Raw genomic sequence first — 555,151 nt, 5'->3', positions numbered from 1 at the left:
GCCCCGGGTTCAGACTCTGTCTCAGCGGCAGACTCAGGCTGGCAGTGTGGCTGTGTGTGTGTGTGTGTGAGTGTGTGTGTGGCTGTGTGTGTGTGTGTGTGGCTGTGTGTGTGTGTGTGTGAGTGTGTGTTCCCCTATGCCCCGGGTTCAGACTCTCTCTCATAGCGACAGACTCAGGCTGACTGTGGCTGTGTGTGTGTGAGTGTGTGTGTGGCTGTGTGTGTGTGTGTGTGTGAGTGTGTGTTCCCCTATGCCCCGGGTTCAGACTCTCTCTCATAGCGGCAGACTCAGGCTGACAGTGTGGCTGTTTGCTTAGGCTAATGAGAGCCGGTGGCTTTACAGAGCTGAGGAAACCGTCATGGCAACCGTCCTGAACTCCGAGCCTCCCACTCGCTGGGAGGGGGGGGGCGGGATCAGTGGGTCAGGTCGTCTCTTGTGCTTCTGAACTGGGACGAAATCTGCAGACGAGATGCGGAAGCTTTCTCAGCTCTCCCAGGCGGGAGGTCAGGGTCGGTTGGGGACGGGGTGATGGATCATCCCGGGGACAGGTAGGGAGAATTTTAAAGAGCCCTGGGTTCAGGAGCAGGGGTAGCTGGGGAGCGGGGTGTGGTGGGGTGAAGGCTTTTCGGATGTGAGCTGTTTGCTTTCGTGACATGGAGTGATGGATGGGGGTTGCCGAGGCGATCGGGAGCAGAAGCCACTACATCCCTGTATTCCTCTGCTCTTGTCTTCTTCTCTTCTTTCTCCATTTTCCTGCTTTTTCTTTCTCTCTTTTTATCAGTTTCCGTCCGGAAGTGGACGCTGAATGGGAGTATTACAGGGAGGGGGGGGGGGGGGCAAGGGTCATGGTGGGGGTTCACTTTGTCCCATCAGTCAGGGGGCAAAAGAAATCTGTCTTCCACACACCCTCTTTCAAAGCACACAAGCACGACACACACATGAATATGTGACAGATGATCAACAACCAAAAAACACTAAACCATCCAGTGACATTGCCGAAGACGGGCACCTTTTCTTAAAAGGCTAAAAAAAACTAGCAGATGAACTTCCGGAACTTTCCACAGGCCTTGGGTGAGCCATAAAGGGCAGAGCAGCCTCTGCCCCGCTCTGTCCTCCACTTCCACAAATCCCCCAAAAACGCCTGAACGTACGCACAGTGCAGTCCCAGAGCCTGAGCCTCGGCCTGCCGACGCAGGGGTGGAAATGCGCCTCAGAGAACGCGTGACCTCCCTCACTCCCCCCAAACGAACGCGGGGACGTTTCACTGATGCGTCGTGTTTCCTCATCTGTCGCAAAATGCTGTTTTTAGAAATTGCAAAATGAATTGTACGTGAGATCACTGCTTAAAGTACATTGTGTATCTAAGGTATTTAAAGCTTAATCTGCTGTCAGATTCCTTCTTATTTTCCACTTTTCTTCTTCTCTCATTAATTTGTGTTGCCTGTGTGAGTGTGTGTGTGAGTGTGCGAGTGTGTGTGTGTGTGTTGCGTGTGTGTGTGTGCCTGTGTGTGTGCGCATGTTCACTGTGGTGTGTGGTGTGTGCGTGACTGTGTGCGTGTCTGTTTGTGTTTGTGTCTGTGTGCGTGTTTGTGTACGTGTGTGTGTGTGTGTTTGTGTACGTGTGTGTGTGTGTTTGTGTACGTGTGTGTGGTGTGTGCGTGACTGTGTGCGTGTGTGTGTGTTTGTGTACGTGTGGGTGTCTGTTTGTGTACATGTGTGTGTGTTTGTGTACGTGTGTGTCTGTGTGTGTTTGTGCACGTGTGTGTGTGTGTGTGTGTTTGTGTACGTGTGTGTGTCTGTGTGTGTTTGTGTACGTGTGTGTGTGTGTTTGTGTACGTGTGTGTACATGTGTACGTGTGTGTGTGTGTTTGTGTACGTGTGTACGTGTGTGTGTGTGTCTGTGTGTGTGTTTGTGTACGTGTGTGTGTCTGTGTGTGTTTGTGTACGTGTGTGTGTGTTTGTGTACGTGTGTGTACGTGTGTGTGTGTTTGTGTACGTGTGTGTGTGTTTGTGTACGTGTGTGTGTGTTTGTGTACATGTGTGTGTGTTTGTGTACGTGTGTGTGTGTTTGTGTACGTGTGTGTGTGTGTGTGTGTTCAGGGCTCAGATTTCTCCAGCTGACCACTCAGCTGTCCCGTATGCTTGTTGCGTGGTGAAAATGAACTCACTCTCCTGGCAGTGAAATCAAGTGTAAACTCTTCTCTGTGTGCATGTGCGTGTGTGACTCTGTGCATGTATATGTGTGTGTATGTAAGTGTGAGTTTGCGATGCATGTGTGTGTGTATGTGTTGCATGTGTGAGTGTGTGTGAGTTTGTGTTGCGTGTGTGAGTGTGTGTGTGTGTGTGCGTGTACGAGTGTGTGTGTGTTGCATGTGTGTGTGCGTGTGTGTTTGTCTGTGTGTGTGTGTTTTTGTGTGTGTGTGTTGCATGTGTGAGTGTGTGTGTTGCGTGTGCGAGTGTTTGTGTGTGCGCGTGTGTTTGTGTGTGTGTTGTGTGTGTGTTTGTGTGTGTTGACAAGCAGGGAGGGGGGTACGCTGCTGTTGACCCCTGTAACTGGACTCTGCTCCTGAATTAGATACACAGTTGTTCTCAGTTGTGTGTCGTGTTGGGTTTCTGCCGGGTGACCAGTTTACATGTCCACATGGCACAGGACGTGTGTGCCTGGGCCTTCTCAAACTCCACACCTAAACACACACACACAAACACACACACGCACAAACACACACACGCACACACACAGGCACTCAAAGATGCATCACAAACTCACACACACACGCAACACACTCACACAAACACAGGCACACACAGACGCAACACAAACTCACACACCCACACACGCACTCATGCAACAGAAATTCACACACACACACACACACACACACACACATGCACTCACGCAGGCACACACATACCCACACATGCATGTTCACACACATGCACACACACATATACTCATAAAACACACCCTGTCTATTTCATACATTCACAAACATGTACGCACATGATTGAGTAAAAATAGACACCGCATAGTACTAGCAAGGAATCATTGTCATTCTATGATAATATTATTATTATATTATGTTATAAAAATTGTTGTTTTGTCGTCAGTAGCCCACAAATAAATCATGAACTTTAATTTGTTTCAAAATAAAATACCATCCACTACACATGAATCTAATGGTAGTCAAACAAATCATCACTTAATAAAAGGATTTTTTTGCTGAGTGTGGCTGTCTAACATCTTCCCCCCGTGACAGAGGTCGGGTATCGGCGAGCTTGTTACTCGTGGATCCTGTTTCTCCTACGCGTCACGGGGGTGTCAGCACCTCCACACCTCCCACTGCGGGAGGAGGGGACCTAATCAACTGGGCAAACAGCTCCAAAAACACAAACAAACCGGTGGAGCCCTGGGGCGGCGGATTACAGTCCTGTCTGTTTGTGCTACTCGGTGCGTAAATAAACCAGGCAATTGATTAGCCGTAACGCCGGCTAAAAGCTGAGATTAATGTGGAGGCACACGGGTAATTAAACTGAACTTAGTGTGCTGGGGTCCTCACTCCTGGTCCTGGCCCAATGCTCTGTCCGGCCATTAACCACCTCAACCGACAAATCCACGATTTCTGTTCTCTCTGTTTGAACGTGACAGAAAAATTATAGCGATGATCACTACGAACGAAACACACGAAATACGCTAATTCCCCAAGAATAGAAATACAGTTACAAATGTACGGAATGTATGAAGGTATCTCAACCTACAGAATATAGGCACATTTACTGTGTGTTCACTGAAGCTACATGTTAAATATACTGCGTATATGTAGACAAAAGTATCCCCACAAAAATGTGATGGATAATTGATAAAACAATCAATAACCCAAATTTAAATTTTAATACAGATGGTATTCTACCCCCGTAAACTGTGGGCCCCTAGAATCATCAGCACCCCCCCCCCCCCCCCACTAGCATGGGCCCTGAGCCTCATTAAACATTCAAAATATTATATTTTAAAGGTACAATAGGTAAGATTTGTGCTAAAACATTGTTACAAGACCATTGTAAATCCCTTCCTATCATTGACAAAAAAAACTCACTGACATGTAGACTCACCCTCTGCTTGTGTTTATAATCCTTAAATTCGGGTTTCAAAATATACAGTTGATGGCCCGACACTCTGTTCCAAAACATCTAAAATTGGTTCTAACAGCCACAGCCAATGGTGTTTCAATGTCAGTGTGTTCACAGAGACAGGGGAGGGATAAAGAGTGAAGGTGTTTGTTGCTGCAATTCCTCCCTTGAGTGTTAGGAGTCCAAAATTACCTATTGTACCTTCAAGTACACAGCTCCCATTGAATCAGTGTGTTCTGTTCGTGTAGTGTAATGGTGGGGTTGCAGGTTTGAATCCCAGGTACTTTAAATTCATATCCTCCTTGGACATGGAATGAGAAATGATTGTCAACAGAATTGTCTAGCTGTATTTTTGCTAAAATCAGTCACAAAATCTGTTTATTTGTGCATTTGTCTGTGTGTGTGTGTCTGTTTCTGTATGTTCGGTGAAGATTTTCATGGTGAAAACTTTTACTTTTATGTATGTGTGATGTGCAGGTTTTTGTTTTACCCGAACAATACAACGCCTGCTTCAACTCATTAACTAATCATAGCCTTCAATCAAGGGCGGCACGGATGGTGCAGTGGGTAGCACTACCACCTCACAGCAAGGAGGTCCTGGGTTTGAATCCCCGTCGGCCTCTCTGTGTGGAGTTTGCATGTTCTCCCCGTGTTCTCGTGGGTTTCCTCCAGGTACTCCGGTTTCCTCCCACAGTCCAAAGACATGCAGGTTAGGCTGATTGGAGAGTCTAAATTGCCTGTGGTATGAGTGTATGAGTGTATGAGTGTGTGAGTGAATGTTGTGTGTGCCTTGTGATGGACCAGCAACCTGTCCAGGGTGTATTCCTGCCTTTCACCCAATGTATGCTGGGATAGGCTCCAGCCCCCCTGCAGCCCTGGCCCTCTTCGGCTAAGACTGGACAGGCCTGACGAAGGCTTGAGGGTGCAGAGAAACCCCAGGACAGCCACGGAGAATCAATGTGGGTATTGTACGTGGAGTTTGGCAAAGAATAATAAATAATAAATAATAATAAAATGTATGTGGTCCATAATTATTCATCCTGTTTTCCTTGTGCCTGTTCCACCCCAACTCTGAACTTGCGCACCAAGTCCCGTGAACACGTCCCAGCCCCGCGATATTTCGGGGGATTTAGCAGGATTACAGAGAGGAGGAGCAGGCAGCTCAGGCATCTGGATGGGGGGAACACAATCCAGGCGTGTTCCTCAGGGAGCAGGGGGGTCCACAGGGCCCTCTGTCTGGTTCGGGTTAAGAGAACGGGCCGGGTCAGTGATCCAGACCTCCCCCAGGGTCGGGATGACAGAACTTCATTTTATTACTTCCATGTATTCATTATTTACCCAGGTGAGTCACACTGAAATAGACACCTGTGACACCACACCCACTGGACAGGATGTTTGAATGATTTTTACAGATTAACAGCAACTTTATCTGACAGCGCAATTACTTTTGTCCTCACGTTACATTACTTTACCAGATATGCTCATCCTAAGTGACTTAGAATCAGAGGTCATAAATGCATCCGCTTATGCCAACATAGAACCATAATGCACATACTAGATTCATACAACAGGGGCCTGTTCCACAAAGCAGGATGACCGAGTTAGCTGGATAAGTGCAGTGCAATGTGAAACCCGGAAACCTGCAACATGGACTGTAGTAAAAGGAAGTTTTACAGTTATCCAGGTAACTCAGTAATCCTGCTGTGCGGAACAGGCCCACATGAAGCAGGGCTGTCAAATATAAATAAAGGACCAGTATGTTCTTGTTTTGGATGATTTTAAATTCAGTTTTAATTTTTTATTTAATAAGAACATCCAATGCCAGGTGATGGGTAGAGGCAAAGGTATGAATGAACAGAAGACCTACACACTACGCTGCCATTTTCACCGTCCTGTTACGCAAAGCAGGATTACTGAGTTAGCTGGATAAGAGCACTGAGTAAAACCCGGAGAACTGCTGAAATCTGGAACATGGACTGAAGGAATATAGCTGTTCCGGGTTTTACAAACCAAATAAAACCCTTTCTTCTGGATGACAAAATAAGTTGTATCAAAATCATTTTAATAGAATTTTAACAATCAGTTCATCATTATTTTTTACCCTTGCATCTTTAAGACATTGTAAATGACTTACATTAAATTATAGCTTTTGCATTTTGACATCGTATCCATTTTTATACAACTACATATACACTGAAGCTAGTACCATGCTATAAGACTACCAAGGCTACCAGAGCAGCGAGCTGACCAGGAATCCTGCCCTGTAGCCTTCAGGACAAGTTCCATGACCGGACTACAATACCATTAGGGTAGGGTTTAGGGTGTAAGGACTCAATTGGACATTCTTGGACAGAGCTGTGTGAGAGAGGGGAGGGGGGGAGTGCAGTTAGCCACTCCCCAGGCTACGTTGCTATGACGGGAATGTCCGAGTGAATTGGGTAGGGTGGAGAGGAGGCGAGGTTGTAGGGGGTAAATGTGCTGACAGCAAGATTCCCTCTCACCCTACAACCGCCGTGGTGTAATCTCAAAAATGTCTCGTACAACCGACCCCCCCGGTCCCAACCCCCAACCCTCACCTAAAGAATACTGCTGAGCTTCCAAGGGCCAAATAGCGCTGGCTGAGGCACAGATGAGGGAATACTCTGTTACGCCAGTGGCCTTGTAGCATATTGTAGCATAACGGTTATGGAATTCCATTCCCAGTTCAACATCACTGTCGAAAAATTAAGGAAGCCGTTCTCCAGTTTCACCAGTAAATAAACGTATGGCTGTACAAATTCACTGTGTGTAAAGAATGCACAATATGCTAGTCTTTCTGTATAATTAAGTTGGTCTGAGAAATTGTACATTACATTACATATTATTTTGCTGACACGACTTGATTAGTCGACTGCTGACAGTTGATTAGACTAAGGCAGATACAACCCACCCCCCGCCTTCCTGAAGCAATGTGGGGTGAACCAACCTTGCAGGTCCCAGTCATGTACCTTAACCACTACGCGACAGGCCGCCCTATGTAAAACGCCCATGAATATTCTGATCACTTAAGGGCGCATCTTGTGTGATACCCCACCCGGGGGTTCAGTACGCTTCACTGAGCTTGTCAGGTGTTTGTACTGGAACCGGAAAGCGCAAAGCCCACCTTCTGGTGCTCTTGGTTGGCTCAATAGCACCAGGCAAGGTCAAACTGAGTCTGGCTCATTCCAAGGTTTCTTCCTTCATGGAGTCTTCCAGGAAGTCCATCCTTACTTCTGCTGCCTCTGGCTCTGCGGGGGTTTCGGCCAGGGGAAACTGTGAAGCACATTGTGACAAATCCATCGTAAAATAACACATATGTATTTCATTGGCCTGTAGCGTAGTGGTTAAGGTACATGACTGGGACATGCAAGGTCGGTGGTTCGATCCCCGGTGTAGCCACAATAAGATCCGCACAGCCGTTGGGCCCTTGAGCAAGGCCCTTAACCCTGCATTGCTCCAGGGGAGGATTGTCTCCTGCTTAGTCTAATCAACTGTACATCGCTCTGGATAAGAGCATCTGCCAAATGCCATTAATGTAATGTAATGTAATGATGTTGTTAAGTGTAATAATAATGAATTATTTGAGGACCCCAGCACACCCTGCAAAAATATTAACAAAATCTGAACGTGCACATTACAGTTGATGTTTATTTATTATTAAAAATTTTTTGCCAATATGTATGTACATGTGTGTTCAAGAATGCACAAATCTTTGCTCCTGCATATCTGAAATGCTCACAAAACGAATAATAATAAATAAAAAGTAAATAATAATAATAAGTAATTCATTAAGAATAATACCAAATTCTGTGCCAGATTTAACTTAATCTTACTGAGTGCAGTCGTTAGAAGCCCAAACATAGGCCACTGCTGCCCCCTATTGTATTTGAACAGAACATTACTGTCAGCAAATCAATAGGTAATTTCAGACTTCCAATGGCCTAGAGAGGAATAGCAGCAACAAACACGCTCAAACCAAAACACTGTTTATCCCTCCCCCTTCTCTGTGAAGGCGCTGACGTTGAAACACCATTGGCTACCAATTTTCAACCTATGAGCTTGAATTATTATTGTACCGCAATACAATGTTTTGGTACAGAGTGCCGGCCCATCAACTGCATACCTGAAACCTGAAACCTGAATTTAAGGACTATAAACACATGCAGAGGGTGAGTCAACATGTCAGTGGGCCTTTTTCAATGATAGGAAGGGATTTACAACGGTCTTCTAACAATGCTACTGTGACGGAGCCACGGTGTCACTGAATGCGGGCAGCACGCGCACACACACACACACACACCACACATTCCCCGTTCCTTCCCGGTCTCACAAAATATTTAATTAAACCGCAATGTGACGGAGCCGCGCTGTTACTGAATGCCGGCAGCACGCGCACACACACACACACACCACACATTCCCCGTTCCCTCCCGGTCTCACAAAGTAGTTAATTAAACCTCAATATCATTCCCTCTTTTCTCCACCGTTTCAGTAGCGCGACCAAGGGTGCACACTTGGCAGTGCTATGTTCAGTTACGCATACATTCACACAAATACAAGCGACTTACTGTTTGTTGAAGGCATATGCGTCAACCGGCTCCCTCTCCATGAGCTTGGTTGGCGAAACAGAGGCGTAACTTTTCTAATTGTTTAAATAGTCTCTTTACGCGCGCTCTCATGATCACATGATCTGTACAATTATGTTTATTTTTGTGTAAGGTTAATTTGCACGGTAAATAATGTATTTTGATTTAAGGGAACTGTTTACTTTGTGAACTTTTTCTTTGTAAATATTCACACTGTGTTGTCTTGGAGGCCGGCATAATTAAATCTCACTAAACCGAGATTCTCCGAGTACGCCTGAGTTTTTCGATTTTTGGGGAGTTCCCAAGAGAACCCCGCCACATATGGTGTCAGAAGTGGGATGGCTACTCGGAGGAAGCTAACCCGCCGTCCAGGACAGGGCACAGGACTTCGTTCTCAGGGGCAAGAGAACTATGAGGGGGGGGCAACCGCCAAGCCAGACGTGGAGTGGGAGACTGCGGCTTCCTCATCCGAGGAGTCTGAGAAGGGGGCCAGGGGCTGGATGCACCCAGCAGCTCCGACAGCCGCAAGGTCGTCGCTTATCGTCCTCCAGGTGCCCTGGGAAGTTTCCTTGATGAGCTTGACACTCTACTCAGCTCGTTCCCCGAGGATGGCACCCCACTTATCCTCCTGGGAGATTTCAACATCCACCTGGAAGCCTCCGAGTCTGCTGCCTTCTTACCACTATTTTACTCCTTTGACCTCCTTTGACCTCTCTCTGCAGCACTCTCCCCCAACTCACAAGGCTGGAAACCTTCTCGACCTGATCTTTCTAAGGAACTGCTCGTCTTCTAACCCCACTGTTACCCCTTTGCACATCGATCACCACTTCATTTCCTTCTCCATCCCCCTAGCTCCTCTACCTCCCTCCCCTTCTCTCATCCCCACTGTTTCTGTCTGATGTAACCTCCGCTCTCTATCACCCTCCTCCCTTGCCCCCAGAGCCCCGCTTCTCTCCCTCCACTTGAATCCTTCTCCGAACTACCCACTGACTCTGCATCTTCCGACCTGCTTTCCTCTCTCTCCTCAGCCCTTGACACTCTCTGTCCTCTTGTCTCCCGGCCTGCTCAATCCTCCCCTCCCAGCCCATGGGTTTCTGACCTTCTACGTTCCTCCAGGCCCAGCCTACTTGCAGCTGAGAGGAAGTGGAGGAAATCAAAAGACCCATCAGACCTGTCTTCCTACCAGTCTCTCCTGGCGGAATTCTCCTCCGTTATCACCACTGCCAAAATAAATTACTTCCAAACAAAAATCCAGAATTCCACTTCTAGCCCCCGTCAACTGTTCTCCATTTTCTCCTCTCTCCTCAGCACACCTCCCCCACCATCTCAGTCCTCTCTCACTGCTGATGACTTCGTGGTATTTTTTGACGAGAAGGTTGCAGATATCCGCAGCACCTTCACGACCACCACCACCTCTGTGCCTGCCCCATTTCTCCTCTTTCTGTCCCCTTACAGATGCTCACCTCCTGCAATCACGCCTGACATCCTCCCGTTTGTCACCTCCCTTGTTAACTCCTCTCTGTCCTCTGGCTGCTTTCCTTCATCTTTCAAGAGGGCCTACATCACCCCGCTCCTAAAGAAACCCACTCTAGACCCCTCCTGCATTCAAAACTACCGTCCGGTATCTCTCCTTCCTTTTCTATCCTAATCCATTGAATGAGCTGCCTCCAACCAACTCTCTTCCTTCCTCTCACAGAATAACCTGCTGGACCCACACCAGTCCGGCTTCAGACCTGGCCACTCGACGGAGACCGCACTCCTCTCCGTCAATGAGTCCCTTCAGGCTGCACGAGCAACCTCTCTCTCCTCTGTCGTGATCCTTCTTGACCTCTCTGCGGCATTCGACACAGTCAACCACTCCATCCTCTTAGCCTCCCTGGCATCTACAGGGATCTGTGATTAAATCTTATCTCTCTGACCGGTCCTCCCAGGTGTCCTGGGCTGGAAGTGTCAACCCCTCACCCCCTTGTTACAGGAGTCCCCCAGGGTTCAGTCCTCGGACCAGTCCTCTTCTCCATTTACACAAGAACCATTGGCCCCATTATCTCTGCTCATGGCATCTCATATCATTGTTATGCCGATGACACCCAACTCTTTCTCTCCTTTCCCCCCATCAGACACACAGGTCTCTACCCATATCTCCGCCTGCCTGAGAGACATCCAGAGCTGGATGGGCAACCGCCATCCAAAGCTCAACCCAGGTAAGACGGAGGTAATCTTCATCCCTGCTCTAACCTCTCCCTTCTCCAATTTTTCCATCTCACTAGGGGATACCACAGTGACCTCATCCCTTAGTGCAAGAAACCTTGGAGTGGTGATGGACAACAGGCTGTCCTTCTCTGAGAACATCGCTACGGTGACCCGGGCGTCCAGGTTCTTCCTGTACAACATCCGGAGAATCCGACCCTTTCTCACCATCTACTCCACTCAGCTCTTTATTCAAGCAATGGTCCTGTCCCGCCTGGACTATTGCAATTTTCTGCTGGCTGGCCTTCCAGCATCTGCCATCAGACCCCTACAACTGATCCAGAATGCTGCAGCCCGTCTGGTATTCAATGTTTCCAGACATTAACATGTCACCCCCCTGCTCAGCAACCTCCACTGGCAGCCTGTTATGGCTTGCATCAAATTTAAAACTTTGGTGCTCGCATACCAGGCAGTTAAGGGATCAGCCCCTGTATATATTCAATCCCTTATCAAGACCCATACACCAACAAGACCCCTCTGTTCTGCCACTTTGTGCCGTCTGGCGCCTCCCCCTCGCCACATGTGCACTTCATGCTCACGACTGCTGTCTGTCCTGGTCCCACGGTGGTTGAATGACCTCCCGGTGGATGTCAGAACAGCAGAGTCTCTGACCTCCTTCAAGCGCAGACTCATCTCTTCAGGCTACACCTTTCCCTCCCTAACTCACCACCATGATTAGCCTTAGACTGTAATGGCACTTATGGATAGATTGTATAGATATTGTTACTTGTATAGATATTGTTGTATTGTTGTACTCAGGGTATTCTAGCTGCCAACTGTGGTATGCTAGTTTGGAAGTTGATTTTACTCTTCAAGGGTTCTGATTATCTGTATGTTTACACTAGGACTTGGAACTGTACTGGCCTCTCAGGTCCTCTTCGCATTTATACTTGTGTTTGATTTGCACTTCATTATACGTCGCTCTGGATAAGAGCGTCTGCTAAATGCCATGTAATGTAATGTAAAAAATGATCTTTATTTAAATTAAATATTTTAAAACAATAGAGGGGTCAGACACAGGGTTTACATGTAACATTTTAAAGAGCTTTTGGAAACTATATGAATGAATTACTGTCTTGAGTAGTTGCATCAATCAACGTGTCTAAATACTATAAGAGTTATGTACCAGCACATAACTCAGGGTACAATAGTATTATGTAACTAGAAAAAATTCCAGGGAAATTTTAAGTGTGCTGCTGCTGGTGCCCATCCCTCACACAAACACAGATGTAACCCACAATTTGGCAGAGGCAGAACATACATAAAGTTCAACATCATCACAAACTACAGATAACAAACAACCAAATCAACACCTCTCTAAAATAATAAAAACTTTGTAGAATATTACACTGCATTAGTTTTGGTAAATATAAATTGCAGTGACAGTTCACTAATCAGCTGAGCTTAGTTAGCCAGTCAGCTGACTAGTTAGCCAGTCAGCTAGCTAGCTAGTTAGTCAGTCAGCTAACTAGTTAGCCAGTCAGCTAGCTAGTTAGTCAGTCAGTCAGCTAACTTGTTAGTTTGTTAATCAGTTAGTAACAGTCACTTAGTTAATCAGTTAGTCAGACCGTCAGTTAGTTAGTTAAGCTAGCTAGCGCCGAAGCTAACGCTAACTAGCGCGACGAAGCTAACGAAAGCTAGCACCGAAGCTAACGTCAAACAAATCGCTGTATCTTGAAAACTATAACTCACATTTAAAAAAAAATAATTTTGAGTGAACCGAGACTTCAGTGGCGAGATCGATTTATGAGATGTGTCGGTAGGATTTAGAATGCAGGAGTTGTGGCAGTTTAAAAATCGCCATATTTTATTTATTTTACTCTGCAGTTTACCACTCAGATAACATGGGAAGCTAGCCAAGGCTAGCGCTAGCTTCGGCTACTTCCGTTTCTATTCCGGTCACAGGCTGTGAATGCTGCGGTTAAAACGAGTGATACTACATGTATTGTGCTTATTTGTGTCAGTTTTAGACTTCATATTTATGTTGTGGTCGAAGCTAGGGCTAGCCTCGGTTTGATATATAATATGTCAAGGTACTGTGAAAATTGAAGGAGTAGCGGCAGTTTGTGTGTACAACTGTGTGTAAATGTTTAACTGCGTACAACTTTGTGTAAATGTTTAACTGCTTACGGCCTGAATGCTAGTGGTGAAGCTAACTGGCGCTGGTGCCGAACAAATCCATGTATCTTCAAAAGTATAAGTCAGATCTAATTTATTTTTGTATTTTGAGCGACCCGAGACTTCAATGGCGATTCCGATCTATGAGATGTGTCTGTAGGATTTGAAATGCAGGAGCGGTGACAGTTTATAAATCACCATATTGTGCCTACTTTACGCGGCAGTTGACGCTTCAGATAACATTGGAGTCAATGAGAGCTGGATCCGGCACTCTCTGCACTTTTGGGCGATTTATTAAAAAACCGTGAGTCCTATCTCAATGGACAATGGATAGTAACATTGAATGAGAGAGGACAAGTTTCTCTACATTTTGATGTATAAATTGTTGTTGTAGAGTAGAAGCTGTGGGAGTAAGATGAGAATGTCTTGAATATTTTTGATAAAATTTAGAAGGGCTGAATGCTAGAGTGGGTGATGTCACTGCACTCTAAAGCCACGCTGAAAATCTGAAAATCTCAAAAATTTCATAAAACATAAACTGTGATTTTGTAAAAACCGTAGAAGATATCAAAAAGTGTCTTTAGACCAACACAGTTCAAAGTCTTGTGACCCGTTTAAACCTTTAATCACGTTTCTGCGACAAAGTATAACGACGTGGTGTGGCTCCAAAGAGGGGTGGGTTTGATCAATTTGTGAGATTTTCGGTCGGTTTTTCAGATTTTGGAAGAAAACGAGATGTGGCAGACTTGAGAAAAGTCTTTCCCGTCGATTCCCGTCTATTCCGGTCGTTTTGATATATATCTTGCCTGGGATTTCTCAAAGCTGTGGGAGGAGTAGCATGCCAAACTTTTGAAGGAAGAAAATTAAATAAAATTAAAATTATGAAGTATGGCTGAGAATAATAAGGTGTGTGCTTTTGCACTACAAAGCTCTGCTTTGTATTGCAATGCGCAGCACACAAATACACATTCTTTCAAGCTATCGGTTAGATTAGGTACCGTTAAGTTAGCTAACTAACTAGATAAGTTAGCTGATTTAGCTAGTAGTACACAAGGGGGCCGGCCATATTTAAAGAAACACCGCATTCAAGTAATTTATTTCTTGTTGAGACTAACGTTCGTTAGCTAATTAGTCACTCGTCTTCAATTTAGTCAGTTAACGTTAGCTAACGTCAGCTAGCGAACTAGTTTGATGTTATTTAATGATGACATTTAAATGATATTTCAACCCTAACGTTACCATTCAACATATTCAATATTTCAACCTGTCACACTGACAAGCAGTGGTGTCACCAGGCTTGCGAGGCTTCAGCCGGGAATCTTTTTTGACTAGCGGCGAATCTTTCCGAGTGTTCTCGCTGTGCGTAGAGTTGTTCGCTACCTTCCTGACTGATAAAAACATAAGCACCGATTTCGTTCACACTGATTGATTGACATTGCGAACAGCCAATGAGAGTGTAACTGTGGGCGGGCTGTCTGAGACTACTCCAGCCTGTAACGTTTCTCACTGTGGTTTCCCTACGATTCAAGCCGACTCAATTCAGGAAGTTATATTTCGCATCGGATTTTCAAGTTTAAATTTCCAACTTCCGACCTCCAAATAACTCCAAAACTGTAAATTGTTAACAAATGAAAAGGGGGTATACACTTACTCTGTAAGCCAAAATCTTTATCATTGTATAGTTAAAAATTTTTTTTTTAAATATGAAATCATGTTCCCAACCATCTCTGCTGTATTTACAGTGTAGTATGGACATGCATTGCTATTGACTTTCAATTCACGAGCATCTCTTTTGCATAGCTGACAACTCCAAAACTATCAATTGTTACCAAATGAAATGGGGTATACTTTTACTCTATAGGCCCATATCTTTAACATTTCACAGTCTTTTCTCTGTTTTTCATAGCTAATAACTCAAAAACTATAAATTGTTACCAAATAAAAGGGGGTATACATTTACTATATGCACAACAATTGCTGGGAACATGATTTCACAGAAAAACTTGTAAATTATGAAAGATATGGGTCTATAGAGTAAAGGTATACCCCCTTTCATTTGGTAACAATTTATAGTTTGCAAATGAGCTGCTTGTGAATTGAAAGTAAACAGCAATGCATGCCCACACTGTAAATACAGCAACAATCGCTGGGAACATCATTTCACAGAAAAAAAAACGATATTTTGATCAAGACATGGGTCTATAGAGTAAATGTATACCCCTTTCATTTGGTAACAATTTATAGTTTTTGAGTTATCAGCTATGCAAATGAGCTGGGTGGCACACACACACACACACACACACACACACACACACATACTGGAAACACAGCAACAATTGCTGGGAACATGATTTCACAGAAAAGACTGTGTTTTTTTCATTATAACATGGGCGTCATCACCAGAATGTGGTCTCATAGAAAGCAGAAGAGAAGGGCTGAGGGCCACACTCACACAGAAGCGACATATAGACACTGAGGCTCAGACACGCCAGAAGAGAAACCAGACGAGTCCTGGTCAGCTGCAAGAACCCACAGATGCATAATGGAGGGAAATATCTATGCAAACAATTCAGGTACAGTTTCTACACCTGAGATGTGTGTTAACGCTGCTTGAAATGCTTGATGGAAGACTGCAATGATGACTATGCCAGGGCCAGATTCAAGGTCAATGAAATTCTGTCCCCAAATTAACATTTGGTTTGGTGAAAATGTGTGAAGATTGTGACAATAGCAAAGAAGTAAAAACAAATACTATTTTTTTCACCTAACTGCAAAACAGGTTTATGCCACATGGCATTAAATACTGTAAGTACAGAGGTTTGGATATTGCTGTATCATATCTGTATGGGGCTTGTAGAGAATCAACTTAGCCTGGGTTTAAGTGAACAGTGTTTGGATGGGTGAAGATCTCAATGATTAAAGTGTGTGTGGTAAGTATCAATATTTCTGTAGAGAGGAGTAAACATCCTGAGATGGGTGCGTGGGGGGTTGGACACAAAATGCTCAGACAAAAGGGGTGTAATAAAGTCCCGTCAGGGCTTTATTCAGGGAATGTCCAGTGAGCGTAGTCAAAAAACAAACAATGTTCATACGTAAAATCCAGCTAAAACCAAAGTACAGTACCGAGGGAGAAGGCAGTCTCGTAATCGGTACACTATGCAGAAAGTCCAGTAGCCAGGAAAGCTGTCAGCGGGGCAGAAGTACAGGCAGACGGTAGGCAGGCTCAGGGTCGATGACGGTGCAAAAGACCGAAGTCTGATCCGGGGGGTAAAAGCACAAAGACAGCAGGCAAAGTCGTGGTACAGGCAGGCAATGGCCAACAAAACAGAAGTCAATAATCTTTGGTCAATAAACATATCTTGGATCATAACAGGTAGACAATGGCTTGACAAAACCACTAACACATGCACTGACAAACAGGAGGCAACCATTTCACAAAGACAAGACATGGAACTGAGTTTATATGCAGGTGTAGACAGGTGCAGACAATTAGATTGAGAGCAGCATGAGAATGGAAATCAGGTGTGGAGGATTGACAAGTTAACAGGATAATTAGTAATCGTTAGTAATAAACCTATCCTGCCCTACAAACATAAATCGTGACATAACAAGTTTGCAAAACGTGACATGACAAGACTAACAATAAAATCGTAACAACTAAACATGAAACGTAAGAGGACTGTAACAAGAAATAAAGCATAACACCATGGCGAGACTAGACTAACATAATACGTGACATGACAATTACGTAACTAAGACAATAACTAAACATGAAACATCACATGACAAACATTAAACGGGACACATCCCAACAGTGTGTGTGGTAAGTGTAGGTTGTGTGAAAATGTGTAGAGTAGGCCTGGAGTTGATTTTATTTTATTTTTATTTTATTGTTTATTTGAGTAGGGACAATACCAAGAGACATAACATCATTACCGCCAGTTTACACCAGGTCCATGTAGCTGATGTTCTGCATACAGAGCTTATAGCTATTGCTAGTTTCCAACTCCTGTCCCGAGTTAGGCTTTTAAAAAAAAAAAAAAAAAAGACATGATGTTGTTTCAGCTGAGGAGTATCATTTTGAGACGCTCCCCAGCAACCAGGAGAAGTGGTGTGACCAGGAACAACAAGCTGGAAGACAGACCCCCCAGAGAGGAGGTAACTGTACCACTGGCTGGACCTGACATTCCTGTGTGCGAGACTGTTGCCCCTGTATCTATGAAATGTATGTTTTAACTGCATCTGTTGGAAAATAAATAAATAAATAAATCCTAAACGGGCAGCATTAATAGACACAAGGGGAACTGGAACATGAGAGTGTGACAGTGTGAAAGATCACACTAAAAAAACATGTTAGAAACTAAAGTGTCTCTGTAGTTTAGTCTTGAAAAAGCCTCTTTAAAATCCTGCTTACAATCATCCATTCTTGCAGCGCACACAATACACTTGCATTTTAAATGCATGTTCACAATCACAGGCTACAATAGCCAATAGCCTACAATAAAAAGTGTAGGAGCTTCATCGCTAATTATTTTTCATGGGCACTGAAAGTAAATATTGCAGAAATATAAAATATGTCCCCCTTCTGAAACAGCCGTTCCAGTTTATACAGTATCCAGCTAATTCAGTAATCTTGCTTCTTGATACCCCCTGCATGGGAAATAAGGAAAATGGAAATGAAACAGAACGGGAAATGGCTGATTAAATGGGCGAACGGCTCCAGTTGTGAGGGCCCAGACGCAGACCAGGAGTATGTAAAAACATTGTCTTTATTCAGTCCAAATCAAGCCAGCTAATCAGAGAATCAACAATGGCAGAATCGAGATGCAAAAAAACAAAGCAGAGGTCAAAAATCTGTGAAGTCAGGGCTGAGGTACAAAAAAGGCGAGGCAAAAACAGAGTCGATGAAGGCAAAATAACCAAATAATCAGAAGGGCAAACAATACAGAAAGGTAAGGCAAACTCGGAATCAATGGCAAAGGGTGTCGTTCACAAATCTCAAATGATCATGCTTACTATGAATCGGCAACTGAAAATTGATCAACGTTCTGACAAAGTATAAAGCAGACACTGGGATTTAAATACATGAAGGAAGGTGACAAACAAGGTGGGGCATGGGAGAGAGGTGGGCAAAACAAACAGACAACAGGTGGGAAACATAATAGGGTACGAATACTATAACAAGGGGGAAATGAAAACGCAGAAACCCGCCTAGACATAGCTTAGAAAAACAACGGGGAATGATTATTTCAGTGCCATTGTCAATTAATATTTGCAGTTCTCTGACTTTATTTCCATAATATTTACAGTAATATTATACACTACTGTCATAATATTTATTGGAACCCCCAAGGGTTTGCAGAAGGAGACCAGGAATGTGCCTCTCATCCCATTCCATTTTATTTTGGCTATGTCATGGTCAGGCTGGTAAACAAGAGGGTGCTACAGAAGGAGTTAGCAAGAGAATGACCATTGCTCAAGAACCTTGCAATCATTAATGTGTGGAAAAGTATTTGCCCCATTTCCTTTATTTTTGCATATTTGTAACACTGAATTGTTTCTGATCTTAAGATCCAACATGATCAGGAAACCCATTGCAGTTCAGTAAACATTGAGATGAGTGATCTGCATACTTTTAAATAACTTTGCTTTGCCTGACTAGGTCAGAGGAGACCACATTGCCATCTCTACTGCCTTGTCACCATCTGTGTGGTGCTGCAGATTGCTGGGCTGTGTGCATGGATATGCATGTGTGAGTCATAGCACAAATACATATTATTTATTTTTATTTAGAAAGAGATGTTGTGTTTTCAGCTATTCACAGGCATGTTTATTTTTTTCTTTCATTTTCTGTGTGTGTGTGTGTGTCATCTATAGACTCACAAATCAATGCTGGGATACAGGATCTTGATGCCGAAGTCTCGGCATTAAACGTGAAAGGTAAAAAACAATTATGAGTGTGTTTGTTTTCTGCACCTCTGTTGTCACTGGCCTGTGCTAAGCAAATCTCTGATACACTAAGGTTCAGTTACACTGTCAGTTGCTTGTCAGTAATTAATGGAGGAACAAAATCAGTGACCAACTAGTGAGGGATAAAATAATCTTCAAGCAAGGAGACATTTTCCTCAAGAGAAATTTATCTGACTTCCAAGCTTCCGTCAGTCTTGTAGGAGAATGTATTGAATAGATTCTTCCAAATATTCATCACTTGAGATTGTTGTATATTCATGATCATCTTTTTATATAGAGTATACAGTGTGGGGGGAAAGGTATTTGCCCCCTTCTCGACTTCCTCTATCTGCCTCTGCATATTCGTCACGCTGAATTTTTCTTTTGAAAAATGTAATATTAGAAAAAAGGAACTGAGTAAACACAAAACACATTTAAAAAAAATATATATATTTTTTAAAGATTTCATTAATTTAATGAAAAATGTTATCAAACACCCAAATCACCTTGTGAAAAAGACATTGCCCCCTTAAACATGATAACTGGTTGAACCACCTTTGTCTTCAATAATTGCAACCAATCAATTGAAATGAATAATCACAAAAACTAACTTGGCAAACTAGCAATTTGATGGGACTCATGTTCTGTCTCTCAGGTTGCTTATGCAGTTTCACACCCCTGTCTTTACATTACATTACAAGGTATTTAACAGACGCTCTTATCCAGAGCGATGTACAATGAAATGCAGATCGAACACAGGAACAAGAGTGAAGAGGACAGTACGGTACGAGTCCGAGCGTGACCATACAGATACAATCGGAACCCTTCAAGAATACATCAACTTACGAACTAGCATCCCATGGTTGGCAGCTAGAATACCCAGAGTATAACAATACTATAGCTCAAACAAAATAACACGACAATATCTATATATAACTAACCATTATAGTCGATGGCATATACAAGCCTAATCATGGTGGTGAGGTAGGGAGGGAAAGGTGCAGCCTGAAGAGACTAGGTCATAGGAGACCACATTGCCATCTCTACTTCCTTGTCACCATCTGTGTGGTGCTGCAGATTGCTGGGCTGTGTGCATGGATATGCATGTGTGAGTCATAGCACAAATACATATTATTTATTTTTATTTAGAAAGAGATGTTATGTTTTCAGCTATTCACAGGCATGTTTATTTTTTTCTTTCATTTTCTGTGTGTGTGTGTCATCTATAGACTCACAAATCAATGCTGGGATACAGGATCTTGATGCCAAAGTCTCGGCATTAAACGTGAAAGGTAAAAAACAATTATGAGTGTGTTTGTTTTCTGCACCTCTGTTGTCACTGGCCTGTGCTAAGCAAATCTCTGATACACTAAGGTTCAGTTACACTGTCAGTTGCTTGTCAGTAATTAATGGAGGAACAAAATCAGTGACCAACTAGTGAGGGATAAAATAATCTTCAAGCAAGGAGACATATTTTCCTCAAGAGAAATTTATCTGACTTCCAAGCTTCCGTCAGTCTTGTAGGAGAATGTATTGAATAGAAGTTAAGATTCTTCCGAATATTCATCACTTGAGATTGTTGTATATTCATGATCATCTTTTTATATAGAGTATACAGTGTGGGAAAAAAGTATTTGCCCCCTTCTTGACTTCCTCTATCTGCCTCTGCATATTCGTCACACTGAATTTTTCTTTTGAAAAATGTAATATTAGAAAAAAGGAACTGAGTAAACACAAAACACATTAAAAAAAAAATATATATATTTTTTAAAGATTTCATTAATTTAATGAAAAATGTTATCAAACACCCAAATCACCTTGTGAAAAAGACATTGCCCCCTTAAACATGATAACTGGTTGAACCACCTTTGTCTTCAATAATTGCAACCAATCAATTGAAATGAATAATCACAAAAACTAACTTGGCAAACTAGCAATTTGATGGGACTCATGTTCTGTCTCTCAGGTTGCTTATGCAGTTTCACACCCCTGTCTTTACATTACATTACAAGGTATTTAACAGACGCTCTTATCCAGAGCGATGTACAATGAAATGCAGATCGAACACAGGAACAAGAGTGAAGAGGACAGTACGGTACGAGTCCGAGCGTGACCATACAGATACAATCGGAACCCTTCACGAATACATCAACTTACGAACTAGCATCCCATGGTTGGCAGCTAGAATACCCAGAGTATAACAATACTATAGCTCAAACAAAATAACACGACAATATCTATATATAACTAACCATTATAGTCGATGGCATATACAAGCCTAATCATGGTGGTGAGGTAGGGAGGGAAAGGTGCAGCCTGAAGAGACTAGGTCATAGGAGACCACATTGCCATCTCTACTTCCTTGTCACCATCTGTGTGGTGCTGCAGATTGCTGGGCTGTGTGCATGGATATGCATGTGTGAGTCATAGCACAAATACATATTATTTATTTTTATTTAGAAAGAGATGTTGTGTTTTCAGCTATTCACAGGCATGTTTATTTTTTTCTTTCATTTTCTGTGTGTGTGTGTCATCTATAGACTCACAAATCAATGCTGGGATACAGGATCTTGATGCCAAAGTCTCGGCATTAAACGTGAAAGGTAAAAAACAATTATGAGTGTGTTTGTTTTCTGCACCTCTGTTGTCACTGGCCTGTGCTAAGCAAATCTCTGATACACTAAGGTTCAGTTACACTGTCAGTTGCTTGTCAGTAATTAATGGAGGAACAAAATCAGTGACCAACTAGTGAGGGATAAAATAATCTTCAAGCAAGGAGACATTTTCCTCAAGAGAAATTTATCTGACTTCCAAGCTTCCGTCAGTCTTGTAGGAGAATGTATTGAATAGAAGTTAAGATTCTTCCAAATATTCATCACTTGAGATTGTTGTATATTCATGATCATCTTTTTATATAGAGTATACAGTGTGGGGGGAAAAGTATTTGCCCCCTTCTCGACTTCCTCTATCTGCCTCTGCATATTCGTCACGCTGAATTTTTCTTTTGAAAAATTTAATATTAGAAAAAAGGAACTGAGTAAACACAAAACACATTTAAAAAAAAATATATATTTTTTAAAGATTTCATTAATTTAATGAAAAATGTTATCAAACACCCAAATCACCTTGTGAAAAAGACATTGCCCCCTTAAACATGATAACTGGTTGAACCACCTTTGTCTTCAATAATTGCAACCAATCAATTGAAATGAATAATCACAAAAACTAACTTGGCAAACTAGCAATTTGATGGGACTCATGTTCTGTCTCTCAGGTTGCTTATGCAGTTTCACACCCCTGTCTTTACATTACATTACAAGGTATTTAACAGACGCTCTTATCCAGAGCGATGTACAATGAAATGCAGATCGAACACAGGAACAAGAGTGAAGAGGACAGTACGGTACGAGTCCGAGCGTGACCATACAGATACAATCGGAACCCTTCACGAATACATCAACTTACGAACTAGCATCCCATGGTTGGCAGCTAGAATACCCCGAGTACAACAATACTATAGCTCAAACAAAATAACACGACAATATCTATATATAACTAACCATTATAGTCGATGGCATATACAAGCCTAATCATGGTGGTGAGGTAGGGAGGGAAAGGTGCAGCCTGAAGAGACTAGGTCATAGGAGACCACATTGCCATCTCTACTTCCTTGTCACCATCTGTGTGGTGCTGCAGATTGCTGGGCTGTGTGCATGGATATGCATGTGTGAGTCATAGCACAAATACATATTATTTATTTTTATTTAGAAAGAGATGTTGTGTTTTCAGCTATTCACAGGCATGTTTATTTTTTTCTTTCATTTTCTGTGTGTGTGTGTCATCTATAGACTCACAAATCAATGCTGGGATACAGGATCTTGATGCCAAAGTCTCGGCATTAAACGTGAAAGGTAAAAAACAATTATGAGTGTGTTTGTTTTCTGCACCTCTGTTGTCACTGGCCTGTGCTAAGCAAATCTCTGATACACTAAGGTTCAGTTACACTGTCAGTTGCTTGTCAGTAATTAATGGAGGAACAAAATCAGTGACCAACTAGTGAGGGATAAAATAATCTTCAAGCAAGGAGACATTTTCCTCAAGAGAAATTTATCTGACTTCCAAGCTTCCGTCAGTCTTGTAGGAGAATGTATTGAATAGAAGTTAAGATTCTTCCAAATATTCATCACTTGAGATTGTTGTATATTCATGATCATCTTTTTATATAGAGTATACAGTGTGGGGGGGAAAGTATTTGCCCCCTTCTCGAATTCCTCTATCTGCCTCTGCATATTCGTCACGCTGAATTCTTCTTTTGAAAAATTTAATATTAGAAAAAAGGAACTGAGTAAATATATATTTTATATATAAATATTCATCATTTGAGATTGTTGTATATTCATGATCATCTTTTTATATAGTGTGGGGGGAAAAAAGTATTTGCCCCCTTCCCGAATTCTTCTATCTGCCTCTGCCTATTAGTCAAGCTGAATTTTTCTTGAGAAAAATTTAATATTAGAAAAAAGGTGATTTTGTATTTAGAGTAAACACAAAATGCATTTAAATGAGTCTTCAGTCTGTGTTTGAAAGTGGTCATAGACTCTGCCGTTCTGACATGAACAGGGAGTTCTTTGTGGTCTTTAATCTTTTCTCTCTTTTGACTCCTTCTTACCGCCCTTTGCCAGCACCGATAGTGTTTGTGGAGATTTCAGGCTGGAAGCGGTTTGGCTGCAAAGCCTACTACCTTTCCAATAATACTAGCACCTGGGAGATGGCAAGAGAGCAGTGTATAGCCATGGGTGCTACTCTTGCTATGGTGAAAACAGAGGAAGAGATGGTGAGACATTCTCTGTTTGGTGTTTTACTGCTGTATAGTGTACATTTATACTTTCTTTCCCATCCAAAATCAAATCTGTGACGCTAACATAACCTGCTCCTGCTGGAATAATACTGTCAGGCCAACTGGGCATTTGATTCTTGAAAATATATGGGGAGAGACAGTTTCCTTTCAAATTTCAAATGGATTAACCAATGTCTGTGTCATGAACAGCAGCTTGTAAGGTACTTATGCTCACAATGAACAAAAAAAAAAACCTCCAGTAAGTTGTTAGAAAAGTTAACAGAAGCCACCGTGCTTGAAGAAGAAACATTGTTGGCCTTGGCGGACATATTTTTAGGGCGCTCACCAGCACATACATTATGAGGATTTTTTCATTCCGTCCGTCAGACTTCGCTGTACTTCCTTTTTTTTTGGTTTACTGTGAAACCTGGGTCATCAGATTTTTGTGTTTTCTGTCTTCAGGAGTTCCTTGCAAATGCAATTGCTCAACGATTCTGGGTGGGACTGAATGACATCGGCACTGAGGGAACCTGGAAGTGGTTGGATGGCACCTCTCCTGCCAGTGGGTGAGCACTGACCCAGCCTGCCTCCCAATCTCACTGAAAGACTACTGACCAGCACAGACCCCCTAATTGACCACATGCAGATTTTGAATTAGAACAGATCAGCCTCAGTACTGATTACACTAGGATGGGCGTCATTTTGGTTATTTAACGGTGATCATGCTTTTATTTTCTATCCCAGGATGTGGACTCCAGGGGAGCCAAACAATGAGGGTGAGGAAGACTGTGCTGAGGTAATCAAGAAGCTGAATGACGTGCCATGCGGGGAAAAGCGACACTGGATCTGTGAAAAGAGTTTAGTGATATAGGACACCTTTTTTTTTTACAGGTAAACTTTGAATATAATTTTTAAAAATATTATTCTCGCATCGTCAAACATTCGCTCAGAAGCATACTATCTAGTCTAGCAACTATTTTGAAAATATTATGAGTGACATGTCTCCCAAAGCTACACATGTTTTTCCACAGGTTATAGTATTCCTGCATTGTGATTAGGCATAGACGGAATCGCAAGCAATGACAACATTTATTGGCAAAGAGCACTTGAAGACAAACTTGATCTGACAGATATTGATGATTTACAGATATTGTGCATTTACACTCACTGACCACGTAATTAGGTACACCTGCTCGTTAATACAAACAACCTGCTCCAAACGGCAACAGCAATTGTGCGGCTGCAACTCAATACATAATGCATGCAGACATGGTGAAGAGGTTTCGGATGGGCATTAGGATGAGCAAGATCCATGGTCTAAGCACATTTGACTGTAGAAGGGTTGTCAGCGCCAGTTTTTGAGTACCTCAGAAACTGCTGATCTCCTGCTGAACTGCTGAATAGCCAGACAGGAAGGATAAATGACCATGCGCTATGACTGTGGCATGCACACTTTGGAAGTGGATAGGCTGCAACAGCGGGACCAATATGAGGAGTGCAAATAAATGTGAAACATCTTTTTAGGAAGCAATATTACCAGTTAAAATCTTTTCCCCTGAGAAACTGTATTAGATAATATAATTTTCCCATTTTTGTGTGCCTATAAATGAGTATCATTGCCTATGCCTTTTCTTTATTCAGCCTCCTTTGCTTGTCTTAATGAGGGTGGGGATGCTTTTGAAGTGCACTGCACACAACTGGAACTGCCAAGTTACTGTCCTTACTTGACGTGTCTGTAAGTGAAATTATCAAATGCAAGTAAGAATTTCTTGAATTCTTAAAGCCATTCAGTTGTCATGTTTTTTTTTCTCACCTCATGACTGAAGCTAACCAGGAACTCGAGACCTGTCCAAAATGCAATGTGGATATATAGACAAGAGCACAGCCTACACATCATTGTATGAGAGCATAAGAGAGCGAGTCAAATTCTGAAGTTTCCACATAACCCAGATCTGCTGCTTTCCAGAAATGGGACTTGCACATTTAAAGAGCATGCTCATATATCCTGGTGACAACCATATTTCAAAAATGTTTATCTGTCCCATTAAATGTGAAAGCATTTTGTGCATCCTGCATTTGCAATGACAACACAACTGATTTGTGAGATTTGTGAAAATATTGGGACATTTGAGAATTCCTCCAGAAAGAATCTTTTTTAGAACTTTTCACAGCACAAGAGCACTGTACGTGGACCAAACTGAATGTTTTTTTTCATTGCTTTTACAAAAAATCAGGCTGAGCCACCAAAAACTATAAATTTCTACAGTACAATCTGAAAATCACTAACAGAAAATGGGGCGTCGACTGTAATGCCACATGTTTGCAGTGGTTTAGTAGTTTTGATCCATTTTGTGAATGAAATGAACTGACAAGCTGCATGTTGGTGCAGAGAGTTGTATGAAGTTGTACGAAAAAATGAATTTTTAGCAATTGTAAAAAACGAATCATAGCAACAGAATTATAGGTACAAAGTGGGAAAAAATCTGCAGCGAAAGACACTGTACCAGGACAAGCCCCCCACCTCTAAGATGAGAAACAAGGAGACCTCTCTGGAGAAGTGCTTGTCTGCCATTCCATTGACCACCGCCACCTCCATTACATTACATTTTACATTTTTGTCATTTGGCAGAAGCTTTTAATCCAAAGCAACTTACAAGTGCATAGGTTCTACCACAAGTCAAAACATCACATCCATAACGAGGAAAATACACATGGAATGCTGTTCTAAACATATAGTCGTCATTATAAGTGCTATATATATTTTTTTTTTGGTAGACAAGGAGGATAGGGATATCAGAAAGGGGGGGCGGGGGAGATCAGGAAGGAGGACTAAGGTAGAGTTTGAAAAGGTGTGTTTTGAGTCTGCGTCAAAATAGGGGGAGGGATTCTGCTGTCCTGACAGTGGTAGGCAAGTCATTCCACCACTGAGGAACCAGAACGGAAAACAGGCGTGAACGTGCAGCTCGACCGCCAGGTGCACGTAGAGAGGGAACCATAAGGCGACCAGAGCTGGCAGACCGGAGTGGTCTAGCTGGGGAGTAGGGAGTGATCAAGGATTGTATGTAAGGTGGGGCAGTCCCCTTAGCAGCCTGAAATGCCAACACTAGGGCCTTGATATCGGATGCGTGCGGCAATAGGAAGCCAGTGGAGGCCAATGAGAAGCGGAGTGACATGAGCCGACCTGGGCTAACTGGTGATCAGGCAAGCTGCAGCATTCTGGACCAGCTGGAGGGGCTTGATGGCACACACTGGGAGACCGGCTAGGAGGGAGTTGCAGTAATCCAATGAAAAGAAAATATTTTCATATGTAATGTGTGTATTTCATTTGAATTATTTCATTGATTGATATTGTGAAGTGGGTGGCATGGATGGCGCAGTGGGTAGCACTGCCGCCTCACAGCAAGGAGGTCCTGGGTTCGAATCCCCGTCGGCCGGGGCCTCTCTGTGCGGAGTTTGCATGTTCTCCCCGTGTCTGCGTGGGTTTCCTCCCACAGTCCAAAGACATGCAGGTTAGGCGGATTGTGAGTGAATGGTGTGTGTGCCCTGTGATGGACTGGCGACCTGTCCAGGGTGTATTCCTGCCTTTTGCCCAATGTATGCTGGGATAGGCTCCAGCCCCCCTGCGACCCTGTTCAGGATAAGCGGGTTGAGATAATGGATGGATGGATGGATATTGTGAAGTGCAATAATGAATTATTCATTGTTAATAATATATTTTTTATAATTATATATCATTAGAATTAGAATTAGAATTATTTAGTTAATTATAATTCATTCGTGTGCAATAATTCATTATTGATTGTATGCACAACTATTGAATTCCCCTACATAAATACTGATAATAAAAAATACATAATACTTAATGAAATTATGACAATTTCCATTTATTGCTCCTCAACCAGTAACTGAATCCAAGTTAATCAAAATTAAGAGTGACCTCATGGCTAAATTATGACATTACTCAAAGCCTGATAAGATACAATATATAACATGATATAAAAGATAAAAGTGTTATAGCGTTGACTCTATAAGACAGTAACTTTACCAGCAATATGCTATTTACCTGAGGAAGTCGGTCACCGAGATCTCAGACAATGATGAACATTGAAAAGAGCAACCATCCAGGACCAGGAGTGAGGACCCCAGCACACCCTGCGGCCCTCCAGGACCAGGAGTGAGGACCCCACCACACCCTGCGGCTCTCCAGCACCAGGAGTGAGGACCCCAGCACACTCTGCGGCTCTCCAGGACCAGGAGTGAGGACCCCAGCACACCCTGCGGCTCTCCAGGACCAGGAGTGAGGACCCCAGCACACCCTGCGTCTCTCCAGGACCAGGATTGAGGACCCCAGCACACCCTGCGGCTCTCCAGGACCAGGAGTGAGGACCCCAGCACACCCTGCGGCTCTCCAGGACCAGGAGTGAGGACCCCAGCACACCCTGTGACTCTCCAGGACCAGGAGTGAGGACCCCTGCACACCCTGCAAAAATATTTACAAAATCTGAACATGCACATTACAGTTGATGTTTATTTATTCATTTAATTTTTTTTGCCAATATGCATGTACATGTGTGTTGAAGAATGCACAAATCTTTGCTCCTGCATATCTGAAATGCTAACAAAACGAATAATAATAAATAAAATTAATAATTAAAAAGTAAATAATTATAATAAGTCATTCATTAAGAATAATACCAAATTCTGTGCCAAATTTAACTTAATCTTACTGAGTGTAGTCGTTAGAAGCCCAAACATAGGCCACTGCTGCCCCCTACTGTATTAGAACAGAACATTACTGTGAGCAAAACAATAGATAATTTCAGACTTCCTACAGTCTAAAGAGGAACAGCAGCAACAAACACGCTCAAACCAAAACACTGTTTATCCCTCCCCCTTCTCTGTGAACGCGCTGACGTTGAAACACCATTGTCTGTGGCAATTAGAACCAATTTTCAACCTATGAGCTTGAATTATTATTGTACCGCTATACAATGTTTTGGTACAGAGTGCCGGCCCATCAACTGCATATTTTGAAACCTGAATTTAAGGACTATAAACACATGCAGAGGGTGAGTCAACATGTCAGTGGGCCTTTTTCAATGACAGGAAGGGATTTACAACGGTCTTCTAACAATGCTACGCTCTTTGTGGCTTCCGCATGACATTGTGCTCTTTGCCCTCCTCCTGTGTTATTTAGCTGATGCTTTTAAACAAAGTGACTTACAATTGATTAGACTAAATATGCCCCAACAGGGCGGGATTTTTTTACTGGGGTGGCCAAAGGGGGGTCCAAGGGTGGTCTCGAGGCGGCCACCATATCTCCTGGCTTCACACGCATAAAACATTTTTGGGCTTTTCAGTAGACAAAAGCTCTAAGCAAACCACCAAACAAAAACGCATTATGCAAACCCTGGGTTTTATCTTCCAATAAATTGACACAAAGGGTACAATTTTGGGGTCTTTAGTGCGTGATGCGCTAAAACAGGCAGTGTGGCAAAAATGTGGCATGGAATAAGGGCTACGCATATGGAAAATGGAATGGAATGGTCTACACACACAGTAGATTCAGAGCTTTCCATTCCACACACTGAAGAGCCTCAAATTTGTAGCGATTATGACTGATCTAAATTACATAGTATATCATACATTACATCTTATATGGGAATCATAAGAAAATTAGATGGTTATAAAACTAGCCTAATTGTTTGACCATATTTAAGGCCATTAAATTCATGGACTGTGTTCTGCAGAACAAACTACAAGGGGGAGGGCAATCCCTGCCATGGTACACCAAAGAAGAATAACATGAAGTGACTGGATAAGTAACACATGCATCAGAGCTGGTGATTTTGGACAAAGAAAGAATGTGTATCATCATCATGATGTACCTGAGATGTATTACAATAAATGTAATTAACTAAGCCTGTTCAAGAATGTGTGGTCATGGATGTCTAACAAATTAACTTAATATGATTAAAATGATGAATTAAATTAATAAAAATAACACAATGCTGCTTTGTCCAAAATCACATTCTCACCAGCTCTGATGCATGTTACTTATCCAGTCAGTTCATGAATTAGTATTTTTCTGAATTAATACATCCATCCATCCATCCATCCATCCATCATCACCCGCTTATCCGGAGTCGGGTCCATGTTACCGTTGCCCTGTCCCCAGCTTCCCCCGGGATGCGTGAGAAGTTCCTCCGGAGGTGGGAGTTGAAGACCTCGCGAACAGGGGCCTCCGCCAGACCTTCCCAGTTCACCCTCACTACACGTTTGGGTTTACCGGGTCTGTCCGGCAGCCTCCCCGGCCACTTGATCCAACTCACCACCAGGTGGTGATCAGTTGACAGCTCTGCTCCTCTCTTCACCCGAGTGTCCAAGACATACGGCCGCAGGTCTGATGATACGACCACAAAGTCGATCATCGATCTTTGGCCTACGGTGCTCTGGTACCAAGTACACTTATGAGCTACCCACATTGGCGCTCAGCCGGTGGCTTGTGAGTATCCCCACACCCGCCCGGCGCCTCTCACCTTGAGCAACTCCAGAAAAGAGTGCAGCCCCTCTCCAGGAGTTTGGTTCCGGAACCAGTACTGTGCGTGCGTTAAATATTTTAAAACAATAGAGGGGTCAGACACAGGGATGCCACAATGTGACATGAGAAGAGTCATGCTTTTGGAAACTATACGAATGAATTATTGTGTAGAAGCTGTACCTGAGTACTTGCATCAATCAACGTGTAAGGGGATGGGCGGAGAGCCAGGAGCGAACTAAGGGTAATACCAAAAAACAATTACCGGGGACAACGTCCCTCACCCAAAGGCTCACACGAGCACGAAAATAAAAGAGAAACCAAGAACCTGCTTGTGCACACTGCACTAACGAGCTCAGCGCCTTCCTTACCTTTTTCTTTAAACAGAGAAACAAACCCACACCAGCACGATACCTGACTCATTTGGTTACCGAGTCTACCGCGTGCTTTACCAGCTTTGAGCCAGAGCGAACAGTGGACACCAAAGCGTCGACCGACTATCATTGAGTGCTTTAAATACCCTACGGAGGTAGGCTCCCTTGGCACTAATGAGGGTCTGGTGAAAATAATAAAGCCCCCTGGTGACCACCATCGGTACTACCTCCAAACCCTGACACAACGTGTCTAAATACTACCAGCACATAACTCAGGGTACAATAGTATTATGTAAATACACCTTCTTTCAAGCCATCGGTTACATTAGGTACCGTTAAGTTAGCTAACTAACTGGATAAGTTAACTGATTTAGCGAGTAGTACACAAGGGGGCCGGCCATATTTAAAGAAACACAGCATTCAAGTCATTTATTTCTTGTTGAGACTAACGTTCGTGAGCTAATTAGTCACTCGTCTTCAATTTAGTCAGTTAACGTTAGCTAACGTCAGCTAGCTAACTAGTTTGATGTTATTTAATGATGACATTTAAATGATTTCAACCCTAACGTTACCATTCAACATATTAAATATTTCAACCCGTCACACTGACAAGCAGTGGTGTCACCAGGCTTGCGTGGCTTCAGCCGGGAATCTTTTTTGACTAGCGGCGAATCTTTCCGAGTGTTCTCGCTGTGCGTAATAAAAACATAAGTACCGATTTCGTCCACACTGATTGATTGACATTGCGAAGAGCCAATGAGAGTGTTACTGTGGGCGGGCTGTCTGGGACTACTCCAGCCTGTAACGTTTCTCACTATGGTTTCCTTACGATTCAAGCCGACTCAGTTCCGGAAGTTGTGCTGTGTTACATTTTGCATCGGATTTCCAAGTTTAAATTTCCAACTTCCGACTTCCAAATAACTCCAAAACTGTAAATTGTTACCAGATGAAAGGGGTATACATTTACTCTATAGGCCAAAATCTTTATTATTGTATAGTTTATTTAAAATTTTATATGAAATCATGTTCCCAACCATTTCTGCTGTATTTACGGTGTAGTATGGACATGCATTGCAATTGACTTTCAATTGACGAGCATCTCTTTTGCATAGCTGACAACTCCAAAACTATCAATTGTTACCAAATGAAATGGGGTATACTTTTACTCTATAGGCCCATATCTTTAACATTTCACAGTCTTTTCTGTGTTTTTCATAGCTGATAACTCAAAAACTATCAATTGTTACCGAATGAAAGGGCGTATACATTTACTATATGCACAACAATTGCTGGGAACATGATTTCACAGAAAATCATAATGAAAGATATGGGTCTATAGAGTAAAGGTATACCCCCTTTCATTTGGTAACAATTTATAGTTTGCGAATGAGCTGCTCGTGAATTGAAAGTGAATAGCAATGCATGCCCGTACCACATTGTAAATACAGCAACAATTGCTGGGAACATCATTTCACAGAAATGTTATGTTATGATAAAGACATGGGTCTATAGGGTAAATGTATACCCCTTTCATTTGGTAACAATTTATAGTTTTTTGAGTTATCAGCTGTGCAAATGACCTGGGAGGCAACTGTCAGCCCATAGCAACGTATGCCCCCCAAATCACGCATGCACGCACGCACACGCACACACACACACACACACACACACACACACACAGGAAACATAGCAACAATTGCTGGGAACATGATTTCACAGGAAAGACTGTGGTTTTTTTTCATTGTAAAATGGACGCCATCACCAGAATGCGGTCACATAGAAAGCAGAGAAGGGCTGAGGGCCAGACTCACACAGAAGCTACATATAGACACTGACGCTGACACACCAGAAGAGATACCAACAGACGAGTCCTGGTGAGCTGCAAGAACCCACAGATGCATAATGGAGGGACACATCTATGCAAACAATTCAGGTACAGCTTCTACACCTGAGATGTGTGTTAATACTGCTTGAAATGCTTGACGGAAGACTAATGATGACTATGCCAGGGCCAGATTCAAGGTCAATTCAATTCTGTCCCCAAATTAACATTTGGGTTGGTGAAAATGTGTTAAAGTTAAAGACATTGTGACAATAGCAAAGTAAAGTAAAGCAAATACTATTTTTTTCACCTAACTTCACAACAGGTTTATGCCACATGGCATTAAATACTGCAAGTACAGAGGTTTGGATATTGCTGTAGTCTGTATGATCATTATTGAGTTAGCATCATTGGGCTGTATTATGAGTGGAGCTGGCCTGTTTTCAGTTCAGTGTGCAATTCCAAGTGGATCACATATGTTGAAGGTGAGGATACCTGCATCATAACTGTATGGGGCTTGTAGAGAATCAACTTAGCCTGGGTTTAAATGAACAGTGTTTGGATGGGTGAAGATCTGTGTTTTAAGTCTGTGTGGTAAGTGTATCAATATTTCTGTAGTGAGGAGTAAACATCCTGAGATGGGTGCGTGGGGGGGGGTTGGACCCAAAATGCTCAGACAAAAGGGGTGTAATAAAGTCCCATCAATGCTCATACACGTAAAATCCAGCCAAAACCAGAGTACAGTACCGAGGGAGAAGGCAGTCTCATAATCGGTACACCATAGAAAAAGTCCAGTAGCCAGGAAAGCTGTCAGCGGGGCAGAAGTACAGGCAGACGGTAGGCAGGCTCAGGGTCGATGACAGTGCAAGAGTCAAGACCGAAATCTGCTCCATGGGGCAAAAGCACAAAGACAGCAGGCAAAGTTGTGGTACAATCACGCAATGGTCAACAAATCAGAAGTAAATAATCTTTGGTCAATAAACAGGCTTGGCTCATAACAAGCAGCCAATGGCTTGACAAACCCGCTAAAGCAGTGCACTGACAAACAGGAGACAACAATTTCACAAAGACATGACATGGAACTGAGCTTATATGCAGGTGTAGACAGGTGCAGACAATTAGATTGAGAGCAGCATGAGAATGGAAATCCGGTGTGGAGGATTGACAAGATAACGAGATAATTAGTAATCGTTAGTAATAAACCTATCCTGCCCTAGCGTTAGTAAATTAGTAAATGACATACACAAGAAACATAAGGTAACATGAACACATGGTTAGAATGTTAGTATTACCCAATCCTGATCTAGCATTAGTAGATTAGTAAGAAGACAAGGAAAATTGAAACAATTAGGGAAGCGTGAGTGACAGAAAGGAGGAGAGAGAAAGCCTGAGTGCACGGTTTGCAGAAAGACACGAAAAAGTGTATGCTAATCAATGAACAGAACAACATAACATGAAACAAACATAAATCGTGACATAATAAGTTTGCAAAACGTGACATGAAAAGACTAACGATTAAATCGTAACAACTAAACATGAAACGTAAGATGACATGAAAATTTACTGTAACAAGAAATAAAGCATAACAACATGGTAAGACTAGACTCACATAATATGTGACATGACAATAATGTAACTAAGACAATAACTAAACATGAAACATGACGTGATAAGTGTGGTAAGTGTAGGTTACATTACATTACATGAATGGCATTGAGCGACATACAACAAAGGTTGTGTGAAAATGCATAGGGTAGGCCTGGAGTTGAACAGAAAATGTTATTAATTTAATTTAATTTTTATTTTATTGTTTATTTGAGTAGGGACAATACCAAGAGACATAACATCATTACTGCCAGTTTACACCAGGTCCAGGTAGCTGATGTTCTGCATACAGAGATTATAGCTATTGCTAGTTTCCAACTCCTGTCCCTAGTTAGGCTTTTTTTAAATAAAAAGAAAGGAAAAAGATTTAAGTGTTCAGTTATATCCACGTACTCATACAAAAAACAGCAACATGAAGACATGATGTTGTTTCAGCTGAGGAGTATCATTTAGCGACGCTCCCCAGTGACCAGGAGAAGTGGTATGACCAGGAACGACAAGCTGGAAGACAGACCCCCCAGAGAGGAGGTAACTGTACAATTGCCTGGACCTGACATTCCTGTGTATGAGACTATATCTATGAAATGTCTGTTTTAACTGCATCTGTTGGAAAATAAATAAATAAATCCTAAAACAAATAATAAATCCTAAAACAAATAATAATCCTAATAGACACAAGGGGAACTGGAACATGACAGTGTGAAAGTGTGAAAGATCAGTGGGTTTCACACTAAAAAAAACTTGTTAGAAACTAAAGTGTCCCTTTAGTTTAGTCTTGATTTACGAGCCATCTGGATCACACTTTTACAGAAAAAACCTCTTTAAAATCCTGCTTACAGTCATCCATGCTTGCAGCACACAAAATACGCTTGGACTTTAAATGCATGTTTACAATCACAGGCTACAATAGCCAATAGCCTACAATAAAAAGTGTAGGAGCTTCATCGTTAATTATTTTTCATGGGCACTGAAAGTAAATATTGTAGAAATATAAAATATGTCCCCCTTCTGAAACAGCTGTTCCAGTTTGTACAGTATCCAGCTAACTCAGTAATCTTGCTTCTTGATACCCCTTGCATGCGAAATAAGGAAAATGGAAATGAAACAGAACGCAAAATGTAAATGGCGGATTAAATGGGCTAACGGCTCCAGTTGTGACGGTCCAGACGCAGACCAGGAGTATGTAAAAACATTGGGTCTCATTCATGAAACGTTAGTAAATCTATGTGCAGATTTGCACATAAATGTCCACGCTACTAAAAACCTACTCCGGATTCATGAACTCCGCGGGAAACGCGTGTGTATGATCATGAATGCCAATCCATTGTAAAGTGAAAGCGCGCTCCCGGCAATCAGCAATTAGCATAAATCTCCGCCCATGAATAGACAATGATTACCATATAAGGAGGTGTAGACGCATCCAGTCGACCTATCAGTCATCATGGCGCAAACAAGGAAAGAGAGAGAAAGAAAAAAAAACTTTTCCGAAGCGGAGATCGAAATCATCTTGGGTGAAGTGGAGTCAAGAAAAAATATTTTCTTTTCTTCTATCAGTAGTGGTGTTGTGACAGGGACAGGCAAAGCGAAGACCTGGAAGGAGGTGACAGATGCTGTTAATGTTGCTTCTGTAGACAATAGAACCATATCCGAGGTTAAACGTAAATGGCAGGGGAAGGCCCTGTTTAATGGCCACATTGTGCAGGACACAGCAGGCTAATATTATTTTGCACACCTTCCCGGGTGCATAAAGAAGCGTACCACCTTTATTGTCCAGGCAGATCCATCTTGCCTTCAAGACCCCGTTTGTGCGCTCCACAACGGCCTGAGTAGCAGCGTGTGCCTCATTGTATGCCAGCTCCTGTGGTGTCTGCGGGTTGGTCAGTGGGGTCATAAGCCACGGCGTCAGTGGGTAACCCCTATCCCCTATGGATATAGAAGGGTAAGTCCATATATAAAACACACATGCAATTGTATAGGCAGGCTATATTCTTACCAATGAGCCAGCCGTTCCTCACAGCTCCATCCTCCAAACGCATGCCAACTGCGCTATTACGCAGGATAAATGCATCATGCGTCCCACCAGGCCACCGTGCCACAACGTTTAACAGCATACACTTTGCATCACAGATCGGTTGCACATTAACGGAATTAAAGTTTTTCCGGTTTATGTAAGCAAATGCATCACAAAGAATGTGTAATCTATTGAGTTGATTTACATAGATAATTCACAATCATGAACCTAATATGGATCTTAAACCTGCTAATTGCCAACTAATTTAACTAAATGTGTTATATTTTTAATTGTTTGTCATGTTCATATCACGTGTTTCAAAGGCATCTGCGTATTGTTTACATAACAGAGCGCAATATGAATTAAAATGTAAATTTCCAATAGTGACAAGCATTATTTATGTGCATTCTTGAATTTACACAAGCACTACGCATGGTCAGCAGCAGGTGTAGATATTGTTAGTAGCTACGAAAAGATCGGAGCTACTAAAATATTGATGAATGCCAAAAACCCGTAAATTTCCCTCTACTCACATTTTACACACAAATTCGTTCTGCTCACGTTTCATGAATGAGACCCATTGTCTTTATTCAGTCCAAATCAAGCCAGGTAATCAGAGAATCAACAATGGCAGAATCGAGATGCAAAAAAACAAAGCAGAGGTCAAAAATCTGTGAAGTCAGGGCTGAGGTACAAAAAGGGCTAGCCAAAAACAGAGTCGATGAAGGCAAAACAACCAATAACCATAATCAATTTAAGTGTTCAGTTATATCCACGTACTCATACAAAAAACAGCAACATGAAGACATGATGTTGTTTCAGCTGAGGAGTATCATTTAGCGACGCTCCCCAGTGACCAGGAGAAGTGGTATGACCAGGAACGACAAGCTGGAAGACAGACCCCCCAGAGAGGAGGTAACTGTACAATTGCCTGGACCTGACATTCCTGTGTATGAGACTATATCTATGAAATGTCTGTTTTAACTGCATCTGTTGGAAAATAAATAAATAAATCCTAAAACAAATAATAAATCCTAAAACAAATAATAATCCTAATAGACACAAGGGGAACTGGAACATGACAGTGTGAAAGTGTGAAAGATCAGTGGGTTTCACACTAAAAAAAACTTGTTAGAAACTAAAGTGTCCCTTTAGTTTAGTCTTGATTTACGAGCCATCTGGATCACACTTTTACAGAAAAAACCTCTTTAAAATCCTGCTTACAGTCATCCATGCTTGCAGCACACAAAATACGCTTGGACTTTAAATGCATGTTTACAATCACAGGCTACAATAGCCAATAGCCTACAATAAAAAGTGTAGGAGCTTCATCGTTAATTATTTTTCATGGGCACTGAAAGTAAATATTGTAGAAATATAAAATATGTCCCCCTTCTGAAACAGCTGTTCCAGTTTGTACAGTATCCAGCTAACTCAGTAATCTTGCTTCTTGATACCCCCTGCATGCGAAATAAGGAAAATGGAAATGAAACAGAACGCAAAATGTAAATGGCGGATTAAATGGGCTAACGGCTCCAGTTGTGACGGTCCAGACGCAGACCAGGAGTATGTAAAAACATTGTCTTTATTCAGTCCAAATCAAGCCAGGTAATCAGAGAATCAACAATGGCAGAATCGAGATGCAAAAAAACAAAGCAGAGGTCAAAAATCTGTGAAGTCAGGGCTGAGGTACAAAAAGGGCTAGCCAAAAACAGAGTCGATGAAGGCAAAACAACCAATAACCATAATCAATGGCAAAGGGTGTCATTCACAAATCTCAAATGATCATGCTTACTATGAATCGGCAACTGAAAATTGATCAATGTTCTGACAAAGTATAAAGCAGACACTAGGGTTTAAATACATGAGGGAAGGTAACAAACTAGGTGGGGCATGGGAGAGAGGTGGGCTAACAGACAACAGACAACAGGTGGGACAACAGGTGGGAAACATAATAGGGTATGGATACAATAACAAGGGGGAAACTAAATGCGGAAACCCGCCTAGACATAGCTTAGAAAAACAACGGGGAATGATTATTTCAGTGTCATTGTCAATTAATATCTGCATTTCTCTTACTTTGTTTCCATAATATTTGTAGTAATATTATACACTACTGTCATAATATTTATTGGAACCCCCAAGGGAATCCCATTCCATTTTATTTTGGCTATGTCATGTTCAGGCTGGTAAACAAGAGCTACAGAAAGAGTTAGCAAGAGAATGACCATTGCTCAAGAACCTTGCAATCGTTAATGTGTGAAAAAGTATTCACCCCATTTCCTTTATGTTTGCTTGTTTGTCACACTGAATTGTTTCTGATCTTACGATCCAACATGATCAGGAAACCCATTGCAGTTCAGTAAACATTTAGATGAGTGATCTGCATACTTTTAAATAACTTTGCTTTGCCTAACTAGGTCAGAGGAGACCACATTGCCATCTCTACTTCCTTGTCACCATCTGTGTGGTGCTGCAGATTGCTGGGCTGTGTGCATGGATATGCATGTGTGAGTCATAGCACAAATATATATTATTTATTTTTATTTAGAAAGAGATGTTGTGTTTTCAGCTATTCACAGGCATGTTTATTTTTTTCTTTCATTTTCTGTGTGTGTGTGTGTGTCATCTATAGACTCACAAATCAATGCTGGGATACAGGATCTTGATGCCAAAGTCTCGGCATTAAACGTGAAAGGTAAAAAACAATTATGAGTGTGTTTGTTTTCTGCACCTCTGTTGTCACTGGCCTGTGCTAAGCAAATCTCTGATACACTAAGGTTCAGTTACACTGTCAGTTGCTTGTCAGTAATTAATGGAGGAACAAAATCAGTGACCAACTAGTGAGGGATAAAATAATCTTCAAGCAAGGAGACATTTTCCTCAAGAGAAATTTATCTGACTTCCAAGCTTCCGTCAGTCTTGTAGGAGAATGTATTGAATAGAAGTTAAGATTCTTCCGAATATTCATCACTTGAGATTGTTGTATATTCATGATCATCTTTTTATATAGAGTATACAGTGTGGGAAAAAAGTATTTGCCCCCTTCTTGACTTCCTCTATCTGCCTCTGCATATTCGTCACACTGAATTTTTCTTTTGAAAAATGTAATATTAGAAAAAAGGAACTGAGTAAACACAAAACACATTTAAAAAAAAATATATATTTTTTTTAAAGATTTCATTAATTTAATGAAAAATGTTATCAAACACCCAAATCACCTTGTGAAAAAGACATTGCCCCCTTAAACATGATAACTGGTTGAACCACCTTTGTCTTCAATAATTGCAACCAATCAATTGAAATGAATAATCACAAAAACTAACTTGGCAAACTAGCAATTTGATGGGACTCATGTTCTGTCTCTCAGGTTGCTTATGCAGTTTCACACCCCTGTCTTTACATTACATTACAAGGTATTTAGCAGACGCTCTTATCCAGAGCGATGTACAATGAAATGCAGATCGAACACAGGAACAAGAGTGAAGAGGACAGTACGGTACGAGTCCGAGCGTGACCATACAGATACAATCGGAACCCTTCAAGAATACATCAACTTACGAACTAGCATCCCATGGTTGGCAGCTAGAATACCCAGAGTATAACAATACTATAGCTCAAACAAAATAACACGACAATATCTATATATAACTAACCATTATAGTCGATGGCATATACAAGCCTAATCATGGTGGTGAGGTAGGGAGGGAAAGGTGCAGCCTGAAGAGACTAGGTCATAGGAGACCACATTGCCATCTCTACTTCTTTGTCACCATCTGTGTGGTGCTGCAGATTGCTGGGCTGTGTGCATGGATATGCATGTGTGAGTCATAGCACAAATATATATTATTTATTTTTATTAAGAAAGAGATGTTGTGTTTTTAGCTATTCATATGCATGTTTATGTCACGTTTCAGGTCTGTCTTGCCATATTTTATGTTTATTCATTTTGTCTTAGTCACGTATTGTCTTATCATGTATTATGTTAGTCTAGGTTGGTCATGTTGTTTAGTTTATTTCTCGTTACGATTTATTTTCTCGTCATGTCTCGTTATGTTTCGTTACGATTATATTACCTTGTTATGTTGAGTGGTTATCGTCTTAGTTTCGTTTTGTGTTATGTTTTGATTTATGTTTATTGTTACGTAGACTGGTTGCTGTTTAAACATACACATGTCTTTCCACAAACCTTGTGTTCCGCCTTTTCTCTCTCTCTTTCTGTCATTCACATCCTAATTGTTTCCATTTGTCTATTTATTAAAACTACTAACGCTAGATCAGGATTGAGTAGAACTAACAAACTAATTATGTGTTCATGTTACCTTACGTTTCTCGTGCATGTCATTTACTAATTTACTAATGCTAGGGCAGGATAGGTTTATTACTAACGATGACTAATTACCTTGTTAAACTTGTCATCTATCGCACCTGTTTTTCATTTCCTTGCTGCGCTCTAAACTAATTGTCTACGCCTGTCTACACCCGCATTTATAGCCCAGTCGCACTACGGTTCTTCGCGAAATTGTCTGCCTCTTGTTTACAACGCAACGCTTGAGCTTTATTTTCTGATTGAGTCACGTTACGAGCCAAGCCTGTTTTACCGACCAGTGTTTATTGATTTCAGTTTCGTTGACCATCGTTTGTTTTTTGACCACGTCTTCGCCTACCGTTTTTGTATCTTTGCCTCGCTGATTGTTTCATGGTTTCGACTTCCGCATCGCCCTTGACTATGACTCTGCCTGCCGTCCGCCTGTACTTCTGCCCCGCTACCGGACCTTCCTGCACGTCTACCGACTACGAGTTTGCCTCTTCCCTCGGCACCATGCTTTTTTTTTTTTTTTGTGTTTGTTTGGCTGGATCTCCGTGTATGGACTTTGCTTGTTTTGACTAGGCTCCTGGAATTCGTCCCGAATAAAGCCCTGACGGGACCATCTAACCATTGTTTCTGAGTTGTGCATTTTGGGTCCAACTCCCACGCACCCGTCTCAGTTTATTTTTTTTCTTTCATTTTGTGTGCGTGTCATCTATAGACTCTCAAATCAATGCTGGGATACAGGATCTTGATGCCAAAGTCTCGGCATTAAACGTGAAAGGTAATAAACAATTATTAGTGTGTTTGTTTTCTGCACCTCTTTTGCCACAGGCCTGTGCTAAGCAAATCTCTTATACACTAAGGTTCAGTTACACTGTCAGTTGCTTGTCAGTCATTAATGGAGGAACAAAATCAGTGACCAACTAGTGAGGGATAAAATAATCCGCAAGGAGACATATTTTCCTCAAGAGAAATTTATCTGGCTTCCATCAGTCTACGTTGAATAGAAGTTAAGATTCTTTGAAATATTCACTTGAGATTGTTGTATATTCATGATAATCTTTATATATACAGTATACAGTGCTGGAAAAAAGTATATTTAATGAAAAATGTTATCAAACACCCAAATCACCTTGTGAAAAAGACATTGCCCCCTTAAACATAACTGGTTGAACCACCTTTGTCTTCAATAATTGCAATCTGGGGCGGGACTGGCGGTGCCAGTTGGAGTTTGTACGCCGGTGATAAGAACTACTGAGCATATACAAGGCTAAGCATGGTGGCGAGGTAGGGAGGGAAAGGTGCAGCCTGAAGAGATGAGTCTTCAGTCTGTGTTTGAAAGTGGTCAGAGACTGCCGTTCTGACATCCTCAGGGTGGTCATTGTTGTCTTTAATCTTTTCTCTTTTGACTCCTTATCGCTCTTTGCCAGTACCTATATTGTTTGTGGCGATTTCAGGCTGGAAGCGGTTTGGCTGCAAAGCCTACTACCTTTCCAAGAATACTAGCACCTGGGAGATGGCAAGAGAGCAGTGTATAGCCATGGGTGCTACTCTTGCTATGGTGAAAACAGAGGAAGAGATGGTGAGACATTCTCTGTTTGGTGTTTTAATGCTGTATAGTGTACATTTATACTTTCTTTCCCATCCAAAATCTAATCTGACGCTAACATTTTACATTTACATTTTACGTAGTGAGGGAACCATAAGGCGACCAGAGCTGGCAGACCGGAGTTGTCTAGCTGGGGAGTAGGGAGTGATCAAGGATTGTATGTAAGGTCGGGCAGTCCCCTTAGCAGCCTGAAATGCCAACACTAGCTGCATTAATCTTCGAGTGAAAGAAGGAAGATAAACAGCGATAAACAGTTTGCACGGCAAAGTAACAGAAACCGTTTGAAATTCAAAAGAGGAGAAAGCGAAGGATGAGAAGACACTAGATCTCCATGAGGATGAGATTAGGAGACCTGTGCCACCTCCTCTGCCAGAGGTTCTGGGTGTGTGGGGAAAAAGAGAAGGCGGAGGAAAGGGAGGGAACTAGGGAGGACAAGAGGAATCTTACACAGTGAAATGAGGGCAGGCAGGCAGCAAAAAAAATAAAAAAATAAAATAAATATCATCAGGCTCTCAGACAGCCTTGATGGACACCCGTAGATAGACACCCTCGACTTTGTACACCTGCGACTTCAAACGCCGAGGCTGCCGCTGGTGCGCTACACAACGGCTTAAATAACAAGCTGACGCTGAATACAGAAAATGCTACCAACCCACTGCAGAAGAGTAATGCACACTGAAGTGACTTCAGCTGTGCCAGTAATTATACCCTGAGCAGGGTGCAAACTATTGGCTCCCCCTTCAACAAAAGCTGTGACCTGCCAGCCAGTGAAAACAATAGCCTAACTTAATAGCCTAGCTCACCTGAGATAAACAAACACACAGCCCAGTTTCAATGTAATCTAAATAAACACCATTTGCACTAACTAAAAAGCAAACAAACAAATAAACAGGAGAACAACACTACAATGACAACTAAACTAAAAAACAGCACAAACAAATTATACTTAACTAATCCAGGAGAAAATGCTACCAACCCACTGCAAAAGAGTAACAGAACCTGCTCCTGCTGGAGTAATACTGCCAGGCCAACTGGGCATTTAATTCTTGAAAATATATGGGGAGACAGTTCCCTTTCAAATTAAAATGGATTAACCAATGTCTGTGTCATGAACAGCAGCTTGTAAGGTAGTTATGCTCACAATGAACAAAAAAAAAACCTCCAGTAAGTTGTTAGAAAAGTTAACAGAAGCCACCGTGCTTGCAGAAGAAACATTGTTGGCCTTGGCGGACATATTTTTATGGCGCTCACCAGCACATACATTATGAGGATTTTTGTGCTTTCTGCCTTCAGGAATTCCTTGCAAATGCAACTGCTCAACCATACTGGGTGGGACTGAATGACATCGGCACTGAGGGAAACTGGAAGTGGTTGGATGGCACCTCTCCTGCCAGTGGGTGAGCACTGACCCAGCCTACCTCCCAATCTCACTGAAAGACTACTGACCAGCACAGACCCCCTAATTGACCACGTGCAGATTTTGAATTAGAAATCAGCCTTAGTGCTGATTACACTAGGATGGGCGTCAGATCAGTTTGGTTATTTAACGGTGATCATGCTTTTATTTTATATCCCAGGATGTGGACTCCAGGGGAGCCAAACAGTGTTGGTGAGGAAGACTGTGGAGAGGTAATGAAGAAGCTGAATGACGCGTCATGCAGGAAAGAGCGACACTGGATCTGTGAAAAGAGTTTAGTGATATAGGACACCCAGTGTGCATGCCACATGTCACTGTATGAAATGCAAAAAAATTTTTTACAGGTAAACTTTTAATATAATTTTTAAAGAAAATACTATTCTCGCATAGTCAAAGGTCTCCCAAAGCCACAAATATGTTTTTCCACAGGTTATTGTATTCCTGAATTGTGATCTACCCTGTGTAGGCATAGACAGAATCGCAAGCAATGGCAACATTTATTGGCAAAGAGCAGTTGAAGACAAACTTGATCTATTTGACAGATATTGATGATGTGTGCATTTACACTCACTGACCACTTAATTAGGTACACCTGCTCGTTAATACAAACAACCTGCTCCAAACAGCAACAACAATTGTGCGGCTGCAACTCAATACATAATGCATGCAGACATGGTGAAGAGGTTTCGGATGGGCATTAGGATGAGCAAGATCCATGGTCTAAGCACTTTTGACTGTAGAAGGATTGTCGGCGCCAGTGGGGGTGGTTTGAGTATCTCACAAACTGCTGATCTCCTGGGATGTACAAGCAAAAGAGACTTTGCAGTTTACAGGGCATAGTGTGAAAAACTGAAAAAATCCATTCAGCGGCAGTTTTGTGGTGAAAAAAACATGTTGTTAATGAGGAGAATAGCCAGACAGGAAGGATAAATGACCATACGCTACGACTGTGGCATGCACACTTTGACCTTGGAAGTGGATAGGCTGCAACAGCAGGATCAATAAAATGTTTTTGGTTGAATTTTGTATTATTAAATAAATTAGTGCAAATAAATGTGAAGCAATATTAGCAGTTAAAATCTTTTCCCCTGAGAAACTGTATTAAAGAATATAATTTTCCCATTTTTGTGTGCCTATAAATGAGCATCATTGCCTATGCCTTTTCTTTATTCAGCCTCCTTTGCTTGTCTTAATGAGGGTGGGGATGCTTTTGAAGTGCACTGCACACAACTGCCAAGTTATTGTCCTTACTTGACGTGTCTGTAAGTGAAATTATCTAATGCAAGTAAGAATTTCTTGAATTCTTAAAGCCATTCAGTTGTCATGTTTTTTTTTCTCACCTCATGACTGAAGCTAACCAGGAACTAGAGACCTGTCCAAAATGCTATGTGGATATATAGACAAGATCACAGCCTACACATCATTGTATGAGAGCATAAGAGAGTGAGTCAAATTCTGAAGTTTCCACATAACCCAGATCTGCTGCTTTCCAGAAATGTGACTTGCACATTTAAAGAGAATGCTCATATATCCTGGTGACAACCATATTTCAAAAATGTTTATCTGTCCCATTAAACGTGAAAGCATTTTGTGCATCCTGCATTTGCAATGACAACACAACTGATTTGTGAGATTTGTGAAAATATTGGGACATTTGAGAATTCCTCCAGAAAGAATCTTTATTAGAACTTTTCACAGTTAGCACCGAAATCACCACGCCGAGGTTCCTTGCACTGGGTGATGGCGAAAAACGAAAACGAAACAGGCACGTGGCCTTTCATTGTTTGTTATTGCTTCTTATGCTGATGTTGCTTTAGCACTCTCGTGTGTCTAATCTCTAGATGAGGGGTGTCAAACTGAATCCCCAGGGGGCCGCAGTGTCTGCAGGTTTTTGTGGTTTCCTTTCAATCAGCTGCCAATTAAAGCCAATTAAGGCCTTGAGAACAAGGCGTGTGGATACTTTAACCAATCAATTACTTGAATGAACCCAGAACACCCCAAAAACCAGCAGACACTACGGCCCTCCAGGACTGGAGTTTGACACCTGTGCTCTAGATGGTCTGCTCTTCTTCATGAAACATGTGCGGTTGTCATTTGTGGTTGATTGCATTACTGTCACCTTCCTGTCAGCTTTCACCAGTCTGGCCATTCTGCTCTCACGTCTCTTATTAACGCGTTTTCGCCCATAGAGCTGCTGCACACTGGATGTTTTTTGTTTTTCGCACCATTCTCTGCAACCTCTTGACCATGTCTGCCTGTGTTTATGCATTTAGCTGCTGCCACATGATTGGCTGATTCAATTTGGTGGTGTACCTAATAAAGTGCAAGCGTAGGAGACATAATATGTGGTCTGTTTTAATATTTCTTTTTGCTGTGGAAGAAGTATTATTCATTAAGACTGCAGTATAGGGCCTTTGTCTCTAGATGTCAGTGTAGCTCCAAAGAACAAGAAGCCGGTCCTGAAAGATCAAATTGCTCTTCTTAAAATGCTCTGGCTCACTGTCACTGTATTGAGGCACTACAATACTTACGTAAAAAATAGCCTCCAGGTAATTAACATTCGGCTACCTGGCCTGCTGTATAAACTCACTTTATTTTATAAGCAACATAGATTGAGCAGTTTCAGGTTGTGCTCAAGTACCTATATTCAAGTTATGGGAGTTCCTTATAAAATGAAAATACATGGTTTATTTTCAAAATACATTGAAAATACAACATACATTCCTGGTGTCTTTTTGGAAAGTTGGAAGGCTTGAAGTGGCAGTACAGTGTACAGAAATGTGGAAAACTACTGATAAATTTCACATTATGTGTAGTGGTGGAGGCTTTTCTGTAAAATTCTGTTAAATATAGTATGTTTCCTGCATTACTGTCTGAAAAATAATTTGCACTGAATTGCTGTGAGCCCCCCAGTAGTACGGTGCAGTGCAGTTCTTGGGGACCAACTCCAGTTCTGAGGCCTGTGCCTTGGTCAAGGGCCTAACTTGATGTACAGGACTTATGTTTTTTTGGTTTGGGAGGAAGTAAGAGTGAGTGCCTGGAATGAAACCCACTCAAACGTATTAAGAAACTTGAAAACTCCTCACAGAGAAGACTCTACAGGGTGGCCTAGTGGTTAAACTAGACATTACATTACATAATTGGCATTTGGAAGACGCTCTTATCCAGAGCGACGTACAGTTAATTAAACTAAGCAGGAGACAATCCTCCCCTGGAGCAATGCAGGGTTAAGGGCCTTGCTCAAGGGGATCAACATCTGTGCGGATCTTATTGTGGCTACACCGGGATTAGAACCACCGACCTTGCGTGTCCATGCCCATGCCTCGACACATCCTGGAGGTCCCACTGCATCAGCCTGCCTCTCTAAAACTGCTCACTACACTTTCCCTCATTTGGAGTTCCTGCTTTTCTCGCCATTTTTTCTTTAACCGACTGGTTGAAACCATTTGAATTGTTGTAATAGATTTCTTACGACATATATGTTTAATCCATCCTACCATTGCACCTTGCCTTCCAGCTGAGGATAGGCTCCCCGTAAGCTTTTTCTCATTGGGGAGTTTTTTCTCACCACTGTTTGAGGCTGTTTTTCACTGGTAAGTTTTTACCACATGTACGTGCTATTTTGGGGCACAAGCATGGTGTTTGTGCTTTCCCTTTTTGCTCTTCTGTTACTCTGTAAATTGTCTTTGTGACAGACCTTTGCGTTATACAAATCAAATTGAAAAACAATTAAATAAGATGAAGATTCCCATATTTTGAACATACAATGCAGCTCAGTACCTGTATTTTTACAGCCTTTTTTACAGTTTACAGGGCATTTGCATCTGGGATAGCTTGTCAGTCACCGCTAAGTACGTGAGAATGGGAGTAATGCCACTTTCAACACATCATCCATACCTTGGGCCTCTCTGTGTAGAGTTTGCATGTTCTCCCCATTTTCGTGTTGGTTTCCTCCAGGTACTCCGGTTGCCTCCCACAGTCCAAAGACATGCAGGTTAGGCTGATTGGAGAGTCTAAATTGCCTGTGGGTAGGAATGTGTGAGTGAATGGTGTGTGTGCCCTGTGATGGACTGGCGACCTGTCCAAGGTGTATTCCTGCCTTTCGCCCAATGTATGCTGGGAGAAGCTCCAGCCACCCTGCGACCCTGTTCAGGATAAGCGGATTAGGATAATGGATGGATGGCATAAGCAGATGAGAAGAGTAAAAAAAAGTATCACAATTTACCACAAAATTAACGTTTTAACTTGAATATTTTTGATAAATTGATATATTTATGAATTTATGAACTATATTTTATTTTAACTCTGCACATCCAAAATTTGACTTGGTCAGTGACACCTCATTCTGTAGCTCTGAATCTGTGCTTCAGTTTCATGCAATGAAATAAAAATGCTAATATTGCTCATGTGCCCCTCGGTCACTTATTTTGCCGTTCTTGCTGCATGTTACCGCAAACAAATTGTTCTTGAATACGAGCTAGACGATGCTGAAAGCCTGAAATTGTGTTTTAAATAAAATAAAAACTGGTATGTTGATGTGCTGGTTTCCAACCACATCATGAATAAACATACAGTATACTGAATGTTTTGAATTTTTTTCATTTCCCAGAAATGAAGCTGGCTATGGTCATATCTTGATGGCAATTAGAGCAATTAAGGTATCACAGCCAGCTTCAGAGATGATATAAACCTCTGTGCTCAGAAGTGACTGAGGTTGATTGATTGCAAAGTTCTTTGTAATTACTGTTCATTATTCAGAACAAATAAGTTCATAATCTGAAGTAATACTACTCATAACTTCTTTGTTTTTGCCTCACTGGAGGCTGGAGAAGAGTGAAGAAGGATGATGATCTCAGGAGCTGCACTGTTACTCCTCTTGATATCCACCATCTCAGCTAATGACGCAGGTAAAGCATCATTTCTCTTTGCTTTCATTAGTGCTTCACCGCTCTCTATTCCAGCTGAATATAGTGACTTACAGCTCCACATGTGTCATAGAGAACACAACTCTGTCCAGGTATGACTTCTTATTATCACTGAAAGGAGAAAATTGTTTTACAAATCTGTTATTTATTTTTTCAGGGATGTACGAAGGATAATTAAATGAATAGTTTTATCAAACAATGTTGCTCTACATGCATTTACAGAGTGATGGGAGCAATAAATGAAATCAGAAAACAATCATTGCCTTTAGTGGCTAGCTATCATCAGCACAAAACAGCTGGCTATAGTGTGATATAGTTGTGTAATGTGTAGCCCAAGGTTGAAAAACTTTTCAGTGGACATTGCACGTAGACAGTTACAGCACCAGTGTAGTTAAAACAATTTAAGGTGGACTGGGAATTAGGAACATGAAGTGGTGAATAAGAAACTTATTTAAGCCTCGTTTAAAACCTTTAATTTAACAAGATAAAAAAATTATCAAAACCAAACTTAGCCATCTGCATAGCGTCTCTATTTTGATCAAATCTATTTTGCTCTGGTTACCAACATAGGTTGCTCAAGCTAAAACTAAGTTAAAGACGTTCAAACTTTTGAGCAAGGCCGTTAACCCTGCATTGCACCAGGGGAGGATTGTCTCCTGCTTAGTCTAATCAACCGTACGTCATTCTGGATAAGAGCCTCTGCCAAATGCCAATAATGTAATGTAATGTAATATTAATCCCTTTAGTATCCAACCCTTTTCTTGACATGCACTTGAAAATGACATAATTATGGTTGGCATTTATATAGCGCCTTTATCCAAAGCACTGTACAATTGATGCTTCTCATTCACCCATTCATACACACACTCACACACCGACGGCGATTGGCTGCCATGCCAGGCACTGACCAGCTCGTCAGGAGCATTTGGGGGTTAGGTGTCTTGCTCAGGGACACTTCAACACAGTCCGGGCGGGGGATCGAACCGGCAACCCTCCGACTGCCAGACAACTGCTCTTACTGCCTGAGCCATGTTGCCCCACCCTATGCCCCAAACTATAATTAGATGGTTACTATTCTTGAACCCTTTTGATGACAGGCATAATTCCGATCTCTTATGAAAGGTAACCCTTTAAGAGTCAGAATTAGTCTAAATATTACTAAAACAAAGTTAAAGAAGCTCAAACATTATTGTTTAGACTCCAGATGATGGGACTGACTTTGTGCGGACAGCATTTTTATCCAAAGGGAGTAAACGGGCCATGAAATGCAGGTAGGGGCAGAAGGGAGGAAGTCATGATATCCAGAATGAGGTTTGGGCACACAGGGCTAAACCGCACACAGTTTTAAATTTATAAACACAACGGTGGGAGATTTTACTATTGTGACCATCAAGTAAATCTATGCTAAATGTACCCTGTTAGACTAATTATATCAGCTTGCACATTAGCAGAGTTAGAGTTAGAATGTGTGTGCACTTACTTTAGTGCAAGAGGAAGTCCCCTTGGTGCACGTGGTCGGTGACGTTAGCTAAGCGCTGTTGCTGTTGGCAGGTTGCCGGTTCGATCCCTCCCCAGGGTGTGTCAAGGTTTCCCTGCGCAAAGCGCTGTTGATGTGTGTGTGCGTTGGTGAATGAGCGGGATCGATTGTGACACACTTTGAATAAAAGTCTATCTGGAACGATACTAGCTAGTTTCAGATGGCTGTCGAAGTTTTAAGGAGAATGAAAGTGAGTCTTGTAAAGGGGTGGCACCATCATGCTCTACAGAGAATTGAGGACTGCAGTTTAGGTGACAAGCAGGTGTTCAAAGCAGGTAGCAAAACACAGTAAATACCACTAAAAGTGGCATTTTCTCTGAAAAAGTTTTTTTTAATGCTAAATTGTATATTTGATATTACAATTCTGGGGTGTGTTTCCCAAACCACAACAAAATGCCACAACTTAGCCTCCATGGTGCGATGGAGCATTAGAAAAACTACCAACCAAATCGGCACCACTGCAGTTCACACCACAATAGCGTGAACAGAGTTATATGCCGCTGTGCAACCCATAGAGTGTTAAAATTTCTGCCAAGGCTAATGTGTAAATGCAGAATTCCTCAACTCATAGTGTCATGAAACAAGATACAAATTATAATTGGATGTGTTTTATATCGATACATTTATTATAAATTTTAATTTCAGATTAAAAAAAAAGCCTAGTTGGCCAGGTATTGTTCCACAATACGGAAGACATTCCAGTGGCACAGAACGCTGAAGTACATGTTTCAGATGGTTGTGCAAGGGACAGACCAAAAAGGTGACACATCACCTATGAATGTTTTCCTGTTACTCTTCGCTGCAAACGAAAGCAGCATGAAAATAATGGTAATATTTCCTCTTTGGAACTGTCTCTGTCTGTCTGTGTGTCTCTATCTCAGCCACAGCGAGTCGATGTGGAATCTCAAAATGAGGGATGAAAATTAGATGCATTAGGGCAGGGTAATGCACTTGTGAAGGATGCATAGCCTTATGTAATTTTGTTTTAACTACATCTTTGTTTTAGATTATTCAAAGGCTTGCAGGCCAGTCCAGAAAATAACTTTCCTTTGTATTTCCAATACTTTTCATGGAGATTCTCAATAAAAAAGGGAAAAAAAGCTTGGATGTACAAGCTATTCGACAAAGAAGCATACATAAATTATTTGCAAAGGAAATATTATGTGGGTAAATCTTGTATAGTCTAAACCATTATTGTATGTTTGCTGGTGTAATTCTTAAAGGAATTCCTCAAGGAAGTAAGGCCCTTTGTAAAAAAGCACTGTACAAATAAAATTGAATTGAATTGAATTGAATTGAATCTCCTGTGATTCATATTTCCTCTCACAAATAAGCTAAACTTATTGTTTGCTGCAGTTAGCTCATGAACCTGTCCTAAATGAGGCTACCACTTCCATATATACAAGACCTATAATCTGAACAATGACCACCCTCACTGCATTCTTTTGATGGTCAGAGGAGTAATATCACAGTCAGGCCAACTACTGCCAGCCGTGCAGATGGATGAGGTAACAAGCCTTCTCCAAACAGCAGCTTGCACTGCTCGGCTCATGAATAGGTTTGAGTGCCCATTGTTTACACAACCACATTGTCTCCTTTGTGTGCAGGTGAGCAGAATGGAACGGCGATAAACACTATGCTATCACCTGGCAGCCATGGCAACAACACTACATCATTTCCAACATCTCCCATCATATATTCAGGTGGGCCAGGGTGTGTTGCAGTATGAAACTAAAATCACAAATTAACAGCTGTTATATATAGAATATGTCCGCATTTCAGGTAAATGCTGCTGCTTTTGTAATGTGGCAGGCTAGCTTGATAAAAAAAATAGACTGGCAATGGTAAATAGAAGAAACAAAGCGGAATCCTCACTAAAAAATAAAGATAAATACAAAAAATGCTTCTGCCGACTGGGGCTGGGACTCCAGAAGGGCATGTTTTGCCCATTACATCACACAACAGCGCCTCCTCTGGTTAGTCAGGCACCTGCGCCTACCAGACCAGCTCTGGGGATTACAGACTGCAGGATGTGAGAAGGGTGGGGCTTGGGTTGTCAAATGCCCAATTTTGGACCGGAATGTCCGATTTTGTGCAGGACCAGTTTGTGGTCCCGACCAGAAAATAAACATGTCCGGTCTGAATGCTTTGAACATTTGACCACTGGTTTGTGATGAATTTCTTCTGTCTCCAATGTTTCAGTTTTATTGTCTCCTTCTGACATTTTGGATTTATAATTTCTGCCATTTTTAAAACGAAATCTGCTGTAGACTTTCCTTCAGAAGAACATTATCCTTTGGCTTCCAATGGCTTTTTATTGAAATGACACAGACCTCTACAGCTCATGAAAATTAAAGACCATTGATAGAGTTGTGTCTAATCTCATACAGAGCAGGGCAGGTTGACTTGAGTTAAGTGATATTCTATAGGTGTGTACAGTCTGTTACAACATATTTTGTTTTAGCTGTAGGATTGCTCCTACGGGCTTTCTAACTTTTGTAATGGAGACTTGAAGTCAAGATTGCATCCATTTTACCTTCTATCTTGCAACCTAATTTTCTGTTTTATTTTGCTTTTAGGGAACTGTTCTGAGTACCCACAATTATGCTGTGATGGATTCAATACAAATTGTTATCGAGGCTGTTTCTGTGATGAGGCGTGTCTCCAGAAACACGACTGCTGTTCTGATTTCACTGCTACCTGCGTTACAGGTAAAATGAGATCCTTTGTTCACAATAATTTTGTAATGATCATGATCATTTATGTGTGTGTGGGTACACGTGTATCACAATGAAGAATTGAATGGGAACAAAACAATGAAAGAATGAAGAAAACAAAAGGAAACTCAATTCAGGACACTGAAATTGATTTGCATACTTTTAGCTGCCCCACTGCCATGATAAATGCTGAAATAGAATCAGTATCTCCACAGCTTTAAATAAAGTTAAAACCCCATGAAAGTGTTTGTACAGCCTCATTGTCTCCTTTGTGTGCAGGGGAACAGAATGGAACGGCTATAAACACTATGCTATCACCTGGCAGCCATGGCAACAGCACTACATCATTTCCAACATCTCCCATCATATATTCAGGTGGGCCAGGGTCTGTTGCAATGTGAAACTAAAATCACAAATTCACAGCTGTTATATACAGAATATGTGCACATTTCAGGTAAATGCTGCTGCTTTTCTCATGTGGCAGGCTAGCTTGATAAAAAGAATAGACTGGCAATGGTAAATAGAAGAAACAAAGCGGAATCATCACTAAAAAATAAAGATAAATACAAAAAATGTTTCTGCCGACTGGGGCTGGGACTCCAGAAGGGCATGGTTTGCCCATTAAATCACACAACAGTGCCTCCTCTGGTTAGTCAGGCAGCTGCACCTTCCAGACCAGCTCTGGCGATTACAGACTGCAGGATGTGAGAAGGGTGGGGCTTGGGTTGTCAAATGCCCAATTTTGGACCGGAATGTCAGATTTTGTGCAGGACCAGTTTGTGGTCCCCACCAGAAAATAAACATGTCCGGTCTGAATGCTTTGAACATCTGACCACTGGTTTGTGATGAATTTCTTCTGTCTCCAATGTTTCACTTTTTGTGTCTCCTTCTGACATTTTTCTATTTACTATTTCAGCCATTTTTTTAACGAAATCTGCTGTAGACTTTCCCTCAGAAGAACATTATCCTTTGGCTTCCAATGGCTTTTTATTGAAATGACACAGACCTCTACAGCTCATGAAAATTAAAGACCATTGATAGAGTTGTGTCTAATCTCATACAGAGCAGGGCAGGTTGACTTGAGTTAAGTGATATTCTATAGGTGTGTACAGTCTGTTACAACATATTTTGTTTTAGCTGTAGGATTGCTCCTACGGGCTTTCTAACTTTTGTAATGGAGACTTGAAGTCAAGATTGCATCCATTTTACCTTCTATCTTGCAACCTAATTTTCTGTTTTATTTTGCTTTTAGGGAACTGTTCTGAGTACCCACAATTATGCTGTGATGGATTCAATACAAATTGTTATCGAGGCTGTTTCTGTGATGAGGCGTGTCTCCAGAAACACGACTGCTGTTCTGATTTCACTGCTACCTGCGTTACAGGTAAAATGAGATCCTTTGTTCACATTAATTTTGTAATGATCATGATCATGTATGTGTGTGCGTGCACGTGTATCACAATGAAGAATTGATTGGGAACAAAACAATGAAAGAATGAAGAAAACAAAAGGAAACTCAATTCAGGACACTGAAATTGATTTGCATACTTTTAGCTGCCCCACTGCCATGATAAATGCTGAAATAGAATCAGTATCTCCACAGCTTTAAATGAAGTTAAAACCCCATGAAAGTGTTTGTACAGCCACATTGTCTCCTTTGTGTGCAGGGGAACAGAATGGAACGGCTATAAACACTATGCTATCACCTGGCAGCCATGGCAACAGCACTACATCATTTCCAACATCTCCCATCATATATTCAGGTGGGCCAGGGTCTGTTGCAATATGAAACTAAAATCACAAATTAACAGCTGTTATATATAGAATATGTGCGCATTTCAGGTAAATGCTGCTGCTTTTGTAATGTGGCAGGCTAGCTTAATAAAAAAAAATAGACTGGCAATGGTAAATAGAAGAAACAAAGCGGAATCCTCACTAAAAAATAAAGATAAATACAAAAAATGCTTCTGCCGACTGGGGCTGGGACTCCAGAAGGGCATGGTTTGCCCATTAAATCACACAACAGCGCCTCCTCTGGTTAGTCAGGCTATTGCACATTCCAGACCAGCTCTGGCGATTACATTACATTACATTACATTATTGGCATTTGGCAGACGCTCTTATCCAGAGCGACGTACAACAAAGTGCATACCCATAACCAGGGATAAGTTCGCTGAAAGACCCTAGAGGTAAGTACAATTTCAACTGCTACCTGTACAACAAAGATAAGGACAAGGGGCCTTTTTTTTTTTTTTTTTTTTTTTTTGAACAAACAAACAAACAAACAGAGCAAAAGTCACCAAAGTTAACTATCCAAACACTGCTTACCTAGCCAACTAAAAATACCGATACACAAAGCAAGTCACAGAGACAACAATTAAGGTTCACAGGGAGGTAGGGAGGGATGGGGAGAGGTGCTGCTTGAAGAGGTTACAGACTGCAGGATGTGAGAAGGGTGGGGCTTGGGTTGTCAAATGCCCAATTTTGGACCGGAATGTCAGATTTTGTGCAGGACCTGTTTGTGGTCCCGACCAGAAAATAAACATGTCCGGTCTGAATGCTTTGAACATTTGACCACTGGTTTGTGATGAATATCTTCTGTCTCCAATGTTTCAGTTTTTGTGTCTCCTTCTGACATTTTCTATTTACTATTTCTGCGATTTTTAAAATTAAATCTGCTGTAGACTTTCCCTCAGAAGAACATTATCCTTTGGCTTCCAATGGTTTTTATTGAAATGAGATCCTTTGTTCACAATAATTTTGTAATGGTAATGATCATGTATGTGTGTGCGTGCACGTGTATCACAATGAAGAATTTGATTGGGAACAAAACAATGAAAGAATGAAGAAAACAAAAGGAAACTCAATTCAGGACACTGAAATTGATTTGCATACTTTTAGCTGCCCCACTGCCATGATAAATGCTGATATAGAATCAGTATCTCCACAGCTTTAAATAAAGTTAAAACCCCATGAAAGTGTTTGTACTGCCACATTGTCTCCTTTGTGTGCAGGGGAACAGAATGGAACGGCTGTAAACACGACGGTATCACCTGGCAGCCATGGCAACAACACTACATCATTTCCATCATCTCCCATCATATATTCAGGTGGGCCAGGGTCTGTTGCAATGTGAAACTAAAATCACAAATTCACAGCTGTTATATACAGAATATGTGCACATTTCAGGTAAATGCTGCTGCTTTTGTAATGTGGCAGGCTAGCTTGATAAAACGAATAGACTGGCAATGGTAAATAGAAGAAACAAAGCGGACTCATCACTAAAAAATAAAGATAAATACAAAAAATGCTTCTGCCGACTGGAGCTGGGACTCCAGAAGGGCATGTTTTGCCCAATAAATCACACAACAGTGCCTCCTCTGGTTAGTCAGGCTATTGCACATTCCAGGCGAGCTCTGGCGATTACAGACTGCAGGACGTGAGATGGGTGGGGCTTGGGTTGTCAAATGCCCAATTTTGGACCGGAATGTCAGATTTTGTGCAGGACCTGTTTGTGGTCCCGACCAGAAAATAAACATGTCCGGTCTGAATGCTTTGAACATTTGACCACTGGTTTGTGATGAATATCTTCTGTCTCCAATGTTTCAGTTTTTGTGTCTCCTTCTGACATTTTCTATTTACTATTTCTGCGATTTTTAAAATTAAATCTGCTGTAGACTTTCCCTCAGAAGAACATTATCCTTTGGCTTCCAATGGTTTTTATTGAAATGAGATCCTTTGTTCACAATAATTTTGTAATGGTCATGATCATGTATGTGTGTGTGTGCACGTGTATCATAATGAAGAATTTGAATGGGAACAAAACAATGAAAGAATGAAGAAAACAAAAGGAAACTCAATTCAGGACACTGAAATTGATTTGCATACTTTTAGCTGCCCCACTGCCATGATAAATGCTGAAATTGAATCAATATCTCCACAACTTTAAATAATGTTAAAACCCCATGAAAGTGTTTGTACTGCCACATTGTCTCCTTTGTGTGCAGGGGAACAGAATGGAATGGCTGTAAACACGACGGTATCACCTGGCAGCCATGGCAACAACACTACATCATTTCCATCATCTCCCATCATATATTCAGGTGGGCCAGGGTCTGTTGCAATGTGAAACTAAAATCACAAATTCACAGCTGTTATATACAGAATATGTGCACATTTCAGGTAAATGCTGCTGCTTTTGTAATGTGGCAGGCTAGCTTGATAAAACGAATAGACTGGCAATGGTAAATAGAAGAAACAAAGCGGACTCATCACTAAAAAATAAAGATAAATACAAAAAATGCTTCTGCCGACTGGAGCTGGGACTCCAGAAGGGCATGTTTTGCCCAATAAATCACACAACAGTGCCTCCTCTGGTTAGTCAGGCTATTGCACATTCCAGGCGAGCTCTGGCGATTACAGACTGCAGGACGTGAGATGGGTGGGGCTTGGGTTGTCAAATGCCCAATTTTGGACCGGAATGTCAGATTTTGTGCAGGACCTGTTTGTGGTCCCGACCAGAAAATAAACATGTCCGGTCTGAATGCTTTGAACATTTGACCACTGGTTTGTGATGAATATCTTCTGTCTCCAATGTTTCAGTTTTTGTGTCTCCTTCTGACATTTTCTATTTACTATTTCTGCGATTTTTAAAATTAAATCTGCTGTAGACTTTCCCTCAGAAGAACATTATCCTTTGGCTTCCAATGGTTTTTATTGAAATGAGATCCTTTGATCACAATAATTTTGTAATGATCATGATCATGTATGTGTGTGTGTGCACGTGTATCACAATGAAGAATTTGAATGGGAACAAAACAATGAAAGAATGAAGAAAACAAAAGGAAACTCAATTCAGGACACTGAAATTGATTTGCATACTTTTAGCTGCCCCACTGCCATGATAAATGCTGATATAGAATCAGTATCTCCACAGCTTTAAATAAAGTTTAAAACCCCATGAAAGTGTTTGTACAGCCACATTGTCTCCTTTGTGTGCAGGGGAACAGAATGGAACGGCTGTAAACACGACAGTATCACCTGGCAGCCATGGCAACAACACTACATCATTTCCATCATCTCCCATCATATATTCAGGTGGGCCAGGGTCTGTTGCAATATGAAACTAAAATCAAAAATTAACAGCTGTTATATACAGAATATGTGCACATTTCAGGTAAATGCTGCTGCTTTTGTAATGTGGCAGGCTAGCTTGATAAAAAGAATAGACTGGCAATGGTAAATAGAAGAAATAAAGCGGAATCATCACTAAAAAATAAAGATAAATACAAAAAATGTTTCTGCCGACTGGGGCTGGGACTCCAGAAGGGCATGTTTTGCCCATTAAATCACACAACAGCGCCTCCTCTGGTTAGTCAGGCTATTGCACATTCCAGGCCAGCTCTGGCGATTACAGACTGCAGGATGTGAGAAGGGTGGGGCTTGGGTTGTCAAATGCCCAATTTTGGACCGGAATGTCAGATTTTGTGCAGGACCTGTTTGTGGTCCCGACCAGAAAATAAACATGTCCGGTCTGAATGCTTTGAACATTTGACCACTGGTTTGTGATGAATATCTTCTGTCTCCAATGTTTCAGTTTTTGTGTCTCCTTCTGACATTTTCTATTTACTATTTCTGCGATTTTTAAAATTAAATCTGCTGTAGACTTTCCCTCAGAAGAACATTATCCTTTGGCTTCCAATGGTTTTTATTGAAATGAGATCCTTTGTTCACAATAATTTTGTAATGGTCATGATCATGTATGTGTGTGTGTGCACGTGTATCATAATGAAGAATTTGAATGGGAACAAAACAATGAAAGAATGAAGAAAACAAAAGGAAACTCAATTCAGGACACTGAAATTGATTTGCATACTTTTAGCTGCCCCACTGCCATGATAAATGCTGAAATTGAATCAATATCTCCACAACTTTAAATAATGTTAAAACCCCATGAAAGTGTTTGTACTGCCACATTGTCTCCTTTGTGTGCAGGGGAACAGAATGGAACGGCTGTAAACACGACGGTATCACCTGGCAGCCATGGCAACAACACTACATCATTTCCATCATCTCCCATCATATATTCAGGTGGGCCAGGGTCTGTTGCAATGTGAAACTAAAATCACAAATTCACAGCTGTTATATACAGAATATGTGCACATTTCAGGTAAATGCTGCTGCTTTTGTAATGTGGCAGGCTAGCTTGATTAAACGAATAGACTGGCAATGGTAAATAGAAGAAACAAAGCGGACTCATCACTAAAAAATAAAGATAAATACAAAAAATGCTTCTGCCGACTGGAGCTGGGACTCCAGAAGGGCATGTTTTGCCCAATAAATCACACAACAGTGCCTCCTCTGGTTAGTCAGGCTATTGCACATTCCAGGCGAGCTCTGGCGATTACAGACTGCAGGACGTGAGATGGGTGGGGCTTGGGTTGTCAAATGCCCAATTTTGGACCGGAATGTCAGATTTTGTGCAGGACCAGTTTGTGGTCCCGACCAGAAAATAAACATGTCCGGTCTGAATGCTTTGAACATTTGAGAACTGGTTTGTGATGAATTTCTTCTGTCTCCAATGTTTCAGTTTTTGTGTCTCCTTCTGACATTTTCTATTTACTATTTCTGCGATTTTTTTAATTAAATCTCCTGTAGACTTTCCCTCAGAAGAACATTATCCTTTGGCTTCCAATGGTTTTTATTGAAATGAGATCCTTTGATCACAATAATTTTGTAATGATCATGATCATGTATGTGTGTGTGTGCACGTGTATCACAATGAAGAATTTGAATGGGAACAAAACAATGAAAGAATGAAGAAAACAAAAGGAAACTCAATTCAGGACACTGAAATTGATTTGCATACTTTTAGCTGCCCCACTGCCATGATAAATGCTGATATAGAATCAGTATCTCCACAGCTTTAAATAAAGTTTAAAACCCCATGAAAGTGTTTGTACAGCCACATTGTCTCCTTTGTGTGCAGGGGAACAGAATGGAACGGCTGTAAACACGACAGTATCACCTGGCAGCCATGGCAACAACACTACATCATTTCCATCATCTCCCATCATATATTCAGGTGGGCCAGGGTCTGTTGCAATATGAAACTAAAATCAAAAATTAACAGCTGTTATATACAGAATATGTGCACATTTCAGGTAAATGCTGCTGCTTTTGTAATGTGGCAGGCTAGCTTGATAAAAAGAATAGACTGGCAATGGTAAATAGAAGAAATAAAGCGGAATCATCACTAAAAAATAAAGATAAATACAAAAAATGTTTCTGCCGACTGGGGCTGGGACTCCAGAAGGGCATGTTTTGCCCATTAAATCACACAACAGCGCCTCCTCTGGTTAGTCAGGCTATTGCACATTCCAGGCCAGCTCTGGCGATTACAGACTGCAGGATGTGAGAAGGGTGGGGCTTGGGTTGTCAAATGCCCAATTTTGGACCGGAATGTCCGATTTTGTGCAGGACCAGTTTGTGGTCCCGACCAGAAAATAAACATGTCCAGTCTGAATGCTTTGAACATTTGACCACTGGTTTGTGATGAATTTCTTCTGTCTCCAATGTTTCACTTTTTGTGTCTCCTTCTGACATTTTCTATTTACTATTTCTGCGATTTTTAAAAAATTAAATCTGCTGTAGACTTTCCCTCAGAAGAACATTATCCTTTGGCTTCCAATGGTTTTTATTGAAATGAGATCCTTTGTTCACAATAATTTTGTAATGATCATGATCATGTATGTGTGTGTGTGCACATGTATCACAGTGAAGAATTTGAATGGGAACAAAACAATGAAAGAATGAAGAAAACAAAAGGAAACTCAATTCAGGACACTGAAATTGATTTGCATACTTTTAGCTGCCCCACTGCCATGATAAATGCTGAAATTGAATCAATATCTCCACAACTTTAAATAATGTTAAAACCCCATGAAAGTGTTCGTACAGCCACATTGTCTCCTTTGTGTGCAGGGGAACAGAATGGAACGGCTGTAAACACGACGGTATCACCTGGCAACCATGGCAGCAACACTACATCATTTCCATCATCTCCCATCATATATTCAGGTGGGCCAGGGTCTGTTGCAATGTGAAACTAAAATCACAAATTCACAGCTGTTATATACAGAATATGTGCACATTTCAGGTAAATGCTGCTGCTTTTGTAATGTGGCAGGCTAGCTTGATAAAAAGAATAGACTGGCAATGGTAAATAGAAGAAACAAAGCGGAATCATCACTAAAAAATAAAGATAAATACAAAAAATGTTTCTGCCGACTGGGGCTGGGACTCCAGAAGGGCATGGTTTGCCCATTAAATCACACAACAGCGCCTCCTCTGGTTAGTCAGGCAGCTGCACCCTCCAGACCAGCTCTGGCGATTACAGACTGCAGGATGTGAGAAGGGTGGGGCTTGGGTTGTCAAATGCCCAATTTTGGACCGGAATGTCAGATTTTGTGCAGGACCAGTTTGTGGTCCCCACCAGAAAATAAACATGTCCGGTCTGAATGCTTTGAACATCTGACCACTGGTTTGTGATGAATTTCTTCTGTCTCCAATGTTTCACTTTTTGTGTCTCCTTCTGACATTTTTTATTTACTATTTCTGCCATTTTTTAAATTAAATCTGCTGTAGACTTTCCCTCAGAAGAACATTATCCTTTGGCTTCCAATGGTTTTTATTGAAATGAGATCCTTTGATCACAATAATTTTATAATGATCATGATCATGTATGTGTGTGTGTGCACGTGTATCATAATGAAGAATTTGAATGGGAACAAAACAATGAAAGAATGAAGAAAACAAAAGGAAACTCAATTCAGGACACTGAAATTGATTTGCATACTTTTAGCTGCCCCACTGCCATGATAAATGCTGAAATTGAATCAATATCTCCACAACTTTAAATAATGTTAAAACCCCATGAAAGTGTTTGTACTGCCACATTGTCTCCTTTGTGTGCAGGGGAACAGAATGGAACGGCTGTAAACACGACGGTATCACCTGGCAGCCATGGCAACAACACTACATCATTTCCATCATCTCCCATCATATATTCAGGTGGGCCAGGGTCTGTTGCAATGTGAAACTAAAATCACAAATTCACAGCTGTTATATACAGAATATGTGCACATTTCAGGTAAATGCTGCTGCTTTTGTAATGTGGCAGGCTAGCTTGATTAAACGAATAGACTGGCAATGGTAAATAGAAGAAACAAAGCGGATTCATCACTAAAAAATAAAGATAAATACAAAAAATGCTTCTGCCGACTGGAGCTGGGACTCCAGAAGGGCATGTTTTGCCCAATAAATCACACAACAGTGCCTCCTCTGGTTAGTCAGGCTATTGCACATTCCAGGCCAGCTCTGGCGATTACAGACTGCAGGACGTGAGATGGGTGGGGCTTGGGTTGTCAAATGCCCAATTTTGGACCGGAATGTCAGATTTTGTGCAGGACCAGTTTGTGGTCCCGACCAGAAAATAAACATGTCCGGTCTGAATGCTTTGAACATTTGAGAACTGGTTTGTGATGAATTTCTTCTGTCTCCAATGTTTCAGTTTTTGTGTCTCCTTCTGACATTTTCTATTTACTATTTCTGCGATTTTTTAAATTAAATCTCCTGTAGACTTTCCCTCAGAAGAACATTATCCTTTGGCTTCCAATGGTTTTTATTGAAATGAGATCCTTTGATCACAATAATTTTATAATGATCACGATCATGTATGTGTGTGCGTGCACGTGTTTCACAATGAAGAATTTGAATGGGAACAAAACAATGAAAGAATGAAGAAAACAAAAGGAAACTCAATTCAGGGCACTGAAATTGATTTGCATACTTTTAGCTGCCCCACTGCCATGATAAATGCTGAAATTGAATCAATATCTCCTCAGCTTTAAATAAAGTTAAAATCCCATGAAAGTGTTCGTACAGCCACATTGTCTCCTTTGTGTGCAGGGGAACAGAATGGAACGGCTGTAAACACGACGGTATCACCTGCCAGCCCTGGCAACAACGCTACATCATTTCCATCATCTTCTTATGTTCCTGTGTTCTGTGTGTTAGTTTATCATTGTTTATTATCATTATTCTTGTAATTTATTATTTTTCATATTCATGTCTGGTGTTCTGTTTATATTCATTCGTCTTTGCACTCGTCTTCCCCTGTGATGTCGGAGTCTGAATGTTTTCTAGCCCAGTCACTCCCTTGTCTGCGTGCCCCACTATTCAGGTGTTTACGGTAGTTCCGGGGTTCAATCTTCCTTCCAATCTTACATTCCTTACTTCCTGCTTTCTCTCCATTTCATGTTTGTACATAGCACTAATATACTAATCCCAACTAACATAGAATTTGTACAGTACTAATTATACGAACACACTAATATGTTTGTCAAACTAACAAAATAACATTCACTAGTTTTGGGTATTTGTAATTTAAATCACATAACTAACTTACTAATGCATCTCCAGTTTCAATTCTGTTCTGTAACTCCGCCTCCCTATTCCATCACTGATTACTTGCTTAGTTTCAGCGAAGTATTTGCACCTGTCTATCTCTGCATCCCCTGATTCTCTGCAAATTGTCTACTCCCTAGTTCGGAGCCGTTTGTATTACATGTGTGTCTTTGGATTCTAGTCCACGTTTTTGTTTCCCCCTCGCTATTGTCCTATTACCCTTTCATGTGTCTCACCTGATGTTTATTTGTTAGACCGCCCTCACTCCCATGCCTCGCCCAGTTTATCTCATTCTCCTTTTCAGTTGCACGCTGCTAGTTTGTCTTGTCCTGTCTTTTGAGTCCTGAGCCCTGTATTCCTTTCCCCGGTTCTAGCCTCCTTGTTCTTGTTGTCCTTGCCCTTGTTCTTCAGTATTTCCTGTTTTTACCCCTGCCTGCTTCCCTGGACTCTTCTTTGCTTGTTTGATATTTCTTGGACTGACCCCCTGGTTTTTGACCCTGGCCTGTTTTTTGACTCCGCTCTGTCTGCCCCTTTTGAAATTAAACCTGCCATTTTTCTGCACCACTGTCTGTTTTGGTTCCTCTGTTCCCCCTGGCATAACACATCTCCCATCATATATTCAGGTGGGCCAGGGTGTGTTGCAATATGAAACTAAAATCACAAATACACTGCTGTTATATACAGAATATCTGCACATTTCAGGTAAATGCTGCTGCTTTTCTCATGTGGCAGGCTAGCTTGATAAAAAGAATAGACTGGCAATGGTAAATAGAAGAAACAAAGCGGAATCATCACTAAAAAATAAAGATAAATACAAAAAATGTTTCTGCCGACTGGGGCTGGGACTCCAGAAGGGCATGGTTTGCCCATTAAATCACACAACAGTGCCTCCTCTGGTTAATCAGGCACCTGCACCTTCCAGACCAGCTCTGGCGATTACAGACTGCAGGATGTGAGAAAGGTGGGGCTTGGGTTGCCAAATGACCAATTTTGGACAGGAAAGTCCGATTTTGTGCAGGACCAGTTTGTGGTCCCGACCAAATAATAAACATGTCCGGTCTGAATGCTTTGAACATTTGAGAACTGGTTTGTGATGAATTTCTTCTGTCTCCAATGTTTCAGTTGTGTCTCCTGACATTTTTTATTGACTATTTCTGCCATTTTTAAAACAAAATCTGCTGTAGACTTTCCCTCAGAAGAACATTATGCTTTAGCTTCCAATGGCTTTGTGAGGGAGCAGGGGCGAGAGACCAAGAGTGACCGGGAAGGGATCACAAAGTTACCAACGATAAGTTGGACAACCACTAAAATAGGCGAGGAAAGAACAAAAAAAGGGAACCAAACTCCCCGGCGATCTGCCAACAGAAAATAAAAGCTGACCTGAGCTATACTGGTTAGGAGAAACAAAAACGAGATATTTTACTGGCAATTTTGAACGGGCTAAACTTCATGCGCCAATCTCTGCCACTCGCTCTTCAAAACAGAAGCAGAACCCAGAACAAAAAAACTAGGGAAGGTTTACAGGAACTAACCAACCCAAAGAAAAAAAAAATAGGTCCCTAAACTTCTCTATTTCTCATTTCTAATTTCTAAATTCCAACTGAATGCTTCTCAAGAATAAAAGCAATTCAGTCCTCAAAACTCCCTGACTGTCTACGTTAATACCTTGCCGGCTCTGTGTACGTGTTAAACTGAAACAACAAAGCTCAGAGCAGTGCCAGGAAGAGACTTAAATAGCTCTTCAAGCAGGTGACTGCAATCAGTCATGATTATACCTGCATTCCACATGCGGGAGGCAATTACTCCTGCTGAGCTAAGCCGGCAAGCCCTCCAGAGGTCTAGAGAAGTAAATACAGGAATTTTCAGGAGTAGACAGTAAGAAACCATGACAGGACCCCCCCCCCTTAAGGAGCGGCTCCAGACGATCCATCAGAACCCTGTCTATGGAAATTATTGATGAGCTTCCGGGTGCAGAATGTTCCTGGATGGAACCCAACAGCGCTCCTCTGGTCCATAGCCCTCCCAGTCGACAAGGTACTGAACCCCCCTGCCAACTTGCCGACTGGCCAGAATGCGGCGCACGGTGTACGCTGGCTGGCCGCCCACGATCCGTGGGGGCGATGGTGGTGTCTCCGCCGGCGCCAAAACACTGGTGAGCACTGGCTTGAGTCGGGACACATGGAAAGTAGGGCGCACTCTCATGGTGCGTGGTAGCTGAAGGCGCACCGTGACCGGGTTGATCCGGCGTGTGATCTTAAAAGGCCCAATATACCGGGGAGCGAGCTTCTGGGACTCTACCCGCAACGGCAAGTCTTTGGTAGCTAGCCACACCTATTGCCCAACCCGGTAGGAAGGCGCTGGGCGGCGATGTTGATCCGCCAGTGCCTTCTGGTGGGCAGACGAATGCAGGAGAGCCGCTCGTGCTCTCCTCCAGGTGGCCCTACAACGCCGAACGAAATACACGGCAGATGGCACCCCAGCATCTCTCTCGTGTTTGGGGAACAGTGGCGGTTGATACCCAAACTGAGCCTTGAACGGAGAAAGACCTGAGGAAGCGTTGCGCAGGGTGTTGTGCGCATACACCGCCCAGGCGAGTTGACGGCTCCAGGAGGAGGGATTGGCAGAGGCCAGGCACCGAAGCGTGCTCTCCAAAGACTGGTTAGTGCGTTCAGTCTGGCCATTGGTCTCTGGGTGGAACCCAGGAGAGGCTTGCCGTAGCACCAAGGAGGGTACAAAAATCACGCCAAAACCAATGCCGTAAACTGGGGACCACGAACAGACCGTTGGAAGGCCGTGTATCTGGACAACATGGTCCACCACCAGTTGGGCAGTCTCGGGAGCTGACAGTAGCTTCAGAAGGGGAACAAAGTGAGCTGCCTTAGAAAAACGATCCACAATCACCAGGATTGTTGTGTGTCTGTCTGATATTGGCAGACCAGTCAGAAAATCCATGGCAATGTGACTCCAAGGATGGCTAGGGACAGGCAAGGGTCTGAGAAGACTGGGTGGGGACCGGTGTGACCCTTTGTTGCGGGCGCACACTGCACACCCCAAAACAAACTCCCGCACATCCTTGTTCATCCCTGGCCACCAGAACCGCCTGCTCAGGAACTCCTGGGTATGATGAACCCCCGGGTGCCCCGTCATCTGGGACGAAGGAAGGACCTGAGCCTATATCTTGTTGGGGACGAACAGACGACCCGGAGGGTCGCCCCCCCGGACCTGGCTCCAGACGTTGTGCCTCCCGCACAACGGTCTCTATACCCCATGACACTGGAGCCATTATTTGGGTGGTTGGGACAATCAGTGCAGGAGGACGATCGTCCTCTGACCCATCATATAGTCGGGAGAGAGCGTCCGGTGTCAGGTTTTTAGAACCTGGACGGTAGGTCAGAAAGAAGTTGAATCTCGAGAAGAATAGCGACCCCCGAGCCTGTCTCGAATTCTTCCTCTGAGCACCCTGGATGTATTCTAAGTTTTTATGGTCTGTCCATAAATGGGTGCTCAGCCCCCTCTAACCAGTGTCGCCACTCCTCCAGTGTCAGCTTGACCACCAGCAGTTCTCTGTCCCCCACAGGGTAATTGCTCTCGGCTGGTGAAAGTGAATTTTACTGGCAATTTTGAACGGGCTAAACTTCATGCGCCAAACTCTGCCACTCGCTCTTCAAAACAGAAGCGGAACCCAGAACAAAAAAACTAGGGAAGGTTTACAGGAACTAACCAACCCAAAGGAAAAAAACAAACTAGGTCCCTAAACTTCTCTATTTCTCATTTCTAATTTCTAAATTCCAACTGAATGCTTCTCAAGAATAAAAGCAATTCAGTCCTCAAAACTCTCTGACTGTCTACATCAATACCTTACCGGCTCTGTGTACGTGTTAAACTGAAACACCAAAGCTCAGAGCAGTGCCAGGAACAGACTTAAATAGCTCTTCAAGCAGGTGACTGCAATCAGCCATGATTATACCTGCATTCCACATGCGGGAGGCAATTACTCCTGCTGGTAAATACAGGAATTTTCAGGCGTAGACAGTGAGAAACCATGACAGCCTTTTATTGAAATGACACATTTACATTTTTTACATTTTAGTCATTTGGCAGATGCTTTTAATCCAAAGCGATTTACAAGTGCATAGGTTCTACCATAAGTCAGAGCATCACATCCAGAAACTAGCAAAATACACAGGAAATGCTGTTCTAAACATAGTTGTCATCAGAAGTGCATTTTTTTTTTTTTTTTTTTTGGGGGGGGGGTTAGATAAGGATAGGGATATCAGAAAGGAGGGGCAGGGGAAATCAGGAGGGAGGACTAAGGTAGAGTTTGAAAAGGTGGGTTTTGAGTCTGCGTCGAAATAGGGGGAGGGATTCTGCTGTTCTGACAGTGGTAGGCAAGAGAGGAGAAAGTTGAAAACAGTTTGCGGGGATTAGAGGCGGCCGCGTTAATTTTCGAAAGAAGGAAGATTTAGCTAGAGAGACAGAGGAATGGAAAGATGATAAGAGGGCATGGAAGGAAGCCATATCACTGGGGAGACAGGACCTTTTCCATTTTCTCTCCGCCGCCCGCAGTTCGGTTCGGACAGCTCGTAGAGCATCAGAAAGCCAAGGACTGGGGGGGGAGGCCCGAGCTAGTTTGGTGGTGAGGGGACACAGAGAATCAAAGGAAGATGAGAGGGAGGACATGAGAGTTGTAGCCGCATCATCGGGAGACAGTCGAGAGAAAGACTCCGCAGATGGTAGGGAGGAGAGGTTGTAGATGAGAGGGTGGAGGAAGACAGGTGGCGTAGGTTCCGTCGACAGGTGACAGTGGATGGTGGGAGAGGTGGATGGGTGTTAGAGGAGAGTGGAAGAGAGAAAGAGATGAAGGAGTGGTCAGATATATGGAGTGGTGTTACAGAGAGGTTGGTTGTTGTGCAGCTCCTTGTGAAGATGAGGTCAAGAAGGTTGCCTGCTTTGTGGGTGGGAGGGGAAAGAGTGAGGGTAAGGTCAAAAGAAGAGAGGAGGGAGAGAAAGGTAGACTGGGTGGACTCATTGACAGGTGAGGAGCTGAGGAGGATGTCCATCTCATCCAAAAAGTTCCCCAGAGGACCCGGGGGGCGATAAACAACAATAACAAGCAGTTTGCACGGCAGAGTAACAGAAACCGCATGAAATTCAAAAGAGGAGAAGGAGAGGGATGAGGAGAAGACACTAGATCTCCATGAGGATGAGATTAGGAGACCTGTGCCACCTCCTCTGCCAGAGGTTCTGGGTGTGTGGGAAAAAGAGAAGGCAGAGGAAAGGGCAGCCGGGGTGGCCGTGTTCTCTGGTGAGAGCCACGTTTCAGTTAAAGCAAGAAAGTCAAGTTTGAGGTGGGAGGCATAGGCAGATATGAAGTCTGCTTTCTGGACGGCGGACTGGTAGTTCCAGAGGCCACCAGCCACACAGAGATCAATACCAGGGGATCTGGGAGGGAAGATGAGGTTAGAGATATTCTGCCCATGTTGGCGGGAGGCAAACCTCCAACCTGACTGGGACCTGGGGAGAAGAGAGAGGACAGGGATGGGAAGGAAACACATGGAGGGAACTAGGGAGGACAAGGAGAATACTACACAGTGGAATGAGGGCAGGCAGCAAAAACAAAATCAAAATCTGATTTCACTGCTACCTGCGTCACAGGTAAAATTAGATCCTTTGTTCACAATCATTTTTTAATTATCATGATCATGTATGTGTGTGTGTGCACGTGTATCACAATGAAGAATTGAATGGGAACAAAATGAAACAATGAAGAAAACAAAAGGAAACTCAATTCAGGACACTATAATTGATTTTCATACTTTTAGCTACCCCACTGCCATGATAAATGCTGAAATTGCATTACTATACTCACTGCTTTGCAAATAATTATGCAATTATGCAAATAATCATTATGCAGATGACAAATATAGATGATTATCAGGGAAGGTCTGTTCTCTGCACAAGGAGGGCAGAAGTGGCAGGTTAGCTGAAGCTGGGGTCAGGTTGTAGTGCTTGAGCTACAGGGGGAGGAGGCTAGAAATAAGAGTGAAAAGGAGTGAAAGAGATGCCTGTGTGCAGTAAGGAGAAACCCTGGCAGAATAACACTATGGCAGCATAACTAAGGGACAAGAGGCAGGGGACCGGCACAGACATGAGAGTGACCATAAGGCAATTAACACCAGACCACAGCTAGATCCATTCAACACAGAGGGTCCATGCCATGATATAGTGACAGCAGTGACCACTTAGTCCACCAGAGACTCTATGATCCATGCCAACACCAAGCCGTGTCCCTCAACTAAAGGATTTGCTATATAGGAAAGATTTGAGCCTAGACTTAAACGTAGCGAGATTCTGCGCCACGAATTTCAATGGGTAAGTCGTTCCACAGGAAAAAAGCTCTACTGCCTACACTGCATCAACCCACTCACGGAATGATGAGGAGCGTTTTTGGAGGAGTGTATGGGTGGAGTAGGTCCTTATTATCACTTGCTAATACAATATGATAAATACCATCATTTTGCTATAATTTAAAAAGATAATACAAATAATTAAATAATATTATGCGTTCAGTGACACTGATAAGGAGCAATTTGATTGAGAGCAATTAATTGCCTGTGAGAGCGGAATGATGTGGAGTCAGATTGGTGGTGTAATCAGTTCGTATTAGCCAGGCAGTAAAAGGCACTGTGTACATCCAGAGCTGGATGGGCAAGGTTCTTCCTGTACAACATCCGGAGAATCCGACCCTTTCTCACCACCTATTCCACTCAGCTCCTTGTACAAGCAATGGTCCTGTCCTGCTGGCCTTCCAGCATCTGCCATCAGACCCCTACAATTGATCCAGAATGCTGCAGCGCGTCTGGTATTCAATGTTCCCAGACATTCACATGTCACCCCCCTACTCCGCAACCTCCACGAGCTGCCTGTTATGGCTCGCATCAAATTTAAAACTTTGGTGCTCGCGTACCAGGCAGTTAAAGGATCAGCCCCTGTATATATTCAATCACTCATCAAGACCTATACACCAGCAAGACCCCTCCGTTCTGCCACTTTGTGCCGTCTGGCACCACCCCCTCGCCACACCTGCACTTCCCGCTCACGACTGCTGTCTGTCCTGGTCCCATGGTGGTGGAATGACCTCCTGGTGGATGTCAGAACGGCAGAGTCTCTGACCTCTTCCAAACGTAGACTGAAGACTCATGTCTTCAGGCTACACCTTTCCCTCCCAAACTCACCACCATGATTAGCTTTATATATGCCATAGACTGTAATGGCACTTATATCATTGTTTATGTATTATTGTTATTGTATTGTTGTACTCAGGGTATTCTAGCTGCCAACTGTGGTATGCTAGTTTGGGAGTTGATGTATTCTTCAAGGGTTCCGATTATATCTGTATGTTTACACTAGGACTTGGAACTGTACTGTCCTCTCAGGTCCTCTTCGCACTTGTTCTTGTGTTTGATCTGCACTTGTACTGTTGTACCTCGCTCTGGATAAGAACGTCTGCTAAATGCCATGTAATGTAATGTAACGTAAAAGTTGGTCTGAGAAATTGTACATTGCATTACATATTTTTCTGACACTTTTATCCAAGGCGACTTACAGTTAATTAGACTAAGGCAGATACTACCCGCCCCCCCCCCCCCTTCCTGAAGCAATGTGGGGTTAACCAACCTTGCAGGTCCCAGTCATGTACCTTAACCACTACGCGACAGGCCGCCCTATGTAAAACGCCCATGAATATTCTGATCACTTAAGGGCTTGTGTGATACCCCACCCGGGGGTTCAGTATGCTTCACTGAGCTTGTCAGGTGTTTGTACTGGAACCTAATAAATACTCCCGGAAAGTGCAAAGCCCACCTTCTGGTGCTCTTGGTTGGCTCAATAGCACCAGGCAAGATCAAGCTGAGTCTGGCTCATTCCAAGGTTTCTTCCTTCATGGAGTCTTCCAGGAAGTCCATCCTTACTTCTGCTGCCTCTGGCTCTGCGGGGGTTTTGGCCAGGGGAAACTGTAAAGCACATTGTGACAAATCCATCGTAAAATAAAACATATGTATTTCATTGGCCTGTAGCGTAGTGGTTAAGGCACATGACCGGAACATGCAAGGTCGGTGGTTCGATACCCAGTGTAGCCATAATAAGATCCGCACAGCCGTTGGGCCCTTGAGCAAGGCATTGCTCCAGGGGAGGATTGTCTCCTGCTTAGTCTAATCAACTGTACATCGCTCTGGATAAGAGCATCTGCCAAATGCCATTAATGTAATGTAATGTAATGATTGATTGACTGATGTTGTTAAGTGTAATAATAATGAATTATTTCATTGATTGATATTGTGAAGTGCAATAACGAATTATTCATTGTTAATAATATATTTTTTATAATTATATATCATTAGAATTAGAATTATTTAGTTCATTAAAATTCAGTCTTGTGCAATAATTCATTATTGATTGTACTCAAACTGGATTCTCCGACATAAATACTGATACAAAAAAAACATAATACTTACAGAAATTATGACAATTTCCATTTAATGCTCCTCAACCAGTAACTGAATCCAAATAGTTAATCCAAAAGTTAATCCAAATTAAGAGTGACCTCATGGCTAAATTATGACATTACTCAAAGCCTGATGAGATACAATATATAACATGATATAAAAGTTCACAGGATAAATGTGTTATAGCGTTGACTCTAGAAGACAGTGACTTTGCCAGCAATATGCTATTTACCTGAGGAAGTCGGTGACCGAGATCTCAGACAATGATGAACATTGAAAAGAGCAACCCTCCAGGACCAGGAGTGAGGACCCCAGCACACCCTGCGGCTCTCCAGGACCAGGACTGATGACCCCAGCACACCCTGCGGCCCTCCAGGACCAGGAGTGAGGACCCCAGCACACCCTGCGGCTCTCCAGGACCAGGAGTGAGGACCCCAGCACACCCTGTGGCTCTCCAGGACCAGGAGTGAGGACCCCCGCACACCCTGCAAAAATATTAACAAAATCTGAACGTGCACATTACAGTTGATGTTTATTTATTCATTTAATTTTTTTTGCCAATATGTATGTACATGTGTGTTGAAGAATGCACAAATCTTTGCTCCTGCATATCTGAAATGCTAACAAAACGAATAATAATAAATAAAATTTATAATTAAAAAGTAAATAGTAATAATAAGTCATTCATTAAGAATAATACCAAATTCTGTGCCAAATTTAACTTAATCTTACTGAGTGCAGTCGTTAGAAGCCCAAACATAGGCCACTGCTGCCCCCTACTGTATTAGAACAGAACATTATTCTGAGCAAATCAATAGGTAATTTCAGACTTCCTATAGTCTAAAGAGGACCAGCAGCAACAAACGCGCTCAAACCAAAACACTGTTTATCCCACCCCTTCTCTGTGAACGCGCTGACGTTGAAACGCCATTGTCTGTGGCAATTAGAACCAATTTTCAACCTATGAGCTTGAATTATTATTGTACCGCTATACAATGTTTTGGTACAGAGTGCCGGCCCATCAACTGTATATTTTGAAACCTGAATTTAAGGACTATAAACACATGCAGAGGGTGAGTCAACATGTCAGTGGGCCTTTTTCAATGACAGGAAGGGATTTACAACGGTCTTCTAACAATGCTACGCTCTTTGTGGCCTCCGCATGACATTGTGCTCTTTGCCCTCCTCCTTTCCACTTCATTTTCTATCTTCTTCACATTTTTTTTTTTTTTCTTAGAGCCACTTCGTGATTTCTCCCACAGTGAAGGCGCGCACAGCCTGCTCTTTTGACAACTGTCACACGCCGTGACACACCCCTAAGAGTTGGCAATCTGCGATTTAATACATTTCCCGACTTTGTGGCCTTAAAAATGCCATTTGCTTCCCACCCAGCTCCATTCACCTTAATAAATAAAGAAATAACGTGTTATTTAGCTGATGCTTTTAAACAAAGTGACTTACAATTGATTAGACTAAATATGCCCCAACAGGGCGGGATTTTTTTACTGGGGTGGCCAAAGGGGGGTTCAAGGGTGGTCTCGGGGCGGCCGCCATATCTCCTGGCTTCACACGCATAAAACATTTTTGGGCTTTTCAGTAGACAAAAGCTCTAAGCAACCACCTAACAAAAATGCCTTCTGCAAACCCTGGGTTTTACCTTCCAATAAATTGACACAAAGGGTACAATTTTTGGGGTCTTTAGTGCGTGATGCGCTAAAACAGGCGGTGTGGGAAAAATGTGGCATGGAATAAGGGCTACGCATATGGAAAATGGAATGGAATGGTCTACACACACAGCAGATTCAGAGCTTTCCATTCCACACACTGAAGAGCCTCAAATTTGTAGCAATTATGACTGATCTAAATTACATAGTATATCATACATTACATCATATATGGTAATCATAAGAAAATTAGATGTTTATGGACCAAGAATAAAAAACTAGCCTAATTGTTTGACCATATTTAAGGCCATTAAAGTCATGGACTGTGCTCTGCAGAACAAACTACAAGGGGTAGGGCAATCCCTGCCATGGTACACCAAAGAAGAATAACATGAAGTGACTGGATAAGTAACACATGCATCAGAGCTGGTGACAAAGAAAGAATGTGTATCATCATCATGATGTACCTGAGATGTATTACAATAAATGTAATTAACTAAGCCTGTTCAAGAATGTGTGGTCAGGGATGTCTAACAAATGAACTTAATATGATTAAAATTAATTAATTAAATTAATAAAAATAATGATAATACACATTGCTACTTTGTCCAAAATCACATTCTCCCCAGCTCTGATGCATGTTACTTATGCAGTCAGTTCATGAATTCATGAACAGAGTCCAGCCCCTCTCCAGGAGTTTGGTTCCAGAACCAGTACTGTGCGTGGAGGTGAGCCCAACTATATCTAGTTGGTACCGCTCCCCCTCCCGCACTAGCTCCGGTTCCTTCCCCACCAGAGAGGTGACGTTCCACGTCCCCAGAACCAGTCTGCGCCGCCGAGGATCAGCACGCCCGGATCCCCGCCTTTGCCTACTGACCGTTGGGCAAAGCACCCGACTCCGATGCCGACCCCTGCAGGCGGTGAGCCCAGAGGACGGGATTAATACAGAGAACACAAACTCGACATAAGGACAATAATGAAAATGATCTTTATTTAAATTAAATATTTTAAAACAATAGAGGGGTCAGACACAGGGATGCCACAATGTGACATGAGAAGAGTCATGCTTTTGGAAACTATACGAATGAATTGTGTAGAAGCTGTACCTGAGTACTTGCATCAATCAACGTGTAAGGGGATGGGCGGAGAGCCAGGAGCGAACTAAGGGTAATACCAAGTAAGTATTAATCTTATATTAATACCACCATATCCTGGGAGATAAGGGAATAGGGGAAAACACAGATACGGAAGGGGACTTCTCCTGGAACAGGGGGAGGAACAGAAAAGAACTCGGAGACACTTCTCCGACCAAATAATAAGTAACGCCCAAAACGGCTATCAGAAATAAAAGCGACCCTTTAAAAACAGGGCGAATAACCCAACCAAAATACGTGCTGAAAAGCGAGCACCGAAACCACCACCCCGGGGAACAGAAATAAAAGTGCAACCTAGCAAAAAACTATCCACGAAAATAAAGAACCATGAGACGCAGCTCAGGAAAAAACTCAAATCAAAATACAACTACCGGGGACAACGTCCCTCAACCAAAGGCTCACACGAGCACGAAAATAAAAGAGCCAAGACCAAGAACCTTTAGGAAGGCGTCTGCTTGTGCACACTGCACTAACGAGCTGAGCGCCTTCCTTACCTTTTTCTTTAAACAGAGAAACAAAACCACACCAGGATACCTGACTCATTTGGTTGCCGAATCTTTACCAGCTTTGAGCCAGAGCGAACAGTGGACACCAAAGCGTCGACCGACTATCAATGAGTGCTTTAAATACCCTCCGGAGGTAGGCTCCCTTGGCACTAATGAGGGTCAGGTGAAAATAATAAATCCCCCTGGTGACCACCATCGGTACTACCTCCAAACCCTGACACAACGTGTCTAAATACTCAAAGAGTTATGTACCAGCACATAACTCAGGGTACAATAGTATTATGTAAATACACATTCTTTCAAGCCATCGGTTACATTAGGCACCGTTAAGTTAGCTCACTAACTAGATAAGTTAGCTGATTTAGCTAGTAGTACACAAGGGGGCCGGCCATATTTAAAGAAACACAGTAATTTAAGTAATTTATTTCTTGTTGAGACTAACGCTCGTTAGGTAATTAGTCACTCGTCTTCAATTTAGTCAGTTAACGTTAGCTAACGTCAGCTGGCTAACTAGTTTGATGTTATTTAATGATGACATTTAAATTATATTTCAACCCTAACGTTACAATTCACCACATTCAATATTTCAACCTGTCACACTGAACAGCAGTGGTGTCACCAGGCTTTCGTGGCTAGCTACCTTCCTGACTGATAAAAACACAAGCACCGATTTAGTCCGCACGGATTGATTGACATTGCGAACAGCTAATGAGAGTGTAACTGTAGGCGGGCTGTCTGAGACTACTCCAGCCTGTAACGTTTCTCACTGTGGTTTCCGTACGATTCAAGCCGACTCTACAGGAAGTTATGATGCGTTACATTTTGCATCGGATTTCCATGTTTAAATTCCGACCACGAAATAACTCCAAAACTGTGAATTATTACCAAATTAAAGTGGGTATACATTTACTCTATAGGTCAAAATCTTTATAATTGTATAGTTTTTACATTTTTTAATATGAAATCATGTTCCCAACCATTTCTGCTGTATTTCCAGCGTAGTATGGACATGCATTGCTATTGACTTTCAATTCACGAGCATCTCTTTTGCATAGTTGACAACTCCAAAACTATCAATTGTTACCAAATGAAATGGGGTATACTTTTACTCTATAGGCCCATATCTTTAACATTTCACAGTCTTTTCTGTGTTTTTCATAGCTGATAACTCAAACTATAAATTGTTACCAAATAAAAGGGGGTATACATTTACTATATGCACAATTGCTGGGAACATGATTTCACAGAAAATAAAGATATGGGTCTATAGAGTAAAGGTATACCCCCTTTCATTTGGTAACAATTTATAGTTTGCAAATTAGCTGCTTGTGAATTGAAAGTAAACAGCAATGCATGCCCATACCACACTGTAAATACAGCAAAAATCGCTGGGAACATCATTTCACAGAAAAAAACTATATTATGTTCAAGACATGGGTCTATAGAGTAAATGTATACCCCTTTCATTTGGTAACAATTTATAGTTTTTGAGTTATCAGCTATGCAAATGAGCTGGGCGGCACACACTCACACTGGAAACACAGCAGCAATTGGTGGGAACATGATTTCATGATCTTTCATTTTTTCATTATAAAATGTACATCATCACCAGAATGCGGTCACATAGAAAGCAGAAGAGAAGGGCTGAGGGCCAGACTCACACAGAAGCTACATATAGACACTGAGGCTCAGACACGCCAGAAGAGATACCAACAGACGAGTCCTGGTCAGCTGCAAGAACCCACAGACACATAATGGAGGGAAATATCTATGAGAACAATTCAGGTACAGCTTCTACACCTGAGATGTGTGTTAATGCTGCTTGAAATGACTGTAATGATGACTATGCTAGGGCCAGATTCAAGGCCAATTAAATTCTGTCCCCAAATTAACATTTGGGTTGGTGAAAATGTGTTAATATTAAAGACATTGTGACAATAGCAAAGAAGTAAAAAAAAAAAGTTTTTGTTTTCACCTAACTTCACAACAGGTTTATGCCACATGGCATTAAATACTGTAAGTACAGAGGTTTGGATATTGCTGTAGTCTGTATGATCATTATTGAGTTAGCATCATTGGGCTGTATTATGAATATGTGGAGCTGGCCTGTTTTCAGTTCAGTGTGCAATTCCAAGTTAATTTTAAGTGGATCACATACGTTGAAGGTGAGGATATCTGCATCATAACTGTATGGGGCTTGTAGAGAATCAACTTAGCCTGGGTTTAAGTGAACAGTGTTTGGATGGCTGAAGATCTCAGTGTTGTAAGTGTGTGTGGTAAGTGTGTCAATATTTCTGTAGTGAGGAGTAAACATCCTGAGACGGGTGCGTGGGGGGGGTTCGACCCAAAATGCACGACTCAGACAAAAGGGGTGTAATAAAGTCCCGTCAGGGCTTTATTCAGGGAATGCCCAGTGAGCGTGGCGAAAAAACAAGCAATGCTCATACACGTAAAATCCAGCCAAAACCAGAGTACAGTACCGAGGGAGAAGGCAGTCTCGTAATCGGTACACCATAGAAAAAGTCCAGAAGCCAGGAAAGCTGTCAGCGGGGCAGAAGTACAGGCGGACGGTAGGCAGGCTCAGGGTCGATGACGGCGCAAGAGTCAAGACCGAAATCTGCTCCGTGGGGCAAAAGCACAAAGACAGCAGGCAAAGTTGTGGTAGAAGCAGGCAATGGTCAACAAAACAATTCAATAATCAATAATAAAGTCAATAAACAGGCTCGGCTCGGCTCGGCTCGGGTCGGGTCGGGTCGGGTCGGGTCGGGTCGGGTAGCCAATGGCTTGCCAAACACACTAAAGCAGTGCACTGACGAACACGAAGCAACAATTTCACAGAAACATGATATGGAACTGAGCTTATATGCTGGTGTAGACAGGTGCAGACAATTAGATTGAGAGCAGCATCAGGTGTGGAGGATTGACAAGTTAACGAGATAATTAGTAATCGTTAGTAATAAACCTGCCCTAGCGTTAGTAAATTAGTCAATGACATGCTCAAGAAACGTTAGGTAACATGAGCACATGGTTAGAATATTAGTATTACCCAATCCTGATCTTGCATTAGTAGATGAGTAAGAAGACAAGGGAAATTGAAACAATTAGGGAAGCATGAGTGACAGAAAGGGAGAGAGAGAAAGCCTGAGTGCAAGGTTTGCAGAAAGACACAAAAAAGTCTATGCTAATCAATGACCAGTGACGGGGAGAAGTGGTGTGACCAGGAAGGACAAGCTGGAAGGCAGACCCCCCAGAGAGGAGGTAACTGAACCATTGCCTGGACCTGAAATTCCTGTGTGCGAGACTGTCGCCCCTGTATCTATGAAATGTCTGTTTTAACTGCACTGTTGGAAAATAAATAAATAAATAAATAAATAAATAAATCCTAAACCAGCAGCATTAATAGACACAAGGGGAACTGGAACATGACAGTGTGAAAGTGTGAAAGATCAGTGGGTTTCACACTAAAAAAACATGTTAGAAACTAAAGTGTCTCTTTGGTCTTGATTTACGAGGCACCTGGATCACACTTTTGCAGAAAAAGCCTCTTTAAAATCCTGCTTACAGTCATCCATTCTTGCAGCACACACAATACACTTGCATTTTAAATGCATGTTTACAAGCACAATAGCCTACAATAAAAAGTGAATTATTTTTCATGGGCACTGAAAGTAAATATTGTAGAAATATAAAATATGTCCCCCTTCTGAAACAGCTGTTCCAGTTTGTACAGTATCCAGCTAACTCAGTAATCTTGCTTCTTGATACCCCCTGCATGGGAAATAAGGAAAATGGAAATGAAACAGAACGCAAAATGTAAATGGCGGATTAAATGGGCTAATGGCTCCAGTTGTGACGGTCCAGACGCAGACCAGGAGTATGTAAAAACATTGTCTTTATTCAGTCCAAATCAAGCCAGGTAATTAGGGAATCAACAATTCCAGAATCGACATGCAAAAAAACAAAGAGTTAAAAAATCCCTGAAGTCAGGGCTGAGGTATAAAAAGGGCTAGGCAAAAACATAGTCGATGAAGGCAAAACAACCAAATAATCAGAAGGGCAAACAAAACAGAAGGGTAAGGCAAACTCGGAATCAATGGCAAAGGGTGTCGTTCACGAATCTCAAATGATCATGCTTACTATGAATCGGCGACTGAAAATTGATCAACGTTCTGACAAAGTATATATAGCTATTGCTAGTTTCCAACTCCTGTCCCTAGTTAGGCTTTTGTTTTAATAAAAAGAGAAAAAAAAAAAAAAAAGACAAAGTGTTCAGTTATACTCACTTACTCATACAAAAACCAGCAACATGAAGACATGATGTTGTTTCAGCTGAGGAGCATACTTTTGCAACGCTCCCCAGTGACCAGGAGAAGTGGTGTGACCAGGAACGACAAGCTGGAAGACAGACCCCCCAGAGAGGAGGTAACTGTACCATTGCCTGGCCTTGAAATTCCTGTGTGCGAGATTGTATCTATGAAATGTCTGTTTTAACTGCAGCTGTTGGAAAATAAATAAATATATGAATAAATCCTAAACGAGCAGCATTAATAGACACAAGGGGAACTGTAACATGACAGTATGAAAGATCAGTGGGTTTCACACTAAAAAAACATGTTAGAAACTAAAGTGTCTCTTTATTTTAGTCTTGATTTACGAGCCATCTGGATCACACTTTTGCAGAAAAAGCCTCTTTAAAATCCTGCTTACAGTCATCCATTCTTGCAGCACACACAATACACTTGCACTTTAAATACATGTTTACAATCACAGGCTACAATAGCCAATAGCCTACAATAAAAAGTGTAGGAGCTTCATCATTAATTATTTTTCATGGGCACTGAAAGTAAATATTGTAGAAATATAAAATATGTCCCCCTTCTGAAACAGCTGTTCCAGTTTGTACAGTATCCAGCTAACTCAGTAATCTTGCTTCTTGATACCCCCTGCATGGGAAATAAGGAAAGGGGAAATGAAACAGAATGGGAAATGGAAATGGCTGATTAAATGGGTGAACGGCTCCAGTTGTGAGGGCCCAGACGCAGACCAGGAGTATGTAAAAACATTGTCTTTATTCAGTCCAAATCAAGCCAGGTAATCAGAGAATCAACAATGGCAGAATCGAGATGCAAAAAAACAAGGTCAAAAATCCGTGAAGTCAGGGCTGAGGTACAAAAAGGGCTAGGCAAAAACAGAGTCGATGAAGGCAAAATAACCAAATAATCAGAAGGGCAAACAAAACAGAAAGGTAAGGCAAACTCGGAATCAATGGCAAAGGGTGTCGTTCACAAATCTCAAATGATCATGCTTACTATGAACCGGCGTCTGAAAATTGATCAACGTTCTGACAAAGTATAAAGCAGACACTGGGATTTCAATACATGAGGGAAGGTGATAAACTAGGTGGGGCATGGGAGAGAGGTGGGCTAAACAAACAGACAACAGGTGGGAAACATAATTGGGTACGGATACTATAACAAGGGGGAAACGAAAACGCAGAAACCCGCCTAGACATAGCTTAGAAAAACAACGGGGAATGATTATTTCAGTGTCATTAATATCTGCATTTCTCTTACTTTGTTTCCGTAATATTTATAGTAATATTATACACTACTGTCATAATATTTATTGGAACCCCCAAGGGTTTTCAGAAGGAGACCAGGAATGTGCCTCTCATCCCGTTCCATTTTATTTTGGCTGGTAATGTTCAGGCTGGTAAACAAGAGGGTGCTACAGAAGGAGTTAGCAAGGGAATGACCATTGCTCAAGAACCTTGTAATCGTTAATGTGTGGAAAAGTATTTGCCCCATTTCCTTTATTTTTGCATATTTGTCACACTGAATTGTTTCTGATCTTTAGATCCAACATGATCAGGAAACCCATTGAAGTTCAGTAAACATTTAGATGAGTGATCTGCATACTTTTAAATAACTTGTGATTTTGGAGGAAAATTGGAATTCTGCAATTGTCTTCTTTGCTGTTTTGCTTTGCCTGACTAGGTCAGAGGAGACCACATTGCCATCTCTACTGCCTTGTCACCATCTGTGTGGTGCTGCAGATTGCTGGGCTGTGTGCATGGATATGCATGTGTGAGTCATAGCACAAATACATATTATTTATTTTTATTTAGAAAGAGATGTTGTGTTTTCAGCTATTCACATGCATGTTTATTTTTTTCTTTCATTTTCTGTGTGTGTGTGTGTGTCATCTATAGACTCAAAAAACAATGCTGGGATACAGGATCTTGATGCCAAAGTCTCGGCATTGAAAGCGAAAGGTAAAAAACAATTATGAGTGTGTTTGTTTTCTGCACCTCTGTTGTCACAGGCCTGTGCTAAGCAAATCACTTATACACTAAGGTTCAGTTACACTGTCAGTTGCTTGTCAGTAATTAACGGAGGAACAAAATCAGTCACCAACTAATGTGGGAAAAAATAATCTGCAAGCAAGGAGACATATTTTCCTCAAGAGAAATTTATCTGACTTCCAAGCTTCCATCAGTCTTGTAGGAGAATGTATTGAATAGAAGTTAAGATTCTTCCAAATATTGATCACTTGAGATTGTTGTATATGCATGATAATCTTTATATCTACAGTATACAGTGCGGGGGAAAAAGTATTTGCCCCCTTCCCAACTTCCTCTATCTGCCTCTGCATATTTTGTCGCGCTGAATTTTTCTTTAGAAAAATTTAATTTTAGAAAAAAGAACCTGAGTAAACACAAAACACATTTAAACATTTTTTTTTTTAAGATTTCATTTATTTAATGAAAAATGTTATCAAACGCCCAAATCACCTTGTGAAAAAGTCATTGCCCCCTTAAACATGATAACTGGTTGAACCACCTTTATCTTCAATAACTGCAACCAGGGGCGGGACTGGCGGTGCCAGTTGGAGTTTGTACGCCGGTGATAAGAAGGCTACTGAGTTACATTACTTTACATTATTGGCATTTGGCAGATGCTCTTATCCAGAGTGACGTACAGTTGATTAGACTAAGCAGGAGACAATCCTCCCCTGGAGCAATGCAGGGTTAAGGGCCTTGCTCAAGGGCCCAACGGCTGTGCAGATCTTTTCGTGGCTACACCCGGAGTAGAACCAATGAACTTGCATGTCCCAGTCATTTACTTTAACCACTACGCTACGGGCCGCCCAGTTAAAGAGGAAGGGCTTGAGTCAGGGGAAAATATCAAATCCAAAATTGAGGAAACTTTGCTTTGAAGGATTAATCTCGCCCTATTATTAATTGCGGGATGTAATGTTGGTTGGGATTCAATCAACTGAAATGAATAATCACTAAAAGTAACTTGGCAAACTAGGAATTTGATTGGGACTCATGTTCTGTCCCTCAGGTTGCTAATGCAGTTTCACACCCCTGTCTTTACATTACATTACATTACATTACAAGGCATTTAACAGACGCTCTTATCCAGAGCGATGTATTATGAAATGTAGATCGAACACAGGAACAAGTGTGAAGAGGACAGTACGGTACGAGTCCGAGCGTGACCATACAGATACAATCGGAACCCTTCAAGAATACATCAACTTACGAACTAGCATCCCATGGTTGGCAGCTAGAATACCCCGAGTACAACAATACAATATCTAATACAAAACAACACAACAATATCCATATATAACTATATAAGTGCCATTATAGTCGATGGTATATACAAGCCTAATCTTGGTGGTGAGGTAGGGAGGGAAAGGTGCAGCCTGAAGAGACTAGGTCAGAGGAGACCACATTGCCATCTCTACTTCCTTGTCACCATCTGTGTGGTGCTGCAGATTTCTGGGCTGTGTGTATGGATATGCATGTGTGAGTCATAGCACAAATACATATAATTTATTTTTATTTAGAAAGAGATGTTGTGTTTTCAGCTATTCACAAGCATGTTTATTTTTTTCTTTCATTTTGTGTGTGTGTCATCTATAGACTCACAAATCAATGCTGGGATACAGGATCTTGATGACAAAGTCTCGGCATTGAACGTGAAAGGTAAAAAACTATTATGAGTGTGTTTGTTTTCTGCACCTCTGTTGTCACTGGCCTGTGCTAAGCAAATCTCTGATACACTATGGTTCAGTTACACTGTCAGTTGCATATTTACATATTTACATATTTTCCTCAAGAGAAATTTATCTGACTTCCAAGCATCTATCAGTCTTGTTGGAGAATGTATTGAATAGAAGTTAAGATTCTTCCAAATATTGATCACTTGAGATTGTTGTATATTAATGATAATCTTTATATATACAGTATACAGTGCCGGAAAAAAAGTATTTGCCCCCTTCTCGACTTCCTCTATTTGCCTCTGCATATTTGCCACGCTGAATCTTTCTTTAGAAAAATGTAATATTAGAAAAAAGAACCTGCGTAAACACAAAACACATAAAAAATTATTATTATTATTTTTTTTTAAAGATTTCATTTATCTCATGAAAACTGTTATCAAACACCCAAATCACCTTGTGGAAAAAGTCCTTGCCCCCTTAAACATGATAACTGGTTGAACCACCTTTATCTTCAATAATTGCAACCAGGGGCGGGACTGGCGGTGCCAGTTGGAGTTTGTACGCCGGTGATAAGAAGGCTACTGAGTTACATTACATTACATTATTGACATTTGGCAGATACTCTTATCCAGAGCGACGTACAGTTGATTAAACTAAGCAGGAGACAATCCTCCCCTGGAGCAATTCAGGGTTAAGGGCCTTGCTCAAGGGCCCAACGGCTTTGCGGATCTTATCGTGGCTATACCGGGGATCGAACCACCAACCGTGCGGGACCCAGTCATGTACCTTAAGCACTATGCTACAGGCCGCCCATAGTGAGGTTGTGATGTTGCCTCCTATCTGTTAGCAACATTACTGCTATCTGTTAGGAGCACTGGCTAGCACTTATCCCTGTGCTTTGTCTACTGTCTGTGGTTTTGAATTGCTGGTGCATACCTACTGCAAATATGCATGTGGGCATATTATTGAAGAGGAGGGGGGACCAGAGTATAATTTGCACCGGGTCTTGGCAGGTCTTAGCTAGGCCACTGATTTCAACCAATCCCTTGCTATAATTTCATATGCAGAGGAATTTTAGCACACACTTCTTTGCAGAACTGCTTTAATTCAGACAAATTGGTAGGTTTTCAAGTGTGAACTGCTAATTTCAGGTCCTGTGTGGAAGAATGTGAGAAGAATGTAGTCAGTTAAGGCACTCTCTCTCATCTCATCTCTCCAAATCTTATTTTTGAGAATTGCGTGCAGTTGCATTACATTATTGGCATTTGGCAGATGCTCTTATCCAAAGTGACATACAGTTGATTAGATTAAGCAGGAGACAATCCTCACCTGGAGCAATGCAGGGTTAAGGGCCTTTCTCAAGGGCCCAACGGCTGTGCAGATCTTATTGTGGCTACACCGGGATTAGAACCAATGAACTTGCGTGTCCCAGTCATTTACCTAAACCACTACGCTACAGGCCACCCAGTTAAAGAGAAAGTGCTTGAGTCAGGGGAAAATATCAAATCCAAAATTGAGGAACAAAACTTTGCTTTGAAGGATTACTCTCGTCCTATTATTAATTACGGGATGTAATGTTGGTTGGGATTCAATCAATTGAAATGAATAATCACTAAAACTAACTTGGCAAACTTGCAATTTGATTGGGACTCATGTTCTGTCCCTCAGGTTGCTAATGCAGTTTCACACCCATGTCTTTACATTACATTACAAGGCATTTAACAGATGCTCTTATCCAGAGCGATGTACAATTAAATGCAGATGGAACACAGGAACAAGAGTGAAGAGAACAGTACGGTACGAGTCCGAGTGTGACTATACAGATATAATCGGAACCCTTCAAGAATACATCAACTTACAAACTAGCATCCCACGGTTGGCAACTAGAATACCCAGAGTACAACAATACAATAGCTAATACAAAACAGCACGACAATATCTATATATAACTATATAAGTGCCATTATAGTCGATGGCATATACAAGCCTAATCATGGTGGTGAGGTAGGGAGGGAAAGGTGCAGCCTGAAGAGACTAGGTCAGAGGAGACCACATTGCCATCTCTACTTCCTTGTCACCATCTGTGTGGTGCTGCAGATTGCTGGGCTGTGTGCATGGATATGCATGTGTGAGTCATAGCACAAATACATGTAATTTATTTTTATTTAGAAAGAGATGTTGTGTTTTCAGCTATTCACAAGCATGTTTATTTTTTTCTTTCATTTTGTGTGTGTGTGTCATCTATAGACTCACAAATCAATGCTGGGATAGAGGATCTTGATGCCAAAGTCTTGGCATTAAACATGAAAGGTAAAAAACAATTATGAGTGTGTTTGTTTTCTGCACCTCTGTTGTCACTGGCCTGTGCTAAGCAAATCACTTATACACTAAGGTTCAGTTACACTGTCAGTTGCTTGTCAGTAATTAACGGAGGAACAAAATCAGTCACCAACTAATGTGGGATAAAATAATCTGCAATCAAGGAGACATATTTTCCTCAAGAGAAATTTATCTGACTTCCAAGCTTCCATCAGTCTTGTAGGAGAATGTATTGAATAGAAGTTAAGATTCTTCCAAATATTGATCACTTGAGATTGTTGTATATTCATGATAATCTTTATATATACAGTATACAGTGCGGGGAAAAAAGTATTTGCCCCCTTCCCGACTTCCTCTATCTGCCTCAGCATATTTGTCACGCTGAATTTTTCTTTAGAAAAATGTAATTTTAGAAAAAACAACCTGAGTAAACACAAAACACATTAAAATTTTTTTTTTTTTTTTTTTAAGATTTCATTTATTTAATGAAAAATGTTATCAAACGCCCAAATCACCTTGTGAAAAAGTCATTGCCCCCTTAAACATGATAACTGGTTGAACCACCTTTATCTTCAATAACTGCAACCAGGGGCGGGACTGGCGGTGCCAGTTGGAGTTTGTAGCCGGTGATAAGAAGGCTACTGAGTTACATTACTTTTTATTTTAAAAGACCTTGGTATAAGTGGAATAATCCACGACGGGGTGCTCATTACACAGTTTAACCACAATGCTACAGGGCGGCCTAGTGGTTAAACTAGCAATACTAGACATTACATTACATTATTGGCATTTGGCAGATGCTCTTATCCAGAGTGACGTACAGTTGATTAGACTAAGCAGGAGACAATCCTCCCCTGGAGCAATGCAGGGTTAAGGGCCTTGCTCAAGGGCCCAACGGCTGTGCAGATCTTTTTGTGGCTACACCCGGATTAGAACCAATGAACTTGCGTGTCCCATTTACTTTAACCACTACTCTACGGGCCGCCCAGTTAAAGAGGAAGTGCTTGAGTCAGGGGAAAATATCAAATCCAAAATTGAGGAACGAAACTTTGTTTTGAAGGATTACTCTCGCCCTATTATTAATTACGGGATGTAATGTTGGTTGGGATTCAATCAATTGAAATGAATAATCACTAAAACTAACTTGGCAAACTCGCAATTTGATTGGGACTCATGTTCTGTCCCTCAGGTTGCTAATGCAGTTTCACACCCCTGTCTTTACATTACATTACAAGGCATTTAACAGATGTTCTTATCCAGAGCAATGTACAATTAAATGCAGATGGAACACAGGAACAAGAGTGAAGAGAACAGTACGGTACGAGTCCGAGTGTGACTATACAGATATAATCGGAACCCTTCAAGAATACATCAACTTACAAACTAGCATCCCACGGTTGGCAACTAGAATACCCAGAGTACAACAATACAATAGCTAATACAAAACAGCACGACAATATCTATATATAACTATATAAGTGCCATCATAGTCGATGGCATACACAAGCCTAATCATGGTGGTGAGGTAGGGAGGGAAAGGTGCAGCCTGAAGAGACTAGGTCATAGGAGACCACATTGCCATCTCTACTGCCTTGTCACCATCTGTGTGGTGCTGCAGATTGCTGGGCTGTGTGCATGGATATGCATGTGTGAGTCATAGCACAAATACATATTATTTATTTTTATTTAGAAAGAGATGTTGTGTTTTCAGCTATTCACAGGCATGTTTATTTTTTTCTTTCATTTTGTGTGTGTGTGTCATCTATAGACTCACAAATCAATGCTGGGATACAGGATCTTGACGCCAAAGTCTCGGCATTGAAAGCGAAAGGTAAAAAACAATTATGAGCGTGTTTGTTTTCTGCACCTCTGTTGTCACTGGCCTGTGCTAAGCAAATCACTTATACACTAAGGTTCAGTTACACTGTCAGTTGCTTGTCAGTAATTAACGGAGGAACAAAATCAGTGACCAACTAATGTGGGAAAAAATAATCTGCAATCAAGGAGACATATTTTCCTCAAGAGAAATTTATCTGACTTCCAAGCTTCCATCAGTCTTGTAGGAGAATGTATTGAATAGAAGTTAAGATTCTTCCAAATATTGATCACTTGAGATTGTTGTATATGCATGATAATCTTTATATCTACAGTATACAGTGCGGGGAAAAAAGTATTTGCCCCCTTCCCGACTTCCTCTATCTGCCTCTGCATATTTGTCGCGCTGAATTTTTCTTTAGAAAAATTTAATTTTAGAAAAAAGAACCTGAGTAAACACAAAACACATTTAAACATTTTTTTTTTTTTAAGATTTCATTTATTTAATGAAAAATGTTATCAAACGCCCAAATCACCTTGTGAAAAAGTCATTGCCCCCTTAAACATGATAACTGGTTGAACCACCTTTATCTTCAATAACTGCAACCAGGGGCGGGACTGGCGGTGCCAGTTGGAGTTTGTACGCCGGTGATAAGAAGGCTACTGAGTTACATTACTTTACATTATTGGCATTTGGCAGATGCTCTTATCCAGAGTGACGTACAGTTGATTAGACTAAGCAGGAGACAATCCTCCCCTGGAGCAATGCAGGGTTAAGGGCCTTGCTCAAGGGCCCAACGGCTGTGCAGATCTTTTCGTGGCTACACCCGGAGTAGAACCAATGAACTTGCATGTCCCAGTCATTTACTTTAACCACTACGCTACGGGCCGCCCAGTTAAAGAGGAAGGGCTTGAGTCAGGGGAAAATATCAAATCCAAAATTGAGGAAACTTTGCTTTGAAGGATTAATCTCGCCCTATTATTAATTGCGGGATGTAATGTTGGTTGGGATTCAATCAATTGAAATGAATAATCACTAAAAGTAATTTGGCAAACTAGGAATTTGATTGGGACTCATGTTCTGTCCCTCAGGTTGCTAATGCAGTTTCACACCCCTGTCTTTACATTACATTACATTACATTACAAGGCATTTAACAGACGCTCTTATCCAGAGCGATGTATTATGAAATGCAGATCGAACACAGGAACAAGTGTGAAGAGGACAGTACGGTACGAGTCCGAGCGTGACCATACAGATACAATCGGAACCCTTCAAGAATACATCAACTTACGAACTAGCATCCCATGGTTGGCAGCTAGAATACCCCGAGTACAACAATACAATATCTAATACAAAACAACACAACAATATCCATATATAACTATATAAGTGCCATTATAGTCGATGATATATACAAGCCTAATCTTGGTGGTGAGGTAGGGAGGGAAAGGTGCAGCCTGAAGAGACTAGGTCAGAGGAGACCACATTGCCATCTCTACTTCTTTGTCACCATCTGTGTGGTGCTGCAGATTGCTGGGCTGTGTGCATGGATATGCATGTGTGAGTCATAGCACAAATACATATTATTTATTTTTATTTAGAAAGAGATGTTGTGTTTTCAGCTATTCACAAGCATGTTTATTTTTTTCTTTCATTTTGTGTGTGTGTCATCTATAGACTCACAAATCAATGCTGGGATACAGGATCTTGATGACAAAGTCTCGGCATTGAACGTGAAAGGTAAAAAACTATTATGAGTGTGTTTGTTTTCTGCACCTCTGTTGTCACTGGCCTGTGCTAAGCAAATCTCTGATACACTATGGTTCAGTTACACTGTCAGTTGCATATTTACATATTTACATATTTTCCTCAAGAGAAATTTATCTGACTTCCAAGCATCCATCAGTCTTGTTGGAGAATGTATTGAATTGTATTGAAGTTAAGATTCTTCCAAATATTGATCACTTGAGATTGTTGTATATTAATGATAATCTTAATATATACAGTATACAGTGCCGGAAAAAAAGTATTTGCCCCCTTCTCGACTTCCTCTATCTGCCTCTGCATATTTGCCACGCTGAATCTTTCTTTAGAAAAATGTAATATTAGAAAAAAGAACCTGCGTAAACACAAAACACATAAAAAATTCTTTCTTTTTTTTTTTTTTTTAAAGATTTCATTTATCTCATGAAAACTGTTATCAAACACCGAAATCACCTTGTGGAAAAAGTCCTTGCCCCCTTAAACATGATAACTGGTTGAACCACCTTTATCTTCAATAATTGCAACCAGGGGCGGGACTGGCGGTGCCAGTTGGAGTTTGTATGCCGGTGATAAGAAGGCTACTGAGTTACATTACATTACATTATTGACATTTGGCAGATGCTCTTATCCAGAGTGACGTACAGTTGATTAGACTAAGCAGGAGACAATCCTCCCCTGGAGCAATGCAGGGTTAAGGGCCTTGCTCAAGGGCCCAACGGCTTTGCGGATCTTATCGTGGCTATACCGGGGATCGAACCACCAACCGTGCGGGACCCAGTCATGTACCTTAAGCACTATGCTACAGGCCGCCCATAGTGAGGTTGTGATGTTGCCTCCTATCTGTTAGTAACATTACTGCTATCTGTTAGGAGCACTGGCTAGCACTTATCCCTGTGCTTTGTCTACTGTCTGTGGTTTTGAATTGCTGGTGCATACCTACTGCAAATATGCATGTGGGCATATTATTGAAGAGGAGGGGGGACCAGAGTATAATTTGCACCGGGTCTTGGCAGGTTTTAGCTAGGCCACTGATTTCAACCAATCCCTTGCTATAATTTCATATGCAGAGGAATTTTAGCACACACTTCTTTGCAGAACTGCTTTAATTCAGACAAATTGGTAGGTTTTCAAGTGTGAACTGCTAATTTCAGGTCCTGTGTGGAAGAATGTGAGAAGAATGTAGTCAGTTAAGGCACTCTCTCTCATCTCATCTCTCCAAATCTTATTTTTGAGAATTGCGTGCAGTTGCATTACATTATTGGCATTTGGCAGACGCTCTTATCCAAAGTGACATACAGTTGATTAGACTGAGCAGGAGACAATCCTCACCTGGAGCAATGCAGGGTTAAGGGCCTTTCTCAAGGGCCCAACGGCTGTGCAGATCTTATTGTGGCTACACGGGGATTAGAACCAATGAACTTGCGTGTCCCAGTCATTTACCTAAACCACTACGCTACAGGCCACCCAGTTAAAGAGAAAGTGCTTGAGTCAGGGGAAAATATCAAATCCAAAATTGAGGAACGAAACTTTGTTTTGAAGGATTACTTTTGCCCTATTATTAATTACGGGATGTAATGTTGGTTGGGATTCAATCAATTGAAATGAATAATCACTAAAACTAACTTGGCAAACTCGCAATTTGATTGGGACTCATGTTCTGTCCCTCAGGTTGCTAATGCAGTTTCACACCCCTGTCTTTACATTACATTACCAGGCATTTAACAGACGGTCTTATCCAGAGCGATGTACAATGAAATGCAAATCGAACACAGGAACAAGTGTGAACAGTACGGTACGAGTCCGAGCGTGACCATACAGATACAATCGGAACCCTTCAAGAATACATCAACTTACAAACTAGCATCCCATGGTTGGCAGCTAGAATACCCAGAGTACAACAATACAATAGCTAATACAAAACAGCACGACAATATCTATATATAACTATATAAGTGCCATTATAGTCGATGGCATATACAAGCCTAATCATGGTGGCGAGGTAGGGAGGGAAAGGTGCAGCCTGAAGAGATGAGTCTTCAGTCTGTGTTTGAAAGTGGTCAGAGACTCTGTCGATTTGACATCCACAGGGTGGTCATTGTGGTCTTTAATCTTTTCTCTCTTTTGACTCCTTCTTATCGCCCTTTGCCAACATCTATAGTGCTTATGGAGATTTCAGGCTGGAAGCGGTTTGGCCGCAAAGTTTACTACCTTTCCAAGACTACTATCACCTGGGAGATGGCAAGAGTGCAGTGTATAACCATGGGTGCTACTCTTGCTATGGTGAAAACAGAGGAAGAGCTGGTGAGACATTCTCAGTTTGGTGTTTTAATGCTGTATAGTGTACATTTATACTTTCTTTCCCATCCAAAATCAGATCTGTGACGCTAACATAACCTGCTCCTGCTGGAGTAATACTGTCAGGCCAACTGGGCATTTGATTCTTGAAAATATATGGGGAGACACAGTTCCCTTTCAAATTAAAATGGATTAACCTATGTCTTGTCAGTGTCATAACCAGTGTCATGAACAGCAGCTTGTAAGGTACTTATGCTCACAATGAACCTCCAGTAAGTTGTTTGAAAAGTTAACAGAAGATACCGTGCTTGCAGAAGAAACATTGTTGGCCTTGGCGGACATTTTTTCTGGAGCTCACCAGCACATACAGTATGAGGATTTTTTCATTCCGTCCGAGACAGACTTCACTGTACTTTCTCTTTTTTTTGTTTACTGTGAAACCTGGGTCATCAAATTTTTGTGCTTTCTGCCTTCAGAAGTTCCTTGCAAATGCAATTGCTCAACCATACTGGGTGGGACTGAGTGACCTCGGCACTGAGGGAAACTGGAAGTGGTTGGATGGCACCTCTCCTGCCAGTGGGTGAGCACGGACCCAGCCTGCCTCCCAATCTCACTGAAAGGCTACTGACCTGCACAGACCCCCTAATTGACCACATGCAGATTTTGAATTCAAAATCAGCCTTAGTACTGATTACACTAGGATGGGCGTCAGATCATTTTGGTTATTTAACGGTGATCATGCTTTTATTTTATATCCCAGGATGTGGACTCCAGGGGAGCCAAACAATGCTGGTGAGGAAGACTGTGGTGAGGTAGTGAAGAAGCTGAATGACGTGTCATGCGGACAACAGCGACACTGGATCTGTGAAAAGAGTTCAGTGATATAGGACACCCAGTGTGCATGTCACTGTATGAAATGCAAACGTTTATTTTTTATTTTTTTTTACAGGTAAACTTTGAATATAATTTAAAAAAATATTATTCTTGCATAGTCAAACGTTCGCTCAGAAGAATACTATCTAGTCTAGCAACTATTATGAAAATATTATGGGTGACATGTCTCCCAAAGCTACACATGTTTTTCCACAGGTTATAGTATTCCTGCATTGTGATTAGGCATAGACAGAATCGTAAGCAATGACAACATTTATTGGCAAAGAGCACTTGAAGACAAACTTGATCTATTTGACAGATATTGATGATGTGTGCATTTACACTCACTGACCACTTAATTAGGTACACCTGCTCGTTAATACAAACAACCTGCTCCAAACAGCAACAGCAATTGTGCGGCTGCAACTCAATACATAATGCATGCAGACATGGTGAAGAGGTTTCGGATGGGCATTAGGATGAGCAAGATCCATGGTCTAAGCACATTTGACTGTAGAAGGGTTGTCGGCGCCAGTTTTTGAGTATCTCAGACACTGCTGATCTCCTGCTGAACTGCTGAACAGCCAGACAGGAAGGATAAATGACCATGCGCTATGACTGTGGCATGCACACTTTGGAAGTGGATAGGCTGCAACAGCGGGACCAATATGAGGAGTGCCAATAAATGTGAAACATCCTTTTAGGAAGCAATATTACCAGTTAAAATCTTTTCCCCTGAGAAACTGTATTAGATAATATAATTTTCCCATTTTTGTGTGCCTATAAATGAGTATCATTGCCTATGCCTTTTCTTTATTCAGCCTCCTTTGCTTGTCTTAATGAGGGTGGGGATGCTTTTGAAGTGCACTGCACACAACTGGAACTGCCAAGTTACTGTCCTTACTTGACGTGTCTGTAAGTGAAATTATCTAATGCAAGTAAGAATTTCTTGAATTCTTAAAGCCATTCAGTTGTCATGTTTTTTTTTCTCACCTCATGACTGAAGCTAACCAGGAACTAGAGACCTGTCCAAAATGCTATGTGGATATAGACAAGATCACAGCCTACACATCATTGTATGAGAGCATAAGAGAGTTAGTCAAATTCTGAAGTTTGCACATAACCCAGATCTGCTGCTTTCCAGAAATGGGACTTGCACATTTACAGAGAATGCTCATATATCCTGGTGATAACCATATTTCAAAAATGTTTATCTGTCGCATTAAATGTGAAAGCATTTTGTGCATCCTGCATTTGCAATGACAACACAGCTGATTTGTGAGATTTGTGAAAATATTGAGACATTTGAGAATTCCTCCAGAAAGAATCTTTATTAGAACTTTTCACAGTTAGCACAAGAGCACTGTATGTGGACCAAACTGAATGTTTTTTTTTCATTGCTTTTACAAAAAATCAGGCTGAACCACCAAAAACTGTACATTTCTACAGTCCAATTTGTAAATCACTAACAGAAAAAGGGGTATTGGCTGTAATGCCACATGTTTACAGTGGTTTGGTAGTTTTGATCCATTTTGTGAATGAAATGAACTGACAAGCTGTGGAACAGAGAGTTGTATGATGTTGTACGAAAAAATTCATTTTTAGCAATTGTAAAAAAACTGTAATCATAGCAACAGAATTATAGGTACAAAGTGGGAAAAAATCCTGAACTGCTGCGAAAGACACTGTACCAGGACAACCCCCCCACCTCTAAGATGAGAAACAAGGCCTCCTCTCTGGAGGAGTGCATGTCTGCCATTCCATTGATCACCACCACCTCCTCTTCCTCCTCCTCTCACTGCTTGATCTCTATTGATCATCTGACTGCTCCATGTTGTCACTATCTTGTTGCAGGTGGATACACATCCTTACTCCTGCTCTTAACACTATGTGAAATCAATCATCAGCCATTTGACCACCAGCTCGAATGTGCATGTCAAAAAAGTTGAAAACCCCTGTGACAAAAGATGGTGATGCAATGTCCAATGATAATGTGGTGAAATTGATCCTGTTCGAAAGTAATTGGTGTCAATTGATTTATTTATCCTAAAACATTTGTGATCTAAACTTATATTGTTATATTATATTATATTGTTACAAGTAATCTGTTTCCTAAAACTATGCTTTAGGAGTAATGTTACAGTGACTTATTTTGAGTAGTTGGATACATTGGTAGTTAGATGCACTGTAAAGAAGGAAAAGACAATATTTTCAAATGTAATGTATTCATGCTTCGGAAACAACCCACCCCAGTGTGACAAATATACAACAATAGAGGAAATCAGGAAAGGAGCAGCGGGGGCTGGTGAACAGACAGTGCTGTGAAGTGTCAATAGTGTTCACCGCACTGCCGTGTCACTGGGCTTTGCCACCTTTTCACCACAAAACTGTTCACTGGGAATTCTCAACAAACCAGCTCCTTTACGCACCACTGACAAAGTATTTGAATGGGTGGCGATGGGTGGTAACTAAACAATAACGCCCTGGAATCCAGCTTTTTTTTTGCCTTCAAATGTACCAGAGTGCAGGCACGTTATCATGAAGTACTCAATTGAACATTTACATGTAAAGCCTTGATGTGCCCCTCAGTGACTGCAAGGCTGGCTTTGGGGGAGATGGTCATTCCCGCTTCAACAGCCCGACCCGTGGCAGTAGAGTCTCCAGCCTCCGGTTACCGCTGGTCCTTCCTGAACCCCAAGAGCATGAACTGGGTTTTGATGAGCATATATATATATATATATATATATCAGAATAATGGCAAACGAAACAGGCCTTTTATTGTTTGTTATTGCTTATTATGCTGATGTTGCTTTAGCACTCTCGTGTGTCTAATCTCTAGATTCAGGAGTGTCAAACTGAATCCCCAGGGGGCTGCAGTGTCTGCAGGTTTTTGTGGTTTCCTTTAAATCAGCTGCTAATTAAAGTTCCAATTAAGTCCTTGAGAACAAGGCGTGTGGATACTTTAACCAATCAATTACTTGAATGAACCCAGAACACCCCAAAAACCAGCAGACACTACAGCCCTCCAGGACTGGAGTTTGACACCTGTGCTCTAGATGGTCTGCTCTTCTTCATGAAACATGTGCGGTTGTCATTTGTGGTTGTTTGCGTTACTGTCACCTTCCTGTCAGCTTTCACCAGTCTGGCCATTCTCCTCTCACGTCTCTTATTAACGCGTTATTATTGCCTCCAGGTAATTAACATTCGGCCTGCTGTATAAACTCACTTTATTTTATAAGCAACAGATTGAGCAGTTTCAGGTTGTGCTCAAGTACCTGTATTCAAGTTATGGGAGTTCCTTATAAAATGAAAATACATGGTGTATTTTCAAAATACATTGAAAATACAACATACATTCCTGGTGTCTTTTTGGAAAGTTGGAAGGCTTGAAGTGGCAGTACGGTGTACAGAAATGTGGAACTACAGATAAATTTCACATTATGTGTCATGGTGGAGGCTTTTCTGTAAAATTCTGTTAAATATAGTATGTTTCCTGCATTACTGTCTGAAATATAATTTGCACTGAATTGCTGTGAGCCCCCCAGTAGTACGGTGCAGTGCAGTTCTTGGGGACCAACTCCAGTTCTGAGGCCTGTGCCTTGGTCAAGGGCAATCGCAGAATTAAACCTAACCTGATGTACAGGACTTGGGTTTTTTTGGTTTGGGAGGAAGTCAGAGTGAGTGCCTGGAATGAAACCCACTCAAACTTATTAAGAAACTTGAAAACTCCTCACAGAGAAGACTCATCTACCTTAACCACAATGCTACAGGGCGGCCAAGTGGTTAAACTAGTAAAATGAGATAACTGTGAATGGTTTAGTGAAGCACAGTAACATTACATCGATATAGATAATAGCCGTAAGCTCACTTATGTATTGGTAGATTGCTAACGTTTCTTGCTACTATGTGACGTGCTGAAATGGTGTTTGTTAACGGACAACTCTCAATTTGCTACAATCTTGCCTTTAGTGGCTAGCTTTCATTAGCCAAAAACAGAAAAGCTGGCTATGTTCGATAAATAGTGTGATATAGTTGTGTAATGTGTAGCCCAAGGTTGAAAAACTTTTCAGTGGACATTGCACATAGGCAGTTGCAGCGCCAGTGTAGCTAAAACAATTTAAGGTGGACTGGGAATTACGAATATGAAGTGGTGAATAAGAAACTGATTTAAGCCTTGTTTAAAACCTTTAATTTAACCAAGATGAAAAATTATCAAAACTGAACCATCTGCATAGCTTCTCTATTTTCAGCAGAATTTAACTAACATATGTAACCGGAGTGGTGGCACGGATGGTGGAGTGGGTAGCACTGCCGCCTCACTGCAAGGAGGTCCTGGGTTCGAATCCCCGTCGGCCGGGGCCTCTCTGTGTGGAGTTTGCATGTTCTCCCCATTTTCGTGTTGGTTTCCTCCGGGTACTCCGGTTACCTCCCACAGTCCAAAGACATGCAGGTTAGGCTGATTGGAGAGTCTAAATTGCCCGTGAGTATGAATGTGTGAGTGAATGGTGTGTGTGCCCTGCGATGGATTGGCGACCTGTCCAGGGTGTATTCCTGCCTTTCGCCCAATGTATGCTGGGATAGGCTCCAGCCCCCCTGCGACCCTGATCGGGATAAGCGGGTTCAGATAATGGATGGATGGATGGATGTAACCAGAGCAACATGCTGAAACACTAGCGATCTTAACGGACTAAAGTAGTTATAAATGTTTTATTTTGAGGGCAAATTGGTCAAAAATATTGACGACCCCTGCGTATATTTTTATTTTAAAAGACCTTGGTATAAGTGGAATAATCCACGACGGGGTGCTCATTACACAGTTTAACCACAATGCTACAGGGCAGCCTAGTGGTTAAACTAGCAATACTAGACATTACATTACATTATTGGCATTTGGCAGGTGCGCTCTTATCCAGGGCGACATACAGTTGATTAGACTAAGCAGGAGACAATCCTCCCCTGGAGCAATGCAGGGTTAAGGGCCTTGCTCAAGGGGATCAACATCTGTGCGGATCTTATTGTGGCTACACCGGGATTAGAACCACTGACCTTGCGTGTCCATGCCCATGCCTCGACACATCCCGGAGGTCCCACTGCATCAGCCTGCCTCTCTAAAACTGCTCACTACACTTTCCCTCATTTGGACTTCCTGCTTTTCTCGCCATTTTTTCTTTAACCGACTGGTTGAAACCATTTGAATTGTTGTAATAGATTTCTTACGACATGTATGTTTAACCATTGCACCTTGCCTTCCAGCTGAGGATAGGCTCCCCCTAAGCTTTTTCTCATTGGCGAGTTTTTTCTCACCACTGTTTGAGGCTGTTTTTCACTGGTAAGTTTTTGCCGCATGTATGTGCTATTTTGGGGCACAGGCATGGTGTTTGTGCTTTCCCTTTTTGCTCTTCTGTTACTCTGTAAATTGTCTTTGTGACAGACCTTTGCGTTATACAAATCAAATTGAAAAACAATTAAATAAAATGAAGATTCCCATATTTTGAACATACAATGCAGCTCAGTACCTGTATTTTTACAGCCTTTTTTACAGTTTACAGGGCATTTGCATCTGGGATAGCTTGTCAGTCACCGCTAAGTAGGTGAGAATGGGAGTAATGCCACTTTGAACACATCATCCATACCTTGGGCCTCTCTGTGTGGAGTTTGCATGTTCTCCCCATTTTCGTGTTGGTTTCCTCCGGGTACTCCGGTTACCACCCACAGTCCAAAGACATGCAGGTTAGGCTGATTGGAGAGTCTAAATTGCCCGTGAGTATGAATGTGTGAGTGAATGGTGTGTGTGCCCTGCGATGGATTGGCGACCTGTCCAGGGTGTATTCCTGCCTTTCGCCCGATGTATGCTGGGATAGGCTCCAGCCCCCCTGCGACCCTGTTCAGGATAAGCGGGTTGGATAATGGATGGATGGCATAAGCAGATGAGAAGAGTAAAAAAAAGTATCACAATTTACCACAAAATTAACGTTTTAACTTGAATATTTTTGATAAATTGATATATTTACTATCAATTTAGGAACTATATTTTATTTTAACTCTGCACATCCAAAATTTGACTTGGTCAGTGACACCTCATTCTGTAGCTCTGAATCTGTGCTTCAGTTTCATGCGATGAAATAAAAATGCTAATATTGCTCATGTGCCCCTCGGTCACTTATTTTGCTGTTCTTGCTGCATGTTACCGCAAACAAATTGTTCTTGAATACGAGCTAGACGATGCTGAAAGCCTGAAATTGTGTTTTAAATAAAATAAAAACTGGTTTGTGGATGTGCTGGTTGGAAACCAGTTCCAACCACATCATGAATAAACATACAGTATACTGAATGTTTTGCATTTTTTTGATTGCATAACATTTCCCAGAAATGAGGCTGGCTATGCTCATATCCTACTTGCAATCACATTTTGCAAGTAGCCTATGTGGTGCAATTACAGCACTGAGGTATCACAGTCAACTATCTCCTGCTTAGTCACTTAGTCACACAGGTGACTGATGGTGATGGTTCTTACTGTTCATTATTCATAAAAAACTTAAATTCAGAACAAATAAGTTCATAACATGAAGTAATACTACTCATAACTTCTTTGTTTTTGCCTCACTGGAGACTGGAGAAGCGTGAAAAAGGATGATGTTCTCAGGAGCCCTGTTACTCTTGATATCCAGCGTCTCAGCTAATCTTGCAGGTAAAGCATCAGGTCTCTTTGCTTTCATTAATGCTTCACCACTCTCTATTCCAGCTGAATATAGTGACTTACAGCTCCACATGTGTCATAGAGAACACAACTCTGTCCAGGTATGACTTCTTATTATCACTGAAAGGAAACAATTGTTTTACCAATCTGTGATTTAATTTTTTTTCAGGGATGTATGAAGGATAATTAAATGAATAGTTTTATATAACAATGTTGCTTTACATGGATTTGGTGTACATTTCCAGAGTGACGGGAGCAATAAATGAAATCAGAAAATTAAGAAATCAGAAAATTAATTATAAAGAAATAAAGAAAAACTATAATAGTGTAATAAAAAATAAATATGTTTATTCTCCTCAACTCCACCCATTCTCGTGTACAATTGTTTACAAACCAGTTCTTCTGCTCAGTAGAAATGCAGGTGAGTCGGTGGTTTGCCCGGCTGAGAGATCCACCCACCTGAACTGCAGGATTGACTTCTTTTTTTTAAACTGATATGATACGACTTCTGTTTTTTTTCTTTTCGTTTTCTGCCTTTTGTAAAATGAGATAACTGTGAATGGTTTAGTGAAGCACGGTAACATTACATCGACATAGATAATAGCCGTAAGCTCACTAATGTATTGGTAGATTGCTAACGTTTCTAGCGACTATGTGACGTGCTGAAATGGTGTTTGTTAACGGACAACTCTCAATTTGCTACAATCCTTGCCTTTAGTGGCTAGCTATCATTAGCCAAAAACAGAAAAGCTGGCTATGTTAGCTAAATAGTGTGATATAGTTGTGTAATGTGTAGCCCAAGGTTGAAAAACTTTTCAGTGGACATTGCACATAGACAGTTGCAGCGCCAGTGTAGCTAAAACAATTTAAGGTGGACTAGGAATTACGAATATGAAGTTGTGAATAAGAAACTGATTTATGCCTCGTTTAAAACCTTTAATTTAACCAAGATGAAAAATGATCCAAACCGAACTTAGCCATCTGCATAGCTTCTCTATTTTCATCAGAATTTAACTAACATATGTAACCAGAGTAACATGCTGAAACACTAGTGATCTTAACGGACTGAAGTAGTTATAAATGTTTTATTTTGAGGGCAAATTGGTCAAAAATATTGACGACCCCTGCGTATATTTTTATTTTAAAAGACCTTGGTATAAGTGGAATAATCCACGACGAGGTGCTCATTACACGGTTTTAACGCATGATGCGGAGAGGCAAAGAACCACCTGATGCGAAGCCTGAGTTAAAACCTTACATAACTTACGTAACTTGCTATTAATGAATGAAACAACAACAATTTCATGAGAAACAAGCAATGCTACAGAACAACGAACGTGTTAGATAATGGGAAGTGGTTCCAAATTATCTTTTGAGCAAGGCCCTTAACCCTGCATTGCTCCAGGGGAGGATTGTCTCCTGCTTAGTCTAACCGTACGTCACTCTGGATAAGAGCCTCTGCCAAATGTCATTAATGTAGTGTAATGTAATATTAATCCCTTTAGTATCCACCCCTTTTCTTGACATGCACTTGAAAATGATATAATTATGGTTGGCATTTATATAGCGCCTTTATCCAAAGCGCTGTACAATTGATGCTTCTCATTCACCCATTCATACACACACTCACGGCGATTGGCTGCCATGCAAGGCACTAACCAGCTCGTCAGGAGCATTTGGGGGTTAGGTGTCTTGCTCAGGGACACTTCAACACAGCCCGGGCGGGGGAATCGAACCGGCAACCCTCCAACTGCCAGACAACTGCTCTTACTGCCTGAGCCATGTCGCCCCACCCTATGCCCCACCCTATAATTATATGGTTACTATTCTTGAACCCTTTTGATGACAGGCATAATTCTAATCTCTTCTGAAAGGTAACCATTTAAGAGTCAGAATTACTCTAAATATTACTAAAACAAAGTTAAAGAAGCTCAAACATACTGAAATACTTCAGTATGACAGCAGATACAAAATCACCATAAATGAGCATTCTGCATTGTCTGGGCAGTTTTCCAAAGAAGGATTTGGAGACTCCAAAAGGACACATGGAAACTAAGTGGTATTATGAATCTTATGAGTTGTAAAATACTGCATTTTGCTTACCAAACTATACAACACTTTTATTTTCTTAAAAAAATGTGTTTGCACTTCCCCCCACCTGTCATGGTCTCCTTGTGCTCTCCTAAGACAGCAACAGGTCAAGAAGTTCATAAAAACTAAGTGCAATAATCACAATAATGCCATCTTGTACGTTAATATTTTCATTGAGCTCCATTGATTGAGATTTTGTCAAATACCCAACCCCAAATACCCAATCATTTTCTTATACGCGGATGGGAGTAATGCATTTTCTCTGCAACTATGTTACCGAAACTGGTCGGAGGAGCTCGTACTTGGGCTCATAGTGTTCTAGAAAGCCTATACAAAACATAATAACAAAGATAATAACATTCCTATGCACAAGTACTTTTGAAGAAGTATACAATGGCGAAACAGACAACAGTGATAATTCCTCCAGAGAAATTCTAAATAAACAATGTACATTCTATCGATGTTTCTCTGTGTTAGCACTAGGTTCAGAATGTGAAACTGTTATGCATTTTGTCTCCTGGACCCTTGTCATGAAAAGGACACTGACATTACCTTATTTCTTCCTTCAAAGACCGGGAGGATAATAATATAATCCAGTTGAAAAAAAATAAATAAAATAAAATAAAATAATAATAATAATAATAATAATAATTAGTCATACAAACTCTTGCTACATGGGCACGTGTGTGCATGTGTGTGATTGGTGAAATAGCATCATCCTCACTGCTTTAAATAAAGTTAAAACTCCATGAAAGTGTTTATACAACCGCATTGTTTCCTTTGTGTGCAGAGGCCTGTGTATACAGTATTACTGGCTTTACAGAGGGAAGAGGAAGTGACTCAATCCCAGAACATGATATCTGATCTGGACTCGAAGTCTGAAATGCTTCTGCTCATAATCTAGATCAGATACACAGATATTGTCTAGACTCCAGATGATGGGACTGACTTTGTGCGGACAGCATTTTTAACCAAAGGGAGTAAACGGGCCATGAAATGCAGGTAGGGGCAGAAGGGAGGAAGTCATGATATCCAGAATGAGGTTTGGGCACACAGGGCTAAACCGCACACAGTTTTACATGAATAAACACAACAGTGGGAGATTTTAGTATTGTAACCACAAGTAAATCAATGCTAAATGTACCCTGTTAGACTAATTATATCAGTTAGAGTTAGAGTTAGAATGTGTGTGCACTTACTTTAGTGCAAGAGGAAGTCCCCTTGGTGCACGTGGTCGGTGACGTTAGCTAAGCGCTGTTGCTGTTGACAGGTTGCCGGTTCGATCCCTCCCCAGGGTGTGTCAAGGTTTCCCTGCACAAAGCGCTGTTGATGTGTGTGTGCGTTGGTGAATGAGCGGGATCGATTGTGACACACTTTGAATAAAAGTCTATCTGGAACGATACTAGCTAGTTTCAGATGGCTGTCGAAGTTTTAAGGAGAATGAAAGTGAGGGTTGTAAAGGGGCGGCACCATCATGCTCTACAGAGAATTGAGGACTGCAGTTTAGGTGACAAGCAGGTGTTCAAAGCAGGTAGCAAAACAAAGTGCACAGTAAATACACTTTTTGTAATGCTAAATTGTGATGTATATTTGATATTACAATTCTGGGGTGTGTTTCCCAAACCACAACGAAATGTCACAACTTAGTCTCCATGGTGCGATGGAGCAATAGAAAAACTACCAACCAAATCAGCACCACTGCAGTTCACACCACAATAGCTCGAACAGAGTTAAATGCCGCTGTGTTAAAATTTCTGCCAAGGCTAATGTGTAAATGGAGAATTCCTCAACTCATACAGTGTCATGAAACAAGATAAAAAGTATAATTGGATGTGTTTTATATCTATAAATTTATTATAAATTCTATGTTAATTTCAGATTTTAAAAAAAACCTAGTTGGCCAGGTGTTAGCTAAGTTCCACAATACGGAAGACATTCCAGTGGCACAGAACGCTGAGGATGGTTGTACAAGGGACAGACCAAAAAGGTGACACATCACCTATGAATGTTTTCCTGTTACTCTTCGCTGCATACGAAAGCAGCATTAAAATAATGGTAATATTTCCTCTTTGGAACTTTCTGTCTGTCTCTGTCTGTCTGTGTGTCTCTATGTCAGCCACAGCGAGTCAATGTGGAATCTCACAATGAGGGATGAAAATTAGATTCATCCAAGGTCAGGGTAATGCACTTGTGAAGGATGCATAGCCTTATGAAATTTTGTTGTAACTACATCTTTGTTTTAGATTCTTCAAAGCTTGGCAGGCCAGTCCAGAAAATAACTTGCCTTTGTATTTCCAATACTCCGATTCTAAATAAAAAGGGAAAAAAAGCTTGGATGTACAAGCTATTCAACAAAGAAGCATACATAAATTATTTGTAAAGGAAATATTATGTGGGTAAATCTTGTATAGTTTAAACCATTACTGTATGTTTGCTGGTGTAATTCTTAAAGAATCCTTTTTAAAGGAATTCCTCATCTCCTGTGATTCACATTTCTTCTCACAAATGAGCTAAACTTATTGTTTGCTGCAGTTATACAGTAGCTCATGAACCTGTCCTAAATGAGGCTACCACTTCCATACATACAAGACCTATAATCTGAACAATGACCACCCTCACTGCATTCTTTTGATGGTCAGAGGAGTAATATCACAGTCAGGCCAACTACTGCCAGCCGTGTAGATGGATGAGGTAACAAGCCTTCTCCAAACAGCAGCTTGCACTGCTAGGCTCATGAATAGGTTTGAGTGAGACCTCTCTGAGGGAACGATAAAAATCAAACCATCCAAGCCTCACAGCCTCTTAATCTTGAACGGAACCAGAAACGATCGGGGTGGAAGGAGAAGGAGACTCAGCTGATCTGTCTCACAAACTCATGGCAACTGCAGCTGCTATCAGTTCAGCCTATTTAATAAATAAAAAATCTCAGAAGGAGGGGAAAAACATGATTTTAATACTTTTGGCTGCCACACTGCCATGATAAATGCGGAAATAGCATTGCTATCCTCACGGCTTTAAATGAAGCCAAAACCCCATGAAAGTGTTTACACAACCACATTGTTTCCTTTGTGTGCAGGTGAGCAGAATGGAACAGCTGTAAACACGACGGTATCACCTGGCAGCCATGGCAACAACACTACAACATTTCCACAGATCTCATATTCAGGTGGGCCAGGGTCTGTTGCAATATGAAACTAAAATCACAAATTCAAACTTTTATATACAGAATGTGTGCACATTTTTTTCCCCTACTTCCGACATTGTTTCCATTCCACTGACCCTTGATATACCCTGATCAGGTTCTCAATTGAAAGTCATAGTTAAGAAAACAAGTGACGGTAATAACACCAGAAAACTGCTTTCTTTTTTGTTTGCATGTATAACAAACTGCAACCTATATATATCAAGGTTGATTGTGTGTGTTGATGTGATTTCTTAGATTTTTATTTTTAATACATTTGGAATAATTTCAAAAGCACTTATTTCATGTTGTCATTATGGGGCGTTGTGTGTAGAATTTTGAGGAAAAAAATGAATTTATTCCATTTTGGAATAGGGCTGAAACATAACAAAATGTGGGGAAAGTGAAGCGCTGTGAATACTTTCCGGATACACTGTATGTGTGTGCGTGCACGTGTATCACAATGAAGAATTGAATGGGAACAAAACAGTGAAAAAATGAAGAAAACAAAAGGAAATGCAGTTCAGGACACTAAAATTGATTTTCATACTTTTAGCTGGCCCACTGCCATGATAAATGCTGAAATAGAATCAATATCTCCACTGCTTTAACCTCCTAAGACCTGGCATACACATGCGTGGACTCCACATTTTGGGCTGTACAACCATAATACTTAATTCTTAAGACCGAGAGTCCATATATGTGGACATCATTTTTCTCAAAAACTACATCACGTCAAAAGATGATGCTTAGTTTTTATACTTATCAGGTCCCAATAAGCCCAAATAGCAAAGAGAAATTAAAAATGCATACCAAAAAAGAGTGCGGGTCTTAGGAGGTTAAATAAAGTTAAGACCCCATGAAAGTGTTTGTACAGCCACATTGTCTCCTTTGTGTGTAGGGGAGCAGAATGGAACAGCTATAAACACGACGGTATCACCTGGCAGCCATGGCAACAACACTACATCATTTCCATCATCTCCCATCAAATATTCAGGTGGGCCAGGGTGTGTTGCAATATGAAACTAAAATCACAAATTCACAGCTGTTATATATAGAATATGTGCACATTTCAGGTAAATGCTGCTGCTTTTGTAATGTGGCAGGCTCGCTTGATAAAAAAAAAGACTGGCAATGGTAAATAGAAGAAACAAAGCGGAATCATCACTAAAAAATAATCATAAGTACAAAAAATGCATCTGCCGACTCGGGCTGGGACTCCAGAAGGGCATGTTTTGCCCATTAAATCACACAACAGCGCCTCCTCTGGTTAGTCAGGCACCTGCACCTTCCAGACCAGCTCTGGCGATTACAGACTGCAGGATGTGAGAAGGGTGGGGCTTGGGTTGTCAAATGCCCAATTTTGGACCAGAATGTCCAATTTTGTGCAGGACCAGTTTGTGGTCCTGACCAGACAATAAACATGTCCGGTCTGAATGCTTTGAACATTTGACCACTGGTTTGTGATGAAATTCTTCTGTCTCCAATGTTTCCGTTTTTTTGTTGCCTTCTGACATTTTTTATTTACTATTTCTGCCATTTTAAAAATTAAATCTGCTGTAGACTTTCCCTCAGAAGAACATTATCCTTTGGCTTCCAATGGCTTATATTGAAATAACACAGACCTCTATAGCTCATGAAAAATAAAGACCATTGATAGAGTTGTGTCCAATCGCATACAGCAGGCCAGGTTGACTTGAGTAAAATGTCTTTCTATCGGTGTGTACAGTCTGGTACAACATATTTTGTTTTAGCTGTAGGATTGCCCCTACGGGCTTTCTAACTTTTGTAATGGAGACTTGAAGTCAAGATAGCATCCATTTTACCGTCTATCTTGGAACCTAATTTTCTGTTTTATTTTGCTTTTAGGGAACTGTTCCGAGTACCCACCATTATGCTGTGATGGATTCAATAGTAGTTGTTATCGAGGCTGTTTCTGTGATGAGGCATGTCTCCAGAATCATGACTGCTGTTCTGATTTCACTGCTACCTGCGTTACAGGTAAAATGAGATTCTTTGTTCACAACAATTCTGTAATGATCATGATCATGTATGTGTGTGTGCGTGCACGTGTATCACAATGAAGAATTGAATGGGAACAAAACAGTGAAAGAATGAAGAAAACAAAAGGAAACTCAATTCAGGACACTGAAATTGATTTTCATACTTTTAGTTGCCCCACTGCCATGATAAATGCTGAAATAGAATCAGTATCTCCACAGCTTTAAATAAAGTTAAAACCCCATGAAAGTGTTCGTACAACCACATTGTCTCCTTTGTGTGTAGGGGAGCAGAATGGAACAGCTATAAACACGACGGTATCACCTGGCAGCCATGGCAACAACACTCCATCATTTCCATCATCTCCGATCATTTATTCAGGTGGGCCAGGGTGTGTTGCAATATGAAACTAATCAAAATTACACAGCTGTTGTATACAGAATATGTGCACATTTCAGGTAAATGCTGCAGCTTTTGTAATGTGGCAGGCTAGCTTGATAAGAATAATAGACTGGCAATGGTAAATAGAAGAAACAAAGCGGAATCATCACTAAAAAATAAACATTAGTACAAAAAATGCTTCTGCCAACTTGGGCTCGGACTCCAGAAGGGCATGGTTTGCCCATTAAATCACACAACAGCGCCTCCTCTGGTTAGTCAGGCACCTGCACCTTCCAGACCAGCTCTGGCGATTACAGACTGCAAGATTTGAGAAGGGTGGGGCTTGGGTTGTCAAATGCCCAATTTTGGACCGGAATGTCCGATTTTGTGCAGGACCAGTTTGTGGTCCCGACCAGACAATAAAAATGTCTGGTCTGAATGCTTTGAACATTTGACCACTGGTTTGTGATGAATTTCTTCTGTCTCCAATGTTTCAGTTTTTGTGTCTCCTTCTGACATTTTTTATTTACTATTTCTGCCATTTTAAAAATGAAATCTGCTGTAGACTTTCCCTCAGAAGAACATTATCATTTGGCTTCCAATGGCTTATATTGAAATGACACAGACCTCTATAGCTCATGAAAAATAAAGACCATTGATAGAGTTGTGTCCAATCTCATACAGAGCAGGCCAGGTTGACTTGAGTTAAGTGTCTTTCTATCGGTGTGTACAGTCTGGTACAACATATTTTGTTTTAGCTGTAGGATTGCTCCTACGGGCTTTCTAACTTTTATAATGGAGACTTGAAGTCAAGATAGCATCCATTTTACCGTCTATCTTGGAACCTAATTTTCTGTTTTATTTTGCTTTTAGGGAACTGTTCTGAGTACCCACCATTATGCTGTGATGGATTCAATAGTAGTTGTTATCGAGGCTGTTTCTGTGATGAGGCATGTCTACAGAATCACGACTGCTGCCCTGATTTCACTGCTACCTGCGTAACAGGTAAAATGAGATCCTTTGTTCACAATAATTTTGTGATGACCATGATCATGTATGTGTGTGTGTGCACATGTACCACAATGAAGAATTGAATGGGAACAAAACAATGAAAGAATGAAGAAAACAAAAGGAAACTTTTTTCATACTTTTACCTGCCCCACTGCCATGATAAATGCTGAATTAGAATCAATATCTCCACTGCTTTAAATAAAGTTAAAACCCCATGAAAGTGTTTCTACAGCCACATTGTCTCCTTTGTGTGCAGGTGAGCAGAATGGAACGGCTATAAACATGACGGTATCACCTGGCAGCCATGGCAACAACACTACATCATTTCCATCATCTCCCATCATATATTCAGGTGGGCCAGGGTCTGTTGCAATATGAAACTAAAATCGCAAATTCACAGCTGTTATATACAGAATATATGCACATTTCAGGTAAATGCTGCTGCTTTTGTAATGTGGCAGGCTAGCTTGATAAAAAGAATAGACTGGCAATGGTAAATAGAAGAAACAAAGCGGAATCATCACTAAAAAATAAACATAAAAAAGGCCTACTCTGGATCCCTCCATCATCCAGAACTACCGCCCGGTATCTCTTCTTCCTTTCCTTTCTAAAACTATAGAACGAGCCGCTTCTACTCAACTTTCTTCTTTCTTTTCTAACAACAACCTGCTAGACCCCCATCAGTCTGGCTTCAGATCGGGCCACTCGACAGAGACTGCGCTCCTCTCCGTCAGTGAGTCACTCCATGCCGCACAAGCAGCCTCCCTCTCCTCTGTCCTCATTCTTCTAGATCTCTCTGCTGCCTTCAACACTGTGGATCACTCCATCCTCCTGTCTGCCCTGTCAGCAACGGGCATCTGTGGCACAGCCCTGGACTGGATTGAGTCCTTCCTCTCTGGTCGCTCCTTCCAGGTTGCCTGGGCTGGTTCGGTATCAACACCTCGGCCCCTCGCCACAGGAGTTCCCCAGGGCTCAGTCCTAGGCCCGCTTCTTTTTTCTCTTTACACTCGTTCCCTTGGCCCTGTGATCACTGCACATGGGCTATCCTACCACTGCTACGCGGACGATACCCAACTCTTCGTCTCGTTCCCGCCGTCTGATACGCAGGTTTCAGCCCGTATCTCTGCTTGCCTGAGGGACATCCAGAGCTGGATGGACAACCACCATCTAAAGCTCAACCCAGGCAAGACTGAAATTCTATTCATCCCTGCTAAAACCTCTCCCCATCTGGATCTCTCCATTTCCCTTGGGGATACCACACTCACGCCGTCACCCAGTGCAAGGAACCTCGGCGTGGTGATGGACAGCAGACTGTCCCTCTCCGAGAACATTGTGGCGGTGACCCGGTCATGCAGGTTCTTCCTATACAACATACGGAGAATCCGCCCCTTTCTCACCCCCTACTCGACCCAGCTCCTGGTCCAAGCGATGGTTCTGTCCCGCCTGGACCACTGCAATTCCCTCTTGGCTGGCCTCCCAGTGTCTGCCATCAGACCCCTCCAACTCATGCAGAATGCAGCAGCTCGTCTGGTCTTCAACCTTCCCAAATACTCACACGTCACCCCCCTGCTTACTTCCCTCCACTGGCTGCCTGTCATGGCTCGCATCAAATTCAAAACATTGGTGCTAGCCTTCCAAGCAGTTAAAGGGTCTTCCCCAGCTTATCTACAAAAAATCATCAGACCCTACACCCCTGCCAGACCTCTTCATTCAGCCTCCACAGGCTGCTTGGCACCTCCCCCTCTCCGAACCTCCACATCACGCTCACGACTACTGTCTGTTCTGGCTCCACGGTGGTGGAACGAACTCCCCGTTGAGGTCAGAACTGTAGAATCTCTCCCCACCTTCAAGCGCAAGCTGAAGACACACCTCTTCAAGCAGCACCTCTCCCCATCCCTCCCTACCTCCCTGTGAACCTTAATTGTTGTCTCTGTGACTTGCTTTGTGTATCGGTATTTTTAGTTGGCTAGGTAAGCAGTGTTTGGATAGTTAACTTTGGTCACTTTTGCTCTGTTTGTTTGTTTCTTTGTTCTCAAAAAAAAAAAAAAAAAAAAAGGGCCCTCGTCCTTATCTTTGTTGTACAGGTAGCAGTTGAAATTGTACTTCCCTCTAGGGTCTTTCAGCGAACTTATCCCTGGTTAAGGGTATGCACTTTGTTGTACGTCGCTCTGGATAAGAGCGTCTGCCAAATGCCAATAATGTAATGGAATGTAATAAATACAAAAAATGCTTCTGCCGACTGGGGCTGGGACTCCAGAAGGGCATGGTTTGCCCATTAAATCACACAACAGCGCCTCCTCTGGTTAGTCAGGAACCTGCACCTTCCAGACAAGCTGTGGCAATTACAGACTGCAGGATGTGAGAAGGGTGGGACTTGATTTGTCAAATGCCCAATTTTGGACCGGAATGTCTGATTTTGTGCAGGACCAGTTTGTGGTCCCGACCAGACAATAAAAATGTCTGGTCTGAATGCTTTGAACATTTGACCACTGGTTTGTGATGAATTTCTTCTGTCTCCAATGTTTCAGTTTTTTTGTTGCCTTCTGACATTTTGGATTTACTATTTCTGCCATTTTTAAAATTAAATCTGCTGTAGACTTTCCCTCAGAAGAACATTATCCTTTGGCTTCCAATGGCTTATATTGAAATGACACAGACCTCTATAACTCGTGAACTATAAAGACCATTGATAGAGTTGTGTCTAATCTCATACAGAGCAGGCCAGGTTGACTTGAGTTAAGTGTCTTTCTATAGGTGTGTACAGTCTGGTACAACATATTTTGTTTTAGCTGTAGGATTGCTCCTACGGGCTTTCTAACTTTTGTAATGGAGACTTGAAGTCAAGATAGCATCCATTTTACCATCTATCTTGTAACCTAATTTTCTGTTTTATTTTGCTTTTAGGGAACTGTTCTGAGTACCCACCATTATGCTGTGATGGATTCAATAGTAGTTGTTATCGAGGCTGTTTCTGTGATGTGGCGTGTCTACGGAATCACGACTGCTGCCCTGATTTCACTGCTACCTGCGTAACAGGTGAAATGAGATTCTTTGTTCACAACAATTCTGTAATGATCATGATCATGTATGTGTGTGTGCACGTGTATCATAATGAAGAATTGAATGGGAACAAAACAATGAAAGAATGAAGAAAACAAAAGGAAACTCAATTCAGGACACTGAAATTGATTTTCATACTTTAAGTTGCCCCACTGCCATGATAAATGCTGAAATAGAATCAGTATCTCCACAGCTTTAAATAAAGCTAAAACCCCATGAAATTGTTTGTATAACCACATTGTCTCCTTTTTGTGTAGGGGAGCAGAATGGAACGGCTATAAACACAACGGTATCACCTGGCAGCCATGGCAACGACACTACATCATTTCCACAGATCTCATATTCAGGTGGGCCAGGGTCTGTTGCAATATGAAACTAAAATCACAATTTCACAGCTGTTGTATGCAGAATATGTGCACATTTCAGGTAAATGCTGCTGCTTTTGTAATGTGGCAGGCTAGCTTGATAAAAAGAATGGACTGGCAATGGTAAATAGAAGAAACAAAGCGGAATCATCACTAAAAAATAAACATAAGTACAAAAAATGCTTCTGCCAACTGGGGCTGGGAGTTCAGAAGGGCATGGTTTGCCCATTAAATCACACAACAGGGCCTCCTCTGGTTAGTCAGGCACCTGCACCTTCCAGACCAGCTCTGGCGATTACAGACTGCAGGATGTGAGAAGGGTGGGGCTTGGGTTGTCAAATGACCAATTTTGGACCGGAATGTCCGATTTTGTGCAGGACCAGTTTGTGGTCCCGACCAGACAATAAAAATGCCTGGTCTGAATGCTTTGAACATTTGACCACTGGTTTGTGATGAATTTGTTCTGTCTCCAATGTTTCAGTTTTTGTGTCTCCTTCTGACATTTTGGATTTACTATTTCTGCCATTTTTAAAACCAAATCTGCTGTAGACTTTCCCTCAGAAGAACATTATCCTTTGGCTTCCAATGGCTTTCATTGAAATGACAAAGACCTCTATAGCTCATGAAAAATAAAGACCATTGATAGAGTTGTGTCTAATCTCATACAACAGGCCAGGTTGACTTGAGTTAAGTGTCTTTCTATAGGTGTGTACAGTCTGGTACAACATATTTTGTTTTAGCTGTGGGATTGCTCCTACGGGCTTTCTAATTTTGTAATGGAGACTTGAAGTCAAGATAGCATCCATTTTACCATCTATCTTGTAACCTCATTTTCTGTTTTATTTTGCTTTTAGGGAACTGTTCCGAGTACCCACCATTATGCTGTGATGGATTCAATAGTAGTTGTTATCGAGGCTGTTTCTGTGATGAGGCATGTCTACAGAATCACGACTGCTGCCCTGATTTCACTGCTACCTGCGTTACAGGTAAAATGAGATCCTTTGTTCACAATAATTTTGTGATGACCATGATCATGTATGTGTGTGTGTGCACATGTACCACAATGAAGAATTGAATGGGAACAAAACAATGAAAGAATGAAGAAAACAAAAGGAAACTTTTTTCATACTTTTACCTGCCCCACTGCCATGATAAATGCTGAATTAGAATCAATATCTCCACTGCTTTAAATAAAGTTAAAACCCCATGAAAGTGTTTCTACAGCCACATTGTCTCCTTTGTGTGCAGGTGAGCAGAATGGAACGGCTATAAACATGACGGTATCACCTGGCAGCCATGGCAACAACACTACATCATTTCCATCATCTCCCATCATATATTCAGGTGGGCCAGGGTCTGTTGCAATATGAAACTAAAATCGCAAATTCACAGCTGTTATATACAGAATATATGCACATTTCAGGTAAATGCTGCTGCTTTTGTAATGTGGCAGGCTAGCTTGATAAAAAGAATAGACTGGCAATGGTAAATAGAAGAAACAAAGCGGAATCATCACTAAAAAATAAACATAAAAAAGGCCTACTCTGGATCCCTCCATCATCCAGAACTACCGCCCGGTATCTCTTCTTCCTTTCCTTTCTAAAACTATAGAACGAGCCGCTTCTACTCAACTTTCTTCTTTCTTTTCTAACAACAACCTGCTAGACCCCCATCAGTCTGGCTTCAGATCGGGCCACTCGACAGAGACTGCGCTCCTCTCCGTCAGTGAGTCACTCCATGCCGCACAAGCAGCCTCCCTCTCCTCTGTCCTCATTCTTCTAGATCTCTCTGCTGCCTTCAACACTGTGGATCACTCCATCCTCCTGTCTGCCCTGTCAGCAACGGGCATCTGTGGCACAGCCCTGGACTGGATTGAGTCCTTCCTCTCTGGTCGCTCCTTCCAGGTTGCCTGGGCTGGTTCGGTATCAACACCTCGGCCCCTCGCCACAGGAGTTCCCCAGGGCTCAGTCCTAGGCCCGCTTCTTTTTTCTCTTTACACTCGTTCCCTTGGCCCTGTGATCACTGCACATGGGCTATCCTACCACTGCTACGCGGACGATACCCAACTCTTCGTCTCGTTCCCGCCGTCTGATACGCAGGTTTCAGCCCGTATCTCTGCTTGCCTGAGGGACATCCAGAGCTGGATGGACAACCACCATCTAAAGCTCAACCCAGGCAAGACTGAAATTCTATTCATCCCTGCTAAAACCTCTCCCCATCTGGATCTCTCCATTTCCCTTGGGGATACCACACTCACGCCGTCACCCAGTGCAAGGAACCTCGGCGTGGTGATGGACAGCAGACTGTCCCTCTCCGAGAACATTGTGGCGGTGACCCGGTCATGCAGGTTCTTCCTATACAACATACGGAGAATCCGCCCCTTTCTCACCCCCTACTCGACCCAGCTCCTGGTCCAAGCGATGGTTCTGTCCCGCCTGGACCACTGCAATTCCCTCTTGGCTGGCCTCCCAGTGTCTGCCATCAGACCCCTCCAACTCATGCAGAATGCAGCAGCTCGTCTGGTCTTCAACCTTCCCAAATACTCACACGTCACCCCCCTGCTTACTTCCCTCCACTGGCTGCCTGTCATGGCTCGCATCAAATTCAAAACATTGGTGCTAGCCTTCCAAGCAGTTAAAGGGTCTTCCCCAGCTTATCTACAAAAAATCATCAGACCCTACACCCCTGCCAGACCTCTTCATTCAGCCTCCACAGGCTGCTTGGCACCTCCCCCTCTCCGAACCTCCACATCACGCTCACGACTACTGTCTGTTCTGGCTCCACGGTGGTGGAACGAACTCCCCGTTGAGGTCAGAACTGTAGAATCTCTCCCCACCTTCAAGCGCAAGCTGAAGACACACCTCTTCAAGCAGCACCTCTCCCCATCCCTCCCTACCTCCCTGTGAACCTTAATTGTTGTCTCTGTGACTTGCTTTGTGTATCGGTATTTTTAGTTGGCTAGGTAAGCAGTGTTTGGATAGTTAACTTTGGTCACTTTTGCTCTGTTTGTTTGTTTCTTTGTTCTCAAAAAAAAAAAAAAAAAAAAAGGGCCCTCGTCCTTATCTTTGTTGTACAGGTAGCAGTTGAAATTGTACTTCCCTCTAGGGTCTTTCAGCGAACTTATCCCTGGTTAAGGGTATGCACTTTGTTGTACGTCGCTCTGGATAAGAGCGTCTGCCAAATGCCAATAATGTAATGGAATGTAATAAATACAAAAAATGCTTCTGCCGACTGGGGCTGGGACTCCAGAAGGGCATGGTTTGCCCATTAAATCACACAACAGCGCCTCCTCTGGTTAGTCAGGAACCTGCACCTTCCAGACAAGCTGTGGCAATTACAGACTGCAGGATGTGAGAAGGGTGGGACTTGATTTGTCAAATGCCCAATTTTGGACCGGAATGTCTGATTTTGTGCAGGACCAGTTTGTGGTCCCGACCAGACAATAAAAATGTCTGGTCTGAATGCTTTGAACATTTGACCACTGGTTTGTGATGAATTTCTTCTGTCTCCAATGTTTCAGTTTTTTTGTTGCCTTCTGACATTTTGGATTTACTATTTCTGCCATTTTTAAAATTAAATCTGCTGTAGACTTTCCCTCAGAAGAACATTATCCTTTGGCTTCCAATGGCTTATATTGAAATGACACAGACCTCTATAACTCGTGAACTATAAAGACCATTGATAGAGTTGTGTCTAATCTCATACAGAGCAGGCCAGGTTGACTTGAGTTAAGTGTCTTTCTATAGGTGTGTACAGTCTGGTACAACATATTTTGTTTTAGCTGTAGGATTGCTCCTACGGGCTTTCTAACTTTTGTAATGGAGACTTGAAGTCAAGATAGCATCCATTTTACCATCTATCTTGTAACCTAATTTTCTGTTTTATTTTGCTTTTAGGGAACTGTTCTGAGTACCCACCATTATGCTGTGATGGATTCAATAGTAGTTGTTATCGAGGCTGTTTCTGTGATGTGGCGTGTCTACGGAATCACGACTGCTGCCCTGATTTCACTGCTACCTGCGTAACAGGTGAAATGAGATTCTTTGTTCACAACAATTCTGTAATGATCATGATCATGTATGTGTGTGTGCACGTGTATCATAATGAAGAATTGAATGGGAACAAAACAATGAAAGAATGAAGAAAACAAAAGGAAACTCAATTCAGGACACTGAAATTGATTTTCATACTTTAAGTTGCCCCACTGCCATGATAAATGCTGAAATAGAATCAGTATCTCCACAGCTTTAAATAAAGCTAAAACCCCATGAAATTGTTTGTATAACCACATTGTCTCCTTTTTGTGTAGGGGAGCAGAATGGAACGGCTATAAACACAACGGTATCACCTGGCAGCCATGGCAACGACACTACATCATTTCCACAGATCTCATATTCAGGTGGGCCAGGGTCTGTTGCAATATGAAACTAAAATCACAATTTCACAGCTGTTGTATGCAGAATATGTGCACATTTCAGGTAAATGCTGCTGCTTTTGTAATGTGGCAGGCTAGCTTGATAAAAAGAATGGACTGGCAATGGTAAATAGAAGAAACAAAGCGGAATCATCACTAAAAAATAAACATAAGTACAAAAAATGCTTCTGCCAACTGGGGCTGGGAGTTCAGAAGGGCATGGTTTGCCCATTAAATCACACAACAGGGCCTCCTCTGGTTAGTCAGGCACCTGCACCTTCCAGACCAGCTCTGGCGATTACAGACTGCAGGATGTGAGAAGGGTGGGGCTTGGGTTGTCAAATGACCAATTTTGGACCGGAATGTCCGATTTTGTGCAGGACCAGTTTGTGGTCCCGACCAGACAATAAAAATGCCTGGTCTGAATGCTTTGAACATTTGACCACTGGTTTGTGATGAATTTGTTCTGTCTCCAATGTTTCAGTTTTTGTGTCTCCTTCTGACATTTTGGATTTACTATTTCTGCCATTTTTAAAACCAAATCTGCTGTAGACTTTCCCTCAGAAGAACATTATCCTTTGGCTTCCAATGGCTTTCATTGAAATGACAAAGACCTCTATAGCTCATGAAAAATAAAGACCATTGATAGAGTTGTGTCTAATCTCATACAACAGGCCAGGTTGACTTGAGTTAAGTGTCTTTCTATAGGTGTGTACAGTCTGGTACAACATATTTTGTTTTAGCTGTGGGATTGCTCCTACGGGCTTTCTAATTTTGTAATGGAGACTTGAAGTCAAGATAGCATCCATTTTACCATCTATCTTGTAACCTAATTTTCTGTTTTATTTTGCTTTTAGGGAACTGTTCCGAGTACCCACCATTATGCTGTGATGGATTCAATAGTAGTTGTTATCGAGGCTGTTTCTGTGATGAGGCATGTCTACAGAATCACGACTGCTGCCCTGATTTCACTGCTACCTGCGTAACAGGTAAAATGAGATCCTTTGTTCACAATAATTTTGTGATGACCATGATCATGTATGTGTGTGTGTGCACATGTACCACAATGAAGAATTGAATGGGAACAAAACAATGAAAGAATGAAGAAAACAAAAGGAAACTTTTTTCATACTTTTACCTGCCCCACTGCCATGATAAATGCTGAATGAGAATCAATATCTCCACTGCTTTAAATAAAGTTAAAACCCCATGAAAGTGTTTCTACAGCCACATTGTCTCCTTTGTGTGCAGGTGAGCAGAATGGAACAGCTATAAACACGACGGTATCACCTGGCAGCCATGGCAACAACACTCCATCATTTCCATCATCTCCGATCATTTATTCAGGTGGGCCAGGGTGTGTTGCAATATGAAACTAATCACAATTACACAGCTGTTGTATACAGAATATGTGCACATTTCAGGTAAATGCTGCTGCTTTTGTAATGTGGCAGGCTAGCTTGATAAGAATAATATACTGGCAATGGTAAATAGAAGAAACAAAGCGGAATCATCACTAAAAAATAAACATTAGTACAAAAAATGCTTCTGCCAACTTGGGCTCGGACTCCAGAAGGGCATGGTTTGCCCATTAAATCACACAACAGCGCCTCCTCTGGTTAGTCAGGCACCTGCACCTTCCAGACCAGCTCTGGCGATTACAGACTGCAAGATTTGAGAAGGGTGGGGCTTGGGTTGTCAAATGCCCAATTTTGGACTGGAATGTCCGATTTTGTGCAGGACCAGTTTGTGGTCCCGACCAGACAATAAAAATGTCTGGTCTGAATGCTTTGAACATTTGACCACTGGTTTGTGATGAATTTGTTCTGTCTCCAATGTTTCAGTTTTTGTGTCTCCTTCTGACATTTTTTATTTACTATTTCTGCCATTTTTAAAATGAAATCTGCTGTAGACTTTCCCTCAGAAGAACATTATCATTTGGCTTCCAATGGCTTATATTGAAATGACACAGACCTCTATAGCTCATGAAAAATAAAGACCATTGATAGAGTTGTGTCCAATCTCATACAGAGCAGGCCAGGTCGACTTGAGTTAAGTGTCTTTCTATCGGTGTGTACAGTGTGGTACAACATATTTTGTTTTAGCTGTAGGATTGCTCCTACGGGCTTTCTAACTTTTATAATGGAGACTTGAAGTCAAGATAGCATCCATTTTACCGTCTATCTTGGAACCTAATTTTCTGTTTTATTTTGCTTTTAGGGAACTGTTCTGAGTACCCACCATTATGCTGTGATGGATTCAATAGTAGTTGTTATCGAGGCTGTTTCTGTGATGAGGCATGTCTACAGAATCACGACTGCTGCCCTGATTTCACTGCTACCTGCGTAACAGGTAAAATGAGATCCTTTGTTCACAATAATTTTGTGATGACCATGATCATGTATGTGTGTGTGTGCACATGTACCACAATGAAGAATTGAATGGGAACAAAACAATGAAAGAATGAAGAAAACAAAAGGAAACTTTTTTCATACTTTTACCTGCCCCACTGCCATGATAAATGCTGAATTAGAATCAATATCTCCACTGCTTTAAATAAAGTTAAAACCCCATGAAAGTGTTTCTACAGCCACATTGTCTCCTTTGTGTGCAGGTGAGCAGAATGGAACGGCTATAAACATGACGGTATCACCTGGCAGCCATGGCAACAACACTACATCATTTCCATCATCTCCCATCATATATTCAGGTGGGCCAGGGTCTGTTGCAATATGAAACTACAATCGCAAATTCACAGCTGTTATATACAGAATATATGCACATTTCAGGTAAATGCTGCTGCTTTTGTAATGTGGCAGGCTAGCTTGATAAAAAGAATAGACTGGCAATGGTAAATAGAAGAAACAAAGCGGAATCATCACCAAAAAATAAACATAAAAAAGGCCTACTCTGGATCCCTCCATCATCCAGAACTACCGCCCGGTATCTCTTCTTCCTTTCCTTTCTAAAACTATAGAACGAGCCGCTTCTACTCAACTTTCTTCTTTCTTTTCTAACAACAACCTGCTAGACCCCCATCAGTCTGGCTTCAGATCGGGCCACTCGACAGAGACTGCGCTCCTCTCCGTCAGTGAGTCACTCCATGCCGCACGAGCAGCCTCCCTCTCCTCTGTCCTCATTCTTCTAGATCTCTCTGCTGCCTTCAACACTGTGGATCACTCCATCCTCCTGTCTGCCCTGTCAGCAACGGGCATCTGTGGCACAGCCCTGGACTGGATTGAGTCCTTCCTCTCTGGTCGCTCCTTCCAGGTTGCCTGGGCTGGTTCGGTATCAACACCTCGGCCCCTCGCCACAGGAGTTCCCCAGGGCTCAGTCCTAGGCCCGCTTCTTTTTTCTCTTTACACTCGTTCCCTTGGCCCTGTGATCACTGCACATGGGCTATCCTACCACTGCTACGCGGACGATACCCAACTCTTCGTCTCGTTCCCGCCGTCTGATACGCAGGTTACAGCCCGTATCTCTGCTTGCCTGAGGGACATCCAGAGCTGGATGGACAACCACCATCTAAAGCTCAACCCAGGCAAGACTGAAATTCTATTCATCCCTGCTAAAACCTCTCCCCATCTGGATCTCTCCATTTCCCTTGGGGATACCACACTCACGCCGTCACCCAGTGCAAGGAACCTCGGCGTGGTGATGGACAGCAGACTGTCCCTCTCCGAGAACATTGTGGCGGTGACCCGGTCATGCAGGTTCTTCCTATACAACATACGGAGAATCCGCCCCTTTCTCACCCCCTACTCGACCCAGCTCCTGGTCCAAGCGATGGTTCTGTCCCGCCTGGACTACTGCAATTCCCTCTTGGCTGGCCTCCCAGTGTCTGCCATCAGACCCCTCCAACTCATGCAGAATGCAGCAGCTCGTCTGGTCTTCAACCTTCCCAAATACTCACACGTCACCCCCCTGCTTACTTCCCTCCACTGGCTGCCTGTCATGGCTCGCATCAAATTCAAAACATTGGTGCTAGCCTTCCAAGCAGTTAAAGGGTCTTCCCCAGCTTATCTACAAAAAATCATCAGACCCTACACCCCTGCCAGACCTCTTCATTCAGCCTCCACAGGCTGCTTGGCACCTCCCCCTCTCCGAACCTCCACATCACGCTCACGACTACTGTCTGTTCTGGCTCCACGGTGGTGGAACGAACTCCCCGTTGAGGTCAGAACTGTAGAATCTCTCCCCACCTTCAAGCGCAAGCTGAAGACACACCTCTTCAAGCAGCACCTCTCCCCATCCCTCCCTACCTCCCTGTGAACCTTAATTGTTGTCTCTGTGACTTGCTTTGTGTATCGGTATTTTTAGTTGGCTAGGTAAGCAGTGTTTGGATAGTTAACTTTGGTCACTTTTGCTCTGTTTGTTTGTTTCTTTGTTCTCAAAAAAAAAGAAAAAAAAAAAGGGCCCTCGTCCTTATCTTTGTTGTACAGGTAGCAGTTGAAATTGTACTTCCCTCTAGGGTCTTTCAGCGAACTTATCCCTGGTTAAGGGTATGCACTTTGTTGTACGTCGCTCTGGATAAGAGCGTCTGCCAAATGCCAATAATGTAATGGAATGTAATAAACACAAAAAATGCTTCTGCCGACTGGGGCTGGGACTCCAGAAGGGCATGGTTTGCCCATTAAATCACACAACAGCGCCTCCTCTGGTTAGTCAGGAACCTGCACCTTCCAGACAAGCTGTGGCAATTACAGACTGCAGGATGTGAGAAGGGTGGGACTTGATTTGTCAAATGCCCAATTTTGGACCGGAATGTCTGATTTTGTGCAGGACCAGTTTGTGGTCCCGACCAGACAATAAAAATGTCTGGTCTGAATGCTTTGAACATTTGACCACTGGTTTGTGATGAATTTCTTCTGTCTCCAATGTTTCAGTTTTTTTGTTGCCTTCTGACATTTTGGATTTACTATTTCTGCCATTTTTAAAATTAAATCTGCTGTAGACTTTCCCTCAGAAGAACATTATCCTTTGGCTTCCAATGGCTTATATTGAAATGACACAGACCTCTATAACTCGTGAACTATAAAGACCATTGATAGAGTTGTGTCTAATCTCATACAGAGCAGGCCAGGTTGACTTGAGTTAAGTGTCTTTCTATAGGTGTGTACAGTCTGGTACAACATATTTTGTTTTAGCTGTAGGATTGCTCCTACGGGCTTTCTAACTTTTGTAATGGAGACTTGAAGTCAAGATAGCATCCATTTTACCATCTATCTTGTAACCTAATTTTCTGTTTTATTTTGCTTTTAGGGAACTGTTCTGAGTACCCACCATTATGCTGTGATGGATTCAATAGTAGTTGTTATCGAGGCTGTTTCTGTGATGTGGCGTGTCTACGGAATCACGACTGCTGCCCTGATTTCACTGCTACCTGCGTAACAGGTAAAATGAGATCCTTTGTTCACAACAATTCTGTAATGACCATGATCATGTATGTGTGTGTGCACGTGTATCATAATGAAGAATTGAATGGGAACAAAACAATGAAAGAATGAAGAAAACAAAAGGAAACTCAATTCAGGACACTGAAATTGATTTTCATACTTTTAGTTGCCCCACTGCCATGATGAATGCTGAAATAGAATCAGTATCTCCACAGCTTTAAATAAAGCTAAAACCCCATGAAATTGTTTGTATAACCACATTGTCTCCTTTGTGTGTAGGGGAGCAGAATGGAACGGCTATAAACACGACGGTATCACCTGGCAGCCATGGCAACGACACTACATCATTTCCACAGATCTCATATTCAGGTGGGCCAGGGTCTGTTGCAATATGAAACTAAAATCACAATTTCACAGCTGTTGTATGCAGAATATGTGCACATTTCAGGTAAATGCTGCTGCTTTTGTAATGTGGCAGGCTAGCTTGATAAAAAAGAATGGACTGGCAATGGTAAATAGAAGAAACAATGCAGAATCATCACTAAAAAATAAACATAAGTACAAAAAATGCTTCTGCCGACTCGGGCTGGGACTCCAGAAGGGCATGGTTTGCCTATTAAATCACACAACAGCGCCTCCTCTGGTTAGTCAGGCTATTGCACATCCCAGGCCAGCTCTGGCGATTACAGACTGCAGGATGTGAGAAGGGTGGGGCTTGGGTTGTCAAATGACCAATTTTGGACCGGAATGTCCGATTTTGTGCAGGACCAGTTTGTGGTCCCGACCAGACAATAAAAATGCCTGGTCTGAATGCTTTGAACATTTGACCACTGGTTTGTGATGAATTTGTTCTGTCTCCAATGTTTCAGTTTTTGTGTCTCCTTCTGACATTTTGGATTTACTATTTCTGCCATTTTTAAAACCAAATCTGCTGTAGACTTTCCCTCAGAAGAACATTATCCTTTGGCTTCCAATGGCTTTCATTGAAATGACAAAGACCTCTATAGCTCATGAAAAGTAAAGACCATTGATAGAGTTGTGTCTAATCTCATACAACAGGCCAGGTTGACTTGAGTTAAGTGTCTTTCTATAGGTGTGTACAGTCTGGTACAACATATTTTGTTTTAGCTGTGGGATTGCTCCTACGGGCTTTCTAATTTTGTAATGGAGACTTGAAGTCAAGATAGCATCCATTTTACCATCTATCTTGTAACCTAATTTTCTGTTTTATTTTGCTTTTAGGGAACTGTTCCGAGTACCCATCATTATGCTGTGATGGATTCAATAGTAGTTGTTATCGAGGCTGTTTCTGTGATGAGGCATGTCTACAGAATCACGACTGCTGCCCTGATTTCACTGCTACCTGCGTAACAGGTAAAATGAGATCCTTTGTTCACAATAGTTTTGTGATGACCATGATCATGTATGTGTGTGTGTGCACATGTATCACAATGAAGAATTGAATGGGAACAAAACAATGAAAGAATGAAGAAAACAAAAGGAAACTTTTTTCATACTTTTACCTGCCCCACTGCCATGATAAATGCTGAATTAGAATCAATATCTCCACTGCTTTAAATAAAGTTAAAACCCCATGAAAGTGTTTCTACAGCCACATTGTCTCCTTTGTGTGCAGGTGAGCAGAATGGAACGGCTATAAACATGACGGTATCACCTGGCAGCCATGGCAACAACACTACATCATTTCCATCATCTCCCATCATATATTCAGGTGGGCCAGGGTCTGTTGCAATATGAAACTACAATCGCAAATTCACAGCTGTTATATACAGAATATATGCACATTTCAGGTAAATGCTGCTGCTTTTGTAATGTGGCAGGCTAGCTTGATAAAAAGAATAGACTGGCAATGGTAAATAGAAGAAACAAAGCGGAATCATCACTAAAAAATAAACATAAAAAAAGCCTACTCTGGATCCCTCCATCATCCAGAACTACCACCCGGTATCTCTTCTTCCTTTCCTTTCTAAAACTATAGAACGAGCCGCTTCTACTCAACTTTCTTCTTTCTTTTCTAACAACAACCTGCTAGACCCCCATCAGTCTGGCTTCAGATCGGGCCACTCGACAGAGACTGCGCTCCTCTCCGTCAGTGAGTCACTCCATGGCGCACGAGCAGCCTCCCTCTCCTCTGTCCTCATTCTTCTAGATCTCTCTGCTGCCTTCGACACTGTGGATCACTCCATCCTCCTGTCTGCCCTGTCAGCAACGGGCATCTGTGGCACAGCCCTGGACTAGATTGAGTCCTACCTCTCTGGTCGCTCCTTCCAGGTTGCCTGGGCTGGTTCGGTATCAACACCTCGGCCCCTCGCCACAGGAGTTCCCCAGGGCTCAGTCCTAGGCCCGCTTCTTTTTTCTCTTTACACTCGCTCCCTTGGCCCTGTGATCACTGCACATGGGCTATCCTACCACTGCTACGCGGACGATACCCAACTCTTCGTCTCGTTCCCGCCGTCTGATACGCAGGTTTCAGCCCGTATCTCTGCTTGCCTGAGGGACATCCAGAGCTGGATGGACAACCACCATCTAAAGCTCAACCCAGGCAAGACTGAAATTATATTCATCCCTGCTAAAACCTCTCCCCATCTGGATCTCTCCATTTCCCTCGGGGGTAAAACACTCATGCCGTCACCCAGTGCAAGGAACCTCGGCGTGGTGATGGACAGCAGACTGTCCCTCTCCGAGAACATTGTGGCGGTGACCCGGTCATGCAGGTTCTTCCTATACAACATACGGAGAATCCGCCCCTTTCTCACCCCCTACTCGACCCAGCTCCTGGTCCAAGTGATGGTTCTGTCCCGCCTGGACTACTGCAATTCCCACATTGTCTCCTTTGTGTGTAGGGGAGCAGAATGGAACGGCTATAAACACGACGGTATCACCTGGCAGCCATGGCAACGACACTACATCATTTCCACAGATCTCATATTCAGGTGGGCCAGGGTCTGTTGCAATATGAATTTCACAGCTGTTGTATGCAGAATATGTGCACATTTCAGGTAAATGCTGCTGCTTTTGTAATGTGGCAGGCTAGCTTGATAAAAAAAAAAATAGACTGGCAATGGTAAATAGAAGAAACAAAGCGGAATCATCACTAAAAAATAAAGATAAATACAAAAAATTATTCTGCCGACTGGGGCTGGGACTCCAGAAGGGCCCATTAAATCACACAACAGCGCCTCCTCTGGTTAGTCAGGCACCTGCACCTTCCAGACCAGCTCTGGCGATTACAGACTGCAGGATGTGAGAAGGGTGGGGCTTGGGTTGTCAAATGACCAATTTTGGACCGGAATGTCCGATTTTGTGCAGGACCAGTTTGTGGTCCCGACCAGACAATAAAAATGTCTGGTCTGAATGCTTTGAACATTTGACCACTGGTTTGTGATGAATTTCTTCTGTCTCCAATGTTTCAGTTTTTGTGTCTCCTGCTGACATTTTGTATTTACTATTTCTGCCATTTTTAAAACGAAATCTGCAGTTGACTTTCTCTCAGAAGAACATTATCCTTTGGCTTCCAATGGCTTTTAATGAAATAACACAGACCTTCATAACTCGTGAAAAATAAAGACCATTGATAGAGTTGTGTCTAATCTCATACAGAGCAGGCCAGGTCGACTTGAGTTAAATGATATTCTGTAGGTGTGTACAGCCTGTTACAACATATTTAGTTTTTGCTGTATGATTGCTCCTACGGGCTTTCTAACTTTTGTAATGGAGATTTGAAGTCAAGATTGCATTCATTTTACCTTCTGTCTTGTAACCAAATTTTCTGTTTTATTTTGCTTTTAGGGAACTGTTCTGAGTACCCACAATTATGCTGTGATGGATTCAATAGTAGTTGTTATCGGGGCTGTTACTGTGATGAGGCGTGTCTACGGAATCACGACTGCTGTCCTGATTTCACTGCTACCTGTGTAACCGGTAAAATGAGATTCTTTGTTCATGATGATATTTTTTAATGATCATGTATGTGTGTGTGTGGGTGCACGTGTATCACAATGAATAATTGAATGGAAACAAATGAGAAAACAATGAAGAAAACAAAAGGAAACACAGTTCAGAACACTATCATTGATTTTCATATTTTTATATGCCCCATTGCAATGATAAATTCTGAAATAGCATTGCTATCCTCACTGCCTTAAATAAAGCCAAAACCCCATGAAAGTGTTTACACAACCACATTCATTCCTTTTTGTACAGGTGAGCAGAATGGAACTGCAAACATGACGGTATCACCTGGCAACGATGGCACCAACACTACATTTTTTCCACAGATCTCATTTTCAGGTAGGCCATGTTCTGTTGCTATATAAAACTAAAATCACAAATTCACAGCTGTTATATCCAGAATATGTGCACATTTCAGGTAAATGCTGCTACTTTTGTAATGTGGCAGGCTAACTTGATAAAGAGGGTGCACTGGCAATGGAATAAAGGAGAAACATCAATGAAAAATACACATAAATACAGAAATTCTTCTACTGACTGGGGCTGGGACTCCAGAAGGGCATGGCTTCCCCATCAAATCGCAGTCAACAGTGCCTCCTCTGGTCAGTCAGCTTACAGACCAGCTCTGGCAATTTGTGAGCTGAGAGTGGAAAGGTTCTATCTGTGTTCTGAGAATTTTGAGATAATGAGCTTCAAATATTCCAAAGTGAATGGGCTCCAAGGAGATACAACTTTTACATTTTGCATTTTTTCATAGTAGTAAATGGTATTTGGTTAGAAAACTTCACACATATATTTGGTGCCCAATGAGCAACATATGCATGTCACAAACTCAAAAAGAAACAAAAACAAAGTCAGTTAGAACCTTTCAATTCTCAGCTCGCAATTGATAGACTGCAGGAGGCAGGAGGGGTGGGGCTTAGGTATCCAGATGACAATTTTTGGACCGGAATGCGATTTGGTGCAGGACCAGTTTGTGATCCTTGGTTGACATTTCATCACTAGTTTGTTCCGTTTCTTCCGTCTTTAATGTGACGTTTTTTTTCCCCTTCTTCGGACATTCTTTATTAACAATTTCTGCCATTTTTAAAATGAAATCTTCAGTCGGCTTTCCTTCAGAAGATCATTATCCTTTTAATGAAATAACACAGACTTCTATAGCTTGTGAAAAATGGAGACAATTGATACAGTTGTGTCTTGTTTCATACAGAGCAGGCCAGCATCAGGATTTGTGTTTTTTCGTTGTCTCATCTTTGTCTAAGTACTCAGCATTTCCATGTTTTGTTATCCCCTGTGCACTCTGTAGTCAGTCTGTCTGTTCATAAATTCACTGTTATTAGTTTTACCTGCGTTTAACTTCCTTGTTGCTTCCTACACCTGATTGCCTTTCCCAGTTGTTACCTATGGTATGACCTTTTTGTTTTCGACATCCGCATTCTGCTTATCTTGTCTGTCTAGTTCTGAACTGCTGTGTATCGACCTGTTTTTGTTTTTTGACTTTGTTTTTTGGATTCTGTTTTTGTCTGCTTTGCTCGCTTGATGTTGAACCTTTGCCTGTTGTTATGACTTCCCTATTGATTACCCTTGTTATATCCCATCGCCTGGACACTTGAACTCCCTATTTCCTGCTATTCCCGTTTGCTGGTTATCAAATCCCACCTGTCTGACCTGCCTTTATTTAAACAAAGACTGAAGGAAAAGCTACATCTTGGTCTCACTTCTGGGTCTGGTGTTCTACAATCCTGACAGAACAATCTGGCCAGAATTGTTTAGGAGGCGTTGAGACAACAAGGACAATGCCTGGGAGTTCATGAGACTGAACTCCACTCCAGAGCCAGAACGTGGCCAGCTTACTCCACCAGGTGGCCACATCGACTAGTTCTCTGTTCAGTGCACACGTCTTCAAGCCTCAACCAGTTCTGTTTCCTGAACCAGTCCGTTCCCGTCCTGAGCCTCGTCTTCCACCTCCGGAGCGCTACGATGGCGAACCCAAGGACTGCGCCTTCTTACTGTCCCAGTGCTCACTCATCTTCGAGTGGCCTCAGGCAGATGGGGGGCACACTGCCCTATGCAGAGCGTTCCAGAATCAGCTTTCAGGACCAGCTGAACACCTGCGACCTGCCAGACCCTCATTGACCTGACCATTTGTGTAGACAAACGGTTGAGGGATCGACATACTACCAAGCAGGTCCCAGGAACCTGACCACCTACAGCCTCCTCCGGTTCCCTGTGCCAGGCGTCCCCTCCCCAAAGATGCTCCTGAACCTAAGCCCATACAGGTGGGGCGAACCCAACTCTCAGTACTAGAGAAGTAGATATGGATGCTGAAGAGTCTCTGCCTGTACTGTGGTGGACCTGCCCACTGTTTCTGTAACTGTCCAGTAAAAGACAATGCCCATCAGTGTAGGAGGTGGTCCTGATGGGCGCCACACTGGATCAATCCCCCTCAACCACATGATCCACCATAATCGCCTACATCTGCTTGGAGGGGGCTCAACACCAAGTGCAAGTCCTGACTCTGGAGCCGACGCCAGCCTGATCTGCCCTACTCTAGTCTGTCGGCTGGGAGTTCCCACATCCACACTGTCCCAAGCCCTCTGCACCAATGCGCTCACTGGTGCCCCCTTGGCTGCAGTTCACACTATTACCTCCCCAGTCTGGCTGCAGATCTCCGGCAACCACCAGGAGGAGATTGCATTCTCCATGATGCAGTCTCCTCTTGTTCCTGTGGTTTTGGGCAGACTCTGGCTTCTCCAGCTCAACCCCCAAGTAGACTGGGTCCAGGGGAACCCCAACTGCCACCAGTCCGTTCTCCAGTCTGCTTGTCTTGTGGCTCCCGAAACCCCTCCTGACCAGTCCTCCGTCCCACCTGTCTACCACAACGTTGAACAGGTTTTCAGCAAATCCGGAGCCTGCTCCCTGTTTCCTCACTACTCGTATGACTGCGCCATCAAGCTGCACCCTGGCACTATTCCCCCGAGAGGTCATCTCTTTTCCGTGTAGGCCCCGGAGACCCTTTTCATGGAGAAATACATCAGTGATTCCCTGTCTCCTGGCCTGATCCGTCCCCCACTACGAATACCTTGTATTAAGACGCTCCAGCTATCTTCCAGAACCTGAAGAATGACGTCCTTCGGGACATGATCTCCAGATTTGTGTTTGTTTACCTGGACGACATCCTCATCTTCTCTGCTACCCTGGAATAACATGTCACCCATGTCCGTAAGGTGCTTCGTCACCTCCCAGAGAACCATCTGTTCATAAAAGCTGAGAAGTGGGAGTTTCACCAGTCCTCCATCCAGTTCCTCGGTTTTGTCGTTTCCAGGGGGCAGATTGAGATGGACCCGGAAAAGACCTATGTGGTAGCAAATTGGCAACTGTAAGGAGCTTCAAATGTCGCCACTCCCCTGCTAGCCCTGACTTCCAAGCAAATACACCTTCTGCTGGACACCTGCCACCAACCTTGCCTTCATGGAGCTGAAGAAATGCTTTTTATCCGCCCCTGTCCTGACCATGCCCAACCCTGAGAGGCAGTTCACCCTCGAGGTTTAACTTCTGGGGTCAGAGCTGGGCCGTCCCACCCAGTGGTCCCTGGACAACAAGGAACACCCCTGTGCCTTCTTCTCTCAACCCCCGCCAGGCCCGTTGGTCATTGTTCTTCAACCGATTCCACTTCACCCTGACTTACCGGCCTGATTCCGGAATGTCAAGCCTGATGCTCTCTCCTGGCTGTACTCACCTCCTCAAGCTGACGAAGAGCCTGCCACCATCCTGCCTCCCTGTACCCCAGTCGCCGCCAAGCAGTTCAACATCGTCGAGAAAGCCCTGAGAGGCTGTCCTGTTCCGAACAACACTCCGGCCAACCACCTGTTTGTTCCTGAAGCGGTCCGTCCGCTTGTCCTGGAGGGGGCTCACTCGTCCTGTCTTGCCTGTCCTGGGGTCAGCCGTTTGCTGGGTCTCCTGGAACCTGAAACCTGATATAGCTGACTTTCATCACCTCCTGTCCTGAATTCTCCCGGGGGAAGTCCAGCAGCCAGCGGCCCCAAGAGCTCCTCCAACCACTGTCTGTTCCCGGTCACCCTCAGTCCCACATGGCTCTGGTCTTCATTACTGGTCTACCCATCGCTAAAGGAATGTCTGTTGTCCTGACAGTGGTAGTCTGGTTCTCTAAGTAAGCACATTTAATCGCTCTACCCAAGTTCCCTTCCTCCAAAGAGACTGCTGAACTCCTAGTCTTTCACGTCTTCCATCTGGACGGCCTTCGCTTGGCGGTGACCACGGACCGAGGCCCTCAGTTCTCCAGTCAGTCTTGGAAGGCTTTTTGCCAGCTCATTGGAGCCAAACCACAGCTGTCCTGCAGCTACCTACCCCCAGACCAACGGGCAGACGGAGCATCTCAACCTGGAATTGGAGAAGATGCTCCGCTGCTTGGTGAAGACACCGGCCTCCTAGGTGGAATATCTCCTGTGGATAAGAGTATGTGCACACCTCACTACCAGTCTCCTCCACTGGTCTATCTCCATTCATCTGCTGCCTGGGATATCGACCACCTATGTTGCCAGAAGAGGAGAGGGATGTGGAAGACACGTGCCCATCAAACCTGGAAAAGGGCCCAAACCGTACTGTTGAGGAATGTGTCAGAAATGAAAAGGTTTTAGCTGTAGGATTGCTCCTACGGGCTTTCTAACTTTTGTAATGGAGACTTGAAGTCAAGATAGCATCCATTTTTCCTTCTATCTTGTAACCTAATTTTCTGTTTTATTTTGCTTTTAGGGAACTGTTCTGAGGACCCACCATTATGCTGTGATGGATTCAATAGTAGTTGTTATCGAGGCTGTTTCTGTGATGAGGCATGTTTACAGAATCACGACTGCTGTCCTGATTTCACTGCTACCTGCGTAACAGGTAAAATGAGATCCTTTGTTCACAATAATTTTGTAATGATCATGATCATGTATGTGTGTGCGTGCACGTGTATCACAATGAAGAATTGAATGGGAACAAAACAGTGAAAGAATGAAGAAAACAAAAGGAAACTCAGTTCAGGACACTATAATTGATTTTCATACTTTTAGCTACCCCACTGCCATTGCCTTACTATACTCACTGCTTTGCAAATAATTATGCAATTATGCAAATAATCATTATGCAGATGACAAATATAGATGATTATCCGGGAAGGTCTGTTCTCTGCACAAGGAGGGCAGAAGTGGCAGGTTAGCTGAAGCTGGAATCAGGTTGTAGTGCTTGAGCTACAGGGGAAGGAGGGTAGAAATAAGACAATGATTAGTAGGACACCTCTCCAAGGAATCGTCACCTTAACGTGGTGTCCCGGTGATCCTGGGAGCTATGTTGTCGGGGGCACTAGTGTTAGCCTCCAGTAGGGTCTCCCAAGGCAAATTGGTCCCGGGGGAGGGGCCAAACTAAGAGTGATTCAAAGACTCCATGATACGGCCACACAATGACCCAGTTACCTCGCCCGGAAAAGGGAAACCGGGGCCCCCTACTGGAGCCAGACCCGGGAGGGGAGCTCGTCGGCGAGCGTCTGGTGGCCGGGCCTTATCCCGTGGGGCCCGGCCGGGCACAGGCCGAACTGGTCATATGGGGTCGCCGCCCTGTGGGCTCACCACCTGCAGGGGTTGGCATCGGAGTCGGGTGCTTTGCCCAACGGGCAGTAGGCGAAGGCGGGGATCTGGGTGTGCTGATCCTCGGCGTCGCAGACTGGTTCTGGGGACGTGGAACCTCACCTCTCTGGTGGGGAAGGAACCGGAGCTAGTGCGGGAGGCAGAGCGTTACCAACTAAATATAGTTGGGCTCACCTCCACGCACAGTACTGGTTTCAGGACCAAACTCCTGTTCTTTTCTGGAGTTGCTCAAGGCGAGAGGCACCGGGCGAGTGTGGGGATACTCACAAGCCACCGGCTGAGCGCCACTGTGTTGGAGCTCCACCCGGGAAATGAGAGGGTCGCCTCTCTGCGACTACTTGTCGCTGGGAGGAAAGCTCTGACTGTCATTTGTGCTTATGCACCAAACGGCAGTTCAGAGTATCTGACCTTCTTGGAGTCACTGGGCGGCATCTTGGAAATGGGTGCCACCCAGAGACTCCATAGTTCTGCTGGGCGACTTCAACGCTCACGTGGGCAATGACGGAGAAACCTGGAAGGGGGTGATTGGGAGGAATGGCCTGCCTGATCTGAACCCAAGCGGTGTCTTGCTATTGGACGTCTGTGCTGGTCATGGATTGTCGATAACAAACACCATGTTCGAGCATAGGGTAGCTCATAAGTGTACTTGGTACCAGAGCACCTTAGGCCAAAGATCGATGATCGACTTTGTGGTCGTATCATCAGACCTGCGGCCTTATGTCTTGGACACTCAGGTGAAGAGAAGAGCAGAGCTGTCAACTGATCAACACCTGGTGGTGTGTTGGATCAAGTGGCCGGGGAGGCTGCTGGACAGACCTGGTAAATCCAAACGGTGAACTGGGAACGTCTGGCGGAGGCCCCTGTTTGCGAGGTCTTCAACTCCCACCTCCGGAGGAACTTCTTACGCATCCCGGGGGAGGCTGGGGACATGGAGTCCGAGTGGGCCATGTTCAAAGCCTCCATTGCAGAGGCGGCAAGCAGGAGCTGTGGCCAGAAGGTCATCGGTGCCTGTTGGGGCGGCAACCCAGGGAGGCCGTCAAACTGAAGAAGGAGGCCTTTCGGGCTTGGCTGGCCCGGGGGTCCCCTTAAGCAGCAGACAGATACCGGGTGGCCAGAAGGGCTGCGGCTTCGGCAGTCACTGAAGCAAAAACCTGGGAATGGGAGGAGTTCGGGGAGGCTATGGAGAAAGACTTTTGGTTGGCCTCTAGGAAGTTCTGGCAAACCATGCAACGACTCAGAAATGCAAAGCAGGGCTTGTCTCAGGCTGTTTTCAGCAGGGGAGGAGAACTGCTGACCCGGACTGGGGATATTGTCGGGCAGTGGAAAGAGCACGTTGAGGAGCTCCTGAACCCGCACAACACTTCCTCTGTGGAAGAGGCAGAGCCCCAAAGACTCGGGGGAATCTGCACCTATATCCCTGGCGGAAGTTGCTGAGGTAGTCAAAAAGCTCCTCAGTGGCAAGTCGCCGGGTGTGGATGAGATTCGCCCTGAGATGCTGAAGGCTCTGGACATTGTTGGGCTGTCTTGGCTGACACGCCTCTTCAGTGTCGCGTGGAGGTCGGGTACAGTACCTGCAGAGTGGCAGACCGGGGTGGTGGTCCCCATTTTCAAGAAGGGGGACCGGAGGGTGTGCTCCAATTATCGGGGTATCACACTCCTTAGCCTCCCTGGGAAAGCTGACTCTAGGGTGCTGGAAAGGAGGCTCCGACCGACGGTCGAACCTCGGATTCAGGAGGAGCAATGTGGCTTCCGCCCTGGTCGTGGAACAGTGGACCAGCTCTTTACCTTGGCGGGGTTGCTGGCGGGGTTGTGGGAGTTTGCCCATCCAGTCCACATGTGCTTTGTGGACTTGGACTGTGGGGTGTACTGCGGGAGTATGGGGTACCGGGGCCGTTGTTACGAGCCATCCAGTCCCTGTATAACCAAAGTGAGAGCTGTGTCCGCATTCTCGGCACAAAGTCAAGCACGTTTCCAGTGGGTGTTGGACTCCACCAAGGTTGCCCCTTGTCACCGGTCCTGTTTGTGGTATTCATGGACAGGATCTCAAGGCGCAGCCGAGGTGAGGAGAGTGTCCGGTTTGGTGACCTCAGAATCGCATCTCTGCTTTTTGCGGATGATGTGGTTCTGCTGGCTTCATCAGACCGTGACCTTCAGCACGCACTGGAGCGGTTTGCAGCCGAGTGTGAAGTGGCCGGGATGAAAGTCAGCACCTCCAAGTCCGAGGCTATGGTTCTCGGCCGGAAAACGGTGGATTGCTCCCTCCGGGTTGGGAACGAGTCTTTGCCCCAAGTGAAGGAGTTCAAGTATCTCGGGGTCTTGTTCACGAGTGAGGGTAGAAGGGAGCGTGAGATCTAGACTCTTGAGACTGAAATATGTCTAGCCTAGTTCTGGTCTAGATCAGATACAACGTATGAGATGTTGCAGATATTGTTTAGACTTCAGATGATGGGACTGAGGGACTGAGACTGCCGGCTTTGATGTATTTACTGTATTTTCTGTATTTACTCTATGTGGATTCCAGTGAATGTTCTCTTGTTTAAATTGCCTTACATTGCCAGTTACCAAGATGAAAAAGGAGAAAATATCCAGTGTTAAGCCCAACTGTCATTGTAATGCTCATGTTATGTTCCTATTTATTAATAACCGTAAGTCAGTTGTATTATTGTAGAGTGGTATCTTATTGTATGTGGGAGGCAGTATGGGGGGGGGGGGGGGGGGGCATTGGTTCAGACGGTAAAAGCAGTCACCTGGCAGTCGGAGGTTGCTGGTTCGTTGGTGTGTGTGTGTACAAATGGGTGAATGAGAAGCATCAATTGTACAGCACTTTGGATAAAGGCGCTCTATAAAAGCCAACTATCAACCATTTATCTAGTTTGTGGCTAGCTCTAGTAATCCATTGAATATGACTATGTGTTGTGTTTATAAAATGGCAAAATATTACGCACTAAAGCACATTTCATTTCTAAAATTATTGTGCACAATATAACAACACAACAATTTCTGCAAGCTAGCTAATCCAGTAAAATTCAAACTTTATGCTAACAAACAGCTGAAGTCTATTTGGTAGCAAAATTACTGTGTGTAGTTCAGGGTTTTGTAAATGAAACTGAAACTTAAGTGTGGCCTTGCTACAAATCTTTTGTTCTTAACAAATCAGATACCTCTTTTCTTCATGTTTTTATCTTTTCAGTTAATCAAGTCTTAATCAAGGTGTAAAATGTAAAACACTTTTCCCTGCTTGTATTGATTACCCTTTTGACCTTTTCGCTCCTGCATTCTTCTAGCCAGTGGCCAGATCGGGCCAGGGGATGAGGATAATCCATGTCATGGAGGGATGGACGTCTACGATGACGGCCAGTCGAGAACAGTCTGTGATGACATGAGAGAAATGCTCCTGATAATGTCCCTATTTCTCATTAACAGTAAGCCATTATTTATTTATTTGTCATCAATGTCAAGTGGTATCTAATGTGGGAGGCCATAATAATAAACTTAGATTTTTTAGTGAAATTCAGTTTGTGGCTACCTCTGGTAATCCAATAATGAGGGTATGTAATAGTAATATAACTATTAATAAAACATACAGACATTCTGCTGGCAGCATAACGCATGAAATTGAAATTCCCTAGACTATTTTCACATGGGAAATGTAGTTTTGCTTATGTAAATTGCTGATTTTAATACCTTATGTGTCAGGGCCTGGCCTGTGTGTGTTTTTCTTTTTTCTTTTCTTTTTTTTTGCATTCATTCCATTTTTAACAGTGCAATTTGTAATCACTATATTAACAGGATATACCGTTTGAAAGCGTTGAAACTCACGGTTCTATCTGTATAACCTATTTTAAGATGCCATTGCTTTAGCGACAACAGTAAAACTTGTCGACATACGAACGTGCGTACTCGCAAACTGACCTCTGTAAAGCTTTTTTATTTTTTATTCGAGTTACATACAATGGTTCATACTAACAAACAACGGCACACCGTCAGTGCAATTATTTTTATTTTTTTTACATTTATTTCTGATTTTTCCCTTTTTCCACCGAATTTGGGAGTCAATTTTACAACACCTAATCAGTGTTACATACACCGCTCAGACCCCGTCCCTCGGCGGCCCAAAGGCTGGTAGCCTTCTTCAAGGTGTCTCGTCTCATGCTCGTGACCGTGATTCCAAGGAGCAGCGGGCCAATTATGCTGCTCTACGTGAGCTGGCCAAACTTGGCTTGGTCCCCGGTGCACGACTGCAGCGAACTGCAACTGCAAGTCCGCTGCATCTTAGCCTGTTGCGCCACCGCGGCTGCCCCCCGTCGTTGCAATTTTAAGTCGGATCGCGTAAGTTGTAGTCAGGAGCTGCATAACCTTTCCTTCCAACACACTCTGTTGCTTAAACAATGTTGTGTGCGTTGTGTTTTAACTTACATTTTTAATGTGTTTGCCCTCGTAATCATGGCTCCAAAGAGTAAATCTGATCGAAGTGATGCACTGAAGAACAGGAAAACGATCACGATTGAAATGAAATTGGGAATAGCAAAGCAATCGGTGTTCAATAATAACAAATTACATTTTGGGGAATTTTATTATACATCTCCCGTTTTTCTTAAAAACATAAAGGAATCCCATCCTTCAGAAAAATGAGGAACCATATAATTAATTTGCTTATGTAACTGAAAATCTTGTTTTGTAGTTTTTTGTTTTAAACATTTACCGCCAATTTTGGATTGAATATCTCATTTTTTCACTGTAATTTGGAATTTGAAATCAACAACTGCAGCCGTGAGCCGTGAGAACACACCAGTTTATTCCAGAGAGTATAAAGAAGCAAGTAGACACTGTCACGGTCCAGATGCCTGAATCCTGTCATAACCTAGCATATGCAAAGAACTGTAATTGCACGATAGAGCTACCAGCCAAGCTAGACATGGGCACCATCCAGATTCAGTCTGAGGCTGTAAGGTTCATCTGCGCAACACAACATGCTGCCTTAAATGAATGTGCCATGTAGAAGACCCAAAGGAAACTTCATAATCATCCAAGAATGTGAATCTTTTAATGACAGTTTTTTTATGTGTTTCATATAGACAGTGCCCCGGTTCTTAGTGCCCGGGTCAGACTGGTGGGTGGAGATGATCAGTGCTCTGGCAGAGTAGAGATCTACAATGATGGCCAGTGGGGAACAGTGTGTGATGACTCCTGGGATCTAAACGATGCTGAGGTGGTGTGTAGACAGGTGGGCTGTGGCAGTGCTCAGGCTGCTCCAGGCAGTGCCCACTCTGGACAGGGCAGCGGGCCCATCTGGTTGGATGATGTGAGCTGTTCTGGAAACGAATCCTCCCTGTCAGAGTGCCAGCACTCTGGGTTTGGTTCTCACAACTGTGGTCATCGTGAAGATGCTGCTGTGGTTTGCTCTGGTAGGAAATATTTTCTTATGTTTTCCTTATTACCTTAAATTGATTGTTATGACTAACACTGAGTTTGTGTCAGTCCTAGATTTAAATAAAATTGAGCCTATGACTGTTTCTATCAAATCCATTATCCATCAGATCCAGCTTGTTTTATTACAAAACTATATCTATACCCGTTTTGAATTTGATGCAATCTCATCCTCTTGGTGTAAAATAATAACAAATAAGTTTTTTAAGCATTTTATTATACATCTCCCTTAAAAAGGGACACTGCTCCAGCCCTGCGAACGGCACACTGCTCCAGCCCTGCGTCTTAAAAAAAGATAATAATATAATGAATTTTGACAAAGAATTCCTTCCTTCAGAAAAATGGCGAACCATATCATTAATTTGCTAATCTAAAGGAAAGTGTTGTTTAAAAAAAAAAAGATTTACCACCAAAATTGCCTTGCATATTTCATTTTGTCACCCTAATTTGGAATGTGCAATGAACAACCGCAGCCGTGTTCGTAAGTGAGAACACTACTGTTTATTCCAGAGAGTATAGTGAAGCAAGGTTCCCCTCCAACACACTTAACATTGCCAGCTGCTCCTTCTCATACCGAACACTACAGCCAAGCTTACACAGAGCTCCGATGGAGGACAACCTTTCATCTGTGGTTTACACATACAGTCCAAGAGCAGCAAATCAAACAGTGGCATTCACGAGAGAACAATTACTATGTTCTCCAATCCAACTGAATCCTGCTATAACCTAGCCTATGCTTAGAGCTGTTATTGCCCTATAGAGCTACCAGCCAATCGACACTGGCATGGTCAAGATTCAACCTGAGGCTGTAAGGCTCATCAGTGCAACACACCTTGGTGCCTTAAATGAATGAGCCATGTAGAAGACCCCATGGAAAGTCTTCTTTGTAATCACCCAAGAATGGGAATTTTTGTTCACGACAGTTTTTTTATGTGTTTCATATAGACAGTGCCCTGGTTCTTAGTGCCCGGGTCAGACTGGTGGGTGGAGGTGATCAGTGCTCTGGCAGAGTGGAGATCTACAATGATGGCCAGTGGGGAACAGTGTGTGATGACTCCTGGGACCTAAACGATGCTGAGGTGGTGTGTAGACAGGTGGGCTGTGGCAGTGCTCAGGCTGCTCCAGGCAGTGCCCACTCTGGACAGGGCAGCGGGCGCATCTGGTTGGATGATGTGAGGTGTTCTGGAAATGAATCCTCCCTGTCACAGTGCCAGCACTCTGGGTTTGGGTCTCACAACTGTGATCACAGTGAAGATGCTGCTGTGGTTTGCTCTGGTAGGAAATATTTTCTTATGTTTTCCTTATTGCCTTAAATTGGTTGTTATGACTGACACTGAGTGTGTGTCAACCCAAGAGTGAAAAGGAGCCTATGACTGTTTCTATCAAATACCTTATCCATCAGATCCAGCTTGTTTTATTACAAAACTACATCTATACCCGTTTTCAATGAGATGCAATCTCATCCCCTTGGTGTACAAAAATAACAAATGAGTTTTTTAAGCATTTTATTATACATCTCCCTTTTGTCTTAAAAAAATATAATAATATAATGAATTTTGACAAAGAATTCCTTGCTTCAGGAAAATGGCGAACCATATCATTAATTTGCTAATCTAAAGGAAAGTGTTGTTTAAAAAAAAAAGATTTACCACCAAAGTTGCCTTGCATATTTCATTTTGTCACCCTAATTTGGAATGTGCAATCAACAACCGCAGCCGTGTTCATAAGTGAGAACACTTCTGTTTATTCCAGAGAGTATAGTGAAGCAAGGTTCCCCTCCAACACACTTAACATTGCCAGCTGCTCCTTCTCACACCTAACAATCCAGCCAAGCTTACACAGAGCTCCGATGGAGGACAACCTTTCATCTGCGGTTTTCACATACAGTTCAATGGTGGCCAATCAAACAATGGTGTTCACGAGAGAACAATGAATATGTACTCCAAACTGACTGAATCCTGTCATAACCTAGCATATGCAAAGAACTGTTATTGCATGATAGAGCTACCAGCCAAACTATACATGGGCACCGTCCAGATTCAACCTGAGGCTGTAAGGCTCATCTATGCAACACACCATGGTGCCTTAAATGAATGTGCCTTGGAGGAGACCCCAAGGAAAGTCTTCTTTATAATCACCCAAGAATGTCCTTTTTTTCATGACTGTTGTTTTCATGTATTTCATGTAGCCAGTGCGCAGGTCAGACTGGTAAATGGAAGTGATCCGTGCTCTGGCAGAGTGGAGATCTACAATGATGGCCAGTGGGGAACAGTGTGTCATGACTCCTGGGACCGAAGAGATGCTGAGGTGGTGTGTAGACAGGTGGGCTGTGGCAGTGCTCAGGCTGCTCCAGGCAGTGCCCACTCTGGACAGGGCAGCGGGCCCATCTGGTTGGATGATGTGAGGTGTTCTGGAAACGAATCCTCCCTGTCAGAGTGCCAGCACTCTGGGTTTGGGTCTCACAACTGTAGTCATCCTGAAGATGCTGCTGTGGTTTGCTCTGGTAGGAAATATTTTCTTATGATTTCCTTATTACCTTAAATTGATTGTTATGACTGACATTGTGTGCGTGTCAACCCAAGATTCAAATAAAATTGAGTGAAAAGGAGCCTATGACTGTTTCTATCAAATTCCTTATCCATCACATCCAGCTTGTTTTATTGAAAAACTACATCCATACCCGTTTTGAATACGATGCAATCTCATCCTCTGAGTGTCCAATAATGACGCATACTTTTTTAAAGCATTTTATTATACATCTCTCTTTTTTCTTAAAAAAAGAAAATATTATAATGAATTTTGACAAAGGATCCCTTGCTTCAGAAAATTGGCGAACCGTATAATTTATTTGCTAATCGAAATGAAAGTGTTGTTTAAAAAAAGAAAAGATTCACCACCAATGTTGGCTTTCATTTTTCATTTTGTCACCCTAATTGGGAATGTGCAATCCACTACTGCAGCCGTGTTCGTAATTTTGAGAACACTACCGTTGATTCCAGAGAGTATAGTGAAGCAAGGCTACCCTACAACACACTTAACATTGCCAGCTGCTCCTTCTCACACTTCACACTACAGCCAAGCTTAGACAGAGCTCCAATGGAGGACAACCTTTCATCTGCGCTTTACACATACAGTTCAAAGGCAGCCAATCAAACAATGGTGTTCACGGGAGAACAATGACTACGTATTCCAAAGTGACTGAATCCCACCATAACCTAGTATATGCCAACAACAGATATTCCTCTTTGGAGCTACCAGACACAGTAGACACTGGCATGGTCCAGATTCAGCCTGAGGCTTCAAGGCTCATCCATGCAACTCAACATGCTGCCTTAAATGAATGTGGCATGTAGAAGACCCCAAGGAAAGTCTTCTCTATAATCACCCAAGAATGTGAATGTTTCTTATGATGTTGTTTTCATGTGTTTCATGTAGCCGGTGGGCAGGTCAGACTGGTAAATGGAAGTGATGAGTGCTCTGGCAGAGTGGAAATCTACAATGCTGGCCGGTGGGGAACAGTGTGTGATGACTCCTGGGACCTAAACGATGCTGAGGTGGTGTGTAGACAGCTGGGCTGTGGCAGTGGTCAGGCTGCTCCAGGCAATGCCCACTTTGGTCTGGGCAGCGGGCGCATCTGGTTGGATGATGTGAGGTGTTCTGGAAGTGAATCCTCCCTGTCAGAGTGCCAGCACTCTGGGTTTGGGTCTCACAACTGTGGTCATCATGAAGATGCTGCTGTGGTTTGCTCAGGTAGGAAATATTTTCTTATGATTTCCTTTTTACCTTAAATTGATAGTTATGACTGACACTGAGTGTGTGTCAACCCAAGATTCAAATAAAATGGAGTGAAAAGGAGCCTATGACTGTTTCTATCAAATACCTTATCCATCACTTCCAGCTTGTTTTTTTACAAAACTACATGTATACCCGTTTTAAATAAGATACAATCTCATCCTATTAGTGTCCAACAATGACAAATACTTTTTTTTAAGCATTTTCTTATACATCTCCCTTTTTTCTTCAAAAAAGAAAATAATATAATGAATTTTGACAAAGGATCCCTTGCTTCAGAAAAATTGTGAACCATATCATTAATTTGCTAAACTAAAGGAAAGTGTTGTTCAAAACAAAAAGATTTACCACCAATATTGGCTTTCATATTTAATTTTGTCACCCTAATTTGGAATGTGCAATCAACAACTGCAGCCGTGTTCATAAGTGAGAACACTTCTGTTGATTCCAGAGAGTATAGTGAAGCAAGGTTCCTTTCTAACACACTTAATATCGCCAGCTGCTCCTTCTAACACCTAACAATACAGCCAAGCTTACGAAGAGCTCCGATGGAGGACAACCTTTCATCTGCGGTTTTCACATACAGTTCAATGGCGGCCAATCAAACAATGGTGTTCGCGAGAGAACAATGAACATGTCCTCGAAACCGATTGAATCCTGTCATAACCTAGCATATGCAAAGAACTGTTATTGCACGATAGAGCTACCAGCCAAACTAGACATGGGCACCATCCAGATTCAGGCTGAGGCTGTAAGGCTCATCTATGCAACACACCATGGTGCCTTAAATGAATGTGCCATGTAGGAGACACCGAGGAAAGTCTTCTTTATGATCAGCAAAGAATGTAAATTGTTTTCATGATCGTTGTTTTCATGTGTTTCATGTAGCCGATGGCCAGGTCAGACTGGTAAATGGAAGTGATCAGTGCTCTGGCAGAGTGGAGATCTACAATGATGGCCAGTGGGGAACAGTGTGTCATGACTCCTGGGACCTAAGAGATGCTGAGGTGGTGTGTAGACAGGTGGGCTGTGGCAGTGCTCAGGCTGCTCCAGGCAGTGCCCACTCTGGACAGGGCAGCGGGCCCATCTGGTTGGATGATGTGAGCTGTTCTGGAAACGAATCCTCCCTGTCAGAGTGCCAGCACTCTGGGTTTGGTTCTCACAACTGTAGTCATCCTGAAGATGCTGCTGTGGTTTGCTCTGGTAGGAAATATTTTCTTATGATTTCCTTATTACCTTAAATTGATTGTTATGACTGACACTGTGTGCGTGTCAACCCAAGATTCAAATAAAATTGAGTGAAAAGGAGGCTATGACTGTTTCTATCAAATTCCTTATCCATCACATCTAGCTTGTTTTATTAAAAAACTACAACCTTACCCGTTTTGAATAAGATGCAATCTCATCCTCTTAGTGTCCAATAATGTCACATACTTTTTTAAAGCATTTTATTTTACATCTTTTTTCTTAAAAAAAGAAAATATTATAATGAATTTCGACAAAGGATCCCTTGCTTCAGAAAATGGGCAAACCACAAAATTAATTTGCTAATCTAAAGGAAAGTGTTGTTAAAAAAAGGAAAGATTTACCACCTATGTTGGATTTCATTTTTCATTTTGTCACCCTAATTTGGAATGTGCAATCCACTATTGCAGCCATGTTCATAAGTGAGAACACTACTGTTGATTCCAGAGAGTATAGTGAAGCAAGGCTCCCCTACGACACACTTAACATCGCCAGCTGCTCCTTCTCACACTTCGCACTACAGCCAAGTTAGACAGAGCTCCAATGGAGGACAACCTTTCATCTTTGCTTTACACATACAGTTCAATGGCAGCCAATCAAACAATGGTGTTCATGGGAGAACAATGACTATGTATTCCAAAGTGACTGAATCCCACCATAACCTAGTATATGCCAACAACAGTTATTCCTCTTTGGAGCTACCAGACCCAGTAGACACTGGCATGGTCCAGATTCAGCCTGAGGCTTCAAGGCTCATCCATGCAACTCAACATGCTGCCTTAAATGAATGTGGCATGTAGAAGACCCCAAGGAAAGTCTTCTTTATAATCACCCAAGAATGTGAATGTTTCTTATGATGTTGTTTTCATGTGTTTCATATAGCCGGTGGGCAGGTCAGACTGGTAAATGGAAGTGATTCGTGCTCTGGCAGAGTGGAGATCTACAATGCTGGCCGGTGGGGAACAGTGTGTGATGACTCCTGGGACCTAAACGATGCTGAGGTGGTGTGTAGACAGGTGGGCTGTGGCAGTGCTCAGGCTGCTCCAGGCAGTGCCCACTCTGGACAGGGCAGCGGGCCCATCTGGTTGGATGATGTGAGGTGTTCTGGAAGTGAATCCTCCCTGTCACAGTGCCAGCACTCTGGGTTTGGGTCTCACAACTGTGGTCATCATGAAGATGCTGCTGTGGTTTGCTCTGGTAGGAAATATTTTCTTATGATTTCCTTATTACCTTAAATTGATTGTTATGACTGACACTGAGTGTGTGTCAACCCAAGATTCAAATAAATTGGAGTGAAAAGGAGCCTATGACTGTTTCTATCAAATACCTTATCTATCACATCCAGCTTGTTTTTTTTACAAAAGTACATGTATACCCGTTTTGAATGAGATGCAATCTCATCCTCTTAGTGTCCAACAATGACAAATACTATTTTTAAGCATTTTCTTATACATCTCCCTTTTTTCTTAAAAAAAGAAAATAATATAATGAATTTTGACAAAGGATCCCTTGCTTCAGAAATCTGGCAAACCATATAATTAATTTGCTAATCTAAAGGAAAGTGTTGTTAAAAAAAAGAAAAGATTTACCACCAATGTTGGCTTTCATTTTTCATTTTGTCACCCTAATTTGGAATGTGCAATCAACAACTGCAGCCGTGTTCATAAGTGAGAACACTTCTGTTGATTCCAGAGAGTATAGTGAAGCAAGGTTCCCCTCCAACACACTTAACATCGCCAGCTGCTCCTTCTCACACCTAACAAAACAGCCAAGCTTACGAAGAGCTCCGATGGAGGACAACCTTTCATCTGCGGTTTTCACATACAGTTCAATGGCGGCCAATCAAACAATGGTGTTCACGAGAGAACAATGAACATGTACTCGAAACCGATTGAATCCTGTCATAACCTAGCATGTGTAGAGAACTGTTATTGCACGATAGAGCTACCAGCCAAACTAGACATGGGCACCATCCAGATTCAGGCTGAGGCTGTAAGGCTCATCTATGCAACACACCATGGTGCCTTAAATGAATGTGCCATGTAGGAGACACCGAGGAAAGTCTTCTTTATAATCAGCAAAGAATGTAAATTATTTTCATGATCGTTGTTTTCATGTGTTTCATGTAGCCGATGGCCAGGTCAGACTGGTAAATGGAAGTGATCAGTGCTCTGGCAGAGTGGAGATCTACAATGATGGCCAGTGGGGAACGGTGTGTCATGACTCCTGGGACCTAAACGATGCTGAGGTGGTGTGTCAACAGGTGGGCTGTGGCAGTGCTCAGGCTGCTCCAGGCAGTGCCCACTCTGGACAGGGCAGCGGGCCCATCTGGTTGGATGATGTGAGCTGTTCTGGAAACGAATCCTCCCTGTCAGAGTGCCAGCACTCTGGGTTTGGGTCTCACAACTGTAGTCATCCTGAAGATGCTGCTGTGGTTTGCTCTGGTAGGAAATATTTTCTTATGATTTCCTTATTACCTTAAATTGATTGTTATGACTGACACTGTGTGCGTGTCAACCCAAGATTCAAATAAAATTGAGTGAAAAGGAGCCTATGACTGTTTCAATCAAATTCCTTATCCATCACATTTAGCTTGTTTTATTAAAAAAACTACATCTATACCCGTTTTAAATAATATGCAATCTCATCCTCTTTGTGTCCAATAATGACACATACTTTTTAAAAACTTTTTATTTTACATCTTTTTTCTTAAAAAAATAAAATATTAAAATGAATTTTGGCAAAGGATCCTTTGCTTCAGAAAATGGGCAAACCATATAATTAATTTGCTAATCTAAAGGAAAGTGTTGTTAAAAAAAAAAAAAAGATTTACCACCAATGTTGGCTTTCATATTTCATTTTGTCAACATAATTTGGAATGTGCAATCCACAACCGCAGCCGTGTTCATAAGTGAGAACACTACTGTTGATTCCAGAGAGTATAGTGAAGCAAGGTTCTCCTCCAACACACTTAACATCGCCAGCTGCTCCTTCTCACACCTAACACTACAGCCAAGCTTAGACAGAGCTCCCAGGGTGGACAACCTTTCATCTGCGCTTAACACATGCAGTTCAGTGGCGGCCAATCAATCAATGGTGTTCACGAGAGAACAATGAATATGTACTCCAAACTGACTGAATCCCGAAATAACCTAGCATAAGCAAATAACAATTATTGCTCTTTGGAGCTACCAGCCACAGTCAAAGTTGGCACTGTACTGATTCAATCTGTGGCTTCGAGGCTCATCAAAGCCACACAACATGGTGCTTTAAATGAAGGTGCCATCTAGACAACCCCAAGTAAAGTCTTCCTGATAATTACCAAAGAATATTAATTTCTAAATGGCCATTGTTTTCATTTGTTTCATGTAGTCCAGGTCAGGCTGGTGGGTGGAGATGATCGGTGCTCTGGCAGAGTGGAGATCTACAATGATGGCCAGTGGGGAACAGTGTGTGATGACTCCTGGGACCTAAACGATGCTGAGGTGGTGTGTAGACAGGTGGGCTGTGGCAGTGCTCTGTCTGCTCCAGGCAGTGCCCACTCTGGACAGGGCAGCGGGCCCATCTGGTTGGATGATGTGAGTTGTTCTGGAAATGAATCCTTCCTGTCACAGTGCCAGCACTCTGGGTTTGGGTCTCACAACTGTGGTCATCATGAAGATGCTGCTGTGGTTTGCTCTGGTAGGAAATATTTTCTTATGATTCCCTTATTACCTTAAATTGATTGTTTTGACTGACACTGAGTGTGTGTCAACCCAAGATTCAAATCAAATTGAGTGAAAAGGAGCCTATGACTGTTTCTATCATATATCTTATCCATCAGTTCCAGCTTGTTTTATTACAAAACTACATCAATACCCATTTTGAATGAGATACAATCTCATCCTCTTAGTGTACAATAACGACAAATACTTTTTTAAAGCATTTTATTATACATCTCCCTTTTTCTTAAAAAAAGAAAATAATAAAATTAATTTTGACAAAGGATCCCTTGCTTCAGAAAAATGGCGAACCATATCATTAATTTTCTAATCTAAGGGAAAGTGTTGTTCAAAAAAAAAAAAGATTTACCACCAATATTGGCTGCATATTTCATTTTGTCACCCTAATTTGGATTGTGCAATCAACAACTGCAGCCGTGTTCATAAATGAGAACACTTCTGTTGATTCCAGAGAGTATAGTGAAGCAAGGTTCCCCTCCAACACACTTAACATCGCCAGCTGCTCCTTCTCACACCTAACAATACTGCCAAGCTTACGAAGAGCTCCGATGGAGGACAACCTTTCATCTGCGGTTTTCACGTACAGTTCAATGGCGGCCAATCAAACAATGGTGTTCACGAGAGAACAATGAATATGTCCTCGAAACCGATTGAATCCTGTTATAACCTAGCATATGTAGAAAACTGTTATTGCACGATAGAGCTACCAGCCAAACTAGACATGGGCACCATCCAGATTCAGGCTGAGGCTGTAAGGCTCATCTATGCAACACACCATGGTGCCTTAAATGAATGTGCCATGTAGGAGACACCGAGGAAAGTCTTCTTTATGATCAGCAAAGAATGTAAATTGTTTTCATGATCGTTGTTTTCATGTTTTTCATGTAGCCGATGGCCAGGTCAGACTGGTAAATGGAAGTGATCAGTGCTCTGGCAGAGTGGAGATCTACAATGATGGCCAGTGGGGAACGGTGTGTCATGACTCCTGGGACCTAAACGATGCTGAGGTGGTGTGTCGACAGGTGGGCTGTGGCAGTGCTCAGGCTGCTCCAGGCAGTGCCCACTCTGGACAGGGCAGCGGGCCCATCTGGTTGGATGATGTGAGGTGTTCTGGAAACGAATCCTCCCTGTCAGAGTGCCAGCACTCTGGGTTTGGGTCTCACAACTGTAGTCATCCTGAAGATGCTGCTGTGGTTTGCTCTGGTAGGAAATATTTTCTTATGATTTCCTTATTACCTTAAATTGATTGTTATGACTGATACTGTGTGCGTGTCAACCCAAGATTCAAATAAAATTGAGTGAAAAGGAGCCTATGACTGTTTCAATCAAATTCCTTATCCATCACATTTAGCTTGTTTTATTAAAAAACTACATCTATACCCGTTTTAAATGAAATCCAATCTCATCCTCTTTGTGTCCAATAATGACACATACTTTTTTAAAGCATTTTATTTTACATCTTTTTTCTTAAAAAAAGAAAATATTATAATGAATTTTGGCAAAGGATCCTTTGCTTCAGAAAATGGGCAAACCATATAATTAATTTGCTAATCTAAAGGAAAGTGTTGTTAAAAAAAAAAGGAACGATTTACCACCAATGTTGGCTCTCATTTTACATTTTGTCACCCTAATTTGGAATGTGCAATCCACTATTGCAGCCATGTTCATTAGTGAGAACACTACTCTTGATTCCAGAGAGTATAGTGAAACAAGGCTCCCCTACGACACACTTAACATCGCCAGCTGCTCCTTCTCACCCTTCACACTACAGCCAAGCTTAGACAGAGCTCCAATGGAGGACAACCTTTCATCTGCGCTTTACACATACAGTTCAAAGGCAGCCAATCAAACAATGGTGTTCATGGGAGAACAATGACTATGTATTCCAAAGTGACTGAATCCCACCATAACCTAGTATATGCCAACAACAGTTATTCCTCTTTGGAGCTACCAGACCCAGTAGACACTGGCATGGTCCAGATTCAGCCTGAGGCTTCAAGGCTCATCCATGCAACTCAACATGCTGCCTTAAATGAATGTGGCATGTAGAAGACCCCAAGGAAAGTCTTCTTTATAATCACCCAAGAATGTGAATGTTTCTCATGATGTTGTTTTCATGTGTTTCATGTAGCCGGTGGGCAGGTCAGACTGGTAAATGGAAGTGATGAGTGCTCTGGCAGAGTGGAGATCTACAATGCTGGCCGGTGGGGAACAGTGTGTGATGACTCCTGGGACCTAAACGATGCTGAGGTGGTGTGTAGACAGGTGGGCTGTGGCAGTGGTCAGGCTGCTCCAGGCAATGCCCACTTTGGTCTGGGCAGCGGGCCCATCTGGTTGGATGATGTGAGGTGTTCTGGAAGTGAATCCTCCCTGTCACAGTGCCAGCACTCTGGGTTTGGGTCTCACAACTGTGGTCATCATGAAGATGCTGCTGTGGTTTGCTCTGGTAGGAAATATTTTCTTATGATTTCCTTATTACCTTAAATTGATTGTTATGACTGACACTGAGTGTGTGTCAACCCAAGATTCAAATAAATTGGAGTGAAAAGGAGCCTATGACTGTTTCTATCAAATACCTTATCTATCACATCCAGCTTGTTTTTTTACAAAACTACATGTATACCCGTTTTGAATGAGATGCAATCTCATCCTCTTAGTGTCCAACAATGACAAATACTATTTTTAAGCATTTTCTTATACATCTCCCTTTTTTCTTAAATAAAGAAAATAATATGATGAATTTTGACAAAGGATCCCTTGCTTCAGAAATCTGGCAAACCATATAATTAATTTGCTAATCTAAAGGAAAGTGTTGTTAAAAAAAAGAAAAGATTTACCACCAATGTTGGCTTTCATTTTTCATTTTGTCACCCTAATTTGGAATGTGCAATCAACAACTGCAGCCGTGTTCATAAGTGAGAACACTTCTGTTGATTCCAGAGTATAGTGAACCAAGGTTCCCCTCCAACACACTTAACATCGCCAGCTGCTCCTTCTCACACCTAACAATACAGCCAAGCTTACGAAGAGCTCCGATGGAGGACAACCTTTCATCTGCGGTTTTCACATACAGTTCAATGGCGGCCAATCAAACAATGGTGTTCACGAGACAACAATGAATATGTACTCGAAACCGATTGAATCCTGTCATAACCTAGCATCTGTAGAGAACTGTTATTGCACGATAGAGCTACCAGCCAAACTAGACATGGGCACCATCCAGATTCAGGCTGAGGCTGTAAGGCTCATCTATGCAACACACCATGGTGCCTTAAATGAATGTGCCATGTAGGAGACACCGAGGAAAGTCTTCTTTATAATCAGCAAAGAATGTAAATTATTTTCATGATCGTTGTTTTCATGTGTTTCATGTAGCCGATGGCCAGGTCAGACTGGTAAATGGAAGTGATCAGTGCTCTGGCAGAGTGGAGATCTACAATGATGGCCAGTGGGGAACGGTGTGTCATGACTCCTGGGACCTAAACGATGCTGAGGTGGTGTGTCGACAGGTGGGCTGTGGCAGTGCTCAGGCTGCTCCAGGCAGTGCCCACTCTGGACAGGGCAGCGGGCGCATCTGGTTGGATGATGTGAGCTGTTCTGGAAACGAATCCTCCCTGTCAGAGTGCCAGCACTCTGGGTTTGGGTCTCACAACTGTAGTCATCCTGAAGATGCTGCTGTGGTTTGCTCTGGTAGGAAATATTTTCTTATGATTTCCTTATTACCTTAAATTGATTGTTATGACTGACACTGTGTGCGTGTCAACCCAAGATTCAAATAAAATTGAGTGAAAAGGAGCCTATGACTGTTTCAATCAAATTCCTTATCCATCACATTTAGCTTGTTTTATTAAAAAAACTACATCTATACCCGTTTTAAATAATATGCAATCTCATCCTCTTTGTGTCCAATAATGACACATACTTTTTAAAAACTTTTTATTTTACATCTTTTTTCTTAAAAAAATAAAATATTAAAATGAATTTTGGCAAAGGATCCTTTGCTTCAGAAAATGGGCAAACCATATAATTAATTTGCTAAACTAAAGGAAAGTGTTGTTCAAAACAAAAAGATTTACCACCAATATTGGCTTTCATATTTAATTTTGTCACCCTAATTTGGAATGTGCAATCAACAACTGCAGCCGTGTTCATAAGTGAGAACACTTCTGTTGATTCCAGAGAGTATAGTGAAGCAAGGTTCCCCTCCAACACACTTAACATCGCCAGCTGCTCCTTCTCACACCTAACACTACAGCCAAGCTTAGACAGAGCTCCCAGGGTGGACAACCTTTCATCTGCGCTTAACACATGCAGTTCAGTGGCGGCCAATCAATCAATGGTGTTCACGAGAGAACAATGAATATGTACTCCAAACTGACTGAATCCCGAAATAACCTAGCATAAGCAAATAACAATTATTGCTCTTTGGAGCTACCAGCCACAGTCAAAGATGGCACTGTACTGATTCAATCTGTGGCTTCGAGGCTCATCAAAGCCACACAACATGGTGCTTTAAATGAAGGTGCCATCTAGACAACCCCAAGTAAAGTCTTCCTGATAATTACCAAAGAATATTAATTTCTAAATGGCCATTGTTTTCATTTGTTTCATGTAGTCCAGGTCAGGCTGGTGGGTGGAGATGATCGGTGCTCTGGCAGAGTGGAGATCTACAATGATGGCCAGTGGGGAACAGTGTGTGATGACTCCTGGGACCTAAACGATGCTGAGGTGGTGTGTAGACAGGTGGGCTGTGGCAGTGCTCTGTCTGCTCCAGGCAGTGCCCACTCTGGACAGGGCAGCGGGCCCATCTGGTTGGATGATGTGAGTTGTTCTGGAAATGAATCCTTCCTGTCACAGTGCCAGCACTCTGGGTTTGGATCTCACAACTGTGGTCATCATGAAGATGCTGCTGTGGTTTGCTCAGGTAGGAAGTATTTTCTTATGATTCCCTTATTACCTTAAATTGATTGTTTTGACTGACACTGTGTGCGTGTCAACCCAAGATTCAAATCAAATTGAGTGAAAAGGAGCCTATGACTGTTTCTATCATATATCTTATCCATCAGTTCCAGCTTGTTTTATTACAAAACTACATCAATACCCATTTTGAATGAGATACAATCTCATCCTCTTAGTGTACAATAACGACAAATACTTTTTTAAAGCATTTTATTATACATCTCCCTTTTTCTTAAAAAAAGAAAATAATAAAATTAATTTTGACAAAGGATCCCTTGCTTCAGAAAAATGGCGAACCATATCATTAATTTTCTAATCTAAGGGAAAGTGTTGTTCAAAAAAAAAAAAGATTTACCACCAATATTGGCTGCATATTTCATTTTGTCACCCTAATTTGGATTATGCAATCAACAACTACAGCCGTGTTCATAAGTGAGAACACTTCTGTTGATTCCAGAGAGTATAGTGAAGCAAGGTTCCCCTCCAACACACTTAACATCGCCAGCTGCTCCTTCTCACACCTAACAATACTGCCAAGCTTACGAAGAGCTCCGATGGAGGACAACCTTTCATCTGCGGTTTTCACGTACAGTTCAATGGCGGCCAATCAAACAATGGTGTTCACGAGAGAACAATGAATATGTCCTCGAAACCGATTGAATCCTGTTATAACCTAGCATATGTAGAAAACTGTTATTGCACGATAGAGCTACCAGCCAAACTAGACATGGGCACCATCCAGATTCAGGCTGAGGCTGTAAGGCTCATCTATGCAACACACCATGGTGCCTTAAATGAATGTGCCATGTAGGAGACACCGAGGAAAGTCTTCTTTATGATCAGCAAAGAATGTAAATTGTTTTCATGATCGTTGTTTTCATGTTTTTCATGTAGCCGATGGCCAGGTCAGACTGGTAAATGGAAGTGATCAGTGCTCTGGCAGAGTGGAGATCTACAATGATGGCCAGTGGGGAACGGTGTGTCATGACTCCTGGGACCTAAACGATGCTGAGGTGGTGTGTCGACAGGTGGGCTGTGGCAGTGCTCAGGCTGCTCCAGGCAGTGCCCACTCTGGACAGGGCAGCGGGCCCATCTGGTTGGATGATGTGAGCTGTTCTGGAAACGAATCCTCCCTGTCAGAGTGCCAGCACTCTGGGTTTGGGTCTCACAACTGTAGTCATCCTGAAGATGCTGCTGTGGTTTGCTCTGGTAGGAAATATTTTCTTATGATTTCCTTATTACCTTAAATTGATTGTTATGACTGATACTGTGTGCGTGTCAACCCAAGATTCAAATAAAATTGAGTGAAAAGGAGCCTATGACTGTTTCAATCAAATTCCTTATCCATCACATTTAGCTTGTTTTATTAAAAAACTACATCTATACCCGTTTTAAATGAAATCCAATCTCATCCTCTTTGTGTCCAATAATGACACATACTTTTTTAAAGCATTTTATTTTACATCTTTTTTCTTAAAAAAATAAAATATTATAATGAATTTTGGCAAAGGATCCTTTGCTTCAGAAAATGGGCAAACCATATAATTAATTTGCTAATCTAAAGGAAAGTGTTGTTAAAAAAAAAAGGAACGATTTACCACCAATGTTGGCTCTCATTTTACATTTTGTCACCCTAATTTGGAATGTGCAATCCACTATTGCAGCCATGTTCATTAGTGAGAACACTACTCTTGATTCCAGAGAGTATAGTGAAACAAGGCTCCCCTACGACACACTTAACATTGCCAGCTGCTCCTTCTCACCCTTCACACTACAGCCAAGCTTAGACAGAGCTCCAATGGAGGACAACCTTTCATCTGCGCTTTACACATACAGTTCAATGGCAGCCAATCAAAGAATGGTGTTCACGGGAGAACAATGACTATGTATTCCAAAGTGACTGAATCCCACCATAACCTAGTATATGCCAACAACAGATATTCCTCTTTGGAGCTACCAGACACAGTAGACACTGGCATGGTCCAGATTCAGCCTGAGGCTTCAAGGCTCATCCATGCAACTCAACATGCTGCCTTAAATGAATGTGGCATGTAGAAGACCCCAAGGAAAGTCTTCTTTATAATCACCCAAGAATGTGAATGTTTCTCATGATGTTGTTTTCATGTGTTTCATGTAGCCGGTGGGCAGGTCAGACTGGTAAATGGAAGTGATGAGTGCTCTGGCAGAGTGGAAATCTACAATGCTGGCCGGTGGGGAACAGTGTGTGATGACTCCTGGGACCTAAACGATGCTGAGGTGGTGTGTAGACAGGTGGGCTGTGGCAGTGGTCAGGCTGCTCCAGGCAATGCCCACTTTGGTCTGGGCAGCGGGCGCATCTGGTTGGATGATGTGAGGTGTTCTGGAAGTGAATCCTCCCTGTCAGAGTGCCAGCACTCTGGGTTTGGGTCTCACAACTGTGGTCATCATGAAGATGCTGCTGTGGTTTGCTCTGGTAGGAAATATTTTCTTATGATTTCCTTATTACCTTAAATTGATTGTTATGACTGACACTGAGTTTGTGTCAGTCCTAGATTTAAATAAAATTGAGCCTATGACTGTTTCTATCAAATCCATTATCCATCAGATCCAGCTTGTTTTATTACAAAACTATATCTATCCCCGTTTTGAATTTGATGCAATCTCATCCTCTTGGTGTAAAATAATGACAAATGAGTTTTTTAAGCATTTTATTATACATCTCCCATTTGTCTAAAAAAAAGATAATAATATAATGAATTTTGACAAAGAATTCCTTGCTTCAGAAAAATGGCGAACCATATCATTAATTTGCTAATCTAAAGGAAAGTATTGTTTAAAAAAAAAAAGATTCACCACCAAAGTTTACTTGCATATTTCATTTTGTCACCCTAATTTGGAATGTGCAATCAACAACCGCAGCCGTGTTCGTAAGTGAGAACACTACTGTTTATTCCAGAGAGTATAGTGAAGCAAGGTTCCCCTCCAACACACTTAACATCGCCAGCTGCTCCTTCTCATACCGAACACTACAGCCAAGCTTACACAGAGCTCCGATGGAGGACAACCTTTTATCTGTGGTTTACACAAACAGTCCAAGAGCAGCAAATCAAACAGTGGCATTCACGAGAGAACAATCAATATGTTCTCCAATCCAACTGAATCCTGCTATAACTTAGCCTATGCTTAGAGCTGTTATTGCCCTATAGAGCTACCAGCCAATCGACACTGGCATGGTCAAGATTCAACCTGAGGCTGTAAGGCTCATCAGTGCAACACACCTTGGTGCCTTAAATGAATGAGCCATGTAGAAGACCCCATGGAAAGTCTTCTTTCTAATCACCCAAGAATGGGAATTTTTGTTCACGACAGTTTTTTTATGTGTTTCATATAGACAGTGCCCTGGTTCTTAGTGCCCGGGTCAGACTGGTGGGTGGAGGTGATCAGTGCTCTGGCAGAGTGGAGATCTACAATGATGGCCAGTGGGGAACAGTGTGTGATGACTCCTGGGACCTAAACGATGCTGAGGTGGTGTGTAGACAGGTGGGCTGTGGCAGTGCTCAGGCTGCTCCAGGCAGTGCCCACTCTGGACAGGGCAGCGGGCGCATCTGGTTGGATGATGTGAGGTGTTCTGGAAATGAATCCTCCCTGTCACAGTGCCAGCACTCTGGGTTTGGGTCTCACAACTGTGATCACAGTGAAGATGCTGCTGTGGTTTGCTCTGGTAGGAAATATTTTCTTATGTTTTCCTTATTGCCTTAAATTGGTTGTTATGACTGACACTGAGTGTGTGTCAATCCAAGAGTGAAAAGGAGCCTATGACTGTTTCTATCAAATACCTTATCCATCAGATCCAGCTTGTTTTATTACAAAACTACATCTATACCCGTTTTCAATGAGATGCAATCTCATCCCCTTGGTGTACAAAAATAACAAATGAGTTTTTTAAGCATTTTATTATACATCTCCCTTTTGTCTTAAAAAAAGATATTAATATAATGAATTTTGACAAAGAATTCCTTGCTTCAGGAAAATGGCGAACCATATCATTAATTTGCTAATCTAAAGGAAAGTGTTGTTTAAAAAAAAAAGATTTACCACCAAAGTTGCCTTGCATATTTCATTTTGTCACCCTAATTTGGAATGTGCAATCAACAACCGCAGCCGTGTTCATAAGTGAGAACACTTCTGTTTATTCCAGAGAGTATAGTGAAGCAAGGTTCCCCTCCAACACACTTAACATTGCCAGCTGCTCCTTCTCACACCTAACAATCCAGCCAAGCTTACACAGAGCTCCGATGGAGGACAACCTTTCATCTGCGGTTTTCACATACAGTTCAATGGTGGCCAATCAAACAATGGTGTTCACGAGAGAACAATTAATATGTATTGCATGGTGACTGAATCCCACCATAACCTAGTATATGCAAACAACAGTTATTCCTCTTTGGAGCTACCAGACCCAGTAGACACTGGCATGGTCCAGATTCCACCTGAGGCTTCAAGGCTCATCCATGCAACACAACATGCTGCCTTAAATGAATGCGCCATGTAGAACACCCCAAGCAAAGTCTTCTTCATAATCAATCAAGAATGTGAATGTTTCTCATGACGTTGTTTTCATGTGTTTCATGTAGCTGGTGCCCAGGTCAGACTGGTGGGTGGAAATGATTCGTGCTCTGGCAGAGTGGAGATCTACAATGATGGCCAGTGGGGAACAGTGTGTGATGACTCCTGGGACCTAAACGATGCTGAGGTGGTGTGTAGACAGGTGGGCTGTGGCAGTGGTCAGGCTGCTCCAGGCAATGCCCACTTTGGTCTGGGCAGCGGGCGCATCTGGTTGGATGATGTGAGGTGTTCTGGAAGTGAATCCTCCCTGTCAGAGTGCCAGCACTCTGGGTTTGGGTCTCACAACTGTGGTCATCATGAAGATGCTGCTGTGGTTTGCTCAGGTAGGAAATATTTTCTTATGATTTCCTTATTACCTTAAATTGATTGTTATGACTGACACTGAGTTTGTGTCAGTCCTAGATTTAAATAAAATTGAGCCTATGACTGTTTCTATCAAATCCATTATCCATCAGATCCAGCTTGTTTTATTACAAAACTATATCTATCCCCGTTTTGAATTTGATGCAATCTCATCCTCTTGGTGTAAAATAATGACAAATGAGTTTTTTAAGCATTTTATTATACATCTCCCATTTGTCTTCAAAAAAGATAATAATATAATGAATTTTGACAAAGAATTCCTTGCTTCAGAAAAATGGCGAACCATATCATTAATTTGCTAATCTAAAGGAAAGTATTGTTAAAAAAAAAAAAGATTCACCACCAAAGTTTACTTGCATATTTCATTTTGTCACCCTAATTTGGAATGTGCAATCAACAACCGCAGCCGTGTTCGTAAGTGAGAACACTACTGTTTATTCCAGAGAGTATAGTGAAGCAAGGTTCCCCTCCAACACACTTAACATCGCCAGCTGCTCCTTCTCATACCGAACACTACAGCCAAGCTTACACAGAGCTCCGATGGAGGACAACCTTTTATCTGTGGTTTACACAAACAGTCCAAGAGCAGCAAATCAAACAGTGGCATTCACGAGAGAACAATCAATATGTTCTCCAATCCAACTGAATCCTGCTATAACTTAGCCTATGCTTAGAGCTGTTATTGCCCTATAGAGCTACCAGCCAATCGACACTGGCATGGTCAAGATTCAACCTGAGGCTGTAAGGCTCATCAGTGCAACACACCTTGGTGCCTTAAATGAATGAGCCATGTAGAAGACCCCATGGAAAGTCTTCTTTCTAATCACCCAAGAATGGGAATTTTTGTTCACGACAGTTTTTTTATGTGTTTCATATAGACAGTGCCCTGGTTCTTAGTGCCCGGGTCAGACTGGTGGGTGGAGGTGATCAGTGCTCTGGCAGAGTGGAGATCTACAATGATGGCCAGTGGGGAACAGTGTGTGATGACTCCTGGGACCTAAACGATGCTGAGGTGGTGTGTAGACAGGTGGGCTGTGGCAGTGCTCAGGCTGCTCCAGGCAGTGCCCACTCTGGACAGGGCAGCGGGCGCATCTGGTTGGATGATGTGAGGTGTTCTGGAAATGAATCCTCCCTGTCACAGTGCCAGCACTCTGGGTTTGGGTCTCACAACTGTGATCACAGTGAAGATGCTGCTGTGGTTTGCTCTGGTAGGAAATATTTTCTTATGTTTTCCTTATTGCCTTAAATTGGTTGTTATGACTGACACTGAGTGTGTGTCAATCCAAGAGTGAAAAGGAGCCTATGACTGTTTCTATCAAATACCTTATCCATCAGATCCAGCTTGTTTTATTACAAAACTACATCTATACCCGTTTTCAATGAGATGCAATCTCATCCCCTTGGTGTACAAAAATAACAAATGAGTTTTTTAAGCATTTTATTATACATCTCCCTTTTGTCTTAAAAAAAGATATTAATATAATGAATTTTGACAAAGAATTCCTTGCTTCAGGAAAATGGCGAACCATATCATTAATTTGCTAATCTAAAGGAAAGTTTTGTTAAAAAAAAAAAGATTTACCACCAAAGTTGCCTTGCATATTTCATTTTGTCACCCTAATTTGGAATGTGCAATCAACAACCGCAGCCGTGTTCATAAGTGAGAACACTTCTGTTTATTCCAGAGAGTATAGTGAAGCAAGGTTCCCCTCCAACACACTTAACATTGCCAGCTGCTCCTTCTCACACCTAACAATCCAGCCAAGCTTACACAGAGCTCCGATGGAGGACAACCTTTCATCTGCGGTTTTCACATACAGTTCAATGGCAGCCAATCAAACAATGGTGTTCACAGGAGAACAATGAATATGTATTCCAAAGTGACTGAATCCCATCATAACATAGTATATGCAAACAACAGTTATTCCCCTTTGGAGCTACCAGACCTAGTAGACACTGGCATTGTCCTGATTCAACCTGAGGCTTCAAGGCTCATCCATGCAACACAACATGCTGCCTTAAATAAATGTGCCATGTAGAACACCCCAAGGAAAGTCTTCTTCATAATCACCCAAGAATGTGAATGTTTCTCATGACATTGTTTTCATGTGTTTCATGTAGCCGGTGGCCAGGTCAGACTGGTAAATGGAAGTGATCAGTGCTCTGGCAGAGTGGAGATCTACAATGATGGCCAGTGGGGAACAGTGTGTCATGACTCCTGGGACCTAAACGATGCTGAGGTGGTGTGTAGACAGGTGGGCTGTGGCAGTGCTCAGGCTGCTCCAGGCAGTGCCCACTCTGGACAGGGCAGCGGGCCCATCTGGTTGGATGATGTGAGCTGTTCTGGAAACGAATCCTCCCTGTCACAGTGCCAGCACTCTGGGTTTGGGTCTCACAACTGTAGTCATCCTGAAGATGCTGCTGTGGTTTGCTCTGGTAGGAAATATTTTCTTATGTTTTCCTTATTACCTTAAATTTGTTGTTATGACTGACACTGAGTGCGTATCAACCCAAGATTCAATTAAAATTGAGTGAAAAGGAGCCTATGACTGTTTCTATCAAATACCTTATCCATCACATCCAGCTTGTTTTATTACAAAACTACATCCATACCCATTTTCAATAAGATGCAATCTCATCCTCTTAGTGTACAATAATGACAAATACTTTTTTTTAAAGCATTTCATGATACATCTCCCTTTTTCCTTAAAAAAGAAAATAATATAATACATTTTGACAAAGGATCTCTTGCTTCAGAAAAATTGCGAACCATATAATTAATTTGCCGGCACGGATGGTGCAGTGGGTAGCACTGCCGCCTCACAGCACGGAGGTCCTGGGTTCGAATCCCCGTCGGCCAGGGCCTCTCTGTGTGGAGTTTGCATGTTCTCCTCGTGTCTGCGTGGGTTTCCTCCGGGTTCTCCGGTTTCCTCCCACAGTCCAAAGACATGCACGTTAGGCTGATTGGAAAGTCTAAATTGCCCATAGGTATGAGTATGTGAGTGAATGGTGTGCGTTCCCTGCGATGGACTGGCGACCTGTCCAGGGTGTATTCCTGCCTTTCGCCCAATGTATGCCGGGATAGGCTCCAGCCCCCCTGGGACCCTGTTCAGGTTAAGCTGGTTCAGATAATGGATGGATGGATGGATGGATATAATTAATTTGCTAATCTAAAGGAAAGTGTTGTTTAAAAAAAAAAGATTTACCACCAAAGTTGCCTTGCATATTTCATTTTGTCACCCTAATTTGGAATGTGCAATCCACAAGTGCAGCCGTGTTTATGAGTGAGAACGCTTCTGTTGATTCCAGAGAGTATAGTGAAGCAAGGTTCCCCTCCAACACACTTAACATCACCAGCTGCTCCTTCTCACACTTCACACTACAGCCAAGCTTACACAGAGCTCCAATGGAGGACAACCTTTCATCTGCGGTTTTCACATACAGTTCAATGGCAGCCAATCAAACAATGGTGTTCACAGGAGAACAATGAATATGTATTCCAAAGTGACTGAATCCCATCATAACATAGTATATGCAAACAACAGTTATTCCCCTTTGGAGCTACCAGACCTAGTAGACACTGGCATTGTCCTGATTCAACCTGAGGCTTCAAGGCTCATCCATGCAACACAACATGCTGCCTTAAATAAATGTGCCATGTAGAACACCCCAAGGAAAGTCTTCTTCATAATCACCCAAGAATGTGAATGTTTCTCATGACATTGTTTTCATGTGTTTCATGTAGCCGGTGGCCAGGTCAGACTGGTAAATGGAAGTGATCAGTGCTCTGGCAGGGTGGAGATCTACAATGCTGGCCAGTGGGGAACAGTGTGTGATGACTCCTGGGACCTAAACGATGCTGAGGTGGTGTGTAGACAGGTGGGCTGTGGCAGTGCTCAGGCTGCTCCAGGCAGTGCCCACTCTGGACAGGGCAGCGGGCCCATCTGGTTGGATGAAGTGAGGTGTTCTGGACGTGAATCCTCCCTGCCAGAGTGCCAGCACTCTGGGTTTGGGTTACATGACTGTATTCACGAAGAAGATGCTGCTGTGGTTTGCTCAGGTAGGAAATATTTTCTTATGATTTCCTTATTATCTTATACTGATTGTTATGACTGTCACTGAGTGCGTGTCAACCGAAGATTCAAATAAAATTGAGTGAAAAGGAGCCTATGACTGTTTCTATCAAATACCTTATCCGTCAGTTCCAGCTTGTTTTATTACAAACCTATATAAATACCTGTTTTGAATAAGATGCAATCTCATGCTCTTTGTGTACAATAATGACCAATACTTTTTTTAAGCATTTTATTATAAATCTCCCTTTTTTCTTAAAAAAATGAAATGATATAATTAATTTTGACAAAGGTTCCCTTGCTTCTGAGAATTGGTGAGCCATATAATTAATTTGCTAATCTAAAGGAAAGTGTTGTTTAAAAAAAAAAAGATTTACCACCAATGTTGGCTTGCATATTTCATTTTGTCACCCTAATTTGGAATGTGCAATCACCAACCACAGCTATGTTCATAAGTGAGAATGGAACAGAACCGAACAAAAACAAAACAGATAACAGGACACAGCACACAGGGCACAGGACGCAGGTGCTGGTGCACGTGCAGGTACAGGTACACGGAGCTAGAACCGGGGTGGGGAACAGAATACAGAAAGACGAACTAGCAACGAGACACTGAAAAGGACAGGTATAAATACAAAGGGATTTGACAGAAACTGAGACACAGGTGAGCTGAACGACAAGTGACAGGAAGGAAGTACATATAAGGAGTGGGGAGGCGGAGACACAAAATTAAACAGCAATGGAACAAATTAATGAGGGAATGGAGCAGGAAACAGACTACGGAAAGCACAGAGGGAAACAAGAGGCCAAAACACTAGGGACTTAATAAGATAATGTCAGTGTCCTTTTCACGGCAAGGGTCCAGCAAACAAAATGCCTAATAATGCAATTCTAAAAACAAGCTAACTTGATAGTATGTCCATTGTTTACTTAGAATTGCTCTGGAAGAATTATCATTGTACTGCATACTTCTAGAAAAGTACTTGTACATATGAATACTGTTCCCTACGTTTTGCATAGGCTCTCTGAAACAAGAAGAGCCCATGTACAAACTTCTCTGACCAGTATCGGTAATCAAAAAATTCCGGTATAACTTCAGCTGAACCTAGAACCAGCAAGTTCTATGGTATTGAAGTAACAACTGAGAAGCATTTTAGGTTATGACATTACATTTCCAACGGTGTATAGTTTGTTAGGCTTTCATAAAACATCACAGCATTGTTTTGCCTGTGTTTTGAAGCAGTAGCATTTTCAATACGCTGACACTATTACACTTCGGCAAAAACGGTTCTTGGGATTTTATGGCCAAAACTGTTGACGTTTTACAACAAATTCACAATGCCTACACCTAAATAGAGGACTTCCTTTGGGGAACTTCCAAGGAATCACTTGTCTCTTTAGCCTTTTGAGTATTCTCGAGTGAATATTTCTGAAGGAAGACAGCGAAAACACCTTTGGCTCCACAATAGAGGGCATTTATTATTGTGGCTCCATTTTATATCAGTGATCATCTAAATACATTCTCAAAATATTGTATTATTATCCAATATGCTTATAAATAAGGAGCAAGCCTGCTTTTGAATAATAAACTGCATGTGAAATTGTGGAATTTGTCTTACTTGATGGGGGTTGGGTATTTGACAGAAATGTCAATCGATGGACCTCATGCGGATCACTAGAGGCTGTGCACCCTAAAGTGAATATCAATATCATAATTTTGGCTAAAACAAGATTAATTTCTCACTGGAAAAAAGTCAAATCATCCTGCGCAAGTTGATGTAATGTCAGAGAATGATTATTGCAGATTACATTTTAAGCATTTTATTATATCTTCACCTTTAAAAACGCATGACCATTTGCAGTACAATTGTTGTGTAGTAGAACTAGCTCAACTAAATCTAATTTATTCTAAATTTTAAGGCTAATAACAATTTTTTTCTGTCTTTTCAGATGCATCAAATGAATAGGTCACCATCAGCATCCTGTTCCTGGGGCCTCTGTGTTTCTACTCGCTTTGATTGGACACTTGGATTTCACTACATCTGTTGTCTGTTAATTCCTGTTTACTCTCCTTATTCTGTGACTGTAGTCAATAGACCACTGCATTCAGGGAACCAAAATGAGAAACTAGAAATGTTTTCATATATTTAAAACATCAATGCAGTGACTTATACTGCAGCAAAACAACAATCATACATAATCTGTTGATGCTGCACAGCAAAAACCCAGAGCAACGTCCTTCATGACTGGGGGATACCGCAAAGTTCCTGTAATCACTGCAAAATTATCCTCCTGCAACCCTGGGAGGCCTTGGACAGTTCGCTACTAGATTTGTGTGAAATCTCCAGTGCATTTACTGTCATTTATGTCTTTAACCTGTTTTGTGAGCAAAGAAAACATTTCATGAAAAAAACTCTTTGAAAAACCACAACCTTTGACCGTTGATTGAACGCAGGTTATTGGATTGCATTGGGGTGATGGTCTGGTTTCAGATCCCATGGTTTTACAGAGCAGTGCGTGATGTCTCAGGGAGGGAAGCAGAGGGTGGGGTTTGGTCAGTAGGGTTGTTGCAGTTTCAGCATGTAAGAAGGAAACAACCCAACGCAATGGCTACACAGCATTCCTGGTGGACTGAGACAGTGGCTGGTAGAATGCAGTTTGTAAACTGTAGCAGATGAATTGGCCTATAATATTTAAAAGTATTGATTGAATGACTGACCAATTGGTTGATTGGTTGATAAATATGACTATGTTTGCCGTGCACGATGGGACGGACATGGAGATAGTATTTTTACAAATATGTGTGTGTTGACAAATTCATCACGAGTTTCAGTACTAGCTGCGGCGAGTAGCTCCATGAGGTAACATGCAATTGCCGATTGCATGAGCCAGGGTGTAGAAAGGTTGAGTTGGTTTGGGGTCCATGTTTTATCGCTCTCAGGAGACCACTGCTGGTGCCTGTAAGTCTCCGAGCCACATATGACAGGTGTTCCTGCGGTACTGCTCTGTGCAAGTTAGCTATAGTCTGTGGTGTGAAAGGAAGCGGCCTGTCCAATATTACTGCCAAGTTATTGCCAAATAATAATAAATAAAAAAAAACATGAGTTCCCCTGTAAAAGAAAAAGAAAAAAGGAAAGAATGCTGAGGGTCTTATTCAGTTGTTTAAATTATTCAATTTCAATGAGACTTGGAGCTAAGGTTTGGCAGCGCTCACTCATTTTCAAGAGAAGTACCATCCAACGACTTCCCTCAGCGTTTAACTTGAATTACATGTGTTCTAATGATTACAATACAACTAAAATTATTAACTCAAGATCACCATATGCATAACCAATGATTTATCATTATATATCTTATGACAATCCCAGATCAGAATATAGTAATGTTTGGTATTATTCCGATAGTTTCAGTGCGACTGGTGCAATGGTCTAATTTCCACAACAGTATATTTCACAACTAAGACAGCATAACCATCCAGGAACCTAGGGAAAACTGTGTGGAAATCTGTCTCAGTGAAAGCCATTCGCCTCAACCCCCATGATCAAATCCCACTTCCTGGGAGGCCTGGCACTAAATTCCAAATGGTTATGAACTACAGATGGTTAATTGTGGACCCATTTTTATGATCGTGATCAAATGCCTGGTTTGTGCTTTTAGGGAGAGAAAACCAAGCAGTCTGGGAGACTGTAGTCAGACTCCAATGCACACCATGCATGTAGCTATTATTTACAGGGAGAATGTAGTCAAATTTTGTTGTGGTGTCCCTAGCCAGACCCCTATGCACATAGTGCATGTAGCCTTTGTTACCAGGTATGACTTTTAAGACTCTGCAATTTGGTTTCTTTGTAATACTTTTATTTATATTTCATTTGGAATTGAAATATGATGAACCAAGTGACCTACTTGGTAAAATAAATTGTTAAACTTGATCCGTGTGGTTTCGCTTACTGAACACTCACGGTTACACAGGGAATGCTTGGATGCCCCCTGCGAGTTGGTCTAGGGAGGATGCACGTTTACGCTTATTGTATCACGGTGTATTGCACCCGTAGACCCCTGACAGTAAATCAATCTCCTCTGCTGTACCTTATCATTCATGTTGAGAACGGGGATAGCTAATGTTGGTCTTCTTAGGTCCCTGAGCCGATCGGACACACCCAGAAGTAGCATCTTACACAACCTCTGAAATGACTGTAGACATCAAGCCAGCTCGTGAGACATGCACATAACGCAATGTGACATACAGTGGGACCAGCAGGGGACTGTTCAGGGAGTACATCTCAGTACTGTGAGGGAGCAGGGGTGGGAGACCAAGAGCGACCGGGAAGGGATCACAAAGTTACCAACGATAATTTGGATAACCACTAAAATAGGCGAGGAATATAAAACAGAAAATGGGAGAGACTCCCTGGCGAACTACCCACCGAAACAAAACCATGAGTGCAAACTAGCACGAAATTCCCAAAGTGGGTGAGTTTTGCGTGAGAAAATAACTGAAAAAAGGGAACAAAACTCCACAGCGATGCGCCAACCAAAAATCTGACCTGAACTATAATGGTCAGGAAAAAACGAGATTTGACGGGCAGTCTCGAAAGGGCTAAACCTTAAGCGCCAAACTCTGCCACTCGCTCCTCTAAACAGAAGCGGAACCAAGCTACAAAAATAGGGAAGGTTCTCAGGAACTAACCAACCCAAAGGAAAACAATATAGGTCCCTATATTTCTATCTAATTTCTAACTAAATGCTTTTCAAGACTAAAAGCGATACCGGCTCTGTGCACGTGTCAAACTGAAACACCAAAGCTCAGAGCAGTGCCAGGAAGAGACTTAAATAGCTCTCCACGCAGCTGACTGCAATCGGCCATGATTACACCCGCATTGCACATGCGGGAGGTAATTTCTCCTGCTGAACTTGGCCGGCACACCCTCTTGAGGTCTAGAGAGGTAACTACTGGAATTTCCAGACAGTGAAAACCATGACAAGTACAGGATTCCTATAGCGATCAAGTCTAAATTATAAATACGAAATCTTCCAAAGGTAGATTCATTTATCATTCATTCATTATCCTAACCCACTTATCCTGAACAGGGTCGCAGGGGGGCTGGAGCCTATCCCAGCATACATTGGGCGAAAGGCAGGAATACACCCTGGACAGGTCGCCAGTCCATCGCAGGGCACACACACCATTCACTCACACACTCATACCCATGGGCAATTTAGACTCTCCAATCAGCCTAACCTGCATGTCTTTGGACTGTGGGAGGAAACCGGAGCACCCAGAGGAAACCCACGCAGACACGGGGAGAACATGCAAACTCCACACAGAGAGGCCCCAGCCGACAGGGATTCGAACCCAGGACCTCCTTGCTGTGAGGCACAAAGGTAGATAACTAATCTAAATTATTATCAAAATGGAGTCAGATAATATGGAGTCTCCCTATTGTGGAGATTCATGGTCGGCCCGGACTAGTAGAAAGCGGAAGACAGAGTGGTACTACTGTCTTTGTAACTTGCTTTATTTATTGGCTGATCTAGTCTCCCCACATAGCGGTCATTAACATTTAACCCTACTTTCTTTCAGCAACACCAGAAGGACAAGCACGCAGATACCTTCACCCTCACTAAATTCCGTCGTTGGGTTAGTGCGGGGCTTACACATGGTTTGACATGGAGTGACTGTTGTTAATTGGAAAAGGCGTTCTAATAAAAGGAAACGTGTTAAAGTAACATATACTAATTGGAGATCAGTGAATACTCCTTTTTTTTACCTTTTTTGTCTGTGAATAACCAACCTCAATTGTTCAAGAATGCATATTTGGAAGTCAAGTTGTTTTGTAATGGCGGCACGGAACAGAAGGCGAGTCAGGAACTGTCAGGAACCTACCATCAACTGCTCACCACCCCATCATTGGCAAAAAAACCAAAACATTTTATTATGGCAAATGGGCAAATTAAATACACAAATTAATACAACTGAAACTAAAATAAAAAAACTGAGGGTTGCTACACTTGTTCGCTAGCTACACTGTTTGAAGTCATTTTGGAAACAAATCCCCCGACTGATGCTACTGCTAGTGTAACGGGTTACAAGTTACCGAGTACTAAACACCCTAACTAACGAATAGGCTAGGTCAGGGGTCGGCAACCCTGGTCCTGGAGAGCCGCAGGGTGTGCTGGTTTTTGTTTTCGCCTTAATACCAGCAACTGATTCATACCTAAAAAACCAGGTGAGGCCAGTTAACTGGGTAATAGACTGCTTTAATTGATCAATTAAGTGCTGAGTAACAACAAAAGCTAGCACACCCCGTGGCTCTCCAGGACCAGGGTTGCTGACACCTGGGCTAGGTGAATGTGCATGCCAGTATCTGGTTTACTGACGGGCATATCAGTCATTTCTGGGGGCCTATAAATAGGCTGCAGTAACGAGGTACAAGAAAATGCCTTACTTGTCCCGGTATGCAAGTTCCTGTCTGACTTCAAGGTATGTTGCTGTTTGCTCTGTTACTTGCAGCCACGTAATGTTCCATGTAAGCCTGATGATCATTTTTTATTGTAGGTCGCCATAGACGAGATGGTGGAGCTTGAGACTTTGCACGTGCATAGCCTATTGAAGTATTTATTTTAATCTATCTTGTTAACGGTATGAGTAGGAAAGCATTTAATGTTGTAGTTAAAATGCGCTACAATATTGCGTTTGAATAAACTGTCTTTACTGAATTCACGTCTCTGCTTGTTCATTTACTTGAACAAACCTAGGTGGGGATTGATCACCAATCCTCGATTCTTAAACCATTTCCTTGTGCGTAATTCCCAAGGTGGTGTAATCTAGTGGTGTTATGTCAGGTCACACTAGCTACCAGGATGATGGCGATGAGAAACAGCCAAAGAAGGAAAGCAAAGGGGTTGAGTGATTACACTGACTGCTCTGTTGCTTCGTATAGCCGAAAGAAAGGCCTCAACCAACCCAAAGTGACAGGAAAAAAACAAGCAAAAAAAAATTTAATTCCAAGCTGCCTTGTATCAAAGTCCAGAGGCTCAACTATTCAGACAAATGAAACCGAATGTTTTGCTTTCTGACAGGTTATTTGCAGTATAGTTTAACTGCAATTAATGACACTGCTTTCATAGCATGAGGATGGGTTGAAAGTTGGGTTGCCATAAAAATAGATACACACTGCAAGCTGCCCTGAGATTGTCAAATCACACACTTTTTCCATTGTGTTCAAGTGGCCTACTTTGTTAAACAACTGCTATGCAGTGGTGCTGTCCGTTTCTGTAGTTGTGCTTCTGGTGCTGTTCGGAACATGAGCTAATCGTCTTCCGGACAGAGGGAGGTTGTGTAGTTATTAATTTTCTCTATAGCCTAATTATTGGTCCAATTAACATGAATCAATGTGTTTGTAGTGTCTGGGATAGTCAAACAACCATAATCATAAACCACATTCCTCAGTAGAAAAACTACCATTGAACAGATGTTAACTAACATCTGGTGATATATATATATATATATATATATATATATATATATATATATATATATATATATATATATCAGTGGAGGCTGGTGACTTCCAGAATTGAGGAGGCCATTTTTTTCCGCTTGCTCACTTCACTCGCGATGGAATGTTCCCTGTTCTCTTATCTGTCTTTGTGCTGGCCAAAGGCATACTATTTGGAGTGTAAGCTACAGTCAGAAAGTTCTGGCTGATGAAATTCATTGTGCAGAGCTTAGCCTTGTGCCTTCCTGAAGAAATGACATTGCTGTAAGTCTATGAGCCTGCCTGATAATTAAGCTGAGAAATGACATTTGGATGTAATATAAATGCCAAGTGAACATGTGTAAAAGGCAGGAATTTTAATTATGTAGTTAAAAACAATTTTGTTTAGCTTACATTTTTCATTCTTCTACAGCTTCAACATGTAATCACCAATTTAATCAAGTTTAGCATATAAAAAAGATAAGATAACACTTTCTTTATCATATGTAGTTTTATTCAATATATTTAATATAAAATATGTAAAAATATGGTTCCAGTTGGCTTTATCTAACGTTAACCTTATCCACTAGAGGGCAGCACTCTATTCGTATTTAGAGTGAATTTCCTCACAGAGCAACAATTCGGTAATTTGATATGGAAGATTATTAAATTGACTTGTAATAAAACGAAATGGACTACATTAAAAATAAAACTGTTCAATAAATCCCAAATGGTGTCTAACATGACCTATTGAATGTCATTCTCACTCCCTAGTATCTGGAATCTGCATATCTCCAGCCCAAGATCTCAAATTGCGCTAGAATCTCGCCGACTTCCGAGGTAGTTTTAAGCAAAAGTGTTTGGCCAAATGAGCTATAAACTCCAGGGATGATAGCCAGGGGTGTTCTCTAAATTTCCTGAAAAGCACAAGTTGATAGGACACTCGTAGCCACTATGGCGAGTGTTTGTTTGACTGAAGTGACTAGCGAATTCTCAAAATGGCTTCTGTGTTGAATAGGAAAGGAAAGGATAGTTGATTCCAAATGAACCAGTAGCATAAAATTTCAATCTTTCAGCGCTGGACACAATGCATGGTGAGGCCAGGCCTCCGTTGCCCACCCATTTTCAGTGATCTGGCCAATCACATATTGGCATGAAAAAAAATGCATTACATTGACTTCTATGAGAATCTCATTTCCTAGGGGAGGCCTGGCCTGGCCTGGCCTCCCTTAATACAAACTGATAGGGAAATCTGGCCTGTTGCTTTACAATTGCAATATTGGGTTTTAGCCATTGGAAAATTTAGATTTATGAACAAAACTAAAATAATATGAATATAAAAAATAAAAAATATGTTTTTTGTTAAAATAAATAAATAAAATAAATATATTTATTGTTTTTTTTAAATCTCTCTCTTCTCTCAAATTATTGGGGAGGCCAGGCCTCCTCCACCTCTATGGAGGAGCCTCCACTGATATATATATATATATAGTTGGGTGCAGACATACAGTGGGCTCCAGAATTTTTACCAACCCTGACTGGTAATGCACAAAAAAATCTCAATGGCAATGTGAAACATACTGCACTTTATTGTTTCAATGAGGAAAACTAAAACCCTTCATTCATTAAATAAAAAATGCATTTATCCCAAATCAAGATTTCATCATTATTGGTTCAGTACAGTACTTGGTGCATCCACCTCTGGCATTGAAAAATCTTTCCCTGTAATGCTTGACATGGTTGAGAAGAAACATTTGTAAGGATTGCAGACTATTCCTCTATCCTTTCAAGGTTTTGCGCTTATTACTGTAACTGCCCTCTTCAGTGCCGCCCACAGGTTTTGGATCAGATTGAGCTCCGGCACCTGAGATGGTCATTGCAGAACATTGATCCCTTTGTCACAGAAACATTTCAGGGCTGCCTGTAACATAGTCGTTAGTGGCAAGGTCGGTGGTTCGATCCCCGGTGTAGCCACAATAAGATCCGCACAGCCGTGGGGCCCCTGAGCAAGGCCCTTATCCCTGCATTGCTCCAGGGGAGGATTGTCTCCTGCTTATATTTTACTATGGGTATGCAGTGTTTCTCCATTTACTTTCCGTGGGTGTGGAAAACATTTCATGTGTGCTAACAAGTAGAACACTAGAATGTTCTTTGCTGAATATTCTAATACTGATGTCATAAACACGACTGGTACTTAAATGCAATGGAGTCCTAGAACACACTGACTTAGAATTCAGAAAAGAAAAAAACAAAAAAAACATATTACTAACTAAAATAATTACTCTTCAAACTAGAATAACCACAAGTGACAACATTACCCCATGCAACTACACCACAAGTTGGCACTAGCCAATGATGTCAAAAAAGTATCATTCAAAAGAAAAAATACAATGCAAATGAAAGTGAAGAGTAATTCATAAAAATAAAATGAAATTATTAAAAAAATTATAATTAAATAATAATAATTCAAACAAAATGAAATAATATTATTCCATTATATAAAAAAAGTTTCCTTTGAATGACACTTCTTTCCTTTGAGTTTTGACTTCAGACAACATGGTTACCGGCAGAGGGCAGCACTCTACAACCAGAAAATAAGTTGAATTCCATACTAATTTTTCTCACATAATGATAAAACGTGTCATAAAAATTTAATTCAAATAAGGTCGGTGTACCCACCGTATTAAGAAATGCGTACAGTGTAACCCTCTGATAAAAGTATGGCTAATGAGTCAGTTGGCCATAAAAGCCAGCAAAGTGTGACAAATATGTGTGATGTCCTTTTAAGAGCTTGCGCTCAAGCATTTGGCATCAGGCGTTTGGCAACACAGAGAATGGAATAAGTCAAGACAGCAGCAAGAAAGCTAGAATCCGGAGACCAGTTGGCCATTTAATTTTTTGTTTGAAATGTGATTATGCACCCCGTAGTTAATCGGCAAATCTCCGGTGCATTTAAAATTAGAAGGTGCTGTACGCAAAGTGTTCTCTTCCACCGCATCAGGAGGGTAAGCCATATCTGAATTAATCATACATATGACGCATGATATGGTTTCATTATGTTCAGTTTTGGGGTCAGAATTCACCCAAAGTAATTTCATGAATAAGCCATAATCAAAAATTTAAAAATGTCAATTGAGGTTTTTCTTCTATACTTCTATGCTATTAATCTTCAGTTATCAACATTTTTATTTTGTTAGGCTACAACATGTGGTCACAAGCTACAATTCTATTCTATTGGGGATGGTTGTACCATTTATTTTGGGGTTCGTTGTCACATGTAATTCTTCATGTGAAATCTATAGCCTAAAACAAATGTCTATCCCTAAACATTTGGAATGCTATCTGGCACGTCCATCAAAGACCTGTGCTTTTTACTTAAGCAGAACCTTACCTGGTTGGGAATTTCGCTACGAAAGCCTGCTGATAAAACTGTCTAATGCAAGAGGATAAGGGTATGCATAAGATGTAAATGGTTGCACTAGTGTTGAAATGACTCGTATATGATATGCTGACATTGAGTGAGTCAGTAAAAAGTGTCACAACCATCTCCGGTCTCCCCTACTGTCCTTACCATATATCTTATACATTTCTTTTTTTTTTCCCTCAAACTCTTACGTATAGCATTATTCCTCCTGACCTTTTCCCTGTTTGGTCACCAAATTCCAGTTAATATTTGGGTAATTGAAGTCTCCCATGATACTAGTCTCACCTCCATGACAAGCTTGTTTTATATTTTTAAAGAGCATTGTATTCACACTACTGTCTGAGGTTGGTGGTCGGTAACACGCTACTATGTTAAGACCATCTTTTTGTTCCCCAATAAGCGTACTCCAAATATCCTCACTAGGCATTGAGTTGGTCAATTTCTGGAATTTCTTAAGCATTGCCTGGTGTTCAGTTTCATATTCGCATAGCATTTTGGACAGGTGTCTGTTTCCTGATGTGAGAAGAAAGCATGACAGCGTTTACAGGAATGGGTCACAGGAATGGTGGTTAATCAGCCTGCTGAAGTGAAGCAGGTGCAGAGGACATTTTAGGCCATTTTTGGTTTGAATTTAAGAGATTCGCAAGCCGAAGGATCTGCAGTGTCTTGAACGATTATTTCTGGAGGAATTGTCAAAATGTCCCCCCAATATTTTCACAAATGTCACAATTTGTCCTTGCAACAACAGATTGCACAGACAAGTGGGGTGTACATGCTGTTGTGTAAATAAGTATTTCTTTAAATTTTTTATAGTACATTTAATACTACAGCTAAACTGCTTTGAAATATCTGGGAATGGAGCATTATCTTTAAATATACTAGATGTCTCCATCATTTCTGGGAAAAACAGCAGATCGGGGTTACAAGGAAACTTCAGAATTTGACAAATTAATTGACAACGATCCAAACATTTAATATATGTTAATTTACGAAAGCTGTGGATCTGGTGTTCAAGTTGCATATCCGCATAGCAGTTTGGACAGGGGTCTAGTTCCTGGCTAGCTTTGGTCATGGGGTGAGAATCAATCAACTAGATGGCTTTTACACTTCAATCATTTTTTGCTTTTATTTCATAAAATTTAAGTTACAGACACATGAAGTAAGAACAACAACAGATAATTATCAGCTGTACCCAAAATATCTACACGCGCACAGAAAAAATTATATTCTGTTTTACAATTCCTCAGAGAAAAAGATTGTAACATTTAAGTAATATTATTTCCAAAAATGATGTCACTTTAGTCAACTATATAATTATTGATAAAATATTGGAAATATATATTGGCATATATGTGCTGTAAGTGAATCTAAATCTTACTGGGAACTGTTTTGTGGCTTCAGATAGCTTCCTGTTTCACTGGGGTACGAAACAGAGGTGACATTAATTTAAAATCCATGCAATTTTGAAAGCTGTGTATTCGGCATGTTTTTTTCCCTCACCTCATAGGCTATGACTCGTGATCGAAGGTAGCCAGGAAGCAGGCACCAGTCCAAACCGCAATGCTGATAAGTGGCTTAGAAATCAGATACACATCTTTCATAATTAAACATGTTGCAAATGTTCGGCATATTGTATGAAAACACAGATTGTGTTCCAACTTCTGCCATTTCCTTGTAAGCTAATTCTGTTGTTTTGCAGACATGAGGCTAACTTTCTGTAAATCTAAAGAGAATGCTCCTACATTTATTCTCTATTGATATGATATGATCCCCATATTTGGATCTCCAACTGCTCCTATCTTGGTTCAGTCATTTGCGCATCCTCCAATCCACATTCTAATAAAATAAGGTATTTCTCACATGTGCTTCTGGTTGGGTATTGTTTGGATTTCATCAATTCCGGTTCCGATTCTGCTAATCGGTTCCAATTCTTAATGGTTTCCAGTTCCGATTCCAGGATGGTTAAAAAAAATGGTTAGATTTTCAGATAACAAAAATACAAGTGTTGGTCCTGCAAGCAATGGAATTGTTTCATTCACACGCAGAAAAAGAAATTGAAAAATTATATTCTTTTTTACACTTTCACAGAGAAAAAGATTGTAACTTTGCAGTAACGAAGGCATACATACCTGTACAATTACAACATAATTGTCTTTTACAGTTCTTCAGAGAAAAAGATTGTAACATTTGTCAGACATCTTGGTATAGACTACCCTAAATGTGAAGTAGTCAATGACAAGTCATTAATATGAATATTTTTTTATTTGCTCATAAAACAGGTAAAAAGAAGGTATAAATCACAGGCACAAAGCACGAGAGAGTCCAAACTAATCTATAAGAGGCTTTTCAAGGGAATCTCAGCGTAGTAGGATTATAATTTTGTAATGATTTGATGGTATCACCCAGTGATGCTTGTCTTGTGATTAAACAGGGGATGTTGACTACAATCACAATAACACACTGAAGATATGTGAATGGATAGTAAATTGGAAGGAACAAACAGATCCATTTCATAGCTGGGAACTTTTGATGCTCCTGAAATGATAGAGAAAAAGCAGAAAATATTGTGAGAAAATATTGTGAGACTTGGCTGCGCTTTTTATCTGAATTAGGAATTATCCCTATGATTAAGTAAAGCCACTTCTACCATATATATTTGTATTTATTTTGGCTTACTTACTGAGTAACAAGAACCAAGAACATTTAGCAAATTTTAACTACAGGACACTATAAGGAGTAAGGCAAGGAAAACACTGTAAGAACAGAACATCGCCTGGTTCTGCAAGGTCAAAATCCAATCCACTTCTCACTGAATACAGCCTTTTCACCTCAAACCAAAAATTTTCATATTAGGCTTATTCACAGTGACGAGTGCAGATTACCTCCATTCTTCCAGTCATGGAGCTGTGCCTCCCTGTGTTACTAATACACATACGGTTCCATGGCCACACCACATTTAATGTTACGGGGATGATTGACTACTCTGACAGGCTAATATCAGTAATAGTACACTGTAACATTGTTCTGTGCGTTGTGGGTGTGTAAGAAAGTGTCTCTACTCACCTGCGAATGCCTAGGAGTTTACTCAGCCTGCCATGTCCCCTGAAAGGTAAAACCTGATCGTTATCTGTGTGTGTGTTTCACTGTGAAAGCACCAGATATCCAAACAGGAGGCACACCCATGCTACTTTCTTTTTTCAATGGAAATCCAATCTAATCCATGTTTCCAAAATAACTATTTATTTTCTATACTAAAATAAAAAATTACAAATCCTTACGTCAGGAAATGTCAAGAGAAAACCACAGGACAAATATGAATACTCCAGGAATCCTAAATCACAATAACTTGGCTATGCTATTTGGCAAATTACATATTACAGATCCTCTTACTTCAAATGCGAATATAGTACATCAATCCAAACCCGATAACATACGACAGCATTTGGCCAAAAATACTTCTTGTAGCTACTTCCCCACACTGTTTCACCAGAACAGAGCAGTCTGGTCACAGGTCAACTCAAGACTCTGTGGGCTCTTCGACATGGCACATTCATTAAAGGCACCATGTTGTGTGGCATTGATGAACCTCACAGCCTCAGATTGGATCAGTACTGTGCCACTGTTGAATGTGGCTGCTAGCTCTGTAGGGCAATAACAGTTCTTTGTACGTTGGTTTTTCCTCTAGCAAACCCCACTGTTTTATTGGCCACCTTTGGACAGTATGTTAAAAACTGCAAGTGAAAGGTAGTCCTCTATTGGTGCTCTGTGTAAACTTGGCTGTAGTGTTAGGTGTGAGAAGGAGCAGCTGGCAATGTAAAGTGTGTTGGAGGGGAACCTTGCTTCACGATACTCTCTGGAACAAACTGTTGTGTTCTCTCTTATGTCGTTGTAGAATGTACATTCTGAATGAATGTGACAAATTTATATATGCAAGCCAACAATGTTAAAAATGTATATATAAAAAAAAAAAAAAGAATTTCCTTTACATGAGCAAATTAATTCTGTGGTACCTACTTTTTCTGAAAAAAGAATAATCAAATGCTTAAAAATGCAAAATGCAATGCTACACTGACTTTAAATGAACTTAAACGATACTTAAATTAGTTTTTTCAAATAAGAATGGTTATGTTCCCTTGTTAATCTTCATAAAAATCAATTTAAGGCAATTATGAAAAAATATTTGAAGATTTCCTACCAGAGCAAACCACCGCAGCATCTTCATGATGACCACAGTTGTGAGACCCAAACCCAGGGTGCTGGCACTGTGACAGGGAGGATTCACTTCCAGAACAGCTCACATCATCCAACCAGATGGGCCCGCTGCCCTGTCCAGAGTGGGCACTGCCTGGAGCAGCCTGAGCACTGCCACAGCCCACCTGTCTACACACCACCTCAGCATCGTTTAGGTCCCAGGAGTCATCACACACTGTTCCCCACTGGCCATCATTGTAGATCTCTACTCTGCCAGAGCACTGATCATCTCCACCCACCAGTCTGACCTGGGCACTGGCTTCATGAAACACATGAAAACAACGTCATGAGAAACATTCACATTCTTGGGTGATTATAAGGAAGACGTTGCTTGGTGTCTTCTACATGGCTCATTCATTTAAGGCATCATGCTGTGTTGCATGGATGAGCCTTAAAGCCTCAGGTTGCATCGGGACTGTGCCAGTGTCTACTGACCGGTAGCTCCAAAGCCCGGTAGCACTTTTGTTTGCATATGCTAGGTTATAGGAGGATTCTGTCGGTTTGTAGTGCTTGTTCGTGGTTATCAAGCAAACCCCCCCGTTTGATTGACCACCATTGGTCTGTATGTCAAAAACTGCAGATGAAAGGTTGTCCTCCATTGGAGCTCTGTGTAAGTTTGGCTGTAGTGTTAGGTGTGAGAAGGAGCAGCTTTCATTGTAAAGTGTGCTGGAGCGGAATCTTGGTTCATTATTATCACTGGAATCAACAGAAGCACTCTCACTTATGAACATGGCTGTGGTCATACATTGTACAGATGTATAATAAAATACTTAAAAATTGGATTTGTTATTGTTATTGGACACTGAGTGGATGAGATCACAACTTATTCAAAATGGGCATAGACGTAGATTTGTAATAAAACAAGCTGGATCTGATGGATAATGGATTTGATAGAAACCGTTATGGGCTCCTTTTCACTCAATTTTATTTAAATCTTGGGTCGACATGCGCTCAATGTCAGTCATAACAATCAATTTAAGGTAATAAGGAAAACATACAAAAATATTTCCTACCAGAGCAAACCACAGCAGCATCTTCCGGGTGAATACAGTTGTGAGACCCAAACCCAGAGTGCTGGCACTGTGACAGGGAGGATTCACTTCCAGAACAGCTCACATCATCCAACCAGATGGGCCCGCTGCCCTGTCCAGAGTGGGCACTGCCTGGAGCAGCCTGAGCACTGCCACAGCCCACCTGTCTACACACCACCTCAGCATCGTTTAGGTCCCAGGAGTCATCACACACTGTTCCCCACTGGCCATCATTGTAGATCTCCACCCTGCCAGAGCACTGACCCTCTCCATTCACCAGTCTGACTTGGCCACCAGCTACATGAAATACATGAAAACAATATCTTGAGAAACATTCACATTCTTGGGTGATTATGAAGAAGACTTTCTTTGTGGTCTTCTACATGGCACATTCATTTAAGGCATCATGCTGTGTTGCATGGATGAGCCTTAAAGCCTCAGGTTGCATCTGGACTGTGACAGTGTCTACTGGCTCGTAGCTCCAAAGGGCAATACCTTTTGTCTGCATATGCTAGGTTAAAGGAGGATTCGTTCAGTTTGGAGTGCATATTCGTTGTTATCAAGCGAACCCCACTGTTTGACTGACCCCCCCTTGGACAGTATGTTAAATACTGCAGATGAAAGGTTGTCCTCCATTGGAGCTCTGTGTAAGCGTGGCTGTAGTATTAGGTATGAGAAGGAGCAGCTGGCGATGTTAAGTGTGTTGGAGGGGAACCTTGCTTCACTATACTCTCTGGAATCAAATGAAGCGCTCTCACTTATCAATACGGCTGAGGTTGTACATTGTACATTACAAAACAGGGTTTCAAAATTATATATGAAAGCAAACACGGGCAGCAAATGTTTGAAACAAAAAACAAACAACAAAAATTTCCATTACTGTAGGAAATTAATTCAATGGTTCCCCATTTTTCTGAAGCAATGGATTCTTTGGCAAAACTCCATTGTTTTAATATTTTTTCATGAAAAGGGAGATGTGTAATAAAATACTTAATAATACATTTGTTTTATTGTTGTACACTGAGAGGGTGCGATTGCATCTCATTCAAAATGGTTATAGATTTAGTTTTTTAATGAAACAAGCTTGATCTGATGGATAAGGTATTTGATAGAAACCTTCATAGGCTCCTTTTCACTCAATTTTATTGAAATCTTGGGTCGACATGCGCTCAGTGTCAGTCATAACAATCAATTTCAGGTAATAAGGAAAACATATAAAAATATTTCCTACCAGAGCAAACCACCGCAGCATCTTCATGATGACCACAGTTGTGAGACCCAAACCCAGAGTGCTGGCACTCCGACAGGGAGGATTCACTTCCAGAACAACTCACATCATCCAACCAGATGGGCCCGCTGCCCTGTCCAGAGTGGGCACTGCCTGGAGCAGCCTGAGCACTGCCACAGCCCACTTGTCTACACACCACCTCAGCATCGTTTAGGTCCCAGGAGTCATCACACACTGTTCCCCACTGGCCATCATTGTAGATCTCTACTCTGCCAGAGCACTGATCATCTCCACCCACCAGTCTGACCTGGGCACCAGCTACATGAAACACATGAAAACAACGTCATGAGAAACATTCACATTCTTGGGTGATTATAAGGAAGACGTTGCTTGGTGTCTTCTACATGGCTCATTCATTTAAGGCATCATGCTGTGTTGCATGGATGAGCCTTAAAGCCTCAGGTTGCATCGGGACTGTGCCAGTGTCTACTGACCGGTAGCTCCAAAGCCCGGTAGCACTTTTGTTTGCATATGCTAGGTTATAGGAGGATTCTGTCGGTTTGTAGTGCTTGTTCGTGATTATCAAGCAAACCCCCCCGTTTGATTGACCACCATTGGTCTGTATGTCAAAAACTGCAGATGAAAGGTTGTCCTCCATTGGAGCTCTGTGTAAGTTTGGCTGTAGTGTTAGGTGTGAGAAGGAGCAGCTTTCATTGTAAAGTGTGCTGGAGCGGAATCTTGGTTCATTATTATCACTGGAATCAACAGAAGCACTCTCACTTATGAACATGGCTGTGGTCATACATTGTACAGATGTATAATAAAATAATTAAAAATTTGATTTGTTATTATTGGACACTGAGTGGATGAGATCACAACTTATTCAAAATGGGCATAGACGTAGATTTGTAATAAAACAAGCTGGATCTGATGGATAATGGATTTGATAGAAACCGTTATGGGCTCCTTTTCACTCAATTTTATTTAAATCTTGGGTCGACATGCACTCAGTGTCAGTCATAACAATCAATTTAAGGTAATAAGGAAAACATACAAAAATATTTCCTACCAGAGCAAACCACAGCAGCATCTTCCTGGTGAATACAGTTGTGAGACCCAAACCCAGAGTGCTGGCACTGTGACAGGGAGGATTCACTTCCAGAACAGCTCACATCATCCAACCAGATGGGCCCGCTGCCCTGTCCAGAGTGGGCACTGCCTGGAGCAGCCTGAGCACTGCCACAGCCCACCTGTCTACACACCACCTCAGCATCGTTTAGGTCCCAGGAGTCATCACACACTGTTCCCCACTGGCCATCATTGTAGATCTCCACCCTGCCAGAGCACTGACCCTCTCCATTCACAAGTCTGACTTGGGCACCGGCTACATGAAATACATAAAAACAATATCTTGAGAAACATTCACATTCTTGGGTGATTATGAAGAAGACTTTCTTTGGGGTCTTCTACATGGCTCATTCATTTAAGGCATCATGCTGTGTTGCATGGATGAGCCTTAAAGCCTCAGGTTGCATCGGGACTGTGCCAGTGTCTACTGACCGGTAGCTCCAAAGCCCGGTAGCACTTTTGTTTGCATATGCTAGGTTATAGGAGGATTCTGTCGGTTTGTAGTGCTTGTTCGTGGTTATCAAGCAAACCCCCCCGTTTGATTGACCACCATTGGTCTGTATGTCAAAAACTGCAGATGAAAGGTTGTCCTCCATTGGAGCTCTGTGTAAGTTCGGCTGTAGTGTTAGGTGTGAGAAGGAGCAGCTTTCATTGTAAAGTGTGCTGGAGCGGAATCTTGGTTCATTATTATCACTGGAATCAACAGAAGCACTCTCACCTATGAACATGGCTGTGGTCATACATTGTACAGATGTATAATAAAATAATTAAAAATTTGATTTGTTATTGTTATTGGACACTGAGTGGATGAGATCACAACTTATTCAAAATGGGCATAGACGTAGATTTGTAATAAAACAAGCTGGATCTGATGGATAATGGATTTGATAGAAACCGTTATGGGCTCCTTTTCACTCAATTTTATTTAAATCTTGGGTCGACATGCGCTCAGTGTCAGTCATAACAATCAATTTCAGGTAATAAGGAAAACATATAAAAATATTTCCTACCAGAGCAAACCACAGCAGCATCTTCATGATGACCACAGTTGTGAGACCCAAACCCAGAGTGCTGGCACTCCGACAGGGAGGATTCACTTCCAGAACAACTCACATCATCCAACCAGATGAGCCCGCTGCCCTGTCCAGAGTGGGCACTGCCTGGAGCAGCCTGAGCACTGCCACAGCCCACCTGTCTACACACCACCTCAGCATCGTTTAGGTCCCAGGAGTCATCACACACTGTTCCCCACTGGCCATCATTGTAGATCTCCACCCTGCCAGAGCACTGACCCTCTCCATTCACCAGTCTGACTTGGCCACCGGCTCCATGAAATACATGAAAACAATATCTTGAGAAACATTCACATTCTTTGGTGATTATGAAGAAGACTTTCTTTGTGGTCTTCTACATGGCACATTCATTTAAGGCAGCATGTTGTGTTGCATGGATGAGCCTTAAAGCCTCAGGTTGCATCTGGACTGTGACAGCGTCTACTGGTTCGTAGCTCCAAAGGGCAATACCTTTTGTCTGCATATGCTAGGTTAAAGGAGGATTCGTTCAGTTTGGAGTGCATATTCGTTGTTATCAAGAGAACCCCACTGTTTGACTGACCCCCCCTTGGACAGTATGTTAAATACTGCAGATGAAAGGTTGTCCTCCATTGGAGCTCTGTGTAAGCGTGGCTGTAGTATTAGGTATGAGAAGGAGCAGCTGGCGATGTTAAGTGTGTTGGAGGGGAACTTTGCTTCACTATACTCTCTGGAATCAAATGAAGCGCTCTCACTTATAAATACGGCTGAGGTTGTACATTGTACATTACAAAACAGGGTTTCAAAATTATATATGAAAGCAAACACGGGCAGCAAATGTTTGAAACAAAAAACAAACAACAAAAATTTCCATTACTGTAGGAAATTAATTCAATGGTTCCCCATTTTTCTGAAGCAATGGATTCTTTGGCAAAACTCCATTGTTTTAATATTTTTTCATGAAAAGGGAGATGTGTAATAAAATACTTAATAATACATTTGTTTTATTGTTGTACACTGAGAGGGTGCGATTGCATCTCATTAAAAATGGTTATAGATTTAGTTTTTTAATGAAACAAGCTTGATCTGATGGATAAGGTATTTGATAGAAACCGTCATAGGCTCCTTTTCACTCAATTTTATTGAAATCTTGGGTCGACATGCACTCAGTGTCAGTCATAACAATCAATTTCAGGTAATAAGGAAAACATATAAAAATATTTCCTACCAGAGCAAACCACCGCAGCATCTTCATGATGACCACAGTTGTGAGACCCAAACCCAGAGTGCTGGCACTGTGACAGGGAGGATTCACTTCCAGAACAACTCACATCATCCAACCAGATGGGCCCGCTGCCCTGTCCAGAGTGGGCACTGCCTGGAGCAGCCTGAGCACTGCCACAGCCCACCTGTCTACACACCACCTCAGCATCGTTTAGGTCCCAGGAGTCATCACACACTGTTCCCCACTGGCCATCATTGTAGATCTCTACTCTGCCAGAGCACTGATCATCTCCACCCACCAGTCTGACCTGGGCACCGGCTTCATGAAACACATGAAAACAACGTCATGAGAAACATTCACATTCTTGGGTGATTATAAGGAAGACGTTGCTTGGTGTCTTCTACATGGCTCATTCATTTAAGGCATCATGCTGTGTTGCATGGATGAGCCTTAAAGCCTCAGGTTGCATCAGGACTGTGCCAGTGTCTACTGACCGGTAGCTCCAAAGCCCGGTAGCACTTTTGTTTGCATATGCTAGGTTATAGGAGGATTCTGTCGGTTTGTAGTGCTTGTTCGTGGTTATCAAGCAAACCCCCCCGTTTGATTGACCACCATTGGTCTGTATGTCAAAAACTGCAGATGAAAGGTTGTCCTCCATTGGAGCTCTGTGTAAGTTTGGCTGTAGTGTTAGGTGTGAGAAGGAGCAGCTTTCATTGTAAAGTGTGCTGGAGCGGAATCTTGGTTCATTATTATCACTGGAATCAACAGAAGCACTCTCACTTATGAACATGGCTGTGGTCATACATTGTACAGATGTATAATAAAATAATTAAAAATTTGATTTGTTATTATTGGACACTGAGTGGATGAGATCACAACTTATTCAAAATGGGCATAGACGTAGATTTGTAATAAAACGAGCTGGATCTGATGGATAATGGATTTGATAGAAACCGTTATGGGCTCCTTTTCACTCAATTTTATTTAAATCTTGGGTCGACATGCACTCAGTGTCAGTCATAACAATCAATTTAAGATAATAAGGAAAACATACAAAAATATTTCCTACCAGAGCAAACCACAGCAGCATCTTCCGGGTGAATACAGTTGTGAGACCCAAACCCAGAGTGCTGGCACTGTGACAGGGAGGATTCGTTTCCAGAACAGCTCACATCATCCAACCAGATGGGCCCGCTGCCCTGTCCAGAGTGGGCACTGCCTGGAGCAGCCTGAGCACTGCCACAGCCCACCTGTCTACACACCACCTCAGCATCGTTTAGGTCCCAGGAGTCATCACACACTGTTCCCCACTGGCCATCATTGTAGATCTCCACCCTGCCAGAGCACTGACCCTCTCCATTCACCAGTCTGACTTGGGCACCGGCTACATGAAATACAAGAAAACAATATCTCGAGAAACATTCACATTCTTGGGTGATTATGAAGAAGACTTTCTTTGGGGTCTTCTACATGGCACATTCATTTAAGGCAGCATGTTGTGTTGCATGGATGAGCCTGAAAGCCTCAGGTTGCATCTGGACTGTGACAGTGTCTACTGGTTCGTAGCTCCAAAGGGCAATACCTTTTGTCTGCATATGCTAGGTTAAAGGAGGATTCGTTCAGTTTGGAGTGCGTATTCGTTGTTATCAAGCGAACCCCACTGTTTGACTGACCCCCCCTTGGACAGTATGTTAAATACTGCAGAAGAAAGGTTGTCCTCCATTGGAGCTCTGTGTAAGCGTGGCTGTAGTATTAGGTATGAGAAGGAGCAGCTGGCGATGTAAAGTGTGTTGGAGGGGAACTTTGCTTCACTATACTCTCTGGAATCAAATGAAGCGCTCTCACTTATCAATACGGCTGAGGTTGTACATTGTACATTACAAAACAGGGTTTCAAAATTATATATGAAAGCAAACACGGGCAGCAAATGTTTGAAACAAAAAACAAACAACAAAAATTTCCATTACTGTAGGAAATTAATTCAATGGTTCCCCATTTTTCTGAAGCAATGGATTCTTTGGCAAAACTCCATTGTTTTAATATTTTTTCATGAAAAGGGAGATGTGTAATAAAATACTTAATAATACATTTGTTTTATTGTTGTACACTGAGAGGGTGCGATTGCATCTCATTCAAAATGGTTATAGATTTAGTTTTTTAATGAAACAAGCTTGATCTGATGGATAAGGTATTTGATAGAAACCGTCATAGGCTCCTTTTCACTCAATTTTATTGAAATCTTGGGTCGACATGCACTCAGTGTCAGTCATAACAATCAATTTCAGGTAATAAGGAAAACATATAAAAATATTTCCTACCAGAGCAAACCACCGCAGCATCTTCATGATGACCACAGTTGTGAGACCCAAACCCAGAGTGCTGGCACTCCGACAGGGAGGATTCACTTCCAGAACAACTCACATCATCCAACCAGATGGGCCCGCTGCCCTGTCCAGAGTGGGCACTGCCTGGAGCAGCCTGAGCACTGCCACAGCCCACTTGTCTACACACCACCTCAGCATCGTTTAGGTCCCAGGAGTCATCACACACTGTTCCCCACTGGCCATCATTGTAGATCTCTACTCTGCCAGAGCACTGATCATCTCCACCCACCAGTCTGACCTGGGCACCAGCTACATGAAACACATGAAAACAACGTCATGAGAAACATTCACATTCTTGGGTGATTATAAGGAAGACGTTGCTTGGTGTCTTCTACATGGCTCATTCATTTAAGGCATCATGCTGTGTTGCATGGATGAGCCTTAAAGCCTCAGGTTGCATCAGGACTGTGCCAGTGTCTACTGACCGGTAGCTCCAAAGCCCGGTAGCACTTTTGTTTGCATATGCTAGGTTATAGGAGGATTCTGTCGGTTTGTAGTGCTTGTTCGTGATTATCAAGCAAACCCCCCCGTTTGATCGACCACCATTGGTCTGTACGTCAAAAACTGCAGATGAAAGGTTGTCCTCCATTGGAGCTCTGTGTAAGTTTGGCTGTAGTGTTATGTGTGAGAAGGAGCAGCTGGCGATGTTAAGTGTGTTGGAGGAGAACTTTGCTTCACTATACTCTCTGGAATCAAATGAAGCGCTCTCACTTATCAATACGGCTGAGGTTGTACATTGTACATTACAAAACAGGGTTTCAAAATTATATATGAAAGCAAACACGGGCAGCAAATGTTTGAAACAAAAAACAAACAACAAAAATTTCCATTACTGTAGGAAATTAATTCAATGGTTCCCCATTTTTCTGAAGCAATGGATTCTTTGGCAAAACTCCATTGTTTTAATATTTTTTCATGAAAAGGGAGATGTGTAATAAAATACTTAATAATACATTTGTTTTATTGTTGTACACTGAGAGGGTGCGATTGCATCTCATTCAAAATGGTTATAGATTTAGTTTTTTAATGAAACAAGCTTGATCTGATGGATAAGGTATTTGATAGAAACCGTCATAGGCTCCTTTTCACTCAATTTTATTTAAATCTTGGGTTGACATGCACTCAGTGTCAGTCATAACAATCAATTTAAGGTAATAAGGAAAACATATAAAGATATTTCCTACCAGAGCAAACCACCGCAGCATCTTCATGATGACCACAGTTGTGAGACCCAAACCCAGAGTGCTGGCACTGTGACAGGGAGGATTCACTTCCAGAACAACTCACATCATCCAACCAGATGGGCCCGCTGCCCTGTCCAGAGTGGGCACTGCCTGGAGCAGCCTGAGCACTGCCACAGCCAACCTGTCTACACACCACCTCAGCATCGTTTAGGTCCCAGGAGTCATCACACACTGTTCCCCACTGGCCATCATTGTAGATCTCCACCCTGCCAGAGCACTGACCCTCTCCATTCACCAGTCTGACTTGGGCACCGGCTACATGAAATACATGAAAACAATATCTTGAGAAACATTCACATTCTTGGGTGATTATGAAGAAGACTTTCTTTGTGGTCTTCTACATGGCACATTCATTTAAGGCAGCATGTTGTGTTGCATGGATGAGCCTGAAAGCCTCAGGTTGCATCTGGACTGTGACAGTGTCTACTGGTTCGTAGCTCCAAAGGGCAATACCTTTTGTCTGCATATGCTAGGTTAAAGGAGGATTCGTTCAGTTTGGAGTGCATATTCGTTGTTATCAAGCGAACCCCACTGTTTGACTGACCCCCCTTGGACAGTATGTTAAATACTGCAGATGAAAGGTTGTCCTCCATTGGAGCTCTGTGTAAGCTTGGCTGTAGTGTTAGGTATGAGAAGGAGCAGCTGGCGATGTAAAGTGTGTTGGAGGGGAACCTTGCTTCACTATACTCTCTGGAATCAAATGAAGCGCTCTCACTTATCAATACAGCCGAGGTTGTACATTGTACATTACAAAACAGGGTTTCAAAATTATATATGAAAGCAAACACGGGCAGCAAATGTTTGAAACAGAAAACATACAACAAAAAAAGTTCCATTACTGTAGGAAATTAATTCAATGGTTCCCCATTTTTCTGAAGCAATGGGTTCTTTGGCAAAACTCCAATGTTTTATTTTTTTTTCATGAAAAGGGAGAAGTGTAATAAAATACTTAATAATACATTTGTTTTATTGTTGTACACGGGGAGGGTGCGATTGCATCTCATTCAAAATGGTTATAGATGTAGTTTTTTAATGAAACAAGCTTGAGCTGATGGATAAGGTATTTGATAGAAACCGTCATAGGCTCCTTTTCACTCAATTTTATTTAAATCTTGGGTTGACATGCACTCAGTGTCAGTCATAACAATCAATTTAAGGTAATAAGGAAAACATATAAAAATATTTCCTACCAGAGCAAACCACCGCAGCATCTTCATGATGACCACAGTTGTGAGACCCAAACCCAGAGTGCTGGCACTGTGACAGGGAGGATTCACTTCCAGAACAACTCAGATCATCCAACCAGATGGGCCCACTGCCCTCTCCAGAGTGGGCACTGCCTGGAGCAGCCTGAGCACTGCCACAGCCCACCTGTCTACACACCACCTCAGCATCGTTTAGGTCCCAGGAGTCATCACACACTGTTCCCCACTGGCCATCATTGTAGATCTCTACTCTGCCAGAGCACTGATCATCTCCACCCACCAGTCTGACCTGGGCACCGGCTTCATGAAACACATGAAAACAACGTCATGAGAAACATTCACATTCTTGGGTGATTATAAGGAAGACGTTGCTTGGTGTCTTCTACATGGCTCATTCATTTAAGGCATCATGCTGTGTTGCATGGATGAGCCTTAAAGCCTCAGGTTGCATCGGGACTGTGCCAGTGTCTACTGACCGGTAGCTCCAAAGCCCGGTAGCACTTTTGTTTGCATATGCTAGGTTATAGGAGGATTCTGTCGGTTTGTAGTGCTTGTTCGTGGTTATCAAGCAAACCCCCCCGTTTGATTGACCACCATTGGTCTGTATGTCAAAAACTGCAGATGAAAGGTTGTCCTCCATTGGAGCTCTGTGTAAGTTTGGCTGTAGTGTTAGGTGTGAGAAGGAGCAGCTTTCATTGTAAAGTGTGCTGGAGCGGAATCTTGGTTCATTATTATCACTGGAATCAACAGAAGCACTCTCACTTATGAACATGGCTGTGGTCATACATTGTACAGATGTATAATAAAATAATTAAAAATTTGATTTGTTATTATTATTGGACACTGAGTGGATGAGATCACAACTTATTCAAAATGGGCATAGACGTAGATTTGTAATAAAACAAGCTGGATCTGATGGATAATGGATTTGATAGAAACCGTTATGGGCTCCTTTTCACTCAATTTTATTTAAATCTTGGGTCGACATGCGCTCAGTGTCAGTCATAACAATCAATTTAAGGCAATAAGGAAAACATACAAAAATATTTCCTACCAGAGCAAACCACAGCAGCATCTTCCTGGTGAATACAGTTGTGAGACCCAAACCCAGAGTGCTGGCACTGTGACAGGGAGGATTCACTTCCAGAACAGCTCACATCATCCAACCAGATGGGCCCGCTGCCCTGTCCAGAGTGGGCACTGCCTGGAGCAGCCTGAGCACTGCCACAGCCCACCTGTCTACACACCACCTCAGCATCGTTTAGGTCCCAGGAGTCATCACACACTGTTCCCCACTGGCCATCATTGTAGATCTCCACCCTGCCAGAGCACTGACCCTCTCCATTCACCAGTCTGACTTGGGCACCGGCTACATGAAATACATGAAAACAATATCTTGAGAAACATTCACATTCTTGGGTGATTATGAAGAAGACTTTCTTTGTGGTCTTCTACATGGCACATTCATTTAAGGCAGCATGTTGTGTTGCATGGATGAGCCTGAAAGCCTCAGGTTGCATCTGGACTGTGACAGTGTCTACTGGTTCGTAGCTCCAAAGGGCAATACCTTTTGTCTGCATATGCTAGGTTAAAGGAGGATTCGTTCAGTTTGGAGTGCATATTCGTTGTTATCAAGCGAACCCCACTGTTTGACTGACCCCCCTTGGACAGTATGTTAAATACTGCAGATGAAAGGTTGTCCTCCATTGGAGCTCTGTGTAAGCTTGGCTGTAGTGTTAGGTATGAGAAGGAGCAGCTGGCGATGTAAAGTGTGTTGGAGGGGAACCTTGCTTCACTATACTCTCTGGAATCAAATGAAGCGCTATCACTTATCAATACAGCTGAGGTTGTACATTGTACATTACAAAACAGGGTTTCAAAATTATATATGAAAGCAAACACGGGCAGCAAATGTTTGAAACAGAAAACATACAACAAAAAAATTTCCATTACTGTAGGAAATTAATTCAATGGTTCCCCATTTTTCTGAAGCAATGGGTTCTTTGGCAAAACTCCAATGTTTTATTTTTTTTTCATGAAAAGGGAGAAGTGTAATAAAATACTTAATAATACATTTGTTTTATTGTTGTACACTGAGAGGGTGCGATTGCATCTCATTCAAAATGGTTATAGATGTAGTTTTTTAATGAAACAAGCTTGATCTGATGGATAAGGTATTTGATAGAAACCGTCATTGGCTCCTTTTCACTCAATTTTATTTAAATCTTGGGTTGACATGCACTCAGTGTCAGTCATAACAATCAATTTAAGGTAATAAGGAAAACATATAAAAAAATTTCCTACCAGAGCAAACAACCGCAGCATCTTCATGATGACCACAGTTGTGAGACCCAAACCCAGAGTGCTGGCACTGTGACAGGGAGGATTCACTTCCAGAACAACTCACATCATCCAACCAGATGCGCCCGCTGCCCTGTCCAGAGTGGGCACTGCCTGGAGCAGCCTGAGCACTGCCACAGCCCACCTGTCTACACACCACCTCAGCATCGTTTAGATCCCAGGAGTCATCACACACTGTTCCCCACTGGCCATCATTGTAGATCTCTACTCTGCCAGAGCACTGATCATCTCCACCCACCAGTCTGACCTGGGCACCGGCTTCATGACACACATGAAAACAACGTCATGAGAAACATTCACATTCTTGGGTGATTATAAGGAAGACGTTGCTTGGTGTCTTCTACATGACAAGCTTGTTTTATATTTTTAAAGAGCATTGTATTCACACTACTGTCTGAGGTTGGTGGTCGGTAACACGCTCCTATGTTAAGACCGTCTTTTTGTTCCCCAAATATCCTCACTAGGCATTGGGTTGGTCAATTTCTGGAATTTCTTAAGCATTGCTACATGTACTAAATGATGGCGATACATAAAGACAACTGCGTGAAATGCAACGTACAGATTTCATTCTGTATTCTCTGTGGCATTGACCAGCTTATACCCAGCTGGACCAGACTATGACCAATTTGACCAGCTCAGTGGTCAAGATGGTCAAGCTGGCATAGGTGGATTTTACAGCAGGGTTTTTACTGTTTACATTCAGCGCCTCTAACAGAAATGCATGGGATTGCAGCACACACTTGCATCTCGTTACATAATGTGGAAGGACATGAAAAACGTTTCTTGCATAGAGTATGTAACAGGCTTAAAAGGAGCTTTCTGCCGACTGTTTGCACTCACAGCACATTCTAATTTTCATAGTCTATTTCTCTCATCCCTGAAAAGAACGAGCACAAGCTAGGTTTTGAAACAGCTGGTAGCTGGTTCACCAGTTCAGACGAGCTCCTAGCTCAACACGTTTTAGCTGGTTGATCAGTTCAGACCAGCTCCCAGCTTTACATGGTTTGATGAGCTCAAGCTATTTTTGGTAACCGCTCAAACCAGCTACCAGCGCTAGCTGACCAGCTAGATCAAATTTTAAAGCTGGTCCAGCTAGCATAGTTGGATCCCTGTCACAAGTGAGAGATCTTCTTTGATGCATTATTGTTTTTATTTTATTAAATGTATAGCAGCATTGTTTTCAATCAGGCTATTCCTTTATTTATATTTCTTTCATTGTCATTTATACAGCCCTTAATTAAATAAATTGCCGATTGTGAAAACAGTGTTAGTTGAAAGAAGTCATACCTGGACTGGAGTTGCGTTCTCTATGACACATGTGCAGCTGTAAGTTGCTATATTCAGCTGGAATAGAGAGCAGTGAAGCACTAATGAAAGCAAAGAGACATGATGCTTTACCTGCAAGATTAGCTGAGATGCTGGATATCAGGAGGAGTAACAGGGCTCCTGAGATCATCATCCTTCTTCACACTTCTCCAGTCTCCAGTGAGCATGCAAAACCTAGTGGGGAAAATCAGAGGCGAAAACAAAATTATTTGATGTATTTATTTTACAGAAATAATGTTTTTGGAATAATTTGGTGAAAATAAATTATTCTTAGGCCTATGCACTTACCAATCACTCAATTTGGTGGTATGTCAGTCTCCTCTACTCAGCACATGTATTTATAGCCCCTCTGGCTGTGATTCCATCAGTGTGGCATTTAAACTATGACTCCTCCTCTTTTGAATGTTTTGCCTCCGATGCAGATCACAAGGTCAAACGCAAATTGTATCAAAAACATTTATAAGAACAACATAAAGAATTTTCAGAAGGTGGATTATTTTAAAATGACAGAAATCCACGTCTAAAGCCCCAAGATTCTGCATGGCCCGGAATGTTTGACTTTCTCCACATCAGTGGCTGTTGGCAAATGATGTGAAGCCCTCTGTCAGGGAAAGGACGATTTTTCATGGATTTTGAACAGTCCCACTATATAAAATGTACAGTAGAGTGCAGCAAGATGCAAGTTGTTGGGAGTTTGATGTGACCACCACTTAGCAACTGCCAGACCTCCTGCCCAATGCTGTGAAGAAAGAAACCACAGTTTTGGGTTTAGTTTCAGTAATGCGTGTTTCAAATAAATGGCTTTGACTTCCTGACTGCAAATTAATATTGCACCGCGAATATGTAAATACATAGGCCTACATACATTTCTGGTGTTGTGCTAGCTATGTCCATCTGAAGGCCAGAAAGTACTATTGCCAAAAAAGACCATTAATAAGAGTGGTTTCCCAATTTAACAAGAGTTATTAACAGAATATTGAAATGTACAAATAATAAATATGAACATAATAGTGTCATGTTTAAAATGCAACAAACAGATTTGTGTTTTCTGTGGTATTGACCAGCTTGAAAATTGAGCTGGATTTTCACAGCCGGTTGACCAGCTCATGCACAGCTAGACTAAATTTTCAAGCTTGTCCATCAACATAGCTGGATCACTGTGACAAGTGATAGATCTTCTTTCATCTCTCCCGTTTCTGTCCACAGCTCTGTTTACTTTATGTTTTTATAGCCACCTAGTTTTTTTGTTTTACTTTGTGAACTTCGCGTTTCCTTTGTGGAAATCTTGAGTTTATAGCTAAGTTATTTCAATGAAACAATTCCATTTTAACCATTCTGGAATCGGAACTGGAAACCATTAAGAATTGGAACCGATCAGCTGAATCAGAAACGGAATTAATGAAATACAAACAATACCCAACCCGACGCACATGTGAGAAATAATTTATTTTATTAGAATAACCACTATGTAGCTGAATGGGGAGAACCAGCAATCTGTAGCATTGGCCGTTGACCTTTTGCAAATATACTGGAGTGGATTGCAGGATGCGCAAATGACTGAACCAAGGAGCAGTTGGAGATCCAAATATAGGGATCCAAATTAACAATAGACAATAAATGTAGGAGCATCATTCTCTTTAGATTTACAAAAGGTCAGCCTCATGTCTGCAAAACAACAGAATTAGCTTACAAGGAAATGGCAGAACTTGGAACACATGCTGTGTTTTCATACAATATTCCGAACATTCGCAACATGTTTAATTTGAAAGATGTGTATCTGATTTCTAAGCCACTGGTCAGCATTGTGGTTTGGACTGGTGCCTGCTTCCTGGCTAGTTTCGATCATGAGTCATAGCCTATGAGGTGAGGGAAAAAAACATGCCAACTAAACCAACTAAACAGCTTTCAAAATTGGATGGATTTTAAATTAATGTCACCTCTGTTTCATACCCCAGTGAAACAGGAAGCCATCTAAAGCCACAACAGTTCCCAGTAAGATTTAAATTCACTTACAGCACATATATGCCAATATATATTTCAGTTGAATTTCATCAATAATTATATAGTTGACTAATGTGACATCTTTTTTTTTGGAAATAATATTACTTAAATGTTACAATCTTTTTCTCTGAGGAATTGTAAAACAGAATATTATTTTTTTCTGTGGGTGTGTAGATATTTTCGGTACAGCTGATAATTAACTGTTGTTGTTCTTACTTCATGTGTCAATTTTGTCAAATGAACGCTAAAAATGATTGAATTGTAAAAGCCATCTAGTTGATTGATTCTCACCCCATGACCAAAGCTAGCCAGGAACTAGACCCCTGTCCAAACTGCTATGCGGATATGCAACTTGAACACCAGATCCACAGCTTTCGTAAATGAACATACAGTGGGAGCAAAAATTATTTTATCCCTTGCTGATTTTGTAGGTTTGCCCACTTACAAAGAATGGAACTGTGTAGAATTTTAATAATAGGTACATTTTAAAATTGAGAGACAGAATATCACAAAATAATCCACAATAACAACATCATATGAATTTAATAAATTTATAATTGTATTTTTGCATGAAATAAGTATTTGATCCCCTACCAGTCAGCAATAATTCTGGCTCCCACAGACCAGTTAGTTTTCCATTAAGAAGCACTCCTAATCTCAACTCATTACCCAAAACACCTGTGTAAACTCGTTACATCGTTATGTAGCTGTATAAAAGACACCTGTCCACACAATCAATCAGATTCCAACGTTTCCACCATGGCCAAGACAAAGGAGCTATCTAAGGACATCAGGGACAAAATTGTAGACCTGCACAAGGCTGGGATGGGCTACAAGAAAATAAGCAAACGGCTTGGTGAGAAGTGGATGGGTATTCCAACATGACAATGACCCAAAACATACGGCCAAGGCAACAAAGGAGTGGTTCAAAAAGAAGCATATTAAGGTCCTGGAGTGGCCTAGCCAGTCTCCAGACCTAAATCCCATCGAAAAATCTGTGGAGGGAGCTGAAGCCTCGAGTTGCCAAGCGACAGCCTCGGAACTTTAAGGATTTGGAGAGGATCTGCAAAGAGGAGTGGAATAAAATCCCTCCCAAGATCTGTGCAAACCTGGTGAAAAACTACAACAAACGTCTGACCTCTGTGCTTGCCAACAAAGGTTTCTCCACCAAGTATTAAGTCCTATTGCTCTATGGATCAAATACTTATTTCATGTGAAAATATGATATTACATTTATATGATGTTGTTATTGTGGATTATTTTGTGATATTCTGTCTCTCAATGTTAAAATGTACCTATGATTATCACAGTTCCATTCTTTGTAAGTGGGAAAACCTACAAAATCAGCAAGGGATCAAATCATTATTGCTCCCACTGTATATTAAATGTTTGGACTATTTTTGTCAAATTCTGAAGTTTCCTTGTAACCCAGATCTGCTGTTTTTCCCAGAAATGAGGGAGACATCTTGTATATTTAAAGATAATGCTCCAATCCCAGATATTTCAAAGCAGTTTAACTGTAGTGTTAAATGTACTATTAAAAATAAAAAATAAATACTTATTTACACAAGAGCATGTACACCCCACTTGTCTGGACAAATTGTGACATTTGTGAAAATATTGGGGGGACATTTTGAGAATTAATCTGTCAAGACACTGCAGATCCTTCGGCTTGCGAATCTCTTAAATTCAAACCAAAAATGGCCTAAAATGTCCTCTGCACCTGCTTCACTTCAGCAGGCTGATTAACCACCATTCCTGTGACCCATTCCTGTAAACGCTGTCATGCTTTCTTCTCACATCAGGAAACAGACACCTGTCCAAAATGCTGTGCGAATATGAAATTGAACACCAGGCTTCAGAAATGAACATATGCTAAATATTTGGACCACTTTATGAGAGCAAATAAATGTACTTTTAAATTTACAAATTTACAAGTTTCCTTGTAGCCAGGATCTGCCGTTTTCCTGAAATGAGACTGACTTCTTGGTGAATAACCCTATCTTTCCATTACATTACATTAAAGGCATTTAGCAGCTCATCCAGAGCGACGTACAATTAAGTGCATCTGAAAAATATAATTGACAAAAACAATTACACCCATGTTCAGTTCTTTGTACATCCTGGCAAGGTTAACACTACTGTATTGTGAGACTTGTGAAAATAGGACAATTCCTCCTGGGTGTGTTGGGGGGGGGGTAACTTTCTACACTTGTTTCATTATACTGGAGAAGGCAGATTACCCACCGTTCCTGTGATCTCAAACTCCTTACTGATGATGGAAAATCTTTAATTCTACTTTAATTCTACGATGCTTTAACTTGTGGAAGAACCTTTGCACTTGTAAGTCGCTTTGGATTAAAAGCGTCTGCCAAATGACTAAAATGTAAAATGTTCTCACCTGATAAGATTATCTTGTTTGCTCACACAGTTCATTCCATTCCATTCTCTTATGCATTGCATGAGAGAATATAACTTTCCCATTTCTTGTGCATACAAAACAACATATTACCTGTACTACCTGAAAGCTCCCATCAAGGAACCAATTCGCCTGACAAAGAACACTTTATATAGATAGGGTTCTATGGAATCACAGGGTTTCTATTGCAACCATATTTACTTGGGTACACAGCCTTCTTGGCAAAAGAAGGGTGATGTGGTGTGAATACTTCTGAAGGGTGATGTGGTGTGAATACTTCTGAAGAGTGATGTGATGTGAATACTTCTGAATGGTAATGTGATGTTGCTCTTACTTTATTGGTCTGCGAATGTGTGAGGCTTCTTCTGTTTTCCATAAGTGAGACTTCTTGTACATTTAAAAGAATGTTCCTTTGAAAATTATTCACAAAATAACTCCTGCTCAATCCTGCTGTTGCTAAGGTAACACCACTGAATTGTGAGATTCGTGAACAATTTGGCGGGGGATGTCCTGAGGAAAGAATCTTTCAGGATACTGCAGATCTTTGGTCTGCAAATGTGCCCTCTTAAATTTAAACCAAAGATTTGACTCGAGTGGCCTGTGGCGTAGTGGTTAAGGTAAATGACTGGGGGGAGGATTGTCAAGCTCCAGGGGAGGATTGTCTCCTGCTTAGTCTAATCAACTGTACGTCGCTCTGGATAAGAGCGTCTGCCAAATGCCAATAATGTAATGTAATGTAATGAGATGTCAGAGATTGAGTAACTGCAGTTAGGAACAACTAATTGTGATATTAACAAAAGTTTAATTAACAATAATTATTTCCAGTCCATAGTGGTGGATGGAAAGAATTGTTAACTGTCCCCCCAATATTTTCACAAATCTCACTATTCAGTAGGGTTTTATCCTTCTATCATTGCAACAGCAGGATGCACAAAGAAAATGGTTTTGATGATTGTAACTAGAATTGAAGCATTATCTTTAAATGTACAATATGTCTCCCTCATTTCTGGAAAAAACAGCAGATCTGGGTTACAAGGAAACTTCAGATTTTGACATATTCATTGACAACGATCCAAACATTTAACATATGTTCATTTATGAATGCTGTGGATCTGGTGTTCAAGTTGCATATCCGCATAGTTTGCATGGGTGTCTAGTTCCTGGCTAGCTTTGGTTGGTCATGGGGTGAGAATCAATCAAATAGATGGCTTTTAAAGTTCAATTCATTTTAGCTTTCATTTGATAAAATTTAATTTACAGCCACATGAAGTAAGAACAACAACTGTTACAGTTATCAGCTAAAATATCTACACACGCACACAAAAAATGATATTGTGTTTTACAATTCCTCAGAGAAAAAGGTTGTAACATTTAAGTAATAATATTTCCAAAAAAAGATGTCACATTTGTCAACTATATAATTATTGATAAAATTCAACTGAAATATATATTGGCATATATGTGCTGTAAGTGAATCTAAATCTTACTGGGAACTGTTTTGTGGCTTCAGATGGCTTCCTGTTTCACTGGGGTATGAAACAGAGGTGACATTAATTTAAAATCCATCCAATTTTGAAAGCTGTTTAGTTGACAGCTGAGTAGTTTTTTTCCCTCACCTCATAGGCTATGACTCATGATCGAACTAGCCAGGAAGCAGGCACCAGTCCAAACCGCAATGCTGATAAGCGGCTTAGAAATCAGATACACATCTTTCAAATTAAACATGTTGCGAATGTTCGGAATATTGTATGAAAACACAGCATGTGTTCCAAGTTCTGCCATTTCCTTGTAAGCTAATTCTATTGTTTTGCAGACATGAGGCTGACTTTTTGTCAATCTAAAGAGAATGATGCTCCTACATTTATTGTCTATTGTTAATTTGGATCCCCATATTTGGATCTCCAACTGCTCCTTGGTTCAGTCATTTGCGCATCCTGCAATCCACTCCAGTATATTTGCAAAAGGTCAACGGCCAATGCTACAGATTGCTGGTTCTCCCCATTCAGCTACATAGTGGTTATTCTAATAAAATAAGGTATTTCTCACATGTGCGTCGGGTTGGGTATTGTTTGTATTTCATCAATTCCGGTTCCGATTCTGCTAATCGGTTCCAATTCTTGATGGTTTCCAGTTCCGATTCCAGGTTGGTTAAAAAAATGGTTTGATTTTCAGAAAACCAAACTGATCAACCAGCTAAAACGTGTTGAGCTAGGAGCTGGTGTAACTGGTCAACCAGCTACCAGCCGTTTCAAAACTGATCTTGAGCTGGTCAAACCATGTTGGGTACGGAGCTGGTCTGAACTGGTCCAAAACCTAGCTTGAGCTCTTTCTTTTCAGGGATGAGAGAAATAGGCTATGCACATTACAATGTGCTGTGAGTGCAAACAGTCGGCAGAAAGCTCCTTTTAAGCCTGTTACATACTCTTTGCAAGAAACGTTTTTCATGTCCTTCCACATTATGTGACAAGATGCAAGTGAGTGCTGCAATCCCATGCATTTCTGTTAGAGGCGCTGAATGTAAACAGGATGTAAAAACCCTGCTGTAAAATCCACCTATGCCAGCTTGACCATCTTGACCATTGACTAATTGTGATATTAACAAAAGTTTAATTAACAGTAATTATTTCCAGTCCATAGTGGTGGATGGAAATAATTATTAAATGTCCCCCCAATATTTTCACAAATCTCACTATTCAGTAGGGTTTTATCCTTCTATCATTGCAACCGCAGGATGCACAAAGAAAATGGGTGCACTTGCTGTTTTGATGATTGTAACTAGAATTGAAGCATTATCTTTAAATGTACAAGATGTCTCCCTCATTTCTGGAAAAAACAGCAGATCTGGGTTACAAGGAAACTTCAGATTTTGACATATTCATTGACAACGATCCAAACATTTGACATATGTTCATTTATGAAGGCTGTGGATCTGGTGTTCAAGTTGCATATCCGCATAGTTTGCATGGGTGTCTAGTTCCTGGCTAGCTTTGGTTGGTCATGGGGTGAGAATCAATCAAATAGATGGCTTTTAAAGTTCAATTCATTTTAGCTTTCATTTGATAAAATTTAATTTACAGACACATGAATTAAGAACAACAACTGTTCCAGTTATCAGCTGTACTCAAAATATATACACACGCACATACGAAATGATATTGTGTTTTACAATTCCTCAGAGAAAAAGATTGTAACATTTGTAATAATATTTCCAAAAAAAAGATGTCACATTAGTCTATAATTATATTAGTATATAATTATTGATAAAATTCAACAGAAATATATATTGGCATATATGTACCAGTCCAAACCGCAATGCTGATAAGTGGCTTAGAAATCAGATACACATCTTTCAAAATGAAACATGTTGCAAATGTTCGGAATATTGTATGAAAACACAGCATGTGTTCCAACCTCTGCCATTTCCTTGTAAGCTAATTCTGTTGTTTTGCAGACATGAGGCTGACTTTTTGTCAATCTAAAGAGAATGCTCCTACTTTTATTGTCTATTGTTTATTTGGATCCCCATATTTGGATCTCCAACTGCTCCTTTGTTCAGTCATTTGCGCATCCTGCAATCCACTCCAGTATATTTGCAAAAGGTCAACGGCCAATGCTACAGATTGCTGGTTCTCCCCATTCAGCTACATAGTGGTTATTCTAGTAAAATAAGGTATTTCTCACATGTGCGTCGGGTTGGGTATTGTTTGTATTTTATCAATTCCGGTTCCGATTCAGCTGATCGGTTCCAATTCTTAATGGTTTCCGGTTCCGATTCCAGTATGGTTGAAAAAATGATTCGATTTTCAGATAACAAAAAAATACAAGTGTTGACCCTGCAAGCAATGGAATTGTTTCATTAAAATAACTAAGCTCAAAATATTATTACCTAATGTTCCGAAAGTAAATACATACAATCACAAAAAATAAACTCAAAATTTCTACAAAGGGAACGCGAAGTTCACAAAGTAAAACAAAAAAACTAGGTGGCTATAAAAACATAAAGTAAACAGAGCTGTGGACAGAAACGGGAGAGATGAAAGAAGATCTATCATTTGTCACAGTGATCCAGCTATGTTGATGGGCAAGCTTGAAAATTTTGTCTAGCTGTGCATGAGCTGGTCAACCGGCTGTGAAAATCCAGCTCAATTTTCAAGCTGGTAAAGCTGGTTCTGCTGGGTGTGTGCTGGTCAATACCACAGCGAACACAAATCTGTTTGTTGCATTTTAAATATGACACTATTATGTTCATATTTATTATTTGTACATTTCAATATTCTGTTAATAACTCTTGTTAAATTGGGAAACCGCTCTTGTTAATGGTCTTTTTTGGCAATAGAACTTTCTGGCCTTCAGATGGACATAGCTAGCACAACACCAGATATGTATGATATATAGGCCTATGTATTTAAATATTCGAGGTGCAATATTAATTTGCAGTCAGGAAGTCAAAGCCGTTTATTTGAAACATGCATGGCTTAAAATACTTGTTTAGGAACCGATAAGCAGAACAGAATTTTTAATTTTTTTTTCAGTTTCCAGCTTCATTGAATTTAGAACGGATTCTCGGTTCCCAACCCTACATGTGCATTGCGGCTGGTGAACATGATCATAATAATAAAGTCGGCAGCAACATTTCTCTTTGGGTAGGTTTGCTGCAACTCAACTACATTCAGTATGAAGGAATTCACACTTTCAGAGTAACTGAAACTGAATCCAAAACTGTGGTTTCTTTCTTCACAGCATTGGGCAGGAGGTCTGGCAGTTGCTTAGTGGTGGTCACATCAAACTCCCAACAACTTGCATCTTGCTGCACTCAACTGTACATTTTATATAGTGGGACTATTCAAAATCCATGAAAAATCATCCTTTCCATGACAGAGGGCTTCACATCATTTGCCAACAGCCACTGATGTGGAGAAAGTCAAACATTCCGGGCCATGCAGAATCTTGGGGCTTTAGACGTGGATTTAGATTTCTGTCATTTTAAAATAATCCTCCTTCTGAAAATTATTTATGTTGTTCTTATAAATATTTTTGCGTTTGACCTCGTGATCTGCATCGGAGGCAAAACATTCAAAAGAGGAGGAGTCATAGTTTAAATGCCACACTGATGGAATCACAGCCAGAGGGGCTATAAATACATGTGCTGAGTAGAGGAGACTGACATACCACCTAGTTGAGTGATTGGTAAGTGCATAGGCCTAAGAATAATTTATTTTCACCTAATTATTCCAAAAACATTATTTCTGTAAAATAAATACATAAAATAATTTAATCAATGACAAACTTTGTTTTCGCCTCTGATTTTCCCCACTAGGTTTTGCATGGTCACTGGGGACTGGAGAAGTGTGGAGAAGGATGATGATCTCAGGAGCCCTGTTACTCCTCCTGATATCCAGCGTCTCAGCTAATCTCGCAGGTAAAGCATCGTGTCTCTTAGCTTTCATTAGTGCTTCACTGCTCTCTAATCCAGCTGAATATAGCGATTTACAGCTGCACATGTGTCATAGAGAACACAACTCCAGTCCAGGTATGACTTCTTTCAGCTAACACTGTTTTTACAATCGGCAATTTATTTAATTAAGGGCTGCATAAATGACAATGAAAGAAATATAAATAAAGAAATAGCCTGATAGAAAACAATGCTGCTATACATTTAATAAAATAAAAAGAACTGAGGACAGAAACAATAATGCATCAAAGAAGATCTCTCACTTGTGACAGGGCTCCAACTATACTAGCTGGACCAGCTTGAAAATTTAATCTAGCTGGTCAGCTAGCGCTGGTAGCTGGTTTGAGCGGTTACCAAAAATAGCTTGAGCTCATCAAACCATGTTGAGCTAGGAGCTGGTCTGAACTGGTCAACCAGCTAAAACATGTTGAGCTAGGAGCTGGTCTAACTGGTCAACCAGCTACCAGCCGTTTCAAACCCGATCTTGAGCTGGTTAAACCATGTTGGGTATGGAGTTAGTCTGAACTGGTCAACCAGCTACCAGCCGTTTCAAAACCTAGCTTGAGCTGGTTAAATCATGTTGGGTATGGAGTGAGTCTGAACTGGTCAACCAGCTACCAGCCGTTTCAAAACCTAGCTTGAGCTGGTTAAACCATGTTGGGTATGGAGTGAGTCTGAACTGGTCAACCAGCTACCAGCCGTTTCAAAACCTAGCTTGACCTGGTCAAACCATGTTGGGTATGGAGTGAGTCTGAACTGGTCAACCAGCTACCAGCTGTTTCAAAACCTAGCTTGTGCTCTTTCTTTTCAGCAGGGATGAGAGAAATAGGCTATGAACATGAGAATGTGCTATGAGTGCAAACAGTCAGCAGAAAGCTCCTTTTAAGCCTGTTACATACTCTATGCAAGAAACATTTTTCATGTCCTTCCACATTATGTAACGAGATGCAAGTGTGTGCTGCAATCCCATGCATTTCTGTTAGAGGCGCTGAATGTAAACAGGATGTAAAAACCCTGCTGTAAAATCTACCTATGCCAGCTTGACCATCTTGACCACTGAGCTGGTCCAGCTGGGTATAAGCTGGTCAATGTCACAGAGAATACCGATTCAAATCTGTTTGTTGCATTTCACGCAGTTGTCTTTATGTATCGCCATCATTTAGTACATGTAGCAATGCTTAAGAAATTCCAGAAATTGACCAACTCAATGCCTAGTGAGGATATTTGGAGTACGCTGATTGGGGAACAAAAAGATGGTCTTAACATAGGAGCGTGTTACCGACCACCAACCTCAGACAGTAGTGTGAATACAATGCTCTTTAAAAATATAAAACAAGCTTGTCATAGAGGTGAGACTAGTATCATGGGAGACTTCAATTACCCAAATATTAACTGGAATTTGGCGACCAGACAGGGAAAAAGTCAGGAAAAATAATGAAATGTGTAAGATATAAGAAAACGACAGTAGGGGAGACCGGAGATGGTTGTGACACTTTTTACTGACTCACTCAATGTCAGCATATCATATAAGAGTCATTTCAACACTAGTGCAACCCTTTAAGTCTTAGGTAATAGTATGCAAACCCTTATCGTCTAGCATTAGACAGTTTTATCAGCAGTCTTTTGTAGCAAAATTTCCAACGAGGTAAAGTTCTGCTTAAATAAAAAGCACAGGTCTTTGATGGACGTGCCAGATAGCATTCCAAATGTTTTGGGATAGACATTTGTTTTAGGCTACACATTTCACATGAACAATTACGTGACAACGAACCCCAAAGTAAATGGTACAACCATCCCCAATAGAATAGAATTGTAGCTTGTGACCACATATTGTAGCCTAACAAAATAAAATTGTTGATAACTGTTTGAAGATTAATAGCATAGAAGTATAGGAGAAAAACATCAATTGACATTTTTAAATGTTTTATTATGGCTTATTCATGAAATTACTTTGGGTGAACTCTGACCCCAAAACTGAACATAATGATATCTGATAATGATATCATGCGTCATATGTTCACCTGAAAATCAGCGCCAAAAAAAAAGCTTAGTTCTGACCCAAAGAGTAGTAGAGAAGAGACAGGGTTCAGTGCTGGGTCCTCATTTATATAAATGACCTTGACAGAGACATTGAAAGGAGTTTTGTTAAATGTGCAGATGATACAAAACTAGGAGGTTTACTTAACAATTTGGAATCTACTAAAGTAATCCAGGAAGATTTAAAAAGAAGCCTGAAGTGGGCGGGAACCCGGCAAATAAAATGAAATGAATGAAAATAAATGTAAAGTTCCTCGTTTTGGGTGGTACAAAACTGGAAGTTGCTCAAATTGGCCAAAAGGATGCTAGGACGTAGCCAAGAGTATTGAGTATCAATCTAAGGAAGTTATACTCACCTTTACAATAAAATACAATACCCTTGTTGGAACACACTTAGGCCTCTGGGGTCTGAGGGCAATATAAGGTGAACAGTGCCATGCTCAGACTTTTGTGTAAAACTTTATATACAGTTATTCCAAAGTGTTTCATATCTTTGTTTTCAGCACAAACTCAGCTACAGTAATATGGCAACAGTAAGTAGGTCAGAATCATATGTTGGTTATTAATTGCTCTGGAATCACACAAATTGTAAACAGTAGTTTTGACCACATACAGGAATGCTGTAAATACACGCACTAACCAATTGAATCACAATTTTTGGAACACTGAAATTTGTTCATCTAGGTATTGGGTATCAAAAGATGACAAAATATTCTAGCAAATCCAATTATAAATATCAAATAAATTACAAAAACTTTGTGTTATTAATACTATTTTTCAGCACCAGTTGACAATGGGAGGGCTTATAGCATTTCTTCAATGAATATTTATGTGCTATGCAGTCCTGCCAGGTATGTAGGCTTTTCACACCTGGCCTACCTCTAAGACGAAGCCTTTCCACAAAGCAATATTCAGTGAGCCATTTAGAAGACAGAAACAAATACATTTTTTGATTCAAGAATTTATTTAAATCACAACACAAACTACATACAATGAAGATGCCATTCACAAACAGATTCCTTGGGTACCTTCTGGGAGTTCATTCTCAGATAGTGGTGTACTTGGTGTTTCTTCTACATCTTCATCTCTGAAAATAAAAAATAAAGAAAATGTTTGGAAACGTGAAATAGTTACATAATATAGCCTACAAACAAAGATGCCTCTTTACCAACTAGCCTACGTCAAAGACAAAAACGCAAAGGTATTATTTTGAGATGTAATGGTTAGAATCGTTCATAAATTCAGAACAGAGTGGGAACTTGCAAACACATTACTGAATATTCAGACGAACACAGAGAGAAGTTGCAATACAGCTCAAATACACTTGCTTTTGGAGTTGGTCATTTAGCCAAGTATTTTTTTTTCTGCTATTTCCCCAAACATAGATACAGTATGCTAATATCGATTGTGCGCAGTTTTCTAATCCTGGCTACACCACTGCACATCATGTATTATTTTGAGATGCAATGGTTAGAGTATGGGAATTTACAAACATGCATATTACTGAAAAATTCAGATTATCAAATAGGCCCTAGTGTTTATCTTTGTTGCACAGGTAGCAGTTCAAATTGTACTCCTCTCTCTTGGGTCTTTCAGCGCACTTATCCGCGGTTATGGGTATGCAATTTGCACTTTGTTGCACGTTGCTGTGGATAGGAGCGTCTGCCAAATGCCATTAATGTAATGTAATGTGTTAGCTTCAGTGTTGGTTTGTGTCTTTTTCATCTCCGCTCTCCCACCAGGCATACAAAACCAGAAGTCATTACATTACACTACATTATTGGCATTTGGCAGACGCTCTTATCCAGAGCAACATACAGTTGATTAGACTAAGCAGGAGACAATCTTCCCCTGGAGCAATGCAGGGTTAAAGGCCTTGCTCAAGGGCCCAACGGCTGTGCTGATCTTATTGTGGCTACTCCGGGATTAGAACCACTGACCTTGTGTGTCCCAGTCATTTATCTTAACCACTACGCTACAGGCCGCCCAGTAGTCCAGTTCATTCTTGCCATTTTCCGTAATGAAACGAGTTCTGTGATGCAAAATGTTTACCTCAAAAGAAGTGAATAGCCTAGGCTTCTGCATGTCATCTAATTTAAAAAGTTTTAAAACAATTTATAAAAAATATGGTTATGCCATTGCCCTTTTCACAAAGGTTCAGCCAACAGAACGCATAATAGTTTCTAATTCTAAAAATGAGCTAACTTAGAGAAACGTCGACAGAATGTCTATTGTTTACTTAGAATTTCTCTTGTGGTCCGTTTCATTGTTGCATACGTCTGCAAACATACAAATTCTATTATCTATCAGGCCCGTAGAATAAGCGACCCAGATGGTGTAGATTTTATAATAGTCTTTATTATAAATAGGCAGGTCAGACAGGCGAAGGCCAAGAGCCAGCAAACAGATTCAGGAGGGATAAGGCAGTAATACAGAGTCCAGGCAATGGGTCAAAACTCCAGCAAACAGTTATAACACGGATAATCCAAATCCTAGTCGTGGCCACAGGCAAAGGGTCATAAACAAGTGGGCAAATCAGACAAACAGAACCCAGAAGCAGAGGTCTTAAAACTAAAACAGGTCGATAAACTATGGATCAATATTATACAGAAGGAATAAGCTAAACACGGAAGTAGAAAACAAAACCGGTTGTAAGGGGAATCAATCAGGAATAAACGCTGGAGAGTATGGTTTTGACACATAACAATCTGGCGATGAGACATACAAACTGAGGGAAGACAGGTAACAAGAGGGAAACAGCAATCAGGGGTGGGAAACAATCAGGAAGTGAGAAACGCAGGTGAAACGAATAACAATGAATGAACAAACTGACAGGGTGACTACGGTGTGCACAGAGGGCAATGAAACACGGAAACGCGACGCATTTAGAATACAACACAGTGAAAAAAACAAAACCTGACATTTTCTACGTTTTCAATCGACACTGTTGAACACTATGAGCTCAAGGGCGACCTTCTGTCACCAGTAACCGTAATACAATTGTTAAGAATAGGCGTTCTCCCCATCCGTGCGCAATCAACCAACTTCTGTCCTTCAAAGAACGTTATTGAAGTGACAACATACATTTTAGCTAATAACATCATGTTTCGAATGGTGTATAGTTTCTTAGGCTTGCATAAAACAACACAGATTTCTTTTTTGCCTGCATGACGAAACCATAGCATTTTCAATATGCACGTGTAGCTTCGGCAAAAACAGTTGTTGAGATTTTATGCCGAAAAAGGTTGATGTTTTACAACAAAAAATCCAAATGAAAAACCGTTGGAAATTGAAAATTCTATGACGTACATCAATCACCTTGCAACAAGAATTGCAAATTGCCCAGAACTTGCAAGCAAGTACGGACGCAGAGCTACCCCGCCTCCACGTGAATCAGAAACTATCCGAAGCGGGTCTTGATTTGTGAGAGATTTCTGTCCGTAAGCAGACCGAAAAAATGGAAACTTGTGGACCGGGGAAGGCAGATGAGCGCATCTCCAAATAATAAAATGAGTAGACCAACGCGACATGATCCCACTAATGTTGGACAGTTGTTCAGTGCTTGCACAATGGGAACGTACAAATAAACAAAAATGCATAAACTCTTGTTTTCTCACCCACGGTAGCTTGCAAGCTAACCAGCGAGCGAGTTTGGCGCAACAACGTGAGTTTATGTCATGGTGGGAGGTAATTCTCACTGGTGCCACTAGTTGGCCGAGGATAATTGTTTCCACCTGTTCCTCGTTTACGCCAGGGGAATTACCTCCCGGGAGAGTATTTAAGACCAGCAGGGACTAGTTTCGGTGCTTTTGTGTTCAACCGTTCGCCCTTGGCACAAAGCCGGTAAAGCGCCCGGTAGACTCTATACGAGTCAGGTACGGTGCTGGTGGATAATTCTCTCATTGCTAAAAAGGAGAAATATCTAAAAGGTAAGGAAGGCGTACAGTTGGAAGTGTTGTGTGTGCTGGCGCCTTCCTCAAGGGTTTTGTTTTTCTTTTGGACTCGTGTGAGTCGATGGTAGAGGGACGTTGTCCCCGGTGTGTATTTTGGTTTGCATTTTTGTCCCGAGCTGCGCCTCGAGGTTTTTATTTTCGTGCCTAGCTTTTCTCGCTAGGTTGTATTTTCTTTTGGTTTTCACTCAGTGCCCAGCTATTTGGCACGGTACCAAAGTATTGGTTCGCCCTAGTTACTTAAGGGTTGTTTTACGTTCTCTAGCCGTTTTTGAGCTACTTCTCTGTTTACGATTTCTAAGTTTGGTTTGTTTAATTTCCTTTCCTCCCATTGTTCCGGGAGAAGTCTTGTTCCTAGCTGGGTATCCCTATTTCGGTTCTCCCTGGGATTTAGTGACTGACACGTTCGCGTGTCGGTTAAAAAAGGTTCTACCTTTGGTCGCCCCTGGCTCTCCGCTTAGCTTCCAACGCTACAGTTTACTAACGTTGCATCGCAACCGCCTGGCAGAACAATTTTCTTGTAAATTATTCTTGTAATGAAATTGTTAACAAAAAAACAGTTTTAATTGGATTGTGTCTATAATAATTATATCATTATGTTTGGTAACCGTTTTATAAAAGCAATAACTCCAGGGTGTGCTAAATAGACATTTTATCGCAGCTACGGGGGTAACACCCCTTATCTGTGTCTGTATACCACTTCCTGTCGTGTGTTTTTACTTAAATATGTCACATCAGCAGGCATGTTATAATTTATTTATTTATTTATTTTGCATTTTCAGTCACTGACTGTAATGCGTGCAGCATGAATGCTACATGTCTGAGCTCTCAGGAGGACGGAAACATGAACCCGACATGCAGCTGCAAGGATGGCTTTGAGGGAGATGGCCTTTCCTGCCACAACCCCATGGCCTGTGCCAGTGGAGGCTGCTGCTCCTCTGGCTACCGCTGGTCCTCGGACGGCTGCGTGGACATCGACGAGTGTGCTGTTGAGGAAAAGTGCTTCTCCAATCTGACCTGTGAGAATACGCCCGGGTCTTTCGACTGCCGGAATTCAAGCACGATGCCCCCTGCAGACTCCGCGCCCCCAGCAGCCCACCACATCACGAAACGCAGCGTCAACCCAAGCTCCGTACTGTCCCGGTGTGGGGCTGTGATGTGCGCTGCGGGTCAGGATTGTTACGCTGTTAATGGAGTCACGCAGTGCCGGGACCCGTGCAGTTTCAACTCTCGCCTGAATGATCCGTGGCGTGCCACCAACAACACCAGTCAAAACCCCGAGGTGTGATCCATCTGGTAACTGGCAAGGCTGGTACCGTCTGTTCCTAGGGGCGGCTAGTGTGCAGATGCCAGAGAAGTGTGTTCCAAAGCGCAGATGTGGGACCCACGCCCCACTCTGGCTCCCAGACGGCCACCCTGAACCATCGCATGGAATCGTCTTGAGCCGCGTCTGTGGGCACTGGTCTTCAGATTGTTGTGCTTTTAAATCTAATCCCATCCACATCAAGGCCTGTCCTGGAAATTACTTTGTCTACAAGTTTGTCGACCCCTCTGCCTGTTCTTTGGCCTATTGTGCAGGTATGTTACCTCCTTATCGCTCATGTTAGATGGATGAGTTTTTGTTGAAAATGTCTGCCGTTGCGCAGGAACGTAGTTGGTGGTGAACTGTGCTTCTTGCCAGAACATTTCAGTTTCAAACCATAGGTGGACAACTCGTTTTTGTACATTTGGACACAGTAATTCAGTAATTCCATAGCCCGTATTTTCCTTAGGTGACACTGTGGGACGGTGATGCCTAGTGATATGCCATGGAGTGCCAAGAGTGTGCAGGTTTTTATTACAACCAACAACACCACAACAGCAAACCTCCGACTGCCAGACAACTGCTCTTACTGCCTGAGCCATGTCTCCCTCTAAATGCCAACCATTTACCATTACTCTCTGGTGTGTTAAATAGTGAAGGTGTTCTGATTGGTTGGAATGGAAACCTGCACTCTTGGCAGTCCATGGCACATCATTAGACAGCACTGGCTTAGGATAATGGGTGGGGAACTGGGCTTGCAGCTCAATGGTTGTTTCTTCCATTCCCAGGCAGGGTACAACTCTTGTACCTCTGAGTAAAGTAAAGCAGAATTAACTAGCTAAATAAAGATCCAGCATGTATGTTAAAATAAAGAATAAGCTGTATAAGCCTGTCTGGATAAGAAAATTTACTGAACACCTAAAATGTAAACTGCCCTTTTTTACATGTCAACACCGCAGTGTGCGGGTCCTGCAGACCAGATGAGTCCTGTGTGAGTGAGGACAAAGTCAACTGGCGGTGTGAGAGACAAGGTGGAGGTAGGGGAAAGGGCTCAGAGCATCTCAATCCATCTCACTGTTAAAAAATGACATCTCTTGTCATACATTTGTCATTTAAAAGTGCTCAGAGAGTGCTGGTGCTTGCTTCTTTGTTAGCTTGATTACTTGCTTGTCTGTCAGGGGTTTTTTCACATGCCTGTAAAGAAAAAGACACTTGCATTATTTCAGAAGAAAATTACAGAACAATAGCCAATAGCTTCTCAAAATACGTTTTTACTTATGTTAGAGGTCTGTCTATTTTCATTAATATTTATCATAATTCTCAAGATATTGAGATATAATATCTATCAAGGCACAAAAAACAGCTATCAATCTGTTGCATCTAGAATGGGTGGAATGAATAGCTTGATGTGGACCAAGAATCCTCATGCCCTAAAAATCATCTCTTTTCTCGCTCAGAGTTGGGATCCCCAGACCTGGTGTGTGGTAGGAGCTCCATGCAGGTGGGGTTAGACAGCTCTGTCCTGGCAGGCAAAGGTCTGAATGCACTGTAAAACCCCACAGCTAACCCAATGACGGAATTTAGCAGGGGCCGAAGGGGGTTTTGCGTGCTTGTCCTTCTGGCGTTGCTGGGAGAACATTAGTTGGGTTAATTATTATCCTCCGTACAAGAACAGAGCACAATTATATTTAAGAATATACTGGGTCCGTTGCCATGGGTCGGATATGGATTGACCTGCCCCATATCCTGCTTATAGCTGGCCAGAAACGGATCAGTACAATTCTTAATATTCTCCGTTCTCAAACGGGGCCGTATTGTACGCTTAGTGGTTACTATAGTTTTACTCGTTTATCTGACTCCATTTAAAATATAATTTAGAAATTTGGGTTTGCAATTTACGCGGACTTCGGGAGTGATTACATTCAACTTGTACCTGCGCCACCATTACTCAATATATGCTCCCGGGATTAGCATTACTGCTGAAATCTCAGTTCGGTGGAGAACTCAGAGGCTGAGGGTCCAGTCAACACAATACATGCAAACCTGCCATGATAGTTGCGAGCCCAGGTCGGCGTAGCATTAACTGGGCTCCTTAGAGCTAATTTGGCAGGAACCAGCGCCGTAACGCCCATGGGTTCCCTTCGCACCAGATTACAAGAGCCGTGCGTCCCCCGACCCTTAAGGGACAGAAATTGCTGGCCGCACAGCTTAGAACTACCACAGGTGTACCGCCCCGCCGATCGGTCGGTCTTTGGCCACCATTTCCCCCTGAGTATTCAGTTGTAATTTAGGCTGAAAAGGTACAAGATGAATTAGAGTCATGGAGATCACGCAAGTTACAAACAAAATAGTTTATTCGCAGACAGGTAGGTTATTAGCTTCAGAATATCATAATCAATTATAAAATACACAAATTAAGAATAGAGAGAGTAAATAATCATACCTAGCCTGCTTGGACTACACACAAACACAGAGTATAGAATATGCCGTGTGGAAAGTCGAATACGATCTTCCTGATACTTACATACACGTACAATATGCTGTGTGGGAAGTCGAATACGATCTTCCACTGCTACACATACATACATACATACATACATACACAAGACATGTTGTGTGGGAAGTCGAATACGATCTTCCACTGCTACACATACATACATACATACATGCATACACAAGACATGTTGTGTGGGAAGTCGAATACGATCTTCCTAGATTGGTCTGTCTCCCTTGCTTTTATGCCAAATCATACGTTTGAAACCAGGCGGCAGTGCCATAAATCAACCTGGAGGGGTGGTCAAATCTGGAATTTAGACCCCCACCATTGGGGGTTGTTGAGTAGGGAAAATGAGATGATTACCAAGAGAGGACGTGTAGGTTTTCCCTTGGGATACTGAAACTATAGTTTATTAAATTCCATTTGGTATGAAATGTATCTCATCCGATTCCTTGATTTTATCAGATCACATCCATACCAAACAGATTACCCTTATGTTTTATTATGTTGCAGTTATCATGAAACTTCCCTCCTGATTATCCATTTTACATGCAATTCCTGTTACCATTACATAAGACTTAATGCAATAATACAAGGATCACATGGGCAATGTTTTCAAGGTGTTACCGGGTCTATTTACTATCTTAATAGCAGTTTTGAATATTTAATCTAAGAGAGCAGTCACCGGTGTAATGACAGCAGTGCCCAAATGAGGGCACTGTGGCATTGTCCGGAGTCTTCCCCCTTGGAAGTGACCAGGTATGGGGTCACAGGGAGGTCACCAATGTTCGGGAGGATTCTTTTCCCATGACCCAACTGGCCTTGGACCACTCATACATCTTAACTCCCCAACAGGTTGTCTAAACAACATTGAAACCCCAGCTCTCAGGCCCCTCACAAATGGCAGCCCTTCCTGACCTTAACCACTATGCTACAGGCCGCCCCATCATATCTATGAATGCTGTAGTTGGGAGTCTTCATGATAACTGCATTATGCTGTAAATATGTCTTTGTGCCTCTCATGGTAATATACCTTTTGGATAAACCTGATTTGGGTGAATGAAAGGAAAGGAGACATCCCAGACTGTTTGGTTTCTTCTCCTTATCTCCGAAATCCAGGCCTTAGTTCTTGACCCTAAAAGTGAGTCACCCATCTATAATTTACAGCCAGGCCCACCAGGCAGGGGGCTAAAACACATGGCTTCTACAGAGACAGCTTTTGCCCAGTTTCCCCTCGGCTCCTGAATGGTTGTGATATCAAAGGTAGACTGTTACAAAAACTAGACCATTACACCAGTCGCACTGAACCAATCAGAATAATACCAAACATCACTATATTCTGACCTGGGATTATCATGAAACATCTTTATACCATCTCCAATATTCCTGTTCTGGAATGTGAGAAAAGAGGGCCCAAGAAGGCGCCTCTAAGAATCCTTCTCTAGCTCTCCCCCACAGGCATGTGTGCCAATGGTGGGGCTAACAATGTATGCTCCAGGAGGGGGAAGTCAGCAAGCTGACCAGCGCATGAGACCAAATGTTACTTATGACTGGCTTACAGATTCCCCCCCATGGCCCCAAGGGACAAACAACACAGTTCCAAGGGGTCACTGTGATAGCCGTGGCTGTACATGTAATTCCCTGCGGATGCTTGGGGTCTCAATCCCGACAGTGTTGGCACCTGCAGGGGGCTGAGCACCGAAACAGCAGGGGTAGAAGATTTTAGGGAGTGGAATGAGGCTGGTGATGACGGACCCTCAGAATACCCAGTCCCAGCAGTCCACCATGTGTAGGCATCCTGGGCAGAGCTGGTAGAGGAGCTAGCCCTGGACGACCCGTTGCACCAGGTCCATTAGGTCAGTCAGAGACCACGCACACTGTCCAGAAATAGTGTCCTTCCACCACAGAGAGATGTCCACCTCCAGCGGAATTCTCCTCAGAACGCAGATCTGACCCATTACGAAGTCCTCAATCACTTCCAGTCAATCAAGTGACTCACTGGAAAGGTCAGACCTTCATGCGTGAAGGAGCTCATCTCGCCGATGACGTACTACTGTGGGTGAGACACCTGGACGATCTCAGCATGGCCAGACAAAAACTGAACACCAATACATTTGGCACAAAATGGGAAAATATTGTTAGACATATAATAATGACAAGATGTTTCATGACAACCAGTGCGAGTAGTCAATATGGTCTTCATGTCCCTTATAGAGATATGCACCAATACGGTGATCTAATTTAAATACCTGATTCTTCACTCCTACGCAGGTTGAGCGTATGGTAGTGGAATTTAGATAGACCTGTTTTAGGTGAATCAAAGGAAAAAGAAACCAAGAATCCAATATAGACAGTACAGCTATTTATAGTAAACATACAAACAATACATAGACACATTAATGAGGTGGATAAAGAATATTTATCTTTGTTCTGACACAATCCACCTATGCCAGCCTAAGGCTTTAATGAACTCCCTTATGACATAACTAGGCTTCTTGTGCAGACAAAAGTCCAGAATATCTTGCTGGCAGCAGCAAACCAACCCTTGGCATATGTTATGCAGGCTAAGACACGCTCGATGGTATGGGTCTGATGGACAAGTGAACAGCTAATAGAATGGAGCGCCTGCGCTTCAGATCTAACAGCCGTGAATTTATTTTTTGTAAACTATGAATGATATGTTTGAGACCAGTGATCATCTGGTTTACCAAACTTGATGAAATTTAGGATAATTAATTATCCTATAAGTATTTGGATGGCACGTCTGCCTAAGAATTCAGGAACTAAATTATCGAGCTGTGCCTGTAGCCATGCATACTACTATATTGCAGTATATTGCATGCAGAACAGAATGCTGGGACGGTTAAAACTAACATATACCAAACACAAGATGTATAACGCGGCTATTTGCTTCAAAATATAAACATTTATGCAGGATGAATGTCTGCCCAAATCCATACGTCCAATCAAAGAATGATTAAAAACAATAAAAATATACACATTTATGCAGGGTGAATGGCTGCATAAATCCGTAATCAAATTAAAGAATGATTAAAAACAATTAAAATATACACATTTATGCAGAGTGAATGTCTGCATAAATCTGCAATAGAATTAAATAATTAATCAAAAACAATAAAAATATACACATTTATGCAGGGTGAATGTCTGCATAAATCTGTAATCAAATTAAAGAATTGATCAAAAACAACATCAAAACAAAACAATTCATACACTCTCTCAAGATAAACCATTGAGAGTGCAGGTTCACTGCTCTTACAACAAGAAACACCACACGTGACAAACACTTAGGGAAGGAGAGACAAGACGCACAAAGGGAGCTGTGAGGGGGCAGTGAGAAACTGAAAAGCTTGAAACTGTGGGGGGAGTAGAATGACCCATAAATCAGTCCTTGCCAGAAAATGACCCCCCTTGTTAGGTTTTATGCCCAGAGGTGTAAATAAGAGGAGGAATTGCTTCTTCTCTTTTACTCTGAAATTTGCTTAAACATTTTTCATTTGGAACACCTTCCAAAATATAAGCCAATTCAGTGTTACTGGGCTATAAAGACCTCTCCTGTGGTACACACCTCGCCATATAGGCACAGATGTCACAAGTCACTGTAAATCAGTGAAAACTTTAAAGGGTTCATTTCATGGCATTAACTGGTTTATCTAAGGTCTAGAAAATATTCTAATATATATATTTTGTGTTAGTGGGAGAAACCACACAAACATACAATTAGATTTAGGTACACACATGCCTCAGTTAATCTAACTGGCATCCAAGTAAGTATATTAGTATTATTAACTAACAATTCTTAAATGACATGCACAGACATGCAGTATACCGTATATAACAATATAAATTCTCTGCATTCACAGTGGTGCAACTAGAGCACACAAAGTGAAGCAGAGGAAACTAATATGGTACACCAAGATGCACTATACATTTGGCCTATGCCTAAATAATTTAATTTATCCTAATAGGATAAATGATGTAATCAGGGAATTCTTCCTTTTTATTAAGAATGTATCCCTACCAGGGCAAAGTTTATTTGACATTTATTACAGAACACTTGTATATTTAACTATCCACATGCCTATAACAAATGCTTTCCAAACTATAGCCTATGTATTTAATTACAAGTATACAACTGTTGCCAATACAGGTAGCACATGCCAGAGGACTCAGTTTCCAGCAGCTCAGAAAGACAGAAATTCTGTGAGGCGACACCCGACCCCAGTCTCAGAGGTCTAGACATAGGCACCATGTGCAGAATATTCCCCAACCTTGTAGCAGCGCATCAGAGGGGTGGAGACTTATATCTGCTGTGGCACCCAGCGGCCCTATGACGTAACATCGGGCCTAGTATACAGAGATATCGCAACCACTGATACAGGCCTCAATCACTGAGACTTAAAACTGCTGCTCCCTACGGACGGATACCCGATAGTCTCAAGTCTTGTTATAAACACCATACTTGTTATAACCACCACAATCAAAGGGCTTGAGACGTATACCCGCCGTGGAACACAGACACCATGGGTTCAGTATCAGCACTCTCCAGACTCTGCTTCTAGGTCTGGAACCTAGAACCTAGGCTATGCCCCTGATTCAGCACTCAGTTGCAATTTATAACAATTTATGCAATTATAATGGAGAAACTTGCCACCTTTAACGGAGCTCAAGCTTACTCCAAAATTAATATTATATATGTGCATCCTAACAGACTGCACACATATATGTATTATTAATCAACTTTCAAAGCTTACCAGCTCATAAAACACTCATCCCTTCACACAGTTCTAAACACTTTTACCTTCTCTCTGACATGCTTGTTTGCAAACATGTTGCTACCGGAGCCTACTTGCTCTCTAAGCTAATAGCCACAGCAACACAGCGCCGTTACAAAACATGCACATCAACATTTCTCTCTCTTTACCTCCTCCAATAATTACGTTACATACCCTGAGAGGTAGTAACCTGCAAATATGACTGGATTCTACGGTCCCAGCCCTGTACAAGATATGTCGATTCCCTAAACAGTGTACATGCAGTAAAATAACTCTCCCAAACATATGCCGATATGAAAGAAATTGTGCTACTCACCACACCAAGGACAGCAAAACCAGATGGAAGAAAAACCACACACCCGCGGTAACGGGTATCATGCCGGAATGCAACAACACCACCAGAAGGGACAAACTTCAGACACCTCACCCATTGTAAGCCTCAGCAGACGAATCTCACATGGATGAAAGCTGTTCAAGTCGAGTTTACCAACTGTAAAACTCCAGATTCCACACACATGCATGAAATTTGATCACATCGGCAGACAATTCAGATATGAATGAAAATTTGATCACGTCGGGGTCACCAACTGTAAAACCCCACAGCTAACCCAATGACGGAATTTAGCGGGGGCCGAAGGGGGTTTTGCGTGCTTGTCCTTCTGGCGTTGCTGGGAGAACATTAGTTGGGTTAATTATTATCCTCCGTACAAGAACAGAGCACAATTATATTTAAGAATATACTGGGTCCGTTGCCATGGGTCGGATATGGATTGACCTGCCCCATATCCCGCTTATAGCTGGCCAGAAACGGATCAGTACAATTCTTAATATTCTCCGTTCTCAAACGGGGCCGTATTGTACGCTTAGTGGTTACTATAGTTTTACTCGTTTATCTGACTCCATTTAAAATATAATTTAGAAATTTGGGTTTGCAATTTACGCGGACCTCGGGAGTGATTACATTCAACTTGTACCTGCGCCACCATTACTCAATATATGCTCCCGGGATTAGCATTACTGCTGAAATCTCAGTTCGGTGGAGAACTCAGAGGCTGAGGGTCCAGTCAACACAATACATGCAAACCTGCCATGATAGTTGCGAGCCCAGGTCGGCGTAGCATTAACTGGGCTCCTTAGAGCTAATTTGGCAGGAACCAGCGCCGTAACGCCCATGGGTTCCCTTCGCACCAGATTACAAGAGCCGTGCGTCCCCCGACCCTTAAGGGACAGAAATTGCTGGCCGCACAGCTTAGAACTACCACAGGTGTACCGCCCCGCCGATCGGTCGGTCTTTGGCCACCATTTCCCCCTGAGTATTCAGTTGTAATTTAGGCTGAAAAGGTACAAGATGAATTAGAGTCATGGAGATCACGCAAGTTACAAACAAAATAGTTTATTCGCAGACAGGTAGGTTATTAGCTTCAGAATATCATAATCAATTATAAAATACACAAATTAAGAATAGAGAGAGTAAATAATCATACCTAGCCTGCTTGGACTACACACAAACACAGAGTATAGAATATGCCGTGTGGAAAGTCGAATACGATCTTCCTGATACTTACATACACGTACAATATGCTGTGTGGGAAGTCGAATACGATCTTCCACTGCTACACATACATACATACATACATACATACACAAGACATGTTGTGTGGGAAGTCGAATACGATCTTCCACTGCTACACATACATACATACATACATGCATACACAAGACATGTTGTGTGGGAAGTCGAATACGATCTTCCTAGATTGGTCTGTCTCCCTTGCTTTTATGCCAAATCATACGTTTGAAACCAGGCGGCAGTGCCATAAATCAACCTGGAGGGGTGGTCAAATCTGGAATTTAGACCCCCACCATTGGGGGTTGTTGAGTAGGGAAAATGAGATGATTACCAAGAGAGGACGTGTAGGTTTTCCCTTGGGATACTGAAACTATAGTTTATTAAATTCCATTTGGTATGAAATGTATCTCATCCGATTCCTTGATTTTATCAGATCACATCCATACCAAACAGATTACCCTTATGTTTTATTATGTTGCAGTTATCATGAAACTTCCCTCCTGATTATCCATTTTACATGCAATTCCTGTTACCATTACATAAGACTTAATGCAATAATACAAGGATCACATGGGCAATGTTTTCAAGGTGTTACCGGGTCTATTTACTATCTTAATAGCAGTTTTGAATATTTAATCTAAGAGAGCAGTCACCGGTGTAATGACAGCAGTGCCCAAATGAGGGCACTGTGGCATTGTCCGGAGTCTTCCCCCTTGGAAGTGACCAGGTATGGGGTCACAGGGAGGTCACCAATGTTCGGGAGGATTCTTTTCCCATGACCCAACTGGCCTTGGACCACTCATACATCTTAACTCCCCAACAGGTAGTCTAAACAACATTGAAACCCCAGCTCTCAGGCCCCTCACAAATGGCAGCCCTTCCTGACCTTAACCACTATGCTACAGGCCGCCCCATCATATCTATGAATGCTGTAGTTGGGAGTCTTCATGATAACTGCATTATGCTGTAAATATGTCTTTGTGCCTCTCATGGTAATATACCTTTTGGATAAACCTGATTTGGGTGAATGAAAGGAAAGGAGACATCCCAGACTGTTTGGTTTCTTCTCCTTATCTCCGAAATCCAGGCCTTAGTTCTTGACCCTAAAAGTGAGTCACCCATCTATAATTTACAGCCAGGCCCACCAGGCAGGGGGCTAAAACACATGGCTTCTACAGAGACAGCTTTTGCCCAGTTTCCCCTCGGCTCCTGAATGGTTGTGATATCAAAGGTAGACTGTTACAAAAACTAGACCATTACACCAGTCGCACTGAACCAATCAGAATAATACCAAACATCACTATATTCTGACCTGGGATTATCATGAAACATCTTTATACCATCTCCAATATTCCTGTTCTGGAATGTGAGAAAAGAGGGCCCAAGAAGGCGCCTCTAAGAATCCTTCTCTAGCTCTCCCCCACAGGCATGTGTGCCAATGGTGGGGCTAACAATGTATGCTCCAGGAGGGGGAAGTCAGCAAGCTGACCAGCGCATGAGACCAAATGTTACTTATGACTGGCTTACAGATTCCCCCCCATGGCCCCAAGGGACAAACAACACAGTTCCAAGGGGTCACTGTGATAGCCGTGGCTGTACATGTAATTCCCTGCGGATGCTTGGGGTCTCAATCCCGACAGTGTTGGCACCTGCAGGGGGCTGAGCACCGAAACAGCAGGGGTAGAAGATTTTAGGGAGTGGAATGAGGCTGGTGATGACGGACCCTCAGAATACCCAGTCCCAGCAGTCCACCATGTGTAGGCATCCTGGGCAGAGCTGGTAGAGGAGCTAGCCCTGGACGACCCGTTGCACCAGGTCCATTAGGTCAGTCAGAGACCACGCACACTGTCCAGAAATAGTGTCCTTCCACCACAGAGAGATGTCCACCTCCAGCGGAATTCTCCTCAGAACGCAGATCTGACCCATTACGAAGTCCTCAATCACTTCCAGTCAATCAAGTGACTCACTGGAAAGGTCAGACCTTCATGCGTGAAGGAGCTCATCTCGCCGATGACGTACTACTGTGGGTGAGACACCTGGACGATCTCAGCATGGCCAGACAAAAACTGAACACCAATACATTTGGCACAAAATGGGAAAATATTGTTAGACATATAATAATGACAAGATGTTTCATGACAACCAGTGCGAGTAGTCAATATGGTCTTCATGTCCCTTATAGAGATATGCACCAATACGGTGATCTAATTTAAATACCTGATTCTTCACTCCTACGCAGGTTGAGCGTATGGTAGTGGAATTTAGATAGACCTGTTTTAGGTGAATCAAAGGAAAAAGAAACCAAGAATCCAATATAGACAGTACAGCTATTTATAGTAAACATACAAACAATACATAGACACATTAATGAGGTGGATAAAGAATATTTATCTTTGTTCTGACACAATCCACCTATGCCAGCCTAAGGCTTTAATGAACTCCCTTATGACATAACTAGGCTTCTTGTGCAGACAAAAGTCCAGAATATCTTGCTGGCAGCAGCAAACCAACCCTTGGCATATGTTATGCAGGCTAAGACACGCTCGATGGTATGGGTCTGATGGACAAGTGAACAGCTAATAGAATGGAGCGCCTGCGCTTCAGATCTAACAGCCGTGAATTTATTTTTTGTAAACTATGAATGATATGTTTGAGACCAGTGATCATCTGGTTTACCAAACTTGATGAAATTTAGGATAATTAATTATCCTATAAGTATTTGGATGGCACGTCTGCCTAAGAATTCAGGAACTAAATTATCGAGCTGTGCCTGTAGCCATGCATACTACTATATTGCAGTATATTGCATGCAGAACAGAATGCTGGGACGGTTAAAACTAACATATACCAAACACAAGATGTATAACGCGGCTATTTGCTTCAAAATATAAACATTTATGCAGGATGAATGTCTGCCCAAATCCATACGTCCAATCAAAGAATGATTAAAAACAATAAAAATATACACATTTATGCAGGGTGAATGGCTGCATAAATCCGTAATCAAATTAAAGAATGATTAAAAACAATTAAAATATACACATTTATGCAGAGTGAATGTCTGCATAAATCTGCAATAGAATTAAATAATTAATCAAAAACAATAAAAATATACACATTTATGCAGGGTGAATGTCTGCATAAATCTGTAATCAAATTAAAGAATTGATCAAAAACAACATCAAAACAAAACAATTCATACACTCTCTCAAGATAAACCATTGAGAGTGCAGGTTCACTGCTCTTACAACAAGAAACACCACACGTGACAAACACTTAGGGAAGGAGAGACAAGACGCACAAAGGGAGCTGTGAGGGGGCAGTGAGAAACTGAAAAGCTTGAAACTGTGGGGGGAGTAGAATGACCCATAAATCAGTCCTTGCCAGAAAATGACCCCCCTTGTTAGGTTTTATGCCCAGAGGTGTAAATAAGAGGAGGAATTGCTTCTTCTCTTTTACTCTGAAATTTGCTTAAACATTTTTCATTTGGAACACCTTCCAAAATATAAGCCAATTCAGTGTTACTGGGCTATAAAGACCTCTCCTGTGGTACACACCTCACCATATAGGCACAGATGTCACAAGTCACTGTAAATCAGTGAAAACTTTAAAGGGTTCATTTCATGGCATTAACTGGTTTATCTAAGGTCTAGAAAATATTCTAATATATATATTTTGTGTTAGTGGGAGAAACCACACAAACATACAATTAGATTTAGGTACACACATGCCTCAGTTAATCTAACTGGCATCCAAGTAAGTATATTAGTATTATTAACTAACAATTCTTAAATGACATGCACAGACATGCAGTATACCGTATATAACAATATAAATTCTCTGCATTCACAGTGGTGCAACTAGAGCACACAAAGTGAAGCAGAGGAAACTAATATGGTACACCAAGATGCACTATACATTTGGCCTATGCCTAAATAATTTAATTTATCCTAATAGGATAAATGATGTAATCAGGGAATTCTTCCTTTTTATTAAGAATGTATCCCTACCAGGGCAAAGTTTATTTGACATTTATTACAGAACACTTGTATATTTAACTATCCACATGCCTATAACAAATGCTTTCCAAACTATAGCCTATGTATTTAATTACAAGTATACAACTGTTGCCAATACAGGTAGCACATGCCAGAGGACTCAGTTTCCAGCAGCTCAGAAAGACAGAAATTCTGTGAGGCGACACCCGACCCCAGTCTCAGAGGTCTAGACATAGGCACCATGTGCAGAATATTCCCCAACCTTGTAGCAGCGCATCAGAGGGGTGGAGACTTATATCTGCTGTGGCACCCAGCGGCCCTATGACGTAACATCGGGCCTAGTATACAGAGATATCGCAACCACTGATACAGGCCTCAATCACTGAGACTTAAAACTGCTGCTCCCTACGGACGGATACCCGATAGTCTCAAGTCTTGTTATAAACACCATACTTGTTATAACCACCACAATCAAAGGGCTTGAGACGTATACCCGCCGTGGAACACAGACACCATGGGTTCAGTATCAGCACTCTCCAGACTCTGCTTCTAGGTCTGGAACCTAGAACCTAGGCTATGCCCCTGATTCAGCACTCAGTTGCAATTTATAACAATTTATGCAATTATAATGGAGAAACTTGCCACCTTTAACGGAGCTCAAGCTTACTCCAAAATTAATATTATATATGTGCATCCTAACAGACTGCACACATATATGTATTATTAATCAACTTTCAAAGCTTACCAGCTCATAAAACACTCATCCCTTCACACAGTTCTAAACACTTTTACCTTCTCTCTGACATGCTTGTTTGCAAACATGTTGCTACCGGAGCCTACTTGCTCTCTAAGCTAATAGCCACAGCAACACAGCGCCGTTACAAAACATGCACATCAACATTTCTCTCTCTTTACCTCCTCCAATAATTACGTTACATACCCTGAGAGGTAGTAACCTGCAAATATGACTGGATTCTACGGTCCCAGCCCTGTACAAGATATGTCGATTCCCTAAACAGTGTACATGCAGTAAAATAACTCTCCCAAACATATGCCGATATGAAAGAAATTGTGCTACTCACCACACCAAGGACAGCAAAACCAGATGGAAGAAAAACCACACACCCGCGGTAACGGGTATCATGCCGGAATGCAACAACACCACCAGAAGGGACAAACTTCAGACACCTCACCCATTGTAAGCCTCAGCAGACGAATCTCACATGGATGAAAGCTGTTCAAGTCGAGTTTACCAACTGTAAAACTCCAGATTCCACACACATGCATGAAATTTGATCACATCGGCAGACAATTCAGATATGAATGAAAATTTGATCACGTCGGGGTCACCAACTGTAAAACCCCACAGCTAACCCAATGACGGAATTTAGCGGGGGCCGAAGGGGGTTTTGCGTGCTTGTCCTTCTGGCGTTGCTGGGAGAACATTAGTTGGGTTAATTATTATCCTCCGTACAAGAACAGAGCACAATTATATTTAAGAATATACTGGGTCCGTTGCCATGGGTCGGATATGGATTGACCTGCCCCATATCCCGCTTATAGCTGGCCAGAAACGGATCAGTACAATTCTTAATATTCTCCGTTCTCAAACGGGGCCGTATTGTACGCTTAGTGGTTACTATAGTTTTACTCGTTTATCTGACTCCATTTAAAATATAATTTAGAAATTTGGGTTTGCAATTTACGCGGACCTCGGGAGTGATTACATTCAACTTGTACCTGCGCCACCATTACTCAATATATGCTCCCGGGATTAGCATTACTGCTGAAATCTCAGTTCGGTGGAGAACTCAGAGGCTGAGGGTCCAGTCAACACAATACATGCAAACCTGCCATGATAGTTGCGAGCCCAGGTCGGCGTAGCATTAACTGGGCTCCTTAGAGCTAATTTGGCAGGAACCAGCGCCGTAACGCCCATGGGTTCCCTTCGCACCAGATTACAAGAGCCGTGCGTCCCCCGACCCTTAAGGGACAGAAATTGCTGGCCGCACAGCTTAGAACTACCACAGGTGTACCGCCCCGCCGATCGGTCGGTCTTTGGCCACCATTTCCCCCTGAGTATTCAGTTGTAATTTAGGCTGAAAAGGTACAAGATGAATTAGAGTCATGGAGATCACGCAAGTTACAAACAAAATAGTTTATTCGCAGACAGGTAGGTTATTAGCTTCAGAATATCATAATCAATTATAAAATACACAAATTAAGAATAGAGAGAGTAAATAATCATACCTAGCCTGCTTGGACTACACACAAACACAGAGTATAGAATATGCCGTGTGGAAAGTCGAATACGATCTTCCTGATACTTACATACACGTACAATATGCTGTGTGGGAAGTCGAATACGATCTTCCACTGCTACACATACATACATACATACATACATACACAAGACATGTTGTGTGGGAAGTCGAATACGATCTTCCACTGCTACACATACATACATACATACATGCATACACAAGACATGTTGTGTGGGAAGTCGAATACGATCTTCCTAGATTGGTCTGTCTCCCTTGCTTTTATGCCAAATCATACGTTTGAAACCAGGCGGCAGTGCCATAAATCAACCTGGAGGGGTGGTCAAATCTGGAATTTAGACCCCCACCATTGGGGGTTGTTGAGTAGGGAAAATGAGATGATTACCAAGAGAGGACGTGTAGGTTTTCCCTTGGGATACTGAAACTATAGTTTATTAAATTCCATTTGGTATGAAATGTATCTCATCCGATTCCTTGATTTTATCAGATCACATCCATACCAAACAGATTACCCTTATGTTTTATTATGTTGCAGTTATCATGAAACTTCCCTCCTGATTATCCATTTTACATGCAATTCCTGTTACCATTACATAAGACTTAATGCAATAATACAAGGATCACATGGGCAATGTTTTCAAGGTGTTACCGGGTCTATTTACTATCTTAATAGCAGTTTTGAATATTTAATCTAAGAGAGCAGTCACCGGTGTAATGACAGCAGTGCCCAAATGAGGGCACTGTGGCATTGTCCGGAGTCTTCCCCCTTGGAAGTGACCAGGTATGGGGTCACAGGGAGGTCACCAATGTTCGGGAGGATTCTTTTCCCATGACCCAACTGGCCTTGGACCACTCATACATCTTAACTCCCCAACAGGTAGTCTAAACAACATTGAAACCCCAGCTCTCAGGCCCCTCACAAATGGCAGCCCTTCCTGACCTTAACCACTATGCTACAGGCCGCCCCATCATATCTATGAATGCTGTAGTTGGGAGTCTTCATGATAACTGCATTATGCTGTAAATATGTCTTTGTGCCTCTCATGGTAATATACCTTTTGGATAAACCTGATTTGGGTGAATGAAAGGAAAGGAGACATCCCAGACTGTTTGGTTTCTTCTCCTTATCTCCGAAATCCAGGCCTTAGTTCTTGACCCTAAAAGTGAGTCACCCATCTATAATTTACAGCCAGGCCCACCAGGCAGGGGGCTAAAACACATGGCTTCTACAGAGACAGCTTTTGCCCAGTTTCCCCTCGGCTCCTGAATGGTTGTGATATCAAAGGTAGACTGTTACAAAAACTAGACCATTACACCAGTCGCACTGAACCAATCAGAATAATACCAAACATCACTATATTCTGACCTGGGATTATCATGAAACATCTTTATACCATCTCCAATATTCCTGTTCTGGAATGTGAGAAAAGAGGGCCCAAGAAGGCGCCTCTAAGAATCCTTCTCTAGCTCTCCCCCACAGGCATGTGTGCCAATGGTGGGGCTAACAATGTATGCTCCAGGAGGGGGAAGTCAGCAAGCTGACCAGCGCATGAGACCAAATGTTACTTATGACTGGCTTACAGATTCCCCCCCATGGCCCCAAGGGACAAACAACACAGTTCCAAGGGGTCACTGTGATAGCCGTGGCTGTACATGTAATTCCCTGCGGATGCTTGGGGTCTCAATCCCGACAGTGTTGGCACCTGCAGGGGGCTGAGCACCGAAACAGCAGGGGTAGAAGATTTTAGGGAGTGGAATGAGGCTGGTGATGACGGACCCTCAGAATACCCAGTCCCAGCAGTCCACCATGTGTAGGCATCCTGGGCAGAGCTGGTAGAGGAGCTAGCCCTGGACGACCCGTTGCACCAGGTCCATTAGGTCAGTCAGAGACCACGCACACTGTCCAGAAATAGTGTCCTTCCACCACAGAGAGATGTCCACCTCCAGCGGAATTCTCCTCAGAACGCAGATCTGACCCATTACGAAGTCCTCAATCACTTCCAGTCAATCAAGTGACTCACTGGAAAGGTCAGACCTTCATGCGTGAAGGAGCTCATCTCGCCGATGACGTACTACTGTGGGTGAGACACCTGGACGATCTCAGCATGGCCAGACAAAAACTGAACACCAATACATTTGGCACAAAATGGGAAAATATTGTTAGACATATAATAATGACAAGATGTTTCATGACAACCAGTGCGAGTAGTCAATATGGTCTTCATGTCCCTTATAGAGATATGCACCAATACGGTGATCTAATTTAAATACCTGATTCTTCACTCCTACGCAGGTTGAGCGTATGGTAGTGGAATTTAGATAGACCTGTTTTAGGTTAATCAAAGGAAAAAGAAACCAAGAATCCAATATAGACAGTACAGCTATTTATAGTAAACATACAAACAATACATAGACACATTAATGAGGTGGATAAAGAATATTTATCTTTGTTCTGACACAATCCACCTATGCCAGCCTAAGGCTTTAATGAACTCCCTTATGACATAACTAGGCTTCTTGTGCAGACAAAAGTCCAGAATATCTTGCTGGCAGCAGCAAACCAACCCTTGGCATATGTTATGCAGGCTAAGACACGCTCGATGGTATGGGTCTGATGGACAAGTGAACAGCTAATAGAATGGAGCGCCTGCGCTTCAGATCTAACAGCCGTGAATTTATTTTTTGTAAACTATGAATGATATGTTTGAGACCAGTGATCATCTGGTTTACCAAACTTGATGAAATTTAGGATAATTAATTATCCTATAAGTATTTGGATGGCACGTCTGCCTAAGAATTCAGGAACTAAATTATCGAGCTGTGCCTGTAGCCATGCATACTACTATATTGCAGTATATTGCATGCAGAACAGAATGCTGGGACGGTTAAAACTAACATATACCAAACACAAGATGTATAACGCGGCTATTTGCTTCAAAATATAAACATTTATGCAGGATGAATGTCTGCCCAAATCCATACGTCCAATCAAAGAATGATTAAAAACAATAAAAATATACACATTTATGCAGGGTGAATGGCTGCATAAATCCGTAATCAAATTAAAGAATGATTAAAAACAATTAAAATATACACATTTATGCAGAGTGAATGTCTGCATAAATCTGCAATAGAATTAAATAATTAATCAAAAACAATAAAAATATACACATTTATGCAGGGTGAATGTCTGCATAAATCTGTAATCAAATTAAAGAATTGATCAAAAACAACATCAAAACAAAACAATTCATACACTCTCTCAAGATAAACCATTGAGAGTGCAGGTTCACTGCTCTTACAACAAGAAACACCACACGTGACAAACACTTAGGGAAGGAGAGACAAGACGCACAAAGGGAGCTGTGAGGGGGCAGTGAGAAACTGAAAAGCTTGAAACTGTGGGGGGAGTAGAATGACCCATAAATCAGTCCTTGCCAGAAAATGACCCCCCTTGTTAGGTTTTATGCCCAGAGGTGTAAATAAGAGGAGGAATTGCTTCTTCTCTTTTACTCTGAAATTTGCTTAAACATTTTTCATTTGGAACACCTTCCAAAATATAAGCCAATTCAGTGTTACTGGGCTATAAAGACCTCTCCTGTGGTACACACCTCACCATATAGGCACAGATGCCACAAGTCACTGTAAATCAGTGAAAACTTTAAAGGGTTCATTTCATGGCATTAACTGGTTTATCTAAGGTCTAGAAAATATTCTAATATATATATTTTGTGTTAGTGGGAGAAACCACACAAACATACAATTAGATTTAGGTACACACATGCCTCAGTTAATCTAACTGGCATCCAAGTAAGTATATTAGTATTATTAACTAACAATTCTTAAATGACATGCACAGACATGCAGTATACCGTATATAACAATATAAATTCTCTGCATTCACAGTGGTGCAACTAGAGCACACAAAGTGAAGCAGAGGAAACTAATATGGTACACCAAGATGCACTATACATTTGGCCTATGCCTAAATAATTTAATTTATCCTAATAGGATAAATGATGTAATCAGGGAATTCTTCCTTTTTATTAAGAATGTATCCCTACCAGGGCAAAGTTTATTTGACATTTATTACAGAACACTTGTATATTTAACTATCCACATGCCTATAACAAATGCTTTCCAAACTATAGCCTATGTATTTAATTACAAGTATACAACTGTTGCCAATACAGGTAGCACATGCCAGAGGACTCAGTTTCCAGCAGCTCAGAAAGACAGAAATTCTGTGAGGCGACACCCGACCCCAGTCTCAGAGGTCTAGACATAGGCACCATGTGCAGAATATTCCCCAACCTTGTAGCAGCGCATCAGAGGGGTGGAGACTTATATCTGCTGTGGCACCCAGCGGCCCTATGACGTAACATCGGGCCTAGTATACAGAGATATCGCAACCACTGATACAGGCCTCAATCACTGAGACTTAAAACTGCTGCTCCCTACGGACGGATACCCGATAGTCTCAAGTCTTGTTATAAACACCATACTTGTTATAACCACCACAATCAAAGGGCTTGAGACGTATACCCGCCGTGGAACACAGACACCATGGGTTCAGTATCAGCACTCTCCAGACTCTGCTTCTAGGTCTGGAACCTAGAACCTAGGCTATGCCCCTGATTCAGCACTCAGTTGCAATTTATAACAATTTATGCAATTATAATGGAGAAACTTGCCACCTTTAACGGAGCTCAAGCTTACTCCAAAATTAATATTATATATGTGCATCCTAACAGACTGCACACATATATGTATTATTAATCAACTTTCAAAGCTTACCAGCTCATAAAACACTCATCCCTTCACACAGTTCTAAACACTTTTACCTTCTCTCTGACATACTTGTTTGCAAACATGTTGCTACCGGAGCCTACTTGCTCTCTAAGCTAATAGCCACAGCAACACAGCGCCGTTACAAAACATGCACATCAACATTTCTCTCTCTTTACCTCCTCCAATAATTACGTTACATACCCTGAGAGGTAGTAACCTGCAAATATGACTGGATTCTACGGTCCCAGCCCTGTACAAGATATGTCGATTCCCTAAACAGTGTACATGCAGTAAAATAACTCTCCCAAACATATGCCGATATGAAAGAAATTGTGCTACTCACCACACCAAGGACAGCAAAACCAGATGGAAGAAAAACCACACACCTGCGGTAACGGGTATCATGCCGGAATGCAACAACACCACCAGAAGGGACAAACTTCAGACACCTCACCCATTGTAAGCCTCAGCAGACGAATCTCACATGGATGAAAGCTGTTCAAGTCGAGTTTACCAACTGTAAAACTCCAGATTCCACACACATGCATGAAATTTGATCACATCGGCAGACAATTCAGATATGAATGAAAATTTGATCACGTCGGGGTCACCAACTGTAAAACCCCACAGCTAACCCAATGACGGAATTTAGCGGGGGCCGAAGGGGGTTTTGCGTGCTTGTCCTTCTGGCGTTGCTGGGAGAACATTAGTTGGGTTAATTATTATCCTCCGTACAAGAACAGAGCACAATTATATTTAAGAATATACTGGGTCCGTTGCCATGGGTCGGATATGGATTGACCTGCCCCATATCCCGCTTATAGCTGGCCAGAAACGGATCAGTACAATTCTTAATATTCTCCGTTCTCAAACGGGGCCGTATTGTACGCTTAGTGGTTACTATAGTTTTACTCGTTTATCTGACTCCATTTAAAATATAATTTAGAAATTTGGGTTTGCAATTTACGCGGACCTCGGGAGTGATTACATTCAACTTGTACCTGCGCCACCATTACTCAATATATGCTCCCGGGATTAGCATTACTGCTGAAATCTCAGTTCGGTGGAGAACTCAGAGGCTGAGGGTCCAGTCAACACAATACATGCAAACCTGCCATGATAGTTGCGAGCCCAGGTCGGCGTAGCATTAACTGGGCTCCTTAGAGCTAATTTGGCAGGAACCAGCGCCGTAACGCCCATGGGTTCCCTTCGCACCAGATTACAAGAGCCGTGCGTCCCCCGACCCTTAAGGGACAGAAATTGCTGGCCGCACAGCTTAGAACTACCACAGGTGTACCGCCCCGCCGATCGGTCGGTCTTTGGCCACCATTTCCCCCTGAGTATTCAGTTGTAATTTAGGCTGAAAAGGTACAAGATGAATTAGAGTCATGGAGATCACGCAAGTTACAAACAAAATAGTTTATTCGCAGACAGGTAGGTTATTAGCTTCAGAATATCATAATCAATTATAAAATACACAAATTAAGAATAGAGAGAGTAAATAATCATACCTAGCCTGCTTGGACTACACACAAACACAGAGTATAGAATATGCCGTGTGGAAAGTCGAATACGATCTTCCTGATACTTACATACACGTACAATATGCTGTGTGGGAAGTCGAATACGATCTTCCACTGCTACACATACATACATACATACATACATACATACATACACAAGACATGTTGTGTGGGAAGTCGAATACGATCTTCCACTGCTACACATACATACATACATACATGCATACACAAGACATGTTGTGTGGGAAGTCGAATACGATCTTCCTAGATTGGTCTGTCTCCCTTGCTTTTATGCCAAATCATACGTTTGAAACCAGGCGGCAGTGCCATAAATCAACCTGGAGGGGTGGTCAAATCTGGAATTTAGACCCCCACCATTGGGGGTTGTTGAGTAGGGAAAATGAGATGATTACCAAGAGTGGACGTGTAGGTTTTCCCTTGGGATACTGAAACTATAGTTTATTAAATTCCATTTGGTATGAAATGTATCTCATCCGATTCCTTGATTTTATCAGATCACATCCATACCAAACAGATTACCCTTATGTTTTATTATGTTGCAGTTATCATGAAACTTCCCTCCTGATTATCCATTTTACATGCAATTCCTGTTACCATTACATAAGACTTAATGCAATAATACAAGGATCACATGGGCAATGTTTTCAAGGTGTTACCGGGTCTATTTACTATCTTAATAGCAGTTTTGAATATTTAATCTAAGAGAGCAGTCACCGGTGTAATGACAGCAGTGCCCAAATGAGGGCACTGTGGCATTGTCCGGAGTCTTCCCCCTTGGAAGTGACCAGGTATGGGGTCACAGGGAGGTCACCAATGTTCGGGAGGATTCTTTTCCCATGACCCAACTGGCCTTGGACCACTCATACATCTTAACTCCCCAACAGGTAGTCTAAACAACATTGAAACCCCAGCTCTCAGGCCCCTCACAAATGGCAGCCCTTCCTGACCTTAACCACTATGCTACAGGCCGCCCCATCATATCTATGAATGCTGTAGTTGGGAGTCTTCATGATAACTGCATTATGCTGTAAATATGTCTTTGTGCCTCTCATGGTAATATACCTTTTGGATAAACCTGATTTGGGTGAATGAAAGGAAAGGAGACATCCCAGACTGTTTGGTTTCTTCTCCTTATCTCCGAAATCCAGGCCTTAGTTCTTGACCCTAAAAGTGAGTCACCCATCTATAATTTACAGCCAGGCCCACCAGGCAGGGGGCTAAAACACATGGCTTCTACAGAGACAGCTTTTGCCCAGTTTCCCCTCGGCTCCTGAATGGTTGTGATATCAAAGGTAGACTGTTACAAAAACTAGACCATTACACCAGTCGCACTGAACCAATCAGAATAATACCAAACATCACTATATTCTGACCTGGGATTATCATGAAACATCTTTATACCATCTCCAATATTCCTGTTCTGGAATGTGAGAAAAGAGGGCCCAAGAAGGCGCCTCTAAGAATCCTTCTCTAGCTCTCCCCCACAGGCATGTGTGCCAATGGTGGGGCTAACAATGTATGCTCCAGGAGGGGGAAGTCAGCAAGCTGACCAGCGCATGAGACCAAATGTTACTTATGACTGGCTTACAGCATCATCCGCACACCTGGCCGACTTCCGCTGCACGGCACTCAACGAGAGAAAAGGCGTGGTGTGGTTTCGGATTGAACGCAAGGGGGGGAGCTGTGGTACCCAGCTGACGGTAAGGGCTCACTCCTTTAGGGGAGTTCTCAGAGCAGAAAGTCAAAAACCTGTGTGTTCTTTTTTTGTTTCCTATTTTTAATCATTATTATGACAAAGGATGCACAACATGTATCTTTAAGTTACTATGGCGCTACCTTCCTCCTACTGCATGAATGAGAAAATCTCACTGATCTACGATACAGATGGGACCCCGTATAACCAATTATTCCAAAAAAACACGCTGTGTGTGATGGCGATCTCGAAATTGGCAGTCAGCCACACTTGTCCGAATTATGTCAACTATTTCTCCTCTCTTTTTACAGACAAATGACACCCACGCCACTTATTCCAACACTTTATTTGTCTACCCTGTTGCCAATGGAAATGAAACCTTTTCCATTCCGGAGAGAATTCCACTCTCCTGCGTGTATCCTCTGGACAGTGAAATCAGCCTGGATGTGGCCATCAGACCCCAACTGTGAGTAATAATAATAATAATAGTAATCATAATAATAATAAACAAACACATTAGAATGTATAGAAAGAGTGGATTAAAGATAGTGGATTAAAGATAGTTAAAGGGTAAAGAACTGAAGTCATTTTAAAAATCGTATGTAAATTACAACTGGGAACAGAACATGGGACAGCCTGTAGCATAGTGGATAAAGTGCATGACTGGGACCTGGAAAGGTTGGTGTTTCAAGCCCCAGTGTAGCCAGGCCCTTGAGGAAGACCCTTAACCTCGCATTGCTCCAGGGGCTACTTTCCCATGTCTAGCCTAATCAACTGGAAGTCGCTTTGTATAAAAAAAATCAGCTAAATAACAAATTATATTATATAATTATAAAATAGGACATAAACTATGAGGGGATAAAAGCCCTGGGGCCTGCATGATGAAAGTATCTGAACTTAGTCGAGTGAAATCTAAGACAGCTGGGTCAACAAACCCTCCACATGGCAATCACGGATTACAGGTATCACAACGCTGGTTACAATCTGGTTGTTATCTGTGTGTTCTCATCAAAGGGCAGTATTTGTAGCAATGAGCCAATCACACACAGTCACAGCGAGAGCCAGGGTTTACCATAGGCCAAGGCAAGCATTCATAAGTACACCTTGAGGGAAAATTTTATTTTGTCAAATCCTTTAGCCTACGCATGAGTGAGGTTTTCTCACAAGAAATCCTAACTTAAGGAGCAGGCGACAGTATTTTTACACATAAGGTTGCTTACTCATGAACCTTCCAAACTAATCTTAAGAGAATCCTGTCTGTATAGTTTCATCGAAAGATACCTTAACATGGTTGCTGGCTAGCCCACTGACTGTAGCCTGTAGCTATGAGGCAAATAGATCTGTAACCTCAAAATGTTTTATTGAAATATGTTGTAATCAATATTGTGCTCTTAAGATGCATGTGTTGTGTTTTCCTTGAGTGATACTAGTAATGTACAGCAGAAGGCTGTGTTGCCTTTGCTGTACTCATTTCAGTGTTCAGGAGTAGTCTACTGTGTGCGATGTATGTGGGAGCTCTCAAGCTCTATGCCACATCATAATGCTAGTTTAACTTTGGCATTTTTTTAACCCACTTTTAATCTCTACAGATGAACCATTTTTGTGAGCACCATTGGGAAATGTGTCTAGTTCAGCAGGTCTGTGTCCAGTTTGCCTTATTCTATGGTATTCATTAGGTCTCTGGATGGGGCAGTGGTGCGGGCAGGCTCCAGGCCCAATGCGGTCATGTCTCTCTACCGCAACGCCGACTACACAGACCCCTACTCTGCGGGCGCGGTCGTCCTGCCCCTGGGCTCCGCCCTGTATGTGGGCGTGTCTGCAGAGGAGGCAGCTGCAGACAGGTTTGCTGTCATTCTGGAGAGCTGCTACGCCACGCCCACGGCTGACTCGGATGGCCCCTCGCGCTTCTCCCTGATCCAGAACAGGTCAGTACCTGCTCCCTGATCCAGAACCGGTCAGTACCTGCTCTGTGATACAGAACAGGTCAGTACCTGCTCCCTGATCCAGAACAGGTCAGTACCTGCTCTGTGATACAGAACTGGTCAGTACCTGCTCCCTGATCTGGAACAGGTCAGTACCTGCTCTCTGATACAGAACAGGTCAGTACCTGCTTCCTGATACAGAACAGGTCAGTACCTGCTCTCTGATCCGGAACCAAGGTCTGAGGTCTGAACGATGCTTCAGCTGTGTGAGGTGTGAACGATGCTTCAGCTGTGTGAGGGCTGAATGATGCTTCAGCTGTGTGAGATCTGAACGATGCTTCAGCTGTGTGAGGTCTGAACGATGCTTCAGCTGCGTGAGGTCTGAATGATGCTTCAGCTGTGTGAGGTCTGAACGATGCTTCAGCTGCATGAGGTCTGAACGATGCTTCAGCTGTGTGAGGTCTGAACGATGCTTCAGCTGTGAGGTCTGAACGACGTGCAGGCGCAGCGCGGCTGGTGGACTGAGGAGCAAACAGAAGTGACAGTGGGATAAAGGGTTGTGTTGGAGGGTGTGTGCCTTGATCTGCTCCATAGAACTGGCAGATGAGGAAAGGTGTGTGTGTGTGTGTGTGTGTGTGTGTGTGTGTGTTGTTAGATGTTGTTTTCCCACCTCCGTGTCCCTCCTCCAGGTGTCCTAGCAACCGTCGCCTGGTGATGGTGGAACAGAGTGGGCCCCCGCTGCCCCCGGCCGCTTCACTGCCTTGGTGAACTTATTCTCCAGTGACTACAGCGCCATCTTCCTGCACTGCAGTCTGAGCATTTGTGACCCAGGACATCCCACTTGCACCCAGGTCAGCTCTTAACAGCACAGGGTTTATCTTTCTCTGACAGAATACCCTCTGCCTGTGTTTGTCGAAAACCCAAGACCAAAACCTTTCATTACATTACATTACATTTACATTATTGGCATTTGGCAGACGCTCTTATCCAGAGCGACGTACAGTTGATTAGACTAAGCAGGAGACAATCCTCCCCTGGTGCAATGCAGGGTTAAGCGCCGTGCTCAAGGGCCCAATGGCTGTACGGATCTTATTGTGGCTACACCGTGATTAGAACCACTGACCTTGCGTGTCCCAGTCATTTACTTTAACCACTACGCTTTGAGACCTAAACTACAGACAACAACAATCTTACTGTTAGAGCTTGTGTGACTGCTGGCTCCTACCCCACATGTCAGTGACCAGTCCAGGTGGATGCAGTGGGTTTTTATTGATGCTGTGCATCTGCTTACAGGGACAATGGTGGTGGCACGTAAACAGTAATCTTCACTCAGCATTCATTGCTCCGCCTACAACATGTATATACAGTGGCGTCAGGATGTTTTAATTTGAAATGGATAAAATTATCATTTTTTCATCTCATTTACACTCAATAGCCCATAATGACAAAGTGAAAGCATGTTTTTAGAAACTTCAAAAACTAAAAGCGAAATATCTAATTTAGCATTCAGACCAATATATCATATTCAATTCTAAACTTGTCATACCACCAGCATCTTATGTAATTCCTCTTCATCACATTGAAACTAATGTACACTGTTCGCAGCAGCTAAATGGTCTTTTATTCATTCAGTTAATCTCTCTTCACAGAAATGCAAGTCCAGAGTGTCCCGGTCTGTGTCCCTCAAGACACCTGTGACCATTGGACCCATCACCTGTAAACCTTAGCCCAGAATTACCTGGACAAACCAGCAAATGAGTTTTACTGTGGAGCCTGTTATTGATATATAGTTAATTGGATTTTGCGGCTAGTTTGACGGAGAATTACAACCGACATGGGAGCAAACTTGCTGCACTTGGTGTTACTGCAAGTGTCCTGTGGTTTTCGCTTGACATTTCCTGACTTGATGCTTGACTATTTAGCAGGTTTTTCCAGTTTACTCTGGAAAGATTAGCTAGAATATTTGATTGATTGATTTACTTTTGGGAGAAAGACTAGCATGGGTGCGGCTCTTGTTGTACCTGTACTCTCAGATGCTTTCTCAGTGAGACACACACAGTTAATAATCCGTTTTTACCTTTCAGGGGAGACGGCAGCCTGAGTGAACCCCTAGGCATTCACAGGTGAGCACAGACACTTTCTCTCACACATTCGCTGTGGAGCACACAAAATGGTCCAGTATGTCAACGTGTCTTTGATAACTACGTAATGTAAACATTTCATTATCGATCCGTTTATGGTAGAATATCATTTACCAAATTAAAGGGTTGCTTCTTAATCATATAAAATCACGGTAGGTCTCACAAATGATTCTACTTTTTCTCTCTTCCAGGAGCTTCAAACGGTCCCCATCTGCGTTGTGTTCCTGTGGCCTCTTTGTTTCTACCTGCTTTGATTGGTCACATGGGTTTCAGTCATTGGATCTGTTTTTTCTGATTGGTCACATATCGACAGTGTCTTACTGTGTTTGTCGTGAATGTTGCAGTGTAACAAGGCATGCGGGGAACGAAAAGAAGAAGCTAGAAATGATTTGAAGAGTAGTTAAACAATGATCCAACAGGTCTGTTGAGCATAAGTAGGAAGTCAGCCCCATTAGAAGTGAGACTGGAGAATAATATTTTGTGAAGAGATCACTGGGTGATGTGACCAAATTGCTGTAATCATCAAACAATTATAATTATAATCATAATCCAAACACTGGGAGTCCCCTGAAAAGCTTCTAATAGATTTGTGTGGACTCTCTAGTGCTTTTACTGTGATTTATTCCTCGTTTTAACCTGTTCTATGAGCAAATAAAAAAATTAATAAAAAAAGAATTAATCTTAATGACTTGTCATTTACATTATTTTACGTTTACCCATGTTTGTATTACATTACATTAATTAATTTAGACCAAGCAGGAGACCCGGAGGAAACCCAAGTGAACACGGGGAGAACACGCAAACATTTTTCAGGCCTTGCCCAGCTCTCCCACCTCGTATTCACACACCACACACGTTCTTTGTTATGGGGGACACATTTCTCTATGTTGGTAAAAGCTTGAGAAAAACCGTGCAAACCGTGTGTGAAGAGAACCATTAAGAGTTCAGCTAATGCAATGAAGTTGTGATCACTGCATGACTGCATTTGCAGTCTTATGCAATAACAAATTCAAAGCCTTTTAACGGTAAGAACACGCTGTATTCGCGGGATATGTTCAAACGGAAAATGTATATTACTTACAACAGGCAACCAGACAACAATGTACAACCAATAATTACTAAACCGATAAGAATGGGAAATTATGGCTGAATGTGCTTTTTTTTCCACAGTTGAAGAAGTTTGATGTCCGTATATGTATTAATTAGCCGGCATCCGCAGAAACACAAATCCAAAGATAACGTAACAAACAAAAGTTCCGAAAACAAAAGTAATCCATACGTGAGGAAAATTCTGCTTCTTTCAAAAATCTATTAATGAAGCAATGCATTGCGTAGGCTCAAAGAATAAAAAAACAAAAACGCATTGGCTTACCCTCCTGATGCGGTGGAAGGGAGCGCTTTGCGTACAGCACCTTCTAATTTTAAATGCACCGGAGATTTGCCGATTAACTACGGGGTGCATGATCACATTTAAAACAAAAAATTAAATGGCCAACTGGTCTCCGGATTCTAGCTTTCTTGCTGCTGTCTTGACTTATTCCATTCTCTGTGTTGCCAAACGCCTGATGCCAAATGCTTGAGCGCAAGCTCTTAAAAGGACATCACACATATTTGTCACACTTTGCTGGCTTTTATGGCCAAGTGACTCATTAGCCATACTTTTACCAGAGGGTTACACTGTACGCATTTCTTAATACGGTGGGTACACCGACCTTATTTGAATTAAATTTTTATGACACGTTTTAACATTATGTGAGAAAAATTAGCCTGGAATTCAATTTTTTTTGGTTGTAGAGTGCTGCCCTCTGCCGGTAACCATGTTGTATGAAGTCAAAACTCAAAGGAAAGAAGTGTCATTCAAAGGAAACTTTTTTTTTATAATGGAATAATATTATTTCATTTTGTTTGAATTATTATTATTTAATTATAATTTTTGAAATAATTTCATTTTATTTTTATGAATTACTCTTCACTTTCATTTGCATTATATTTTTTCTTTTGAATTATACTTTTTTGACATCCTTGGCTAGTGCCAACTTGTGGTGTAGTTGCATGGGGTAATGTTGTTGTGTTTGTCACTTGTGGTTATTCTAGTTTGAAGAGTAATTATTTTAGTTAGTAATATGTTTTTTGGATTGTTTTCTTTTTCTTTTCTGAATTCTAAGTCAGTGTGTTCTAGGACTCCATTGCATTTAAGTACCAGTAGTGTTTATGACATCAGTATTAGAATATTCAGCAAAGAACATTCTAGTGACACACTTGTTAGCACATATTAAATGTTTTCCACACCCACGGAAAGTAAATGGAGAAACACTGCATACCCATAGTAAAATATAAGCAGGAGACAATCCTCCCCTGGGGCAATGCAGGGTTAAGGGCCTTGCTCAGGGGCCCCACGGCTGTGCGGATCTTATTGTGGCTACACCGGGGATCGAACCACCGACCTTGCCACTAACGACTACGTTACAGGCCGCCCTGAAATGTTTCTGTGACAAAGGGATCAATGTTCTGCAATGACCATCTCAGGTGCCGGAGCTCAATCTGATCCAAAACCTGTGGGCGGCACTGAAGAGGGCAGTTACAGTAATAAGCGCAAAACCTTGAAAGGATAGAGGAATAGTCTGCAATCCTTACAAATGTTTCTTCTCAACCATGTCAAGCATTACAGGGAAAGACTCCATGATTTTTCAATGCCAGAGGTGAATGCACCAAGTACTGTACGGAACCAATAATGATGAAATCTTGATTTGGGATAAATGCATTTTTTATTTAATGAATGAAGGGTTTTAGTTTTCCTCATTGAAACAATAAAGTGCAGTATGTTTCACATTGCCATTGAGATTTTTTTGTGCATTACCAGTCAGGGTTGGTAATAATTCTGGAGCCCACTGTATGTCTGCACCCAACTATATATATATATATATATATATATATATATCACCAGATGATCTGTTCAATCGTAGTTTTTCGACTGAAGAATGTGGTTTATGATTATGGTTGTTTGACTATCCCAGACACTAAAAACACATTGATTCATGTTAATTGGACCAATAATTAGGCTATAGAGAAAATGAATAACTACACAACCTCCCTGTGTCCGGAAGACGATTAGCTCATGTTCCGAACAGCACCAGAAACACAACTACAGAAACTGACAGCACCACTGCATAGCAGTTGTTTAACAAAGTAGGCTACTTGAACACAATGGAAAAAGTGTGTGATTTGACAATCTCAGGGCAGCTTGCTGTCTGTTTCTATTTTTATGGCAACCCAACTTTCAACCCATCCTCATGCTATGAAAGCAGTGTCATTAATTGCAGTTATACTATACTGCAAATAACCTGTCAGAAAGCAAAACATTCGGTTTCATTTGTCTGAATAGTTGAGCCTCTGGACTTTGATACAAGGCAGCTTGGAATTAAAAAAAATTTTGTTTGTTTTTTTCCTGTCACTTTGGGTTGGTTGAGGCCTTTCTTTCGGCTATACGAAGCAACAGAGCAGTCAGTGTAATCACTCAACCCCTTTGCTTTCCTTCTTTGGCTGTTTCTCATCGCCATCATCCTGGTAGCTAGTGTGACCTGACATAACACCACTAGATTACACCACCTTGGGAATTACGCACAAGGAAATGGTTTAAGAATCGAGGATTGGTGATCAATCCCCACCTAGGTTTGTTCAAGTAAATGAACAAGCAGAGACGTGAATTCAGTAAAGACAGTTTATTCAAACGCAATATTGTAGCGCATTTTAACTACAACATTAAATGCTTTCCTACTCATACCGTTAACAAGATAGATTAAAATAAATACTTCAATAGGCTATGCACGTGCAGAGTCTCAAGCTCCACCATCTCGTCTATGGCGACCTACAATAAAAAATGATCATCAGGCTTACATGGAACATTACGTGGCTGCAAGTAACAGAGCAAACAGCAACATACCTTGAAGTCAGACAGGAACTTGCATACCGGGACAGGTAAGGCATTTTCTTGTACCTCGTTACTGCAGCCTATTTATAGGCCCCCAGAAATTATTGATATGCCCGTCAGTAAACCAGATACTGGCAAGCACATTCACCTAGCCCAGGGGTCAGCAACCCTGGTCCTGGAGAGCCACGGGGTGTGCTAGCTTTTGTTGTTACTCAGCACTTAATTGATCAACTAAAGCAGTCTATTACTCAGTTAACTGGCCTCACCTGGTTTTTTGGGTATGAATCAGTTGCTGGTATTAAGGCGAAAACAAAAACCAGCACACCCTGCGGCTCTCCAGGACCAGGGTTGCCGACCCCTGACCTAGCCTATTCGTTAGTTAGGGTGTTTAGTACTCGGTAACTTGTAACCCGTTACACTAGCAGTAGCATCAGTCGGGGGATTTGTTTCCAAAATGACTTCAAACAGTGTAGCTAGCGATATCTACTTCAACAAAAACAAGTGTAGCAACCCGCAGTTTTTTTATTTTAGTTTCAGTTGTATTCATTTGTGTATTTAATTTGCCCATTTGCCATAATAAAATGTTTTGTTTTTTTGCCAATGATGGGGTGGTGAGCAGTTGATGGTAGGTTCCTGACAGTCCCTGACTCGCCTTCTGTTCCGTGCCGCCATTACAAACAACTTGACTTCCAAATATGCATTCTTGAACAATTGAGGTTGGTTATTCACAGACAAAAAAGGTAAAAAAAGGAGTATTCACTGATCTCCAATTAGTATATGTTACTTTAACACGTTTCCTTTTATTAGAACGCCTTTTCCAATTAACAACAGTCACTCCATGTCAAACCATGTGTAAGCCCCGCACTAACCCAACGACGGAATTTAGTGAGGGTGAAGGTATCTGCGTGCTTGTCCTTCTGGTGTTGCTGAAAGAAAGTAGGGTTAAATGTTAATGACCGCTATGTGGGGAGACTAGATCAGCCAATAAATAAAGCAAGTTACAAAGACAGTAGTACCACTCTGTCTTCCGCTTTCTACTGGTCCGGGCCGACCATGAATCTCCACAATAGGGAGACTCCATATTATCTGACTCCATTTTAACAATAATTTAGATTAGTTATCTACCTTTGTGCCTCGCAGCAAGGAGGTCCTGGGTTCGAATCCCTGTCGGCTGGGGCCTCTCTGTGTGGAGTTTGCATGTTCTCCCCGTGTCTGCGTGGGTTTCCTCCGGGTACTCCGGTTTCCTCCCACAGTCCAAAGACATGCAGGTTAGGCAGATTGGAGAGTCTGAATTGCCCATAGGTATAAGTGTGTGAGTGAATGGTGTGTGTGCCCTGCGATGGACTGGCGACCTGTCCCTGGACTGTTCCTGCCTTTCGCCCAATGTATGCTGGGATAGGCTCCAGCCCCCCTGCGACCCTGTTCAGGATAAGTGGGTTAGGATAATGAATGAATGATGAATGAATCTACCTTTGGAAGATTTCGTATTTATAATTTAGACTTGATCGCTATAGGAATCCTGTACTTGTCATGGTTTTCACTGTCTACTTCTGGAAATTCCAGTAGTCTCTAGACCTCAAGAGGGTGTGCCGGCCAAGTTCAGCAGGAGAAATTACCCCCCGCATGTGGAATGCGGGTGTAATCATGGCCGATTGCAGTCAGTTGCGTGGAGAGCTATTTAAGTCTCTTCCTGGCACTGCTCTGAGCTTTGGTGTTTCAGTTTGACACGTGCACAGAACCGGTATCGCTTTTAGTCTTGAAAAGCATTTAGTTAGAAATTAGATCGAAGTAAAGGGACCTATATTGTTTTCCTTAGGGTTGGTTAGTTCCTGAGAACCTTCCCTATTTTTGTTGCTTGGTTCCGCTTCTGTTTAGAGGAGCGAGTGGTAGAGTTTGGCGCTTAAGGTTTAGCCCTTTCGAGACCGCCCATCAAATCTTGTTTTGTTTTTCCTGACCATTATAGTTCAGGTCAGATTTTTGGTTGGCGTATCGCCGGGGAGCTTTGTTCCCTTTTTGCAGTGATTTTTCTCACGCAAAACTTACCCACTTTGGGAATTTCGTGCTAGTTTGATTTCGGTGGATAGTTTGCCAGGGAGTCTCTCCCATTTTCTGTTTTATATTCCTTGCCTATTTTAGTGGTTATCCAAATTATCGTTGGTAACTTTGTGATCCCTTCCCGGTCGCTCTTGGTCTCCCGCCCCTGCTCCCTCACAGTACTGAGATGTACTCCCTGAACAGTCCCCTGCTGGTCCCACTGTATGTGACATTGCGTTATGTGCATGTCTCATGAGCTGGCTTGATGTCTACAGTCATTTCAGAGGTTGTGTAAGATGCTACTTCTGGGTGTGTCCGATCGGCTCAGGGACCTAAGAAGACCAACATTCGCTATCCCCATTCTCAACATGAATGAAAAGGTACAGTGGAGGAGATTGATTTACTGTCAGAGGTCTACGGATGCAATACACCGTGATACAGTAAGCGTAAACGTGCATCCTCCCTAGACCAACTTGCAGGGGGCATCCAAGCATTCCCTGTGTAACCGTGAGTGTTCAGTAAGCGAAACCAGTTTAACAATTTCTTTCACCAAGTAGGTCACTTAGTTCATCACATTTCAATTCCAAATGAAATATAAATAAAAGTATTACAATAGAAACCAAATTGCAAGTCTTAAAAAGTGTTGGGAACAATGCATGAGTTTTTCTTTCACATGCTCCCACCCAGTATGGGTGCCGAGAAGGTGGGGGCAACGGATGTATGCTCCAGGGGAGAGAATTAAATTACTTTACAGCCACTTATTGCCACCATATCAGAGGAAGTCAGCAAGTTGACCAGTGCACTGAGTGACAATACCAGGTTTAAAATGATTATACAGTCAACCACAGCTCTATGCAAAGATCAACAAACAACAAAACATTGAGTAATTTTATCCAAATAACAACTTAGCATCCCTCATGATTCTCAACATACTGTTACTTAGACTACTATAGTAAGTAAAATAACCATAGCCTGTTTCCTGCATTATTCATTACTGTGGGTTGGCACACATGCACACAGAATTGGTCAGAAATCTATGCAGTCTAACCCCAGAGAGTGGCTATATGCTTTGATAGCCTTGAAGTGCACTGATTACTTTTCTAACTCCAGAGACTTTAACACTTCAGTTCAAATAGGAAATTTAAGCACAATAATTTTGTGTTGGGGTTCATTTTGATCATTTCAGAATTCCGAAACCACGTTATTTCTGTATAAAATGGAACAAAATACTGAACATAATATAAGAAATACGAAACATGCTTGAGGATTCCCAAAACCTTTAAGATATATAATGATAAATCATGGGTTATGCATATGGTGATCTTGAGTTAATAATTTTATAAATATTATTAATAATAGTAGCACTGGGTAGCACTGCTGCCTCACAGCAAGGAGGTCCTGGGTTTGAATCCCGGTCGGCCGGGGGGCCTCTCGGTGTGGAGTTTGCATGTTCTCCCCATGTTCACGTGGGTTTCCGCCAGGTACTCCGGTTTCCTCCCGCAGTCGAAAGACATGCAGGTTAGGCTGATTGGAGAGTCTAAATTGCCCATGGGTATGAGTATGTGAGTGAAAGGTGTGTGTGCCCTGTGATGGACTGGCGACCTGTCCAGGGTGTATTCCTGCCTTTCGCCCAATGTATGCTGGGATCGGCTCCAGCGCCCCTGCGACCCCACCGTTACTATGGTGACTAACAATACATTCCTGATTATTTGTATATATTCTTTATTTACACAGGCAGGACTCATTGAGACGTGTCTCACTTTCAAGAGTTCCCTGTTAAGAAAAATCAGGAGAAGCAGTACAATATGACAGGAAATAAATGCAAAATAGAACTTTACAACAGAAACTAATACAATTTTAAATAAAATCAATCATCATAAATTCGACAAAACATGTACAAATCTTTTACTTGCTGTGAAGTTCTGAACATTGATTTTCATGGCTGCTACCGTTAGGTCAGATATGGCCATGATTACCTCTTTTCGTTTATTTTACAGAGCAATAATTACTAGAAAGACACAATTGGTACATTTCATGTACATATAGCAACAAAATATTTTAAGAAAATCTCCTCCTCCTGCGTTCCTAAAATAATCTATTTGGTTGATTCAACCGGAGGTACATGTTTTTTGAAGTAGACCACCATAGTTACAGTACCCATAGCAGGTATTAATGCATTGTGTGTTGGAAGTATTGTCAGTGCATAGGTCAAGATAATGTTCTCAGTGCTACTGTGAATTTCCTGTCTTTGTCGTCTTTTGCCAATTGGGTTGAATTTCCAGCCAGGAAGGTAATGTAATCATATCTATATAAACAGTGGATGCCCTGACCAATGATATCTTGTGTTATCAGAAAGTAAACAATTCTGCATTTTATAATATTCCACTTGCGTTCTGATTAATTCAAATTTTTCCAGACTAACTTGAACTATTAATGACGAATATTTATTTCATTTTAAAAGAAAAGAGAACCATGAGTAGTTTGAGACTGTATCGGTCAAATACATAATGGCTCTTGCATGTAAACATCACAGTAGCAAGAGCTTTAAATGAAGTAGCCAACCAGCCTTGAACAACATTCTTTTCTGCCTTTTCTGGGCCGAGTCAAAAATGAAATAGCTGAAGTTACGGTAAAAAAGTTTGTTTTAAACCAACTAGTTAGCTAGGTCACTAATCTAGCGCAAAAAGAGAATGCATGCACTTACTTTCCATAGGTTGCTACCCAAGACCAACTACAACACATGCTAGATGCAAAAAAGCTGATCGGCATAGAAACATTATTATTTGCACAATCTGACTGGTCATGACATGCTAATATCATTTTTGTGGTGTAAAGTATGTTACCCATTGATCCAGGGTAAGACATAATGTTCCTTAGTTATTCTGCGTAATCAGATCTGAGAACAGCAGGGCAACATTAGCCTGAAGTTTAGATAGATAATTAGATATATAGGTAAGTATCACAGTTGGTGTAAACATATTTTTATTTAACTTAAATAGCTTAATTATAGCTTTGTACAGTTGTATCGCTAGGTACTAGTAACTAACAAGATAGTTCTGAATCGATAGCTAATGTTAGCTGAGCTAACTGCCATCTTGAATGCGGTGAGAAATAGCCTTGAACTACAACGACTGCGTCCCATTAGCCGGAAAGTGCATACTCCTTAACTCCACTACCACCGTCCTCCACTCTGTGTCCCGGAAATCGATCATTGTGAACTCCCTCCCTCCACTGTCTAATTTTCCGAAGGGTAGGAACGAAATGGCTAAAACTCTGCCTTCCTCCACTCCCCCAGTGTAGTGTACAATGATGTATCTTTCAGCGGAAGTCTTTTCACATTTCTGGATGACTTCATGCTCATACCCAGCAGAGCCTCTATGTTCTTTTCTGGAGTGACGTCACTTCCATTCCGCCATGTTGTTGGCTCCATGTGGCTCTGGCAATGTATCATCGTATGTTTCGCGAGACACGTGGCTAGCAGTTGTGCCATGCCTTACGTTATAGAGTCACTGGCTAACAGACAAGCTAACTTTTCAAAGGGGCCTCGTTCTGAAAATGTCAATTTGAATAAGAACCGTAACACATGAAAACCCGCTTTTAGGAAAGGGCACCAGTCACTTTAAAAGTAGGACGTGTTCTAATTGGGTGAGAAACTGTAAAAAGTTTTTTTAAGTTTTAAAAAGCTTTAAAAAGTTTGTAGAATAGCGAAAAAAAAAACACCAAAAAAACCATATTTTCACTCATCTTTTAAATAAAAACCACCAAACAGATTTTTTTGAGATTTTCAGGATTAATTGGAATAGCGCATCTGCTTTACCAAAAGATTGTTTGTGTTGCTATATTCGTTCCAGAATGGCGAAATGACGAGGCTGGCGATTTTGATTCTGGGATTGCAAGGGTTTTGTAAGGGAGAAATGGGCCGAAATGAAACCCCTTGTTCCGTTTCTCCTACAGCATCTAGCATGGCATGTATTGTATGTGTGGGAAGCTCTATTCCCAAAGCGGACCTGTAGTATAGTGGTTAAGGTACATGACTAGGACCCGCAAGGTTGGTGGTTCGATCCCCGGTGTAGCCACAATAATATCCGCACAGCCGTTGGGCCCTTGAGCAAGGCCCTTAACCCTGCATTGCTCCTGGGGGCAATTGTCTCCTGCTTGGTCTAAATTAATTAATGTAATGTAATGCAAACATGGGTAAAAGTAAAATGATGTAAATGACAAGTCATTAAGATTAATTCTTTTTTTATTAATTTTTTTTATTTGCTCATAGAACAGGTTAAAAGGAGGAATAAATCACAGTAAAAGCACTAGAGAGTCCACACAAATCTATTAGAAGCTTTTTAAGGGACTCCCAGTGTTTGGATTATGATTATAATTATAATTGTGTGATGATTACAGCAATTTGGTCGCATCACCCAGTGATCTCTTCACAAAATGTTATTCTCCAGTCTCACTTCTAATGGGGCTGACTTCCTATTTATGCTCAACAGACCTGTTGGATCATTGTTTAACTGCTCTTCAAATCATTTCTAGCTTCTTCTTTTCATTCCCCGCATGCCTTGTTACACTGGAACATTCACGACAAACACAGTAAGACACTGTCGATATGTGACCAATCAGAAAAAACAGATCCAATGACTGAAACCCATGTGACCAATCAAAGCAGGTAGAAACAAAGAGGCCAGGAACACAACGCAGATGGGGACCCATTCGTTTCAAGCTCCTGGAAGAGAGAAAAAGTGAGACCTACCGTGATTTTATATGATTAAGAAGCAACCCTTTAATTTGGGAAATGATATTCTACCACAAACTGATCGATAATGAAATGTTTACATTACGTAGTTATCAAAGACACATTGACATACTGGACCATTTTGTGTGCTCCACAGCGAATGTGTGAGAGAAAGTGTCTGTGCTCACCTGTGAATGCCTAGGGGTTCACTCAGGCTGCCATCTCCCCTGGAAGGTAAAACCGGATTGTTACCTGTGTGTGTCTCACTGCGAAAGCATCTGAGAGTACAGATATCCGAACAAGAGCCGCACCCATGCTAGTCTTTCTCCCCAAAGTAAATCAATCAATCAAATATTCTAGCTAATCTTTCCAGAGTAAACTGGAAAAAACTGCTAAATAGTCAAGCATCAAGTCAGGAAATGTCAAGAGAAAACCACAGGAATCCTCTAGTAATCCTAACCCAAGAACATTTTGCACTTGCACTAACACCAAGTGCATACCTCCCACAGCAACGCAAATGCAAGAACGCCACGGCAACTGGCCCAAAGTATGTATGTAGCAACTCCGGCCACAGATAAACGCTGTTTCAGCAGAAGTGAACAGCAAGTTTGCTCCCATGTCGGTTGTAATTTTCTGTCAAACTAGCCGCAAAATCCAATTAACTATATATCAATAACAGGCTCCACAGTAAAACTAATTTGCTGGTTTGTCCAGGTAATTCTGGGCTGAGGCTTACAGGTGATGGGTCCAATGGTCACAGGTGTCTTGAGGGACACAGACCGGGACACTCTGGACTTGCATTTCTGTGAAGAGAGATTAACTGAATGAATAAAAGACCATTTAGCTGCTGCGAACAGTGTACATTAGTTTCAATGTGATGAAGAGGAATTACATGAGATGCTGGTGGTATGACAAGTTTAGAACTGAATATAATATATTGGTCTGAATGATAGATATTTCACTTTTAGTTTTTGAAGTTTCTAAAAACTTGCTTTCACTTTGTCATTATGGGCTATTGAGTGTAAATGATGGAATAAATGACAATTTTATCCATTTCAAATTAAAACATCCTGACGCCACTGTATATACATGTTGTAGGCGGAGCAATGAATGCTGAGTGAAGATTAATGTTTACGTGCCACCACCATTGTCCCTGTAAGCAGATGCACAGCATCAATAAAAACCCACTGCATCCACCTGGACTGGTCACTGACATGTGGGGTAGGAGCCAGCAGTCACACAAGCTCTAACAGTAAGATTCTTGGATTTTTTTGTTGTTGTCTGTAGTTTAGGTCTGAAAGCGTAGTGGTTAAAGTAAATGACTGGGACACGCAAGGGCGGAGGTTCTAATCCCGGTGTAGCCACAATAAGATCCGTACAGCCGTTGGGCACGGCGCGTAACCCTGCATTGCTCCAGGGGAGGACTGTCTCCTGCTTAGTCTAATCAACTGTACGTCGCTCTGGATAAGAGCGTCTGCCAAATGCCAATAATGTAAATGTAATGTAATGTAATGAAAGGTTTTGGTCTTGGGTTTTCGAAAAACACAGGCAGAGGGTATTCTGTCAGAGAAAGATAAACCCGGTGCTGTTAAGAGCTGACCTGGGTGCAAGTGGGCTGTCCTGGGTCACAAATGCTCAGACTGCAGTGCAGGAAGATGGCGCTGTAGTCACTGGAGAATAAGTTCACCAAGGCAGTGAAGCGGCCGGGGAGAAGGGGCCCACTCTGTTCCACCTTCACCAGACGACGGTTGCTAGGACACCTGGAGGAGGGACACGGAGGTGGGAAAACAACATCTAACAACACACACACACACACACCCCTTTCCTCATCTGCCAGTTCTATGGAGCAGATCAAGGCACACACCCTCCAACACAACCCTTTATCCCACTGTCACTTCTGTTTGCTCCTCAGTCCACCAGCCGCGCTGCGCCTGCACGTCGTTCAGACCTCACGCAGCTGAAGCATCGTTCAGAGCTCACGCAGCTGAAGCATCGTTCAGACCTCACACAGCTGAAGCATCGTTCAGACCTCACGCAGCTGAAGCATCGTTCAGACCTCACACAGCTGAAGCATCGTTCAGACCTCAGACCTCGGTTCCGGATCAGAGAGCAGGTACTGACCTTTTCTGTATCAGGAAGCAGGTACTGACCTGTTCTGTATCAGAGAGCAGGTACTGACCTGTTCCAGATCAGGGAGCAGGTACTGACCAGTTCTGTATCACAGAGCAGGTACTGACCAGTTCTGGATCAGGGAGCAGGTATTGACCTGTTCTGTATCAGGAAGCAGGTACTGACCAGTCCTGTATCACAGAGCAGGTACTGACCGGTTCTGGATCAGGGAGCAGGTACTGACCTGTTCTGTATCAGGAAGCAGGTACTGACCAGTTCTGTATCACAGAGCAGGTACTGACCTGTTCTGGATCAGGGAGCAGGTACTGACCAGTTCTGGATCAGGGAGCAGGTACTGACCTGTTCCGGATCAGAGAGCAGGTACTGACCTGTTCTGGATCAGGGAGCAGGTACTGACCTGTTCTGGATCAGGGAGCAGGTACTGACCTGTTCTGGATCAGGGAGCAGGTACTGACCTGTTCTGGATCAGGGAGAAGCGCGAGGGGCCATCCGAGTCAGCCGTGGGCGTGGCGTAGCAGCTCTCCAGAATGACAGCAAACCTGTCTGCAGCTGTGTCCTCTGCAGACACGCCCACATACAGGGCGGAGCCCAGGGGCAGGACGACCGCGCCCGCAGAGTAGGGGTCTGTGTAGTCGGCGTTGCGGTAGAGAGACATGACCGCATTGGGCCTGGAGCCTGCCCGCACCACTGCCCCGTCCAGAGACCTAATGAATACCATAGAATAAGGCAAACTGGACACAAACCTGCTGAACTAGACACATTTCCCAATGGTGCTCACAAAAATGGTTCATCTGTAGAGATTAAAAGTGGATTAAAAAAATGCCAAAGTTAAACTAGCATTATGATGTGGCATAGAGCTTGAGAGCTCCCACATACATCGCACACAGTAGACTACTCCTGAACACTGAAATGAGTACAGCAAAGGCAACACAGCCTTCTGCTGTACATTACTAGTGTCACTCAAGGAAAACACAACACATGCATCTTAAGAGCACAATATTGATTACAACATATTTCAATAAAACATTTTGAGGTTACGGATCTATTTGCCTCGTAGCTACAGGCTACAGTCAGTGGGCTAGCCAGCAACCTTTACATGTTAAGGTATCTTTCGATTAAACTATACAGACAGGATTCTCTTAAGATTAGTTTGGAAGGTTCATGAGTAAGCAACCTTATGTGTAAAAATACTGTCACCTGCTCCTTAAATTAGGATTTCTTGTGAGAAAACCTCACTCATGCGTAGGCTAAAGGATTTGACAAAATAAAATTTTACATTTTTCAATAATACCCCTTTCATCCCTCAAGGTGCACTTATGAATGCTTGCCTTGGCCTATGGCAAACCCTGGCTCTCTCTGTGACTGTGTGTGATTGGCTCATTGCTACAAATACTGCCCTTTGATGTGAACACACAGATAGCAACCAGATTGTAACCGGCGTTGTGATACCTGTTATCCGTGATTGCCATGTGTAGGGTTTGTTGACCCAGCTGTCTTAGATTTCACTCGACTAAGTTCAGATACTTTCATCATGCAGGCCCCAGGGCTTTTATCCCCTCATAGTTTATGTCCTATTTTATTATTTTATGATATAATTTGTTATTTAGCTGATTTTTTCTATACAAAGCGACTTCCAGTTGATTAGGCTAGACATGGGAAAGTAGCCCCTGGAGCAATGCAAGGTTAAGGGTCTTCCTCAAGGGCCTGGCTACACCGGGGCTTGAAACACCAACCTTTCCAGGTCCCAGTCATGCACTTTATCCACTATGCTACAGGCTGTCCCATGTTCTGTTCCCAGTTGTAATTTACATACGATTTTTAAAATGACTTCAGTCCTTTACCCTTTAACTATCTTTAATCCACTATCTTTAATCCACTCTTTCTATACATCCTAATGTGTTTGTTTATTATTATTATGATTATTATTATTATTATTATTATTACTCACAGTTGGGGTCTGATGGCCACATCCAGGCTGATTTCAGTGTCCAGAGGATACACGCAGGAGAGTGGAATTCTCTCCGGAATGGAAAAGGTTTCATTTCCATTGGCAACAGGGTAGACAAATAAAGTGTTGGAATAAGTGGCGTGGGTGTCATTAGTCTGTAAAAAGAGAGGAGAAATAGTTGACATAATTCGGACAAGTGTGGCTGACTGCCAATTTCGAGATCGCCATCACACACAGCGTGTTTTTTTGGAATAATTGGTTATACGGGGTCCCATCTGTATCGTAGATCAGTGAGATTTTCTCATTCATGCAGTAGGAGGAAGGTAGCGCCATAGTAACTTAAAAATACATGTTGTGCATCCTTTGTCATAATAATGATTAAAAATAGGAAACAAAAAAAGAACACACAGGTTTTTGACTTTCTGCTCTGAGAACTCCCCTAAAGGAGTGAGCCCTTACCGTCAGCTGGGTACCACAGCTCCCCCCCTTGCGTTCAATCCGAAACCACACCACGCCTTTTCTCTCGCTGAGTGCCGTGCAGCGGAAGTCGGCCAGGTGTGCGGATGATGCATTCAGACCTTTGCCTGCCAGGACAGAACTGTCTAACCCCACCTGCATGGAGTTCCTACCACACACCAGGTCTGGGGATCCCAACTCTGAGCGAGAAAAGATGATTTTTAGGGCATGAGGATTCTTGGTCCACATCAAGCTATTCGTTCCACCCATTCTAGATGCAACAGATTGATAGCTGTTTTTTGTGCCTTGATAGATATTCATCTCAATATCTTGATAATTATGATAAATATTAATGAAAATAGACAGACCTCTAACATAAGTAAAAACTTATTTTGAGAAGCTATTGGCTATTGTTCTGTAATTTTCTTCTGAAATAATGCAAGTGTCTTTTTCTTTACAGGCATGTCAAAAAACCCCTGACAGACAAGCAAGTAAACAAGCTAACAAAGAAGCAAGCACCAGCACTCTCTGAGCACTTTTAAATGACAAATGTATGACAAGAGATGTCATTTTTTAACAGTGAGATGGATTGAGACGCTCTGAGCCCTTTCACCTACCTCCACCTTGTCTCTCACACCGCCAGTTGACTTTGTCCTCACTCACACAGGACTCATCTGGTCTGCAGGACCCGCATACTGCGGTGTTGACATCTAAAAAAGGGCAGTTTACATTTTAGGTGTTCAGTAAATTTTCTTATCCAGACAGGCTTATACAGCTTATTCTTTACTTTACTCAGAGGTACAAGAGTTGTACCCTGCCTGGGAATGGAAGAAACAACCATTGAGCTGCAAGCCCAGTTCCCCACCCATTATCCTAAGCCAGTGCTGTCTAATGATGTGCCATGGACTGCCAAGAGTGCAGGTTTCCATTCCAACCAATCAGAACACCTTCACTATTTAACACACCAGAGAGTAATGGTAAATGGTTGGCATTTAGAGGGAGACATGGCTCAGGCAGTAAGAGCAGTTGTCTGGCAGTCGGAGGTTTGCTGTTGTGGTGTTGGTGGTTGTAATAAAAACCTGCACACTCTTGGCACTCCATGGCATATCACTAGGCATCACCGTCCCACAGTGTCACCTAAGGAAAATACGGGCTATGGAATTACTGAATTACTGTGTCCAAATGTACAAAAACTAGTTGTCCACCTATGGTTTGAAACTGAAATGTTCTGGCAAGAAGCACAGTTCACCACCAACTACGTTCCTGCGCAACGGCAGACATTTTCAACAAAAACTCATCCATCTAACATGAGCGATAAGGAGGTAACATACCTGCACAATAGGCCAAAGAACAGGCATATGGGTCGACAAACTTGTAGACAAAGTAATTTCCAGGACAGGCCTTGATGTGGATGGGATTAGATTTAAAAGAACAACAATCTGAAGACCAGTGCCCACAGACGCGGCTCAAGACGATTCCATGCGATGGTTCTGGGTGGCCGTCTGGGAGCCAGAGTGGGGCATGGGTCCCACATCTGCGCATTGGAACACACTTCTCTGGCATCTGCACACTAGCCGCCCCTAGGAACAGACGGTACCAGCCTTGCCAGTTACCAGATCGATCACACCTCACAGGGTTTTGACTGGTGTTGTTGGTGGCACGCCACGGATCATTCAGGCGAGAGTTGAAAGTGCACGGGTCCCGGCACTGCGTGACTCCATTAACAGCGTAACAATCCTGACCCGCAGCGCACATCACAGCCCCGCACCGGAACAGTACGGAGCTTGGGTTGACGCTGCGTTTCGTGATGTGGTGGGCTGCTGGGGGCTCGGAGTCTGCAGGGGGCATCGTGCTTGAATTCCGGCAGTCGAAAGACCCGGGCGTATTCTCACAGGTCAGATTGGAGAGGCACTTTTCCTCAACAGCACAGTCGTCGATGTCCACGCAGCCGTCCGAGGACCAGCGGTAGCCAGAGGAGCAGCAGCCTCCACTGGCACAGGCCATGGGGTTGTGGCAGGAAAGGCCATCTCCCTCAAAGCCATCCTTGCAGCTGCATGTCGGGTTCATGTTTCCGTCCTCCTGAGAGCTCAGACATGTAGCGTTCATGCTGCACGCATTACAGTCAGTGACTGAAAATGCAAAATAAATAAATTATAACATGCCTGCTGATGTGACATATTTAAGTAAAAACACACGACAGGCAGTGGTATACAGACACAGATAAGGGGTGTTACCCCCGTAGCTGCGATAAAATGTCTATTTAGCACACCCTGGAGTTATTGCTTTTATAAAACGGTTACCAAACATAATGATATAATTATTATAGACACAATCCAATTAAAACTGTTTTTTTGTTAACAATCTCATTACAAGAATAATTTACAAGAAAATTGTTCTGCCAGGTGGTTGCGATGCAACGTTAGTAAATTCACGTTGTTGCGCCAAACTCGCTCGCTGGTTAGCTTGCAAGCTACCGTGAGTGAGAAAACAAGAGTTTATGCATTTTTGTTTATTTGTACGTTCCCATTGTACAAGCACTGAACTACTGTCCAACATTAGTGGAATCACGTCGCGTTGGTCTACTCATTTTATTATTTGGAGATGCGCTCCTCTGCTTTCCCCGGTCCACAAGTTTCCATTTTTTCGGTCTGCTTACGGACAGAAATCTCTCACAAATCAAGACCCGCTTCGGATAATTTCTGATTCACGTGGAGGCGGGGTAGCTCTGCGTCCGTACTTGCTTGCAAGTTCTGGGCAATTTGCAATTCTTGTTGCAAGGTGATTGATGTACGTTGTAGAATTTTCCATTTCCAACGGTTTTTCATTTGGATTTTTTGTTGTAAAACATCAACCTTTTTTGGCATAAAATCTCAACAACTGTTTTTGCCGAAGCTACACGTGCATATTGAAAATGCTATGGTTTCGTCATGCAGGCAAAAAAGAAATCTGTGTTGTTTTATGCAAGCCTAACAAACTATACACCATTCGAATCATGATGTTATTAGCTAAAATGTATGTTGTCACTTCAATAACGTTCTTTGCAGGACAGAAGTTGGTTGATTGCGCACGGATGGGGAGAACGCCTATTCTTAACAATTGTATTACGGTTACTAGTGACAGAAGGTCGCCCTTGAGCTAATAGTGTTCAACAGTGTCGATTGAAAACGTAGAAAATGTCAGGTTTTGTTTTTTTCACTGTGTTGTATTCTAAATGCGTCGCGTTTCCGTGTTTCATTGCCCTCTGTGCACACCGTAGTCACCCTGTCAGTTTGTTCATTCATTGTTATTCGTTTCACCTGCGTTTCTCACTTCCCTGATATGTTCCCACAGCTCTATGTTCCCACAGCCCTATGTTCCCACAGCTCTATGTTCAGTTGACTTCACACTGAGCAGGCTGCTTGCATGGGACCTGAAGAAATCCAGTGTATGTTTGTGCAATTTAGACACAGTACACGTTCAATTATCTATAAGTTTTTAATGAACAAGCAAACAAGCAAAATAAGAAAAAAAAAATACACTATTTATGCAGTTCACTTAAAACTCGAAAGGGCTCTACATCAGTACTTTTCAACCTTTTATGTGCCAGGAACAGGCATCTGCAAGTGCTATCCTTTGAGGACTATTTTGACATCTAAATATATAAAGTTCAGTTTACACGATCAATAATAAACATTTAATTTGGGTCGCTTGTTCTACGGCCTGATAGATAATAGAATTTGTATGTTTGCAGACGTATGCTACAATGAAACGGACCACAAGACAAATTCTAAGTAAACAATAGACATTCTGTCGACGTTTCTCTAAGTTAGCTCATTTTTAGAATTAGAAACTATTATGCGTTCTGTTGGCTGAACCCTTGTGAAAATTTTTTATAAATTGTTTTAAAACTTTTTAAATTAGATGACATGCAGAAGCGTAGGCCACTTGGGCCTCTCAGCCTTATTCTGCATTACGTTGCTTATTTCTGTTCTGGTGTCTTGTAGGCCTGGTCCCGTGTGTTCCCGGATGGGATGTGCCAGCGCGCGGGGCGTGTCCCAGCCGAGGACATAAAGTGGGCCTGGCCTTCCAGAGAAGCGGCGGGAGCTTTGCTTTGTCTTTTGCGTTTGAGAGCAGTTTGAAATACATATGTTTTCCACGTAATTAAACCCTAAATGTGAAACAGTTGCGAAGTCTCTCCTGCCGTTTTCTTTGTTACCTTGAGCCGGTAACAAATGGGGGCTCGTCCATTCGTGCACCGAAACGTCGGACAATAAGGTTTGGTAAGTTCAGCGATATATTTGCTTGGCCTTTTACCTTTCCTTTTAGACTTACTTAATTGCGTATTTTTTGGGACGTGTGGTTTATTATTTTTGAACAGTTCCTGTGGCTAGAGCAATTGTCTCGGGTGCACTCCGAGGCATTGGTGGAATCGCCAGTTTTCTGGTTGTTTTGCCATACCTGCGGGCTTGGTGCTCAATTCATCCCACCACCGGCCTGTTCGAAGCTTCGCGTGTAGTTAATTACATGGGTTTGTTTTGTTTTGCCTCGGGGGAATGGTCATTGGTCTTGGCTTTTATTATCGCTGGGCTTCCCGGTTTAGTTTTGTTTTCTGACTTTGGTGTAATTAGTCTCTTATATTGTTTCGTTCAGTTGGTGTTATACGCGCAGTTACTTGAATAATGACATCACTTATTGAAAAGTTCGTGGAAGAACCTTCCAAGGTTGTCTTTGATGCATTAACCAAGGACCAGTTGATACAATTGGCTGGTCATTACAAAATTGAAGTCCCATCCGTGCGTCTTAAAGGGGATGTTAAAAAGACTGTGAAGTCGGCTTTATGTGATATGCTTTTGATTAATGAATCCGATTACGTTTCCGATGAGGAGGAAAATCCTCCGTCTCCTAAAACTAAGGAAACGTTGACTTTTGAGGAGCAGAAAGAATTGCTTCGCATCCAGTTGGAGAATAGCAAACTTCTGCATCAAATGCAACTAGATAGGATTCGGTTTAATGAAGACAATGAACGCGCTCGCCGAGCATTGGAGCAGCAAAAGCTCGATCTTGAAGCTCAGCGTTTGGACCTTATTAGACAGGGAAAAATGCCTACACCTACTGGAGTAGATGCTAACAAGGATCTTGTCACTAGTCTACGGTTGATTCCTCCTTTTAATGAAAAAGACGTGGATACTTTTTTTCTCCTGTTCGAGAGTGGCTGACGCGCAAGGTTGGCCGAGTTCACGCCGTGCGATTATGCTTCAGTGCGTTCTTACGGGGAAAGCACAGCGGGCTTTCTCTGTTCTGAGTTTGGAAGACTCTCGTGATTATGCAACTGTGAAAGCTTCGGTCTTGCGAGCATACGAGTTGATTCCAGAGGCTTATCGCCAACGTTTTAGGAACATGAGAGAACGTTCGGATCAAACCAATGTTGAGTTTGCCAGAGATTTGCGCTTACAATGCCAACGATGGTGCGTTGCCTCTAATGTTAAAACCTATGACAATTTAATGAATTTAATTGTCCTTGAGCATTTTAAGAACACATTGCCCGAGCGTGTTGCGACATATGTTGCCGAGAAACAGGCTAAGAACGAGGCCGATGCTGCTGTTTTGGTAGATGAGTACGAGTTAACTCACAAAGCTCACGTGCGCTCATCGGATGAGCAAAGAGATGTTGGTTCTTTTCGCAGAGATAAAAGTTTTAACGTTAATACACCACGAGTTTCTGGAACAGATCATTCAGTCGTTAAATCTGATTCAGAACAAATTTGCTATTACTGCCATGCGAAGGGTCATTGGAAAGGGAACTGTCCAGTGCTGAAATCAAACTCCAAAAGCCGCTTTTCTTATGTAAAGCCTGATATGTTGGCTGCATCCCCTTTTAAGATGGATGTACATTCACGTTCTACTGAACCGAATTCCAATTATTCTCCATTCATTTCAGATGGACATGTTTCCTTGATTGGCAGTGACGAAAGAATTCCTGTAAAAATCCTGCGTGACACAGGAGCGTCAGAGTCCTTCATTTTGGAGTCTGTTCTGCCATTTTCGTCCTCTTCAAGTTCTGGTAGATCTCTTTTGGTTCGTGGAATTGATCTCACTACCTTTGCAGTCCCTTTACATAAGATCATGCTGTACTCCGAGTTAGTTGAGGGGGAGGTCGAGTTGGGAGTACGCCCTGCTCTCCCTGTGGACTCTGTCTCGGTGATACTTGGAAATAATTATGCAGGTGGACGCGTTTGGCAGTGTAACCCTGTGCCAGTAGTGTTGTCTTCTCCTCAGCTGAGAAATGAAACTGATGATTGTTCGAAGCAGTTCCCTGAGGTGTTTGCAGCTTGTGCTGTGACCCGCTCGGCTGCTCGTGCAGGGGCGGAAGCCAAGCGGGTCAAGGTGGCTGCAGAGAAAACTAGGTTTGCCTTACCCGATTTTCCATTGAATCTGTCCTATGAGGACCTAGTTAAAGAGCAGCGTGCAGATCAGTCCCTGTGTTCATTGTTTGACCATGCTGTCCCAGCTGACATTTTTGAGAGCATGGCTCATGGGTACTCTGTTCAAAATGGTCTGCTTGTGAGAAAATGGACCCCCTCCACTGACACTTCGGTGGGGGAGCCATGGTTACAGGTTGTTGTGCCTGCCACCGCTAAACTTGCAGTGATGAAGATCGCTCATGACCTGTTGGGGCATTCTGGTGTGAGAAAGACATATGACCGCATTATGCGCCATTTCTATTGGCCGAGGTTAAAGAAAGATGTTGCTGCTTACATAAAAACTTGCCACATCTGCCAGATGATTGGTAAGCCCAATCAGGTCATCAGGCCTGCACCTTTGGAGCCGATACCTGTGGAGGCTGGTCCTTTTGACCATTTACAGTTGGACTGTGTTGGGCAGTTGCCTACTTCTACAAGTGGTTCTAGGTATTTGTTGACCATCATGTGCCAGGTGACTCGTTATCCTGCTGCCTACCCACTGCGTTCTATTACCACCAGGTCCATTGTAAAGGCTCTTTCCCAGTTCATCTCCATTTTTGGTATACCAAAGGCCGTCCAGACTGACCGTGGGTCCAATTTTATGTCTCGAGTGTTTTCTCAGGTTTTGTGTCAACTACATATTAAGCATCACAAAGCTTCAGCTTACCACCCTCAGAGCCAAGGTGCTCTTGAGCGTTTCCACCAGACGTTGAAGTCTCTGCTTCGTGCTTACTGCATGGAGTTGGGACGGAGCTGGGAGGAAGGATTACCTTGGTTGCTCCTTGCTTCAAGAGAGGTAGTACAAGAAAGTACAGGGTTCAGCCCTAATGAACTTGTCTTTGGCCATTCTGTGCGTGGTCCTTTGGCTGTACTGAAGGATGGTGCAGGCCTTCAGGAGCCACCAAAACCGTTGTGTGATTACGTTAATGGTTTTAAAAGACGTCTGTATGAGGCAGCTCGGTTGGCACGCGAAAATTTGTCTGTCACTCAGGCTAAGATGAAGCAGCGCTACGATCGGAAGGCTCAGCGCCGTGTATTTGCATTAGGTGATAAGGTGCTGGCCCTTTTGCCAGTTATATCCTCACCGTTTCATGCAAAGTTCGCTGGTCCGTACACTGTGGTCCGAAAGGTGTCAGATATTAATTATATGATTGCCACTCCTGACAGGAGAAAAAGCTCGCAGTTGTCACATGAACCTGCTTAAGCCGTATCAAGAGCGTTCTGATACACCTGCAGGTGGTGCGGTTGTGCAGCCTGTGGCCTTAAGTGATGGTATAGTGTCTCCTGTCTCTCCTTTTGATCCTTCGGTGGCAGAGCAGGAGCAGGAGGAGATCAGGGCTCCTGACGACAGTGTGTTGCGAGCACGTCTTAATAACTCTAAGACCTTGAAAGAACTTCCACAGTTGTTACAGCACTTGTCTGAGGACAAGCGGGCTGAGCTCATAAGTTTAATTCATGACTTTCTGATGCTTTTTTCAGACCCATTTGGTCCAGCATGATATAGATGTGGGTGATGTTCCCCCAGTCAGACAATGTGGTAGCTGATGCTTTGTCCCGTGCTCCCACTGATTAACATTTCATGCTTATTACCCCATGTTTTCCTATCTGTCGTCTTTGTTTTCCAGGGCCCGGATTACAGATGTTACGACAGTTGAGAAATGGTTTTGGAGAAATAGGGGTTAATGGGGTGTAATTTTTGGAATGTAAATGGGAATTTATTTAAATTCTGTGATTATTGGGATAATTGTGTGCACCTTTAAGGACTGTGTTGCCCAATTAAGCACATTTGGTGAATTTGGTGTATTTAAATTGGTGATTATTGGTGATATAATGGTTGTGGGCATAATGACCTGTGATAGCCTACAAGTCTCTTAAGGGGGAGGGTGTTACGGCCACTTGGGCCTCTCAGCCTTATTCTGCCTTATGTTGCTTATTTCTGTTCTGGTGTCTTGTAGGCCTGGTCCCGTGTGTTCCCGGATGGGATGTGCCAGCGCGCGGGGCGTGTCCCAGCCGAGGACATAAAGTGGGCCTGGCCTTCCAGAGAAGCGGCGGGAGCTTTGCTTTGTCTTTTGCGTTTGAGATCAGTTTGAAATACATATGTTTTCACGTAATTAAACCCTAAATGTGGAACAGTTGCGAAGTCTCTCCTGCCGTTTTCTTTGTTACCTTGAGCCGGTAACACTAAGTTAGCTCATTTTTAGAATTAGAAACTATTATGCGTTCTGTTGGCTGAACCCTTGTGAAAAGGGCAATGGCATAACCATATTTTTTTTAAATTGTTTTAAAACTTTTTAAATTAGCCTACGCTTCTGCATGTCATCTATTCACTTCTTTTGAGGTAAACATTTTGCATCACAGAACTCGTTTCATTACGGAAAATGGCAAGAATGACCTGGACTACTGGGCGGCCTGTAGCGTAGTGGTTAAGATAAATGACTGGGACACACAAGGTCAGTGGTTCTAATCCCGGAGTAGCCACAATAAGATCAGCACAGCCGTTGGGCCCTTAACCCTGCATTGCTCCAGGGGAGGATTGTCTCCTGCTTAGTCTAATCAACTGTACGTCGCTCTGGATAAGAGCGTCTGCCAAATGCCAATAATGTAGTGTAATGTAATGACTTCAGGTTTTGTATGCCTGGTGGGGGAGCGGAGATGAAAAAGACACAAGCTAACACATTACATTACATTAATGGCATTTGGCAGACACAAAGTGCAAATTGCATACCCATAACCGGGGATAAGTGCGCTGAAAGACCCAAGAGAGAGGAGTACAATTTGAACTGCTACCTGTGCAACAAAGATAAGCACTAGGGCCTATTTGATAATCTTTTTCAGTAATATGCATGTTTGTAAATTCCCATACTCTAACCATTGCATCTCAAAATAATACATGATGTGCAGTGGTGTAGCCAGGATTATAAAACTGCGCACAATCGATATTAGCATACTGTATCTATGTTTGGGGAAATAGCAGAAAAAAAAAAATACTTGGCTAAATGACCAACTCCAAAAGCAAGTGTATTTGAGCTGTATTGCAACTTCTCTCTGTGTTCGTCTGAATATTCAGTAATGTTCCCACTCTGTTCTGAATTTATGAACGATTCTAAACATTACATCTCAAAATAATACCTTTGCGTTTTTGTCTTTGACGTAGGCTAGTTGGTAAAGAGGCATCTTTGTTTGTAGGCTATATTTTCAGAGATGAAGATGTAGAAGAAACACCAAGTACACCACTATCTGAGAATGAACTCCCAGAAGGTACCCAAGGAATCTGTTTGTGAATGGCATCTTCATTGTATGTAGTTTGTGTTGTGATTTAAATAAATTCTTGAATCAAAAAATTTATTTGTTTCTGTCTTCTAAATGGCTCACTGAATATTGCTTTGTGGAAAGGCTTCATCTTAGAGGTAGGCCAGGTGTGAAAAGCCTACATACCTGGCAGGACTGCATACCACATAAATATTCATTGAAGAAACGCTATAAGCCCTCCCATTGTCAACTGGTGCTGAAAAATAGTATTAATAACACAAAGTTTTTGTAATTTATTTGATATTTATAATTGGATTTGCTAGAATATTTTGTCATCTTTTGATACCCAATACCTAGATGAGCATGGTACTGTTCACCTTATATTGCCCTTATATTGCCCCAGAGGCCTAAGTGTGTTCCAACAAGGGTATTGTATTTTATTGTAAAGGTGAGTATAACTTCCTTAGATTGATACTCAATACTCTTGGCTACGTCCTAGCATTCAATTTTATTTGCCAGGTTCCCGCCCACTTCAGGCTTCTTTTTAAATCTTCCTGGATTACTTTAGTAGATTCCAAATTGTTCAGTAAACCTCCTAGTTTTGTATCATCTGCACATTTAACAAAACTCCTTTCAATGTCTTTGTCAAGGTCATTTATATAAATGAGGACCCAGCACTGAACCCTGTCTCTTCTCTACTACTCTTTGGGTCAGAACTGAGCTTTGGCGCTGATTTTCAGGTGAACATATGACGCATGATATGGTGTCATTATGTTCAGTTTTGGGGTCAGAGTTCACCCAAAGTAATTTCATGAATAAGCCATAATCAAAAATTTAAAAATGTCAATTGAGGTTTTTCTTCTATACTTCTATGCTATTAATCTTCAAACAGTTATCAACATTTTTATTTTGTTACCACATGTGGTCACAAGCTACAATTCTATTCTATTGGGGATGGTTGTACCATTTACTTTGGGGTTCGTTGTCATGTAATTGTTCATGTGAAATGTATAGCCTAAAACAAATGTCTATCCCTAAACATTTGGAATGCTATCTGGCATGTCCATCAAAGACCTGTGCTTTTTATTTAAGCAGAACTTTACCTCGTTGGAAATTTTGCTACAAAAGGCTGCTGATAAAACTGTCTAATGCAAGACGATAAGGGTATGCATACTATTACCTAAGACTTAAAGGGTTGCACTAGTGTTGAAATGACTCTTATATGATATGCTGACATTGAGTGAGTCAGTAAAAAGTGTCACGACCATCTCCGGTCTCCCCTACTGTCGTTTTCATAAATCTTATACATTTCTTTTTTTTTCCTGACTTTTTCCCTGTCTGGTCGCCAAATTCCAGTTACTATTTGGGTAATTGAAGTCTCCCATGATACTACTCTCACCTCCATGACAAGCTTTTTAAAGAGCATTGTATTCACACTACTGTCTGAGGTTGGTGGTCGGTAACACGCTCCTATGTTAGGAGCGTGTTACCGACCACCAATAAGCGTACTCCAAATATCCTCACTAGGCATTGAGTTGGTCAATTTCTGGAATTTCTTAAGCATTGCTACATGTACTAAATGATGGCGATAAGACAAATGCGTGAAATGCAACAAACAGATTTGAATCTTTATTCTCTGTGGCATTGACCAGCTTATACCCAGCTGGACCAGCTCAGTGGTCAAGATGGTCAAGCTGGCATAGGTGGATTTTACAGCAGGGTTTTTACATCCTGTTTACATTCAGCGCCTCTAACAGAAATGCATGGGATTGCAGAACACACTTGCATCTCGTTACATAATGTGGAAGGACATGAAAAATGTTTCTTGCATAGAGTATGTAGCAGGCTTAAAAGGAGCTTTCTGCTGACTGTTTGCACTCATAGCACATTCTCATGTTCATAGCCTATTTCTCTCATCCCTGCTGAAAAGAAAGAGCACAAGCTAGGTTTTGAAACAGCTGGTAGCTGGTTGACCAGTTCAGACTCACTCCATACCCAACATGGTTTGACCAGGTCAAGCTAGGTTTTGAAACGGCTGGTAGCTGGTTGACCAGTTCAGACTCACTCCATACCCAACATGGTTTAACCAGCTCAAGCTAGGTTTTGAAACGGCTGGTAGCTGGTTGACCAGTTAGACCAGCTCCTAGCTCAACATGTTTTAGCTGGTTGACCAGTTCAGACCAGCTCCTAGCTCAACATGGTTTGATGAGCTCAAGCTATTTTTGGTAACCGCTCAAACCAGCTACCAGCGCTAGCTGACCAGCTAGATTAAATTTTCAAGCTGGTCCAGCTAGTATAGTTGGAGCCCTGTCACAAGTGAGAGATCTTCTTTGATGCATTATTGTTTCTGTCCTCAGTTCTTTTTATTTTATTAAATGTATAGCAGCATTGTTTTCTATCAGGCTATTTCTTTATTTATATTTCTTTCATTGTTATTTATGCAGCCCTTAATTAAATAAATTGCCGATTGTAAAAACAGTGTTAGCTGAAAGAAGTCATACCTGGACTGGAGTTGCGTTCTCTATGACACATGTGCAGCTGTAAATCGCTATATTCAGCTGGAATTGAGAGCAGTGAAGCGCTAATGAAAGCTAAGAGACACGATGCTTTACCTGCGAGATTAGCTGAGACGCTGGATATCAGGAGGAGTAACAGGGCTCCTGAGATCATCATCCTTCTTCACACTTCTCCAGTCTCCAGTGACCATGCAAAACCTAGTGGGGAAAATCAGAGGCGAAAACAAAGTTTGTCATTGATTAAATTATTTTATGTATTTATTTTACAGAAATAATGTTTTTGGAATAATTTGGTGAAAATAAATTATTCTTAGGCCTATGCACTTACCAATCACTCAACAAGGTAGTATGTCAGTCTCCTCTACTCAGCACATGTATTTATAGCCCCTCTGGCAGTGATTCCATCAGTGTGGCATTTAAAATATGACTCCTCCTCTTTTGAATGTTTTGCCTCCGATGCAGATCACGAGGTCAAACGCAAAAATATTTATAAGAACAACATAAATAATTTTCAGAAGGAGGATTATTTTAAAATGACAGAAATCCGATCTAAATCCATGTCTAAAGCCCCAAGATTCTGCATGGCCCGGAATGTTTGACTTTCTCCACATCAGTGGCTGTTTTTTATTTTGTATTTTTCATGGATTTTGAACAGTCCCACTATATAAAATGTACAGTTGAGTGCAGCAAGATGCAAGTTGTTGGGAGTTTGATGTGACCACCACTAAGCAACTGCCAGACCTCCTGCCCAATGCTGTGAAGAAGCAAACCACAGTTTTGGATTCAGTTTCAGTTACTCTGAAAGTGTGAATTCCTTCATACTGAATGTAGTCGAGTTGCAGCAAACCTACCCTAAGAGAAATGTTGCTGCCGACATTATTATTATGATCATGTTCACCAGCCGCAATGCACATGTAGGGTTGGGAACCGAGAATCCGTTCTAAATTCCATGAAGCTGGGAACTGAAAAGAAAAGAAAAATTCTGTTCTGCTTATCGGTTCCTAAACAAGTATTTTAAGCCATGCATGTTTCAAATAAACGGCTTTGACTTCCTGACTGCAAATTAATATTGCACCTCGAATATGTAAATACATAGGCCTATATATCATACATATCTGGTGTTGTGCTAGCTATGTCCATCTGAAGGCCAGAAAGTACTATTGCCAAAAAAGACCATTAACAAGAGCGGTTTCCCAATTTAACAAGAGTTATTAACAGAATATTGAAATGTACAAATAATAAATATGAACATAATAGTGTCATATTTAAAATGCAACAAACAGATTTGTGTTCTCTGTGGTATTGACCAGCACACACCCAGCAGAACCAGCTTTACCAGCTTGAAAATTGAGCTGGATTTTCACAGCCGGTTGACCAGCTCATGCACAGCTAGACTCAATTTTCAAGCTTGTCTATCAACATAGCTGGATCACTGTGACAAGTGATAGATCTTCTTTCATCTCTCCCGTTTCTGTCCACAGTTCTGTTTATTTTATGTTTTTATAGCCACCTAGTTTTTTTGTTTTACTTTGTGAACTTTGCATTCCCTTTGTAGAAATTTTGAGTTTATTTTTTGTGATTGTATGTATTTACTTTCGGAACATTAGGTAATAATATTTTGAGCTTTGTTATTTTAATGAAACAATTCCATTGCTTGCTGGGTCAACACTTGTATTTTTTTGTTATCTGAAAATCGAATCATTTTTTCAACCATACTGGAATCGGAACTGGAAACCATTAAGAATTGGAACCGATCAGCTGAATCGGAACCGGAATTGATGAAATACAAACAATACCCAACCCGACGCACATGTGAGAAATACCTTATTTTATTAGAATAACCACTATGTAGCTGAATGGGGAGAACCAGCAATCTGTAGCATTGGCCGTTGACCTTTTGCAAATATACTGGAGTGGATTGCAGGATGCGCAAATGACTGAACAAAGGAGCAGTTGGAGATCCAAATATGGGGATCCAAATAAACAATAGACAATAAAAGAAGGAGCATCATTCTTTTTAGATTGACAAAAAGTCAGCCTCATGTCTGCAAAACAACAGAATTAGCTTACAAGGAAATGGCAGAGGTTGGAACACATGCTGTGTTTTCATACAATATTCCGAACATTTGCAACATGTTTCATTTTGAAAGATGTGTTTCTGATTTCTAAGCCGCTGATCAGCTAATGTGACATCTTTTTTTTGGAAATATTATTACAAATGTTACAATCTTTTTCTCTGAGGAATTGTAAAACACAATATCATTTCGTATGTGCGTGTGTATATATTTTGAGTACAGCTGTTAACTGGAACAGTTGTTGTTCTTAATTCATGTGTCTGTAAATTAAATTTTATCAAATGAAAGCTAAAATGAATTGAACTTTAAAAGCCATCTATTTGATTGATTCTCACCCCATGACCAACCAAAGCTAGCCAGGAACTAGACACCCATGCAAACTATGCGGATATGCAACTTGAACACCAGATCCACAGCCTTCATAAATGAACATATGTTAAATGTTTGGATCGTTGTCAATGAATATGTCAAAATCTGAAGTTTCCTTGTAACCCAGATCTGCTGTTTTTTCCAGAAATGAGGGAGACATCTTGTACATTTAAAGATAATGCTTCAATTCTAGTTACAATCATCAAAACAGCAAGTGCACCCATTTTCTTTGTGCATCCTGCTGTTGCAATGATAGAAGGATAAAACCCTACTGAATAGTGAGATTTGTGAAAATATTGGGGGGACATTTAATAATTATTTCCATCCACCACTATGGACTGGAAATAATTATTGTTAATTAAACTTTTGTTAATATCACAATTTGTCAATGGTCAAGATGGTCAAGCTGGCATAGGTGGATTTTACAGCAGGGTTTTTACATCCTGTTTACATTCAGCGCCTCTAACAGAAATGCATGGGATTGCAGCACTCACTTGCATCTTGTCACATAATGTGGAAGGACATGAAAAACGTTTCTTGCATAGAGTATGTAACAGGCTTAAAAGGAGCTTTCTGCCGACTGTTTGCACTCACAGCACATTCTAATGTGCATAGCCTATTTCTCTCATCCCTGAAAAGAAAGAGCTCAAGCTAGGTTTTGGACCAGTTCAGACCAGCTCCGTACCCAACATGGTTTGACCAGCTCAAGATCGGTTTTGAAACGGCTGGTAGCTGGTTGACCAGTTACACCAGCTCCTAGCTCAACACGTTTTAGCTGGTTGATCAGTTTGGTTTTCTGAAAATCAAACCATTTTTTTAACCATTCTGGAATCAGAACTGGAAACCATTAAGAATTGGAACCGATTAGCAGAATCGGAACCGGAATTGATGAAATACAAACAATACCCAACCCGACGCACATGTGAGAAATACCTTATTTTATTAGAATAACCACTATGTAGCTGAATGGGGAGAACCAGCAATCTGTAGCATTGGCCGTTGACCTTTTGCAAATATACTGGAGTGGATTGCAGGATGCGTAAATGACTGAACCAAGGAGCAGTTGGAGATCCAAATATGGGGATCCAAATTAACAATAGACAATAAATGTAGGAGCATCATTCTCTTTAGATTGACAAAAAGTCAGCCTCATGTCTGCAAAACAACAGAATTAGCTTACAAGGAAATGGCAGAACTTGGAACACATGCTGTGTTTTTATACAATATTCCGAACATTCGCAACATGTTTAATTATGAAAGATGTGTATCTGATTTCTAAGCCGCTTATCAGCATTGCGGTTTGGACTGGTGCCTGCTTCCTGGCTAGTTCGATCATGAGTCATAGCCTATGAGGTGAGGGAAAAAAACATGCCAACTAAACAGCTTTCAAAATTGGATGGATTTTAAATTAATGTCACCTCTGTTTCGTACCCCAGTGAAACAGGAAGCCATCTGAAGCCACAAAACAGTTTCCAGTAAGATTTAGATTCACTTACAGCACATATATGCCAATATATATTTCCGTTGAATTGTATAATTATATAGTTGACTAATGTGACATCTTTTTTTTGGAAATATTATTACTTAAATGTTACAATCTTTTTCTCTGAGGAATTGTAAAACACAATATCATTTTTTGTGTGCGTGTGTAGATATTTTGGGTGCAGGGATAATTATCTGTTGTTGTTCTTACTTCATGTGTCTGTAACTTAAATTTTATGAAATAAAAGCAAAAAATCATTGAAGTGTAAAAGCCATCTAGTTGATTGATTCTCACCCCATGACCAACCAAAGCTAGCCAGGAACTAGACACCCATGCAAACTATGTGGATATGCAACTAGAACACCAGATCCACAGCCTTCATAAATGAACATATGTTAAATGTTTGGATCGTTGTCAATGAATATGTCAAAATCTGAAGTTTCCTTGTAACCCAGATCTGCTGTTTTTTCCACAAATGAGGGAGACATCTTGTACATTTAAAGATAATGCTTCAATTCTAGTTACAATCATCAAAACAGCAAGTGCACCCATTTTCTTTGTGCATCCTGCTGTTGATAGAAGGATAAAACCCTACTGAATAGTGAGACTTGTGCAAATATTGGGGGGACAGTTAACAATTCTTTCCATCCACCACTATGGACTGGAAATAATTATTGTTAATTAAACTTTTGTTAATATCACAATTAGTTGTTCCTAACTGACCACAATATAATTGTTTGCAGTTACTCAATCTCTGACATCTCATTACATTACATTATTGGCAGACGCTCTTATCCAGAGCGACGTACAGTTGATTAGACTAAGCAGGAGACAATCCTCCCCTGGAGCAACGCAGGGTTAAGGGCCTTTCTCAAGGGCCCAACGGCTGTGCGGATCTTATTGTGGCTACACCGGGATTAGAACCACCGACCTTGTGTGTCCCAGTCATTTAACTTAACCACTACGCCACAGGCCACTCGAGTCAAATCTTTGGTTTAAATTTAAGAGGGCACATTTGTAGACCAAAGATCTGCAGTATCCTGAAAGATTCTTTCCTTAGGACATCCCCCGCCAAATTGTTCACGAATCTCACAATTCAGTGGTGTTACCTTAGCAACAGCAGGATTGAGCAGGAGTTATTTTGTGAATAATTTTCAAAGGAACATTCTTTTAAATGTACAAGAAGTCTCACTTATGGAAAACAGAAGAAGCCTCACACATTCGCAGACCAATAAAGTAAGAGCAACATAACATTACCATTCAGAAGTATTCACATCACATCACTCTTCAGAAGTATTCACACCACATCACCCTTCAGAAGTATTCACACCACATCACCCTTCTTTTGCCAAGAAGGCTGTATACCCAAATAAATATGGTTGCAATAGAAACCCTGTGATTCCATAGAACCCTATCTATATAAAGTGTTCTTTGTCAGGCGAATTGGTTCCTTGATGGGAGCTTTCAGGTAGTACAGGTAATATGTTGTTTTGTATGCACAAGAAATGGGAAAGTTATATTCTCTCATGCAATGCATAAGAGAATGGAATGGAAAGAACTGTGTGAGCAAACAAGATAATCTTATCAGGTGAGAACATTTTACATTTTAGTCATTTGGCAGACGCTTTTAATCCAAAGCGACTTACAAGTGCAAAGGTTCTTCCACAAGTTAAAGCATCGTAGAATTAAAGTAGAATTAAAGATTTTCCATCATCAGTAAGGAGTTTGAGCAAGTGTAGAAAGTTACCCCCCCCCCCAACACACCCAGGAGGAATTGTCCTATTTTCACAAGTCTCACAATACAGTAGTGTTAACCTTGCCAGGATGCACAAAGAACTGAACTTGGGTGTAATTGTTTTTGTCAATAATATTTTTCAAATGCACTTAATTGTACGTCGCTCTGGATGAGCTGCTAAATGCCTTTAATGTAATGTAATGGAAAGATAGGGTTATTCACCAAGAAGTCAGTCTCATTTCAGGAAAACGGCAGATCCTGGCTACAAGGAAACTTGTAAATTTGTAAATTTAAAAGTACATTTATTTGCTCTCATAAAGTGGTCGAAATATTTAGCATATGTTCATTTCTGAAGCCTGGTGTTCAATTTCATATTCGCACAGCATTTTGGACAGGTGTCTGTTTCCTGATGTGAGAAGAAAGCATGACAGCGTTTACAGGAATGGATCACAGGAATGGTGGTTAATCAGCCTGCTGAAGTGAAGCAGGTGCAGAGGACATTTTAGGCCATTTTTGGTTTGAATTTAAGAGATTCGCAAGCCGAAGGATCTGCAGTGTCTTGAAAGATTAATTCTCAAAATGTCCCCCCAATATTTTCACAAATGTCACAATTTGTCCAGACAAGTGGGGTGTACATGCTCTTGTGTAAATAAGTATTTATTTTTATATCTGGGATTGGAGCATTATCTTTAAATATACAAGATGTCTCCCTCATTTCTGGGAAAAAACAGCAGATCTGGGTTACAAGGAAACTTCAGAATTTGACAAATTCATTGACAACAGTCCAAACATTTAATATACAGTGGGAGCAATAATTATTTGATCCCTTGCTGATTTTGTAGGTTTTCCCACTTACAAAGAATGGAACTGTGTTAATCATAGGTACATTTTAACATTGAGAGACAGAATATCACAAAATAATCCACAATAACAACATCATATAAATGTAATATCATATTTTCACATGAAATAAGTATTTGATCCATAGAGCAATAGGACTTAATACTTGGTGGAGAAACCTTTGTTGGCAAGCACAGAGGTCAGACGTTTGTTGTAGTTTTTCACCAGGTTTGCACAGATCTTGGGAGGGATTTTAGTCCACTCCTCTTTGCAGATCTTCTCCAAATCCTTAAAGTTCCGAGGCTGTCGCTTGGCAACTCGAAGCTTCAGCTCCCTCCACAGATTTTTCGATGGGATTTAGGTCTGGGGACTGGCTAGGCCACTCCAGGACCTTAATATGCTTCTTTTTGAGCCACTCCTTTGTTGCCTTGGCCGAATGTTTTGGGTCATTGTCATGTTGGAATACCCATCCACTTCTCACCAAGCCGTTTGCTTATTTTCTTGTAGCCCATCCCAGCCTTGTGCAGGTCTACAATTTTGTCCCTGATGTCCTTAGGCAGCTCCTTTGTCTTGGCCATGGTGGAAACGTTGGAATCTGATTGATTGTGTGGACAGGTGTCTTTTATACAGCTACATAACGATGTAACGAGTTGACATAGGTGTTTTGGGTAATGAGTTGAGATTAGGAGTGCTTCTTAATGGAAAACTAACTGATCTGTGGGACCCAGAATTATTGCTGACTGGTAGGGGATCAAATACTTATTTCATGCAAAAATACAATAATACATTTATTAAATTCATATGATGTTGTTATTGTGGATTATTTTGTGATATTCTGTCTCTCAATTTTAAAATGTACCTATGATTAAAATTCTACACAGTTCCATTCTTTGTAAGTGGGCAAACCTACAAAATCAGCAAGGGATAAAATAATTTTTGCTCCCACTGTATGTTCATTTACGAAAGCTGTGGATCTGGTGTTCAAGTTGCATATCCGCATAGCAGTTTGGACAGGGGTCTAGTTCCTGGCTACCTTTGGTCATGGGGTGAGAATCAATCAACTAGATGGCTTTTACAATTCAATCATTTTTAGCGTTCATTTGACAAAATTTAAGTTACAGACACATGAAGAACAACAACAGTTAATTATCAGCTGAACCGAAAATATCTGCACACGCACAGAAAAAAATAATATTCTGTTTTACAATTCCTCAGAGAAAAAGATTGTAACATTTAAGTAATATTATTTCCAAAAAAAGATGTCACATTCGTCAACTATATAATTATTGATGAAATTCAACTGAAATATATATTGGCATATATGTGCTGTAAGTGAATTTAAATCTTACTGGGAACTGTTTTGTGGCTTTAGATGGCTTCCTGTTTCACTGGGGTACGAAACAGAGGTGACATTAATTTGAAATCCATCCAATTTTGAAAGCTGTTTAGTTGGCATGTTTTTTTTCCCTCACCTCATAGGCTATGACTCATGATCGAAACTAGCCAGGAAGCAGGCACCAGTCCAAATCATAATGCTGACAAGCGGCTTAGAAATCAGATACACATCTTTCAAATTAAACATGTTGCGAATGTTCGGAATATTGTATGAAAACACAGCATGTGTTCCAACCTCTGCCATTTCCTTGTAAGCTAATTCTGTTGTTTTGCAGACATGAGGCTGACCTTTTGTCAATCTAAAGAGAATGATGCTCCTACATTTATTGTCTATTGTTAATTTGGATCCCCATATTTGGATCTCCAACTGCTCCTTGGTTCAGTCATTTGCGCATCCTGCAATCCACTCCAGTATATTTGCAAAAGGTCAACGGCCAATGCTACAGATTGCTGGTTCTCCCCATTCAACTACATAGTGGTTATTCTAATAAAATAAGGTATTTCTCACATGTGCGTCGGGTTGGGTATTGTTTGTATTTCATCAATTCCGGTTCCGATTCAGCTGATCGGTTCCAATTCTTAATGGTTTCCAGTTCCGATTCCAGAATGGTTAAAATGGAATTGTTTCCACAAAGTTCACAAAGTAAAAAAAAAAAACTAGGTGGCTATAAAAACATAAAATAAACAGAACTGTGGACAGAAACGGGAGAGATGAAAGAAGATCTATCACTTGTCACAGTGATCCAGCTATGTTGATGGACAAGCTTGAAAATTGAGTCTAGCTGTGCATGAGCTGGTCAACCGGCTGTGAAAATCCAGCTCAATTTTCAAGCTGGTAAAGCTGGTTCTGCTGGGTATGTGCTGGTCAATACCACAGAGAACACACATCTGTTTGTTGCATTTTAAATATGACACTGTTATGTTCATATTTATTATTTGTACATTTCAATATTCTGTTAATAACTCTTGTTAAATTGGGAAACCACTCTTGTTAATGGTCTTTTTTGGCAATAGTACTTTCTGGCCTTCAGATGGACATAGCTAGCACAACACCAGATATGTATGATATGTAGGCCTATGTATTTACATATTCGCGGTGCAATATTAATTTGCAGTCAGGAAGTCAAAGCCATTTATTTGAAACACGCTTTTCTGAAAATACTTGTCTCGGAATCGATAAGCAGAACAAAATAAAAAAAACAATATTTTTTATCAGTTCCCAGCTTCATGGAATTTAGAACAGATTCTCGGTTACCAACAGGGCAGCGGGCCCATCTGGTTGGATGATGTGAGCTGTTCTGGAAGTGAATCCTCCCTGTCACAGTGCCAGCACTCTGGGTTTGGGTTACATGACTGTGGTCATCATGAAGATGTTGCTGTGATTTGCTCAGGTAGGAAATCTTCAAATATTTTTTCATAATTGCCTTAAATTGATTTTTGATTTTTTGATTTGAAGGGAACATAACCATTCTTATTTGAAAAAACTAATTTAAGTATCGTGTTCATTGAAAGTCAGTGTAGCATTGCATTTTGCATTTTTAAGCATTTGATTATTCCTTTTTCAGAAAAATTAGGTACCACAGAATTAATTTGCTCATGTAAAGGAAATTCTTTTTTTTATTTTAATATATACATTTTTAACATTGTTGGCTTGCATATATAAATTTGTCACATTCATTCAGAATGTACATTCTACAACGACATAAGAGAGAACACAACAGTTTGTTCCAGAGAGTATTCTGAAGCAAGGTTCTCCTCCAACACACTTTACATTGCCAGCTGCTCCTTCTCACACCTACCACTACAGCCAAGCATACACAGAGCACCAATAGAGGACTACCTTTCACTTGCAGTTTTTAACATACTGTCCAAAGGTGGCCAATGAAACAGTGGGGTTTGCTAGAGGAAAAACCAACGTACAAAGAACTGTTATTGCCCTACAGAGCTACCAGCCACATTCAACAGTGGCACAGTACTGATCCAATCTGAGGCTGTGAGGTTCAGCAATGCCACACAACATGGTGCCTTTAATGAATGTGCCATGTCGAAGAGCCCACAGAGTCTTGAGTTGACCTGTGACCAGACTGCTCTGTTCTGGTGAAACAGTGTGGGGAAGTAGCTACAAGAAGTATTTTTGGCCAAATGCTGTCGTATGTTATCGGGTTTGGATTGATGTACTATATTCGCATTTGAAGTAAAAGGAACTGTAATATGTCATTTGCCAAATAGCATAGCCAAGTTATTGTGATTTAGGATTCCTGAAGTATTCATATTTGTCCTGTGGTTTTCTCTTGACATTTCCTGACGTAAGGATTTGTAATTTTTTATTTTAGTATAGAAAATAAATAGTTATTTTGGAAACATGGATTAGATTGGATTTCCATTAAAAAAAGAAAGTAGCATGGGTGTGCCTCCTGTTTGGATATCTGGTGCTTTCACAGTGAAACACACACACAGGTAACGATCAGGTTTTACCTTTCAGGGGACATGGCAGGCTGAGTTAACTCCTAGGCATTCGCAGGTGAGTAGAGACACTTTCTTACACACCCACAACGCACAGAACAATGTTACAGTGTACTATTACTGATATTAGCCTGTCAGAGTAGTCAATCATCCCCGTAACATTAAATGTGGTGTGGCCATGGAACCGTATGTGTATTAGTAACACAGGGAGGCACAGCTCCATGACTGGAAGAATGGAGGTAATCTGCACTTGTCACTGTGAATAAGCCTCATATGAAAATTTTTGGTTTGAGGTGAAAAGGCTGTATTCAGTGGGAAGTGGACTGGATTTTGACCTTGCAGAACCAGGCGATGTTCTGTTCTTACAGTGTTTTCCTTGCCTTACTCCTTATAGTGTCCTGTAGTTAAAATTTGCTAAATGTTCTTGGTTCTTGTTACTAAGTAAGTAAGCCAAAATAAATACAAATATATATGGTAGAAGTGGCTTTACTTAATCATAGGGATAATTCCTAATTCAGATAAAAAGCGCAGCCAAGTCTCACAATATTTTCTCACAATATTTTCTGCTTTTTCTCTATCATTTCAGGAGCATCAAAAGTTCCCAGCTATGAAATGGATCTGTTTGTTCCTTCCCATTTACTATCCATTCACATATCTTTAGTGTGTTATTGTGATTGTAGTCAACATCCCCTGTTTAATCACAAGACAAACATCACTGGGTGATACCATCAAATAATTACAAAATTATAATCCTACTACGCTGAGATTCCCTTGAAAAGCCTCTTATAGATTAGTTTGGACTCTCTCGTGCTTTGTGCCTGTGATTTATACCTTCTTTTTACCTGTTTTATGAGCAAATAAAAAAATATGAATATTAATGACTTGTCATTGACTACTTCACATTTAGGGTAGTCTATACCAACATGTCTGACAAATGTTACAATCTTTTTCTCTGAAGAACTGTAAAAGACAATTATGTTGTAATTGTACAGGTATGTATGCTTTCGTTACTGCACAGTTACAATCTTTTTCTCTGTGAAAGTGTAAAAAAGAATATAATTTTTCAATTTCTTTTTGTGCGTGTTAATGAAACAATTCCATTGCTTGCAGGACCAACACTTGTATTTTTGTTATCTGAAAATCTAACCATTTTTTTTTTAACCATACTGGAATCGGAACTGGAAACCATTAAGAATTGGAACCGATTAGCAGAATCGGAACCGGAATTGATGAAATACAAACAATACCCAACCCGACGCACATGTGAGAAATACCTTATTTTATTAGAATGTGGATTGGAGGATGCGCAAGTGACTGAACCAAGATAGGAGCAGTTGGAGATCCAAATATGGGGATCCAAATTAGCAATAGACAATAAATGTAGGAGCATTCTCTTTAGATTTACAGAAAGTTAGCCTCAGGTCTGCAAAACAACAGAATTAGCTTACAAGGAAATGGCAGAAGTTGGAACACAATCTGTGTTTTCATACAATAGGCCGAACATTCGCAACATGTTTAATTATGAAAGATGTGTATCTGATTTCTAAGCCGCTTATCAGCATTGCGGTTTGGACTGGTGCCTGCTTCCTGGCTACCTTAGATCACGAGTCATAGCCTATGAGGTGAGGGAAAAAAACATGCCAACTAAACAGCTTTCAAAATTGGATGGATTTTAAATTAATGTCACCTCTGTTTCGTACCCCAGTGAAACAGGAAGCCATCTGAAGCCACAAAACAGTTCCCAGTTAGATTTAAATTCACTTACAGCACATATATGCCATTATATATTTCCAATATTTTATCAATAATTATATAGTTGACTAAAGTGACATCATTTTTGGAAATAATATTACTTAAATGTTACAATCTTTTTCTCTGAGGAATTGTAAAACAGAATATAATTTTTTCTGTGCGTGTGTAGATTGAAGTGTAAAAGCCATCTAGTTGATTGATTCTCACCCCATGACCAAAGCTAGCCAGGAACTAGACCCCTGTCCAAACTGCTATGCGGATATGCAACTTGAACACCAGATCCACAGCTTTCGTAAATTAACATATATTAAATGTTTGGATCGTTGTCAATTAATTTGTCAAATTCTGAAGTTTCCTTGTAACCCAGATCTGCTGTTTTTCCCAGAAATGATGGAGACATCTAGTATATTTAAAGATAATGCTCCATTCCCAGATATTTCAAAGCAGTTTAGCTGTAGTATTAAATGTACTATAAAAAATTTAAAGAAATACTTATTTACACAACAGCATGTACACCCCACTTGTCTGTGCAATCTGTTGTTGCAAGGACAAATTGTGACATTGTGAAAATATTGGGGGGACATTTTGACAATTCCTCCAGAAATAATCGTTCAAGACACTGCAGATCCTTCGGCTTGCGAATCTCTTAAATTCAAACCAAAAATGGCCTAAAATGTCCTCTGCACCTGCTTCACTTCAGCAGGCTGATTAACCACCATTCCTGTGATCCATTCCTGTAAACGCTGTCATGCTTTCTTCTCACATCAGGAAACAGACACCTGTCCAAAATGTTGTGCGGATATGAAACTGAACACCAGGCAATGCTTAACAAATTCCAGAAATTGACCAACTCAATGCCTAGTGAGGATATTTGGAGTACGCTTATTGGGGAACAAAAAGATCTTAACATAGTAGCGTGTTACCGACCACCAACCTCAGACAGTAGTGTGAATACAATGCTCTTTAAAAATATAAAACAAGCTTGTCATGGAGGTGAGACTAGTATCATGGGAGACTTCAATTACCCAAATATTAACTGGAATTTGGTGACCAAACAGGGAAAAGGTCAGGAGGAATAATGCTATACGTAAGAGTTTGAGAAAAAAAAAAAAAGAAATGTATAAGATATATGATAAGGACAGTAGGGGAGACCGGAGATGGTTGTGACACTTTTTAATGACTCACTCAATGTCAGCATATCATATAAGAGTCATTTCAACACTAGTGCAACCATTTACATCTTATGCATACCCTTATCCTCTTGCATTAGACAGTTTTATCAGCAGGCTTTTGTAGCGAAATTCCCAACCAGGTAAGGTTCTGCTTAAGTAAAAAGCACAGGTCTTTGATGGACGTGCCAGATAGCATTTCCAAATTTGTTTTAGGCTATAGATTTCACATGAAGAATTACATGTGACAACAAACCCCAAAATAAATGGTACAACCATCCCCAATAGAATAGAATTGTAGCTTGTGACCACATGTTGTAGCCTAACAAAATAAAAATGTTGATAACTGAAGATTAATAGCATAGAAGTATAGAAGAAAAACCTCAATTGAAATTTTTAAATTTGGCTTATTCATGAAATTACTTTGGGTGAACTCTGACCCCAAAACTGAACATAATGACACCGTATCTTTGTACAGGACGCAGAATGCATCATATGTTCACCTGAAAATCAGCGCCAAAAAAAAAGCTTAGTTCTTCTGACCCAAAGAGTAGTAGAGAAGAGACTTTATCTAAATGGGGTATTATGGGAAGTGGAGTCCCACAGGGTGCAGTGCTGGGTCCTCATTTTTATAAATGACCTTGACAAGGGCATTGAAAGGAGTTTTGTTAAATTTTCAGATGATACAAAACTAGGAGGTTTACTTCACAGTTTGGAATCTACTAAAGTAATCCAGTAAGATTTAAAAAGAAGCCTGAAGTGGGCGGGAACCTGGCAAATAAAATTGAATGAAACTAAATGTAAAGTTCTACGTTTTGGGTGGTACAAAACTGGAAGGTGCTCAAATTGGCCAAAAGGATGCTAGGACGTAGCCAAGAGTATTGAGTATCTATCTAAGGAAGTTATACTCACCTTTACAATAAAATACAATACCCTTGTTAGAACACACTTAGGCCTCTGGGGTCTGAGGGCAAAATAAGGTGAACAGTGCCATGCTCAGACATTTGTGTAATTTAATCAACTTTATATACAGTGATTCCAAAGTGTTTCATATCTTTGTTTTCAGCACAAACTCAGCTCCAGTAATATGGCAACAGTAAGTAGGTCAGAATCATATGTTGGTTATTAATTGCTCTGGAATCACACAAATTGTAAACAGTAGTTTTGACCACATACAGGAATGCTGTAAATACACGCACTAACCAATTGAATCACAATTTTTGGAACACTGAAATTTGTTCATCTAGGTATTGGGTATCAAAAGATGACAAAATATTCTAGCAAATCCAATTATAAATATCAAATAAATTACAAAAACTTTGTGTTATTAATACTATTTTTCAGCACCAGTTGACAATGGGAGGGCTTATAGTGTTTCTTCAATGAATATTTATGTGGTATGCAGTCCTGCCAGGTATGTAGGCTTTTCACACCTGGCCTACCTCTAAGATGAAGCCTTTCCACAAAGCAATATTCAGTGAGCCATTTAGAAGACAGAAACAAATACATTTTTTGATTCAAGAATTTATTTAAATCACAACACAAACTACATACAATGAAGATGCCATTCACAAACAGATTCTTTGGGGACCTTCTGGGAGTTCTTTCTCAGATAGTGGTGTACTTGGTGTTTCTTCTACATCTTCATCTCTGAAAATAAAAAAAATTCAGATTATCAAATAGGCCCTAGTGCTTATCTTTGTTGTACAGGTAGCAGTTCAAATTGTACTCCTCTCTCTTACGTCTTTCAGCACACTTATCCCTGGTTATGGGTACGCACTTTGCACTTTATTGTTCATCGCTGTGGATAAGAGCGTCTGCCAAATGCAATTAATGTAATGTAACGTGTTAGCTCCAGTGTCGGTTTGCGTCTTTTTCATCTCCGGTCTCCCACCAGGCATGCAAAACCTGAAGTCCAGTTCATTCGTGCCATTTTCTGTAATGAAACTTTCTGAAAAGTTCTGTGATGAAAAATGTTTACCTCAAAAGAAGTGAACAGCCTACGCTTCTGCATGTCATTTTATTGAATAATTATAACCTCGGTTCAATGTGAATGAGGTGGGCTGGAATTCACATTCACATATTAATGAGCAAAGATTAAGAAATCACAGTGATCTTATTCATCTAATTCAATTTTTTTTAACAATTTATATTATGTGCATTGGGAAGTCAGGTTTCTAGGGTTTTTGTCAATATGTTTGTTGCATATGTATGGTAAAATCTCACAAAATTAATCCTCCAAATAGAAAGGAAAGTTAATCTGATCTTGTCCGTGTTGCCGGCGACACTCCCGACCCCAGAGGGTTAGAGTACTGTGTGCATTTCTGGGGACCACACTATGAGAACGATATATAGAGGCGCTGGAAAAGGTTAATAGAAGGGCAACCAGATTGATTCCATGTATCCACAGCGACCTACAGTTGAGTAAGACTAAGCAGGAGACAATGCAGGGTTAAGGGCCTTGCTCAAGGGTCCAATGGCTGTGCGGATCGTATAGTGGCTATACCGGGGATTGAGCCACAGCCCTTGCGGGTCCCAGTCATGTACTTTATCCACTACGCTACAGGCCCAGAATTTGCAAGCAAGTATGGACGCAGAGCTCCACGTGATTCAGAAACTATCCGAAGCGGGTCTCGATTTGTGGGAGATTTCTGTCCGCGTAAGCAGACCGAAAAATTTTTAACTTGTGGACCGGGGAAAGCAGAGGAGTGCTTCTCCTAATAATAAAATGAGTAGACCAACGCGACGTTATCCCACTAATGTTGGACAGTTGTTCAGTGCTTTCACAATGGGAACGTACAAATAAACAAAAATGCATAAACTCTTGTTTTCTCACTCACGGTAGCTTGCAAGCAAACCAGCTAGCGAGTTTGGCGCAACAACGTGAGCATCGCAACCGCCTGGCAGAACAATTTTCTTGTAAATTATTCTTGTAATGAAATTGTTAACAAAAAAACAGTTTTAATTGGATTGTGTCTATAATAATTATATCAACACCCCTTATCTGTGTCTGTATACCACTGCCTGTCGTGTGTTTTTACTTAAATATGTCACATCAGCAGGCATGTTATCATGAAGTGCAGCATATCCACATGAACATTTACATGTAAAGGTTTTCTTATTTTTTTTGCATTTTCAGTCACTGACTATAATGCGTGCGACAGCAACGCTACATGTCTGAGCTCTCAGGAGGACGGAAACATGAACCCGACATGCAGCTGCAAGGATGGCTTTGAGGGAGATGGCCTTTCCTGCCACAACCCCATGGCCTGTGCCAGTGGAGGCTGCTGCTCCTCTGGCTACCGCTGGTCCTCGGACGGCTGCGTGGACATCGACGACTGTGCTGTTGAGGAAAAGTGCCTCTCCAATCTGACCTGTGAGAATACGCCCGGGTCTTTCGACTGCCGGAATTCAAGCACGATGCCCCCAGCAGACTCCGAGCCCCAAGCAGCCCACCACATCACGAAACGCAGCGTCAACCCAAGCTCCGTACTGTTCCGGTGCGGGGCTGTGATGTGCGCTGCGGGTCAGGATTGTTACGCTGTTAATGGAGTCACGCAGTGCCGGGACCCGTGCACTTTCAACTCTCGCCTGAATGATCCGTGGCGTGCCACCAACAACACCAGTCAAAACCCCGAGGTGTGATCCATCTGGTAACTGGCAAGGCTGGTACCGTCTGTTCCTAGGGGCGGCTAGTGTGCAGATGCCAGAGAAGTGTGTTCCAAAGCGCAGATGTGGGACCCACGCCCCACTCTGGCTCCCAGACGGCCACCCTGAACCATCGCATGGAATCGTCTTGAGCCGCGTCTGTGGGCACTGGTCTTCAGATTGTTGTGCTTTTAAATCTAATCCCATCCACATCAAGGCCTGTCCTGGAAATTACTTTGTCTACAAGTTTGTCGACCCATCTGCCTGTTCTTTGGCCTATTGTGCAGGTATGTTACCTCCTTATCGCTCATGTTAGATGGATGAGTTTTTGTTGAAAATGTCTGCCGTTGCGCAGGAACGTAGTTGGTGGTGAACTGTGCTTCTTGCCAGAACATTTCAGTTTCAAACCATAGGTGGACAACTAGTTTTTGTACATTTGGACACAGTAATTCAGTAATTCCATAGCCCGTATTTTCCTTAGGTGACACTGTGGGACGGTGATGCCTAGTGATATGCCATGGAGTGCCAAGAGTGTGCAGGTTTTTATTACAACCAACAACACCACAACAGCAAACCTCCGACTGCCAGACAACTGCTCTTACTGCCTGAGCCATGTCTCCCTCTAAATGCCAACCATTTACCATTACTCTCTGGTGTGTTAAATAGTGAAGGTGTTCTGATTGGTTGGAATGGAAACCTGCACTCTTGGCAGTCCATGGCACATCATTAGACAGCACTGGCTTAGGATAATGGGTGGGGAACTGGGCTTGCAGCTCAATGGTTGTTTCTTCCATTCCCAGGCAGGGTACAACTCTTGTACCTCTGAGTAAAGTAAAGCAGAATTAACTAGTTAAGATCTAGCATGTGTGTTAAAATAAAGAATAAGCTGTATAAGCCTGTCTGGATAAGAAAATTTACTGAACACCTAAAATGTAAACTGCCCTTTTTTAGATGTCAACACCGCAGTGTGCGGGTCCTGCAGACCAGATGAGTCCTGTGTGAGTGAGGACAAAGTCAACTGGCGGTGTGAGAGACAAGGTGGAGGTAGGTGAAAGGGCTCAGAGCGTCTCAATCCATCTCATTGTTAAAAAATGACATCTCTTCTCATACATTTCTCATTTACATTTCTTGCTTGTCTGTCAGAGGTTTTTTGAGGTGCCTGAGAGTTGTGTAAAGAAAAAGACACTTGCATTATTTCAGAAGAAAATTACAGAACAATAGCCTACTGCTTCTCAAAATAAGTTTTTACTTTTTTAGAGGTTTGTCTATTTTCATTCATATTTATCATAATTATCATTAAGATATTGAGATATAATATCTTATCAAGGCACAAAAAACTGCTATCAATCTGTTGCATCTAGAATGGGTGGAACGAATAGCTTGATGTGGACCAAGAATCCTCATGCCCTAAAAATCATCTTTTCTCGCTCAGAGTTGGGATCCCCAGACCTGGTGTGTGGTAGGAACTCCATGCAGGTGGGGTTAGACAGCTCTGTCCTGGCAGGCAAAGGTCTGAATGCATCATCCGCACACCTGGCCGACTTCCGCTGCACGGCACTCAGCGAGAGAAAAGGCGTGGTGTGGTTTCGGATTGAACGCAAGGGGGGGAGCTGTGGTACCCAGCTGACGGTAAGGGCTCAGAGCAGAAAGTCAAAAACCTGTGTTCTTTTTTTGTTTCCTATTTTTAATCATTATTATGACAAAGGATGCACAACATGTATCTTTAAGTTACTATGGCGCTACCTTCCTCCTACTGCATGAATGAGAAAATCTCACTGATCTACGATACAGATGGGACCCCGTATAACCAATTATTCCAAAAAAACACGCTGTGTGTGATGGCGATCTCGAAATTGGCAGTCAGCCACACTTGTCCGAATTATGTCAACTATTTCTCCTCTCTTTTTACAGACAAATGACACCCACGCCACTTATTCCAACACTTTATTTGTCTACCCTGTTGCCAATGGAAATGAAACCTTTTCCATTCCGGAGAGAATTCCACTCTCCTGTGTGTATCCTCTGGACACTGAAATCAGCCTGGATGTGGCCATCAGACCCCAACTGTGAGTAATAATAATAATAATAATAATAATAATAATAATAATAATAATCATAAAAATAATAAACAAACACATTAGAATGTATAGAAAGAGTGGATTAAAGATAGTGGATTAAAGATAGTTAAAGGGTAAAGGACAGAAGTCATTTTAAAAATCGTATGTAAATTACAACTGGGAACAGAACATGGGACAGCCTGTAGCATAGTGGATAAAATGCGTGACTGGGACCTGGAAAGGTTGGTGTTTCAAGCCCCGGTGTAGCCAGGCCCTTGAGGAAGACCCTTAACCTCGCACTGCTCCAGGGGCTACTTTCCCATGTCTAGCCTAATCAACTGGAAGTCGCTTTGTATAAAAAAAATCAGCTAAATAACAAATTATATTATATAATTATAAAATAGGACAAAAACTATGAGGGGATAAAAGCCCTGGGGCCTGCATGATGAAAGTATCTGAACTTAGTCGAGTGAAATCTAAGACAGCTGGGTCAACAAACCCTACACATGGCAATCACGGATTACAGGTATCACAACGCTGGTTACAATCTGGTTGCTATCTGTGTGTTCTCATCAAAGGGCAGTATTTGTAGCAATGAGCCAATCACACAGTCACAGCGAGAGCCAGGGTTTACCATAGGCCAAGGCAAGCATTCATAAGTGCACCTTGAAGGATGAAAGGGGTATTATTGAAAAATTTTAAATTTTATTTTGTCAAATCCTTTAGCCTACGCATGAGTGAGGTTTTCTCACAAGAAATCCTAACTTAAGGAGCAGGCGACAGTATTTTTACACATAAGGTTGCTTACTCATGAACCTTCCAAACTAATCTTAAGAGAATCCTGTCTGTATAGTTTCATCGAAAGATACCTTAACATGTAAAGGTTGCTGGCTAGCCCACTGACTGTAGCCTGTAGCTATGAGGCAAATAGATCCGTAACCTCAAAATGTTTTATTGAAATATGTTGTAATCAATATTGTGCTCTTAAGATGCATGTGTTGTGTTTTCCTTGAGTGATACTAGTAATGTACAGCAGAAGGCTGTGTTGCCTTTGCTGTACTCATTTCAGTGTTCAGGAGTAGTCTACTGTGTGCCATGTATGTGGGAGCTCTCAAGCTCTATGCCACATCATAATGCTAGTTTAACTTTGGCATTTTTTTAATCCACTTTTAATCTCTACAGATGAACCATTTTTGTGAGCACCATTTGGAAATGTGTCTAGTTCAGCAGGTCTGTGTCCAGTTTGCCTTATTCTATGGTATTCATTAGGTCTCTGGACGGGGCAGTGGTGCGGGCAGGCTCCAGGCCCAATGCGGTCATGTCTCTCTACCGCAACGCCGACTACACAGACCCCTACTCTGCGGGCGCGGTCGTCCTGCCCCTGGGCTCCGCCCTGTATGTGGGCGTGTCTGCAGAGGAGGCAGCTGCAGACAGGTTTGCTGTCATTCTGGAGAGCTGCTACGCCACGCCCACGGCTGACTCGGATGGCCCCTCGCGCTTCTCCCTGATCCAGAACAGGTCAGTACCTGCTCCCTGATCCAGAACAGGTCAGTACCTGCTCCTTGATCCAGAACAGGTCAGTACCTGCTCCCTGATCCAGAACAGGTCAGTACCTGCTCCCTGATCCAGAACAGGGCAGTACCTGCTCCCTGATCCAGAACAGGTCAGTACCTGCTCTGTGATACAGAACTGGTCAGTACCTGCTCCCTGATCTGGAACAGGTCAGTACCTGCTCTCTGATACAGAACAGGTCAGTACCTGCTTCCTGCCATTTGGCAGACGCTCTTATCCAGAGCGACGTACAGTTGATTAGACTAAGCAGGAGACAATCCTCCCCTGGTGCAATGCAGGGTTAAGCGCCGTGCTCAAGGGCCCAATGGCTGTACGGATCTTATTGTGGCTACACCGAGATTAGAACCACTGACCTTGCGTGTCCCAGTCATTTACTTTAACCACTACGCTTTGAGACCTAAACTACAGACAACAACAATCTTACTGTTAGAGCTTGTGTGACTGCTGGCTCCTACCCCACATGTCAGTGACCAGTCCAGGTGGATGCAGTGGGTTTTTATTGATGCTGTGCATCTGCTTACAGGGACAATGGTGGTGGCACGTAAACAGTAATCTTCACTCAGCATTCATTGCTCCGCCTACAACATGTATATACAGTGGCGTCAGGATGTTTTAATTTGAAATGGATAAAATTATCATTTTTTCCATCATTTACACTCAATAGCCCATAATGACAAAGTGAAAGCATGTTTTTAGAAACTTCAAAAACTAAAAGTGAAATATCTAATTTAGCATTCAGACCAATATATCATATTCAATTCTAAACTTGTCATACCACCAGCATCTCATGTAATTCCTCTTCATCACATTGAAACTAATGTACACTGTTCGCAGCAGCTAAATGGTCTTTTATTCATTCAGTTAATCTCTCTTCACAGAAATGCAAGTCCAGAGTGTCCCGGTCTGTGTCCCTCAAGACACCTGTGACCATTGGACCCATCACCTGTAAACCTTAGCCCAGAATTACCTGGACAAACCAGCAAATGAGTTTTACTGTGGAGCCTGTTATTGATATATAGTTAATTGGATTTTGCGGCTAATTTGACGGAGAATTACAACCGACATGGGAGCAAACTTGCTGCACTTGGTGTTAGAGCAAGTGTCCTGTGGTTTTCGCTTGACATTTCCTGACTTGATGCTTGACTATTTAGCAGGTTTTTCCAGTTTACTCTGGAAAGATTAGCTAGAATATTTGATTGATTGATTTACTTTGGGGAGAAAGACTAGCATGGGTGCGGCTCTTGTTGTACCTGTACTCTCAGATGCTTTCTCAGTGAGACACACACAGTTAATAATCCGTTTTTACCTTTCAGGGGAGACGGCAGCCTGAGTGAACCCCTAGGCATTCACAGGTGAGCACAGACACTTTCTCTCACACATTCGCTGTGGAGCACACAAAATGGTCCAGTATGTCAACGTGTCTTTGATAACTACGTAATGTAAACATTTCATTATCGATCCGTTTATGGTAGAATATCATTTACCAAATTAAAGGGTTGCTTCTTAATCATATAAAATCACGGTAGGTCTCACAAATGATTCTACTTTTTCTCTCTTCCAGGAGCTTCAAACGAATGGGTCCCCATCTGCGTTGTGTTCCTGTGGCCTCTTTGTTTCTACCTGCTTTGATTGGTCACATGGGTTTCAGTCATTGGATCTGTTTTTTCTGATTGGTCACATATCGACAGTGTCTTACTGTGTTTGTCGTGAATGTTGCAGTGTAACAAGGCATGCGGGGAACGAAAAGAAGAAGCTAGAAATGATTTGAAGAGCAGTTAAACAATGATCCAACAGGTCTGTTGAGCATAAGCAGGAAGTCAGCCCCATTAGAAGTGAGACTGGAGAATAATATTTTGTGAAGAGATCACTGGGTGATGTGACCAAATTGCTGTAATCATCAAACAATTATAATTATAATCACAATCCAAACACTGGGAGTCCCCTGAAAAGCTTCTAATAGATTTGTGTGGACTCTCTAGTGCTTTTACTGTGATTTATTCCTCCTTTTAACCTGTTCTATGAGCAAATAAAAAAAATTAATAAAAAAAGAATTAATCTTAATGACTTGTCATTTACATAATTTTAGGTTTACCCATGTTTGCATTACATTACACTAATTAATTTAGACCAAGCAGGAGACCCGGAGGAAACCCAAGTGAACACGGGGAGAACACGCAAACATTTTTCAGGCCTTGCCCAGCTCTCCCACCTCGTATTCACACACCACACCCGTTCTTTGATATGGGGGACACATTTCTCTATGTTGGTAAAAGCTTGAGAAAAACCGTGCAAACCGTGTGTGAAGAGAACCATTAAGAGTTCAGCTAATGCAATGAAGTTGTGATCACTGCATGACTGCATTTGCAGTCTCATGCAATAACAAATTCAAAGACTTTTAACGGTAAGAACACGCTGTATTCGAGGGATATGTTCAAACGGAAAATGTATATTACTTACAACAGGCAACCAGACAACAATGTACAACCAATAATTACTAAACCGATAAGAATGGGAAATTATGGCTAAATGTGCTTTTTTTTCCACAGTTGAAGAAGTTTGATGTCCGTATATGTATTAATTAGCCGGCATCCGCAGAAACACAAATCCAAAGATAACGTAACAAACAAAAGTTCCGAAAACAAAAGTAATCCATACGTGAGGAAAATTCTGCTTCTTTCAAAAATCTATTAATGAAGCAATGCATTGCGTAGGCTCAAAGAATAAAAAAACAAAAACGCATTGGCTTACCCTCCTGATGCGGTGGAAGGGAGCGCTTTGCGTACAGCACCTTCTAATTTTAAATGCACCGGAGATTTGCCGATTAACTACGGGGTGCATGATCACATTTCAAACAAAAAATTAAATGGCCAACTGGTCTCCGGATTCTAGCTTTCTTGCTGCTGTCTTGACTTATTCCATTCTCTGTGTTGCCAAACGCCTGATGCCAAATGCTTGAGCGCAAGCTCTTAAAAGGACATCACACATATTTGTCACACTTTGCTGGCTTTTATGGCCAACTGACTCATTAGCCATACTTTTATCAGAGGGTTACACTGTACGCATTTCTTAATACGGTGGGTACACCGACCTTATTTGAATTAAATTTTTATGACACGTTTTAACATTATGTGAAAAAAATTAGTCTGGAATTCAACTTATTTTCTGGTTGTAGAGTGCTGCCCTCTGCCGGTAACCATGTTGTATGAAGTCAAAACTCAAAGGAAAGAAGTGTCATTCAAAGGAAACTTTTTTATAATGGAATAATATTCTTTCATTTTGTTTGAATTATTATTATTTAATTATAATTTTTGAAATAATTTCATTTTATTTTTATGAATTACTCTTCACTTTCATTTGCATTATATGTTTTCTTTTGAATTATACTTTTTTGACATCATTGGCTAGTGCCAACTTGTGGTGTAGTTGCATGGGGTAATGTTGTTGTGTTTGTCACTTGTGGTTATTCTAGTTTGAAGAGTTAGTAATATGTTTTTTGGATTGTTTTCTTTTTCTTTTCTGAATTCTAAGTCAGTGTGTTCTAGGACTCCATTGCATTTAAGTACCAGTAGTGTTTATGACATCAGTATTAGAATATTCAGCAAAGAACATTCTAGTGACACACTTGTTAGCACATATGAAATGTTTTCCACACCGACGGAAAGTAAATGGAGAAACACTGCATACCCATAGTAAAATATAAGCAGGAGACATTCCCCCCTGGGGCAATGCAGGGTTAAGGGCCTTGCTCAGAGGCCCCACGGCTGTGCGGATCTTATTGTGGCTACACCGGGGACCGAACCACCGACCTTGCCACTAACGACTACGTTACAGGCCGCCCTGAAATGTTTCTGTGACAAAGGGATCAATGTTCTGCAATGACCATCTCAGGTGCCGGAGCTCAATCTGATCCAAAACCTGTGGGCGGCACTGAAGAGGGCAGTTACAGTAATAAGCGCAAAACCTTGAAAGGATAGAGGAATAGTCTGCAATCCTTACAAATGTTTCTTCTCAACCATGTCAAGCATTACAGGGAAAGACTCCATGATTTTTCAATGCCAGAGGTGAATGCACCAAGTACTGTACTGAACCAATAATGATGAAATCTTGATTTGGGATAAATGCATTTTTTATTTAATGAATGAAGGGTTTTAGTTTTCCTCATTGAAACAATAAAGTGCAGTATGTTTCACATTGCCATTGAGATTTTCTACTGAAGAATGTGGTTTATGATTATGGTTGTTTGACTATCCCAGACACTAAAAACACATTGATTCATGTTAATTGGACCAATAATTAGGCTATAGAGAAAATTAATAACTACACAACCTCCCTGTGTCCGTAAGACGATTAGCTCATGTTCCGAACAGCACCAGAAGCACAACTACAGAAACTGACAGCACCACTGCATAGCAGTTGTTTAACAAAGTAGGCTACTTGAACACAATGGAAAACGTGTGTGATTTGACAATCTCAGGGCAGCTTGCTGTGTTTTTCTATTTTTATGGCAACCCAACTTTCAACCCATCCTCATGCTATCAAAGCAGTGTCATTAATTGCAGTTATACTATCCTGCAAATAACCTGTCAGAAAGCAAAACATTCGGTTTCATTTGTCTGAATAATTGAGCCTCTAGACTTTGATACAAGGTTTGATAAAAGTTTTTTTTGTTCGTTTTTTTCCTGTCACTTTGGGTTGGTTGAGGCCTTTCTTTCGGCTATACGAAGCAACAGAGCAGTCAGTGTAATCACTCAACCCCTTTGCTTTCCTTCTTTGGCTGTTTCTCATCGCCATCATCCTGGTAGCTAGTGTGACCTGACATAACACCACTAGATTACACCACCTTGGGAATTACGCACAAGGAAATGGTTTAAGAATCGAGGATTGGTGATCAATCCCCACCTAGGTTTGTTCAAGTAAATGAACAAGCAGAGACGTGAATTCAGTAAAGACAGTTTATTCAAACGCAATATTGTAGCGCATTTTAACTACAACATTAAATGCTTTCCTACTCATACCGTTAACAAGATAGATTAAAATAAATACTTCAATAGGCTATGCACGTGCAGAGTCTCAAGCTCCACCATCTCGTCTATGGCGACCTACAATAAAAAATGATCATCAGGCTTACATGGAACATTACGTGGCTGCAAGTAACAGAGCAAACAGCAACATACCTTGAAGTCAGACAGGAACTTGCATACCGGGACAGGTAAGGCATTTTCTTGTACCTCGTTACTGCAGCCTATTTATAGGCCCCCAGAAATGATTGATATGCCCGTCAGTAAACCAGATACTGGCATGCACATTCACCTAGCCCAGGTGTCAGCAACCCTGGTCCTGGAGAGCCACGGGGTGTGCTAGCTTTTGTTGTTACTCAGCACTTAATTGATCAATTAAAGCAGTCTATTACCCAGTTAACTGGCCTCACCTGGTTTTTTAGGTATGAATCAGTTGCTCGTATTAAGGCGAAAACAAAAACCAGCACACCCTGCGGCTCTCCAGGACCAGGGTTGACTTCGTTAGTTAGGGTGTTTAGTACTCGGTAACTTGTAACCCGTTACACTAGCACTAGCATCAGTCGGGGGATTTGTTTCCAAAATGACTTCAAACAGTGTAGCTAGTGAACAAGTGTAGCAACCCGCAGTTTTTTATTTTAGTTTCAGTTGTATTAATTTGTGTATTTAATTTGCCCATTTGCCATAATAAAATGTTTAGTTTTTTTTGCCAATGATGGGGTGGTGAGCAGTTGATGGTAGGTTCCTGACAGTTCCTGACTCGCCTTCTGTTCCGTGCCGCCATTACAAAACAACTTGACTTCCAAATATGCATTCTTGAACAATTGAGGTTGGTTATTCACAGACAAAAAATGTAAAAAAAGGAGTATTCACTGATCTCCAATTAGTATATGTTACTTTAACACGTTTCCTTTTATTAGAATGCCTTTTCCAATTAACAACAGTCACTCCATGTCAAACCATGTGTCAGCCCCGCACTAACCCAACGACGGAATTTAGTGAGGGTGAAGGTATCTGCGTGCTTGTCCTTCTGGTGTTGCTGAAAGAAAGTAGGGTTAAATATTAATGACCGCTATGTGGGGAGACTAGATCAGCCAATAAATAAAGCAAGTTACAAAGACAGTAGTACCACTCTGTCTTCCGCTTTCTACTGGTCCGGGCCGACCATGAATCTCCACAATAGGGAGACTCCATATTATCTGACTCCATTTTAACAATAATTTAGATTAGTTATCTACCTTTGTGCCTCACAGCAAGGAGGTCCTGGGTTCGAATCCCTGTCGGCTGGGGCCTCTCTGTGTGGAGTTTGCATGTTCTCCCCGTGTCTGCGTGGGTTTCCTCCGGGTACTCCGGTTTCCTCCCACAGTCCAAAGACATGCAGGTTAGGCAGATTGGAGAGTCTGAATTGCCCATAGGTATAAGTGTGTGAGTGAATGGTGTGTGTGCCCTGCGATGGACTGGCGACCTGTCCAGGGTGTATTCCTGCCTTTCGCCCAATGTATGCTGGGATAGGCTCCAGCCCCCCTGTGACCCTGTTCAGGATAATTGGGTTAGGATAATGAATGAATGATGAATGAATCTACCTTTGGAAGATTTCGTATTTATAATTTAGGAATCCTGTACTTGTCATGGTTTTCACTGTCTACTTCTGGTAAATTCCAGTAGTTACCTCTCTAGACCTCAAGAGGGTGTGCCGGCCAAGTTCAGCAGGAGAAATTACCTCCCGCATGTGCAATGCGGGTGTAATCATGGCCGATTGCAGTCAGCTGCGTGGAGAGCTATTTAAGTCTCTTCCTGGCACGGCTCTGAGCTTTGGTGTTCAGTTTGACACGTGCACAGAGCCGGTACCGCTTTTAGTCTTGGAAAGCATTTAGTTAGAAATCTTAGTATAGGGGCCTATATTGTTTTCCTTTGGGTTGGTTAGTTCCTGAGAACCTTCCCTATTTTTGTTGCTTGGTTCCGCTTCTGTTTAGAGGAGCGAGTGGCAGAGTTTGGCTCTTAAGGATTAGCCCTTTCGAGACCGCCCGTCAAATCTTGTTTTGTTTTTCCTGACCATTATAGTTCAGGTCAGATTTTTGGTTGGCGTATCGCCGGGGAGTTTTGTTCCCTTTTTGCAGTGATTTTTCTCACACAAAACTCACCCACTTTGGGAATTTCGTGCTAGTTTGCACTTTCATGGTTTTGTTTCGGTGGGTAGTTCGCCAGGGAGTCTCTCCCATTTTCTGTTTTATATTCCTCGCCTATTTTAGTGGTTATCCAAATTATCGTTCGTAACTTTGTGATCCCTTCCCGGTCGCTCTTGGTCTTCCACCCCTGCTCCCTCACAGTACTGAGATGTACTCCCTGAACAGTCCCCTGCTGGTCCCACTGTATGTCACATTGCGTTATGTGCATGTCTCACGAGCTGGCTTGATGTCTACAGTCATTTCAGAGGTTGTGTAAGATGCTACTTCTGGGTGTGTCCGATCGACTCAGGGACCTAAGAAGACCGACATTCGCTATCCCCATTCTCAACGTGAATGAAAAGGTACAGCGGAGGAGATTGATTTACTGTCAGAGGTCTACGGATGCAATACACCGTGATACAGTAAGTGTAAACGTGCATCCTCCCTAGACCAACTTGCAGGGGGCATCCAAGCATTCCCTGTGTAACCGTGAGTGTTCAGTAAGCGAAACCAGTTTAACAATTTATTTCACCAAGTAGGTCACTTAGTTCATCACATTTCAATTCCAAATGAAATATAAATAAAAGTATTACAATAGAAACCAAATTGCAAGTCTTAAAAAGTGTTGGGAACAATGCATGAGTTTTTCTTTCACATGCTCCCACCCAGTATGGGTGCCGAGAAGGTGGGGGCAACGGATGTATGCTCCAGGGGAGAGAATTAAATTACTTTACAGCCACTTATTGCCACCATATCAGAGGAAGTCAGCAAGTTGACCAGTGCACTGAGTGACAATACCAGGTTTAAAATGATTATACAGTCAACCACAGCTCTATGCAAAGATCAACAAACAACAAAACATTGAGTAATTTTATCCAAATAACAACTTAGCATCCCTCATGATTCTCAACATACTGTTACTTAGACTACTATAGTAAGTAAAATAACCATAGCCTGTTTCCTGCATTATTCATTACTGTGGGTTGGCACACATGCACACAGAATTGGTCAGAAATCTATGCAGTCTAACCCCAGAGAGTGGCTATATGCTTTGATAGCCTTGAAGTGCACTGATTACTTTTCTAACTCCAGAGACTTTAACACTTCAGTTCAAATAGGAAATTTAAGCACAATAATTTTGTGTTGGGGTTCATTTTGATCATTTCAGAATTCCGAAACCACGTTATTTCTGTGTAAACTGGAACAAAATACTGAACATAATATAAGAAATACGAAACATGCTTGAGGATTCCCAAAACCTTTAAGATATATAATGATAAATCATGGGTTATGCATATGGTGATCTTGAGTTAATAATTTTATAAATATTATTAATAATAGTAGCACTGGGTAGCACTGCTGCCTCACAGCAAGGAGGTCCTGGGTTTGAATCCCGGTCGGCCGGGGGGCCTCTCGGTGTGGAGTTTGCATGTTCTCCCCATGTTCACGTGGGTTTCCGCCAGGTACTCCGGTTTCCTCCCGCAGTCGAAAGACATGCAGGTTAGGCTGATTGGAGAGTCTAAATTGCCCATGGGTATGAGTATGTGAGTGAAAGGTGTGTGTGCCCTGTGATGGACTGGCGACCTGTCCAGGGTGTATTCCTGCCTTTCGCCCAATGTATGCTGGGATCGGCTCCAGCGCCCCTGCGACCCCACCGTTACTATGGTGACTAACAATACATTCCTGATTATTTGTATATATTCTTTATTTACACAGGCAGGACTCATTGAGACGTGTCTCACTTTCAAGAGTTCCCTGTTAAGAAAATCAGTGGAAGCAGTACAATACGACAGGAAATAAATGTAAAATAGTAATAGTAATAGTAATGTAACTAATACAATTTTAAATAAAATCAATCATCACAAATTTGACAAAACATGTACAAATCTTCTACTTGCTGTGAAATTCTGAACATTGATTTTCATGGCTGCTACCATTAGGTCAGATATGGCCATGATTACCTCTTTTCATTTATTTTACAGAGCATTAATTACTAGAAAGTTAGAAGACACAATTGGTACAATTCATGTACATATAGCAACAAAATATTTTAAGAAAATCTCCTGCTCCTAAAATAATCTATTTGGTTGATTGTTGTTTGAAGTAGACCACCATAGTTACAGTACCCATAGCAGGTATTAATGCATTGTGTGTTGGAAGTCTTGTCAGTGCATAGGTCAAGATAATGTTCTCAGTGCTACTGTGAATTTCCTGTCTTTGTCGTCTTTTGCCAATCATTATCTCTTCTTTAAAACATAGTTTTTGGGTTGAATTTCTTTTCTTTACCGGAAGGTAATGTAATCATATCTATATAAACAGTGGATGCCCTGACCAATGATATCTTGTGTTATCAGAAAGTAAACAATTTCAAAATCTGCTATTCCTAAATATTCCACTTGCGTTCTGATTCATTCAAATTTTGCCGTAGTAACTTGAACTATTAATGACGAATATTTATTTATTTGACCATTTTAAAAGAAAAGAGAACCATGAGTAGTTTGAGACTGTATCGGTCAAATAAATAATGGCTCTTGCACGTAAACATCACAGTAGCAAGAGCTTTAAATGAAGTAGCCAACAAGCCTTGAACTACATTCTTTTCCGCCTTTTCTGGACGGAGTCAAAAATGAAATAGTTGAAGTTACGGTAATTGTCCGGATGGCTGATTTTTCAAAACTTTCAGTTACTGTTTGGGTTGTGCCAACTTTTTTAAAAGTTTGTGTTAAACCAACTAGTTAGCTAGGTCACTAAGCTAGCGCAAAAAGAGAAGAGATAAAAGAGATGCATGCACTTACTTTCCATAGCTTGCTACCCAAGACCAACTACAACACATGCTAGATGCAAAAAAGCTGATCGGCATAGAAACATTATTATTTCCACAATCTGACTGGTCATGACATGCTAATATCAGTAATAATACACGGTCTGTGTGTGTGTAGTAGCAATTATTTCCCAACAAGAAACAGCGATAGACATTCGTCAGCTAGGATAGCTACAGACTAACCAGAGATGCTGTTTTTTGTGGTGTAAATTATGTTACCCATTGATCCAGGGTAAGACATAATGTTCCTTAGTTATTTTGCGTAATCAGATCCGAGAACAGCAGGGCAACATTAGCCTGAAGTTTAGAGAGATAATTAGATATATAGGTAAGTAACACAGTAGTTGGTGTAAACATGTTTTTATTTAACTTAAATAGCTTAATTATAGCTTTGTACAGTTGTATCGCTAGGTACTAGTAACTAACAAGATAGTTCTGAATCGATAGCTAATGTTAGCTGAGCTAACTGCCATCTTGAAAGCGGTCAGAAATAGCCTGTCACTACAACGACTGCGTCCCATTAGCCGGAAAGTGCATACTCCTTAACTCCACTACCACCGTCCTCCACTCTGTGTCCCGGAAACCAATCATTGTGAACTCCCTCCCTCCACTGTCTAATTTTCCAAAGGGTAGGAACGAAATGGCTAAAACTCTGCCTTCCTCCACTCCCCCAGTGTAGTGTACAATGATGTATCTTTCAGCGGAAGTCTTTTCACATTTCTGGATGACTTCATGCTCATACCCAGCAGAGCCTCTATGTTCTTTTCTGGAGTGACGTCACTTCCATTCCGCCATGTTGTTGGCTCCATGTGGCTCTGGCAATGTATCATCGTATGTTTCGCGAGACACGTGGCTAGCAGTTGTGCCATGCCTTACGTTATAGAGTCACTGGCTAACAGACAAGCTAACTTTTCACCATTCATTTTCAAAGGGGCCTCGTTCTGAAAATGTCAATTTGAATAACAACCGTAACACATGAAAACCCGCTTTTAGGAAAGGGCACCAGTCACTTTAAAAGTAGGACGTGTTCTAATTGGGTGAGAAACTGTAAAAAGTTTTAAAAAGCTTTAAAAAGTTTGTAGAATAGCGAAAAAAAAAACCCCAAAAAAACCTTTTGCACATATTTTCACTCATCTTTTAAATAAAAACCACCAAACAGATTTTTTTGAGATTTTCAGGATTAATTGGAATAGCGCATCTGCTTTACCAAAAGATTGTTTGTGTTGCTATATTCGTTCCAGAATGGCGAAATGACGAGGCTGGCGATTTTGATTCTGGGATTGCAAGGGTTTTGTAAGGGAGAAATGGGCTGAAATGAAACCCCTTGTTCCGTTTCTCCTACAGCATCTAGCATGGCATGTATTGTATGTGTGGGAAGCTCTATTCCCAAAGCGGACCTGTAGTATAGTGGTTAAGGTGCATGACTAGGACCTGCAAGGTTGGTGGTTCGATCCCCGGTGTAGCCACAATAATATCCGCACAGCCGTTGGGCCCTTGAGCAAGGCCCTTAACCCTGCATTGCTCCTGGGGGCAATTGTCTCCTGCTTGGTCTAAATTAATTAATGTAATGTAATGCAAACATGGGTAAAAGTAAAATGATGTAAATGACAAGTCATTAAGATTCATTTTTTTAATTCATTTTTTTTTATTTGCTCATAGAACAGGTTATAAATCACAGTAAAAGCACAAATCTATTAGAAGCTTTTCAAGGGACTCCCAGTGTTTGGATTATGATTATAATTATAATTGTTTGATGATTACAGCAATTTGGTCACATCACCCAGTGATCTCTTCACAAGATATTATTCTCCAGTCTCACTTCTAATGGGGCTGACTTCCTACTTATGCTCAACAGACCTGTTGGATCGTTGTTTAACTGCTCTTCAAATCATTTCTAGCTTCTTCTTCTTCTTTTCGTTCCCCGCATGCCTTGTTACACTGGAACATTCACGACAAACACAGTAAGACACTGTCGATATGTGACCAATCAGAAAAAACAGATCCAATGACTGAAACCCATGTGACGAATCAAAGCAGGTAGAAACAAAGAGGCCACAGGAATACAACGCAGATGGGGACCCATTCGTTCGAAGCTCCTGAAAGAGAGAAAACGTAGAATCGTTTGTGAGACCTACCGTGATTTTATATGATTAAGAAGCAACCCTTTAATTTGGTAAATGATATTCTACCACAAACCGATCGATAATGAAATGTTTACATTACGTAGTTATCAAAGACACGTTGACATACTGAACCATTTTGTGTGCTCCACAGCGAATGTGTGAGAGAAAGTGTCTGTGCTCACCTGTGAATGCCTAGGGGTTCACTCAGGCTGCCGTTTCCCCTGAAAGGTAAAACCGGATTGTTACCTGTGTGTGTTTCACTGAGAAAGCATCTTAGAGTACAGGTACAACAAGAGCCGCACCCATGCTAGTCTTTCTCCCCAAAGTAAATCAATCAATCAAATATTCTAGCTAATCTTTCCAGAGTAAACTGAAAAAAAACTGCTAAATAGTCAAGCATCAAGTCAGGAAATGTCAAGAGAAAACCACAGGAATCCTCTAGTAATCCTAACCCAAGGACATTTTGCACTTGCACAAACACCAAGTGCATACCTCCCACAGCAACGCAAATGCAAGAACGCCACGGCAACTGGCCCGAAGTATGTACTTCATGTAGCAACTCCGGCCACAGATAAACGCTGTTTCAGCAGAAATGAACAGCAAGTTTGCTCCCATTTCGGTTGAAATTCTCCGTCACACTAGCTGCAAAATCCAATTAACTATATATCAATAACAGGCTCCACAGTAAAACTCATTTTCTGGTTTGTCCAGGTAATTGTGGGCTGAGGCTTACAGGTGATGGGTCCAATGGTCACAGGTTTCGCGAGGGACACAGACCGGGACACTCTGGACTTGCATTTCTGTGGAGAGATTAAAAGAGAGATTAAAAGAAAGAGAATAAAAGACCATTTAGCTGCTGCGAACAGTGTACATTAGTTTCAATGTGATGAAGAGGAATTACATGAGATGCTCTCTCTCTCTCTCGCTCTCTCTCTCTCTCTTATTGTGTAAAAACATATGGTGTACTAAGAATTAGCACAGCATAAATTTGACATATTCATGGTACACAATTGGTCTTGTAATTTCCTATTTTTGTATCCCACACTGTCTCTCCAGGTTTCGCTGTGACCTGGTGATTGGTACACAGTCTGCTTGACTGCTGCTGTAGTGCTGAGATCCAACATGTGAAGAGTCGTGTCTAAAACCAAATCCGCTCACGAGCCCACGCTTTGTAATTATGAGTGCTGATTTTCTGCATATGTCACAGTGTATAAAGGTTGCTGTCAAATTCCTACTTAAATGGGTGAACATAAAAAAGACAAAGTTGCATGATGGACAGCAGATGGTATGACAAGTTTAGAATTGAATATAATATATTGGTCTGAATGCTAAATTAGATATTTCACTTTTAGTTTTTGAAGTTTCTAAAAACATGCTTTCACTTTGTCATTGTGGGCTATTGAGTGTAAATTGAAGGAAAAAATGGCAATTTTATCCATTTCAAATTAAAACATCCTGACGCCACTGTATATACATGTTGTAGGCGGAGTGATGATTACTGTTTACGTGCCACCACCATTGTCCCTGTAAGCAGATGCACAGCATCAATAAAAACCCACTGCATCCACCTGGACTGGTCACTGACATGTGGGGTAGGAGCCAGCAGTCACACAAGCTCTAACAGTAAGATTCTTGGATTTTTTTGTTGTTGTCTGTAGTTTAGGTCTGAATCTCGGTGTAGCCACAATAAGATCCGTACAGCCGTTGAGCCCTTGAGCAAGGCGCTTAACCCTGCATTGCTCCAGGGGATGATTGTCACCTGTCAACTGTACGTCGCTCTGGATAAGAGCGTCTGCCAAATGCCAATAATGTAAATGTAATGTAATGTGATGTAAGGTTTTGGTCTTGGGTTTTCGACAAACACAGACAGAGGGTATTCTCTCAGAGAAAGATAAACCCTGTGCTGTTAAGAGCTGACCTGGGTGCAAGTGGGCTGTCCTGGGTCACAAATGCTCAGACTGCAGTGCAGGAAGATGGCGCTGTAGTCACTGGAGAATAAGTTCACCAAGGCAGTGAAGCGGCCGGGGAGAAGGGGCCCACTCTGTTCCACCTTCACCAGGCGACGGTTGCTAGGACACCTGGAGGAGGGACACGGAGGTGGGAAAACAACATCTAACAACACACACACACACACACCCCTTTCCTCATCTGCCAGTTCTATGGAGCAGATCAAGGCACACACCCTCCAACACAACCCTTTATCCCACTCACTTCTGTTTGCTCCTCAGTCCACCAGCCACGCTGCGCCTGCACGTCGTTCAGACCTCACACAGCTGAAGCATCGTTCAGACCTCAGAGCTGAAGCATCGTTCAGACCTCAGAGCTGAAGCATCGTTCAGACCTCACGCAGCTGAAGCATCGTTCAGACCTCACGCAGCTGAAGCATCGTTCAGACCTCACACAGCTGAAGCATCGTTCAGACTTCACACAGCTGAAGCATCGTTCAGACCTCACGCAGCTGAAGCATCGTTCAGACCTCACACAGCTGAAGCATCGTTCAGACCTCACACAGCTGAAGCATCGTTCAGACCTCACGCAGCTGCCCAATTGGCGTGATGTCACAATGACACGGTGAAGTGGTGGTTTCCCTGACCAATCGAACCCCACCTTTCTGGGTGATGCTGCAGGCAATTATCCATCACCCCAACCAGGGGCCAAAAACCTGTTTTAGGAAGTAGATAAGAGACTCCATTTTGGAGCTCAGTTTCAGTATATTAATAGCTAAATGTAGCCTATATTCAGCCATACAGTTTATTCCCTGGGATTAATTACCTATACAACAATGCTGAATGTTTGTGTTTATGTAAAGGGCACACCAGTCAGCCAGTATATTGTGTTCATGAAAAGACAGTTTGATACACTGTTATCCTTAATAGTGTATCAAATAGTGTCTTCCGTGGAAGACAGCAGATCATTCTTTACGTGTGAAAGATTTGTACTTGATCTAGCATGGTAAGGAATGGAACACTTTTAATGCAACTACCAAATTTGTGAAAACTGATTCTAGATTCATTCAGTATTAAAAAAAAAAAAAAAAAAATTTCAGGTAGACTTTAAAAGGAAATTGGAATGTAGGAAATTTCTGTAACACTCTATTAGGCTATACTATAATTTAGGGAATTTTAATTTTACTATTATTTTATATAATATAGCTAATGCTATAATAGAACACATTCCCTGGTGATTTTGGGGCCCTCTTGGGGCTTGGCGCCCCCATGCCTTGATATGCCACATACCGCAGATTGACACCCTGACCCCAACACTGCTAACCTGTTGATAATGAGCAGGTATTGACCTGTTCCAGATCAGGGAGCAGGTACTGACCAGTTCTGTGTCACAGAGCAGGTACTGACCGGTTCTGGATCAGGGAGCAGGTACTGACCTGTATCAGAGAGCAGGTACTGACCTGTTCCGGATCAGAGAGCAGGTACTGACCTGTTCTGGATCAGGGAGCAGGTACTGACCTGTTCCGGATCAGAGAGCAGGTACTGACCTGTTCTGGATCAGGGAGCAGGTACTGACCTGTTCTGGATCAGAGAGCAGGTACTGACCTGTTCTGGATCAGGGAGCAGGTACTGACCTGTTCTGTATCAGGGAGAAGCGCGAGGGGCCATCCGAGTCAGCCGTGGGCGTGGCGTAGCAGCTCTCCAGAATGACAGCAAACCTGTCTGCAGCTGCCTCCTCTGCAGACACGCCCACATACAGGGCGGAGCCCAGGGGCAGGACGACCGCGCCCGCAGAGTAGGGGTCTGTGTAGTCGGCGTTGCGGTAGAGAGATATGACCGCATTGGGCCTGGAGCCTGCCCGCACCACTGCCCCATCCAGAGACCTAATGAATACCATAGAATAAGGCAAACTGGACACAGACCTGCTGAACTAGACACATTTCCCAATGGTGCTCACAAAAATGGTTCATCTGTAGAGATTAAAAGTGGATTAAAAAAATGCCAAAGTTAAACTAGCATTATGATGTGGCATAGAGCTTGAGAGCTCCCACATACATGGCACACAGTAGACTACTCCTGAACACTGAAATGAGTACAGCAAAGGCAACACAGCCTTCTGCTGTACATTACTAGTGTCACTCAAGGAAAACACAACACATGCATCTTAAGAGCACAATATTGATTACAACATATTTCAATAAAACATTTTGAGGTTACGGATCTATTTGCCTCGTAGCTACAGGCTACAGTCAGTGGGCTAGCCAGCAACCTTTACATGTTAAGGTATCTTTCGATGAAACTATACAGACAGGATTCTCTTAAGATTAGTTTGGAAGGTTCATGAGTAAGCAACCTTATGTGTAAAAATACTGTCGCCTGCTCCTTAAGTTAGGATTTCTTGTGAGAAAACCTCACTCATGCGTAGGCTAAAGGATCTGACAAAATTAAATTTAAAAATTTTCAATAATACCCCTTTCATCCCTCAAGGTGCGCTTATGAATTCGCAAATGCTTGCCTTGGCCTATGGTAAACCCTGGCTCTCTCTGTGACTGTGTGATTGGCTCATTGCTACAAATACTGCCCATTGATGTGAACACACCGATAGCAACCAGATTGTAACCAGCGTTGTGATACCTGTAATCCGTGATTGCCATGTGTAGGGTTTGTTCACCCAGCTGTCTTAGATTTCACTCGACTAAGTTCAGATGCTTTTATCCCATCACAGTTTATGTCCTATTTTATAATTATATCATATAATTTGTTATTTAGCTGATGTTTTTTTAATACAAAGCGATTTCCAGTTGATTAGGCTGGACAGGGGAAAGTAGCCCCTGGGGCAATGCGAGGTTAAGGGTCTTCCTCAAGGGCCTGGCTACACCGGGGCTTGAAACACCAACCTTTCCGTGTCCCAGTCATGCACTTTATCCACTATGCTACAGGCTGTCCCATGTTCTGTTCCAAGTTGTAATTTACATAAGATTTTTAAAATGACTTCAGTCCTTTACCCTTTAACCACTATCTTTAATCCACTCTTTCTATACATCCTCATGTGTTTGTTTATTATTATTATTATTATTATTATTACTCACAGTTGGGGTCTGATGGCCACATCCAGGCTGATTTCAGTGTCCAGAGGATACACACAGGAGAGTGGAATTCTCTCCGGAATGGAAAAGGTTTCACTTCCATTGGCAACAGGGTAGACAAATAAAGTGTTGGAATAAGTGGCGTGGGTGTCATTTGTCTGTAAAAAGAGAGGAGACATAGTTGACATAATTCGGACAAGTGTGGCTGACTGCCAATTTCGAGATCGCCGTCTCACCCAGCGTTTTTTTTGGAATAATTTATATATACGGGGTTATACGGGGTCCCATCTGTATCGTAGATTAGTGAGATTTTCTCATTCATGCAGTAGGAGGAAGGTAGCGCCATAGTAACTTAAAGATACACGTTGTGCATCCTTTGTCATAATAATGATTAAAAATAGGAAACAAAAAAAGAAGGACACACAGGTTTTTGACTTTCTGCTCTGAGAACTCCCCTAAAGGAGTGAGCCCTTACCGTCAGCTGGGTACCACAGCTCCCCCCCTTGCGTTCAATCCGAAACCACACCACGCCTTTTCTCTCGTTGAGTGCCGTGCAGCGGAAGTCGGCCAGGTGTGCGGATGATGCATTCAGACCTTTGCCTGCCAGGACAGAGCTGTCTAACCCCACCTGCATGGAGCTCCTCCCACACACCAGGTCTGGGGATCCCAACTCTGAGCGAGAAAATAGATGATTTTTAGGGCATGAGGATTCTTGGTCCACATCAAGCTATTCATTCCACCCATTCTAGATGCAGCAGATTGATAGCTGTTTTTTGTGCCTTGATAAGATATTATATCTCAATATCTTAATGATAATTATGATAAATATGAATGAAAATAGACAAACCTCTAAAATGAGTAAAAACTTATTTTGAGAAGCAGTAGGCTATTGTTCTGTAATTTTCTTCTGAAATAATGCAAGTGTCTTTTTCTTTACACAACTCTCAGGCATCTCAAAAAACCTCTGACAGACAAGCAAGAAATGTAAATGAGAAATGTATGAGAAGAGATGTCATTTTTTAACAATGAGATGGATTGAGACGCTCTGAGCCCTTTTACCTACCTCCACCTTGTCTCTCACACCGCCAGTTGACTTTGTCCTCACTCACACAGGACTCATCTGGTCTGCAGGACCCGCACATTGCGGTGTCGACGTCTAAAAAAGGGCAGTTTACATTTTTAGGTGTTTAGTAAATTTTCTTATCCAGACAGGCTTATACAGCTTATTCTTTATTTTAACACACATGCTAGATCTTAACTAGTTAATTCTGCTTTACTTTACTCAGAGGTACAAGAGTTGTACCCTGCCTGGGAATGGAAGAAACAACCATTGAGCTGCAAGCCCAGTTCCCCACCCATTATCCTAAGCCAGTGCTGTCTAATGATGTGCCATGGACTGCCAAGAGTGCAGGTTTCCATTCCAACCAATCACTACTTAACACACCAGAGAGTAATGGTAAATGGTTGGCATTTGCATAGCGCCGTTATCCAAAGCGCTGTACAATTGATGCTTCTCATTCACCCATTCATCCACACACACTCACACACCAACTGCGATTGGCCGCCAGCCACCAACCAGCTTATCAAGAGCATCTGGGGGTTAGATGTCTTGCTCAGGGAGACTTCGACATACCCAGGGCGGGATCGAACCCTCCAACTGCAAGACGACTCTTACCACCTGAGCCAATGTCGCCCACAGAGCGGTGAAGTAATGGCCGAAACAAGCAAGTGTTGTTGGTGGTAATAAAAACCTGCACACTCCTGGCACTCCATGGCATATCACTAGGCAGCACCGTCCCACAGTGTCACCTAAGGAAAATACGGGCTATGGAAGTACTGAATTACTGTGTCCAAATGTACAATAAACTTGTTGTCCACCTATGGTTTGAAGCTGAAATGTTCTGGCAAGAAGCACAGTTCGCCACCAACTACGTTCCTGCGCAACGGCAGACATTTTCAACAAAAACTCATCCATCTAACATGAGCGATAAGGACGTAACATACCTGCACAATAGGCCAAATGACAGACAGATGGGTCGACAAACTTGTAGACAAAGTAATTTCCAGGACAGGCCTTGATGTGGATGGGATTAGATTTAAAAGTACAACAACCTGAAGTCCAGTGCCCACAGACGCGGCTCAAGACGATTCCATGCGATGGTTCTGGGTGGCCGTCTGGGAGCCAGAGTGGGGCGTGGGTCCCACATCTGCGCATTGGAACACACTTCTCTGGCATTTGCACACTAGCCGCCCCTAGGAACAGACGGTACCAGCCTTGCCAGTTAACAGCGTTATCACACCTCACAGGGTTTTGACTGGTGTTGTTGGTGGAACGCCACGGATCATTCAGGCGAGAGTTGGAAGTGCACGGGTCCCGGCACTGCGTGACTCCATTAACAGCGTAACAATCCTGACCCGCAGCGCACATCACAGCCCCGCACCGGAACACTACGGAGTTTGGGTTGACGCTGCGTTTCGTGATGTGGTGGGCTGCTGGGGGCGCGGAGTCTGCAGGGGGCATCGTGCTTGAATTCCGGCAGTCGAAAGACCCGGGCGTATTCTCACAGGTCAGATTGGAGAAGCACTTTTCCTCAACAGCACACTCGTCGATGTCCACGCAGCCGTCTGAGGACCAGCGGTAGCCAGAGGAGCAGCAGCCTCCACTGGCACAGGCTATGGGGTTGTGGCAGGAAAGGCCATCTCCCTCAAAGCCATCCTTGCAGCTGCATGTCGGGTTCATGTTTCCGTCCTCCTGAGAGCTCAGACATGTAGCATTCATGCTGCACGCATTACAGTCAGTGACTGAAAATGCAAAATTAATAAATAAATTATAACATGCCTGCTGATGTGACATATTTAAGTAAAAACACACGACAGGCAGTGGTATACAGACACAGATAAGGGGTGTTACCCCCGTAGCTGCGATAAAATGTCTATTTAGCACACCCTGGAGTTATTGCTTTTATAAAACGGTTTCCAAACATAATGATATAATTATTATAGACACAATCCAATTAAAACTGTTTTTTTGTTAACAATTTCATTACAAGAATAATTTACAAGAAAATTGTTCTGCCAGGCGGTTGCGATTTAACGTTAGTAAACTCACGTTGTTGCGCCAAACTCGCTCGCTGGTTAGCTTGCAAGCTACCGTGAGTGAGAAAACAACAGTTTATGCATTTTTGTTTATTTGTACGTTCTCATTGTGCAAGCACTGAACAACTGTCCAACATTAGTGGGATCACGTCGCGTTGGTCTACTCATTTTATTATTTGGAGAAGCGCTCCTCTGCTTTCCCCGGTCCACAAGTTTCCATTTTTTCGGTCTGCTTACGGACAGAAATCTCTCACAAATCAACACCCGCTTCGGATAGTTTCTGATTCACGTGGAGGCGGGGTAGCTCTGCGTCCGTACTTGCTTGCAAGTTCTGGGCAATTTGCAATTCTTGTTACAAGGTGATTGATGTACGTCGTAGAATTTTCCATTTCCAACGGTTTTTCATTTGGATTTTTTGTTGTAAAACATCAACCTTTTTTGGCATAAAATCTCAACAACTGTTTTTGCCGAAGCTACACGTGCATATTGAAAATGCTATGGTTTCGTCATGCAGGCAAAAAAGAAATCTGTGTTGTTTTATGCAAGCCTAACAAACTATACACCATTCGAAACATGATGTTATTAGCTAAAATGTATGTTGTCACTTCAATAACGTTCTTTGCAGGACATAAGTTGGTTGATTGCGCACGGATGGGGAGAACGCCTATTCTTAACAATTGTATTACGGTTACTGGTGACAGAAGGTCGCCCTTGAGCTCATAGTGTTCAACAGTGTCGATTGAAAACGTAGAAAATGTCAGGTTTTGTTTTTTTCACTGTTGTATTCTAAATGCGTCGCGTTTCCGTGTTTCATTGCCCTCTGTGCACACCGTAGTCACCCTGTCAGTTTGTTCATTCATTGTTATTCGTTTCACCTGCGTTTCTCACTTCCTGATTGTTTCCCACCCCTGATTGCTGTTTTCCCCCTTTTTACCTGTCTTCCCTCAGTTTGTATGTCTCATCGCCAGATTGTTATGTGTCAAAACCATACTCTCCAGCGTTTATTCCTGATTGATTCCCCTTACAACCGGTTTTGTTTTCTACTTCCGTGTTTAGCTTATTCCTTCTGTATAATATTGATCCATAGTTTATCGACCTGTTTTAGTTTTTCGACTTCTGCTTCTGGGTTCTGTTTGTCTGATTTGCCCACTTGTTTATGACCCTTTGCCTGTGGCCACGACTACGATTTGGATTATCCGTGTTATAACTGTTTGCTGGAGTTTTGACCCATTGCCTGGACTCTGTATTACTGCCTTATCCCTCCTGAATCTGTTTGCTGGCTCTTGGCCTTCGCCTGTCTGACCTGCCTATTTATAGTAAAGACTATTATAAAATCTACACCATCTGGGTCGCTTGTTCTACGGGCCTGATAGATAATAGAATTTGTATGTTTGCAGACGTATGCAACAATGAAACGGACCACAAGAGAAATTCTAAGTAAACAATAGACATTCTGTCAACGTTTCTCTAAGTTAGCTCATTTTTAGAATTAGAAACTATTATGTGTTCTGTTGGCTGAACCCTTGTGAAAAAGGCAATGGCATAACCATACTTTTTATAAATTGTTTTAAAACTTTTTAAATTAGATGACATGCAGAAGAGGCGGCACGGATGGTGCAGTGGGTAGCACTGCCGCCTCACAGCAAGGAGGTCCTGGGTTCGAATCCCCGTCGGCCGGGGCCTCTCTGTGCGGAGTTTGCATGTTCTCCCCGTGTCTGCGTGGGTTTCCTCCGGGTACTCCGGTTTCCTCCCACAGTCCAAAGACATGCAGGTTAGGCTGATTGGAGAGTCTAAATTGCCCGTAGGCATGAGTGTGTGAATGAATGGTGTGTGTGCCCTGCGATGGACTGGCGACCTGTCCAGGGTGTATTCCTGCCTTTCGCCCAATGTATGCTGGGATAGGCTCCAGCCCCCCTGCGACCCTGATCAGGATAAGCGGGTTCAGATAATGGATGGATGGATGACATGCAGAAGTGTAGGCTATTCACTTCTTTTGAGGTAAACATTTTGCATCACAGAACTCGTTTCATTACGGAAAATGGCAAGAATGAACTGGACTACTGGGCAGCCTGTAGCATAGTGGTTAAGATAAATGACTGGGACACACAAGGTCAGTGGTTCTAATCCCGGAGTAGCCACAATAAGATCAGCACAGCCGTTGGGCCCTTGAGCAAGGCCCTTAACCCTGCATTGCTCCAGGGGAAGATTGTCTCCTGCTTAGTCTGATCAACTGTATGTTGCTCTGGATGAGAGCGTCTGCCAAATGCCAATAATGTAATGTAATGTAATGTAATGTAATGTAATGACTTCAGGTTTTGTATGCTTGGTGGGAGAGCGGAGATGAAAAAGGCACAAACCAACACTGAAGCTAACACATTACATTACATTAATGGCATTTGGCAGACGCTCATATCCACAGCAACGTGCAACAAAGTGCAAATTGCATACCCATAACCGGGGATAAGTGCGCTGAAAGACCCAAGAGAGAGGAGTACAATTTGAACTGCTACCTGTGCAACAACGATAAACACTAGGGCCTATTTGATAATCTGATTTTTTCAGTAATATGCATGTTTGTAAATTCCCATACTCTAACCATTGCATCTCAAAATAATACATGATGTGCAGTGGTGTAGCCAGGATTATAAAACTGCGCACAATCGATATTAGCATACTGTATCTATGTTTGGGGAAATAGCAGAAAAAAAAAATACTTGGCTAAACAGACCAACTCCAAGAGCAAGTGTATTTGAGCTGTATTGCAACTTCTCTCTGTGTTCGTCTGAATATTCAGTAATGTGTTTGCAAGTTCCCACTCTGTTCTGAATTTATGAACGATTCTAACCATCACATCTCAAAATAATACCTTTGCGTTTTTGTCTTTGACGTAGGCTAGTTGGTAAAGAGGCATCTTTGTTTGTAGGCTATATTATGTAACTATTTCACGTTTCCAAACATTTTCTTTATTTTTTATTTTCAGAGATGAAGATGTAGAAGAAACACCAAGTACACCACTATCTGAGAATGAACTCCCAGAAGGTACCCAAGGAATCTGTTTGTGAATGGCATCTTCATTGTATGTAGTTTGTGTTGTGATTTAAATAAATTCTTGAATCAAAAAATGTATTTGTTTCTGTCTTCTAAATGGCTCACTGAATATTGCTTTGTGGAAAGGCTTCGTCTTAGAGGTAGGCCAGGTGTGAAAAGCCTACATACCTGGCAGGACTGCATAGCACATAAATATTCATTGAAGAAATGCTATAAGCCCTCCCATTGTCAACTGGTGCTGAAAAATAGTATTAATAACACAAAGTTTTTGGAATTTATTTGATATTTATAATTGGATTTGCTAGAATATTTTGTCATCTTTTGATACCCAATACCTAGATGAACAAATTTCAGTGTTCCAAAAATTGTGATTCAATTGGTTAGTGCGTGTATTTACAGCATTCCTGTATGTGGTCAAAACTACTGTTTACAATTTGTGTGATTCCAGAGCAATTAATAACCAACATATGATTCTGACCTACTTACTGTTGCCATATTACTGTAGCTGAGTTTGTGCTGAAAACAAAGATATGAAACACTTTGGAATCACTGGATATAAAGTTGATTAAATTATACAAAAGTCTGAGCATGGCACTGTTCACCTTATATTGCCCTCAGACCCCAGAGGCCTAAGTGAGTTCCAACAAGGGTATTGCATTTTATTGTAAAGGTGAGTATAACTTCCTTAGATTGATACTCAATACTCTTGGCTACGTCCTAGCATCCTTTTGGCCAATTTGAGCACCTTCCAGTTTTGTACCACCCAAAACGTAGAACTTTACATTTAGTTTCATTCAATTTTATTTGTCAGGTTCCCGCCCACTTCAGGCTTCTTTTTAAATCTTCCTGGATTACTTTAGTAGATTCCAAACTGTGAAGTAAACCTCCTAGTTTTGTATCATCTGCACATTTAACAAAACTCCTTTCAATGTCTTTGTCAAGGTCATTTATATAAATGAGGACCCAGCACCGAACCCTGTCTCTTCTCTACTACTCTTTGGGTCAGAACTAAGCTTTTGTTTTTGGCGCTGATTTTCAGGTGAACATATGACGCATGATATGGTGTCATTATGTTCAGTTTTGGGGTCAGAGTTCACCCAAAGTAATTTCATGAATAAGCCATAATCAAAAATTTAAAAATGTCAATTGATGTCTTTCTTCTATACTTCTATGCTATTAATCTTCAAACAGTTATCAAACATTTTACAACATGTGGTCACAAGCTACAATTCTATTCTATTGGGGATGGTTGTACCATTTACTTTGGGGTTCATTGTCACGTAATTGTTCATGTGAAATGTATAGCCTAAAACAAATGTCTATCCCTAAACATTTGGAATGCTATCTGGCACGTCCACCAAAGAGCTGTGCTTTTTATTTAAGCAGAACTTTACCTCGTTGGAAATTTTGCTACAAAAGGCTGCTGATAAAACTGTCTAATGCAAGACGATAAGGGTATGCATACTATTACCTAAGACTTAAAGGGTTGCACTAGTGTTGAAATGAGTCTTATATGATATGCTGACATTGAGTGAGTCAGTAAAAAGTGTCACAACCATCTCCGGTCTCCCCTACTGTCGTTTTCATAAATCTTACACATTTAATTATTTTTCCTGACTTTTTCCCTGTCTGGTCGCCAAATTCCAGTTAATATTTGGGTAATTGAAGTCTCCCATGATACTAGTCTCACCTCTATGACAAGCTTGTTTTATATTTTTAAAGAGCATTGTATTCACACTACTGTCTGTGGTTGGTGGTCGGTAACATGCTCCTATGTTAAGACCGTCTTTTTGTTCCCCAATAAGCATACTCCAAATATCCTCACTAGGCATTGAGTTGGTCAATTTCTGGAATTTCTTAAGCATTGCTACATGTACTAAATGATGGCGATACATAAAGACAACTGCGTGTAATGCAACAAACAGATTTGAATCGGTATTCTCTGTGGCATTGACCAGCTTATACCCAGCTGAACCAGACTATGACCAACTTGACCAGCTCAGTGGTCAAGATGGTCAAGCTGGCATAGGTGGATTTTACAGCAGGGTTTTTACATCCTATTTACATTCAGCGCCTCTAACAGAAATGCATGGGATTGCAGCACACACTTGCATCTCGTTACATAATGTGGAAGGACATGAAAAATGTTTCTTGCATAGAGTATGTAACAGGCTTAAAAGGAGCCTTCTGCTGACTGTTTGCACTCATAGCACATTCTCATGTTCATAGCCTATTTCTCTCATCCCTGCTGAAAAGAAAGAGCACAAGCTAAGTTTTGAAACAGCTGGTAGCTGGTTGACCAGTTCAGACTCACTCCATACCCAACATGGTTTGATCAGGTCAAGCTAGGTTTTGAAACGGCTGGTAGCTGGTTGACCAGTTCAGACTCACTCCATACCCAACATGGGTTAACCAGCTCAAGCTAGGTTTTGAAACGGCTGGTAGCTGGTTGACCAGTTCAGACTCACTCCATACCCAACATGGGTTAACCAGCTCAAGCTAGGTTTTGAAACGGCTGGTAGCTGGTTGACCAGTTAGACCAGCTCCTAGCTCAACACGTTTTAGCTGGTTGACCAGTTCAGACCAGCTCCTAGCTCAACATGGTTTGATGAGCTCAAGCTATTTTTGGTAACCGCTCAAACCAGCTACCAGCGCTAGCTGACCAGCTAGATTAAATTTTCAAGCTGGTCCAGCTAGTATAGTTGGAGCCCTGTCACAAGTGAGAGATCTTCTTTGATGCATTATTGTTTCTGTCCTAAGTTCTTTTTATTTTATTAAATGTATAGCAGCATTGTTTTCAATCAGGCTATTTCTTTATTTATATTTCTTTCATTGTCATTTATGCAGCCCTTAATTAAATAAATTGCCGATTGCAAAAACAGTGTCAGCTGAAAGAAGTCATACCTGCACTGGAGTTGTGTTCTCTATGACACATGTGCAGCTGTAAATCGCTATATTCAGCTGGAATTGAGAGCAGTGAAACGCTAATGAAAGCTAAGAGACACGATGCTTTACCTGCGAGATTAGCTGAGACGCTGGATATCAGGAGGAGTAACAGGGCTCCTGAGATCATCATCCTTCTTCACTTCTCCAGTCTCCAGTGACCATGCAAAACCTAGTGGGGAAAATCAGAGGCAAAAACAAAGTTTGTCATTGATTAAATTATTTTATGTATTTATTTTACAGAAATAATGTTTTTGGAATAATTTGGTCAAAATAAATTATTCTTAGGCCTATGCACTTACCAATCACTCAACAAGGTAGTATGTCAGTCTCCTCTACTCAGCACAGGTATTTATAGCCCCTCTGGCTGTGATTCCATCAGTGTGGCATTTAAACTATGACTCCTCCTCTTTTGAATGTTTTGCCTCCGATGCAGATCACGAGGTCAAATGCAAAAATATTTATAAGAACAACATAAATCATTTTCAGAAGGAGGATTATTTTAAAATGACAGAAATCCAAGTCTAAAGCCCCAAGATTCTGCATGGCCCGGAATGTTTGACTTTCTCCACATCAGTGGCTGTTTTTTATTTTGTATTTTTAATGGATTTTGAACAGTCCCACTATATAAAATGTACAGTTGAGTGCAGCAAGATGCAAGTTGTTGGGAGTTTGATGTGACCACCACTAAGCAACTGCCAGACCTCCTGCCCAATGCTGTGAAGAAGCAAACCACAGTTTTGGATTCAGTTTCAGTTACTCTGAAAGTGTGAATTCGAGTTGCAGCAAACCTACCCTAAGAGAAATGTTGCTGCCGACATTATTATTATGATCATGTTCACCAGCCGCAATGCACATGTAGGGTTGGGAACCGAGAATCCGTTCTAAATTCCATGAAGCTGGGAACTGAAAAGAAAAAAAAAATTCTGTTCTGCTTATCGGTTCCTAAACAAGTATTTTAAGCCATGCATGTTTCAAATAAACGGCTTTGACTTCCTGACTGCAAATTAATATTGCACCTCGAATATGTAAATACATAGGCCTATATATCATACATGTCTGGTGTTGTGCTAGCTATGTCCATCTGAAGGCCAGAAAGTACTATTGCCAAAAAAGACCATTAACAAGAGCGGTTTCCCAATTTAACAAGAGTTATTAACAGAATATTGAAATGTACAAATAATAAATATGAACATAATAGTGTCATATTTAAAATGCAACAAACAGATTTGTGTTCTCTGTGGTATTGACCAGCACATACCCAGAAGAACCAGCTTTACCAGCTTGAAAGTTGAGCTGGATTTTCACAGCCGGTTGACGAGCTCATGCACAGCTAGACTCAATTTTCAAGCTTGTCCATCAACATAGCTGGATCACTGTGACAAGCGATAGATCTTCTTTCATCTCTCCCGTTTCTGTCCACAGTTCTGTTTACTTTATGTTTTTATAGCCACCTAGTTTTTTTGTTTTACTTTGTGAACTTCGCGTTCCCTTTGTGGAAATCTTGAGTTTATTTTTTGTGATTGTATTTATTTACTTTCTGAACATTAGGTAATAATATTTTGAGCTTTGTTATTTTAATGAAACAATTCCATTGCTTGCAGGGTCAACACTTGTATTTTTTTGTTATCTGAAAATCGAACCATTTTTTGAACCGTACTGGAATCGGAACTGGAAACCATTAAGAATTGGAACCGATTAGCAGAATCGGAACCGGAATTTATGAAATCCAAACGATACCCAACCCAACGCACATGTGAGAAATGCCTTATTTTATTAGAATAACCACTATGTCACTGAATGGGGAGAACCAGCAATCTGTAGCATTGGCCGTTGACCTTTTGAAAATATACTGGAGTGGATTGCAGGATGGGCAAATGACTGAACCAAGATAGGAGCAGTTGGAGATCCAAATATGGGCATCCAAATTAACAATAGACGATAAATGTAGGAGCATCATTCTCTTTAGATTGAAAAAAAGTCAGCCTCATGTCTGCAAAACAACAGAATTAGCTTACAAGGAAATGGCAGAAGTTCATACAATATTCCGAACATTCGCAACATGTTTAATTATGAAAGATGTGTATCTGATTTCTAAGCCGCTTGTCAGCATTGCGGTTTGGACTGGTGCCTGCTTCCTGGCTACCTTAGATCACGAGTCATAGCCTAGGAGGTGAGGGAAAAAAACATGCCAACTAAACAGCTTTCAAAATTGGATGGATTTTAAATTATTGTCACCTCTGTTTTGTACCCCAGTGAAACAGGAAGCCATCTGAAGCCACAAAACAGTTCCCAGTTAGATTTTAATTCACTTACAGCACATATATGCCAATATATATTTCCAATATTTTATAAATAATTATATAGTTGACTAATGTGACATCATTTTTGGAAATAATAATACTTAAATGTTACAATCTTTTTCTCTGAGGAATTGTAAAACAGAATATAATTTTTTCTGTGGGTGTGTAGATATTTTGGGTACAGCTGATAATTATCTGTTGTTGTTCTTACTTCATGTGTCTGTAACTTAAATTTTATTAAATAAAAGCAAAAAATGATTGAAGTGTAAAAGCCATCTAGTTGATTGATTCTCACCCCATGACCAAAGCTAGCCAGGAACTAGACCCCTGTCCAAACTGCTATGCGGATATGCAACTTGAACACCAGATCCACAGCTTTCGTAAATTAACATATATTAAATGTTTGGATCGTTGTCAATTAATTTGTCAAATTCTGAAGTTTCCTTGTAACCCAGATCTGCTGTTTTTCCCAGAAATGATGGAGACATCTAGTATATTTAAAGATAATGCGCCAATCCCAGATATTTCAAAGCAGTTTAGCTGTAGTATTAAATGTACTATAAAAAAATTTAAAGAAATACTTATTTACACAACAGCATGTACACCCCACTTGTCTGTGCAATCTGTTGTTGCAAGGACAAATTGTGACATTTGTAAAAATATTGGGGGGACATTTTGACAATTCCTCCAGAAATAATCGTTCAAGACACTGCAGATCCTTCGGCTTGCAAATCTCTTAAATTCAAACCAAAAATGGCCTAAAATGTCCTCTGCACCTGCTTCACTTCAGCAGGCTGATTAACCACCATTCCTGTGATCCAATCCTGTAAACGCTGTCATGCTTTCTTCTCACATCAGGAAACAGACACCTGTCCAAAATGCTATGCGGATATGAAACTGAACACCAGCCTTCAGAAATGAACATATGCTAAATATTTGGACCACTTTATGAGAGCAAATTAATTTCCTTGTAAATAGAATTGAAGCATTATCTTTAAATGTACAAGATGTCTCACTCATTTCTGGCAGGATGTACTAAGAACTGAACATGGGTGTAATTGTTTTTGTCAATATTTTCCAGATGAACTTCATTGTACATCGCTCTGGATGAGCTGCTAAATGCCTTTAATGTAATGTAATGGAAAGATTCAGGAGCATTCACCAAGTCAGCCTCATTTCAGGAAAACGGCAGATCCTGGCTACAAGGAAACTTGTAAATTTGTAAATTTAAAAGTACATTCATTTGCTCTCATAAAGTGGTCCAAATATTTAGCATATGTTCATTTCTGAAGGCTGGTGTTGGGATTGGAGCATTATCTTTAAATATACTAGATGTCTCCATCATTTCTGGGAAAAACAGCAGATCTGGGTTACAAGGAAACTTCAGAATTTGACAAATTAATTGACAACGATCCAAACATTTAATATATGTTAATTTACGAAAGCTGTGGATCTGGTGTTCAAGTTGCATATCCGCATAGCAGTTTGGACAGGGGTCTAGTTCCTGGCTAGCTTTGGTCATGGGGTGAGAATCAATCAACTAGATGGCTTTTACAATTCAATCATTTTTTGCTTTTATTTCATAAAATTTAAGTTACAGACACATGAAGTAAGAACAACAACAGATAATTATCAGCTGTACCCAAAATATCTACACACCCACAGAAAAAATTATATTCTGTTTTACAATTCCTCAGAGAAAAAGATTGTAACATTTAAGTAATATTATTTCCAAAAATGATGTCACATTAGTCAACTATATAATTATTGATAAAATATTGGAAATATATATTGGCATATATGTGCTGTAAGTGAATTTAAATCTTACTGGGAACTGTTTTGTGGCTTCAGATGGCTTCCTGTTTCACTGGGGTACGAAACAGAGGTGACAATAATTTAAAATCCATCCAATTTTGAAAGCTGTTTAGTTGGCATGTTTTTTTCCCTCACCTCCTAGGCTATGACTCGTGATCTAAGGTAGCCAGGAAGCAGGCACCAGTCCAAACCGCAATGCTGACAAGCGGCTTAGAAATCAGATACGCATCTTTCATAATTAAACATGTTGCGAATGTTCGGAATATTGTATGAACTTCTGCCATTTCCTTGTAAGCTAATTCTGTTGTTTTGCAGACATGAACCAAGATAGGAGCAGTTGGAGATCCAAATATGGGGATCCAAATTAGCAATAGGCAATAAATGTAGGAGCATTCTCTTTAGATTTACAGAAAGTTAGCCTCATGTCTGCAAAACAACAAAATTAGCTTACAAGGAAATGGCAGAAGTTGGAACACAATCTGTGTTTTCATACAATATGCCGAACATTCGCAACATGTTTAATTATGAAAGATGTGTATCTGATTTCTAAGCCACTTATCAGCATTGTGGTTTGGACTGGTGCCTGCTTCCTGGCTACCTTAGATCACGAGTCATAGCCTATGAGGTGAGGGAAAAAAACATGCCAACTAAACAGCTTTCAAAATTGGATGGATTTTAAATTAATGTCACCTCTGTTTCGTACCCCAGTGAAACAGGAAGCCATCTGAAGCCACAAAACAGTTCCCAGTTAGATTTTAATTCACTTACAGCACATATATGCCAATATATATTTCCAATATTTTATCAATAATTATATAGTTGACTAATGTGACATCATTTTTGGAAATAATATTACTTAAATGTTACAATCTTTTTCTCTGAGGAATTGTAAAACAGAATATATTTTTTTGTGTGCGTGTGTAGATATTTTGGGTACAGCTGATAATTATCTGTTGTTGTTCTTACTTCATGTGTCTGTAACTTAAATTTTATGAAATAAAAGCAAAAAATGATTGAATTGTAAAAGCCATCTAGTTGATTGATTCTCACCCCATGACCAAAGCTAGCCAGGAACTAGACCCCTGTCCAAACTGCTATGCGGATATGCAACTTGAACACCAGATCCACAGCTTTCGTAAATTAACATATATTAAATGTTTGGATCGTTGTTAATTAATTTGTCAAATTCTGAAGTTTCCTTGTAACCCAGATCTGCTGTTTTTCCCAGAAATGATGGAGACATCTAGTATATTTAAAGATAATGCTCCAATCCCAACACCAGCCTTCAGAAATGAACATATGCTAAATATTTGGACCACTTTATGAGAGCAAATGAATGTACTTTTAAATTTACAAATTTACAAGTTTCCTTGTAGCCAGGATCTGCCGTTTTCCTGAAATGAGGCTGACTTGGTGAATGCTCCTGAATCTTTCCATTACATTACATTAAAGGCATTTCGCAGCTCATCCAGAGCGATGTACAATGAAGTTCATCTGGAAAATATTGACAAAAACAATTACACCCATGTTCAGTTCTTAGTACATCCTGCCAGAAATGAGTGAGACATCTTGTACATTTAAAGATAATGCTTCAATTCTATTTACAAGGAAATTAATTTGCTCTCATAAAGTGGTCCAAATATTTAGCATATGTTCATTTCTGAAGGCTGGTGTTCAGTTTCATATCCGCATAGCATTTTGGACAGGTGTCTGTTTCCTGATGTGAGAAGAAAGCATGACAGCGTTTACAGGATTGGATCACAGGAATGGTGGTTAATCAGCCTGCTGAAGTGAAGCAGGTGCAGAGGACATTTTAGGCCATTTTTGGTTTGAATTTAAGAGATTTGCAAGCCGAAGGATCTGCAGTGTCTTGAACGATTATTTCTGGAGGAATTGTCAAAATGTCCCCCCAATATTTTTACAAATGTCACAATTTGTCCTTGCAACAACAGATTGCACAGACAAGTGGGGTGTACATGCTGTTGTGTAAATAAGTATTTCTTTAAATTTTTTTATAGTACATTTAATACTACAGCTAAACTGCTTTGAAATATCTGGGATTGGCGCATTATCTTTAAATATACTAGATGTCTCCATCATTTCTGGGAAAAACAGCAGATCTGGGTTACAAGGAAACTTCAGAATTTGACAAATTAATTGACAACGATCAAAACATTTAATATATGTTAATTTACGAAAGCTGTGGATCTGGTGTTCAAGTTGCATATCTGCATAGCAGTTTGGACAGGGGTCTAGTTCCTGGCTAGCTTTGGTCATGGGGTGAGAATCAATCAACTAGATGGCTTTTACACTTCAATCATTTTTTGCTTTTATTTAATAAAATTTAAGTTACAGACACATGAAGTAAGAACAACAACAGATAATTATCAGCTGTACCCAAAATATCTACACACCCACAGAAAAAATTATATTCTGTTTTACAATTCCTCAGAGAAAAAGATTGTAACATTTAAGTAATATTATTTCCAAAAATGATGTCACATTAGTCAACTATATAATTATTGATAAAATATTGGAAATATATATTGGCATATATGTGCTGTAAGTGAATTAAAATCTAACTGGGAACTGTTTTGTGGCTTCAGATGGCTTCCTGTTTCACTGGGGTACGAAACAGAGGTGACATTAATTTAAAATCCATCCAATTTTGAAAGCTGTTTAGTTGGCATGTTTTTTTCCCTCACCTCCTAGGCTATGACTCGTGATCTAAGGTAGCCAGGAAGCAGGCACCAGTCCAAACCGCAATGCTGACAAGCGGCTTAGAAATCAGATACGCATCTTTCATGATTAAACATGTTGCGAATGTTCGGAATATTGTATGAACTTCTGCCATTTCCTTGTAAGCTAATTCTGTTGTTTTGCAGACATGAACCAAGATAGGAGCAGTTGGAGATCCAAATATGGGGATCCAAATTAGCAATAGGCAATAAATGTAGGAGCATTCTCTTTAGATTTACAGAAAGTTAGCCTCATGTCTGCAAAACAACAAAATTAGCTTACAAGGAAATGGCAGAAGTTGGAACACAATCTGTGTTTTCATACAATATGCCGAACATTCGCAACATGTTTAATTATGAAAGATGTGTATCTGATTTCTAAGCCACTTATCAGCATTGTGGTTTGGACTGGTGCCTGCTTCCTGGCTACCTTAGATCACGAGTCATAGCCTATGAGGTGAGGGAAAAAAACATGCCAACTAAACAGCTTTCAAAATTGGATGGATTTTAAATTATTGTCACCTCTGTTTCGTACCCCAGTGAAACAGGAAGCCATCTGAAGCCACAAAACAGTTCCCAGTTAGATTTTAATTCACTTACAGCACATATATGCCAATATATATTTCCAATATTTTATCAATAATTATATAGTTGACTAAAGTGACATCATTTTTGGAAATAATATTACTTACATGTTACAATCTTTTTCTCTGAGGAATTGTAAAACAGAATATATTTTTTTGTGTGCGTGTGTAGATATTTTGGGTACAGCTGATAATTATCTGTTGTTGTTCTTACTTCATGTGTCTGTAACTTAAATTTTATGAAATAAAAGCAAAAAATGATTGAATTGTAAAAGCCATCTAGTTGATTGATTCTCACCCCATGACCAAAGCTAGCCAGGAACTAGACCCCTGTCCAAACTGCTATGCGGATATGCAACTTGAACACCAGATCCACAGCTTTCGTAAATTAACATATATTAAATGTTTGGATCGTTGTCAATTAATTTGTCAAATTCTGAAGTTTCCTTGTAACCCAGATCTGCTGTTTTTCCCAGAAATGATGGAGACATCTAGTATATTTAAAGATAATGCGCCAATCCCAGATATTTCAAAGCAGTTTAGCTGTAGTATTAAATGTACTATAAAAAAATTTAAAGAAATACTTATTTACACAACAGCATGTACACCCCACTTGTCTGTGCAATCTGTTGTTGCAAGGACAAATTGTGACATTTGTGAAAATATTGGGGGGACATTTTGACAATTCCTCCAGAAATAATCGTTCAAGACACTGCAGATCCTTCGGCTTGCAAATCTCTTAAATTCAAACCAAAAATGGCCTAAAATGTCCTCTGCACCTGCTTCACTTCAGCAGGCTGATTAACCACCATTCCTGTGATCCAATCCTGTAAACGCTGTCATGCTTTCTTCTCACATCAGGAAACAGACACCTGTCCAAAATGCTATGCGGATATGAAACTGAACACCAGCCTTCAGAAATGAACATATGCTAAATATTTGGACCACTTTATGAGAGCAAATTAATTTCCTTGTAAATAGAATTGAAGCATTATCTTTAAATGTACAAGATGTCTCACTCATTTCTGGCAGGATGTACTAAGAACTGAACATGGGTGTAATTGTTTTTGTCAATATTTTCCAGATGAACTTCATTGTACATCGCTCTGGATGAGCTGCGAAATGCCTTTAATGTAATGTAATGGAAAGATTCAGGAGCATTCACCAAGTCAGCCTCATTTCAGGAAAACGGCAGATCCTGGCTACAAGGAAACTTGTAAATTTGTAAATTTAAAAGTACATTCATTTGCTCTCATAAAGTGGTCCAAATATTTAGCATATGTTCATTTCTGAAGGCTGGTGTTGGGATTGGAGCATTATCTTTAAATATACTAGATGTCTCCATCATTTCTGGGAAAAACAGCAGATCTGGGTTACAAGGAAACTTCAGAATTTGACAAATTAATTGACAACGATCCAAACATTTAATATATGTTAATTTACGAAAGCTGTGGATCTGGTGTTCAAGTTGCATATCCGCATAGCAGTTTGGACAGGGGTCTAGTTCCTGGCTAGCTTTGGTCATGGGGTGAGAATCAATCAACTAGATGGCTTTTACAATTCAATCATTTTTTGCTTTTATTTCATAAAATTTAAGTTACAGACACATGAAGTAAGAACAACAACAGATAATTATCAGCTGTACCCAAAATATCTACACACGCACACAAAAAAATATATTCTGTTTTACAATTCCTCAGAGAAAAAGATTGTAACATTTAAGTAATATTATTTCCAAAAATGATGTCACATTAGTCAACTATATAATTATTGATAAAATATTGGAAATATATATTGGCATATATGTGCTGTAAGTGAATTAAAATCTAACTGGGAACTGTTTTGTGGCTTCAGATGGCTTCCTGTTTCACTGGGGTACGAAACAGAGGTGACATTAATTTAAAATCCATCCAATTTTGAAAGCTGTTTAGTTGGCATGTTTTTTTCCCTCACCTCATAGGCTATGACTCGTGATCTAAGGTAGCCAGGAAGCAGGCACCAGTCCAAACCACAATGCTGATAAGTGGCTTAGAAATCAGATACACATCTTTCATAATTAAACATGTTGCGAATGTTCGGCATATTGTATGAAAACACAGATTGTGTTCCAACTTCTGCCATTTCCTTGTAAGCTAATTTTGTTGTTTTGCAGACATGAGGCTAACTTTCTGTAAATCTAAAGAGAATGCTCCTACATTTATTGCCTATTGCTAATTTGGATCCCCATATTTGGATCTCCAACTGCTCCTATCTTGGTTCAGTCATTTGCGCATCCTCCAATCCACATTCTAATAAAATAACAGGTGCGTCGGGTTGGGTATTGTTTGGATTTCATCAATTCCGGTTCCGATTCTGCTAATCGGTTCCAATTCTTAATGGTTTCCAGTTCCGATTCCAGTATGGTAAAAAAAAAATGGTTAGATTTTCAGATAACAAAAATACAAGTGTTGGTCCTGCAAGCAATGGAATTGTTTCATTCACACGCACAAAAAGAAATAGAAAAATTATATTCTTTTTTACAATTTCACAGAGAAAAAGATTGTAACTTTGCAGTAACGAAAGCATACATACCTGTACAATTACAACATAATTGTCTTTTACAGTTCTTCAGAGAAAAAGATTGTAACATTTGTCAGACATGTTGGTATAGACTACCCTAAATGTGAAGTAGTCAATGACAAGTCATTAATATGAATATTTTTTTATTTGCTCATAAAACAGGTAAAAAGAATGTATAAATCACAGGCACAAAGCACGAGAGAGTCCAAACTAATCTATAAGAGGCTTTTCAAGGGAATCTCAGCGTAGTAGGATTATAATTTTGTAATGATTTGATGGTATCACCCAGTGATGCTTGTCTTGTGATTAAACAGGGGATGTTGACTACAATCACAATAACACACTGAAGATATGTGAATGGATAGTAAATTGGAAGGAACAAACAGATCCATTTCATAGCTGGGAACTTTTGATGCTCCTGAAATGACAGAGAAAAAGCAGAAAATATTGTGAGAAAATATTGTGAGACTTGGCTGCGCTTTTTATCTGAATTAGGAATTATCCCTATGATTAAGTAAAGCCACTTCTACCATATATATTTGTATTTATTTTGGCTTACTTACTGAGTAACAAGAACCAAGAACATTTAGCAAATTTTAACTACAGGACACTATAAGGAGTAAGGCAAGGAAAACACTGTAAGAACAGAACATCGCCTGGTTCTGCAAGGTCAAAATCCAGTCCACTTCTCACTGAATACAGCCTTTTCACCTCAAACCAAAAATTCATATGAGGCTTATTCACAGCGACAAGTGCAGATTACCTCCATTCTTCCAGTCATGGAGCTGTGCCTCCCTGTATTACTAATACACATACGGTTCCATGGCCACACCACATTTAATGTTACGGGGATGATTGACTACTCTGACAGGCTAATATCAGTAATAGTACACTGTAACATTGTTCTGTGCGTTGTGGGTGTGTAAGAAAGTGTCTCTACTCACCTGCGAATGCCTAGGAGTTTACTCAGCCTGCCATGTCCCCTGAAAGGTAAAACCTGATCGTTACCTGTGTGTGTGTTTCACTGTGAAAGCACCAGATATCCAAACAGGAGGCACACCCATGCTACTTTCTTTTTTCAATGGAAATCCAATCTAATCCATGTTTCCAAAATAACTATTTATTTTCTATACTATAGTCAGGCATACAAAATTACAAATCCTTACGTCAGGAAATGTCAAGAGAAAACCACAGGACAAATATGAATACTCCAGGAATCCTAAATCACAATAACTTGGCTATGCTATTTGGCAAATGACATATTACAGTTCCTCTTACTTCAAATGCGAATATAGTACATCAATCCAAACCCGATAACATACGACAGCATTTGGCCAAAAATACTTCTTGTAGCTACTTCCCCACACTGTTTCACCAGAACAGAGCAGTCTGGTCACAGGTCAACTCAAGACTCTGTGGGCTCTTCGACATGGCACATTCATTAAAGGCACCATGTTGTGTGGCATTGCTGAACCTCACAGCCTCAGATTGGATCAGTACTGTGCCACTGTTGAATGTGGCTGGTAGCTCTGTCGGGCAATAACAGTTCTTTGTATGTTGGTTTTTCCTCTAGCAAACCCCACTGTTTCATTGGCCACCTTTGGACAGTATGTTAAAAACTGCAAGTGAAAGGTAGTCCTCTATTGGTGCTCTGTGTAAGCTTGGCTGTAGTGTTAGGTGTGAGAAGGAGCAGCTGGCAATGTAAAGTGTGTTGGAGGGGAACCATGCTTCACGATACTCTCTGGAACAAACTGTTGTGTTCTCTCTTATGTCGTTGTAGAATGTACATTCTGAATGAATGTGACAAATTTATATATGCAAGCCAACAATGTTAAAAATGTATATATTAAAAAAAAAAAAGAATTTCCTTTACATGAGCAAATTAATTCTGTGGTACCTAATTTTTCTGAAAAAGGAATAATCAAATGCTTAAAAATGCCAAATGCAATGCTACACTGACTTTAAATGAACACGATACTTTAACTAGTTTTTTCAAATGGCTATGTTCCCTTGTTAATCTTCATAAAAATCAATTTAAGGCAATTATGAAAAAATATTTGAAGATTTCCTACCTGAGCAAATCACAGCAACATCTTCATGATGACCACAGTCATGTAACCCAAACCCAGGGTGCTGGCACTGTGACAGGGAGGATTCACTTCCAGAACAGCTCACATCATCCAACCAGATGGGCCCGCTGCCCTGTCCAGAGTGGGCACTGCCTGGAGCAGCCTGAGCACTGCCACAGCCCACCTGTCTACACACCACCTCAGCATCGTTTAGGTCCCAGGAGTCATCACACACTGTTCCCCACTGGCCATCATTGTAGATCTCTACTCTGCCAGAGCACTGATCATCTCCATTCACCAGTCTGACCTGGGCACCGGCTACATGAAAAACATGAAAAGAATGTCATGAAACAATTTCACATTCGTGGGTGATTTTAAGGAAGACTTTGCTTGTTGTATTCTACATGGCTCATTCATTTAAGGCATCATGCTGTGTAACACAGATAAGCTTTAAACCCTCAGGATGAATCTGGACTGTGTCTACTGGCTGGTAGCTCCAAAGGGCAATAACTTTTGTTTGCAAATGCTAGGTCATAGGATGATTCTGTCGGTTTGGAATCCATGTTCGTTGTTATCAAGCAAACCCCACTATTTGATTGGCCACCATTGGACAGAATGTCAAAAACTGCAGATGAAAGGTTGTCCTCCATTGGAGCTCTGTGTCAGCTTAGCTGTAGTGTTAGGTGTGAGAAGGAGCAGATGGCAATGTAAAGTGTGTCGGAGGGGAACCTTGGTTCACTATACTCTCTGGAATCAACATAAGCGCTCTCACTGATGAACATAACAGTGGTCGTACATTGTCCATTACAAATTATGATGTCAAAATTAGATATGGATGCCAAAATTGGTGGCAAATATTTTTTTGAAAGACAAGACTTTTCTTTACATTAGCAAATTAATTTAATGGTTACGCATTATTCTCAAGCAATGGATTCTTTGGCAAAACTCATTGTTTTATTATATTTATTTAAGAACAAGGGAGATGTGGATTGAAATACTTAATAATTCAATTTTTTGTGATTGGACATTGAGAGGGTGAGATTGCATCTTATTAAAAATGGGTATAGATGCAGTTTTGTAATAAAACAAGCTGGATCTGATGGATAATAGATTTGATAGAAACGTTATGGGCTCCTTTTCACTCAATTTTATTGAAATCTTAGGTCGACATGCACTCAGTGTCAGTCATAACAATAAAATAAAGGCAATGAAGAAAACATACAAAAATATTTCCTACCAGAGCAAACCACCGCAACATCTTCATGATGACCACAGTCATGTATCCCAAACCCAGGGTGCTGGCACTGTGACAGGGACGATTCACTTCCAGAACAGCTCACATCATCCAACCAGATGGGCCCGCTGCCCTGTCCAGAGTGGGCACTGCCTGGAGCAGCCTGAGCACTGCCACAGCCCACCTGTCTACACACCACCTCAGCATCGTTTAGGTCCCAGGAGTCATCACACACTGTTCCCCACTCGCCATCATTGTAGATCTCTACTCTGCCAGAGCACTGATCATATCCATTCACCAGTCTGACCTGGGCACCGGCTTCAAGAAACACATGAAAACAACATCATAAGAAACATTCACATTCTTGGGTGATTATAAGGAAGATGTTGCTTGGTGTCTTCTACATGGCTCATTCATTTAAGGCATCATGCTGTGTTGCATGGATGAGCCTTAAAGCCTCAGGTTGCAACGGGACTGTGCCAGTGTCTACTGACCGGTAGCTCCAAAGGGCAATAACTTTTGTTTGCATATGCTAGGTTATAGGAGGATTCTGTCGGTTTGTAGTGCTTGTACGTTGTTATCAAGCAAACCCCCCCGTTTGATTGACCACCATTGGTCTGCATGTCAAAAACTGCAGATGAAAGGTTGTCCTCCATTGGAGCTCTGTGTAAGTTTGGCTGTAGTGTTAGGTGTGAGAAGGAGCAGCTTTCATTGTAAAGTGTGCTGGAGCGGAACCTTGGTTCATTATTATCACTGGAATCAACAGAAGCACTCTCACTTATGAACATGGCTGTGGTCATACATTGTACAGATGTAAAATAAAATACTTAAAATTTGATTTGTTATTATTGGACACTGAGTGGATGAGATCACAACTTATTCAAAATGGGTATAGACGTAGTTTTGTAAAAAAACAAACTGGATCTGATGGATAATGGATTTGATAGAAACCGAAATTGGCTCCTTTTCAGTCAATTTTATTTAAATATTCGGTCGACATGCACTCAGTGTCAGTCATAACAATCAATTTAAGGTAATAAGGAAAACATATAAAAATATTTCCTACCAGAGCAAACCACCGCAGCATCTTCCTGGTGAATACAGTTGTGAGACCCAAACCCAGAGTGCTGGCACTGTGACAGGGAGGATTCACTTCCAGAACAGCTCACATCATCCAACCAGATGGGCCCGCTGCCCTGTCCAGAGTGGGCACTGCCTGGAGCAGCCTGAGCACTGCCACAGCCCACCTGTCTACACACCACCTCAGCGTCGTTTAGGTCCCAGAAGTCATCACACACTGTTCCCCACTCGCCATCATTGTAGATCTCCACCCTGCCAGAGCACTGACCCTCTCCATTCACCAGTCTGACTTGGGCACCGGCTACATGAAATACATGAAAACAATATCTTGAGAAACATTCACATTCTTGGGTGATTATGAAGAAGACTTTCTTTGGGGTCTTCTACATGGCACATTCATTTAAGGCAGCATGTTGTGTTGCATGGATGAACCTTAAAGCCTCAGGTTGCATCTGGACTGTGACAGTGTCTACTGGCTCGTAGCTCCAAAGGGCAATACCTTTTATCTGCATATGCTAGGTTATAGGAGGATTCTGTCGGTTTGTAGTGCATGTTCGTTGTTATCAAGCGAACCCCACTGTTTGACTGACCCCCCTTGGACAGTATGTTAAATACTTCAGATGAAAGGTTGTCCTCCATTGGAGCTCTGTGTAAGTTTGGCTGTAGTGTTAGGTGTGAGAAGGAGCAGCTTTCATTGTAAAGTGTGCTGGAGCGGAACCTTGGTTCATTATTATCACTGGAATCAACAGAAGCACTCTCACTTATGAACATGGCTGTGGTCATACATTGTACAGATGTAAAATAAAATACTTAAAAATTTGATTTGTTATTATTGGACACTGAGTGGATGAGATCACAACTCATTAAAAATGGGTATAGACGTAGATTTGTAATAAAACAAGCTGGATCTGATGGATAATGGATTTGATAGAAACCGTTATGGGCTCCTTTTCACTCAATTTTATTTAAATCTTGGGTCGACATGCGCTCAGTGTCAGTCCTAACAATCAATTTAAGGTAATAAGGAAAAAATATAAAAATATTTCCTACCAGAGCAAACCACCGCAGCATCTTCATGATGACCACAGTTGTGAGACCCAAACCCAGAGTGCTGGCACTGTGACAGGGAGGATTCACTTCCAGAACAGCTCACATCATCCAACCAGATGGGCCCGCTGCCCTGTCCAGAGTGGGCACTGCCTGGAGCAGCCTGAGCACTGCCACAGCCCACCTGTCTACACACCACCTCAGCATCGTTAAGGTCCCAGGAGTCATCACACACTGTTCCCCACTGGCCATCATTGTAGATCTCTACTCTGCCAGAGCACTGATCATCTCCACCCACCAGTCTGACCTGGGCACCGGCTTCATGAAACACATGAAAACAACGTCATGAGAAACATTCACATTCTTGGGTGATTATAAGGAAGATGTTGCTTGGTGTCTTCTACATGGATCATTCATTTAAGGCATCATGCTGTGTTGCATGGATGAGCCTTAAAGCCTCAGGTTGCAACGGGACTGTGCCAGTGTCTACTGACCGGTAGCTCCAAAGGGCAATAACTTTTGTTTGCATATGCTAGGTTATAGGAGGATTCTGTCGGTTTCTAGTGCTTGTACGTTGTTATCAAGCAAACCCCCCCCCGTTTGATTGACCACCATTGGTCTGTATGTCAAAAACTGCAGATGAAAGGTTGTCCTCCATTGGAGCTCTGTGTAAGTTTGGCTGTAGTGTTAGGTGTGAGAAGGAGCAGCTTTCATTGTAAAGTGTGCTGGAGCGGAACCTTGGTTCATTATTATCACTGGAATCAACAGAAGCACTCTCACTTATGAACATGGCTGTGGTCATACATTGTACAGATGTGTAATACAATACTTAAAAATTTGATTTGTTATTATTGGACACTGAGTGGATGAGATCACAACTCGTTAAAAACGGGTATAGACGTAGATTTGTAATAAAACAAGCTGGATCTGATGGATAATGGATTTTATAGAAACCATTATGGGCTCCTTTTCACTCAATTTTATTTAAATCTTGGGTCGACATGCGCTCAGTGTCAGTCCTAACAATCAATTTAAGGTAATAAGGAAAACATACAAAAATATTTCCTACCAGAGCAAACCACAGCAGCATCTTCCTGGTGAATACAATTGTGAGACCCAAACCCAGAGTGCTGGCACTGTGACAGGGAGGATTCGTTTCCAGAACAGCTCACATCATCCAACCAGATGGGCCCGCTGCCCTGTCCAGAGTGGGCACTGCCTGGAGCAGCCTGAGCACTGCCACAGCCCACCTGTCTACACACCACCTCAGCATCGTTTAGGTCCCAGGAGTCATCACACACTGTTCCCCACTCGCCATCATTGTAGATCTCCACCCTGCCAGAGCACTGACCCTCTCCATTCACCAGTCTGACTTGGGCACCGGCTACATGAAATCCATGAAAACAATATCTTGAGAAACATTCACATTCTTGGGTGATTATGAAGAAGACTTTCTTTGGGGTCTTCTACATGGCACATTCATTTAAGGCAGCATGTTGTGTTGCATGGATGAGCCTTAAAGCCTCAGGTTGCATCTGGACTGTGACAGTGTCTACTGGCACGTAGCTCCAAAGGGCAATACCTTTTGTCTGCATATGCTAGGTTATCGGAGAATTCTGTTGGTTTGTAGTGCTTGTTCGTTGTTATCAAGCAAACCCCCCCGTTTGATTGACCACCATTGGTCTGTATGTCAAAAAATGCAGATGAAAGGTTGTCCTCCATTGGAGCGCTGTGTAAGCTTGGCTGTAGTGTTAGGTATGAGAAGGAGCAGCTGGCGATGTAAAGTGTGTTGGAGGGGAACCTTGCTTCACTATACTCTCTGGAATCAAATGAAGCGCTCTCACTTATCAATATGGCTGAGGTTGTACATTGTACATTACAAAACAGGGTTTCAAAATTATATATGAAAGCAAACACGGGCAGCAAATGTTTGAAACAAAAAATAAACAACAAAAAAATGTCCATTACTGTAGGAAATTAATTCAATGGTTCCCCATTTTTCTGAAGCAATGGATTCTTTGGCAAAACTCCATTGTTTTATTATTTTTTCATGAAAAGGGAGATGTGTAATAAAATACTTAATAATGCATTTTTTTTATTGTTGTACACTGAGAGGGTGCGATTGCATCTTATTCAAAATGGTTATAGATGTAGTTTTTTAATGAAACAAGCTTGATCTGATGGATAAGGTATTTGATAGAAACCGTCATAGGCTCCTTTTCACTCAATTTTATTTAAATCTTGGGTTGACATGCACTCAGTGTCAGTCATAACAATCAATTTAAGGTAATAAGGAAAACATACAAAAATATTTCCTACCAGAGCAAACCACCGCAGCATCTTCATGATGTCCACAGTTGTGAGACCCAAACCCAGAGTGCTGGCACTGTGACAGGGAGGATTCACTTCCAGAACAGCTCACATCATCCAACCAGATGGGCCCGCTGCCCTGTCCAGAGTGGGCACTGCCTGGAGCAGCCTGAGCACTGCCACAGCCAACCTGTCTACACACCACCTCAGCATCGTTTAGGTCCCAGGAGTCATCACACACTGTTCCCCACTCGCCATCATTGTAGATCTCCACCCTGCCAGAGCACTGACCCTCTCCATTCACCAGTCTGACTTGGGCACCGGCTACATGAAATCCATGAAAACAATATCTTGAGAAACATTCACATTCTTGGGTGATTATGAAGAAGACTTTCTTTGGGGTCTTCTACATGGCACATTCATTTAAGGCAGCATGTTGTGTTGCATGGATGAGCCTTAAAGCCTCAGGTTGCATCTGGACTGTGACAGTGTCTACTGGCTCGTAGCTCCAAAGGGCAATACCTTTTGTCTGCATATGCTAGGTTATCGGAGGATTCTGTCGGTTTGTAGTGCATGTTCGTTGTTATCAAGCGAACCCCACTGTTTGACTGAACCCCCTTGGACAGTATGTTAAATACTGCAGATGAAAGGTTGTCCTCCATTGGAGCTCTGTGTAAGCTTGGCTGTAGTGTTAGGTATGAGAAGGAGCAGCTGGCGATGTAAAGTGTGTTGGAGGGGAACCTTGCTTCACTATACTCTCTGGAATCAGATGAAGCGCTCTCACTTATCAATATGGCTGAGGTTCTACATTGTACATTACAAAACAGGGTTTCAAAATTATATATGAAAGCAAACACGGGCAGCAAATGTTTGAAACAAAAAACAAACAACAAAAAAATTTCCATTACTGTAGGAAATTAATTCAATGGTTCCCCATTTTTCTGAAGCAATGGATTCTTTGGCAAAACTCCATTGTTTTATTATTTTTTCATGAAAAGGGAGATGTGTAATAAAATACTTAATAATACATTGTTTTTATTGTTGTACACTGAGAGGGTGCGATTGCATCTTATTCAAAATGGTTATTGATGTAGTTTTTTAATTAAACAAGGTTGATCTGATGGATAAGGTATTTTTTATAGAAACTGTTATAGGCTCCTTTTCACTCAATTTTATTAAAATATTTGGTAGACATGCATTCAATGTCAGTCATAACAATTAATTTAAGGTAATAAGGAAAACATACAAAAATATTTCCTACCAGAGCAAACCACCGCAGCATCTTCATGATGTCCACAGTTGTGAGACCCAAACCCAGAGTGCTGGCACTGTGACAGGGAGGATTCACTTCCAGAACAGCTCACATCATCCAACCAGATGGGCCCGCTGCCCTGTCCAGAGTGGGCACTGCCTGGAGCAGCCTGAGCACTGCCACAGCCCACCTGTCTACACACCACCTCAGCATCGTTTAGGTCCCAGGAGTCATCACACACTGTTCCCCACTGGCCATCATTGTAGATCTCTACTCTGCCAGAGCACTGATCATCTCCACCCACCAGTCTGACCTGGGCACCGGCTTCATGAAATACATTAAAACAACGTCATTAGAAACATTCGCATTCTTGGGTGATTGTAAGGAAGATGTTGCTTGGTGTCTTCTACATGGCTCATTCATTTAAGGCATCATGCTGTGTTGCATGGATGAGCCTTAAAGCCTCAGGTTGCATCGGGACTGTGCCAGTGTCTACTGACCGGTAGCTCCAAAGGGCAATAACTTTTGTTTGCATATGCTAGGTTATAGGAGGATTCTGTCGGTTTGTAGTGCTTGTTCGTTGTTATCAAGCAAACCCCCCCGTTTGATTGACCACCATTGGTCTGCAGGTCAAAAACTGCAGATGAAAGGTTGTCCTCCATTGGAGCTCTGTGTAAGTTTGGCTGTAGTGTTAGGTGTGAGAAGGAGCAGCTTTCATTGTAAAGTGTGCTGGAGCGGAACCTTGGTTCATTATTATCACTGGAATCAACAGAAGCACTCTCACTTATGAACATGGCTGTGGTCATACATTGTACAGATGTATAATAAAATACTTAAAAATTTGATTTGTTATTATTGGACACTGAGTGGATGAGATCACAACTCATTAAAAATGGGTATAGACGTAGATTTGTAATAAAACAAGCTGGATCTGATGGATAATGGATTTGATAGAAACCGTTATGGGCTCCTTTTCACTCAATTTTATTTAAATCTTGGGTCGACATGCGCTCAGTGTCAGTCCGAACAATCAATTTAAGGTAATAAGGAAAACATACAAAAATATTTCCTACCAGAGCAAACCACAGCAGCATCTTCCTGGTGAATACAGTTGTGAGACCCAAACCCAGAGTGCTGGCACTGTGACAGGGAGGATTCGTTTCCAGAACACCTCACATCATCCAACCAGATGGGCCCGCTGCCCTGTCCAGAGTGGGCACTGCCTGGAGCAGCCTGAGCACTGCCACAGCCCACCTGTCTACACACCACCTCAGCATCGTTTAGGTCCCAGGAGTCATCACACACTGTTCCCCACTCGCCATCATTGTAGATCTCCACCCTACCAGAGCACTGACCCTCTCCATTCACCAGTCTGACTTGGGCACCGGCTACATGAAATACATGAAAACAATATCTTGAGAAACATTCACATTCTTGGGTGATTATGAAGAAGACTTTCTTTGGGGTCTTCTACATGGCACATTCATTTAAGGCAGCATGTTGTGTTGCATGGATGAGCCTTAAAGCCTCAGGTTGCATCTGGACTGTGACACTGTCCACTGGCTCCTAGCTCCAAAGGGCAATACCTTTTGTCTGCATATGCTAGGTTATCGGAGGATTCTGTCGGTTTGTCGTGCTCGTTCGTTGTTATCAAGCAAACCCCCCCCGTTTGATTGACCACCATTGGTCTGTATGTCAAAAACTGCAAATGAAAGGTTGTCCTCCATTGGAGCTCTGTAAAAGTTTGGCTGTAGTGTTAGGTGTGAGAAGGAGCAGCTTTCATTGTAAAGTGTGCTGGAGCGGAACCTTGGTTCATTATTATCACTGGAATCAACAGAAGCACTCTCACTTATGAACATGGCTGTGGTCATACATTGTACAGATGTAAAATAAAATACTTAAAAATTTGATTTGTTATTATTGGACACTGAGTGGATGAGATCACAACTCATTAAAAATGGGTATAGACGTAGATTTGTAATAAAACAAGCTGGATCTGATGGATAATGGATTTGATAGAAACCGTTATGGGCTCCTTTTCACTCAATTTTATTTAAATCTTGGGTCAACATGCGCTCAGTGTCAGTCCTAACAATCAATTTAAGGTAATAAGGAAAAAATATAAAAATATTTCCTACCAGAGCAAACCACCGCAGCATCTTCATGATGACCACAGTTGTGAGACCCAAACCCAGAGTGCTGGCACTGTGACAGGGAGGATTCACTTCCAGAACACCTCACATCATCCAACCAGATGGGCCCGCTGCCCTGTCCAGAGTGGGCACTGCCTGGAGCAGCCTGAGCACTGCTACAGCCCACCTGTCTACACACCACCTCAGCATCGTTTAGGTCCCAGGAGTCATCACACACTGTTCCCCACTGGCCATCATTGTAGATCTCTACTCTGCCAGAGCACTGATCATCTCCACCCACCAGTCTGACCTGGGCACCGGCTTCATGAAACACATGAAAACAACGTCATGAGAAACATTCACATTCTTGGGTGATTATAAGGAAGATGTTGCTTGGTGTCTTCTACATGGATCATTCATTTAAGGCATCATGCTGTGTTGCATGGATGAGCCTTAAAGCCTCAGGTTGCAACGGGACTGTGCCAGTGTCTACTGACCGGTAGCTCCAAAGGGCAATAACTTTTGTTTGCATATGCTAGGTTATAGGAGGATTCTGTCGGTTTCTAGTGCTTGTACGTTGTTATCAAGCAAACCCCCCCGTTTGATTGACCACCATTGGTCTGTATGTCAAAAACTGCAGATGAAAGGTTGTCCTCCATTGGAGCTCTGTGTAAGTTTGGCTGTAGTGTTAGGTGTGAGAAGGAGCAGCTTTCATTGTAAAGTGTGCTGGAGCGGAACCTTGGTTCATTATTATCACTGGAATCAACAGAAGCACTCTCACTAATGAACATGGCTGTGGTCATACATTGTACAGATGTGTAATACAATACTTAAAAATTTGATTTGTTATTATTGGACACTGAGTGGATGAGATCACAACTCGTTAAAAACGGGTATAGACGTAGATTTGTAATAAAACAAGCTGGATCTGATGGATAATGGATTTTATAGAAACCATTATGGGCTCCTTTTCACTCAATTTTATTTAAATCTTGGGTCGACATGCGCTCAGTGTCAGTCCTAACAATCAATTTAAGGTAATAAGGAAAACATACAAAAATATTTCCTACCAGAGCAAACCACAGCAGCATCTTCCTGGTGAATACAATTGTGAGACCCAAACCCAGAGTGCTGGCACTGTGACAGGGAGGATTCGTTTCCAGAACAGCTCACATCATCCAACCAGATGGGCCCGCTGCCCTGTCCAGAGTGGGCACTGCCTGGAGCAGCCTGAGCACTGCCACAGCCCACCTGTCTACACACCACCTCAGCATCGTTTAGGTCCCAGGAGTCATCACACACTGTTCCCCACTCGCCATCATTGTAGATCTCCACCCTGCCAGAGCACTGACCCTCTCCATTCACCAGTCTGACTTGGGCACCGGCTACATGAAATACATGAAAACAATATCTTGAGAAACATTCACATTCTTGGGTGATTATGAAGAAGACTTTCTTTGGGGTCTTCTACATGGCACATTCATTTAAGGCAGCATGTTGTGTTGCATGGATGAGCCTTAAAGCCTCAGGTTGCATCTGGACTGTGACACTGTCTACTGGCTCCTAGCTCCAAAGGGCAATACCTTTTGTCTGCATATGCTAGGTTATCGGAGGATTCTGTCGGTTTGTCGTGCTCGTTCGTTGTTATCAAGCAAACCCCCCCCGTTTGATTGACCACCATTGATCTGTATGTCAAAAACTGCAAATGAAAGGTTGTCCTCCATTGGAGCTCTGTAAAAGTTTGGCTGTAGTGTTAGGTGTGAGAAGGAGCAGCTTTCATTGTAAAGTGTGCTGGAGCGGAACCTTGGTTCATTATTATCACTGGAATCAACAGAAGCACTCTCACTTATGAACATGGCTGTGGTCATACATTGTACAGATGTAAAATAAAATACTTAAAAATTTGATTTGTTATTATTGGACACTGAGTGGATGAGATCACAACTCATTAAAAATGGGTATAGACGTAGATTTGTAATAAAACAAGCTGGATCTGATGGATAATGGATTTGATAGAAACCGTTATGGGCTCCTTTTCACTCAATTTTATTTAAATCTTGGGTCAACATGCGCTCAGTGTCAGTCCTAACAATCAATTTAAGGTAATAAGGAAAAAATATAAAAATATTTCCTACCAGAGCAAACCACCGCAGCATCTTCATGATGACCACAGTTGTGAGACCCAAACCCAGAGTGCTGGCACTGTGACAGGGAGGATTCACTTCCAGAACAGCTCACATCATCCAACCAGATGGGCCCGCTGCCCTGTCCAGAGTGGGCACTGCCTGGAGCAGCCTGAGCACTGCCACAGCCCACCTGTCTACACACCACCTCAGCATCGTTTAGGTCCCAGGAGTCATCACACACTGTTCCCCACTGGCCATCATTGTAGATCTCTACTCTGCCAGAGCACTGATCATCTCCACCCACCAGTCTGACCTGGGCACCGGCTTCATAAAACACATGAAAACAACGTCATGAGAAACATTCACATTCTTGGGTGATTATAAGGAAGATGTTGCTTGGTGTCTTCTACATGGATCATTCATTTAAGGCATCATGCTGTGTTGCATGGATGAGCCTTAAAGCCTCAGGTTGCAACGGGACTGTGCCAGTGTCTACTGACCGGTAGCTCCAAAGGGCAATAACTTTTGTTTGCATATGCTAGGTTATAGGAGGATTCTGTCGGTTTCTAGTGCTTGTACGTTGTTATCAAGCAAACCCCCCCGTTTGATTGACCACCATTGGTCTGTATGTCAAAAACTGCAGATGAAAGGTTGTCCTCCATTGGAGCTCTGTGTAAGTTTGGCTGTAGTGTTAGGTGTGAGAAGGAGCAGCTTTCATTGTAAAGTGTGCTGGAGCGGAACCTTGGTTCATTATTATCACTGGAATCAACAGAAGCACTCTCACTAATGAACATGGCTGTGGTCATACATTGTACAGATGTGTAATACAATACTTAAAAATTTGATTTGTTATTATTGGACACTGAGTGGATGAGATCACAACTCGTTAAAAACGGGTATAGACGTAGATTTGTAATAAAACAAGCTGGATCTGATGGATAATGGATTTTATAGAAACCATTATGGGCTCCTTTTCATTCAATTTTATTTAAATCTTGGGTCGACATGCGCTCAGTGTCAGTCCTAACAATCAATTTAAGGTAATAAGGAAAACATACAAAAATATTTCCTACCAGAGCAAACCACAGCAGCATCTTCCTGGTGAATACAATTGTGAGACCCAAACCCAGAGTGCTGGCACTGTGACAGGGAGGATTCGTTTCCAGAACAGCTCACATCATCCAACCAGATGGGCCCGCTGCCCTGTCCAGAGTGGGCACTGCCTGGAGCAGCCTGAGCACTGCCACAGCCCACCTGTCTACACACCACCTCAGCATCGTTTAGGTCCCAGGAGTCATCACACACTGTTCCCCACTCGCCATCATTGTAGATCTCCACCCTGCCAGAGCACTGACCCTCTCCATTCACCAGTCTGACTTGGGCACCGGCTACATGAAATACATGAAAACAATATCTTGAGAAACATTCACATTCTTGGGTGATTATGAAGAAGACTTTCTTTGGGGTCTTCTACATGGCACATTCATTTAAGGCAGCATGTTGTGTTGCATGGATGAGCCTTAAAGCCTCAGGTTGCATCTGGACTGTGACACTGTCTACTGGCTCCTAGCTCCAAAGGGCAATACCTTTTGTCTGCATATGCTAGGTTATCGGAGGATTCTGTCGGTTTGTAGTGCTCGTTCGTTGTTATCAAGCAAACCCCCCCCGTTTGATTGACCACCATTGATCTGTATGTCAAAAAATGCAGATGAAAGGTTGTCCTCCATTGGAGCGCTGTGTAAGCTTGGCTGTAGTGTTAGGTATGAGAAGGAGCAGCTGGCGATGTAAAGTGTGTTGGAGGGGAACCTTGCTTCACTATACTCTCTGGAATCAAATGAAGCGCTCTCACTTATCAATATGGCTGAGGTTGTACATTGTACATTACAAAACAGGGTTTCAAAATTATATATGAAAGCAAACACGGGCAGCAAATGTTTGAAACAAAAAATAAACAACAAAAAAATGTCCATTACTGTAGGAAATTAATTCAATGGTTCCCCATTTTTCTGAAGCAATGGATTCTTTGGCAAAACTCCATTGTTTTATTATTTTTTCATGAAAAGGGAGATGTGTAATAAAATACTTAATAATGCATTTTTTTTATTGTTGTACACTGAGAGGGTGCGATTGCATCTTATTCAAAATGGTTATAGATGTAGTTTTTTAATGAAACAAGCTTGATCTGATGGATAAGGTATTTGATAGAAACCGTCATAGGCTCCTTTTCACTCAATTTTATTTAAATCTTGGGTTGACATGCACTCAGTGTCAGTCATAACAATCAATTTAAGGTAATAAGGAAAACATACAAAAATATTTCCTACCAGAGCAAACCACAGCAGCATCTTCCTGGTGAATACAGTTGTGAGACCCAAACCCAGAGTGCTGGCACTGTGACAGGGAGGATTCACTTCCAGAACAGCTCACATCATCCAACCAGATGGGCCCGCTGCCCTGTCCAGAGTGGGCACTGCCTGGAGCAGCCTGAGCACTGCCACAGCCCACCTGTCTACACACCACCTCAGCATCGTTTAGGTCCCAGGAGTCATCACACACTGTTCCCCACTCGCCATCATTGTAGATCTCCACCCTGCCAGAGCACTGACCCTCTCCATTCACCAGTCTGACTTGGGCACCGGCTACATGAAATACAAGAAAACAATATCTTGAGAAACATTCACATTCTTGGGTGATTATGAAGAAGACTTTCTTTGGGGTCTTCTACATGGCACATTCATTTAAGGTAGCATGTTGTGTTGCATGGATGAGCCTTAAAGCCTCAGGTTGCATCTGGACTGTGACAGTGTCTACTGGCTCGTAGCTCCAAAGGGCAATACCTTTTGTCTGCATATGCTAGGTTATCGGAGGATTCTGTCGGTTTGTAGTGCATGTTCGTTGTTATCAAGCGAACCCCACTGTTTGACTGAACCCCCTTGGACAGTATGTTAAATACTGCAGATGAAAGGTTGTCCTCCATTGGAGCTCTGTGTAAGCTTGGCTGTAGTGTTAGGTATGAGAAGGAGCAGCTGGCGATGTAAAGTGTGTTGGAGGGGAACCTTGCTTCACTATACTCTCTGGAATCAAATGAAGCGCTCTCACTTATCAATATGGCTGAGGTTCTACATTGTACGTTACAAAACAGGGTTTCAAAATTATATATGAAAGCAAACACGGGCAGCAAATGTTTGAAACAAAAAACAAACAACAAAAAAATTTCCATTACTGTAGGAAATTAATTCAATGGTTCCCCATTTTTCTGAAGCAATGGATTCTTTGGCAAAACTCCATTTTTTTTATTATTTTTTCATGAAAAGGGAGATGTGTAATAAAATACTTAATAATACATTGTTTTTATTGTTGTACACTGAGAGGGTGCGATTGCATCTTATTCAAAATGGTTATTGATGTAGTTTTTTAATTAAACAAGGTTGATCTGATGGATAAGGTATTTTTTATAGAAACTGTTATAGGCTCCTTTTCACTCAATTTTATTAAAATATTTGGTAGACATGCATTCAATGTCAGTCATAACAATTAATTTAAGGTAATAAGGAAAACATACAAAAATATTTCCTACCAGAGCAAACCACCGAAGCATCTTCATGATGACCACAGTTGTGAGACCCAAACCCAGAGTGCTGGCACTGTGACAGGGAGGATTCACTTCCAGAACAGCTCACATCATCCAACCAGATTGGTCCGCTGCCCTGTCCAGAGTGGGCACTGCCTGGAGCAGCCTGAGCACTGCCACAGCCCACCTGTCTACACACCACCTCAGCATCGTTTAGGTCCCAGGTGTCATCACACACTGTTCCCCACTGGCCATCATTGTAGATCTCCACCCTGCCAGAGCACTGACCCTCTCCATTCACCAGTCTGACCTGGCCACTGGCAACCTGGGCACTGGCTACATGAAACATATTTAAAAAAACTGTCATGCAATGTTTCCCATTCTTTGATGATCATGAAGAAGACTTTCTTTGGGGTCTTCCACATGGCACATTTATTTAAAGCACCATGTTTCGTGCCATGGATGAGGTTCACAGCCACAGACTGAATCTGAACAGTGCCAGTGTCAACTATGGCTAGTAGCTCCATCGGGCAATAACTGTTATTTGCTTCGGCTAGGTTACGGCAGGATTCATTCGGTTCAGGGTCAATGCTAGTTTTTCTTGAGCAAACCCCACTGTTTGATTGGCCGCCCTTGGACTGTATGTGAAAACCGGATCTGATAGGTTGTCCTCCACTCTGTGCAAGCTTGTGTTATGGCCTGGCGAGAAATCAGGTCAGGCAAAATGTCCAAAATGTCCTTCCACTGCAGTATTTTGATATTGCATATTGTCAGTATTTCATTGGACAAATTAAAAAACGCAGTGCTTAACTTCTACGGATAGTCCCAGAGGCTTGCCAACAGCGAGTGATAAACAGAAGCCACGTTGAGGTGGCGAGGCCGTTTCCCTCTGATTTTGAATTTCATTCATTCATTCATCATCTTAACTCGCTTGTCCTAAACAGGGTTGCAGGGGGGCTGGAGCCTATCCCAGCATACATTGGGCGAAAGGCAGGAATACACCTTGGACAGGTCGCCAGTCCATTGCAGCGCACACACACCATTCACTTACAAACTCATACCCACGGGCAATTTAGACTCTCCAATCAGCATAACCTGCCTTTGGACTGCAAACAGGGGGACTGCAAACAGGGGGAGAACATGCAATCTCCACACAAAGATATTTTTCTCCAGAAAAACTGCTGATTTCAAACTTTGGTAAAATTGATACATTTGTGAGTTTACAGACTATAGGTACCTACCAATGTTCACTAATATTTCAGTCCTTTGAATGAAAATAAAAGCAAACACAACCTGAACAGCATGAATTAGTTTGGGCAGATGAGGCGAGATAAACTGAATTCACTTTCCTGTATTTCACTTGTGTAATGGTTCATAACAAAGCTTGTTTCAAACAAAAATAGCTTTCATCCAAGGGTGTCATTTTATATTGAACATTCGGGGGACATATGAGGCATATTGGGGTGGACGGGGTGAGGCGAGACACAACATATTCGGCCAGTACAATGTGCATGTTAATGCCGATTATTTATTTCCCAACTTGATCACCGAATGCAAAAGATATCCCCCAATCTATGAAATGTCTGAAAAAAACAATGAATCCCATGATGTAACCATACAACCCACTTCTTATCCATAGCAAGTAGCTAATTTTCCAAATCAAACGGATTTCTTAAACAGACCCTCACCTCCAGGTTTTGGAGCTTAAAACACATTATGCTAACTATACATTTCTTGGTTAGGACTTACTGTTAGCATGTAAAAGACAATTGTTCATCCCATACAGCAGCAGATCCCCCCCACCCCCTTTCGAAAAGCAACAATAAAGACCGTAGAAATATCAACTAGCAGACTCTCACATTTCACCGCCAAAACTAGCTACAGCATTCCATATCATCGCAATATAATCATCATCATGAATAAAAAAAATTTAAAAAACACTTGACATTGGTCAAGCAGAGTCTACTGCTTAAAAAAGAATGTATATCAGATAATTATTAGTCTTTGGAATACATTCACTGCACTATTCGTCATGTTTGGAGGCTGCTGTAATTTTTTAAGCGAGTAATGTGTTGGAGCTGATATATTTGCTGAACTGGCATAACATAATAGACTCTAACCTTCAGCTTGGCAACGGCTTTGATACTGGATTAATAATGTTATCGCGCCGTGTTCGCGTTTAGTTGTTGAAATCCATCAGTAAAGTGAATCGTTCGCCTTTAACTTCTGTAGCCTAGCCTGGGGGAGAAGGAACAAGGGGCACTGCAAATCTGACCCGGTTTGAATGGGCCGGACATTGCGGGGGACTGGACCGTGTCCCCCATGTAAATAACATCACTTATCAATCGCAAGGAGTTATTGATCATGTCTTTTTAGTGGTCTGAACCATACTACCCTGAAAACCTGTTCCTGAGATGCTGTCATGAGAGAGCATGGAAAATTGATTTTCTTTTAGCCCTTCATTCTTTTTGTTTAATTGTCCTTAGTTCTGCTTATTTGATGTAAGAGATGATGCTTTACCTGGGCCATTAGTTAAAATGGCCGACAGCAATAGGAGTAATAGTGCAGCTCCTGAGATCACCATTCTTCAGGCTTGATTTTCCAATGACCATGTAAAATCTGGAGGAAAGAATCGAAGGCATCCACAAAGACGTTTGTTATGAATAATATCATTTCAGTTCATTAACGTTTTGCAGAGTTCATGTTTTTGTAATAATTTACACAAAATAAATAAGTTATCATTATTATGCACTTACCAATCAATCCTCAGTGTGGTATGTCAGTGAGGAAGCAAAAGTATTTATAGCCCCTCAATAGTTGTTTGTGATATCTTGTGGTGGCATGTGACTCCACCTCTTTGGAATTTTTAGTCTCAGCAGTAGTCCAAGGGGCGAAATGCAAATTGTATCAAAAACATTTATTTTGAATAAGTTCCAAACATTCAGCATATGTTCATTTATGAAGGCTGTGGATCTGGTTTCCAAGTTGCATATCCTAAAATCAGTCATCTGCCAGATCTAGCTTCCCTACTAGCTTTGTTCATGCATTTAAAAACAAAACATAGCGACTAGATGACTTTCACAATTCATAAATCTTTTTACCAGTTACAGTGCATCCGGAAAGCATTCACAGCGCTTCACTTTTTCCACATTTTGTTATGTTACAGCCTTATTCCAAAATGGATTAAATTAAATTTTTTCCTCCAAATTCTACACACAATACCCCATAAAAGTTTTTTTGATTTTTGCTAATTTATTAAAAATAAAAAAACCAAGAAATCACAAGTATTCACAGCATTTGCCATGAAGCTCAAAATTGAGCTCAGGTGCATCCTGTTTCCACTGATCAACCTTGAGATGTTTCTACAGCTTAATTGGAGTCCACCTGTGGTAAATTCAGTCGATTGGACATGATTTGGAAAGGCACACGCCTGTCTACAGTGGTGTGAAAAAGTGTTTGCCCCCTTCCTGATTTCTTATTTTTTTGCATGTTTGTCACAATTAAATGTTTCAGATCATCAAACAAATTTAAATATTATTCAAAGACAACACAAGTAAACACAAAATGCAGTTTTTAAATGAAGGTTTTTATCATGAAGGGAGAATAAAAATCCAAACCTACATGGCCCTGTGTGAAAAAGTGATTGCCCCCCCTATTAAAACATAACTTAACTGTGGTTTATCAAACCTGAGTTCAATTTCTCTCCACACCCAGGCCTGATTACTGACACACCTGTTCTCAATCAAGAAATCACTTAAATAGGACCTGCCTGACAAAGTGAAGTAGACAAAATGATCCTCAAAAGCTAGACAGCATGCCGAGATCGAAAGAAATTCAGGAACAAATAAGAAAGAAAGTAATTGAGATCTATCAGTCTGGAAAAGGTTATAAAGCCATTTCTAAAGCTTTGGGACTCCAGCGAACCACAGTGAGAGCCATTATCCACAAATGGCGAAAACATGGAACAGTGGTGAACCTTCCCAGGAGTGGCCGGCCGACCAAAATTACCCCAAGAGCGCAGCGACGACTCATCCAAGAGGTCACAAAAGACCCCACAACAACATCCAAAGAACTGCAGGCCTCACTTGCCTCAGTTAAGGTCAGTGTTCATGACTCCACCATAAGAAAGAGACTGGGCAAAAATGGCCTGCATGGCAGAGTTCCTAGACGAAAACCACTGCTGAGCAAAACGAACATTAAGGCTCATCTCAATTTTGCCAGAAAACATCTTGATGTTCCCCAAGACTTTTGGGAAAACAAAAGTTGAACTTTTTGGAAGGTGTGTGTCCCATTACATCTGGCGTAAAAGTAACACCGCATTTCAGAATAAGAACATCATACCAACAGTAAAATATGGTGGTGGTAGTGTGATGGTCTGGGGCTGTTTTGCTGCTTCAGGACCTGGAAGATGTGCTGTGATAAATGGAACCATGAATTCTGCTGTCTACCAATAAATCCTGAAGGAGAATGTCCGGCCATCTGTTTGTGACCTCAAGCTGAAACGAACTTGGGTTCTGCAGCAGGACAATGATCCAAAACACACCAGCAAGTCCACCTCTGAATGGCTGAAGAAAAACAATGAAGACTTTGGAGTGTAGTCCTGACCAGAATCCTATTGAGATGCTGTGGCATGACCTTAAAAAGGCGGTTCATGCTCGAAAACCCTCCAATGTGGCTGAATTGCAACAATTCTGCAAAGATGAGTGGGCCAAAATTCCTCCACAGTGCTGTAAGAGACTCATTGCAAGTTATCGCAAACACTTGATTGCAGTTGTTGCTGCTAACCAGTTATTAGGTTTAGGGGGCAATCACTTTTTCACACAGGGCCATGTAGGTTTGGATTTTTTGTCTCCCTTAATAATAAAAACATTCATTTAAAAAACTTCATTTTGTGTTTACTTGTGTTGTCTTTGAATAATATTTATATTTGTTTGATCTGAAACATTTAAGTGTGACAAACATGCAAAAAAAAAAAGAAATCAGGAAGGGGGCAAACACTTTTCACACCACTGTATATAAGGTCCCACAGTTGACAGTGCATGTCGGAGCACAAACCAAGCATGAAGTCAAAGGAATTGTCTGTAGACCTCCGAGACAGGATTGTCTCGAGGCACAAATCTGGGGAAGGGTACAGAAAAATGTCTGCTGCTTTGAAGGTCCCAATGAGCACAGTGGCCTCCATCATCCGTAAACGGAAGAAGATCGGAACCACCAGGACTCTTCCTAGAGCTGGCCGCCCGTCTAAACTGAGCAATATTTTTCAGCGGCAGGAACTGGGAGACTAGTCAGGATTGAGGGAATGATGAATGCAGCAATGTACAGAGACATCCTGGATGAAAACCTGCTCCAGAGCGCTCTTGACCTCAGACTGGGGCGACGGTTCATCTTTCAGCAGGACAACGACCTTAAGTACACAGCCAAGATATCAAAGGAGTGGCTTCAGGACAACTCTGTGAATGTCCTTGAGAGGCCCAGCCAGAGCCCAGACTTGAATCCGATTTAACATCTCTGGAGAGATCTGAAAATGGCTGTGCACCGACACTCCCCATCCAACCTGATGGAGCTTGAGAGGTGCTGCAAAGTGGAATGGGCAAAACTGCCCAAAGATATTCAAAAAGACTTGAGGCTGTAATTGCTGCCAAAGGTGCATCAACAAAGTATTGAGCAAAGGCTGTGAATACTTATGTACATGTGATTTCTTGGTTTTTTATTTTTAATAAATTTGCAAAAATTTCAAAAACATTCATGTTGTCATTATGGGTAGAATTTTGAGGAAAAAAAAGAATTTATTCCATTTTGGAATAAGGCTGTAACATAACAAAATGTCGGAAAAGTGAAGCGCTGTCAATACTTTCCGGATGCACTGTATGTGCGGTTTGCATGTCCATTTTTTTGTAATGTCAGACATGCGACAAACTTCCACCTCAGCATAAAGACACACATACCTAAAGACAAATTTCTTTGTCAAACAAGGGCCTAGCATAGTTAGCCAAGAACCTTGAAACCTAATAATAAATACAATGGCAGCTGTACAATAGTACTTTTCACAAAACTCTCCAATTTGTAACGTCAGTCACGATGGATTCACCCAGGAGAATATCACAGGATATGAAAACACGCAGCAAGTGCAACAGATAGGCCTACATTTGTAGTACACACACTGCGATTCTGTCCATCATGTGGTGTGTACACAGGCATGCACATGCATGCAGTTTTAGGTTGTATCCAGTGTAGACAGGCATGCACATGCATGCAGTTTTAGATTGTATCCAGTGTAGACAAGTAGGCACATGCACACACGCAGACAGTGATCTATGTTATCCAGTTTTATTTCAGAATTATTTCTGACACATTTTTGAGAGATGTATTTCATAGCGAGTGATGAAAACTGTTAAATGTGGTTCTTGTTTTGAGTTTCAGCTGAAAACAATACACATCAATAGTAATAAAAACCTTGTTACGTTTACATTTCATGAAGATAAACATGATTAATGCTACCCATGTCTTCATTATAGCGAATTTTTCCATGAATCACAACTTTTTGACCAAAAACAAATGGCACTTTTAATGTTAAATGTGATCTAGCAAAGGCAATTAGCAAGCAATAACCATATATATTTTTTGGGTTTATGATTGACATAAAGACAATATTTGTTAAATATATATATTTTTTTAACTTCTGTGTTGCTTTAAAATCCTAATAATTTGTCCGGTCAATTTGACCCAGCAAACAGTATCAAAGGGTCCAAAAAGTGAACAGGACACAAGGGTTAATAAATAAATGTTAACAACCTCCAGTTCCAGTTTCCCGGCATTATGCTGACTGTTCCATGAATTTAGCTAAGATTTTCTGTGACAAAGTTGCTGGCTGCAATGACTCCACATTGTAAATTTTGTGTCTCTCCCATCCCTGTAATATCTCCCAAACAGCTCACAGTAGCTATAAAATGCAGTTGGGTGGGGGAGTGGGGTATCATTCTTATTAACCAGATACTGCAAGCCTACATGAAAGGAAAAGACCACTGTATTTGAGGTAATTGACCCAAACATACCCACAGACAATTTATATGATTTTTCAACTATTTGTGTGCATCTTAATAAATTATATCAATATTCATTTTCACCTTGCATTTCCTTTTACCCATTCACAGTGGCTCCCTAGTGGTTGGTTCTTGCAGTTCTGTTTTTTTTTTTTTAATAGTATGAATATATCTCTGAAACTATGCATTAAAACTTTAAGAAAAATGCCTAATTCTGGCGCAGGATTGTTAAAATGCCTTTTATCATGTTTTCTTTTTTGCTGTGGCACTTTTTAAATCTCGCTGAGGGTGGCAAAATGATAAGATCAGGGCCTGTTTGGAAGCGATGGGTCTACTAGCTGTATCACATAACACACTGCCAATTATGTCTCTTTAAGACAGTGTGCAGTTTGTAGAACAGGTAAAACAAATAAATAACCATCTCAATAGAAACAGTTTTCAAGAGAAATTCCAGTCAGGTTTTTGAACAAACGTTGCACTGAGACTAATGTTTCAGTTCTCATTCTCTTGGTACTGAGTTCTACATTTGGTGATATTAATATTAATATATATTGTCTTAAACAGGTATTTGGCAGGGTTATCTGACAGGGAGATAATTCTTTGTCTGCTTATGTTTATCATGTTTCAAAGAAACTGGATATTATTTGAGCATGTCTGTTCCCACTGGGGCGGCACGGATGGCGCAGTGGGTAGCACTGCCGCCTCACAGCAAGGAGGTCCTGGGTTCGAATCCCCGTCGGCCGGGGCCTCTCTGTGCGGAGTTTGCATGTTCTCCCCGTGTCTGCGTGGGTTTCCTCCGGGTACTCCGGTTTCCTCCCACAGTCCAAAGACATGCATGTTAGGCTGATTGGAGAGTCTAAATTGCCCGTAGGTATGAGTGTGTGAGTGAATGGTGTGTGTGCCCTGTGATGGACTGGCGACCTGTCCAGGGTGTATTCCTGCCTTTCGCCCAATGTATGCTGGGATAGGCTCCAGCCCCCCTGCGACCCTGTTCAGGATAAGCGGGTTCAGATAATGGATGGATGGATGGATGGATGGATTTCCTTTTACCCATTCACAGTGGCTCCCTAGTGGTTGGTTCTTGCAGTTCTGTTTTTTTTTTTTAATAGTATGAATATATCTCTGAAACTATGCATTAAAACTTTAAGAAAAATGCCTAATTCTGGCGCAGGATTGTTAAAATGCCTTTTATCATGTTTTCTTTTTTGCTGTGGCACTTTTTAAATCTCGCTGAGGGTGGCAAAATGATAAGATCAGGGCCTGTTTGGAAGCGATGGGTCTACTAGCTGTATCACATAACACACTGCCAATTATGTCTCTTTAAGACAGTGTGCAGTTTGTAGAACAGGTAAAACAAATAAATAACCATCTCAATAGAAACAGTTTTCAAGAGAAATTCCAGTCAGGTTTTTGAACAAACGTTGCACTGAGACTAATGTTTCAGTTCTCATTCTCTTGGTACTGAGTTCTACATTTGGTGATATTAATATTAATATATATTGTCTTAAACAGGTATTTGGCAGGGTTATCTGACAGGGAGATAATTCTTTGTCTGCTTATGTTTATCATGTTTCAAAGAAACTGGATATTATTTGAGCATGTCTGTTCCCACTGGGGCGGCACGGATGGCGCAGTGGGTAGCACTGCCGCCTCACAGCAAGGAGGTCCTGGGTCGAATCCCCGTCGGCCGGGGCCTCTCTGTGTGGAGTTTGCATGTTCTCCCCGTGTCTGCGTGGGTTTCCTCCGGGTACTCCGGTTTCCTCCCACAGTCCAAAGACATGCACGTTAGGCTGATTGGAGAGTCTAAATTGCCCATAGGTATGAGTGTGTGAGTGAATGGTGTGTGTGCCCTGCAATGGACTGGCGACCTGTCCAGGGTTTATTCCTGCCTTTTGCCCAATGTATGCTGGGATAGGCTCCAGCCCCCCTGCGACCCTGTTCAGGATAAGCGGGTTAAGATGATGGATGGATGGATGGATGTTCCCACTGGGTAATAGCATCTGTCAACATAATGTTCATTTGTTTTTCTATGCAGAGGACATACAGGTGGTTGCACTATATCTGTAGAGCCTGATGACGCCAGTGATTTCAGTGTGTTGGCTGTTGCCATCAATGACTGGATGGCCAAGGATTTCCTGAAATTGGTTGTGGATTTTTGTTTGTCTCCAAATAAAAAATAGATCAACTTTTTACAAAAGTTGCCAGGGCCTCTCTGTGTGGAGTTTGCATGTTCTCCCCGTGTTTGGGTTTCCTCCGGGTACTCGGGTTTCCTCCCACAGTCCAAAGACATGCAGGTTAGGCTGATTGGAGAGTCTGAATTGCCCATAGGTATGAGTGTGTGAGTGAATGGTGTGTGTGCCCTGTGATGGACCGGTGACCTGTCCAGGGTGTATTCCTGCCTTTCGCCAAATGTATGCTGGGATGGGCTCCAGCCCCCCTGCGACCCTGTTCAGGATAAGCAGGTTAGGATAATGAATGAATGAATGAATTTATTTGATCAAACAGAATAAGAGAGTGGAAGGCCTACCAGCTTTCTGATAGTTCTTCAATTTGCACACACACACACACACACACACACACAGTATGACTTAAATACAATTTTCAGTATACTGCAAATGGGGGGGAGGGGGGGGGGGGCATAAACAAAAAGACACTTTTATCAGAATTTTGTCTTCACTGTTACCCCCACTGTTGGCCTTCTGTAAGACCAGAATGTGCTAGCTACCCCCTTCTGGGTGAAGCAGAGACACCTAGATGAAAGGCTGTCTGCCTGCTTGGAGAGAGACAAAGAAAGACTCCCTTTCAAACAAGTAATGCAGAAAGTGGTCTAATAGGAATAAGAATTATAATAAAAGTGTAACATACCGAGCCAACCATGTGTAACTGGGTCCAAAGAAAGTTACGTTTAATTTCTTAATCATTAAATGTGGGCAATATTTCCACAATGAACCCGTCTTAATTTTCAAAAAGCATTTTCCATAAAATAAAATAAAACACCTGACCTACTCACTGGTGAGTTCTTTAACTAACTGAAAATGGAGCACCTCAACCAAGGAATTTACCTTACTTTCATATAAACTCAAACAGCACGTGCCCCACATTCACTTATTTCAGAATACACTATATCTTAATGACACCAAAACAAATATGCATAAATGCAATAACCTCGTTTCCCATGAAAGTTCAAAACCCTGAACCTCTCATAATATAACAACACATTGGTTACCTTTCCAGACCCACCATAAAAGGTATGCTATATAAATGTCCTTCACATACAGTTTTGTGTTCTTTTGCCAGTGTCCCGACTTGTCCCGTCACTTTCCTCAAAGTGTAGCCTATTGAACGTTCATAACAATGATGTTAATGTCTCTGACAAGTTTGCGCCTGTTGTCATCTGTGGCAGGGTAATACTCACGAACCACACCGTCAGTGCAGCGGGAGGGGGAGGGAGAGGGAGAGGGTGAGAGAAAGGGGGGGAACATCAAGGGCTACCGCCTGTAGTAGCGAGGTGGACCGGCTTTCCTTGTGAGCTGGCGTGGTGAAGCCTCCGATGTTGATCTCAGAAGGCGACGAGATAATAATGCTTTTTCAGTTTCTAATCTCACTGAACAGTTAACTAACTAGTGAGGACATTTCACCTCACGAAACGACATACTTTTCTCAACGGCAGCGAAGAAGTCTTCAAAGTTGATTGAAGTGTAGTCTCCTCTTCGACACGGCGACTCTAACCGTGATTCTTCCGGAAAACAGAAAACAAAGAACCTCACTTAAACTTCGACATAAACTTTCAGTTATGGCTGGCCTATGGCCATGTCCTGTGGTGCTATTAGGTGTTGGTTTTAAGAGGAGATTTTATAAAAGTCATTGCATATAAAGAAATATGTCCACACTCTAGGTGTACCACTACATTCCCTCCCTTCAAACCCTGCCACATCATAGACCTCTCCACAAATTGGGGTCCCTTGGTAGTCCATAAGTCCATGCTTTTCCTTTGGGAACACCAGTAACAGAGGAATATCAGAAGTACATGTACCTTTAAGCAAATTAAACATCACACATTAATTGTAACCATTATACAGAATCAGTCATACACCCTTACTTTGTTACAAAATCTTTGAACCTACTGGGGGGCTGACCTCTGGTGCTTCTCTGTGGTCTGTCAGGCCTCTGCATAATGTCACTATCGGCCCCTGATACATCTGCATCATCTGACTGTACGTCCCCATGTGACCCGCTTTCCCCAGTGCTTAGAATCCCACCCGGTTCACCTGGCATACTCCTACCTTCCTCCCAATCAGTGTCGGAAGTGTCCTCTTGGGAGCTATAGTGGGGGTGTGTATTACGAGTGTACACGGGGGTAGCTACGGGGGAATACACACTATGTCAAAGGCATCTGATTCTGAATCATGGGAGGTGGACCTACGCTCTCGTGTGGGTTTAGCTAGCATAGGGGTCTCAAATATACAAGGTTTCATTTGATCCCTGTGTACCACCTTGGTAGGGCCACCAGCCTCAGGCTTAACAGTAAACACGGGCATGTCAGGATGATTCTGGGCGATGATGGTAGGGGTCTGGTTCCTATTTATCTTGAATCTTGTTCCTGCCACGTGGTTTGTGGTTCCTCAGCAAAACTCTGTCTCCAGGCCGTATAAGTGCGCCTCGGGCCCACCGGTCATACAGCCTTTTACGCCGCTTGGAGGCATCTTGCGTTGCTGCCCTGGCTGCGTCCGCTGCCATTCGTAGCCTTTCATGGTGACTTAACACCCAGTCATCCAGATTCTCTGTGCCACTGCCATCAAAATCCATTCCCCCAAGGACATCTCTGGGCAATCGGGCATCTCTTCCGAAGAGCAAATAGAATGGTGAGTAACCTGTCGATGAATGAATGTGACTATTGTATGCCATCACCAATTCAGGCAGATGCTCTCTCCAGTTCTTCTTCTTAAATCTTTCGCACTGAGAGTTGCCCTGTGGGTGGTAGGGCGTGGTTCTGCTTTTAGCAATGCCATATGTCCGACACAGCTCCTTTATCACACCGGCCTCAAAATTACGACCTTGGTCGCCATGAAGTCAGCTGGGCACCCATAATAGGTGAACCAGTGTTTGACTAGGGCGGCGGCTGTAGTTTGAGCTGACTGGTCTTTGGTTGGAATGGCCACGGTAAATCATGTGAACATGTCTGTGAGGACCAGGACGTTCTCATATCCCCCTGTTGATGGCTCGAGCAGTGTATAGTCCATGGCTAGAACCTCTAATGGGACAGTGACATTGCTGCAGACCATTGGGGCTTGTGTCTTTGGAAACACATCCCCTGCACCTCTTGCACTGTTGCACCTATGTCTGAACATCCTTGGACATTGAAGGCCAATAGTAGCCCCTCCTCAACTTTGCCAAAGTGCCACCATGGTCATGATGAGTCTCATAGATGGATCGCTTCAGCGACTCAGGCACCATTAACTGACAGATATTCACCCCATCATGTGGATCTTGCAAACATTGGACCAGTACCCCCTGTTGAACTTTCAACCACTCCCACTACCTAAATACTTTCCGCTGGGAAAACTCATGTCTTGTAGTTGCTGCTTTGTAGGCATCCTACGTCTCTTCACAGCGGCCAGCAATGGTCCAAGGTCCTGGTTCTGCACCTGGAGTTCTTGAACTTCTTCCCAACTGTAACCACAAACTCTGGTCTTCCCAGTGGCCCGGGAAACCCGAACCTTCCCTGATTCCTTGAGCTTGTCCTTATGGGTAGGCCACAGGCTAGCTCTCACTTCATCCTCTTTGATCACCAGGAAGTCTTTACCAGTGTCTTCTGTCTCTGGTTCGGTAGTCGTGGGGAGACGAGATAACACATCTGCATTCTGGTTAGACCTTCCAGGTTTATAGTGGATCTCAAACTTAAATTCTGCTAACTGAGCCACCCACCTCTGTTCAACGGCCCCCGAGGTTAGCGGTCTCTAAATGCCGAAGAGGATTATGGTCTGTGACCACTGTGAATTTTGCATACATCAGCAAGTCACGGAACTTCTCCGTGACAGCCCATTTTAGGGCCAGGACTTCTAATTTAAACACACTATAATTTTTATCGTTTCGGCTATTACACGCTCTAACCAGCTTCACGTTGACTTAGCACCGCTCCAAGCCCCTGGCAACTTCCATCAGTAGTGACGCTGGTAGTCTGGGTAAGCAAGCACCGGGGAAGCGATCAAGCAAGCTCTTAGTTTATCAAAAGCTATTTGACATTCTTCGCTCCACGAGAAAGACTGGTGCTGTGCTCTCTTGTAACTCTCTTTAACTTTACTCATCAGGGTGTGTAAGGGTTTAGCCTCTTGTGCAAAGTGGGGAACAAATCGGCGGTAATAGGACAGGAACCCTACAACCTGTCTCACATCTCTAACAGAACGGGGGTTAGGCCAATTCTCTAAGACACTGACTTTCTCCTTGTCTACTTGAACCCCTTCTGCAGACACCACGTGTCCAAGGAACTTCACCTCTGGCCTAAGGAGGAAACACTTTTTGGGATTCAGCTTGATGCCATGACTGCGAAGATGTCTAAACACTAAGTCCAACTTTTCCAGGTGGCTGCCAAAGTCTTTGGAGAACACTAAAACATCATCTAAATAGACAAGCAGAACGTCAAATGCCAAATCACCCAGGACTGATTCCATGAGGCGTTGAAAAGTCGCCGGGGCATTGCACTGCCCAAATGGCATACGCGTCCACTGGAACAGTCCAAAAGGTGTCGTCACTGCTGTTTTCTCCTGATCTTTCTCCTCAACAGCCACCTGGAAATAACCCGAGGTAAGATCCAGAGATGAAAAGAGGCGTCCCTGTCCTAGGGCATCCAGGGATTCTTCCACCCTGGGGAGTGGATATGCATCTCTATGAGTTACACTATTTAACTTTCTATAATCGCAGAAGAACCGGATTGACCCATTTTTTCTCATGACGATTACTGCCGAAGAAGCCCACGGGCTGCAACTCTCTTGCAAAATGCCTTGTGCCACAAAGTCTTGTACAGGGAGCTTTACCTCTTCTAACACGTGGGGTGGAATCCTCTGGTGTCGTTGCTTAATGGAATGTGCATCACCACTGGGACCTCCTCCAGAATCTTGAAAACGTTTACAATGTCAGTCGTACCATCTTCGACTCTCAGTTTCAAAGTTACTTTAGCCTCTCCCTTCAAATGTTGCTTGACTAATTCAACTTTATCTTCATCTGGGACTTGTGTGATTTAACCGCTGTAATCCATTCCTCAACACACATTTCACCTTCACTTTGAGCACTACTGAAGGCTGGGCATTTTCTGTCCCTTTGTATGTACACTGTAGCCGGGGTCTTCTGCTCTATGACCTGCTTTGCCATTGCGAGTGCCTCCCTCTGGTCACTTCTAGCCTGCTCCAGTAAAGCCATTTGTTCTCTCATGTGTTGTGACTGCTCAGCAAATTTTGTTTGCAAGTCATTAAATTGCTTCTTCAAGTCATTCAATACCTCAATAGGCTATGCACGTGCAGAGTCTCAAGCTCCACCACTTTGTCTATGGTGACCTACAATAACAATTTTCATCAGGCTTACATGGAACACGATGTGTGCTGCAAGTAACACAGAGCAATCTGCAACATACCTTGAAGCCAGACAGGACCCGCACACAAGCAGGCAAGAACAAGAACCGTAACAGGTAAGGAATTTTCTTGTACCTAGTTGCTGCAGCCTATTTATAGGCCTCCCAAACTGATTGATATGTGTGTAAGCAAACCAGATACCTGAATGCATGTTAACCTAGCCTATTCGCTGGGTGTTTTTAGTCATCAGTACATTGTAACCTATTACATAAGAATGCTTTCAAAAATAGAAATAACTATTAACATTTCTATTTTTTTTTATCAATTAATAAAATGCATGAACAGAAGAAGTGAATGAACAGAAGAAAAATCTAAATCAAATCAATATTTGGTATGACTACCCTTTGCCTTCAAAACAGCATCAATTCTTCTAGGTACACAAGTGAAACTCGAAAAATTAGAATATCGTTCATTTATTTCAATAACTCAACTTTAAAGGTGAAACTAATATATTACATAGACAAATTACATTCAAAGCAAGATATTTCAAGCCTTTATTTGTTATAATTTTGATGATTATGGCTTACAGCTTATGAAAACCTCAAATTCAAAATCTCAGAAAATTAGAATATTACATGAAATCAATCAAAAAAGGATTTTAAATACAGAAATGTCGGCCCTCTGAAAAGTATAATCATGCATATGTACTCAGTACTTGGTTTGGGCCCATTTTGCACGAATTACTGCCTCAATGCGGCGTGGCATGGATGCGATCAGCCTGTGGCACTGCTATGGTGTTATGGAAGACCAGGATGCTTCAATAGCAGCCTTCGGCTCTTCTGCATTGTTCAGACTCTGGGACCTTGGTTTCAAAATGAGAGGCAAAATTTGCTCTCATCAGAGAAGAGGACTTTGGACCACTGAGCAACAGACCAGTTCTTTTTTTCTTTAGCCCAGGTAAGACGCTTCTGGCGTTGTTTGTTATTCAGGAGTGGCTTCACAAGAGGAATACGACATGTGAAGCCCATGTCCAGGATCCGTCTGTGTGTGGTGGCTCTTGATGCATCAACTCCAGCCCCAGTCCACTCCTTGTGAAGCTCTCCCACACTTTTGAATGGCCTTTTCCTGACAATCCTCTCCAGGATGCGGTCATCCCTGCTGCTTGTGCACCTTTTTCTTCCACACTTTTTCCTTCCACTTAACTTTCTATTAATGTGCTTTGATATAGCACTTTGAGAACATCCAACTTCTCTTGCAATTACCTTTTGAGGCTTTCCCTCCTTGTGGAGGGTGTCGATGATGGTTTTCTGCACAACAGTCAGGTCAGCAGTCTTCCCCATGATTGTGAATTTCACTGAACCATACTGAGAGACAATTTAAAGGCTCAGGAACCCTTTGCAGGTGTTTTGGATTAATTAGCTGATTAGAGTGTGACACTTTGAGCCTACAATATTGAACCTTTCCACAATATTCTAATTTTCTGAGATTTTCATAAGCTTTAAGCCATAATCATCAAAAATATAAGAAAAAAAGGCTTGGAATATCTCACTTTGCATGTAATGTGTCTATATGATATATTAGTTTGACCTTTTTAGTTGAATTACTGAAATGAATGAACTTTTGCATGATATTCAAATTTCACCTGTACTTGCACACAGTTTTTGAAGGAACTCGGTAGGTAGGTTCTACCTTGGAGAACTAGCGACAATTGCTCTGTGGATTTAGGCAGCCTCAAATGCTTCTGTATCTTCATGTAATCCCAGACAGACTCGATGACGTTGAGTTCAGGGTGACATACCATCACTTCCAGGACCCCTTGTTCTTCTTTACGCTGAAGATAGTTCTTAATGACATTAGCTGTATGTTTGGGGTTGTTGTCCTGCTGCAGATGCCTCCATGTGGTATTGCATGATGGATAAGTATCTGCCTGTACTTCTCAGCATTGAGCAGACCATTCATTCTGACCAAATCCCCAACTCCATTTGCAGAAATGCAGCTCCAAACTTGCAAGTAACCTCCACCATGCTTCACTGTTGCCTGCAGACACTCATTTGTGTACTGCTCTCCAGCCCTTCAGCGAACAAACTGCCTTCTGCTACAGCCAAATATTTTTCTGCACCCCAGTTCCTGTGTTTTCATGCATAGTAGAATCGCTTGGCCTTGTTTCCACATCAGAGGTATGGCTTTTTGGACATAATTCCTCCATGAAGACCACTTCTGACCAGACTTCTCTGCACAATAGATTGGTGTACCTGGGTCCCACTGGTTTCTGCCAATTCTGAGCTGATGGCACTGCTGGACATCTTCCGATTGCAAAGGGAAGTAAGCATGATGTGTCTTTCATCTGCTGCAAGTTTCCTTGGCCAACCACTGCGTCTATGGTCCTCAACTTTGCCAATTTTTTTGTGCTTCTTCAAGAGAGCTTGGACATCACATCTGGAAACCCCTGTCTGCCTTGAAATTTCTGCCTGGGAGAGACCTTGCTGATGCAGTATAACTACCTTGTGTCTTGTTGCTGTGCTCTGTCTTGCTATGGTGTATGACTTCTGACATTAAACTGTCTTCAGCGACCTCACCTTGGAAGCAGAGTTTGGCTGTTCCTCACCCAGTTTTAACCCTCCTACACAGCTGTTTCTGTTTCAGTTAATGATTGTGTATCAACCTACTGTCAGGGTTGGAGGTAGTACTGGTTATGGCCACCAGGGGGGCTTATTACTTTCACCTGGTGGTCATTAGTGCTTACTTGATGTCTACCTCCTGAAGGTATTTAAAGCCCTCATTTCCCCTCAGTCTTCGCTTCAGTGTCACTGTTCGCTCTGCCACCTAAGCCGGTATTTAGCACATGGTAGACTCAGCATCTAAAGAGTCAGGTATTGTGCTGGTTCTAGATTCGCATTGTGTTCAGAAAAGGTAAGGAAGGGGTCTGCGTGCTAGTATGTGTACACTGCGACCGCCTTCCTTTTCGTTCTTTTGTTCTTTGTTTCTTTTTATTTTCAGCTCGTGTGAGTCCGTGGGTGAGGGATGTTGTCCCCGGTATTTTGTATTTTGATTTGTGTGTTTTTTCGGAGCTGCGACTCCTGAATCTTTATTTTTGTTCGCCCAGTCTTTTATACTGGGTTGTACTTTTATTTTGGGTTTTCCCCGGTCTGGGTTAGGAGTGCTAGCCTTTACACACTAATTTTTGGTTGTGATTTTTGCCCTGGTTTTGTAGGGTAGTTTTTATTTTCAGAGCCGTTATTTGGGGCTCTTCCTTTTATTTGTGCGGAGTTGTCTCCGAGTTCAGAGCTGTCTCCTCTACCCCCCGGGGTCTTAAACTATTAACACTTCTATTTTTGAAAGCATTCTTACTTGATAGCATTTTTTCACACCTGCCTGAAACTTTTGCACAGTACTGTATATGGATGATTTCGACTCTTGAACACATGAATGATTATGACTTGACAGATAAGCCAGTTCATAGTGTGCGGCATGTATTTGACCAATATGCTTTACCTTTGGCTTGGTCAGCATTTCATGTATTAGCTGACTACTACTGCAACCTGCAATGAACAGACTTTAACAATGGTTAAGGGTCAAACACTCATTATCCATTGTTGTACTCAGGTGAGACTTTATCAGTTTTAAGGCAGAGAAACATCTCTCACATGAGGTACTGCTAACTGGTGTTATGATTGAGATCTTCGAAAGCCAGAATAGCTCGTGAAAAACATCTTTGAAAGGCTCCAGGAGAACTACCAACACAAGAGGTGTAGATGGCCTTGTGTCTCCATTTTTTACTGTCTTTCCCAGAGCCTCTTGACTTGATGGATCTCATGGTTCAGGTCTTCCAAATTTTCTCCATTCGACACAGCATTCAACACAGTTGATCACCTCATCCTGTCGGATAGACTTGAAAATCTTTGGCTGCCACCTTGCCCCTATCACACGCAGGCACCTCTCTGTCCTGTTGTGATTGACCAATTACCACCTGAACCCCCTAACAATGTTACTTTCCTCTTCTCCCTGCTCTGGGCACCTGCCCGGAGCTGCCGGTCAATCATTCTCATTGTTGTATGTCAGATTCAGTGAAAGATAGTCACTAGTCCTCAATTTAGTCAGCTAACACTAACGTTTGCTAACGTCAGCTAACTAGCATATTTGATGTTATTTAATGCTGATATTGAAATTATATTTCAACCATAATGTTTCCGTTCAACATACATTACGTTGCCATTCAACAGCAAATATTTTCAACCTGTCACACTGATAATAACAAAAGAAAGTTTAGAGGCTTTCAAACCGCACTTACCATGCAAGCTTGCATGTCCTGTCACGTCCTGGTGATTCTGGCTTTTTTGGCACACATTTGCCAGCCTAACAAGCAGCCTTTGTAAAGACAGATTGCCTGGCAAAACAGCCAATAATGTACGGGGTGGCTAGTCAGATTGTTGCTTCTGATAGGGGGGCTTTTGATGCACATTTGGAAGGCAGCCAAAAGGGGTGGCACTGGGGTGGCCAATCAGATTGTGATCGGCAACCCCTTTAGAACCGCGCTTGGGTATTTTAAAGCCCCTCGGCAGTTGGCTGTGATGCCTCAGTGTGGCATTTAAACTAGGACTCCTCCTCTTTGGAATTGCCATGTCAGAAGCAGACCAAGGAGCCACATGCAAAGTATATATATGCAGTGCATCCGGAAAGTATTCACAGGGCTTCACTTTTCCCACATTTTGTTATGTTACAGCCTTATTCCAAAATGGAATAAATTCATTTTTTTCCTCAAAATTCTACACACAACACCCCATAATGACAACATGAAAGAAGTTTTTTTTTTTTTTTGCAAATCTATTAAAAATAAAAAACGAAGAAATCACATGTACATAAGTATTCACAGCCTTTGCCATGAAGCTCAAAATTGAGCTCAGGTGCATCCTGTTTCCACTGATCAACCTTTTCTACAGCTTAACCCTCCTGTTATGTTCAACTTCAGGGAACAGCAATAATGTTCCCGGGTCAAATTGACCCGGTGCATGTTTCACCATCTGAAAGTAGTTTAGAAATATATTTTTCTCCATAAGCATTATCTTTAGCTCAATTAATATCAATTTAATTAATATTTAGTGTAATCAAGTTTTTCACCTCTTACAGATCATGGTTTACTGATGAGAATCCATTCGTTTAATAATTTTCAAACTGTTTTTTTCTGCACACTGGCAAAAATGTGTCATTCACCACATTTGCTTCAACACATTCTTATTTTATTTTGTTTTTTTTTCCAACATTTTTGAAATAGTTTCTGTTATGGGGGCGACGGTTCATCTTTCAGCAGGACAACGACCCTAAGCACACAGCCAAGATGTCAAAGGAGTGGCTTCAGGACAACTCTGTGAATGTCCTTGAGTGGCCATCCAGAGCCCAGACTTGAATCCGACTGAACATCTCTGGAGAGATCTGAAAATGGCTGTGCACCGACGCTCCCCATCCAACCGGATGGAGCTTGAGTGGTGCTGCAAAGAGGAATGGGCGAAACTGCCCGAAGATAGGTGTGCCAAGCTTGTGGCATCATATTCAAAAAGAGGCTGTAATTGCTGCCAAAGGTGCATCAACAAAGTATTGAGCAAAGGCTGTGAATACTTATGTACATGTGATTTCTTAGTTTTTTATTTTGAATAAATTTGCAAAATTAAAAAAAAACATATTTCATGTTGTCATTATGGGGTGTTGTGTGTAGAATTTTGAGGAGAAAAAAGAATTTATTCCATTTTGGAATAAGGCTGTAACATAACAAAATGTGGGGAAAGTGAAGCGCTGTGAATAATCGGATGGATTTGGATTGATGTCAACGGGTCCTGCCAGATGAAATGTACAGATGTTGATAACATTTTGTGAAGACCTCCACAGAGCAACCACCAAACTTTTAAAATCTTCCCATACTCCCACTGGCCAATGGTGCAAAGACGGCCTGTAGCGTAGGGGTTAAGGTAAAAGGACTGGGACAGGCAAGGTTGGTGGTTCGAATCCCAGTGTAGCCACAATAAGATCCGCACAGCCGTTGGGCCCTTGAGCACGGCCCTTAACCCTACATTGCTCCAGGGGAGGATTGTCTCCTGCTGAGTCTAATCTAACTGTATGTCGCTCTGGATAAGAGTGTCTGCCAAATGCCAATAATGTAATGTAATGTAATGAAGAAGGAAACTAAAGAGGCCAAGAAACCTGATAATCTCTGTTGGTGTGATGAGAAGGAATTGCACATGTACAGATTGGAGGATCTCCCGCCTGCTGAAGGAAACTGTATTCTTTAATATCCCTGCATGAACAGGGTGTTGCTGCAAAAGAGAATGCATTTATTCTTTACAACAAGATGAACAACAGGATGAACAAGTACTGAAAACAGGGAAACAGTCTGAGAACATTCTCTTTAGATTTACAACACGCCTGATGCGATCATCGACCTAATTTCTGGAAAATGACAGATCTAGGTCACAAGAACTGGGAATCTGGGGCACAAGTTATGCTATTGCACATTGTGGAATTTTTAAAGAGTTTTAAAGAGACATGTATTCCTCCATAATAATAATAAATAATAAAAATAAATTCAGGTATGTCTTTGTTTAAAATTGGTAGTTTAATATAGTAGAGGAACTGGTGGGTCTGTTCCCCAAGTACAGATCAAAAAGAACTAACAACTGCAGGATGTCAATATAATGTTATACCCTGTCCCTCAATGGAAACAATGGACCAAATGGCCATACCCATGAATGAAAACACATCATAGGAAGTGGAGAGGGGGGTGATTTGATCTTGTCTGGGGAGAAACAAGGTGTGGGGAATTGGGCTAGAAGGAGGTGGTAGAGAATGTGCCAGAGATACTGGTCAAAAAAGCACATTGGACAGGATTTGAGGCTAGATATAGCTGTAGATTGCCAACTACAAGGTGAGATTCATTCAGGCGGGGTTGACTGTAATGGACTTGGCTCCCATGTTTTCCAACACACATCATTGCGTGGAGCCCATTTCCAGGTATTTGATTCACCTCATAGTTTTGCCAGGCGTGCTTCCTGGCTTCGGTAATGAAACAAATTAGATGCTAGTTAGAATTCAACAGACCTTTTGCATTAGAGAATATTTCATTTACTGTAACATGCAGTTAGAACAACAGTATGATAGCTCCAGTCGTACTTCCAAAAGTAATCACAACCTTATAAAATGAGCAAATACAACTATCTTTGTTTTCCAAAATATGTCATAATTATTCATTGAATTACTGTCATTTCAATAAAACTGTATCTGTGATCTACAGGAAAGATTCAACAGATTATGGCTGAAATGGGCCATTAGATCCCCTGAACGCTGATTGTTAATTATTAACATCTACACTAGCTAACCTGGTTGAGTGAGCCATCAGGGTTTAGTACATCAAGACCAGATTGGCTTTATCAATGGCTTTATATCACTCACCTGTCGATTGCTTAACATCTTGTCCCACAGTGTCTTTCACAATATAACAAATTAACATTATTGCTATTCACATTATTGCTATTTGACCACAGTGTGCCCTGGCCTTGTTTTTAAAGGTTCTGGAGAGTTTGGTCTGAAATGTATTAAAAATGAAATGGTACAGAATTACTTGATATTTGGTAAAATCTGGGGCCTGTTTGGAAGCTGTCTACTAGCTGTATCACATAACACACTGCCTATTATGTCTCTTTGTACATTGTCTTTAAGTCTTTAAGAGAAATTCCAGTCAGGTTTTTGAACAAACGATTGCACTGAGACTAATGTTTCAGTTCTCATTCTCTTCATTCTGAGTTCTGCATTTGGTGCAGTAGACCACAAGATTCCTTGTCTTAAACAGGTACTTGTCAGGGTTCTCTGACAGGGAGACAATTCTTTGTTTGCTTATGTTTACCATGTTTCAAATAAGCTGGATATTATCCATGGCTAATGCACAAGGTCTCATTATTTGAGCATGTCTGTTCCCACTGGGTAATAGACCCCAGTGCTTTCAGTGTGTTGGCTGTTGCCATCAATGAGTGGATGGCCAAGGATTTCCTGAAATTGGTTGTGGATTTTTGTTTGTCTCCAAATAAGAAATAGATCAACTTTTTACAAAAGTTGCCAGGGCCTCTCTATGTGGAGTTTGCATGTTCTCCCCGTGTTTGCATGGGAGGGTACTCCGGTTTCTTCCCACAGTCCAAAGACATTCAGGTTAGGCTGATTGGAGAGTCTAAATTGCCCATAGGTATGAGTGTGTGAGTGAATGGTGTGTGTGCCCTGTAATGGACCGGCGACCTGTCCAGGGTTTATTCCTGCTTTATTTGATCAACCAGAATAAGAGAGTGGAAGGCCTACCAGCTTTCTGATAGTTCTTCAATTTGCACACACACAGTATGACTTAAATACAATTTTCACTATACTGCAAATGGGGGGGGGCATAAACAAAAAGACACGCAGCTGGCTGCTAACTTTTATCAGTATTTTGTCTTCACTGTTACCCCTTGTTGGCCTTCCGTAAGACCAGAATGTGCTAGCTACCCCCTTCTGGGTGAAGCAGAGACACCTAGATGAAAGGCTGTCTGCCTGCTTGGAGAGAGACAAAGAAAGACTCCATTTTAAACACTTAATGGAGAAAGTGGTCTAATAGGAATAAGGATTATAATAAAAGGTTATCTTAAATCACATGATTATCTTCATGTTAACACACATTGTCAATTAAGAATCAATTAAGAAAATTACCCTTACACCAGTTGCTGGCGTATTAATAGAACTGGAGCGCTGGTATCCACATTCCTGAGCTCTTTAAGGAGACTGGGAGATAAACGTGAATTACTAATGTTGGCAAAACAGTAGCTAGCAATGTCCTATAATGGCAGAAAATATCTAGACTGCCCTTTGAACATTAGCCTCTAGAATTTCCTGATATTTGGTAGAATCCATTCTTCTTTCCACTCGCACAATATATACTGTACCCCCAGATGCCACACAACCCCAAAGCATAATGGATGCACCTCCATGCTTCACAGTTGGCAAGTTGTTCTTCTCTACAAAGGCTTTTTTCTCCAAACATACCTTCTTTGGTGGTGGCTATTCTATCTGTAATCTGTCATGGTCTTCAATGAAATGGATTCATTACAAACCATTTCGTAATCCCGGGCTTGAAATTGAAAATTACATCATTCCATCAGAACAATTTACCTTTTTTTTTTTAATGAAGCAGCTGAAACTTTACCCTGCTTTCAAATAAATGGTCCTGTAAATGTAGTTGCTGTTTGAACTGATCAATACAAGCTTTGTAGTATCAACTAATTTTTTTCTACTTAAATTATACCCTTTGAAGAACATAAAGTTTATTTGGAAACTTTCCACCTACTTGGTTGAAACACGCAACACTTTTTTGGGTACTTTCTGGATGGCCGGGGCCTCTCTGTGCGGAGTTTGCATGTTCTCCCCGTGTCACGTGGGTTTCCTCCGGGTACTCCGGTTTCCTCCCACAGTCCAAAGACATGCAGGTTAGGCTGATTGGAGAGTCTAAATTGCCCATAGGTATGAGTGTGTGAGTGAATGGTGTGTGTGCCCAGCGATGGACTGGCAACCTGTCAAGGGTTTATTCCTGCCTTTCGCCCAATGTATGCTGGGATAGGCTCCGGCCCCCCTGCGAGCTTGTTCAGGATAAGCGGGTTAAGATAATGGATGGATGGATGGATGGATATTATGTTTGGGGTCAATTTGACCCCATTCAATGTTTGACATCTCTTAAAAACCAGTTAACACTTTTTCATATTGATACTGTATGATTTTTTACATTTTCTAATTTGGTGGGATTAAATATATACAGCCACCCTGCATGTATGTTACAAATTATAATTTGTACATTTATTTATTTACATTTTTGTAAATATCTGTCCCCTTTTTTCTATGTGACAGTTCCTTCAACCAATATAAATCTGCTTTATTTGTTTTCTTTTTTAATCAGTATTCTTCTCTTTATTTAGTCTTGTCTCATCACAGTTAAAAAAGAAAAAGAAAAAGAAGAACAGCTTATGTAAAACTTAAGCACTATGGCAGCATTCTCTTTAGATTCATCCCCTGATCTGGTTTACGAGAAACCAGCAGCATTTGGGGCATGTTATGCAATCAAACAACATTCCAGACATTCAGTACATGTTCATTTACGAAGGGTATAGAACAAGGTTCCAGGCAGTGCTGCACCAGGTCAACTTTTGGCCTGGAGTCGATTGACCGGTGAACACCAGAACCTTCTCACTCGTGGACCTATGGGCTGTTTCTATCTGCCTGTCTGTATCATTGGCTCCACATGGAAAATAATTGCCAGAGGAATTGAATAATCTGATTGTGAGACTTCACTAAGATGGAAAAGGATGCAGTCCTCCTAAAATGACGCACTGGGCTTCTTGCACAATCTAGCTCTGAGAAACAGATGGGCAAGTGCTTCGGCACTAAACTGCAAGATTAAACTTTGCTAAAGTGCACGGAAAAGAAGTACATTCTTTGAAAAATACATTTATTTGGCTCAGATGGGGTCCAGCATGTTTGGCGTGAACCTGGCCAGGACTACCACAGTGAATGCATAATCCCGACAGTGAAACACAGAGGTGGGAGTGTGATGGTATGGGGCTGCATGAGTGCAAAAGGTGTTGGGGAGATGACATTTATAGATGGCACCATGAAAGCCTGTGGATATACTGAAATACTGGCTGACAAAATGACTCCCAATCTCCAGAAGCTTGGCAGAAGAGGATTATTACAGCATGATAACGATCTCAAGCACACTGCCAAAATCATCCAAGAGTTTCTAAAGAAGAAAAGAATGAAAACTATGACCAGGCTGAAAGTATGTTGCCTGACTTGAATCCAATAGAACAGCTTTGCGGTATTTTAAAGAGAACGGTAGGGCAACACAACCCCTCCAGCAAAGAGCAGCAGAACATCTCTCCAGAAAGTTCTGCAACTCTGGTACCCTCCACGCCCTGGAGGATTGAGTCTGTCATCAAAAATAAATAAAAATAAAAATAAAGGTGGACATTTGGTTCCTACTGTGGGGCCTGCATTTTTAATATAGTTAATCTAAACTGTTAGTTTTTTAATTTTACAGAAGATAAAATCCTCTACTGTTCATCTGAAAAGTAATACTATGACATTTACGTGATATTGCACAGGCGTGTACTCACTTCTGTTGTATACTGTAGGTCTCACTTTCTGTGGTTGAACCACAGGAAATGTAGAATGTAAAAGGCGTTTGCTGGCAGCTTATAATGCATTTTAACTTATAAGGACTTTTTCGATGGGCAAGGTTTATGCTGGTGCTTGTTTCAGAATAAGACCCCGCACCCCCAACCCAGCTCAGGATGAACTTGAGTTATTTTACAGCTGTACAATGTTTTGGAACAGAGTGTCGGTCTGTCAACAGTATATTTTAAAACCTGAATTAAAGGACTATAAACACAGGCAAAGTCAACATGTCAGTGAGCCTATTTCATGGATTTACAATGGTCTTGTAGCAATGTTTTAACACCAAAAACCTACATATTGTACCTTTAATGTTTCTCCTCAAAAAAGATATGACTGTTATGACTTCAATTCTCCAGCAGATGGTGACAATACAGCTCCATGAAAGTAGTCTACAACTGAAGCTCATTACCGTTATCATCACATTTTTTATTTTATTTTTCCATTTGTTAAAAAAGTTACAAAATTACTGATTATCAATTGTACTGGGCTATACGTGGAATGATTGTCGGTGGCAGACAGGGTGGATCAAGTATCTCAGAAACTGCTGATCTCCTGGGATTTTACAAAAAACATCCAGTGAGCAGCAGTTCTGCAGACAGAAATGCCTTGTTAATGAGAGATGTCAGAGGAGAATGGCAAGACTGGTCAAAGCTGACAGGAAGGTGACAGTAATGCAAATAAGCACACATTACAACAGTGGTATGCAGAAGAGCATCTCTGAACACATCACACATCATAACTCTAAGTGGATAGGCTACAGCAGTAGAAAAAATCTGTAGCCTATCCACCATGGAGCTAAAAAATAAGTCGAATAAATATCTAACAAAGTGCTCACTGAGTGTATGTTTTGTTGGCTAACATATTCATTTGTTGGTCACAGTTGTAGATATGCTTTTATTTAAGATCAGTCTTCACACTGTGAAGGAAATTTAAAGAGAGGGTCTGATGTTTGAGTTGCAGGCTTTCTTTTTCTCTTGTCCCAGCCCCGGTCTTTTCTCCAGTATGTGGAGTTTTATGTCACAAAATATGTGAAATATGTGGTTAGTTTTCTGCATTATTTTCTGACGCAGGAAAAAAAACAAAAAACCTTGCACTCAATTGCTGTTTTAACTGGATAAATGGGGGCGACATGGCTCAGGCAGTAAGAGCAGTTGTCTGGCAGTCAGAGGGTTGCCGGTTCAACCCCCCGCCCGTGCTGTGTCGAAGTGTCCCTGAACATAACACCTAACCGACGAGCTGGTTGGTGCCTTGCATGGCAGCCAATCGCCGTTGGTGTGTGAGCGTGTGTATGAATGGGTGAATGAGAAGCATCAATTGTACAGCACTTTGGATAAAGGCACTATATAAATGCCAACCATTTACCATTTGCCATAAATACAAGAAAGGGTGGTCTCAGCATAAACAGGCTCATTTTTAAGTTAATCTACATATTAGAGTAACTCTATTGTCACTTTTGATTGTTTCACTGGGGCATGAACCTGATGCAACATAAATGTACAACCCATTTGGCATCCACAAACACAGAATGAGAAGTTCTGGAAGAAACAAGACAATGGGTTGACCGTCACAAGGCGGTATATGGTTAGAAATAAAGAACCACTGTCCAATCAGATATGAATAATTGAGGAGTTACATTCACTGTAAGGGGTCAATCTGAGGTCACATGAGTATTTTGCCCCCACACGCACAGCAAGTCACATGGCTTTGGATGTAATGAAAAATCTAAAAGCCACAGTTGAAGACTGATGAAACTGATGTTTGCCCAAATTTGGGCATCTCTACCATTGGACTTCACCTCCATGCCAATATCATCTCTGGCACAGTTGACAGAAAAAAATTAATCTGTTGAGATAAGGGTCCAGAGCTTCCCATCAGCATTGGGACTGGTGGAAACCATATATTGTGGTTGCATGGGTCGAAAATTGAGCTTTATGGCACACACCAGGGGTGGGTTTACTGACATTAGAAGGACAGTTCTTTTGAAAAGTCTGAAACGTCATATGTCACAGTACATGTAAGCTCATTCAAAACTTGCACTAACCAGTATAGGAACATTCTCTTTAGAGTAACGAGAAGTCTCAACCATCAACCTCATTTCTGGAAAAGAAAAACATTTCTGGGTCGCGAGACACCAGCCGTATCTGGGGCATGTCACGTTGTCAAACAACATTCCAAACATTCAGTACATTTTCATTCATGAAGAGTTAATTACATTACATCATTGGCATTTGTCAGACGCTTAACCAGAGCGACGTACATCAAAGTGCAAAGTGCGTACGCATAACCTGGTGCACTGAAGAGGGAAGTGCAATTTCAACTGCTCACAGTAGAACAAAGATAAGAACTAGGGCCTATTTGGTTACTCTGATTAATAGACAGTATTTATATTTAAGAACTATTTTATCAATAGAATGACGTAAACTTCCATATGAACAATAAACAGCTTACATAGGCAAACAAAACTAGCAAAAATATACAGTACTGTGCAAAAGTCTTAGGCACCTGCATAACATTCTGTACAGATAAGATTCTTCAAAAAATAATTCAATTAAAGGTCCTAAATAAACATACAATACATTTTAACATTTTAAGTAATTTGGCAGAATAGCTAAAAACTGAATCAAATCAATATTTTTTGTGACCACCCTTCAGCATTAAAACTGCATCACTTTTCTGAGCCAACGCTGTCCTGCACTTCTATAAGACAATCAGCAGTGAGGTTGTTCCAAGCATGTTGGAGAACTTGCCACAGTTCTTCTGCAGACTTTGGTTGGCTCCTTGCTTCTGATCTCAGACAGCCAGGTTCAAGTTTCTATGTAAAAAGTTGTCAAGTACTTTTTTAACTTAAATACAAAAATGTCTCTGTAAAATTAAATATTTTGGAAAATGAATATTTGGAAATATGAAAGGGAGAGGTGTAGCTTGAAGTGTGTCTTCAGTCTTTGCTTGAATATGGCAATAGATTCTGCTGTTCTGAACTCCACGGAGAGTTTGTTCCACCACCGTGGAGCTAGACAGTAGTTGCGACCAGGAGGTGGACGTGCAGAGAGGGGGAGGCACCAGGCATCCTGTGGTAGCTGAACAAAGAGGTCTGTCAGGTGTGTAGGGTCTGATGATCTGAACCAGACAACGTTCAGAATTCAACAGACTTTTAGCTCGAGAACATTTCATTTTGAGAAACATGGAATTACAACTGTATTATAGTTCCGTTTTTTTTTTTTTTAAAGAGGCTAGCATGTACAATTGATGCTTCTCATCCGCTCATTCATACACACACTCAAACAACAACAGTGATTGGCTGCCATGCAAGGCACCAACCAGCTCATCAGGAGCATTTGGGCGTTAGGTGTCTTGCTCAGAGACACTTTGACACAACCAGGGCTGGATCGAACCGGCAACCTGAGCCAATGTCGGCCATGTCGGCCACCATCTTGGTCGGGTCTTCTCTACAGTGTCGTTTTTATGTTTTTCCCCAGTTCACATGGGTTTCCCTCTGGGCACTCCAGTTTCCTCCCACACACACCAAAGACATGTCATCTACTTCATTGCCCTTGACCAAGGCACTGACCACAGAACTGCAGTCGGTCCCCGGGCACTGCACTGCACTGCACTGCACTGCACTGCCCACTGTCCCCAAGGAGCTAGGCTCGGTCACATGCAGAGGACAAATGACCCCACTTTAAGTACATTAAATGTTGGTCTCATCTGGTCTCATTTGGACATTTAAATTATGGTGGAATGAAGGCGCTGTGGTCAGATGACACCAAATTGTACATTTTGGTCAGATATAGCATCGGCATGTTTGGCGTCAAAACAGAGATAAATAAAAGAAGAGGTGCCTCATACCCATGGTGAAATATGGTGGTGGGTCAGTGATCTTTTTAGCGCTGTTTTAATTCCAGAGGTCAAAGGAATAGGTAAGATTTTTGTGTTAAAACATTGTTACAAGACCATTGTAAATCCATTCCTATCATTGAAAAAGGCTCACTGACGTGTTGACTCACCCTCTGCCTGTGTTTATAGTCCTTAACTTCCAAAAAATATACAGTTGACGGGCCGGCACTCTGTACCGAAACATCATATAGCTGTACAATAATTCAAGCTCATTGGTTGAAAATTGGTTTTAATTACCACAGCCAATGGCGTTTCAACATCAGCTCGTTCACAGAGAATGGGGATGGATAAACAGTGTTGTGGTTTGAAGGTGTTTGTTGCTGCTATTCCTCCCTAGACCATTGGAAGTCCGAAATTACCTATTGTACCTTTAAGATCAATAATATAATGAATTTCACAAAGTATCAGGCTTTTTTTTTTGACAATCTGGTTGCCTCTGCCACAAAGCAGAGACTGGGGCTGTAGGCGAATTTTCCAACAAGATAATGACCGAAAACACACTTACAAAATCTATGTGCTGCAATGGCCATCTCAGGTGTCAGACCTCAATTCAATCCAAAACCTGTGGGCTGAACTGAAGAGGGCAATTATGAAAACCTTGATTCTGGTGAAATCCGTTTCTTATTAAATAAATGTATAATTTTGGTTGGTTCCATAGAAATATTAATGAAGTTGGCATTTTGAGTATAATGAGTATAACAATATATATATATTATATAAAGTTCCACATCACCTGAACCAGTTAAGTAGGCAGCTGAATGTTAATTAACGGGTAGCTGGATGTTTAAGTATTATAATGCCTCAAACACTGACAGTGGGCCAGACTCAAGAGCATTTCAAGAAGAGCAGTTTGATCTTTCAGGACCCGGACTACCTGAAAACGTCAGCCAGCGTCTCTGAAATCTAGAGACCAGGCCACCATACTGCATTTTTATTTATTTTTATCACAAAGCAAGTTTACTGAGCTAGCTGAATAACTGCACAGAGTAAAACCCGGAACATTTATTTTGATATCAGCTCACGTTCCAGATTCCAGATTCCAGATTCCAGTTATCCAGCTAACTCAATAATCCTGCTTCTTGATACAGGCCCCTGGTCTAGGCTCCTTATAAAGGCCTTGTGATAAGATCACATGCTCTCCTTGTGTTGCTTTTGAGTCGCTGGCGAAAGGGCACATGCTGACCGGCTGGTGCTGTAGTCATGCATAGGGTTGCCACCTCAGTCGTGCAAAAATCCAGGAAACATACAAAGCTGGCAAACTGAGTAAGCCGGACTGTCAATCACTCTCGAGGGTGCTTGAGCCTGAAGGAATGTGGTGCCAATTGTGCTTGGTGCCAATTCCTCTTTCATTACAAAAATAAAGAGTGTAATTTGTGAAGGTTAATAACGTCTCTGCACCATTTGTTACATTACATTCAGGAACGAACACTGGATACGCTGTCTACATTTCATTAAGCAATACTAATGTACGCAATACTCGAAAAGACTTAGATTCCGGGACATTTCGTTTCATAATTTCTTTCCAGAACAGACAACAAAAATCCGGGACAGTCCCTGAGAATTCAGGACGGGTGGCAAGCCTAGTCATGCAGGCAGTTTTGAAGGAGAGCCATGCTTCAGTGGATCAGGCTTTCAGCTGATAGAGCAGCGCTTATCTGCTGAAGTCACAGTCACTGACTGGGTCGTATCTCAATTTTTAACTCTGGGACTGAAGAACGGGACAGAGGTCGACACCAATGAAGCATTCCTCCTGCGGAGGCAGAGGTCACGGTGACGGTCCGGCAGGTCAAAGGTCACAGCCGCTTACAATGCAGGCTGGTCCTAAAGGCTTCAGGCTCCTTTATTTGTGTATTACAGAGGGAATTACATGGACACTTGACACTGACAGTAAATTTCATCTTTTGTTTCAAATGTATAATACAAAGTTAAAGACACAGTGTATTCAGGCTAGGTGTATTCCCTTTCATACCAAAGCATGAAGGATGATAATGATGTAATGACGACATCATGTAATGCTTTAGACCAATACCAACAGCTGGCTTTAGTCAAACTAATTAAATAGTTTCCTCTGACATCAGAAGGCTTTGTAGCGGACGCTGCCACTGGCAGAGACCGGTAGACACAGACTGTGTGTTACAGTTTGGGCGGGGTGGAACTGAGCTGGGCCGGGGCAGGTAGGATGGGGCGCACGAGGGCCTGCAGTCGCAGGTTACAGATCCTCTTAACCTCCTGGATGGCGCCTGGGAGCTCGTGGGCAGGTTTGTTGCCGAGACGCTGGCTGAGCTGAGCCAAAATGGCGGGTCTGTCGTTCATGCGGGCACAGATGACGAAGGGGAAGCCAAAACGCTGCTTGTACTGTGCGTTGAGAGCGCCGATCTGCGCTAGCTCCTCCGGTTCCAGCTGCGTTAGACCAGCTTGGCTCTGCTCTGCCTGAGATTCAGGGGTCAACGTCCCCCTCTGGACGTCCCGCCCCGCCAAGTCTGGGTGACACCTCAGGATCCCTTCTTTACCTGCATGCACACCACAAAGACCTCAGCACCATGTCTTCACATAATGGCACATAGGTGACAAAGACTTCAACATCCCTGCATAGAGAGAACAAACTGCTGCTCTTCTCTCATTTTCACAGTTAAGGTATAAAATGTATTTGTAGGCTAATGGCTCATGTTTTGGGGCTAAAACATGAGGCAACATACAGTAGCCACTCCCGCAAGTAGTCATAATTACATTATATATATTCTATGAGTGCTGCTGAATTTAGATTAGAATTTTAATATTGACACGATCACTAGACGAAAGGTCTCAAATCTCATTGGTAATCAGATCGATTTCAAAACAACTAAATTAACACATAAATGTAAAACAGTAGTAACAATGTAAAATATATTTCCACTATTTAATTTGACACAATTCCGTCCCCACCAGGCGATTGGATGTCGTAGCTACATTCATGAGGCTACATTTAAAAGGATTGAAAGTTGTTATTAAATTACTTCTTGCCACGGAGAGTCCCTGAATTTTCGAGGTACGAAATTCCCGCCATTATTATTGGATATCTTTAAATCACAATTCAAAAGATGAGTGACATGGTTGTATCATAATAACAATATATTATTGGGACCCCGTTAATTTCGCGTAGGCCTACCTGAGTCAGACAGGCCGTCGATAAAGTCAGCGATCGCGGCCTCGATGTCGCCGAGAGAAGTGAACGGCCTCTGCGACCAAACCGCAGCCGCCACAAGTGGACATTTCTCCACCACGTTTCCAAAAATCTCCACAAACTCCTCAAAGGAGAGGGAGTTCACGGCACTGACGTCCATCTTCGAGGGCCGTGAGTCTGCTCTGCCGGCAGGGTCCCTGCAGGGTGAATACCCGAGCGGACCGCGGCGGAACGCGGATTGCTGAACCCCCGGGCGTGTTTACGCACCGTGTTTGCCTGAGTGTGCCTGACGCACCCCCTCACTGCAAGGACGACAAACACCGTCAGCCCTCTGCCACCGCTTATGTTGAAACAGTTGCCTGACTCGCTATAGCCAACATTGTCCCTTTCAAATTCTGTGTTGCGGTAGGTCTAAAAGATATGCCAAGCGGCTTGTGTTGACATGTTTTGTGCAGACATAACTGTAGCATTTGTCAGATAGTTCTTCTAACCCTTCTGTTCATGGAGAATTAGTTATGTCCCCAGGTCAATTTAAGTATAACCATCCAGTTGTTATAATATATTTTTTAATCTCTCTAGTTGCATTTTATCTTACTTAGCACATAGTCAATCATCTACAACTGTAAGAGTGACTTTATTCTTACTTTACATTACATTACATTATTGGCATTTGGCAGACGCTCTTATCCAGAGGACTTTACTCCTACTTGACAGTCCATACAGATCTCATTAATTCATGCAAAGATCTACTCGTTTTCATTCAAAAAAGCTTTTTTCTGCACAACTTATATTTGCAATGATAGATGTAGGATGCATGTTTTGTTGAATTTGTATACACGCCCTGGCAACATACGGGCAGAAGCAACTCTCCTTTCCCAACAGAGAACTTCACCACCATGGATTGATTTGATAGGCTGATGGAAACCATTGAACTGTGCTATATGGCGTGACTTGCAGGTGAACTTTTTTACATTTGCAGCAGGTTTCGCAAGTCTTGCTGCCTTTCTCGGAAGGGCAGGCCTCACAGAACCTGTTTCCTCCACATTGTTCCTGTACATTGTTGCGATGCAGACAGTGCCAAAATAAATAAATAAAATAAACAAATTGACTAAAGTAGCATAGTGACATATTATACAGATTTCTTTTTCTTCTATAAAAACAGCTCAAAACAAATAAGTAAAAAAACTATTTTGGACTCATATTCTTTGAGTCCACAGGCAGACCAAAGGCCTTGAACAGCACACAATGGGTATTAAAAATTTAAATGCAAGTCTCCACATAGGGTAAGACATTGCTTTTGAAACTTTGTTTTCTGGCACAGTATGTTTGCCACGGGGCACTGCTCTAAATGGCCTAAATTGTACATTGTACTGTGTGCAGCTTTTTTTAATCCACTGCTATTCATTTGACTTTTACGGGCTTATATTTTACTCAGGTTTATGGCATTTTATTGTATATCTTATTATTATCTTATCCAATATTGCTATAAACATCCTTGATTGTATGCTGTCTCTGGTCGTTGGTGTTGTGCAATGCTGACTCACAAAATGAGAAGCTGGGTTGGGAAATTTCAGTGCAGTGGAGAGTTTTTCCATCTGACCTGGATGGCATAGTTGGACTGCAAATGGTGCCCCTGTGGCCATGAAGACTAACTATTCTGGTAGCCAATTACAGCAATATAAATACAAGTAAATTAAATGTATGTTTTATTACAACATTCTGAATAAGAGCCTGATAAATTAATGCAATATAATATTATTAGAAAAAAGAAACATTGAAAAATGGCCACCATATGATTGCCCTTTGCATCAGCAGAAGAAGCTCCCAATTAGAGCAGTTCTCATCAAGACTTATGTGTGTATAGGGAAAACAAGTCGAGACAAGTAAGCATTTTGCACATTTGATTATGCCTAGCTTGACACATTGAAACCTACACTATGATTTAATAAAACATATGCACACAGATAATGTAGTATAAATGCAGTAAGAGGTAAACAACAACAAGTATAAGTTGAAGTCTTTCTGCCTGCTTGTTTTCATTAAAGAATAATTGCCCTCACTGTTTCAGCCTGACTTCATCTTCTACACAAAAAAAAAAAAAAAAAGCATTCTGGGGTGTTCAGTGTTCCATTTTGTATTGATCTTTTTTTTTGTATTAAACTTTGCCTCAATCTTTAACTCATTTGAGGAAATCTAATTATATAACTTAGTGTTCAGTCATAGTCCTTTCACTCTTCCACTTTCTCTGTTTTTTCAAGACAATATACATAAATAAATGATATGTTCTACAAATGTTCTACAAATGCTCAAATACTGTCTTTGAGCCCTTGTTTGGACTGCAATCATGTGAATGATATTCGTAAATCATTGGTAAGGTCTTTAAAGGATATGTATGCGGGAAAAAAATGCCTTTTATAAACTACCGTTCATTGCAGTCATATCATCATTCATCGTATGCATGGGCCTATTTGCTCACTTGTTGTAAATTGACTCGTAAAAACGGTTGCATGCCTCCTTTACATTGCCTTGACTTGTTTGTTTTTTCCCCCATCAAACTGTGCCTGTTTAGAGTTACCATAAAAATCCTTATCCATGTTTGAAGATGGGCTTGTATATCCTCTATATGCGCATGTTTCTTCTTGAAAAATTGCCTTTTAATCTAGTTTATTTATCAATGTCTCTGGTGTGATAGAATGGCTCACATGGCCTTGCATTATTTAATTATTTCAGCAATCACTCATATCTAGAGTGACGCATACAGATTGCATTTTGCAAACAATCAAACTATACAATTGGATTACGACAGCAATTCCATTTATCTACCTCGCTAACGGGTGGATTGGCAGCACCCGAACTAGGAATCCAACCAACAAACCACTGAGGTACAAGCCAAGTCACTGAACTACATTGCCCTCTGTACAATAGCTGGCTGTCTCCAACATGATTCATTTATTCTCAACCCTTGTGTAGTCTTAACATTCTTTACATGCTCCTTGTCCTAAGGCCTTCACTAAACCCCGGTTAATATTTTGTCTCTCATTTTCAGAATACTGTTTAAAATGGCAAAGTCCCTTCCTTCACATAAGTTCCTGAGACAATGCAATTGGGAGCTAAAGCCATCAATTATTACACTGACAGGCATCTGGTAAATAGAACAAATGATTATATAATTGTTCTTAATTTCAGTGAAATTTTATCAATATTTTTGGACCAAACAATATAAATTATGTGGCACAACTGCTCAGTCTAATGTACCATGCATCAGAATGAATGACCCAAAATGACTCTTGAATGTAAGCCAAGTAGATGTATAAATGAGAAATACCCTCTCTTAATTTTAGGATTGCCTTTCGAGGCATGTTTTCGAGTCATGTTTTCAGCATTCGTGAATAGAGTTATCCCAATGACAGTCAACAAAGGCTGAGAAATAAGAAAAACACTCTGAGACATAGGCCAAACAATATGCTTGCCAAGATTAACTGTTTTGGAACAACACAGAAGAAAGAGGGCACTGCTGAGCTCAGTAGGATTGTTAGCAAGGAAGACATTAACAGCTGACAACTAAAAAATGCTTACTATAATGAAAGAAAAAAAACCCAAAACGCCTGTCGAACAGGTTGAACAATGAGTTGTACCTAAAAGAGCCAGCAAAGTGCTTGAAAAGGGTATTGTGGACAGATGAGACTAAGGTTGACTTATATCGCAGCGGCAGCAAGAGCAAAGTGTGAAGGCTAAAGGGAACTGCCCAAGAACCAAAGCACCCCCTCATTTGTGAAATATGGTGGTGGGGGTGCTATTGTTTGGGCATGTACGGCTGCCACAGGTCCTGGCTAATTGCCTTCATTGATAATGTAACTGCTGATAGCAGCAGCATAATGATGTGTGTAGAAGCATCTTTTCTGCTCAAGTTCAATCCAAAGCCTCCAAACTCATCGGATCATGCTTCATCCCACAGCAAGGCAATTATCCCAAACATACGACAGTGCTCCCTTTCCTCTTAATGATGTTCCAAACAGTTTGTTTCTGTAAGCTTATTTGTGCCTGATGTCTCTGACATTTCATTGGCACAGCTTTCATGGTCCTCATTTTGACAAATGACAATAACATTTTTATGTAAAACATTTTTAACACTTCATGTGGAAGAAAGGTTGTTGTTGAGCTTTTCCAGAAAACAAGAGGTCCATAGCAGTTGAAAAAAAAAATCATCCAAACTAGAAGATTTGTAGTAGTGGAAACATACATTCATTTAATTTTTGGGTAAACAGCAAAAATATCTCTGGAGGGCAGTGTAGAAGATAAAAGGTAGATTCCCAAAACTTTTGCTTATGTAAAATGTCATTTCAAACACTACTTGGATTAGATTATCTGAGATTTTTAGTGTCATTTCATTTGGACACTTTGGAGTTGGATAAAAAAAAAAAGTTGGATCGATAGATAACCTGAAGAGGTATGTAGATCAGTAACTCAATTACATATGTCAGGGCCAAAGAGTGTTTATGGTGGTTTTCATCTCCATATTACTTCCCAGAAATGTCCTCACACAATGGTTCAACCTTTATATCTACTGTGGGAAGTATATAAAGCCAAGCTTTTAATCACACATTCGATCACTTCGTTCAACCGTTTGGTGAGTGAATGGCAATCTTCATACATTCTTGTTACAAATTATAGAGAGGGATTCATGATACATTATAGAAAAAGGTGTGAAAAACTTCATTATACTGGAATTCAGAATACAAAAACAGTAAAATGAAATCATTTTATTATAGAAATTAAATTTTTCTTGAAAACTAGATATTGAATAGATACTAATATAGATAAAGATGCAACACTCCACAGTAAGTAAACAAATATAGGAATTATGTTTATATATGTTTATATACAGTACAGTATTGGGACAGTAACACAATTTTTGTAGTTTGGGCTGTGTACTCCTTCATTACTATTTATTTAGCACAAGTGAAATGAAGTTATATTAGAAATATATTTAAATGTCGTACTCTATGGGCTGGTTTCACAGACACAGATTTAGCTTAGTCCTGGACTAAATTGAGTTGTATATGTCCATTCAAAACAATTTATTCTGGGACTAGACCTGTCTGTGAAACTGAACCTACATACAAAAACCTGTATGCAAACTTGAGAAAAAGCTTAACTGAAACCGTTGCATCCTGTTTGAATCAACAATATAAATTGGGACAAGTACATTCATTTTCTTGAGAGATCACAATAAATAAATACATTGAGAAAGTTCACATATGTGGATGTTGAATCCACTCATGTTCAGTTGCATGATTGCAGAGTTTTTTTGTGCTTTTTTTGGGTTTTTTTTTTTTTTTTTGGGGGGGGGGGTCGTTTTTTTTTTAGCTATTGTACTGTTGTACTCGGGTATTCTAGAAGCCAACTGTATTCTTGTAGGGTTCCGATTGTATCTGTATGGTTACACTAGGACTCGGAACTGTACTGTCCTCTCTGGTCCGCTTCGCACTTGTACTTGTGTTTGATCTGCACTTCGTTGTATGTCGCTCTGGATAAGAGCGTCTGCAAAATGCCTTGTAATGTAATGTAATGTAATATCATTGACTCCATGAGGAGTCAGACTAGTCACAGTGAAGACCAAGGAGCTGCCTGTGGAACTGCAAGGTGTTGTTTGGAGCCAAAATGCTAACGAGGCTTCTAAAACTTTTGCCAAAGCCTTTGAACCTTCCTGTTCAGGTTGGAACAAAATGGATAAAGAATTAACTTAACAGCTGAACAAAATTTGTATGTGTCCATGGGGCCAAATACATTCTGAACACAAAGAATTTATCAAATTTTTGGAAGCATTCACGCCTTTTGAAAACAATTGACAAGTTCCACATTTACAACCTACTCTATTCAGATCCACACTATTTTATTTACTCAGAAACCTAAAGTAAAATGTCTGAATAGGCCTAAAGTATTTTCTTTTAATCAAACAAATCCACAATAAAGACTTGTATTCTTAAACATGAAATATACAATTCTGACATTTTAGAAAATGTGAAATCCATTTATAATATTGTGGCTGGTGAACAAATAATATATGCGATGGGAATTATTACTTTCGTACCTCAAAATCAGTTTTTCTTATCCTGTGAACTCAAAGGGGAATATGGATCTGAAAAATAGTTATGACATTACCCCAACTAATTCCTTATTGGTCACATTGATGGTTTAACCTGATGTTCAAACCATCTCGTCTCCCCAATATTCAATTGCAGTTATGTAAATAAAGAACACTCCACAGAATATATTCCGCAGGATATATTTGCAGTCTATTCTGTGGAATAGACTGCAAATATGGTGTCGCAGAATCTCACAGATGTGCATGGTCAGGTTCCTCTAGTTACAGTAGTCCTCAGTCCAGTTTGTTACATACAGTTACCTTTGTGTTTTTATCTTTTGAAAGGGTTTGCATGGTCACTCACTGGTCTTGGAATGATGATTTCGGGAGCTGCGCTGCTGTTCTTTCTGATATTGGCCATCACGGCTCATGGCACAGGTATGGTAATGCTGCATCTCACCCCTGTCTGTAAACATCTGTTGACAAAGACACATTTTGTGGTTGTTTATGGACTCTCTCATTATGGAGAGACAGATTCAGTTCAAAAACCTGAATGCAAGATGTATCACCCTGCCCTGCTGATTTGCAAATTACTAAACATCTCACTTCTTACACTGTCTTATTTTACAAGCTAGTTTTATGGCCTTTGACTTTAAACTGCCCATCCCATTGTATTGCTTGCTCTGCTAGTGTAGATAAGATAGTTCATAGATACTGTAAGATAGACTGATACAATTCTATTCTATCTATTATATTGGGCTGGCCAGCGCATGATGGGCTCTCCCCTTATAGCCGGGTTCATCCCAAGATTTCCTCACATTGGGGGGGTGTGCTTTCAGCATGTGTGCAAATATGGAGAGGGGTTCTGGAATGCCTTGAAGCAGATGTGTGCAGCAATAGGCAGCCAGTGGAGGGCTCTATTTTCATTGAGCTCCATCTTGGACATAGTTTCAGAGATCTGTTTCCATCCAGCGCCTTGACTGTGTGCATGTTTGGGTGGGTTGATCTTTAAATGCGGTATGGTGATGGTAATTCACAGCGTATTGCTATTTTGAGGCAGCTGAATGCCTTTGCGGGGCGGCACAGATGGTGCAGCGGGTAGCACTGCCGCCTCACAGCAAGGAGGTCCTGGGTTCGAATCCCGGTCGGCCGGGGCCTCTCTGTGCGGAGTTTGCATGTTCTCCCTGTGTTTGGGTGGGTTTCCTCCGGGTACTCCGGTTTCCTCCCACAGTCCAAAGACATGCAGGTTAGGCTGATTGGAGAGTCTAAATTGCCCGTGTGTGTGAGTGAATGGTGTGTGTGCCCTGCGATGGACTGGCGACCTCTCCAGGGTGTATTCCTGCCTTTCGCCCAATGTATGCTGGGATAGGCTCCAGCCCCCCTGCGACCCTGTTCAGGATAAGCAGGTTAGGGTCATTCATTAATGAATGAATGCCTTTGCATTATGACTAACCAAAACCTGGTCATGTCGCAGGTTCATTGCTATTTTTACAGCATAATATTGCGCAATGGTACACCCTCCTATCTGTTACACACGCCAGGACACAAATAAATATGCATGAAATACCAAGATTCTCTGGTGGAAAAATGAACAGCCTATAAATCAATAGCAATACCTGGAGCAAAATGCATAAACTGATTATGTCAACAATTATCACCTTCAAGCATTTGGTCTGAAGCAAATGATTCAGGTGCAGCTGTCTTTTATTGTGGTCTGGTCTACGTGCAAGGCATGTACATGACATGAGTTGGAGAACACTTTTCACGTGTAATTGCTACATTCAATGAATTGTTCTGAATTCAAGAATGAGTACACCTTTCTTGAAGATTGTTATTAACCCAGAAAGGGCACCTTATGACATTGTACAGCAGTGGAAAGTCCAGGGATCAGAAAGTAAAAGTCCTGACATGTGATTCTTTCACCCATGAATTAAGCCAGCTTTCCCTAATTATTTCTACCTCTTAGCTCAGGGGTCGGCAACCCTGGTCCTGGAGAGCCGCAGGGTGTGCTGGTTTTTGTTTTCGCCTTAATACCAGCAACCGATTCATACCCAAGAAACCAGATGAGGCCAGTTAACGGAGTAATCGACTGATTTAATTGATCAATTAAGTGCTGAGTAACAACGAAAGCTAGCACACCCCGTGGCTCTCCAGGACCAGGGTTGCTGACCCCTGTCTTCGCTGAACAATTGTGCTAATTAGGAAACACAGGTGATTGGAACGAGATATGGGGGGGGGGGGGGGGGGGGAACTTTTACTTTGTGAACATGCCTTTTCCACCTCTGCTTTTAGCAGCTAACTGAGTCTTCAATCTGGGTGATTTTCTGTGCTCGGTTTGGGTTTGCAGCTTTGCAGGTCACGGACTGCGGGGCGTGCAGCTCGGACGCTGCGTGTCAGAGCTCTGAGGCTGACCAGAACGGGAGCCCGACGTGCAGCTGCGCGCCTGGCTTCGTGGGAGACGGCGTTTCCTGCTACAACCGGACGGCCTGTGCCAGTGGAGGCTGCTGCCACAGCGGCTACCACTGGTCCTCGGAGGAAGGCTGCGTGGACACCGACGAGTGTGTCCCCTCGGAGGAGGCGGTCTGCCTCTCCCCGCTGCTCTGCGAGAATTCGCCCGGGTCCTACGGCTGCCGGATGCCCAGGGAGGGGAAACCCCAGGAGCCCCTTGCAGACCCTAGCGCCCAACCCAACTCTGACCCAAACTCCAGGCGCCGTTCCAACCCCAGCTCCGACCCAACCTCCGGCCAGCGGTCCGTGGCGTTCGGCTGCAGGGGTGTCACCTGCCCCCCAGGCCAGGACTGCCTCCTCATTAACGGGGTCCGCCGTTGCCTGGACCCCTGCCAGCAATACTCAGTGTTGGATGATCCATGGCGTTCCACGGACCACCGGATGTCAAACCAGGCAGCTTGTGACAGAACAGGCAACTGGCAAGGCTGGCACCGCTTGTTCCTGGGGAATGCCAGTGTGCAGATGCCGGAAAGGTGTATAGATATGAGTATGTGTGGGACCCACGCCCCGCTCTGGCTCCCAGACGCTCACCCAGAACCGTCGGATGGAATCGTCAGGAGCCGCGTCTGCGGGAGGTGGAATGACGACTGCTGTTGGTTTCAATCTAATCCCATCCATGTCAAGGCCTGTCCCGGAAATTACTTTGTTTACAAGTTTACTGACACGACTCCCTGCTCTTTGGCCTATTGTGCAGGTATGGGTACTTCTGCATGTATTCCTGCATGGTGCCTATCTATTGCACAGTAGATGGGTTCCTTTTGGTTGCTGCAGTATGCTTATTGCCAAACAGGCAACCATCTGCCAAAGCTCACTGGGATAGTGGTTGGTGACATGTGCTTTGCATGTTAAAACTCAGGGTGGAAAGATTTCTACTGAGCACTGTAATCCAGCAGAAATTATTCAGTAAACATCCAGCAATGTCATGCTATCGTGTTTTTTCATTACTTTCAATGTTTCAAAGCTATGTGCATTTCAGTGCTGGCATGCTGAGTGCTTAAAGTGTAAAATGTAAACTGTCCTTTCTCAGATGCCAACACCGCAGTGTGCGGGACCTGCGGACCAGATGAAACTTGTGTCAGTGAGGACAAAGTCAACTGGCGGTGTGAGATCCAGGGTGGGTGAATCAGCTCACAGCATCTCAATCCATCTCATGGTTAAAAATATCATCTCTAAGTTTGGTCTTTCAATCTTTTTCATGTAGCCAGTGCCCAGATCAGACTGGTGAATGGAGAGGATCGGTGCTCTGGAAGAGTGGAGATCTACAATGATGGCCAGTGGGGAACAGTGTGTGATGACTTCTGGGACCTAAACGATGCTGAGGTGGTGTGTAGACAGGTGGGCTGTGGCACAGCTCTGGATGCCCCTGACAATGCCCACTTTGGACCGGGCAGCGGGCCCATCTGGTTGGATGATGTGAGGTGTTCTGGAAATGAATCCTCCTTGTCAGAGTGTCGGCACCCTGGATTTGGGGTCCACAACTGTGGTCACAATGAAGACGCTGGCGTGGTTTGTTCTGGTAGGAAATCTTCTCTTATGTTTTCATAATCACGTTAAATGGCCCGTTATGAAGATGAGCAATATAACATATCCATGTTTGCCATAAATGCCAAGATAAATTAATAAATCAGAAACCACAAAAACAATTCATAAGACACAAGAACAACTCAGAAAATACAGCAAACTTAAAGACACAACTACATTTCACAAATAAATCTTAAACCACAATATAATTTGCAGAACACAATAGCAAAAGGTAAAACAAAACAACATTTGTCCGAAGCAATTATCCAATGAGAAAACATTGACACAGTCGAAAAGGGTAGGTACCAACCATCCGGTCCCGATTTGGACAGAATTGTTGTCTATTTGTGCATATATTTGTATATATTTACTCAAGTGAAAGAGGAATGACTGAGTATAGGTATTGATTTAAAAGACACATTTCCAAAAATCCATCTCTGCGAAAGAGGAGTGTCATAGGGCTCTTCCCAATTGCCTTGCTTCCTTTTCTCACATCCTTTCCTCCATCCTAGCAGAGGATGCAAGGAATGGAAGCAAAGAAAGAATTTGAGGACCGAGGAATTAATGACATGTGTATGAGGAATTTGGGACGTCCTTGCTCTTTCGATCATCCATTTGAAGCCACGTCAATTGTAGATGGGGAGAGGTAGATTCACAGGGTGATCATCCATAGGTCATGCTTTCCAAAAAAAATACAAACTAAGGATGCACTCATATTTCCTTGCTCAATCATACTTTGGGAGCCTCTTAGCTCCTTCATAGAGCATTTACTAAGTTTGAATGTCCTCAAAGATAGCATAACTCAATTGATTTCTCGGTACATCAAAGACTGAGGAGACAAGCACAGATAAAAATGAACGATTGGAATGAGCTCCAAGTTTCCTCAACTCCTCCATCTGGGCTTCCTGAGCTGAGAGCATGGAAAGAAGGAAAGGAAGAATGGTGGTAAAAAAATAAGGTATTGTAAAGAGCTCAGTGAACTTTGATAGTCCGGGATCTTTCATATCGCTTATATTTACCTCCTTGCTTCTTTTCCTTGGAAGGAAGCCAGGAAAGGACATGTGGATAGAGGAATCCAGAGAATATAGCACTCATTCCAATCACTTATTTTTTATTCAAAAATAGATTAAAATAGTTACAACAACTTATCAAGTTCACTGTACACTCAGATTTGTAATCTAGCTTCATCGCTGCCACCGCAAATGCTGCTTCGCTGTTCCCGGACGCCATTATTACGGAAATAGGAAGCCTGAGGTAATCTGTGGGATATCCTACGAAGCTGAAGGATACGTCGGATGCCACGTTCAAATTTAACTGAAATAAGGCACCTTAGAAGGATGCATTTTGATGATTTTGGTTTGAGAAATATCGTGAAAATAATGAAAGTACTACCTGTCTATAACCTACATTCATTCATTCCTCCATCACTGGAATAAATAAGTACATACATTGCAACACATAATCCGACCAACCCAGAAGTACAGATTACAAATTTAGGAGAAACCGCAAAATGTATTTGCTAATTTAAATTCATGTCTACTTTATTATCACACAAAGCTGTGAATCATTTCATTTTTTTTTTGTAGCCACTTCCAAGATCAGACTGGTGGATGGAGATGATCGGTGCTCTGGCAGAGTGGAGATCTACCATGCCGGCCAGTGGGGAACAGTGTGTGATGACTTCTGGGACATAGAAAATGCTGATGTGGTGTGTAGACAGGTGGGCTGTGGCAGAGCTCTGGCTGCCCCCGACTATGCCCACTTTGGACAGGGCAGCGGGCCCATCTGGCTGGATGATGTGAGGTGTTATGGAAACGAATCCTCCCTGTCAGAGTGTCGGCACCCTGGATTTGGGGTACACAACTGTGGTCACAATGAAGACGCTGGTGTGATTTGCTCAGGTAAGAGGATAATTAAAGAGTGCTCAGAGAGTAACCTAGTTCTGCTGGCTTAAGCTGTGTTCACTTTTAGCTGGTAAACCAGCCGTTCATAAGTTGACCAGCCTACAGTATATAGTCAGCTAGTCGTAATCAGTCTTTGTTCAGCTTTGTTTGGCTTTGTTCAGCCACAGGCCAGCTATAAGCATAAAACGCAGCATAAGCCTATTTACACCCTTTGCGCAAGGCGGCCTGTAGCGTAGTGGTTAGGGTTACCATCGTAAATCCTGCTCCCACTTTTGGTGTTTTTGGTGTTAGGTGTTGATAGGATGACAGTCAATTGAGGAACTTTTTTCTTCTGGTTGAAGAAATCATAAATTGTTTTTGCTTGGCCGTTTTGCCATGACCCCTGCACTGTGTTATAAATAAATAGCCAGAAGCTAAGTAGCAAGCGTGAGTTTAGAAGTCATTACATGGTTATTCCCCAGAACGCGAACGCAAAATTTGAAATCGTTCAACTGTTTCTAAACATTTATTTGAATCCCAACAGCAGAGTAGGGGTCTATGCATAGCATGATGAGGACTGAGAACGCTCATGCCCTAAACGGTATCTTGTTCTGTCGTTCAGTGTCGGGACCCCTGGAGCTGGTGTGCGAGAGGAGCTTCATGCAGGTGGGGTTAAGCAGAGCTCACCTGGAGGATGGAGGTCTGGACCCTTCCAGCGTACACCTGGCTGACTTCCGCTGCACCACGCACCAGGAGAACAACGGGATGCTGTGGTTCGTGGTGTGGCGCAGGGAGGGGAGCTGTGGGACCCAGCGGAGGGTAAGGACACGTCCTCACCACCATTGGTGTGGAACAGATTTAACACAACATGTGGTGCAACCGCTGCAGCGGCAATACAGTGCCATGAAAACGTTTTTGCCCCCTTCCTGATGTCCTCTATTACAGACAACAGCTGTTCAAGGAGATCGCTCAAGCTTAAAGTAGCAAAATGTGCACACCTCTTGTATGATTGTTTTACTAAAATGCTTATTTTGTGATTTTCCTTTTATTCTGACAGACAAATAGCACCCACGCCATTTATTCCAACAGTTTATTTGTTTACCCGGGAAATGTAAACTTTTCTACTCCGGAGGATTTTCCATTCTCCTGCGTGTATCCTCTGGATGCTGAGGCCAGCCTGGATGTGGCCATCAGACCCCATCTGTGAGTAATACTACGACTGCTAGTGCTAGCTAAACTAAACAAACAAACAACAAATTAATTAATTAATAAATAAATGCCATATTAATAATATGAAAAAAATCCCAGTCTTTTATTTAGACTACACTATATACTTACCTAGAGTAGACTATGTATCAATTCAACTTCAGCTTTTTTTTTTTGCTGAATAATGATGATGACAGGTAAAGTTTTCATAAAAGTTATTTTTAGATGAGCCCTTTTTGTGAGCATCTTTAGGGAAGGTATCAAGCTGAATACTTGTTTACTGTGTATTTGTGTACTTATAAACACATGCTCCCGAGTGAACTAAAAAAGTCTGTACTACTTAGAATGCAAGAATGTAAATCCATTAACTTGAGATGGACTTGTACTATAACGTCATGATTCTTCTGACTTTAGCAAGAAATACAACCAGTCCCGATTAGACTAAATATGAATAATCATGAAAAATGTTGACAAATTACATTGAACTATAAAAATGTACTTACACCCGACATGAGTGTGCATGACCTCTTCGCATCTTGTGCCCTCCATTTTCATGGCTGAATATTGATGCCGATGGAGGTCTGAGACCGAAACGTTCATGATTGCCTTGAATAAACTGCTACTCTCGGTTGCTGAATATTTGAAATTCCAATTCTTCTTCACTTTCAGCTAGTAAAACGGAATGTTTTGAAATGGAAAGTAAGCAAGGATGCACACTTTGTTTTTCAGTCCTCGAGTAAATACGTATCCTTGCCTGATTGCATACTTCAGTTTAGGACTCGCTTGATCACCATTCATTTCCGTGCTTTATATGCTACTGCTTTACACTAACTGGTACCCAAGTATTCAATTTCAGACACTAGTTCGGCAGGTCCGTGCTGTCAGTAGGAAATGTATTTACTTTCTCTTATTCTATGGTACTCATTAGGTCTCTGGAGGGAGCAGTGGTGGGGGTGGGCCCTGGGCCCAGAACAGTCATGACTCTCTACCACAACGCCGACTACACAGACCCCTACTCCGCGGGCGCGGTCGTCCTGCCCCTTGGCCATGCCCTGTATGTGGGCGTGTCAATAGCGGAAGCAGCCTCAAACGGACTCGCTGTGATTCTTGAAGCCTGCTACTCCACAACGTCTGCTAATGCGGATCACCCTTCGCGCTTCGTCCTGATTCAGAGCAGGTCAGTGCCTGCTCATCATTGGCGGGTGTGCTAGCAGGAGTACTGGGTTGGTTGGGGTAATTGCCTGCAGCATCCAGAAAGATTGGGTTTCAGTCGTTAGGGAAACCACGTCTGCTCCATAGAACTGGCAGATGAGGAGTGTGTGTGTGTGTACAGTGTGTGTATGTGTGTGTGTGTGTGTACAGGGTGTGTATGGTGTGTGAGTGTGTGTACAGGATGTGTATGGTGTGTGAGTGTGTGTGTGTACAGGGTGTGTATGGTGTGTGTGTGTGAGTGTGTGTGTGTACAGGGTGTGTATGGTGTGTGTGTGTGTGTGTGAGTGTGTGTACAGAGTGTGTATGGTGTGTGAGTGTGTGTGTGTGTGTGTGTACAGGGTGTGTATGGTGTGTGTGTGTGTGTGTACAGGGTGTGTATGGTGTGTGTGTGTGTGTGTGTGTGTGTGTGTGTGTACAGGGTGTGTATGGTGTGTGAGTAGGCTGTAGGGGCAGCCTGACCGTGAGGCCTGATGGTTGGTGGTTCAAACCCCAGTCTACCCACAATAACATTAGTTCAGCAGTGGGCCCTGCTTGGTCAAATCAACTGTTAGTCGCTTTGGATGAAAAAGCATCAGCTGAGTAACAGTGATGTGAGAGTGTGTGTGTCTGTGTGTGTTGTTAGATGTTGTTTTCCAACCACCCTGCCCCTCCCCCAGGTGTCCTATGCACAGTCGCCTGGTGAAGGTGGAACAGAGTGGGCCCTCTCTCCCCGGCCGCTTCACCGCCTTGGTGAACTTATTCTCGGGTGACTACGACACCATCTTCCTGCACTGCAATCTCAGCGTATGCGACCCCAGTCAGGCCGGCTGCTCCCAGGTCAGTTCTGTGCTCCTCATAGGGTCGCCAGATGTCCAGGAATCAACTAGAATATCTTGTTTTTGAAATGACTCGCACGGGTCCCAACCAGACAATATAATGTTTGGTCAGTGCAATTGATCGAAAACCTGTAATTTCACATAAATAAGCCTGAAAAATGTGTCTAATAAATACCTAATAAAATTGCTCACTGAGTGTATGTAAACTTTATTTATTTTAATTTAATAATTCTTTCTTCACAGACATGCAGATCCAGGGTGTCCCGGTCTGTCTCCCTCGAGAAACCCCTGACCATTGGACCCATCTCCTGTAAGCATCAGCCCAGAATTACAGGTTTCATTTTACCTGAACCTGCAAATGACTTTCATAGAGATGATCACACCAAGCATTTACTGCACAGTCTGTTATTGATCGATGGTCTTACTGACTTTGGAAAAGCAGTGAGTTTGACAGCAAGAATAGACTTAAACTGAACTGGCAGCAGACTTGCTGTTCACTCGTGCTGACACAGTATTTATCTGGGGCAAAATTTGTTACGTAAGTAAGCAAAGTGGTGAAGTACTTTGGACCAGTGGCTGGAGTATGTTATTGCATTTGGGTTGCTGTAGTACTGTATATGTTTGTGCTTGAAGTTAGAGAAACTGTTATGTGTATTTGGGTTAGTAATGCTGGAGGATATTTTTTCTCTTGGTACTGTATTTCCTGTACTTCAGGAAACAAATTTGGACGAAGCTGAAAGATTTTGATACACTTCGTTCTTCCATTTCTCCTGAAATATTAATATCCAGAATATTTATTTTTGATTGATTTACTTGGGAATGGAGGAAATCTAACTTGGGCGTGGCTCCTGTGCACACTCCAGTCTTCAAATATTGAACAAACTTAATCATAGTGAATCTGTGGGGGCTTTCTCAGTGAAACACACACAGGTAACAATCAGGTTTTCCCTTTCAGGGGAGACGGCAGCCAGAGTGAACCCCTAGGCATTCACAGGTGAGCACAGACACTTTCTCACAAAAACACACAACACCGAACAATGTTACAGTGGATTGTTACTGATATTAGCATGACATGACCAGTCAGATTCATCAATAATTACTGTAACATTCACCATGATGTAGAGATGGAACAGTATAGTGTGTCTGACTAACACAGGGAAGGACACACAGGCTGCAGTTATAGCTCATGACTTTGCAGATATCATATCATCATAACCTCTCTGTGCGGGGTTTGCATGTTCTACCCGTGTATGCGTGGGTTTCCTCCGTGTTAGCTAACTTTAGCAATAGCGTTGCTTAGCAACCAATAAACTACTATTCAGCGGAAGGATACATTTGCCATAAAACATAATTCAAAATAGGCCTACATTAATTTAAAGTTTGTCTTATCTTTCTTAATGAAATTTTGCTGGAGTCTATCCCAGCAAACATTGGGCGAAAGGCAGGAATACACCCTGGACAGGTTGCCAGTCCATCATAGGGCACACACACCATTCACTCACACACACACTCATACCCACGGGCAATTTAGACTCTCCAATCAGCCTAACCTGCATGTCTTTGGACTGTGGGAGGAAACCGGAGTACCCAGAGGAAACCCACGCAAACACGGGGAGAACATGCAAACTCCACACAGAGAGGCCGGGATTCGAACCCAGGACCTCCTTGCTGTGAGGCGGCAGTGCTACCCACTGCACTGGTTCTCTTTCCGTAACGCTAAATTATAAAATGTGTTATGTGGTTGACAGCTTGACCAAATTATTCTGCATTTTCTGTTTTCAGGAGCATCAAATGAATGGGTCCTGTTCCTGCTTTGATTGGACACTTGTGTTTCAGTCATTGGATCTGTTTGTTCCTTCCCCTTTATCCTCCTTCTTCTGATTGGTCACATGCCTGTCAATCTCTGGCATTTTCCAGTCCTATTGGTCATAGCAGGGTATCGGCATCTACAGAGATCATAAGTACAGTGGTTGATGTATTGCCCTTTAAATGTACAAACTGCATTAGCTGTAATCTCTGAAAGTACGTATGGTGGGTCTTCTTCACTTCTGAAATAAACCCTCAGTAGTTAATGAGATGTAAAGATCATTGTGTGTGGTGTGTTTTTTTGTGTGATTTTAGTCAATATTTTAATCACAAGACAAGTATTGAGGGAATCAATAGACAGCAGTTAAAACGACAGTCCTCATGATGTGTTGATATTACATGTGAAGAAACGACTGAACCGTACCACTTACCCGCTTGGTGATGTTGGTTTTTTGCCAATGTCTTGTTCTTTTTATTTACTGTACACATGTACGGTATTTTGAGGATTCGGTTGGGTAGCACCTGGCGACCGCCCTGATCAGGCGGGCCTCCTGAAGCCACAAGTCTTCCTCTGAGTGCATTCTGTGAAGCCTGTCTGTCGTCCGTGTGATGAAGATAAGCAGCTGGTGGCACCACGTGTTTCCGCAGAGATCCGCGGATGTCTGCACTCTCGATGAATCTGCACTGGAGTTCACACATGAATTTTGCGGTGGCTTCAGATCATTGGAAATTCCAAATTACAGGCACTGGACAGACAGCCCCACATTGGGCAGCACATTTTAAAAAAATACGAAAATACAAAATTAAAATAAAAAACAAACAGCGACCATCCAGGATTTTAGGTTTGAGATGTCTGGTCTGACGGTATTACTGCACCAGAAAGCCAGTCTTGAAAAATTGGTTTGTACAATCAAAACATTCTATGAATAATCCGCAAGACCCTGCATAATAATCATTTTGCAATAGCTGTACAGAAATGTGTTCCCCAACATGAATACAATGCAATTAATCACAAAAAAACCAAGTTTTAGGTGAAATGTTTGCATTTGCTGAAAGCCTCAAAACATATGAAATTAAATTAATCAGCCCTAGCGCTAACATCAGCCATCAAAGCCATAAGGGGACCAAAAGTAAGGGTAAGGGTTCTTGTGCATAAAGGAATGGAGGTGAGTCACTTGGCTTGGAACATTGTCTTTTGGCATTATGTCTATAATGTCTATGTCTATAATCTTTGGCTGTTTGTTCAAACCATGAAATATGCTGCAAATCTGACTGAGCGAAAGGCAAAGGGAATATGGATACGAATATCTAGTTTGGTCCGCCACCCGGGAAGAAAAGAACCGCCACCCAAATATATATGACATTATTTATTGTGCAGAGTGATATGCAGAGGCTTACAGGGCGGCCTGTAGCATAGTGGTTAAGGTAAATGACTAATCCCGGTGTAGCCACAATAAGATCCGCACAGCCGTTGGGCCCTTGAGCAAGGCCCTTAATGCTGCATTGCTCCAGGGTAGGACTGTCTCCTGCTTAGTCTAATCAACTGTACGTCACTCTGGATTAGAGCGTCTGCCAAATGCCAATAATGTAATGTAATGTAATAACTACAATGCTGATGCGTTTCAACCAGTGTCCGCCTCAGAGCACTGTGATCAGAAATTCTAAACCTTTCAAAGGCAAGATTGACTGCAGGTGTTGCATCTCCGCCTAGCTCAATCAGGTGACTTAGCAGACAATGGGATTTCAATTTGTTTACCACAGTTAGTCACTTATAACAGTCCATAGAAATTATCACTAATTCTATCAGGAGAGACAGATAATCTGTGATTTAAAATGTATTATCATATAGAAATCAAAACTAAAATTAAACATTGAAAAGAAAAACTAAATATATTGAAATGTGCTTTACTAAAAATGACTCAGTCTTTTTGGTGAGTCAAATTTCTAATCCATTATATCAGTTGCATGGCCCAGGGCTGCAAATTTTACAGTGCATATCACATTATTTTCTTTCTAATATTTAATTGTTAGTTGTACAATTAATTTTAGCTAATTTCCCATTTAGCAGGATCGCAAGCAAATTATTAATGCATATTAATTAAAAATGGAATTTAAAATTATCTATTTATTTGAAAAGTCATATGCTTTATTTAGATTAAAAGGACAAAGAGTTAGCTAGCTCCTTGTTGAGGCCAGACTGTTCCAAGGCATGCAATCATGTAATCCAATAGGCCTCTCTCTGCAGCAATTCATTGGAAGTCAGATATATTATTTTTCCAGTCAAATAAGATTTGGAGTAGCTACTGTTTTCTACTGTTCTAATAACTTTAAATGTCTACTCTGTTCAATTTAGACTGTAAATCCATATATGGTAATTCAGTTATGTTTACTATATGTCAAAATGTACTACATTTGGGGCAACATTTCCTCAATTATTTTTGATGAAGTGTTTTCATTTTTAATGCCTGCCTCTTCAGTTCAGACTATCGCCTGATTGTAAGACTACAGTAAATCCTCAAATTGTGTCCGGGATTCTATTTGAAGCTGGGCCTCGGATGATAGCCGGGGGCGTGGCCGATTCCGACAAATAAAGGCCGGCTCCCAAATACAAGTTACAAATACTTGCCGCGACTGGTAGCTTGCCAAAGGCTGAAGCAGTATACATTTAAACACAATTGTTGCCGCGAGGCATTCCAGCCTATGAATTTAATAAAAAGTAAATCATGCAAAATTAAAAATTAACTCAATTTAGGCTACTTGGCTACGCAATAAGGTTTCCATGTATTTACAGCACAGCGCACGTTCAATGAATGAATGAAAGCGGCTGCCTTGGCTCGCAATAAACAGACGGGTGGAAATCCCGACACTCTTTCAACTACATAAAACTTAACAGTGAACCATCAAATACCCCCCAGATTTCAGTGCCCATCAGTCCCAACATTTAGCAATAGAATCAAACAGTCCAAAGGTAAATTAAATCCCAAACCAAAGCGAAAATCTTTTGATAGCCTACAGGTATGCTGCTCCAAACGAAACGGATGTCTCACAATAAAACGCACTTTAGGAAAAAAAGATCCTTAACTTGCTGTTATCTACGCTAATTTGTTATTGTTCATGAAGGCGTGTCTGGCAAGTTGCTATTTTATGGATTCTGGACTTGCATGTGATTTATCGTGTTTGAGAATATTTGCAATAAACTAAGTCTGTTAAGACTGACACTATGACTTACCAAACGGTGTTTCCTGATTAGCCTACACCAATTGATTTCTGAACGGTTACAGGAAGTGTTGAACAGTGTTGGCCCACTTTAAGTGTAGCCTTTTACTTTATTTCTAAGAATAAAATTCTACAACAGAAGCCTAATAAGAAATAAAGTCTTGCCTCGAATACAAGCCTGCCCCAAATAAAGGCCTGTGCTTTGTGCAGCCTAAGTAAATAAAAGACCCCGGACACAATGTGAGGATTTACGGTATACAAGATGAAGGCTATTTTATTTTCCTGCATTATAGAAAATAATGCTTGCCATGCAGACACAAAGCAACAAGGCTGAAAATATATACGAATTTGTTATTTTATGCCACAACAACTTTGTTTTAACATGTAGCATTGCTGAAACAGCACGGACGCCTTATCCACTAGACCGAATATTAAGCGCTTGATCTTGTATATTTAATCATTTTAAATTACCCAGTGCTCACGAGAAACTTTACGATTTGCAATGTCCCTTTACGGGCTTCGTAATATGGAGTATGTATGATCTGTTAAAAAAAGAACAAATATATCACACTTAATAACGGTTAAAAATAAATATTTATATTATTTGAGCTATAGTGTCAATATTATAATGAACGAAAATAATTCCCCAATTATGTAAAAACTGGTAGTTAAAGTAGTTATGCATCAATTTCATGTTGATCAAAACAAGGGACAGAATTGTGTTCAGTGGTCTACACCAACGTAGAACAAATGTGTCAAAACCAGGTGTGTGGCATCCCTCTTTTCTTTTTGCGACCCATCTCTTTCACCCTCGGAGTATAATTTATTATCACAGATTCTATGTAGTACTAAAATATTAGTCGAGATTACGTTCGTTAATTGGTCATTGTGTAAATTAAATGACATAATTAACAGTCAGGACCCAACAGACTGTCTCTGTCCTAAAACTCATGAACTGAAAACCAACTTCAGTTACGATAAGCTACTGTATAGCCTACAGTATAATTGCATATATGTGATGAAACCGTAGCTTAATTAAACAAAATAATTAAATGTAGCCAACATGCTTTATGCCTCTTTATTTAATTGCCCTGGAAGTAATGGTGTTAGAAATATATATGTATATAAACATATTTATTTCCACCCTGACTCAAATAACTAATTCGCTTGACACGTGAATGCTGGTTCAAGCAAAACTCAAAAGTCACTCCCCCCTTCAGATATATGTACACAATAACTGAAGAATTTATTGCACAAATAAAAAATACATATATTTGTCTGTGCTTATTTTTTTCAGCCTAATGACCATAAAACATAATTGTAATAAGACAGTGGCAGCCAAAGAGGCCTGTTTGTGTTTCTGGATTTCATGTAAACTTATTTTATTTTGCCCGGTGTCGTAATTTTGGGCCAGAGCTAAATGTATTAATACAATTATGAAACACTGCTGATAGCTGTTTCTAAATTAAAGTAAATCCTCTGGAGTAAAACGTTTCTAATGATACTGTAGGCTAATATTATTTAATCCCTTTAACCTAACGGAAGAAGAACTTACTGCTCATGGTTTTATCTTCGTTAATTCTGGGCTTATCTTTGGTTTCAGGTGTTCGGTTTCAGGCGCGCGCAGATGTTTCTTTCTTGTCCGCAGACTTTCGAAGCGGATCTACATTTAGCCGAAGCCCTGGTCCCGATAGCTCCACTCCGGGTCATCCGAGGCTTTCGGCTGCTAAGTACGCAGCGTTCTTTTCGTTCTCTGTTCGAAGTTAATGGCAGACGAACGGAGGGGAAGCATTTTGCATAGTGATGCTGGTAGCCTCTTTGAGTAAAATGAAGCAGTAGTTCTCAAAACCCTACGGGGAACCCACAGCGTGCTGTTTTTTTGTTGTTACAATCAATCTCTTGCTGAATTACGGTTATTGAATACACGTTTTAAACGTTCTTTCGTGATCATTGTTCTTTTTTAAAGTGCCAAAGTTACGTGTGATCTTAGGCATTAATAATGGAACAATAGACTACTCAGAAGTGTTGCGGTTTATGAAATACACATACAGTAAATTATTAACTGATTATTTATATTCATATCAATGTCTCATTAAATCAAGTATGTCCAATGTAACCTATTCTCTGTAACTATTAGTCATGCACCCCAGATATTTGTCTGCCAATAATATAGTATAGCCTAATATTTAGAGTAATGGAGGTGGTCAATAATAGACTCTTTTGTAGGTTAATATTCAAAATAAATGAGGGATAAAACAGTGGTCTATAGCAGTACCGCACCAATTTCATTGTAATACAGTTAATGGTCTTGTGACTTGTAAACGTTTGTGCTCGAATTTTAGCAACTGGGAATGTAAAAATTATTTGCGCATCAAGTTTCAGCAAAGAGCGCATATTCAATTGCATTGAGGCATTATCGGGACATTATGGGAAAACACCGTAGGCTATAGTCTATATCAAAAGTATTACTAGGTAATAAAACAGTTGTTCATATTATTAATAATATGCTATTGGTGAACGTCAATTACAGCCTTAAAGATGAATGAATAAATAAAAATTCACTAATGGGATACAAGGTGTTATTTCAACATTATTTCAAGTAGACGGCTATTCCTTCGTTTTTTGGAAACGCCTTGAGTTCATTTTCTACACCGTTTCTGCAGTGATCTATTAAACAGGGTTACAACACTATTATATCAGTCATCACCATATACCTAAGTGCACATGGCAGTTATAAATTAAGTTAGATATATAGGCTAAATAATCTCTAAATAATCTCTAACCCAACTAAATATCATGTCCTGTAGGCCATAGTAACAGAAGATATACAAATATAGAACATGTAGGCTAATTTGTGATTCAAAAATGTTTTTCGCCTTTCTGTGTCTCAATTTTTTCTCAGTAGATATAATATGTACGTCCATAACCAGATATGGCTGTGGTTTCATTCAGGGCTACTGCTGCATGCCATTTTCAAAGCAGGAAGCACCTGCTCACTCTCATGCGCTGTCTCGGTTCAGCTAATCGGTAATGCAAAAATCAATTATCTGAAAGTCATCATTTAAATCTTTTCAATTCCGCAGTGTCAAACCACATTTTTAAAGCCGCAATATTTATGAACAAACGAGTAATTTTACAGATATAATCTACAAGAACTGCTAAATTCTTCCAGACTTGTGTCTTTATTGCCGCCACTCTTCATAATTAATTAATGTTTTATGTTTATTACAGCTCTTTGTTGCATGATTACACTTTGTGGCAGTTGTGTTGCTATTATTGTTTTTGTATGAATACCACTGCTGATCAGACATTGCATACACTATTAATAAACATACATATAAATGCAAATCAACATAGGGGGACCTGCTAGGTAGGCTATAACGCAGTTGGGAGCCTGCGTAGTTTTCTCCCTGGCGCTGTTTGCGTACTCACTTCCTACTCGCTTCGTTTTACGATCGCCGTAATCAGTAGGTTGAGTTTCCCTGCCGCTTGTGATTTCCTCGCTCGAGTGATTTCCTCGCTTGACTGCTCGACCGTTTTGATAGGTCGTTCTTTTGGTTGGCGAAGTTACTTATTCCCTTTTTCGTTTTCACCTTCCTCCTCTAGGGCGTATCCCTTGTCTCTATGGATACCTCTAAAACATATTTGTGCGCCTCTCGGTCGTGTTTCGGTCCTCCGACCCCACTCCCTTACACACTATACATATATATACACATAGCGTTCACTCATAGCATAAATACACATATAATCTAGTTATTTCACAAGAGTAAATAAATAAATAAATAAATAAATAAATAAATAAATAAATAACGTTAAGAAAACACTAATAAATGTTTACAATTTCCCAACTGTCATCTTTACTGATGATCTCTCTCTTCTTGAAGTGTTGGCTGATTTTGTTATTTTGTCTCTTGCGACAATGCCTTCCAAAAAGTGTTTGTTTATATCAAATAAAAATCTTAATGTATTTATTACAGGGCACTCAAGTCCACCATCAGTGTATTTAAGGCCCGTTGAAGTAAAATGGGCAGAATGGTGCGCAACCCATTGTTGATCCTGAACCTGCGTAAGCATTTCTTTGTTATAGAACAGCTCGTTTAAATTAGAGCTATAGGTTGAATAGGGAATTAAAACTTGCTCATAATAAACGGTTAGGAGATTTTTCATTGAAATTCTGACAGAAGAATTATTATTATTTATGAGATTCGGTAGAAGAAAAATAATAAGACGGAGAATAATAAATAAATCAGCGCTACCATTTTATTTTGGGTGTGACAATTTCAAGCTTGTGTTAAGAAAAGGGGTGATACTTAACTACCGCGTGCATCTTAGTGTTGATGGCAGAAAGTGTGTTAAAAAGTTATAAATTGTGTTCATAGACGAGTATAACGGATAATTCCTCACAGAGAATAATCAGTTCAGTAATTGTGTTACTGTTGAACCAAATTGTAAAATAATTGCGATGGTGACGGTAATGAGCTTCAGTTGTAGACTACTTTCCTGGAGCTGTATTGTCAGCATCTGCTGGAGAATTGAAGTCATAACAGTCATAACTTTTTTGAGGAGACACATTAAATGTTTTAGAGACAGGGATAAGAGATAGCACTTTATGTATCCCCGTGGGGAAATTTCAGTCTCATAGCAGCAGAGGTTAATAGAATGAAAGGAATAAGGAAATAAATAGGGGGAACACAATAGATATAAATACTAAGAATACTAATATAGTATGTTTAGAACAGTTATGTGTGTCAACATATGAGAGTATGACAGAATAAAAGTACAAGGTGTCCATAATAACAAATAGTCCATAATAATAAATAGTGCAAGGTGTCCATAATAATAAATAGTACAAGGTGTCCATAATAATAAATAGTCCTTAATAATAAATAGTGCAAGGTGTCCATAATAATAAATAGTCCATAGTAATAAATAGTGCAAGGTGTCCATAATAATAAATAATCCATAATAATAAATAGTGCAAAGTGTCCATAATAATAATTAGTCAATTTAGAGGTGACCAGTGTGGGCCTCAAGAACCACCATGCCAACTGGAGGAATCACCATGTCAGGTGGCATTATACAGACAAATTAAATGTTTTACATATCTTAACAGTTAATTCAACAGTTTAATGTGATTGTCAAATTTGTTTGACCTAGATATACTGTATATACACTCAGTGAGCAATTTATTAGATAGACCTGTACAGCTTGTTAATGCAAATATTTAAAAGCCACAATGCGGTATCACAGAAAACTATAAATACCTGTGCTCAGAGGTGACTCACAGACGACTTTGGGGATTGATTGGTAAGTGCATAATAATGAGTACTTATGTGTTTTGTGTAAATTATTCAGTGAAAAAAAATGTATAGAAAAAAATGAAATTATATAATTAGTTACAAAGGTCTTTGTGGATGCCTTTGATTTTTCCCACTAGATTTTGCATGGTCATTGGAGAATCAAGTCTGAAGAATGATGATCTCGGGAGCTGCACTGTTACTCCTATTGCTATCGGCCATTTTATCTAATGACCCAGGTAAGACGTATCTTAAAACTCTTAAATTAAATAAACTGAACTTTATTTGTAAAAATCCATATCAAAGAAGATCTCGGTTTCTGATGACAGCATCTCAGGGACGTGATGCCAGGGTACTAAACCACCTCAGACCACTAAAAGCCTTTTCATTGACAAGAAGTCCTTCATATTTTTGAGTGATGACAGCTGACAGAATTACAGACATTATATATATTTTTTTCTTTCAGAAATAGGCAATGTTATGAACCATTAAGTGAAATAGTGGACAGTGAATGCAGTTTATCTAGCCACATCTTTTCAATATTTGATGGCTTACTGTAGCAGCACCACTTGGTGTATGACTTCCAAACTTCTAAGACTAGTTGATATTTTTGTGAAGGACAGCCACAATGAAAAGTCAAACAGATAATTTATTCTGAAAATATATAATGCCAAATTTTGGTCCGGCCTGTAAATCACCAAAAAGTGTTACCGATTCAACCAAGTAGTTGGTCATGTGGAAAGTTTCCAATCAATATGAAACTTTATGTCCAACCATACTCTCCAGTAGTTTTCTGCCTGCCTTTCCCGTGTATTAACTCTCTTTGTGTTTGATCTTATCAGTTTTTTTTAAATATTGGATTACATTTGGTACCTTTGCATGTTTGGACTGCCTTCCCATGTTTTGACTTTTGCTTGTTATTTTGACTATGAACTTCATTACCCCTATTGAGCCTGTCTGCTCGCGATTTCGTCTAATAAAGACACCTGTTCTGGGCTGCGATTGGCTCTTTGGTCCTGGCACCTGATCGTAAATGGTCCTGTTTGAACTGATCAAAACATACAAGGCATTGCAGTACAATTTTTTTTTTTTTTTTACACAAGTATGCCTATTATACCTTTTGAAGAACAAGTTTCATTTTGACTGGAAACTTCCTTACTTGCCATTGACTTGGCTTGGATTTTCTGCACAGACCCAACTTTAGCATTGTATAAATTTTCAAATAAATTATCTATGACTTCATTTTCCTGGTGGCTGTTCTTAACCAAAATATATACTCCCAGTTTTGTTGTACAAGCCGACAAATATTGGAAAAAAATGGCAAGCAGCACGATTTCGCTTTTATAAATGAGCATCTTCTTTTCAGAGAATTATTAGGAAAACTGGAGTTCATGACACAAACCACAGTTTCCACTCGCAAGTAACATTTAGTTTACCACCCCTAATCCAATGGGGCTAATGTTTTGGATGTTCTTTATTGAATATAAAAGGTAAATTTGTACAAACTTGGGGCAAAATCGGAGTGGTCAACTTCCTGACCTCTGGATGATTTTTCGTGGAATGTGTTGATGTTTGTGTTGTTCATCATGCAAATGGTTGAAATTAAATATAAATTTCAAAAGATTTTCTGAAAATAAATTAACATTTTGACAAAGAAACCTTTGCTTCAGAAAAATGTGATGAGGCCAAATTTATATGCTACTGTAAAGGAAAGTATTTTTTGGCTTTTTTTCGGCTTTGACATACAATCCATCAGCACCTGATCAATCAATGCCAGTCACTAGAGAGGGATGAATAGAGTCCCCTAACTGATTGAATCCTCTCATAACCTGGCTGATGCAATCAGCAGTTATTGCCCTGTGGTGGCACGCGAACGGTCCTGATTTAATCTTGAGGTTGTGAGGCTCATCCAGGCAACACAACATGATGCCTTAAATGAATGTGCCATGTAGAAGACCCCAAGGAAAATCTTCTTCATAATCATCCAAGAATGTGAATCTTTTCATGACAGTTTTTTTAATGTGTTTCATATAGCCAGTGCCCTGGTTCCCAGTGCCCAGGTCAGACTGGTGGGTGGAGATGATCAGTGCTCTGGCAGGGTGGAGATCTACAATGATGGGCAGTGGGGAACAGTGTGTGATGACTCCTGGGACCTAAACGACGCTGAGGTGGTGTGTAGACAGGTGGGCTGTGGCAGTGCTCAGGCTGCTCCAGGCAGTGCCCACTCTGGAGAGGGCAGCGGGCCCATCTGGTTGGATGATGTGAGCTGTTCTGGAAACGAATCCTCCCTGTCACAGTGCCATCACTCTGGGTATGGGTCTCACAACTGCATTCACCAAGAAGATGCTGCTGTGGTCTGCTCAGGTAGGAAAATCTCTGACGTTTTCATAACTGGCTTAAATTATTGAGATATTTATATTCCTATCTGTAAAGCATAGCATCCAAGCATTATGTGTGCATAATGAGTCAATGTAACAGGGTGCTTTTCAACCCAAGATTTAAATATAACCAGATCCATCAAAATCTTTACCACTTTTAACCTTCATATTATGTTTGGGGTCAATTTTACCCCATTCAATATTTGACATCACTTAAAAGCCAGTTGACACTTTTTCTTCTTGATACTGTATGATTTTTTTACATTTTCTAAATTGGTGAGATTAAATAGGAAACATGCAATAAACATAATGCTTTGCAAAGTTATGTACTAACATGGCATACAAATGTTTTCTGTGGTGTTATTTTGACCCCTTCTGTGGTGTTATTCTGACTGTATAAAATCTAAAAAAATATCCGATGATTTAGATTTTATTCTCAGATTTCTTTGTGAATGATTCTGGTGGTACTTTCCGGTACAGATGCCACACTTTCACTTACTGTTCCTTAAGCTCTAAAATGAGATGTTTCCCATTGATTTTTCATATCTATGAAAGGCTGATAATTTGAGAGAAAACAAGAAGGTGGCACATTTTGTGTCAAAATGTTTCTATTACAATATTTTTGTGTTTATTTCAACTGTTGGGCTCAATTTGACTGTGAACATAAAACAGGTCATGAAATCTGAACATAATATGGGCGTTAAATGAAGCTTGATCTCAACCTCTATGCGCAAGATGATTACAAATAAAATATTCAACCATTTTATCATATTTCCCAATTTATATACCTTTTTATTCCTTTTTATACAAGCACGGCCGAAGGCATTTTGGTTTTGGGTTGTCAGTCTGTCCTTCTGTCTATCCATCCCATTCCTGTGATATCTCAGGAAGGCCCAAGGGAAATTTCTTCAAATTTGGCAGAAACGTTCAATCAGACTCAGGGATGAAGTGATTAGATTTTGGTCATCAAAGGTCAAGGTCACTGTGAACTCATGTCATTCTTATGAATGTGATAACTCAGGAACACATTGAGGGATTTTCTTTAAATAAGCCAGAAACATCCACTTGGACTCATGGATGAACAGTCAAGATTTAGGTAGTCAAAGGTCAGGGTCCCTTTGACTTCCTGTCATTCACATGAATGCGATATCTCAGGAACACATAAAGGAAATTTCTTCAGATTTGGCACAAATATCTACTTGGACTCAAGTATGAACTGATTTGAATATGCTGGTCAAAGGTCAAGGTTGATTTGACCACACAAAAGAAGTTTCTGGCCATAGCTCAAGAGTTCATATGCTAATTATGACATCATTTTACACAAATGTCTAATAGGATGAAGTTATAAAGTAATGACATTTTATATCCATAAGGTAGAAAGGTCAACTTCACTTTGCCATAATGTTTTGCTTACCACATTAGCTGAGGAAACGATCTCGGGTTATTTTGTTTGTTGATTGGTCATGTTATTGTTGCATGGTTGGCTCGGCTAGTTCACTAGTAAGCACGGATGGTGCAGTGAAAGCGAAGGCTGGTAGCAGGTTATCGCGACAACACTCCCTGATGAAGTAACCCTCAAATTCTAAAGAACGTTGTTCCCCTTGGCTAGAGGCGAGTTCATCTTTAGCTGACTGGTAACGCGTTCGTTCAACAAATATTTGGACAAGTGAGAGGCTGGGGTTGAAATCCCACCTCGGATTCAGGCAATTTCTCACCTGTTACATTATCATTAGTTTATATTTTCAAATTAGTAGCAAACACTTTTTGTTTGAATATTCTTCATTTGTTGTTAGTTTGACAGAAACAAATAGTGCAATTCAAATAAATTCTGTCAGGAATCAGGCAGAGAGAACCAAACGCAGACTCAGGGATAACGCAAAAAATAGCAGGTTTTTAATAAACAAGGGGAAGATCTAAAACGTAATCCAAGGACAGGCAATTGTCGTAATAAAGGCAGACAGATACATGCAGCATGATCAGAAGAATTTTCAAAAAATAGGCAGAGTTCAATAACTAAGAAGACAGACAAGCGAAGGTACAAAATTAAAATCATGTGGTTTCACCTGCTTCTCCTTTTCACACTGTACTATGCAGCCAAGCTCTCAGCCATCGGTTGAATATCTTTCATATGCGTCTTTGACATACAATCCATAAGCACCCTATCAATCAGTGTTGGTCATTAGAGAGAGATGAATACAGTCCCCTAACTGAATGAATCCTCACATAAGATGGCCGATGCAACCAGCAGTTATTGCCCTATGGTGGCACGGGCATGGTCCTGATTCAATCTGAGGCTGTGAGGCTTATCCATGCAACACAACATGCTACCTTAAATGAATGTGCCATGTAGAAGACCCCAAGGAATGTCTACTTCATAATCATCCAAGAATGTGAATCTTTTCAGAACAGTTTTTTAATGTGTTTCATTTAGGCGGTGCCCCGGATCCCAGTGCCCAGGTCAGACTGGTGAATGGAGATGATCGGTGCTCTGGAAGAGTGGAGATCTACTTTGGTGGCCAGTGGGGAACGGTGTGTGATGACTCGTGGGACCTAAACGATGCTGAGGTGGTGTGTAGACAGTTGGGCTGTGGCACAGCTCTTTCTGCTCCAGGTAATGCCCACTCTGAAGAGGGCAGCGGGTCCATCTGGTTGGATGATGTGAGCTGTTCTGGAAACGAATCCTCCCTGTCAGAGTGCCAGCACTCTGGGATTGGGTCTCACAACTGTGGTCATCATGAAGATGCTGCTGTGGTTTGCTCAGGTAGGAAATCTCTGATGTTTTCATAACTGGCCTACATTATTGAGATATTTATACTCCTATCTGTAAAAAGAATTCCAAGCATTACGTGTGCATAATGAGTCAATGTAACAATACAGGGAGCCTGTCAACCCAAGATTTAAAAAGAATCAGATCCATCAAAATATTTACCGCTTTTAACCTTCATATTATGTTTGGGGTCAATTTGACCCCATTCAATGTTTGATATCTCTTAAAAACCAGTTAACACTTTTCCATATTGATACTTTATGATTTTTGTAAATTTTCTCATTTGGTGGGATTAAATGGTAAACATGCAATAAACATAATGCTATGCAAAGTCCTGTACTAACTTGGCATACAGATGTTTTCTGCAGTGTTTTTTTGACTCTCTGTAACTGTTTAAAATGTAAAAAAGTATATTTGATGATTTAACATTTTTTCTCAGATTTCGTTGTGAATGATTCTGGTGGCACTTAACCGTACAGGTGCTCAACTTTCACGTTCTGTTCCTTCGGCTCTAAAATTAGATGTTTCCCATTGATTTTTCATATCTATGGACATAAGGCTTATAATTTGGGAGAAAATAAAAAGGTGGCACACTATGTGTCAAAATGTTTCTATTACAATGTTTTTGTGTTTATTTCAACTGTTGGGCTCAATTTGACAGTGAACATAAAACCAGTCATGAAATCTTAACATAATATGAGAGTAAAATAAAGCTTGACCTCATACTCTATGCGCAAGATGATTACAAATACAATGTATCATATCTCCCAATTAATATACCTTTTAATGCCTTTTTATGAAGGCAGGGCCGAAGGCATTTTGGTTTTGGGTTGTCAGTCTGTCCTTCTGTCTATCCACCCCATTCCTGTGATATCTCAGGAAGGCCCAAGGGAAATTTCTTCAAATTTGGCAGAAACGTCCAATCAGACTCAGGGATGAAGTGATTAGATTTTGGTCATCAAAGGTCAAGGTCAATGTGACCTCATGTCCTTCTTATGAATTTGATAACTCAGGAATGCCTTGAGGGATATACTTTAAATTAGCCAGAAACATCCAATTGGACTCATGCATGAACAGTGTATATTTTGGTAGTTAAAGGTCAAGGTCCCCTTGACTTCCTGTCATTCACATGAATGCGATACCACAGGAACACCTAAAAGGAAATTTTTTCAGATTTGGCACAAATATCCACTTGGACTCAAGTATGAACTGATTCGAATTCGGTGGTCAAAGGTCAAGGTTGCTGTGACCTCACAAAAGATGTTTCTGGCCATAACTCAAGAGTTCATATGCTAATTACGACATCATTTCACACAAATGTCTAATAGGATGAAGTTATAAAGTAATGTCATTTTATATCCAAAAGGTAGAAAGGTCAAATTCACTTTGACATAATGTTTTGCTTACCACAGTAGCTGAGGAAACAATCTTCGGTTATTTTGTTTGTTGATTGGTCATGTTATCATTAGTTTATATTTTCAAATTAGTATCAAACACTTTTTGTTTGAATATTCTTCATTTGTTGTTAGTTTGACAGAAACAAATGTGGTGGAATTCAAATAAATTGTGTCAGGAATCAGGAAGAGAGAACCAAACGCAGACTCAGGTAAAAGGCAAAAAATAGCAGGCTTTTAATAAACAAGGGGAAGATCCAAAACATAAACCAAGGACAGGCAATTGTCGTAATCAAGACAGGCAGATACATGCAGCATGATCAGAAGAATTATCAAAAAATAGGCAGAGTTCAATAACCAAGAAGACAGTCAAGCGAAGGGACAAAATCAAAATAATGTGGTTTCACCAGCTTCTCCTTTCACACTGTACTGTACAGCCAAGCTCTCAGCCATCGGTGGAAGATCTTTCGTATGCTGCTTTGACATACAGTCCATGCGCACCCGATCAATCACTGTCGGTCACTAGAGAGGGATGAATAGAGTCCCCGAACTCACTGAATCCTCTCATAAGCTGGCTGATGCAATCAGCAGTTATTGCACTGTGGTGGCACGTGCACGGTCCTGATTCAATCTGAGGCTGCGAGGCTCATCCATGCAACACAATATGCTGCCTTAAATGAATGTGCCATGCAGAAGACCACAAGGAAAGTCTTCTTTATAATCATCCAAGAATGTGAATCTTTTCGTGACAGTTTTTGTTATGTGTTTCATATAGACAGTGGCCCGGTTCCTAGTGCCCAGGTCAGATTGGTGGGTGGAGATGATCAGTGCTCTGGCAGAGTGGAGATCTACAATGATGGCCAGTGGGGAACAGTGTGTGATGACTTCTGGGACCTAAGCGATGCTGAGGTGGTGTGTAGACAGGTGGGCTGTGGCAGTGCTCAGGATGCTCCAGGCAGTGCCCACTCTGGAGAGGGCAGCGGGCCCATCTGGTTGGATGATGTGAGCTGTTCTGGAAGTGAATCCTCCCTGTCACAGTGCCAGCACCCTGGGTTTGGGTCACATGACTGTACTCACCCAGAAGATGCTGCTGTGGTTTGCTTAGGTAGGAAATTCTCTGACGTTTTCATAACTGCCTTAAATTATTAAGATATTAATACTCTTATCTGTAAAAATAATTCCAAGCATTACGTGTGCATAATAAGTCAATGTAAAAGTACAGGGTGCTTGTCAACCCAAGATTTGAATATGAACAGATCCATCAAAAACTTTATCGCTTTTAACCTTCATATTATGTTTGGGGTCATTTTTACCTCATTCAATGTTTGACAACACTTAAAAGCCAATTAACACTGTGCTGTGCTGTGCTGTGCTGTGACCTCACAAAAGACGTTACTGGCCATAACTCAAGAGTTCATATGCTAATTATGACATCATTTCACACAAACGTCTAATAGGATGAAGTTATAAAGTAATGACATTTTATATCCAAAAGGTAGAAAGGTTAACTTCACTTTGACATAATGTTTTGCTTACCACAGTAGCTGAGGAAACAATCTTCGGTTATTTTGTTTGTTGATTGGTCATGTTATCATTAGTATATATTTTCGAGTTAGTAACAAACACTTTTTGTTTGAATATTCTTTATTTGTTGTTAGTTTGGCAGAAACAAATGTGGTGGAATTCAAATAAATTCTGTCAGGAATCAGGCAGAGAGAACCAAACGCAGACTCAGGGAAAAGGCAAAAAATAGCAGGCTTTTAATAAACAAGGGGAAGATCCAAAACATAAACCAAGGACAGGCAATTGTCGTAATCAAGACAGGCAGATACATGCAGCATGATCAGAAGAATTATCAAAAAATAGGCAGAGTTCAATAACTAAGAAGACAGACAAGCGAAGGGACAAAATCAAAATCATGTGGTTTCACCAGCTTCTCCTTTTTCACGCTGTACTGTACAGCCAAGCTCTCAGCCATCGGTTGAATATCTTTCATATGCGTCTTTGACATACAATCCATAAGCACCCTATCAATCAGTGTTGGTCATTAGAGAGAGATGAATACAGTCCCCTAACTGAATGAATCCTCACATAAGATGGCCGATGCAACCAGCAGTTATTGCCCTATGGTGGCACGGGCATGGTCCTGATTCAATCTGAGGCTGTGAGGCTTATCCATGCAACACAACATGCTACCTTAAATGAATGTGCCATGTAGAAGACCCCAAGGAATGTCTACTTCATAATCATCCAAGAATGTGAATCTTTTCAGAACAGTTTTTTAATGTGTTTCATATAGGCGTTGACCCGGATCCCAGTGCCCAGGTCAGACTGGTGAATGGAGATGATCGGTGCTCTGGAAGAGTGGAGATCTACTATGGTGGCCAGTGGGGAACGGTGTGTGATGACTCGTGGGACCTAAACGATGCTGAGGTGGTGTGTAGACAGCTGGGCTGTGGCACAGCTCTTTCTGCTCCAGGTAATGCCCACTCTGAAGAGGGCAGCGGGTCCATCTGGTTGGATGATGTGAGCTGTTCTGGAAGTGAATCCTCCCTGTCAGAGTGCCAGCACTCTGGGATTGGGTCTCACAACTGTGGTCATCATGAAGATGCTGCTGTGGTTTGCTCAGGTAGGAAATCTCTGACGTTTTCATAACTGGCTTAAATTATTGAGATATTTATACTCCTATCTGTAAAAAGAATTCCAAGCATTACGTGTGCATAATGAGTCAATGTAACAATACTGGGAGCCTGTCAACCCAAGATTTAGAATCAGATCCATCAAAATATTTACCGCTTTTAACCTTCATATTATGTTTGGGGTCAATTTGACCCCATTCAATGTTTCATATCTCTTAAAAACCAGTTAACACTTTTTCATATTGATAATTTATGATTTTTGTAAATTTTCTCATTTGGTGGGATTAAATGGTAAACATGCAATAAACATAATGCTATGCAAAGTCCTGTACTAACTTGGCATACAGATGTTTTCTGCAGTGTTTTTTTGACCCTCTGTAACTGTTTAAAATGTAAAAAAGTATATATGATGATTTAACATTTTTTCTCAAATTTCGTTGTGAATGATTCTGGTGGCACTTAACCGTACAGGTGCTCAACTTTCACGTTCTGTTCCTTCGGCTCTAAAATGAGATGTTTCCCATTGATTTTTCATATCTATCGATATAAGGCTCATAATTTGGGAGAAAATAAAAAGGTGGCACACTATGTTTCAAAATGTTTCTATTATAATATTTTTGTGTTTATTTCAACTGTTGGGCTCAATTTGACAGTGAACATAAAACCGGTCATGAAATCTTAACACAATATGGGAGTTAAATAAAGCTTGACCTCATACTCTATGCGCAAGATGATTACAAATACAATGTATCATATCTCCCAATTAATATACCTTTTTATGCCTTTTTATGAAGGCAGGGCCGAAGGCATTTTGGTTTTGGGTTGTCAGTCTGTCCTTCTGTCTATCCACCCCATTCCTGTGATATCTCAGGAAGGCCCAAGGGAAATTTCTTCAAATTTGGCAGAAACGTCCAATCAGACTCAGGGATGAAGTGATTCGATTTTGGTCATCAAAGGTCAAGGTCACTGTGTTCGCACGTCATTCTTATGAATTTGATAACTCAGGAACGCCTTGAGGGATTTTATCTAAATTAGCCAGAAACATCCACTTGGACTCATGGATGAACACTCAAGATTTAGGTAGTCAAAGGTTAAGGTCCCTTTGACTTCCTGTCATTCACATGAATGCGATACCTCAGGAACACCTAAAAGGAAATTTCTTCAGATTTGGCACAAATATCCACTTGGACTCAAGTATGAACTGATTTGACTATGATGGGAAAAGGTCAAGGTTGCTGTGACCTCACAAAAGACGTTTCTGGCCATAACTCAAGAGTTCATATGCTAATTATGACATAATTTCACACAAATGTCTAATAGGATGAAGTTATAAAGTAATGTTATTTTATATCCAAAAGGTAGAAAGGTCAACTTCACTTTGACATAATGTTTTGCTTACCACAGTAGCTGAGGAAACGATCTTGGGTTATTTTGTTTGTTGATTGGTCATGTATTCATTAGTTTATATTTTCAAATTAGTATCAAACACTTTTTGTTTGAATATTCTTCATCTGTTGTTAGTTTGACAGAAACAAATATGGTGGAATTCAAATAAATTCTGTCAGGAATCAGGCAGAGAGAACCAAACGCAGACTCAGGGATAACGCAAAAAATAGCAGGTTTTTAATAAACAAGGGGCAGATCCAAAACGTAATCCAAGGACAGGCAATTGTTGTTATCAAGGCAGACAGATACGTTCAGGGTGATAAGAAGAATTATCAAAAAATAGGCAGAGTTCAATAACAAAGAAGACAGACAAGCGAAGGGACAAAATCAAAATAATGTGGTTTCACCAGCTTCTTTTTTTCACACTGCACTGTACAGCCAAGCTCTCAGCCATCGGTGGAAGATCTTTCGTATGCTGCTTTGACATACAGTCCATGGGCACCCAATCAATCACTGTCGGTCACTAGAGAGGGATGAATAGAGTCCCCGAACTCACTGAATCCTCTTATTAGCTGGCTGATGCAATCAGCAGTTATTGCCCTGTGGTGGCACGTGCACGGTCCTGATTCAATCTGAGGCTGCGAGGCTCATCCATGCAACACAATATGCTGCCTTAAATGAATGTGCCATGTAGAAGACCCCAAGGAGAGTCTTCTTTATAATCATCCAAGAATGTGAATCTTTTCGTGACAGTTTTTGTTATGTGTTTCATATAGACAGTGGCCCGGTTCCTAGTGCCCAGGTCAGATTGGTGGGTGGAGATGATCAGTGCTCTGGCAGAGTGGAGATCTACAATGATGGCCAGTGGGGAACAGTGTGTGATGACTCCTGGGACCTAAGCGATGCTGAGGTGGTGTGTAGACAGGTGGGCTGTGGCAGTGCTCAGGATGCTCCAGGCAGTGCCCACTCTGGAGAGGGCAGCGGGCCCATCTGGTTGGATGATGTGAGCTGTTCTGGAAGTGAATCCTCCCTGTCAGAGTGCCAGCACTCTGGGATTGGGTCTCACAACTGTGGTCATCATGAAGATGCTGCTGTGGTCTGCTCAGGTAGGAAATCTCTGACGTTTTCATAACTGCCTTAAATTATTGAGATATTTATACTCCTATCTGTAAAAAGAATTCCAAGCATTACGTGTGCATAATGAGTCAATGTAACAATACAGGGAGCCTGTCAACCCAAGATTTAGAATCAGATCCATCAAAATATTTACCGCTTTTAACCTTCATATTATGTTTGGGGTCAATTTGACCCCATTCAATGTTTGATATCTCTTAAAAACCAGTTAACACTTTTTCATATTGATACTTTATGATTTTTGTAAATTTTCTCATTTGGTGGGATTAAATGGTAAACATGCAATAAACATAATGCTATGCAAATCCTGTACTAACTTGGCATACAGATGTTTTCTGCAGTGTTTTTTTGACCCTCTGTAACTGTTTAAAATGTAAAAAAGTATATTTGATGATTTAACATTTTTTCTCAGATTTCGTTGTGAATGATTCTGGTGGCACTTAACCGTACAGGTGCTCAACTTTCACGTTCTGTTCCTTCGGCTCTAAAATTAGATGTTTCCCATTGATTTTTCATATCTATGGACATAAGGCTTATAATTTGGGAGAAAATAAAAAGGTGGCACACTATGTGTCAAAATGTTTCTATTACAATGTTTTTGTGTTTATTTCAACTGTTGGGCTCAATTTGACAGTGAACATAAAACCAGTCATGAAATCTTAACATAATATGAGAGTAAAATAAAGCGTGACCTCATACTCTATGCGCAAGATGATTACAAATACAATGTATCATATCTCCCAATTAATATACCTTTTTATGCCTTTTTATGAAGGCAGGGCCGAAGGCATTTTGGTTTTGGGTTGTCAGTCTGTCCTTCTGTCTATCCACCCCATTCCTGTGATATCTCAGGAAGGCCCAAGGGAAATTTCTTCAAATTTGGCAGAAACGTCCAATCAGACTCAGGGATGAAGTGATTAGATTTTGGTCATCAAAGGTCAAGGTCAATGTGACCTCATGTCCTTCTTATGAATTTGATAACTCAGGAATGCCTTGAGGAATATACTTTAAATTAGCCAGAAACATCCAATTGGACTCATGCATGAACAGTGTATATTTTGGTAGTTAAAGGTCAAGGTCCCCTTGACTTCCTGTCATTCACATGAATGCGATACCACAGGAACACCTAAAAGGAAATTTTTTCAGATTTGGCACAAATATCCACTTGGACTCAAGTATGAACTGATTCGAATTCGGTGGTCAAAGGTCAAGGTTGCTGTGACCTCACAAAAGATGTTTCTGGGCATAACTCAAGAGTTCATATGCTAATTATGACATCATTTCACACAAATGTCTAATAGGATGAAGTTATAAAGTAATGTCATTTTATATCCAAAAGGTAGAAAGGTCAAATTCACTTTGACATAATGTTTTGCTTACCACAGTAGCTGAGGAAACAATCTTCGGTTATTTTGTTTGTTGATTGGTCATGTTATCATTAGTTTATATTTTCAAATTAGTATCAAACACTTTTTGTTTGAATATTCTTCATTTGTTGTTAGTTTGACAGAAACAAATGTGGTGGAATTCAAATAAATTGTGTCAGGAATCAGGAAGAGAGAACCAAACGCAGACTCAGGTAAAAGGCAAAAAATAGCAGGCTTTTAATAAACAAGGGGAAGATCCAAAACATAAACCAAGGACAGGCAATTGTCGTAATCAAGACAGGCAGATACATGCAGCATGATCAGAAGAATTATCAAAAAATAGGCAGAGTTCAATAACCAAGAAGACAGTCAAGCGAAGGGACAAAATCAAAATAATGTGGTTTCACCAGCTTCTCCTTTCACACTGTACTGTACAGCCAAGCTCTCAGCCATCGGTGGAAGATCTTTCGTATGCTGCTTTGACATACAGTCCATGCGCACCCGATCAATCACTGTCGGTCACTAGAGAGGGATGAATAGAGTCCCCGAACTCACTGAATCCTCTCATAAGCTGGCTGATGCAATCAGCAGTTATTGCACTGTGGTGGCACGTGCACGGTCCTGATTCAATCTGAGGCTGCGAGGCTCATCCATGCAACACAATATGCTGCCTTAAATGAATGTGCCATGCAGAAGACCACAAGGAAAGTCTTCTTTATAATCATCCAAGAATGTGAATCTTTTCGTGACAGTTTTTGTTATGTGTTTCATATAGACAGTGGCCCGGTTCCTAGTGCCCAGGTCAGATTGGTGGGTGGAGATGATCAGTGCTCTGGCAGAGTGGAGATCTACAATGATGGCCAGTGGGGAACAGTGTGTGATGACTTCTGGGACCTAAGCGATGCTGAGGTGGTGTGTAGACAGGTGGGCTGTGGCAGTGCTCAGGATGCTCCAGGCAGTGCCCACTCTGGAGAGGGCAGCGGGCCCATCTGGTTGGATGATGTGAGCTGTTCTGGAAGTGAATCCTCCCTGTCACAGTGCCAGCACCCTGGGTTTGGGTCACATGACTGTACTCACCCAGAAGATGCTGCTGTGGTTTGCTTAGGTAGGAAATTCTCTGACGTTTTCATAACTGCCTTAAATTATTGAGATATTTATACTCCTATCTGTAAAAAGAATTCCAAGCATTACGTGTGCATAATGAGTCAATGTAAAAGTACAGGGTGCTTGTCAACCCAAGATTTGAATATGAACAGATCCATCAAAAACTTTATCGCTTTTAACCTTCATATTATGTTTGGGGTCATTTTTACCTCATTCAATGTTTGACAACACTTAAAAGCCAATTAACACTGTGCTGTGCTGTGCTGTGCTGTGACCTCACAAAAGACGTTACTGGCCATAACTCAAGAGTTCATATGCTAATTATGACATCATTTCACACAAACGTCTAATAGGATGAAGTTATAAAGTAATGACATTTTATATCCAAAAGGTAGAAAGGTTAACTTCACTTTGACATAATGTTTTGCTTACCACAGTAGCTGAGGAAACAATCTTCGGTTATTTTGTTTGTTGATTGGTCATGTTATCATTAGTATATATTTTCGAGTTAGTAACAAACACTTTTTGTTTGAATATTCTTTATTTGTTGTTAGTTTGGCAGAAACAAATGTGGTGGAATTCAAATAAATTCTGTCAGGAATCAGGCAGAGAGAACCAAACGCAGACTCAGGGAAAAGGCAAAAAATAGCAGGCTTTTAATAAACAAGGGGAAGATCCAAAACATAAACCAAGGACAGGCAATTGTCGTAATCAAGACAGGCAGATACATGCAGCATGATCAGAAGAATTATCAAAAAATAGGCAGAGTTCAATAACTAAGAAGACAGACAAGCGAAGGGACAAAATCAAAATCATGTGGTTTCACCAGCTTCTCCTTTTTCACGCTGTACTGTACAGCCAAGCTCTCAGCCATCGGTTGAATATCTTTCATATGCGTCTTTGACATACAATCCATAAGCACCCTATCAATCAGTGTTGGTCATTAGAGAGAGATGAATACAGTCCCCTAACTGAATGAATCCTCACATAAGATGGCCGATGCAACCAGCAGTTATTGCCCTATGGTGGCACGGGCATGGTCCTGATTCAATCTGAGGCTGTGAGGCTTATCCATGCAACACAACATGCTACCTTAAATGAATGTGCCATGTAGAAGACCCCAAGGAATGTCTACTTCATAATCATCCAAGAATGTGAATCTTTTCAGAACAGTTTTTTAATGTGTTTCATATAGGCGTTGACCCGGATCCCAGTGCCCAGGTCAGACTGGTGAATGGAGATGATCGGTGCTCTGGAAGAGTGGAGATCTACTATGGTGGCCAGTGGGGAACGGTGTGTGATGACTCGTGGGACCTAAACGATGCTGAGGTGGTGTGTAGACAGCTGGGCTGTGGCACAGCTCTTTCTGCTCCAGGTAATGCCCACTCTGAAGAGGGCAGCGGGTCCATCTGGTTGGATGATGTGAGCTGTTCTGGAAGTGAATCCTCCCTGTCAGAGTGCCAGCACTCTGGGATTGGGTCTCACAACTGTGGTCATCATGAAGATGCTGCTGTGGTTTGCTCAGGTAGGAAATCTCTGACGTTTTCATAACTGGCTTAAATTATTGAGATATTTATACTCCTATCTGTAAAAAGAATTCCAAGCATTACGTGTGCATAATGAGTCAATGTAACAATACTGGGAGCCTGTCAACCCAAGATTTAGAATCAGATCCATCAAAATATTTACCGCTTTTAACCTTCATATTATGTTTGGGGTCAATTTGACCCCATTCAATGTTTCATATCTCTTAAAAACCAGTTAACACTTTTTCATATTGATAATTTATGATTTTTGTAAATTTTCTCATTTGGTGGGATTAAATGGTAAACATGCAATAAACATAATGCTATGCAAAGTCCTGTACTAACTTGGCATACAGATGTTTTCTGCAGTGTTTTTTTGACCCTCTGTAACTGTTTAAAATGTAAAAAAGTATATATGATGATTTAACATTTTTTCTCAAATTTCGTTGTGAATGATTCTGGTGGCACTTAACCGTACAGGTGCTCAACTTTCACGTTCTGTTCCTTCGGCTCTAAAATGAGATGTTTCCCATTGATTTTTCATATCTATCGATATAAGGCTCATAATTTGGGAGAAAATAAAAAGGTGGCACACTATGTTTCAAAATGTTTCTATTATAATATTTTTGTGTTTATTTCAACTGTTGGGCTCAATTTGACAGTGAACATAAAACCGGTCATGAAATCTTAACACAATATGGGAGTTAAATAAAGCTTGACCTCATACTCTATGCGCAAGATGATTACAAATACAATGTATCATATCTCCCAATTAATATACCTTTTTATGCCTTTTTATGAAGGCAGGGCCGAAGGCATTTTGGTTTTGGGTTGTCAGTCTGTCCTTCTGTCTATCCACCCCATTCCTGTGATATCTCAGGAAGGCCCAAGGGAAATTTCTTCAAATTTGGCAGAAACGTCCAATCAGACTCAGGGATGAAGTGATTCGATTTTGGTCATCAAAGGTCAAGGTCACTGTGTTCGCACGTCATTCTTATGAATTTGATAACTCAGGAACGCCTTGAGGGATTTTATCTAAATTAGCCAGAAACATCCACTTGGACTCATGGATGAACACTCAAGATTTAGGTAGTCAAAGGTTAAGGTCCCTTTGACTTCCTGTCATTCACATGAATGCGATACCTCAGGAACACCTAAAAGGAAATTTCTTCAGATTTGGCACAAATATCCACTTGGACTCAAGTATGAACTGATTTGACTATGATGGGAAAAGGTCAAGGTTGCTGTGACCTCACAAAAGACGTTTCTGGCCATAACTCAAGAGTTCATATGCTAATTATGACATAATTTCACACAAATGTCTAATAGGATGAAGTTATAAAGTAATGTTATTTTATATCCAAAAGGTAGAAAGGTCAACTTCACTTTGACATAATGTTTTGCTTACCACAGTAGCTGAGGAAACGATCTTGGGTTATTTTGTTTGTTGATTGGTCATGTATTCATTAGTTTATATTTTCAAATTAGTATCAAACACTTTTTGTTTGAATATTCTTCATCTGTTGTTAGTTTGACAGAAACAAATATGGTGGAATTCAAATAAATTCTGTCAGGAATCAGGCAGAGAGAACCAAACGCAGACTCAGGGATAACGCAAAAAATAGCAGGTTTTTAATAAACAAGGGGCAGATCCAAAACGTAATCCAAGGACAGGCAATTGTTGTTATCAAGGCAGACAGATACGTTCAGGGTGATAAGAAGAATTATCAAAAAATAGGCAGAGTTCAATAACAAAGAAGACAGACAAGCGAAGGGACAAAATCAAAATAATGTGGTTTCACCAGCTTCTTTTTTTCACACTGCACTGTACAGCCAAGCTCTCAGCCATCGGTGGAAGATCTTTCGTATGCTGCTTTGACATACAGTCCATGGGCACCCAATCAATCACTGTCGGTCACTAGAGAGGGATGAATAGAGTCCCCGAACTCACTGAATCCTCTTATTAGCTGGCTGATGCAATCAGCAGTTATTGCCCTGTGGTGGCACGTGCACGGTCCTGATTCAATCTGAGGCTGCGAGGCTCATCCATGCAACACAATATGCTGCCTTAAATGAATGTGCCATGTAGAAGACCCCAAGGAGAGTCTTCTTTATAATCATCCAAGAATGTGAATCTTTTCGTGACAGTTTTTGTTATGTGTTTCATATAGACAGTGGCCCGGTTCCTAGTGCCCAGGTCAGATTGGTGGGTGGAGATGATCAGTGCTCTGGCAGAGTGGAGATCTACAATGATGGCCAGTGGGGAACAGTGTGTGATGACTCCTGGGACCTAAGCGATGCTGAGGTGGTGTGTAGACAGGTGGGCTGTGGCAGTGCTCAGGATGCTCCAGGCAGTGCCCACTCTGGAGAGGGCAGCGGGCCCATCTGGTTGGATGATGTGAGCTGTTCTGGAAGTGAATCCTCCCTGTCAGAGTGCCAGCACTCTGGGATTGGGTCTCACAACTGTGGTCATCATGAAGATGCTGCTGTGGTCTGCTCAGGTAGGAAATCTCTGACGTTTTCATAACTGCCTTAAATTATTGAGATATTTATACTCCTATCTGTAAAAAGAATTCCAAGCATTACGTGTGCATAATGAGTCAATGTAACAATACAGGGAGCCTGTCAACCCAAGATTTAGAATCAGATCCATCAAAATATTTACCGCTTTTAACCTTCATATTATGTTTGGGGTCAATTTGACCCCATTCAATGTTTGATATCTCTTAAAAACCAGTTAACACTTTTTCATATTGATACTTTATGATTTTTGTAAATTTTCTCATTTGGTGGGATTAAATGGTAAACATGCAATAAACATAATGCTATGCAAATCCTGTACTAACTTGGCATACAGATGTTTTCTGCAGTGTTTTTTTGACCCTCTGTAACTGTTTAAAATGTAAAAAAGTATATTTGATGATTTAACATTTTTTCTCAGATTTCGTTGTGAATGATTCTGGTGGCACTTAACCGTACAGGTGCTCAACTTTCACGTTCTGTTCCTTCGGCTCTAAAATTAGATGTTTCCCATTGATTTTTCATATCTATGGACATAAGGCTTATAATTTGGGAGAAAATAAAAAGGTGGCACACTATGTGTCAAAATGTTTCTATTACAATGTTTTTGTGTTTATTTCAACTGTTGGGCTCAATTTGACAGTGAACATAAAACCAGTCATGAAATCTTAACATAATATGAGAGTAAAATAAAGCGTGACCTCATACTCTATGCGCAAGATGATTACAAATACAATGTATCATATCTCCCAATTAATATACCTTTTTATGCCTTTTTATGAAGGCAGGGCCGAAGGCATTTTGGTTTTGGGTTGTCAGTCTGTCCTTCTGTCTATCCACCCCATTCCTGTGATATCTCAGGAAGGCCCAAGGGAAATTTCTTCAAATTTGGCAGAAACGTCCAATCAGACTCAGGGATGAAGTGATTAGATTTTGGTCATCAAAGGTCAAGGTCAATGTGACCTCATGTCCTTCTTATGAATTTGATAACTCAGGAATGCCTTGAGGAATATACTTTAAATTAGCCAGAAACATCCAATTGGACTCATGCATGAACAGTGTATATTTTGGTAGTTAAAGGTCAAGGTCCCCTTGACTTCCTGTCATTCACATGAATGCGATACCACAGGAACACCTAAAAGGAAATTTTTTCAGATTTGGCACAAATATCCACTTGGACTCAAGTATGAACTGATTCGAATTCGGTGGTCAAAGGTCAAGGTTGCTGTGACCTCACAAAAGATGTTTCTGGCCATAACTCAAGAGTTCATATGCTAATTATGACATCATTTCACACAAATGTCTAATAGGATGAAGTTATAAAGTAATGTCATTTTATATCCAAAAGGTAGAAAGGTCAAATTCACTTTGACATAATGTTTTGCTTACCACAGTAGCTGAGGAAACAATCTTCGGTTATTTTGTTTGTTGATTGGTCATGTTATCATTAGTTTATATTTTCAAATTAGTATCAAACACTTTTTGTTTGAATATTCTTCATTTGTTGTTAGTTTGACAGAAACAAATGTGGTGGAATTCAAATAAATTGTGTCAGGAATCAGGAAGAGAGAACCAAACGCAGACTCAGGTAAAAGGCAAAAAATAGCAGGCTTTTAATAAACAAGGGGAAGATCCAAAACATAAACCAAGGACAGGCAATTGTCGTAATCAAGACAGGCAGATACATGCAGCATGATCAGAAGAATTATCAAAAAATAGGCAGAGTTCAATAACCAAGAAGACAGTCAAGCGAAGGGACAAAATCAAAATAATGTGGTTTCACCAGCTTCTCCTTTCACACTGTACTGTACAGCCAAGCTCTCAGCCATCGGTGGAAGATCTTTCGTATGCTGCTTTGACATACAGTCCATGCGCACCCGATCAATCACTGTCGGTCACTAGAGAGGGATGAATAGAGTCCCCGAACTCACTGAATCCTCTCATAAGCTGGCTGATGCAATCAGCAGTTATTGCACTGTGGTGGCACGTGCACGGTCCTGATTCAATCTGAGGCTGCGAGGCTCATCCATGCAACACAATATGCTGCCTTAAATGAATGTGCCATGCAGAAGACCACAAGGAAAGTCTTCTTTATAATCATCCAAGAATGTGAATCTTTTCGTGACAGTTTTTGTTATGTGTTTCATATAGACAGTGGCCCGGTTCCTAGTGCCCAGGTCAGATTGGTGGGTGGAGATGATCAGTGCTCTGGCAGAGTGGAGATCTACAATGATGGCCAGTGGGGAACAGTGTGTGATGACTTCTGGGACCTAAGCGATGCTGAGGTGGTGTGTAGACAGGTGGGCTGTGGCAGTGCTCAGGATGCTCCAGGCAGTGCCCACTCTGGAGAGGGCAGCGGGCCCATCTGGTTGGATGATGTGAGCTGTTCTGGAAGTGAATCCTCCCTGTCACAGTGCCAGCACCCTGGGTTTGGGTCACATGACTGTACTCACCCAGAAGATGCTGCTGTGGTTTGCTTAGGTAGGAAATTCTCTGACGTTTTCATAACTGCCTTAAATTATTGAGATATTTATACTCCTATCTGTAAAAAGAATTCCAAGCATTACGTGTGCATAATGAGTCAATGTAAAAATACAGGGAGCCTGTCAACCCAAGATTTAGAATCAGATCCATCAAAATATTTACCGCTTTTAACCTTCATATTATGTTTGGGGTCAATTTGACCCCATTCAATGTTTGATATCTCTTAAAAACCAGTTAACACTTTTTCATATTGATACTTTATGATTTTTGTAAATTTTCTCATTTGGTGGGATTAAATGGTAAACATGCAATAAACATAATGCTATGCAAAGTCCTGTACTAACTTGGCATACAGATGTTTTCTGCAGTGTTTTTTTGACCCTCTGTAACTGTTTAAAATGTAAAAAAGTATATTTGATGATTTAACATTTTTTCTCAGATTTCGTTGTGAATGATTCTGGTGGCACTTAACCGTACAGGTGCTCAACTTTCACGTTCTGTTCCTTCGGCTCTAAAATTAGATGTTTCCCATTGATTTTTCATATCTATGGACATAAGGCTTATAATTTGGGAGAAAATAAAAAGGTGGCACACTATGTGTCAAAATGTTTCTATTACAATGTTTTTGTGTTTATTTCAACTGTTGGGCTCAATTTGACAGTGAACATAAAACCAGTCATGAAATCTTAACAGAATATGAGAGTAAAATAAAGCTTGACCTCATACTCTATGCGCAAGATGATTACAAATACAATGTATCATATCTCCCAATTAATATACCTTTTTATGCCTTTTTATGAAGGCAGGGCCGAAGGCATTTTGGTTTTGGGTTGTCAGTCTGTCCTTCTGTCTATCCACCCCATTCCTGTGATATCTCAGGAAGGCCCAAGGGAAATTTCTTCAAATTTGGCAGAAACGTCCAATCAGACTCAGGGATGAAGTGATTAGATTTTGGTCATCAAAGGTCAAGGTCAATGTGACCTCATGTCCTTCTTATGAATTTGATAACTCAGGAATGCCTTGAGGGATATACTTTAAATTAGCCAGAAACATCCAATTGGACTCATGCATGAACAGTGTATATTTTGGTAGTTAAAGGTCAAGGTCCCCTTGACTTCCTGTCATTCACATGAATGCGATACCACAGGAACACCTAAAAGGAAATTTTTTCAGATTTGGCACAAATATCCACTTGGACTCAAGTATGAACTGATTCGAATTCGGTGGTCAAAGGTCAAGGTTGCTGTGACCTCACAAAAGATGTTTCTGGCCATAACTCAAGAGTTCATATGCTAATTATGACATCATTTCACACAAATGTCTAATAGGATGAAGTTATAAAGTAATGTCATTTTATATCCAAAAGGTAGAAAGGTCAAATTCACTTTGACATAATGTTTTGCTTACCACAGTAGCTGAGGAAACAATCTTCGGTTATTTTGTTTGTTGATTGGTCATGTTATCATTAGTTTATATTTTCAAATTAGTATCAAACACTTTTTGTTTGAATATTCTTCATTTGTTGTTAGTTTGACAGAAACAAATGTGGTGGAATTCAAATAAATTGTGTCAGGAATCAGGAAGAGAGAACCAAACGCAGACTCAGGTAAAAGGCAAAAAATAGCAGGCTTTTAATAAACAAGGGGAAGATCCAAAACATAAACCAAGGACAGGCAATTGTCGTAATCAAGACAGGCAGATACATGCAGCATGATCAGAAGAATTATCAAAAAATAGGCAGAGTTCAATAACCAAGAAGACAGTCAAGCGAAGGGACAAAATCAAAATAATGTGGTTTCACCAGCTTCTCCTTTCACACTGTACTGTACAGCCAAGCTCTCAGCCATCGGTGGAAGATCTTTCGTATGCTGCTTTGACATACAGTCCATGCGCAGCCGATCAATCACTGTCGGTCACTAGAGAGGGATGAATAGAGTCCCCGAACTCACTGAATCCTCTCATAAGCTGGCTGATGCAATCAGCAGTTATTGCACTGTGGTGGCACGTGCACGGTCCTGATTCAATCTGAGGCTGCGAGGCTCATCCATGCAACACAATATGCTGCCTTAAATGAATGTGCCATGCAGAAGACCACAAGGAAAGTCTTCTTTATAATCATCCAAGAATGTGAATCTTTTCGTGACAGTTTTTGTTATGTGTTTCATATAGACAGTGGCCCGGTTCCTAGTGCCCAGGTCAGATTGGTGGGTGGAGATGATCAGTGCTCTGGCAGAGTGGAGATCTACAATGATGGCCAGTGGGGAACAGTGTGTGATGACTTCTGGGACCTAAGCGATGCTGAGGTGGTGTGTAGACAGGTGGGCTGTGGCAGTGCTCAGGATGCTCCAGGCAGTGCCCACTCTGGAGAGGGCAGCGGGCCCATCTGGTTGGATGATGTGAGCTGTTCTGGAAGTGAATCCTCCCTGTCACAGTGCCAGCACCCTGGGTTTGGGTCACATGACTGTACTCACCCAGAAGATGCTGCTGTGGTTTGCTTAGGTAGGAAATTCTCTGACGTTTTCATAACTGCCTTAAATTATTAAGATATTAATACTCTTATCTGTAAAAATAATTCCAAGCATTACGTGTGCATAATAAGTCAATGTAAAAGTACAGGGTGCTTGTCAACCCAAGATTTGAATATGAACAGATCCATCAAAAACTTTATCGCTTTTAACCTTCATATTATGTTTGGGGTCATTTTTATCTCATTCAATGTTTGACAACACTTAAAAGCCAATTAACACTGTGCTGTGCTGTGCTGTGCTGTGACCTCACAAAAGACGTTACTGGCCATAACTCAAGAGTTCATATGCTAATTATGACATCATTTCACACAAACGTCTAATAGGATGAAGTTATAAAGTAATGACATTTTATATCCAAAAGGTAGAAAGGTTAACTTCACTTTGACATAATGTTTTGCTTACCACAGTAGCTGAGGAAACAATCTTCGGTTATTTTGTTTGTTGATTGGTCATGTTATCATTAGTATATATTTTCGAGTTAGTAACAAACACTTTTTGTTTGAATATTCTTTATTTGTTGTTAGTTTGGCAGAAACAAATGTGGTGGAATTCAAATAAATTCTGTCAGGAATCAGGCAGAGAGAACCAAACGCAGACTCAGGGAAAAGGCAAAAAATAGCAGGCTTTTAATAAACAAAGGGAAGATCCAAAACATAAACCAAGGACAGGCAATTGTCGTAATCAAGACAGGCAGATACATGCAGCATGATCAGAAGAATTATCAAAAAATAGGCAGAGTTCAATAACTAAGAAGACAGACAAGCGAAGGGACAAAATCAAAATCATGTGGTTTCACCAGCTTCTCCTTTTTCACGCTGTACTGTACAGCCAAGCTCTCAGCCATCGGTTGAATATCTTTCATATGCGTCTTTGACATACAATCCATAAGCACCCTATCAATCAGTGTTGGTCATTAGAGAGAGATGAATACAGTCCCCTAACTGAATGAATCCTCACATAAGATGGCCGATGCCAATGAATGTGCCATGTAGAAGACCCCAAGGAATGTCTACTTCATAATCATCCAAGAATGTGAATCTTTTCAGAACAGTTTTTTAATGTGTTTCATATAGGCGTTGACCCGGATCCCAGTGCCCAGGTCAGACTGGTGAATGGAGATGATCGGTGCTCTGGAAGAGTGGAGATCTACTATGGTGGCCAGTGGGGAACGGTGTGTGATGACTCGTGGGACCTAAACGATGCTGAGGTGGTGTGTAGACAGCTGGGCTGTGGCACAGCTCTTTCTGCTCCAGGTAATGCCCACTCTGAAGAGGGCAGCGGGTCCATCTGGTTGGATGATGTGAGCTGTTCTGGAAGTGAATCCTCCCTGTCAGAGTGCCAGCACTCTGGGATTGGGTCTCACAACTGTGGTCATCATGAAGATGCTGCTGTGGTCTGCTCAGGTAGGAAATCTCTGACGTTTTCATAACTGGCTTAAATTATTGAGATATTTATACTCCTATCTGTAAAAAGAATTCCAAGCATTACGTGTGCATAATGAGTCAATGTAACAATACAGGGAGCCTGTCAACCCAAGATTTAGAATCAGATCCATCAAAATATTTACCGCTTTTAACCTTCATATTATGTTTGGGGTCAATTTGACCCCATTCAATGTTTGATATCTCTTAAAAACCAGTTAACACTTTTTCATATTGATAATTTATGATTTTTGTAAATTTTCTCATTTGGTGGGATTAAATGGTAAACATGCAATAAACATAATGCTATGCAAAGTCCTGTACTAACTTGGCATACAGATGTTTTCTGCAGTGTTTTTTTGACCCTCTGTAACTGTTTAAAATGTAAAAAAGTATATATGATGATTTAACATTTTTTCTCAAATTTCGTTGTGAATGATTCTGGTGGCACTTAACCGTACAGGTGCTCAACTTTCACGTTCTGTTCCTTCGGCTCTAAAATGAGATGTTTCCCATTGATTTTTCATATCTATCGATATAAGGCTTATAATTTGGGAGAAAATAAAAAGGTGGCACACAATGTTTCAAAATGTTTCTATTATAATATTTTTGTGTTTATTTCAACTGTTGGGCTCAATTTGACAGTGAACATAAAACCGGTCATGAAATCTTAACATAATATGGGAGTTAAATAAAGCTTGACCTCATACTCTATGCGCAAGATGATTACAAATACAATGTATCATATCTCCCAATTAATATACCTTTTTATGCCTTTTTATGAAGGCAGGGCCGAAGGCATTTTGGTTTTGGGTTTTCAGTCTGTCCTTCTGTCTATCCACCCCATTCCTGTGATATCTCAGGAAGGCGTCCAATCAGACTCAGGGATGAAGTGATTCGATTTTGGTCATCAAAGGTCAAGGTCACTGTGATCGCACGTCATTCTTATGAATTTGATAACTCAGGAACGCCTTGAGGGATTTTATCTAAATTAGCCAGAAACATCCACTTGGACTCATGGATGAACACTCAAGATTTAGGTAGTCAAAGGTTAAGGTCCCTTTGACTTCCTGTCATTCACATGAATGCGATACCTCAGGAACACCTAAAAGGAAATTTCTTCAGATTTGGCACAAATATCCACTTGGACTCAAGTATGAACTGATTTGACTATGATGGGAAAAGGTCAAGGTTGCTGTGACCTCACAAAAGACGTTTCTGGCCATAACTCAAGAGTTCATATGCTAATTATGACATCATTTCACACAAATGTCTAATAGGATGAAGTTATAAAGTAATGTTATTTTATATCCAAAAGGTAGAAAGGTCAACTTCACTTTGACATAATGTTTTGCTTACCACAGTAGCTGAGGAAACGATCTTGGGTTATTTTGTTTGTTGATTGGTCATGTTATCATTAGTTTATATTTTCAAATTAGTATCAAACACTTTTTGTTTGAATATTCTTCATCTGTTGTTAGTTTGACAGAAACAAATATGGTGGAATTCAAATAAATTCTGTCAGGAATCAGGCAGAGAGAACCAAACGCAGACTCAGGGATAACGCAAAAAATAGCAGGTTTTTAATAAACAAGGGGCAGATCCAAAACGTAATCCAAGGACAGGCAATTGTTGTTATCAAGGCAGACAGATACGTTCAGGGTGATAAGAAGAATTATCAAAAAATAGGCAGAGTTCAATAACAAAGAAGACAGACAAGCGAAGGGACAAAATCAAAATAATGTGGTTTCACCAGCTTCTTTTTTTCACACTGCACTGTACAGCCAAGCTCTCAGCCATCGGTGGAAGATCTTTCGTATGCTGCTTTGACATACAGTCCATGGGCACCCGATCAATCACTGTCGGTCACTAGAGAGGGATGAATAGAGTCCCCGAACTCACTGAATCCTCTTATTAGCTGGCTGATGCAATCAGCAGTTATTGCCCTGTGGTGGCACGTGCACGGTCCTGATTCAATCTGAGGCTGCGAGGCTCATCCATGCAACACAATATGCTGCCTTAAATGAATGTGCCATGTAGAAGACCCCAAGGAGAGTCTTCTTTATAATCATCCAAGAATGTGAATCTTTTCGTGACAGTTTTTGTTATGTGTTTCATATAGACAGTGGCCCGGTTCCTAGTGCCCAGGTCAGATTGGTGGGTGGAGATGATCAGTGCTCTGGCAGAGTGGAGATCTACAATGATGGCCAGTGGGGAACAGTGTGTGATGACTCCTGGGACCTAAGCGATGCTGAGGTGGTGTGTAGACAGGTGGGCTGTGGCAGTGCTCAGGATGCTCCAGGCAGTGCCCACTCTGGAGAGGGCAGCGGGCCCATCTGGTTGGATGATGTGAGTTGTTCTGGAAGTGAATCCTCCCTGTCAGAGTGCCAACACCCTGGGTTTGGGTCACATGACTGTACTCACCCAGAAGATGCTGCTGTGGTTTGCTTAGGTAGGACATTCTCTGACGTTTTCATAACTGCCTTAAATTATTAAGATATTTATACTCTTATCTGTAAAAAGAATTCCAAGCATTACGTGTGCATAATAAGTAAATGTAACAGTACAGGGTGCTTGTCAACCCAAGATTTGAATATGACCAGATCCATCAAAAACGTTATCGCTTTTAACCTTCATATTATGTTTGGGGTCATTTTTACCTCATTCAAAGTTTGAAAACACTTAAAAGCCAATTAACACTTTTTCTTGTTGATACTGTATGATTATAACATTTTCTAATTTGGTGAGATTAAATCGTAAACATGCAAAAAACATAATGCTATGCAAAGTTATGTACTAACTTGGCATACAAATGTTTTCTGTGGTGTTATTTTGACCCTCTGTAACTGTATAAAATCAAAAATATATATACAATGATTTTAATTTTCTTCTCAGATTTCTTTGTGAATGATTCTGGTGGCACTTTCCCGTACAGGTGCCAAACTTTCACGTCCTGTTCCTTAGGCTCTAAAATGAGATGTTTCCCATTGATTTTTCATATTTATGGATAAAAGGCTTATAATTTGGGAGAAAATAAGAAGGTGGCACACTGTGTCAAAATGTTTCTATTACAATATTTTTGTGTTTATTTCAACTGTTGGGCTCAATTTGACTGTGAACATAAAACCGGTCATGAAATCTAAACATAATATAGGAGTTAAATAAAGCTTGATCTCATCCTCTATGCGCAAGAAGATTGCAAATAAAATGTATCATATCTCCCAATTAATATACCTTTTTATGCCTTTTTATGAAGGCAGGGCAGAAGGCATTTTGATTTTGGGTTGTTCGCCTGTCCTTCTGTCTATCCATCCCATTCCTGTAATATCTCAGGAAGGCCCAAAGGAAATTTCTTCAAATTTGGCAGAAACGTCCAATAAGACTCAGGGATGAAGTGATTAGATTTTGGTCGTCAAAGGTCAAGGTCACTGTGATCTCACCTCATTCTTATGAATTTGATAACTCAGGAACGCCTTGAGGGATTCTCTTTAAATTAGCCAGAAACATCCAATTGGACTCATGGATGAACACTCAAGATTTAGGTAGTCAAAGGTCAAGGTCCCTTTGACTTCCTGTCATTCACATGAATGCGATATCTCAGGAACACCTAAAAAACATTTCTTCAGATTTGGCACAAATATCCACTTGGACTCAAGTTTGAACTGATTTGAATTCGGTGGTCAAAGGTCAAGGTTGCTGTGACCTCACAAAAGACGTTTCTGGCCATAACTCAAGAGTTCATATGCTAATTATGACATCATTTCACACAAACGTCTAATAGGATGAAGTTATAAAGTAATGACATTTTATATCCAAAAGGTAGAAAGGTCAACTTCACTTTGACATAATGTTTTGCTTACCACAGTAGCTGAGGAAACAATCTTCGGTTATTTTGTTTGTTGATTGGTCATGTTATCATTAGTTTATATTTTCGAGTTAGTAACAAACACTTTTTGTTTGAATATTCTTTATTTGTTGTTAGTTTGACAGAAACAAATGTGGTGGAATTCAAATAAATACTGTCAGGAATCAGGCAGAGAGAACCAAACGCAGACTCAGGGAAAAGGCAAAAAATAGCAGGCTTTTAATAAACAAGGGGAAGATCCAAAACATAAACCAAGGACAGGCAATTGTCGTAATCAAGACAGGCAGATACATGCAGCATGATCAGAAGAATTATCAAAAAATAGGCAGAGTTCAATAACTAAGAAGACAGACAAGCGAAGGTACAAAATCAAAATCATGTGGTTTCACCTGCTTCTCCTTTTCACACTGTACTGTACAGCCAAGCTCTCAGCCATCGGTTGAATATCTTTCATATGCGTCTTTGACATACAATCCATAAGCCCCCTATCAATCAGTGTTGGTCATGAGAGAGATGAATACAGTCCCCTAACTGAATGAATCCTCACATAAGATGGCCGATGCAACCAGCAGTTATTGCCCTATGGTGGCACGGGCATGGTCCTGATTCAATCTGAGGCTGTAAGGCTTATCCATGCAACACAACATGCTACCTTAAATGAATGTGCCATGTAGAAGACCCCAAGGAATGTCTACTTCATAATCATCCAAGAATGTGAATCTTTTCAGAACAGTTTTTTAATGTGTTTCATATAGGCGGTGACCCGGATCCCAGTGCCCAGGTGAGACTGGTGAATGGAGATGATCGGTGCTCTGGAAGAGTGGAGATCTACTATGGTGGCCAGTGGGGAACGGTGTGTGATGACTCGTGGGACCTAAACGATGCTGAGGTGGTGTGTAGACAGCTGGGCTGTGGCACAGCTCTTTCTGCTCCAGGTAATGCCCACTCTGAAGAGGGCAGCGGGTCCATCTGGTTGGATGATGTGAGCTGTTCTGGAAGTGAATCCTCCCTGTCAGAGTGCCAGCACTCTGGGATTGGGTCTCACAACTGTGGTCATCATGAAGATGCTGCTGTGGTTTGCTCAGGTAGGAAATCTCTGATGTTTTCATAACTGGCCTACATTATTGAGATATTTATACTCCTATCTGTAAAAAGAATTCCAAGCATTACGTGTGCATAATGAGTCAATGTAACAATACAGGGAGCCTGTCAACGCAGGATTTAAATAGAATCAGATCCATCAAAATATTTACCGCTTTTAACCTTCATATTATGTTTGGGGTCAATTTGACCCCATTCAATGTTTGATATCTCTTAAAAACCAGTTAACACTTTTTCATATTGATACTTTATGATTTTTGTAAATTTTCTCATTTGGTGGGATTAAATGGTAAACATGCAATAAACATAATGCTATGCAAAGTCCTGTACTAACTTGGCATACAGATGTTTTCTGCAGTGTTTTTTTGACCCTCTGTAACTGTTTAAAATGTAAAAAAGTATATTTGATGATTTAACATTTTTTCTCAGATTTCGTTGTGAATGATTCTGGTGGCACTTAACCGTACAGGTGCTCAACTTTCACGTTCTGTTCCTTCGGCTCTAAAATGAGATGTTTCCCATTGGTTTTTCATATCTATGGACATAAGGCTTATAATTTGGGAGAAAATAAAAAGGTGGCACACTATGTGTCAAAATGTTTCTATTACAATGTTTTTGTGTTTATTTCAACTGTTGGGCTCAATTTGACAGTGAACATAAAACCAGTCATGAAATCTTAACAGAATATGGGAGTAAAATAAAGCTTGACCTCATACTCTATGCGCAAGATGATTACAAATACAATGTATCATATCTCCCAATTAATATACCTTTTTATGCCTTTTTATGAAGGCAGGGCCGAAGGCATTTCGGTTTTGGGTTGTCAGTCTGTCCTTCTGTCTATCCACCCCATTCCTGTGATATCTCAGGAAGGCCCAAGGGAAATTTCTTCAAATTTGGCAGAAACGTCCAATCAGACTCAGGGATGAAGTGATTAGATTTTGGTCGTCAAAGGTCAAGGTCACTGTGACCTCATGTCCTTCTTATGAATTTGATAACTCAGGAATGCCTTGAGGGATATACTTTAAATTAGCCAGAAACATCCAATTGGACTCATGCATGAACAGTGTATATTTTGGTAGTTAAAGGTCAAGGTCCCCTTGACTTCCTGTCATTCACATGAATGCGATACCACAGGAACACCTAAAAGGAAATTTTTTCAGATTTGGCACAAATATCCACTTGGACTCAAGTATGAACTGATTTGAATTCGGTGGTCAAAGGTCAAGGTTGCTGTGACCTCACAAAAGACGTTTCTGGCCATAACTCAAGAGTAGTTCATATGCGAATTATGACATCATTTCACACAAATGTCTAATAGGATGAAGTTATAAAGTAATGTCATTTTATATCCAAAAGGTAGAAAGGTCAAATTCACTTTGACATAATGTTTTGCTTACCACAGTAGCTGAGGAAACAATCTTGGGTTATTTTGTTTGTTGATTGGTCATGTTATCATTAGTTTATATTTTCAAATTAGTATCAAACACTTTTTGTTTGAATATTCTTCATTTGTTGTTAGTTTGACAGAAACAAATGTGGTGGAATTCAAATAAATTCTGTCAGGAATCAGGCTGAGAGAACCAAACGCAGACTCAGGTAAAAGGCAAAAAATAGCAGGCTTTTAATAAACAAGGGGAAGATCCAAAACATAAACCAAGGACAGGCAATTGTCGTAATCAAGACAGGCAGATACATGCAGCATGATCAGAAGAATTATCAAAAAATTGGCAGAGTTCAATAACCAAGAAGACAGTCAAGCGAAGGGACAAAATCAAAATAATGTGGTTTCACCAGCTTCTCCTTTCACACTGTACTGTACAGCCAAGCTCTCAGCCATCGGTGGAAGATCTTTCGTAGGCTGCTTTGACATACAGTCCATGCGCACCCGATCAATCACTGTCGGTCACTAGAGAGGGATGAATAGAGTCCCCGAACTCACTGAATCCTCTCATAAGCTGGCTGATGCAATCAGCAGTTATTGCCCTGTGGTGGCACATGCACGGTCCTGATTCAATCTGAGGCTGCGAGGCTCATCCATGCAACACAATATGCTGCCTTAAATGAATGTGCCATGCAGAAGACCACGAGGAAAGTCTTCTTTATAATCATCCAAGAATGTGAATCTTTTCGTGACAGTTTTTGTTATGTGTTTCATATAGACAGTGGCCCGGTTCCTAGTGCCCAGGTCAGATTGGTGGGTGGAGATGATCAGTGCTCTGGCAGAGTGGAGATCTACAATGATGGCCAGTGGGGAACAGTGTGTGATGACTCCTGGGACCTAAACGATGCTGAGGTGGTGTGTAGACAGGTGGGCTGTGGCAGTGCTCAGGCTGCTCCAGGCAGTGCCCTCTCTGGACAAGGCAGCGGGCCCATCTGGTTGGATGATGTGAGCTGTTCTGGAAGTGAATCCTCCCTGTCACAGTGCCAGCACCCTGGGTTTGGGTCACATGACTGTACTCACCCAGAAGATGCTGCTGTGGTTTGCTTAGGTAGGAAATTCTCTGACGTTTTCATAACTGCCTTAAATTATTAAGATATTTATACTCTTATCTGTAAAAAGAATTCCAAGCATTACGTGTGCATAATAAGTCAATGTAACAGTACAGGGTGCTTGTCAACCCAAGATTTGAATATGAACAGATCCATCAAAAACTTTATCGCTTTTAACCTTCATATTATGTTTGGGGTCATTTTTACCTCATTCAATGTTTGACAACACTTAAAAGCCAATTAACACTGTGCTGTGCTGTGCTGTGCTGTGACCTCACAAAAGACGTTACTGGCCATAACTCAAGAGTTCATATGCTAATTATGACATCCTTTCACACAAACGTCTAATAGGATGAAGTTATAAAGTAATGACATTTTATATCCAAAAGGTAGAAAGGTTAACTTCACTTTGACATAATGTTTTGCTTACCACAGTAGCTGAGGAAACAATCTTCGGTTATTTTGTTTGTTGATTGGTCATGTTATCATTAGTATATATTTTCGAGTTAGTAACAAACACTTTTTGTTTGAATATTCTTTATTTGTTGTTAGTTTGGCAGAAACAAATGTGGTGGAATTCAAATAAATTCTGTCAGGAATCAGGCAGAGAGAACCAAACGCAGACTCAGGGAAAAGGCAAAAAATAGCAGGCTTTTAATAAACAAGGGGAAGATCCAAAACATAAACCAAGGACAGGCAATTGTCGTAATCAAGACAGGCAGATACATGCAGCATGATCAGAAGAATTATCAAAAAATAGGCAGAGTTCAATAACTAAGAAGACAGACAAGCGAAGGGACAAAATCAAAATCATGTGGTTTCACCAGCTTCTCCTTTTCACACTGTACTATACAGCCAAGCTATCAGCCATCGGTTGAATATCTTTCATATGCGTCTTTGACATACAATCCATAAGCACCCTATCAATCAGTGTTGGTCATTAGAGAGAGATGAATACAGTCCCCTAACTGAATGAATCCTCACATAAGATGGCCGATGCAACCAGCAGTTATTGCCCTATGGTGGCACGGGCATGGTCCTGATTCAATCTGAGGCTGTGAGGCTTATCCATGCAACACAACATGCTACCTTAAATGAATGTGCCATGTAGATGACCCCAAGGAATGTCTACTTCATAATCATCCAAGAATGTGAATCTTTTCAGAACAGTTTTTTAATGTGTTTCATATAGGCGTTGACCCGGATCCCAGTGCCCAGGTCAGACTGGTGAATGGAGATGATCGGTGCTCTGGAAGAGTGGAGATCTACTATGGTGGCCAGTGGGGAACGGTGTGTGATGACTCGTGGGACCTAAACGATGCTGAGGTGGTGTGTAGACAGCTGGGCTGTGGCACAGCTCTTTCTGCTCCAGGTAATGCCCACTCTGAAGAGGGCAGCGGGTCCATCTGGTTGGATGATGTGAGCTGTTCTGGAAGTGAATCCTCCCTATCAGAGTGCCAGCACTCTGGGATTGGGTCTCACAACTGTGGTCATCATGAAGATGCTGCTGTGGTTTGCTCAGGTAGGAAATCTCTGATGTTTTCATAACTGGCCTAAATTATTGAGATATTTATACTCCTATCTGTAAAAAGAATTCCAAGCATTACGTGTGCATAATGAGTCAATGTAACAATACAGGGAGCCTGTCAACCCAAGATTTAAATAGAATCAGATCCATCAAAATATTTACCGCTTTTAACCTTCATATTATGTTTGGGGTCAATTTCACCCCATTCAATGTTTGATATCTCTTAAAAACCAGTTAACACTTTTTCATATTGATACTTTATGATTTTTGTAAATTTTCTCATTTGGTGGGATTAAATGGTAAACATGCAATAAAAATAAGGCTATGCAAAGTCCTGTACTAACTTGGCATACAAATGTTTTCTGCAGTGTTATTTTGACCCTCTGTAACTATATAAAATGTAAAGAAAATATACAATGATTTTAATTTTTTTCTAAGATTTCTTTGTGAAATATTCTGGTGGCACTTAACCGTACCGGTGCCAAACTTTCACTTACTGTTCCTTAGGCTCTAAAATGAGATGTTTCCCATTGATTTTTCACATGTATGGATAAAAGGCTTATCATTTGGGGAAAAATAAGAAGGTGACATACTATGTGTCAATATACCAATTTACATTTTTTATGCCTTCAATATACCTTTTCTATAATGCCTTTTTATACAGGCATGGCCGAAGGCATTTTGGTTTTGGGTCCTCCGTCTGTCCTTCTGTCTATCCATCCCATTTCTGTGATATCTCAGGAAGGCCCAAAGGAAATTTCTTCAAATATGGCAGAAACGTCCATTCAGACTCAGGGATGAAGTGATTAGATTTTGGTCATCAAAGGTCAAGGTCACTGTGATCGAACGTCATTCTTATGAATGTGTTAACTCAGGAACGCCTTGAGGGATTTTATTTAAATTAGCCAGAAACATCCACTTGGACTCATGGATGAACAGTGTATATTTTGGCAGTCAAAGGTCAAGGTCCCTTTAACTTCATGTCATTCACATGAATGCGATATCTCAGGAACACCTAAAGGAAATTTCTTCAGATTTGGGACAAATATCTACTTGGACTCAAGTATGAACTGATTCGAATTCGGTGGTCAAAGGTCAAGGTTGCTGTGACCTCACAAAAGACGTTTCTGGCAATAACTCAAGAGTTCATATGCTAATTATGACATCATTTCACACAAATGTCTAATAGGATGAAATTATAAAGTAATGACATTTTATATCCAAAAGGTAGAAAGGTCAACTTCACTTTGACATAATGTTTTGCTTACCACAGTAGCTGAGGAAACAATCTTCGGTTATTTTGTTTGTTGATTGGTCATGTTATCATTAGTTTATATTTTCAAATTAGTATCAAACACTTTTTGTTTGAACATTCTTCATTTGTTGTTAGTTTGACCGAAACAAATAGTGCAATTCAAATAAATTCTGTCAGGAATCAGGCAGAGAGAACCAAACGCAGACTCAGAGATAACGCAAAAAATAGCAGGTTTTTAATAAACAAGGGGCAGATCCAAAACGTAATCCAAGGACAGGCAATTGTCGTAATCAAGGCAGACAGATACATGCAGGGTGATAAGAAGAATTATCAAAAAATAGGCAGAGTTCAATAACCAAGAAGACAGACAAGGGAAGGGACAAAATCAAAATCATGGGGTTTCACCAGCTTCTCCTTTTTCACACTGTACTGTACAGCCAAGCTCTCAGCCATCGGTGTAAGATCTTTTGTATGCTGCTTTTACATACAGTCCACGGGCACCCGATCAATCACTGTCGGTCACTAGAGAGGGATGAATAGAGTCCCCAAACTCACTGAATCCTCTCAGAAGCTGGCTGATGCAATCAGCAGTTATTGCCCTGTGGTGGCACGTGCACGGTCCTGATTCAATCTGAGGCTGCGAGGCTCATCCATGCAACACAATATGATGCCTTAAATGAATGTGCCATGTAGAAGACCCCAAGGAAAGTCTTCTTCATAATCATCCAAGAACGTGAATCTTTTCATGACAGTTTTTTTCATGTGTTTCATATAGACAGTGGCCCGGTTCCTAGTGCCCAGGTCAGATTGGTGGGTGGAGATGGTCGGTGCTCTGGAAGAGTGGAGATCTACAATGATGGCCAGTGGGGAACAGTGTGTGATGACTCCTGGGGCCTAAGCGATGCTGAGGTGGTGTGTAGACAGGTGGGCTGTGGCAGTGCTCAGGCTGCTCCAGGCAGTGCCCACTCTGGAGAGGGCAGCGGGCCCATCTGGTTGGATGATGTGAGTTGCTCTGGAAGTGAATCCTCCCTGTCAGAGTGCCAGCACTCTGGGTTTGGGTCTCACAACTGTCGTCATCAAGAAGATGCTGCTGTGGTTTGCTCAGGTAGGAAAATCTCTGACGTTTTGGTGGCACATTCTGGTGGCACTTTCCCGTACAGGTGCCAAACTTTCTCTTACTGTTCCTTAGGCTCTAAAATGAGACGTTTCCCATTGATTTTTCACATTTATGGATAAAAGGCTCATCATTTGGGGGAAAATAAGAAGGTGACACACTATGTGTCAATATACCAATATACATTTTTTATGCCTTCAATATACCTTTTCTATAATGCCTTTTTATACAGGCATGGCCGAAGGCATTTTGGTTTTGGGTCCTCCGTCTGTCCTTCTGTCTATCCATCCCATTTCTGTGATATCTCAGGAAGGCCCAAAGGAAATTTCTTCAAATATGGCAGAAACATCCAATCAGACTCAGGGATGAAGTGATTAGATTTTGGTCATCAAAGGTCAAGGTCACTGTGATCGCACGTCATTCTTATGAATGTGATAACTCAGGAACGCCTTGAGGGATTTTATCTAAATTAGCCAGAAACATCCACTTGGACTCATGGATGAACAGTGTATATTTTGGCAGTCAAAGGTCAAGGTCCCTTTGATTTCATGTCATTCACATGAATGCGATATCTCAGGAACACCTAAAGGAAATTTCTTCAGATTTGGCACAAATATCCACTTGGACTGTATGAACTGATTTAAATTCGGTGGTCAAAGGTCAAGGTTGCTGTGACCTCACAAAAGACGTTTCTGGCAATAACTCAAGAGTTCATATGCTAATTATGACATCATTTCACACAAATGTCTAATAGGATGAAATTATAAAGTAATGGCATTTTATATCCAAAAGGTAGAAAGGTCAACTTCACTTTGACATAATGTTTTGCTTACCACAGTAGCTGAGGAAACGATCTTGGGTTATTTTGTTTGTTGATTGGTCATGTTATCATTAGTTTATATTTTCAAATTAGTATCAAACACTTTTTGTTTGAACATTCTTCATTTGTTGTTATTTTGACCGAAACAAATAGTGCAATTCAAATAAATTCTGTCAGGAATCAGGCAGAGAGAACCAAACGCAGACTCAGAGATAACGCAAAAAATAGCAGGTTTTTAATAAACAAGGGGCAGATCCAAAACATAATCCAAGGACAGGCAATTGTCCTAATCAAGGCAGACAGATACATGCAGGGTGATAAGAAGAATTATCAAAAAATAGGCAGAGTTCAATAACCAAGAAGACAGACAAGCGAAGGGACAAAATCAAAATCATGTGGTTTCACCAGCTTCTCCTTTTCACACTGTACTATACAGCCAAGCTCTCAGCCATCGGTGGAAGATCTTTTGTATGCTGCTTTTACATACAGTCCATGGGCACCCGATCAATCACTGTCGGTCACTAGAGAAGGATGAATAGAGTCCCAAAACTCACTGAATCCTCTCAGAAGCTGGCTGATGCAATCAGCAGTTATTGCCCTGTGGTGGCACGTGCACGGTCCTGATTCAATCTGAGGCTGCGAGGCTCATCCATGCAACACAATATGATGCCTTAAATGAATGTGCCATGTAGAAGACCCCAAGGAAAGTCTTCTTCATAATCATCCAAGAACGTGAATCTTTTCATGACAGTTTTTTTCATGTGTTTCATATAGACAGTGGCCCGGTTCCTAGTGCCCAGGTCAGATTGGTGGGTGGAGATGGTCGGTGCTCTGGAAGAGTGGAGATCTACAATGATGGCCAGTGGGGAACAGTGTGTGATGACTCCTGGGGCCTAAACGATGCTGAGGTGGTGTGTAGACAGGTGGGCTGTGGCAGTGCTCAGGCTGCTCCAGGCAGTGCCCACTCTGGAGAGGGCAGCGGGCCCATCTGGTTGGATGATGTGAGTTGCTCTGGAAGTGAATCCTCCCTGTCACAGTGCCAGCACTCTGGGTTTGGGTCTCACAACTGTGGTCATCATGAAGATGCTGCTGTGGATTGCTCAGGTAGGAAAATCTCTGACGTTTTCAAAACTGTCTTAAATTATTAAGATACTGTATCTATACTCCTATCTGTAAAAATAATTCCAAACATTACGTGTGCATAATGAGTCAATGTAACAATACAGGGTGCCTGTCAACCCAAAACTTAAATATAATTAGATCCATCAAAATCTTTCTGCTTTTCACCTACATATATGTGATGCAATGCAGTAAATGGCGTATGTCAGCGCAGATCTCTTTTTTTCATTTGATGTGAAACCAGAAGATCAGTGCTACAAGATTAGGTTTGGAGATATTGCTTGTTAATGTGTTTTTGTGTGTGTGTGTGTGTGTGTGTGTGTGTGTGAAAGTGCTTTGGTGACATTACCTTTTTTGAGCAGTGTTTCTCACCTAGAAGTGTAAATTATAATTATAAGCTTTATTTACTTAGCTCCTCAATATTGCTCATTTTGTACATAAACTATAGCTGAAAGTGGTTTAAATTCAGCACTAAGATCACACATTTTTGGTTTTGCAGCCTTAATGACCTATCACAAAGACTATGAAATGTAATTTCTGAAGTTATAGGATAGATTAAGGGACAAAAGCGGAATTTGCGGGGCTGTATAAGCGTAACATAAACTCACCGTGTTCCGTTCAAGCGGCCGCATCCAGCAGAAGTTAATGTCCGTACAATGGTTGTGTTTCTCCTGAGGAGCGTGGTTTATGGTTACAGTTGCTTATTGGCTATCCCAGACTCAAAATACATTGAATACTATAATTGATGTGAATTGTACCAATATTTATAGATAAAACGACAAATTCACATGCAACGTCCCTGTGTTTGTTAGCTCACGATGATAGGCTGAGCAGTATAAGCATGCCTGGTTCGTAGTCTCTCGTTAGCAACAGCTTCCTCACCACAATGTGACAGTGGAGCACCATTACCATGTCACTGTTTGATGAAATGGATCGTGTATGTGACTCGTGTCACGTTTCTCTGAAGAAGGAAGGAATCAGACCAATCTGGAAGTAATTTTTTATTTGTTTGTCCTGAAAGTTGCACTATTCGGAACATAGTGAGCTAACTTAGTGTTTGGAACACGGTCAGTTTACGTTATGCATTTTATAGCATTATTGCATTGTCAGCTTGTTGTCCATCAATGACTGTACAGCAGCTACTCATAGTTTGATTTAGTGTTGTCGGCAGTCCTGTGAAATCACCCCATCATTTTAAATCAAAAGACGTGTTCTACCAAGTTAGCCTATTAATTCACACGGACACCAGTGAGCAGCTCACATTTAACAGCCGTCTGTCCCGATTTTCTTGTTGTTCTGTCCAAAGAAATCAATGGGCATCCAATCTTATCAGACTTTTTTTTAACGTTTCCAAAACTTGCACTTTAATCAGTAGGCAAGTTATTGTGGATGTGCGGTCATTACTTCAACGTTAGCTATTTCAATTGAATAAATATATTTAATTCATGAAAACTCTTCAACGGTCAACGGTCACATTTAAAAGCACAGTGTGTGGGAAACTTCATGCAATTATCTAATCAGCCAATTGTCTGGCAGCAGTGCAGTGCATACATATTGATACGGGTCAAGAGCTTCAGTTAATGTTCACTTCAACCATCAGAATGGGGAAAAAATGTGATCTAAGTGACTTTGACCTTGGAATGATTGTTGGTGGCAGACAGGGTGGTTTGAATATCACAGAAACTGCTGATCTCCTGGGATTTTCACGCACACTAGTCTCAAGAGTGTGTGTGAAATATAACGTCTTGTTCTGAGAGATGTCAGGGGAGAATGGCCAGACTGGACAAAGCTGACAGGAAGGTGACAGTAATGCTAAAACCCCAAATTACAACAGTGGTATGTAGAAGAGCATCGCTGAACACACAACGTGTCATAACTTTTACCTAATAAAGTGCTTGCTGAGTGTATATACAGATTCATGTTGTCTGTGTTCTATTGGTCAACATTAACATTATAAGACATTATAAAAACAAAATTGAGATGGGTCTTTTTTCCCTAAATTACAATAACATAGACAGTATTCATGAAAAATTTGAGACTGGAAAAGGACTGGGTGTAAACAAAAATTATAAAAGTGAAACTGTAAAATGTGTTCTTGATCAGGTCAAATATTATCTGCGTAACATGATTTTTCCCCTGACTACTCTGCAGAATGGCGCAGCCACCCTTGAGATGATACTGCAAGTATCATTGAACATGGCGGCTCCATTGCTTGGATTGCGGCCACGCTATCGCTGGGGTTGCAGTCCTGCTGCTGCTCAGAGTGCTTCTCCTCTCATCATTACTCCTGCTCACACTCTCCATCTGCCAATGTCGGCTACTGCCTGCCAACACAGAAGAGCTCACCTTTTGTCCTTGTATTTCTTCAAAAGCTCTGACTGTGATTACATAATTAAAGCGACTATCGTTTCATCTGTAAAGACTTGTGTGTGTGTGTGTGTGTGTGTGTGTGTGTGTGTGTGTTCAACTGATCAATTAAGTTAATTTATTTTCATATTTCGGTGCTTTGCATATTAATGCAAGATCTTTACTTTATTCCAAATTAGGTAAATTGTGAGGATTGTTCCTCAGAAGTGTTAACCCTCTGGGTTCTGAGGGCAAAATCAGCAAAACTGGTGACTGTGCCATGCTCTGACATTTCTGTAATTTTAATCAACTTTATATACAGTGATTCCGACATGTTTCATAGATTTGTTTTAAGCACAAACTCATATGACAACATTAAGTAGGTCAGATTCATAAGTTGGTTGTTAATTGTAAATAGTAGTTTTGAACACGTACAGGAATGCTGTAAAAACACACACTAACCAATTGTATACATTTTGGGATCACTGAAATTTGTTCATCTCTGTAAAACCCCATGCTAACCCAACGACGGAATTTAGCACGGGCCAAAGGTATTTGCATGCTTGTCCTTCTGGTGTTGCTGGAAGAATATTAGTAGGGTTAAATAATAATGACCACTATGCGGAGAGTCTAGATCAGCCAATAAATAAACCACATTACAAAGACAGTAGTACCACTCTGCCTTCCGCTCTTTACTGGTCTGGGCTGACCAAGAATCGCAACAATAGGGCCAGTACATTCACCTTCGTTATCTGACTCCGTTTAAGATATAATTTAGAAATTTGGTTTTCAAACATACGCAAACCTCGGGAGTGATTACATTTGACTCTTACCTGCGCCACCATTGCTCAATATATGCTCCCGGGATTAGCATTATTGCTGAATCTCAGTTCGGCGGAGAACTCAGAGGCTGAGGGTCTAGCCAACACAATACATGCACTACATTTGACATAGATAGTTGTGAGCCCAGGTCGGCGTGCATTTAGAGGGCTCCTGAGAGCTAACTTGACAAGAACCGACGTAGAAACGCTCATGGGTTCTCTTCGCATCAAATTACAAGAGCCATGCACCACCAATCCTTTTCATGGGCCGAACTTGGCTGCCTTTCCCAGCTTGGAAACGCCACAAGAGTACCAAGCCACTGATCAGTTGGTCAACCCTGAGTATTCAGTCGTAATTTAGGCCGAAAAGGTACAAAATGAATGAGAGTCATGGAGATCACGCAAGTTACAAACAAAATAATTTAGATACAATAGTCAATTACAAAATACACAAATTAAGAATAGAGATAGAGTAAATAATCATACCTAGCCTGCTTTGGCTACACACAAACACAGAACGTACATAGTGTGAGAAGCCGGTTACGATCTTCCCTATACATACATACACAGGACATGCAGTGTGGGAAGTCGATTGCGATCTTCCCAGATTGGTCTGTCTCCTTTGCTTTTATGACAAATCATACTTTTGAAATCAGGCGGCAGTGCCATCAATTAACCAGGAGGGGTGGTCAAATCTGGAATGTAGACCCCCACCCTTGGGGGTTGTTAAGTAGGGAAAATTAGATGATTACCAGAGAGGACATGTAGGTTTATTAAACTCCATTTGGTATGAAATGTATCTCATCCGATTCCTTGATTTTACCAGATCACATCCATACCAAAGAGATTATGCTTATGTTTTATTATGATGTAGTTGTCACGAAAAGTCCACCATTAACCCAGGGGAGAAGTGTAGGGTGTCATGACAGAAATGTCCGAATGGGGACACTCTGGGAGTGTCACGGTCACAGACACATTTTTTTCCCATGGCTTACTGACCCCTCAACTAAAACACCCCCAGAACCCCCCTACAGCCACAGTCCATCTTCCCTTTATCTCAGTCTCTCTAGATGCGGACATTCCTGGGAGCCAATGGTCTGACTCCCCCAAAGGAAGTCTGAATCAGAGAGTTTACTGGAGATACCTGGAGAGAGATGTATTTGACAGTTTTGGCAACAACCGTATTATGTGATGAATATGTTCTGTGCCTCTCATGGTAATATACCTTTTGGATGAACCTGATTTGGCTGAATTAAAGGAAAGAAGACAAAACCCCAGATTGCTTGCTTTCTTCTCCTTATCTCCAAAATCCAGGCCTTTGTTCTTGACCCTAAAAATGGGTCAACCATCTGGAATTTAGAGCTAAAGCCCCACCAGCCAGTGAGACCTTGATCAGGGGGCAAAAGCAAATGGCTTCAACAGAGACAGATTTTCCACAGTTTCCCCTCGGCTACTGTTATGGTAACTAGACCATTGCACTAGAATAACATAATAATCAGAATAACACCAACCATTACCATATTCTGACCTGGGATTATCATGAAACATCTCCAGTATTCCTGTGCTCAAATCCTGCAAGGAATGTGAGAGAAGGGGGGCTCCACAGGGGCCCAGGAAGGCTCCTCCAGGAACCACACAGGCATGGGTGCCAAAAGGTGGGGGCTAATGATATATGCTCCGGGGGGGGGGGGGGGGGGTAAAATAAATTAAACGTAGTCTTATTTTTTAGCACCAGTTCACAATGGGAGGGCTAATGGCCTTTCTTCAAAGAATATTTATGTGGTAGGCAGTCCTGCCAGGTAAGTAGGCTTCTCACACCTGGCCCGACCCCTCACTACCTCTAAGACAAAGCCTTTCCACAAAGCAATACTCAGTGAGCAATTTAGAACACAGAAACTTTTTTTTTTTTCACAATTCAGGAATTTATTGAAATCACCACACAAACTAAATACAATGATGATGTCATTCACAAACACCTCAACGCTTTTATATCTATATACATAGCACTGTGCAAAAGTTTTAGGAAGGTTTGAAAAAATTCTGTAAAATAAGAATGCTTTGAAAAAATATTATATCAAATATCAATTAACAAAATGGATGAACAGAAGAAGTTAATGAACGGATGAAAAATCGAACTCAAATCAATATTTGGTGAGAACACCCTTAGCCTTCGAAACAACATAAATGATTCTAGGTACACCTGCACAGTTTTTGAAGGAACTCGGCAGGTAGGTTAGGTTGCTCCAAACATCTTTGAAAACTAGCCACAGTTCTTTTGTGGATTTAGGCAGCCTCAAATGCTTCTGTCTCTTCATGTAATCCCAGACAGACTCAATGATGTTGAGACCAGGGCTCTGTGGGGGCCATACCATCACTTCCAGGACTCCTTGTTCTTCTTAAGCTGAAGATAGTTCTTAATGACATTGGCTGTATGTTTGGGGCCTAACAGATGCCTCCCTGATGGCATTGCATGAAGGATAAGTATCTGCCTGTACTTCTCAGCATTGAGGAGGCCATTAATTCTGACCACATCCCCAACTCCATTTGCAGAAATGCAGCCCCAAACACCAACCTCCACCATGCTTCACTGTTGCCTGCAGACACTCATTCTTGTACCACTCTCCAGCCCTTCGGCAAAGAAACTGTCTTCTGCTACAGCCAAATATTTCAGTCCAGAGAACCTGCTGCCATTTTTCTACATCCCAGTTCCTGTGTTTTCATGTATAGTTGAGTTGCTTGGCCTTGTTTCCACGTTGGAGGTATGGCTTTTTGGCTACAATTCTTCCATGAAGACCACTTCTGACCAGACCCCACAGTACATGGGTGTACCTAGGTCCCACTGGTTTCCGCCAATTCTGAGCTGATAGCACTGCTGGACATCTTCCGATTGCGAAGGGAAGTAAGTATGATGTGTCTTTCATCTGCTGCACTTTCCTAGGCCGACCACTGCATCTACGGTCCTCAATGTTGCCCGTTTCTTTGTGATTCTTCAACAGAGCTTGTGCAGCATATCTGAAAACCCCTGTCTGCCTTGAAATTTCTGCCTGGGAGAAACTACCTTGTGTCTTGTTGTTGTGCTCTGTCTTGCCATGGTGTATGACTTCTGACATTAAACTGTCTTCAGCAACCTCACCTTGGAAGCAGAGTTTGGCTGTTCCTCACCCAGTTTTAACCCTCCAACTCAGCTGTTTCTGTTTCAGTTAATGATTGTGTTCCAAACTACATAGAAAATTGATGATCATTAGCTCCTGTTTGGTATAATTGGTTAATCACACACCTGACTATACGCCTACAAAATCCCTAAATTTGTGCAAGTGTACCTAGAAGAATTTATGCTGGTTTGAACGCTGAAGGTTGGTCACACCAAATATTGATTTGATTTAGATTTTTCTTTGGTCCACTCACTTTCATCTTGTTAATCGATAAAAATAAACTATTAACATTTCTATTTTAGAAAGCATTGTTACTTTACAGCATTTTTTCACACCTGCCTAAAACTTTTGCACAGTACTGTATGTATATATATGTATATACACTCACCGAGCACTTTATTATGAATACTTTTTCTTTATTACACCTACTCATTAATGCGATTATCTAATCAGGCAATTGTGTGGCAGCAGTATAATGCACACATCAACCATCAGAATGGGGAAAAATTGTGATCGAAGTGACTTTGACCGTGGAATGATTGTTGGTGCCAGACGAGCTGGTTTGAGTATGTTTGTAACAGCTGATCTCTTGGAATTTTCACACACAACAGTCTTTAGAGTTTGCAGAGAATGGTGCAGAAATATTGAGTATGCAAAAGAGTATCTCTGAACACACAGTGGAGTCACAGTGGAGGCTACAGCAGCCAAAGTACTTGACTGGATGTGTCAAAAGATCAATTTAAGTTGGTTTCAGTTTTTCATCTATGACTCAAAAGTACAAAAGCATTCCCCTACTATAGTGCAGCAATCCTTATTCCCTTTTCCATCATCCTGTAGAAAAATCAGCATACCGTCATCATGACTAACATAGATGCAAACAAATGTCTGGGATCTATAGAAAGCTCTCCTCTGCTGCAGGTCATCAGCACCTGTTCCACCTTGAGTCCCATTTTAAGGGCTGATTGCTCTCCCTGTATATTGCCTCAGTTTGCTGCTTTTCCCATGTAGCTTGGCCATGTATTTTGGCCATTGTTTATTATGTTTGCCTCTGCCCTATACATTACTTCAGCCATTTCATTCTGAAATAAAATGACACCTGCGACTAGTGATGGAGAAATGAGGCTTGTGAAGTATTGAGGCTTCCTATTACTCAAAACCTAAAGTGTAGACTAGTGACACCTGCTGGTAAAATAATGTACAGCTGCCAAATTATTTCAAATCCTATGCCACTTGCTGGAGGGCAGAAACATTATTGACTAGTAACCTTTAGCAAAGTGTAGGCCACTACTGGTGTAATCAACAATGATTCTCATGATTTACTCCAAGCCTACAGTTATCGATCACTCTAGCACATGGAATCATACTTCCCTCGAGGGTCTTCAGCGCATTTATCCCTGGTTATGATTTGCACTTTATTGTATGTTGCCCTGGGTAACAGCATCTGCCAAATGACTGCAATGTAATGTAACCATTAGGCTGTTTGCAAATTATTCCCAAGTAATTTACGTCTATATTTAATGTCTGATTCAACATGTTAGAAAATTAGTCAATGATACAATTATGTGACTCTTTACTCCAAAATTGAGAACATAGGACAATTGAAAGAAAGAGGGACAGTTTGTGTGGGCTCAATTTGGCAGTAAAAGTAACTGGAGACGGCAACGGCAACGACAACCAGTATGACAACCAGTATGACAACCCACAAGTTAAATTGGGGGTTTGCTTTGCACAGTATCTGCAGCCCGAACCCAAGAGTGCCTGAAACTCCAGCCAAACCAATCACATGGTTTTGCACAAAACAAGGCCCCGGTTGTCATCAGTCGTGTGATTTTCTGAAAATGATACACACGCCTCAGAGCCTTAGTGTCATTAGTAACATCGCAACCTGCGTTTCAGAAACACTTCCCTGCCCTGAAGGAAGAGGCACTGTACCTACCCTGCCCTGTGCTGCCCCCGTCTCTCCCAAAACTGGTCTGAACTGGTCAGCCAGCTACCAGCTGTTTCACAACCTAGCTTGAGCTGTTTTTTTCAGCTGGGTGTCATATGTAGACAAAGATCCCAGCAACAAACAAAGCTCAACATAGGCTGTTCTACTGCAACTGGATATCATCAGGAAGGAGGACTAAAGTACAGTCGGAAGAGGTGTGTTTTCATTCTGCATAGAAATTATGCTATTATGACAGTGGTAGGCAAGTCATTCCACCACTGAGGACAGTACAGTGAATACCTGGTGCTCGTAATGAGGGAGCACAAGGCGACCAGCCCTGTCATGTGGGAGTGGTCCTTGTTAAGGTGTAGGGAGTAATTCAAGTTTGGATGTGTCGTGGGGTAGTCCCCTTAGCAGCCTAACAGCAGTTAAAACAACAGTCCTCCAGATGTGTTGATATTACATGTGAAAAACGTAAACTCCCAGATTTCTTGGTATACTGTCCTTAAAAGCACAAACCAGGCCTTTGATCCTGATCATTAAAATGTGTCCAGAATGTACCATCTGGTGTTCATAACCATTTGAAATTTAGAGCTAGGCCTCCCCAGGCAGTGAGATTTGATCATGGGGGTCAAGGCAAATGGCTTTCACTTGCACAGATATCCACACAGTTTTCCCTAGGTTCCTGGATGGTTATGATGTCTTAGGTATACCGTTGTGGAAATTAGACCATTGTACCAGTCGCACTGAAACAATCAGAATAATACCAAACATTACTATGTTCTGATGTGGGGAGTGTCCGCCTCAGAGCACTGTGATCAGAAATTCTAAACCTTTCAAAGGCAAGATTGACTGCAGGTGTTGCATCTCCGCCTAGCTCAATCAGGTCTGTGATTTAGCAGACAATGGGATTTCAATTAGTTAACTAGTTAATTGTAATAATTGTTATAAGACAGTGGCAGTCAAAGAGGGCAGTTTGTGTTTCTGGATTTCATGTAAACTTCTGCTCTTATTTAATTTTGCCCGGTGCCATAATTTTGGGCCAGAGCTAAGTGTATTAATACGATTGTGAAACACTGCTGATAGCTGTTTCTAAATTAAAGTAAATCCTCTGGAGTAAAACGTTTCTAACGATAATGTAGGCTAATATTATTTAATCCCTTTAACCTAACGGAAGAAGAACTTACTGCTCATGGTTTTATCTTTGTTAATTCTGGACTTATCTTTGGTTTCAGGTGTTTGGTTTCAGGCGCGCACAGATGTTTCTTTCTTGTCCACAGATCTGCATTTCGCCGAAGCCCTGGTCCAAATAGCTCCACTTCGGGTCATACGAGGCTTTCAGTTGCTAAGTACGCAGCGTTCTTTTCGTTCTCTGTTCAAAGTTAATGGAAGACGAACGGAGGGGAAGCATTTTTCATACTGATGCTGGTGGCCTATCTGAGTAAAATAGAGCAGTAGTTCTCAAAACCCTACGGGGAACCCACAGCGTGCTGTTTTTTTTTTGTTGTTACAATCAATCTCTCGCTGAATTACGGTTATTGAACAAACGTTTTAAACGTTCTTTCATGATCGTTATTCTTTTTTAAAGTGCCAAAGTTTCATGTGCCCTTAGGCATTAATAATGGAACAATAGACTACTCAGAAGGGTTGCGGTTTATGAAATAAATATACAGTAAATTATTAACTGATTATTTATATTCATATCAATGTCTTATGTGCGTGTGTTTGTGTGGGAAGGAGCTAAGATTGTGAGGGCGGGAGAGAGAGAGCGAGGATTGACCCACTCCAGTTTACTGTTAATCCCGCTGTGACGCTCCCACTGAGCCGGAATGCCCAGAGGTTTCCAGCTGTCCGGGCCGTGGCTCTGAGGTCTACAATTTTGTCCTTGATGTCCTTAGACAGCTCCTTTGTCTTGGCCAATGTGGAAACGTTGGAATCTGATTGATTGTGTGGACAGGTGTCTTTTATACAGCTACATAATGATGTAACGAATTGACACAGGTGTTTTGGGTAATGAGTTGAGATTAGGAGTGCTTCTTAATGGAAAACTAACTGGTATCTGTGGGAGGCAGAATTATTGTTGATTGGTAGGGGATCAAATACTTATTTCATGGAAAAATACGATAATAAATTTATAAAATGTATATGATGTTGTTATTGTGGATTATTTTGTGATATCTCTCAATGTTAAAATGTACCTATGATTAAAATTCTACACAGTTCCATTCTTTCCATTCCATTCCAAGTGGGCAAACGTACAAAATCAGCAAGGGATCAAATAATTATTGCTCCCAATGTAAATATAGAACATGTAGGCTAGTTTGTGATACAAAAATGTTTTTTGCCTTTCTGTGTCTCTATTTTTTCATAACCAGATATGACTGTGGTTTCATTCAGGGCTACTGTTGCATGCTATTTTCATAGCAGGAAGCACCTGCTCGGTCTCATGCGCAAATCGGCGTCGTTTCAGCGAATCGGTAATGCAGAAAATGTATTCTCTGAAAGTCATCATTTAAATCTTTTCAATTCCGCAGTGTCAAACCATATTTTTAAAGCCACAGCAATATTTTTGAACAAACTAATAATTTAACAGATATAATCTACAAGAACTGCTAAATTCTTCAAATTACACTTTGTGGCAGTTGTGTTGCAGTTATTGTTTTTGTATAAATACCAGTGCGGATCAGACATCGCAAACACTATGAATAAACATACATATAAATGCAAATCAACATAGTGGGACCTGCTAGGTAGGCTATAACACAGTTTGGAGCCTGCGTAGTTTTCTCCGTAGGCTCTGTTTGCATACCTGCTTCTTACTCGCTTCGTTTTACGATCGCCGTAATCAGTAGGGCGTGAGGATTACATTTTTAATACGGTGGTTTTAAAAAGATAAAAAGATAAAAAAAGATAAACATTTTTTTCTATTTTTTATCTAGTGATTTTTTTCCACTAGATTTTGCATGGTCATTGGAGAATCAAGTCTGAAGAATGATGATCTCAGGAGCTGCACTGTTACTCCGATTGCTATCGGCCATTTTAACTAATAACCCAGGTAAGACTTATCTTAAATCTCTTAAATTAAATAAACAGAACTTTATTTGTAAAAATCCATATCAAAGAAGATTTTGTTTCTGATGACAGCATCTCAGGGACGTCAGGGTAGTAAACCACCTCAGACCACTAAAAGCCTTTTCATATCAAAAGTTTTTTTTATTTTTTAGAAATAGTCAATGTTATGAACCAGTAAGCAAGTGAAAGAGTGGACAGTGAATGTAGTTTATCTAGCCACATCTTTTCCATTTCTGATGGCTTACTGCACCACTTGGTGTATGACTTCCAAACTTCTAAGACTAGTCGATATTTTGGTTAAGGACAATGAAAAGTCAAATAGATCATTTATTCAGAATATATACAATGCCAAATTTGGGTCCGGCAAGTAAATGATCAAAAAGTGTTACAGATTCAAACAAGTAGTTGGTAATGTGGAAAGTTTTCAATCAATATGAAACTTTATATTCTTCAAAAGGTATAATAGGCGTACTAATACAAAACATTTGGTTGATACTGTAATGCATTTGCATGTTTTGATTGCGGGGCGGCACGGATGGTGCAGTGGGTAGCACTGCTGCCTCACAGCAAGGAGGTCCTGGGGCCGGGGCCTCTCTGTGCGGAGTTTGCATGTTCTCCCCGTGTCTGCGTGGGTTTCCTCCGGGTACTCCAGTTTCCTCCCACAGTCCAAAGACATGCAGGTTAGGCTGATTGGAGAGTCTAAATTGCCCGTAGGTATGAGTGTGTGAGTGAATGGTGTGTGTGGCCTGCGATGGACTGGCGACTTGTCCAGGGTGTATTCCTGCCTTTCGCCCAATGTATGCTGGGATAGGCTCCAGCCCCCCTGCAACCCTGTTCAGGATAAGCGGATTCAGATAATGGATGGGTGGATGGACAAAGAAACCGTTGCTTCAGAAAAATGTGATGAGGCCAAAGTTATATGCTACCGTAAAAATGTGTATGAATGCCACAGCTCACTCATGAGGGTGTAGACAACCACGGTTTCAGTCCTCTGAAACATGTGGTGTCACCAGCTTCTCCTTTTCACACTGCAAAGTACAGCCAAGCTCTCAGAGTGGCATCAGTGGAAGATCTTACCTATGCGGATTTGACATACAATCCATCAGCAAACGATCAATCAATGCCAGTCACTAGAGAGGGATGAATAGAGTCCCCTAACTGATTGAATCCTCCGATAACCTAGCTGATGCAATCAGCAGGTATTGCCCTATGGTGGCACGGGCACGGTTCTGATTCAATCTGAGGCTGTGAGGTTTATCCATGCAACATACCATGGTGCCTTAAATGAATGTTCCATGGAGACGACCCCAAGGAAAGTCTTCTTCATAATCATCCAAGAATGTGAATTTTCTTTATGTATTTCATGTAGCTAGATCCCAGGTCAGACTGGTGAATGGAAATAATCGGTGCTCTGGAAGAGTAGAGATCTTCAATGCTGGCCTGTGGGGAACAGTGTGTGATGACTCCTGGGACCTAAACGATGCTGAGGTGGTGTGTAGACAGGTGGGCTGTGGCAGTGCTCAGTCTGCTCCAGGCAGTGCCCACTCTGGACAGGGCAGCGGGTCCATCTGGTTGGATGATGTGAGCTGTTCTGGAAGTGAATCCTCCCTGTCACAGTGCCAGCACCCTGGGTTTGGCTCTTCCAACTGTGACCACAGTGAAGATGCAGCTGTGGTTTGTTCAGGTAGGAAATCTCTGATGTTTTCATAACTGGATAAAATGGACCATTATTATGATGTACAAGAGAACATAACCATTCCTATTTGTAAAAATAATTCCAAGCATTACGTGTGCACAGTGAGTCAATGTGGGTGCCTGTCAACCCAAGATCTAAATATTATCTGATCCATCAAAATCTTAACCACTTTTAACCTTCTTATTATGTGATTTTTTGAATTTCCTAATTTGGTTGGATTAAATACTAAACATGCAATAAACATAATGCTATGCAAAGTCCCGTACTAAAGTTGCATACAAATTAAATGCAGTGTGATTTTGACTCTGTAACTGTATAAAATGTAAAAAAAATATGTACAATGATTTTTATTTTCTTCTCAGATTTCTTTGTGAATGATTCTGGTGGCACTGTCCTGTGCAGGTGCCAAACTTTCACTTACTTTTCCTTAGGCTCTAAAATGAGATATTCCCCACAGACTTTTCATATTTATGGATAAAAGACTCATAATTTTGGAAAAAATAAGAAGGTGACACACTCTGAGTAAAAATGTTTCTAGTAAAATATTTTTGTGTTTATTTCAACTGTTGGGCTCAATTTGACAGTGAACATAAAACCTTGATCTCATCCTCTCTGTGCAAGATGAGTACAGATTACATACATCTATCATCTCTCTCACTTTTTCTGAAAATAAACTTCATTTTGAAACGTTTGCTTCAGAAAAATGTGATGAGGCCGAATTTTTATGCTACTGATGTAAGGTCAGGGCTGGGCGGAGAGCCAGAAGCGACAAAGCGTAAAATGAATCGAAAAAGAAATAAAGCCCAGAACGGCTATTAGAAAATAAAACAACCCTTAGAAAAACAGGGCGAACCACCCGACCAAAACAAGTGCTTGTAGGTGAGCACTGACCGTCGCAAACCGGGGATCAAAATAAAGTACAACCTAGCGAAAATACGAGGCACGAAAATAAAACCCTTGAGGCGCAGCTCAGGAAAAAAACACAAACCAAAATACAATTATCGGGGACAATGTCCCTCTACCACCGGCTCACACGAGCCCGAAAAATAAAGAAGAAAACAGAGAACCTTTAGGAAGGCGACAGTATACACAACGCAAACATCTGAACACCTTCCTTACCTTTTCACTTTACAATGGGAACACACCCCAGCACAGTACCTGACTCGTAAGTTATCAGAGTCTAGTGCTTTTACCGGCTTTGCGCAAGAGCGAACAGTTGGACACAAAAGCGTAGAATGACTGCCAGCACTGGCTTTAAATACTCTCAGGAGGAGGATTCCCCTGGCCCTAATGAAGTCCAGGTGAAAACAATGAGACCCTGCAAAGTAAAGCTCTCAGAGTGGCATCGGTGGAAGATCTCACCTTTGCGGCTTTGACATACAATCCATCAGCACCCGATCAATCAGTGCCAGTCACTAGAGAGGGATGAATACAGTCCCCTAACTGAATGATTCCTCCGATAACCTAGCTGATGCAATCAGCAGTTATTGCCCTATGGTGGCACAGGCACGGGTCTGATTCAATCTGAGGCTGTGAGGCTTATCCATGCAACATACCATGGTGCCTTAAATTAATGTTCCATTGGAGACGACCCCAAGGAAAGTCTTCTTCATAATCATCCAAGAATGTGAATTTTCTTTATGTATTTCATGTAGCCAGACCCCAGGTCAGACTGGTGGGTGGAGATGATCAGTGTTCTGGCAGAGTGGAGATCTACAATGCTGGCCAGTGGGGAACAGTGTGTGATGACTCCTGGGGCCTAAGAGATGCTGAGGTGGTGTGTAGACAGGTGGGCTGTGGCAGTGCTCAGGCTGCTCCAGGCAGTGCCCACTCTGGACAGGGCAGCGGGCCCATCTGGTTGGATGATGTGAGCTGTTCTGGAAGTGAATCCTTCCTGTCACAGTGTCAGCACTCTGGGTTTGGGTCTCAGAACTGTGGTCACAGTGAAGATGCTGCTGTGGTTTGTTCAGGTAGGAAAATCTCATATGTTTTCATAGCTGGCTTACATGGACTATTATTACAAGTGAACAAATATACAGTACTGTGCAAAAGTTTTAGGCAGGTATGAAAAAATGCTGTGAAATGAGAATTCTTTCAAAAATAGAAATGTTCATAGTTAATTTTTTATCAATTAATAAAATGCATGAACAGAAGAAGTGAATGAGCAGAACATCTTGGATAACTAGCCACAGTTCTTCTGTGGATTTAGGCAGCCTCAAATGTCTCTTTGTGCAATACCAGACATACTCGATGATGTTGAGATCAGGGCTCTGTGGGGGCCATACCATCACTTCCAGGACTGCTTGTTCTTCTTTACGCTGAAGATAGTGCTTAATGGCATTGTCTGTATGTTTGGGCCCATTGTCCTGCATGAATGAATTTGGGGCCAATCAGATGCCTCCCTGAGGGTATTGCATGATGGATAACTATCGGCCTGTACTTCTCAGCATTGAGGAGACCATTAATTCTGACAAAATCCCAGACTCCATTCGTAGAAATGCAGCCCCAAACTTGCAAGTACCTCAACCAAGCTTCAAAAAGAGCCGACGCTGGATCCCTCCATCATCCAGAACTACCGCCCGGTCGGTATCTCTTCTTTCTTTTCTATCTAAAACCATGGAACAACCCAGCTCCTGGTCCAAGCGATGGTTCTGTCCCACCTGGACTACTGCAATTAGCTCTTGGCTCGCATCCTAGCGTCCACCATCAGACCCCTCCAACTTATCCAGAATGCAGCAGCTCGTCTGGTCTTCAACCTTCCCAAATACTCACGTCACCACCCTGCTTACTTCCCTCCACTAGCTGCCTGTCATGGCTCGCATCAAATTCAAAACATTGGTGCTAGCCTTCCAAGCAGTTAAGGGGTCTTCCCCAGCTTACCTACAAAAAATCATCAAACCGTAGACCCCTGCCAGACCTCTTTGTTCAGCCTCCACAGGCCGCTTGGCACCTCCCCCTCTCCAAACATCCACCTCACGCTCATGACTACTGTCTGTTCTGGCTCCACGGTGGTGGAACAAACTCCCCATTGAGGTCAGAACTGTAGAATCTCTTCCCACCTTCAAGCGCAAACTGAAGAGGCAGCTTTTCAAGCAGCACCTCTCCCCATCCCTCCCTGCTTCCCTGTGAACCTTAATTGTTGTCTTTCTGTGATTTACTTTTTTGTGTATCAGTATTTTTAGTTTGGCTATGTAAGCAGTGTTTGGCTAGTTAAGGGGTTTGGTCATAATTTTGCTTTGTTTGTTGTTGGTTTGATTGTTTGATTAAAAAAAAAGAAAAAAAAGAAGAAATTCAAATAGGCCCTGGTCCTTATCTTAGTTGTGCAGGTAGCAATTTAATTTTTACTTCCTTCTAGGGTCTTTCAGCGCACTTATCCCTGGTTATGGATATGCACTTTGTTGTACGTCGCTCTGGATAAGAGCGTCTGCCAAATGCCATTATTCTGATGTAATGTAATGTAATGTCTTGTTGCTGTCACGTTTCAGGTCTGTCTTGCCTTGTTTTATGTTTTATCATTTTGTCTTAGTCACGTATTGTCTTATCATGTATTATGTTTGTCTAGGTTCGTGATGTTGTTTAGTTTATTTCTTGTTACGATTTATTTTCTTGTCATATCTAGTTATGTTTTCGTTACGATTATTTTACCTTGTTATGTTGAGTAGTTATCATCTTAGTTCGTTTATTGTTATGTTTTGATTTATGTTTATTGTTACGCTAACTGGTCGTTGTTTAAACATACACTTTTACATGTCTTTCCGTAAACCTTGCATTCTGGCTTTCTCTCTCTCTTTCTGTCACTCACACCCTAATTGTTTTGTTTGTCTATTTACTAAAACTTCTAATGTTAGATCAGGATTGGGTAATACTAACAGACTAATCATGTGTTCATGTTACCTTACGTTTCTCGTGCATGTCATTTACTAATTTACTAATGCTAGGGCAGGATAGGTTTATTACGAACGATTACTAATTATCTTGTTAAACTTGTCATCCCTCGCACCTGTTTTCCATTCCCTTGCTGCTCTCTAACTAATTGTCTACACCTGTCTACACCCGCATTTATAGCCCAGTCGCACTTCTGTTCTTTGCGAAATTGTCTGCCTCTTGTCCGTCAAAGCAACTATTACTATTGATTTCACGTTAAGATCCAAGCCTGTTTATCGACCACCGTTTATTGATTTCTGTTTCGTTGACCATCGCTTGTTTTTGACCACGTCCTTGTCTACTGTTTTTTGTACCTTTGCCTCGCTGTTTTGTTTTATGGTTTCAACTCCCGCATCGCCCTCGACTACGACCCTGCCTGCTGCCCGCCTGTCCTTCTGCCCCGCTGACAGCTCTCCTGCTACCGGACCTCCCTGCACGTCTACCGACTACGAGTTTGCCTCTTCCCTCGGCACCGTGTTTTCTGATTATTTATTGTTTTATTGGCTGGATCTACGTGTATGGACTTTGCTTGTTTTGACTACGCTCCTGGGATTCGTCCCGAATAAAGCCCTGATGGGACTTTATTTTACCATTGTTTCTGAGTCGTGCATTTTGGGTCCAACCCCTATGCACCCGTCTCAGAACAATTTCGCCACAATGGACCCTGCTGACTCTACTGCCATGTTCCACGCCCTCCAGGAACAAGGAGCCATCGTCCGGCAGCATTCACAAGGGATCTCCGAGCTTCACCTGGAGATTTGTGAACTGTGTGCGGAGATGAGGAGGCTCGCCGTCGCGGTCCTGCCACAACCACGGGAAGAGGTTGGAGAACCTGAGAGGTGCAAGGCCTTCCTACTCCAATGCGAATTCGGTTTCAAGCAACAGCCCCAGACCTACAACAGCGACGACCGTCAGATTGGCTATGTGATGGGACTACTCAAGGGGAGGGCGTTGGACTGGGCTACTGCGGTGTGGTCCGGGGGTTCATTCCCTCCTCGTTACCCGGTCTTCGCCGATGAGATCCGGAAGGTGTTCCAACACGCATCCAGCGACCAGGAGCCGTCCCAGAGACTGATTGCTCTGTGCCAGGGACGGAAGACCGTGGCAGACCACTCCATCGACTTCCCCACCCTCGCGCTGGCCACTAGTTGGAATGATGCGGCGTTGGCGAATCTCTTCCTGGCCAGCCTGAGTGAGACGCTCCAGGACGAGTTGGCGCGACTGGACCCCATCACCCAGTTCAACCAACTCATGCGCACCACGAACCGCCTGGTCAACCGTGCCAGACAACGGACATCGGTCTGAGAGACTGATCCCTCCCGGCAACCCGTACCCCAGGCAGGGGCCTAGTCCTCGACTGGAGGAGCAGCACTCTGAGGGATCCAAACCCATGGACCTGTCCCGGGCCGGTACGAGGATCTCTGTTGAGGAACGAGCACGCCACAGAACCACCGGCTCGTGCTTCTACTGTGGGAGGCCGAGTCACACCGAGGCTCGGTGCCCCTTCAAGACCAAGAGACCAGTGGAGGTGAGAGCATTCGACAGATATGAGGGTTCTAATAGAGACAACCATTGTCCCATGCTCCCCACCTTGTTAATTCTACCCGACAGAACAACCCGGGTTAACGGGTTGGTGGATTCTGGAGCGAACGCCAACCTCATTGATGAAGATTTGGTTTCTGAACTGAACATCCCCACCCTCCCTCAACCCCACCCTGAGAATGCGCGGTCGCTGGATGGAAGGACTTTCTGCCGCATGACGCACATCACCATTCCCATACAACTGGTCATTTCTGGAAACCATCGGGAGATGATCCGGTTCCGCGTCATCCAGTCCCCCAATGACCAACTCATCTTGGGATTACCCTGGCTCCAGAAACACAACCCCACGATCAACTGGAGCTCTAATCAAGTGCAAGCCTGGAATCCCAAATGCCATCTGTCCTGCTTGCGTTCGGCTCCACCACCAGCAGAGGGAGTACCAGCTCTACCACAGACCCCCAAGCCCTCCTTGGAGAAGGTTCCCACTCCTTACCAAGACCTGGGCATGGTGTTCTCTAAGACACAAGCTCAGTCACTGCCTCCTCATTGACCCTACGACTGCGCCATCAAGCTCCTTCCCGGTTCGTCACTCCCCTCAAGTCGCCTATACAACGTCTCCAGACCGGAAAGAGAGGCTATGGAGAAGTACATCCATGACTGCCTGGCTAACGGACTAATTTGCCCATCTTCCTCTCCCGTTGGCGCGGGATTCTTCTTCGTTCAGAAGAAAGATGGCTGCTTACGCCCGTGCATCGACTACAGGGAGCTGAACAACATCACGGTGAGGAACAAGTATCCTCTGCCCTTGATGGACTCCGTGTTCCACCCACTTCACGAGGCCACCATCTTCATCAAGTTGGATCTCCGCAACGCTTACCACCTGGTCCGCATCCGTGAGGGCGATGAATGGAAGACCGACTTCAACACCTCTCTCGGACACTTCGGATACCTGGTCATGCCATTCAGCCTCACCAATGCTCCTGCTGTGTTCCAGGCCCTGGTGAATGACGTTCTTCGGGACTTGTTGGGCCGCCATGTGTTCGTCCACCTGGATGACATCTTAATTTCCATCCTGACGGTGGTGGACCGATTTAGCAAAGCGGCACACTTCATCCCCCTGGCTGGATTGCCCACCGCCCAAGAGACAGCTGACGTTCTCCTGAGAGAAATATTCTGCATCCACGGACTTCCCTCGGACATTGTTTCAGACCGCGGCCCTCAATTCATCTCTCAAGTTTGGAAAGCGTTCTGCGTGGCCCTCGGGGCCACAGCTAGCCTCTCTTCGGCCTACCACCCTCAGTCCAATGGCCAAACGGAGAGGGCCAATCAGGACCTGGGGGCCGCTCTACGCTGCCTATCGGCCAAAAACCCTGCCGCATGGAGCAAGATGCTTACCTGGGTGGAGTACACACACAACACCTTACCCTGCGCCACCACCGAGAAATCACCATTTGAGGTCTCCCTGGGCTACCAACCTCCACTGTTCCCTGACCAGGAGGCCGAGATCGCCGTTCCCTCCCTCGCCATCCACATGAAACGTTGCGCCAAGGTTTGGAGGGATGCCAAGGCCGCGCTTTTAAGCACGGCAGACCGTAATCGGCGTTTTGCTGATCACCACCGCACTCCAGCTCCTGCCTACAACCAGGTGACTCCGTCTGGCTGTCCACTAAGGACATTCCCCTCCAAGCCACCTCTCACAAACTGCAACCCCGCTTTATTGGTCCCTTTAAGATCCATAGTATCATCAACCCTTCCTCTGTTAAATTGTCACTCCCCGCTTCCCTTAAGATTCACCCCACATTCCATGTTTCTTGTATTAAGCCTGTATCCTCTCACCCCATATGTCCCCCGGATCCCCCACCACCTCCCCCCCGCATTATTGACAACCATCCTGCATTCACTGTTAAAAAACTCTTGAACATTCGCAAGAGGGGCCGTGGGATACAATACTTGGTAGACTGGGAGGGCTATGATCCTGAGGAGCGTTCCTGGGTCACTCCCAGTCTCATTCTGGACAATTCACTCATCAAGGACTTCCATCGTGACCACCCTGACAAATTCAAGGGACCACCAGGAGTCGGTTGTTAAGGGGGGGGTCCTGTCACATTTCAGGTCTGTCTTGCCTTGTTTTATGTTTTATCATTTTGTCTTAGTCACGTATTGTCTTATCATGTATTATGTTAGTCTAGGTTCGTCATGTTGTTTAGTTTATTTCTTGTTACGATTTACTTTCTTGTCATTTCTAGTTATGTTTTTGTTACGATTATTTTACCTTGTTATGTTGAGTGGTTATCATCTTAGTTTGTTTAGTGTTATGTTTTGATTTATGTTTATTGTTACACTAACTGGTCGTTGTTTAAACATACACTTTTACATGTCTTTCCGTAAACCTTGCATTCCGGCTTTCTCTCTCTCTTTCTGTCACTCACACCCTAATTATTTCGCTTGTCTATTTACTAAAACTACTAATGCTAGATCAGGATTGGGTAATACTAACAGACTAATCATGTGTTCATGTTACCTTACGTTTCTCGTGCATGTCCTTTACTAATTTACTAATGCTAGGGCAGGATAGGTTTATTACTAACGATTACTAATTACCTTGTTAAACTTGTCATCCCTCGCACCTGTTTTCCATTCCCTTGCTGCTCTCTAACTAATTGTCTACACCTGTCTACACCCGCATTTATAGCCCAGTCGCACTTCTGTTCTTTGCGAAATTGTCTGCCTCTTGTCCGTCAAAGCAACTCTTGAGCAGTATTACTTTTGATTTCACGTTAAGATCCAAGCCTGTTTATCGACCACCGTTTATTGATTTCTGTTTTGTTGACCATCGCTTGTTTTTGACCACGTCCTCGCCTACTGTTTTTTGTACCTTTGCCTCGCTGTTTTGTTTTATGGTTTCGACTTCCGCATCGCCCTCGACTACGACCCTGCCTGCCGCCCGCCTGTACTTCTGCCCCGCTGACAGCTCTCCTGCTACCGGACCTCCCTGCACGTCTACCGACTACGAGTTTGCCTCTTTCTTCGGCACCGTGTTTTCTGACGCTCCTGGGATTCGTCCCGAATAAAGCCCTGATGGGACTTTATTTTACCATTGTTTCTGAGTCGTGCATTTTGGGTCCAACCCCCATGCACCCGTCTCAGTTGCCGTGCTCAGGCTTGCCATGGTGTATGACTTCTGACATTAAACTGTCTTCAGCAACCTCATCTTGGAAACAGAGTTTGGCTGTTCTTCACCCAGTTTTAACCTTACTATACAGCTGTTTCTGTTTCAGTTAATGACTGTGTTTCAACCTACTGCGGTGACCCGCTGGGATAGAGAGATAGAGAGATAGAGAGATAGTAAAATTGGTGAACAAAAATTATTTTTTATTTTTTTTCACATGTGCCTTCAGGGCACTCCTCAATTATCCAGCACAGACAAGTGCTTTTCTTTTCCAACAAAAAAACCAATAAGGAAAAAAACAAAAAAAACAGGAGAAAAAATTAAGTGGCCGAAAAATTAGGAACAGGAGAAAATCCGTTTTTATTCCGCTCGATTCCGTTCAAGCCTGCCTGGGAGGCTCCCATCTGGATTCAGAGAGGGAGAGATTCGCTGGGTTGTGGGGATAGTGATTTGCTCACGTGAATCCGGGACTTTGAGGTTTCGTCCACGGGGTTTCTTTTGTGAGTATGAGGTCTCTCGTAGTCCGGTCCAAGATTGTTCCACGTCTTTTGGAGCGGGTTTAGCTCTTTGGTTCGATAGCAGTGTTCGTGCACTCTGGCTCCGGGTATCCCTCCTCCGTCATGAGCCCCGTTCTGTGTTTGTGTTCTCCTTTTTGAAGGGCGCCGCTCCCTTCCCCGAACTCGGCTCAGCCGTGCCTGTTCAAATAGAGCATGTTGGTAGAGTGCGGTCGCATTCCGCACGTGTCTCGTCCCGGGGGTGCTGGCCTTGGTGCTGATTCTCCTCCTGGCCTCTCTCCAAGGTGCCGCTCTTAAATATGACAGTGGAAAATATTCGGCGTTAATCAGCTTCCCCAGCTCTTGGCGCCAGCGCCACCGATCGCAGGTCGGACCACCACACTACATATTAAATTGATGATCCTTAGTTTGGTATAATTGATTAATCACACACCTAACTATATGCCTACAAAATCCCTGACTTTCTGCAAGTGTACCTAGAAGAATTGATGCTGGTTTGAAGGCAAAGGGTGGTCACACCAAATATTGATTTGATTTAGACTTCTTCTGCTCACTCACTTTGCATTTTGTTAATTGATAAAAATAAACTATGAACATTCCTATTCATTGTTACTTTACAGCTTTTTTTTCACACCAGCCTAAAACTTTTGCACAGTACTGTATATTTATATATTATATCTGTAAAAAGAATTCCAAGTATTACGTGTGCATAATGAGTCTAATGATGCCTGTCAACGCAAGATTTAAATATAATCAGATCCATCAAAAAAATTCTCTTTTTTTCTCAGAATTCTTTGTGAATGATTCTGGTGGCACTTTCACTTACTGTTCCTTAGGTTCTAAAATGAAATGTTTCCCACAGACTTTTCATTTTCATGGATAAAAGGCAAATAATTTGGGAGAAAATAAGAAGGTGACACACTATGTGTCAAAATGTTTCCATTACAATATTTTTGTGTTTATTTCAACTGTCGGGCTCAATTTGACTGAATACGTAAAACCAGTCATAAAATGTGAACATTATATGGGGGCTAAATAAAGCTTGATCTCATCCGCTCTGTGCAAGATGACTACAGATTACCTTTTTAAGCATTTTATCATATCGGCCACTTTTTCTTAAAATAAATGATAAAGAAACCTTTGCTTCAGAAAAATGTGATGAGGCCAAATGCATATGCCACTGTAAAGGAAAGAATTTTTTGACGTGAATGTGGGCCAGAAAAATTATTTTGAATATACAATCTGCAATCACATCCACATTCATATGTTTGAATGCCACTGCTGACTCAGGAGGGTGTAGATAACCACAGTTTGAGTCCTCTCAAACATGTGGTGTCACCAGCTTCTCTTTTTCACACTGCAGAGTACAGCCAAGCTCTCAGAGTGGCATCAGTGGAAGATCTTTCGTATGCGGCTTTGACATACAATCCATCGGCACCCGATCAATCAGTGTCAGTCACTATAGAAGGATTAATACAGACCCCTACCTGAGTGAATACTCCCGTAAGCTGGCCGATGCAATCAGCAGTTATTGCCCTATGGTGGCACGGGCATGGTCCCGATTCAATCTGAGGCTGTGAAGCTTATCCATGCAACACAACATGCTGCCTTAAATGAATGTACCATGTAGAAGACCCCAAAGAATGTGAATCGTTTCATGACCATTGTTTTTATGTATGTCACGTAGCCAGTGCCCAGGTCAGACTGGTGGGTGGAGATGATCGGTGCTCTGGCAGAGTGGAGATCTACAATGATGGCCAGTGGGGAACAGTGTGTGATGACTCCTGGGGCCTAAATGACACCGAGGTGGTGTGTAGACAGTTGGGCTGTGGCACAGCTATTTTTGCTCGCCGTAATGCCCACTTTGGACAGGGCAGCGGGCCCATCTGGTTGGATGAAGTGAGCTGTTCTGGAAACGAATCCTCCCTGTCAGAGTGCCAGCACTCTGGGATTGGGTCTCACAACTGTGGTCATCATGAAGATGCTGCTGTGGTTTGTTCAGGTAGGAAATCTCTGATGTTTTCATAACTGGATAAAATGGACCATTATTACGATGTACAAGAGAACATAACCATTCCTATTTGTAAAAATAATTCCAAGCATTACGTGTGCACAATGAGTCAATGTGGGTGCCTGTCAACCCGAGATCTAAATATAATCAGATCCATCGAAATCTTAAGCATATTTAACCTTCTTATTATGTTTGAGGTCAGTTTGATCCCATTCAATATTTGATATCTCTTGAAAACCAGTTACCACTTTTTCATATTGATACTGTATGATTTTTAAAAAATTTCTAATTTGGTGGGATTAAATTGGAAACATGCAATAAACATAATGCTATGCAAAGTCCTGCACTAATTTGGCATACACATGGTTGGTGCAGCGTTATTTTGACCCTCTGTAACTGTATAAAATGTCAGAAAATATACAACCATTTAATTTCTTTGTGAATTATTCTGGTGGCACTTTTCCGTACAGGTGCCAAACTTTCACTTACTGTTCCTTCGGCTCTAAAATCAGATGTTTCCCATAGATTTTTCATATTTTTGGATAAAAGGCTAGTAATTTTGGAGGGAAATAAGAAGGCGATACACAATGTGTCAAAATTTCTATGAAAATATTTTTGTGTTTATTTCAACTGTTGGGCTCAATTTGACTGCAAACGTAAAACTGGTCATAAAATCTTATCCTAATGTTTGGGTTAAATAAAGCTTGATCTCATCCTCTCTGTGTAAGATTACTTCAGATTACATTTATAAGCATTTTATCATATCTCCCACTTTTTCGGAAAATAGGTTGTATATTTTGACAAAGAAATCTTTGCTTCAGAAAAATGTAATAAAGCTGAATTCATACGCTAATGTAAAGGAAAGTATTTTTTTGGTGCCAGTGTGGGCCTGAAAAAGCTCATTATTTGGAATATACAATCTGCAATCACATTCATATGTGTAAATGCCACTGCATTGATTCCTTCAAGTCCAAGCTTAAACCATACTGTTATTCTTTAGCGTTTTTACCCTGATGTGGTTTTATATGCGCCTGTGTCCATGTTTTGTCATTCTGTACCTGTGTGCTGTGTGTATTGTTGCTTATGTAGGTGTTTTTGCTTTTAGCCTTTTTTATTGTGATTTTTAACGATGATTTTAACTGCCTGCTCTGATTGTACAGCACTTTGGTCAACATGGGTTGTTTTTAAATGTGCTTTACAAATACATTTGATTTGATTTGATTTGATTTGATTTGAGTGCTGATTCAGGAGGGTGCAGACAACCACAGTTTCAGTCCTCTCAAAAAGGTGGTGTCAAAGAGAATGAGACTCTTTTCATGACCGTTTTTTTAATGTGTTTCATGTAGCCAGTGCCCCGATTTCCACTGGCCAGGCCAGACTGGTGAGTGGAGATGATCAGTGCTCTGGCAGAGTAGAGATCTACAATGATGGCCAGTGGGGAACAGTGTGTGATGACTCCTGGGACCTAAACAATGCTGAGGTGGTGTGTAGACAGGTGGGCTGTGGCAGTGCTCAGGCTGCTCCAGGCAATGCCCACTCTGGACAGGGCAGCGGGTCCATCTGGTTGGATGATGTGAGTTGTTCTGGAAGTGAATCCTTCCTGTCAGAGTGCCAGCACTCTGGGTTTGGGTCTCACAACTGTGGTCACAGTGAAGATGCAGCTGTGGTCTGCTCAGGTAAGAAATCTCTGATGTTTTCATAACTGGATAAAATTGACTATTATTAAGATGTTCAAGAGAACATAACCATTCCTATTTGTAAAAATAATTCCAAGCACTATGAGTCAATGTAACAGTACAGGGTGTCTGTCAACCCAAGATCTAAATATAATCTGATCCATCAAAATCTTTTCCGCTTTTAACTTTCATATTATGTTTGGGGTCAATTTGACCCCATTCAATGTTTGACATCTCTTAAAAACCAATGAGCACTTTTTCATATTGATACCATGATTTTGAGAATTTTCTAATTTGGTAGGATTAAATAGTAAACATGCAATTAACATAATGCTATGCAAGTCCTGTACTAACTTGGCATACAAATGTTTTGTGTTGAGTTATTTTGACCCTCTGTAACTGTATAAAATGTAAGAAAATATACAATGATTTTTTTTTTTTCTCAGATCTCTGTGAATTATTCTGGTAGCACTTTCCTGTACAGGTGCCAAACTTTCACTTACTGTTCCTTAGGCTCTAAAATTAGATGTTTATCGCAGAAGTTTCATATTTATGGATAAAAGGCTAATAATTTGGGAGAAAATAAGAAGGTGACACATTACGTGTCAAAATCTTTCTCTTACAATATTTTTGTGTTTTTTTCAACTGTTGGGCCAAATTTGACCGCAAATGTAAAATCGGTCATAAAATCCTAACATAATGTGACAGTTAAATGAAGCTTGATCTCATCCTCTCTGTGCAAGATGACTACAAATTACATTTTTAAGCATTTTATCATATCTCCCACTTATTCTGAAAATAAATTATACTTTTTGACAAAGAAACCTTTGCTTCAGAAAAACATGATAAGGCCAAATGTATATGCTAATGTAAAGGAAAGTCTTTTTTTGGTGCCAATGTGGGCCAGAAAAAATCAAATTATTTGCAATATACAATCTGCAATCACATCCACATTCATAGGTTTGAATGCCACTGCTGACTCAGGAGAGCATAGACAACCACGGTTTCAGTCCTCTGAAACATGTGGTGTCCCCAGCTTCTCCTTTTCACACTGCAAAGTACAGCCAAGCTCTCAGAGTGGCATCAGTGGAAGATCTTACCTATGCGACTTTGACATACAATCCATCAGCACCCGATCAATCATTGTCGGTCACTAGGGAGGGATGAATACAGTCCCCTAACTGAATGATTCCTCTCATGAGCTGGCTGATGCAGTCAGCAGTTATTGCCCAATGGTGGCACGGGCACGGTCCGGATTCAATCTGAGGCTGTGAGGCTCATCCATGCAACACAACATGCTGCCTTAAATGAATGTGCCGTGTAGAAGACCCCAAGGAAAGTCCTCTTCATAATTACCCAAGAATGTGATTTTTCAAATGTATTTCATGTAGCCGGTGCCCCAGTCAGACTGGTGGGTGGAGATGATCAGTGTTCTGGCAGAGTGGAGATCTACAATGATGGCCAGTGGGGAACAGTGTGTGATGACTCCTGGGACCTAAATGATGCTGAGGTGGTGTGTAGACAGTTGGACTGTGGCAGTGCTCTGGCTGCTCCAGGCAGTGCCCAATCTGGACAGGGCAGCGGGCGCATCTGGTTGGATGATGTGAGTTGTTCTGGAAGTGAATCCTCCCTGTCAGAGTGCCAGCACTCTGGGTTTGGGTCTCACAACTGTGGTCACAGTGAAGATGCAGCTGTGGTCTGCTCAGGTAGGAAATCTCTGATGTTTTCATAACTGGATAAAATTGACTATTATTAAGATGTTCAAGAGAACATAACCATTCCTATTTGTAAAAATAATTCCAAGCATTACGTGTGCACTATGAGTCAATGTAACAGTACAGGGTGTCTGTCAACCCAAGATCTAAATATAATCTGATCCATCAAAATCTTTTCCGCTTTTAACCTTCATATTATGTTTGGGGTCAATCTGACCCCATTCAATGTTTGACAACTCTTAAAAACCAATGAGCACTTTTTCATATTGATACTGTATGATTTTGAGAATTTTCTAATTTGGTAGGATTAAGTAGTAAACATGCAATTAACATAATGCTATGTAAGTCCTGTACTAACTTGGCATACAAATGTTTTGTGTTGAGTTATTTTGACGCTCTGTTACTGTATAAAATGTAAGAAAATATTCAATGATTTTTATTTTCTTCTCAGATTTATTTGTGAATTATTCTGGTAGCACTTTCCCATACAGGTGCCAAACCTTCACTTCCTGTTCCTTAGGCTTAAAAATTAGATGTTTATCGGCAAATTTTCATATTTATCGATAAAAGGCTAATAATTTGGGAAATAATAAGAAGGTGACACACTATGTGTCAAAATGTTTCTCTTACAATATTTTTGTGTTTTTTTCAACTGTTGGGCCAAATTTGACCGCAAATGTAAAATCGGTCATAAAATCTTACCATAATGTGACAGTTAAATAAAGCTTGATCTCATCCTCTCTGTGCAATATGACTACAAATGACATTTTTAAGCATCTCCCACTTTTTCTGAAAATAAATTATACTTTTTGACAAAGAAACCTTTGCTTCAGAAAAACATGATAAGGCCAAATGTATATGCTAATGTAAAGGAAAGCATTTATTTTGGTGCCAATGTGGGCCAGAAAAAAATAAAATTATTTGCAATACACAATCTGCAATCACATCCACATTCATGTACGTAAATGCCACTGCTGACTCAGGAGAGCGTAGACAACCACGGTTTCAGTCCTCTGAAACATGTGGTGTCCCCAGCTTCTCTTTTCACACTGCAAAGTACAGCCAAGCTCTCAGAGTGGCATCAGTGGAAGATCTTACCTATGCGACTTTGACAAACAATCCATCAGCAAACGATCAATTAATGCCAGTCACTAGAGAGGGATGAATACAGTCCCCTAACTGAATGAATCCTCTCATAAGCTGGCTGATGCAGTCAGCAGTTATTGCACGGGCACGGTTCGGATTCAATCTGAGGCTGTGAGGCTCATCCATGCAACACAACATGCTGCTTTAAATGAATGTGCCATGTAGAAGACCCCAAGGAAAGTCTTCTTCATAATTACCCTAGAATGTGATTTTTCAAATGTATTTCATGTAGTCGGTGCCCCAGTCAGACTGATGGATGGAGATGATCCGTGCTCTGGCAGAGTGGAGATCTACAATGATGGCCAGTGGGGAACAGTGTGTCATGACTCCTGGGACATAGACGACGCTGAGGTGGTGTGTAGACAGTTGGGCTGTGGCAGTGGTCAGGCTGCTCCAGGCAGTGCCCACTCTGGACAGGGCAGCGGGCCCATCTGGTTGGATGATGTGAGCTGTTCTGGAAGTGAATCCTCCCTGTCACATTGCCAGCACCCTGGGTTTGGGTCTCACAACTGTGGTCATCATGAAGATGCTGCGGTGGTTTGCTCTGGTAGGAAAATCTCATATATTTTCATAACTGGCTTAAATTGACTATTATTACGATATTCATATTCATATGTGTAAAAATAATAAGTGTGCATATTGAGTCAACGTAACAGTACAGGGTGCCTGTCAACCCAAGATTGAAATATAATCAGATCCATCAAAATCTTTTCACCTTCATATTATATTTGGAGGTGGCACGGATGGTGCAGTGGGTAGCACTGCCGCCTCACAGCAAGGGGGCCCTGGGTTCGAATCCCGGTCGCCCAGGGCCTCTCTGTGTGGAGTTTACATGTTGTCCCCGTGTTTGTGTGGGTCTCCTCCCACAGTCCAAAGACAGAGGTTAGGCTGATTGAAGAGTTACAGACTATTATTGGATGATGTGCAATTATTTAAAACCAAACCGAGTAGCCTACTGGGTTAAAGCACAAGCTAGGTTCGCTGTTTATGAAGTACTGGTAAGGATGGTGAGCAGCTCACATAAAACTACTGGGCGTAAACAAAAACTGTCAAAGTGAAACCATTTAAAAAATGTGCTCTTGATCATGAAATATATCATCTGCGTAATATGATTTTACTCATGATTTTGTAGAATGATGCAGCCACCCGTGAGATGATACTGCAAGTATCATTGAACATGGCGGCTCCATTGCTTGGATTGCGGCCACACTATCGCTGGGGTTGCAGTCCTGCTGCTGGTCAGAGTGCTTCTCCTCTCATCATTACTCCGGCTCACACTCTCCATCTGCCAATGTCGGCTACTGCCTGCCAACACAGAAGAGCTCACCTTTTGTCCTTGTATTACTGCAAAAGCTCTGACTGTGATTACATAATTAAAGCAACTGTCGGTTCATCTGTAAAAACTGTGTGTGTTCAAGTGATCAATTAAGTTTACTTATTTTCATATTTCGGTGCATTGCATGTGACTGCAAGATCTTTACTTTATTATAAATGAGGTCAATCGTGACGATTGTTCTTCAGAAGTGGGTTCTGAGGGCAAAATGAGCAAAAATGATGACTGTGCCATGCTCTGACATTTCTGTCATTCCAATCAACTTTAATCAACTGATTCCAATGTGTTTCATATCTTTGTTTTCAGAAACGTGGCGAGACTAGAATAACATAATACGTGACATGACAATAAAATAACTAAGACAATCACTAAACAGGAAACATAACGTGACAAACATGAAATGTGACAAGATAAGGTAGATAAAGATGTTTTTCCCTTCCTTTGCATGGGGGTTTCCATCTGGATGAAGTGAAAGTTTATGTTTACTGTTTGTCATTGGCCTCGTTTGCACCTGGTCATGTGTCTTCATGTTTCTCGATAGTATCGAGATATGACTTAACCACATTGCATTTTCACTTAGTAGTCAGATGATTCTCTGGTCTCTGGTTGCGTGCTAATTTGACTGTGAAATGGAATACCCTGACAACCCACTTCTTGTTTTGTTTCTCCTCTCACAGGGCGAATATGCGGTTAAGTGGTCTTAAATGCATGAATATAAATTACTTTCTATTAACTCATGATTTGGAGTAGCTACTGTTCACTAATACTTGGCGTGTTGAGCCGAAAATGTATACTCTGTTAAATTTAGACTGTAAATGCACATGCACTTCACAAATACCTTTACACTGAGTCATAATTAAAATTGAAGAGAAGACCTTCGATTTCTGTGTTTTGATTTATGCCTTTATGCCTAAAGTGTAGACTAGTGACACCTGCTGGTAAAATAATGTAGAGCTGCAAAATTATTTCAAATCCTGCGCCACTTGCCATAGTGCTGAAACATTACTGACTAGACCTTTAGCAAAGTGTAGCCTACTACTGGTGTCATCAATAATGATTCTCATGGTACTGCTTCATGATATATTCCAAGCCTACCATTATCGATCACTCTAGCACTTGGAATCATAATTCCCTCAAGGGTCTTCAGCGCATTTGTCCCTGGTTATGATTTGCACTTTATTTTTTGTTGCTCTGGATAAGAGCATCTGCCAAATTACTGTTATGTAAGGTTATAATTAGGCTATTTGCTGATGTAATTATTCTATCTATAATGCCTGATTCAACAAGTTAGAAAATGGGTCAAAAATACAATTATGTGGGAACATAGGACAATTGAAAGAAAGAGGGAAAACTGTGCGGCCTCAATTTGGCAGTAAAAGTAGGTGTACCTGGAGACACTCTCAGCGGCCACAACCAGTACGACAACCCACAAGTTAAAGTGGGGGTTTGCTTCATAGTCAAATGTAAAATGGTAAATGTCTGGCATTTATATAGCTCCTTTATCCAAAGTGCTGTACAATTGATGCTTCTCATTCACCCATTCATACACACAATCACACACCGACGGCAATTGGCTACCATGCAAGCCACCGACCAGCTCGTCAGGAGCATTTGGGGGTTAGGCGTCTTGCTCAGGGACACTTCGACACAGCCCAGGCCGGGGATCGAACCGGCAACCCTCCGATTGTCAGACGACTGCTCTTACTGCCTGAGCCATGTCGCCCCCACTATAGTACCTGCAGCCCGAACCAGGGAGTGGCTGAAACTCCAACCGAACCAATCACGTGGTTCTACACAAAACGAGGCCTCAGTTGTCATCAGTCATGTGGAGCCACAGGAGCTGAGAGAACAGCTACACAGCTGAGAGAGCCTCCCTGACTCTCGTCTGGTCGTCTCCACAGGCAAAGCCCAAGGCTTGTCTTTAAAAGCATAATTAAACTTAAGATGGTCAAATATTAAACAGAAACTTTTGAACTAGGTTCAGGCACACTTTGTGACCTTTCGGCCAATTATTATTTATTTATATTTCATTTCAGTTTTCTCCCAATTTAGTAGCCAATTGTAACCCCCTCAATTCGAGTTAGTGTTACTATGCGACGAGATGTAGCAGGTTACAGAGTATAAACCAAACACAACACTTCTTACAAACTATTTACAAATGTACACCATTTATACACTATCCAGGCAAAGGCCCCTCCAGATGCAAAGGCCAACCCTGGGGGGTTGAGAGGCCGCTCCAGTCAGCCCGCAAGACACGAAGCTGACTGAGAAAGAGACAAATGTCATCCTGACTATGGCCATGGTGACCTTGGTCTCCACACTATAGGGACTTAATCTATGAATGAGTCACTACAAATACCAGCTCACTGAACGAGGGGCAGGCTGCGACATTGAGGCAGTGGAACCTGGTTAAAGACCCATGAGGTTGGAATGTGTCGAGTGTGCCCCAACCCCCACTGGTACGGACACGTCAGTTGACCCCTCTGTTGTATGGATTGCTTCTACAACCCAACAGGAATGCCTTGCCTTTGAAAAAGCAACTGGGCCGTTACATTTTTCTGCATTATATGTGGGAAAACAATGTTTGTCATGTCGAGGTCATGCAGACACAAAGCTAACCTGAAAATAATCGAATCATTTTTATTATCCAACAAACTTTGTTTGCATTGTACATGTTCTATTCTGCAGCATAGAGTAGGCTCCAGATATGAGATGGGTGCGAGGGGGTTGGACCCAAAATGCACGACTCAGACAAAAGGGATGTAATAATGTCCCGTCAGGGCTTCATTCAGGGAATATCCAGTGAGCGTAGTCAAATAACAAGCAAAGTTCATACACAAAACCAAAGTACAGTACCGAGGGACAAGGCAGTCTTGTAATCGGTACACCATGCAAAAAGTCTAGTAACCAGGAAAGCGGTCAGCGGGGCAGTAGTGCAGGCGGAAGGCAGGCAGGCTCGGGGTCGATGACGGCGAGTCAAGACCGAAGCCCGCTCCGCGGGGCAAAAACACAAAGACAGCAGGCAAAGTCGTGGTACAGGCAGGCAATGGTCAACAAAACAGAAGTCAATAATCTTTGGTCAATAAACAGGCTTGGCTCGTAACAGGTAGACAATGGCTTGACAAAACCGCTCAAACACGCACTGACAAACAAGGGGCAACAATTTCACAAAGGCATGACATGAAACTGAGCTTTATATGCAGGTGTAGACAGGTGTAGACAATTAGCTTGAGAGCAGCATGAGAATGGAAATCAGGTGTGGACGATTGACAAGTTAACAAGATAATTAGTAATCGTTGGTAATAAACCTATCCTGCCCTAGCGTTAGTAAATTAGTAAATGCACAAGAAACGTAAGGTAAACATGAACACATGGTTAGAATGTTAGTATTACCCAATCCTGATCTAAAGTCAGTAGATTAGTAAGAAGGCAAGGGAAATTTAAACAATTAGGGAAGCGTGAGTGACAGAAAGGGAGAGAGAGAGAAAGCATGAATGCAAGGTTTGCAGAAAGACACAAAAAAGTGTATGCTAAACAATGAACGGAACATAACATGAAACAACATAAATCGTGACATGAATAAACTATATAACGTGACATAAGACTAGAAAATACATCATAACAAGTAAACGTGAAACGTAACAAGACATGAAAATTAAACGTAACAAGAAATAAAATGCACATGCGCTTCACAAATACCGTTACAATGATTTATAATTAAAACTGAAAAGAAGACCTTCGATTTATATTTTCAGTTTTATGCCTTCAAGCAGGTTCACTGTTAGCAAAATTGTAATAGCTAATTTAACGGAGTATGCTGAGGCCGAGATCTATTCACTGTAATAATTCTGTCGCAGTGAGACTAGCGAGCGCTGCGCGGAAATAAAGTCCTGTCTGTGAACGAGAAGCTGAGGTAGAAGGATTGGTCGCCGTTTATGAAACGATAAGTTATGGAATTGTATTGTCTAAGCCTAAAATAGTCAAAATAATGATTACGCTGAATGTAATAAATTTGATGTGACAAGTAGCTCGGGGAGATGCAGGACGGTTGGTTCTTCGCTGCCGGGCATGGCGTGGTTTAATTCAAATTGAGGATTAGCAAGTAATAGGTGGCTGATCTGCGGTTAAGTGATGTTAAATGCATGAATATAAATTACTTTCTATTAACTCATGATTTTGAGTAGTACTGTTTGCTAATACTGAGTGTCAGGGGCGTAGGTTTCATTTCAACATTTCAAAAATGAACCAATTTGCTCCTATTCTGCATCAAAGGAAAAGACATCATTCAGGTAGGCTACCCATATAGTGACATTTCGATGGTTTTAAGAACATTCCAAATCGAAATCTTCACATTTCCCTCAGTCCAGCTTCCTCATTGTTCGCCGCGAATCTTTCAGACCGTTTGCAAACACAGCGAACAGAATGCTAACGGAAAAAAATTAAATTGTTTGCAAACTTTCGCCTGTTTGCTGAACTTTAACGCACCTCAGATAACTTCAGGCACAAGTTATAAACTAGATAACGTTAGCGTTTCATCCGCAGATACTCTCATTCAGAAACACTGAAGGTAAAACAAGCGTGATAGCTACTTACACTAGACTCACTACACTATCATGCTTCCGCAAAGTCAGCGTGGCCGTCAGACCCAGCAAGGGTAAGATGGTACGGTCCAGTTGGGGTGTATGAAATTATTGTAAAATAGGTAAGAGGGATATCTAAGCGTTTAGACCCTCTGTGCTGTTATCTTTACCTGTATTGGGGAGGAGGTTATCATTCATTATGTTTTGGGGGGGACAAATTCACCTCTTCTAAATATTGAGGGGGACATGTCCCCCCTGTCAGCCCCCTAAATCTACGCCCCTGCTTAGTGTGTTGAAACTAAAATGTATACTCTGGTAAAGTTAGACCGTAAATAACCTGTAATAGACCTGTAATAATTCTGTCTCGACAAAAACGCGTTTCTGAAGCGTATGAAAAACTTGTTGAAACCTATCATTCCAAATGCCACCCGACAACAGTCCGTACTCCCTTCTGATTGGCCAGTGGCCCCCCAGAAAACACACGAAGTGAGACTAGTGAGCGCTGCGCGGAAATGAAGTCGTGTCTGTGAACGAGAAGCTAAGGTAGAAGGATTGGTCGACGTTTATGAAACGATAAGGTATGGAATTGTATTGTCTAAGCCTAAAATAGCCAAAATAATAATTACGCTGAATGTAATAAATTTGATGTGACAAGTAGCTCGGGAGGAGATGCAGGACGGTTGGTTCTTCGCTCCTGGGCGTGGCTACGTGGTTTAATTCAAATTGAGGATTTGCAACTAACAGGTGGCTGATCTGGGGTTAAGTGATCTAAAATGCATGAATATAAATTACTTTCTATTAACTCATGATTTGGAGTAGCTACTGTTTACTAATACTTGGCCTGTTGAGCCTAAAATGTATACTCTGTTAAAGTTATACTGTAAATGCACATGCGCTTCACAAACACCGTTACAATGTTTTATCATTAAAACTGAAAAGAAGACTTTCATTTTTAGTTATTTTCATGCAGGTTCACTTTGAGCGCAGAGCGTTGACTATGGCAAGCCGTTTTAATATGTAGGGAGATTAGAGACTTTGTATTTAAACTAGCTCGCTGGCCTTGCCATTATGTAGATCATGGCATGCTCCTGTCATGTGGCCCTGGGACCTGCCCAACCCTAGACATATTTTGAAGCTAAACATTGGAGCTCAATAGCCTTATATTTTTTATTATGTTGAGGTGAGAACATTGTGCTTAACTCTAAAGCCAGCTATATCCTTCATCCATGTCTGGTTTATTCAATTTAACAAATGAAATGTTCAATAGGTAATTTCTGACTCTTTACGGTCAAGAGAGGAATTGCAGCATCACCCTCAAACCACAATATGAAAGTTGACAGTTGCAAACGCGACTAAGCCTGCCGTCTTTTCGTGGTAAGAAAATGTTCGCCCGAACAGGTGAATTTATGGAATGCTGTGCTGCACAACACTATTTATACGTTTTGTCTTTTTGAAGTTTTCACTTTAGCGAACCAACTATATTATGAGCAAGCAACTTATTTGGCTAACTGGATATATAAATAAGATATGATAGTGTACCACAAACAATGCATCTGCAACTTTATAGTTTTGAAACAAATAAAGGTTTAGCTAAACAGGCATGATTGATAAAAAGAACGCGTAGCTGCCCCAATTACACCCCAGACAAGCGATCACTGAAACTATACTATTGCTTATCTAGCTAGAAAACAAGACCAGTTCAGTATAAGTAACAACAAGCAAATGAGCATTACTAGTTAGCTTCCCGAATTTACAAACTTCTGGAATTTGAATGCCTGTCGATATCTTTACCATATTTTGTACACAAGTTGAGATCAAGTTTGGGCGCAGATATAATGTAGTTCTGGGTTGGTCCTTGACTTAGAAATTGAGATATTCAGTGCTATACTATAAAAACATAAGGTGTTTTGTAATTCTTTTGTATTTTAGTGTATCTTTTGTGTACATTGTATGTACATCCTCTGACATAAATTTGTGATAGTATGTGTCAAATTTCTTTTTTAAAGTTTGCATGGGACAATTGTTATTTTCATTGCATTGTTCTCTTCTATTTTATTATTTTTAATGAATCAGCCCGTGGACTGCTGTACAGCTGAGGGGTAGGCTCGGAAGACCAAGGGCAGAAGCAAGAAAGGAGTAAGTACTGTAACATTTCTGAAATGAAAGTAAGGTCAAGGAACACACTAATTTATTTTAGGTTGTGTACCTTTGGAGTATAATACAGTGCAGTTTATTTAGACAGTGGTACAATGTAGTATGTTCTTTGTCTTCCAGCCCATTGAACTTGAAACGGTGTATATAAGGCTAAAATGCACACCGTTGCCTTTAATTTGGGGGTATTTAATTTATCTTGGTTGAATGACATCTCTTTCCATCTTGATAAAATGAAAACAAAAGTTAATTTTTAAAAAGATTCAGATGTTAATATTGAGGTTCAAAGAAGAGATCTCTGTCAGTGATACAGCAGGATTATAGGTAAAAAATGGTGAAATGGCTTAAGTTACCCCGAGCAATATATAGGCCACTTTGACTAAGATATCAAAACAAAATCAACCAGAATATCAATGTACAAATGTCTTGGTTGTAATTAGCCTTTCTGAAAATGTAATTCATGTCATGCTCCGTGAATAAAGCTCTCAATACATCCACTTTTCAACTGAGTTGATAACAGATTTATTTCAGATGGATTGTACTATGAGGTGTTAATTAATTAAGCGCCATGTCATGTTATATAGTTTATTGTCATAATTTCACAAACTTGTTATGTCATGATTTATGTTTGTTTCATGTTATGTTGTTCCGTTCATTGTTTAGCATACACTTTTTTGTGTCTTTCTGCAAACCTTGCATTCCTGCTTTCTCTCTCTCCCTTTCTGTCACTCACACCCTAATTGTTTCAATTTCCCTTGTCTTCTTAGTAATCTACTAACTTTAGATCAGGATTGGGTAATACTAACATTCTAACCATGTGTTCATGTTACCTTACGTTTCTTGTGCATGTCATTTACTAATTTACTAACGCTAGGGCAGGATAGGTTTATTACTAACGATTACTAATTGCCTCGTTAACGTGTCCCCCCCCCCTCCCCTGTTCGTCAGTGCACTTTTGACCGGTTTTTGTCAAGCCATTATCTACCCGTTACAATCCAAGCCTGTTTATTGACCAAAGATTATTGACTTCTGTTTTGTTGACCATTGCCTGCCTGTACCACGACTTTGCCTGCTGTCTTTGTGTCCCCCACGCACCCATCTCACCGTACTCGCTTCTGATTGGCGGGTGGCCAACAGAAAACACGCACAGTGCAACTACGCCCAACGGCAATGCATTTTTATACATTTATTTAATTATTTATTTTTTTAAATCAGAGACAGTGCACATTAATGAACATCAATATCACAACCAATGTAAATGTGCCAGGGTTAGCTTTAAGACACAATATAGCAAATATCAGACAATAGAACCGTGATAAATAGCATACCATTAAAGAAAACAGGGGGAAATAAATAAGGCATTATACTAATAGTATCCTTACTCAAAACACGGGGCGATATGGCTCAGGCAGTAAGCTCAGGCAGTAAGAGCAGTCGTCTGGCAGTTGGAGGGTTGCCGGTTTGATCCCCTGCCTGGGCTGTGTCGAAGTGTCCCTGAGCAAGACACCTAACCCCCAAAAGCTCCTGAAGAGCTGGTCGGTGCCTTGCATGGCAGCCAATCGCCATTGCTGTGTGACTGTGACTGTGTGTATGAATGGGTGAATTAGAAGCATCAATTGTACAGTGCTTTGGATAAAGGCGCTATATAAATGCCAACCATTTAACATTCAAAACATGTAGATAAAAATTACACTGCAATGTTAACATACATAACATCTGAACAGATACTGTATGTGCCCTATATTCAAAACAAATGATCAAATTGGAGACATTATTCATGTGTACAGAATGTGTACAGTGTTAAAAATGTGGTAGTCTATTCCAGATTTTTTAGGCTCTCACTGGAAATACGGAATTTCCAAATGTACTGTGTCTGTATGGAACAACACAGTCTCCTCTGGTTACTGACCTTGTTAACCTCCAGTCCTTATTCTTAATTGTAATGTAAACACTTAGAGGAGGAGGTGCTAGTCCATTAACAAGTTTAAATATAAGGCACATATCTGTATATTGTTTAAAGCTGTAAATATTTTTTTTAGGCTTTTTGTCCAGGACTTTTAGTGTTTGTTTGTTTGTGATTCAACTGGTCTTAAGATAGCAACTCCTTTTTGAGACCAGGTAGTCAGGCAGTAATTAAAATGAGAAAATATCATCTCATGTATGTAGCTGGCCTTGCTATTAGGTAGCTCATGGTATGCCCCGGAGACCCTAGGCATACTTTGAAGCCAAACATTGGAGCTCAATAGCTTTATTATGTTGAGGTGAGAACATTGTGCTTAACTTAATTATACACCCATGTCTGGTTTAGTCGACTTTACAAATTAAGGATGAGGCTTTTGAGGATGAGAAGTTTTTTTGTTTACCAGTACTTGTGTGCTAAATTAACGTTAGCACACAAAAAACCAGCATCACTCGGACTGGCTCCAGGGGGGGGGGAAGCGCCAGCCTCCATCTTGCAGATAACCTAAAATAAAGAGAGTTGGATTGAGAAGAGATTGTCTAAAAGGCAATGCAGACACTCCCACACACATCATGCCCACAGTGTTACTGGTACTGAAGCAAGGGGAAACCATTGGTGTGTCATGCTTCTTGGGAATTTTTTTTTTTAGTTTGTTTGTTTGTTGTACACCATTAAATGTCTTTTCCACCATAATTTGCATTGTCGCCACCTGTCATAGCTCAAATAGTCCCCAAGGTAGTCAGGGAAGACAGTAGGAATTTAGTAGGAATTGGTGATCAACAGTGTTTTTTGATTTAGGTGGACCTGGAATTTACTTTTTGTCGCAACGCTGCAGATTATTTAAAAGCTGCAAAAGTTCCAGCCATTTTATATAGCCTTTAGTAACTAAGGGGAACAATAAGGCTGTGCATTTTTTACTTTCCAGGAACTACTTTTCTCTTAAAAATTCGCTATGAATGACATGAGGCGCGTGAAGGCCAAAAAGGCCTCAGGAAAGGAAACCTCTGATGAAGCCACAAACCCTGTGAACATGAGGTGAGAAACTGCATAATCAACACATTCTCTCATGCACATGCACATTTATCATTGCTGTGCTACTAGCTTTTATGCATAATTATAACACCTGTTTAAAATGAATAAGATGCGATATCATTGTAGAGTACAGGCAAATGCAGTTATATTAATTGTATGAAGCAGAAATAAAGTGTTGTCCTCAAAGGCCAATCCGAGAAACTTCCTTTTTCTGGCGAAGTGAAGAATAAGTGCGAGGGTATTCCAAATTGAATCCGCTCCGACCCCCTCCATGACTCCCCTCCTCTGTTAAGGGCTCCCTCACATGATCCATGACTAGTATGTCACTGGAGGAAAGAAGTGAAGCGATCATTTTATTTCTGTTTGGAAAGGGGCCCAGCTCTTTAAAGGACGTACTCCTTTTTTTTTCTTCTTCTTTTTTTTTGGCATTTGGCAGACGCTCTCATCCAGAGCGACGTACAGTTGATTAGACTAAGCAGGAGACAATCCTCCCCTGGAGCAATGCAGGGTTAAGGGCCTTGCTCAAGGGCCCAACGGCTGTGCAGATCTTATTGTGGCCACACCGGGATTAGAAACTAGACTATGGAGTCTAGTTTACCGTTACATAAAAATATATAAAATTGTACAGAGACCTGGAAAGTAAAATCATTAGGCCAGTTGCCTATGGTAAAATAGACCCTGTGTTATATTCTATCAGCCAAATAATACGTGACCACAGAATGTTGAGTGCGCAACCGAGTCTGTAACAAAGTTGTTCACAGCATCATATTTACATGCCAATCTAGTCTGGCAGGCAGAAGCCATAGGGATGAGGGATGAAAATATGAAGAATTATAATTTTAACCGATGCATTTAAAAAAGAAAAAGACTCACAATCATTCACAAAGTGGATGTAAACTACAGGGATTTCTGCAACTGTGAGGTTGTACTGCAATATGTCAATGTACATGTAAATATTTAATTTGGCAATTAGGCTTCTAATGGACTTGTAATGTTGACATTTAACTATTGAGATGGCTGAAAAGTTTGAAAAACTTTTTTTGAAAAAAAAAAAAAAAAAAAAAGATACAACCCCTAGCAGTCATAAGCAGTATCAGTTTCTACTAAAGACAACAGTTAATGTTTACTGGGAGGTAGGGAGGGACAGGGAGAGGTGCAGCTTGAAGAGGTGTGTCTTCGGTCTGCGCTTGAAGATGGCAAGAGATTCTGCTGTTCTGAACTCCACAGTTCGCTCCACCACCGTGGAGCCAGAACAGACAGTAGTCGTGAGCATGAGGTGGAATTTCTGAGAGCAGGAGGCGCCAGGCAGCCTGTGGTGGCCGAACGAAGAGGTCTGGCAGGCGGGTAGGGTCTGATGATTTTTTTGGCGGTAAGATGGGGCTGACCCCTTGACTGCTTGGAAGGCTAGCACCAATGTTTTGAATTTGATGCGAGCCATGACAGGCAGCCCGTGGAGGGAAGTAAGCAGGGGGGTGACACATGAGTGTTTGGGAAGGTTGAAGACTCACAGTTTTGTGCCCCTTTCTTCTTTTCTGGAAAACTACATATTTCCAAATTACATTTAGTAAATGGTAGTTATTAAACAATATTAAGCAAACACAAACTTGTATTTTTCTCATAATCGATAATATAATTATATAATTCCTTCTCAGCGGCCGTACTCCCACGAAAATATGGTCATGTTAGCATACAGATATCAGGTAACCTAACTTGGCTAGCCTGAGTGATATGAGGGCCACTCTGACTTGAGGATGAGCTTTTATATTTTGATGTAGTACTGCAACCTTAGAGTTTTTAGGGAGAGAGACATTGGAGGACGAGGCAGCGAATGCTAACAGGCTACCCACATATTTTAAGCATTTAATCCAAATAATCTCAACTGAAACAAGTGTGCCAGTGCTCCTTTAAAAATGCATGAGGTGGCCCCTAACAGCTAGCAGTAGAAACCGCAGAGGGAAGAAGCCTCTTCACTGCCTAACTGTTGTTTATACTGTATCACAAAAATAATTACCGAATGCGGAATGAATCTGGTCATAATCAACGAACCGAGCTTTTGCCAAAATAGGAATCACAGGGGGCCTCCCACGCAGACACGGGGGAAACATGCAAACTCCACACAGAGAGGCCCCGGCCGACCGGGCTTCAAACCCAGGACCTCCTTGCTGTGAGTCAGCAGTGCTACCCACTGCACCATCCGTGCCACCCTGGATTAGCAATGTGTATTAATAAATGCTAGAACCGCCCCTGAACAGCACAATTAAATCTTTTTCTTCCTCAAACTAAAATACTAAAAATACTGCAAATCTTATGGCTGCCATGACAATTTCTGTTTTGACAAATCAAAACAAAGTGGGTGTGATGAATACAGGTAAATAATTGCTTTTGAATCTACTGACAAGCTTGTGCTCAGAGAGAGTTTTTTTTTCCTTTTGAGGTCATCAAATACTTTGTGTTCTCTGGTGCACACTGTGGTGTAGAAACTCAGTTGCATTCATGTGCTCCTTCCAGCTTGGTGAGATCTTACTCAGTGTCCAGTCTTCAGTCAATGGAGAGTGACCATTCCATGGATCTTCCACCGCTTTTCAGCAAGGAGACTGAGTGCATGGAATCAATGAGGTGAGGTCACCTGGCCCACAGTCTGGTGTGTCTCAACTGAACAAATAATACAACTAAAGTTACACACAGTGGGTTCCAGAATTATTGGCCCCCGTAATAGAAATTAAGAAAAAAGGCTGCATTTAATAAACAACACTTGACTGACACACCCTGAGCAGCGGCTCTCCTCCTACTTGCATGGCAAGTCCCAAATTTCCTCAGGGGTTGGGATTGTCTAAATCAATGGTGGAAATGCTAAATCTCCAGTACGCTAGCTCACAACATTCCAGGCGCCGGCCAGAAAATAGAGCCCGAAGAATACAAGCCTGCACTACAAGCCTTTTTAGTGTAAAAGTCCCTCACTAATTAGTGGACACACAATTTTGACTTGACGGCCACTAGTGGTTATCCTCAGTTCATATATCCATTGATGCATTCACGGCTTAAAATATAAATTTCCCAATGATAAGAATTTTCTCTCTCCTGTGTCAGAGCTCTGTCCCAGCCTAGAGAAGTAACCTGTCACGTCTGCCCGGCCAGAGCTGTGAAGGTCTGTCACACTTGCTCTGCCTCCTACTGTGAAGCTGACATTAGACACCATTGCAATACAGAAGAAATGCAGAGACATGAACTAGAGGACATCAATGATGACTTGGCCTGGAAACTCCTTTCAGGCTCTATGGGGACAAAGGAGCGTGACACACAGGTAAGAGGCCCTCACTTATTCCCCTAAAGGTGTTTGTGCCTGTCAGGTATTCACATGTTCTCCTGGCCTGTAGATTCACACACCCATTCACTCCTCTTTACAACACCAGTGATCCCTGTCGTCTTTAGTGTTTAATGTGGTTCTATTTGTTTCTGCATTTACCTGCAGTCGTCAGTGGAAGATGCTCAATCTTTGTACCAAAGTGGTTGGAAACAAGAAAGGAGTAAGTATTGTCTGGCGTACGTTTTGCTACGGACTAGAAGCAAACAATTCCAAGTTACACTAAAATTTACAGAATGTCAAGAAACTAAAAAATGTTAATGTATTTTTGGCTCTGTTTACAATAGTGAGTCTGTATATTTTATTTTCCTAAGCAGGGCGGATATGTGTACGAAAAAAGTTACTTTTAAATTAACTAAACTGAACTGTGAACTGAAAATGTTTAGGCAAGATATTGCTCGAAAACCCTCCAATGTGGCTGAATTACAACAATTCTGCAAAGATGAGTGGGCCAAAATTCCTCCACAGCGCTGTTAGAGACTCATTGCAAGTTATCGCAAACGCTTGATTGCAGTTGTTGCTGCTAAGGGTGGCCCAACCAGTTATTAGGTTTAGGGGGCAATCACTTTTTCCACATAGGGCCATGTAGGTTTGGATTTTTTTTCTCCCTTAATAATAAAAACCTTCATTTAAAAACTGCATTTTGTGTTTACTTGTGTTGCCTTTGACTAATATTTAAATTTGTTTGATGATCTGAAACATTTAAGTGTGACAAACATGCAAAAAAATAAGAAATCAGGAAGGGGACAAACACTTTTTCACACCACTGTAAATGCCAACCATTTACCAATGACTTTAGAACAGGATCAGTTTTTCCACATCAAGATTTCACCATCCTTTGTTACAGGGGTTTTCAACGCATGCACCCCTGTAACTACCAAACCACTGCAAACATGTCTCAAAGGAAAAGCCCCAGCGCTAGAATTTTTTGATAGATGCACTATCTTCTGTAAGTGATATGCAAATTTGACTGTAGAAATGTAGTTTTTGGTGGTCCAGCCTGATTTTTTGTAAAAGCAATAAAAAAACATTCAGTTTGGTACACAATACAGTGCTCTTGTGCTAACTGAAAAGTTCTAAAAAAAAGTAAAAAAATAAAATAAAAAAAACTGAAACAAACCCACAGTATGGAATTATATATCTTTTACAGTATTTTGATTTTGTTTTACAGTATTTTGATTCTACACTTTTCCACTGTTTCCACTATTCCCTTTATTTAGAACCACAAAAAGACATATTGAAACATATTGAAGTCTTTTTTCCTGCTATAGTAAAGTATTGTAAAATGTGAAGTATTGTAAAAACAGTGAAGCTATAGGTATCTTTTGTGTGGGTGATCTAAAAAATGTTCCTGTAGTATTTAATGAAAAATTAGGAATTTCAACCAATGAGTTTGGAAGTGCAAGATTTCTTCAAACATGAATGCAGAATGCATGTTTTGAACAAGTGAACAGGCTGTGTTATGAGTGCTTACTATTTTGAATGTTGTGTCCAAGGTGAGCACAAGCTTGTGAGATTAGAGTTGAAGTGATTGTAAAAAAAATGAATGATTTTCCCCTCAACAACTTTCAAGTTGAGCCCCTGTCCGACACGGAAAGCAAAGTGGTCACTGTGCAGTTTTTTAATGAAACTGTACAGGACCACGATGTGAGTACGTGGTTGGGCAGGTACGGGCAGGTAAAATCTGAAGCCAGGAGGGTCCTGGATGAGGACGGAGTCTGGACCGGGGCCAGGAAATGGCTGGTCCAGCTCAAGCCTGACCCCTCTGCAGTGGGGGGGGTATGTCACATCCTTAGCACCATCACGCTGGGGAGACACCGGGGCGTGGTGTTTTATTACGGCATGCCCAAGCTGTGCAGGAACTGCGGCGAGTTAGGTCACTTGGCCGCAGCCTGCACAGTGGTCAAGTGCAAGTCGTGTGGCGGCGAGCACGAGACCAGGGCGTGCCGTGACCCGAGGCCCTGTAATCTTTGCGGGGTGAGGGGGCATCTCTTCCGGGATTGTCCCCTCTCGTACGCGAACAGGGCCCGGAGCACCGCGCCCCCACCACCATTAATGACTGCCCCCCCTCCCCCACCCCATCCTATCCCCACACCACGCATTAGAGCATCCACTCCCCCTTTGTCCCAACCTGACAGCCTACCCCCCACAACACAAACACTACCAACCCTTCCCTGCAGCACAACACCGGTAACCCCCACCTCAACAGCACCCCCTGTCAGCCCCATTGTGGTGGAGGGGTCAGACTCCTCATCTGCAGATTGGGACACTAATTCCATCACTCCATGGCAAAAACCCAAACGGAAGGGAAAGCGCATTAGATCACCCACAACAACAAAAGCGCAGCACACACCCAGCCAGCCTCCAAACCCAGCAATAGCATGCCAACCAATCAACGCAAAAAGACAAACAGTACAACCAAACAAAAAACCGGTACATAGTTCCAAATCTTTCGCCAGGCCCAATCCCCTTCCCAAACCTGCAACTCAGCCACCAAAATCTGTACATCACAAGGAAAATTTACAACACACGCTTCACCCCCACTCCATCAGGGACCAGCCAGTCCCCGGTCCGGACTCTCTAAAGGGGGTGACAACATCCCCCTCCTCCCAGGCTCTCCCGGGCACTGGGGGGAGGCCTGGGGCAAGAACAACCACCCCCACCTCTCCAGGACAGAACCTCCCAGGCAGTCAGGAGGGGAGACCCATGGGTGAACATGGTCAGGGGGTGAGTAGGCGCCACAATTTTTAACACTATCAACCAAATCTGTCAGAACATGGCAAACAGCCATACCGGATCACCAGACACACACAAACAATGAACGTCATGGCACACAACTTCACACTTACCACACTCAACACCCGCAGTATTAGACACCCCGACAAATGCACCACCGTTTTTTCAATACTATCCCAGATCCCCTCAGACGTCGTCCTGCTCCAGGAATGTGGTATTCCGTTCCGGGAGTTCGATGGCGTTCTGGGGGGGGAATGGAGAATGGGAGACTCTCTCTGGTCTGGCTCCAACATCGCCAGAGCTGATGGGGTCGGCACGTTGATGAAAAATCCCTTTGTTAAAATAACAGCGCATAGCATTGTGGAGAGTGGGCGAATCCTCGTCACCAATCTCGAGGTCGGGGGTTCCCCACTCAGGGTCATCAACGTGTATGGCCCCACCAGCGTGGCCGAGAGTGTCTCCCTTTTCACTAAACTACCACCACTGCTACACTGTACGATGCCCGTCGTCGTGGGGGGAGATTTCAACTGTGCTTTAAGAGATGAGGACCGCAGCAAACCAAGACCCGATCGCTCCGGCAACCTGCTGCGGTCCCTCATCGAGGATTTCTCCCTCTGCGACGCCGGGGGCGCCTCTCCTCCCCAGCACACGTTTATGAGTTCCTCTGGCTCCTCCTCATCCAGAATTGACATGCTTCTGCTCTCCCCAGGCCTGAGGGTGCACAGCTATTCCATCAAGGCGGTGCACTTCTCGGACCACCACATGGTGACCGTGTCCCTGGTCTGGGAGAAACCTATAACCGTGAGTAAGGGGCTCTGGCGGATGAACATCAGCCATCTCCAAGACCCCCAGGTGCGTCTCTCCTTCTCGAGAAGATACCTGGAGTGGGTGAGTCTGAAACATCTCTTTGACCCCCCGGTGGAGTGGTGGGAGTTGGTGAACGAGCGAGTGCGAGGCTACTTCCGGGCAGTCGGGCGGAGGAAGGCGAAGGAAAGGAGGGCAGTTTTTAAATGCCACAATGCTGCCCTCCAAAGGCTAAGCCTCCTCCAGTCCCGAGGCCTGGATGTTAGCAGCGAAATCGCACAAGCTCGGCAGAGCCTCACCACCCTCTACCGGGAAGAGCATAAGAAACAGACCTTCCGCTCCAAACTCCAGGGCCTCCAGGAGGATGAGAAGTGCATGCGGTTCTTCTTCCGCAGGGCACGGACCAAGACGAATAACATCTTGTCTCTCTATGACAGCACGGGTGTGGTGGTGTCTGAAGAGGCAGAGGTCCGGGAGGTGGCCAGGGAGTTCTACGAGGGCCTTTACAGCGAGAGGCCCTCAGACGGGGCTCTCATGGACACCTTCCTTGGCTGCCTGGACAGACACCTGGGAGATGAGCAGATGGAAGCGGAGTTGAGCATGGAGGAGCTCACCAGGGCTGTGCACTCCTTGAACACGCACAAAGCTCCGGGCCCTGACGGAATCCCAGCTGAGTTTTACCAGGCTCACTGGGATCTCCTGAAGGGGGACGTGGCGGAAGTGTTCGGGGCTGCATACAGGGAGGGGCGGCTAGGCGCCTCACTGAGACAGAGCTCAGTAGCTCTTGTCCCAAAGAAGGGGGACCTGAAGGACCTCCGCAACTGCTGGCCGATCAACCTCCTCTCAGTCGATTATAAGATCATGGCGAAGGCGCTGATGGGGAGGTTCCAAGGCCTGATAACATCGTGATCGGACCAGACCAGACCTGGAGTGTGCAAGGGAGGTCCATAAATGACAACCTGCTCCTCGCGAGGGATCTAATCATCCACTCCGGGGAGCGGAGGTCCCCCTTGTGCCTTCTCTGTCTCGATCAAGAGAAGGCATTTGACTGGGTGAGTTATATGTGCTTGGAGAGAGTGCTAGAGAAAATGAACATTCCTGGCCCCCTCTGTCTGACAGACATAACAGGCAGAGTGGTTGTCAATCGGCAGCCCTCTGCCCCGTTCGATGTCAGGTCTGGCGTCAGGCAGGGGTGCCCTCTAGCATCTCCCCTGTACGTCATCTACCTGGAACCGTTCCTCCAGGCCCTCACGGCCAATCCAGGGGTGGTGGGTTATCCACTTCCTGGAGCCGGGGGGGGAAGGCTAAAGGTGATGGCGTACTTGGACGACATTGCCATAGTCGCCACAGATAGTCGTTCTATCGCTTGTGCCATCAAGGTGTTGGACGACTTCTGTGTGGCCACTGGCGCCCTGGTCAACAGGGACAAGAGTGAACTGTTTCTGTCTCCACATTGGAGTGAGGAGCTGACCGTTTCCTTCCCTGTGTGTAGGAATACCATCAAGCTCCTGGGGGTGACCTTCCAGGCTGACGGAGGAGGAAGAATCAGCTGGGAGGGGGCCCTCTGCCACGTCCAAAATAAAATCAGGAGCTGGAGTGCGCGGCCCTTGACCATGGCGGGTAAGATCCTTGTCCTGAAGGCAATTGTCCTACCCATTCTGCTCTATGTGGGGAGGGTGTTTCCCCCAGACAAAGCCACCGGGAAGCTAATCACCCGGATGGCTTTCCGCTTTGTCTGGGGGAGCACCATGGAAAAGCTAAAACGCGTCACCCTCCTCAAGGAGGAGCAGAATGGGGGGCGGGGGGTCCCAGACATTGTTAACATCATTATGGTGCAGGGTCTGGCCACCCTTGTTCAGAATGCAGGGAAGGAGGGTAAGGCCTCTGGTACCTTTGCCAGGTACTATGCCACCCCCTTCCTCAGAGCAATGGGCTTGGGTGTGCTGGACCTCACCATACCCTACAGCTGGGACCCCCTCTATGTCTACTGAGCCCTGAAGGACTTTGCCTACAGGACGGATCTGCCCAGGGCTGGCCTAACCTCGTGGAGCTACAAAATGATTATAGCTCATTTAAGATCTGGACAAATTGTAACGCTCCCGAGGGGGGGGCCAGACCTGGACCCGCAAGTCATCTGGGCAAATGTAACACACAAATGTCTTACATACAAGCAAAAAGACATTGCCTGGATGACAGCCCATAGGTGTCTCCCCACAATAACTTTTATATATCGCCGGCACTTAGCCCTGACCGAACGCTGCCCCCACGGATGCACTGACTCAGAACACATTCACCACCTGTTCTGGGAGTGCTCCGTGGCCAGGCGGGTCTGGGGCCTTGTTTGTTCCTCTGTCTCCCTGAGCAGGTTCCTGCCAAGGTCCTCCCTGATGGCTGAGGGCATCCTCTACGGTCCGCCGGGGGGATGCAAGACCACCGTGCTCCAGCGTCAGTGGAGGATCATAAATACTGTGAAGCAGGTCCTGTGGGAGACGAGGAACATCAAGGTCTACCAGAAAACATCTGTAGACCTGGTCACTCTTCGGAGGAGGATACAAAACCTCTTCCAGGACGGCATTCTTGTGGAAATGCACAGCAAGAAAAACCTGGCTAGAGAGAAGTGGGGGGTGGACCACTGGAAATAACTTATCATATAGTCCACCCCCCCCCTAAGGGACACAGAAGCCTCTTGGGACAGTAAAACCTGATCGAAATGGACTTTTTTCTTTACTATTTCTTTGTCTTTTAATCCACCTTTGTTACTTTGGATTAGATGTTGATTTTGTTTAAGTTTTGTGAAGTATCTCCAAATTTTGTTATCATTTTCAAATCACCGTTTCTTAAAGTTTGTTTCCTATTTCTTTTGATGTCCTCGTTTTATTAGTTTAAGTGTTTGTGTTAACGATTATTTTGTGTTATTGAGTGCGTTTAAAAAAAAAAATTATATAAATAATTTATATAAATAAAATAAAAAATAAAAAAAATAAAATAATAAAATAACTAAACATGAAACATGACATGACAAACATGAAATGTGACAAGATACAGCAGATAAAGATGTTTTTTTATTCCCTTTGCATGGGGGTTTCCATCTGGATGAAGTGAAAATTAAAGTTTATTTTATAACCTGTTTGTTGGTTTGAGGAGGTGTCATAGGCCTCGTTTGCACCTGGTCATGTGTCTTCTTGTATCTAGATGGTATCGAGATATGACTTAACCACATTGCATTTACACTTAGTAGTCAGATGAGTCTCTGGTCTCTGGTTGAGTGCTAATTTGAATGTGAAATGGAAAACCCGACAACCCACTTTCTGTTTTGTTTCTCCTCTCACAGGGCGAATATGTGGTCAAGTGGTCTTAAATGCATGAATATAAATTACTTTCTATTAACTCATGATTTCTAGTAGCTACTGTTCACTAATACTTGGCGTGTTGAGCCTAAAATGTATACTCTGTTAAAGTTAGACTGTAACAGTCCGTTAACAGTCCGTACTCCTTTCTGATTGGCCAGTGGTCCCCAGAAACACACGCAGTGAGACTAGTGAGCGCTGCGCGGAAATGAAGTCCTGTCTGTGAACGAGATGCTACGGTAGAAGGATTGGTCGACGTTTATGAAACGATAAGGTATGGAATTAGCCTAAAATGGCCAAAATAATGATTACGCTGAATGTAATAAATTTGATGTGACAAGTAACTCGGGGGGAGATGCAGGACGGTTGGTTCTTCGCTCCCGGGCATGGCCACGTGGTTTAATTCAAATTGAGGATTAGCAACTAATAGGTGGCTGATGTGCGGTTAAATGATCTTAAATGCATATTCACTGGTAGCACAATTGTAATATCTCGTTGAACGGAGCATGCTGAGGCCAATAACGATTCACTGTAATAATGAGGTCCTGCAGAAATCGGGAAGCATAAATGCGTTTCTGAAGTACTCGAAAAACTTGTTGAAACCTATAACTCTAAATGCTGCCTGACAACAGTCCGTACTCGTTTCTGATTGGCGCGTGGTCCACAGAAAACCACACAGTGAAACCAACAGGGCGAATATGTGGTTAAGTGATCTTAAATGCATGAATATAAATTACTTTCTATTAACTCATGATTTGGAGTAGCTACTGTTCACTAATACTTGGCGTGTTGAGCCTAAAATGTATACTCTGTTTAACTTAGACTCTAAATGCACATGCGCTTCACAAATACCGTTAGATTGATTTATAATTAAAATTGAAGAGAAGACTTTCGATTTCTGTGTTTTGTTTTATGCCTTTATGCCGGTTCACTGGTAGCAAAATTGTAATATATAATTGAACGGAGCATGCTGAGGCCGATAACTATTCACTGTAATAATTCTGTCTAGCAGAAATTGTTGAAACCTATCATTCTAAATGCCGCCCGACAACAGTCTGTACTCCCTTCTGATTGGCCAGTGGTCCCCAGAAAACGCGCAGTGAGACTAGTGAGCGCTGTGCGGAAATAAAGTCCTGTCTGTGAACGAGAAGCGGAGGTAGAAGGATTGGTCGACGTTTATGAAACGATAAGGTATGGAATTGTATTGTCTAAGCCTAAAATAGCCAAAATAATGATTACGCTGAATATAATAAATTTGATGTAACAAGTAGATCAGGGGGAGATGCAGGACGGTTGGTTCTTCGCTCCCGGACATGGCCACGTGGTTTAATTCAAATTGAGGATTAGCAAGTAAAAGGTGGCTGATCTGCGGTTAAGTGATGTTAAATAATAAATTACTTTCTATTAACTCGTGATTTTGAGTATTACTGTTTGCTAATACTGAGTGTCAGAGACGTAGGTTTAATTTCAACATTGGGCGGGACACATGAAGCGGGGGGTCTGGGGGTTCTCCCCCCAGAAATTTTGAGCATCTCTCACTTAATTTCCTGCATTCTGGTGAATTTTTATGAACCAATTTGCTCCTCTTCTGCATCAATTTATTGTGTAAATTAATTTTATTTATGTAAAGGAAAATACATCATTCAGGTAGGCTACCAATATAGTGACTGTTCGATGGCTTTTAAATCGAAATCTTCACATTTCCCTCAGACCGTTTGCAAACACAGCGAACAGAATGCTAACGGAAAATGTTTTAATTGTTCGCAAACGTTCGCCTGTTTGCTGAACTTTGACGCACCTCAGATAACTTCAGGCACAAGTTATAAACTAGATAACGTTAGCGTTTCATCCGCAGATACTCTCATTCAGAAACACTGAAGGGATAACAAGCGTGATAGCTACTTACACTAGACTCACTACACTATCATGAAATAATGATATGAAAGGTGTATGAAATAATTGTAAAATAGGTAAGAAGGATATCTAAGCGCTTAGACCCTCTGTGCTGTTATTTTTACCTGTATTGAGGAGGAGGTTATCATTCATTATGTTTTTGGGGGGACAAATTCACCTCTTCTAAATATTGAGGGGGACGTGTCCCCCCTGCCCCCCTCCCCCGCCCCTAAATCTATGCCCCTGCTTAGTGTGTTGAAACTAAAATGTATACTGTTAAAGTTAGACTGTAAATGCACATGCGCTTCACAAATACCGTTACAATGATTTATAATTAAAACTGAAAAGAAGACCTTCGATTTATATTTTCAGTTTTATGCCTTTATACCGGTTCACTGGGAGCAAAATTGTAATATATAATTGAACGGAGCATGCTGAGGCCGAGAACTATTCACTGTAATAATTCTGTCTAGCAGAAATTGTTGAAACCTATCATTCTAAATGCCGCCCGACAACAGTCTGTACTCCCTTCTGATTGGCCAGTGGTCCCCAGAAAACGCGCAGTGAGACTAGTGAGCGCTGTGCGGAAACAAAGTCCTGTCTGTGAACTAGAAGCGGAGGTAGAAGGATTGGTCGACGTTTATGAAACGATAAGGTATGGAATTGTATTGTCTAAGCCTAAAATAGCCAAAATAATGATTCGGGGGGAGATGCAGGACGGTTGGTTCTTCGCTCCCGGGCATGGCCACGTGGTTTAATTCAAATTGAGGATTAGAAACTAATAGGTGGCTGATCTGCGGTTAAGTGATCTTAAATGCATGAATATAAATTACTTTCTTTTAGCTCATGATTTGGAGTAGCTACTGTTTACTAATACTTGGCGTGTTGAGCCTAAAACGTTACTGTAAATGCACATGCGCTTCACAAATAATGATTTATAATTAAAACTGAAAAGAAGACTTTGACAGGTGAATTCATGAAATGTTCACTTTAGTGTGCTGCACAATACTATTTATATGTTTTGTCTTCTTGAAGTTTTCACTTTAGCGAACCAACTATATTATGAGCAAGCAACTTATTTGGCTAAGGAACTAACTGGATATATAACTAAGATATGATAGTGTACCACAAACAATTCATCTGCAACCTTATAGTTTTGAAACAAATGAAGGTTTAGCTAAACACGCATGATTGATAAAAAGAACGCGTAGCTGCCAAAATTACACCCCAGACAAGCGATCACTGAAACTGTATACTATTGCTTAGCTAGCTAGAAAACAAGACCAGTTCACTATCAGTACCTACAAGAAAATGAGCTATTACTAGTTAGCTTCCCGAATTTACAAATTTCTGGAATTTGAATGCCTGTCGATATCTTTACCATATTTTGTACACAAGCAGACATTAGAAATTTAGATATTCAGTGCTATACTATAAAAACATAAGGTGCTTTGTAATTCTTTTGTATTTTAGTGTGTCTTTTGTGTACATTGTATGTACATCCTCTGACATAAATTTGTTCCAGTATGTGTCAAATTTCTTTTTTAAAGTTTGCATGGGACAATTGAGGCGGCACGGATGGTGCTGTGGGTAGCACTGCCTCCTCACAGCAAGGAGGTCCTGGGTTTGAATCCCCGTTGGCCAGAGCCTCTCTGTGTGGAGTTTGCACGTTCTCCCCGTGTTCGCGTGGGTTTCCTCCAGGTACTCTGGTTTCCTCCGACAGTCCAAAGACATGCAGGTTAGGCTGATTGGAGAGTCTAAATTGCCCATAGGTATGAGTGTGTGAGTGAATGGTGTGTGTGACCTGCTATGGACTGGCGACCTGTTCAGGGTGTATTCCTGCCTTTCGCCAATGTATGCTGGGATAGGCTCCAGCGACCCTGTTCAGGATAAGCGGGTTAGGATAATGAATGAATGGGACAATTGTTATTTTCATTGGATTGTTCTTTTCTATTTTATTATTTTTAATGAATCAGGACTGCTGTACAGCTGAGTGGTAGGCTCGGAAGACCAAGGGCAGAAGCAAGAAAGGAGTAAGTACTGTAACATTTCTGAAATGAAAGCAAGGTCAAGGAACACACTAATTTATTTTAGGTTGTGTACTTTTGGAGTATAATACAGTGCAGTCTATTTAGACAGTGGTACAATGTAGTATGTTCTTTGTCTTCCAGCCCATTGAACTTGAAATTAAACAGTGAATATCAGGCTAAAATGCAGACCATTGCCTTTAATTTGGGGGTATTTAATTCATATTGGGTGAATGAGATCTCTTTCCATCTTGATGAAATGAAAACGAAAGTTTCTTTTTAAAAAGATTCAAGACGTTAATATTGAGGTTCAAAGAAGAGATCTCTGTTAGTGATACAGCAGGATAATAGGTAAGAAGAAAAAAAAAAGAAAGAAAATATTGTGAAATAGCTCAAGTTACCCCGAGCAACATAAAGGGCACTTTGACCAAGATATCAAAACAAAATCAACCAGAATATCAATGTACAAATGTCTTGGTTGTAATTAACCTATAGTCCTGTCTGAAAATGTAATTCATATCATGCTCCGTGAATAAAGCTCTCAATACATCCACGTTTCAACTGAGTTGATAACTGAGATTTATTTCAGTTACTATGAGGTGTTAATTAATGAAGCGTTATGGAACTGGAACCTGTGGTATATCGTGGATATTGGCATGGCATAGTTACCACATTTATCTTTCAAAATTTCACTAAAGAAAGACAAAACAAACTTGAAATGTATGTATTTTTTATGGAACTATGTTGTATGGTAAATGTATTCTTCCGCTGAACAGTAGTTTATTGGTTGCTAAGCAGCGGTATTGTGAAAGTTAGGTAGCAACAATGTATCCCCACTCCACAGATGTTCACAAGTCAACAAATGCAAGTTCAAGTCAAGTCTCAAGTCTCCAGAATGGTGCAGCCTAAACAACAGTATGGCTATAGAAATTAATTACGATTCCTATGCTAATTGAAGATATAGAAACCAGAAGTGTAGAAGACATATTTTGTATATGACAACAAGTATGTGACAACCGAAGAAGCAGTATTATCAGGGGCGCACAAATGTAATGGTTGTTTAATTTGTTTATTCATATATCAATGAGTGGCAGCACGGATGGTGCAGTGGTTAGCACTGCCGCCTCACAACAAGGAGGTCCTGGGTTTGAATCCCCGTCGGCCGGGGCCTCTCTGTGCGGAGTTTGCATGTTCTCCCTGTGTCTCCGGGTACTCTGGTTTCCTCCCACAGTCCAAAGACATACAGGTTAGGCTGATTGGAGAGTCTGGATTGCCCGTGTGTGTGTGTGTGTGTGTGTGTGTGTGTGTGTGGCGACCTGTCCAGGGTGTGTTTCTGCCTTTTGCCCAATATATGCTGGGATAGGCTCCAGCCCCCCCGTGACCCTGTTCAGGATAAGCAGGCTCAGATAATGGATGGATGGATATATCAATGAACGACCATGCCTGAGCCAACGTTTTGGCAAAGCCTTTCTCAAAATGGCTGGAAAAAGGCTTGCCAAATCCTCAGGTCTGGTGTGGTAGGTTATTGATATATCAATAAATAAGATAAAATAAATAACCTCTCTATTTTTAAGAACTTTGTGTGACACATATGACATAATGTAAGCATTTTACCTTGGGCTATAATATAAGATAATGGTCAATAACAAAATATGGAAAAGATACATGAATACAGATTAATCTTAATCCTGGACTAAATGCAGTTTTGTATGCTTAATCTCCAATTAAGTTTAGTCTAGACTAGGCTTAATGTGCATCTGCAACACAAGAATTATAATTCAAAGTTACAAAGTACTAATAACAAAGTTACAAAGTGCTGAAATTTGAATCACGTTGCAGTATTGGTTTATTAATATACTCTTACTTTTTAACTTTTAAATGAAAGGTAACTGTTAAGCATTTACTTTAATCATTCAAAAAAATCTAATGAGGCTAGATATTGTTTATGAAAGAAATCAGGAGCTATGATTTTGGGACTACATCTACATTATGCTATAGGAAAACCTCAAATTCTAAGGAATGCCATTGCACTATTGCATAGTAAAATTATGAATCTTTTCAAAACCGCATGCAGTACATGCCAAACTTGGGTTCTATGGTAGCTTTTAATGTTAACGTCAATTACAAACAAGCTCTCTTGGAAATACAGTTCATATTTGTGTGACACTGGAATACCAAACAATGCGACTGGTACGTAACATTGCCTAACAACACATTCAAAATCACTTGCTGTCCTGCTTGCATATTGATCTTAAAGAGCACACTGAAAGGTATTTTAAATAGTGCAACCGTTGATCAGGCTCCAGATTGTTGAACTACATTGGCAATGGAAATATACGGGGCTTTTCAAGCCAACCTGAAGAAGTTTGGTTTAACGTTACTGTACCTTATGCTTGCGTAGCTTTTCAAGATCAACCATTTGAAGTGCAAGCCAACATCGCTAAAGCTTGGCAGTCAACAAAATAATAAAATATGCGCTTCTGTTATGTTGATTAAACGGTGACATGAACAGTACACTGAGTCTGAAATGCATCATTTGGCCAGCACAATAGTTTAACCAAGTTACGTTAACGCAAGAGTAAACAGCGGTGGGATCAGTTGATAAGGTTAAGTTATGTTCATTTCGATTACAAAGTAGATCTGCAAACGCAGAATAATTTTAAAAGATGTGTGAACATTCCGTTTAGCCATGCATATGTCGTGGACATTGGCACGGCTGGAATGCAAACTGACCAATAGAGACAATGGACTGGTCCTATCCGTTGTATAATTAACACTAGAGCTGATTTACAAATAAAAACAAAACAATGGTGGTCATCATTGCATTACTGAAAAGTAGGCATATTTTAACAGTATTCAAAAGTATATTTGCTTAAATTGTAGCTATGTCTTGACTTAAAGCATTGCAATTTCACTTGCAGTGGAATTTTATTGGTAGCTTATTAAAATGGCTATGAAGGGCGAAGAATGTTACTATGAAAAATGATTAGGCCATGGGGCATAGCATCACGACGCACTTGAGGAATATTATTTGTACATGAAAAACATGTACATTTGCAGAAAATATAGGCCTAAAAATGCGGTAACACTTTACAATAAAGTTCCATGAATTGGCATGAGCAAATGTACTGTAGGTAGGCTACTACTGAAAAGTTAACGTGTACAGCTCTGTTAGTGTATTTGTACATCATTAATTCATGTCAACAACTGCATTAGTTATTGGAATGAAAAAGCCAGTTAATGTACATGTTCATGTTTAACTAATTATAAGTTTATCCTATGGTTTGCTAATGTATAAATATCATGTAACAAAATTGTTAGTTAGTTGTTAAGAAATGCATTACATAATGAAAAGTTAAGTTCATGCTTAATTAATGTATTGTCCATAATTAATTAATGTTAAAAACTACATTAGTAAATGGCAATTGAACCTTTTTGTAAAGTATGATGAAAAAAAGCATTTAGTCTCATTTAAACAGAACACCCACATCTTCCTGCTTAGCTTAATCAACAGTAAGTCACTTTGGATAGAAAGCATCTGCTAAATAACTATAATGTGATGTGAATGTGTTTAAAAATGTGAAAGAACCCTGCCTATAGTCCTGTTCACTTGAAGGCCTTTATCATTAGAATTCCAATGGCCTAAGCAAGCTGTGGCCAAAGCACTGATCTCAGAAGTGCAACAAACAACAAGTAGTAGCATAAAACTACTATTGTATATTTTCATGGCCAACTACCACTGCTCTTTTATAGGAAAAGGTCATTGAAAAACAAAGTAGGCTACATAAAAGTATAGCAAGATTATGTGGCCCTAATGCTTGAAACAGGTCCTATAAATGAATGATAGGGCCTGACATAGAATGTACAGTATGGAAGCATTTCTGGCCATGATATGCTTCCATAGTACATAGTCGCCAATAGATTATGTTGAACACCATTGTCACCAATCCCCTGGATGACTTCAGTCATTATTTATTTTTATACAAATTTGAGTAGTAAAGGTGGCATACCTAACATGTCGGGTAAAAAACACTTTTCCTCACAATGTTCCTAATCGTGCAACTTTCATGACGAATGTGAAATCACTTCAGCTTTTGTATGTGTGTAAAGTCTATTTCCTTCCATTTTGTTAAAATGTCTCAGCATATATGACAAGGTAATGGTGCTCACCAGTGACAGTGTGGTAGGGAAGCTATTGCTACAAGATCCGTCAAGTGTTCAGTAACCAACCGCAAGGAATTGCAACATTTCCTGGGGTTCACCAATTTCTATAGACGTTTCATTGGAAACTACAGCTCTGTTGCTGCCCCTCTGACAGCCCTGACCTCCAGCAAAGTCACCTTCTGCTGGACCCCTGAAGCTGCGTTGGCCTTCCGAGAGCTCAAGAGATGCTTCTCCTCTGCTACGGTCCTGATTTTGCCTGATCCCGAGAAGCAGTTCACCCTCGAGGTAGAAGCCTCCGGGAGTTTCCGAGTTTCTCCACATGCAGTTCCATGTAATTCCAATGGAGGGAAGAAGGAGGAAACTGATGTAGGACTGGAGGTCATGCATTTTAAAATATGGGGGAGTCTTTATTTCTTGTTAAATATGAAAATGTCTCCCCACGGGAGATTATAATAACAGCCAAAACAATCAAATCAAGTCCATGCAAGGGTGAAACAGCAATCCGCAAAGGCTAGGCACAGTAGGGCTGGGCTGAGTCGTAGTCGAGAGCCGGGCGTGGGTCGAAAGCCCAGGGAAGGGTGATCCAGGAGAGGCATCTGAAACAGGCTGAAAGTGGGGGTAGTAGAAGCCTGGCAGGGGTCTTTGACAAGCTGGGTCGAAACTGAAGGCAGGCAGCAGAGGTTGGGTACAAAAAGTGGCAGGCAGAAGCGGTGGTCAAACAGACAGGGTACAGAGCTTGGCAGGCAGAAGACGTAGTCGTGGGATGAAGAAAAGTCAAAATCAAATCAAAACAAGGCAAGGAATAACACTCAAAAGTATCAAGGCACAAGAGGGACAATTTTGCACTTTGTGCTGGAAAGTAGCAGAGCGGACAGCTGTTTAGGATCATGATCATTGATTAAGCGGAAACAAGATGCAGATGGAAGTGATCAGCATGCAAAGGGAATAACACTGGGAACAGGTAGGAAATAGGAGTGGATACTGAACGAGGGATGATTAGTGGGTAATTGGTTAATGTGTTAGTATCTACGCTGATCTAATGTTAGTCAGTTTATAATTAGGAATGGAGGAGCAGGTGAGACTAATGACAGGCATGTTAATTGATTAGTTGGTTAATAACTACACTGGTCTGACGTTAGTTTGATTAATAATGGTTAGTCCTGTACAAGGGAAAACATAGGAATGATATCTAAAAAGGCAGAGACAGTAAGGGAACAGCAGAAATGACACAAAACCGAGCAGGGATCATGTAGAAGCGTAGATAAAGACGTGAATACACCCGATAATAATAAGGATAGTCAGATACACCCTGAAACGTGGCATGGAAAGCAGAGCGTGACAGAAAAATTCCACAGGTTCTGGAACATCTGTTAAGATCGACGTCATCATGAACACCAGTACATACCAAGATATTTAAATAACAAAACAACATTTTCATTTAATCTTTTGAATGCAATTCACTTTTGATTATCTGCTTATATAAGTACCCACATCATATCATGAAATATTAATCCATTAATCAATCAATTTTTATTTGTATAGCACTTTTAAAAAAGGGCCTTTGTCACAGCTTTACAGAGAAACCGGTCCCCAAGAGTATGTCTTGGGCAACAGTGGCAAAGATAAATTCCCTGGCTAACAGGAAGAAATCTTGAGCAGAATCTGACTCAGTAGGGGAAACCATCTGCCACTGGTTGACACTGGTTTGATGAAAGAATGGTTTTAAGAGATGAATAAAAGTACATGAATGTCCAATTAAAAAGTTGGTTCTGCAAAGTAGGTTATTTATGTCGTCGGTCAGCTGATCAATTGAGTTAATGCTAGCTGTGTATGCATTTTGGCTGGAGCCAAGAAAATCCCCCCAGGGAGTTCATTAATAAAGCATTTGCAGTCCTGGAGGAAAGCTTACGGCTAAAGTAGAAAGTAGGATCTGGTGACACGTGACAGACTTGTGAAAGTTGGAAAGAAATTAATAATGGTCTGATAACACAGGATTAGAGAGTATGGTTATGGGAATGTGTGGACTGTATATATTGATCAAAGCCAATAGATTCAATGATAGACTGGAATGCTGATCTGAGAGCATCACCTTCACTATCCATGTGAGTATGAAAATCCCCTGGAATTACAATTTATCTGAATTAAAAACGAGGCTGGAAAGGAAATCAGCAAACTCAAGTAAGAAACCACTGTATGGCCCTGGTGGCCTGTACACAATTACACGGATAAAACTGACAGCTTTTTCTGTCCGGATGTGCAAAACTGAGAACAAGCACTTCAAAATAGTTTAAATTGAAGCCAGATTTAAAAGTAGCATAGAGATTGGAATTATATACAGCAGCAACACCCCCTCCATGACCTGTCAGACAGGTAACATTGCATTACATTAATGGCATTTGGCAGACGCTCTTATCCAGAGCAATGTACAACAAAGTGCATACCTATAACCAGGGTTAAGTGCGCTGAAAGACCCTAGAGGGAAGTACAATTTCAACTGCTACCTGCACAACAAAGATAAGGGCCAGGGCCAATTTGAATTTTTATTTTATTTTTTAAACAAACAAAGCAAAAGTATGATAAAACCCCTTAACTAGCCAAACACTGCTAAAAATACTTATACACAAAAAAGTAAATCACAGAAAGGTTCACAGGGAGGTAGGGAGGGACGGGGAGAGGTGCTACTTGAAGAGGTGCATCTTCAGTTTGGCTTGAAGGTGGGAAGAGATTCTACAGTTCTGACCTCAATTGGGAATTCGTTCCACCACCGTGGAGCCGGAACAGACAGTAGTCGTGAACGTGAGGTGGAAGTTCGGAGAGGGGGAGGTGAGCCCAGCCACCCTACGGAGGAAGCTCATTTTGGCCCCTTGTATACACGATCTTGTTTTTTCGGTCACTACCCAAAGCTTGTGACCATAGGTGAGGGTTGGGATGTAGATCGACCGGTAAATCGGTCTCTTCACCACGATAGTCCAGTGCAACGCCCGCATTACTGCTGACGTTGCACCGATCCGCCTGTCGATCTCACGCTCCCTTCTACCCTCACTCTTGAACAAGACCCGAGATACTTGAACTCCTTCACTTGGGGCAATGACTCGTTCCCAACCCGGAGGGAGCAATCCACCATTTTCCGGCAGAGAACCATGGCCTCGGACTAGGAGGTGCTGACTCTCATCCCGGCCGTTTCACAGTCGGCTGAAAACCACTCCAGTGTGTGCTGAAGGTCATGGTCCGATAAAGCCAGCAGAACCACGTCATCCGCAAAAAGCAGAGATGCAATTCTGAGGTCACCAAACTGGACACTCTCCTCACCTCGGCTGCGCCTTGAGATCCTGTCCATGAATATCACAAACAGGACCGGTGACAAGGGGCAACCTTGGCGGAGTCCAACACCCACTGGAAACGTGCTTGACTTTGTGCCGAGGATGCGGACACAGCTCTCACTTTGGTTATACAGGGACCGGATGGCTCGTAACAACGGCCCCGGTACCCCATACTCCAGCAGTACCCCCCACAGGGTTCCCCGTGGGACACGGTCGAAAGCCTTCTTCAAGTCCACAAAGCTCATGTGGACTGGATGGGCAAACTCCCATGACCCCACCAGCAACCCCGCCAAGGTAAAGAGCTGGTCCACTGTTCCATGACCAGGATGGCAGCCACATTGCTCCTCCCAAATCCGAGGTTCGACCGTTGGTCGGAGCCTCCTTTCCAGCACCCTAGAGTAAGCTTTCCCGGGGAATCTGAGGAGTGTGATACCCCGATAATTGGAGCACACCCTCCGGTCCCCCTTCTTGAAAATGGGGACCACCACCCCAGTCTGCCACTCTGCAGGTACTATCCCTGACCTCCACACGACACTGAAGAGGCCTGTTAGGACAGCCCAACAATGTCCAGAGCATCTCACGGCGAATCTCATCCACACCCGGCGACTTGCCACTGAGGAGCTTTTTGACTACCTCAGCAACTTCCGCAAGGGATATAGGTGCAGATTCCCCCGAGTCTTCGGGCTCTGTCTCTTCCACAGAGGACGTGTTGTTCAGGTTTAGGAGCTCCTCAAACTGTTCTTTCCACCGCCCGACAACATCCCCAGTCCGGGTCAGCAGTTTTCCTCCCCTGCTGAAAACAGCCTGAGACAAGCCCTGCTTTCCCTTTCTGAGTCGTCGGATGGTTTGCCAGAACTTCCTCGAGGCCAACCGAAAGTCCTTCTCCATAGCCTCCCCGAACTCCTCCCATACCCAGGTTTTTGCTTCAGCGACTGCCGAAGCCACAGCCCTTCTTGCCACCCGGTACCTGTCTGCTGCTTCAGGGGACCTGGTGGGAGTTGAAAACCTCACGGACAGGGGCCTCCGCCAGATGTTCCCAGTTCACCCTCGCTACACGTTTGGGTTTACCAGGTCTGTCCGGCAGCCGCCCCGGCCACTTGATCCAACTCACCACCAGGTGGTGATCAGTTGACAGCTCTACTCCTCTCTTCACCCCGAATGTCCAAGACACACGGCCGCAGGTCTGTTGATACGACCACAAGTCGATCATCAATCTTTCGCCAAAGTTCTGGTACCAAGTACACTTATGAGCTACCCTATGCTCGAACATAGTGTTTGTTATTGACAATCCATGACCAGCACAGAAGTCCAATAACAAGACACCACTCGGGTTTAGATCAAGCAGGCCATTCCTCCCAATCACCCCCTTCCAGGTTTCTCCATCATTGCCCACGCGTTGAAGTCGCCCAGCAGAACTATGGAGTCTCCCGGTGGCACCCTTTCCAGGATGCCGCCCAGTGACTCCAAGAAGGCCGGATACTCTGAACTGCCGTTTGGTGCATAAGCACAAATGACAGTCAGAGCTTTCCCCCGAGCGACACGTAGTCGCAGAGACGTGACCCCCTCATTCCCCGGGTCGAACTCCAACACAGTGGCACAGCCCGGTGACTTGTGAGTATCTCCAGACCTGCCCGGCGCCTCTCACCCTGAGCAACTCCAGAAAAGAACAGAGTCCAGCCCCTTTCCAGGAGTTTGGTTCCGGAACCAGTGCTGTGCGTGGAGGTGAGCCCAACTATATCTAGTTGGTACCGCTCCGCCTCCTGCACTAGCTCCGGTTCCTTCCCCACCGGAGAGGTGATGTTCCACGTCCCCAGAACCAGACTGCGATGCCGAGGATCAGCACGCCCAGATGCCCGCCTTTGCCTACTGCCTATTGGGCAAAGCACCCATTACATTACATTATTGGCATTTGGCAGACGCTCTTATCCAGAGCGACGTACAGTTGATTAGACTAAGCAGGAGACAATCCTCCCCTGGAGCAACGCAGGGTTAAGGGCCTTGCTCAAGGGCCCGACGGCTGTGCGGATCTTATTGTGGCTACATCGGGATTAGAACCACCGACCTTGCGTGTCCCAGTCATTTACCTTAACCACTACGCTACAGGCCGCCCTGCCACTACGCACCCAACTCCGATGCCGACCCCTGCAGGTGGTGAGCCCACAGGGCGGCGACCCGACATGACCAATTCGGGCTGTGCCCCCTGTATCCCCATGGGATAAGGGCCGGCCACCAGACACTCGCCGACGAGCTCCCTTACCGGGTCTGGCTCCAGAAGGGGGCCGCGGTTTCGCTTTTTCGGGCGAGGTATCTCTGTGCTTGTGAGGCCATATAATGGAGTCTTTGAATTGCTCTTAGTCTGGCCCCTCCTCCGGGACCAATTGGCCTAGGAGACCCTACTGGGGGCTAACGCTAGTGCTCCCGACAACATAGCTCCCAAGATCCCTGGGACACACAAACCCCTCCACCACGTTAAGGTGGCGATTCCTTGGAGAGGGAACCGAGCACCTGCAATTTGGATTACCTGAGGTCGGCCAAGAGACTTAACCCTGCCAGGCCCGGTGGTCCCTGTTCTTTAACAGCTTCAACTTTAACCTCACCTACCGGCCCAGCTCCAAGAACGTCAAGCCTGACGCACTCTCCAGGTTGCACACACCTCTTCAAGAAGACAAAGAGCCATATATCCTGCTTCCCAGTACCCTGGTGGGTGCTACCCTGCTGGACATAGTCAGTATGGTGGAGGAAGTCCTGAGGGACTGCCAGAGGCTGTATGGTCCAAGGTCCTAGAGTGGGCAACCTTCAAACAAAATGCAGCTGACTTCATTGCTGCATGTCCCAAATGTGCTCAAGGAGAGGCCAGCAACCAGTGGCACCAGGGCCTCCTCCAGCCACTATCTATTCTGCATCAGCCGTGGTCTTACGTCACCCTGGACATTGTTACCGGTTTGCTGGTCTCCAAGGGGATGTCTGTGGTCCTCACCATGATGGACCAGTTTTCCAAATTCGTAGACTTTGTAGCACTGCCAAAGCTACCCTCCTTCAAGGAGACAGCAGAGCTGACTGGTGGAGAAATCCCTGTCTTCCTGGGTCGACTCACTCCCGTGGGTGGAGTAGGCACAGAATTAGCTCCCAGTCTCCTCCATGGGACTTTCACCTTTCGCCTGCTGCCTGGGCCATGAGCCACCCCTGTTTCTTGAGGAACAGAGGGGTGTAGAAGCTCTTGCCGCCCTACTGCTGGTACGTCGCACACACAGAGCCTGGAAGAAGGCCCGCACTATTCTCCTACGCCACGTCTCAGAGACGAAGAGGTTTGCGGACCACCCCCGTCGTCCCACTCCCCACTATTCTGTTGCCGAAAAAGCGCTCGTCCTGAGACATTCCCCTCTGCTCCGTCTGTCACAAACTCACCCCTAGATTAATCAGAGCCTTTACCATCCCCCTTTATTTTACACCATCTACTATCAGACTTTGCGTCCCACCTCCTCTATGCCACAGTGTTCCACATTTCCGAACTTAAGCTCTGTGTCACTTCCCGTCTTAAACTGCTTGAAATTCAGTAAAGACTTTTAGAAAGACGGGATCTTCTCATGAAAACAAGCTCATCTGTGAAGCATGGTGGAGGAAGTGTCATGGCTTGGGCTTGCATGTCTGCTTCTGGAGTGAATCTGGAGTGAATCTTTATTGATGATGGAACTCATGATAGTAACAGCAGGATGAATTTAGTAGTCTACAAAAACATTCTCTCTGCCAACTTAAGGAGAAATGCGTCCAAACTAATTGGGAGCATCTTCATGATGCAGTTATTGCAAGCAAGGGATACAAAGCAGAGTACAAAGCCAAAATAACAAAGTACCACTGTCCAAATACTTATGGACTGCACTGTATATGAAAAAACAAAATCCAGTTTTGTTTACCTAAGCAGGATGGAAATGGGTAACAATTCAGAGACTGCATTGAAATTATATACAAGATAGACATAAAATATTCATGTAGGAAATTCCATGTGGAAACATGATTGCAGAAATGGACTCCAAGACCAAGTATTCATATCTGGATTATTATTAAGTAAAATCTGCTTTTTTTTTGTTAGGATGATCTTTCAAGGTCATTTGAATTTGCCATTTAAAAATCCCCAAAGTACAAATGGTTTAGGTGCCACTTTCTTTTAACCCTCTGGGGTCGGCATCGTCGCTGGCGACAAGGGCAAGATCAAATCAACTTTCTTTTCTATTTGGATGATTAACTTTGTGAGATTTTACCATCCATATGCAATGAACATATTGACAGAAACCTTAGAATCTTGACTTCCTAATGAACCGATTGACACATAATATGAATTGTTTTAAAACGTTTGAAAATAGATTAATAAAACCACTGCGATTTCTTAATCTTTACTCATGAATATGCGAGTTTCGTTCGTGCGAATTCCGGCCCATTTCATTCACATTGAAACGAGGTGATAATTGCACTCCGGTTGGGGAGGCGCGATGCCATGTGCGAAAACGCCTACTGTAAAGCACGATAAAATGACATACAGAAGCAGAGGCTATTTACTTCATTTGAGGTAAAAAATTTTCATCACGGAACACGTTTCATTACGAAAAATGGCACGAATCACTGGACAGGTTTTGCATGCCTTGTGGGAGAGCGGAGATGAAGAAGATGCGAACAACTCATCTGGTACCGACACTGAAGGGGACACTGACGAAGAGCGATGCCATTTCGAACTGCGAAAGGATCCAGCTGAGGACCCTGCTGAGGATGAACTGCATGAGTAAGTGCATTTCTTACGATCATATTGGTAAATACGTGTGCTGTATTGCAACTTCTCTCTGTTCGTCTGAATATTCAGTAACGCGCATTCGTAAGTTTCCACTCAAAATAATACCACTGCGTTTTTGTCTTAGACGTAGGGTACTCGGTAAGGAGGCCTCTTTGTTTGTAGGCTTTATGATGTAACTATGTTATGTTTCCAAACAATTTTGTTTTTATTTTATTTTCAGAGATGAAGATGCAGAAGTACAAAGTAGTAGTATTACACCACCAGCTGAGGAAGAACTGCATGAGTAAGTGCATTTCTTGCGTGTGTATTTCAAATGTGCTGTACGTGATGCTAATTAAATTTTAGCTAATGTGGTTTCAGCATAATTTATAGCTTGTATTATTAGCATTAGTTTTTATTAGTAAAGATAAATAGTTTTTTCTTGCGTGTGTATTTCAAATGTGCTGTATTGCAACTTCTCTGTGTTCGTCTGAATATTCAGTAATGTGGGTTTGTAAAATCCAACACTCTTACCATTGCATCTCAAAACAGTACATACGTGATGCTAATTAAATTTCAGCTAATGTGGTTTCAGCATAATTTATAGCTTGTAATTTATAGTTTTTTTATTTATCTTTACAGAGATGCTGATCAGGAAACACAGCCGAGTTCACGGCCAGCGAAAAAGCCACGCAGGCGTCGCAGCGGGCCTCCACCAAGCTCACAAGCTCCGCCAGTGCTGTCATGGGAAACGGAGAATGTTGCTGATGTGGCTCCACCGGTGATGCGTTTCCATCCTACGCGGCCACCTGGAGTGCAACTGAGTCCGGCACACACGCACACTCCACTGGACTTGTTCAAATTATTTTTCTCTACAGATGCTGTCAAGACACTCTGCAACAAAACGAACAAACATGCTGCCAAGGCAAAAGCAAAAGGGAGCAAGTACAAGTGGACTGACATTGGAGTAGAGGAATTCTACAAGTACATTGGACTATTATTTTACATGGGCATGATAAAGTTGAACCAAATCAGAGATTACTGGCGGAAGGAAAACATTTTTTTGATCACATTCCCGGCAACCATAATGTCAAGGGACAGATACAGGTCTATTTCCTGGAATGTACACATGAGTGATCCAGACAAGGACCAAGAAAATTACAGGAAGCGGGGAACACCACAGCAGGACAAGCTCTTCCGGGTCAAACCTCTCATGGAGACAATTCAGCAAGCCTGCCAAGCTTTCTATCATCCTCGCAGGAACCTTGCAGTGGATGAAAGCATGGTAGCAACTAAAGCAAACACAGGTATGCGACAGTATATGAAAGAAAAGCCAACAAAGTGGGGTTTCAAGTTGTTTGTGCTTTGCGACTCAAGCAATGGATATACTGTGGATTTTGCAGTGTACACAGGAAAGAACCACTTTCAGACAGGACATGGGCTTTCATATAACACTGTAATGTCACTTGTGAATCGTAATTACTTGGGTTCTGGGTATAATGTGTCTATGGACAATTTCTATACAAGCCCAAAGCTCTTCAGGGACTTGCACAAACAAAACTTTGGTGCTTGTGGGACATATAGGGACAACAGAAAGGACTGTCCACGCGCTGCCTGTAATGCTCTGACTAAGAAGTCAAGAAGAGGAGCTCTGAGGTGGATAAGGGAGGGTCCTCTGGTGTTTGTGAAATGGATGGACACACGAGAGGTATCTGTCTGCTCCACAATCCATGCAGCCTTCACTGGGGACACAATTGAACGGAGGGTGAAGCAAGACGGTTTCTGGATTACCAAGAACTTTCCATGCCCCTCGCCTATCATCGATTATAATGCACACATGGGGGGTGTTGATCTGTCCGATCAACTCATACAGTATTACAAAACCATGAGATGGTATCGGAAATAGTTTTTTAATACTTTTTTGGACATTGCTGCAACAAATGCATACATTCTGCACAGAGAACTGTCATCACTGGGACAGCAGGAAGCAATGACACACAAGGCTTTTGTGGAGGAGCTCGCTGCACAGCTGTGTGGTGTCTCACAGAATGTACCAAAGAAACCTCAACCGGTCAATTGTGATCATGTGCCTGTGCCTACAGCCACACAGACTCTGGATGCCAGCAAGATGGCGTCGTATGGTCGCAAGATGTGCACACTTTGCAGGATGGACACTGGGAAAAAACTGAGCACTCCTTGGAAGTGTAAAAGCTGTGATGTCCCCCTGTGCTTGCAGCTGAACAGGAACTGTTTTGAAAAATGGCACGCAAAACTTGGATGTCTTTGTGAATGGCATCTTCATTGCACTATTTTGCACTTCTGGTTAGATGCCAAACTGTATTTCATTGTGATAGGACTTGGGCAGTGACAATAAAGTTGAATCTAATCTAATCTAATGTAGTTTGTGTGGTGATTTCAATTCAATTTCCTGAATCAGAAAATGTATTTGTCTTCTAAATGGCTCACTGAGTATTGCTTTGTCTTAGAGGTAGGGAGGGGTCAGGCCAGGTGTGAAAAGCCTACTTACCTGGCAGGACCACATACCTCATAAATAATCATTGAAAAAAGGCCATTAGCCCTCCCATTGTCAGCTGCTGCTGAAAAATAGTAGTGACAACACTATTTATTTTATATTTCTAATTGGATTTCCAACAATATTTTGTCATCTTTTGATACCCAAGACCGAGATGAACACGTTTCAGTGATCCAAAAATTCTGTTACAATTGTTTAGTGTGTGTTTTTACTCAAGTTCTATGCGTGTTCAAAACTACTGTTTACATTTTGTGTGATTCTAGAGCAATTTGACTCTAACCTACTTACTGTTGCCATATTATTGTAGTTGAGTTTGTGCTCAAAACAAAGACATGAAACACATTGGAATCACTGTATATGAAGTTCATTAAAATGACACAAATGTCAGAGCATGGCACAGTCACCAGTTTTCCTAATTTTGCCATTGAGAGCCCAGGGGGTTAACCATGTGACAGTGTACACCCATTCAAGCTGTAGTGTACTATACCATGTCGATATTATAAGAAATGTTATCAATGAAAAGGTTTTCATGATTTATATTGATTCATTTGTAATTGTGTAATTTTATTTTCCTGCAATGTTACTGTCACGATAATGCATCACTGTGAACAAATTGATTCAGGCGACAATTTCAGTCATTGAATTAAGATGAGTATTTTTCATTGTCATTTCACTTTAAATTGTTCTGTGGAATAATTTGTTCAATCATGTGTTCTCTGATGTTTTCCAGTGTATAATCCAAACAGTATCCTTCAGAAGTGGCCATGGCTGAAGGGCTTAGGTTTACTCATTACTTTTGGATGTGCCCTGATCATTATCATTTTTACTCTGAAAGGTAATAATGAATTTATGTCCTTTGGGTTCAGCCAGGAGAACAGTGCTGGATAACTCAATGAGATAAGCAAATGTAATTGTTCAAAATATGTTTGATAGTATTTACAGAATGTCTTTTTTTCCATCTTTTCTCTCTCTCTCTCTATCTCATTTTGGCTTGAGATAAAAGCTGAACATAATGGTAAATGGCAGGCATTTATATAGTGCCTTTATCCAAAGCGCTGTACAATTGATGCTTCTCCATTCACCCATTCATACACACACTCACACACCGACGGTGATTGGCTGCCATGCAAGGCTCCGACCAGCTCGTCAGGAGCATTAGGGGGTTAGGTGTCTTGCTCAGGGACACTTCGACACAGCCCAGGCGGGGGATCGAACCGGCAACCCTCTGACTGCCAGATGACTGCTCTTACTGCCTGAGCCATGTTCCCCTCTTTTCTAAGCTTCAAAAGGGCTTGCTTTTTTCCCAAAGACAGCTCTCTTGTCTTCATGTTGATTTAGCTTTTCTAACACAAATGCGGTCTTCAACCTAAGGCTAAAACCAAGAGTTGATATTCAGAGCTATTATTGTACAACCAATACATCAAACAGGACACATCTGGGCAACAAGAAACACCTGTCAGTCACATGTTCCAATACTTCTGCTCACCTTAAAATTGGGTGGTCTGATACAACAGGTATAACAATACCTTTGGAGGGGACTGTACAATTCTAATTTCACAGCAATTGTCATGTAATATGTGTGCAGCTGCAGGCTACTTTAATCTCAGTTATGAGATATGATGAATAACTCCTGCACTGTATTTTCTCACAGAGTCTGGAAGGAGACCTGCACTTCATAAACTGTCGATTATGTTGATGGGCAAGACTGGAACAGGGAAGAGTGCAACTGGAAACACCATCCTGGGGAGAGAGGTGTTTAAAGAGGGAGTTTCCCCTGTGGCTGTTAGCTTAAGGTGTGAGACACATAGTGCAGAGGTGGCAGGGTGGAGTGTTACTGTGATCGACACACCTGGGATCTTTGACATATATATTTCTAATGATGAAATCAAGCGTGAAATGGAAGAAAATGTCAATCAATTTTTCCTGCTAGTGGTCAGGCTGGGGAGATTCACATTGGAAGATAGGAACACTGTAAAATGGATCCAGGATAATTTTGGAGAATGCGCTTTGAAATACTCATTGGTGCTTTTCACTGGAGGAGATGAGCTGATAATACCAGTGAAGGAGTTTCTGAGAAAAAGCAGAGATCTCCAGGAATTCATCAACAGCTGTGGTGGCCAATATCATGTGTTTAACAACAGAGAAAAGAACAACCGCACTCAGGTTACAGAGCTTCTGGATAAGATTGAGACAGTGCTGTTTACCATGCAAGGATACCACCACACTACTACGATGATCCAGCAGGCTCAAAGAAAGATACAATCAGAGGAGGAGAGAAAGAGAGAGGAGGCTGAGAGAGAGATCAGAACAGAGGAGGAGAGAAAAAGAGAGGAGGCTGAGAGAGAGATCAGAACAGAGGAGGAGAGAAAGAGAGAGGAGGCTGAGAGAGAGGTGAGAACAGAGGAGGAGAGAAAAAGAGAGGAGGTTGAGAGAGAGATCAGAACAGAGGAGGAAAGAAATAGGCAGGAGATTACCTATATTTCTGTCCTGGTTGGATCAATTGGAGTAATTATTACTGTGCTGATAGCAGTGATATTTGGAAAACACAAAATCCAAATGAATGAAATGGAGATCAGAGGAGAAGCGGAGAGAAAGAAAGAGGAGGCTGAGAGAGAGATCAGAAGAGAGGAGGAGAGAAAGAAAGAGGAGGCTGAGGGAGAGATCAGAACAGAGGAGGAGATAAAGAGAGTGGAGGCTGAGCGAGAGATCAGAACAGAGGAGGAAAGAAAGAGAATCGAGGCTGAGAGAGAGATCAGAAGAGAGGAGGAGAGAAAGAGAGTGGAGGCTGAGAGAGAGATCAGAACAGAGGAGGAAAGAAAGAGAGTGGAGGCTGAGAGAGAGATCAGAACAGAGGAGGAAAGAAAGAGAGTGGAGGCTGAGAGAGAAATCAGAACAGAGGAGGAGAGAAAGAGAGTAGAGGCTGAGAGAGAGATCAGGGCAGAGGAGGAAAGAAAGAGAGTAGAGGCTGAGAGAGAGATCAGGGCAGAGGAGGCGAGAAAGAGAGTGGAGGCTGAGAGAGAGTTCAGAAGAGAGCAGGAGAGAAAGAAAAGTTGGTTTTCATGGTGACAATGATGATCCAAAAGAGGAGAGAAAGTGGACTAAGCAATTAGGGAACTAAGCAATTTTATGAAAATCAGATTCTCCCAGTATGAAACTTAACTTAAAGTCATCAACAGAAAAATGTCCCTTAGTCAGGTAGTGAATTGCAAGCATAAAAACCAAATGCAAACTGAACACAGAGCTGCTCCTTCGCGTCGAAAGGAGCCAATTGAGGTGGTTTGGGCCTCCTCGGCGCCTCCCTTTGGAGTTTTTCCGGGTTCGTCCACCTGGGCGGAGACCCCGAGGTAGACCCAGAGCCCGCTGGAGAGATTATATATCTCTCCTGGCCTGGGAACGCCTCGGGATCCCCCAGGAGGAGCTAGAATGTGTTGCTGGGGAGAGGGACGCCTGGAATACCCGGCTTGACCTACTGCCACAGCGACCCGACTCCGGATAAGCGGGTGATAATGGATGGATGGATGGATGGTTCAAGATAAAAAAATTTGTTTCTTGACAACGTTTCAGTAAAATAAAAATAAAAACGAAAAATGAATATCATCAAGAATAATACATTTCCTGCTTCAGTGCGCCACCAGGGAGGATGCCAGGGTGGTAGATGGGTGTGAAACAGGAGATTACTGTTTGATTTGGTGACAATGCCCATTTGGTTTCCTTCCACATCACATGCATACAAAATAATGCATATTCACCTCATCAGGGACAGGTACCTGCATTTTATATCAGCATTTTACTTCAGGAGGTTTGGGGCATAAAAGCTCATTCTAATACAACATGATTTTATGATTGAAATTATACGCTTCATACTGTAATTAAGACTATTTTTGCTCTGTTAATAAATTGTTATTGATCTGAATTTTGGACTACAAGTTTTACTTCACAAAGGACCAAATTCCTACACATAGCAACACTGGAGTCATTGCTTTAATACAGACATAATTTATTAATTTCACTAATATTAACAGGCACACATGCACATCCTGATACAGTACCCAATACACACATACATGAAGACACCCGTGTACAATACAAATTCTTTAATTACTAGGTATGCAACATCTATGTAAAAAAAAAAGTGCAGCAACAACAGAAATATACAATTAAGCAAAGGGACTGAAACAAGTATATAAACCTGTACCAAAAAAAGGCATTTTACAATGTTCCAATGTTCAATGGTGGGGGCGGGGGCTTGGAAGAACTGTGTGTGTGCGTGTGTGTACATGCATGTGTCTGTGTGCGTGTGTGTGTGCGCGTGTGCGTGCATGCGTGTGTTTGCGTGCGTGCGAGTGTATATGCGTGTGTGTGTGTGTGTAGTGTGTGGGTGCGTGTGTGTACATGCGCGTGTCTGTGTGTTGTGGTGCCTGGGGGTAAATCCTGAGGCCGTGGGTGGGCCCAGCTGAAATCCAAGACACAGGAGTCAGTAATCCAGAAAAAATTAGTCTTTTTATTTTTTCTGTTTTCTTTTTTTTTTCGTTGGGGTATTGCTGATAGCGCCCCCCCTCAGGGCAAGGGTAGTAAAACGGGAGAAAATAAAAGGGCCGTTGAGGCAAAACTAAATTAGGTTCTTCCCAGACCGGGGTATTCTTCAGGGCCTCCTTCCTTCTTCCCTCCGGGGCCGCGTCAGGGCTGGGGGAAGCACACAGAGATAGGGTTAGGTAAGGGGGCTCAATTATCCTCCAGGTCAGTACGGTAGAGGATCTTTCCTCTGCTCTTCCTTCCTCAGCATAGGCGCCGACCGACTCCGTTTGCAGCCTCGACCGCGCCTTAAATATCTTCCCCTGCTCATTAGGGAAAAGAGCTGCAGCTGAGTCAGTAGTTTTCCACCGTGTTCACTTACGTGCGCTGTCCGGGGTCCTGGACCTGCAGGTAGAGGGTTCTCTCTCCATGGTGCTGATCTCCCCATCACTTCCCTAGGAAAATAGACCCCTTCGCATACCTCTCCCAATGCATAACGGTTGCAGGGTTGCGTTGTGCAGGCCCTTCTGGGGTTCTCTACCCACGTGGCGCAACATGCAGGAGCAGGGGCGCCACAGTGTGCATACGCTTCATTTTCCTCTCTCAGCTGATCAAGATAATTGATCTTTGTTTCTCCTTTTCATAAAAGGCAGTGGTCTGAAACTCACTCCAGGTCATCTCCCTTGCCATGCCTTGTGCTTGGTATTGGGAAAATACCTTAGCTGGGCAGTATATGTACTTGCCAGGCACACCAGGGAGTGGAGACGGAGGGGGAGAATTTGTTGCTGGCTGTATTACTGCTACAAAACACAAAGTATGGGGTTACTGACTTAAAACACTAAATTGACAAAGTATCTAAGAGCTGACACAATAACACTCAACAATCACTTCAGTTGTGTTCACGGAGTGAGGCTCACCTTCATCCAGTCGTGTCTCTGGCTCATGTGTGACAGGGGCTGGAGGATGGAAAAGAGGACATATTGTCAGAGACAGAGACATGTGGCGCTGTTGTAGCAACTCCACTGTGAACTTTGAGACTAAGGGTCATCAGTCAAACTATTTTAAAATTTCCACAATTGTAGTATATTATCACAACGGAAGTAAGAAATAAAAAGTAAATACAATGAATGATGGCTCTTCACAGAGTATTTACTATTGGGTAAGATTCAATGCCATACTTTGCGCTACTGCTTCAGTGAGCTCCACAAACACACGCTGAAGTTCCACTGGGACTGGAATGGGGGCCTTCACTGGCGCTGAAGGTACATCAGTACCCTCTGTTCTTGACACAGTGGCTGTGGGCTGCTTTTTGGAGGCTGTACATGGTGCAGGAGAAGATATTCAGGAAAAAAAATCTATGTTAGGATCTAATTTCAGCATAAACAAGTTAAATTATGTAATGGTTATGAATATATTTACCATGCAAGGAGGAGGCATGCACATATACAGGACTGCCTCTGGACACTGTTGATGTGGGACCACTCAGCTCTGAAGGAAAAAGTCACATTGGAAAGAGTCAAGCTCACATTCAAATACCATTTATATCCCTTTTTATAAATGCTATATTTCAGAGATTACAATTGTAAACAATCCATTAAAAGATGTTTGACATTGCAAGGTTCTCTCTTAATAGAACACAAGAGAAAGTAAAGAACACAGCCAGAACATAGCCAAAAAAACAAACCAAGGTAATACAATATTTGTTATGAGAGGATAGCCTCTCCATACCTCTGCCTGTAGACTTAGTTGGTGCTCTGGAGACTGCAGCAGGTGCTGAAGCTGAAGAAATAGACAAGACATTGCTCAGAGGACATGCAAATCATAACTGTTCATGAGAAATAACCATATTTGACAGGTTAAAAATCTTTTGTACAAAAAGATTATTAAAATTTTAACAAAAGTCAGAGCAGCTTAGACCACACAAGCTGGACTTGTAAATGTGTGATATTTGTATGTACTATTACATATATGTAGGATGAAACAGGTGTACAAAAGTGCCAGTAATAACAACAACAACAATAATAATAATAATAATAATAATAATAATAATAATAATAATAATAATAATCGCTACCCCCTCGTAGTAATCTAACTTCGTAGTAACGTTACCCCCACAGCTGCTGTGAACAGCGTCCCTAGATACCACGGCTGCTGTGAACAGCGTCCCTAGATACCATAAAAGTTAACTTCACAAATGACTCCCACTACTAGCTACCCAGCTAACTACCAAAAAGCTTTTCCCATCGACATTACTCGAAAGTAGCTTTTCTTAAACGTTGTGACACTTTCCATTTGCGCAACGAAAGGTTCACAATAAATTCACGTCGTGTTGCTAGGAGGTAACTTACCTCAGTAAGTGGTCAAAAGGAATCTTCGGTTCGGTCGGTTTAAAAATGTAAACGCGAATAAAACATTAATAAAATCCGATCAAGCTCGTCGCTCTCTCCCGTCTTCTCATTGACCGCGGCGAAAAACGGGAAATAACGCCACGGCTCCGTCGGGTTCAACGCGGTGGCCCAAAATATATCGCATCCGTATCATTGAACATTGCAAGTATCATTGAACATGCCGGCTCCATTGCTTGGATTGCTCCATCTCCATCTGCCAATGTCGGCTCCTGCCTGCCAACACAGAAGAGCTCACCTTTTGTCCTTGTATTTCTGCAAAAGCTCTGACTGTGGATTACATAATTAAAGCAACTATCGGTTCATATGTAAAAACTGTGTGTGTTCAACTGATCAATTAAGTTGACTTATTTTCATATTTCGGTACTTTGCATGTGACTGCAAGATCTTTACTTTATTATAAATGAGGTCAATCGTGAGGATTGTTCTTCAGAAGTGGGGTCTGAGGGCAAAATGAGCAAAACTGGTGACTGTGCCATGCTCTGACATTTCTGTCATTTTAATCAACTTTAATCAACTGATTCCAATGTGTTTCATATCTTTGTTTTCAGCACAAACTTAGCTACAATAATATGCCAACAGTAAGTAGGTCAGAATCATATGTTGGTTGTAATTTGCAATTTACAATTTAGAACCACACAAATTGTAAACACAAGTTTACAATTTGTTTTGAACATGAACATATGAACATGAACATGTCAACATGTTTTGAACATGTCAAAACCAATTGTAACAAAATTTTCGGATCAATGAAATTCGTTCATGGGTATCAAAAGATGACAAAATATTGTAGCCAATTAGAAATATAATAATAAAATTCTGTAAAGTAAGAATGCTTTCAAAAATAGAAATATTAATTATCAAAATATTTTTATCAATTAATAAAATGCAAATTGAGTGAACAGACGAAAACCACCCTTTGCCTTCAAACCAGCATCAATTCTTCTAGGTACACTTTTGTAATTGTGGCCAAAAAGCCATACCTCCGACGTGGAAACAAGGCCAAGTGCTCAATTATGCACGAAACGAACTGGGGCAGGAGCAGGTTCTCTGGACTGATGTGTCAATTCAATATTTGGCTGTAGCAGAAGGCTTTGGTCAGAATGAATGGTCTGCTCAATGCTGAGAAGTATAGCCAGATGCTTATCCATCATGCAATACCATCAGGGAGGCATCTGATTGGCCCCAAATATATTCTGCAGCAGGACAATGACCCCAAACATACAGCCAATGTCATTAAGAATTATCTTCAGCGTAAAGAAGAACAAGGAGTCCTGGAAGTGATGGTATGGCCCCCACAGAGCCCTGATCTCAACATCATCGCGTCTGTCTGTCCAAGATGTTTGGAACAACCTACCTGCCGAGTTCTTCAAAAACTGTGTCCAAGTATACCTAGAAGAATTGATGCTGTTTTGAAGGCAAAGGGTGGTCACACCAAATATTGATTTGATTTAGATTTTTTTTCTGTTCATTCACTTCTTCTGTTCATGCATTTTGTTCATTGACAAAGATAAACTATTAACATAAGTATTTTTGAAAGCAATCTTATTTTACAGCATTTTTTCACACCTGCCTAAAACCTAACATGAAATAATTCAATGAAAGGTCCTAAATAAACGTACTACACATTTTACATTACATTTTAGTAATTTGCCAGAACTAAATCAAATCAATATTTGGTGTGACCACCCTTTGTCTTCAAAACAGCATCAATTCTCCAACGCCGTCCTGCAGTTCTATAAGACAATCAGTAGGGAAGTGTTTGAAGCATATTGGAGAACTTGCCACAGTTCTTCTGCAGACTTTGGTTGGCTCCTTGCTTCTGATCTCAGACAGCCTTGATCAAGTTTTTATGTCAAAAGTAGTCAATTGCTTACAGTAATAATTTTTTAATTAAATACAAAAATGTCTCTGTAAAATTTAATCTTTTGGAAAATGAATATTTGGAAATCTCAAATGTGTTCTTTTATACTAACACTCACAAAAAATAAACATGTATATAATAAAGTCTAGAGTGCCTAAGACTTCTGCACAGTACTGTAGCACTTTATTACGTATTTACATTTACATTTTACATTGTAGTCATTTGGCAGACGCTTTTGGGGGGTAGACGAGAGGGATATCGGAAAAGGGGGGAAGGGGGGAAATCAGGAGGGAGGATTAAGGTACAGTTTGAAAAGGTGTGTCTTTAGTCTGCGTCGAAATAGGGGGAGGGATTCTGCTGTCCTGACAGTGGTAGGCAAGTCATTGCACCACTGAGGAACCAGAATGGAAAACAGGCTTGAACATGAAGCTTGACTGCCAGGAGCTCATAGTGAGGTCTATTTACTAGATAATAAAGATAAACTATTACTATAACTATTTACTCAACTTATTTTTTAGACTTCTACTGCTGTAGCCGGGGTACACAACTTCTCATTAACAATACATTTTTGCCTGCAGAACTGCTCCTCGCTGGATATTTTTAGTTTTTCGCACCATTCTCTGCTAATTTTAGATTGTTCCCAGGAGATCAGCAGTTTCTGAGATACTCAAATCACCATATCTGACACCAACAATCATTCCACGGTCAATGTCACTTAGATAACATTTATTCAAATGACAAATCACCTCTTGACCATCTCTGCATGCTTTTATGCATTTGGTTGCCGTCACATGATTGGCTGATTAAATATTTGCATTAACAACATGGTGTACAGGTCTACCTAATAAAGCGCTCACTGAGTTTATAACTGTCTATATTTCCTTGTTTTGTTATAATCTGTTAAACTGAGCCCAGACATCAATTATGTTTTACATTTGTGTATGGAATGGGCCTTGTGATTACTTTGAATGCAAAACATTTGCCCTCCCTATCCTCGACTTAATTTCCCAAACTAAGTGTACCAAGAGGCACCCTTTCCTCTACACTGCAAATTCTGTCGGTATCATTACATAGCACCAGACCTAGAATTGATTTATCTCTTGTAGGCTGACTGACATACTGTGGCACAAAAGATTTTCCTTGTCTTGTCACCAATTCCCAATTAATAGTGGAGTAATGGAAGTCACCCATGATAATAGTCTCACCTCCACTACAAGCTTGTTTTCCATTTTCAAAGAGCACTGCATTGTCTGAAGCAGGGGGCATAAGACCCTTCTCATGTTCCCCTATGAGCTTAATTTTCTATACATTAAAATTTTCTTTCCCACTTTCCCTGCAAGTCCTTAGTTGATCTCATCCTCTGCTACCCTAAGCATACACTGGCCCAGTGTAAAATTGGTCCGCTCACCCCTCTCCCAAAAGTTCCCTATCTGACCCCAAACAAAAATAAAAGTTTTCATCTTGCTTATAATATTGTGATAATATTATAAGACAAAAATATCATATCAAACATATCAATTCTAATATCAGCCTCCCACTTACCAGCACAATTAAATCTGCCTCTTCTCCAAACTACTTCATATCAAAGAGCAAACATAATATATAATATAATTGGTAATCTTGATAATTTCCTGCCTATTGAAAAGATAAACATATCTGTGAATAAATATAATAGAATGGTGCAATTTGCCTTCATTCATGGCTGCCATGACAATTTCTGTTTTGTTTGACAAATTGATTCTGATGGAGATTATTCTGACTGAGATTATAACAAATTAGATGTAATGGCTACAGGTATTCTGGTTCTGATTTTCTGTATGTTTACACTGGGACAACTGTACTGTCCTCTCAGGTCCTCTTTGCACTTGTTCTTGTGTTTAATTTGCACTTTGTTGTACGTCGCTCTGGATAAGAGCGTCTGCTAAATGACTGTAATGTAAGGTTATAATTAGGCTATCTGCTGATGTAATTATTCCCTATTTATATTATATATATAATGTCTGATTCAACAAGTTAGAAAATGGGCCAATAATACAATTATGTTCGTGACTGTTTACTACAAAATTGGGAACATAGGACAATTGAAAGAAAGAGGGGCCTCAATTTGGCAGTAAAAGTAGGTGTACCTGGAGACACTCTCAGCAGCCACAACCAATACGACAACCCACGAGTTAAAGTGAGGGTTCATACAGTATTTGTATGAGGATATTTCCATTCATATAGGGAGATCGCATCCCTTCAATAAAAAAAAAAGTCAAGACAATAGGCGACACAAAAGGCAAAACTTGAACATGTATTTAAAATGTTTACTTTATGCATTTATGCAGGTTCACTGCTAGCAAAATTGTCACAACTATCTGCGGTTAAGTGGTCTTAAATGCATGAATATAAATTACTTTCTATTAACTCATGATTTGGAGAAACTACTGTTTACTAATACTTGGCGTGTTGAGCCTAAAATGTCTACTCTGTTAAAGTTAGACTGTAAATGCACATGCGCTGCACAAATACCGTTACAATGATTTATAATTAACCTATAATTCTAAATGCCGCCCGACAACAGTCTGTACTCCCTTCTGATTGGCCAGTGGTCCCCAGAAAACACACGCAGTGAGACTAGTGAACGTTGCGCGGAAATTAAGTCCTGTCTGTGAACGAGAAGCTGAGGTAGAAGGATTGGTCGCCGTTTATGAAACGATAAGGTATGGAATTGTATTGTCTAAGCCTAAAATAGTCCAAATAATGATTACGCTGAATGTAATACATTTGATGTGACAAGTAACTCGGGGGGAGATGCAGGCTGGTTGGTTCTTCCCTCCCGGGCATGGCTACGTGGTTTAATTGAAATGGAGGATTAGCAACTAATAGGTGGCTGATGTGCTGTTAAATGATCTTAAGTGCATATTCACTGGTAGCAAAATTGTAATATCTAGTTGAACGGAGCATGCTGAGGCCAATAACGATTCACTGTAATAATGAGGTCCTGCAGAAATCAGGAAGCATAAATGCGTTTCTGAAGTACTAGAAAAACTTGTTGAAACCTATAACTCTAAATGCTGCCTGACAACAGTCCGTACTCGTTTCTGATTGGCACGTGGTCCACAGAAAACCACACAGTGAAACTTTGAGCACAGAGCGCTGACTATGACAAACCGTTGTAATATAAATGAAAAAAAGAAGACGAAGAATTGTAGTTAATAATTGCATGTTGAAACTGAAAAAGAACAACTTGGTAAACCAAAAAATATTTGATTGTTTGAAAACAGGCGGCACGGATGGGTAGCACTGCCGCCTCACAGCAAGGAGGTCCTGGGTTCGAATCCCCGTCGGCCTGGGCCTCTCTGTGTGGAGTTTGCATGTTCTCCCCGAGTTTGCGTGGGTTTCCTCCGGGCACTCTGGTTTCCTCCCGGCACTCCCACAGTCAGGTTAGGCTGATTGGAGAGTCTAAATTGCCCTGCGATGGACTGGCGACCTGTCCAGGGTGTATTCCTGCCTTTCGCCCAATGTATGCTGGGATAGGCTCCTGTTCAGGATAAGTGGGTTAGGATAATGAATGAATGTTTGAAAACATGTAGTGTTTGACTGTATTTTAAATTCACTTTAGAATTTTCTTTCATTTTTCATGTTTCATTTTCGGTTTTTGTCATGCGCTTACAGGTGCATCTCAAAAAAATCTTGTATCATGGAAAAATGTTTTTTTTTTGTAATTTCATTCAAAAAGTGAAACTTTAATATATTCTAGATTCATTACACATAAAGTGAAATATTTAAAGCCTTTTTTTGTTATAATCTCGATGATTACGGCTTACAGCTCTTGAAATGAAAAATAAATATTACATGAGACCAATCAAAAAATTGATTTATAATATTGTATTTCACCTGCCAAAACAGATGAACATTGAGCTATAGACATGAACCAAGGCAGAAATCAAACAAAGCTGTGTAACCAAAGTTTGCTTTCCAGCATGACACAGTAATGAAGTTGCTGGTTTACCAGTTCAGACCAGGGTGGTGTACTACAAAGGGAGCTTAACATACCCCGGGTTTCTTTGCGTTACCTGGCATGAAAATATAAATATTGTTTTGTTTGTTGTACACCGTGAAATGTCTTTTCCACCATAATTTGTGTTGTCGCCACTATGTGCCGTCCTGTAACACTGGCCTATTGCCTCCATTTCATCACAATGCTGCACTGATTGTCTACAAGCTGTAAATGTTCCAGACCTTTATCATGTGATCTTGAGGTAAGGGAAAGAATAAGGCTGTGATTTTTCTGTTGACAGTCTGCCATTGGTAAATGACCTTCCAAGGAACCCATTCTTCTTGAAAAATGAGCCTGTATTTAGATGAACAGGATGAGGCCACTACCTCTAAAATCAGCCAGGTTTTGGGGAAAGAGGAGGCTGAAAAGGCATCTGAAAAGGAAACATCTGATGACACCAGGGACGCTGTTTATCATGAGGTGAGAAACTGCATATGTGTACATAACATGAGTTATATTTTGTATCGAGACTTTCACTCCAATAGATATCAGAGCACGACTGCTACACATCAGTCAGTCACTGTAGAGTGTTTATATTTTTACTTTTAGCTTTTATATTTTGCATAATTTCTGTACTGTTGGAGGATATTAGTTTAGTGTTGCAAAGTTTACATTTGGCTTTATTTTCTGATATCTGCTCAAAGTGATTTATAAAAATTTTCTTTTGCATTCTTTGCAAATATCTTTTTAGCAACGCCAATGTTTTATTTACTTACTTTACTTACTACACACTAACAAAGCTGTGTAACCAAAATGTGAACCTAAGGTCTCCTAATCTCCAAACAGCAATAATTTGACGCTGTTAAAGTAAATGGTTATAAATTATTTTAGTAGCGTTGGCACTATTTAGTACCATGAAGCCAGTCATCCACGCAGCATAGAACAGTTGGGGTAGCAAAGAATATCCTACCATAAGGGATTCCCATAAGGCTCCCTAAAACTTTCCTAGAATCGATGAATCACAGGTTGCATTTTTTGGGTTTTTCTACTAATGGTGCTGGATAGTTGGTTGTTGGCAACTGAATAATTTTTTTGCATGTTTGTCACACTTAAATGTTTCAGATCATCAAACAAATTTAAATATTAGTCAAAGACAACACAAGTAAACACAAAATGCAGTTTTATTATTAAGGGAGAAAAAAAATCCAAACCTACATGGCCCTGTGTGAAAAAGTGATTGCCCCCTAAACCTAATAACTGGTTGGGCCACCCTTAGCAGCAACAACTGCAATCAAGCGTTTGCGATAACTTGCAATGAGTCTCTTAAAGCGCTGCGGAGGAATTTTGGCCCACTCATCTTTGCAGAATTGTTGTAATTCAGCCACATTGGAGGGTTTTCGAGCATGAACCGCCTTTTTAAGGTCATGCCACAGCATCTCAATAGGATTCAGGTCAGGACTTTGACGAGGCAACTCCAAAGTCTTCATTTTGTTTTTCTTCAGCCATTCAGAGGTGGACTTGCTGGTGTGTTTTGGATCATTGTCCTGCTGCAGAACCCAAGTTCGTTTCAGCTTGAGGTCACAAACAGATGGCCGGACATTCTCATTCAGGATTTTTTGGTAGACAGCTGAATTCATGGTTCCATTTATCACAGCAAGTCTTCCAGGTCCTGAAGCAGCAAAACAGCCCCAGACCATCACACTACCACCATCATATTTTACTGTTGGTATGATGTTCTTTTTCTGAAATGCGGTGTTACTTTTATGCCAGATGTAATGGGACACACACCTTCCAAAAAGTTCAACTTTTGTCTCGTCAGACCACAGAGTATTTTCCCAAAAGTCTTGGGGATCATCAAGATGTTTTCTGGCAAAATTGAGATGAGCCTTAATGTTCTTTTTGCTCGGCAGTGGTTTTCGTCTTGGAACTCTGCCATGCAGGCCATTTTTGCCCAGTCTCTTTCTTATGGTGGAGTCATGAACACTGACCTTAACTGAGGCAAGTGAGGCCTGCAGTTCTTTGGATGTTGTTGTGGGGTCTTTTGTGACCTCTTGGATGAGTCGTCGCTGCGCTCTTGGGGTAATTTTGGTCGGCCGGCCACTCCTGGGAAGGTTCACCACTGTTCCATGATTTCGCCATTTGTGGATAATGGCTCTCACTGTGGTTCGCTGGAGAAATGGCTTTATAACCTTTTCCAGACTGATAGATCTCAATTACTTTCTTTCTCATTTGTTCCTGAATTTCTTTAGATCTCGGCATGATGTCTAGCTTTTGACGATCATTTGGTCTACTTCACTTTGTCAGGCAGGTCCTATTTAAGTGATTTCTTGATTGAGAACAGGTGTGGCAGTAATCAGGCCTGGGTGTGGCTAGAGAAATTGAACTGAGGTTTGATAAACCACAGTTATGTTTTAACAGGGGGGGCAATCACTTTTTCACACAGGGCCATGTAGGTTTGGATTTTTTTCTCCCTTAATAATAAAAAAAAAAACTGCATTTTGTGTTTACTTGTGTTATTTAAATTTGTTTGATGATCTGAAATATTTAAGTGTGACAAACATGCAAAAAAATAAGAAATCAGGAAGGGGGCAAACACTTTTTCACACCACTGTAGGTAGTGATTGTAGAGTCAGCAGTAAGTCCCCCCGGGTCCTCTGGGGAACTTTTTGGATGAGATGGACATCCTCCTCAGCTCCTCACCTGTCAATGACACCCCCCTGATCCTCCTGGGTGACTTCAACCTCAACTCAGAGTCCACCCAGTCTACCTTTCTCTCCCTCCTCTCTTCTTTTGACCTTACCCTCACTCTTTCCCCTCCCACCCACAAAGCAGGCAACCTTCTTGACCTCATCTTCACAAGGAGCTGCACAACAACCAACCTCTCTGTAACACCACTCCATATATCTGACCACTCCTTCATCTCCTTCTCTCTTCCACTCTCCTCTAACACCCATCCATCTCTCCCACCATCCACTGTCACCTGTCGACGGAACCTACGCCACCTGTCTTCCTCCACCCTCTCATCTACAATCCTCTCCTCCCTACCATCTGCGGAGTCTTTCTCTCGACTGTCTACCGATGATGCGGCTACAACTCTCATGTCCTCCCTCTCATCTTCCTTTGACTCTCTGTGTCCCCTCACCACCAAACTAGCTCGGGCCTCCCCCCCCAGTCCCTGGCTTTCTGATGCTCTACGAGCTGTCCGAACCGAACTGCGGGCGGCGGAGAGAAAATGGAAAAGGTCCTGTCTCCCCAGTGATATGGCTTCCTTCCATGCCCTCTTATCATCTTTCCATTCCTCTGTCTCTCTAGCTAAATCTTCCTTCTTTCACTCGAAAATTAACGCGGCCGCCTCTAATCCCCGCAAACTGTTTTCAACTTTCTCCTCTCTTCTGGCCCCCCCTCCCCCCCCACCCCCCTCATCACTCACACCTGATGACTTTGTCTCCTTCTTTGAAAAGAAGGTCGATGCTATTCGCAATTCCTTCTCCCAACCCTCCACCCCTGCTGACCCTCCTACCCTCCCCAACTCCCTAACCTCCTTTTCTCCTCTCTCTGACGCCGACACGCTGAAACTCCTTACTTCCCACCGCCCAACCACCTGTCCTCTTGACCCCATCCCCTCTCCCCTCCTACAATCTATATCTGAGGACATTCTCCCTTTTCTCTCCTCTCTAATCAACACCTCCCTCTCTTCCGGCACCATGCCCTCTTCCCTGAAGAGGGCCAGAGTCACTCCCCTCCTCAAAAAACCTACTCTCGATCCCTCTGCCCTGAACAACTACCGGCCTGTCTCTCTTCTTCCCTTTCTCGCTAAAACCCTGGAACGGGCGGTCTGCTCCCAACTGTCCACTTATCTTCTCCACAACAATCTCCATGACCCCAACCAGTCTGGCTTCAAGAGTGGCCACTCCACTGAAACCGCCCTGCTCGCGGTCACTGCGGCACTCCACTCTGCTAAAGCAAAATCCCTCTCCTCTGTCCTCATCTTCCTCGACCTGTCGGCCGCCTTCGATACAGTCAACCATGAGATTCTGCTCTCATCGCTGTCTGGGATGGGTGTCACAGGGTCTGCACTCACTTGGTTTTCCTCCTACCTCTCTGGTCGCTCCTACCAGGTGACTTGGAGGGGCGCACTCTCCGACCCTCAACCCCTACGAACTGGAGTCCCGCAGGGCTCGGTTCTTGGGCCTCTCCTCTTCTCGCTATACACCATGTCTCTTGGTTCTGTTATCTCTTCCCACGGCTTCTCTTATCACTCCTACGCTGATGACACCCAACTCTTCATTTCCTTCCCCCCTGACACCCAAATCACCACACAGATCTCTGCCTGCTTGGCTGATATCTCTGCATGGATGACTTCCCATCACCTGAAGCTCAACCTTGCCAAAACTGAGCTTCTCTACATCCCTGCTAAGTCCTCTCCGTCAATCGACCTCTCACTGACTGTGGAGGACTTTGTAGTTTCCTCCTCCCGTACGGCAAAGAATCTTGGGGTGACTCTTGATAACTGCCTCTCCCTGGCTCCACAAGTATCCTCCACTGCCAGAACCTGCAGGTTCTTTCTGTTTAATATACGCCGCATCCGTCATCTCCTGACGGAGAAAGCCACCCAGCTCCTAGTCCAGGCGCTCGTCATTTCCCGCCTGGATTACTGCAACTCCCTCCTAGCCGGTCTCCCAGCGTGCGCCATCAAGCCCCTCCAGCTGGTCCAGAATGCTGCAGCCCGCTTGATCACCAGTCAGCCCAGGTCGGCTCATGTCACCCCGCTTCTCATTGGCCTCCACTGGCTTCCTATTGCCGCACGCATCCGATTCAAGGCCCTAGTGTTGGCATTTCAGGCTGCTAAGGGGACTGCCCCACATTACATACAATCCCTGATCACTCCCTACTCCCCAGCTAGACCACTCCGGTCTGCCAGCTCTGGTCGCCTTACGATTCCCTCTCTACGGGCACCTGGCGGTCGAGCTGCACGTTCACACCTGTTTTCCGTTCTGGTTCCTCAGTGGTGGAATGACTTGCCTACCACTGTCAGGACAGCAGAATCCCTCCCCCTATTTCGACGCAGACTCAAAACACACCTCTTCAAACTCTACCTTAGTCCCCCCTCCTGATTTACCCCGCCCCCCCCTTCTGATACCCCTATCCCTGTCTAACCCCCCCCCCCCCCCCCCCCCCAAAAAAAAAAAAAAAAAAAAATTGCACTTATGATGACGACTATATGTTTAGAACAGCAGTCCAGGTGTATTTTTCTAGTTCTGGATGTGATGCTTTGACTTGTGGTAGAACCTATGCACTTGTAAGTCGCTTTGGATTAAAAGCGTCTGCCAAATGACTAAAATGTAAAATGTAAATGTAAGTGTAACATTTGTTTTAGTAGACAGCAGGGTGTACATTAGTACACAGTCAGTGCGGCTCATCTTCCCTTCTCCCGAAATTGCCTCATGATTGGAAAATGTTTTTTTCTTCGTTCTTGAATTTCTCTTGGATATTGGTCGTTCATACCATAGTAAGTCCCTTTGAGTTCCCTTCCTTTGCTTTTTACGAGTTATTTTTGTTCATAGCGTTCAAATTTCACGATAATTGCTCTTGGTCTTTTGTTGTTTTTTGCGCTGAGGCAGTGAACTTGGTGAAATGTGTTTTTTGTATTAAATTCCCTCACAATCAGTGCATGCACAATTTCAACTCATAGACCATTAGTCGGGTTGATAAAGGAGGGAATTGTCCAGGTAACTTTATGCAATTTGTAGAAATCTGTGAAAAGTTTCTGGGATTTAAAATACTAATCTCATGATAGTACAGAAATTGAATAAAAAATTGAACAGGAATTTCTGTATTCTCCAGAGAACATGAAGCTAGCTGTGGTTAAGATAAATTAGCCTTGGTCAAGCAAGTCAAGTTAAACTTGTAAATATTTCACCTTATCAGTTAAAAGATGAGGTAATTCTTTATTCATAGGCCTAATTTGCTGACCTAGATGTAAGGAAATGACAAAAATACAGTCAGGTCCATAAATATTTGGACATGGACACAATTCTCATCTTTTTGGCTCTATACACCACCACAATGGATTTGAAATGAAACGAACAAGATATGCTTTAACTGCAGACCTTCTGCTTTAATTTGAGGGTATTTACATCCAAATCAGGTGAACGGTGTAGGAATTACAACAGTTTCTATATGTGCCTCCCACTTTTTAAGGGACCAAAAGTAATGGGACAATTGGCTGCTCAGCTGTTCCATGGCCTGGTGTGTGTTATTCCCTCATGTACAAGGAGCAGATAAAAGGTCTAGAGTTCATTTCAAGTGTGCTTTTGCATTTGGAATCTTTTGCTGTCAACTCTCAATATGAGATCCAAAGAGCTGTCACTATCAGTGAAGCAAGCCATCATTAGGCTGAAAAATCAAAACAAACCCATCAGAGAGATAGCAAAAACATTAGGTGTGGCCAAATCAACTGTTTGGAACATTTTTAAAAAGAAAGAACGCTCAGCAACACCAAAAGACCCGGAAGACCACGGAAAAAAACTGTGGTGGATGACAGAAGAATTATTTCCCTGGTGAAGAAAAACCCTCTCCAGGAGGTAGGTGTATGTGTGTCAAAGTCGACAATCAAGAGAAGACTTCACCAGAGGGTTCACCACAAGATGTAAACCATTGGTGAGCTTCAAAAACAGGAAGACCAGATTATAGTTTGCCAAACAACATCCAAAAAAGCCTTTACAGTTCTGGAACAACATCCTATGGACAGATGAGACAAAGATCAACTTGTACCAGAATGATGGGAAGAGAAGAGTATGGAGAAGGAAAGGAACTGCTCATAATCCAAAACATACCACCTCATCAGTGAAGCATGGTGGTGGTAGTGTCATGGCGTGGGCATGTATGGCTACCAATGGAACTGGTTCCCTTGTATTTATTGAAGATGTGACTGCTGACAAAAGCAGCAGGATGAATTCTGAAGTGTTTCGGGCAATATTATCTGCTCATATTCAGCCAAATGCTTCAGAACTCATTGGACGGCACTTCACAGTGCAGATGGACAATGACCCGAAGCATACTGCGAAAGCAACCAAAGAGTTTTTTAAGGCAAAGAAGTGGAATGTTATGCAATGGCCAAGTGAATCACCTGACCTGAATCCGATTGAACATGCATTTCACTGAAGACAAAGCTGAAGGGAAAATGTCCCAAGAACAAGCAGGAACTGAAGACAGTTGCAGTAGAGGCCTGGCAGAGCATCACCAGGGATGAAACCCAGCGTCTGGTGATGTCTATGCGTTCCAGACTTCAGGCTGTAATTGACTGCAAAGGATTTGCAACCAAGTATTAAAAAGTGAAAGTTTGATTTATGATTGTTAGTTTGTCCCATTACTTTTTGTCCCTTAAAAAGTGGGAGGCACATATACAAACTGTTGTAATTCCTACACCGTTCACCTGACTCATTTCATTTCAAATCCATTGTGGTGGTTTATAGAGCCAAAAAGATGAGAATTGTGTTGATGTCTCAATATTTATGGACCTGACTGTATAACAGGTGTAGGGCTTTTACGCTCTACAAAATAATGAGGATGACTAGTTATAATCTATAGGTCTGAGTCCTCACGTGAGCGCCAAATATGTACCAAATGTTCCGAGAACATTGTGGTGGTGACCCGGTCTTGCAGGTTCTTCCGATACAACATACGGAGAATCCGCCCCTTTCTCACCCCCTACTCGACCCAGCTCCTGGTCCAAGCGATGGTTCTGTCCCGCCTGGACTACTGCAATTCCCTCTTGGCTGGCCTCCCAGCGTCCGCTATCAGACCCCTCCAACTCATCCAGAATGCAGCAGCTCGTCTGGTCTTCAACCTTCCCAAATACTCACACGTCACCCCCCTGCTTACTTCCCTCCACTGGCTGCCTGTCATGGCTCGCATCAAATTCAAAACATTGGTGCTAGCCTTCCAAGCAGTTAAAGGGTCTTCCCCAGCTTATCTGCAAAAAATCATCAGACCCTACACCCCTGCCAGACCTCTTCGTTCAGCCTCCACAGGCCGCTTGGCACCTCCCCCTCTCAGAACCTCCACCTCACGCTCACGACTACTGTCTGTTCTGGCTCCACGGTGGTGGAACGAACTCCCCGTTGAGGTCAGAACTATAGAATCTCTCCCCACCTTCAAGCGCAAGCTGAAGACACACCTCTTCAAGCAGCACCTCTCCCCATCCCTCCCTACCTCCCTGTGAACCTTAATTGTTGTCTCTGTGACTTGCTTTGTGTATCGGTATTTTTAGTTGGCTAGGTAAGCAGTGTTTGGATAGTTAAGTTTGGTCACTTTTGCTCTGTTTGTTTGTTTGTTTGTTTATTCAAAAAAAAAAAAAAATGGCCCTTGTCCTTATCTTTGTTGTACAGGTAGCAGTTGAAATTGTACTTCCCTCTAGGGTCTTTCAGCGAACTTATCCCTGGTTATGGGTATGTACTTTGTTGTATGTCGCTCTGGATAAGAGCGTCTGCCAAATGCCAATAATGTAATGTAATGTACACGCAGAAGAGATCCTCTCATCATTTTCTTTCCCTACCCCTTCGAGAGTCTGTGCTTGCCCCTGCATTAGGGTCAATGTTTCTTTTGGATCTACGGACAGGATTGTGCTTAGAGAGTGTTTGTTCCCTTTGTGGTGATGAAAAACCAGTAAGACCATTTTGTTTTTGGAAGTTCAGTTGTGTTCATATACTCTTTCCAGGGGGCTGAGATCTTTATCACCTGCATCCAGTATTTGGTCAATGCAGACTGAACGTTCCAATCCTCTTGATCATCCAAATTTAACGACACAGCGCATGGACTCAAGGTGAGTTCTGTGATGTACCGTTCAGAGGCCCCAAGCACAGACCGGGGAGTACGTTGTCTTTATTCGGTCCAATATCAAAGCCAGGTAATCAGAGCTCAGACAATGGCAGAATCGAGATGCAAAAGAATAATCGAAAAAACTAAGCAGAGGTAAAAAATGTGTGAAATGAAAGGCTGTGGTACAAAAGGGATGTCGACAAAGGCAGAAGAGAAATGTAAAAAAACAAATAATCAGATGTTCAAACAAATCAGAAAGGGTAAGGTGAACTCAGAATCTAGGATACACATAGACCCACACATAATACGTACGGCTCCGGATTAGGGAGTGGACAATTGCACAGAGTTAGGAGATGTAGTGATAGTGGGCAGCAAGTGTGAACACTTCGCTGAATCAAAGCAAGTGATCAGTGATAGAATAGAGAGGCGGAGTTGTTGTTATTAGTAAGTTAGTGGTACAGTGGGAGCAATAATTATTTGATCCCTTGCTGATTTTGTAGGTTTGCCCACTTACAAAGAAGGGAACTGTGTAGAATTTTAATCATAGGTACATTTTAACATTGAGAGACGGAATATCACAAAATAATCCACAATAACAATATCATTTAAATTTTATAAATTTAATATCATATTTTCACAGGAAATAAGTATTTGATCCATAGAACAATAGGACTTAATACTTGGTGGAGAAACCTTTGTTGGCAAGCACAGAGGTCAGACGTTTGTTGTAGTTTTTCATCAGGTCTACAATTTTGTCCCTGATGTCCTTAGACAGTTCCTTTGTCTTGGCCATGGTGGAAACATTGGAATATGATTGATTGTGTGGACAGGTGTCTTTTATACAGCTACATAACTATGTCACAAGTTGACACAGGTGTTTTGGGTAATGAGTTGAGATTAGGAGTGCTTCGTAATGGAAAACTAACTAGTCTGTGGGAGCCAGAATTATTGCTGATTGGTAGGGGATCAAATACTTATTTCTTGCAGAAATCTGATAATAAATTTATAAAATTGATATGATGTTGTTATTGTGGATTATTTTGTGATGTTCTATCTCTCAATGTTAAAATGTACCTATGATTAAAATTCTACACAGTTCCATTCTTTGTAAGTGGGTAAACCTACAAAATCAGCAAGGGATCAAATAATTATTGCTCCCACTGTATCTGCAACATGAACTAGCAAAAAAGTTAGGAAGTTAGAAAACGCGCGGCAGAGAAGGAATTGTTGAAACCCGGAAAATTCCGAAACCACCGGAATAGTGCAGCACGCCAACAGGGGACTGACCTGGGCTCAGAAACATACAGACAGACATAATAGGGGATGAGTAATGCAATGAACTGTAATGACTAAATAGACAGAAGACCAGATATGACATCATAAATAATATATAAATGACAAGAAATAACAAATAAACTAACAGACAAACTCCAAAACATAACACCTGGTCGGTGTCATGTGGCTCCGCTTCACTAAGAATCTTCATGTTTCGACTCATTTTAGCCGGGTTTAGCCGGGGTCATTAGCCGGGTTGATAAAAGGGAACTTTCCAGGTAACATTTGGACATTTCTAGAAATCTGCAGACATTTTCTGGGATTTTTATGAATTACTAATCTCATAACTACCCAAATTTGATAAAAAATTTAACAGGAATTTCTAGATTCTTCAGAGAACATGAAGCTAGCTGTGGTTAAGATCAGTTAAAATAAGCGCCTTCCATCATGCCATCGTGTTTCACACTGTGACACTGCTGAAAGTTTATGTTACCTTAAATACTGGAGCAACTGACCATCAGAAGTAATTTTGCAGAATAATGTTGCTTCAAGCCAGTTTAAACAAATTGTTTAGCATCAACAATCATGGAATGAGCCTTCAAACATGCATTCATGCTATGTCAAAAATAAAAATGTAAATTTTTGTAAATTAAAAATGTAAATTAAAAATTGTAAATTATTGTTTTCAGTGTTTATGTTTATTAGCCATACTTTTACCCCAATGTATTTGTGGCGATGATTTTTTTTTGTTCTCATTGCCTACAATACATTCTCACCAAAATTAGTAAAATAAGTAGGACCCCTTTTAGACAAATGTGGTGGTGTATATTCATCACTGCACACTACTGTTTATATTTTCTACTTTCGCTTTATCCTGGTCTAGAGAATTATCATGCGATGTGTGCCCTGAAGGAAGGGGCAGACCTGTAAAGTTCTGTCTGACTTGCCCTGCCTACTACTGTGAAGCTCACATCAGAGACCATTACATGTCAAAGGCTCTGCAGATGCATGAACTGGAGGATGTCAGTACAGGCTCAGAATGCCAGTGTGAAGAGACAAAAAAGAGACTCGGCAGTCATCCGAGGCAGATGCTCAATCTCTTTTATGTTAATAATGCATTAATAATGCACGCAAAGGGTTGCTGCAGCAATGAAGTTCCCTTAGATCTTTTTTATGTTTTCTTCTGTTACATGTCAACCATCCAACCGTTGTGTGAAAACTGATATTGACTGGGCACAAGCATAATAGTTTTTAATGGACGCTATCTCATCTAGGCCTAGCTTAACCCCTGTGTTAGACCACAAAAATGAATGGGTTGCTATGGCCGCTTGTCCTCCAACAAGTCATTGTTAAGGAAATTGTCACGTGATGAAGAAAGATCTATAGCAGGGAATATACCAATTCTGACGACGACGACTTCCTGATCAGGAAGTTGCCTCCTTATTTTCATTCACTTGCATTCTTTGCCTCAGTGAATGCAAGAGTAGAGACCGCTGAACTGAGTTACTAGAAAGGAAGTAACTAAAACCATGGTCAAGGCTGAAGAATTGATTTGTCAGGTGTATGCATATATTCAAATATGCTGACTGTTGGGTCAAGAAGTAGTATAAATTCTGCCTGTTGTATTTTCCTGTGGAGGACAAAAATCTAGCCAGAATAGAACAGCCACAAGCAAGTTTAATGTCTGTGTTGAGATATGATGAATTACTCCTGTTCTGTAATGATTGTATTTTTCAGAGTATGGACAGAGACCTGCAGGAAACACCTTCCAGGGGAGAGGCGTATTTAAAGGGGGAGTTTCCCCTGTGGCTGGTACCTCAAAGTGTGAGACACATGGTGGAGAGGCAGAGGGAAAGAGAAAGATGCAGTCTGTGAGAAATATAAGAAAGGAAGAGAAGAAAAAGAGGGAGGGGCTAGAAATAAAGATCAGAGCAGAGGAACAGAGAAAGAGAGAGGAAGCTGAGAGAAAGATAAGAGAGGAAGAGAGGAGAAGGAGAGAGGAGGCTGAGAGAGAGATGAAGATAGAGTCTTTGATGAAGAGATCCAAGGGACAATTAAAGTTTTTACAAAATTACTTCTCAGGAGACATGTTGAATTTGCTGGATGCTGAGGAAACACTTCAGGAGAGAGAGAGAGAGAGAGAGAGAGATCACAATAGACATTCTGAGACGGAGTTTAGAAATTCAGCAAAACATGAGAGAGAATAGGGAGAATATGAGGGCGGAAATGGAGAGAGAGATAAGAGAACAGATTGAAAAACAGTGGAGGGAAATTGAGGAACAGATAAGAAAGGAAGAGAGGGAAAAGACGGTGCAGATGGAGAGAGATAAGAGAACAGATTGAAAAACAGAGGAGGGAAATTGAGGAACAGATAAGAAAGAGAGGGAAAAGAGGGAGGAGATGGAGAGAGAGTTCAGAGCAGAGATGGAGAGACAGAAGGCGGAGACTAAAACTAATAGAGGAGGCGATAAGACAGAGTAAGGCTGAAAATACATGTGTCATTTTATGAAAATCAAATGAACCCAGCATAAAACTGTCATTAATACTGTAGTACTGTAATACTGTAATACCGGTGGGCGGCCTGTAGCGTAGTGGTTGAGGTACATGACTGGGACACGCAAGGTCGGTGGTTCTAATCCCGGTGTAGCCACAATAAGATCTGCACAGCTGTTAGGCCCTTGAGCAAGGCCCCTGACCCTGCATTGCTCCAGGGGAGGATTGTCTCACCGTTTGCTCTTTGGATTTCACATACTGTACATAGCATACTCTTTGGTGCAGACCCTTCCTGAGAGGCTCATAGAGACAGAGGTCCAGAGTAGTGTTGGGCAGTATGTGAAAGAACAAATCTTTTCAAATGAATCTTTCAAATCTTTCTGAACAAATATCTAAAGTGAACTGAGAGTACTTTGTTCTCCAAATGATTCGTTTGTATGCTTGCGTGTGCGCATCCGTGGTAAAGGCAGGTCTGCAGCAGTACATGATGTGAACCTAATCAGTAAATCTCTGCGTATGGGCTACTGTCAAATGCACTCAGCGAGAAATAAAGTGTTATTCCCATGTCATACTCATTTCACAACTTTCGGCAGGGGCTTTCGCTGCTAGCTGTATAAAACTAGAAATAAAAACATTTTTATTATCTTCTCAGTCTCTGCTAAGTTGTAGTGTTCTTTCAGCATATATTAATGATCAATATTTTTATTCTACATAAAAAGTATCTCTGTATCTGCGTCTCAGTTTCAACCCAAGATGGCTCATGGGAAGATGCAGCACTAACACACACTGGGCTCATGAAAAGATGCAGCACTAACACACTGGGCTCATGGAAAGATGCAGCACAGACACACTGGGCTCCTGGGAAGATGCAGCACAGACACACACTGGGCTCATGGAAAGATGCAGCACAGACACACTGGGCTCCTGGGAAGATGCAGCACAGACACACACTGGGCTCCTGGGAAGATGCAGCACAGAGACACTGGGCTCCTGGGAAGATGCAGCACAGACACACACTGGGCTCCTGGGAAGATGCAGCACAGAGACACTGGGCTCCTGGGAAGATGCAGCACAGACACACTGGGCTCATGGAAAGATGCAGCACTAACACACACTGGGCTCATGACTCATGAAAAGATGCAGCACAGACACACTGGGCTCATGGAAAGATGCAGCACTAACACTGGGCTCATGGAAAGATGCAGCACTAACACACACTGGGCTCATGGAAAGATGCAGCACGAACACACACTGGGCTCATGGAAAGATGCAGCACTAACAATATGAACAGACTGCCCAGGCTTCCTGCGCCCTGCAGTTCACTGTCCTCGGGCAACCAGCAGAGCGCAGCATTGATCTGGAAAGGAACAGCGGCCACTAAATTAGCTTTCAGATAAAGACACAGATCATGGACCCTCAGCAGTGAGCTGCTGTTTCCCCTTCAGTGCCGGGCTGCCCACCCCTGTTGCTGGATATCAACCAGCCTGTCAGTTTTCATTTCAAAACTAATTTTGCAGACCTGATTCTACTAACTATTATACTAAGTGCCATGGGATCTCTAGCTGTTGAATGAGGTGTGCTTTCCTGATAGTAGCCCTCCAGGAACAGGGTTGGGCAGCCCTCCCTTTCAACGGCCTATGAAACCTTTCAAAGAAAAATGGTAAATGATTGCCATTTATACAGCGCCATACAATTGATGCTTCTCATTCAACCATTCATATACACGCTCACACACCAACGGCGATTGGGTGCCATGCAAGGCACCAACCAGCTCATCAGGAGCATTCGGGGTTTAGGTGTCTTGCTCAGGGACACTTCGACAGATCCAGGGTGGGATTTGAACCGGCAATCCTCCGACCGCCCTCCAACTGCTCTTACCGCCTGAGCCAATGTCACCTAATAAAAATGAAATGTGGTGTAAAATGACACTATATTTTGGGTGTTGTTTTAGTGCATGTTAGTGGAGTGTAATATTCTCACTGTCTCTCCGCATGCTTAATTCTCCCCCCTCTTTTCTCTGCCCCCTCTCTCAGAAACTCTCATTCTGTATATCTATCTTTTTTGCTGTTTATCTTTCAAACCCCTCTTTCTCTCCCCCTCCTCCCCAGCTCCCTCTCTCTCTCTCTTTCTTTCTTTCTTTCTTTCTGTCCCCCCACCTGTGTCCCCTCTCCCAGGAGTTTTTAGTGGTGCAGATGCGTAAGTATGCAGAATAGCCATGGGTCACAGTGGGTCGGCGTATAAACATCATTCAGGCGCATGCTGACGGCGCTGCTCGCAGAATTCCTGGCGTGGGAGTCTGCCCGATCCACAGGTGGAGGATGGTTTTGGGGAGGTGGGGGGCCTGGGGGTAGGGGGACAGATATCTCTCAATGTTCTGAGCTCTTTGTCTTTGTACCTGACGGGCCATCTGTAAATGTCGGCCTCTTGTCTGTGCATTCATGCTGCAAGCTGTAGTGCATTAGCATTAGTCCCTGCTGGGTCAGTGCACACATGCTGTAGTGCATTAGTCCCTGCTGGGTCAGTGCACACATGCTGTAGTGCATTAGCATTAGTCCCTGCTGGGTCAGTGCACACATGCTGTAGTGCATTAGCATTAGCCCCTGCTGGGTCAGTGCACACATGCTGTAGCGCATTAGCATTAGCCCCTGCTGGGTCAGTGCACACATGCTGTAGCGCATTAGCATTAGCCCCTGCTGGGTCAGTGCACACATGCTGTAGGGCATTAGCCCCTGCTGGGTCAGTGCACACATGCTGTAGGGCATTAGCATTAGTCCCTGCTGGGTCAGTGCACACATGCTGTAGGGCATTAGCCCCTGCTGGGTCAGTGCACACAAGCTGTAGTGCATTAGCATTAGTCCCTGCTGGGTCAGTGCACACATGCTGTAGGGCATTAGCATTAGTCCCTGCTGGGTCAGTGCACACAAGCTGTAGTGCATTAGCATTAGTCCCTGCTGGGTCAGTGCACACATGCTGTAGGGCATTAGCATTAGCCCCTGCTGGGTCAGTGCACACATGCTGGAGGGCATTAGCATTAGCCCCTGCTGGGTCAGTGCACACATGCTGTAGGGCATTAGCATTAGCCCCTGCTGGGTCAGTGCACACATGCTGTAGGGCATTAGCATTAGCCCCTGCTGGGTCAGTGCACACATGCTGTAGGGCATTAGCATTAGCCCCTGCTGGGTCAGTGCACACATGCTGTAGGGCATTAGCATTAGCCCCTGCTGGGTCAGTGCACAAATGCTGTAGGGCATTAGCCCCTGCTGGGTCAATGCACACATGTTGTAGGGCATTAGCATTAGCCCCTGCTGGGTCAGTGCACACATGCTGTAAATTAATTATTAGTAAAACTGGAGTTCACGACACAAACCCCAATCACAATTAACTTTTTGCTTACCACCCCTAATCCAATGGGGCTAATGTTTAGGATGTTCTTTATTGAATATAAAAAGTAATTTGGGCAAAATTGGAGTGGTCAACTCCTTCACGTCTGGCTGATTTTTTGTGAAATGTGTTGATGTTTGTGTTGATCATCATGCAAAGGGTTGAAATATTAGCCAGCTTGGATATGGACTATAGTCTGTAAATATAACCAAATGAAAAAAATATTTCAGAAAATAAATTAACATTTTGACAAAGAAACCTTTGCTTCATAAAAATGTGATGAGGCCAAAGTTATATGCTACTGTAAAAGAAAGTATTTTTTGATGCCAATGTATCCCAGAAAAATCGTATGTATGAATGCGACAGCTCACTCAGGAGGGTGTAGACAACCACGGTTTCAGTCCTCTGAAACATGTGGTGTCCCCAGCTTCTCCTTTTCACACTGCAAAGTACAGCCAAGCTCTCAGAGTGGCGTCAGTGGAAGATCTTACCTATGTGGCTTTGACATACAATTCATCAGCACCCGATCAATCAATGCCGGTCACTAGATAGTCCCCTTACTGATTGAATCTTCCGATAACCTAGCTGATGCAATCAGCTGTTATTGCCCTATGGTGGCACGGGCATGGTCCTGATTCAATCTGAGGCTGTGAGGCTTATCCAGCCAACACAACATTCATTCATTCATACATTCATTCATTCATAACCCGCTTATCCTGAACAGGGTCGCAGGGGGGCTGGAGCCTATCCCAGCATACATTGGGCGAAAGGCAGGAATACACCCTGGACAGGTCGCCAGTCCATCGCAGGGCACACACACCATTCACTCACACACTCATACCTACGGGCAATTTAGACTCTCCAATCAGCCTGACCTGCATGTCTTTGGACTGTGGGAGGAAACCGGAGTACCCGGAGGAAACCCACGCAGACACGGGGAGAACATGCAAACTCTGAACAGAGAGGCCCCGGCCGATGGGGATTCAAACCCAGGACCTCCTTGCTGTGAGGCGGCAGTGCTATCCACTGCACCATCCGTGCCGCCGCCAACACAACATGCTGCCTTAAATGAATGTGCCATACAGAAGACCCCAAGCAAAGTCTTCTTCATAATTACCCAAGAATGTGATTTTTCAAATGTATTTCATGTAGCCGGTGCCCAGGTCAGACTGGTGGATGGAGATGATCAGTGCTCTGGCAGAGTGGAGATCTACAATGATGGCCAGTGGGGAACAGTGTGTGATGACTCCTGGGACCTAAACGATGCTGAGGTGGTGTGTAGACAGGTGGGCTGTGGCAGTGCTCAGGCTGCTCCAGGCAGTGCCCACTCTGGACAGGGCAGCGGGCCCATCTGGTTGGATGATGTGAGCTGTTCTGGAAGTGAATCCTCCCTGTCACAGTGCCATCACTCACAGTGCCGTGATGGACTGGCGACCTGTCCAGGGTGTATTCCTGCCTTTCGCCCAATGTGTGCTGGGATATGCTCCAGCCCCCCTGCGATCTTGTTCAGGATAAGCGGGTTAAGATAATGGATGGATATTATGTTTGGGGTCAATTTGACCCCATTCAATGTTTGACATCTCTTACACCTTACAACACTTTTTCAGATTGATACTGTATGATTTTCTAATTTGATGGGATTAAATGGTAAACATGCAATTAACATAATGCTATGCAAAGTCCTGTACTAACTTGGCATTCAAATGTTTTGTGTTCTTTTGACCCTCTGTAACTGTTTAAAATGTCAAAAATGTACAATTCTTAAAAGAAATGATGGACTATTATTGGACAATGTACAATTATTTAAAACCAAACAGAGTAGCCTACTGGATTACAGCACAAGCTAGGTTTGCTGTTTATGAAGTACTTTTAAGGATGGTGAGCAGCTCACATAAAACTACTGGGCGTAAACAAAAACTGTAAAAGTGAAACAATTTTTAAAATGTGCTCTTGATCATGTAACATATTATTATCTGCGTAACATGATTTTACTCTGCAGAATGATGCAGCCACCCTTGAGATGGTGGGGCGACATGGCTCAGGCAGTAAGAGCAGTCGTCTGGCAGTTGGAGGGTTGCCGGTTCGATCCCCCATCCGGGCTGTGTCAAAGTGTCCCTGAGCAAGACACCTAACCCCCAAATGCTCCTGATGAGCTGGTCGGCGCCTTGCATGGCAGCCAATCGCCGTCGGTGTGTGAGTGTGTGTTTGAATGGGTGAATGAGAAGCATCAATTGTACAGCACTTTGGATAAAGGCGCTATATAAATGCCATACATTGTCCATTTACCAGATGATACTGCAAGTATCATTGAACATGGCGGCTCCATTGCTTGGATTGCGGCCACGCTATCGCTGGGGTTGCAGTCCTGCTGCTGCTCAGAGTGCTTCTCCTCTCATTATTACTCCTGCTCACACTCTCCATCTGCCAATGTCCATCTGCTACTGCCTGCCAACACAGAAGAGCTCACCTTTGTCCTTGTATTTCTGCAAAAGCTCTGACTGTGGATTACATACAGTGGGCTCAAGAATTATTGGCACCCCTCACCAGCAATGCACAAACAAGGCTTAAAAAATATATATAATATAATTATCGAGAAAGGTAATACACCAACATGTGCCAAATACTGTACTTTATTAATGTTTCAATGGAAACAACCAAAATCATAACAATCATTTAATAAAAAATAAATTTCAACAAAATCAAGGTTTCAGAATTATTGGCACCCTTCACCTAGTACTTAGTGCAACCACCTCTGGCAAAGATAACAGCATGGAGTCTCTTCCTGTAATTTTTGACAAGATTAAGGAACACATTTGGAGGGATTTTGGACCATTCCTCTTTGCATATCCTTTCAAGATCCTTCACGTTCTTGGGTTTGTGCTTATCAACTGACCTCTTCAACTCAGCCCACAGGTTTTCTATTGGATTGAGGTCTGGTGGCTGAGATGGCCATTGCAGAACGTTGATTTTGTTGTCACGGAACCATTTCTGTGTGGATCTTGAGGTGTGTTTTGGGTCATTGTCTTGTTGGAAAGTCCACCTACAACCAAGTCCCAGACTTCTGGCAGAGGGAACCAGATTTTCAGCCAAAATTGCCTGATACTTGCTGGAATTCATTATGCCATCAATCCTAACCAGTGCCCCTGGACCTCTGGAATTAAAACAGCCCCAAAACATGACTGACCCACCACCGTATTTCACTGTGGGTATGAGGTGCTTCTCCTTGTATGCATCTCTGTTCCTACGCCAAACATAGCGATGCTATATCTGACCAGAGAACCTTGTTCCAGTCATAATGTAAATGACGTTTGGCAAACTCCAAGCGCTGTCTTGTGGTCAGAAAAGGCTTTCTTCTGGCAACCCTTCCAATGAGGCTGTGGTTATGGAGGTGGCGTCTGATGGTGCTTTTTGAAATCTGGTGACCCCAAGATGCCACCAAGGCCTGCAATTCTTTCACTGTGATCCTTGGGGATTTTGTTGCTTCTCTCACCATTCTCCTCAGTATCCTGGGGGGCAAGATGCAGTTGCGTCCTCTACCCATGAGATTTTCAACAGTTCCATATCTTTTGAACTTTTTAATAATTGCTCTGACAGTGCTCAGTGGTATATTCAATCGTTTGTGAATTTCTAATAGTAGTTTTTGCTACTACCTATAGTTTTGTTGTGGGTTGCACTTCTGAGATCAGTGCTTTGGCCACAGCTTGTTTAGGCCATTGGAATTCTAATGATAAAGGCCTTCAAGTGAACAGGACTATAGGCAGGGTTCTTTCACATTTTTACACACATTCACATGACATTATAGTTATTTAGCAGACGCTTTCTATCCAAAGCGACTTACTGTTGATTAAGCTAAGCAGGAAGATGTGGGTGTTCTGTTTAAATAAGACTAAATGCTTTTTTTCATCATACTTTACAAAAAGGTTCAATTGCCATTTACTAATGTAGTTGTTAACATTAATTAATTATGGACAATACATTAATTAAGCATGAACTTAACTTTTCATCATGTAATGCATTTCTTAACAACTAACTAACAATTTTGTTACATGATATTTATACATTAGCAAACCATAGGATAAACTTATAATTAGTTAAACATGAACATATACATTAACTGGCTTTTTAAATTACTTTCTATTAACTAAAATTGGAGTAGCTACTGTTTACTAATACTTGGCGTGTTGAGCCTAAAATGTATACTCTGTTTAAGTTAGACTCTAAGTGCACATGCACTTCACAACTACCGTTACACTGATTTCTAATTAAAATTGAAGAGAAGACTTTCGATTTCTGTGTTTTGTTTTATGCCTTTATGCCGGTTCACTGGGAGCAAAATAGTAATAGATCATTTAACGGAGCATGCTGAGGCCGAGAACTATTCACTGTAATAATTCTGTCTTGTAGAAATGACTAAACGCGTTTCTGAAGCGTAAGAAAAACTTGTTGAAACCTATCATTCTAAATGCCGCCCGACAACAGTCTGTACTCCCTTCTGATTGGCCAGTGGTCCCCAGAAAACACGCAGTGACACTAGTGCGCGCTGCGCGGAAAGTCCTGTCTGTGAACGATAAGCTGAGGTAGAAGGATTGGTCGCCGTTTATGAAACGATAAGGTATGGAATTGTATTGTCTAAGCCTAAAATAGCCAAAATAATGATTACGCTGAATGTAATAAATTTGATGTGACAAGTAGCTCGGGGGGAGATGCAGGACGGTTGGTTCTTCGCTCCCGGGCGTGGCTACGTGGTTTAATTCAAATTGAGGATTAGAAACTAATAGCTGGCTGATCTGCGGTTAAGTGATCTTAAATGCATGAATATAAATTACTTTCTATTAACTCATGATTTGGAGTAGCTACTGTTTACTAATACTTGGTGTGTTGAGCCTAAAACGTATACTCTGTTAAAGTTAGACTGTAAATGCACATGCACTTCACAAATAATGATTTATATTTAAAACTGAAAAGAAGACTTTGACAGGTTTATGAAATGTTCACTTTAGTGTGCTGCACAATACTATTTATACGTTTTGTCTTCTTGAAGTTTTCACTTTAGCGAACCAACTATATTATGAGCAAGCAACTTATTCGGCTAAGGAACTAACTGGATATATAACTAAGATATGATAGTGTACCACAAACAATTCATCTGCAACCTTATAGTTTTGAAACAAATGAAGGTTTAGCTAAACAAGCATGATTGATAAAAAGAACGCGTAGCTGCCAAAATTACACCCCAGACAAGCGATGTATACTATTGCTTATCTAGCTAGAAAACAAGACCAGTTCACTATCAGTACCAACAAGAAAATGAACTATTACTAGTTAGCTTCCCGAATTTACAAACTTCTGGAATTTGAATGCCTGTCGATATCTTTACCATATTTTGTACACAAGCAGACAATGTAGTTCTGGGTTGGTCCTTGACTTAGAAATTGAGATATTCAGTGCTATACTATAAAAACATAAGGTGCTTTGTAATTTTTTTGTATTTTAGTGTATCTTTTTTGTACATTGTATGTGCATCCTCTGACATAAATTTGTTACAGTATGTGTCAAATTAATTTTTTAAAGTTTGCCTGGAACAATTGAGGCAGCACTGATGGTGCTGTGGGTAGCACTGCCTCCTCACAGCAGGGGGTCCTGGGTTTGAATCCCCGTCGGCCAGGGCCTCTCTGTGTGGAGTTTGCATGTTCTCCCCCTGTTCGCGTGGGTTTCCTCCGGGTACTCCGGTTTCCTCCCACAGTCCAAAGACATGCAGGTTAGGCTGATTGGAGAGTCTAAATTGCCCCTAGGTATGAGTGTGTGAGTGAATGGTGTGTGTGACCTGCGATGGACTGGCGATCTGTCCAGGGTGTATTCCTGCCTTTCGCCCAATGTATGCTGGGATAGGCTCAAAAAATAGCGCAAGTTACCCCGAGCAACATATAGGGCACTTTGACTAAGATATCAAAACAAAATCAACCAGAATATCAATGTACAAATGTTCTGGTTGTAATTAGCCTATAGGCCTGTCTGAAAATGTAATTCATATCATGCTCCGTGAATAAAGCTCTCAATACATCCACGTTTCAAGTGAGTTGATAACTGAGATTTATTTCAGATGGATTGTACTATGAGGTGTTAACAAAGTTACAAAGTGCTGAAATTTGAATCACGTTGCAGTATTGGTTTATTAATATACTCTTACTTTTTAACTTTTAAATGAAAGGTAACTGTTAAGCATTTACTTTAATCATTCAAAAAAATCAAATGAGGCTAGATATTGTTTATGAAAGAAATCGGGAGCTATGATTTTGGGACTACATCTACATTATGCTATAGGAAAACCTCAAATTCTAAGGAATGCCATTGCACTATTGCATAGTAAAATCATAAATCTTTTCAAAACGGCATGCAGTACATGCCAAACTTGGGTTCTATGGTAGCTTTTAATGTTAACGTCAATTACAAACAAGCTCTCTTGAAAATACTGTTCATATTTGTGTGACACTGGAATACCAAACAATGCGACTGGTATGTAACATCGTCTAACAACACATTCAAAATCACTTGCTGTCCTGCTTGCATATCTTACATAAAGACTACACTGAAAGGTCTTTAAAATAGTGCAACCATTAATCAGGCTCCAGATTGTTGAACTACATTGGCAATGGAAATATACGGGGCTTTTCAAGCCAACCTGAAGAAGTTTGTTTTAACGTTACTGTACCTTATGCTTGCGTAGCTTTTCAAGATCAACCATTTGAAGTGCAAGCCAACATCGCTAAAGCTTGGCAGTCAACAAAATAATAAAATATGCACTTCTGTTATGTTGATTAAATGGTGACATGAACAGTACACTGAGTCTGAAATGCATCATTTGGCCAGCACAACAGTTTAACCAAGTTACGTTAATGCAAGAGTGAACAGCGGTGGGATCATTTGATAAGGTTAAGTTATGTTCATTTTGATTACAAAGTAGATCTGCAAACGCAGAGTAATTTTAAAAGATGTGTGAACATTCTGTTTAGCCATGCATATGTCGTGGACATTGGCACGGCTGGAATGCAAACTGACCAATAGAGACAATGGACTGGTCCTATCCGTTGTATAATTAACACTAGAGCTGATTTACAAATAAAAACAAAACAATGGTGGTCATCATTGCATTACTGAAAAGTAGGCATATTTTAACAGTATTCAAAACTAAATTTACTTAAATTGTAGCTATGTCTTGACTTAAAGCATTGCAATTTCACTTGCAGTGGAATTTTATTGGTAGCTTATTAAAATGGCTATGAAGGGCGAAGAATGTTACTATGAAAAATGATTAGGCCATGGGGCATAGCATCACGACGCACTTGAGGAATATTATTTGTACTGTAAAAACATGAAAAACATGTACATTTGCAGAAAATATAGGCCTAAAAATGCAGTAACACTTTACAATAAAGTTCCATGAATTGGCATGAGCAAATGTACTGTAGTTGTTAACTGTTAAGTAGGCTACTACTGGGAAGTTAATGTGTACAGCTCTGTTTGTGTATTTGTACATCATTAATTCATGTCAACAACTGCATTAGTTATTGGAATGAAAAAGCCAGTTAATGTATATGTTCATGTTTAACTAATTATAAGTTTATCCTATGGTTTGCTAATGTATAAATATCATGTAACAAAATTGTTAGTTAGTTGTTAAGAAATGCATTACATAATGAAAAGTTAAGTTCATGCTTAATTAATGTACTGTCCATAATTAATTAATGTTCACAACTACATTAGTAAATGGCAATTGAACCTTTTTGTAAAGTATGATGAAAAAAACCATTTAGTCTTATTTAAACAGAACACCCACATCTTCCTGCTTAGCTTAATCAACAGTAAGTCGCTTTGGATAGAAAGCGTCTGCTAAATAACTATAATGTGATGTGAATGTGTGTAAAAATGTGAAAGAACCCTGCCTATAGTCCTGTTCACTTGAAGGCTTTTATCATTAGAATTCCAATGGCCTAAACAAGCTGTGGCCAAAGCACTGATCTCAGAAGTGCAACCAACAACAAAACTATAGGTAGTAGCATAAAACTACTATTGTATATTTTCATGGCCAACTACCTGGTCTTTTATAGGAAAAGGTCATTGAAAAACAAAGTAGGCTACATAAAAGTATAGCAAGATTATGTGGCCCTAATGCTTGAAACAGGTCCTATAAATGCCCCTCTGACAGCCCTGACCTCCAGCAAAGTCACCTTCTGCTAGACCCCTGAAGCTGCGTTGGCCTTCCGAGAGCTCAAGAGATGCTTCTCCTCTGCTACGGTCCTGATTTTGCCTGATCCCGAGAAGCAGTTCACCCTCGAGGTAGAAGCCTCCAGGATCTATTCTGACAAGTTTCACCACAAGCAGTTCCTTGTAATTCCAATGGAGGGAAGAAGGAGGAAACTGATGTAGGACTGGAGGTCATGCATTTTGAAATATAGTGGGTGGTCTTTATTTCTTGTTAAATATGAAAATGTGACATCCCCAGGCTTGGTGGGTGGACCCAATGCATACACGGACCAGTGTATAGGATAAACTCCCCACGGGAGATTATAATAACAGCCAAAACAATCAAATCAAGTCCATGCAAGGGTCAAACAGCAATCCGCAAAGGCTTGGCACTGTAGGGCAGGGCTGAGTCGTAGTCGAGAGCCGGGGCGTGGGTCGAAAGCCAGGAGAAACAATCAGTGAAGCGGAGTGCGGAAGGGAATTCCTTACATATATTTCTGCATGTTTTATTTTGCCACACATTAAAAGTAACTGAACAAGGAAGTGGTTGAATAAACCTGACAAATCAAAAACAGCTTAGAATCCACCTGTCCAATACATTTCCGTCCCCTAAAATGGGGGACTGTATGAAAAGGGATGTCATTCTTTTATGTATCTCCTAATATGGATGTGACAGTCTGTACTTTTTAAACTGTTGTTTCATTGTTTTGTTTCAAATGGACTGTGCCAGAGTACAAAGCCAAAATAACAGAAATTGTACCACTGTCCAAATACTTATGGACTGCACTGTATATGAAAAAACAAAATCCAGTTTTGTTTACCTAAGCAGGATGGAAATGGGTAACAATTCAGAGACTGCATTGAAATTATATACAAGATAGACATAAAATATTAATGTAGGAAATTCCATGTGGAAACATGATTGCAGAAATGGACTCCAAGACCAGGGATTCATATCTGGATTATTATTAAGTAAAATCTGCTTTTTTTTGTTAAGGTGATCTTTCAAGGTAATTTGAATTTGCCATTTAAAAATCCCAAAAGTACAAACGGTTTAGGTGCCACTTTCTTTTAACCATGTGACAGTGTACACCCATACAAGATGTAGTGTACTATACCATGTCGATATTATAAGAAATGTTATCAATGAAAAGGTTTTCATGATTTATATTGTTTAATTTGTAATTGTGTAATTTTACGATAATGCATCACTGTGAACAAATTGATTCAGGTGACAATTTCAGTCTTTGAATTAAACTGAGTCATTTCACTTTAAATTGTTCTGTGGAATAATTTGTTCAATCATTTGTTCTCTGATGTTTTCCAGTGTATAATCCAAACAGTATCCTTCAGAAGTGGACATGGCTGAAGGGCTTAGGTTTGCACATTACTTTTGGATGTGCCCTGATCATTATCATTTTTACTCTGAAAGGTAATGATGCATTTATGTCCTTGGGGTTCAGCCAGGAGATAGGGCTGGATAACTCAATGAGATAAGCAAATGTAATTTAGCTAAATATGTTTGGTAGTATTAACAGTATTTACAGTCTTTTTTCCATCTTTTCTCTCTCTTTCTCTCTCTCTCTCTCTCTCTCTCTCTCTCTCTCTCTCGCTCTCTCTATCTCTCTCTCTCTCTCTCTCGCTCTCTCACACACACACTCACACACACAGCTACAGTCCTCTCCAAAAGTATTGGAACACAGTATTGAACAAGGCCAATTCTTTTGTTTTTGCAATACACAAAAGATATCACCAAACTGTTGCATTCTTCTTTTGTGATGCTTTCCCGGGCTTTTGCTGCAGTCTCTGTCAGTTTCTGCTTGTTCAGGAGGTGAAATGCATGCTCAATTGGGTTAAGGTCTTGTGGGCTTGTGGGCGGCCTGTAGCGTAGTGGTTAAGGTAAATGACTGGGACGCACAAGTTTGGTGGTTCTAATCCACAATAAGATCAGCCCAGCCGTTGGGCCCTTGAGCAAGGCCCTTAACCCTGCACTGCTCCAGGGGAGGATTGTCTCCTGCTAAGTCTAATCAACTGTACATCACTCTGGATAAGAGTGTCTGCCAAATACCAATAATGTAATGTGATTGACTTGACACTTGTTGTGTTGGCTGAAATGGACGCATTTCTTCATAAGTTGGCAGACAGAATGTCTTTACAACTTCATCCAGCTGCTACCATCATGGGTTACATCTTCAATAAAAATTAGTGAGCCCACTCCAGAAGCAGCTATGCAAGCCTAAGCCATGACACTTGCGCCACTGTGCTTCACAGATGAGCTTGTGTTTTGGATCAGATCCCTTCTTTCTCCACACTCTGGCCTTTTCATCACTTTGGTAGAGGTTAATCTTGGTCTGATCAGTCCAAAAAACTTTGCTCCAGGAATTTTCTGGCTCATCTCTTTACTTCTTTGCAAATTGTAATATCGGCTTCTGATTCTTACTGCTGATGAGTGGTTTATATCTTGAGGTATATTGCTGCTCTCTAAGTCTTTCTTGAACAGTTGATTGAGAGAACTTCTCCCCTGCCCTGTGGAGATTTTTTGTGATGTCACTGACTGATGTATTGGGGGGTTTTCTTCATAGCTCTCACAGTGTTTCTATCATGAACTGCTGTTGTTTTCCTTGGTCGACCTGTTCGATGTCTGTTGCTCAGTACACCAGTGTTTTCTTTCTTTTTCAGGACATTCCAAATCGTTGTACGAGCGATCCTCAAGGCTTTGATCGATTTCTCCTCTTTTCTAAGCTTCAAAAGGGCTTGCTTTTTTCACAAAGACAGCTGTCTTGTCTTCATGTTGATTTAGCTTTTCTAACACAAATGCGGTCTTCAACCTAAGGCTAAAACCAAGAGTTGATATTCAGAGCTATTATTGTACAACCAATACATCAAACAGGACACATCTGGGCAACAAGAAACACCTGTCAGTCACATGTTCCAATACTTCTGCTCACCTTAAAATTGGGTGGTCTGATACAACAGGTATAACAATACCTTTGGAGGGGACTGTACAATTCTGTGTGCAGCTGCAGGCTACTTTAATCTCAGTTATGAGATATGATGAATAACTCCTGCACTGTATTTTCTCACAGAGTCTGGAAGGATTATGTTGGTGGGCAAGACTGGAGCAGGGAAGAGTGCATCTGGAAACACCATCCTGGGGAGAGAGGTGTTTAAAGAGGGAGTTTCCCCTGTGGCTGTTACCTTAAGGTGTGAGACACATAGTGCAGAGGTGGAAGGGCGGAGTGTTACTGTGATTGACACACCTGGGATCTTTGACATATCTATTTCTAATGATGAAATCAAGCGTGAAATGGATGAAAATGTCAACCAATTTTTCCTGCTAGTGGTCAGGCTGGGGAGATTCACATTGGAAGACAGGAGCACTGTAAAATGGATCCAGGATCATTTTGGAGAAGGCGCTTTGAAATACTCATTGGTGCTTTCCACTGGAGGAGATGAGCTGAAAACACCAGTGGAGGAGTTTCTGAGAAAAAGCAGAGAGCTCCAGGAATTCATCAACAGCTGTGGTGGCGGATATCATGTCTTTAACAACAGAGAAAAGAACAACTGCACTCAGGTTACAGAGCTTCTGGATAAGATTGAGACAGTGCTGTTTACCATGCAAGGATACCACCACACTACTATGATGATCCAGCAGGTTCAAAGAAAGATACAAGCAGAGGAGGAGAGGAAGAGAGAGGAGGCTGAACAGAGGAGGATAGAAAGTGAGAGGAGGCTGAGAGAGAGATCAGAACAGAGGAGGAGAGAAAGAGAGAGGCGATGAGCAATTTGGCTGTCGTGGTTGGATCAATTGGAGTAATTATTACTGTGCTGATACAGTGATATTTGGAAAACGCAAAATCAAAATGAATGAGATGGAAATCAGAGGAGAAGCGGAGAGAAACAGAGAGGAGGTTGAGAGAGAGATCAGAAGAGAGGAGGAGAGAAAGAGAGATGAGGCTGAGAGAGAGATCAGAAGAGAGGAGGAGAGAAACAGAGAGGGGGCTGAGAGAGATCAGAACAGAGGAGGAGAGAAAGAGTGGAGGCTGAGAGAGATCAGAAGAGAGGAGGAGAGAAAGAGAGACTGAGAGAGAGATCAGAAGAGAGGAGGAAAGAAAGAGTGGAGGCTGAGAGAGAGATCAGAAGAGAGGAGGAGAGAAAGAGAGTGGAGGCTAAGAGAGAGATCAGAACAGAGGAGGAGAGAAAGAGAGTGGAGGCTGAGAGAGAGATCAGAACAGAGGAGGAGAGAAAGAGAGTGGAGGCTGAGAGAGAGATCAGAAGAGAGGAGGAGAGAAAGAGAGAGGAGGCTGAGAGAGAGATCAGAAGAGAGGAGGAGAGAAACAGAGAGGGGGCTGAGAGAGAGATCAGAACAGAGGAGGAAAGAAAGAGAGTGGAGGCTGAGGGAGAGAGATCAGAACAGAGGAGAGAAAGAGAGTGGAGGCAGAGAGAGAGATCAGAAGAGAGGAGGAGAGAAACAGAGGGGGCTGAGAGAGAGATCAGAACAGAGGAGGAGAGAAAGAGAGTGGAGGCTGAGAGAGAGATCAGAACAGAGGAGGAGAGAAAGAGAGTGGAGGCTGAGAGAGATATCAGAAGAGAGGAGGAAAGAAAGAGAATAGAGGCTGAGAGAGATATAATTAGAGGGTGGACATTGAGGTCATTCAGCTTTTTAATTCATAGATGTGACTGTACCATATTAAATTCTGAACTAAGATCTACGAATTAAAGAATTAATTTTTTTTTGTATTTTGATTTGTGTGGTTTGAGTCTTTATTTTTGTTCGCCCAGTCTTTTATACTGGGTTGTACTTTTATTTTGGGTTTTCCCCGGTCCGGGGTAGGAGTGCTAGCCTTTACACACTCATTTTTGGTTGTGATTTTCGCCCTGGTTTTGTAAGGTAGTTTTTATTTTCAGAGCTGGTATTTGGGGCTCTTCCTTTTATTTGTGCGGAGTTGTCTCCGAGTTCAGAGCTGTCTCCTCTACCCCCCGGGGTCTGAGTGGCGGGCACGTTTGTGTGTCCGCTTACAAGGGATTACCCCTTAGTCGCACCTGGCTCTCCGCACCTCCTCAACCTCACAAAAGGGTGGTTTTCGTCTGTTCACTCAATTTTATTTTATTTTTATTTATTTTATTCATTGATAAAAATATTTCGATATATAAAAATATTTTGATAATTAATATTTATATTTTTGAAAGCATTCTTACTTTACAGAATTTTTCACACCAACTTACTAACAGTACTGTATATTTCTAATTGGCTACAATATTTTGTCATCTTTTGATACCCAAGACCTAGAACGAATTTCATGTCACAATTTGTGTGATTCTAAATTGTAAATTGCTCATTTGTGTGAGCAATTTACAACCAACATATGATTCTGACCTACTTAATATTGCCAGATTATTGTCACTGAGTTTGTGCTTAAAACAAATGGATGAAACATGTTGGAATCACTGTATATATAAAGTTGATTAAAATGACAGAAATGTCAGAGCATGACACAGTCGCCAGTTTTGCTGATTTTGCCCTCAGAACCCAGAGGGTTAACACTTCTAAGGAACAATCCTCACAATTTATTTCATTAGGAATAAAGTAAAGATCTTGCATTCTTATGCAAAGCACCAAAATATGAAAATAAATTAACTTAATTGATCAGTTGAACACATAGTTTTTACAGATGAACCAACAGTTGCTTTAATTATGTAATCACAGTCAGAGCTTTTGCAGTAATACAAGGACAAAAGGTGAGCTCTTCTGTGTTGGCAGGCAGTAGCCGACATTGGCAGATGGAGAGTGTGAGCAGGAGTAATGATGAGAGGAGAAGCACTCTGAGCAGCAGCAGGACTGCAACCCCAGCGATAGCGTGGCCGCAATCCAAGCAATGGAGCCGCCATGTTCAATGGTACTTGCAGTATCATCTCACGGGTGGCTGCGTCATTCTGCAAAATCATGAGTAAAATCATGTTACGCAGATGATATCTTACATGATCAAGAGCACATTTTTAAAATGGTTTCACTTTTACAGTTTTTGTTTACGCCCAGTAGTTTTATGTGAGCTGCTCACCATCCTTACAAGTACTTCATAAACAGCAAACCGGGGCGGCACGGATGGTGCAGTGGGTAGCACTGCCGCCTCACAGCAAGGAGGTCCTGGGTTTGAATCCCTGTCGGCCAGGGCCTCTCTGTGCGGAGTTTGCATGTTCTCCCCGTGTCTGTGTGGGTTTCCTCCGGGTACTCCGGTTTCCTCCCACAGTCCAAAGACATGCATGTTAGGCTGATTGGAGAGTCTAAATTGCCCGTAGGTATGAGTGTGTGAGTGCCCTGCGATAGACTGGCGACCTGTCCAGGGTGTATTCCTGCCTTTCGCCCAATGTATGCTGGGATAGGCTCCAGCCCCCCTGCGACCCTGATCAGGATAAGCAGGTTCAGATAATGGATGGATGGATGGATGGATGGATAAACAGCAAACCTAGCTTGTGCTGAAACCCAATAGGCTACTCTGTTTGGTTTTAAATAATTGCACATCGTCCGATAATAGTCCGGAACTCTCCAATCAGCCTAACCTGCATGTCTTTGGACTGTGGGAGGAAACCCACACAAACACGGGGACAACATGTAAACTCCACACAGAGAGGCCCTGAGCGACCAGGATTCGAACCCAGGGCCCCCTTGCTGTGAGGCAGCAGTGCTACCCACTGCACCATCCGTGCCACCTCCAAACATAATTTGAAGGTTAAAAGTGGTAAAGATTTTGATGGATCTGATTATATTTAAATCTTTGGTTGACAGGCACACTGTACTGTTACATTGACTCAATATGCACACGTAATGCTTGGAATTCTTTTTACACATATGAATATGAATATCGTAATAATAGTCAATTTAAGCCAGTTATGAAAATATATGAGATTTTCCTACAAACCACAGCAGCATCTTCATGATGAAACTGTCATGGAAAAATTCACATTTTTACCATAGAGAAGACTTTCCTTTGGGTCTTCTACATGGAACATTCATATAAGGCAGCATGCCTCAGATTGAATCCAGAACAGTCCGGCAATAGCTGCTGATTGCATCGGTCAGTTTATGGGAGGATTCACTGAGGTAGGGGTATGTATTCATCCCTCCCTAGTGAACGACACTGATTGATCGGGTGCTGGTGGATTGTATGTCAAAGCCACATAGGTAAGATCTTCCACTGATGCCACTCTGAGAGCTTGGCTATACTTTGCAGTGTGAAAAGGAGAAGCTGGGGACACCATTCCATAACATTACATTATTGGCATTTGGCAGATTCTCTTATCCAGAGCGATGTATAGCTACTGTGCTAAGCAGAAGACAATCCTGCCCCAGAGCAATGCAGGGTTAAGCAAGGGCCCAACAGCAGTGCAGATCTTATTGTGGCTAGACCGCTATTAGAACCACTGACCTTGCACATCATTTACCTTAACCACTACACAACTGGCCGCCCCACACCACATGGTTGAGAGGACTGAAACTGTGGTTGTCTACACCCTCGTGAGTCAGCAGTGGCATTCACACACACGAATGTGGCTGTGACTGCAGATTGTATGTTTAAAATTAGAATTTTTCTGGCCCACATTGACACCAAAAAAGACTTTACTTTACAGTATCATATAAATTCGTCCTCATCACATTTTTCTGAAGCAAAGGTTTCTTTGTCAAAAAGTATAATTTATTTTCAGAAAAAGTGGGACTGGGATATAATAAAATGTTGTGTGACCCAGTGGGATATGATAAAATGCTTAAAAAGGTCATCTTGATCTATACAAGCCTGATTCTAAAAAAGTTGGGAATTTTGTAAAATGTAAATAAAAACAGAATGCAATGATTTGCAAATCTCATGAACCCATTCAGAATAGATCATAGAAAACATATCAAATATTTAAATAAAAAAAATAATAATAATAATTTTGAATTTGATGGAAGCAGCACATCTCAAAAAAGTTGGGACGGGGGCAATAAAAGGCTGGAAAAGTAAGTAGTACTAAAAAGAAAGGAACATTTTGCAATTAGGTTAATTGGCAACAGGCCAGTAACATGATTGGGTATAAAAAGAGCATCTTAGAGAGGCAGAGGCTCTCAGAAGTAAAGATGGGCAGAGGATCACCAATCTGTGAAAGACTGCGTCTACTAATTGTGGAAAAATTTCAGAATAATATTCCTCAACGTAAAATTGCGAAGACTTTGAAAATCTCTTCATCTACAGTACATAATATAATCAAAAGATTACGAGAACCTCCGACGTGGAAACAAGGCCAAGCGAATCAACTATGCACGAAAACACAGGAACCTGTGTTTGAACCTGCAGGAGCAGGTTCTCTATTTTAAATATTTGGCTGTAGCAGAAGGCAGTTTGTTTGCCGAAGGGCTGGAGAGCAGTACAAGAATGAGTATCTGCAGGCAACAGTGAAGCAGTTGGAGGTTCCTTGCAAGTTTGGGGCTGCATTTCTGCGAATGGAGTTGGGGATTTGGGCAGAATGAATGGTCTGCTCAATGCTGAGAAGTATAGCCAGATGCTTATCCATCATGCAATACCATCAGGGAGGCATCTGATTGGCCCCAAACGTTAACTTTGGTGACTTTTGCTCTGTTTGTTTGTTTGTTTGTTTGTTCCAAAAAAAAAAAAAGGCCCTTGTCCTTTTCTTTGTTGTACAGGTAGCAGTTGAAATTGTACTTACCTCTAGGGTCTTTCAGCGAACTTATCCCTGGTTATGGGTACGCACTTTGTTGTACGTCGCTCTGGATAAGAGCGTCTGCCAAATGCCAATAATGTAATGTAAAAATGTATTCTGCAGCAGGACAATGACCCCAAACATACAGCCAATGTCATTAAGAACTATCTTCAGCATAAAGAAGAACAAGCTATCCTGGAAGTGATGGTATGGCCCCCACAGAGCCCTGATCTCAACATCATCAAGTCTGTCTGGGATTACACGAAGAGACAGAAGCATTGAGACTGCCTAAATCCACAGAGCAACTGTGGCTAGTTCTCCAAGACGTTTGGAACACCCTACCTGCCGAGTTCCTTCTAAAACTGTGTGCAAGTATACCTAGAAGAATTGATGCTGTTTTGAAGGGAAAGGGTGGTCACACCAAATATTGATTTGACTTAGATTTTTCTTCTGTTCATTCACTTCTTCTGTTCATGCATTTTGTTAATTGATAAAGATAAACTACTAACATTTGTATTTTTGAAAGCATTCACAGTATTGTTTTACACCTGCCTAAATCCTTTGCATAGTACTGTATGAAATGGGTGCATGGGGGGTTTGGACCCAAAATTCACGACTCAGAAAACAGTAGTGTAGTAAAGTCCCATCAGGGCTTTATTGTCCAGAATGTCCAGAGAGCATAGTCAAAAACAAGCAATGTTCGTACACGTAAATATCCAGCCAGAAAACCAAAGCGCAGTACCGAGGGAGAAGGCAGTCTCATAATCGGTACACCATGCGGGAAGTCAGGTAGCCAGGAAAGCTGTCAGCGGGGCAGAAGTACAGGTGGACGGTAGGCAGGCTCAGGGTCAATGACGGTGCAAAAGTCAAGACTGACCTCTGCTCCGGGGGGCAAAAGCACAAAAACAGCAGGCGTGGTACAGGCAGGCATGGTCAACAAAACAGATGTCAATAAACAATGGTCAATAAACAGGCTTGGATCATAACGGGTCGACAAACGCTCAAAAGGTGCACTGACAAACAGGCGGCAACAATTTCACACAGACTTGACATGAAACTGAGCTCATATGCAGGTGTAGACAGGTGTAGACAGTTATTTTGAGAGCAGCAAGAGAATGGAAATCAGGTGTGGAGGATTGACAAGTTAACGAGGTAATTAGTAATCGTTAGTAATAAACCTATTGTAATGTTCCTGTATTTGTCCTGTGTGTATTTATGTTTATTGTTATTTCTTCATTTTTGAAATTGGTTAGTATTTTCCATTACAGTTCTCATTTGTCATCCCCTGTTATGTCTGAGTCTGAATGTTTACCAGTCTAGTCACTCCCCTGTCTGTGTGTCCCACTATTCAGGTGGTTACGGTAGTTTTCGGGTTTTCAACATTCCTTCTAAAACTCGCGATTCTTAGTTCCTGCTTTTTCTTGGTAGTTAAATGTTGTAAAGCATGATTCTTACTAACTACTACTAATCTAGGTTTTGTACAGTACTAATCCGATTAATGCACTTACTGTCTGTCTAACTAACTAACAATCACTTTTATTGGGTAGTTTAGAAATATTCACGTAACTAACTCACTAACGCAATCTCTTAGTATTTCTCCACTGTTCTGTAACTCCGCCTCCCTATGCTATCCCTGATTACTTGTTTAGTTTCAGCGAAGTGTTCGCACCTGTCTCTAACTATCACTACGTCTTCAAACTATTCAAATGTCTACTCCCTAATCCGGAGCCGTATGTTTTACATGTTTTGTTATGTGCATCCAGTCGGCATTTTCATCTCCCTCCCGTTATTATGTTATTACCCTATTATGTTTCCCCACCTGTTGTCTATTTGTTTAGCCCACCTTTTTCCCAGCCCCGCCTCGATTGTCACCTCCCCTCATGTATTTAAACCTGAGTCTCTGCATTGTCCTTTGCCTTTTGATTTCCGAGCCTGCCTTGCCTTTTTGTTTTGTTTGCCTTTCTACTTTTCTGGTTTTTGATTTTGATTTTCTGGATTTTTGACCCCCTTGCCTGTTTTTCGACTATTCTTTTGCCTTTCGTTTTTGTCATTGTATTGGATCTCCTGGCTACGATTTCGGACTATCCTGTGGTCTGCGTTTGGGTTCTCAGATCCGTACATTACACCTATCTTGCCCTAGCATTAGTAAATTAGTAAATTACATGCACAAGAAACGTAAGGTAACATGAACACATGGTTACCTTACAATTAACTAGACTAACATAATACTTGACATGACAATAACATAACCAAGACCATAACTAAACATAAAACATTACAAGCATGAAACGTGACACTGTATATATACAGTATTGAGCAGAAGTCTTAGGCACCTGCATAACATAAAATAATTCAATGAAAGGTCCTAAATAAATGTACTACACATTTTACATTACATTTTAGTAATTTGGCAGAACTGAATCAAATCAATATTTGGTGTGACCACCCTTTGTCTTCAAAACAGCATCAATTCTCCAATGGTGTCCTGCAGTTCTATTAGAAAATCAGCAGGGAGGTTGATCCAAGCATGTTGGAGAACTTGCCACAGTTCTTCTGCAGACTTTGGTTGGCTCCTTGCTTCTGATCTCAGACAGCCTTGATCAAGTTATGTCAAAAGTAATCAATTGCTTACAGTAATATGTTACTTTTTTAAATTATATACAAAAATGTCTCTGTAAAATTTTATTTTGGAAAATGAATATTTGGTAATCTCAAATGTGTTCTTTTATACTAACACTCACAAAAAAATAAACATGTATATAATAAAGTCTAGAGTGCCTAAGACGTCTGCACAGTACTGTAGCACTTTATTAAGTATTTACATTTACATTTTACATTTTAGTTATTTGGCAGACGCTTTTAATCCTGTGCATAAGTTCTTCGACAAGCTAAAGCATCACATTCATAACTAGTAAAACTAGTTCTAAACCGAAAAATACAAGTCATTGTAATTTTTTGGGGGTAGACAAGAGGGATATCGGAAAAGGGGGGGAAGGGGGGGGATCAGGAGGGAGGATTAAGGTACAGTTTGAAAAGGTGTGTTTTTAGTCTGCGTCAAAATAGGGGGAGGGATTCTGCTGACCTGACAGTGGTAGGCAAGTCATTCCACCACTGAGGAACCAGAATGGAAAACAGGCTTGAACGTGAAGCTTGACTGCCAGGAGCTCGTAGTGAGGGAAAAAATAAGTCTTCTCATTAACAATACGTTTTTGCCCGCAGAACTGCTCCTCGCTGGATGTTTTTTTCTTTTTCGCACCATCCATCCATCCATCCATCCATTATCTTAACCCGCTTATCCTGAACAGGGTCGCAGGGGGGCTGGAGCCTATCCCAGCATACATTGGGCGAAAGGCAGGAATACACCCTGGACAGGTCGCCAGTCCATCGCAGGGCACACACACCATTCACTCACACACTCACACTCACACCTATGGGCAATTTAGACTCTCCAATCAGCCTAACCTGCATGTCTTTGGACTGTGGGAGGAAACCGGAGTTCCCGGAGGAAACCCACGCAGACACGGGGAGAACATGCAAACTCCACACAGAGAGGCCCCGGCCGACGGGGATTCGAACCCAGGACCTCCTTGCTGTGAGGCGGCAGTGCTACCCACTGCACCATCCGTGCCGCCTTTTTTTCGCACCATTCTCTGCTAATTTTAGATTGTTCCCAGGAGATCAGCAGTTTCTGAGATACTCAAATCACCATATCTGACACCAACAATCATTCCACGGTCAATGTCACTTAGATAACATTTATTCAAATGACAAATCACCTCTTGACCATGTCTGCATTTTATGCATTTGGTTGCCGTCACATGATTGAATATTTGCATTAACAACATGGTGTACAGGTCTACCTAATGAAGTGCTCACTGAGTGTATAACTGTCTATATTTCCTTGTTTTGTTATAACCTGTTAAACTGAACCCAGACATCAATTATGTTTTATGTTTATGGCCCTTGTGATTTCTTTGAATGCAGAACATTTGCCCTCCTTATCCTCGACTTAATTTCCCAAACTAAGTGTACCAAGAGGCACCCTTTCCTCTATAATGCAAATTCTGTCAGAATCATTACATAACACCAGATCTAGAATTGATTTATCTCTTGTAGGCTGACTGACATACTGTGGCAAAAAAGATTTTCCTTGTCTTGTCACCAATTCCCAATTAATAGTGGAGTAATTGAAGTCGCCCATGATAATAGTCTCACCTCCACTACAAGCTTGTTTTACATTTTCAAAGAGCACTGCATTGTATGAAGCTGGGGGCGTAAGACCCTTCTCATGTTCTGCTATGAGCTTAAATTTCCACACATTAATATTTTCTTTTCCACTTTCCCTGCAAGTCCCTAGTTGATCTAATCCTCTGCTACCCAAAGCATACACTGGCCCAGTGTAAAATTGGTCCGCTCACCCCTCTCCCAAAAGTTCCCCATCTGTCCCCAAACAAAAATAAAGGTTTTCATATTGTGATTGTATAAGACAAAAATATCATAAAATATTAAAGAGGGAAACTGTGTGGCCTCAATTTGGCAGTAAAAGTAGGTGTACCTGGAGACACTCTCAGCAGCCACAACCAGTGCGACAACCCACGAGTTAAAGTGGGTAAATGTAAAATGGTAAATGTTTGGCATTTATATAGCGCCTTTATCCAAAGTGCTGTACAATTGATGCTTCTCATTCACCCATTCAGACACACAATCACACACCGACAGCGACAGCGATTGGCTGCCATGCAAGGCACCGACCAGCTCGTCAGGAGCATTTGGGGGTTAGGTGTCTTCATCAGGGACACTTTGACACAGCCCGGGCGGGGGATCGAACCGGCTACCCTCCGATTGCCAGACAACTGCTCTTACTGCCTGAGCCATGTCGCCCCCACTACATTATCTGCAGCCCGAACCTGGGAGTGCCTGAAACTCCAACCCAACCGATCACGTGGTTCTACACAAAACGAGGCCTCAGTTGTCATCAGTCGTGCGGAGACACAGAATCTGAGAGCCCAGCTGGCCTGTGTGAGAAAGGAGACCGGCACCACAGAACAGCAACAGACACATACATACACACCCTGTGCTGACCAGTGCACAGGTACTGACACACCCTCCCACCACTGCCCTCCAAACCACAGCCCGCCCCCCTGCTCACCTGCAGGCTCATTCTGATGCTCTCCAGAGCCAGAGAGCCCCTCCCCAACACACAGACCAACAACCCCTCAGCGCACCCCCAAGGCTCAGCCCCCTTCTGCAACACAGTCAGCCTGCAAGACACCAAGCTGACTGAGAAAGAGACAAATATCATCCTGACTATGGCCATGGTGACCTTGGTCCCCACACTATAGGGACTTAATCTATGAATGAGTCACTCCAAATACCAGCTCACTGAACGAGGGGCAGGCTGCGACATTAAGGCAGTGGAACCTGGTTAAAGACCCATGAGGTCGGCATGTGTCGAATGTGCCCCAACCCCCACTGGTACGGACACGTATCATGAGTCCTCTGTTGTATGGATTGCTTCTACAACCCAACAGGAACACCTTGCCATTTTTCTGCATTATATGTGGGAAAACAATGTCATGTTGAGGTCATGCAGACACAAAGCAACTAACCTGAAAATAATCAAACCATTTTTATTGTACAACAAACTTTGTTTGCATTGTACATGTTCTATTCAGCAGCACAGAGTAGGCTCCAGATATGAGATGGGTGCAAGGGGGTTGGACCCAAAATGCACAACAAAAGGGATGCAAGTCCTGTCAGGGCTTTATTCAGGGAATGTCCAGTGAGCGTAGTCAAAAAACAAGCAAAGTTCATACACCTGAAATCCAGCCAAAACCAAAGTACAGTACCGAGGGAGAAGGCAGTCTTGGAATCGGTACACCAAGCAAAAAAAGTCCAGTAGCCAGGAAAGCTGTCAGCGGGGCAGTAGTGCAGACGGAAGGCAGGCAGGCTCGGGGTCAATGATGGTGAGTCAAGACCGAAGTCCGCTCCGCGAGGCAAAAGCACAAAGACAGCAGGCAAAGTCATGGTACAGGCAGGCAATGGTCAACAAAACAGAAGTCAATAATCTTTGGTCAATAAACAGGCTTGGATCATAACAGGTAGCTAATGGCTTGACAAAACCGCTCAAAAGTGCACTGACAAACAGGGGGGCAACAATTGCAAAAGACATGACATGGAACTGAGCTTGTATGCAGGTGTAGACTGGAGCAGACAATTAGCTTGAGAGCAGCATGAGAATGGAAATCAGGTGTGGAGGATTGACAAGTTAACAAGATAATTAGTAATCGTTAGTAATAAACCTATCCTGCCCTAGCGTTAGAAAATTACTAAATGACATGCACAAGAAACGTAAGGTAAACATGAACACATGGTTAGAATGTTAGTATTACCCAATCCTGATCTAATGTTAGTAGATTAGTAAGAAGACAAGGGAAATTTAAACAATTAGGGAAGCAAGAGTGACAGAAAGGGAGAAAGTATGAATGCAAGGTTTGCAGAAAGACACAAATGTGTATGCTAAACAATGAACGAAACATAACAAGAAACAACATAAATCGTGACATGATATAACATGACAAGACTAGAAAATATATCATAACAAGTAAACATGAAAATTAAACGTAACAAGAAATAAAAGAGGTGGCACGGACAGTGCAGTGGGTAGCACTGCTGCCTCACAGCAAGAGGTCCTGGGTTTGAATCCCCGTCGGCTGGGGCCTCTCTGTGCAGTTTGCATGTTCTCCCCATGTCTGCATGGGTTTCCTCCGGGTACTCTGGTTTCCTCCCACAGTCCAAAAACATGCAGGTTAGGCTGATTGGAGAGTCTAAATTGCCTGTGGGTATGAGTGTATGAGTGTATGAGTGTATGAGTGTGAGTGAATGGTGTGTGTGCCCTGCGATGGACTTGCGACCTGTCCAGGGTATATTCCTACCTTTCGCCCAATGTATGCTGGGAAAGGCTCCAGCCTCCCTGTCACCCTGTTCAGGATAAGTGGGTTATGAATAATGAATGAATGAAGAAATAAAACATAAACACGTGGTGAGACTAGATTAACAGAATATGTGACATGACAATAAAATAACTAAGACAATAACTAGACATGAAACATGACGTGACAAACATGAAATGTGACAAGATAAGGTAGATTTTTCTTCTGCTACTCTCGACGGAGGTGGTCGCATTTTCTTTCTCTCTCTGCCCTTATCTCTCCTGCTTTGCTCTTGTCCTTGTGTAGTCTCTGTCTGAACCTGTAACTCTGAGCCTCTCTCTCCATCTCTTTCCGAAAACTGAAATTATGGATCTGATCAGCTGGTCTCTCAATGCAATTGATCAAATTTTCTCGACGAGAAAAATGGGTAAGGGAGAACCCGCTTGCCCCGATGGAACGCATGCAGCCGGATACATGATGGACTCGTATGAGGTACCGAGGGTCGTGTGTCTGTCCATCCTTTCCGTGGAGGATATTGAAGACGTACATAATTGGGATTATGATAACAGGTTTCCTTCTGTTTGGATTTGGCGGGTTCCTGGTTGATTGCAAAGTTCGAAAGGCGTTGGCAGCAGTTTTGGCAATTGGGAAGCTGCCCGTCTCTGAGGGAATGTGTCGGATCATGAACACTCAGACTCAAGTGATAGGCGAACTGCATCGCCTCACTCGCAAGATGGATAACAACTTGGAGAAGGGGATTGGACCGACTCGGAATGGGCCATCACATTCGGCTAATTTGGACCGAGAGAACCAGTGAGACTTTAAGGCAGGCAGAAAACTGCAGAGTCGGCCCAACCCAAACAAGCTTATCTTCATTGGCTCCCCCGCTTCGGCCTTGGACAGCCGATTTCTACTCTCCTGGATGGTATGCAGACAGCTGCTCAGCCCATCCCCCAAACCCCACCCCTCTCCTCCCTACTCCTCCTGTGGACTTCACCTCTTGGGACTCAAGGTTGTCTCCAATCCTCACCACCGATAGAGAACACTGTTGGTCTGGGCGGTGACGAAGTACAGAGGCTCACACATACACATACACAAAGACACACGCACACACACCCTTGGATTCAATGCCTTAGTCGACCCCTCAAGTCTTTCCCTATCATAGAGCAGTCTGCTGAAGAGTTGAGCGTTGCGCCATGTGGGCTGTGCGCTCCCCCCTAGTGTCTGAGCTGTGACACCTCCCTTCCCTGAGACCTTTCCCAATACCAAAATGTGCATGTCTCGAGTTTTCTTGTTGTGATGTTTAATTGTTTGCTTATGTGCCGAGGTTTTTTTCCCTAATCCCACACTGGGCCCCCCTAAAGGAGCCCAGTTTGGGGAGTTGTATTTTTTTCCCTCATCTCCCCCCATTGTTTCTTTCTTATCTAATGATAGTTCTCCTGCTCCTGTCTCCCTCCCCATGTTGGCCACGAAATGGCCTCTGTATGTTTCTTGGACAGGATGAAACTGTCAACTGTAATTTCATTGCTCTGTACTGTGCAATGACAATAAAGCTATTCTATTCTATTTCTATTCTATTCTATTCTAGATAAAGAAGGGTTTTTTTATTCCCTTCCTTTGCATGGGGGTTTCCATCTGGATGAAGTGAAAATGAAAGTTTATTTTAAAACCGGTTTGTTGGTTTGCGGGGGAGTCATCGGCCTCGTTTGCACCTGGCCATGTGTCTTCATGTATCTAGATGGTATCGAGATATGACTTAACCACATTGCATTTACACTTAGTAGTCAGATGAGTCCCTGGTCTCTGTTACGCTGGGGGGAACAGAGGAACCAAAAGCAATGGCAAGTTTACTAGCAGGCGAAGGGGCAGACAGAGCGGAGTCAAAAAACAAGCCAAGGGGGTCAGTCCAACAAGACAGAGGTACCAAAACAAGCAAAGAATAGTCCAGGGAAGCAGGCAGGGGTCAAAACTGGAAATACAGACAAACAAGGGCAAGGACTCAGGAACAAGGAGGCTAGAACCGGGGGAAGGAATAAAGGGCTCGGGACTCAAGAAACAGGACAAGACAAACTAGCAGCGTGGAACTGAAAAGGAAAAGGTTAGTTACATTACATTACGTTACATTACATGGCATTTAGCAGACGCTCTTATCCAGAGCGACGTACAAAAAAGTGCAAATCAAACACAAGAACAAGTGCAAAGAGGACCTGAGAGGACAGTACAGTTCCGAGTCCTAGTGTAAACATACAGAAATCAGAACCCTTGAAGAGTACAATCAACTTTCAAACTAGCATACCACAGTTGGCAGCTAGAATACAACAATACAACAGCCAATAAAAACAACAATACCTATACAAGTAACACTATCTATACATAAGTGCCATTACAGTCTAAGGCTAATCATGGTGGTGAGTTGGGGAGGGAAAGGTGTAGCCTGAAGAGATGGGTCTTCAGTATGCGCTTGAAGGAGGTCAGAGACTCTGCCGTTCTGACATCCACCGGGAGGTCATTCCACCACCGTGGGACCAGGACAGACAGCAATCGTGAGCGTGAAGTGCAGGTGTGGCGAGGGGGAGGCGCCAGACGGCACAAAGTGGCAGAACGAAGGGGTCTTGTTGGTGTATAGGTCTTGATAAGGGATTGAATATATACAGGGGCTGATCCCTTAACTGCCTGGTATGCGAGCACCAAAGTTTTAAATTTGATGCGAGCCATAACAGGCAGCCAGTGGAGGTTGCTGTGCAGGGGGGTGACATGTGAATGTCTGGGAACATTGAATACTAGACGGGCTGCAGCATTCTGGATCAGTTGTAGGGGTCTGATGGCAGATGCTGGAAGGCCAGCCAGCAGAGAATTGCAATAGTCCAGGCAGGACTTGTACAACGAGCTGAGTGGAGTAGGTGGTGAGAAAGGGTTGGATTCTCTGGATGTTGTACAGGAAGAACCTGCATGCCCAGGTCACCGTAGCGATGATCACCACTCCAAGATTTCTTGCACTAGGGGATGAGGTCACTGTTGTATTCCCTAGTGAGATGGAGAAATCAGAGAAGGGAGAGGTTAAAGCAGGGATGAAGATTACCTCCGTCTTACCTGGCTTGAGCTTTAGATGGTGGTTGCCCATCCAGCTCTGGATGTCTCTCAGGCAGGTGGAGATATAGGTAGAGACCTGTGTGTCTGATGGGGGGAAGGAGAGAAAGAGTTGGGTGTCATCGGCATAACAATGATAGGAGATGCCATGAGCAGAGATAACGGGGGCCAAGGGATCTTGTGTAGATGGAGAAGAGGAGGGGTCCGAGGACTGAGCCCTGGGGGACTCCTGTAACAAGGGGGCGAGGGGTTGACACTCCTCCAGCCCAGGACACCTGGGAGGACCGGCTAGAGAGATAAGATTTGATCCACTCTAAGGCTGTGCCACAGATCCCTGTAGATGCCAGGGAGGCTAAGAGGATGGAGTGGTTGACTGTGTCGAACGCCGCAGAGAGGTCAAGAAGGATCAGGACAGAGGAGAGAGAGGTTGCTTGTGCAGCCTGAAGGGACTCATTGACAGAGAGGAGTGCAGTCTCCGTCGAGTGGCCAGGTCTGAAGCCGGACTGGTGGGGGTCCAGCAGGTTATTCTGTGAATAAAGTGATTTAAATAAGTGATTTAAATTACAAATACCCAAAACTAGTGAATGTTAGTTTGTTAGTTTGACAAACATATTAGTGTGTTAGTATAACGAGTACTGTACAAATTCTATGTTAGTTGGGATCAGTATATTAGTGCTATGTACAAACATGAAATGGAGAGAAAGCAGGAAGTAAGGAATGTAAGATTGGAAGGAAGACTGAACCCTGGAACTACCGTAAACACCCGAATAGTGGGGCATGCAGACAACGGAGTGACTGGGCTAGTAAAGTCAGACTCAGACATCACAGGGGAAGACGAGTGCAAAGACTAATGACTATAAACAGAACACCAGACATGAATATGAAAAATAATAAATAACAAGAATAACAATAATAAACAATGATAAACTAACAGACAGAACACAGGAACTCTGGTTGCGTGCTAATTTGAATGTGAAATGGAAAACCCTGACAACCCACTTCCTGTTTTGTTTCTCCTCTCGCAGGGCGAATATGTTAACCACTTTCAAAATAACAAGTTTTATGCCTGTTTCAGTTTCTTCATGGAAGA

At 41.8% G+C, this 555,151-nt stretch overlaps 8 protein-coding genes across 19 annotated transcripts; 6 read left to right on the top strand and 2 right to left on the bottom strand.

Annotated features, from left to right (window-relative positions):
* Positions 1–15,529: 15,529 nt before the first annotated feature.
* On the top strand, positions 15,530–25,666 carry LOC133122249 (C-type lectin domain family 4 member E-like). 4 transcript variants are annotated; one of them, XM_061232121.1, is made up of 10 exons: positions 15,530–15,667; positions 17,160–17,252; positions 18,757–18,846; positions 18,972–19,034; positions 20,273–20,335; positions 21,584–21,646; positions 22,892–22,954; positions 23,726–23,877; positions 24,343–24,446; positions 24,625–25,666. In XM_061232121.1, the coding sequence occupies exons 1-10, from the start codon at positions 15,637–15,639 to the stop codon at positions 24,749–24,751; spliced, it is 849 nt and encodes a 282-aa protein (XP_061088105.1). In that variant the 5' UTR covers positions 15,530–15,636; the 3' UTR covers positions 24,752–25,666. The 4 variants fall into 4 exon arrangements, with proteins under 4 accessions (XP_061088105.1, XP_061088107.1, XP_061088109.1 ...); XM_061232123.1 differs by lacking the exon at positions 22,892–22,954; XM_061232125.1 differs by lacking the exons at positions 20,273–20,335; positions 22,892–22,954.
* A 51,052-nt stretch (positions 25,667–76,718) lies between these two features.
* LOC133113973 (C-type lectin domain family 4 member F-like) lies at positions 76,719–92,190 on the top strand. The gene is made up of 8 exons (XM_061223157.1): positions 76,719–76,827; positions 79,372–79,464; positions 81,039–81,128; positions 81,254–81,316; positions 88,872–88,934; positions 91,117–91,259; positions 91,730–91,833; positions 92,014–92,190. The coding sequence occupies exons 1-8, from the start codon at positions 76,797–76,799 to the stop codon at positions 92,138–92,140; spliced, it is 714 nt and encodes a 237-aa protein (XP_061079141.1). The 5' UTR covers positions 76,719–76,796; the 3' UTR covers positions 92,141–92,190.
* Positions 92,191–104,916: 12,726 nt separating this feature from the next.
* LOC133121355 (uncharacterized) lies at positions 104,917–116,582 on the top strand. Its single transcript, XM_061230555.1, has 13 exons — positions 104,917–105,092; positions 105,965–106,096; positions 106,382–106,477; positions 107,351–107,482; positions 107,745–107,840; positions 110,393–110,524; positions 110,806–110,895; positions 111,768–111,899; positions 112,162–112,257; positions 114,810–114,941; positions 115,223–115,312; positions 116,185–116,365; positions 116,579–116,582. Exons 5-13 carry the CDS (start codon positions 107,771–107,773, stop codon positions 116,580–116,582), a joined length of 927 nt encoding a protein of 308 aa, XP_061086539.1. The 5' UTR covers positions 104,917–105,092; positions 105,965–106,096; positions 106,382–106,477; positions 107,351–107,482; positions 107,745–107,770.
* Positions 116,583–116,593: 11 nt separating this feature from the next.
* Positions 116,594–460,592, top strand: LOC133121354 (uncharacterized). The gene is given in 65 exon segments (XM_061230554.1): positions 116,594–116,674; positions 117,548–117,679; positions 117,942–118,037; positions 120,590–120,721; positions 121,003–121,092; positions 121,966–122,097; positions 122,360–122,455; positions 123,588–123,677; positions 124,534–124,665; positions 124,948–125,034; positions 129,469–129,600; positions 133,625–133,762; positions 135,416–135,745; positions 136,713–137,061; positions 137,960–138,270; positions 139,203–139,517; positions 140,448–140,762; positions 141,687–141,994; positions 142,945–143,248; positions 144,177–144,485; positions 145,415–145,729; positions 146,658–146,972; positions 147,902–148,216; positions 149,142–149,450; positions 150,380–150,697; positions 151,623–151,941; positions 152,872–153,185; positions 154,099–154,413; positions 155,332–155,661; positions 156,575–156,889; positions 158,199–158,513; positions 177,023–177,035; positions 244,789–244,831; positions 254,328–254,343; positions 257,066–257,088; positions 375,980–376,283; positions 377,622–377,627; positions 377,875–378,208; positions 393,762–394,104; positions 396,559–396,862; positions 397,348–397,376; positions 397,912–397,946; positions 399,042–399,384; positions 400,588–400,907; positions 403,068–403,393; positions 405,564–405,893; positions 407,088–407,433; positions 409,609–409,935; positions 412,094–412,419; positions 414,592–414,921; positions 416,024–416,369; positions 418,498–418,823; positions 420,992–421,321; positions 423,500–423,829; positions 425,023–425,352; positions 427,389–427,744; positions 429,348–429,651; positions 438,815–438,840; positions 442,365–442,668; positions 444,336–444,650; positions 453,518–453,832; positions 455,188–455,517; positions 456,909–457,223; positions 458,611–458,925; positions 459,511–460,592. Coding segments are annotated over 63 exon segments (15,465 nt in total). The 5' UTR covers positions 116,594–116,674; positions 117,548–117,679; positions 117,942–117,967; the 3' UTR covers positions 459,516–460,592.
* On the bottom strand, positions 316,598–336,169 carry LOC133112065 (deleted in malignant brain tumors 1 protein-like). Of its 9 annotated transcripts, XM_061222753.1 has the most exons (17): positions 336,049–336,169; positions 335,813–335,911; positions 333,299–333,628; positions 332,046–332,360; positions 330,795–331,109; positions 329,731–330,045; positions 328,666–328,980; positions 327,602–327,916; positions 326,537–326,851; positions 325,473–325,787; positions 324,221–324,535; positions 322,971–323,285; positions 321,905–322,219; positions 320,841–321,155; positions 319,778–320,092; positions 317,416–317,454; positions 316,598–316,889 (listed from the first exon to the last, which is right to left on the bottom strand). In XM_061222753.1, the coding sequence occupies exons 2-16, from the start codon at positions 335,874–335,876 to the stop codon at positions 317,438–317,440; spliced, it is 4,191 nt and encodes a 1,396-aa protein (XP_061078737.1). In that variant the 5' UTR covers positions 335,877–335,911; positions 336,049–336,169; the 3' UTR covers positions 316,598–316,889; positions 317,416–317,437. The 9 variants fall into 9 exon arrangements, with proteins under 9 accessions (XP_061078737.1, XP_061078792.1, XP_061078802.1 ...); XM_061222808.1 differs by lacking the exon at positions 319,778–320,092; XM_061222818.1 differs by lacking the exon at positions 321,905–322,219.
* urad (ureidoimidazoline (2-oxo-4-hydroxy-4-carboxy-5-) decarboxylase) lies at positions 363,606–366,471 on the bottom strand. The gene is made up of 2 exons (XM_061222900.1): positions 366,160–366,471; positions 363,606–365,524 (listed from the first exon to the last, which is right to left on the bottom strand). Exons 1-2 carry the CDS (start codon positions 366,332–366,334, stop codon positions 365,148–365,150), a joined length of 552 nt encoding a protein of 183 aa, XP_061078884.1. The 5' UTR covers positions 366,335–366,471; the 3' UTR covers positions 363,606–365,147.
* A 21,542-nt stretch (positions 460,593–482,134) lies between the features above and the next one.
* LOC133121352 (GTPase IMAP family member 4-like) lies at positions 482,135–535,534 on the top strand. The gene is made up of 5 exons (XM_061230553.1): positions 482,135–482,230; positions 483,552–483,608; positions 499,109–499,213; positions 500,030–500,868; positions 535,346–535,534. Coding segments are annotated over exons 2-5 (1,134 nt in total). The 5' UTR covers positions 482,135–482,230; positions 483,552–483,607.
* A 2,917-nt stretch (positions 535,535–538,451) lies between these two features.
* On the top strand, positions 538,452–539,262 carry LOC133112527 (GTPase IMAP family member 8-like). Its single transcript, XM_061222894.1, has one exon. It carries the CDS (start codon positions 538,452–538,454, stop codon positions 539,130–539,132), a length of 681 nt encoding a protein of 226 aa, XP_061078878.1. The 3' UTR covers positions 539,133–539,262.
* Positions 539,263–555,151: the final 15,889 nt, after the last annotated feature.

The sequence above is a fragment of the Conger conger genome, chromosome 2 (genome assembly GCF_963514075.1).
Source record: "Conger conger chromosome 2, fConCon1.1, whole genome shotgun sequence".
Taxonomy (NCBI): Eukaryota; Metazoa; Chordata; class Actinopteri; order Anguilliformes; family Congridae; genus Conger; species Conger conger.
Note: the sequence above shows the minus strand (reverse complement) of the source record. Positions and strands in the feature narration are given on the sequence as shown.

Excerpts from the sequence above, each read along its gene's own strand:
- LOC133122249 (XM_061232121.1), top strand. The coding sequence starts at position 15,637 with ATGGAGGGAAATATCTATGCAAACAATTCAG. Across the intron at positions 20,336-21,583 it reads CTCGGCATTAAACGTGAAAG|ACTCACAAATCAATGCTGGG; the intron begins GTAAAAAACAAT and ends TGTCATCTATAG. Across the intron at positions 23,878-24,342 it reads TGAAAACAGAGGAAGAGATG|GAGTTCCTTGCAAATGCAAT; the intron begins GTGAGACATTCT and ends TTCTGTCTTCAG.
- LOC133113973 (XM_061223157.1), top strand. The coding sequence starts at position 76,797 with ATGGAGGGAAATATCTATGAGAACAATTCAG. Across the intron at positions 81,317-88,871 it reads CTCGGCATTGAAAGCGAAAG|ACTCACAAATCAATGCTGGG; the intron begins GTAAAAAACAAT and ends TGTCATCTATAG. Across the intron at positions 91,260-91,729 it reads TGAAAACAGAGGAAGAGCTG|AAGTTCCTTGCAAATGCAAT; the intron begins GTGAGACATTCT and ends TTCTGCCTTCAG.
- LOC133121355 (XM_061230555.1), top strand. The coding sequence starts at position 107,771 with ATGACGGTATCACCTGGCAGCCATGGCAACAACACTACATCATTTCCA. Across the intron at positions 110,525-110,805 it reads CACTGCTACCTGCGTAACAG|GGGAGCAGAATGGAACGGCT; the intron begins GTGAAATGAGAT and ends CTTTTTGTGTAG. Across the intron at positions 112,258-114,809 it reads ATCTCCCATCATATATTCAG|GGAACTGTTCTGAGTACCCA; the intron begins GTGGGCCAGGGT and ends TTTTGCTTTTAG.
- LOC133112065 (XM_061222753.1), bottom strand. The coding sequence starts at position 335,876 with ATGGTGATCTCAGGAGCTGCACTATTACTCCTATTGCTGTCGGCCATT. Across the intron at positions 332,361-333,298 it reads TGCTTCGGTGGTTTGCTCTG|CCGGTGCCCAAGTCAGACTG; the intron begins GTAGGAAATATT and ends TATTTCATGTAG. Across the intron at positions 327,917-328,665 it reads TGCTGCTGTGGTTTGCTCTG|CCGGTGCCCAGGTCAGACTG; the intron begins GTAGGAAATATT and ends TGTTTCATGAAG.
- urad (XM_061222900.1), bottom strand. The coding sequence starts at position 366,334 with ATGGACGTCAGTGCCGTGAACTCCCTCTCCTTTGAGGAGTTTGTGGAG. Across the intron at positions 365,525-366,159 it reads CGACGGCCTGTCTGACTCAG|GTAAAGAAGGGATCCTGAGG; the intron begins GTAGGCCTACGC and ends GTGTGCATGCAG.
- LOC133121352 (XM_061230553.1), top strand. Across the intron at positions 499,214-500,029 it reads TATCATTTTTACTCTGAAAG|AGTCTGGAAGGAGACCTGCA; the intron begins GTAATAATGAAT and ends ATTTTCTCACAG. Across the intron at positions 500,869-535,345 it reads TTACCTATATTTCTGTCCTG|ACCCCTGAAGCTGCGTTGGC; the intron begins GTTGGATCAATT and ends ACCTTCTGCTAG.
- LOC133112527 (XM_061222894.1), top strand. The coding sequence starts at position 538,452 with ATGTTGGTGGGCAAGACTGGAGCAGGGAAGAGTGCATCTGGAAACACC.